Source organism: Cetorhinus maximus, chromosome 27 (genome assembly GCF_964194155.1).
Source record: "Cetorhinus maximus chromosome 27, sCetMax3.hap1.1, whole genome shotgun sequence".
Taxonomy (NCBI): Eukaryota; Metazoa; Chordata; class Chondrichthyes; order Lamniformes; family Cetorhinidae; genus Cetorhinus; species Cetorhinus maximus.
The window spans coordinates 19,286,473-19,828,328 of NC_135905.1; the positions used below are offsets into that span (position 1 = coordinate 19,286,473).

At 44.4% G+C, this 541,856-nt stretch overlaps 1 protein-coding gene and 1 long non-coding RNA gene across 5 annotated transcripts; both read left to right on the top strand.

Annotated features, from left to right (window-relative positions):
- Positions 1 to 5,572: 5,572 nt before the first annotated feature.
- On the top strand, positions 5,573 to 446,555 carry rps24 (ribosomal protein S24). Of its 4 annotated transcripts, none has more exons than XM_078530850.1 (5): positions 5,573 to 6,369; positions 8,302 to 8,511; positions 8,596 to 8,706; positions 12,103 to 12,136; positions 62,833 to 63,344. In XM_078530850.1, exons 1-4 carry the CDS (start codon positions 6,337 to 6,339, stop codon positions 12,103 to 12,105), a joined length of 357 nt encoding a protein of 118 aa, XP_078386976.1. In that variant the 5' UTR covers positions 5,573 to 6,336; the 3' UTR covers positions 12,106 to 12,136; positions 62,833 to 63,344. The 4 variants fall into 4 exon arrangements, with proteins under 4 accessions (XP_078386976.1, XP_078386975.1, XP_078386974.1 ...); XM_078530849.1 differs by lacking the exon at positions 62,833 to 63,344 and adding an exon at positions 12,384 to 12,456; XM_078530848.1 differs by lacking the exons at positions 12,103 to 12,136; positions 62,833 to 63,344 and adding an exon at positions 446,546 to 446,555 and having other exon boundaries at positions 8,596 to 8,732.
- On the top strand, positions 66,503 to 85,105 carry LOC144668714 (uncharacterized). The gene is made up of 3 exons (XR_013573542.1): positions 66,503 to 66,605; positions 67,524 to 67,692; positions 84,542 to 85,105. It is a non-coding gene; the product is annotated as an uncharacterized LOC144668714 (long non-coding RNA).
- Positions 446,556 to 541,856: the final 95,301 nt, after the last annotated feature.

Below are 541,856 nucleotides of genomic sequence, written 5' to 3' on the forward strand. Positions count from 1 at the left end.
TACGGGGCCCAAAATTGCTCACAATATTCTAAATGTGGTCTGACCAGAGCCTTATAAAGCCTCAGCAGCACATCCCTGCTTTTATATTCTAGTCCTCTCGAAATAAATGCCAACATTGCATTTGCCTTCCTAACTACCGACTCAACCTGCAAGTTAACCTTAAGAGAATCCTGGACTAGGACTCCCAAGTCCCTTTGCACTCCAGATTTCTGAATTCTCCCCCCAAGTGCAGCTCTAACAACACTCAAGAGGCTCAGCACCATCCAGGACAAAACAGCCTGCTTGATTGGTAGCCCATGCACCACCTTAAACATTCAGTCCCAACACCACTGACGCACAGTGATAGCAGTGTGTACCATCTACAAGATACATTGCAGGAATTCACCAAGGCTCCTTTGACAGCACCTTCCAAACCCACAACCTCTGCTGCCTAGAAGGACAAGGGCAGCAGATACATGGGAACACCACCACCTGCAAGTTCCCCTCCACACCACACACCATCCTGACTTGTTTCATTGTTCTTTCAGTGTCACTGGGTCAAAATCCTGGAACTCCTTTCCTAACAGCACTGTAGTGGTTCAAGAAGGCAGCTCACTACCACCTTCTCAAGGGCAATTAGGGATGGGTAATAAATACAGGCATAGCCAACAATGTCCACATCCCGTGAACAAAAAAAAATCAGGAACAGTAGAGAGAGAAGATTCACTCGACTGAACCCTGGGATAAAGGGGTTATCTTATGAGGAAAGGTTGGACAAGCTGTGCCTGTATTGGAGTTTAGAAGAATGAGAGGTGATCTTATTGAAACAAATCAGTTTCTGTGGGGACTTGTTGGGTGGGTACCAGGAGGATGTTTTCCCTTATGGGAGAGACTAGAACTAGGGGACACAGTTTTAAAAAAGGGATCTCCCATTTAAGATGGAGATGAGAATTTTTTTCTTTCAAGTGGGTCATTAGTCAGTGGAATTCTCTCCCCTAGAGGACAGTGGTGGCTGGGTCATTGAATTTTTTAAGGGTGAGTTAGATGGATTCTTGACTCGCAAGGGTGTCAAAGGGTATAGGGGGTAGACAGGAAAGCAGAGGCCACAGTCAGATCAGCCATGTTCTTATCAAATTGTGAAGCAGGCTCTAGGGGCGAATGGCGTATTCCTGCTTCTAATTCATAGCTTTGTATATATGTTTGTACAACAAGGGCCAAATGTTTTTGCAGTCAGTATCATTACTGCCCTGAATGGATTTCACTGCTATCATTCCCTGGTTGCTGCCAACCTCAATTATTGATTTGTGGAGTTGACATTTAGGAAAAAAGGAGCAATGAAGATTATCTGCATAATCATGTGGTATATTTTCTGTATTTTTCCCAAAAGTATTAATATAGCATCCATCTGTCAAGTGATATGCTGGATGAATAAATGGACCTGTTTCAAAATCTGGATATTTAGAAACCTTTGCTAAATCAAATTTTATTCATCTAGTCTCAATAATGATAACCATGAAACTGTAATTGATTGTCATAAAAATCCATCTGGTTCATTAATGCCCGTTAGGGAAGGAAATCTGCCATCCTTACCTGGTCTGGCCTACATGTGACCCCAGACCCACAGCAATGTGGTTGACTCTTAACATCTCTCAAAGGGCAATTAGGGATGGGCAACGTCCACATCCCATGACTGAATAAAAAGACATGATTCAATAAATCTTGAAGATATATAATCAGGAAATTTCAGCTAAAGAGATTCTCAAATTCCAATGTAGGGAATTGATTGTAATATTTGGTTTGAGAACATATTTTTTGGTGAAATGTTTATGAAAAAAATAATTATCCAATATGGGACTCAAAATTATGGCGCTGGGACTGAGAGTCCCATTACAAATCAATAGAACAACCCAGGCTGTGTAGAAGCTCCCTGCACAAAGCCTTTGTCTAAGGTGGGCTTTAGCCTCTATTTCAATGTCTATCTAGGTCAACCATTGGGATTAACAGCAAGAATTTAAAATCAGTGGTGCGCCCTGGATGTGTAGATTAAGCCTGTTGTCATATTACTCTGAGTATTTTAAACAAGATCCAAATTCCTGCCACTGACCAGAGGCGTCTGGAGTAGTTGTACATGTACCAGTGGCTGCAGTGCTGGCCAACTGTGCATGGGCAACTATCCCTGACGCCTTTTCAGTTTTCAGCAGGAGTTCCAGCACTCTGAGAATTGTAGGGCTGGAGGACATTACAGAGATAGGGAGTGACGAGCCACTGGAAGGATTTGAAAAAAAAAATAAGAATTTTAAAATCAAGCTGTTGCTGGACTGGGAGCCAATGATGGGTGAACAGGATTTGGTGCGAGTTTTGGATGAGTCCAATTAACGGAGGGCGGTAGATAGAATCAAGTCTGGACATGGAAAAGTCAGGAATGTGGGTTTCAGAAGTCGATGGGCTGAGGCAAGGGAGTAGATGAGCTCTGTTTTGGAGTGGGTCATAAAGTGGCCTGAGGAATGGAGTGGATATGTGGTCAGAAGCTCATCTCAGGGTTAGATAGTTTGTTGGTAGATCCATCTACTTTGTCTGAAAAACTGCAGTTGAAACTGAAAGTCAGCATAAATAAGTGTCCCTAACAAGATTCAAGATGGATTTTGACAACAATTTATAATAGTTTCATGGTCACCTTTGCTGATGTGAAGTTTTATATTCCTGATTTATTAATTAAATTTTACCAGTTGGTGACCCCATGTCCCTGGAGAATTAGCCTGGGCTGCTGGATTATTAGTCTAGTAGCATTACCACTAAGCTGCTGCCACCACCACCTCCCCATCCCTATACACTTCACTTGGACCATGGGAGTCAAGGTCCAAATTTGAGCCTGTCCAGATGGAATCAGGCTGATTAACAACCCTAACTCTTAGTAATAACTAATGAGGGAGGGAAAAAAATCATAAACCATTTGTCTCACTAATCCATATCACAACGCATTAGTGCTGCATGACTTTTTTTTTAACACAGCATAATTAATTCATTAAATGAGGGATTGAAGAGGAGAGACGAGGATAATTGTCTTTCAGCTATGATTTGTTCACAATCTGCTCGAGGATGGTGGAAGGAGATGCAACCGTAACTCTAAAAAAGGGAATTGGACCGTATACTTGAAAAGGAAAAAAAAATGCAGGGCTATGGGGAGAGAGCAGGGGAGTGGGATTAATTGGGTTAGCTCTTAATGAGCTGGCATTGGCACAATGGGCAGAAGGGCCTCCTCCTGCACTGCATGATTCTATTCTTAAAACAGAGCAACCTGAGAGAAAAAAAAATACATGTACTTTCCACAATGCCTGTGTATTTATTTTTTTTTAAAAAAGAAACACTGTTAAAAAAGGGTGTGAGGCAAATCAACATTTCCAATCAGGCAGCTGCGTGGCCCTCCCGAGGGCATATGATTGACGGGCCTGGGGTCCTCGTTCCTTTTCCGAGCCCTGCGCCGAAGAGCCAGACGAGATGGTGAGTGCAGAGCCGGCGAATCTGTTGAAGATCGTTGCCGTCCCCGGCCATCCGCCCCCAGCTCGGGGCCGGATGGTTGGCCGGGAGTGTCCTGAGTGCGTTGGCCGCCGTATTGTTTTCGTGCCTCGCCTGTTTCGTTGACCAAACGGGCATAAACCCCTCCCCCCCCCCCCCCCCGAAAGGTGCCTCCTGCGCTCGGCCGCGGGCCGGGCCTGGTTCACCCGAGCGGCCCCTTCCGCTGCTCGGGTCTGGACTTGTGCGTTGTCCGGTTCAGAGGTTAGCTTTTAAACATGAAGTGACCTGGTCCCTCGGATAGTTTGTGCTCCCTTGTAGTTCATCTCCCAAGTTCAGCAGGGAAAATGGGAACTCGGGTGTAACTTGTTGTGGTGGAGCTGTTAGTGTGTGAGCTGCTAAACATGCACCCCCATCTCCCCTCTCTCTCTCTCTCCCACCCCAACCTCCCCCCCTCCCCTCTCCCACCCCAACCTCCCCCCCTCCCCTCTCCCACCCCAACCTCCCCTCTCCCACCCCAACCTCCCCCCTCTCCCACCCCAACCTCCCCCCTCTCTCTCTCTCCCACCCCAACCTCCCCCCTCTCCCCTCTCCCACCCCAACCTCCCCCCTCTCCCTCTCTCCCACCCCAACCTCCCCCCTCTCCCCTCTCTCTCACTCTCCCACCCCAACCTCCCCCCTCTCTCTCTCTCTCCCACCCCAACCTCCCCCCTCTCTCTCTCTCTCCCACCCCAACCTCCCCCCTCTCCCTCTCTCCCACCCCAACCTCCCCCCTCTCTCTCTCTCTCCCACCCCAACCTCCCCCCTCTCCCTCTCTCCCACCCCAACCTCCCCCCTCTCCCCTCTCTCCCACCCCAACCTCCCCCCTCTCCCCTCTCTCCCACCCCAACCTCCCCCCTCTCTCTCTCCCACCCCAACCTCCCCTCTCTCTCTCTCTCTCTCTCTCCCACCCCAACCTCCCCCCTCTCTCTCTCTCTCCCACCCCAACCTCCCCCCTCTCCCTCTCTCCCACCCCAACCTCCCCCCTCTCCCCTCTCTCTCCCACCCCAACCTCCCCCCTCTCTCTCTCCCACCCCAACCTCCCCCCTCTCTCTCTCCCACCCCAACCTCCCCCCTCTCATCTCTCTCTCTCCCACCCCAACCTCCCCCCTCTCTCTCTCTCCCACCCCAACCTCCCCCCTCGTTTAGAATAGGATTCAACTATTAATTATAAAAGCAAAATACGGTGGATGCTGGAAACCTGAAATTAAAAACAGACACTACTGGTAAAACGCAGGTCTGGCAGCATCTGTGGAGAGAGAAGCAGGTAACGTTTCCAGTCCCTGTGACTTGAGCTGTGAAGCATTTTCTGCTTCTCTCTTCCACAGATGCTGCCAGACCTGAATTTTACCAGCATTTTCTGTTTATATTTCAATTATTTAAGTGACAACTCTTAACTTCCAAGTCGATGCAAAGTGATTTGAGGACGCAGATGTAGCAGTGTCAATTTTACAGGCTGTTACTTACAGTAAAGTTGTGACATGATGGACAAAGGAGCACTTATTTAAATTTTGCTTTCCAACATGAAAACAAAATCTGTGCAATCTTTATGGATCTTTGACAACAATGCCATCTTTAAAGAATGCCTGGGGAGTGGTAATGTTTAAGGGTTGGGGGGAGATGACTGATAGCCTGGTTAAAATAAGGCTGAACAGACTTTTTAAGTGAGGGGAGTGACTTGCCAAGTAAAGTTGATTTAGGGAAGGGTTTACAGAGAACGGGGCCAACGTGGCTGAAGGTTCTGTCACTCAGACTTGGAATGGAGAAGGTTGTGGAAATAAACGAGAAGCAGACCATAGATGGTGGAATAATGGGTGAGTTAGAGGACTCGGTTGGCTGGAACTTAGGAGGGGGACATTGAAGAAATTGAGCTTTGAGGTGCTAAAAGCATGGTCAAGGGCTTCATCTGTGAGGCTAAGGTAGGAATGGAGCTAGACAATACACGGAGAGATGACCTTTGTGATGGTTACTAAATGGGATTTGATCCTAAGCTAAGCAGCAAACAGTGCATTATGCTCTCGGGTTCAGACTGATAAGCATCCTAGAAGAGAGATTTAGGTAGGAGAAAATTCAAGCTAGGAGTTAGATAGTATGGTTACGTATCTGTTCAATTTGAAAATGTTCTGCTCGTCTTGATATCCAAAGGCCCATCAGAATTGAATTAGAGGTTTCTGGTTGAAGGGAATCACCGATAGGTAAATGAATGTTGATTTGTCTTTGTTGTCCCAACATTTGTTTTGTGCAATCCTGAAGTTAAAAAAAAGAATTGCATTTGGATAGTGCCTTACATAATCTGGAGATATCCCAAAGCACTTTACAACAGTGACTACCCTTCAATTTGTTGTAATGTAGGAGAACTAACAGTCATTTTACACACATTAAGTTCCCATGAGCAACAATGAAATACAAGCCAGATAATCTGTTTTTAGTAAATTTGGTTGAGGGATAGAGAACTCCCCTGCTCTTCAAAACAGTGCCATAGGATCTTCTATGTACGCCTGAAGAGGGAGGCAGGGCCTTGGTTTAACTCTGCATCTGAAAGATGGTGCCTCTGACAGTGAGTGCAGCACTCACTTGGTACTGCACCGGAGTCTCAAGCTTCAACTGTGTCCTCAAGTCTCTGGAGTGCAGCTTGAACCCTTGATCTTCTGATTGAGGCAAGAGTGGTACCCACTGAGCCAGGGCTGATGTATGACCTTACTAGCCGTGAATGATACTCTGGCTTATTGTTCAGAGTATGCTCATTATCTAAATTTTTGTTGTTTCTACCTGTAGAATGACACTGTGACCATCAGAACAAGAAAGTTCATGACAAACCGCTTGCTCCAACGCAAGCAAATGGTGAGTAGAAATATCTTGCTGTTCTGTCTATATGCTTTATTTCTATCAGAATATATTCTCAAAAACTCATCTGATATCAGTTTTTTTTTCTCACATTTGCACCATTGTTGCTGCTGCTTGTCTAGATATCATTTATTCCTCCAACACCTTAAGTCTGTGGCCTTACATTTTCTTCTTCTTCGTTGTGCACCCGTTGAAACTGAGTCTCCTCAACTGCCTTTTTTACTTTTTCTTTACCAAGGTTTCGTGTGGAATTCTTTTCCTTTCCTCATTCTTTCCCCTTTTATTCCCCCTACAGCCTTCAGTATTTGAAGAAGAAAGACTTGGTGTTACCTCATCAATACTTCCTGCTTTACCTTGTTTCCTACTCCTGTGAAACTCGGTCTTGCCCTTTCACTTAAGTTTCTCCATTTAAAAAAAAATGACTGCAAAGCTTATAAATGAGAAGGGAAATTGCATTTGTGGGAAGCTCAGGATAATTCTAATCCTTCAGTACATTGATAAATAGTTCAGCTTCGCTAGTCTGCTGAGTTTTCAATGTTCAGTCCTCTTGAGATAATTAGCAAGCATCTTCTAAACTCCTTAAGTAATATAGCTGCTTACAGGTTTTCATCAGTGTTGGTGAACTGCTGCAGTGGTCAGCCCTGTACATGCAGATTTGATCATTTATTTTTTGTTTAATGTGTAAGCAGTGTAGATGGGAACATAAAGTTACAAAGAGTTCCTGATAGGTTAAGTGAATGGCCTAAGCTTTGGCAAATGGATTTCTTTGTAGGCAAATGTGAGCACATCCACTTTGACCTAAAAGGGATAGATGGTTCTAAGTAATGATGCACTGGAAACACGAGCCCCAAAGAGATTTGAGGATCCAGGTACACAGATTATTAAAATGTCATGAACAGATATGCAAAATATCAAAAGGCTAATGGAATACTGTCTTTTATATCTGCAGAACTAGAATACAAGTGAGTAGAAGTCATGCTTCAGCTATACAGACAGAGCTAAAAACAAAAAGCTACTGCGGATGCTGGAAATCCAAAACAAAAACAGAATTACCTGAAAAAACACAGCAGGTCTGGCAGCATCGGTGGAGAAGAAAAGAGTTGACGTTGCGAGTCCAACATGACCCTTCAACCGTTCTGTTGAAGGGTCATGTTGGACTCGAAACGTCAACTCTTTTCTTCTCCACCGATGCTGCCAGACCTGCTGAGTTTTTCCAGGTAATTCTGTTTTTGTATACAGACAGAGCCTTGGTTAGACCACACCTGGAGTACTGAGAGCACTTCTGGTCACCATACTGTAGGAAGGATACATTGGCCTTGTAGAAAGTGCAGTGTGGATTTACCAGAATTATACCTGGACTCCAAGGGTTATGTTATGAGAGATTACACAAACTAGCATTGTATTCCCTAGAGTTTAGATGGTTAAAGGCTGGTTTGATTGAAGATTTCAAGATGTTATGGGGAATGGATCAGGTAGATGACAATATCTGCTGAATGGGGGAAGTCTTGGACCAAAGGGCATAGTCTTAAAATTAGCGTCAGAGCTTTTGGGAGTGAAATGACATGACACAAATCACTGAATGTATTTATTATATTTCTTTTGGTATTTTCTCTGATTTTTTGACAATCCACTCCCGAAGCCCGTACAATATGTCACACTTCGCATGTTTGCCCATTTGGTAAGATGTGACAGCAGTCTGGATTTATCTTGCCTTATAGCTTCCTTGTGTTGAGTTAATCCCTGGTGCTGCATCGAATATGGGGGCTTACTAAGGATTGAGAGAGAGGCATGTGCTTTGACATTGGCAATGCCTTTTGGTACAGCATCATGTGCCCCTTGGCCTTTTGTAAGAATCTTAGTTTTATTTTCTTGAAATTTATGGAATGAATTTCAATATCTTAACTCGAAAATCTTCACCTTTTAACTTAGGTTGTCGATGTCCTCCACCCTGGCAAAGCCACAGTTCCCAAGACAGAAATTAGGGAGAAGTTGGCAAAAATGTACAAAACAACGCCAGATGTTGTGTTTGTTTTTGGCTTCAGGACGCAATTCGGTGGTGGCAAAACAACGGGATTTGCCATGGTCTATGATTCCTTGGATTACGCCAAGAAGAATGAACCCAAACACAGGCTGGCAAGGGTAAGAATGCCAATTGTCTTGCCTCAGTGGTGTTTATGGGTGCTTGGCTCCATATTTACAGATTTATGCCCATTGTGTTTTTAGCATGGCCTGTTGGAGAGAAAGAAGGTTTCCAGGAAACAGCGAAAGGAACGCAAGAACAGAATGAAGAAAGTCCGGGGCACAGCTAAAGCAAACGTTGGTGCCGGCAAAAAGGTATGAAAGCTGTCATCAAAGAAAATGTATTTGTACTTTGTGTTCTGTTTCATAATTACCTTTTTCTTTCAGCTTTGCATTTGAGAGCTTCACTTTTCAGTTTTGTCTTTTTTTGTTCATGTTTGCTATCTCTTTTCCTTCTGGACAATAGAAGGTAATTGATATTGATTTAGGTGCTTTAGTCTTCAGTTTACTAATAAGCTTGGCTTTCCTGACAATACCACTGAATCGCAGTTATAAATACATGTGTTTATAGTCGATTGCTGTAGCTTGGCATTTGGTGAAAATGCCATTTCTCACACTCCTATTCACCCCTAACATTGCATGTTTTAAAATGTTTCTCAAAACCCCGCAATGTAATAATTTCACACTAGAGGCGCTGCTTCCTAATGTGACTTAGCACAGGAGTGTCTGAAGTGTTACCTGTCAGCCTCTATGATCCAGCCTGTGAAGCTTGTGTTGATTCCACCCAGCAAAGTCAACTTCACCTTTGAGTTTTGGACTAGAAGGACCGGTAAATACTGCTCATGAGCTTTACTAGTCTTTTGAGTCCAGCAACTTAAGAATTGAAGTTTCCAGGCTTTGTGGGTGGACAGCACTCATGTACAGAGGGTTTTTAAAAAAAATTTCTCTCCACCCCCCCAACCCCTGTTTTTTTCTGTAGGGGCTCATGTTGTTGTTAAATGCCCCCCCACCCCTCCTCAGTCACTGGTTTTGATACCTAATTTTGGCTCAGGTTCCTAGGATGTTGGGCACCCTTGATTTGGAGTCTTCTAGTTTTTTTTTTTCCAGCCAAACAAGAATTCACCAGCAAGCTACATGTTTTACGTGCTTGTTGTAGTCTTGTGCCAAAAAGTAGCTAGTGAGTAATTTGTGAGTTTGGTGTACAATCCTCCAGTGTGTTTTGCTGATTGCCAATAGCTAAGTTTTCCGAGTTCATTGTCTGATTTATTACTTAACCTCAATCAGTCAATAACTTTTTTTTGCCTTTCTTGTTGTTCTTGTGGATTATGTCCTTCAGAAATGAAGCGTCAATGGCAGGTACTGGATTCCAAGTATGAATGTGCTGATATAAACTGCATGCCATTCAAATTTGCACCATATTGCTTAATGTTCACCTGCTTAATGCTCTGCATGTTTGCAATGTTTCACATAAATCTGGTGTGGCTTTGTGATCAAATCAGGGTATTCCAAATTCTTTGTTGTGCGGCGTCAATTTTATCATGCCTGTGGACGAGACACTGAATATGATTGAAAAGTGAAATACTGTGGATGTTGGTAATCTGAAATAAATCTGTTCAACTCTAAGGGGGAAATACTGATAGACTGCTTTAGACATTACTGACATGAGTCAGTGTTTTGGCTTAATAACGATTATGTTGGAAGAAAGCAATGGGTATCCTGCTTTTTGGAATATTGAAAGTGAATCTGTGCATAGGTGCCCTTATTATCTAAAAACACCCCCTCTGAATTAAGGCAAATCAATATTTCTTTGATTTGAAGACCTTCACTTGCACCTGTAAAGTCATGTTACTTTCTATGTTACTTCAGATAAAGCAAACTTTATAAATATCTGGAAATTTGAGTATTATCCTCATACTGATGGGAGAAACTACTGGTGTGATCTTATAGTTGAAAGTGGATATAAAATTGGTAGCAAAATTGATCTATCGCAGATAGGATGCTACATGCTAGGTTTATATGTTGTTGACTCAGTTTTTTAAATTAATTCTAAAAGTGGACCATGCTCCATCTGCTGGTCATTCTAATAGTTCACTTAAACTTTGCAAGTCAAAAAGGTGACCCCTTTGAGCTACTTACTGAACCTTAATTAACATAAGAACTAGGAGCAGGAGTAGGCAATTCAGTCTTTCGAGCCTGCCCTGCCCTTCAGTACGATCATGGCTGATCTCATTTCGGCCTCAACTCCAATTTCCTGCCCTCTCCCCATAACCTTTCAACCCATTCCTAATTTAAAAAAGTAAACATCAGGCAAAAAAATCATTAACTTATAATCCAATGTGAAGGGAAAAATGAGTGTGGTGTAAAGGGGTTAGAAAAAGAGGCTCAGTATTCATTATCAAGCTAATCTGTGTTAACCGGTCACCTCAACGTGTGTATCAGGTACGCAACAGGAGAGAGGCAGCTGCCCTGAGTAATGATTAAATGTTGGACTAATGGTGAAATTAGGCTTGATACATGGCTTCAGTTTATCATAACCTATAGTGAAATTTGGACAAGTACAGGAGCAACATTTTGAGATTTATATAAAGGGCATGGTTTATCTGCAGTACATGTTGAATCGATGCTTGGTGTGAAATCAAATCCAAGGCTTTAAATCCTGTGCTTTCTTGTCCCTTGGGCATTGTGATTTTTTTTCATTGGCTAGTATTTAGAAGTCAGAAATATCTCAGTAGTATTTCTAAACTTGATTTAAATGAAATATAGAGAATCAATCTCCTGTGGGGTGCAGCAGGTTTTATTCCTTACTTGAAATGTAGCATTATCTTGATCATGGAGGATGCCTTATCTGTAACTACATTTTGCAACTTATGCTCGCACAGATAACATGTTTCAGCAGCGTGTCTTAAAATTGATTCAAAGCAAAGTTGCTTGATGCTGTAAAATTTTCAGTGCCCAGATTCGTCCAGTATATTATTTCAATGGCTAATTTTAGACCCTAAAACCATAAGACATGGGAGCAGAAGTAGGCCATTCAACCCATCGAGTCTGCTCTGCCGTTCAATGAGATCATGACTGATCTGAGAATCCTCAACTCCTCAATTTTAAACAGAACTCCTTCACATTGTTTGGAATGTGGCGTAACACACGGCAGCTCCTTGTGAGGTTTGTAATTCAGATTGATTCCTGTGCCGTCTCCACTGCCATTCCTCCCCTTGAGGTTAATTTGTTTTTTTGTATGGAGATAATTGGTGATCGCACCCCCCGTCTTGTTCGAGAGAGGATTGCATCGTAACCTGACATTTTTGTAATGGTTGCTGCCCAAAATGAGTGTGAAATGAAAGCTAGAATGCTGTGCACACATTGGAAATGAAGATGTAGAATATGCAGTCCTGCTCAAAATTGTTGGAGGTATTAGTTCCTAAAAAAGAGATGTTTGATTGTTGGAAGCACTCAGTGGCTTCCAAGTGCTGTTTTGATTAGCAGCTGGGAGGCACACAAGCTTTCTGGACACTATCTCCTATGACTTCCTCTCAACTCCTTTCTCTAAAAAGCACAATCACCTTTAGCCCGGCACATACCTCCCCTCAGCAATGTGAAAATATTCTTGGATTATGAATAGATGTTCCAGTGCTTTGCTTCCAAATGATTAAAATAAACTTGAAGTAATGCTCTTGTAGATGAGCTAATTTTGCTTTATTTTGTTTGCCACAGTAACATGGGAATGACACTGAAGGTTCTTTAAAATGTGAGTAGTTGACAATTTACTTATCCTTGATTTTAGATGGAAAAAGCTCTGCTTATGAATAATTATTTCTCTCATCGAAGTGTAGCTGCCTGTTACATTGTAACTATCTTTTTTAAATGTTCATTTGAAATTTAGAAAGTTATTCAGATTGTTTCTAAGGGTGCAGCCCTTGACTTAACAGAAATGTCATTGATGATGTAAAGATGCGGACTTTTAACTTTTTTTTTTCCTTTTTGTTTGTTAACAGGCTAAGCTATCCAAGGATCAACATCAGTAATTATTTGTATATGCCCCTAAATAAATTCTATTAAAAAATGAAATGCTGTCATTTTTTTTCTATGCATGCCGAGTGTCCATGCTCGGATTCGAGCTGTTGAGGGTGCACGGAATGTGTTCTGACTTACAACTTTAAAATAAATCTTTCATTTGACATTATTTCAGAGATAATGCAAATCAGCTGTGTATCAATATATGACGTGCAACTCACTTAGTGGAAGGGGGAAAATTCATTATGAAGCTGTATTAATAATGGGCAGAAATTAAACTACCACTACAGCTCCCTTGTAGCCAGTGGACTAGGTGGTTTCATCCCATTGGTTTTGGCTGAGTTTTAAGGCAAACCCAAGAGTTTGCTCACAATCTATTGTACCAAAAATGGTTCACTGATTTATAAATTCACGGCCTGAAAAAAGCAGCCAATTAGAGCCTCACAAGATTCATAATTTTCCCCTATTTAAAACCAACTTATCCCTGTATCCCCCAACAGCTGGTATCTTGTCCTTCATGTCATGATTCACTGCCAGCTAATTTTTTCTTAAGCGAACAATTATATGCAACTTCGATGCAGTACTTGCCTATCCACTCATCAAGTAATTCCTGCAATTGTTTCTCTTCCTGTCCCAGTTACCTCTGGAAACCTCATGGGGCTATTGATGACATATTAATACTACCTACATGCTGTTCCTTGGCATCATGCAGAAATGCAACAGATTCTACACATGTTTATGGATTTTATCCAATTAAATATGGTGAAGTCTTAAAGTTATGGTCTTCGATCCCCCACAGCAAACTTCCCCAGCAGCTGATTCCATCCTCCTTCCCTGCCACTGACTCAGATTTGAATAGATCGGTTTGTAACCTGAGTATTGCATTTGGAGAGGAACAGCCTACTTCCACATCTATCCTTGTACCTGCCCCAGCCCACATGCTATTGATACCCTCATCCATGCTTTTGCTAATTCCAGACTGAATTGTTCCAGGCACCTCCCCCCCCCACCCCATCCTCGCCATCTACTGCATTTTATAAAATTCTGCTCATCCAAAATTCTGCTCATCTGAACTTGCAGCAAGTTCCTTCACTCCGGCGTTCATTGATGTTCCTTCATGCTAAATCTTGGTTTTAAAATTTGAAACTCTGTGTTCCACTTTCTCAGAGCATCACAGAATCTCAGTGCAGAAGAGGCCCATCGAGTCTGCACCGATACGTGAGAAACACCTGACCTACCTACCTAATCCCATTTACCAGCACTTGGCCCATAGCCTTGAATGTTATGACGTGCCAAGTGCTCATCCAGGTACTTTTTAAAGGATGCGAGGCAACCTGCCTCCACCACCCTCCCAGTCAGCGCATTCCGGACCGTCACCACCCTCTGGGTAAAAATGTTTTTTCTCATATTCCGCCCCCCCCCCCCAAACCTCATGCCCCTCACCTTGAACTTATGTCCCCTCGTGACTGACCCTTCAACTAAGGGGAACAGCTGCTCCCTATCTACCCTGTCCATGCCCCTCATAATCTTGTGCACCTTGATCAGGTCGCCCCTCAGTCTTCTCAGCTCCAACAAAAACAACCCAAGTCGATCCAACCTCTCTTCCTAACTTAAATGTTTCATCCCAGGCAACATCCTGGTGAATCTCCTCTGCACCCCCTCCAGTGCAATCACATCCTTCCTATAATGTGACCAGAACTGCACACAATACTCCAGCTGTGGCCTCACCAAGGTTCTATACAACTCCAACATGACCTCCCACTTTTGTAATCTATGCCTCGATTGATAAAGGCAAGTGTCCAGTATGCCTTTTTCACCACCCCACTAACATGCCCCTCCACCTTCAGAGATCTGTGGATACACACGCCAAGGTCCCTTTGTTCCTCAGAACTTCCTAATGTCATGCCGCTCATTGAATACTTTCTTGTCAAATTACTCCTTCCAAAGTATCACCTCTCACTTTTCAGGGTTAAATTCCTTCTGCCCATTTGACCATCCTGTCTATATCTTCCTGTAGCCCAAGACACTCAACCTCACTGTTAACCACCCGGCCAATCTTAGTGTCATCCGCACTATTAATCCTACCCCCCACATAATCATCTACGTCGTTTATATAAATGATGAATAATAGGGACCGAACACAGGTCCCTGTGGTATGCCACTGGACACTGACTTCCAGTCACTAAAGCAGCCTTCTGTCATTACCCTCTGTCTTCTACAACTAAGCCAATTTTGAATCCACCTTATTAAATTACCCTGTATCCCATGTGCATTTGCCTTCTTTATAAGTCTCCCGTGTGGGACCTTGTCAAAGGATTTGCTGGAATCCAGATCAACTGCACTCCCCTCATCTACACACCTGGTCACCTCAAAAAATTGAATCAAATTTGTTAGGTATAGCCTCCCCCTGACAAAGCCATGCTGACTATCTCTGATCAAACCTTGCCTCTCCAAGTTCAGATAGATTCTCTCCTTCAGAATTTTCTCTCAACAGTTCCCCTATCACTGACGTGAGACTCACTGGTCTGTAGTTCCCTGACTTATCTCTACAACCCTTCTTAAATAGCGGAACCACATTAGTTGTTCTCCAGTCATCTGGCACCTCCCCTATGGCCAGAGAGGAATTAAAAATTTGGATCAGAGCCCCTGCAATCTCCTCCCTTGCCTCCTTCAGCAGTCTGGGACACAACTCATCCAAGAGTAGAAGAGGCCGAGTTACATGCCAAGTGAAAAATGCTTAAAATATAAAGACACTTCTATCACTGGAAAATGATTAAATCACCTCTGCCAACAGTTGGATGGGTGGAATAACCTCTCAGACTTCTAGAGGGATCTTGTCCACAGGAAATATGAGATATGCCTCAAAAGTGCAACTAAATGTGTAATGAGCTCCCTGTCTTTTTGGCCTTTGCCTTTTGCAGACTGAATTCTACTAATGGATAAAGTAAATTCACTTCCAGAATATCTTACTAACTTTATTACATGTTTGTGCCTGGGCATGATATTTCCATGGTTTGATGACTTAGGTGTCATCTTGCTCCTCGGGAATTCATTTCTTTGCTAACCCTTACTTAATCATAGTTGATAGTACTTATTCTTGTAGCAAATGTTGTCCAATTGTGGATTCGCACCTAATGTTGGACTGTGTTTTGAGTTTTGCAAGCACAGGCTGGTTGGGTGCGGTCTGTACACTGCCCGTTGTGAACGGTGGAAGGGAGATGCTGTTTGATATGACTGCTGTTTCATGCTGCTGCTATGTGGTAGCAACATGAGTGGCATTTGCCACTAATAGAATGCTGCCATCAAGCCAAAAAGACATTCTGCTCACTTTCAGTACTGCTTACAAGTGAGGTTTAGCTAAGCAAGTATATATTTTGTACAAGCTGTCCTTTCCATGCAATCCTTTCCCTTTCATAGTGTTAGCCGTTGGCCTGATCACATCGACAACGACTTATATTTACATAGTGTCTTTAATGTAATAAGATGTCCCAATGTGCTTTCCAGATGCATTATAAAGCAAAAAATTGACACTGACCCTCCTGAAGTGATATTAGAGGAGATAGCCAAAAATTTGTTCAGAAGTGGGTTTTAAAGAGTGTTTTAAAGGAGGAGAGAAATGGAGAGGCTTGAATTCCAGAGCTGGATTGCGGTGCTGGAGGAGATTACGGAAAGGCAAGGCATAAAAGGATATGAAAACAAGGATGAGAATTTTGTTATGATGTGACAAGTGGTATTTGCCAGGCTGACCAAATCCCAAAATGGAAACTTGGCCACACTATCACAATGATTTCTGCAATTTGTACTTATTACGAGAAGGTATGTGCACTGAAGTCAGAAGTAATGAGTCCACTGCCACTTTGAGATTTTAAAGATTAAATTAAAACATTTATTAACAAAGGAAAAGAAAACAAACACACAAGATTTCTGTTACACAGTTACATTTAGTTTTATAACAGTTCCTACAAGACTTATGCTTAATTAGACTCCCAACTACACACCCTTTTCAGGCAACAGTCCAAAATAGATTATTAATCTATAAAACGTCCACAAGATTACCACAAGCACCCATTGTTGCTGTAAGGGAGGTATTTCATAGCTTCTTTCTCCCTCTCACTTGACACAGAAATTCCAAAGGCTATTAACACAACCTTTGTTACTGGAACAGCAAACTTCTCCAGAGTGACGAGAGCCTTTTTTCCACAAATCTGTTTCGCACAGTCAAGATCTCACATGGCTGCACCACATAATGCTTTTCATCCTTCTTTAAATATATTTCCTCCTATTTGATCTGTGAATTCCATTGTTTCCACCTTTAATTTTTCCAGCATATAAAAATCTTTCATGTTGTCCTTATGGCCAGCACTTTTGGGAAAAATAAACATAATAACTTTGCCTTATTTATCTTGCCAGTTGGAAACATTTTACCATGTCCCTTTGAAAAGCCAGCAACCTCTCCATTTATCTAAAAATGCAAATTCCATTTTACTTAGCTCACCGATTAGCATTTCAAATACCTGTTTTTTACACTTAACCCCTTTAATGATTCAAACCTTGCAGTCTAGCACTCTGCAGCTTACTCAAACTATTCACATATACAGAAACATAGACACACATAACCATAGGCCTGCTTTAAAGTATCCAACAGTAATATTGAGAAAAATATGATAGTTCCTTTACAGTTTCAAAATCAAGATGTCACCTCACTGAGAGCCAGTGTGAGCACAGGGGTGATGGAGGTATGGGTGGTGGGCTGGTAGAATGTGGGACATCACCCAGGAGTGTGTCACAATAGTCACGTCTAGAGCTAACCATGGCATGAATGAGGATTTCAGCAGCAGATGAGCCAAGATAGGGGTGGAGTCAGGTGTTGTCAGAGATGGAAATCGGCTGCCTAGGTCATGATATGGGCTTGTGGTCTGAAGCTGATCTCGGGTCAAATATGATACTAAAGTTGCAAAATGTCTGGTTCTGCCTTGGACAGTAGCCAGGATCAGGAATGGGGTCTGTAGCCGGGGCTGAAGACAATGGCTTTGGTTTTCCCAATATTGAAGAAAATCTTTGTTCATCCAATATGGCTTGTTGGACACCAGTCGATAATTTAGCAATAGTTGAACTGTCACGGGCAGTACTTGTGAGGTGGAGCTGGGACTATCAGCGTACGTGTGAAAATTAATGTGCTTTGGGATGATGACATTGATGCACAGCCTGTAGAGGAGAAATAAGGCCAAGGATCGATCCTTAGGGACATCAGAGATAATGTGGGAGTGGGAGGACATTACAAGTGATACTCTGGCTACAATTAGATAACAATGAAACCAGGTGAGTTCAGTCCTATGCAGCTGGACAACTAGAGAGGCAGAGAAGTGGTGTGGTCAGCTATGTAAAAGGCTGCAGACCGGGCAAAAAGGACGAGGAGGGATAGTTTACCTTCATCAGTCATGTAGAATATTATTTGTGACTTTTTGATAAGAGCTGTTTCAGTCCTGTGGCAGGTGCAGAAACCTGGAAGGACTCGAACAAGGAGTTCAGGGAAAGATCGACATGGAATTGGAAAATGATGTCATGTTCAAAGCTATTGGATATAAAAGGGAGGTTGGAGATGGGGAGGTGCAAGGATATTGGGGTCAAGGGTCAGGTCTGTGATGAGATGGGTGGTGACGGCAGATTTAGAAGGAGGGACAACATCTTAAAAGAACCTTTAGCAATGTCAGCTGGTGTGGGGACCAAGAAGGGAAGTTAGGTGGCCAGCAGTTTAGTGGGAATAGGGTTAAGGGAGCAGGAAGTGATGGCCATTAGGAAATTCTTACACGGTTTGATTATTTTCATCCTGTATCTTAAAAGACTCTGACCTGGTGACGATATATTGAATATGCAACGCACAAATACATCTCATTCGTATTGTTCCAGTGTATCCAAATATTAAAAATTAAAATATCTATAAAATAGTTGATACAAATTGTCCAACATTGTTTAATAATATCTACATAGCATTCTAACATACTATAAGAATAATTTCCATTTGCATAAATAGATTATCATCAAGCTGAAACAAAAACAAAATTACCTGGAAAAACTCAGCAGGTCTGGCAGCATCGGCGGAGAAGAAAAGAGTTGACGTTTCAAGTCCTCATGACCCTTCAGCAGAACTGAGTGAAGTTAGGAGAGGGGTGAAATATAAGCTGGTTTAAGGTCGGTGGAGGGTGGGGGGGTGGGGGGGCGGCGGTGGGGGGAGAAGTTGAGGGGGGTGGTTGTAAGGACAAGCAAGCGGCATTCCGTAGCGATCGTTCCCTCCGGGACACCCTGGTCCACTCCTCCATCACCCCCTACTCCTCAACCCCCACCTATGGCACCTCCCCATGCCCACGCAGAAGATGCAACACCTGCCCCTTCACTTCCTCTCTCCTCAGCGTCCAAGGGCCCAAACACTCCTTTCAAGTGAAGCAGCATTTCACTTGCATTTCCTCTAACTTAGTCTACTGCATTCATTGCTCCCAATACGGTCTCCTCTACATTGGAGAGACCAAATGCAAACTGGGCGACCGCTTTGCAGAACACCTGCAGTCTGTCCGCAAGAAAGACCCAAACCTCCCTGTCGCTTGCCATTTTAACACTCCACCCTGCTCTCTTGCCCACATGTCTGTCCTTGGCCTGCTGCATTGTTCCAGTGAAGCCCAACGCAAACTGGAGGAACAGCACCTCATCTTCCGACCAGGCACTTTACAGCCTTCCCGACTGAATATTGAGTTCAACAACTTTAGATCTTAAACTCTCTCCCCCCATCCCCACCCCGTTTCTTCCCCCTCCCTTTTGTTTTTTCCAATAATTTATATAGATTTTTCTTTTCCCACCTATTTCCATTATTTTTAAATCTATAACTAAAATACCCTGTCAGTCTTTCCACCCCACCTCCACTAGAGCTGTACTTTGAGTGTCCTGCCATCCATTCTTAATTAGCACATTCTCTTAGATAATATCACCACCTTTAACACCTCTTTGATCCTTTGTCTGTACCACTGCTTGCTTGTCCCTACAACCACCACCCCCCCACCCCACCCTCCTCCGATTTATATTTCCAGCTTAAAATTCACCCCTCTCCTAACTTCACTCAGTTCTGCTGAAGGGTCATGAGGACTCGAAACGTCTACTCTTTTCTTCTCCGCCGATGCTGCCAGACCTGCTGAGTTTTTCCAGGTAATTTTGTTTTTGTTTTGGATTTCCAGCATCCGCAGTAGTTTTTTGTTTTTATCAGCAAGCTGGCTCATGCTGTGACACTCACTTGTGTTGGTTGAGGTATGAAATTGAAGTTAGTTCAGAAAGTTACATTCTTTTCAAGAAAGGTGAAAACACCTCATTCAGATTGTCGAAAGGGATTAATTGTCTGCAGCCCATATTTCTAGATTGGCGTGTTCAGTACTTGAACTGGGTGAAGTAAGGGGAAAATGTTGCGGCTGCAGCACTTGCTGATGAATGCAAACATTTAAATGGAAGGAACCACATGGATTTTAGCCTATAACAGCATTCTAATGTGGCTTAGAAGCCCCTTTGGTGTTTCGATCCCAATTTAGTTGAGTTAATTTCAAAGTGATTTCAGACATATGATCAATTATGCAGAATCTAATGTATAAATAGATAACCATGCAATATTTAACAAATTAAAACAGTCTTAAGCGGCACATCCTCTGTGATACATAAACATAAATAAATGGTTGGAATTAGTCGGAGGGGGGGGATTTTTATGGAGGCCACGGGGTTCTCAGCTCCCAGCTGAAGAGCTGGCAAGAGAACTGAGCTAACTCCCCCAGGAAAATGTGCTGGAATTACATTCCAGTTGGATACTCGAGAGGTCACTGGCTGACCTTCCGGGGGGGTGGGGGGCGAGAAGCCCTGCATGCTGAGCACCGAGAGCCAGTGGGTGGATTGTGAATTTAGAACGTAAGAGAAACTGTTCTTGAAGTATTAGCGGGTAACAAAAATACATGGTGAAATTTTATGGTGATAAAGGGCAAATACTTACAAATTCAACCAAAGGGCCTCAAATGAGCTCTTTTGCTTAGTGGGGGAGGGGTCTGCTGCGAGAAAGACACTCGCACGAGGCCTGGGTCAGGTGGGTAATGGCAGGAGGGATCTCGCAGGTTGGGGGTTGCAGGGGAAGGGGGTTGGTTAGCAGGGAGGGCAGGGGGTGGCTCTCAGTGGGGAATGCCCCACCCCTCCCTCCCTGATGCTGGGCCCCTCAATCAGGCACTTGAGTGTCTTTGAATGAGGCACTCTACCTGGGAACCAGCAAGCAGCTCACACAAGTTTGTATGTCCTGCTCCCTGCATGGCAACAGGTCTGCCCACCACAGGGTTAATACCAATGGGGGCAGGAGGAGGCCCTTAATCGGGGATTACTTGCCCCTTAAGAGGCTTAAATGGCAGCGGCTGTCAACGGGCCTTCCTGCCATGGACTTAATTGGGGTAGAGGTGGGAAGATGATGAAGTTCCACCTGCCAATATCCCACCCTATTATATACCCTCCCCACTTCCAAACTTAACCACGGGGAAAAGCATAAAATCCAACCCTATGAGTTACCAGTGTTGGGTTTTTGAATGAATTATGCAGCTACTTTGCAGGCCAATATATTTACCTGATCAAAAAAATGCCCATCTTTTCAAATGAATGTCTGAAGCTTCATATTTAGTCACACAGCTTCTATTACTACCTGTTGGATAAAGAAGAAAGCGTTGGGCATCATGGTCATGATCAAGAAACCGCTGAATGGCTTGGACTCTCAAACAAGGAGTGCCAATAGTGCCTTAAATGTTGGGGTCTCCCTTTCACCAATGGCCCTAACCAGAACTTTGGCTCTTGTGCCCCTATTTCAGTGCTCTGGGCTGTTGTTGGATAATGCATTCAGGTAAAAGGGGAAAATGTACAAGTTTTTTTAAAAAACAGATTTCCTGGACATTAGCCAGCTCTGGGCTTAAACTGACACTGAACAAAAAAAAATAGTAACCTTTCAACTTCGCTTTCTGGGAATAATTGGCTCAATTCGGCAATATTCTATTTCTGGAAAAAATCATTTGACGTATAAACTGGCTTTAGATTAAGGCTTCTGTTTATCCAGATCAGTGTAATCTTTTAGTAGAAAAAAGGGAAATGTTTATAAAAAGTGGGTGGATTGTGAATTTAGAACGTAAGAGAAACTGTTCTTGAAGTATTAGTGGGTAACAAAAATACATGGTGAAATTTTATAGTGATAAAGGGCAAATACTTACAAATTCAACCAAAGGGCCTCAAATGAGCACTAAATAAATAATTGATGTTGCTGAAATATATTTGTGCAAGTCAGGTTCCTTGGTCTGACATGTACCCTTTTTAAATCAACAATGGAGCTCAGCGTGTGAAGGGCAAATCAAACAGTAAGTGTATTTCAAAAGAGTAAAGAAAAACAAAATAGGAAATAGAACCAAAAATGCTACAACTTTTTTAATTTATTATCTCATTGGCTGTGGGTGTTGCTGGCAAGGCCAGCATTTGTTGCCCATCCCTAATTACCCTTGAACTGAGTGGCTGCTTGGCCTTTTCAGAGGGGCAGCTAAGAGTCAGCCACATTGCTATGGGTCTGGAGTCATATGTAGGCCAGACCAGGTAAGGACGGCAGATTTCCTTCCCTAAAGGACATTAGCCAGCCAGCTGGGTTTTTACAACAATCGATGATAGTTTCATGGTAACCATTACTGAGACAGACTTTTCAATTCCAGATTATTAATTGAATTTAAATTCCACCAGCTGCTGTGGTAGGATTTGAATTCTTGTTCCCTGAACATTAGCCTGGGCCTCTAGATTGCAAGTCCAGTGACACTGCTATGCCACCGTCTCCTCCCCATGCCGCATAAGGAAGTGACCATCTGAAAAACATTTTGGGCGGTGACCTGTTTAAACACTTCAGGTTTTTTGAGTTCATAGCACTGACCATTCATAAATAAACTCCATGCTCAGCCTGAACCAGGATACACCTTAACTGCAAATACCAAGGTAAATGTAAGATGCTTCAAGCACAAACAGAAAACCCTTCTCACTGTATCCCAGCTCCTTCGAGCTTTGTCACGGCAAGCAGAAAGGCCTCCCTGAATAAATGCCACACCCCCACAGATTTGTGGGAATCTCTTGCTTGAGACCACTCAAACTGGAGAAGAAGCACCCACGAAGGTGCCAACCATTTTGAATAACTCCAGCCGGCCCAGGTGGGAGTCCAAGTGCAAACAGCGGAAGGATCATACCAAAATCTGAGCATCCCACCCACCCGCCTCATCAAACGCTACCTGCCCCGCTTGTGGCAGAGTGCGCGGACCCAGCATCGCATCTTTTAGTGACCTCAGGACCCACAACCTCGCAGTGGAAGTAAATGACCCGTGGTCCTGGGGGCCTGCCTAAGAAGAAGAAAACTTGTCCTTAGCACATGGCCCTAGAATTGTCCTTTATTTCAGGAGACATAAGAATGTATGACATAATTGAGTCGCAACTTATGCATGTGAAGTCACCCCCCCACCCCCCCCCACCACCCCCCCCCCACCACCCCCCTCCCCTCCCCTCCCCCTGCGCACCCCCCACCACCGGCTGCCTTTAACAGAATCATCCTCGAGGGCCCGATTCATCATCGTTAATATTATAGCAGCTAAGAATGCAAAAGCATGGACGTGGGCTGACAAATTTAAGACTTTTAGACTTTTAAAGTGTTAGAGACTAATAATAGCAAGGAGTATTAAATTGCTGTACAGAGATTATTCTAGACGCTTGGAATGGGACAATCAGCATGGTCCTGATGAAAGATCTCTGTCCAAAATGTCACTTCTCCATTCTATAAAAGATTTTTAAAAAATGCAGGATCGTGGAAGAGAGCGGAGGAGTAACAATACTTGAATGACTTTCAAAAGAGCTGGCACAGCCATTATGGGCCAAATGGCCTCCTAGTTTGCTGTAAGATTTTGTGAATCTATTTTCAGCCTCTGCTGCATGTTTCTGGGATTTTCTGCTTTGTGTCAGATCTCCAGCCGTGTTAGAGATGTCGGTGTTTTTTGGGTGCCTTTCAATTTTGTTTTTGCTGTCTCCTGGCCTAATAATGGTGGGAGATAGAAACTCCAAATCTACCTCTGGCATCACCAACATTTGAATCCCAAACGGAGTTTCCTTTCAGCCAGCTCTTTTGCTTTGTGCCAGATATAATGACAAACAGGCTTCAATTGAGTGCTTCTTGATTTAGCTACTGTTTGTCCCTATCTATGGGGTATTAGTATAAACAAGCTTTTGTCTGTTCTGTAATAGACTTCAGAGTGCTTGATACTGTCAGTTCATATCTATTGATCAGAACTGAATTTGATCTTCCTCAGTATTTACAGGACATCTTCTCCCTAAAGCAAGACATGCACCAAGCAGTGGAGAATACATCAATTCCATTCACTATGTTGCACAATGGAGCAGAAAACCAGAGGGGATTTGCAAACTGTTTACACCACACTGATTTGCTTCACAGCTGAGTTAAAACTGGCATCATAAGGTAGGTATTCAGTGAGAGCGGAACAAACACATTTGCATCATTCACACAGTGGGTTTTATTTCAAAATAGCTCAACATTGGTGCAAAACTGAATTAGAGGCTGCCATGTAAACAGGGCATTAAGCGATCATCATTCCTGCTGTGCTGAATAGTAAATCGTGGAATGTGTGATGTCTGTGTGGACAAAATCAATTCTGTGTTAAGTTAATAATGAACTGAGGGAAAGTGTTAACTTAAATTTGTTGTGTAACGGGAATTTGTCCTACTTTAATAGCTAACTGGGGTTGCAATTCTCAGGATTTTTTATTTTTATTTGCCTGCATTGAGCCCAGGATGATAAAAAGAGTACATGTTATGAGTACTCATATACAGTGAAGACTTGGGTACGCTGTTTTAAATTTACTGCAGTCCAGTTAATCCAACCTGGACTTAATCCCCATTAAAATAGTCTAACAAGTTAGTTAGCTCAGGGCATCTCGGTTCTGGGCAATAACTGAACTCCAGGCTCAGCCTGTGAGTCTGTGCATTTCCCAGCTCGGACTTCACGAGGTTCCCAGTTCCGCCTCCTTCCTGCCAAGTCTAGAGCTTGACCTCCTCAGAAATCCAAACCTAGCTTCACCACAGGTGGCTAATACAAATGTAACCGATATTCCAATTGTCAGTGTAAGATCTCCCACCCATTGGTTGCACAGCTGTGAATGAGGAATTTTGCATCAGTTTGCTGTGACCGTCATATTTTTAAAACCCTGATTCGTTTTCCAAAGAAGAAAGGTAAACCAATTGTACCTATGTTATATTGGTATATATGATCATTCTAGAGTGAACTGAATGAAGTATCAATGCGGCGCAAGTAAATGAAATGGGCTTAGCAGGAGTCTATTGTGAAGGTTGAGTTCTGCATTTTGTGTACAACTTTTCATATTTTTGTTAATCCACCCTTCAAGGGCATAGCTATGGAGAAAGGAGGCATAAAATATCTTCCGTGTGTACAATGGTTGTCATAATTGCCATTAAATCAGTAAAGGTACTCCCTATATGTTTTTTGCACCTTGCAACAATTTTTAATGCTCATTATAAACCAATAGATTTTTCATTTGGAGCACGGGAATTAACTCAGGCAAAAACGGAGAAGCATTTGTTTAATTTTTCCAAAGTTAATTGAATTTAGATTATCGCAGTCAATTCTCAGGTTATCCCTTCTCAATCTTCAATCGAGTGGGTGCCATAAATTGAGAAGGATTAAGGTAACTTTAAACAAATGTCGTGGTTGCTAATACGGTGTTTCAATTTTGAATTTGCTCCTGAATACAAAGTCTGAATTTTCACTACTTGTCTTTAATTACTCCACTTCAGGGCGGTGAGCCTTGACGCAATGATTAGCACTCTCTTGTCTGAGTCAGATTAGATGTGAAACTATGTCTGGATGTTTGCCCTCTCAGGTGAATATAAAAGATACCATGACACTGTTTGACAAAGCACAATAGTTGTCCCTGATGTACTAGCTATATTTATCCCACAAACAACTTCGTTTAAAAAAAAACCGCAGGTTATCTAATCATTTTCTCAATGCTGTGGGAGCTCTCTGTGTGCAAAATGGCTGCTCCATTTTCTACATTAAAACAGTAACTACACTTCAAAAATACTTCATTGGCTCTACGTCATATGAATGCATCTTTCTTTTCTTTCCTCTCCTTTTCCATTTATTATTGCTCTCCCCTTTGTTACATGTATTTTTTTGTTGTCAAAGTAGCTGGTGGGAAGTGTTTGGGATGCGAATTTAAAATGTCACTTGAAATATCTGCTGACAAAATTGCCGTGAACCAAATAGAATCATGAAATGATACAGCACAGAAGAAGGTCATTCAGCCCATCATGCCCATGCCATTGGTAGAGTTCTATTCGTTTTAGTGACAATGTTATCTTTTGGATGATCCAAAATATCTGTGTTGCTGTCTTTTGAGATGCATGGAAAATATCCCTCACTGCTAAAAGATGATGTGCAAGAGTTCAAACCAGCTGCACACTACTTAGTTCACAATCGGGTTGGATCACCCGAGCCTTTTTGTTGCAGCTGAAGGGATTGGATTGGATTGAATTGAATTTAATGTTAAGAAGTTGTAAGCAATTAGATTATAGCACATTACCAAATCAGTTGTAGAAACAAAGAGTTTCCTTAATTCTGAATTTTTCCCGCTTTGGGCGGACTTGGCGGGAGCGGGCGGGGGTGGTAGGAGAGCCAACCGCCATCCGCGATTGGCTCCGCTCTGCGATTTCACATGGGCGGGCCAATGAAGGTCCTCCCTGCCTGGCTCGCGAGCGGTGAGCGCTACCTGTGCGGGTGGGGGGGAGGAGGGAGAGTCGGGTCTAGCGCGCAGTTTGCGCATGCACCCGAAAGAGCGCTTCAATCTCCCTGAGGCACGGAGCTGCCTCAGGGAGATTGAAGTGCTTTTTAAATAAATAAAGACATTAAAAATTTAATTAAACATGGCCCCTCATGTGACTGTGTCACATGAGGGGACATGTTTTTGTTTTCAAAATAAAGGTTTCATTTAATTAGTATTAGCTTTAGGAAATCTCATCCCGCTCATGGATGAGGTTTCCTAAAAAATGTAATGGCTGCTTGACCTTTTCACCCGCCCGCCAACCATCAGGTTGGACGGGCAGCATAGATTTCAAGTTAATTAGATCCTTAATGGCCTTAATAGGCCTTTCAAATATCGGCGAACGCGCAGCCGACTCTGGCATGTGCCCGCCAAATGAAATATCGTGTGAGTGCGCGATGACGTCAGGATGCATGCCCGATGTCACCATGTGTCGTATTACGTTCCGGCATGTCGGACACGTGTCCGTACGCCGAAGGTAAAATTCAGGCCTTTTATTCTCATAGATTTTATTTTTTGCAACCTTTACTGCAAGTTCAAAATCTTTATATTCCACAGTTAACCAGGGAACAGGGTTTGCACTCTCTTTACATACAGTATAAATTGTTGTTTTCCCCTTATATTGGTATTCTTGCGAGTATTCTGATGTGTGCAAGACAAAAAGCTTATATACATCTCTTTTTTCAGCAATACCAAAGGAGAAAACCCTGCATTACAGTGAAATCTCGATGAATCAAACTTGGATGGCACAAAATTCTGCTTGTGTCAAAGTTATCAACCATTCCTTCTGGCAGGCCAGAAAAAGCTATAAGACAGTGCCCATGATTAGCTGAAATCCGGCAATGTTCGATCTGGGTTAGCCAATCTTTTGTTCTGCACCGGCAAGAAAAATAATATTGCTGAGATAAAAGGAATGCTGTCAAAGCTTTTTGTCTTGCACTCATTGGGACAGATGCAAGAATGCCAAATTTCAAAGGGAACAACAATTTATACTATATGAGAAGAGGGAGCTGATAGTGAACTCTGGTTGAAACGCTGCCATGGAGAATGCACCAGGAAACAGTTATTCCCCCAAGCTTTTGTTTAAATTAAAATCAGGCAAGTTGACTCTGAATATGATCAGCTCACCTGAAATGAATGCAATTCGGAACTGTGTATACCTGGGAGTTTGATGAGTGGGGAAGTTAGGTGAGGAGGGGAAGGAGGTGTTCCTTTCCTTTTGCTTTTTCTAACTTTTTCACCCTGTAGGAATTGGTTCTTACTCTACTACAGTTTGGTGAGTATCTGGTAAGTGATTAAGGTCTATTCTATTACTAAGGTTCAAAAAGGTACAGGATAAGTGAGAAGTTTAACAAAATATATCAAAAAAGAAAAATAATTGAATAATATAATTAAGTAGTTAATTAAAACACATAAGGATGGCAGGACAGGTGATGTGTGACGGCTGCAGCATGTGGGAGCTCCTGGATGCCAGTGTGGTCCAGGGCAAACGTGTCTGCAGTAAGTGTTTGCAGCTTGAGGAGCTTTGGCTCAGAGTCATTGAGCTGGAGGCTGAGCTGCAGACACTGTGACACATCAAGGAGGGGGAAATTTACCTGGATACTTTGTACCAGGAAGCAGTCACATCCCTGAGGATAGGATCTTCTGATTTGGTCAGTGGTCAGGAACAGCAGGGTGTGGCTGCGAGTGAGGCAGATAAGGGGACCCATAGGGCAGGAGTGCAGGAGCCTCAGCCTTTGCAGTTGTCCAATAGATTTGAGGTTCTCTTGGCTTATTTGGATGAGAGGTGGGTCTGCAGGGTGGATGAGACTGACCATGGCACCATGGTACAGAAGCCATTCAAATGGGGAGGGACAAAAAGAATGTAGTGGTTGTAGGGGACAGTATAGAAAGAGGAATTGACACTGTTCTCTGCAGCAAAGAGCGAGTGTACTGATGGCTGTGTTGCCTGCCAGGGTTTGGGACATCTGCTCAGGGCTGGAGAGGAACTTGCAGTGGGAGGAGAGGACCCAGTCGTCATGGTTGGTCTATGTAGGTACCAACAACATAGGTAGAACTAGAAAAGAGGTTCTGCATAGCCAGTATGAGGAGTTAGGCACTAAATTAAAAATCAGAACCTCAAAGATAATCTCTTGGCATAGGGTACACAAAATTAGAGAGATGAATGAATGGCTCAAAGACTGCTGTGGGAGAAGTGGGTTCTGCATTGTGGGGCACTGGCACCAGTACTGGGGAAAGTGGAGGCTGTACTGTTGGGATAGTCTACCCATGAACCGTGCTGGGACTGGCATTCTAGCGAGCCACGTATCTAGGGAAGTAGAGAGGGCTTTAAACTAAATAATGCAGCAAGGGATCAAATTTGGAAAGATGTGTTAAATCAAAGAGCAGAGACAAGGCAAGAGAGAAAGGTATTAACGTGGGAAATGATAAAGAGACCATGACAGGAAGGGACAGAGAGTAAAAATCTAAGAGTGAAACAGCAGCTAATGCTAGCGGTTACAAAAAATAATAAAAGGACAAAACTAAAGTCTCTGTATCTGAATGCATGTAGCATTCGAAACAAAACAGATGAACTGATAGCACTAATAGAAATACATAAGTATGATCTGATTACCATTCCAGAGACATGGCTGCAGGATGACATAGACTGGGACATGAATATTGAAGGGTACATGACATTTAGGAAGGACAGGAAGCTAGGAAAAGTTGGAGGGGTGGCTCTCTTAATTAAGGATGGTATTAAAACAATAGCGAGAGATGACCTAAGTTCAGGAAACCAGGACGTAGAAGTAGTTTGGGTAGCGATGAAAAATGATAAAGGAAAGAAGTCACTTGTGGGAGTAGTGTACAGGTCCCCTAACAGTAACCATATGGAAAGACAGGGTATAAAGGTGGAAATAATGGGAGCTTGTCAGAAAGGTATGGTGATAATCATGGGAGATTTTAGTCTACAAATAGACTGGAAATGTCAGATGGGCAAAGGAGGCCTAAATGAAGAATTCGTAGAATGTTTTCAGGATAGTTTCTTAGAACAGTACGTTCTGGCACCAACCAGAGAGCAGGCTATATTAGACCTGGCATTGTGCAATGAAATAGGATTAATTAATGACTTCACAGTGCCCCTAGGCAGCAGTGATCATAATATGATTGAGCTTTACATTCAGTTTGAGGGAGAGAAGAGTGGGTATAAGAATATTATTTTAAACTTAAATAAGGGCAATTATGAGGATGTGAAAGCAGAGCTAGCTAAAGTGAACTGGCAAATTAAGTTAAGGGATATGTCCATAGAGATGCAGTGGCAGACATTTAAGGGGATATTTCAGAATAGACAGAATAGATACATCCCAATGAGAAAGAAAAATTCCAAGGGGAGAACTTGCCATCCGTGGTTAACTAAAAGAGTTAAAGATAGTATCAAATTTAAAGAAAAAGCATATAACTGCACAAAGATGGATGGCAAGTCAGAAAATTGGACAGAATATAAAAAACAGCAAAAAGTAACTAAAAGAATGATAAGGAAGCAAAAATTAGAGTACAAGGGAAAGCTAGATAGAAATATAAAGACAAATAGTAAGAGTTTCTATATAGGTATTTAAAAGAAGAGTTGACAAATTGAGCATTGGTCCTATAAAAAGTGAGTCTGGGGAATTAATAATGGAAAATAAGGAGATGGCAGATTAATTGAACAGGTTAATTATTTTGCATCGGTCTTCACTATAGAGGATACAAGTAACATCCCAGAAATAGCTTTAAGCCAGGAAAAGGAAAGGAGGGAGGAACTCAAGAAAATTACTATCACCAGAGAAGCGGTACTGAGCAAATTGTTGGGGTTGCAGGCAGACAAGTCCCCAGGTCTTGATGGACTTCATCCTAGGCTCTTAAAAGAAGTGGCTAGGCTTGTATCTGCTGGAGTTTAGAAGAGTAAGAAGCAACTTGATTGAAACATGTAAGATTCCGAGGGGTCTTGACAAGGTGGATATGAAGAGAATGTTTCCTCTTGTGGGAGAATCTGGAACAAGGGGGTCACCGTTTAAAAATAAGGGGCCATCCACTTAAGACAGAGATGAGGAGAATTTTTTTCTCTGAGGGTTGTGAGTCTTTGGAACTCTCTTCCCCAAAGGTGGTGAAAGCGGAGTCTTCGAATATTTTTAAGGCAGAGGTGGATAGATCCTTGTTAAGCAACGGGTGAAAGGTTATTGGGGGTAGGTGGGAATGTAGAGTTGAGGTTACAGTCAGATCAGCCGTAATCTCATTAAATGGCGGAGCAGGCTCGAGTGGCCTAGTCCTGCTCCTAATTTTTTAATGTTTGTATGTAAGTGGAGATAAAAGCATAACATTCTGGTCAAAGGAGGCTCTCAATTGAGCCAAATTATTATTCGTGGGATATGAGTACCACTAGCAAGGCCAGCATTTGTCCCCATCCATAATTGCTCTTCAGAAGGTATTGCTGAGCCGCCTTTTGAACGACTGCAGTCCATGTAGTGTAGGAACACCCACAGTATTGTTAGGGAGGGAGTTGCAGGATCTCAACCCAGTGACAGTGAAGGAATGCAATGTATTTCTTAGTGTCTTTCTTCAAGGGGAACTTGCAGATGGGGGCGTTGTCATGAGGCTATGCCAGTTTATTTTTGAAAATATGATGTTTCAACTTTCAGCTGACTGGAAATGTTGCCATTTGAAATGTGACAGAACAAACTACTTAAAAATGCAAGGCCACCTTCCGAGGTAAAAAAGCAAACAAGGCACTCAGGTGAGTGTGAAGAGAGGGACATTTCCTATAATTCAAAGAGCCATCAAAACTTGTCACTGTCTGAGAATGAGACATTAAAATGCAAAGTGCTGGATATTGAGACAATGGCTGCCACAGACAGACACACCCAAAACCCCTTGGAAATACATAATGGGTGAAGTATAACAAGCCAGGCTGCAGCTACTGCAGAGAGATTGCAAGAACGTTTGCAGCAGAGGAAACAGGCTGAATGCAGGGCTCTCTCTCTCTCTTTCTCTCTCTCTCACTCTCTCTCAGAACATGTGTACTACCTGGTTCAGAAGCCAATGTACTAGAAATCTACCAGCGAGATCTCAAAATATTTGTAACATCTACACCTGAGCACATCCACAAAACCAGCTAATGCAAATTGGCTGCAACATTTAAAAATCTACACCTCAAGGACAATCAAAGGACACTTAACCGTATGTTCTTTTAACTTTTTTTTATTGGACTCTAACTTCCTTTGTCACTGATGGTGTGTGTGCCTGAATGACTGCATGAGAGCTGAATGTTTTTGTTGCATTTTTATTATTTTTCCTCGGGTTTAGTGGTTAACACATTTGCTCTTTCTTTAACTCAAGAAAACCTTGTGCGATTGGCTCTGTATTGCTCACAGCTTAAACAGTTAAATGCATTTGGATTCGGAAAAGACTGATTTTCATGAAAAAGAAACTTAAATCTTTGTTGTGACCAGCCATGGAGGTTGAATGGGGGGTATAAGTTCACTCGTTCTCACCTGGTCATAACAGTGCTCACATGCGCCTCCTGCTTTTCTCCTTCGAGGTGGTAGAGTTTGCAGGTTTTGGGGGATGCTGTTGAAGGAGCTTGGTAAGTTGCACCTTGTAGATGGTACACACTGCTGCCATGGTGGTGCATCCGTGGTTGGGGGAGTGAATGTTTAAGATGGTGGATGGGGTGCCAATAAAGCGAGCTGCTTTGTCCTGCATATTGTCAAACTTCTTGAGTGTTGTGGGAGCTGCGCTCATCCAGGCAAGTGGGGAGTATTCCATCCCACTCCTGACTTGTGCCTTGTTGATGGTGGACAGGCTTTGGGGAGTCAGGAGGTCAGTGACTCTCTGCGGAATTCCCAGCCTCTGACCTGCTCTTGTGGCCACAGTATTTGTAGCTGTTCCCGTTACATTTCTGAGAGGATGAGAGAGTGTAACCATCTCAAACTTGAAGAGAACAAATGCGCCTGTGGATCTGAAAATGATGCAGAGAGTTGCCAATGTTCTCCATCTTCTCGAGTTGTGTCAAGGCGATTGGGAGCCAGGTTAGAGATGATGTGTTCAGGAATATGATATGGCTGTTTTAACAGTGAATTAGATAGGACAATTGGTCCTGGAGGCTTCCCAAGAACCTGGATAACTGCCTGGAGGCTTCCCAAGAACCTGGACAACTGTTACTGAATCCTGCAAGTGTACCATTCACATGGGCAACAGTAACCTGGTGGGTGATGTTCAGGTTGAAGGTACTGAACAGCCAATGAAGACTAGCAAATATTTGAAGTGGATCCTCTGGGTAAAGGTATTTGTTCTGAAAGCTGGAATGCAGCTCAAATTATCATAAACTGTTCCTTTGCTGGTTATTACTGATCGGTTCATTTTGAGCCTTTGAAATGAATTATATTCTGAACCTGGTGATCAGTGCTTACTGGAGACAAATATTGACTTACAATGCTAACCAGAGAAGGGGTTGTGCCAGAAAAACTGGGAAGACGACCTTGGATCAGGCCCAAATACTTGCCGATTCCTGAAACTGTGGCCATTTCTGATCTTGATTTGCCTCTGCTGCACGTTCCTTGCTTTGGTCAGATAATTGCCCTCCTTTCTGTAAATAAAAGACAATAGGTTGGCACCAGGGTTGCCAACTCGACCTGTTCGTATTCCTGGAGGTTTCACCACATGACCTCCGACCTCCACCCAGTCAAACAGCCTTGCTTCCCCCCCTCCATCCCTAATAACCTTATAAGTAATAATTGAAAGTGGTCGAAGAAAATGGAAGAAAAACACACAATAGTTTTAGATTTTTCTCCTGGGTTGCTTGCAGCAGTGATTAATATTTAATTCCTGGAGGGTTGGCAACCTTAGGATATCCTGATGTTTGAATTTTAATGCCTTTGTCAACACCAGCTGCTAATATGAAGCAGCAGGGGCCTTGCTGACAGACCAGCAGATGGAGCCTGTAGCAAAGTATTGTTCTTGTTTCGTTGGAACATACTGTCAGAAAACATGACGTTACTTAGCCTAGGTGAAAACATAAAGTATCGTAATTGGGTGCTGTTTCTGCAAGAGCGTCTATTAAAGACTAAACAGAATGGTTTGGTCACCATCCAGTTTGTGAAGGCTGGGGAGAAAGTCAAAAAAGATTACAACATCAGCTGCCAGACAGAATGAATTGATATTACAAACAGTCAAGGACTGGAAATCTTTGGACAGTATTGACCAGTAGAGCAGAATGTCAGATGGTAGAATCCAATCCCTCTTTTGGGCTGGACATTGTTCTGCGAAAAGGAAAGAATTGATGAAGCTGATGGTGCCCTTAGCCATCCAAGGTACATGGATGCGCTGATCGGGCCCCAAGGCAATAAAGCTTGTTTTCGAAACTGCTTCAATATGGATCAGTGGTAGAACATTTGTTGCTGAGTCAGAAGTCGAGCTCCACCAGGACCTGAACATTAAAGGGCTCAGGCTTTAGTACGGTACTTATGGAATGCCGCATTGTCAGGAAGTGCAGTATTTTGGCTGCAGCATTAAACTGAGGCCCCCAACTGATTCTTCAGGGGAGCTCTCCCAATATCCTGGTGCTTATCCCATAAGCAAAACCGCCAACTGTTTAGCCTCGTTGCTGATCATGGGGCCTTGCTGTGCACAAATTGGCTGCTGAAGTTGCCTACATAACAACAGTGACTGCACATGAAAATTTATTGGCTCCAGCACATTCTGAAGATCTGAAAGGTGCTCTATAACAGGAAGCTCTTTTTAAAAAAAAAATTCTGCTGCACTGCTAAAAGAGTGCTTCACGAGAGAAACAGCCTTTGTTAGTTAATCTCTGTGAATATTGACTGTAATTGCAGCTCCATTTAATAGCTTTTCAGTAGATCTGTTGTGTTAGCGCTAGCTTTCTAAATTTATCACTTCCAGTAAGAAAGTTTTAGCAGTTATTTTTAAGTTGTTATAAGTAAGAATTCGAAGGTACAAGTAGGATGTAGAAATCATGAACACTTAGAGGTAATTTTCTGAATGTCCTGTAACAGTTTACTCACGATATACAACTATGTTGTGTTGTCAGAACGCTTGGCGTGATGATACTTACCAATGCAATAAAGGAACAATGTACAGTTAGGTTCATAAACCTTTCTTATGTAGCATAACAAAGTGACTCTTTCAAACAGAATGTTTAAATTTGATAGCAACAGGGGTAGGCCATTCAGCCCCTCAAGCCCATTCTGTCATTCAGTTAGATCAAAGCTGATTTGTATCTCAAATCCATTTGCTCATTATACCCCTTAATACCGTTTACTAATAAAAATCTGTCACACTCAATCTTGAAATTTTCAATCTACCCAGCATCCACAACCTTCGGGGGGAGGGAATTCTAAACTCTCACTACCATTCATGTGAATAAGTGCTTCCTGAATTCACTCCTGAATAGCCCAGCTCTAATTTTAGGATTATGACCCTTGTTCTGGATTCCTCCAATAGACGAAACAGTTTCTCTGTACCTCCCCTATTGAATCCCTTTCTTATTTTAAACATTTTGATCTTGATCACCCTCAACCTTCTAAACTCAAGGAATTGCTCTGTAACCTGTCTTCACAACTTAAACCTTGAAGTATTGGTATTATTTTGCTGAATCTGCTTTATATTCCCTCCCAGCCCAATATATCCTCCCTGATATTCTGTGCCCAAAAGTACTCCAGGTGGGGTCTGACTGAGCCTCTGAGCAACTGAAGCATTGCTTCCTCTCCTTAGTATTCCAGCCTCCTTAAGGATAAGGCCAACACATAATTAGCCTTTTTGATTACATTTTGTACCTGTTCATTGGCTTTTACACAAGTACATACGAATTAGGAGCAGGAGTAGGCCATTTGGCTCTGAACCCTGTTTCACCATTCAGTTAGATCATGGCTGATCTGAGCATGGCCTCAACTCCACTTTCCTACCTGACTCCGATACCCTTTTACTCCTTTGTTAGTCAAGAATCCATCTACCCCTATCTTAAAAATATTCAATGACCCAGCCTCTACTGCACTCTGAGGAAGAGAGTTCCACAGTCTCACAACTCTCAGAGAAAATACTTCCTCTCATCTCCATCTAAAATGGTAGACGCCTTATGTTTCAACTGTGCCCCCTGGTCTGGTCTCTCCCACAAGAGGAAACATCCTCTCTGCATCCACTATGTCAAGCCCACTCAGGATCTTATATATTTCAATAAGATCACCTCTCATTCTTCTAAACTGTAATGGATACAGGCCCAACCTGTCCAACCTTTCCTCATAAGATAACCCCCCACCATCCCAGGAATCAGTCGTAAACCTTCTCTGAACTACTTCGAATGCAATTATATCCTTTCTTAAATAAGGAGACCAAAACTGTACACAGTAGCCTAGATGTGGTCTCACCAATGCTCTGTATAACTAGAACAAAACATCCGTGCTTTTATATTCCATTCCCCTTGCAATAAACAACAACATTCCATTTGCTTTCCTAATCACTTGCTGTATCTGCAGACTAACTTTTGTGATTCCTGTACAATGACACCAGATCTCTCTCTACCTCAGAGTCCTGCAATCTCTCTCCATTTAAATAATATGCTGATTTTTATCTTTGTGCCAAAGTGGACAAGTTCATATTTTCCTACATTATACTCCATCTGCCAAAGCTGCTCACTTAACCTACCTATATCCCTTTGCAGACTCCTGATGTTCCCTTCACAACTTGTTTTCCCACCAACTTTGTGTCATTCGCAAATTTAGCAACTATACATTTGGTTCCTTTATCTAAGTCATTGATATAGATTGTGAATAGTTGAAGCCCTGCATTGAGTCATGTGATACTCCACCCATTACACCTTGCAAACCTGAAAATGACCCATTTATGCCTCTTCTCTTTCCAGTTGGCTAACCAATCCTCTATCCATGCTAATATATTACCCCTACACCATGAACTCTTACTTTGTGTAGTACCTTTTGATGTGGAAGCTTGTCAAATGCCTTCTGGAAATCCTAAGTACACCGCATCTACAGGTTCCCCTTTATCCACATCGTTTGTTACTTTCTCAAATAATTCTAATAAATTAGTCAAACACAACTTCCCTTTCACATAACCATGTTGACTCTGTCTGATTGCATTAAGATTTTCTAAGTGCCCATTATAAGCTCCTTAATAATATATGCCAGTATTTCCCCTATAACAGATGTTAAGCTAACTGGCCTGTAGTTTTCTGCGTCCTGTCTCCCTCCTTTCTTGAATAGAGGAGTTACATTCACTATTTTTCAATCTGAAGGGACCTTTTCAGAATCTAAGGCATTTTGGAAAATTAAAACCAATGCATCTACTATCTCAGCAGCCTCTTTTAAGACCCTAGCATGAAGTCTATCAGGACCTGACTAGTCAACTTTGAGTTCTAATAATTTTCTCAGTAGCCTTTCCCTGGTGACTGTAATTGTTTTAAGTTCCTCACTTTTAGTGATTTGTGTACTTGGGTGTTCCCTTTGCACAGTTCCGAGTCCCATTTTTAAAAAAAAAAAATCTGCTTTGTCATTTTTGGATCACCACACATTAAACTCAATCTGCTATTAATTTGTTCACTCACTTTTTTTTCCTTCATGCAGTGTTGGCATCACTGGCAAGGCCAGCATTTGTGCTCATCCTTAATGCCCTTGAACTGGATGACTTGCTAGGTTACTTCAGAGGGTAGTTAAGAGTCAACTGCATTGTGGTGGGTCTGGGCAGCAGATTTCCTTCCCTAAAGATCATTAGTGAACCTGATGGTTTTTTTGCAACAATTGATGATGGCTTCATGGTCACCATTACTGAGACTAGCTTTCAATTCCAGACTTTATTAATTGAATATGAATTCCATCAGCTGTTGTGATGGGATTTGAACCCATGCCCGCAGAGGATTGGCCTGCACCTCTGGATTACTAGTCCATTGATATTACCACTACGCCACCATCTCTTCATCACCCTCACTTAATCTGTCCATGTCCCTTTTGTAACTTTCTGCTCCCATCTGCACAACTTACTGTGCCCCCTAATTTAGTGTCTTCAGCAAACTTGGATGTACTTCTCCACTCCATCTGAGTCAGAGATAAATAGGGTGAAAAGCTGACACCCCTGTACAGTTCCCGGGGGAACACTGCATTCTGCCAGTCACAGTACATTACATTTATTTCCACCTTCTTACTCCGACCCCTCAACCAATTACCAACTAATGTTGCAATTAAAATCTGCCAAGGTTACGTCATTTATTTGAAGCTCTTCTATCATCCTTTCACCGGTGTTTTAAATCCCATAAAACATGCATAAGAAAGACAATGAGCAGCTATTAAACTGCATCATAACTGGCAAGTTTCCTGGGCAGAAACACTTTCTCCGTGCCCGTAAATGACAAGGCCACAGGCTAAGCAGTTTCTGCAATGTGCGGGAGCCAGTTATTGCCTCGTTAACTTGGCAGTTCTAATGTATATTACTCCGTTCTTCATTAGATGGTTCTTTCGGTTGTGTAAATATACAGATTATTCCAGAGCAGTGCACGATAAGCAAAGCACAACAGCCAATCTGTTCATAAGCATGACAAATGTCGGTTCATATCCTGTAAAGGTCAGCGGTCAAGCAGCATAGCTAGTTTACTGACCAGAGGGACGAAAATTGCATAACATTGTTTTGTCCATTGATTTTGCTAGATAACATGCAAAAAATAAATTGTTTTCTATTGAATTACTCATTCTATTGAAGCCACTAAGCAACTATGGATTAACATGTGGCGCTGTGGTCTGGTCTCACATAATTGGTAAATTTGCTGCAAGAGAAGAATCTGTTGCGTTGCTTTGAAAGATGGAAGTGTTCAGCATAAACTAAACCATTTTAATTCACTTGTTTGTATTTTCATTAAGAGTTGATGTTCATGCACTCTATTGCATCAAAGATGTCAATATCTACCTGGAAGTATTTTGTTAAAAACATTTTTGCGGTACAGATGAGTTCCTTGTAGTTTCAGTATGATTGTGAAGCTGCAGCCTACTGTTTGATTATTATTTGTACTGCCCACCTCATTTTCCGTATCTGATATTTTGGATTTAATTTAGACTTGGCTATACTAAATTAACTGACTGTCTCGTTTCAGGCAGATTGTTTTATCCAAAAATAATAACATTCTGGGGCTATGGATGTCTGAAAAATAACACAGAGAGCAATCAGTTTTTCAGTAGCAAGAAACAATTTGAAAATATATGTTTTGATAAAATTAGCCTTTTTGAATGTCTGATACTGATCACTAATAAATTGAACAGGGAGTGCAGGAGAAGGCGATGTCGGAGAAACTTCTTTCCCCAGAGAATGATGAGAATGTGGAATTCGTTCTTGGGATGTGAGCATCACTGGGAAGACCAGCAATTATTACCCTTAAGAAGGTGGTGGTGAGGCACCGTCTTGAACCACTGCAGTCCATGGGGCGTAGGTACAACCACAGTGCTGTTAAAGAGGGAGTTCCAGGTTTTCGACCCAATCACAGTGAATATAGTCCCAAGTCAGGGTGGTGTGTGACTTGGAGGGGAACTGCAGGGGGTGATGCATAGATGCATTTAAGGGGAAGCTAAAGAAACACATGAGGGAGAAAGGAATAGAAAGTTATGTGGATAAGGTAGATGAAGAGGGGTGAGCGGAGGGACAGGACCATTCTGTTCCGATCGGTCCTGGACAAGGCCCCCAATTTGTTAAATTCCCAGACGAGATCCCCAATTTGTTACGACCAGGACAGGACCCCAACTTTGTTATGATGCTGGGTGAGGAGGAATGAGCTGACCCCTCGTCTTTGTTCAACCCCCCTCGGTTGGTCGCAACAAGGTTAGTTTAAAAATCTTTTCCTTGTGGACATTTTTTCTCAGTCCAAATGTATTTACTTTTTAGAAGGAGCCAATTTAACCAGGCTTTATTGAGTCAAAGAAAGAGTAAGCTTATTAGTTACTAAAACCCGAGGAAAAATAATAAAATGACATGACACAGATATGAGACATGAGAAATAAAAGTTTAAAAATATACAAATCAGCCCTTGGCTTGTCCATGAGGTGTAGATGGTGATATGTTACAGCCTTTAAGGTAGGTGATTTCGGTAAAGCTGACTTTGGCAGATTCGCAGTCTGTTGGAGACACTTGCTGGCTTGTCCCAGAGGGAGGAATCCAGGTTCTGTCTGCAGGGTAACTGAAGAGGCTGTCTTGTTTCTTTTTACTTGTGGTCTCTGCTAGAATACACTTGGCTCCCAGCAAAAGTGAGAGACAGAGAGAAAGAGAGAGAGAGAGAAATTGCCTACTTTTCTTTGCAAGGGTGACTGATTGATGGTTCTTCTCGTTGCTGTCACTAACAGACTCTGGTCTGCAGCCAGGTTTTTAACCCATTTTCTTGTGTACTCTTGGGAGAGGGAATAGTCATGTCTTGCATTCATATCAGAACTTTTTACATATTCTGAGATATAAATCAACAGGAGATGGATTTTTGGGTGTCTTTTTTTTATTCATTCATGGGGTGTGGGCTTCGCTGGCTGGGCCAGCATTTATTGCCCATACCTAGTTACCCTTGAGAAGGTGGTGGTGAGCTGCCTTCTTGAACCGCTGCAGTCAATGTGGTGTAGGTACACCCACAGTGCTGTTAGGAAGGGAGTTCCAGGATTTTGACCCAGCGACAGTGAAGGAACGACAAGGTGGGAAACAGTCTCCATTGTCTTCACAATGACAAGAGATTAAACGTCTGGTGCTTTGTATTTTCTATTTTCCATATCTTTTTTTCAAGTGTCTCTGTCTGAAGTAGGCCTTGACACCTCTTCAGGTGCGACATTCTATGTTCTGGCAGGACAGGTCTGTCAGTATAATCCGAATAGGAATTTTCCAGAGAGTGGTCACTTTACATGATCAGCCGTCTTTTGATCAGTCTTTACTGGTATTTCTTTTAAAAACACAGGTCTTCCTTAAAACAAATTGCAGTATGCCTTTAGGTAGTTGGTAGCTGCAGTCCACTGTCGTGATAATTCTATACTGCAAGTAATCTGCTCAGTATTAATCCTTTATTACAGAATTAATGTTGTGGAAGCCACATTCCATTTGAATCCAAGAGGGGCATCAGTTGCTCACCTTTAACGCGGCCCCATTTAAGAAATTGATTTGTTGGCTGTGCTTTCAGGTATTTAGCAGCCAGGCCAGCCTTCAAGGGACTGCTGGAGGCTGCCAGCAATTTTGTGTGAAGTAAGTTTATTGGGTTTTACCCACCTCACTGTAGAGCAGGGAGGAGCAGGAATGTTTCCAACAGCACCACTTTAAACAATGGGTTTTTAATAATCTATTTAACCTGAATGGGGTGTGCTACTACCCACTTTCAATTATCCCCCAGCTCCACCAAGTGCCGCAGCACTGTGGGTGTACCTACACCACATGAACGGCAGTGGTTCAAGAAGGCAGCTCATCACCATCTTCTCAAGGGTAACTAGATATGGGCAATAAATGCTGGCCCAGCCAGCGAAACCCACACCCCATGAATGAATAAAAAAAAAGACATCCAAAAATCCTTCCTGAGCTGATTGTCCCACTCTTCCCACCTCCAGTCCCCGCTTTCGTGATGGTCGCTATTCACCCCGTCCCCGATTGCCTCCTGCCCCAGATTCTCCAGAGGCCCTTGACCTGCTGACCTTGCTCATCACCCCGACCCCAGCCCCAGCCCCAAACTTCAATGGTCCCCCCCACCACCACGTTGGGCAGCACTGGGACCGCACCTCGATTTGGGTGGGATCCAGTTTCTTGGCTACATTGTCCAATACGATGGGAGACAGCGGTGTGGACAGATTGAAAGAATTAACTTGTGTTTGTATAGCACCTTTCACGACCTCAGAACATTTCAAAGTGCTTTACAAGTCAATGAAGTCCTTCTGAAGAGTAGTCACTGTTGCAATGTAGGGAATGTGGTGGCCAGCTAGTGCACAGCAAGCTCCCACAAACAGTAACTAGAAATTCAGGTGCACATGTATTTGGGTTTGCAGGGATCATACCCTGTGCTGGAATGTTAAGACTTGAAGTTCACCTGATATTGGACCTCAGACCTCAGCACATTCAGGCTGCCAAGTTGTAGACAGCTCTTCAGTAAAGTAGGGTTGAAGAGTAGGCCACTGTTGATGCCAGCAGTGACCCTCAAGTAAGTCATGAAAGCGGGCACTGGAATTGGGAAGAGTGGGACCATCAGCTCAGGAAGGGAACGGCGGCCATTGCTATGGGGCTGGGGGATATTTAGGAGTGGACGGTAGCAGGCCCCATTCCGGTTAAATATATTATTAAAAACTTACTCTTTTGGTTGCGGCCTCCAGCGAACCTGGCTTTCCTGAAGTGACAGCTGCCTCAGGGAAAATCAATCTGACAGTGGAGGGTGGTAAGTAGGCTTAAGGCCCCTTATTTACTTATGGAAAAAGGCTGAATGCCTGTTTCAGGTGTGGTCACCGACGCTGATTTTCTCTATTTGGGCTTTATGAACATGGGAGGCGGTACACTTCTGGATTGCAATGTGCATGTGTTTCCCGCCTGCCGTTTTGGAAGCTGTTTAACACATCCGCTTGTCTGGGTCAGAACCTGTTGAAGACAAAGTGTTACAACTATAACCAGTAAACGTTGCAGGGCGGTTCACATAATTTCTTGTCTCAGTAATTAGATGTACTCACTCTCGATTGCAAATAAAAAGGGATTTACTGAATTCTGTTTGAGCTCTGCTGCATCGAGGCTATGAAACACCTGAGCACGTTGGGTGGTCCAGTTATAGTTGGGATGAAGACATGGAATTTTGCTCTAGGTAAATTATTCATGAGCACAGATATTATCAGTTGATAATCATTTGACAGATTCTGCAGTTGGAGGCGGACAATTGTTTATCCCCTTGGTAAATTTGCCCAGCGTCAGTACCAATTTCATTTGCCAGAATCAAGACTGACAAATGTTAGCACCAATACCGCGCACATTGTGTTGTATTGTCACTCTTGGTATACGAGTGTTTTTGAACCTGACTCAGTGCCAACATCAGGCACCTGTCACGAGGACGGGAAATTGTGACTGAGTGATATCTACCTATAATTTCACCAGCTAACCAAAAACATACTGAACTGTTGAAAGAGGGCTTTTTTTTTTGAAATACATGAAACGATAGCTGCCATGACTCGCCTGATATCTAGAATTGTAAGTTGACCTTTTCTGAAAGGTTACTGTATGGATTGCACTGCAGACACACTGTTTATGGAATTTCATACCTGGGGGTGTCAAGGTCCATTTCAAAAAGGAGTACTGAAAGAAATGGACATGTCACTTGCACCTTTATGAGCTTACCTCTCCAGCGGAGACTGAGACCATCAAGACAATGGGGAACTGCTAGTCAGCCTGGATATACAATCAACATACCCTCAAACCCCCTGTGGAGGATGAAAGGATGCCATCTCCTGTTGGTTTCTATTATCTTGAAACGTGCCAAACGTTTGAGATGAAACATCAAAATGCGATTACTTGCTCTACAACAATGACTACAGCAGACACGGTAATCGAATTCCTTTGGAATATACAGTGAGCAGGACTTTAAGAACTGGATTTGCCAAGCAGATGCAGAGGAATCTGGGGAAGCTGCTAATGGAGCAGTAAGGAATCTCTCTCTCTCTGTTCCCAGGGACACACACCGAGACAAACATCAACTGCAGCTGGAGGATCATCAACTCGGTGAAAGAGGCGCTTTGGTCTGCCCGAAACTTGTTGGTCTTCCAGCACAAAGAGTTGTCCCCGACCGATTGTTGCGGACTGGCACAATCCAAAGTCCAGGACTACGTGCTGAGGGACGCACTAAAGCTTGGGGCAGCTGCCGCAAAGGCGCAATGGGGAAGGGTCGCTGTCTAAGACCTTTCTACCACAGCGCACCGAGAGACTGGGAACTGTTTAGAGCCCCTCGGGCTGTACAGATCAAAATGAAAGGCTGTAAATGATTGTAATATTGTTTGTACTGATGCACCTGGTGATACATTTTGTAAAAGTTTAACCTGGATTGTACCCTTGTAATGTTGTTTTTGAAATGGTTTTGAATGTGATTGAAGATATTTTATGAATAAAGTATATTTTTACAAAAAAAAAAAAATCTGTTCTTAGCAGTACAATCCAAAGTCCAGGACTACGTGCTGAGGGACGCACTAAAGCTTGGGGCAGCTGCCGCAAAGGCGCAATGGGGAAGGGTCGCTGTCTAAGACCTTTCTACCACAGCGCACCGAGAGACTGGGAACTGTTTAGAGCCCCTCGGGCTGTACAGATCAAAATGAAAGGCTGTAAATGATTGTAATATTGTTTGTACTGATGCACCTTGTGATACATCTTGTAAAAGTTTAACCTGGATTGTACCCTTGTAATGTTGTTTTTGAAATGGTTTGGAATGTGATTGAAGATCTCTCTCTCTCTTAAGTTAAGTAAACCCTTGTCTTTACAGTCTAAAAATCCAGCACAAGAGATAGTGACTGTCCAACGAAAAGAATCTCAGGAAAAAAATGATCAATTTCTGGAAGATGGATTACAAAGGAAATTGTCTCCAGGAAATGCAGTTACATGGACTTCAATTCAACTTGGAACTTTAAAGGAACCAGCTAACCTAAAGTGGCCTCAATTTATCGGATTTGGTGGCAAATAAACTTGCTCTTCCTTTGACTCAAGAAAACCTTGTGATTAGCTCCATATTGTTCATTGCATAGGTACTTAGAAAAGGGGAAGAGAAATTTAACACCTTTGTTTTGACCAACCGAGAAAGCTGAATAGATCGGAGCCAGTTCACTCCTCCTCACCTGGTCATAATGCACTCCACATTGAATCTGAAATGAAATTCAACCCTCTCAGAAGAATCCTCTTGCTAGACATATCCATATCCAACCTCAATGACCTCTTTGAATAAGATTGTCCAATTAACACTGAAGTGGGGGGGAAATACCTTTTTGGCCTGAATTTCATGCTTGGCTGGGTGGCCAATTAAGCCCCGCCCAGCGTGAAATGTCCCTTCAGGTTGGCCTGACAGTGTGGGCGGGGGTGGGAATGAGTCAGGCGCTGGGTCCAATGGTATCCCCTAGGACTTTGGTAACTTCAATTAAACTTTCAGTGAAAAAACAGGCTCTACAACATGGAAACAAATTTGGTGTTAATGCTCGAGCTGTTTGATCCTGATTAAAACCTTCACTGAGTCAATGCATTTGTATATAGTCCCTCTGAAATATGCCTTGAAAATCTACAGGTCCACCACTGATCCAACTAAACTTTGTGGCAGCAGTGAGGAATCTGTGGGTAGGAGGGAAGGGGGAAAGAATTGGGGAGGGGGTTCCCTTCATCAGTGCAGAAAGAAAAAATAATGCATTAACACCTCTCCAGCACCTTTCATGACTCAGGACATCCCAGAGTGCCTCACCGCTTTTTGCAGTGTGGTCACTGCTATAATGTGGAGAATGTGCCGGCTAGCCAATTTGCACACAGCAAGCTCCCATAGACAGCAATGTTGGATCTTTTACATCCATCTGACAGGGTGGACGTGGTCTCAGATTAACATCTCACCTGAACACTGGCTGGGACTGGAAGCTCACGTGCTCAACTCTCTGGAGTGGGACTTGAACTCATAGCCTACTAAACTCCAGAGAGCAGAATGCTCCAGTGTGGTAGATGCCCATGCCATCAGGGGTGTATCTGGTTGACCTGCTATTGCAGCAGCTCTGGACTGCCCGGCTGAGGTGGTGCAGCTAGGGCTAGTGGTGGTGTTGGGGAGTGGGTGGGAGGGGGCCGGTGGGTCGGGTGGGGGGTTGCGAAGTGAGGGTGGTGGTGCTGGGGCGGGAAACTAAGTGTGATCGTTACCTTTTTTAGGGGAGTCGTTTTTATAAAACTGTTTTTAACTATGCAGGGGTCTGGTCATGTTCCACATCTACTGCTGGGTCAGTGGGGACACCTCCGATGATGAACCTGCAGGATCTGTATGCTGGGTCATAATGAAGACCTGAGTCATGGGGGAATCTGATGTTCAGAGAGCTCCTACCCTCAGCTCAACCCCCGCCACCATCCACCCACCCCTCCCACCCCCAATGCAATTACAGTGGCAATATGTATTTTTAAGGCCAATATCTTTCATAAACATTAATGTTCCCCTTTGTACAGACTGATCTATTTTGTTAGAACTTTGGCTCAGGTCTGTCGGTGAACCAGCTTAGAAAGCTAATGCGATCAAAAGGAAATCTGGCAAAATTCGGAAATACGACAGCAACAAAATCATAAATAAAATGTAAGTGCTGTGCTGCGGGGGCCTTATATCCTACCCTTGGATTACAAATTGATTAAAAAAGTAAAGCCCGCCTGCCTGTTTTGCCTGTGCAACGTGTGCAAAATCACACGGGCAACATAAAATCACTGTCTGTTTGGGTTCATAATTGGTTTAATTGGCATTTAATTGTTGGCGGGCACGACTCCGACTCCCGCGCGTTCACCAACCCTGATACTGAACGTGTGCACGCTGGCGTCTCAACGTCTCCTCGCGCTATTTTATGCCCATTCAGGTCGGGCGTGTGCCCACTTTCAACATGTAAAATTCAGGCCATTGTCTACTCATGCACAATGGGAGCAAAAGAAGCAATTACATGTATATCGCGCCACTCATAACCTCAGGACATCCCAAAGCTCATTACAGGCAGTAAAATACTTGTGAAATGTGGTCACTGTTGTCAGTTTGATTGGCTTGACTCCAGGACTTGAGCACAAAAATCTCGACTGATATTCCAGTGCAGTAACTGAGGGAGTGCTGCGCTGTCAGAGGTGTTGTCTTTTAGAAGAGACATCAGCTGTTTCAAGTGGATGTAAAAGATCCTATAATACTATTTGGAAGAAGGTCAGGGGATTATCCCTGTGGCTTAGCCAATATTTAATAAATCAGCAAAAAAATATGCAGTGCTGGATGGCCGTATAACAGTTTGCAATGTCATTTGGTGATAAAACTGAAAACATTCTGTTTAACGTTTTACAATGATAAAGGGGTAATGCAAGTGGACAAATTCTTTGAATTGGTTCAATAAGGGAGAACGAGGGGGCATGTGTGCATGGGTAGTTGTCAGAAGGTTATCCTTTCCTTTTCACAGGTCATGGATGTTTGGACTAAGTTGCTGCCTCATGCAATGGGTAGTTAATTTTATGTAAACATTCGTAGGCAAGCTAGTTAAGTTATTGGAGTGGTTTTAAAGATAGATGAGATATTGGGTGATGTACTGTGTGGCCATTTGTCTCCTGGAACCTATTTTTGGTCATTTTCGAGCTCGGAGAGTGATTTCTCAGGATTATTTTCTTCCCTGAACTGGCCTAGGGTATCTTTTTAAAATCTGTTTATGTCTTACCCAGATGATTACGTGGTTGGTGGGTGGGACGCATTGGACGTTGTGTTGCCCAGGTCAGACAAGGCAAAATGGGACCAGCTAGATAGAACAGCAGGTCTTTTCTGTCCATCTTGTTAGCATGTTTCTAAGCTGGATACTAAACTGGTCTATTGTCTAAATATTAAACACATTTGGTAGTTTGTGAATAAATCCAACTAGGCAGAATCATCAGGAAAAATTAAGAATAGTACCATTTTGTGAATAATTTTTAAAAGGTAAAATACAATAAAAGTGTGAAGTGAAACTTGGATTTGTTTTGGTAATTTCAGTATTCTGCCCTTATCAATTGTGTTTAGTGTGGATTACCTGGGAGAGTGTTTGTTCTCTGGCTCCCTGGATTTGTGAAGGTAAAATCAGCTCTCTACCTGCACTTAACTCCCATCACTGGAAGAACATTTTATCTGTCGTGAAATTGTAAACACATTTTGAACGTATTTACAATGTTGCTGTGACAACGCAAACTATTATTTCTCCAGGGATGCAATTGTTCACCTTTCATAAACAATTGGGGCTTTATTTTTGCTGATTTCCCATTGTACATGGAGGGAAAGGCTTAACCGCAGCAATTAAGCAGCATGTATCAACAGCAAAATAGATCTATACAACTCAATCTATAAAGTTATAAAAAGAATGAAGTTACCAAGTGTTGAACCGCAACCATGACTTCAGCCTAAATCAGAACTGTTTCAATGAGGCACAAAGCCTGCCTCTCACAGCTCATCTTTAATTTTTATTCTTCACACCAATAAACACAAGATGCCAACTTTTCAAAAGATCTTTAATCAATACCCAGCCACTGCACCATGTACAGAAAGCTGACTGCACAAAATTCCTCTCACCCTTCAACCAAACCTGTGTGTGTGTGTGTGTGTGTGTGTGTACCATATTAAGTTGTAAAATTGGGCTATTAATTAGATACCATTATATAACAGACACTATAGAAAAGGTGTAGCAAATATGTAATAATGTTTATAAAACTATATCATATAGAAACACTACATTGTGCATTTTTAAAAGTTGATCATTATATATTATGAAACATCTCGCAGCTGTCTTGAGCTGCAGTGTAAAATGGCTTATTCAGTGCCCCCCAATGATGGACAATAGACATCCTTCACTCTAGGGCAATATTAAACTAACATCTATCGTAATAAGGCTATAAATCTAAATTGCTGATATCACAGTATTCCATCACTACACTTTCAGTAATTGCTTAATTTTATCTTTGTACTAATTAGGAATTATAATCAGAGTCTTGGAAGTTCATAATGACACTCTTGTCTCTTATGTGTGTTCTGTACATAATACAGGGAGGGGACAGGGCTGAGAGAATCAGGATTAAATAATGACTTCTGTTGTCAGCAGCTTGATAACAGACACTAGTAAAATATATCTGATCCTAATCTGTGAAGAAATTAACTGTCATACCCAGTAATTTCCTTGAAGTTGCAGTGGGACCAATTTGACAATTGTTCTGCTTCAATGCAAAGGATTTAGGAAAACACTGCCAGAAAATGGAATTGTTTTCCGAGCCGCGTCTGTGGATATGTTTTTGTTCCCGGAACATGTGCAAAGGCGCCATTCTGCCACCAGGGGACTGTAGGGCTCCACTATACCAGGAAGTAAAGGATAATTCCACTCGTACTTTCCAATGCAATTGTGATCACATGCCGAGCTTCCTAATTGAAGGATGATATACTGTCAGAGAATAAAATACAATTGTGTCTTTAAGTCCTGTTGAATGGTGGCTTGAAATGTGTGCTCTAGAAAAAGAGCTTCTTCATAAAAATGAGTAATTTCTGTGCAAACAAATAGCAACAACTGAATTCAATTTATGTTAACTAAAACATGGCAAATGCTGCTTTTGCAGACTTTGACATGTAAGTAAAAATTGATCTCTGCTTAATGAATAATGCAAACACATTTTCTCCTCAATGCATAATGTGCTTGTGGCCTCTGCGCGTATGTATATTAAGAAATCTCTGCAATGCTTTTTGAGCAATCCTGACTAACTACAAAAATATTCAGCTGCTTCCTAAAGGATCTTAATAAGCTCTGAAAATAACTCCTGTAAAATAAAGTTCACAGCACTATTTTCCACCTGACCAGATGCCAAATATGTGTACAGTGCAGGGATTATGCACTGCTTAACAAATGGAAAATAGCATCTAATCTGATGTTCACCACTGAGAATTGAAGAAAACTGAGATCATAGCAAAACAGAACCTACCAGATGTCTTGCTAATACAGTGTCTGAGGTGATTTGCCCTTATTAACTTTCTAACAGCCCCATTTAAATCTGTCTTCTAACATTGAAGAACACAGTGCTGTTTACTTTGTGTCACTGGCATTTACATACATGTTATCTGGTTACACAAACTTACTGATTGCAAGTGCAAGTAATGTATCTGACTTCATAATGCCATTTTGATCGTTATAAAACCGGCCAAAAGTGAGGCCAAAACTAGCACTTTCCCCTTTGGCATTGTGCTAGGTGTGAATGAACGAAAACCTGAAATAAAATGTATCAGCCTAGACAGGTGGGCTGGGAATTTCTGCTTTGGCAGAATTCTGGTGTATTGTGGCCAACAGAGACATTCTATCTGCGGCAATGGCCTGGCATTGACTCCAACTGAGTTTCTGCGTTTGGGTTACCTCACATTGCTAGGGCACAAACGATGGAAATTCATATTGTTTAATCTCCAAGAAATCCCAGACATAATGGAAGACAGAAGGATAAAAGAAATTGCATTTATATAGTACCTTTCACAACCTCGGGACATTCCAAAGTGCTTTACTACAGTCAATCAAACACTTTTTGAAGTGTAGTCACGCTTCTAATGTAGGAAACTCAGCAGCGCACAGCAAGCTCCCACAAGCAGCGAAGCGGTAATGACCCGATCCCCTGTTTTTGTTATGTTGATTGAGGGAATAAGTGTTGGCCAGGACACCAGCTGCAACTTCCCTGTTCTTCTTTGAAATAGTGTCGTGGGATCTTTCACATCCACCTGAGAGGGAAGACGGGACCTCAGTTTGATGTTTCTCTGAAAGACAGCCTCCAAAGATGCAGCACTCCCTTTGTACTACACTGGAGTGTTGGCCTAAATTTCTGTGCTCCAGCCTCTGGAGTGGATCATGGATTTTGAGTTTGGGGAATGCTCTGTAGCTTGAACAGCATTCTGGCTCAGAGGCACGAGTGGTAACCACACTTTAGGAAGGATGTGAAGGTCCTGCAGAGGTTTACCAGCATGGTTCCAAGGATGAGGAAATTTAGCTACAATGTTAGGTTGGAGAAGCTAGGGTTGTTCTGCTTGGAGCAAAGGAGGTTGAGGGGGGGATTTGATAGAGGTGCACAAGATTATAACTGATTTTTGATATGATAGAGAAAGAAAAGCTGTTCCCATTTGCTGATGGTACAAGGACTAAAGGACACAGATGGTTTTGGGCAAGAGATGCAGGGGGAATATGAAGAAGAACTTTTTTATGCAGCAAGTTATAATGAGCTGGAACTCACTGGCTACCAGGATGCTGGAAGTGGAAACATGATTTCTAAAGGAAATTGGACTGGCATTTGAGGGAAATAAAACTTGCCGGGCTAGATGGTGGCACCATGGTTTTGTCGATGGACTAGTAATCCAGGGACACAGGCTAATGATTGCTCTGGGGACATTGGTTCAAATCCCTCCATGGCAGATGGTGAAATTCTAATTCAATTAATAAATTCTGGAATATTATGTCTCTGTAATGGTGACCATGAAACTATCATTGATTGTCAAAAAAACCCATCTGGGTCACTATGTCCTTTAGGGAAAGAAATCTGCCATCCTTACCTGGTCTGGCCTACAACAATGTGGTTGACTCTTAACTAACTACCCTCTGAAATGGCCTTGCAAGCCACTCAGTTCAAGGGCAATTAGGGATGGGCAACAAATGCTGGCCTTGCCAGCGATGCCCACATCGTATTAAAGAATAAAGAAAAAAAATAGAGCTGGGGAATGGGACTGACAGGATGGCTCTACAGAGAGCCAGGTTGGACTCGGTCGACTGAATTGTCTCCTTCTCTGTAGTAAGGAGCCTATGAATCTATGATTCTATGAGACTGAGCCACAGCTGACAGCAGGAGATGGCCAAGCAGTTCCTAAAGAATTTGCCTTTGCACTCTGCTGGAGTTACACCAAGGAGAAGATCCTACCCATTGTGTCAACAGGACACCATGAAGGGCCACTACTGTGAAACCTGCTACTGTTCTAACCTGAAACCCATTTATGTTGTCTCCTGCTTCACATAAACATTGGAAGCTATTTTCCTCTTTCCTCGCCCAGGCTCTGACCCCAGTTTGAATCAACCACCTCAGCATAGATTCAGAATCAAATGATGGGACTTTGTGCCTTGTATGGCTTATCACCTATTTTGGTACCCCTTTACCCACTGAGTTTTTATTTTATAAGATAGATAATGCACAAAATTGCCTCCAATCAATGGGCTACCTTCAAAGGGGAGATGGTTTAGCCACAGTCAATATATGTTCCCTCAAAAGGGAAGGGTAGGACAAACAAATCCAGAGCTCCCTGCGTGACAAAGGAGATAGAAATTAAGTCAAAGAAGAAAAAGTGTGATTACGACAGGTGTCAGGGAGAAAATACAACTGAGAACCAAGCTCAATACAGAAGGTTTAGAAGGGATGTGAAAAAGCAAATGCGAAAAGCAAAGAGGGATTATGAAAAAAGACTGGCGGCTAACATAGAAGGAAATCCCAAAGTATTCTATTTGCACATCAATAGTAAAAAGGTGGTAAAAGGGGGAGTAGGGCCAATTAGGGACCAAAAAGGGGATTTACACATAGAGGTTAGAGGCATGGCTGAGATGTTAAATGAACACTTTGCATCTGTCTTTACCTACGAGGTAGATGCTGCTAGAGGAGGAAACTCAGTCACTAGAAGGGTTTAAAATTGATAAGGAGGAGGTATTGGATAAGCTGTCGGTACTTAACATTGATAAGGCACCGGGACCAGATGAGATGCACCCAAGAATACTGAAGGAAGTGAGAGTGGAAATTGCTGAGGCACTGGCAATAATCTTTCAATGTTCCCTGGGTTCGGGAGAGGTGCTGGAGGATTGGAGAATTGCAAACATTACGCCCTTGTTCAAAAAAGGTTGTAAAGATCTGCCCTGCAATTACAGACCAGTCAGTTTAACTTTGATGGTGGGGAAACTTTCAGAAGCAATAATTTGGAATAGAATTAATTGTCACATGGAAAAACTTAGATTGATTCGGAAGAGTCAGCATGGATTTGTTAAAGGAAAATCATGCCTAACTAATTTGCTGGAGTTTTTTGAAGAGGTAACAGAGGTGGTTGATGAGGGAAAGGCCATTGATGTGGTGTATATGGACTTCCAAAAGATGTTCGATACAGTGCCACACAACAGACTGGTGAGGAAAGTTATAGGTCATGGGATAAAAGGGACAGTAGCAATGTGGGCACAAAATTGGCTGAGGGTAAGAAACAGGCAGAGTATTTTTCGGGCTGGAAGAAGGTTTAATGGAGTTCCCCAGGGGTCAGCATTGGGACCCTTGCTCTTCCTGATATATATAAATGATCTAGATCTTGGTGTGCAGGGGACAATTTCAAAGTTTGCGGACGACACAAAGCTTGAGAGAATTGTAATGTGTGAAGAGGACAGTGTAAAAATGACATTGACACATTGGTGGAGTGGGCAGATAGGTGGCAGATGAAGTTCAATGCAGTGAAGTGTGAGGTGATGTATTTTGGTACAAAGGACACGGAGAGACAGTATAAAATAAAGGATACTATTCTAAAGGGTGTGCAGGAGCAGAGAGACCTGGGTGTATATGTACACAAGTCATTAAAGGTGGCAGGACAGGTAGAGAGAGTTATTTCTAAAGCATACAGTATTCTAGGTTTCATTAATAGGGGCATAGAGCTCAAGAGCAGGGAGGTTATGATGAGCTTATATAAGACACCGGTTAGACCTCAGCTGGAGTATTGTGTACAGTTCTGGGCGCCACACTATAGGAAGGAAGTGAACACGTTGGAGAGAGTGCAGAAGGGGTTTACGAGAATGGTTCTAGGGATGAGATACTTCAGTTATGAGGAAAGATTGGAGAAGTTGGGACTGTTTTCCTTTGAGAGGAGAAGGCTGAGAGGAGACTTGATAGAAGTTTTCAAAATAATGAGGGGTCTGGACAGAGTAGATAGGGAGAAACTGTTCCCACTCGTAAATGGATCGAGAACCAGAGGGCACAGTTTTAAAGTGTTTTGCAAAAAAAAAGCAAATGCGAGGTGAGAAAAAAACTTTTTCACACAGCGAGTAGTTAGGGTTTGGAATGCACTGACTGGAAGTGTGGAGGAGGTAGGTTCAACTGAGACATTCGAGAGGGCATTGGATTATTATTTAAATAGAAACAATGTGCAGGGTTACAGGGCAAAGGCAGGAGATTGGCACTAAGTTAAAATGCTCAGAGAGCCAGTGCAGACACGATGGGCCAAATGGCCTCCTTCTACACTGTAACAATTCTGTGATCGGCTACAAATGGCTTCTCCCTAAAACTACCGTAATAATAGGGGGGAGGTGGTGGCATAGTGTTATTGTCACTGGACTGGTAATCCAGAGACCCAGGGTAATGCTCTAGAGACCTGGGTTTGAATCCACCCATGGCAGATGGTAGAATTTGAAATCAATAAAAATCTGGAATTAAAAGCCTGATTCTGACCATTATCGTAAAAACCCAGTTGGTTCACTAATGTCCTTTAGGGAAGGAAATCTGCTGGTCTGGCCCACATGTGACTCCAGATCCACAGCAATGTGGTTGACTCTTAAATGTCCTCTGACCAAGGGCAAATAAATGCTGGCCTAGCCAGTGACACCCACATCCCATGAACAAATTTTTAAAAATCGCAAGTCAATGTGAGATCATTCAGTTAACATCACACTGTACAATTCCTGGATTGTTATTCTTTCTTTATTATTTCATGGGATGTGGACATCGCTGGCCAAGTTTTTATGACAATCAATGATACTTTCATGGTCACCATTACTGAAATTAGCTTTCAATTCCAGACTTTATTAATTGAATTTCAATTCCACCAGCTGCCATGATGGGATTTGAACCTGTGTGCCCACAGTATTAACCCAGGCCTCTGGATTACTGGTCCACTGACATTAAAATATGCCACCATCCCCCCCTCAAACACAAACCCCCTTACAAACCTTGAGCAAGCCACAGAGCATTCCTCAAATTCAAAACCAAAATAAGAATCACAAACTTAATTCCAACACAATATTGCAGAGTGAATATTGGATTCACTTTAGGAGGCAGGGTGAGACTTGAGAGTCTCCGAGCACATGACCCAAAGTGTACAAAACTGAGTCTCCAGAGTACAGCAGGATTATTTTAATGGATGAGTTGCACACTATATATGGATTATTTCTCCAGCAAAATGCAGTAAGTGGGGGATAGTTACATAATACAAATTGATTTTTCCTCCAACAAAATGCAGTGCTTTTTAAAATGTATTTGTTCATGGGATGTGACTGTCGCTAGCTAAGCCAGCATTTATTGCCCATCCCAAATTGCCCTTGAGAAGGTGGGGGTGAGCTGCCTTCTTGAATCGCTGCAGTCCATGTGGTGTAGGTACACCCACAGTGCTGTTAGGAAGGGAGTGCCAGGATTTTGACCCAGTGACAGTGAAGGAAAGGTGATATAGTTCCAAGTCAGAATGGTGGGAACTTGCAGGTGGTGGTGTTCCCATGCATCTGCTGCGCTTATCCTGAAGGATAGTTCCACAGCACAAAGTATGCGCAGAAAACTGATCCCAGTCACTTACAGAAGTGTGGTTTCCAGGCGTGATTGATGGGGGAAATACCTAATCACCTTCAATCTGGCTGGGACTTGCAATGTTACCATATACAGTTGAGATATTATTCAGCAGAAAGTGCAGCGAAGACACAAGTAGGATATTATTCCAAATCTATAATCCAGTCTTTTTTAGACAATAAAATTGTTAACATTCACAAACCTCTCACATGTCACTCTTACAGTTTTCAATGCCTTTTGAACTCTTGGATAAGATTACAGGCCTGTCAGTTAGTCTTAGCTAACTATTACTCTTTATCGATTTTTTCAGATGAAATATCAATCTTGTAAGCAAGCCAGGTTGATGATCACACCCACATGATAAACAACTGTTCTAAAGAGGACTTTTAAAAAAAAAAATCATTCTAGTTTGCTTGATCCGTTGTCAAAACACTGTTGGCTCCTTGGCCTGTGTCTGTGTTTCTTTATGAAGTTTGTCACCAGCTTATTTTGATGTGATATGACAGCAGCCATTTTTAAAGCTGGGGATGATATAACAACCGTCCAACAATGTTTGCTGGTGTGTTCGAATATGGGCTTATGCCTTCGGGTCTCTGCTTTGGGACGATGAGGCGGTAGAGGGTGGGGTGGTGGTGCTCAGCTAGCCTTTAGTGCGGAGGAGAGGTCCTTCTGCTGAGGAACAACTGTAGTGGCAGGTAAACCCAATGATTCCTAGTGGAGATCTAAAAAAGTCGTTTTGGCAAAAACCAATTGGAGTTGTTGCCAGAGCACACTCCAAATCAGGAGTGGGACATTTTTTTATCCATTCTTGGGATGTGCGTATCACTGGCTAGACCAGCATTTATTGCCCATCCCTAACTGCCCTTGAGAAGGTGGTGGTGAGCTGCCTTCTTGAACCGCTGCAGTCCATGTGGTGTAGGTACACCCACAGTGGTGTTAGGGAGGGAGTTCTGGAAGAAGGCAGGCATTGACACAAGCTGGGAGATGGTCTTCGATGGCTGTGACTTCAGGAGTCTTGACTTTTTGGGGGGGCATAAATAGGTGAGGAGAAACGGAAAGCTCAGCTGGCTGATATGAGGACCCAGAGAAAACAAAGGCCAGCAATTTCTGCACCTTCTCAGCCCACTGCCTTCTTCTACAACAAATGTGTCAGAGAGTGTCATGTCAGAGTGGGGCACCTGAGCTACAGCAGGCAATGTTTCACACAGGGTTGACCAGCAAGGCGCAAACCATCATCTCATGGGACAAAAGAGATCCAGGATTTTGACCCAGTGACAGTGAAGGAGTAGCAATATAGTTCCCAATCAGGATGGTGAGTGACTTTGAGGGGAACTTGCAGGTGGTGGTGTTCCCATGCATCTGTTGGCCTTGTCCTTAGTTGGTAGAGGTTACAGGTTTGGAAGATGCTACCAAAGGAGACTTGGTGAGTTGCTGCAGCACATCTTGTAGATCTAGATGGCATGGAAGATAAGGCACAGATTAGCTGTGATTGAATAAGCTTGAAGGGCTGAATAGCTTACTCCTGTTCCTTTGTCCTTCATAGTAAAACAGGATCTGAAAGAAAGGGAGAAAAATAAAAAGGCATAAGAAAAGATTTTAATTAAATCCGTTTGCTGATGAAGATCAAATAAACAAGACAGAAGAATGCCAAAGAGAGCTAGGATTTTGATTTATTTCATTCCTTCTAAATGAAGGAATAGCAAATTAGTTCCAAGTCCTCACCAATCTTTCACCCCCATCTCCTTGAGGAGAATTTTCTCCCCATCGGGGTGGCTGAGCGGGAGCGGGCTGCACGCCGCCATTTTACATGGGTGGGCCAATTAAGGCCCGCCCAGCACGACATGCACTCAGAAGCACTGAGCATTCCCTGTGTGGGCAGGAAGAGGAGAGGGAGTTGGGGCCTGCGCTCTTTAGCGCATGTGTGTGAAAGAGTGTAGAAATCTCCCTGAGGCACGGAGCTGCCTCAGGGAGATAACTTTGATTATTATTATTTAAAATAAAGAAAAAAAAATTATTCAGACATGTCCCCTCATGCGACAGTGTCACATGAGCTGGGACATGTCAACGAAGTTTAATAAAAAATTTTATTTGATTTATAAAGCCTTCATGAAACCTCATCCTGCCCGTGGATGAGGTTTCATGATAAATGCGAAGGCCGCCTGGGCTCTTTGCCTGCCCCCCAACCTTAAGGTTGGACGGGCTGCTCTGTTGAGCTTTCTAGTTTCCTGGTCCAGCTACTCACTGCAGAAATTTCCATATCCATTAGGGAAATCAGTTTGGGTGCATCAGAGTCAATTATGCAGATAATGGCCAGTAAACCAGCAAGATTCATATCTATCTTTGTAATTCATACATCAGCATGTATTCCTTTCAAAATGAAAGAAGAATAATACATGACTTGTCAGTTTAATCTCTTTTATTAGACTTGTGACAAAGACTTGGATGGCTCCTTCACATCAGCCATTCTTGGCAATCATCTTTGTCTTCTGTCACTCCTGAAAGAGAATGCACTGGAGACCGTGTATAAGGATCAGATATACAGCTTTGTTAGTAGTTTACAAACTCCTCTGTGTGTGGAACCGGGGAATTAGGAATCGGTGAAGATACCAACACATTCCCAGGTTATTGAGGTTATTGACATGCTTCCAGGGACTTGCTGCAGGTATTGACGCTCTCTGAGGCACCTCTCCTAGCTTCCTAAAGGAAAGCACGCTAACATTGCAGGTTACACTAAATAGTACTCAGCAACAAAAATTACATTGTAGCAAGGCAATAAATTAAGAAATATGAAGATCAACAGGCAGAAATCTGACAATCTTGCAGATCTAGGATCCAGGCATTCCGGGTTAGTTTGCAGAACACAGGAGACTTTAGACGGGTGATTGGAACATTGACCATCAGCAGCCTCTTGATCCTGTTTCACCATTCAGTTAAATCATGGCTGATTGGTATGATTCCACCTTCTTGCCCTTCCTATTCCTTGACATGCTTATCCAGCTATCAATCTATCAGTCCAAGCCTTGGAAACTTCAATTGACCATCAGCATCCACAACATTTTGTGGGGGGGGGTGCAATTCCAGATTTCCAGTGCACTTTATGTGGAAAAAGTACATTCTTATTTTAATCCTAAATGGCCTAGTTCTAATTTGTCAGATCCCCTGCCCCACTCAACTCCACCCCACCCCAGCTCAATAATATCCCCATACGCTGAGTTCTCTCAGAAGGAAATAGTTTTTCTATATCTCACCTATTTAATCCCTTTATCATTGAAAAGACCTCAACTGAATCACCCCCTAACCATCGAAACTCAAGGAAAAGCAAACCAAATTTATTCATCCTGTCTTTATAATTGAATACTTAAACCTTTGCATCATTCTAGTGAGTATGTGCAGTACCTTTGCTGAGGCCAATGTATCCTCCCTGAGGTTCAGTGTCCAAAACTGAACACAATACTTCAGCTGGGGTGGGGTGGAGTTGAGTGGGGCAGGGGACCTGACAAATTCTCTGTAGAACTAAAACATCACTTTCCCAATTTTGTATTCGAACCCCCTTGTGATAAAAATCAACACTCCAACAATCCTTTTAATACGTGTTTACTAGGGGAAGAATTTTCCCCCCATTGGGGAAGGAAGTGCAGGAGTGGGCGCGCCTCCGATCAGCGCCCCCAATTGGGCGGGGGGGGGTGGGGGTGGATTCCCACAGCTGGGAGTGCGCTCTTTCACGCATGCGCGCACAGATCTCCCTGAGGCTAAGTGCTGCCTCAGGGAGATTGGCTCAGAATTAAAACTTTTAAAGTAAATGTTTAAAAAATTTCCCTGCCATGTCCTCTCATGTGACACTGTCATGTGAGTTGGGACATGTCCACCACTTAAACTCAAATCTTTATTAAAAATTTAAAAACCATCATGAAACCTCACCCCGCCTGTGGATGAGGTTTGGTGCTTTTTCTAATTCCCGCCAGGGCTCCTGGCCTGCCCACCGACCTTAAGGTTGGACGTGCAGGTCCATTAATCAGATGGCCTCAATAGGTCGTTGACAGATCGGCGAATCACAGCTGATTCGGCTGCGCCCCCGCCAACCTGAAAATGGAGATGACGCAGGGGTGACGTTGGGAGTTCCGCCCGACATCATCCCGCGTCATTTTACACATCGGTGAGCAGGCCCTGCACCCCCCCACTCGCCAACCTAAAGATCCTGCCCCTATGGTTTATGTATCTGGATGCCCCCAAATCCCTTTGTTCCCCCACAGCTCTGACCACAGAAAATATTCCAATTTGTCTTTCACGGATCCGAAGCAGATGAACTAACACTTCCTCATGTTGAATTCCATTGATTTGCCCACTCGCTTAATCTGTCCATATGTTCCCTTTGTAACTTCCTGCTCCCCTCTACACAACTTATTGTGCTTTTTTAAAAAAAAATGTTACTGGAATTCTCCCGGTTGCTATATTGGTGCAACCTAAGTTAAGTAAAGCTGTTTCCATAATTTCACCTTCTTACACTCCCCAGGCGATCTCAGTGGCTGCTTAAAAGACAAAGGGATTTAGAGCCTTTGGGGTATGATCAAAAATAATTATATTGCAATTTGCAGCTTCATAATTCTTTAGATAGTTTCTTTACATATATATAGGCTTTCTGGAAAATGCTACCTCTCTGCTATGCTCCTTATTTAGCACAAATATGCTTGTTATCTGTAGAACAGAGAAGGAAAATAAATGTTAAATCTGAAACATTAATCTTGAGCAACCTTTACCTTTTCGTTGTTGCTCTGGGCATAAAATTCTTCAGTGTTATTCCTGTTTGACCACAGATGCAAATCGTGACACATAAGTGGTTTTAAACATTATTGATTGGTGAAGGTATCAGCTATGGCTCAGTTAGCACCCTTACCTCCAAAATCAGAAGGTGCTGGGTTCAAGTCCCACTCCAGAGACATGATGAGCTCACAATCTAGGCTGACACTCGAGAGCAGTATGGAGGGAGTGTTGGACCGTTGGGAGGTCGTGTCTTGCAGATGTTAAAATGAGGCCCCGCCTGCCCTCTCGTTTGGATACAAAAGGTTGCATGGCACTATTTCAAAGAAGAGCAGGAGAGGTATCCTGGCTAATATTTATCCCTCAAACACCATCTCTAAAATCGGAGTATCTGGTCATTATCTCTTTATGCTGTGCATAAATTGGCAGCAATGCTTCCTACGTTACATACTAAATTAGCTGTAGAGCACTGTGGGGGTTGTGAAAGGTGCTATATAAATGCAAGATATTTCCCTATTTAAGGTATAACATCAGTAGGCAGCATGTGCGTTTCTGCATTTTCCATGGCTAATGTTGAACATAATTGGCTGATTACTTTTTGAATATGTGAAATATAAAAACGCATTCAGACTGTATACTAAATGTGAAGATCATGCCATTTTACCGTTAGTAATTTATTTCTGAACCAGAAATCTATAATTCAAAGCTTTTAAAGCTTCTGGCAGTGCTGAGAAAGTGATAAATGAATTTCATGGGCATTTAGGTTACACTGTGACATTCCTGAGTCCACAGGCCTTTAGAACATTTTTCCAGTATTTTTGACTTATACTGTATAACCTATGTCCTCCACTATGCACTGTCACGTTACTGATAATAATCATTTTTTATCAACCACAATTTTGATATTTTCTATACAGAAGAGACATTTGAGTTGAAATTCATGCTGTTCAATATTAGCAACGAACAATTTTAATGCATGAATTTGGGTGAAATTCCTTTGTTTACAAATGCAACAAGAGTTTTATTTCCTTTATTTTAAATACATTTGGGATAATTTCACTGCCTGGGTGGTAACCTAGCAAGAAGGAATCACCTTGTCTGCTCTAGAACGTCTCTGATTTTTGTTCCATTTGAAATGATTGGGATGGAAATGGAGCAAGCTCAACCATGGGGATGTGATCTGATCTTCAAGGTTACCATTCAATAGTTTGAAGTGTAATCACTGTTGCAGGAAATGTGGCAATTTACACACACAGCTAAGGTAATGACCGAATAATCTCTTTTTGTAATGTTGATTGAGGGATAAACATTGGCCAGGACACCTGGGATAACTCCCTACTTCTTTGCAAGAAAGTGTACGTGATCATATACACCCACGAAAGACGGCAGACAGGGTCTCGGTTTAATGTCTCATCTGAAAGATGACGCCCTCAACAGGGCAGCACTCCCTCAGTACTGCACTGGAGTGTCAGCCTGGATTTTTGTGCTTAAGACACTGGAATGGAACTTGGCTTTACATTCCTGGAAGATTCATTCATGCACTTGCACAACAAATCTTAGATCCAATTTGCCGAGGTATAATGGCAAATTTGCCAGGCTGGATTCCCCTCTGGAGAAGAGATGGGTCTGCAGGTGGACAGCTGATGATTTTGGGCTCAATACTCATGCAGGGCAGCCATCTAGCAGGATCTCCTCTACTGGAGGGGAGGGGAATGTGGCTGATGGTGTCATGGGACCTTCCCTGTGACATCAAAAGGGAGGGATATTATGACACAGCCGATGGTAAAGGCTGAGTTGTTCAAATCCTAGAGGGAAACTTGAAACAACTGTCATAACCCATTTTTGCAATTTGTAATTTCAAGATACAGACTTTGAATATAGTAGGAATAAGACCACCGAGTCTCGTGGTTTTTATATAAAACTAATTTCAACATTTATTAATTTAACAACAAATTAAACACATACATATGGGCCTGAATATTGCTGTTGGCATGCAGGGGCGGGGCTGACATGATAATGCGCGATGATGCTGGGCGTGCATCCCGACGTCATCACGTGTCGTTTAGATATTATGTTCGGCGGGCGCACGCCAAATTGTCAATGGCTTATTAAGGCCATTAAAAAAACAATTTAAGTAGTTATCAGTGCTACCCGTCCAACTTAAGGTTGTCGGGCAGGCGAAGAGCCCAAGCTGCCTTCGCGTTTTTCAGGAAACCTCATCCACAGGCGGGATGAGGTTTCCTGAGGGTTTTATAAAATTATTAATTAATCTTTGCACAATTCACAAACAAGTCCCAGCTCATGTGACACTGTCACATGAGGGGACATGTTTAAGTAATTTTTAAATTTTATTATATAAAAACTTTTATTATGTACTTAATCTCCCTGAACCAGCTCTGTGCCCCAGGGAGATTCCCTCCTTCCCCTGCCCGGACAGGTGAGTGCTACCGGCCGTGAGTCACGCTGGGCGGGCTTTAATTGGCCCGCCCATGTTAAATGGCGGCGTGCAGCTGATTGCGGGCGAGAATTGGCTCCGTGTCTGCCCCTGCCCTGCCCACCTGACATAGGTAAGTTTCTGGCCATGGTTACAAATTGCCACTATAATAACTTTTTAACAAATCCCCAAATTAATCACCCCCAGATAAATCTCCACTAAGGCAACAGTGACCCATAGACTTTAAATAGACACCAGGCAAAGCACATTTGACCATACGAATTCCAAATGAGGTTCCTTTGCAAGTTGGTTGGAGGTATACAGGTTGGTTAGGCCTTAAATGCCTCTACCTTACACAAACAAATGCCTTTCTTTGTATACCTAGCTTTCCCTTTGAATGTAAATTTTCCATTGTATCATGAGGTGTTTTGAACTTCAGCTCTTCTAACAATAAAACCCCGTTCATAGCACCAATTTTATTAGTAAGCTGAAAAAATAAACACATTGTTTGGCTTAAATAAAATAAAAGTAAAATACTGCGGATGCTGGAAACCTGAAACAAAAACAAAAAATGCTGGAAAAACTCAGCAGGTCTGACAGCATCTGCGGAGAGGAAGACAGAGTCAACATTTTGAGTCCGTATGACTCTTCATCAGAACTTTTGGCTTCAGAATGTTTGGCTCCTTATAACTAGGTACATGATCTTACCCACAGTCTTGAATGGTTTACTCATCAAATGCAAATGAACACTTTACCTTAGTGTTCTCCTTACTGTTCACCCAATTAACATCTCAAAACTACTGTATATCAGAGCACCCAGACTAGCGTGCTTTAATCCAATTAAGTCACACACAGACCCCTGCTAGAATTCTATTTTAAAAAATAATTTCCAATAACATTCTACACATTAATATCTCTTCATGGCAGGGCACTTGAATGACACAAGCCTAAAAAGGTACATGTTTAGGGCCAGAGGAGAGGTACAGATGTCCATTGCTGGGTTGTCTCCCTCGAAATGGAGCAACTGTGCACCTTCTAACCACTCATCTCCAATCACAGGGTTTGGCAATCCCAATGGCGGAAGACACTGAAAATGGGCAGATTGTTGAGCCCCACCTCCCCATCCACGTTTATCTGTGGTGGGAACCTTCATTGCTGGAGGAAGGGCAGGAGAAAATCTAGGTCAAGGTGACAATGTGGTGGTTGCCCTCACCACCAGATTGTTAAAATTTTCCTCCAACATTTCCTGATGTCAATTGGAAAAGAAAAGGAAAATCCAGACCCTGGACTCTGAGTATAATCTTTCAGAAAATCTTCCATGAGTTGGTATTAAAGGCCCTCATTTCAAGTTGGGTTCTGTGTTGCACACAATATCGTCATTGTACATTGCTATTGTTGACACAACTGTCTGAAAAACTTTTTTTTATGACTTATCCACATTGATCAGGTATTGGTTTTGTCATCAGCTTTAGTACAGGCATAAAGTTTAAGACATTGTTATAATCCATCTTTTTATGTTTGCTTTAAATAAACGTCCTCTCTTTCTATTGACTACTGCAATGGAAGATGTTTTTTTTTGTGGCTTATGATCTAGTAACTGGAATGAATCAATGTTCCCCCTTCTACCACCAACTTCCCCAACTCTTTTTCGGTTGCAGGTCCCAGGTTAGGCCTGGACACCACCAAAACAACCTGGTGTGACAGATTGAGAGAAAATATTGACTGGGAATAGAACTCTGATTGTTTCCTTCCAGTAAGCGAATGTCATTTCTCTGTTCAGTTAACCTGTGTACATCAGGACCTGTGAATGAGCAGGAAACCCTTACAGGAGAACAAGCCACATTTTAAAGCAAGGAGATCTGTAAATATATTGCTGAGATACCGAGGGTAGAATTATCCCCCCCCGTCGGGGGGGTTGTGTGGGGGCTGGTGGGCACGGACCCGCTCGGTGCCCCCGATCGAGTCCACACTGCCATTTTATGTGGGCGGACCAATTAAGGGACATGTGCGTTAACTTCAATAAAAATTTTTGGGAAAATTTAAAATCATTCATGAAACCTCATCCCGCCCATGGATGAGGTTCCATGAAAAATGCGAAGGCTGCCTGGGCTCTTCACCTGCCGGCCAGTGTGTACCCACCAGTGTTGGACGGGCAGCTCTGTTAATTATTTTAATTGTTAGTTAAAAGGCCTTTGACGGATCAGCGGGCGGGCCAGCTGCCTTGGCTGCACGCCCGCCGAGCTGAAAATCTAAATGACGTGCGGCGCTGTCACCCCGCGTCATTTTACGCACTCGCTGAGTCGAAGATTCTCCCCCAAGACATCCTCGTGACGCACCGCAAAAGTGCCACCATCAACTGTCGGAGAAACATTAAACATGGAGAAACGCCCAAACGGTCATCAACGTTTCCTTATGTGGACTAGTGGAATTTCAGTGGAGACTGAGCCTATCTGAAACTCTCCTCAACACTGACACATTCTTTTAAACAGTTGTAAGTTAACAGGCAGCCCCGCTCACTCATTTTGACTGAATTATGGCCGTGGTGCTGGAGGTGAAACAATCCACTTTAATACATTGGACCGGGCAATTCCTTTTGCCAGCAGCATATTGACATTGTGACAATTGTAATGTTGCTTCGGATGCAGTTTTATACATTCGGTATGAAAAAAACAAACAAGGCTTATGAATAAACGGGTCACGATTATTCAAAATTAGCCATTAATTTACCAAATGAAGAATTAATCTGTACAATATCTTGGGCGAGCTTGGCACTGAAAGGGTCGTGGGGAACATTTTCTTGCTTGTTTTTAGTGTAAGTGCAGTAATTAGTCCCTCTGGGCAGGAACGGTTGCAGGAGAATCATTGCCAGCACAGCCAGCATTCGTAGTCCCAAATAATGAAATCAGCAAGTTACCTCCAGTACTGTTTCACTAGCAGAACGCACTTTAATTTCTGCCCTTGAGCAGACCAAGGCTTCAGCCAGAATACGAGTCAACCCTTTTAATTAAGAAAATAAGATTTAAAGAACAGAAATTAAATGAGCGCATTGCAGCATATGGAGCGGGGAGTCCTAGGTGTTAGGTGTTAAGGGAATAGCTAAAGCAAATTCTGCGATTGTGTTCGTAAACATCTGGGACCTGTTTAGAGCCTAAATTCATATTGGATTTCAAAATTCTTACTTGCGCTGGCCTCGGTGAGCACTAGTGATTGTTATTTTGACAGTCAGCTCTGGCCGCACTGGTTTGTCGCTGCACAGATTGGAAAGTAATGAATGTTGCAGTATACAAGTGTATCGTGCTGGATACAGCTGGAATCAGTGGGTGGGGGAATGAGAGAGAATGATAGAGCCTGCAGTGGACACGACAAAGCAGCAACTCTGCCAAGCAGATGTGGAGCCACACTTTATTTTGCTGCCGGCATCTTCTAGACTGTTCCTTGATCCAGATGAAATGGCGGCAGAGGTCAGACTTAAGTTCCACATTGTATGCAAGGACCAATTTGAATAGCCTGAAGGAGCAGATCAGTTTGAAACCATCGAGCCGCATTTATACCGATGATACGCAGAAAACCGTATTATTTCACACTTTAGTCAGTTGAGGTTATTTATTCTTTCACGGGATGTGGGCGTCGATGGCTAGACCTGCATTTGCCCATCCCTAATTGCCCTTGAGAAGGTGGTGTTGAGCCGCCTTCTTGAACTGCTGCAGTTCATTTGAGTCACGAGTTCCATAGGACACTGATTAAATATTCTGCATTGTAATTTATGCAAACGAAAAGAAAAAAAAGAGAAATCCCATCAGGCGGCAACGATTCTGCAAAATCTGCCATGAAATAATTATCCTCCCTGTCATTCTAACACCAGTCTGTGAGGTGTCTGTCAATAAAATATTGGACAACAGAATCATGTTCAATTATAACTCTGGAGATAATGTGGTATGTGAGCTCCAAGTGCAGGAAGAATATACAGATATTCTTCGTGCAGTGTTTACTGACTGGCAGCATAATGTAACCTGCAGTCATTTAGCCTTTCACAACACTAAAGCAGCTTGTCTTCCCGCATTAGGATTTAGTGCATTTTATTACGAGAAGTGAGCCAGAAAGGAAACAAGGGAGAATATAATGAGGAAGCCTTTCATTGTAAACTGGATTTGATTATTGATTATAGACCTGATACCAACCTTTTGCTGCAATGAGACCTCTCCACATGCTCCCTAATATTCTTGTCCGCGTTATCTTGCTGTTTCAAAAGGTGACCAGGATTGTTTTACAAGCACAATCCTTGTAGAATGTGTTCCACAGGCATATAATCACTTGGTTAACCACTGTTAAGAGGAAATAAAGCTTATTATTCAGTTAACAACAGTTAACCTTATTATAACCTCTACAAGTAACTGTGTGATTGTTGTTTGTTTTGTGTCATGGGCTGGCATTGAGATACAGATCAGCCACCATGCAATTGATTGGTGGAATAGGCTTAAGAGAATGAATAGCCTACTCTTGTTCATATGTTCCTGTTTAAACCCCGTTCAAGAAATGCCATCACAGCTTTGCTTGCAATTGATGTCACTGGCCTCGGATTAACTTCCCATCTCAGAGTGGTACAATTTTAACAATGCATATTACTCATTTGCTTTTAACCTCAAAACATGTGGAGAAGATTTATTTGCTGTGATTTTTTAAAATTAATTTTCTCACAGTCTGGTCTCCTCCTCCTATCGGCAATCACCTATCACTGATGGTGCACATTTTCCATGCACAGAGGAGTTGTTCAAACGACGAGAAGGAACCTCGGGTAGAAAATCTGGCCAAGCCATTTTATCCCTTCATACCAGGTACCATCATGTCATTGGCATCTGCAGGTTTGATTTGCTTGGACCTGGAAAATAGGGCCTTGTTTGTAAAATAGTTTATGCACTTGCTCCAGTTTTGAAGGACAGTCAATGATAAAAAGAGTAGCCATCAGAAAAAAAATCAATCAAAAAGATGCAAAAGAGACCTAATCCTTGGAGTGGACAAATTGGGCCCACCACCACTCACTAGATATACTCAAATTTGAAATGATCTATGACGTCGGGACGCACGCCTAATGTCATCGCGCGTCTTATTACGCTCGGGTGTGTTGGGCGCGCACCCGCACACCGAACGTAAAATTCCGGCCTTTGAGCTTAAGTTTTCTGCTTTCTAGACCTTGCATCCTGGCCCCACCTGATCATGCTTTGCTGGCTTTTGTCTGGTATCAACAATGGTTTTGCCATTGTGCAAGGTCTGAGATGGGCACCGGATGCTACAAAACCAGCTCAGAAATACTGATGAGCTTTCTACAGAGAAGCAGTGACTACACTTGAAAAGTAATCGATGAAAGGTCACCAAGTTGCACAATCACACTAAAGCTATGAGGAAATCATCTGTGCTGTAATCTCAATGTAGAATAAAAACAAAAAATACTAAAAAAAACACTCAGCAGGTCAGGCAACACCTGCAGAGAGAGAAAAACAGAATTAGCATTTTGGATCAATGACCTCCCATCCAGTTCTGATGGGTGTTGAGAGTTATCTAGCATTTTCTGTTTTTATTTCTTGAAACATAATTTAATTGGCTGGGAAGTTCTCTGCTAGTGCCTAAGAACATGAAAAGTGCAAAATAAATGCAAATTCTTTTTTACTATTTTCATACAGTCACTTGGTAGTACAGAACTTGAAAATTGCTGAGAAAAGAGATGTTGTCGAAACTTTTTGTTTTGCACTCGTCAGGTCAGAACCACAAGAATACCAAATCTCGAAGGGAACAACAATTTATACTGCATGAGAAGAGGATGCTGATTGGTTGACAAGTGGTCTCTGATAATTAGAAGTGTTGCCATGGATAATGCACCAGGGAACTGTTAACTGCCAAACTTTGTTTTTATTCAAACCAGGCAAGGTGAGTCTGATTGGTCAAGACATTGCCATGGGGAATGAACCAGTGAATGGCTGTCCCCTCAAGCTTTTGTTTAGTTGAGAAAGGTGCAACGTGTGGACATATCCTTTTTGCTGTGAATGAAAGGCCTCTGTGTGTAGATATATGCAGCTCTAGTGCACATATGTAAGCCATACTGTGAACCTGACTGATAATCTTAAATAGGTTGTTAATGTAATTCTTAGCACAATCAAGATTGTTTAGTGAGTATTGTCCAATCATGGAATCATATCTAATGTTGGATACTATGCTCTGAGCTTTGCAAGCATGGGCTGGTCAGTACTTTGCCTGTTGCAAACATCTAAAACATCCTTTTTTCAGTAATATTATCTTCATATTATGGCATCTAATTTCTCTTAATTTGTCCTGGCCTAAATTACCCACCTTAGCAAGCTGTTTAGCTGTTGACAATCATCATTATGAAGGAAAACTTGTGAGCACCTTTCCTGAATTTGGCTTCCAGATGCTTATATTGATGCATTGAATGTACTGTTTAAGTTTATTTTTAATTATTTGGTAGTACAGAACTCGAGTATTGCTGAAAAAAGAAACTTTTTTTGTCGAAGCTTTTCGTTTTGCACCCATCAGGACAATTCACAAGAAAATGCCGATGTCAAGGGAAACAACATATTTACCACCACCACCTTCTCGAGGACAATTAGAGATGGGCGATAAATGCTGGCCTAGTCAGCGAAGCCCACATCCCCAGAATGAATTTTAAAAAAATATATACTGTATGAGAAGAAAATGCTGATAGGTTGGCAAATGGATTCTGATTGGTAGAGGCATTGGGGAATGTACCAGTTGATGGTTACTGACAGTTAACTGTCAAGCATTGTTTGAAATTTAAACCAGGCAGCTAGACTCTGGTCAAGACATTGCCCTGAGGAATGAACCAGTGAATGGCTGTCACTTATTTCATTTAGCTGAAACTGATGCAATGTGTGTACATGTTCTTTCTATCTGCAAAGAACAGGGCCCTGTGTAGCTAAAACTATACGTACAGTATAAATATGTTGCTCCCCTGACATTGGTATTTTCTTGTGAATTATTCTGATGAGTGCAAAACGAAAAGCTTTGACAAAAAAAATCGCTTTATTCAGCAGTACTTAAGTTTACTTAATTCAATTATGTATCTGAAATACCCCTGTTAGACCCTCCCTCCCTGCCACACCCCACACTGGAACATCTCTTCTTGAGGCTGAATATCTTACTTTACCAATTTGGAACTCCCCCACTGTTCATTCATTATCTCAAAATGGCCAACAGTGGTTTACCAATCTTTTCACTTGTCTCTCCCCGTACTCTGAGATCACTTCATCCGTCCAAGAGATTTATTGCATTTTAGCCAATCTGGAACCTTCTCACCATTGAACTCAAAGTTCCAGAACGCATACAAAACTATGTTTGATGTGGGTTTGTATGCTATTAATGCTTTTCTTGATTAAAAATCCCCAAAAAGCGGACATTTGAAGGAAAGAACGGAGAATTGCTTTGGATAATGCCTTTCACAATCTCAGGATGTCGCAAAGTACTTCAAAATCAAAGAAATGCCTTGAACAGCCTCTGATGTCAATGTGTGAGCCTGTTTGCACACAGCCAAGTCCCACAAACAGGAATGATATAAACTCTTTTAAATATGTTAGTGAGGGACAGATATTGGCTAGGATGCCTGGAGAACTCCTCTACTCTCTTTCGAATAGTATCTTGGGATTTTTTTTTACTTTAAACCAAGAGGGCAGATGGTGATTTGGTTTAATGTCTCATCTTGCCTCAGACAATGCAGCAAGTCCCTCGTCCTAGATTATGTGCTCAAGTCTCTGGAGTGGGGCTTGAACCCAAGAACATCTGAATCAGAGGTGTGAGTGCTCTCACTGGGCCACCACTGACATCTTTAGCATATTAACTAGCTCCTGAATCTCCTGTTCAACTCTGCAGGGGGTTCCTGCAGTTTTAATTTCATGCTTGACTACTTTCTTGCTGTTATTGTATTGGCTGAAATTCTTGGCGTTATGCTTTACCTTTTCTTTGGTGAGCTAGGAGTCTGACATGTATGGAAATCCATCAAAGTGCTTAAAATCAAGCTACTGCAAAATCCACTAGGTTTCTGACAGTGACTGTCATTAATATTCTTATTATTGTGCTTGCAGAAATTACCTAATTTCCACTTTAAGATCCCTAGGCTTAGAAATTGGACCTTACGATCGTATTCCAAGTGGATACAGAACAAGTCCCCAATGCCTTAAAGATATAGGCCTGAATTTTCAGCTCGGTGAGGGATGTGATCGGCGGGCCTGGGAGCTGTCGGGAAATGGACCGCTGGCCGCGATTTAACGCTGGCTGGCCAATTAACGGCCAGCCGGCATGAAGCGCACGCTGATATGAACAGCGCTGCCTGGGTTGGGGGCTGGAGGAGGGCAAACGCTGAAGTCAGTGTGGGCGTGGGGGAGTGCGGAATGAAAGCTCCCAGAAGGCAGAGAGATGCCTCAGGGAGCTGAAGAATTTAAATACAAAAAAAATATAAAGATTTTGAAAACTGTGGAAAAAATGCCCACGCAGCAGAAGCAGTCACGTCAACATATACAACACGGAAGCCTCATCCCGCCCGTGGGTGAGGTTTCCTGAAAAATGCAAAGGCCGCCTGGTCAAATCGCCCAATCGTCCAGTGAAAATTCCTAGTTAATTGCGCCGCTAATGGGCTTAATAGCCCTCTTAATCGTTGGCAGGCGCACTTCCGACTTTGGCACGTGCCCGCCGACCGAAATATCGCGTGAGCGTGCCACGACGTCAGGGCGCTCGCCTGGCGTCATTGCACGCTGTTTTACGCTCGAGCATATTGGGCGCGCGCCCGCATGCCGAGCGAAAGGTTCTGCCCACAGGGATGTCTTTTCCAGGTTTCTCTAGCAGTTGCCTAGCAGCAAAGCTGTTTTTGGACCCCCTTCCTGAAACTGGGCTCCCTGGAGCATAACCGGTGACGGCCCAACTGTGTCCACATTAACCGGATCTGCACCTGGCCTGACCGGCTGGACTTATAAAAGGGGTGATCCACCAAAAGACGTTTCTCCTCCTGGCTCCCAATCCTTTTGTAATTTCCTCCTCCTCTCCTGCCAGGGCCTACCCGAGGGGGCTGCCAGCTCGTTGCACAATGTTCATGTTGCTCGGGAGCTGCCTGAACATTTGCAGCAGGTCCTCGCAATTTGCCATCCTTATTTAAATGCAACCCCAGGGCTTCGGGCCTAACTATTCTGCTGCTGGGATCATTCCCGGCACCCAGTTTGTGGTGACAACATCCAATCTCCATCCTGTGATATTTAAAGATTATAGTTTGCATGTTACCAGTAAACAGCAGTTCTGACGTATTACTCAAATTGGGCTGGGTCCTCATCCCAGCAACTTAACCTGTGCCTACACAAATTTTATCGAATAGACAAAATTAAATTACCTATTAGGACTGACACCAAACATGGAATTGCCAGCTATCATAAACTCAATGTTAAAGGGTTTCCACTACCATATTTAGTGATTACAGAGTTTAGAGATCGTTTTTGTAACACGAGACAGCAATTGAGCATTATTACCAGAAAATGACCGTCATTATTTGTTTTACTATGCCTTCTGGCAACTGTCGCACAGTAAGCACTCGAGGATACCAGTGATAGATTAGTGACTGCTTGGCATTACAGGACCAAGGGGACACTAAAGCCATAATTCTCAGCACACTGTACAAGTCAATAAATTACTTAAACACACTCTGTCTTCATTTTAACACTGCTGAAGTTGGTAGTCCTGTGAATGAAAAGACAATTGCAATTAAATTTTTTTTTAATATTGCACACAGATTGGAAATGTTATCAGATACCTCCAACTACTTGCCAGAGCCATTAACATAGTAAAACGTCTCAAGGCACTTAACAGGAGGGTTATCAATTAAATTAATGAGAAGGAATTTTTGTACTTTTAAAATCAAAATGCTGACTAATTTAGGATGTTACACCCAACACGCAGAGGGAGGTCTCCCCATATATTTTATAGCTGTTTTATCTTTGTAAAATTATTTGTAGATGTTGTTCTTTGAACGGATATATGAAATTGACAATGAAAGCTGACAGGCTTTATCATCTACACTGCTTCCTAACTTCTTTGGGATTTATTTCCTTGCCTTTGCTTTTAACTTTACTAAGATAGAGCAGATGATAAAAACTGTGGGGGAATGTTGCTGCAAACAACTCGTGTATTATTTGTCTGTGTCTAACACTGATCTGAACATTTCTTTTGCAATGATAAATGTGAGTGGCGCGCCCAGGTGTAACCCACGTGACTTCGTAATCGCTGCTGTCAAACTTCCTCAGAGGCAAAAAAAGTGACGGATGAGCCAAAACCCCATAATAGAACTTTGAGAAGATCGGTTCCATTTCTTTTGACCCCCCAGATAAATTTTGCCCCCTGCCATGGACTTCATCCTCTCTTTACCCACTTGCTTGGGCTGAATCAGGTCATTCAAAACCTTGCAAATCAAAACAGAGCTCAGGTTCAGAAATCTTGCCCATCACCAACAATGCCTATATCTGCCTCCACAATGTTACCTGCCATTGCATCTAGCTCCTTCCCCAGTTGCCTATCAAAACCCTTCTCCAAGCTTTCATCATCTACAGAGTTCAAAGCCTCCCTTGCAGGACTCCTAGCCTCCATACACTTCAGCTGGGCCACTCATATCCTGTTGCACTTGCCCATCACCCTGTTCTCTCCTAACTATTGTAACAGACAGAATGTATTTGCTCTCTTACTGCTTGTAGTCAGTATGTTTTGTATGGAAAGGGATGTGTCTTTTTTTTTACCCTTAGAGCATGTATTCCAATTGAATAATTCGGCAGAAAGCATTTGTAAGTTTAAAATAAGAGGCTATTTATTCTCACGCACTTACCCCAAAGTACACGACGTCATACATTCTGTCACACACGTGCACACACACGCGCACACATGCGCGCACACACGCACAGACACGCACATAAAGATCGGATAAAGATAAAACATAGTGCACTCTTACAGATTACAGTTACTTCATTCTCTGGTTTACGATTTCTGGTCTACCATGTGGCAGGCCTGTGGTTTCTTGAATGGATTCAATGGTTTAAAGTTGAAGTGAGGGTCTTGTAAAGCAAAAGGGTTCACAGCAGGTTGTGAGGTTTCTTGTAGTTGAACATCTAGGAGGTTGGTTCTCAGGTGAACTTTGAAACTGGAACAGGTTAAGTACTTTGGCTGCTTGGTGACTTGCAGCTAGCTTCAGAGTCTGGTTCTCAGACTGGCTGACGACTGATGGATCTGATGGATCTACCGGATCCCAGCAGAGTTGGTGCAAGAGCATACGGCGCTCTAGATGAACGTTCAGCCTTGCGCCCCTTCTCACCCCCCACAAAAATGAATATTATGCATTAGCATGAATAAAAATTCTGCATTTATAATTCGATTTGAGAAAGGATAATATTGATGATAAATATGAGAATAGAGGAGAATATTCTTACTGATATACACTTTTCACAGGATGTATTCTAGAGGAATTGCACGTTATAATGTGTGATATGGCTCCCATGATGTCATACTGTGAGCTTCTGCAACAGTTACTGGATGATTTTATGTGCAATTTACACAATCAATAATCATTACAAAAGAGAGGGCTAGATTAAATTATGTTCATCGATATTATTTACTGGTTCACAGTTTTGGAATAATTATGTAGATGGACAAATTTGTAAAACTGGCACCAGAAACAGAATGAGGAATATAATATGAAATTTTGGGAAAGACTGCGATGTAAATATATGGAAACCTATGTGTATGCCAGTGTATGTGGATGTATATCCAGACCTTTCATTCTCACTGCTGAACTGAAGCCTGTTTATTTACTTACTTGTTTCATGAATACGTAGTTTCATGAATTCCATCACCCCCTACTCCTCAACCCCCACTTATGGCACCTCCCCATGCCCACGCAGAAGATGCAACACCTGCCCCTTCACTTCCTCTCTCCTCACCGTCCAAGGGCCCAAACACTCCTTTCAAGTGAAGCAGCATTTCACTTGCATTTCCCCTAACTTAGTCTACTGCATTCGTTGCTCCCAATGCGGTCTCCTCTACATTGGAGAGACCAAACGCAAACTGGGCGACCGTTTTGCGGAACACCTGCGGTCTGTCCGCAAGAAAGACCCAAACCTCCCTGTCGCTTGCCATTTTAACACTCCACCCTGTTCTCTTGCCCACATGTCTGTCCTTGGCTTGCTGCATTGTTCCAGTGAAGCCCAACGCAAACTGGAGGAACAGCACCTCATCTTCCGACTAGGCACTTTACAGCCTTCTGGGCTGAATATTGAATTCAACAACTTTAGATCTTAAACTCCCCCTCCCCCCATCCCCACCCCGTTTCTTTTCCCCCCCCCACCCGCCCTTTTTTTTTTATTTTAATAATTTATATAGATTCTTCTTTCCCCACCTATTTCCATTATTTTTAAATCTAAAACTAAAACCTTTAGTCTTTCCACCCCACCCCCACTAGAGCTGTACTTTGAATATCCTGTTTTCCATTCTTAATTAGCACTTTTCTCAGACAAAGACCACCACCTTCAACACCTCTTTGACCCTTTTGTCTCTGACATCTTTTGATTATCTGCTCACACCACACCCTCAATGTGTCTCTTCCCCCCACCCACCTTAAACCAATTTATATTTCTCCCTTGTTGAAACTATGCTTCAGTTCTGCCGAAGAGCCATGAGGGCTCGAAACGTTGACTGATTTCTTCTCCGCCGATGCTGCCAGACTTGCTGAGTTTTTCCAGGTAATTCTGTTTTTATTTTGTTTTGGATTTCCAGCATCCGCAGTAGCTTTTAGCTTTTTGTTTTTATCTTCATGAATAGTTCATTCAGTTTTTTGCCATGCACTCCCCCCACACCCTGCCAAATTTGGCTGCTTTAGACGGCCACCTAGTGGTGGTGCCGGATGGGTCCTTGGGTCAGAAAGGTGCAATCCCTAAAACTAGATTCGATCACATGATCACTGGGTTAACATTTTGAAGCCCACCCAGTCTAATTTGGATACAATGGGAAGTTGATAGTGGCCCATCAGTTCCGATCTTCCCTTTTGTCCAGTATGAAACATGGAGACAGGCAGACTGGAAACTCCATAGTCTTTAGGTTTTGGCCCATCTTTAAACAATGAGATGTGTGAATTTCACAAATAGCTGTGAGGTACCCTCCCCATGCCCATATTTAATTAGGTATTGGCTGGAGACTTGATACCGTCTGTAGTCCAAATGCCAAAAGTCACATGTTTCCAGTAGCCATCTTAACAGCTTGTTTGTATCCAATTTTTAAAAGCATTGATTAAAAGTTCATAATATGACATGCCTGAAATGGACATGACGTGAGACTGGCTTCCTGTATCCCTGCATATTGAATTTCCAATCTTTGTCCTCATCATAGGAGCGTTATCAGATAAACTGTCCCACTGAATTGCACAGTTAGGACAGGTGATCAAAAACTTGGCCAAAGAGAGAGGTTTTAGGAAGCGACTTCAAAGGGGAGAGAGAGCTGGAGAATCTTAAAGAGGCAATTCCAGAACTCCGGTCTTGGCTGGTTGAAGGCATGGCTACCAATGATGAAGCAAAGAAATTGAGATGCTCAAGAGTCCTGAATTAGAAGGGTACAGATACCTTGGCAGTTTGTAGGGCTGGAGGAAATTACAGAGATAGGGACGGGTGAGATCATGGAAGGATTTGAACAAAAAATGAGAATTTTAAAATCAAGGCATTGCGTACTGGGGACAGAATTTTGCCGTCGGCGAGCAGGGGGCGGGGCCTGTTCGCTGACATGTAAAACGACGCGGGATGAAGTTGTGTGGAACCCCCGACATCATCCCGCCCCATTTAAATTTTCAGGCAGGCGGGGTCACAGCAAAATCAGCTGTGCGCCCGCCGACCTGTCAATGGCCAATTGAGGCCATTGACAGGATCATTTAACCAATTAAAGGACCTGCCCATCCAACCTTAAGGCTGGCGGGCAGGCCAGGAGCCCTGGCGGCAAATAGATAAAACACAAAACCTCATCCAGCGGCGGGATGAGGTTTCATGCAGGGTTTAAAAAATTTTAATAAAGTTATTCTGTAAATTATGAACATGTAAGGGATTTTTCTTCTTCTATTTTTAATATTTTTCAAAGCCCGGGCGATCTCCCTGAGGCAGCACTTAGCCTCAGGGAGATGTGCGCTCTTTTGTGCGCATGCGCGAAAAAGCGCGCTCTCGCTTTTAGGGAATCCCCCCACTGCCCGCACAGGAAGTGCATAGCGCTTCCCGCCGGACGTCACACTGGGTGGGCCTTAATTGGCTTGCCCACGTAAAATGGCGGTGGGGCCCACTTCCCTGGTAGGGATTGGCTCCCCGCCCGCTGGAGATTGGGTCGGGCCCGCCCACCTAACAGGCAGAAAATTCTGCCCTGGGAGTCAATGTAGGGCAGCAAGCAGAGAGATGATGGATGAGTGGGACTTGGTGCTGTTCACGATACAGGTAGCAGAGTTTGGATCAGCTCAGGTTTTTGGGAGGCTGCCCAGGAGAGCATTGGAAAAGTCGAGTCTGATGGTAACAAAAGCATCAACGAGGGTTTCAGCAGCAGATAGATTGAGACAGGTACAGGGGTGCTCAGTACTATAGGAGTTGACGTAGCTGGTATTTGCGATGGAGAGACTATAGGGTCGGATGTTCAACTCAGGGTCAAATAGGATGACGAAAGACATGGATGCACACAGATGGCTGTCCCCAGTCAAGAACAAGAAAATGGAAGTGTTTATTCATGAGATCAGAAAGGCATAGGAGTTAGGGAGCAATCTTTGTCCCTCCATCAACACAATGTTGACTGGTAGCTGAACCCACTGTCAATGGTTAGAATGGGCTGAGTTGGCAAGTTGTCAACTGTTGTGAATTGAGTCAAATAGACCTGAAAGATCCCATGTTTTATCATCATCCTCTGCTGAGGGACCCAATCCTCAGTGTTGGTCAGAGCAGTTATTATCCATCCCTGAGCTAAAGAGGTGAAAAATCAGATGATGTTTGCCCTCCCATCCAGTGAATTCTGAAGGAAGGTGCATATGTGCCATTACCAAGTGTGCACAAATTCAGACTCTCACATTCAAATACCCTGTCCACGTACTGCCTGAATTTTCTGGTTGGCAGGGGAGGGGCGTGGGTGGTGGTGAGGGGAGACGCGGAGCAGGTGTGGACAGGCGCGGACCCGATTGCCACCCGCGATCAGATCCGTGCCGCCATTTTACATGGGCGGGCCAATTAAGGCCCACCCAGCGTATTTCTCGACTCCTGAGGATAGCGGGAGTGGGCGGGCACACACAGCCGGGTCCAATGGCGACCCGGGAGCCTGTTGAAATGAAGGCCTGGCAGCCTTTTCTCACAATGGTAAGTGCAAGGCCACAGTAGAGGGCTTCTGGTGAGCAGGCCTGTCCGGAGGGTAGGGCGGGAGGGCCAGTGTGCGCCTTGTTTTTCAGATGACTGCCTTGCTGCCCTCCTCGAAGAGGTGGCAGCATGGCGGGAGGTGCTGGTTCCCCAGGATGGGAGGAGGAGGCCCCCCCACATGACGAAACGTGCCTGGGAGGAGGTAGTAAGCTCCCGCAGTGTGGTGCGGCGCACCTGGATCCAGTGTCGCAAGCGCTTCAACGACTTGTTGCGCTCAGCAAGGGTGAGGACCATGTTGACATTGGTCATGTAACCCAGCAGGTCCGCTTTCCCCCCCACTGCTGCCCTCCCCTCCCCCATGAGTGTAGTGACTGCATTGAATCGTTGACGGCATTTTCCCTTTGCTGGGAGAGCCAGCAGATATTGCCCATGCTGATGTCAGCCTGAGAGGGTGAGGAAGAGATGGGTTTTGCCCCTGCAGCATGTGTTATATTAATTCTCACATGACTGGTGTGGGGGAAGCCTGGAGGAGCTGCACCTGGGCACTGTGTTTGAACTGCAGGACATGTCCAAGTCAGGGTGATGAGATGCTGGAAGGGGAGCTTCAAGGTGATGTGGCAACGAACCATCTGCTGCCCTCTTGCGCCTCCTTGCTATGGAAGGATATACCATGTGGTGCCTAATGTGATGTAAGCAGCATTTGGCCAAGGTGGGGAGGGGGGTGGGGGGTGGGGAGCAGGCCCAGCATCTTTGTGTGAGTGTTTGGAGCGGGGTGAGGAGGCACTGGAGCCCTGATATGTCCCACTCTGGTTGGGGTGGGCCGTGTGCGAAGACAGTCCATGTACAATTTGCACAAATCAATGTTCATGTCTCATTTTCAGGAGAAGAATATTCATAACGCAGCAGAGCATGTGAGGACTGGCGGCGGCCAGGCACAGTTAGCCATTCTCAGCTGCTTCAAGCAGGAGGCCCTGGATCTGGAGAGGCGCCATGCACCCAGGTCCACAGGTGTCGGTGAGGCTGGGGTGCCACAGCCAGGTATTTATGCCCAACAGTGAGGTCAGTATTGTTCTCCCAACAGCCAAAGCGCTGCTGAATGTTAAATGATTTAATTTTGCAACATGGCTTGACCATTGCTTATGGAAGGATGATCGCATAATGATCCGGGGGACAGGGATGCACGCTAAGTGGCCCAATGTCCTTATTCTTCCTTTCAGCAGGGCCGGGAGGAGGAGCCTGAGGGGCCTGAAGTCTCACCAGCGTCACATCATTTCTGTGAGGCAGGTACCAGCACAGATACTAGCACCTCGGTGGGAACTTGAACATCGGCTAGTGTCCCTGGGCACAGCGGTGAGGTCACTTCACAGTCGCTGGATGAGCTGGCAAAGACAGAGAGTGCCCATGGCACCAGCAGTTGGGGGACTGCAGGGGACCAGGCAGATGCTCAGTCGGTGCCTGATGATATTCCTCTGGAGTTGTTCGCGATGCAGCAGGGGCAGGAAATGCAGCCGGGTGTGCGGGAGCATCTGGGGGAGATACACGAGGCTGTGCTTAGCTTGGTCTCCGTGGTGAAGGAGTCTACACGGATGATCATCGAAGCAATGAGCCACATGTCCGAGTGCCATGCGTCCTCCATGGAGAGACTGGGGACTCTCATGGAGAGGCTCCTCCAGGAGACCCATCAGGGCTTCCTGGGGATGCGCTCTGACCAGCAAGCCCTCACATTGGCATTGACCTCGGCTGGTCAGCGCCAGTGTGGGAGATGGTCTGGGCACCAAGTTTCCCAGCTCGGTGCCCATCCATCCACGGTGAGCAGGGAGGCCCGAAGCGACCTCACGTTTGCGCAGCAGCTGCCGGGCATCTCTGCGGGCACCTCTCAGGGCAGCAGCTCCTCCGCCCCTCTCCCAGTGACCATTGCATCCGGTGAGGCTGCGGTGACTGGGGAGATGCCAGCTGTGGAACTGGCAGCTCCCTCCCAGGCGGGGCCAGCACTGGCTCCACGGGCCAGAGGACAACCAAGGTCATCGAGGTCAGCAGGACAGCAGAGTCAGCAGGCTGGCTCAGATGCCAGTCCCAGCGATGGGGCAGCACCAAGACGTAGCACCCGGAAACGTAAACATAAGGAACCTTAGACACACCACGGGTTTATCACTGGTGCTTTTGTGTTGGCCCGAGATGAGGTCTTTATGATTTGTTTTGATTTGTAACACTTGTCTTTTTTTTGGAATAAGTTGCTTTGCTTGATGTATTAAATTCAGATATGTGACCATGGCTGAAGGTGCCTCTTTTCTTCTGCATGTGTATGGTTTCCAAAACTGTAATGTGTGCTTTGTTGGACATTCAGCTTTATTAACAAGGCCCTTAGTTACTGTTGCTAACCTGGCAGATTTTGCACTTAGGTGTCGAGTATGGGGCCTGTAGCCCAGGCTTGTCCTGGAGATCCATCTGTGTTGTGCTAGCTGAAGGTTCGTTGGATTAAAGCCTCCCGGGTGTCCCTGCCTCCCTGCAGTATGCCCGGGTCAGCGTCTAACCCCCTCAGCATTTCCCTGTGCATGCTCATCCTCGGACTCACTGCTGGACTCATCGTGTGCAGCTGCAGCCACTGTGTCGACATCTTCATCATCCACTGCATCCTCCCTTTCCAGCACAAGATTGTGGAGAGCGCAGCATACAACCACTATCATCGACACACGATCTGGGGGGTACTGGAGTGCGCCCCCCGAGTGGTCCAGGCATCGGAAGCACATCTTGAGAAGACCGATGGCTCTCTCCACCACAGCCCTTGTGGAGGCTCCTATTGTAGCGCTGCTCAGCTTCTGTTCTTGGATGGCGGAGAGGCGTCATGAGCCACCTTCTGAGGGGATAGCCCTTGTCACCCAACAGCCATCCATCCAGCCGGGCTGGAGCACTGAAGAGCCCTGGCACCTGGGATTGTCTGAGGATGTAGGTGTTGTGAGAGCTGCCTGGGTACCTTGCCCAGACTTGTAGAATCTGCATCCTGTGATCACACACTATCTGCACGTTCATGGAGTGGAAGTCCTTCCTGTTGACGAAGGCACCGGGCTCATCTGCTGGCACCTTGATGGCCACATGTGTACAGTCTATAGCACCCTGGATGCAGGGGAAGCCAGCAATGGCCGCGAAGCCTCTGGCTCGCTGAGTCTGGCTGGCCTGGTCCCAGTGGTAGTGGATGAAGGTCAGTGCTCATCTGAACAGAGTGTCTGTAGCCTGCTTGACACAAGTGTGGACAGCTGATTGGGAGACACCTCAAAGATCACCCACCGACTCCTAGAAAGAGCCAGAGGCATAGAAGCTGAGGGCAGCTGTGACCTTTAGAGCCACTGGCATGGGGTGTCCACCCACACAGTTAGCGGAGATCTCAGGCCCAATCATCTGACAGATAGAGTTGACTGTCTCCCTTAAGAGGTGGAGCCTCCTTCGGCACTGCACCTCAGACGTATTGAGGTAGCTGCTTCGCCGCCTGTAAACCCTGGCAGCAGGATAGTGGTGTCTTCTGCGGCCCTTCCGCCTTGGACTTCCTGTTGGCCCTGCGCCCCTTGTGCCTGCGCCTGTCCTCCCAAAGGTGGCTCCCCTGGAGGCTGAATGTGCACTCCTGGCCTCCTCCCCCTTCTAGCCCTCCCTTCCTCCTCAGAGGAGCTGCCTCCAGTGGAGAGTTCAACTCCCACTCCCAGGCTAAGGGAAGGCTTCCAGAAACCTGCAGGCCCGGAAAGGATTCCTCACTGCAGAGAGCTGACCTGAGGGTAAGAGTCCAGAAAAAGCAGCTGGTAAGCGTTCTGAAGTACTGCAGATCACACAGGCAAGTTCGTAAAACTTTCAAAAATAAATACTTGACTGTGTACATTCACGACCCCAATGAGCCCGTGGATGAGGTTAATACAAATGTGTCCTACCCGCCTGCCCGTTGCGCCTGTGCGCTGACCCGAAGATTGCACGGGCGCTGAAAAATCGGTGTTGATTAAGTGGCCCGTTAATTAATGGCAGGCGAGCGTCAGACATCATCGCGCGCCCGCCCAGTGAAATATTGTGATGGCGCGTGGTGACATCAGGATGCTCGCCCGACCTCACCGTGCGTCATTTTACACGTGGACCTGAGGGGCCCGCCCCCTCAAGACAACGGGAAAATTCTATCCATATCCTGAGTGCTGTGCGACTCGCACCAGTACAGTGTTGGCACTATAGTTACCTCCACTCAAACAGGCTGAACACACCTAATAATGCAAAGTCAACATGAAAAACAAAGATGCTAGATGTATCCCTCAGCATTCACCAGGAGCACAACTTTTTACTCATTTATGGGATGTTGGCATCATTGGCAAGACCAGCATTTGTTGCCCATTCCTAATTGCCCTTGAGAAGGTGGCGGTGAGCTGTCTTCTTGAACTGTTGTAGTCCATTTTGTGTAGCTACACCCACAGTGCTGTTAGGGAGGGAGTTCCAGGATTTTGACCCAGTGATGGGAACAGCGATATATTTCCAAGTAAGGATGGTGTGTGACTTGGAATGGAACTTGCAAGCAGTGGTGTTCCCATGTGTCAGCTGCCCTTGCTCTTCTCAGGGTAAAAGTTATGGGTTTGGGAGGTACTGTCATGTCAAAAGAGCCTTGCTGAGCTCCTGCAGTGCATCTAGTAGATGGTACACACTGCTGTCATAGTGCACTGATAGTGGAGGGAGTGAATATTTAAGGTGGCAGATGAGGTGCCAATCAAGTGGACTTTATAATCACTTCATTCAGAAACTGGTATTTTCGGGGACTTTCTATATAAGATTGTGACTCCCCAACAGCCAGTTACACAGCAGACAGTAAGTGTGACACATGTGGGATTGACCACAGAATATGGCAGAAAAAGCCTGATCACAACAACTCACTTTCCTTAATCAAATAAAGACAAATAATTATTTCAGTGCATCGGTTAAAGACAATGTTACATACAATGAAATTTAATGTTCCCATTTCGTTGAAAGTATTTTTTGCTTTCCCAGTGGTTTGTTTGATCATGTAAGCCATCAAATTCAGTAAGCGAGAATTTATATGTTCTTGACAGGTATTCTCAGTGCTGGCATCTTTCCTGGTCTTGTACTCCTCCAAACCAACATCTGCTGCTCCTCTCTGTTTTTTTTACCGGACATTGTTGAATCAATTCGATTTTTAAGAGAGATTTTACTTATGGTAATTAGCCGACAATAAATTAAAACTCAGTATTTAATTTGAAGTGAGAAGCCCCAGCAGCTTCAGAAATGTGGGCAGTAAAACACAGTCTGACCAAACGCTATACAAAATAATCAAAGTTTGGAGAGATGCACAATTCCATTCCCCCACCTCCATTCGCCCATCGTTCAGACACTGTTGCATCTCAATCCTGTGAGTTTGGCCAAAGAGTTGATCATGGTGCCCAATAAGCCTGATGCTGCGATCAGATCATTAACTCTGTTGATTTCTTGACTACTTGAATGCTTCTTGCCAACAGGGATCAGAATTCTCTCTTTCTTTTAATGGTTTGTGCCTCGTGTTTTGCTTGTTGCCAGGGTTACAGGGCATGTGAGACACAGTATGGCATTTGGTTGTAGGCTTTCTCAGTTGCGCATCAGGCCCTACTCCGAACACACTGCCTTATTATTTTTATGTACCAGCAGTGGCCGCAATGAATCATTAACGTTTTGTTTCCCAGTGTGTGACTTGCACAAGCTAGAAGCTGGAATTTTGTAGAATCGTGGAGCTGTCCTTTTCCAGCCACTTTTATTCCTCACTATCCTGATCAATCAGTGACCACTGTGTACCCTGAAGAACACAGATTGACCTTCTAGTCAATCAGAGTGTAACTGTATAAAACCATTGTGCAATTCTTGTTATGGAATAAGGACATAGTGCGCTTATTGTTCCAAAGGTCATTCTATCGCACAGCCATCCAAAATTTGCTCCTTGAAGTATCTTTCTTAATTTTTAGCTTAGCAATGACTCCTTTAATTCAGTCAGGGCGCAGCGGGGGTTAAAAACCAATTGCACTCAAAAATTATGCCCCAGCTTAACTCAACCTGAATGTTAATCTTATTCTTTGGCTGCCCCTGGACAGTTGGTCTGGTTATTTACCTCATTCTTGTTTGCGAAATCTTGTTGTATGTAATTGACCACTGCGTTTCCCGAAATTTACAACATGGCTTGAGTGCTTCATTGGCTGTACAACTTTTAGTCATCTCTCCTAATATCTCCCTTTGTGACTATGAATCAAATTTTGTTTGATAATGTTCCTGTGAAGTGTCTGGTGACCCTTGTCACGAGGCTATGCCCCTTTCTTTGTGAAAATATGATTTTCAGACTTTCAACTGACTGGGAATTTTGCAATTTGCAATGAGACAGAACAAACTACTTAAAAATGCAAGGCCACCTTCCAAGGTAAAGGTGAAAAACAAACAAGACACCCTCAGGGATGAAGAGAGAGACATTTCCTATAACTCAGAGATCCATCGAAACTCGTCACTATCTAAGGAAGGGACATTAAAATGCAAAGTACTGGATATTGAAACAATGGCTGTCACAGATAGACACACCCAAAACCCCTTGGAAATACACAATGGGTGAAGTATAACAAGCCAGGCTGCAGCTACTGCAGAGAGATTGCAAGAAATCTTTCAGCAGCGGAAACAGGCTGAATGCTGGGCTCTCTCTCTCTCTCTCTCTCTCTCTCTCTTTTGGAACAAGTGTATTACCCAGTTTGGAAGTCAACCTTATGAGAAATCTACCAGTGAACCGAGATCTTGTAATAATTGCAACACTTTCTATAGGTGACCACATCCATGAAACCAACTAAATCAAATTGGCTGCAACATGTAAACATATATGTCTCAAGGGCACTCAAAGGACACTTAACCATATATTCTTTTAACTCTTTTTTATTGGGCTCTAATTTCCCCAATCATGGGTACTCCTGTGTGTGTGTGCTTGTGTATCTGTGTCTGCGTGTGTGTGTACGTGTGTGTCTGTGTGTGCGTCTGTGTCTGTGTGTGTGTGTGTGTGTCTGTGTGCGTGCGTGGGCCCGTATGATTGTATGAGGACCGAATGCTTGATGTCGCATTTTTATTATTTTTTCGGGTTTAGTTTGTCACAAAATTTGCTCTTTCTTTGACTCAATCAAACCTTGTTTGATTGGCTACTTATTGCTCACAGCTTAAATAGTTAAATACATTTGGATTCGGAAAAGCTATATCCTTGTGTGAAAAAAGAAACTTAAACCTATGTTGTGACCAAAAGAGGAGGCTGAATAAAGGGGAACCAGTTCACTCCTCCTCACCTGGCCATGACACCCTTTACAGTGTTAAAAGTGCTGTATAAATGGAGGTTTTTGTTATTGTAGCGAGCACCTGAGGAACTAAACTCGAACCTGGTTCAAACACAAAGTTTTTAAAGTGGGACATACAGCAAAAAAAATCAACGAAAGCCCCATTTAAAGGTGGCTTCACCGTATTGGAGATATACTTTTGTGTGGTCTCAGCAGGCTTCCTAAGGAAATAAGGATGAGCCCAACTGGAGTATTGTACTGTCACGTTGGTGATACTGTGAAGCAGAAATCACTTCACAGCAATGCAGAAGTGGCAGTACAAGGGACCCATCAGCGCCTGGTATTGGAACTGTGGTCTTCACAGCAGAAGAAGCAGACAGTGTTTACAAGGAAGCAGGGGGCATTCGAGTGAGTGGACAGGAAGAGAGCATCAGGAAACCAACTGCTCCCCTTCTGCTGTCCTGAAAACTCGACAGGCAGTGCAAAAAATGCAATCATTTGAAATGATTTCTGGATCAGCTAAGGTTTTTTAATGCTGTTCTATGATGAAGTCTGTTAAAACGTGGCATTTATCATGGCATTGGAAATGGCCTGTTAGTGTCTCATAATAGGGTAATAAAATACAAATTATATGCTTAATTATGATGGAACGTGTTATTTGTGTTAGAGCACACAATGCTTACATTTCATGCCACTCATAACTAGAGCGCTTGTGTGGTCTCAGTTCCAAAATAAAACAGTGTAAACCACCCAGGGCTTCAATGTGCGATATGTTTCATTACTAACGTAGAACAGAAATAATATACAAGTGAGTAAACAAACTCATAAAATATAGAATCCTGATGACAGTCTCAGAGAAATCTGATGGCCTCTTGCACACTCAGCTCCCCACCCACTCCCTGACTTGGTCCTGGGGTTTAGGGACTCCAGTTTGAAAAGCTACCAGAAAAGATCACAATGATAAATTTAACGCCAATGTTCAAAGGGCCAAATTTAATTCACATCTGCTTGCAGCTGTAGATGTCCAGGCGTTTCTGGCTTCCGGTCCATGAATCTCTTGATTTTAATAATCTTGTCTTTGTGTTCAAATCTCTCACTGGTCTGTTTATCTCTGTAGCCTTCTTCAGCCTATGTTTCATCTTTGACGTTCATCCTCCTTGGTAGTCTCCAAGATTTGGGAACATTAGGAACAGGAGTAGGCTATTCAACCCAGCCTTCCTGTTCTACCATTCACAGGCCATGCCTAATCTGTACCTCAACTCCATTCTCTTCTTTTGCTCCATATCCCTGATACCCTTAACAAGGTCAAAGGTATTAATCTCTGTCTTGAAAGCTCCAGTTGTCTTAACATCCAAAACCAGTGTCTTGTAGCCTATGAGCTATTCCAAATTGCTTAATTTCAGTATGTGTCAAGCCGGGACTTTCTGACCCCGTTGTGGAAGGACCCACCATAGGAGGTTTGGAGGCCCTGCCACAAGTCCATTGACTTTCGGTGGGACCGGACAATTCTGGCAGTGGGCGGGGCTGGAAAATCCCACCCATTGTGTTTTTCTCCAGATCCACTGGTATTGGTTAAGGGGTTGGACCAATCCAAATCTATGGTTGATGCTTAGAAGAATAAGAGGCAACTTAATTGAAACCTTTAAGATCCTGAGGGGTCTTGACAGGGTGGATGTGGAGAGGATGTTTCTTCTTGTGGGAGAACCTAGAACTAGGGGTCGCTGTTTAAAAATAAGGGGTCGCTCATTTAAGACAGAGGTGAGGAGAATTTTTTTCTCTGAGGGTTGTGAGCCTTTGGAACTCTCTTCCTCAAAAGGCAGTGGAAGCAGAGTCTTTGAATATTTTAAAGGCAGAACGAGATAGATTCTTGATTAACAAGGGGGTGAAAGGTTATCGGGGGTAGGTAGGAACGTGGGGTTGAGGTTACAATCAGATCAGCCATGATCTTATTGAATGGCGGAGCAGGCTCAAGGGGCCGAGTGGTCCTAATTTGTATGTGTTCGGCCAATAAATAGTCAAAGTTGTGGGCAGTAGCTTTCAAATGAGCCTCTTTTTTTTTGCCCATTAGGTGAAATAATGAGTACATCCCTGGCGTGCAATTATTTAAAAACACAACGATTCGGGGAGAAATTATATTCTTTAAGCTTCTTTATAACCATACTTTACAAACATTATAATCAAATCAATGTTTGATAAAGGAAATGCTACTGGTATCCCAGTCTTTAAAATGTAGCATCTCTGCAGTAATTTTAAGGATGGGATTGAACCGTACAGGATCTAGTGACCTTTCTAATGCTGTGCAAAGTGTATCAGTTAGTGAGTGTTACTAGGAGCTCTTTAAGTTTACCTGGTCAAAGCACGAGGCAAGAAACTGGGAGCTCATTGTTCTATATTGCAGCATTGATCCTAACAGGTGTGGAGGGATATTTTGTCTTTGAGTGTGAAGTTAAAGGTAAATCATTAGCCCAGTAAGCCTGGTCTTCATCGAGATGTATCAGCACATGAAGAAAACTCTTGCCTGAAGAAATCTTAAACTGTTGGTACAAATGACATATTAAAGTAATGATCCTCGGCACTCCATGGGCAGAATCTTCGGCTCAGTGAGCGGGGGCGGGGCCCGCTCACCGAGGTGTAAAATCACGCACGGTGATGTCGGGTGTGCGATGTTTCTGGTTCCTCTCTACTTGCCTGGATGAGTGCAAATCCAACAATACTCAAGAAGCTTGACACTATCCAGGACAAAGCAGCTCGCTTGATTGGCAGCTCATCCACTACCTTAACCATGTGCTCCCTCCACCACTGACACACAGTGGCAGAAGTGTGCATCATCTACAAGATGCACTGCAGCCACTCCCCATGACTCCTTCAACAGCACTTTCTAAACTTGCATCCTCTACTACCTAGAAGGACAAGGGCAGCAGATGCATGGGAGCACCACCACCTGCAAGTTCCTCTCCAAGCCACACATCATCCTGACTTGGAAATATATCACCATTCCTTCAATGTCGCTGGGTCAAAATCCAGGAACTCCCTTCTTAACAGCACTGTGGGTGTACCTGCACCATATGGACTGCAGCAGTTCAAGAAGGCAGCTCACTACCGCCTTCTCAAGGGCAATTAGGGAAGGGCAATAAATGCTGGCCTAGCCAGTGATGCCCACATCCTGTGAAAGAATTTTTAAAAACCCTTGCGTCTGGTAAGTGGGAGACTCTGCCTCCTTTGCTACTTGGCAGCCTTGATCTCTTTTCAAGAGCCCCTTTTAAGCTTTTGGTGTTGCCTTTGATCTGGAGGTAAACATGGTAGAAGGGAAAAGAAAGACAGCAGCGTTGCTACTGGACATTTCCAAATAACTCTCAGCCTTTTTGACTTTTACCATCCAATGGTATACCTGAGATTGAAAAACCTTCACCCCAAACCGTGGGAAACTGCAGGCACCTGAGACATATTCCAGTGACGTGGGCATCACAGGCAAGGTGAGCACCTACTGCCAAATTACTAGAGAAGGTGGTGGTGATTCCTTCTGAACTGCTGCAGTCTGTGTGGTGAAGATACAGCCACAAGAACTCTTGGGTGGGGCGTTCCTGGATCATGACCCAGCGATGACTGAGGAATAGCTACATATGTCCAAGTGGGCATGGGATGTGACTTGGAGGTAAACCTGGAGGCGATGGCGTTCCTGTGCGCCTGTTTCACTTGTCGTTTCAGATTGCGAAGGTTAGGGCAGGTGCTAGCAAGGAAACCTTGAGCGTTTTGCTGCAGTGCATCTTGTAGATAGTACAGGCCACAGCCATGGTTGCTGGTGGTGGAGGAAGTTGATGTTTAAGCTGGTGCAAGGACTGCTGATCAAGTAGATTGCTTTGTCCTGGATGTTTTCCAGGTCTTGCTGCATGCAGCATCCACAACTTGAATGTACCACAGAATACATTCATTTTAATTTAGTTTGACCTCATTGAGAGGCATATGGGCCTTGTTATTCTATCTATTCAGCTCAGCATTACTGAGAAGAGGAAGTTACCGTTTGTGAGTTAAAGAAGTGAACAGGAATGTCTGAACAATGCATTAAGCGCTCATAATAATATCAAACGGTAATTTCTGTGGTACTGTTTTTAAATTTAGCATCAAATTAGAACAAATCAATTCTATTTTTACATGAAACATAATTCTGTTCCTTGGATCAAAGAGAATTTGAAAGCCAGAGGATTTTTTTTGCTTTTCAGAGGGTCACCTGCAACCATCGTAGCAGCACCAGTGAAAAAGGGATATCATTTTGTACCTGGCAGCAGGGAGTTTGAAGATGCTGTTTGAGAACCAAAAGAGACTATTTCTGCCCTAGCAAAGCTAACAATTTGGTATACCTCAGATTACCGAGAGGACTGGGAAAAGGAAAAGCAACCCCTTCAATAAACTGCTGGGGGATATCGTTCCTGTAGCCTGATGTCTCATTCATGTACACTGAACAAATATTGCTGCACAATGATCCTGTGCAGCCGACTTGTAATTGGTATCTTTACTAGTCACAGAAATTGGAGATAGTTCCACATTACGTTGAGCACATAAGAGAGGGTGTGGGGGTGAGGGGGAAGGTGGATTGGCATTGGGATAAAGTCTGCCCACGAGAGTAGTCTGTCTCTGTTGGGGAGACAATGGTATCTGAAAAGCCCGAACTGTAACAGTCTTCCTGAAAGTATCTGAGGGTCCTCCCCACTGCCCTGGTGGTTTGATGTTGCTGCTTGAATCTCCTTGACTGTACTGGGGTTGAATTGACTGTAATAAAAACATAAAGCGCTGGAAAAACTCAGCAGGGTCTTGCAGCATCTGTGGAGAGAAAGCAGAGTTAACATTTCAAGGGCGGGGATAAATTCAAAATAGAGGACGGAACTCCTGGTTGGAAGTTGTTGAACTCAATGTTGAGTCCAAAAGGCTGTAAAGTGGCTAAACGGAAGATGAGCTGCTGTTCCTCCAGCTTGCGTTGGGCTTCACTGGAACATTACAGCAGGCTGAGGACAGAAATGGGAGCACGAGAGCAAGATGGTGGATTGAAATGATAAGCGGCCAGAAGGCTGGAGTCAAGCCTGCTGACTGAGTGGAGATGTTCTCCAAAACAGTCACTCCAGTCTGCATTTGGCCTCCCCAGTGTAGAGCAGATTGCATTGTGAGCAGTGAATGCAGTAAGCTAAATTAGAAGTACAAGTAAATCGCTGCTTCACCTTGAACTTCTTTCAATTTAGCCTATTGTATTTGCAGCTCACAATGTTTTGTTTCTTTACAGCTACCATTACCTCCCCTTTTGTCTTTTGTCCCATGACATCTTTGTCATTTAATCTCCCCCACCCTCTAATCTTTCCTTGACCTTCCCTTTTGTTCCACATGAACCCCACCCCCCTCTTTTACAACAGCACAATATCCATCACATTTCTACCTCCCTTCAGTTCCTTTCGGATTGAAACATTAACTCTATTTCCCTCTCCACAGATGCTGCCAGACCTGCTGAATATTTTGAGCACTTTCTGTTTTTATCCCAGGCCTCCAGTATTTGCAGTATTTTGATTTTATTTTAATAAATTGACTGTGTTGCCTTCTGGGAAAGTTCAGGGCAGCAGGGATTGTATAACAGCTGGTCTCAACACCCTGAGTTTGGGAGACGGGCTGAGTCAGGGAACCTGCCCCATGATATCGAGGAGACCGAGCTGAAAGAATTTTTCACAGGATACGGCAATATGATGGAAGGAACTTGATATTGACACCAGGGGCAGGATTTTATGTTCGTCAGGCGGGCGGGCGCCAGGCCTGATCGGGCTTAGAATCACGCGCGGTGACGTTGGGTGAGCGTCCCGATGTCATCGCGCACTCTCGCGATCTTTCGGTCGGCGGGCAAGCGCAAGAGTCAGCAACGTGCCCACTGACAATTAAGAGGCCTATTCGGGCCCTTAAACAATGAATTGACTTTTTTTTCGCTGCCCGTTCAACTGTTTGGTTGGCGGGCGGGCGAATAGGCCAGGTGGCCTTTGCGTTTTTAACAAAACCTCATCCTCAAGCGGGATGAGGTTTCCAATGGTAAATAAAAACCCATTAAATATTTTTCACCATTTTAAACATGTCCCTTTTCATGTGACGGAATCACATGTGGGGACATGTTTATATCATCTTTAAAGTCTTTATTTACATTTCTCCACTTCCTCAGCTCCCTGAGGCAGCTCTGTGTCCTCGGTTTTCAGTGCGCGTCCCCCACCCCCGTGCATGCGCAGACTTTTGCGCTCGCCCTCCTCCCACCCCCACCCCGGCAGCGCTGAGCGTTACAGTGCACCTTTCACGCTGGCTGGTTGTTACTTGGCCAGCCAGCATGAATCCGTGGTTGGGGGCTGATTCCGGGCGGCAGAGCCTCCCCCGGCTGCTTCAGGGCCTGCCCGCCCGACAAACGGAAAATCCTGCCCCAGGAGTAGTGGCTGGAGTGGGTTTGGAAGGATCCGGAGAGGTGAGGCAGTGGGTGCATTATTTCTTACCTTACTCTCCAGCAGCCTCCAGCCAGATCTGAAGAACGAATATTGAAGATTAAGGAAGCAGCACTCTACAATGACAAGGCCCAGACAGAAATCCACGAGATAGAAAAGGAGGGGCAGGGGAATTTGGTGCGTCCTAGACTGGTTGGGCCAAATGGCCTATTTCAGTGTCAGATATCCTACGTATGTAATCCTAACTCTCTGGACAGGAGACCCATGAGCTCAGGTGGATTGCTTGTTCCTACACCCCATCCAATATCCCAGTGAATTTGGGGGAGATTAAATTTGGACAGGGTGTTGCAAATTGTCCCTAATGTTCCCAGGAGAGGAGGGGAGGAGACTGTGGAAAAGCAAGCAGGAAGGTAGCAGAATCATAAATAATGAACTGCATCTGTTAGGATACTGGAGTGAGACACAACTGTACTTGAAAACAGCCTTTGACAAGATGGGAGAAGCTTATTAGATGTTGGCAGGATGACTAGAACCTTCTGGAAGCCAAGAGGAAAGGCCCCAGGTATTCCTACCCCAATTACCCCACCGTCGGCCTTCTTCCTGTTGATTAATGGCGGGACAATTTTAGTGAAGCGAGTACAGTTGGGGGGTTTCAAACTTCTGCTTGGGGTTCCCCTAAAATATCCACTCGGTCCAGTGGGCTCCCTGTCCTAATTTCCAAATTATCCAGTTACCCAAAGGATCACATTGCTTCCATTGTGCAAAGTGTTTTCTTCTTAATATGTGGTAACAGCAATAAAGGGGCCACTGGTCAAACACATACAGGGAATTATAGAGGGATCGCATAATCTCAGATCCTCTGGGCATCCTTAAGGATCAGTGAAAATTTATGCTGTGATTGCAAAAGCTAAATACTGCAGACGCTGGAAATCCGAATTGAAGATGGAGGATACTGGAAATACTCAGCAGGCCAGGCAGTATCAGGGGAGAGAGTAACAGAGTCAACGTTTCAGATCAATGACCTTTCGTCAGAACCAGCAACCTTACCTCTGTGAGGCCGGCCCGCTGCCCTTTCTCAAATGATAAGAGATGAAGACCTAGAAGTGAGCAGCTCCTGAGTGGGGTATGTGAGACTGTTAGGAATTAGCATGTGTTTGGAGATTAATTGGTGGTATTTTCTGATTCATCGACAGTTGAAAACAGCTTCTACACATCGGAGCTCTGCTTGTCCTGACGCATATTGTGTAGGTTGCATTTTTGTAAGCTTTTTAATTAAGTAGTGTGTCATAAAAGCAACCTCTTGTGACCTTCACAGCACTCCTCACAACGGAACAGAACCTCAGGATTGTTGGCATCTTTCCTAGAATGGAATCTGTAGAAATATGAGTGCTGACTCCAAACTGTGTGGTCTTGATACTTGAAGCAAAAGCTGCACATCACATTTAACAGGATACACATTGTGGGTAGTAATACTATTGAACGAGAGTTGTTAACAGAAATGAGAATAATTTTAAGATTAATGCCTATGTTAAAATAGCAGAGAACACGTTAAACCCTCAATCAGTATCATTGGGCAGCAATTTCTACTTTGAGAAGAAGGTGAATTTTTGTAGGTTTGAAAGACGGCAATGGCACTGGTTTGCGCCCAGCGTCTGTATCAAGCACTCAAAGGTCACATACGGGGCAGGTGCAATGAATCATAAGCTTCTTTCCATACATACTATCCCAATGTGTCTTAACCCAGGTCTCAATAGGCCATCCCCTGCAGCATCAGCATGACATTTCTTGTTTCCTTCTCCATCCATACGTACGGTCCCGCTCAGTGAGCCTGTCCAATTAGTGCTAATTAGAGCCTGATTAGGGGCAGTTTTGTGCTGCTGGGTTGCATTCTGTGTACTGGGCTTGACTGTATTTAACTGTATTTCTTTCAAACCCTGAGCAGCAATCGGAGAAGAGATTCCCTTCCCACCGGGTTACGTTGGAAGTCTCTCTGCTGTAAAAGGACAGTCTTCAAAGTTACTGTGTCACATAAACTCCCAATGCCTACATACTTTGAATTATTTTATTGTTTTTTTTTTCTAATTCTCTTGGGGCTGACGCTCCCTGGGGTAAAGTGACAAGTTTGCTCTTCAGTACCTTTCTCGTGGTCATTCTTTATTCTACATGTGAGTGTAGACAGCAGTGTTGACCGTTCAGTTAGGGCATTGGAGCTAGACCTGTTCCTTTCATCTCGTGTCCCCCATAGAAGCACTTCAACGGAAATTAATCTTGGGAATAAGGTAAAACCATGGCTGATTTACTATCATCCACGTTACGCTATTGCACAAAGTACAGATTTACTCCAAGGGCTGAGGATCGAGTGAAAAAATATTAGCCTTTAAATTCAACCTTGAGCATATATTATTTTAAGGACACTTCAAAAACAGACCTATTATCAGAGGCTGTTGCCTTCCCCAGTGACTTTACAGGCGAATGGGAGCTGAATCAATTTGTTGGCCTGGGAATTTGAACATTTCAAATACTCTAACCGTGACAGCCAAGAAATAAATGTAGCTGTTTCTGCTGACAAGTGTTTATTGAGTACAATAATCTAACACACGTGCTGCTGCAGCATGCATTGTCAAAATTGTGCACTCCACAATTGAAGCATGCTGGAAATGTTCAACAGGTCCATTAGCATCTGTGCAGAGAAGTGACAAGTTAATGTTTCAGGGATAATTCCTCACCAGAACGCGTTGAGTATCGCTGAGTGATGGTGTGTGTGAACCCGAAAAGAAGAACGAAATTTGAGTGAGGTTCCGTGTGGAATGGCTCGGAGAGGGAGGCAGCTGCGGAGGAGAGAGATCTGGCTGTAAAATAACTGAGCGTGAGAAAAAAACAAGAAAGGGTTGGGGGTAGCTATGAAGGTGAGATTAACAGAGGCAAAAGAAAATCACGTTGAAGAAGAACAGAGTTTCTTCAAAACTGGCAGTGAATCAAACATTATCAATAAGCAGCAAAAGACGGAGGGAGGTGGAAATTTGATTCAAAATCAGAACTTGGGCTGTGAACACTCAGCAAATCAGTCAACATCGGTGGAAGGAAACCAAGGGCAACTTTTCAGTTTTAAACTTCAGAAGAACACTTGGAGGCATTCCTAGGCGCTTGGACTCCCTGAACAACTACAGCAGGGTGATTACAGGTCATTGCATTCCCTGAAACTGTACAGACTTGTCTCTTCTGAAAGGAAAATAGGATGGGCTGTGTTATGGCCAAACGATTCTCCCCCATCCTGATTTCCTCTGCTTGTTCCACTTTGGCAGCTATTTATGCCCAAGTGTGAAAGAGGGGAACCTTTTCCCTGAAGACTGGCAGCACAGAGATGGTTATGATTTTTTTTGGGTTAACCACATGGTTTTGGGATGCATTGCAGTAGAGGATAGAAAGGAAGGTTACTGCACAGAAAGAGACCACTTGGACCCATTGTGTCTGCGCCGGCCGAAAATTGGACCACCCAGCCTAATCCCACTTTCCAGCATTTGATCCATATCCCTGCAGGTTCCACCATATCCAGACACCTTTTAAATGAGTTGAGGGTTTCTGCCTCTACGACCCTTTCAGGCAGTGAGCTCCAGACCCCTTACCAACCTCTGAGTGAAAAATATTTCCTTATCTCCCCTCTAATCATTCTACCAATCATTTTAAATCTATGTCCCCTAGTCACTGACCTCTCTGTTAAAGTAAATAGGCCCTTCTCATCCGCTCTACCCAGGATCCTCACAATTTTGTACGTCTCAATCAAATCTCCCCTCAGCCTCCTCTGTTCCAAGGAGAACAACCCCAGCCCGTCCAATCTTTCCTCATCGCTGCAATTTTCCAGTCCTGGCAACATGGTCTATAAATCTCCTCCGGATCAATTACATCCTTTCTGTAATTAAGTGACCAGGACTGCACACAGTATGTGATTAGCCGCTGTGTTGTACCCAGATGCTTCCAGTAAACAAACACTAATCATCTCAAAACTCTTTCCTCACCTTTGCTAATGGATGTTTTGTCATTGTTGAAACCTGATTGAAGTTAATGGAAAAGGAAGTCTGGAGAGGTGGTTGATTCATTATTTGTTTTTCACCAGTGATAAGAGTTCAAAGTTTCCCCCAGTATTGTGTGCATCTCATGATGTCTATTGGTGCATTCTTGTGCCTTCATCTATTTCCAAGTTTCAAAAGGAAACTACTAATCCTTAACCCAGCTATTTATAATTGGCCAAAATTTCTTCCAAATGTGACTTATCAGGGCCACATAGAACTTGGCATCATCAGAAGATATTACAAAATTACAGTTTGCATTCTCCTCCATGTTGTTTGTGAATATTCTGAACAACTGGGTGTCCAGAGCAGACCAGATACAGGGCTCTGTGTCACAACTTATTGTTCACGACTCTGTAGCTGGTACTTCCACCTTTGCTGGCGAGTTCTTAAGTGTTTTTTTTATTCGTTTACAGGATGTGGGCGTCACTGGCTAGGCCAGCATTTATTGCCCATCCCTAATTGCCCTTGAGAAGGTGATGGTGGTGAGCTGCCTTCTTGAACCGCTGCAGTCCATGTGGTGTAAGTGTTAGCAAACATGTCGTGACATAACAAGACAGCATGAGCAGACCCTTCCTTTGTGTTCTGATCTCCTCAGATGATTCCAACTTTCCCTAAAACAGATGAACCGGTGAAAAATGAGAAAAAGAATGACCTGTGGCTTGTTAAGGTCACAAGATTTCAAGCCAAGAAGGGACAAAGAAGGCTATTTGAATCATATCTTAGTTCATCATCTGGGAGAAAAAAATCTCCCCTTCATTGCCTCCAGCTGACTTCAAAGTGACTTCCAAAGTTTTGCTTCCATTACCCCAGCTGGAAATCTTCAAAATTCCAAGTGCTGATCACATTTTTTGTGTGTTTGATATGGTTGCGCTATGGGCCCTATTACAACACTGTGGTAGTCCATCGTCCTGGTTTCCAATTGTCATGGAACAAAATGCACCATGAGCCTATAGGGCACATATTATAAATGATGTTATATTAAGGACAGTGTAGCACAGTCACATCCTGAATAATGAGGAAATGATTATGTAAGAGGGGTTGATTGATGCAGTCTCTCTGGGAATTGTCTTTTCTTGATGAAGCTGCACTCCACTGAATAGCAAAATTGGGAATCCCCTAACTTTCCTAATAATACAACCTGCTGGCTGCATTGACAATTGATTTTCCTTTTGATGCAATTCCTTCCAACACATTCTGCACATCAACTATAGCAAAACTATCAAGTGAAAATCTGTACTGCTGAAAAAGACAAAGATGCACAAGTTGTGTAATGATACAGCAATCGGTGTATGAGGAATTATGGCGGCTCTCTTATGGGGAGAGGTAAACGATGTGGCACGGGGCAAACTCTTTGATAAAGTGGATTCTGAATTCACCTTGACAAAACTTTAAAGATCTGTGTGCTCTTAATGGTAAATCAGGGTTTTCTTAATGGTTACTGAGCCATTAAAAATGTCATAAAAATTGTGCCTTCCACAATTGGATCAAATCATTTTCCATTATTTGAACTGGTTGCTCAAAAAGTGAAGAATCATAATCCACATGGCTCAAAACTGGAAAATTAGCATAAGTTGATGAACAGCTTTAAAAAAAAAACTGACACAGCCCTCAGGGAAACCACATGAGGGGCAGAATTTTACATTCAGCGGGCGGGCACACACCCGACACTCCCAAGCGTAATATGACGCGTGATAGCGTTGGGCGTGCGTCCTGACATTATCGTGCGCTCGCACGATATTTCGTTCGGCAAGCTGCACCGGAGTTGACTGCGCGCCCGCCAATATTGAAAGGCCTATTAAGGCCATTAACAAGCTAATTAAAATCAAATTAACGCTGCCCATCCAACCTTACGGTTGGCGGACAGGCAAAAGACCAAGCGGCCTTCACATTTTTTTAGGAAACCTCATCCACGAGCGGGATCCTAAAGCAAATAAAACATTAACTAAAAACTTTATTTTTGAATTAAGAACATGTCCCAGCTCATGTGACAGAGTTTTAAAATTTTTACTGTCGTTATTAATTTTTTTAAAAAAGTGCTTCAATCTCCTCGAGGCAGCTCCGTGCCTCAGGGAGAGTGAAGCGCTCTTTCACGCGCATTTGCGAACTACGCGCCAGGCCTGGCTCTCCCTCCTCCCCCCCCCGGCCCGCACAGGTAGCGCTCAACGCCGCCGCTTGCGATCCACGCAGTCCGGGCCTACTTCTCCTCCTATTTCGTCTGTTGTGTGCTGTGGGTGACCACTGGACACCTCACCAAGCACCAATGACAAAGGAGTATCAGGACCCCAGGGCAAAGTTCTTCACCCCTCCAAACCCCTTGCCGCAGAGCGGAGATGATTACCCCCACCGAGAGAAAAATCCTGGCCCAGGAAATGCTTTGTCTCAGAATAGAAACTCTCTAACTGAAACCAAAGCAGCGCAGGGCGACTGTGTTGCCCTGTCTCGCTGCTGATTTGCTGAATCTGCTAAATTCTGTGATTGGGTAGAACTCCACGCAGTCAGGCACACTTGTCAGCAGAAACAGCTACACTTATCAGACTGACCCTAGAGTTGAAATAATGCAGAGACCTGTGTGAAACATCAAAACTGTTAACACACCGGCTTCTCCAGCGGATTGACAATAACTGTCCATGGATATTCTGATTTTGATGAGGGACCTCAGGCCTCTTTGGCCTGAGATCCCACTAAGAGTTTTAAAGAAAGATTAAATAGAGGAAACGGGAGGGATTATCACACATTACGACTAACCCCTTGGCAAGGGGTATGGAGGGGTGAAGAACCTTGCCCTGGTGTCCTGATACTCCTTTGTCATTGGTGCTTGGTGGGGTGTCCAGTGGTCACCTACAGCACACAACATACGAAATAGGAGCAGAAGTAGGCCATTCAGTCCCTCGAACCTGCTCTGCCATTCAATAAGATCATGGCTAATCTGCTCATGTTTCAAATTCAACGTTCCCATCTACCCCCCAATAACCTTAGATCCTTATTAGGGAATCCATCTGCCTCTGTCTTAAAACTATTCAATGACCCTACCTCCACTGCCTTCTTAGGCAGGGAATTCCACAGTTGCACAACCCTCTGGCAGAAAGATTCCTCCTCATCTCTGCCCTAAAAGGTCAACCCCTAATTTTAAAAGTGCTCCCGAGTTCTGGGATCACCCACAAGAGGAAACATCCTTTCCACGTCCACCTTGTCAGCATCCTGCAACTCCCCATTGTAGGTTTTAAAAAAAGGGGTGTTTTTTTGAGCAATTTAGTCTTGATTTAATTTAGTTGCTTGCAACCCAATTACTGGATCCCAAATTAACCCTTTAAACTAATTTAGTTAAACAGAGATATAACCATCAGGCAAAGACTGAGACACTGAATTAGCCAATCATACCAAAGTTTATTGAACATAAGCAAAATAAAACAATACGCTTATCAAAAGGAAACAAAAGCACACTCATCAATTAGACACTACATCGATCCCCATGCTGACAGGAAAATCCCTTTGTTCCCGATGATGTCCTGCCTTTCAAATGGATGGCTAGTGTAGAAGAAATGGAAAACAACCTCGACCTTTCGCGCCATCAGGTGTTCGCCTCAGCCTCTGAAGGAAACTGCACCATCCGGGGACCACGCTGACAGGAATTTTGCTCTGTCCCTGGGCCCAGCGTTTCACTATCAATCCCTGGGCTGGCAGGAAACTCCCTCAGTCCCCGAGGATCTGTCTACACAGCCTGTTCCCCTTCATCTGGTGTACACAAACGAAATGGTTCCCGAAACCCTTTTATTATACCTAATTCTGGCATCACCCTGCCTTAGCCCATAGATGTTGCTAATGGTTAATTGGTCAATAATATTGTAAGGGTTAATTTCATTTGTTCTAACTATTTGCACACATTGCCTTAAACATTAGACAAGATATATTCCTTATCTTAATACTTAACAGGTGTCCCATTCAATAGACCAGCACTGACCCAGTCAAGGTCAGTGTGTTCTGATAGGGGCCAATAATGGGTAGCTCAGATTCCTTTCTCACAGCTTGTGCTTCTGTGCTTTTAAGCTTCAACCTCAAATCCTAGCATAGCATATTAGTAGGAAATACAGAAATAAATATAATCCCACTCTTATTAACTATTTGAATATTAATTACTTATCCTTCAATTGCAGGGTAATTGAGGTACTTTCTAATACAGTCACCTGTTGCTAGTCGGTGACTACTTCACAGTTGTCAGGAAAGTATAATAATTTTCATAATGTTGTTGGGTAGAGTAATAGTGGGGTCTGTGGGCAGAATTTTCTGCCTGTTGGGCGGGCCGGTCAGGAGTGGGCACAGAGCCGATCGTGGCGCATGCGCGCAAAAGAGCGCAGAAATCTCCCTGAGGGAGATTAAGAACACATTGAGATTTTTTAATAAAGAAACATAAAAATTATTTCACATGTCCCCCGTGGATGGGGTTTCCTGAAAAATGCGAAGGCCACTTGGGCTCTTCACCTGCCTGCCAACCTTAAGGTTGATAAATGCTTTAATTGGTTTTTTTAATTGCCTTAACAGGCCTTTGACAGTTTGGTAGGTGCGCAGCCACCTCCAGTGTGCTCCAGCCGAACGAAAGATCTAAATTACGCATGGTGACATCAGGATGCACGCCCGACATCATCTCGCATCATTTTACATGTCGGTGCATCAGGCCCGCCTCCGCACATGGGTCTGTGCGTGTGTGTGTGTGTGTGTGTGAGTCTTAATTGAATTAGAGACAGCTGGGCTGAAGACTTTGATGTGAAAGAAAGAAGCTAGGTTTGAAATGCTAAATAGGTAAACATGGGGAAAGTTTTAGTATGTGAGGTGTATCAGGAAAATTTGCATTTTTAAATAAACCAGGCTAGCTTGAATTCAAAAGAGGGGGTGAAACGTTTCACCTAGCCAGGAGAAGTTAAGAAGCAGTGGGCAGAACCTTCGGGTCGGTGAGTGGGGGCATTCCGACATCACCGCGCATCATTCAGATATTCAGTTGGACCGCCCACATAAAATGGCATCGTGCAGCCATCCCGGGCAGCGATCGGCTGTACGCCCACCCACGCCCGCTCCCACCCAACCCTCCCTGACGGGGAGAAAATTCTCCACAGTGTGTTTATTTTTCCCAAAGATTACTGGTAAAATTGTTACTATGATAGATTTTTATTGTTAGAGAGGTAAAGTCCAAAGACAAAGTGAAACAATGGGAATTTGCATTCAAAGGAGAAAATACGTATAAAGGAGAGAAGGCTGTGTGTAAGGGTAGAAATTCAAAGATCTAACAAGAGTGAAAAGCCTCCAGCCTCTAAGCCTCAAACTGCTGTCTGCAAGGACTGAAGTTAAGAAAACTTACTTTGAATTTGACTGTTGAGGGTATCATGTTACTTTGCCTGGGCCTTTGATATATTTTACTGTTACCTTAAAGGAGGTGTAACTGGGAGTTAGATTAACTATGGGAGCTAGGAGTTATCATTGAAGTAATTTATAAATCTATGAATGTGCTTAAAATCATATTTTTATTAATAAATGTTTAATTTAGTTTTGTAAATAACCTCTAAGCCTCAGTGGATTCAAAGACTGCATCTTGAAATAAATACAAATTGCAAATAGTTATGGCAGCTGCTCCAAGTTTCCCTCTGGGATTTGGGCAGTTTGGCATTTACCATCCACCTGCCATAACACAGTTCAATATTAAGTTAAGTTGTAAAAGGTTAGCGGCATCGACCTGGCTTCTTTTCTGATACTTCGTTAGTACAAAATGGTGACTTGAGCCAGCTGGTTTGTTGCAGAATGCATGATTCTAAAAAGCCTTTAAAATAAAATGGTCAAGTTAAATAAGCACACTAAATCCTATTAAACTAAAATCTAAGCCAGTTTACACCATGAACAGTGCTCTAGGGAGGCACATTCTGTTTGGAGAGATTTACCCTAATTTAACAAGAGATTATTCATAATTCACTTGGATTTCTTGTTTAAATGATTTGCAAAGTTGTGGACTATAGTTCCTTTCCCCTCATTAATGTCCTAATGCTCACTAATGTGCTTATGGGAAGGGGATCTGCCATCCTTACCTCATTTGGCCTACATGTGACTTGATTTCCACAGCAATGTGGTTGACTTTTAAAACTGCCCTCTGAAAAATGACCGAGCAAACCACCCTGTTCAAGGGCAATTAGCGACGGGCAACAAACGCTGGTTCTACCAGTCACACCCACATCTCATCAAAGAATAAAATTAAATTCAGAAAGCCTTTACACTGTGTGGAAGTTTGAGGAGCCATAGATGTAAAATAGTCACCAATAAATCCAACTTAGGAGAAATGTGTTTACTGAAAGAAATGTGAATGTGGAATTTGCTATTACTGAGTACGCGAGGTGAATAGCATTGCTGCATTTAAGGGAAGCTGGATATATTGATAGGCTGAGATGAAGTAAGGAGGGGGGATGCTCATTTGGAAAATAAACACTAATATAGCCCAGTTAGAACTAATTGTCTCTTTCTGTACAATTCTGTGTGTTGCTCTGTAATTTCAGCAATTCTTGACCCAAATGATGCCCCCACAGCTCTATGTCCAACATGAGGACAGATCATGTAAACTGTGCTATAAATTCTGTGTATTCGAAAGGAACTATATAGACAGGGAAAATATGGTGTGCTTTAGAGTAAAGCAATAAAGAAACAAAATATAGAGTTAAAAATCTTGGGAAACCGAGTAAAGGTAACTGGCTTTGGATTTACTGGCTAAAAAACATACATAATTCTGGCCTTCAATCCCCTGATTTCTCTGCACAGTGTAATCCATGCATACTGTCTGGTAAAATGTAAGTCTCATATATATATATATATATTATATATATGAGTGCTCTGAAGCTGGAGATGCTTCATTATAGTGCATCTCCCAACCAGAAACAGCTCTGAATCCCTACGGTCAGACTATGGCCAAGTTTGGAAAAGCAAGACAAGGAAAAGTCTTGTGCCACTTAAACTGTGCCTCCTGAAGGCTAATCCAAAAGTGCATTGATCATCAGTTTTGCAAAAGAGACGCTGGCCAACCTTAACCTTAGGAAGTTGTGTGAGACAGCGGAGAAGTGGTGATATACAAAAATTAGGAAATAATTCTTCAAAAGAATACCAAGCTTGACTGATCACTACTGTGTTATTTTGCTTCTTCTGATTCAGCCGCCTTCTCATGCACTGGGAAACATCTTGTGTAATAGTAAAAAAAAAATAATGTGGAGCCAAACACATTGCTATTACACTGCCCATGTTTTATTTATAACTTCTGTAATAGATTCATGACTCCATCTACATTCAGCACTTTGCATCAAAGCTGCTATCCCTTTTAATATCTGAGGATTTATACAGTAAGTATAGCAAGAATATCCACAGCATTTGTCATGTGGTACCAGATAAGACTTTGCTCCGGCAATGAAGCATTTCTTTAAGAAATACCAGTGGTTTTAAATTACCTCGTGTCAGCGTTTCTTCACACTGAGATTTTTGACCAGCATTATCTCACTGTGAAGTGTACCTGTTGAAAATTGTCATTGAAATGTACTTGTCAGAAAAATCTAGCGGATTACCATTCAAGTGCTTGCATCTGATTTATGTGCAGGCCAACGTTTAGTGGATCCATTTTAGAAATCCTTAAACCACAATATCCAGATTAAGATGATCCTGACAGAACAGATATTGAGTCTGAAGTCTTTTCATTTCCTGAGAGATTTGGAGCTTTCCAGCTGATTTTGAAGACTCTGCCTTGTATTGTATACAGCAGGGCAGCTGTCTTGTCTACCAGGTCTGTTCTCAGATGAAGTACTGCTGCATTGCATAGTTACCAAGGTCAAACTATTGCCTAGAAATTTTATGAAGTCAGACACTGGAATGGATTGCAAACAAATGGAGCTGAGTTTGGGCAAGGACGAGCAATAGAGGAGTGGAATGTCCCTCTCTCCGCAATTTCATCTCCTCCCTTAAAACAAATGATCCTTGCCTGGTAATGCCAAGGGTGTTGCTTGCTCTCAATATCTTATCCAGGGTGAACCTTGACAGGGTTATCCGACCATAGAAGCATCGGCACTGAATCTGATTCAGTTTGGGTATTGTGTGTAAAAGGTGGAATCCTGGCCAATGTTTTCTTCCTTCGTAACCCAATGACATTGAGGAGATTCATAAGAATGATGCAGCACAGGAATGGAGACTAGTCGCAGGCTATGGAGCATGGACTAAATATTACACTCATACCATTCAGGAATGGAATTAGAAAACACTTCTTCATGTGAAAGGGTGGTAGAAGTTTGGAAACCATTCCGCAAATGGCAATTGATGCTAGATCAATTATTATTTTAAAATCTGAGATTGATAGATTCTTGTTAGCCTAAGGTATTAAGGGATATGGGGCAAAGACTGATGTGTGGAATTAGGTTACAGATCACCCATGATCTCATTGATGGTGGAATAGGCTTGAAGGGTTCTATTCCTGTTCCTACATTTATATGTTCACAGAAGGAGACCATTCGGTCCATCTTGCCCTGTGTTAGCATTTTTGTAAAAAGCTATTCAGTTAGTCCAATTCCCCAGCTCTTCCCCTGTAGCCCTGAAATGTTTCCTTTTAAGTATTTATCCAGTTCCCTTTTGAAAATGATTACTGAATCTGCTTCAGCAGCTTTCAGGTAGTGCAGGCCACATCACAAATGTTTTACCACTTGTTTCCTCCAGCCCTTTTGCTCATTATCTTGAATTTGTGTCCTTTGATTAATAGTTCTTATGTCATTGTGAACAGTGTCTCCTTTGCTCGAGATTGTAATAGCCTCTCCAGCCACACCTACTGTTTTCATCTAGCTCAACACAAACTGAGAATCAAACATTGTACCTGTGTGAAACTCACTAGATAAACATTATCAGCCACCAGGGCAGGTTCAAAGAAACATTTAAAATTGGAATCGGGGAGTCTCATTAAAAATATGAGACCACATGTCTGAGACAGAACAGGAACTTTATGTAAACCAGTTGAATGCAACTTTCTCTAACTTTGCCTACAGATTGTACAGTTGATAAAACTGGCTCCTGTGAATGAAAACTACTGCCTGAAGCTATCTAAAAGTCATGGCTGTCAACCATCAATTAATAACCTGGTCTAAGGGAAAGGGACACATACATGTTCACTGGGAATTTGCAGGTTCTTCTGATCAACTATTGTAATGTCAATGACAACTTATATTTATATAGCACCTTTAACATAATGAAACATCCCAAGGTGCTTGATAGGAGCGTTATCGAAGGAAGTACGACACTGAGTCACATAAGGAGATATTAGATCAGGTAACCAAAAGCTTGATTAAAGAGATAGATTTTAAGAAGTGTCTTCAAGGAGGCAAACGAGGAAGATGTAGGGAGGGAATTCCAGAGCTGGGTGCCTAGGCAACTGAAGCATAGCCACCAATGGTGGAGGAATTATGATTGGGTACGCGCAGGATGCCAGAATTAGAGGAACGCAGATATTTTGGAGGTTGTGGGGCTGAAGGAGATTACAGAGATAGGGAGGGGCAAGGTATGGAGGGATCTGAAAACTAAGATGAGAATCACTTTGATTGAAGATTGATGGAAACTCTGGGTAAACATAATCACAGCAGCTGCTTGTAAGAATACCACAGAAAACTCCCAACGATGATTTGATGATATTGGGCTTGGATTACCAAGTACTTGCAGCCCAGGAACATGTCATTCAGCCTAACAGGCCCATGACAGTGTTTATGCTCCACTCGAGGCTTCTCCTACCCTTCTGTATCTCACCTTATTCTGTTCCCCCTCATGTGATTAAGTAGTTTCTCCTTAAAAGCATCAATTCTATTCACCTCAACTACTCCTTGTGGTAGTGAGTTCCACATTCTCACCATTATCTGGGCAAAGAGGTTTCTTATTGGAGTTGTGTAAACAGACTGAAGCAGTAACCAATTTTGTCCTCTCTTTCCCTGAAGGCATGTTAGGATAACAACAACAACTTATATAGTGCCTTTAACATAATAAAATGGCCCAAGGCGCTTCACAGGAGCTTTGTAAAACAAAATATGACATCAAGTCATGTAAGGAGATATTAGGGTAGGTGACCAAAATCTTGGACAAATAATTAGGTTTTAAACATATGAACATATGAATTAGGAGCAGGAGTAGGCCACTCGGCCCCTCGAACCTGCTCCACCAATCAATAAGATCTTGGCTGGTCTGAATGTAACCTCAATTCCACATTCCCACCTAACCCTGAAAATCTTTCATCCCCTTGCTTGTCAGGAATCTATCCAGCTCTGCATTAAAAATATTCAAAGGCTCTACTTCCACCACCTTTTGAGGAAGAGATTTCCAAAGCCTCACTACCCCAGAGAGAAAAAATTACATCTCATCCCTGTCCTAAACGGGTGACCCTTATTTTTAAACTGTGACCTCTAGTTCTAGATTCTCCCACAAGAGGAAACATCCTTTCTACATCTACGCCTTGTCAAGACCCCTCAGGATCTTATATGTTTCAATCAAGTTGCCTCTTACTCTTCTAAACTCTTGCAGATACAAGCCTAGCTTGTCCAACCTTTCCTCAAGACAACCCTCCCATTCCAGGTATTAGCCTAGTTAAGGAGTGTCTTAAAGGATGAAAGTGAGGTAGAGAGGTGGAGAGGTGTAGGACTCCATTAGTAAACACCTGCCTCAGGTACCACATCTACACTTTAGGTGCATGTCTAGATAGCAAGTGTTTGTTTTCATTACTCAGTTAAATTATCCCCCTGGCAGTACCTACAGCATATGGACTGCAGCGGTTCAAGAAGGCAGCTCACCACTACCTTCTCAACTAGGGATGGGCAATAAATGCTGGCCCAGCTAGTGAAGCCCACATCCCCTGAATGAATTAAAAAAAATACCCAACTGGCCTGTTCCCGTGGTTCAATTGGTTTTCCATAATTGCACGATTGAGATCAAATTAGAGAGTTCTCTCTGTGACTTGACCAAGGCTCCTCTGTCAGACAACACAGCCAGAAATTAATTGACTGATCATTCATCTCATTGCTGGTCGTGGAATTTTGCATTGTACTAAATGGATGTGGCATTTGTCTACATTAACCGTGGTCACAGTATTTCAGTGATGCATTGTGTATGATATTTCTGAAAGAAGTGATAAGATGCTACTTAAATTAATTATTTTTCTAGGTTTAGAAGGAAAACAACAGGCTCTGGCATTTGTTTTCTTCTGGCAAAAGGGATCATATTGCTGTGATTTCCCTCCAAATAATACATCGAGTAGATAAATGATAAGACATAAGACTTTTAAAAAAAAATTTCTTGGGATAGGAGCATCACTAACAAGGCCAGTATTTATTGCTCATCCCTAGTTGCCCTTGAGGAGGCAGTGGTGAGCCACTTTTGTGAACCGCTGCAGTCCATGTGGTGTAGGTACACCCACAGTGCTGTTAGGGAGGGAGTTCCAGGATTTTGACCTAGCGACAGTGAAGGAACTGTAATATAGTTCCAGGACAGGTGTGTGGCTTGGAGGGGAACTTGCAGGTGGTGGTGTTCCCTTGCATCTGCTGCCCATGTCCTTCTAGGTGATAGTGGTCGCGTGTTTGGATGGTGTTGTCGAAGAAGCCTTGGTGAGTTGCTACAGTGCATCTTGGGGATGGTACACACTGCTGCCACTTTAGAGTTTCATAGTATACACTGATGTAGCTGTCCTCGACATTGAGGCACCAAGGTTTCTTACCCATGCTGGGGCAACTGGAGCTGACCATTCCTAATTTTAACATGTTCTGTAGATCAGGTGGTGAGAACACCAACCCAAAGCTGATACAGGCTGCCTCTGGATCACACTGTTTTCCAACATGAAACAGGCTGCTGGAGGGATTTAAATGAGGCTTGAGCTCCCAGGCCTCATTTCTGCAGCAGCAGCCTAGGACAGAATTTAATGTCCACTGCCGCCTCTCGCCATTTAATGCCAATTAATGTCCACTTAAGGGCCTCATCCCACTGCCGCTGTCATTCAACCAGCAGCGGGCAGGGGACTTGCCATTCAGGGAGCCAGACAAGCAAGCCCTGTAGGAGTTGCCTGTGGCCCAGTGGGGGTGTGGGGTTGGCGGGGTGGTGGGGGGGGTGTGGGGGGTGGTGGAGGAAGGGGTTGTGGGTGGTGGGAGAGGCAGTCTGTCGATCAAAGGCACTCAGTGCCTGATTGAGGAACCATGCATCAAGAGGGGAAGGCTTACTGAGAGCCACTTTCCCTGCCCTTTCCTCTGGCCACTCTTGCCAGTGACCGCCCTCCCTGCCACCCACATGCTGCCCTCACCTTTTTCCAGATATTCAACGATCCCTGGTGAAGGCCCAAGTGTACTACTGGCTACAGCCACTTGATGGTGCTACTGGTAATGGAGAGTTGCCTTGTCTCCGGAGTGGGCTTTCTGCCGTACTGGGAGACGTTATGGAATTAAATATCCCGCCCTTGAGGGTTCCCGCTGCCAATTACAGACTTGATTCATCGTGGCTTCTGGAGATCGGTTCAGCGGGAGTGTCACCAGTTTAGGTGGCAGACATCAGGCCCCCACTGCCCTCATGAAATTCTGCCCCTAGTGTCTAATTCACACCACTACACTCCCACTCAAAACATGGCCATAATTAATATCAGGCATCGTAAGCCAGGTCCTGATGTTTACATCACCAAATCTTGTCCCTTTATCCAAATGGCAGAACCATTGGTCATCTTTATTTTGGTTCAATGAAGCTTCCACCAAGGGGAAAGGAAGCATATTTTGTAGAGTTAATGCCCTGACATTAATCATTCAGAATCTGAACTCCTACAGCATTGGTATAAAATCAACTTAAATGATTTCGATTTAGAGGGATTCGTGCCAGGGATTGTGATTATTGAGTCATTTCTTTGAAAGCACTAGAAGGGATTTAGCTCCTCATCAAGAGTGCCTTCAAGAGACTTGAGCGAGGAGCCTCTCAATACAGTGGGAAATGCCTCAGAATGTCATTCGGAACATTTTGATGAATTGGCTCAGAGAACATTATGAGAAGGTACAGGGGGAATGGAATCCTCTCCAGTTAAGTCCAATCTGATTGCCCCTCTTCAGATTGAGAGCTCCTTAGGAGTGCTGAGAATGGGCAGAACGAGGCGACAGGCTACACTCTAGTGATCAGGACTAATTTTTTTGGGTGTGACTTTTTTCTGAAACCTTCTCTTTGACCTCTATAAATATGAGAGTCCTTTCTCTTAGAATTGGATGACCTGCTAATTGGGAGCCGCATTTCAGGTCAGACTTGAGAAGGTGAAAAATTGCATGAGGCAGTGATCTTAAAACATGTTAGCACCTCATTACTACAAATTCCACCCTGTAACATTGCATTATATCTGGTTCCATTGAAGCTCTAGTATAGCCAGTGGAGGAGGTCAAACACCACTACTGTGGTGCTCTGATGAGAGTCAAAGAAATGTCTGTAAAACCCAATAGGATCTCATCACGTGGATAAAACGAAACTGTGATCTGTGGACATGAGATCACTGCCAACTTCCTTATGGAAGGTGCCTTTGCAAAGAAGGTCAGGAAAGATATGCAGAGATTTTTGTTGAGTTTCATCCCAAGTAGCTACATGATGCAGGACTCTGTGCTCTGCGGCTGCGCCTAGAAGTGCAGACGGAGATAAACATTAACCACTGCTGGAGGACCATCAACACAGTGAAAGATGCTCGTTGGTCTGCCTGAAATCTGACGGTCCCCCAGTGCAAAAAACTGTCAACAGCCAAATGTTGCCGACCGGCGCATTGCAAGGTCCGAGATTACGTGCTGAGGGATGCCTGAAAGCCTGGAGCAGGCGCCGCAAAGGCACAATGGGGAAAGGCCACTGTCAAAGGCCCCCCTGCCACACTACAGCAAGGGGTCGGAAATCTTGTAAAATCCCTTGGGCTGTACGCTTGACATGAAATAAATATAAATATAATATAATATCGAAGTATAATGAAGCACCTGAAAGTGCCACATACTGTTTTGAAATAAACGTGACCTGTTTTGAACTTTATAAAGCAGTTCGAAGTTCAAATTACATTATGTACTTTTATATGTTTTATGAATAAAGTATATTTTTGGGAAAAAGGAAGCAACCAGGTCTTGTGCTGTCAGACTTAATGGTGACTGACCAGTGCAAGGGAAATTGGAAGTGTCTCTTTTTTATTCTTTCATGGTACATGGGCATTGCTGGCCAGGCCAGCACTTTTATTGCCCATCCCTAATTGCCCTTAAGAAGGTGGTGATGAGCCTTTTTTGAACTGCTGCAGTCCACGTGGTGTAGATACACCCAAAGTGCTTTTAGGGAGGCAGTTCCAGGAATTTGACCCAGTGACAGTGAAGGAATGGCGATATATTTCCAAGTCTGAATGGTATGTGGCTTGGAGGGGAACTCCCAGATAGTGGTGCATCTGCTGCCCTTGCCCTTCTAGGTGGTAGATGTTTGGAAGGTGCCCAGTCCACACGCCCAGTGTATTATGAACTTTAGGTCAAAGTCATTAAAAACTGGACACAAACAAGCTATTAAAATGGCTGCTCAAACCATGTGACCTTTGGAATTTGAGCTACAGTCAGTACCAAGTCTCAGGCGAATGCCTAATTAATTATGGATATTCACAGCCGTCTAGGGAATTCACACATCTCTTTCTTTAAGGATGGGGCAACTCAAAAGGACTTTTGGATTTTCCAGACTGCCTGACTTCCTGTCTCCTGCTGAACAAGAAGGAAGATGGAGTCAATTGGTGGTAGTGGGAATTGAATGGCTCCTATCACCATACCATTGTATCATGATGGCATTCCCCATCCAAACTAGACTGGGAGAATCTCAGAGGTGTTAACCCACAACACAAGATGTGGAATCAACACAAACACCACCACTTATTTGAAAAAGAACTTGAACTTGTGTAAAGCCACCTGGGGACAGCCATGTTTTAACCTAATTTTTAAAATCAGCTCAGAGCTGTTCACATTCGTTAGTTGGTCAAAAAAGCCAGACCACAAACTAACTGCAAACCATCAAACAGCCAAGATAATTAACAACAATGCCTTGAAGGTGGGAGATCCCAATAGAGAGAAGGACTCCCCTCCTCCACCTGCTCCAGTTTAAAGTTTGCCTGAGAAGCAGCCTCAGAGCTATTCAACTACAAGAAATCCCACAACCTCTACTGTGAACCCTTCGCTTTATAAGACCCTCCCTTCAATTTTGAAACATTGAAACCATCCAAGAAGTTATAGGCCTGCCACGCAGAAGACTAGTGATTGTAAACCAAAGACCTGTAATCGGTATAAGTGTATGACCCTTATCTGTATCTAATCTGTGTGCACGTGAGTGTGTGTGTGAGAATGAGAGTGCCTGAAGTTGCGCTTAATTTGGGGTAAGTGTGTGAGATAAATAGCTTTCTTTACTTTTAAACCCACAAAAGCTTTCTGCTGAATTATTCTAATTGGAATACACACGCCAAGAGTAAGAAAACACACCCATACAAAACACACTGATCATGGGCAGTAAGAGAGAAAACACTTTCTGGCAGTGAAACAATTTTGGGGTAAATGAAGCAAATGGGCCATGAATTTCTATTGTGGTCATTGCAAAGTACGACACATTGATTACCAGGGAAATAGAGAAAATTTGCTCATGATAAATGGGCAACTATTAGCAAAGGTGTGATTGCTTATCATTCACTCATTACATCAAGAAGGCTTTCATCCACAAGGCTAATTAACTGCAGGGAAACATCTGAAGAACATTGGACTACTAATGAAAGTGGATTATTTGAACTCCCCATTAGTTACTGGCAGGTCCACATTTGGAATACAACATGCCATTTTCATTCTCCTGCCTTCAAAAGAAAATTGATTCATTGAGTAGGAAAACGACAAGGATTTAAAACTCTTAAATTATGAAGGAAAACTAATGGAATTGAACTGGCATATGGTTAGTCCGTTAAACTGAGAGGCAAGTATAAAATGATTTAATACTGAGCTAGCTGATATAAGCAAAAAGGATGAACAAACCACTAACGAGACTGCAAAGGTCACCGACTTAAAATGTTAATTCTGTTTATCTCTTCACAGAGGTTGCCCGATCTACTGAGTATTTTCCAGCATTTTCTGTTTTTATTTCAGTGTTTTGCTATCCTTTATAATTGTTTGTTTCCGAGCAGAAATACCCAACCCATGAGTAGACACTGTAACCCTAGATGTGACTGGGTAGAAAAGCATCCATGCCTATTTTCAGAGTAAGAGCAACAGATTAATGTATTCAGGTCACATGGTTCCACCTCCATGACATACCCTGAGTCAGCTCTGCCTCACCTCCTCTGTTGCTGAGACCCATTTGTGATTTTGTTACCTTTAGACTTGATTATTCCAATGCTCCCCCAGCTAGCCACCCAGATTCTACTCTTTTTAAGCTTGAAGCCACCCAAAGTTCTGCCTGTGTCCTAACTGGCACCAAATCCTGTTCATCCATCACCACTGTGCTCACTGGCCTAATTGACTCCTAGTCCAGCAATACCTCAATTTTAAAATTCTCATCTTTGTTTATAAATCCCCCCCATAGCCTTGCCCTTCCTCCATCTCCACCATCATCCACTATCTCTGCATTCCTCCAATTCTGGCCTCTTGCATATCCCTGATTTCAATTGCTTCACCATTGGCGGCCATGGCCTCAGCAGCCTAGGCCATAGGCTTTGGCATTTTCACCCTTGTTTGCCACCTCTACCCCCCCCCACTTTAAGGCACTCTTTTAAACCTACCTCTTTGACCAAGCTGTCTGACTATCTCCTTATGTGGCTCAGTGTCATAGTTTGAAAGCTCCTGTGAAGTGCCTTGGGGCATTTTAGAATGTTGAACGTATTACACAAATGTATAAATGAAGTTGTTGCTGTGTGAATGGCTTGGAGTTGTATATAATTCTGGTTCTGGTTATTCCAAGTTAGCAGCACCATTTACCACTCAAACAACGTACAGATCGCAAAGAAGAAAGCCTGAATGCAGTTCACCCACTTCAAATATTGATGTTCATTTTGATTCACAAAGTTCACACTGGAAGGAATCCCACTTAATTTTCACTGCATAGCAAACTTTGCAGTGTAAATCCTAACAAATTTCAGAGTCTGAACTCTCACCTTCAATCAGGAAATGCATTCCCTCGGGACCAGGTCTCAGGACGGTCTGGTTGTGGAGTTTCATTGTCTTTAACTGATTTCCTTGTCAATATCATAATTTGTAATAGGTTGTCTTATTCTGGATGAAGCAAATCCAGAAAGACATATCTTTCCGCCTGATCACTTCTCCTGCGTTACTTTAAAGCTCAATGACTTGTGGTGTATGAGAATTCTTAAAACCTTTACCTAGATTTCGAAGAGGGTTTCAGCTGTGAATTTTCTTATCTGCCACCCCCCTCCCATCCTCTCCAGGTACTGAGCTATTTTGGGATACAGTCCCACTGACTCTATTCTCTGATATACTATTTAAGTGGCATTTCTTCTTGTGTGCTCTGCTCAATCACAGGAGACATCATAGTTAAGCCCAGGGCTCTCCTCCTGTGTTGCCCATAGCCCCACTGTTGTCAGGGGTGGGTTTAACTAATGAGGGGCTGGGTGAAGTTTTGATCAGGAAAACTGGAAGTCTGATTTTCCCGCATGTTGTGGAGTTTTAACTCCGCAGTGCACGCAGTTTTTTTTTAACAGGAAGTTCCCCACCCTGAAATCAGGATGTTTAGACTTCCAGTTGGGTGGGGAGCACTCCTGAGACTGAGGTTCAAGGTGGGGAGTTTGCAGTTGCCAGTGGGCGCACGGAATGATCACAGATCCTCAGGGTGGGGGAGAGAGTTTGATCCCAGGCGGGTTGGGTTCTAATTCCTGACTCCAGGGGTTCTACGTATGGGGCAATCCCATCCAGGAGAAAAGGGTAAGATTGGTTGGGGGTGGGGGAGGGGTGGCGGTGTAACACTCCCGCTAGTCTTGGCCCACAAGCAGTGCTGTAAAGGCACTTGTCTTCTCCCCCAAAACTGTCCTCTCTTCACTTGAGCTGCCGGGTTTCTCTAGGTCTGGAAACCTGGCATGCCAGGGTTAAACCTGTAAAAGAAAATGTTAAATCAAAGGCTGCCGGTCTCATTAATGTATTTAAATTTCCAATCTGCCACCTGGGCTCAGGTTGGCTGCCCACCCTCAGTCCCATGTCAGTGAAACCCAGAATTGAGTAGGTTGGGGGCACGTTTTTAGAATTTTAACATTTCTCACAACCACTACCCACCTATTTTGGTGGATTAAAATTCACCCTATGATATCCAACTGGTTAACAGACGGGCTTTTCGTGGTCTAGAGCCTTAGTAAGACTCTCTCATCGGGAGCACTAGTTGTTCAGTTTTGGGAAATGCACTTCAGTAAGGCTATATTGGCCTTGGAGAGGATGTCGCACAGATTCACCACAATGCTATCAGGGCTTAGACGATTACATTATGGGAACAGGTTACATAAACTGGGCTTATATTGTCTTGAGTGTAGTGTATGAGGGGTGATCTATCTGAGGTGTTTACGATATTAAATGGATTTGATAAGGTATATATAGAGAAGTTATTATATCAGGAAACTATTATCTTTAAATTGCCATCATCCTCCACACAGTAATATTAGATTTTATTTTGCTCCCAGCTATATAAAGTAAAATGTCACCTTTTTGATGGAGAGAATTACAGATCTCTGCTACTCTTTGTGTGAAAAATGCTTCCTGATTCTGCTCCTGAATGACCTAGCTCTCATGGTGAGGTTATTCCTCCTGGTTCTGGACTCCCCCACACCCCCCCACCTCCCCCAGCCTCCGCCCCCGCCTCCCCCCTCAACCGAGGACATAGTTTCACTTTACCTGCCCTAACAAATCCCAGTATCAATTTATGCACCTCAATTAGATTAGCCCTCAATCTTCTAACTTCAAGGCAATGCTAAACAGATTTATGCAACCTGTCCTCATAGTTTAAAGCTCCGTCTTAATTCTCGTGAATGTGCCTTGCACTGCTTCACCCCCCCCGATGACCCACCCCAAAACCCCCCACCCCACCCTACCTTACCATACCCCACCCCAACCACTGCCTGAATAATCTTACATGAGGTGTGGTGTCCAAAACGGATCTCACAACTCCAGGACGAGCCTAACCAAGACTCCGTACAACTAAAGCATCACTTCCTCACTTTTGTGTTTCAACATCCTTCCTAGTTTTGTTTTGCTTCCTGGCCCTTTTCTTGTGTGAAATTTGCTGTAATCTAATGTTGTGCTGAATTAGAATTTTCCTCCTCCGCTGTCTGACCGATGAAATGAGGTGGTCCCTCTCCAGAATCCAGGCCTGGGCATCAGTAATTCCCACTCCTTGAGGAGGTTCCATGAGTGAGACATGCAAAATCAGTGTGGCCTCTCACATTAAACTGAAAATAAAAATGGTGCTCAAGGAAACCACTGGAATCCATTAACTGCAACAAGAAGATCTCATTGCTGGTGTTTTAGTTAAATTTCGTGATCTAAATTTCATTTAACATGTTGAATGACATAAACGTGACCTTCCTGAACAGCTTGATGATAGTTTATTCATTGAAGGCAATGATTACTGATTATTACTTGAACTTTCCCAACAAAACTTGATGCATTATCTATGGTAGCAAATAGCAGATGTATCGGGTCAGTTTCCAATGCACTTGCACAAATTGTGAGGTTTAACTGAAGTAGGAAACCACTTTATCTTTGCTTTCGTGGTTTACCAGGCTACCTGAATTTCTTGATCCTTGTACCTACCTTGATTTCACCCCCAACCTTCTGTTGTTATATATCTGCTATAGTTTATAGAATTTAATTGGACTTGTGGTAACATTGATGCACAGTAAACTGTATGTGCCTCCAGCGTCTCTGTGAGTATCATGAATACTTAAAGTAGATTTCATTACTTTTTGACAGATGCCTGAAGTAGTGACTTAGAAGTGTGAGGACGAATTGTAGGGGAAAATAGCCTTCAATCATTCTGCACGAGTGTCCCAAATTAACGAAGATGCAGCTAACTGTGCTGCTGAGCAGAGTTGTCAGGTCTTGCCACTTATCAACTGAATCTTGAGCAAGCTTTGAGAAGAAAATGTTCCTGCTTAGTATGCATTAGTAGAGGAGCAATTTTGCAGCTTGCATTTAGCATGAATTGATGGGAAGGGGGAAGGTGCTGTCTATGTTTTCAGATCAAGTAGGGATTTCAATAAATCCCCATTCTAAATGTGAATGTTCGGCAACTGGCCTACTCCTGTTCCTAATTCATCTGTTCGTGTGTTTGTATTAGAATTATAGAATGATACAGCACAGAATGAGGCCATTTGGCTCCTTGTGCAAAATTACTCCTCCTCTTTGGTAGCGATGGAGGTCTTGTGGCACAGTGGGTAGCGTCCCTGCCTCTGAACCAGAAGCTCTGGGTTCAAGTCCCACCCCAAGACTTGATGATGAAGGAAGGTGTGTTCATTACGTGGCCAAGCTGGTTGTGTATCAACATACAAATCCTTCCAACACACACCAATGGCAGGCAGTAAGAGATTCCTGGTGAGCCATGTGATGGGAAGAAAGCTGGAGCCTCTGCCATCACTGTCTATAGCTCCAAGTTACAACATGTATGTAAAAGTTTACATTGTCACAGCAACTTGCGCTCCCTGAGTGAACTGTAAAACACCACCGCTTTGGCAGAACTATCCAATTAACACCATTAGACTATTTTTTTTTTCCTTCATGTATTTATCCACTTTTCTTTTATAAGTTACTATTGAATGTGCTTTCACTACATTTCATATCATAACAACTCACTGCGTAAAAAAATGTTTCCTCAAGTTGCCCCAGTTTCTTTTGCTAATCACCTTAACTCTGTGTCCGCTGGTTACTGACTTTTCTGTCACTGGAAACGCTTTCTTATCAAAACTGTTCATGATTTTGAATGTCAATCGAATTTCCTCTTAACTCTACCATAAGGAGAACAAACCCAGCTTCTAAGTCTCTCTATATAGTTGAAGTCTCTGCTCCGTGGTAACACCCTAGTAAATCTCTCTTGCAGCCCCTCCAGGACTTCAACATCCCGTCTAAAGTGTGGCACCCTTATTTGGGCACACCACTCCAGCTGAAACATAATCGGTATTTTATCGAGGTTTAACATAACTTCCTTTCTTCTGCACTCTATTCCTCTGCAGTATTAATAGATCCCATGTAGATTTTTAACAGCCTTATCAGCTTGCACTGCCACCTTCAAGGGTTTGTGTTCATAGACCCCCAGCTCTGGATGTTCTTCACCCCCTTTAAAACTGTGGCATTTAGTTCACACTGCCTCTCCTCATTCTCCCTGCCAAATTGTCCCACTGCATTCATTCAATGGCTGAAGGAATACTGTCATTATAAAAGCTTTTTGGCAAACAGCTCTTGCAGGGCGTGAGGACATATGAGTTGCATGAACAAGTGATACAACAGATACCTTTCGATGTGACTTATGCCAATGTTATACATGTAAAGGGCTTGTATTTAGCATGTCACATTTCATGTGTCATTCCAGTAACGAATGTCACAAAAACATGCTTTCTATAAAAAAGAGATTTTGAATCTATTGGCTTTTTTAGAAAAAGAAGTTAAAAGCTGCATTTCAGTGGCTTGAGCTATTTGGCTACACAGTTTGCATCACCATATCCTCCACATTCCAACACCATTGAGATGGACTCTACCTGTCTGCAAAAACCCACCAAAGACAATGGCACCAGGGGAATGTGTATGAACCACATCCTTGATTCCATTAGCATAGAGTCCAGATATTGAATTGGGTGGAGATGAACCATTAAATCTAATCACTCGGACAATGGGACCCTGGCTGAGAGAAAGGATTCCCAGACATGATCTAATGAAAGTACAATTGGTATACACTAGCCACGACTGTGTTTGAATTAGTGGTCAGTTGGAGAGGGGCAATCATGTGACAAGCCCACCGTTTGTGAGTTTAAGCCTCTGCTTTCTCTGCAAGCAACTGAGGTGCTACACCTCTCTCTCTCTCTCTCTCTCTCTCCACCCAACTTGTAAATTTTTGAGCCCTGTTTGCTGATTGTAACTAGACATGTGCCGCAGGCAGAGATTTCTTCAAAGAACTCAACCCAGCACTACTGCCTCTGGCAGAACAGACAAATTGCCCTTTCACATCTTTAAATCAGCACGACACCAGAAGCCTCGGGACCCCTGACTTCAGCCTGAAGCCAGCCAAGCCACCAACTTCCACTAACTCTATACTCCTTTAATTTTTAATTTTTATTGGGCTCTAAGTTACTTTAATTTATCCTTCCCCACTCTGTAATCTATTTGTGTGTATGCGAACTTCAAGTGCATGTGTCCCGGAGATGGACAATTTACAATCAGCTGGATATCTGCAAATTTCCCTCGTCAACAGTAATTAACTTCTAATTGATTTCTGGAGTGAGACTCTGTGGCCGTAAGTGACAGGTCAACCGAAATTCTACTTTGTACAGAGTTAGAGATTATGCATTACTGCTGTCATTCACACCCCATTGTGTTACACAACAACAATAGCTGAATTTACATAGCATCACTAATGTAGTAAAAACATCACAAGGCGCTTCACAAGAACGCCATTGGATAATATTTGACATTGAGCCACAGAAAATGATATCATGACAGGTTACCAGAAGAGGTAGGATTTAAGGAGCATCTTAAAAAGGTGTGAAAGAAATAGAGAGGCAGAGAGGTTTAGGAGGAAATTCCAGAACTTAGGACCAAAACAGAAGAAAGCACAGGCGATAGTAGTGGAGCAATGAAATCAGGGGTGTATAAGAAGCCAGTGCAGAGGTCTCTGAGGATTGCAGGGCTGGAGGAGTTTGCAGAGATCAGGAAGGGAGAGGCCACAGATGGATTTGAACAAAACTGGGTGGGAATTTTAAAATTAGTGTGGGCACAGCAGTTGGTACAGGGCAATCAATCAGGTCTAACATGGTGGTGTCTTCATTTAAGCCTGATTGTGAGCCAATTGGCAGCAGCCAGTTCCAGCAATTCTTCCTAATTCTACAAGCGATGCACTGATGTGCTAATTATTTTGGAAACATGTTTGTGAAATGGCATGTCACAAAAACAAGAAAGCTGCATGCAATGAGATGTCAGAGGGATGGTTTCCTTTGTGCATTCAATGTTGCAAAATCCATCATGTATAGAATTCCAATATAACTTGTCCACAAGGCAAATCCTACTGTGGATAACTGAAGGATGAAAACTGTAGGATTTACGGGCTCCATCCACAAACTCTGCTCAATGAATCTGTGGCTCAGTTGATAGCATTCTCGTCTCTGAGTTGCAAGGTCCTGGGTCCCAATTCCCCTTCAGCTCTGGAGCACAAATATCAAGGTTAACACTCCAGTGGAGTGCTGAGGGAGTGCTGCACTATTGACAAGTGTACCACCTTTCAGATGTGATGTTTAACTGAGACTCCAGGCTGGATGTTTGCGAGATCGAGCTGACTCCGGAGACCTTCAAGAACAGTGTGTGGGACCCAGGTGTGGTGGTCCCACCTGCCATTTCTGACATCCCATTTTTTCCGGCGGGGGTAGGGGGTGGGGCGTGACTCACACAGGCAGGAAATTTGAAGTTAGTGCTGAGTGCAGACAGACACCATTTTTGCTTTTCCAAAGTCTTAAACCTGGCGTGGGATTCACAAATATATGAGTTAGATGAAAACAATTGTGAAAGGTAGATGAGGTCTGTTTAAGTGTCATGACCTGAAGTTTTTAAAATCACCGGTCCTTTAAATATGAAAAAAAAACAAGCTGAAGTTGTCATTTAGAGTTGCAAAACACCCTCTGCTGGACTGTTTTGATTGGCAGACCACTTAGTATGGGTTTGAAAAAATCATTAGCATCTGATCCTGCAGTTTCAATAGAGCTCTTTGTTGATATTACCCAAGGGCTGTTATTACATCTGAGGGCATTATGAATGTTTGGCCGAGTTTCAAAAGCTACAAAAGCACTTACCTCAGTGAAGGGGGTCATTGATTCCATATTTTGATTGACAGTTTAAAGAGGCTATTAAAGGATTAGCTGTTTTTGATGTGGTTACTGAATAGAACTTTTGTTGATAGCAGATTAAACACTGGAGGGAATTTAGTCTTTGAATGGGCTTTATGAATGGGAGATTCTCCAGTATCAAGTGTGTCTGATAGAGAGCTGTATTAGATTGTTTGAAGATTTTTTTACACTCCCACAGGCTCCTAATGTCTGCCTATAATAGATACCAGGTGAGTGGTTATGGAGGTGGCATGGAAGTATGAGTGGGTAGTATGGTGAGGAGGTGTGAGGGCTCGAGGGCCTTACAGCTTCTAAAACAACTGAGACAGAGCCCTAGAAAACCAAGGTGGGCCTTCTAACCAGCCTGCCCTTGGCACTCACCTGGCCTTGTGGCATCTTATGATCTGCTCCTGGGGTCCCCGGTGTCCTAGCCAATATTTATCAACCATCAACATTTCTGAGAGACAGAATATCTGCTTATTATCACATTGCTATGTGTAGGAACTTGCTGTACGCAAATTGGTTGTTGTATTTTCTACAACAGTCATTGCACTTCAAAGGTATCTCATTGGCTGTAGAGCACTTTGGGATGCCCTGAAGTCATGAAAGGTGTTATATAAATGGAAATCTTTCTTTTTTTATCTCTATGGGTATCCCATAGAAAACGGTACTGAAAATTGGACAAGTGATGGTGCCCTGATAGAGGAATATTTAACTTCAAAACAACATTAAGGTGATGAAATAGATGTTGTGACTATTTATTAATCATTGCAGGATAACTTCCTTGCATACAAACTAAATGTCATTTACTTCCTTGATTCTAGTAATCAGCAGAGGCTTGGCATTCATCTCCTCCATCTCCCATCCCTTCCTTTCTATAATGTATTACCCAGGAATAAAATAGAGGGATTGCTGCAGCAAATTAATTATAAAAAGCTTTAGCACATTTAATTTTAGGTTAATGGTTAAAGTCTCTATTAGCAACATCTTGATCAATCCTGAACTGATCTTCTGGTCCCATATCCTCGCCATCGCAAAGACTGCATACTTAATCCTACATAGCATAGAACTACATAGGATCAACAGCACAGAAATGTGCCCAACTAACCTATGCTGGCATATATGCCCATTCAAGCCTCTTCCCTTCCTTCCTCACCAACTCTATCAGCATTAAATCCTTTGTTCCCTTCTCCCTCACAAGCTTATCTAGCTTCTCCTTAAATGCATCTCCATTGTTTGCCTCAGCCACTCCCTGTGGTAGCAAGTTCCATATTCTCACCACTCTCTGGGTAAAGATGTTTCTTCTGAATTTCCTATTGGATTTCATGGTGACTCTTTTATATTGATGGCCTCTAGTTATGCTGTTCCCCACAAGTAGAAACGTTCTCCCCTGATCTACTTTATCAAACCCTTTCATAAATTTAAAGACATCTAGAAGGTCACCCTCAGCTTTCTCTTTTTCGAAAGAAAAGAGACCCAGCCTGTTCACCCACTGCTGATAGGTATAACCTCACAGTTCTTGTACCATCCTTGTAAATCTTTCTTGCATCTCTCCAGGATCACCTGCCTCTATTCAGGTGTCAGTCCATCTGATGCTAAAACCTTCTTCTTTCATGCATTTGTTACCTTTGGATACAACTTTTCCGAAGCTCCTGTTTCCAGCCTCCCATCCTATCTATCATACTTGGTTAATATTAGGTCATCCAAAACTCTGCTCTTCTTATCCAATCTCGCCCCCATCCAACATCCATACCCTCACTGGCCTACATTGGTTTCACCACACTCAAATTTTAAATGTTCATTCTTTTGTTCACTGCCTCAACCTTCCTTATTTCTGTCACTTCCACCAGCCCTACAAGTCTTCCCAAAAACTGTGTGCTTCTGACTCCTCTGCATTGTCCTCTTCCTTCATTCCAGAATTGTTGGCCATGCCTTGTGCATCCTAGAATCCACAATATGTAATTCCCTCCCGAAATTCCCGCCCCTCACACCTCCATATAGACCCTCCTTAAAATATACCTTTTCCATAAAGCTTTTGTCCACTCCTCCTAAAATTGCTTCCTTACCTCATGCTTTTTGATTAAGCCTCTGTGAAGCATTTTTGGGACATTTCTCAAACTTAAGGACACTATATAAGTGCAGGTTGTTGCTATTAGAGAGAATTTATGTGATACAATAAGCTCTCAAACACCAGTATCTCACTGTATGTTTTCACCACAAGTGTTTTAGTAAATGCATCACACATTGAAAATTGTTACCAAGACATGTTATCATTATTGGTGGCTCCGAAGCGAGGAGGAGGCTTGCCACAGAGTCTGAGAGTATAGAGAGGAAGAGTGAAAGCAAAGGGAAGTGGGAGGGAAGGAGAGAGAAGATATAAGAGATATGAATGAAGTCAGTACAAAGTTAAAGAGGTAGAAAGCTAAAGACTAAAGGACAAACAGGATTGATGGGGAAAAAAGGGTCAGTGATTAGTAGGTTAGTTGGTTAGTCCGCGGTCTATAAATGGTTGTTCTGCTTCTTCAACTTTCTTCTTGATCTCGTGTCTTTGACCTTCAATCATCCACCTTGTTTCAAAGCCAGCTACACCTTGGTGAAGTAGGGTTCACCATCGAGGATGGTCCAGTGTGCACTCTCTTCCCAGCTGTTGAGGTCAAAGCTGATCATCTTCAAGTCGGCTTTCAGGGTACGTCTGAAACTTTTCCACTGGCTGCCCTGTGATCTTTGACCAGTTGCAAGTTTTGGTGGGGTTCACCATTCTAATGCAATAGCCTGTCCAGACCAGTTGCGGCACAAGAATGATTGCCTCTGTGCTCAGGGTGCCTGCTTCCTGGAGAATGTTTGTGTGGTGATCCATCTAGCTAAATTGTAGGATCTTCCGTAGGCAGCACTGATGCTATGTCTTGCACTTTCTCAGGGGTTGGAGATACGTCACCCTGGTTTCGCCAAAACGTGTCCCGGTCCATGAAGTGACAATCACTGATCTTGAGGTTGTACCTAACGTACAGCAGTGAGGAACAAGTTGTGAATAGAAACTGCCCATCAAAGCAAAACTAATAACTCAGAGAGTCTATGAAACAAAAGTGAGAGCAAAGACTGAGTGAGACTGAATAATACTTAAGCTATTGTGTGACTGAGGAGACAGGTCATTGACTCTATTTAGAAAGCTAACTGCTATTGAAAATGGCACCTGCTGTGTTTCAAAACTTGAGAAAACAGCAAGTGAGCAGAATTCATCAGGACCTACTGTAAAGAGATTGCTCTACAGTTAGTTTTTTATTCATTCATGGGATGGGGCATTGCTGGCGAGAACAGCCTTTATTTCCCATCCCGAGTTGCCCTTGAGAAGGCGGTGGTGAGCTGCTTTCTTGAATCGTCGCAGTCCAAGTGGTTAGGAATACCCACAGTGCTGTTAGGGAGGGAGTTCCAGGATTTTGACTATCAGTGATAGTGAAGGGTGGTATAGTTCCAAGCCGGGATGGTGTGTGGCTTGGAGGGGAATTGTAATGTAAGGGTCTGGCACATGCAGGGTTAATGTGGGACTGCGTACAGTACTGCCCATACTGTGATGTAAGAGAACACATGACCCACACCCAGGGTCAGTACGGTGTTGGACAGAGCCGTGTGCATCCTTAAGCATGGGGACAGCTCTTAGCTTCTACACTTTACCGTATATTTGTAAATATTTCTATTAGTTAATTTAATAGACTTACAATTAACCTGCTAAAGATTACAAAGACTTCATCAAACCCTCTGAGATGTAACCACCACCCCACAACAGGAACTTGCAGATGATGGTGTTCCCATGCATCTGCTGCCCTTGTTCTTTTTGGTGGTAGAGGTAGCAGGTTTGGAAGCTGCTGTCAAAGGAGCCTTGCTACAGTGCGCCCTGTAGATGGTATGCACAGCTGTCAGGCACCAGTGGAGGAGTGAGTGAAGATTTAAGGTGGTGCCAATCAAGCAGGCTGCTTTGTCTTGGATGGTGTTGAGCTTCTCGAGTGTTGTTGGTGCTGCACTCATTCAGGCAAGTGGAGAATATTCCATCACACTCCGGGCTTGTGCCTTGTGGATGTTGCACAGGCTTTGGGGAATCAGGGAGTGAGTCACTCACCGCAGAATTCCCAGCCTCTGGCCAGCTCTTGTAGTCACAGTATTTATATGCGGCTAGTCCAGTTCAGTTTCTGGTCAATGGTAACTCCTAGGATGTTGATAGTGGGAGATTCAGCAATGGTAATGCTATTGAATGTCAACAGGAGATGGTTAGATTCTCTCTTGTGGAAAATGGTCATTGCCTGGCACTTGTGTAGCTGCGAATGTTACTTGTCAATTTTCAGCCCTGGCCTAAATGTTGTCCAGGTCGTGCTGAAAATTGAACTTCTGTACCTGAGGATTCGTGAAAGACACTGAACATTGTGCAACCATCAGTGAACATCCCCACTTCATGCTACCCACTGAGTAATAGCTCCTGTATCTTCCATTGTAACCTTATTACGTGTACATTCTTTGCATCAAACTATGAGGATTAACTCACTAGGGACAAGATTTCCTCTTGTGCCATATGCAATGAAACTGTAAAACCATTAGCAAGGATTCTTAAAAATTGCTCTTAGAATACTGAAGAGGTTAGATTTATCATCCATCCCTAGTTTCCCTGCAAAGATGGTGATGGGCCTTCTCTTTGAGCATCTTCTGCTTGCTGCCAGTCAGCTGCCCACCTGAAGCAGGTGGGAAGTGCCTCCATAATGCCCACCAGAACAAAGGAAAGCTCACTGGCAAGGAGGTAAATCTAAATGAAGAGAATTGGGAAGAAAAGAGGGATCCTGGGGCAGGGGAGCCATAAACATTTCTCGTGGTGCCCTGGAGGAGTTCCATTCCCTTAAATAATGTGTTAGAATCCTGGAATGTTAAAGCACAGAAGGGTGGCTATTCATCCCATCATTGCTGTGCCTGCTTTTTGAAAGAACCATCCAATTAGTCCCGGTTCCCTAACCTTCTAGTTCCGATCTTCCCATTGTCTTTGCCTAGAGGTGAAGTTACGGAAGATTCTCTACTCTGGTCTGGAATTAAAATTGCAGCTGAATTCCGCTTGCCCATTTAAAGGGGGAAGCTCAGGGGCTTCAGGTGCGTTCTGTGGTCACCTCATCTGAGAAGAGCGTGTTAAAATGGAAGGCAGTGAGATCCAGGCAGGGTATGGCAACTATTTCACCCAGTTGATTTTGACTGTCTGTGGGCAGCCAGGGTACAATCACTCCTTAAAAGTCAGCCACAGTGTTGGAATGGTGTTATATGTGGGCCTAATGGGGTTAGGGTCGCAGGTCCCCTAGCCTGAAGGACTTTGATGAACATATTGGCACTCTGTGACCAACCAGCAGCTTTCATAGCCATTTTCTTGGGTGCAAACCCCTAAACAATATGGATTTTCTTAGACTATTGGAGGAAATTTACCCTCATTATGTTTTTCTGCATATGATGCTAAGTTTGCCATGGACGTCTTGTGGTATATTCACTGGATTCTGGGCAGTATGCTGTAGTTAGAGTGGGACCTACAGCTGCTTCAGAGTGTGTCCTGTTAGAGTCCAGACTTCTGAGAGAATCAGACATGTTGTGTTAATATGGCCAAAGTATCAAGCCATGAAGGCTGCATTCTTTCACTCAAACCTTCATTCATTCATTCCTTTCTGTCATGATTTGCCATCACAGGTGAATTTACAATGAGGTGGTTTTGCTGAGGCAGGGTGGATAAGTTCTCCCCTTCAGTTGTGCCGATTAAATATTTGAACTGTGACAATTTGGCATTGAAAGTGCTGCACTGGCAGGAGAAGTAGCATCACGAAATGTCACATGTTATGTAATTGGGCAGAAGATTGTCAGCATTTATGCCCGGAGAGATCCTGGGCTGTTTGAGAATGTATGAGTCGTACTAAACATGTCAACATCAATATTTTATTGGTCTGGTGGAGATTTAAGAGTAATGGTATCAAACCAAAATCTTGTCAATATTTGAAGTTAAAGGAGAATTCTCAGCTTGTTTTTTACAGAAAAGGCGCAATATTGCATTGGATTGCAGACTCAATTATTTCCTACCATGTTGCGCTGTACTGTGGAGGAATGAAACTTGTGGCCGCCCTTTAACTCACTCCCCCCTCTCCACCCTTTAACTCACTCCCCCCTCTCCACCCTTTAACTCACTCCCCCCTCTCCACCCTTTAACTCACTCCCCCCTCTCCCCCCTTTAACTCACTCCCCCCTCTCCACCCCCAAATGGAATGACATTAATAGAAATCTGTTATGCTTACCTCCCATTTCCTCACTCTCCTTTCCCCCTTGCTGGTTGTGATTTAAAAACCCTATACAACATTAATACAGGAAGTAAACTTGCTGCCCACCTGGATGTATACAGCCAGAACAACGCCCGAGAAACTTGGTGCTATCCAAGTGAAAACAGTTGACTTTTATCGGTGCCCCGCATCGCAACCTGATACTTAACCCCTTTATGACCAGCATATTGTAGCTGTGCTCCATGTTTCACCCTCTGTAAACTTGAGGTAATCTGAAACTCTGAAACCTTAATTGTACTATGGCCCCTTCATCAATTGCCCCTGTGCTCGCTGATCTATATTGGCTCCTGGTTAAGCAATGCCACGAGTTTAGAATTCTCATTGTAATTTTCAAATCCCTCACCCCTCCCTATCTCTGCAATCTCCTCCAGCCCCATAAACCTCAGCGATAGCAGCTCCCCTCCTGTTTCCAGCCTCTTGTGCGCCCGTCTGATTTTAATCGCTCCACCATCGATGACCGTACCTTTAGTTACCTAGACACTAAGCTCCAGAATGTCATCCCTAAACCTCCCTGCCTTCTCTCCTCCTTTAAGACACTCCTTAAAATCTACCTTTTGGACCAAGCTTTTGGCCATCTCCTTTAACGTCTCCTCATGTGGCTCGATGTCAAATTTTACCTTATTCCACTCTGGGAAGAACCTTGGAATGTTTTATTCCATTAAAGGTGCTATTCAAATGCAAGTTATTGCTGCAACTCACTGAGGCTACTCATCCACAACGCAACGCAGCATGATAGGAAATAATTGAGTCTGGAATCCAACGCAATATTACACCTTTTCTGTAAAAAAAACAAGCTAGAATTCTCCTTTAATGTCAAATATCGACAAGATTTTGGTTTGATACCATTACCCTTAAATCTCAACGAGACCAATAAAATATTGATGTTGACTGCGTGTCCAAGCTCCATATCTTCCAATCACCAAAGAAAGACAAGAGTAACTAATTCCTTTCCTTGCCACACACCAACATGATCTAGAGATATTTATATGGACTGGGTCATTATCACTGAGTCAGGATCTGAGAATTCTCTACACGGCATAATAAGATTTATTGCCACAAAGGTGGCAGCAAGTTGAGAAGGTCCACTACCACCATCTGAGGGCAACTGGGTAGGGGCAGTAAAGGTGGCTCTGGCAGTGCCTCTCGCTAATTGAGAACAAGTAAATAATAGATGTTAGGGAACTTGGACAGGTCGGGTACAGTACTGTCTCAATTCTGAGGTAGATACATTGCAGCATATTGAAGATAGTTGCTATAGTTTTCCAAATTTTCTTTTTTTTAATATAAGTTATTAGTGGTGTAACTGCTACATTGGCAATTATGCAGCTTACAATTCAGTCTCAGCAAGCACCTTTTATTGCTTTAAGTATAAAATGGAGGGTTGTTGTTTGTAAGCAGGAATGTCCTTTGGGATGGTTGATCTTTATTAAGGATAGAATTACTTACTCATGCAATTTATAGAAGTAGCTGGGCCCAAGATTTACATTTTTTTCTCACTGGTCAGCAAAATGCTCGGAACGCTAAGAGAACTCGGGATGTGATTGCATTTGTTGAAAGGCAAGGCTTTTTCCAACCACAACTTGAACTGTTGTAAGATTTTCTTCCCTTGTAAGTAATTTTCGATCCTACAATCTAGGAATTCTGCGGTGTTATGGTGGGTGGAACTGTACACGACCTTTATCCCTTCAATTGTACTGTTGCCCACAAGCTACTTTAATTGCCTCCTTAATTAATCAGAGTTAAAAACTTGCACTGGCAACTGAGGCTCAGACTGGAATTCATTACTAGGGCCAGTGTAAGTCATTCCAACCATAGGCCACCCACTACTGTAACATAGTGAATAGAGCCTGTGCAGTAACTTTAAAACATGAGTTTAACCTGGGATGCCAACTATGTGTTGCATTGACTGTAACTGTATGTTCTCCTGCTCTGAAACTGAGAGACACAATGCAGAAAAGGCAAGTACACAACAATGCCTGATCATTTTAACTAAAAAAACCAAAAATGCTAGAAATACTCAGTAGGTCAGGTAGCACTTGGGGAGGGAGAAACAGAGCTAACATTTTGGATCGATGTCATTTCATCGCAACCATTCTGTTATCTAAAGGTATTCAGGGATATGAGGCAAAGGGGGGAATATGGAGTCAGGTTGCAGATCAGGCAGGATTTGGCAGAACAGGCTCAAGGAGCTAAATACCTTCCCCATGCTCCTATCTTACATAGCATCTAACTAGAGCTGTTTTTAAAGAGAAAGATATTTACTGCAATTGTTTACAGTGATGCTAACATTAACGATTTTGTTATTGAAGCATTGATTTTGCACTGTTATTTTAATACAAGTAATTTATGGTGATATAAAGTGAATGATTCCTCGGTCTCTCTTAGTTCCCAGTGATTCGCACACATTAGAATAATATTGAAAAATCAATAAATTGTTAACAAAATCAGGAGGGTTGGCAGTGTTGAACTTATAATTTATTCCCTTTCCCCATTGTGATTGCAGGGTGCTTGACATGCACTAGAAGTATTTGAGTGACTGAGTCAGAATTGTTTAGAAATTTGAAAATATGCAATTTAGCAATTTGTGTTCATCCGTGAACATCCTTCTGCAATGTGACATCACAGCAATAAAAACTTAACCTGAGCTCAGGCTCCAGCAAAGGTGACTGGAATCGGCAAAGTCAGGTCAATTAAATCAGGGAAACAGATCACTGCTGTGGCTCATTAAGGATTCAGTAAGGGACTATGCTGCAACATTGCAATTTAACAACCATCGAGCTTTTCACGTAACCAACAACAACAACTTGGATTAATATGGTGCCTTTAATAAGCACTTCACAGGAATGTTACCAAACAAAATTTGACACCAAGGCACATAAGGAGATATTAGGACAGGTGACCAAAAGCTTGGTCATGGAGGCAGGTTTTACAGCATGTCTTAAAGGAGGAGGGGGAGGTAGAGATGTGGAGAGATTTGAGGATGGACTCCAGAGTTCAGGGCCAAGGCAGCTGAAAGCACGGCCACAAATGGCGAAGCGATTAAGTCCAGGGTGCATAAGAGGCAATAATGGAGAACAGGAGAAATCTCGGAAGGTTGTAGGACGGGAGAAGGTTACAGAGATAGAGAGGGTCAAGGCTTTGAAAACAAGGGCGAGAATTTTAACATCGATGCTTTGCCCAGATGGGGAACCGATTTATGTTGTCATTTTGACATCTCTGCTGTGCCCTGAACACACTCAGTAAAGATGCCAATGGCAGTGATGTCTGCCACACATAGAGAATGAGTTGAACACTATTCACTGTCGTACAGGCATTCACCTCAATGTTTTCCCCTCAGGGTTTTTTTTTGTCCTTTTGGAACATTCGGCTGAATTGCCAGTCGAGTACAGATAAATGGTACAACTGCAATGATTTTCAATGCATGTCAGGTTTTTATGCGTTAATGCTTGAACTAGTTCAGTTGAACGCTGTTTTGTAGTATTGCTCAGCATACGAATGAATTGCGCATGTATGCTGTAATGTTTGATTGCAGAATTTCTTTAAATTAGCCTTATACGTCTAATGAATGGTTAAGGTATTCATATCCACTGCTATTGTTTTATTGCCGAACATTCAGTTTTCACTGATGCTTTTCCAATTCATCACCTCTGAGTGAATATGGCAAGCTGGGTTTACATTACATAGATGATTCACCTTCCTTGTTCGTCTTGTAAAGATGAATTAATTATGTGGGGAGAGAAACAGCTTTGCTCATGGTTCTTTGGCTGAATATCCTCTAAGCCCTTTACACTAGAGGTTGTTGCTTGCAGTTATGCTTTTGGGAGGTTTGTTTGTCTTGGAAATGACACTGAGCAGATTGCGCGCATGCAGCAGCCACCCATGTTTGACCAAATTGCTTTTATGCTCATTCTCTTTAATGCAGCTTGTTTTGCCAAAAAATCCTGCTCTTATTTCCTGTGTTCTTGTTCTTTATTCCCAGAAACGCAGTGACACTTTAGTTCTGAACCAGAAGCCCTTATTTTAAAGAAATGGTAAGAGGTGGATCTAATTCTAACTTTTTGTTGTGCCCTCTAGCATTTGTGGCTGCAGTTGTTAACTTTACGGTAACTATTTGTCAGATCTTCAGTGTTTCGAGGTGTTAATTCCCCACAGAATCTATAAATGCTGCTTAGTATTACGAAAGACACGTACTGAAAATGATGTGATTAGGACTCTAAAGAAACAGCTCCTGGGTTAGACAAATATTATAAATATTATTTTATGAGAAAGAAAGACTCAGAGATGTTAGATTGAACAGTTACAACTTGTCTGGTTCAAAGGTATCTGTGGTCTATGCAGTTGTCAGTTTGTCAACACAGGATTCGCTGAAGTGCTGAGCTGTGCACAGAGCCTTGTTTTATTCCAAACTCTCTAATCTCTAACCCTCTATTCGATTTCTCAGTTCTAATATTTAGCGTTGCATATTTTATGGTGTTGGTTTCATCAGTCTACCCAAGAGATCACAGAACTGGGACATTACTTGATCCCTGTGGATTTTGGGGTCAAAGATGTACTTCTACTGATAGGATTTGCTAAGTTAATGGTGGCAGGTTTAGTACTGGTACCAGAGAAGCTTCATTCCTATGAGACATCTAAGAAACATAGAAATTTTACAGTACGCAAGGAGGCCATTCTACCCATCATGTTTACTGGCTGAAAAAGAGGTATGTAGCTTAATCACACTTTTCAGCTCTTGGCTAATAGTCCTGTAGTGCATATCCAAATATTTCATAAATGCGATGAGGGTTTCTGCTGCTAATACCCTTTCAGGCAGTGAGTTCCAGATTTTAATTGTATAAATTTAGGTGAAGTGTGTACAGTTGGGGGCACTCATTGGATAATTACTTGATACCTCTGACTGAAGATGTGTACAAGTGGATGATCCATCTCGGCCTCCTCCTGAAGCCCCCAGCTGTCAGATGCCAGTCTTCAGCCAATTCAATTAACTCCACGTGATATCAAGAAAAGGCTGAAGGCACTGGATAGTGCAAAGGCTATGAGCCCTGACAGCATTCCAGAAATAGTACTGAAGACTTGTGCTCCAGAACATGCTGCGCCCCTAGACAAGCTGTTCCAGTGCAGCTACAACACTGGCATATACCTGGCAATATGGAAAATTGCCCAGGTATGTCCTGTACACAAAAAGCAGGATAAATCCAACCTGGCCAATTACTGCCCTGTACTCTTGATCATCAGTAAAGTTATGGAAGGGGTCATTAACAGCGTTATCAAATGGCTCTGACACAGCAATAACCTGCTCACTGACGCCCAGTTTGGGTTCTGCCAGGGCCACTCAGCTCATGACCTCATTACAGCCTTGGACCAAATATGGATAAAAGAGCTGAACTCCAGAGGTGAGGTGAGAGTGACTGTCATTAACATCAAGGCGCATTTGATCGAGTGTGGCATCAAAGAGCCCTAGCAAAACTGGAGTCAATGGGAATCAGGGGGCAAACTCTCTGCTGGTTGGAGTCTTTTCTAGCACAAAGGAAGATCATTGTGGTTGTTGGAGGTCAGTCATCTCAGTTCCAGGACATCGCTGCAGGAGTTCCTCAGGGTAGTGTCCTAGGCCCAGCCATCTTCAGCTGTTTCATCAGACTTCCCTCCATCATAAGGTCAGAAGTGGGGATGTTCTCTGATGATTGCACAATGATCAGCACCGTTCGAAACTCTCAAATACTGAAGCACTCCATATCCATATGCAGCAAGACCTGGACAATATTCAGGCTTGGACTGATAAGTGGCAAGTAACATTCACAACACACAATTGCCAGGCAATTGCCATGTCTGATAAGAGAGCATCTAACTATCTTCCCTGGACATTCAATGGCATTACCATTACTGAATCCCCCACTATCAATATTCTGGGGGTTACTATTGACCAGAAACTGAACTGGACCAGACATATAAATACTGTGGCTCCAGAGGCTGGGAATTCTGTGGCGAGTATCTCACCTCCTGACTCCCCAAAGCCTGTCCACCATCTACAAGGCACGAGTCAGGCATGTTTTGATTTTATTCATTCATGGGATGTGGGCTTCGCTGGCTGGGCCAGCATTTATTGCCCATCCCTAGTTGCCCTTGAGAAGGTGGTGGTGAGCTGCCTTCTTGAACCGCTGCAGTCCATGTGGTGCAGGTACACCCACAGCGCTGTTAGGAAGGGAGTTCCAGGATTTTGAACCAGCGACAGTGAAGGAACAGCGATATATTTCCAAGTCAGGATGGTGAGTGGCTTGGAGGGGAACTGAATGTAAGAAGTTTAGTACCAGACCCCCACACCCTCTGGGTGAAAAAAATTCTCATGAACTCTCAGCTAATCTTTCTGTCAATTATTTTAAATTCATGTCCCCTCTCTGCTAAGGAAAATCTATCTGCTCTATCTAGGCCCCTCATATTTTTCCACACCTTAATTAAATCTCCCCTTATTCCAAAGCAAATGCAGCCCATCCAATCTTTCCTCTTAGCTAGAATCCTCCATTCCTGGCACCATAAATCTCCTCTGTACCCACCTCGAGTGTGGTCGCTTCCTTCCTGTAACACACTGACTAGTTGGGTAGGCAGTATTCTAGCTGTGGTCGAACCAGTATTTTGAACAGTTCTAGTATAACTTCCCTGTTCTTGTAGCCACGCCTCAGCTCATAATGGAAAGTATCCTTTTTGCCTTCTGAAGCACTAGGTAAATGTATATCAGTGTCAATGTCATCTCGGTTATTACTGTATTATAGAGTTCAAAAACATTTTGCCTAAAGAATTTTAAGTTTTTATTTTCATGTGACCCAAACCAAAATAATCCCAGGGAATGTCTCCAGTCAGCAGGATCCATTTTTATTGATCCTTTAACTATTACACCAGGCTGATGTGAAACTGCAGGTACATTCACTAGAGCCTCAAGATTTAACTGGACAGGTATCAAGTCAAGTTTGAATGTTCCTTTTTTTAATGGGAAAATAGGGAATCACTTAATAAATTGAAATGCATCTATTTTTGTGTTCAAGCCATTGCAGAATGTTCTGGAGGTGTGAAATGTTAACTTGGTCTGCACGTATGAAGGGAGTTAAGTCCCTCAGTGGCCTCACTCCTCTGCATCTGTGTAACCTTTGTCAGCCCTACAACTCCCTGTGAACTCTGTGCCCCTCCAATTCTGGCCTGTTTGACTTTCATTGCTCCACCATTGGTGGCCGTGCCTTCAGCAGCCTCGACCATGAGCTCTGGAATTCCCTCCTTAAACCTTCCTGCATCTCAATCTATTCTCCCTTAAAACACTTGCTAAAATGTACCTGTTTGACCAAGATTTTGGTCAGCTCTCCTATTATCTCTTTATGTAGCTCAGCATCAAATTTTGTCTGCAAACACTCTGGTGCTGTGCCTTGGGACGTCTTACTATGTTCAAGGTGCTATATAAATACAATTTGTAGTTGTTGTTAAGACATTCAGTATGGAACGGCCCCATAAATGCCATATCTGACAATTTACTAAAATTTTAAATTTTTAAATAAAACAGCATTACTTAAATATGCCCTTAAATATATGACCAGTATCATCCATTGCTTTCCAGTCAGAGCTGCCATTTTAACTTGTTTTAACTCTGAACATGCATTTATTGTGAGGGTGATGGCACGAGCATCAAGCTTGCTGGTCACACTGCAATGAGCTCTGAGCCTTTATAACTCCCGGGCGACTTTCCTGCTTCACCACGATAGCCAGCGAATGAGAGGAGGACCTCAGCCTGTAAGAAGCTGCAGTCGGGGGTGGGGTGTGTCTTTGTGCGAAGGCGGGGGAGGGGGTGGGGGGTTGGGGGGTGCGCTGGTGGCAGTTACGATGGCTCTGGAATGGCCTATTTGATGGTTTCTTAAAAGGATGGAGCTTAAGAAAAAGAAATAAAACTGCTCTGAGTTGCCTTGTGCCCCCAAGAGCAAGCATACATCATGTCTAATGGTGAAGTGGTATCATTTGGATGTCTTTGATCCAGGCACATTCTTTGATTTGGGACATAACATGGTGCCAAGGATCTCCTTGTCTATATTGAATTACAAAGGGGATTGTCTGTCTGTCTGTCTCGCTATATCGGTTATTCACAAACACCAGTTATAGTTGCTCTGAACTGACTGCAAAGCGTTGCTAATAGTTCTGCATGTGGCTCTGTCTTTTCATCTCGGATTTCCTGCAAAAGAACTATATGAGTATTGATGTTGGCAGCCGAATCGTTCACATCTGGAACTAAACTATTGCTTTCATGTTGAAGAGCCATTCAGCCCCTGCTGAATAGTAAACTAAGAGATTTTGTTATATTCTCGCTGTGCTGAAACTCAGTTGTATCTTGTGTTAAGCACTGGAAGAACCATCACTCTCTCCTCGCACCTCAGAACTCGTGCTGTGGTTCTGAAGGTGTTGGCCGCCCTCCCGAACCTTACCTGGGAATCAAAACGGATAGTGCTGGAAACCATTCAGCAGGTCAGGCAGCATCTGTGGAGAGAGCGACGCACAGATACATTTCAGGTCTGTGACCTTTTGTCAGGACTGCAAGGAGTCGGAGATGTAACAGTTTTCAAACCAAATTAAAGACCCAGGGAAACAGGGGTGGGAGGGAGAGAAAGAAAGGACGATGGGGAGGTCTGTGATCGGGTGGAAGTTGGAAGAGATTAAATGAGGAAAGGGATGATGATGTAAGGCAAGAGGAGGTGGGACTGGGACAAGTAAAGAGACAGAAGCTGTGTCCAGCACTGGTGTAAAGGGTCTTGGATTCATGCTGGGTGTACTGTTTTATTAGGTCAGGACTATGAAGTGATGGAGTAACTGGTTGCAGGAGAATATCAGGGCAGGAGGGAAACATCGATAATCTGGCAAAGAGAAGATTCCCACTGCCCCTACCTCCTCCAAGAAGACAACTGAGAAAGATGGGTAAACTCTGGGGCTGTTGACCGCCTGACCGGCTGTGGAACCAATAGAGGATCCCCATCTCAAGCACCAGTCCACGCTCTGCCACTCCTAGTGCCTCTGCTGCAGCTATCCCCCCCATTACCAGTAAATGCTGGCCAGGAAAATAGCAGTGGTGATTAAGATTTAAAGTTGTTAAACTAAAGTTGTGATGCTGTCTGATCTACTGAGTGTTTTCCTGTTTTTATTTCAGATTTCTAATATCCACCATTTCTGCTTTAGTTTTGGGGTGTTCTTGAGACATGTTATTTGATGATGGATTCTGTTTATGTTCTCACTGATGTTGAAGTATGTATTTCCATCACGGGTCTGAAGCAGAAACAGTGACTAACTCCCCTACCTGCCCCCCACCACCCCACACCCCACCCTCCTCCAACTTCCATATTATAAATCCAATTGGAATGCTCCCACATTACAAAAGTGACCAAGTACCACATTGTCTGCAAAGCACTTTGGGATGTCCTGAGGTTGTGGAAGGTGCTATATAAATGCAATTCCTTCTTTTCCATTTCCTAGTGCTACCTCACTTATGGTTCAGCAGCTCAGCACAGACCAGAGGTCAAATATAGGACCTACTTGGACGAGATGGCTATTGGAGAAGTTAATCATGTCTTTGTTTAATCTTGGCACTACATTTCCCAAGGGCCTGGACTCATGCTGGGTTTACTGTTTTATTAGGTCAGGGCTATGAAGTGATGGAGTAAAATAGGTCTCATCATTACCAGAAAATGTTTCTACCTTCTCAAAAACAACACCACCAATTTGCATTTATATAGCGCCTTTAACGCAGTGTGTAACTTGTGAATTTAAAGAGTAATGTTTCAGTTTCTCTGTACAGAGCTTTTTCTCCTCTTTACAAGATGAGCTTGCTGATGTTGATAGATTATCCCTTGCTTCAAGAATCTGCAATGCAAGGTCAAAAAAGGAACTCGGAGTTTTGACAGCAGGTTCTAAATTGTTGCTGGTTTTCGTGCGGTGACTGGAAGCATAGACTGAGTGAAGAAACCAGTAACAGCTGTATCCTCTTAGCAGTTGTACACTGCTTGGTTAAAAGGCTACAGAAATATTTTTACCCTTCTGCATACATCTCTAAAGATCCACAGGCTAATACTATTTCCAAAGCTTCACAAACAATTAGAATCAGCAACTATCAGCTAAGATTGGCCATGGAAATAATGCTGAAGTTTACAGAAGGAGAGAAGGCAACTTTTTAACCAGTGTTTTGTCACAAGTTGGTCATCACTTTCCTGGTTAGCCCTGTAGTGTCTGGCATAGCAAGGATTAATGTGGGACTGGGAAACAATACTGCCCACAGTGTGATATAAAGAGATGCATAACTTGAGACTAGAGTCAGTTTTGGACTGGACAGAGACCTGTGTAGAAGCAAGCATGGAGTTGGCTCATAGCTTGGGCTGTACCCTGTATTTATGAACATAGTTATGTTTTATCAATAAACTGTTAGTGTTCAACCAAACAAGATTCAGAACCTCTTTGAGACCTACTGAACATACGACATACAACAAGTCCAGGCAACTGCATGTGGTTGATTTACCTGACAATATATAGTGATCCTAGGGTATTATTTTTCTGCTCTGCGCCAAAGTCCACTCCTGTATTTTGTTTTATAACACTCCCGTAAAGTGCTTTGGGACATTTATTGTGTTAAAGGCACTTTGACAAGAGGTCTTGCATATTGACTGATTTGTTATTATTACGCATATGCAGACTGGTTGATTGTGCAAATTCTCTTTTCGAATGAACAAACCTAGAGCAGCATCTTATTTGTTTCCTTTGTGTTTATGAATTGTCAATAATTTCCTGTTAAGCAGTTTGTTTATTGACTGCCCTCCACATTAATTAACTTCTTAAAGTGGAGCCCCCGTTGTTTTAACCACTGACTATCCAGCACAGTTTATTCAGGATAAAGTATTGTTGAAGAATTCACCTCACTGCATAATTGCACAAACACCACTCTTCTCTCAGACATAAATCCACCCCATTGAGCAAGAAAAATAAAATGCATTTTGTTGTAAATATTGCACATGCCTTGGACAGCTGGTCCATGTAGAATCATAGAACGATGTGGCACAGAAGGAGGCCATTCAGCCCATTGAGCCAGTGCTAGCTCTGTGAAAGAGCTATCCAGTTAGTCCCACTTTCTTGCTGTTTCCCCATCGCCTTATAAATTTTTCTATTTCAAGTATTTATCCATGTCCTTTTGAGAGTTACTATTGAATCTGCTACCACTTTCTAGGTCACCACAACACGCTATGTGAAAAGACATTCTCCTCATCTCCCCTCTACTTCTTTTGCCAATACCCTTATATCTGTGTTCTCTGGTTACCAACCTTCTGGCCAGTGGAAAGAGTTTCTCCTCATCTCTATCTGAACCCCCAACAATTTTTATCAAATCCTTCCTTAACCTTCTCTGTTCTAAGGGGAATAATCCCAGCCTTTGTACTCCCTCCAAATAACTGGTCCCTCATCGCTGGTATCACTTGTAAATCTCCTCTGCACTGTCACTATGTGTAAGCTCAAAATTTGGGTTTGTCCATTATAGTTCATCAGCTGAGGGGTTGTCCACTTTATTATGCCTGTCAATAGAGGTTCTACTCTAGATTGACAGTGGCTGCATATGTTTTGAATTTGAACTTAACAGGTATAAAGTCAGCAAAATCAGGGCTTTATGTTTTGGGAAATAAACATATACAGTAAGGGACATTTGCTTTTTGGAAGTGGGAGAAGACCTGTCGTGTTCAGAAATTGAAATATGAATCTGGGGGTAAAGATTAAGATTTTCCCAATGGCAATTAGGGACGGCGAATAAATGCTGGCCTAGCCAGCAATGCCCACATCCCATGAATGAATAAAAAACAATTTACTTAGATTCACCAGGCTGCTCCTGAGAATTCTGCTCGTTCTCTCCATCGTCTTCTTGCGTTTGTGACCAGATATAGCTCCTTCGTGGACAAATCTCAAGCAAACATTTTGCAAACAAAAATTGGCCAAATAGCACCTATAAGTATTTAATAGGATCCTGGATCAAAGATCAAGAAGTTTGGCGCGTATTTAGAGTAAAATCGAGACATCTTTATAACGCAATCAATAATTAGAAAACTTCCAACTGGAAATATGACATGTCAGCAAAAATGTTCCAGTTCAGTAACACTTGGTCAATATTTTCCCCAGCTTACTTCAAATTCTATGTTGCCAGCAAATTACATCCTAGTAGTTTGGCAAAAAAAAAAATGATTTAGCATACAAATGACATTCTAAAATGAATTGGCCAATGATGGATTAAATAATGTCAATATTTAAATTTCTAACATACATGTGTGCAAGGCAGATAACTGAAATCAAACTGAGCTGGATCCTCTGACTGGCTAATGATTCAAATAGATTATACAGTCGCGACTTTAATCAGATCTGGACAGCAAATCCCCAAGAGTTAGAAGACCTCGAGGACAGCAATATTAACCTCCAGGTACAATTTGTAGTTTGCCCAATAATTTGAGCAGATTATAACAGTTTCATATTATTTAAGCAGAGTGACTTAGGAAACCAATTTTGATTTTTTTTTGTGTGTGTATATATATCGGTTTTTGTACAGCAGATTGACACTTACTGCACGCATTACATTCAAAGAAAACATAGGAAGGTGCCAAAAGAAAATGTTTGCTGATGGAACGAGAGAGAACACTTGAGCAATAACTTTCAGTACATGAGGTAATAAAGCTCTTGCATGCTGATTAAATCCTAAAGTTGCTGCCTGACACAATTAATCAAAGCGTTGGGATTGTTTATTGTCAAGGATGTCAGGGAGCCGCTGTGGTTCTATCGCTGCAAATTTTATGAATGAAGAACGCGATTTACTCTGTGAAGGTTGAGGAAGTGTAAGGTAAAATTCTCCAACTTGAATGACAGTAAGGTTTAAAATTGTCTAGTGACAAACTCCTCTCAAAGGCTTGTGTTTGAAGGTTTTAGATGCTAAAGGCACTTCTAACTTGACATGTATACTGCTCCCTCTGCCGTCAGTGGATTGTTTCACTGATGATAGCATGCTTTGAATCTCAGCCACGCTCTTCCTGATATACAACTCCATAATGCTTGTGATCTTCCAGTGGGGAAGTTCTTTGGAAAACAGTGAAAGCAATGTGATTAACAAATGAAATGGAAGGTGCAGATTCAAGTCTTTGAAGCCAGGAACACTTTTCTTTGCTTTCATCCAGGCAGAAGTCTTGTGCTGAGGAGTGAGAAATCTTGAGGTGTTTCACTTTTGCACCTGATGCAGAGCAGAGCTGCACCATAGGTAAAGGGTAAACTTGCTTCAGATTTATGCCAGTGTCGTCCGCTCATCTCATGCTCTGAGATCACCGCTGTCCCATTCTCTTTGCACACAATGCCCATCTTCTGAATCATGTGGCAAATTGAGATTTAATCTGGCTACTTTTAGCAGCTATTCCCCATCCTCAGAATACTAGACACAATAGAGACCCTAGAGAGAGAGAGAGAGGAAGAGATTGTCATTCCAATGTGGAATTGTTTATTGCCATTGGATGTTGGGAACCTCAGTGTAATACACCAGCACATCATTATCAGGCCAGCCCGCCGGAATCATCCCCCCTCCCCCGCCGCTGGATTGTCCATCCACGTTGGTAGGGGAGCACGCCGATGTGTTTCACAACAGCACATAGGCCACGCGCACTTGGCCGCCTGCACTTTGAGGGGAACTCTGGAGGTGAGTACACAGTAACTCGCCAGGGTCGCCTGTCAGACTTCAAGCTTGAGGGGCGCTGGGGGGGCCGGGGTTAAGGGCAGCCCTGCCATCGAGGCGACTTGTGGTGGGGGGGGGCATGGGTCCGTTGAATATAGCGCACAAGCATTCGGGGTCGGGGGTAGGGTGGGCGAGGGGAGTGACCACACATTCGGGAAACCTGTATAAAGTGACCATTCCTCTGCAACTCAGACAGTTCAGGCGCAGCCACATTGATATGGTTGGCGTTGGATTTCTAGCTTCTCTGCCCACTCAAGCAATGCAGAGGCATCAAAGTGCCGCCAAGTGCTCCAAAGATTTGCCTGATGGCCTACAGAGAGTGAAGATGACGGAAGAGAGAGCGACTGAGGCTCTTGGCTGAACAGAGGCAGGAGCAGCAACCTCAGGAAGAAGTGGTGGCTGGGGCTCCTGCACACGCAGCCCAAGAGCCATTGTGAGCTGTCACCAGTCGGCGCCTAGCAACACCCAGGGTCTATAAACGCTCCCTGTCATTCCTGCAGATGACCAACAACCAGTGTCGCTGAAGACTGCGCATGTCTAGGGAACTGGTCGGTTACCTTTGCCAGCTACTGCAGGATTTGGCACCACAGGGACATGGAGGGCATCCACTGCCAGTGGCCATGAAAGTGACCGTGGCACTCACTTTCTACTCCAGTGGCTCCTTTCAGGGCTCCACAGGTCACCTCTGTGGGATCTCACAAGCCTCCACCCACAAATGCATCCATGAGGTCACGGACGCCATCTTTGTGAGGTCACACAACATTGTGCAGTTTGCCCGGGACCAGGAGAGCCAGGATGAAAGAGCGACTGGATTCACCCAGGTCTCAAGTTTCCCACAGGTGCAGGGTGTGATTGGCTACACTCATGTGGCGCTCAGATCTCAGTCGCCACGCACAGTGAACTAAACTGCAATAGGTTCCATTTGCTGAATGTGCAGCTGGTGTGCGACCACCAGAAACGCATCCTGCAGGTGTGCACACGGTTTCCAGGGAGTGTGCACAACACATACATTCTTAGTCTGTCAAATATCCCTGCAACCTTCCAGGGTCCACAGAAGCTGCAGGGTTGGCTCCTTGGGTACAAGGGCTACCTTCAGAGGCCGTGGCTGATAACACCTGTGTGGTGGCCTCAGACTGCAGCAGAGCGACGGTATAATGAGGCTCATGCAGCAACTCACAACTTGGTGTAGCAGACCATCGGGATGCTGAAGATGAGGTTCCGGTGCCTGGTGGAGCCCTGCAATACAGCCCACAGAGGGCATCACGCATCATCATCGTCTGCTGTGCCCTCTACAACCTGGCACTCCAACGGGGAGAGGAGCTGGCTGAGGTGGAGATGGAGGAGCTGGAGGTCTCCTCCAATGAGGAGGACACTGATGGGGATGAGGGTGAGGCGTTCCTCAGAGGAGACAATGACAGGGATGAGGCCCTCGCACTGGCTAGATGAGGCAGGCGTGTTCGGGAGGCCCTCACAGCTGCCAGATTTGTGGAGGATGCTGATGACAGTGAGGTGACCCCATAGATCCTCACATTGCATCTGTGGACGTTTGACTCCAGCCTGGCTAATGGCAGCGTTAGTACCCTCTGTGAGAATGCTCCTGTCATGGAGACGCAATGGAGGCCCTAATAGTAACTCGATTGCAGGAGGATGATGAAGACATGCAGTGAGGACACTCCATAGATCTTCACATAGCTTCTGAGAATGTCTGACTCCTGTCTGGCCGAGGGCAGCTCGCTTGCGCTCTGTGATCAGGGTCATATCATAGAGATGCAGCCATGATGAAGCATCTGATCCTTTGTCAGCCTTAAGCATCTGTCCCCTTCAGGAGCACAGCATCAGTGGTCACAGATGCTGGTGTGATGGGGGCCAGCCCCACCTTAAAGGTGCTGAGAGCACACAGAGAGTATGAGAGAACTCTGTGCTGCCTGCCCACTACATTCTGACAGCAATGATGCCGAGGTGCAGGCATCAGTAATGTTTCCAGGGAGTGTGAGGCTGGACCATCACTGTGGTCTGAAGGCTGCACAGACACAGGGAAGAGGCTCTGGACTGAGACACCTGCCTTTATCTTGTGTAGAAAGGTTTCACATCTGAGTGACATGAGCACTGCTCATCAGAACAAGGAGCCATAGGCAGGGAGAGATTCTCGAGTTTATTGATAATAATGAACAGTATTTACAAGTGATTAACACCCGTGCCCAGGTTGTGCAACTATTCACCTTAATTTTCCTAACCCTGCCTCTACGTCTTGGTTCTCCCAGGATATCCACAGTGGAGGTGGAGGCAGCCTGCTGACTGTGACACCCTGTCTGTGATGACCTTGGTGGGCATCCTCTGGAGGGCTGAGACTTGGAGGGCCTTGGCCTGCTTTCAGGGTCCTGCTGTGTGGCAGTGGCACCTTCCTTGGCCTGTGGAGCTGGAGCTGCTGAGATCACAGGGAAAAGGGAATCGGATGGGCTGGACACACTCGGAGTCACCTGGGTGGATGGTCCCGGGGTATGCACCTGCTGATCCTCCTCCCAATGGGTGCCCGAGGACCCCTGGCTGACTCCTTGAGGAGCAGGGATAGCTGGAGTGAGATCGGGCTGCCCGTCACCCCTCTCGCGTACACACTGTTGGAGGCCAATGATGGCATCAGCGATGGAGTTAAGCCTGCGCAGCAGTGCAGGAGTGAAGTCCTGGACCAAGGTCTCCATGGCAGCCGCCATCCTGCCAGTGTTGACCTCGGTGTGTTGCAACACCGGCGCTATCACCTCAGCCTGAAGATGGACGGACTCCTCCATCGTGCCTTGCAATCTGCGGAGTGCAGCGGACATCCCTTCCTGATGTTCCCGAGCTTTGCCTTTGCAGCTCCAACAACTGTGACATGAACGAGTCCAGGGGCTCATCATCTGACTCGGACTCAGCAAATTTCTGTCCTCCAACAGTCCTCCGAGTGCCGGAAACCTGGGAAGTCCCTGCTTCCACCAGCTGTATATCGGACAGTGCAATGTGCTCACCAGATTGTGATCCCAAGGCTACTGTAAAGCTAAGTCCCACCGAGGTGTGTGTCTCTGCGCTGGTGCAGGGTGTGGGTGAGCGCTGTGATGGGACTTCAGAGAGGGTGCCTTCAGATTCCCCTTCAGAGGTTTCTTTGGGGCTTGATTGGAGGCCCTGGGTCATGGACTCCATTGGCTGATTGGCAGATGTGCCTGCGGAAGCAGGGGTTGATTATTCATGCTTGGCAGTGGCCTGTGAAACAGGACACATCACTCACAGTATGGTTGTCTGATGGATATTGCACTGCTGGATCCTCACTTGGTAAAGCAGCGCTGACCTCACCGTCGGCACAGAAATGGTCCAGATCCTCGCCGGCCAGCTGGATGGCTCTGTTTTCAAAGTCCGTGAGGACCTTGATTTCGGGCATTCCTCCACCAGTCAGCAATCTCTCCCTGTTGTTGTGTGCCAGCTTGTCCTCCATGAATAGAGATGGAGAAAGTGTAAGCAGGACGCCTGCCAGGCTAGATGATAAGTATGGCTGTGCTGTGTGGGTGGCAAGTGGTCCCATGGACAGGGTGAGGACAATGAAGGTGAGTGTGAGAGAGTGAATGGTGATGCCTTTTGAACCAGCAGTGAGTGAGAGCCCTGTGGATGTGTGATGGGTTTGTGAGTGTGTGAGTTGAGAGTGATGAGAAGAGGGACTTACCCTGCGGAATGGAGGAGATCATTCATCCTCTTGCGGCACTGGGTGGCTGTCCTCTTTGTAAGGGTGTTGGTGCTGACCACAGCTATTACCTCCTCCCAAGCCTGGTTAGCCCTGTGGCCAGAGCGGGGGGAGAGGACATCCCGGCGGCCTCCATGGCATCCAGCAGTCGCTTTCGAGGGACCCGTTGCTGAGCCTGGGGGCCACAGTCTTCTTCAGTTTCAGGGCCATGTCTTCCGTGCAGCAGTGGTGAGCTGAGACGTGTGCTTGCAGCTGGACATTAAACATGGTGCCTGGCGCGATGCAGCGGCACGGTGATGACAGGCGGGTGAATGAGAGCCCGCTCGCCATGGAAATGGAGTGTTTCCCAGGAATAAATAAATAACGCGGTGGGTTTGGGACGATGTGGCGTGAAAATCAGACATTGCGGCCGGGGGGGGGTAAAACCTTCCTGCGCCTGTACTTAGTGCAAATCTGGGACGATTTCACCCTACGTCCCCTTGCCCTATGTTTCTTATGGAGAAGAGTTATTGCTTAGCTATCCTGTCAATTCTGCTCATTACTCTAAACACATCTCAGTCCTTGTCACAATCACCATGGGCAGAATCTTCGGCTTGGTGAGCGGGGGAGGGTCCCGCTCGCCGAGGTGTAAAATGACGCGTGGTGATGCCGGGCGTGTGTCCCGACGTCACCGCGCACCGTTCAGATCTTCAGTCAGGCTGAGCGCCCGCCGAACTGTCAAAGGCCCATTAAGGCCAGTTAACTATTCATTAAAGCAATAAAATGAGCTCCCCGTCCAACCTTAAGGTCGGTGGGGGAGGGAGGGCAGGCGAAGAGCCCAGGCGGCCTTTGCATTTCTCACGGAACCTCGTCCACGGCCGGGATGGGGTTTCATGAAGGTTTTTAAAGGTTTGGAAAATTTTTAAATAAAATTCGTAGACATGTCCCAGCTCATGTGACAGTTTCACATGAGGGAACATGCCCTAAAATTTATTTTTCCCCCTTTAATTAAATTTTTAAAAGTTAAACTAATCTCCCTGAGGCAGTTCTGTGCCCCGACTTAAGCAACACCCCCTGCCGCACAATTAAGGCCCGCCAACATTAAATGGCGGCGCCCGGCCGATCACGGGTGGCGATTGGCTGTGTGCACACCCATGCCCGCTCCTGCACAACCCCACCCCTGACAGGGAGAAAACTTTCCCCCATATCACTGGGGAAATATCATCACCAAATCCCTGCACCCCAGAAATGATCCTGCCTGATTGTCTCTAGATTTTTCTCTAAACTGAGCATACCCCTCCTAAAGTGGAGCTTCCGAAACTGCAGACCACACTCCAAATCTATCACTCTGTTGGAGCTGGCTGAGGAATAAACCTGCTTCAGGCAAAAGACCAGCTTCAGGCCCATTTTTTCCCCTTAGACACAATTATTGGTGTTAACACCCATATCCTACATTTGGGCTGTTTCCCCATCCTTAGTCCTTGCATCCCAAATGTAGCATCTCACTCCCTCCAAAGCAAGTATATCCTTCCTTAGGTAAGCAGACCAAAACTATATACAGTAGTCCAGACCTCGTCTCACCAAGGCCGCATAAAATTGTAGTTTTTGCTCTGTCGTGCAATCGATGGTGTAATTTGTGCACAGCAAGATCCCACAAATAGGAATTTGCAGTCCAACCACCCCTCCACCCCCTCCCATATTTAACCTTGCACTGTTTGGATTTCACTCAGACAGCCCGAGCCAACTAAGTGTTTGAGTTTTCGGCAGATGAGCTAACGAGGCAATTATTAACAAGAAAATGCGTTTTCATTTCTGAGCAGTGGTTGCTGTCACTCAATCAAGAATTTGCTTTTCTGCCAGAAAGGCTGCTGCCATTCAAAGTCTGAGTCTAATTACAGACTGTAGAGATGGTGCTACATTGGTTGCCCAGGGATTTCATTGCCTTCTGCAAGCTCTTTACAGTGCCCACATTTTCCGACTATTTTCTTTAGCCGCGTCCCATTCCTCTAGTAATCCGATTGAGGCTTGATTTTTCTTTATGGTAGGAGCAGATTTATTGATATACAGAGAAGCAGATAAAACATTGCAGTATATTATGCTACTTCCACATTACATAAATCGTTTCAAACAATGAAAGAAGATTGTCTGAAAAGTTATAATTTTCAATAATTTTGATCGAATGCCTGATGGATGTTACAGATACACTTGCACAGTGACTCTTTTAGCTCACTCAGAGAGTAAAAGCAACTTGAAGCAAGGAACTGAAAACCATAAGGTGAACCATAAATGATATTAGGCTGCATCTTGTCTAGTTCCTGCATACCCGCCGCCGCTTTTTAACAACGCACAACCTGAACGTTCTTGTTGGGGGAAGCAGAATATTAATTATAAGGGCCATCACTCCAGTCACAGTGGCAATCCTGGGCTCTCTCTCTTTGCCCAAAATCTCTCCCTTTTCTGAAATCAGGTGGAATAGTGGCGGCTCAGTTAGGTAAGGACCACAGAAGCAGACGGATACAGACCCAGTTGTGAGGGGAAAATTGCCCTCCTTGGAAATGAGACAGTTTGGGTTGCCCACTTTGTACAGCCATTGCACTTTCTGTTCTGTCTTTCTGGCCCTGGTGTTCAGTTTGTCCTGATCCTCACTCTTTCCCTCAATCAGTAGAAACTTGTTTGGAATTTCCATCTATAGGAGTCAATCTTCATTCGAAGAAAAAGAGCAATGTAGGAATGACTATGTGACTAAAAGATGTATCCCACAAATCGCTGCCACCTCATAAGTGCTCAGTTAAAATACTTCTCTGCAGTTAAGAATACCAAAGGGATTGACACAAAGTAAATATGCAGAGTGCACCATGTGAATGCTTTACCTTAACTGTTTCCTTTAATGAAAGCACTGTGACTGAGACATAAAGAACATTTCCTTGGGCTTTTAGTGCCGTTTTCAGTCAGCCAATATATCCTCTATAAACACAAGCCATCTAACTTCACTGCACCAAATTCATTCATTGATTTCACCCCTGATCACAAGAAAAAAAAACACTGTTTTCTTGGTTCTGTTTCGATTGGTGTTAAATATGCACCAGTGACCACCCCACCCCTACCACCAGAAAAAAGTTAATGCACGGCCATAAAATTTCATGGTATAAGAATTTCTGATTTCTCTGCATGAGATTCTTACACAAATAATCCATCTCAACACGCTGGGGTTTCGTAGGTATTGGAGAAAGCTGTCCTTATGATCGATTAGCAGAGAATAGAATGACTTTTAGACACAGCGGCAAACAGTTGTCTGTGTGGGATTGAGTATCTCGGTGCAGCTCCAGTCTCCCTTGTACCTAAAGGATGTGTTTCCAAGCTTTACTTTTTCATGGAAATGCACCTCTTGACAGTCAGGTTCTCAATAACACAGGCTACGGCATTTCATTGTTCTGCTTCCAGTTTGAATTACATTAGCAGGGAAAGAATGCACTGCAGAAAATAATAGGACTGTTTTGACACGATTAGTGTTCAGGCAAAGCATGCATTTCCTGCTAGGTACTGTTGTGAAAGATGGTTCACTCATACAGAAGCTAAAATGAAGTAAAATTGTATATATATACACACTGGAAATGAGTGGTATGATGCATGGTGTTGTCAATCTTGAAGCGCTATCTTATATTTTATCAAGCTATTGTAAGAGCGTCTACAATTTGCAATTGTATACTTAAGTTCTAATTTTTGATAATACACTATAGATGTGTTTTTTTTTAAAAAGGGCAATTGGCCAATTTTAGCAAGTAAAACAAAGGAGTAGATTCCTGATCTAAAAATGGGTATTTTATGAAAACGAGTAGTCTACAAGCATCCAGAAATTTTACAGTTCAACACACCTGAGCCAGGACTAAGATGGTATTACCTGGAATTTAGTGGAAAATGGTTTCTGATTAACCTCTTTCAAATGGTTGTTGGCCACACAATCCAAAGTGGATGCAATCAGATAACACGGCGGCTCTACTACCTTGGCTGTGCCACATAAACTTATGTAGAGATTATCTGGTTTGCAGCATTTTACAAATTAGCAAGTAATTTTAGGCCTAAAATATTTATTTTCGTGACTTTCTACTTGTGGTTCCTTTTCACGGCACAACATACAATTTACAAAAAATGGTTGGCGATTTAAGAACATCCTCTTCATGCCTTGTCTTTGAGCCTTGGCTGTTTGAAAGCATTCACCACAAACTTGAGCTTATCCAGAAATCTGCTGCCCATATCCTAACTCACACCACACAAGTCCTGTTCACCTATCACCCTTGTGCTCCTTGATATACATTGACTCCTGGTTTGACTTTAAAGTTCTCACCCTTGTTTGCAAATCTCTCCACATCCTCTCACCCATCCAGCTCCTCTCCAGCCCCACAGCCGTCCGAGAGATGTGTGTTCCTCCGACCCTGTCCTCTTGAGCGCCCTAGGTTTTAATCGCACCAACTGGTTGTGCCTGGGTTCTAAGCTCCGAATTTCCCTCCCGGAACCTCTTGTCTCTTCACTTTGCTCCACTTCCTTAATATGCTTCTGAAAACCTACCTGCTTGACCAAGCTTTTGGTCATCTGCCCTTATACCTCCTTACGTGGCTTGCTGTTGGATTTTGTTTGTTAATGCTTCTGTGGGATGTTTCAATATGCTAAAGGCTATAATTGCAACTTGCAATTGCTGCAAAGGAAATGATAAAATGTCAATATCTACAACATGTAGAGGCAGAGACAGTAACGGTATAGGTTCCCCAAATTCCACCTTACCTGATTGGAGGTTGAATGTAGCCCAGCTTAGTTGACCCCACCCAATTTATGTTAACTTAGAAACGTGAGCCAGAATCCAGATGTTCCGTGTTTGCAAGGTCCAGTGCTACAGCCCTGCTCCCACACTTCTGCATCCTGTCCATCCCTTCAGCCAGAGGAGTGAAGCACTGGAGCACTTAAAATCCCCCGATTATCAGCATTGCTCCTTAATGAGCGCTGAGAAAGTTAGCGAGCAGCGAATAAAGAACCCAGCAAACATACAACCCAACTCAGGACTTGCTCAGATGCCCAGGGGCCCAGCCTTCTCCGACAGGAGAGCCACCTGCCTCCTCCCTTCTCACAACAGGGTACCTTTCTGAACACATTTCCGAAGAAAACCAATAATGAAACTTTTTAACAAGCAATAGTAAAGAGAAATGAAATCTCCAGGGGAATCAGCCCCGAAGGACTTAAAGTACAGAACAAAGTAACCTTTTATTGTCACTCTCTTTAAAAAATTCAAATTAACCTTCACTCATTTCATGATATGCAAAACTGCTGCTGTGATTGCCGAAGGCTTTGTGTGCTGTGAAAACTCAAGTATATTCATTCGTATCTAAGCTTAATTAGTTTTTCGTTTTCATTAAAAGCAAAACGATTGCACAAGTTTACTAATATTTAATTAAGTGTTCAATTTCCACTGCTTTCAAATCTGCAAAATTAGGATCTATATAGTATAATAAACACCATCAGCGGCCTGTATCTGATGATATACGAGATATTAAGAATGGTGGGTCTCCAGACAAACCCAGTGATTAATGGCTGGTAAGTAACTATTTGGAGCAGATTAAATTTTGCATTAAATCTTCAGGTTTGCTTTCTGTGCCATTTCTAGGCTAGGTGAGGGTTGACAAACAGCTTCCAATGAAGGTTCTCTTGACAGATGGTGCAGGAAAATAAGTATTTCTGGAGCGCTGTGAAAACTCTCCCCAAGGAGACTATCTGACACTTACTTTCATTTACTATAATTTCATGAAAAGCTTATTGGACTGTAATATGTTAAGCGCTGCTACTGGGTTCTTAGCATCCCTGTTTGTTATGCAGAGGGTAGGATGGGAAGCATTGACAGGGGCTGGCTGCCAGTTTGTACTGTGGCAGCTGCCATCACCCGGGCAATATCAGCGATTCAGCTGTGGGAAGCCACTACTTTCTGAAGAAAATAACAGATGGCAGTTCATGTTTGTCATACTCCAGGGCTTTGCAGCAGCAAAGATGCTCCTTCAGGATTTTAATGACGGTCGCTGCATTTCTGAAATCTTCTAAATTGCAATAGGCTGATAAGAAGTAGGGTGGCGGAGGGTAGAGAAATATATAATCCTGAAAACATTTTCCTATTTGTCCGTCATAAGATTTTCAGTAGGTTTCAGTGTGTGCGCATGCTTTCTGTGTGGGTTTTGTGAAGTCTGTTTGCTTCTGCAGTTTGGCACCTTTTCTGAAGTGGAATCATGCCACTGGACTGATTGTCGAGTGATTTCACTTCATGCTTATGTAAACAAGTGAACTCCCTCTGGAATGTTATCCTGCACAACAGACTGTTTCCATGCTTTGGTTGTAAATGTAGTTAAGACGTAAAGCAATAGATGCAGTCACTTAATTGGAACTGACACCATTTTGAGATGGATTTTGGAAAAGTACAGACTGACAATAGAAAGCTCGTGTCCTGACTTTCTGTTTTTCTGTGGGGAAGTGTTCATGTAATTAATTCAATGCATTTAATACGCTATTGGGTTACTGTTGTGAAGGTGAAGTACAGTAGTCTTAATCATTCCATTTTGTGAGGTGAGGTTTCATCTGAGGCATCTATTCACTGAGAAACAAACACATTGGCCATTTCTCTTCATGGCTGGGCTAAGCCTCTGTGAAATGCTTTGTTCTGGTTCATACGAACATGAACATATGTATTGGGAGCAGGAGTAGGCCACTCAGCCCCTCGAGCCTGCTCCGCCATTCAATAAGATCCTGGCTGACCTGATAGTAACCTCAGCCCCACATTCCTGCCTACCCCTGATAACCTTTCACCCCCTTGTTAATCAAGAACCTAACTAGCTCTGCCTTAAAAATATTCAAAGACTCTGCTTCCACCGCCTTTTGAGAAAGACAGTTCCAAAGACTTACGACCCTCTGAGAGAAAAAATTACTTCTCATCTCTGTCTTAAATGGGTGACCCCTTATTTTTAAACAGTGATTCATGGTTCTAGATTCCCCCACGAGAGGAAACATCCTCTCCACATTCACCCTGTCAAGACCCCTCAAGATCTTAAAGGTTTCAATCAAGTCACCTCTTACTCTTCTAATCTTCAGTGGACGCAAGCCCAACCTGTCCAACATTTCCTCAAGACAACCCACCCATTACTGGTATTAGTCTAGTAAACCTTTTCTGAACTGCTTCAGACAGAATGCTGGGCTTCCATAGCTGGTGGAGGAGAGCAAAACAAGTCAAGAGGCACCAATCCATCCTTTGGGACTTCAACCCCAGAGCTGAGAGTATCTGTGCTGGAAGCCCAATGCTAAGACTGAGACTGGCTATTTGAAACAAATTAAATAGAGCAAGAGAAATTGTTTTTAATGATATTTGAAAACATGGAACAAATTACAGTGAGTTGCTTTGTGAGTTAGGCCTTTGTTGAATGGCTTCACTGTTGTTTTCTAGGTACAGTACATGTTCTTTAGTGCTTGGGATGTGAGCATCACTGGCAAGGCCAGCCTCTATTGCCCATCTCTTATTGCCCTTAAGAGGGTGGTGGTGAGCCGCCTTCTTGAATTACTACAGTCTGTGTGGCATCAACACTCTCACACTGTTGTTAGGAAGGGAGTTTCAGGAATTTGACCCAGCAATGCTGAATGAACAGCAATATAGTTCCAAGTCAGGATGGTGCGAGTGTGTGTGACTTGGAGAAGAACTTGCAGGTGGCAGTCCTATTGTGTCTGGTGCCCGTGTTCTCCCAGCTGATATATGTCGCAGGTGTGGAAGGTGCTGCCAAAGAAGCCTTGGTGAGTTGCTGTGGTACATCTCGTAGATAGTACACATATGGCAGCCAAGGTGCAACAGTGGTGGAGGGTGTGAATGTTTAAGGTTGTGGAAGAGGTGCCAATCAAAAAGAAGCAATACATGCACACACATTGTAACGTAATGCAGGCCTCACAACAGCATTCACTCCAACGTCACAAGAACACTGCTTTTCGGGGACTACTATTCCTGAGATCTCTATTTAATTTCTAATGATTAGTGTTAAGTTTTGCCACTCCACAGTCTGATGTCTGACGCACCCGACTTGTCCCACCATCGGACCAATAACAAAAACAGGACTCTGCATCCAACCCTTAGGGTACCTAATGATATCTAACAGGATCAAGGACATTTAAAACAGACCCACGTGCAGAGTGAATTTAAATGTATTGGAGGGTGTCATTATACTTCATCTCCTGGATGAGATTCTTTTGGAATGAAAACAGGAAGCACTACAGACCTTGAAGCCACAACATTCATGGAACATGATTTAAAAATATCTGATTCTTTACGATGATCCAATTACAGTAATTGTTTCCATGAACCAGCTTTTCGCTTCAATGCTTTGTAGGCCCGAAAGCCTTCCCATTGGACATACTGCACAAGAATGGGCCACTCTGCCCAACCAGTTCATGCAGGCATTTCTGTTCCACTCGAGCCTTGCAACTAAGCTGTCTGCCTGTGTGCGCTGCTGTTTTCGTGTCTGGCAGTGGGATTGAGACCAGCTGTAATGTCTTATCTATCATGAATGAAATGTGACAGATTGCTAGATGAACAGACATCGGACAGCATTCTGTCATAGAACTGCATTTGATATCCAGCTAGGATATCATTGTTTTCCCTAAAAGAATGTTTATTTTATTTGGTGAGTTAATATGAAATTATGCATTGCCAGATGGATATACCAATCTGTAACAATTTAGATAGATATTAGTGCTGAAATTGTAGGAAATATAACATCTGAGAATACTCAAGTGGGAAGGATATTCAAAATAACCCCTACATTGCCAGAACTCCTACTTTGCCAGTGGCAGTTTTATAAGGCTAAGAATTTCTTGGATAGTCACAGGTTAAATGGCTGTGCGAAAACTAGAGTTATTCCGACTTCCGGCTAACTTCTGGCTAGCATTTGCTTGACATTATGGACATGCAAGAACTCGCAGACAAAGAGACAGTGTCTTGTAGCCGATAAACTGGGCTCCTTCGCTGTGGCAGAGAGTTCACAGTCCCGGTTGAACCTAATAGGTTTTATTTCTACAGAAAATACTGGATAAACGCAGCCGATCTGGCAGCATCTATGGAGAGGGAAAGAGTTCGCGTTTCAACTCCGCATAACTCTCCTTCACAGGGGGCTTGAAACATTAACTCTGTTTCTCTCTCTGCAGATGCTGCCGGGCCTGCAGCGTTTTCTGTTTTTATTTCAGATTTCCAGCATCTGCAGTATTTTGATTTACTTCGGGGCCTGAATTTTTCCTTTGTCGGGTGCGACTGGGAGCGGTTGGGAATTGGGCCCCCTGACGCACACTGGGCGCTTCTGGGGTCTGGTGTCTGGCAAGAGGGTGGGCGGTGACGTCACTGCGGGCACGGGCGAGCACTTCCACTGAGCGCAGACAGCTGCCTCAGGGAGCTGCAGACATCCAAGTGATAAAACAAATTGCAAAAAAAGTCCACGCCGCGCAATCAAACGCCTCATAAAAATGCTACCCCCCCGATATTTCTTTTTAATTTATTTCCTAACGGAGACTTCATCCCACCTGTGGATGAGGCTTCATCAAAAATGCAAAGGCCGTCTGGTGGGACGGGCCACGGAGAATCGCTGACTACGGCGCCGCCAATGGGCTTAATTGCCGACTTAGTTGTCGGCAGCCGCGCTTCCAATATCGCGCGAGTGGGCGATGACATCGGGACACCCGCGGAATGTAAAATCCTGCCCCAGGTTTTATTTCTACATCCATTGTGAAAGGCTTTGAAGACTCGCAACCGGGAAAGGGTGGAGTTAATGTTTCGAGTCCGTATGACTTCTTCAGAGCTCTGAAAAAGAGTCACATGGACTCGAAAGGTAAATCCCTGTCTTCCTCTCCACAGACGCTGTTAGACCTGCTGAGCTTTTCCAGCATTTTCCGTTTTTGTTTCAGATTTCCAGCATCTGCAGCATTTTGCTTTTATAACAGGGAAAGGGCGCCTGACTGGAAAGGTTTTTTGTCGAATTTAATGGGCAGATGGGAAAGAGCCTTCTAATTCCATTGGGACATTTCCTGGGAGAAACCAGAATCCCAAGGAGACTTTCATTTCCTTTCCTGGTGGTATTCCGATAGTCTTGGGCCTGAAGATGCAAAGTGTGAAGTGATAAAATCCACCACTTCTAGAACAGGCCTGCTAGTTTTTTAAAATGCTTTTATGGGATAGCGCATCATTTAGGGGCCAGCATTTGTTGTCCACTGCATTCGCTGTTCCCAATGCAGTGGTCTCTGCACTGGGGAGACCAGACGCAGACTAGGTGACCACTTTGCCGAACACCTTCGGTCTGTCCGCAAGCATGACCCAGACCTCCCTGTCTGCTCTCTTGCCCACATGTCCATCCTTGGCCTGCTGCAATGTTCCAGTGAAGCTCAATGCAAACTGGAGGAACAGCACCTCATCTTCCGACTAGGCACCTTACAGCCTTCCGGACTGAATATTGAGTTCAACATTTCAGATCATGAACTCTCTCCTCTATCTTCACCCTTCTTTTCATCCAAATTAAAAAAAAAAAGTTATATTTATTTAATTTTTATCTGCTTATTTTCATTTTTATTCATTTATTCATTGTTTTATCCCCTTTTTATCTCAATTTTTATCCCTTTTCCATCCTTTTTCCCCAACCACCAACCCTTCCCCCACCCCACCCCCAAAAGGGCCATCTGTTACTTGTTCCATGTTGTCCTTTCACAGAGTGATGACCCTTGTCCTGCTATTCGCACATTCTGCTTTCTTGCCTTTATGCCACTATCAGCGTCTCCTTTAGCCTTTACCACTGCCATTAACACTCCCTTTATCTTTTTGCCCTTGACACCTTTGTCAATCTCTCCTTAACGCCCACCTTTCGCTGACCTTCTATCCAGCTTCACCTGCTCCACCTCCTTAAACAGTATAAATTTCATCACATTCCTACTTCTCTTTAGCTCTGAAGAAGAGTCATACAGCCTCGAAACGTTACCTCTGTTTCTCTCTCCAAAGATGCTGTCAGACCTGCTGAATTTTTCCAGCATTTTCTGTTTTTATTCTAGCATTTATTGTCCATCCCTAATTGCCCTTGAGAAGGTGGTGGTGAACCACCTTCTTGAACCGCTGCAGTCCATGTGGTGTAGGTACGCCCACAGTGCTGTTAGGGAGGGAGTTCCAGGATTTTGACCCAGCGACAGTGAAGGAGCGGCGATATATTTCCAAGTCAGGATGGTGAGTGGCTTGGAGGGGAACTTGCAGGTGGAGGTGTTTCCATGCACCTGCTGCCCTTGTCCTTTTAGGTGGTAGAGGTTGCAGACTTGGAAGGTGCTGTCGAAGGAGCCATGGTGAATTCCTGCAGTGCATCTTGTGGATGTTACACACTGCTGCCACTGTGCATCAGTGGTGGAGGGAGTGAACACTTAAGATGGTGAATGGGATGTAGATCAAGTGGGCTGCTTTGGTCCTGGATGATGTTGAGCTTCTTAAGTGTTGTTGGAGCCGCACTCATCCAGGCAAATGGCGAATATTCCATCACACTCCTGACTCGTGCCCTGTAGATGGTAGACAGGTTTTAGGGAGTCAGGAGGTGAGCTGCTCACTGCAGAGTTCCCAGCCTCTGACCTGCTCTTGTAGCCACAGTGTTTATATGGCTGGTCTAGTTCAGTTTCTGGTCAATGTTAACCTCCAGGGTGTTGATAGTGGGGGATTCAGCGATGGCAATGTCATTGAATGTCAAGGGGAGATGGTTAGATTCTTGTTGGAGGTGTTCATTGCCTGGCACTTGTGTGGTGTGAATGTTACTTGCCACTCATTAGCCCAAGCCTGGATGTTGTCCAAGTCTTGCTGCATATGGACATGGGCTGCTTCCCTTGCAGTTCATTGGCACATGCTGGATATCAAACCTGAAGTATTTCCATATGCAAGTCCACTTTTTAAATCAACATCTGGCGGGCTCTCCGAGCCTCATCATGTGTGATTCAGGTCAAATGTTAGCTTGCAGGGTATATCTGAGTCATCTGAAGCCCAAGGACTGTAACTGAGTGCAAACCTTTTATTTTTGTCTGAATCAACTGGTTTTATTTGTATCATCCATGTGCTCCAACCTCTTTAAAAAAACTTAACGGGAAAGAAGATGGGGAGGACAGATGAATGAGAGTCACAGTTGGAAAAGAGATCTGCATTTATATAACCGCGCTTCATTGCAACTCTCGGGCCCTTCCTGCAACCTATAAAGGTTAGCAATCAACCTCGAGGCCCTCCTATTCCCTCCAATAATACTGCACTGTTTCTGCAATACAAAGATTGAAACTGGATCTGGGTCTCCAGATTGGGTTGGGCAGCACAACTGGTGCCGAGCATTGGAATCTGCTTGTACAATCACACTGAATGGGAACGTGCAACTTGAAGCTCCCACACTTTAGTGTTCCTTCACTGGGCTGCGCAAGTGCTGAGCAAAAACTCTGCCAACTCCTAATGGGTGATATCCGGCAGCTGGGCCAAAGGGAACCCTGGTGCTGAGACCTGGGTCCAGGTAAATTGACTTGCTTATCTTGGAAAAAATTGTCTCATGAAACTACCAGAGAGATGGTCAAGGATGTCTGCACCAAGTACTGATACGCCCGTTGCCATAGCTTCTTCTGAAAATATTAAACACATTCAAAATAAAGCAATTGATGTCATCGTGGGCAATGGGATCATCATAATTTTCTTGCTCTTGTACTCTCCACCTCTATTTATAAAGTCAGGGATCCTGAATGCTTTTTAACCTTATCGACTTGTCCTGCCACCTTCCCAGGTTTATGCATGTGAAATGCCAGGTCTCTCTGTCCCTGCACCCCTTTCAAATTGTACCGTTTAGTCACTATTGCCTCTCCTCAACTTTCCTTCCAAAACGCAGCATCACATACAGCATTAAAATTCATTTGCCTATTTCACCAGCCTGTCTCTCTGTTTCGTGCCACCTGCAAACTTTGAAATCATTTCCCCTATACCCAAATCCAGGTCCCTAATGTATATCAGAAAAACACTAATACCGACCACGGGGGGAACATCAGTGTGTATTTCCATCTTGCTGAAAAACAACTGTTCAGTCCTATACTCTCTACTTTCTGTCTCTTAACCATTTTTGTATCCACTCTGCCACTGCCCCTTTAAACCCATTGGCTTTCATTTTTCTCACAAGTTTATTTTGTGCCAATTTATCAATGTCTTTTGCAAGTCCTTGGATACAGCATCAACTGCACTGCCTTCAACAAACCTCTTTGATACCTAATCAAAGAACTCAAATCAAGTTTGTTGGACATGATTCGCCTTTAACACATGCATGTAGGCTGCTTTTTATTAACCCATGTTCTTCTAGGCGACAGCTAATTTTGTCCAGCTGAAGTTTCTCTGCCACCGATTTTATTCTAACTGGCCTGCAGTTATCTGGTTTATCCCTCTCCCATTGTGTGAACAGGGGTGGGATACTTGCAATCTTCCAGTCCTTTGGCACTAGTCCCATCTTCAAGATGGATTGAAAGATTGTGGCTAAATCCTTCACTTACTTTAGCAACCTTGGCTGTATTCTATCTGAACCTCACTCAGCCTTTCCCTTTGTCTCCACAGGAAAATTTCCTTTTGGTTCTTTAATTTACCTTACCCTTCTATTATCTATCCCTCTACTCTTAATATGTTGATAAGAGATTTTGACGTTCCCCTTCATGTTGGTCACTAATCTTTTCTTGTTACCGTTGTTTGCTCCTCATTTCTTTTTCAGTTCTTCCCTGCACTTTCTGCTATATTCTGCTAAGTTCTCGACTGCATTTAATGAACCTGACATTTATCATACGCCCCATGTCTTTAGTCATGCAGGGAGCTCCAGCTTTGGATGCCCTTCCTGTTCCCCCTTATAGGATTAGAATTAGAACCAACAATCTTTTCACAGCTGTGAGACACAATGTATGATCTAACGGTTTAATGGCTGCTGTCTCTAAGCCACCATCTCTGTGTTCTTACTAAAGCCACAGGGCTCGAGCCCAAGCAACAGCAGAGAGAGAAAAAAAATCCTTTGTCAGGGCTTAATGAGGCACATCCATATGGATTTTACCTGCTCCAGCCTTCTCCCTAGACGAGCACTGCTAAAATTCTGCTCTGCTGTTAATGGGGATGGATAGAATTTGTTTTTTATGTCGTGCTAAAGAATGTTAGTATCACTCACCACACAACGTGATTTTGGAACACTGCAAATTGACTAGAATCCGAAGCCCATAAATACTTAGATTAGAATTTCATAGATTCCTGGCTTTGAGAATGGTGTAACAGCCTTAGCAAATCATAGAATGAGCTTTTATACCATTCACTTATCATTGAGGAATGATCTATTGTGAAATCAGCTGAGGCAACATGCCTGACTTGATCTGACCTGACGCAGAAGATGCAACACCTGCCCCTTCACTTCCTCTCTCCTCACCGTCCAAGGGCCCAAACACTCCTTTCAAGTGAAGCAGCATTTCACTTGCATTTCCCCTAACTTAGTCTACTGCATTCGTTGCTCCCAATGCGGTCTCCTCTACATTGGAGAGACCAAACGCAAACTGGGCGACCGTTTTGCGGAACACCTGCGGTCTGTCCGCAAGAAAGACCCAAACCTCCCTGTCGCTTGCCATTTTAACACTCCACCCTGTTCTCTTGCCCACATGTCTGTCCTTGGCTTGCTGCATTGTTCCAGTGAAGCCCAACGCAAACTGGAGGAACAGCACCTCATCTTCCGACTAGGCACTTTACAGCCTTCTGGGCTGAATATTGAATTCAACAACTTTAGATCTTAAACCCCCCTCCCCCCATCCCCACCCCGTTTCTTTTCCCCCCCCACCCGCCTTTTTTTTCAATAATTTATATAGATTCTTCTTTCCCCACCTATTTCCATTATTTTTAAATCTAAAACTAAAACCTTTAGTCTTTCCACCCCACCCCCACTAGAGCTGTACTTTGAATATCCTGTCTTGCATTCTTAATTAGCACTTTTCTCAGACAAAGACCACCACCTTCAACACCTCTTTGACCCTTTTGTCTCTGACATCTTTTGATTATCTGCTCACACCACACCCTCAATGTGTCTCTTCCCCCCCACCCACCTTAAACCAATTTATATTTCTCCCTTGTTGAAACTATGCTTCAGTTCTGCTGAAGGGCCATGAGGGCTCGAAACGTTGACTGATTTCTTCTCCGCCGATGCTGCCAGACTTGCTGAGTTTTTCCAGGTAATTCTGTTTTTATTTTGTTTTGATCAGGTACTAGTTTGACTTGTGTTTTAGGAAGGAAACAATGCAGGAAGAAGCTTGGGGCCGTTGTGATTCTGTCGTCTTTCAGTTCGGATCACAAAGGTCCTTAAACATGCAAAATAACTCTGGACAATCTCAATCCATTTCAAAACAATGGTGCATAGCACTAAAATGTTTTTACTCAGCATAAACTGCCAGCCCCTAAATTACCAAGCTCACCGCGCTCAGAAGGGAACCGGTAACGTTCACACAAGTGCAATGTTTGGTTACGTCTGTTCCTAATCCCTATTCCTAACAGACTCTCCTCTTTGTCCTTATTACCTTGTCTGTTTCTGTCCCTTTGTATCGAAATCTCGGGGGATAATTTTAGCCTAATACACTCATCAGAAAGTAAAACCTGTATTCTGCCCCATGTTGCGGGTTCCCTGTCCATAAACATAGCTAAAAATTGCCTTTCTTGCCTTTCATCCGTGTTCAGTCTCTGTTCTTTCCTGACTACTGGAATATTTCCTTTATGTAATAAGAATTGCCTCAGATGAACTGTTACCATCAGCACATCCTTATATGCGCCTGAAAGAATCTACTGTTCTATGTGGGGTCACTCATGAGGGATGACATGGTGACTTCAGAAGGGCTTCAAGGCTGATTAATCACGTTGTCCAGAATAAGGGGTCCTTATCCAGCAGAGTGGAGTGACCTCAACACCAAGGACAATAAAGATTCCTCGGTGAAAGAAAATTCTAGGTGAAGGACTGGGAGGATGGAGTAGTGGGAAATGATGGTGCTTTGAACAGGTGAGCTGCTTGTGATGACAATGGAGATAATCAACGTGTCAATGAACTATGTACCTGGGGCAATCCATATTATATTACATCGAAGGGTTTACAATGCAAACAAAGTCATTGTTCTTCAAAAACAGAGTCATTGATCTTTAAAAATAAAGCTGTTAAAGCCATCACTATGAACTTACAGCCTATTGCCCTTGTAGATACTGTACAACTGGCAGTTTGTTTACATCAAAAATAGCTTTAAAGCCAGAAATAGCTGACGGCAATGCCACTTTAAATCAGAACAGCGTACAGTAGCTCAATAATAATGAAGTTAAAGTCACTAAAGCCTAAGTCTCAGGACTGCGAAACTGCCCTAGCCAGCTAACACTACATACCCTCTGGCTTTCACTGCCTATCGCTTTCAATTTGTGAAGGTCTGCCTGAAAGATTTTAGCTGTAATCTTCTTTAAAAAATTAATCACGATGCCTTGCATAAAATCACCTGACTGCTGCTGTTACCACAGTGGAAGCAATGAATTTCCACTGAATGGTGCACTTCACATATCAGTAGTAAAACTGTGGGCTCTGTTAGGTCAGAATTGTTGCTGCAGCATTAATGTTTTGGCAGCAGTCTGTGCTCAATCTGAGTAATGTATGGGGATTCTGGGACTGGCACCTAGGGGAATTTTGGTCCACAGACTTTAATTAGATATATTTTCTGTGTATAATCAGTCTGCAGTAAAAAGAGGAGAAAAGAAACCACACAGAGCAAGTGTTGCTGCGGTACAAAATTAGAGACAAGTGAGAAATCAGAAAATGGCATTATGTGAAATGTGCCATTTTCAATGTGCATGATGAAACCAAAGTCTGTCTATTAACGGAAGTATTATTTTAGTTCAGTCATTATATTGCAAATCCAGCTCTTATCAATCTGGCTTTCAAGATGGTTCTGCCAATTGAACGTTTGGAAAATAGTCAATAAATAGCAGAAAAAAACATACAGGGGCAGTTATACCTATCACTCCGCAGTCCCCACCTATTCACCTGGGGTGCTCTGATACACCAATTATTTAATCACTACACAGCCTGGCCTCAACAGTGACAAGCAAACAAAAGAGAGGCAGGGCAGGTCATGTATGAGATGGATAGACGATATGTGGTCTGACTTAGATGCAGCTGGTTTAAATCCTTCACGAGGCCAAAGACTGTGCTGCGTGATTGCCAGAGGGGGCCAGAGCTCGTCACAGACTTGTGTAGTAGGGATCCTGCAAGGAGATAAGCTAACGAACAAATATGTTTGTCCTAAATATAATACAGCTAGCAGAAGATAAAACCTTGCATTAGGCTCATTTTTATACATACACACTAAATGATTCTGACATATCTGAGCCCCAAGATAAGATTACATCTAACCAACCAGTGTAGCATCTTTGTAATGCACATTTCAGTTGGTATGGTTTTAAATTTGACCTGATATATTTCTTGTCGTATTGTTTGAAACTTAAGAGCTCCTCTATTTTTTAAAAATTTAGCTTTTCCTTTAGCATCTGAGAACATAAGAAATTGGAGCAGGATAGGACCATATAACCATCGACACTGCTCCACCATTCAACACCATCATGGCCAATCTTGGGCTTTGACTCCACTTTCCCGCCCACTCTCCACTTCCCTTGATTCCCTGAGAGACCAAAAATCTGTCTATCTCAGTTTTAAATATATTCAATGATGGAGCATCCACAACCCTCTGGAGTAGAAAATTCCAAAGATTCGCCACCCTTTGAGTGAAGTAATTTCTACTTATCTCAGTCCTAAATGATTAACCCCTTATCTTGAGACTGTGCCGCCTGCTTTAGATTCCCTGACCAGCCGGAACAATCTCTCAAAGTGTACCCTACCAAGCCCCTTCAGAATCTTGTATGTTGCAATCAGATCACCTCACATTCTTCTAAAGTCCAGAGAATATAAGCCCAATTTACTCAGTTTCTCATCATAGGTCAACTCTCTCATCCCAGGCTGTACGGCCGCCAATGCAAGTATATTCTTTCTTAAATGTGGAAACCAAAACTGCACACAGTATCCCAGATGTGGTCTCACCAAAACTCTGTACAACTGTGGCAAGGCTTCTTTATTCTTATACTCCAGCCCCCTTGCATAAAAGACCAACATGCCATTTGCCTTCCTAATTACTTCCTGCACCTGCATGCTAACTTTCTGCATTTCTTGTACAAGCATACCTAAGTTTCTTTGAATGTCAACACTTACAAGTCTCTCACCTTTTAAAAAATATTATGCTTTCCTCATAGGACCAAAGTGAATAATTTCACTTTTCCCTACATTAACTCCATCTGCCATCTTGTTGCCCACTCACTTAACCTGCCTATATCTCTCTGCATCCTCTTTGTGTCCTCCCCACAATTTACTTTCCCACCTAGCTTGGTATCATCGGCAAACTTAGATACATTACTTTTTGTCTCTTCATCTAAGTCATTAATATAGATTGTAAATAGCTGAGGCCCCAGCATTGATCCTTGCGGCGCTCCACTATTCACTGCCTGCCATTGGAAAAAGCCCTGTTTAGGCACACTCTTTACTTTCTATCTGTTAACCAATCCTCTAGGAATGCTAATGTATTACCCAGCTCCATTAGCCCTTATTTTGCCTATTAATCTTTTGTGTGGCATCTTATAGAATACCTTTTAGAAATCCAGGTATAGTGCATCTACCGGTTGCCCTTTATCTACCTTACCAGTTACATCTTCAAAAAACTTGAATACATTTGTCAAGCAGGATTTCCCTTTAGTAAAACTATGTTTATTCATTCTAATCATACTATGCTTTCCTAAGTGGATTGTTAAGACTTCCTTAATAATAGATTCCAGCATTTTTCCAACAACTGATGTTGGGTTAACTGGCCTGTTGTTCACTCTTTTCTCTCTCCTTCCTTTATTGAAAAACGGTGTAACATTTGGCAGCTTTCAATCTGATGGGACCATTCCCAAATCTAAGGAATTTTGGAAAGTCATAGCTGGTGTATCCGCTATCTCTGAAGCTTTCTCTTTTAGAACCCTAGGGTGTAACCATCAGGTCTCAGGGATTTGTCATATTTTAGTTCTTTAAGTTTTACAATATCTTTTCTCCTGATATTAATTTCCTCACTTTTTTTAGCCCCTAGATAATCATCTATTTTGTGTATGAAACTTGTGTCTTCTACTGTGAAGACGGACACAAAATATTGGTTCAATGCCTCTGCCATTTCTTCATTCCAATGATAATTTCTCCTGTCTTTGCTTCTAAGGGGCCAATGTTTACTTTAGCTACTCTCTTCCTTTTTACTTACTTATAAAAGCTCTTACAATCTGTTTTTATATTTCTGGCTAATTTACTGTCATTCTATTTTTTCCCCTTTTATCAACTTTTTGATGGTCTTTTGCCCATTTTTAAAACACTCCCAATCGTCAAACTTGCTACTGTCCTTTTTTTGCAATATTGTAAGTCTCATCTTTTAATCTAATACTATCCTCAACTTCCTGAATGAGCCACGGATGGTTCTGTCTTGCTGAGATTTTTGTTTTTCAATGGAATATATTTTTATTTAACCTTTTGAGTTGTTTCTTTAGCTGTTTCCCACTGCTCATCTACCTCCATACCTTTTAGTCTATTTACCCAATTAATCTTAGCCAGTTCTTCTCTCATACCTGTGCAATTGGCTTTGTTTAAGTTTAAGATTCTTGTTTGTGTTTGGAGTATCTCACATTCAAACTTGAAATAGAATTCAGTAGTGTTATGATCACTATTTCCAAGTGGATGTTTTACTATGACATTACTAATTAACCCTACTGCATTACACAATGCCAGATCTAAGATAACTTTATCCCTAGTTAGTTCCACAACATATTTCTCCAAGAAACTCACAAAAACATTCTACAAACTCATCTTCTAGACCACACTTGCCAATTTGATTGTCCCAGTGTGTATGAAGGTATATGAGAGTTCCCTCCCCGAATTATTACATTGCCTTTGTTACAAGCTCCAATAACTTCTTGTTTACTGCTCTGTCCAACAGTATAACTGCTGTTAGGAGGCCTATCACCTAAGCCCACCGGTGTTTTCTGGCTCTTATTATTCCGAATTTCTACCCATACTGATTCTACTTCATGATCTTCTGAGACCAGATCCTTTCTCACTAATATCCTTCAGTCATCCTTTACCAGTAGGGATACACCTCCTCCTTTGCCATTCTGTCTGACTTTCTAAAAATTTCTGAAAAGTTTTTCCGATTTGGTTGGAAATAGTAAGCTACAAACTGTAAGGTAACAAACAAGGGAAAAAGGCCCAAGCTGTTCTCAAAATAAGCAGGTCAAATGACTCACTGAACATTGATAAAGGTGTAACAGTTACATTTAGGGAAAACAAAATACTATAGTTTGATGGTGTATTCATCCCCACATAACCCTTGATTGTCCCATTGATGACAGAGCCGACAGCTTCCTTGGTGTTACCCATTAAAACTCCCTCCCTCAACTTCTCTGCCTTCGCTTATTGTTTCCCAGCAAGAATAACCAACAACTTGAATTTATATAGTGCCTTTCTTGGCCAAAAAACTCAAGATGCTTCACAGAGGCATAATCAGACAAATATGTATGGTGAAAAAAGGTGGAGATATTGGAGGTGTTGGCCCAAATCATGACCTCAGTAGGTCCTAAAGACACAGAGGGAGGTGAAAGGTTATAGGGAAGGAATTCCAAAGCATGGCGCAATAGGAGGTGTGGATGTGCAAAAGGCCAGATGGAAGAACGGTGAGACCTGGGATGGGTGGTTGTAGTGCTGGAGCAGGGTGAAGTGATAAGAAAATTAAACCTGAGGGTGAAGATTTTAAATTGGATGTTGAGAATTCTGGTGTCAGTGTAGGTCAGTGAACACTGTGTTGATAGGTTAGCAGGACTTGGCCCATGATAGAATATGGACAGCAGGATTTTGGATGAGCTAAAGTTAACCAAGGTTGGAGGCTGGAGGGCATTGAAATAGTAAGGTCTGTGGGTGACAAAAGCATGGTTGATGTGTTCAGGAGCAGATATGTTGAGGCAGGGGAGGATGCAAATGAATTTGCGTTCTTTCCTAATTCTCTTAAATTCAAAATAATTACTCTGGCACCCGAAGACAGTACCCGCCATCCTGACCAGCAATATGATTTCTCATTTCTTCAATTGCTTGGACCTTCCCAAGCAATGTGAAGGACTGACAGCCAGAAAAAAGAGTCTCAAAATTTCAAACATGTAAGCTTAGATTTTCAATTAGAGACTGCATAATTTCAGCATGATGCTAGAGAAATTGTGAGCTGCCTATTGCAGTGCTGTTAAAATTCTACTCTGCTGTTAATAGGAATGGGTAACATTTGTTTTTTCTATTGCTGTTGGTATCACCCATCGCATAGTGTGATTTGGCAACAGCACGAGTTAACTGGAATTCTAAGCCTATACCGTAAATACTCAAATTAGAGTTTCTTGTATTTCTGACCTTGGGAATAGTCTAACAGCCTTAGAAAATCATAGAAGAAACCTTTATATTATTAATTGGGATTGACACAGATACAGCTCTTGTGGCTTCCTGTGCTAGCACATATTGAACCTCCTGATCTGCAGGGAAACACCCTCCTCAAAGAACACCATCCATCTGACAGCCACGGAAACACTCCCATTGATTCAGGGCCTAAAAAAAACCCATGCACTTGCTCGCAGTCCCTATTGGAAAGAGTAGTCCTTGCTGGAACACATGCTACACCCATCAAACTGACGACAGCCCAATCTCTCAATGGCGCCTCTCCTGGCTGACTGCAAACATCACCAGCCGCAACTTGGTAACTGACCTGAGCGGTCAAGTCCGAGGTTTCAGTCTCCCACGGAAAATCTGAACAACCCTCAACCGCTTGAGGCCGGGGGCCAGAGAAGATGTGGCCACTTACTCCACAAATGGAACATGAGGAACAGCTGAAATTGTGACCGTGGACGTCCAAGTCAGACTGTCGCCCACATACCTAACGTCTGCCCTGAGATTCCTCGTGGTATCACCACCATTCACACTGCATCAGCTGAAGTCATTAGATGAATATAGATTAACGTAATAGGTTTAACAATTAGATTTGACAGCGCAATTATCTGCCATTGCTGCTTGCTTGTCTGAGGAATATTTCAAAGTGGTGCACATCCATGATTAGAAGTGCAAGCACATAAGACACAAATATGGCAGCCACATGCATCTAACACGTGTGGAGGTACAGGTCTGCTAATTGATTGGCCTGACAGGCTAGACCGGCTCACTTGTCTTAAACCAGTACACAAGTTAACAGAATGAATTTGATTTTACTCTATCCAGCCACTTGTCCATCTTTGTGCTGGAAATTATGTATTAGCTTACCAAAAGCTAGCAAACCAAAAGCACATGCAGTTCACACCAAGGACAAACCGTATGGTGAACAGTTATTCATTGTCGAGAATGTGGCCAAATGAAGGTAAGAGTGACCAATTGTAGGGCTCACCACAAGAAATGAGCTTTGAGATGCTGACAAACCTATCTCCCTGCCTACAATTGCTGGTAAGGTTTATGCAGCAGACAGTAGCACAAAATTATCTGATTTCTGTTTTCTTACTGGAGTAGTACCTGGAAAAATTGCTGACCTGGGTTTCCCTCATTGGTACCAGCCCACAGGATTTTGATGGGACAGAAGTCTTTATCTGGCACAAGCTTCTCATGATTTTCCATCTGTTTGCTTTGAGGGATAGAAGATTGTGATAAACTTGTTCTCGATGTTGCAGTAAGGGCTTCTGACATGCCGAGCTCATTCCCGAATAGTGAAACAGGAGATCCACCCTGCTGACTCTGGGAAGGATATCCCATAGGCCCTGGCAGGTCACTGTGGCCTAAAGGGCTTAAGCAGTGGGAATCTTCACCTTCAATGATAAAGATGCGCTGGGATAATTGACTGAGATTGCAAGCTTTCACGGTCCAGTTGAGAAACCTTGTACACAATGAGCCTGAGCCTCCGGCACTCCATTTCTCCTTCATGCCCGGTAGTGAATGGCTTGTGAGTTTTGGATGAGTATCTCTTCCTGGGCCTCCTTTATTTTTTTAAGCCAGGTCCTACTTTCCATTGACCCTTGCATCCGTGCCCTCAGTTAAGAAACTCCTGGGGACACTCACTGTTCTCTGAGCAGACTTGGTACTCAGAACTGGCTGCCATGGTTATCTTCGTTGATGGCGAATCTGATTGCAAGTTAGCTGCTCAGTTATAGACGTACTGCCTCAGTTGTGGAGTTATCCATTATTTCAATATTGGTGGCCTTTTTTCTAAGGTTCACAAGCCGACGGTGTCTGTAATGCTGATGATCTGGCCTGTGATTTGGCTACTTAGGCCCAGAGACCATTGATCCTGGCTGTGAAAACTCTGGAGCAAACCTTGGCTTTTGTGCAATTGTGTCGAATGGGTAACTGCGAATCTCCAGCCCGTTTTACATCCATTCCGGTATTTTGTTTTTATTTCCGTGGACTTCATTAAAATAAAAATGGAAGGAGAAGTGAAACAGGCTGCTAATATGCTGTCACACCTGCACTGTCACAGAAAATGGAGATCTACTCCTATTATGTTACACTGTACGGCCTGTAAAGGATAAAACAGATTTTATGATGATGCCAAGCATTGTAGTGGCATCACAGAAGGACACGATCAAAATGTACACATTGGTTACACGTGAAGTGATGTTTTGTAACAACCTTCACAAAACATTTCAGGAAAGATGTATTTGGAGACAGACAGAATATGCTCACAAGGGATAAAGTAACTCCAAGGGAATGATTTGAAGAAATGCATCCCCTCAACAAAAATGCTTGATTTAATGAATTCACATCGGCAGAAACACTCACTTGAAAGATAATTAAACTTTATTAATAAAATCAATTTTGACTGTTATCTGAAGTCCTAACGGCCCAATCTGGAAATGACTTCACACAGCATTCACTTTACGGGGTGGTGGGGTCCAATGGTATAGAGCCTTATTGATATTAAAACTAGGCTCAGTGAGGACTGTGTGACCTGAACGTTAATACACTTGGTTGTACCTTAAGTCAGAGGAAATTAGATTACTCTAATTGATAAAGTAAAATGAATTAAAGCAGAGTTCGGCAGCTACCGATGAAGACGCCAAATAAATTGAGAACCCGGTGTGATCAGAGAAGGTGTCCAATAACTAGAGACTGCTGGAGGCCATTTGAAGACTTCATTCCATAATCCTAAAATAAATTTGCTCTAATTTCCATAAGGTAAAACTACCTCTGGAGACCCAGGTCAGGAAAAGCACTGCTATAATTACCGTGAATGTACCAGGCCTCTTATAGAAAGCATCGCATCAGCTGAATAAATGTTGAACTGATAATGCCTGTATAAGCAAAACAAGTCCTGTGATTTGATGGAATATGTTTAGCTTTTGTTCATATACAGATATCTAGTTAACTGAAGATCTGGCACCAGATGTTTTATTTATGCATTTAGAGGAAGAAGATAATTTGGAGGAAACTGCTGTGAGTATAAAGTGTAATACCTCTAGCCTATGTTTCTCTATAACCAGCTTCAAGCAAAGAAATAACAATCTTCCAGTTTTGTCAGGGAGTGTCAGCATTTTAATTATTGCATGGTCGTCATATGGAGCACCAACATTTTAAATCGCCTCTTGTAGCTCTGTTAATGTGTACTGCCATATCCAGCAGTGGCTTGACTGATGATCTAGATGTCAGTTTGTGGGTACCGAAGTACAGCAATCATGGATACATACCTCCGTAATTTCTATCATGGTCTTTAATCTATCTTGTAGGTACAGTAGTTGATATGAGACACTGGAATTACTCAAGAATCAGCTGCAATGGAAAAAGAGGATTGGTATTTGAGAAGGATAGGATCAATTTTGCTGAAGGGTCTTTTGTATCCACCCCTATCTTATGACCTGGTGTAATATGAAGAAGGTTGTAAACAACGTGAGCATCATGGAGTGGAATTCAGCTATGGAAAGAACAATAGTTGCTAAAAGTTGGGAAATGATATAGACGAAGGGGAACATTTTCATTCAAGTATCCCTTCATACCCTATCCCTTTATGAAAAAGCTATGGATTGTAGTTACATCTAGTCATAGGAACTGTTGTTAATTCTCAAATTAAACATCACCTTTGAAGTTCTGGCCTTATTGGCGACAGCCGGCGTAATTATCCAAGTGGCTGTTCCATTAGTGAGCTTGTTGCTTTGGTTATGTAATCCTGGAACTCCACTCTTAACACTGGGTGAATTACCTGTTATTGCCTTAATCTTCAAAACCTATTGTCGTGTATTTCAGACAAATTAACATCAATAAGGTGTCCCACCAAAGTTAATGTCAGAAATAATAGGTTTCCCCTGAAATTGTTCTATCTGCAATGGAAATGATGACTCTTCCTCTGACACTTTTTTCATTAACTGAGAGATTTCCCAGGATGCTGTTTTCTCTTCTACAGTACCTACTTTCTATCAATAGCTCATTCAATCATCGTCCAACCCAGTTTAATCATTAGGTGATGATTTCACTGCACTTCCATCAACTTCTTTCTGCTCGCACATTCACAGTGGAAACAGTCCACTCCTCTTGCAGTTCAATACCATCTCTGCCTCTTGACCTCCTCCGTTCTTTAAATTCTTTACAGACACTAATTATTCAGGTCTCTTGTCAGTGTAACAGCTAGCATGTATCAAATCTTGATAGCTTTGCCCTCAGTGCTTCATCGTCTGTGAACATGTTAGTCCTTATTATCTAGCCATATTATTTAGCGCTGTCGACCCTGCAAAGTCCTCCTTACTAACATCTGGGGCTTATGCTAGAATTGGGAGAGCTGCCTCACAGACTAGACAAACAACAGCCTGACATAGTCACACTCATGGAATCCTACCTAACTGATAATGTCCCAGACACCACAATCTCCATCCCTAGTTATGCCCTGTCCCACCACAGGATAGACCCACCAGATGTGGCAGCACAGTGGTATACAGTTGGGAGGGAGTTGCCCTGGGAATCCTCAACATCAACTCTGGACCCCATGAAGTTTCATGGCATCAGGTCAAACATGGGCAAGGAAACCTCCTGCTACCATGTACCACTCTCTCTCAGCTGATGAATCAGTGCTCCTCCCTGTTGAACACCAATTGGAAGAAGCACTGAGGGTGGCAAGGACACAGAATGTACACTGGATGGGGGACATCAATGTCCATCACCAAGACAGGCTGGTGGCACCACTACTGACCGAGCTGGCCGAGTCCTAAAGGACACAGCTGGGCTGGGTCTATGGCATGTAGTGAGGGAACCAGCAAGATGGAAAAATCTACTTGACCTTTTCCTCACTAATCTACCTGTTGCATCTGCCCATGACAGTATTGGCAGGAGTGACCACCACATGGTCATTGTGGAAGCTAGGTCCTGTCTTCACATTGAGGATACCCTCCATTGTGTTGTGTAGTATTACCATTGTGCTAAATGGGATAGATTTTGAACAGATCTGGCAACTCAAAACTGGGCATCCATGAGGTGCGGTGGGTCATCAGCAGCAGCAGAACTGTGTACAACCACAATCTGTAACTTCATGGCCCGGCATATCCCCCAATCTACCATTACCATCAAACCAGGGGATCAACCCTGGTTCAATGAAGAGTGCAGGAGGGCATGACAGGAGCAGCACCAGACATACCTAAAAATGAGGTGTCAACCTGGTGAAGCTACAACACAGGACTATCTGCATGCCAAACAGCATAAGCAGCAAGTGATAGACAAGGCTAAGCGACCTCACAACCAGATTTAAGCTCTGCAGTCCTGCCACATCCAGTTGTGAATGGTGATGGACAATTAAACAACTCACTGGAGGAGGACGCTCCACAATTATCCCCATCCTTAATGATGGGGAAGCTCAGCACATCAGTGCAAAATATAAGGCTGAAACATTTGCATTAATCTTCAGCCAGAAGCATCAAGTGGATGGTCCATCTCGGCCTCCTCCTGAGGTCCCCAGCATCACAGATATCAGTCTTCAGCCAATTTTATTCACTCCATGTGATGTCAAGAAACGGCTGAAGGCACTGGATTCTGCAAAGGCTTTGGGTCCTGACAATATTTCGGCAATAGTACTGAAGTCTTGTGCTCCAGAACTTTCCGTGCTCCTAGCCAAGCTGTTCAAGTACAGCTACAACACTGGCAGCTACCCAGCTATGTGGAAAATTGCCCAGTATGTCCTGTCCACACAAAGCAGGACAAATCCAACCCGTCAATCTGTTCTCGACCATCAGCAAACTGATGGAAGATGTTGTCGTCAGTGCTATCAAGTGGCACTTACTCAGCAATAACCTCCTCACTGACACCCAGTTTGGGTTCTGCCAGGGCCACTCAGCTCCTGACCTAATTTGAGACTAGGTTCAAACATGGACAAAAGAGCTGAACTCCCGAGGTGAGGTGAGAGTGACTGCCCTTGACATCAAGGCAGCATTTGACCCAGTGTGGCAGCAAGAAGCCCTAGAAAAACTGGAGTTAATGGGAATCAGGAGGAAATCTCTCCATTGGTTGGAATCATACCTAGCACAAAGGAAGATGATTGTGGTTGTTGGAGGTTGGACATCATTGCAGGAGTTCTTCAGAGTCCTAGGCCCAGCCATCTTCAGCTGCTTCATCAAAGACCTTCCCTCCGTCATAAGGTCAGAAGTGGGGATGTTTGCTGATGATTGCACAATGTTCAGCACCATTCGCGACTCAGATACTGAAGCAGTCCATGTCCAAATGCAACAAGACTTGGGCAACATTCAGGCTTGGGCTGAAAAGTGACAAGTAACATTCACGTCAGAAAAGTGCCAGGCAATGGTCAACTCCAACACGAGAGAATCCAACCAACTTCCCTTGACATTCAATGGCATTACCATCGCCAAATCCCCCACCATCAACATCCTGGGGTTTACCATTGACCAGAAACTGGACTAGCTATATAAATACTATGACTATAAGAGCAGGTCAGAGGCTGGCAATTCGATGGAGACTAACTCACCTCCTGACTCCCCAAAGCTTGTCCACCATCTACAAGGCACAAATGAGGAGTGTGATGGAATACTTTCTCTCCACTTGCCTGGATGAGTGCAGCTCCAACAACACTCAAGAAACTCAGCATTATCCAAGACAAAGCAGCCTGCTTGAATGGCCCCTCATCCACCACAATAAACATTCACTCCCTCCACCACAGGTATAGAGTGGCATCTACAAGATGCACTGCAGCAACTCCCCAAGGCTCCTTCAACAGCATTTTCCAAACCCGTGACCTCTACCATCTAGAAGGACAAGGGCAGCAGATAGATGGGAACACCACAACCTGCAGGTTCCTCTCCAGGGCACTCACCATCCTGACTTTCCGTTCCTTCACTGTCACTGTGTCAAAATCCTGGAACTCTGTTCCTAACAGCACCGTGTGTTTACCTACACCACAAGGACTGAAGTGGTTCAAGAAGGCAGCTCATCAGCAGCTTCTCAAGGGCAATTAAGGATGTGCAACGAGTGCTGGCCTAGCAGCAGTGCCCAAGTCCTGTGAAAGAATAAACAAAACCTCCTCTGGCCTCAAATGGAAGTCTCACATCTGGCCTATTGAGGAAGTTGCCTTCAAGAAGCTCCATGTCCTCCTTTGTGCAAATCACTACTTTTCCTGTCAACTAATCTTAACAAAGCACAAATCCACCCAAGACTGAAATACTGGGTGCATATCCAGGGAAAGCCCTTCTAACCTTTGTATCCTTGGCTCTGGATAATATTTGAGATGAAGTGAGATGACCCTCCTCTCATTTCCAGCTTCCAACTGCCTTTTCCATCACAACATTACTTGTCTCTACACTTTATTACTGGTACTGTCATCAGTGCTGCTTTGAGCTTTCCTTTCTTGCTTCTCCCAAGTGCCAAATGGGCATTTGCCTTTGCCGGTGGTGTGTAATAAGCTTGTAATGAATTGGCAGCCAATTTCTCACTGCCCGAGTTTTTATTTTCCATTGATTTGGATGGGCCGAATGGCCTACTTCTGCTCCTACATCTTATGGTCTGAAAAGATTGCAAAATTTTAAATTTCCAACCAAGCAACAGTGACAGTGAGAATTTTATGGTCTCCTGCTGTTTGGTTTGCAGTTGGATGGGGGTCTGCAAAATTCCCTGGGTGGTCTCCCCACCACTTTCCCATCTGCCTCAGACCTGTCCACAATTTCGGTTGCGGGCGTGGGTGAGGACTTGTGCAGCCCACCTGCCCTCGCTTCAATTGAAGCCCTTTAGTGGCCAATTATTCTATTCTTTTATTCATTCATTGAGATGTGGGCTTCGCTGGCTCGGCCAATATTTATTGCCCACCCCTAGTTGCCCTTGAGAAGGTGGTGGTGAGCTGCCTTCTTGAACCGCTGCAGTCCATGTGGTGTAGGTACGCCCACAGTGCTGTTAGGAAGGGAGTTCCAGGATTTTGACCCAGTGACAGTGAAGGATCGGTGATATATTTCCAAGTCAGGATGGTGAGTGACTTGGAGGGGAATTTCCAGGTGGTGGTGTTCCCATCTATCTGCTGCCCTTGTCCTTCTACTTGGGAATCATTGGGTTTGGAAGGTGCTGTCAAAGGCCTTGATGAATCCCTGCAGTGCATTTTGTGGATGGTACACACTGCTGCCACTGTGCATCGGTGATGGAGGGAGTGAATGTTTGTGGATATGGTGCCAATCAAGTGGGCTGCTTTGTCTTGGATGTTATCAAGCTTCCTGAGTGTTGTGGGAGCTGCACTCATCCAGGCAAGTGGGGAGTATTCCATCACACTCCTGACTTGTGCCTTGTAGATGGTGGACAGGATTTTGGAGTCAGGAGGTGGGTTACTCATCGCACAATTCCTAGCCTCCGACCTGCTCTTGAAGCCACAGTATTTATATAGCTAGCCCAGTTCAGTTTCTGGTCAATGGTAACCCCCTGGATGTTGATAATGGGGGAATTCAGTGATGGTAATGCCATTGAACATCAAGGGGCGATTGTTAGATTCTCTCTTGTTGGAGATGGTCATTGCCTGACACTTGTGTATTGGCCACTTAACGGCTGCTTCATGCTGCCATTTTTTGGCCAATGGGAGTTCAAAGGCAGGTTGGGAAGCCCAGCAGGTCACCCTACACAAACATCGAGTCCTCCACCCCCGCCTGGCCTTGCCATCATGACCCTCAGCCCACCCCTCTCTCCTCCACCCCTGGCCTGCCCTCCCATCCATGTCATGAGACCTAGCAGCTACCTGGGCTCCGGTGCTTCATAGTGCCAGCATTGGCCACTGCTCCCAGTGGTACTGCTGGAGCAACAGAGCTGGCAGCCAATCAGATTGGCTGGAAGCTCTCTGAGGAAAGACTTCCGCCTGACTAAGGGGTGGAGTCCCTCCTCCAGTCAGTTAACATCCCGAGGAGCATTGAATAGCTGCAGGGCTGCTGTGACCAGCGAGAATTCATTCCCTGCGGACTCTCTGGGCGATGGGGAGAGAAACTTGGCCATCCAGAAAATCAATCTCCAAAAGCTGTTTGAACTATCGGCCTGTGAACTTTGTGAAAAATTGGCTGTTGATTTGTTACAATCCCATTTTGCATTCCTGGTGTGGACTCATTCCAACCCCTTGCTCTTATTCTCTTATTGTTCTTTTACTGTTTTGAAATCAAGGCTGATCTTACTAAAGCAGGGATAGGTTAGAAGATTGATGCACACAATCTTTGGTCTTGTCTTTTAGTCATCCAAACATCTGACAAGGAAGTAACACTTGCATCCTTCATTGCAGCAATCAAAACTTTTGAACAAAGGAGATTGGCATTTCAGTACAGGAATCAATCAGTTGTCAGCACTCATAATTCATGAATGGTTTACTGCACGACCACCTATTGTAAGTCCCAGTCGGCTTCTTATCACTGCTGCTTCACATTTGTATTTTGACACTGTACCTTGGCATTTTTTTTATCTCAATAGACACCAATACTTGCAACACTGTAAGCAGTGATTAACCACCAGGCAGTTATATCTCTTCTACAACTCATATTATTGAGGTTTCAGGATCCCATTCATTGGTGACAACAAAGATTAAATAAGATTTTTTAATAATATTTATTAACTCAAAACAGCAAGAAAGATTTTACATTTCCGTAGCACCTTTCATGACCTCTGGATGCCCCAGGGCACTTTACAACTAATGAAGTAGTTTCGAAGAACGGTCACTTTGGTACTGACGGGGAAACGGGCTGCCAAGTTGCACACAGCAAGGTGCCACAAACAGCAATAAGGCCATGTCAAAGTTTTACTTTAAGTGATACAAAAGCAAAATTTTGCAGATGCTGGAAATCTGAAATCAGGACCGAAAGTGCTGGGAATATGGAGCAGATCAGGCAGCAATTGTGGTGAGAGAGACAGTTAACATTTCAAGTCGATGGCCTAATGTCATTTAAAGGACACAGTTTTAAAGTGTTTTGCAAAAGAAGCAAATGCGAGGTGAGAAGAAGCTTTTTCACACAGCGAGTAGTTAGCGTTTGGAATGCACTGCCTGGAAGTGTGGTGGAGGCAGGTTCAATTGAGGCACTCAAGAAGGCATAGGATGATTATTTAAATAGAAACAATGTGCAGAGTTAAGGGGAAAAGGCAAGAGATTGGCACTAAGTTTAAAACGCTCAGAGAGCCAGTGCAGACATGATGGGCCGAATGGCCTCCTTCTACACCGTAACAATTCTGTGATTCTGTCAGATCTGGAAGATGTTCGAGAAGTCAGAGGTTTTAAGCAAGTGCAGCGACAGGGAGCGTGGGGGATGACGAGGGATGAATAAGAAGGAAGGTCTTCCCTCCCTACACCTCTCTGTCCCTCTACCTCACATTCCTCCTTAAAGACACTCCTTAAAACCTACCCCTTTGACCTTTGGTCATCTGACCTAACATTCCCTTATGTGGCTTGATGTTGTATTTTGCTTTAGAGTGTTCCCTTAAAGCACCTTAGGATGTTTTACTGAGTTAAAGGCGCTATATAAATACAAGTTCTTGCCTGTGATGAGATGAAAGGCAGGAGTAGTTAAATGACAGCCAGGACGATTGTGCAAGGTATGACACCTGGGCGGGTAGATGAGGCATTGTTTTAATGTTACATCCAAAAGGTGGTACCTCTGACAGTGTGGCACTCCTCTTGACTAAAATCTGAACCTAGATTGTGTGCTCAAGCCTCCAGCGTATAGCTTGAACTTGTACAGACTATTAGAGCTTTCTGTGGCCCTGTGCTGTTGGAATGTCCAGATGGAAGCTGAACGCAGACAATTGACTGTAGAACAATTTCCAATGGAATTTAAATCCAGTATTTACTAATTATGCTTAACACTTGTATTTTACACTTTGTCTGACATAGTGTTCCATTATTCTAAACTACATCAAATCACATAGCACAATGAAATACTGTAGCTGTTGCTCTGTGGGCAAATGTGCAGCACTCAACATCACAATGTCCCAATAATAGGCAATGAGGTGAACAATAGGTTAACCTATTTTTGGTAACCTTGGTTGAGGAAGGAATAATAGCCATTTTAGAATGTTGAAGCTCCAGAATTATGTTCTATTTCAAGTCCTGAAATTATTGCAGTTCATTAAACTCTGGGGAAACGTAGCTGGAGGATGCACAGACCCCAAGATTGTAGCATAAGAAGGGGTGATGCTTTAAACATGAATGAAACGGAGAGGGTCCAGAGGAGGTTCACGAGAACGATCCCAGGAATGAAAGGCTTAACATATGAGGAACGTTTGAGGCCTCTGGGTCTATACTCGATGGAGTTTAGAAGGATGAGGGGGGATCTGATTGAAACTTACAGAATACTGAAAGGCCTGGATGAGTGGACGTGGGGAAGATGTTTCCATTCGTAGGAGAGACTAGGACCCGAGGGCACAGCCTCAGAATAAAGGGAAGACCTTTTAGAACAGAGATGAGGAGAAACTTCTTTAGCCAGAGAGTGGTGCATCTATGGAATTCATTGCCACAGAAGGCTGTGGAGGTCAGGTCATTGAGTGTATTTAAGACCGTGATAGATAGGTTCTTGATTGGTAAGGGGATCAAAGGTTACGAGGAGAAGGCGGGAGAATGGGGTTGAGAAACTTATCAGCCATGATTGAATGGTGGAGCAGACTCAATGGACTGAATGGCCTAATTTCTGCTCCTATGTCTTATGGTCTTATGGTCTTATGGAAACAGTTTCAGATGGTGGAAGAGCACAGTCCTGGAAAATTGAGGATGGGTTGCTTTGTTAATGGACTAGGCGGCAAGTTTGACAACACATGAGGAAAAGTAAGAGAGATATAATATAAATTGGAAATAAATGATGGCGGGAAATGGACTAGATTAAACAAGGCGCATACTTTGGTGGACTTGGTTGCATCATTTTATACGCTGTGTCCTACCCTAATCCGGCAATCAGTAAAGATCAACATGAGCAGATTTTGTCCAGCTAATAGATCTGACATGGTGGGAATTCAGCATAACTGAGAATATCTTTCCTTGAGTAGAAGATAACTGAGAATTTTTAAAAGTTATAAACACACCCTGCTTAAATACTATTCATTGACTCGAGTACTCAAACAATTTTCCAATTTTTCCAAGTACATGAATCTTTTCTTTGATGTGTCGGAAATTGTCTCAGCAAAGTAATAACTCTCTGATGCTCACTGTCTTAAGGTGACAGGCGCATTATACCACACGGAGCACAATGTATTATTCCGCTGCTCAGTTGGAATCCAGTTTAAGCCTGTCTTTTTTATTATGGCCACAATTGTAATGACAAGGAGGAGCCTGAAGCTATTCACATTTTCTGTGCTTTGATGAGGAAAATTTGCAGATGACCAGGTTCATGTAAATCTTTGGTTCTAGATGAATTTTCAAACTTCCTTGCCCCCTCATCAAATTACCTATTGCTGAGCACAGATGGACTTTTTTATCTCATCATTTCAATATTTTTGACACTTGGAGGTTTGATGAGATACATGGAAGAACCTAGCCATTGGTGTAGGCAACCCAAAGTGCATCTGAGCTGCTCCCAGCCCAGATAAATGGGGTGGGCTAGCGGCAGGAAGGGGGTCTAACTGTAAAATCACCAACCAAATCCAAGAACGCTGGTTGATATGAATGGAGATGGAGAAGGGTGATCAACCAGCATTGTGATGACCCTATGTAATAGGGAAAAGCTGAATAGAGAGAGAGAGAGGAAAGAAAGAGAGGAGTATGATGAGATGCTTTCATATCATTTGTAACATAGATAGAAACACAGAAAAACGTACAACACAGAAGGTAGCCATTCAGCCCATTGTGTCCCTGCCAGCCAGAAAGGAATATCTAATCCCGCCTTCCCGCTCTCAGTCAGTGCCCTTGTAGGTTACGGTATTTCAAGTGCATATCCAAGTGGAAACAATTGTTCCTTAACTCCCCTCTAATCCTTCTACCAACTATTTTAAAAATGCCCCTACTTATTCATCTCTTTGCTAATGGAAATAGGTCCTTCGTATCCACCTTACCAAGACCCCTCATCATTTCATTCACATCTATTCAATTTTACCTCGGCCTCCCCTATTCCGAAGAAAACATCTGCAGCCTATAAAGTTTTTCCTCCTGGCTGAAATTCTTCATTCCTGGAAACATCCTTTTCAGACTCCTCTGTACCTTCTCTTGTACAATCACATCCTTCCTGTAATGTGGTGACCAGAACTATACACAGTACTAGTTAGCAGTCTAACTAGCTCCATATAGTTCTAGCATCACCTTCCTGCTCTTATACTCTAAGCTTTGGTTAAGAAAGGAAAGTATCCCATATGCCATTGTGAACACCTTATCTACCTGTCCTGCTACCTTTAGAGATCCCTGGGCATTCATTGCAAGGTTTCCTTGTTCCCTCATTGTGTATTGTCTGGTTTGTCCTCCCAATTGCATTAGGTCAGAGTTTTTTTGGATTGAATTACAATTGCCACTTTACTGTCCACCTGATCAGTCCACTGAAGTCTTGCTGCACTTATCTACAGCTTTTTTCCTCACTATCAACCACATGGTCAATTTTCAGATCACCTGCCAACTTCTTAATCATACTCTCTATGTTTAAGTCTAAATCATTGATAAATACCATGGACAGCAAGGGATCCAGAACTGAGCCCTGCAGAACCCTGCTGGGAATAAACAGTGTAAGGAACATATATTTTTATTTTCTGTTGGATTATGGATTAAAATTACAATGGCTGCAGTTTCAAAAACATGTCCACCGGAACAGGATGAGAGATACATACAATGTTGCAGTCCTGGAACAGAGTGTGTCATGAAAGGCAGGATGGTGCCTGAAAGGAGTCCTGGACCAAGGAGGCAGCCTGATAACAGCATTTTAATTGGTTTCTGATCAGGTAACTATGGTTTTGTGTGAAGAGCAGGGCAGCAGAAATCTCCTGGTCTGCAAAGAGAAAACATCGAAAATCTCTTTTCCTCATATCTCTATAACCTGTTCTCTCTCTGAGGAAACCCCTGTAAAAAGGCAAAGGGGAAAATCACCATTAGAGACATTGAAAGGCAAGTTCTCAACCAGTGAACTAAATACTGAAAGTGCCGGGAGACCTCCTCGTGTCATCAACAAGAACTGAAAGGAATTTGGAAGACAGCGAGCAAAATCAACCCATCGAATCCTGTACTCCGCAACTAGTGCTATTGAACTGTTTTATCCCACCCTTAAAATCTATCTTTTATGTGTCTTATGTATCTGGTGTGAGTGTCTGTATAGGGATTTAAGAAGGGGGTAGAGTTTAGATTATAGTGTTAGAAGTTAGCAGTTCATAGTTCTTTCTTTTGCCACTGGTTAAAGACAGTTTGTTCAATAAACAGTTATTTACTTATTAAGTTTACAAACCTGGTGCTCGTATTCCGTTAACCTAAATTAAACAGTTAGGTAGATTTGGGGCAATCTGGTGGTTTGATCAAACTTTTCACATCTGTTGCAGCTCAGGGAACAGTGGGGCTTGATATTACAGCGCACTATCCCCAGTGAGTCGTGACAACACTTCAGCTCGAAATATCCATGTGCCTTGCAATCTACAAATCCTCATCATAAGCAATTAAACTCGACATGATTTCAAGATTCTGCTTCGTCACTGCAATAAGGCTATGTGGCCTTCTAGGGGAAGGCTGACCAACACTAATAAGAAAAAGCTGCAGGTCATTAATATCGAATATTGTAAAGTTTAAGATATCTCTAAAGCTGTGTAGAAAGTTTACATTCCTCACGCTCTTGGATAAATTCGCTCTCCTCACAGTCCTTTCCCAGCTGTGGTGTCCTCCACAATTACTCGTCACCCCCTTCTGTCTGGATCTCCAGGGAGAGAAAAATATCTTGGAGTACAGAATATGAGAATAAAATAGGTTATGAAATATCTAGGGGATCTCGGGTTTATGAACTGCCTCAGGTCAAAATTCCTGACAGATTTCAGAACAGCATTTTCTTCTTGTGAAGGATTCTGCAATTTTTACTTTGCTTAGTGCTAAATGCATTATTTTAAGAGGACAAAGCTTAGAAAATCTCCACCTGCCCTGGGCTTTGATGTTTATTTAAAAAAATAACGAATTCACCGGCCACTTCCATTGCTTGCTGCAGCCTTCATTCACTCTGCACAGTTTTAATAATGATGCCACATAGGATTGCAACAGGAACAATGCCTCGCTGCATCTCTAGTCAAGAATATATTATGGCCACTAAGAGTATGAATGCCCCGGAGCCCTAGGCTATCATTAATAAGAATAGAAGTTGGATTCAGTTGTATTTACCTCAATGGGAAGCTCGTAGAACTCTGTTTATTTGGTGGAATCCATCTGTATTTAATTTGGATGTGCTTAAATGCCACATATAAAACTACAGCTCCAAGCCACTTGGTGCATTTTGTGAATAAATAATACTGCTGTTAGAATGAAATTGCTGTTCACTTCTAATGAAAATCTGATTGTTCGTCTTCTACTGATCAGAAAAAATGGAGGGAACGTTCCCTGTACATCAATGGAAGCTGATACTTCCAATCAAACATTTCATCCACAACAGTTCACCGATTCCTTTAATTGTGCTTTTAAAACAAAAATGTTGGTTCTTGGGCTAGCCGTTCGAAAATAAATCAACTCTGCAATTGATCCTCAGTTTTAATGAAGAATGTGCAGTCTCTCGGCCTCAAACACCAGGTAAAACATGCTCCTTTCATGAGGCTTGGAATCAGGGTTAAAAATGCTGCAATTTAGGTTCAGCTGACTGCTTGCTGTAATTAGCTGCTTTCCCCATTTCGTCAACCTGTCAGTCAGTCAACTGTGGATAAAGTGGTATTCCCATTGCAGTGAAATTTTGCCTTGGCAAATGAGGCTGTGTTAACTTATTGACTCAAACCATTAAAGCACACGTGGACCTGGGAAGCAATGGCTTCCCTGTTACAAAGTTGAGCATAAGGATCTCCTTTGTTACTTCTGCCCATGGCCACCATAGTCAATGAAACCAGTTTGCTTCTTGAAGTTGTTTTATGAACGTGTTTAGTGTCGATTTTATTTTCATTTGAAAATGGCAGAAGTGGCAGTTGTAACAGGGAAAGGAGTGTAAAGCGACAACAACAACTTGCATTTATATAGCACCTTTAATGTGATAAAATGTCCCAAAACACTTTACACGAACGCTATCCAAGGCACAGAAGGAAATATTCGAATAAGCCAGGGAAAGCTTGCTCCAAAACGTGTTAAGGGAGGAGAGAGATGCAGAGAGGTTTGAGGACAGAATTCCGGAGTGTAGGCAGATGATGGCATGGGGTAGGTGAAGTCGGGGATCGGACCGGAACAGGGGGATTGCAAAGGTTTGTAGTAATGGAAGAGGTTACTAAGATGGGGAGGGGGAAATGTCTTGGAGGGATTTGAGCATGCCTGACAGACAAATGATGATTCCTGAAACAAAAACAGAATTACCTGGAAAAACTCAGCAGGTCTGGCAGCATCGGCGGAGAAGAAAAGAGTTGACGTTTCGAGTCCTCATGACCCTTCGGCAGAACTTATTTCCAAATCCTACCTGTGCTCAGAAATGTGTTGCAGGCATGTTGGTTTGAACAGATTGGGTGGTTCTAATGGCGAAGTGGGTCAGGATTGGGTTGAAGAGAGTTTGACATTCTCCTGTTATTAAGGGGAAGGGAGCTTTTCAGGACCTTGGCACCCATTTTATTTTTGGTGACTTTTTGCTACCTTGGGCTGATACTAATTTTTAAAATGGAAGCCCAAGGAAATGACTAAAGGAAAGAATGGAGGTCATCTTGAGGGTGGGGGGTGCGGTGGGGAGGGGAATTAAACTGAGAGGGCTTCACTACATTTGATATTGCAGAAATCCAACAAAGTTTTTGTTGTAACATTGCTTTAAAAGTGATGTCCCTTTAAGAAGATCAACATGCAGATGACCCAGTACCTGGATGTCATCATGTGACCAGGAGTCACTCTCTCTCTCTCTCTCTGCGCTAGTAGTACCCTGGATAACAGACTGGGCCCGTGTGAACTTCCTTGCTGTGGCAATCAGTGCGGATTGCCACTCTGTGCCAATTCCTTAGCTGAATTTTCTCCCCAGCCTGTCTCCCCTGATATTTCGGGTGAGATCCAGGCAGTACAGCGCCTCCCTGGGGCCCAGTGTCGAAGTGTAGCTGAGTTGAAGGGAAATAGGCCACGACCCCTTTTTGAAGGCACTTTTCTAGCTGCCATGAACCAGGCAAGTTTAAAGGTCCATTGAAACGTAAAGGTCCTTAACAGGCCAGGGAGAAGGTAAGTGTCTAAGATAAATGGATAGGATTTGGGGGGTGTGGGGGGTGGGGGGAGTCAGAGGTTGGGGGAGGGGTCAGAACTCGGGTGGGGGTTTGGAGGTTGAGGGCGGGAAAGCCGGGGGGGGGTTCGGAGATCGGAGAGGGTGGTTGGAGGTTGGGTGGGTCAGAGGTCGGGGGAGGTCGGGTCTCGGGAGTGGCGGAGGGTGAGATTGGGATTCGGGTCAGGCCTGCGTGGGGGAGGGGGGGTGAAATCCGGGTTTGGTGGGTGGGGAAAGAGTCCCTGTCAGGGGGGTAGACGGGGTATGGGTTGAGTCCCGTGGAGGGGCTGCTATTCAGAGTAGGGGGGTGGGGGAGATCACTGGCGGAGGGGGTAGCCACTGTGTAGGAGTGTCCTGTTGGGGGGTTGGTTGGGGTTAGCAGGAGACCCTTAGAGGGTCATGGGGGTGGGGAGTTCCATGGTGGGAGGGGTAGTCCGGGCTGGGGAAAGTCAATGGGGGGTCGGGGTTTGGGGTGTCCCTTGGAGGGGTGAGTAGTTGGGGGGGAGTGGGGGTGTCCCGTGGGTGTTCCTAGTCTAGGTCTAGGTCTGTATAATAGTGAGAAATGGTTTTAATCCTGCTAATCCTTTATCTGGGTAACTATTGGTGTAGCCCAGTCAGAATCATCCAAAGTTTTTTGATGGTTAGATGGAATTAGGTCACAGTTCAGTGCATACCTGGAATGCTGTAGCAAAGGCATTCAACACAGACTTTTTAACAAGTACAATCATCTCACAATGTTGATCCCAAGTCTAATTTGACTTTATAGTGAAGCACAGCACAGATCATTGAATAGCAGAACAAGCTTGAGGTTCAAAATGGCCTCCTCCTGTTCCTATCCGTGTTATCCTAGCAAGCACTGATCCAGTGAGGTGAGGTGAGAAGATTAAGAGGAGATTTGGTAGAGGTGTTCAAAATCATGAGGGATCTGGACAGAGTGGGTAGGGAGAACTTGCTCCTGTTGACGGAGAAGTTGAGAACTAGATTTAAGGTGATTGGCAAAAGAAGCAATGGCAACACGAGTGAAAGCTTTATACGCAGTGGATGGTTGATCTGGGATGCACTACTCGGCAAAGTGGTGGAGCCAGATTCAATCGAGGCCTTCAAAAGAGAATTGAACAAATATCGAAAGAGAAAGGGAAATTGCAAGGCTGTGGAGTAAAGGTGGAGGAGTGAGACTAGATGAGTTACTCTTGCAGACACCCAACATGGACATGATGGGTCAAATGGCCTCCTCCTGTTCTGTAACCGTTCTTTGATTTTACTTGTTAGAAAATTACATAAAATACCAATGTCACTCTCCACATGTGATGTACTTTACTATAAAGTCAAATGAGGTTTGGCATCAAATTATGAGAATATTTCACACCCCGCTTCCTGTAAGGACTCCATCCCATTCTCTCAGTTCCTTCGCCTCCATCGCATCTGTTCTGATGATGCTACCTTCAAAAACAGCTCCTCTGACATGTCCTCCTTCTTCCTTAACCGAGGTTTTCCACCCACGGTCGTTGACAGGGCCCTCAACCGTGTCCGGCCCATATCCCGCGCATCTGCCCTCACGCCTTCTCCTCCTTCCCAGAAACATGATAGGGTCCCCCTTGTCCTCACTTATCACCCCACCAGCCTCCGTATTCAAAGGATCATCCTCCACCATTTCCGCCAACTCCAGCATGATGCCACCACCAAACACATCTTCCCTTCACCCCCCTGGCGGCATTCTGTAGGGATCGTTCCCTCCGGGACACCCTGGTCCACTCCTCCATCACCCCCTACTCCTCAACTCCCACCTATGGCACCTCCCCATGCCCACGCAGAAGATGCAACACCTGCCCCTTCACTTCCTCTCTCCTCACCGTCCAAGGGCCCAAACACTCCTTTCAAGTGAAGCAGAATTTCACTTGCATTTCCCCTAACTTAGTCTACTGCATTCGTTGCTCCCAATGCGGTCTCCTCTACATTGGAGAGACCAAACGCAAACTGGGCGACCGCTTTGCAGAACACCTGCGGTCTGTCCGCAAGAAAGACCCAAACCTCCCTGTCGCTTGCCATTTTAACACTCCACCCTGTTCTCTTGCCCACATGTCTGTCCTTGGCTTGCTGCATTGTTCCAGTGAAGCCCAACGCAAACTGGAGGAACAGCACCTCATCTTCCAACTAGGCACTTTACAGCCTTCCGGGCTGAATATTGAATTCAACAACTTTAGATCTTAAACTCCCCCTCCCCCCATCTCCACCCCGTTTCTTCCCCCTCCCCCTTTTTTTTCAATAATTTATATAGATTCTTCTTTTCCCACCTTTTTCCATTATTTTTAAATCTACAACTAATACTTTGTTAGTCTGTCCACCCCACCCCCACTAGAGCTGTACCTTGAGTATCCTGCCATCCATTCTTAATTAGCACTTTTCTTAGATAATATCACCACCTTCAATACCTCTTTGATCCTTTTGTCTGTGACATCTTTTGATTATCTGCTCCTATCACTGCTTGCTTATCCCTACAACCACCCCACCCTTAACTTTTCTCTCCCCCCGCCCCCCACCTTAGACCAGCTTATATTTCACCTCTCTCCTAACTATACTTCAGTTCTGCCGAAGGATCGTGAGGACTCGAAACGTCAACTGTTTTCTTCTCCACCGATGCTGCCAGACCTGCTGAGTTTTTCCATGTTATGAGAATATTGTGTTTGTTATAAATTCTTTGGTGAAAGTATTTTTTAATTTGCTAAAAAGCATTCCAGTCCCAGGATGCAAAAGAACATCATGGTCCATTGACAGGCCACAGGTCAAGAAGTATCATAATCTGTCATCATTGTAGGCTATCCTTTGGTTTGAGGATGACGTCCACTCAGGGTCATGAATTTCTGCCATGGGTCGTCATGTGACTGAACAAGCCCAATCTCAACCCACCTGCACATGGGGCAGGATGTCCCATGAGGTAGTGGGATATGGAGTGCAGGATTTGCTTCCGTTTCTTTCCTTCTCTGCCGCTACTCTGCCCCATCATTAAGATGTTGTGACTCAAAGGGTGATGCTGCTTGATAGACAAGTTGTCGCCATTTGGAACCATTGGTAGCAAGTTCCTCTCAGTCATTATCGTCAATGCTGGTGCATTTCAAGGGGACCTTCAGAGTGTCTCGTGTCTCAGAAGCATTTTCTTTGTCCTCCCCACTGAAACATTGGCCATTTGAGAGTTGAGAAAACAAGACCTGGTGGAGGAGTCACTTTTTGGCCATTCAGAGAGTGTCCAGTCTATCGAAGTTGATTTTGCAGGAGTTTTGCCTAAATGCTTGTGGAGTGGGCTCAGAGAAAGACACTAGCTCTTGTTTGACAGTCCTCCTATTGAATCTGGAGGATGCAGCAGAGACATTGCAAATAGAATTTCCCTAGCGCTCTTATGTGCTGCTGATACACAGTGCAGGTCTCACTGTGGTACAGGAGCGTGGTGACAGCGACTGCTCTGTGCACTGGGACTTCTGTTGGCTTGAGGAGGTCCTTGTTGCCGAACTCTGACTGCCGTCGTCTGCGGAAGGCTGAGCTGGCACAGCCGATCTGGATCTCCTCTTTAATGGTGGCCTTCTGTGAGAATTGGCTGCCAACGTATGGGAAATGCTCAACATATTCTAAGGTCTCTCCTTGAATAAAAGTGTGAGGTGGAACATTTGGCTGACCAGCTGTGGGTTGATATGAGTTTTGTTTTGGCAACATTCAACGACAAGCTGAGTTTCTTGTGTGGCTGAGAATAGCTTGCAAGTGTGTTCCAGAGTGGGCACTGTGTCACTGCAATGATCTGCAAACCGTAGATCATGTATATCTATGGCGGTCAATTTAGTTTTGACACGGAGGTGACTGAGGTTAAAGAGTTTTCCATCTAGATGGTATTTATTGACACCAGAGGCAGTTGATTTTTGATGAGGTATAGCCACTGTCAGGTTGATTGTAAATAGAATGGGGGCTATCACACAGCCTTGCTTGACCTTGTTCTGAATTTTGAAGGCAGATCTCCCACTGAAGACAGCTGCAGTCATTATCATCATGAAGCAATTGCAGAATTTTGGTGAGGTTTCTTGGAGATCCAAATCTTCGGAGCGCAATCAACAGAGCCTGGTGATTTAGAGTCAGCTTTAGTCAGGCCAATGAATGAATGAATGCAGCGAAGAGTTCCTGGTGTTGTTCTCAACATTTTTCTCGGATTTGCCTGGCAACAATGTTAGAGGTTCCTCTGGAAGGTCTAAATCCACACAATGGGCAGAATTTTGCCGTCGGCAAGCAGGGGGCGGGGCCTGCTCGCTGACATGTAAAATGATGCGGGATGATGTTGGGCAGAACCCCCGATATCATCCCTCTCATTTGAATCTTCAGGAAGGTGGGGGCACAGCAAAATCAGCTGTGGGCCCGCCAACCTGTCAATGGCCAATAGAGGCCATTGACAGGATCATTTAACCAATTAAAGGAACTGTCCGTCCAACCTTAAGGCTGGCGGGTCGGCCAGGAGCCCCAGCGGCAAATAGAGAAAACATGAAACCTCATCCAGCGGCGGGATCCATGCAGGGTTTAAAAAATTTTATTAAAGTTATTCTGTAAATTATGAACATGTAAGGGATTTTTTTTTTCTAGTTTTAATATTTTTCAAAATCCAGGCGATCTCCCTGAGGCAGCACTTAGCCTCAGGGAGGTGTGTGCTCTTTCGTGCGCATGCGCTAAAAGAGCGCACTCTCGCTTTTAGGGATTCCCCCCCGCCCGCACTGGGAGCGCATAGCGCTTCCCACCGGACGTCACATAAAATGGTGGTGCGGCCCGCTTCTCCAGCGGGGATCACCAGCCGGAGATTGGGTCGGGCCCAACAGGCAGAAAATTCTGCCCAATGTCTCTGGGAGGATTTCCTCAGCCACAGGAAGTAGGCGATTCAGGAGAATGTGCGTCAGGGCAAGAGGGAAGTAGCGCTATTGTTTCCACAGCATTATTTCTCCCCCTTCTTGAAGATAGTTACAATTGTCACATTCCTGAAGTCACGGAGGGAGTTTTTTTTCCTCCTTGATCCGTAGGATAAGTGCATGGAGTCTTGATATGAGCAAAAGCCCACCAGCTTTAAAGACCTTGGCTGGAATACCATCAAGACCACAGGCTTTGTTGTTTTTCATCCAGTTTGAATGTTTGTTGCAGCTTTCCCATCAATGGTGGTTCTCCAAGCAGATTCTATCACAGGGTACTGGGAGAGAGCCTGGAGAGTATCAGCTGCCACTGTGGTTTCCCGGTTGAGGAGTTGTTCAAAATATTCTTTTCAGTGTGGATGGATGGTACTGTCATCCTTAAGAAGGGAAGTACCGTTCTGTGAATGAAGGGGATCTTGTCCATTTGACCTTAGTCTATAGAGGTCCTGGTGGCCTCAGAAAAGCTTTGCATGTCATGATGATCAGCATATTGTTGGATCCCTCGAGCTTTCTCTTCCTACCACATGTCCTTTATCTTCCTGTTTTGTCTTTGGTATCAGCTGTTGGAATACTGCCTTCTTGAGTTGTGACCTTGGGTTGTACTGTCAAGGCAATGAAGGCTGCTTACTTTTGTTCTAAATAAAAATGACTAAAAGCATTCCAGGATCAGACTAGAAAAGACCTTTGTGGTCTTTCTGGATGGTTGCAGGTCAGCAACTATCAAAACCCATGGCACCCCTGATACCCTCTTATCAACTCTGTCTCCAGTTAATTATTACAGTATGTATACTTCACAAGTACTTAATTGGCTGTGAAATGCTTTGGGACGTCCTTAGGTTGTGAAAGGTAATATATAAATGCAAATCTCATGAACATGCTGATCCAATTAGCTCTGTCTTTTCCTGGGATATAGTTAAATTATCTTCTAACCTCCCCAATGCCATATCCATGTCCCCTTGTTCTAGACTCCTCAGTCACCAGGGACAGTCTATTCCCATCTACTCTGTGCCATCCTTTCATAATTTTAAACACCATGAGTTCCTCTGTTCTAATGAAAACAGATTTTTAAAAGTTCCTCTATTTGTTTTTCGTCCTATCAAACAGTAACCTGCACTGTTCCCCCTTGATTGCTTCATCATCATTCCTATATGTGGATTCCAAAACTGCACACATTAGTTCAGCTTATATACTACCCAGGTTTTGTATAAATTCACCATTACATTTTATATTCTATACCTCTATGATTATAAAATCCAGTATTCCATTTGTATTTTTATGGTCTTATCCATTCGATTATGCCTTTTTAATGTCTTGTCAACCCAAACAAACAAATCTCTCACATTTCCTCTATTTAATTATAACTATTACTTTATTTTTTTTAACCAAAATGTACCAGGTCACAATCACTGACATTGATTTCCATCTACTCAGTCTTTTTGCACATTCCCCCATCTTATCAGTATCTCCTCTGTCAGCTTCCTTTGGTTTTCAAAATTATTTACCATCCCCCATGTTTTGGTAATGCCCACAAAGTTTAATGCTGCTCTATCTTATGTTATATCCAAATCATTGTTATACCCAGTGAACAGGAGTTGTTCTAGAACAGAGTGCAGTACCATCTCACATTTCATACCACTTTGAGAAACTTTGTTTCCTTCATTTGAGTTAGTTTTTAATCCAATTTCCCACCTTCCCCCTTATTCCATGCACCTTAATTTTCTTTAATAGTGCCTATGTGGTACAGCCTTCAGGAAGCTGTGTACGCCACATGCACTACATTTCTTCCATCGACTATATCCTTAATGATTTGTTAAGCACATCACCCACACTGTTTGTTCAGTGCAGCATTGAGAAAGTGCAACACTGTCAGAGGTGCCATCTTTCAGGTAAGATAATAGATCAAAACCCTGCCTGCTGGTTGAGTTTGATGTAAAAAATACTATTTGAGGAAGTGCAGGGAATTCTCCTGCTGTCCTGGGGCAACGTTTATCCTTCCACCAACCCCACTGGCCCATTTGTTTCATTTGCACTTGCTGAGCCAGATTTGTCTACAAAACAACAGCGACTACACTTCAAGAAGAGTTCATTGGTTTGGAAGTGTTCTGGAATGCCCTGAGGATGTGAAAAGTGCTATATAGCTGCAACTGTTTTCTTCTCCCAGTAAACACCGTGTAATAAACAGTTTTTTTGTCAGAAACAGTAAACTTTATTTACAGATCTCCTGATGAAGCTACATGCTTGTACCAAGACCAAGGCTAGAAAACTCTGCTTCTAAGATTACCGGTGCTTAGGGCTGATTCGTCTGTATAGTTACATGATCCCCATAATAGTACGAAAGGTTTTATTCACAATGACTACATTCCTCCCCCTTTAATTTGATTTTACCTCTCTTATTTACAAAAATATCTTAACCCATGTCACATACAAGTATATGCAGTTCATGCAATTATAGATTAAGTCTTTGAGGTGGTTTTCTGATTCAAGTAGAGCAACGCAACTCTACAACTTGAGATTCTTCCACTGGATCAACTTGACCAGGAACTGCAGCATCAGGGACAATCTTAGACAATGGCAGTTCAGAATTATTTACTTCAACAGAGACCTCAGGTATGTATATTCTTTGTCGATCTGGCACCTCAGGGATCAAAGGTTTGACTTCTATTTCAGGTGGAGTAACTAGTCGTTGGAGTGTCTCTCTATTTCTTATATGATCCACAAGTTTCCTAACATTCCTGTTTTCCACTTCCACTTGGTATGCTAAAGGTCCTTTTTCAGAGACGATTATGCCAGGAAAACATCTCAGTCCAGTTGCAAAATTTTGCACAAAATCTGTCTCTTCCACAGTAAATTCCCTATCTTTACTGTGAACATCATGATTCACTTTCTGACTACTCTGGTTCTTCTCCGCCTTCCCCTCTAAGTTAGGGAATACTAGACTTAATCTTGTATGAAGATAATGTTTCGTTAGCAGTTCAGGCGGTGTGGGACCCATAGTTACATGGGGAGTTGTGCTATAGCTAAAAGAATTCTTGAAATTCATGTTTCTAACGTTCCTTCGGATAATTTTTTCATGCTTGTTTAAAATTTTGTACTGCTCTTTCTGCTAACCCATTGGATGAGGGATGATACGGTGCTGTTTTGACATGTTTAATCTCATTTAGGTTCATGAATCTCTGGAATTCCATACTAGTGAAAGTAGTGTCATTATCTGAAACACTGACTTCTGGTAGGCCATGTACACTAAAACATTGGTTCAGCTTTTCAATAGTTGCACACGATGTCGGTGATTTCACTTCATACACATCCATCCACTTAGAATGTGTGCCGATGATCACTAAAAACATGGTACCTAGAAATGGACCTACATAGTCTATGGCCAGAATTTTCGGGTCAGTGAGCGAGGGTGGGGCCTGTTTGCCGACGTGTAAAATGATGCGCGGTGACATTGGGCATGCATCCCGATGTCACCGCGTGTCATTCAGATCTTGAGTGCGGCGGGCATGCACTGGAGTTGGCTGCACCCCTGCCACACTGTCAAAGGTCTATTAAGGCCATTTAAACACCAATTAAGTTAATTAACTGGGCTGCCCGTCCAACCTTAAGGTTGGTGGGAAGGCGAAGAGCCCAGGCGGCCTTTGCATTAATCATGGAACCTCAACCACGGGCGGGATGAGGTTTCATGGAGGTTCTTAAAGTTTAATACAAATTTTAAATAAAATTCATTGACATGTTCCAGCTCATGTGACACTGTCACATGAGGGGACGTCTTAAAACATTTTTTTCTTTAATAACATTTCTTCAAACATCAAACTAATCTCCCTGAGGCAGTTCTGTGCCTCGGAGATTTCCGCGCTCTTTCGTGTGCATGTGCAAAAGAGCGCGGGCCCCGACTCAGCCTCCTCCCCCCGCCCACACAGCGCTTCCGGGTACGCGTCACGCCCACATGAAATGGCGGCACGCAGCCGATCACGGAGAAAATTCTCCACTATGTGCAGTCTAACCCAGCCAGGCCACTCCCACGGATGCAGGGGTGCTGAAACGGGCAATTTCTGCTGTTGTTGACACTGGAGACAGTGTTTCACCATTTTTTCTATATTGCTGTCTATACTTGGCCACCAGATATAACTTTGTGCGAGCAAACTCATTTTCGAAATGCCATTTTCGAAGTGCACTATGAAGCTCTGTCAGTAATGGTTCTCTTCCTTGCGAAGGGATGACAACTCTTCCCCCCCCCCCCCCCCACAACAAGATACCATCTTGACAAGTTAATTCAGATTTACGGGCACAGAATGGTTTTAAGTCTTCAGAGATTTGTGCATTTGACCACCCCTTCAATACCTGTTCTCGGACTCTTGATAAAATTGGATCACGGTTTGTCCAAGTGTTTATCTGCTTCACACGGACTGGTGAGGAGTCCAGGAAATTCAACACAAGTACAACTTCTTAAGCTACTGGAGCACATGTAATGCTATCTGGCAAAGGAAGACAACTGAGGGCGTCTGCATTTGCTATAAGCATAAAAATACATAAAAGTGTACTCATATACTGACAAAATCAAAGCCCATCTCTGAATTCTAACAGAGGCTATTGGTGCGATTGCTTTACCTTCATTAAACAAACCCACAGTGGCTTGTGATCTGACACTATGGTGAAATTCGGCCATGCAAATATCGTTGGAACTTCTTTACTCCAAATATTACGGATAAGTCTTCTTAATTAATTTGTGAGTAACCCTTCTCGGCTACAGAGAGGGTTCTGGAGATATATCCTGTTGGCCTTTCAGAACCATCCTTCATCTTGTGTGACAACACTGCTCCCACTCTGTAAGGAGATGCATCACAAGTTAGCATTAATTCCTTTGACGGGTCATCGTGTACTAGCAGACGTGATGAGTGTAAAATCTTCTTGACTTTTATGAAGGTTTCTTCTTCTTGTGCCTTCCAAGACCATCTGTGGATCTGCTTCAATAATGAGTGTAAAGAGGCTAACACTGTAGATAAATTGGGCAAGAAGCAACCATAATAGTTTATCATGTCCAAAAAAGACTTGAGCTCAGTGACACTGGTAGGAGAGGGCGCTTCCTTGATTGCCCTGACTTTCTCCCCTACTGGATGCAACCCTTGGGCATCCACTCAATGACCCAAATAAGTGACTTCAGTTGCTTGGAAAGCGCATTTCTCTTTTTTCAAATGTACGCCAGCCTCCAACAACCTCTTCGGAACCTTTTCTAGGCTGGCCAGCTGTTCTGCTTCCGTTGATCCTGTGATCAGGACATCATCCAGGTACACAATAACTCAGGGAAGTCCTTGTAGTAAGCTTTCCATGGTTCTTTGGAAAATCGCACAGGTGGTTGACACTGGGAAGGGTAGGCGTGTATATTGGTGCAGGACCCTTGTGCGTGTTTATGGTGACATACCCTCTATATGTGTTGATATGTTGTCCAGCTCTGGCTGCTGATATGCACGGCTCATGTCCAGCTTAGTGTAGAATTTTCCTCCTGCAAGCTTAGCGTACAGATCTTCAATCCTTGGGGTTGGATATTTGTCTAATTTAGCAGCCCTGCTCACAGTTAATTTGTAGCCTCTGCAAATGTGAATAGTTTGATCTGGTTTCCTCACAGGGACTATGGGTGCTGCCAATTCAGGTTGTTGGACTGGCAGGATTATCCCTAACTTCTGCAAGTGGCACAATTTTGCATCCACCTTCACCTTTAGGGCGTGAGGCACAGGTCTTACCTTAAAAAGCCAGGGTATTGCTTCAGAATCTACATATATTTTAGCTTGTAGGCCTTTTACCTTTCCCAACTCATCTCGGAATACTCTGTCACATTTTTTTAACAGCTCAGGAATTCCCCTTGTTCTGACTTGAAAAATTTATGACCTGTTGAGTTTAATTTCTTTCAGCCAATCAAGGCCCAGAAGGCTAGGTCCTTCACCTGTTACAGCAATTACAGGCAGCTGGGTGGTCTGTTGCCTGTAGGATACAGGTATAGAGGTGATGCCTTCCACCTGAATTGCCTCTCCAGTATATGTCTTCAGCTGAGTTGTGGTTTGCTCCAAGTTCAATGGCTGGGTACCTTCGCTGAGGTATTTAAAGATGTGTTCTCTCACCACTGTGGTCTATGCTCCTGTGCCAACCTCCATGACTAGAGGCTTTCCATTTACTCGAAGGGTAATGGTGATTGGTTCAGTTTTCCTGGCCTTGAGATTGTATAGGGAATAGATATCAGTATCAGCAGCTTCTGGTTCATTTATATTGTGCACTTCAATCATCTTGGCCTGCTGTCTGATTGGCTGTCTCCATTTTATCCTGCATTGTTTTATAACATGCCCTTTTTGGTGACAGTAGTGGCATTCTGCCTCTTTAAATCTGCAGGTTTCCAGTACATGATTACCCCCACCTCAGTAACACTTTAATTTCTGAATCACTGATGAGCTACTTCCAGTATTTCTTTTTGTTTTTCAAATGGTAGGAACCATGTCCCAATTCACAGTTGTCTCCCTGGTTTTCACACCACCTACAGCAGCAGGTTCCCACCCTAACTGAAGAATGGCACCATGTTGCACACTCTGCAAAGCCTGCAAGTCCCTCTCAGCACTCCCCATTTCTAGCACTATCTCCATGGCGCGCTTCAGGTCTATATTAACTTCTGCAAGTAAACAGCGTTGAATGGCGGTGTCATGTACACTGCAAACCAAATGATATCGCAACATGTTGTTTAGAATATCTCCAAAGTCACAGAACTCTGTTAACTGTTTTAACTTTGCGATGTACATTGCAATTGATTCACCTGGGGCCCTTACTCTAGAGTTGAACTTGAACCTTTGTATGATCACTGATGGCTTAGGTTGAAAATGTGCCTTCATGAGGCCTACCAGCTCAGTAAAGGATCTGGAATTTGGCGCATTTGGAGTTGTCAGACTACGGATTAGGTTATACGTTTTGCTCCTGCAGACCCTCAGAAGAATTGCTTTCTGTTTCTCCTCCGCCGCTATTTCGTTTGCCACAAGGTAGAAAGCCTGGTGCTCTCTGTGCTGACTACAGTCTTCGATTGACGAGTCGCACAGGTAAATTCTGCCCAAGAGTGATATGACTGGGTGAGTATACTTTTCTTTCTTCCCTTAACAATTGAAATACTCACATTCGCGAGGCGAAGGGCAGCGTTAGAGCTACTTATCCTCATTGCCAATTAATAAACCTGGTGTGCCGGACAAGTTTATGCTTTATTTACAGAGCTCCTGATGAAGCTACATGCTTGTACCAAGACCAAGGCTAGAAAACTCTGCTTCTAAGATTACCCGCGCTTAGGGCTTATTCGTCTGTACGATCACATGATCCCCATAACAGTTTGTAAGGTTTTACTTACAATTACTAGGGTCACAATTGTCCGTGTGACTGTACTAAGTGTAACACACAAAAATAAATTCAGTCACAGCAATTTGTAGCTAATCAATCCCTTTCTGCTCTTAAAATTGGAACAACGAGCAGGACAGCTAACTAGGACAGACATTTTGGGAACTAGAATTTTAAACAAAGAGGAAACTATTTGACCCATCATTTTGCCATGGACAGAATTTATGTGTTTTCTTACTGCCATGATCAAAGTGTTTTGTATGTGAGGTGTGTTTATTTTCTTACCCTCAGAGTGGTTGTCCCAATTTAAATAATTTCAGCAGCAAGTTGTTTTTTGTGAGTTTTAAAAAATAAAGAAGGTTATTTATTATCATACACTTGCCCTGGAGGTTTAAAAATAAATGACAACTCACTCACTTGACTCACCCACACTATCACTCACGCACTCAGTCTCTCTTTCGTGGAAGGCCTGTAGTTACTTAGATGAGTTGATGCTCTTTTTGAAGTGAATGTCTTGTAAGAAGAGGTTTCTCAGTAAGCTGCAAGGCTTCTTGAATTTCCAGGTGTTTGGTTCTCAGGTGAACTTGAAGTTGGGACAGGCTGGGAAGAGTCCTTCTCCCACTTTCAAGGTATTGCTGCTTATAATCCTGGCTTCTTCATTAACTGCAGTGGGTTTGATGGGTTTCTGATGGCCTCTGTCTCTACAGAGCTGATTCTTGCTGTTTTAAAAGCAGGCAGCAAACATGGCTGCCTCACCCATGTGATCTGTTACAAGTCCAAAGTCCTTTCCCAAATATGGTGGTTGGTCAGGTTGATAAACATCCTGTGTTGCCATTTGACACTTTGTAATTTACCCAGTCTGGGTTTGGATGAGGGACCATCATAAAACAATGTGAGGACAATGGACACCCCTTCACATTAGCCTAACACACATTGAGCTTTGATGTGTCTCTTGCCCATGATGAGCCAGAAAGACAAGTCGGCTGGAATGCTATAGTCCTTATGTTAATAGTCCATCCTTAAGCAAAGGGATGTGTGAATTTCCGGATGGCTGTGAATTAGGTATTTGCTTGAGCCTCAGGATTGTTTGGAGCTGATACTGTCAAAGGTCATATGATTAGCAGGGGCCATTTTAACAGTTTATTTTTATTCAAAATTTTAAAGCACAGTAAATTCTTTATTAGTCGACATGCATGGGTTGTCGGCTAATCAAAAATTCCTGTTAACAGCGAGTTCCATATGCCAATGGAATATACCACAGTACTTGTAGCATGAAACAATATGCAAGTGCTCAGGAAGTAAAGAACAGTATTCTTTTTACTTCTAATCTTCAACAGTACGTTAAAACATAAATTTAAGTGTAAAATGATATGGGTTCGGGCTCTGGATAACTCTGTAATTGCTTTCAATTGGTAAAGCGGTGATGCTTATTATGGGAATGTCCAGAAGTTCTGGTTAGTAGAGAACTCCAATTGGTAGAGTGCCAGATGACCCAGCATTTACTGTATTGTCTGAAAGTTCATAATATACTGCAGAATGACAATTTCCATTCTTTGCTAGACTAACCCAAAACTAATTCCAGACCTGTTCCCTCCCTATAGTCCTGTATCTTCATCCAAATATTTATCTACTTTCACCCTAAACGTTCAGTTATAAATGTAAAAAGGCACTTGCAATATTAATTAGGGCACTGCATAGCCAACAGCCATGTGTAGCACTAAATCATACACTCCAGATTTGAATCCTGGTCTGTGCTATGAGAGTTGGTCTCAGCAGGGGTTGCACCTGTGTTAACATGGTGGTTCCAATGCCTTGGGTGAGAGATTCCATGCCTCACTGCTGTTTAGTGATCCACAGTGGGACAAGAGCACGTGTGGATGTTCAATGGGAGCAACACTGGACTCATCTGTCATGTATCTCTGGTCAAATGGCCTTCCATCGCCCAACTATTTAACTTCATACATGGAGAATGATTGCTTTCTGACACCAAGTGGGGAGGGAAAAATTGGGAAAGAAGCACTTGTACATGATTATATGATCAGTTCCTGATCATCCAAAGGTCAATATAACCTGCCCACAGTATCTGAACCTTAAATATTGCATTTCCTTGATGCAACCAAATGCTGTTTGTAACACTGCATAGTGTTATTAACATGAAAAACAGCTTTAACGTGGCTAACACAATTCTAAAATACAGGGAAAACATTACCTTATATTAATTGCTCCCTTCTATATAATTGTGTGAAGTGTAATGCATTGGATTACTGGCTGCTTTCAATGGCCCTACATTTCTTCATTAGCTCCACATGTCTGACTCTTCTAAAAGACACAGAACAAAATGTTTTTATTGTACACTTAACCTTGTATTTTTAGCAAGGTCCATGGGAGTACAAGACATGCCAGTTAATAGAGTTAAAGCATCATCTTGAAGGGTATTTCAGCATTTATTAGACATGAAGTCATGATTTAATACTGAGGTGTTAATGAGTTTTTGGCATCTACTTCCATAACTTAATGTGTGACATTGATGGAGGAAAGAAATTGACGTGGATTATGACACAGATTAATAAATACTGTTCACCCTCTGTGGATTTCAAGCAGGAACTGAAAGACTTGGAGCTCAATACAGAATTAATTATGTGTTAGGCTTTTAAGCTGAGGGGGAAAGCCACTGATGGGAAATTATAAGATGTTAAAATTATGCTATACATCCACATTCTTAATTTCTATCTATTGTTGGGAATATTGAAGATGTTGGGCATTTGTGGAGAGCTGTCTAGAAAGCTATTTTACAGTCCCATGCTCTGATCCATATACTCATTTTTGTGCTTGTGTAAAATGCTGTTGTGTGCAATAGTGACATAATCACAAATTGGGAATACACATCAGGTCAACCACCATGTGAAGGAGGAAGACAGGTTTACCCTGCTTTGTACTTCTTCGTCAGAACTGGCACAGGCAGAAAGAAGGCCCTGAATTCAGACTGAATCTTTGCTTTTGTGACATGCTTTATTCCATCATGTCACTTTGAACAATTGATTATTTTTGAATTACATCAACTCTTGTTACGAGGTAAATGTGGTTGTCAATATCCCACATCCCATAAAGAGTACTAAGATGGCTGACCAGTTTGAGCCACACATGGTGACGTGGTTGAGGGAAGACTCTAGTCAGGAAACCAAGGGAACTCTTTGATCTCCTTCATCTATTGCTATAGGATCACTGAAATCCACCTGAATAGATAGATGGGGCCTTATTTTCACACCTCATTCAAACAACAGTACCTCAGACAAAGCAGCAATCCCTCAGTACTGTATTAAAGTCAAATCCAAACTGGAGGGGCTTTAACTGGCAACCGTCTGACCTAGATGTTTGATAGCTGACACATGGCATGAATGACTATTGTGACATTCTGTCTTGCCCTTTAGTCCATCCACAATTTGCCAAGGTCTGGACACACATATCCTCCCTATCGTTTAATTCTGGGACAATTTAATTGGAATATGCTAAAAACTGGATGGTTGGTATGTATTCTCAGTTGAGGTTATCTCCTTTGTGGAAGCTGACAGAGATGGAATCCTGATCTGGGAAGCCAAGTTGAGGCAGGGAGTATTCGGCTGGAGAGTTGTGAGGGGTGGGTTAGATAGATTGAAAAGGAAACTGCAGGCTGCAAAACCGAATGTATTTTAACGTGTGCAGCCGTTAAAACTCCCATTTGAATGGGGAGGAGTCTTCCTGATGCTGGTCAGAGACAGGTTTTCTGCATCTTTTTATCATGTCAACAAAGAGGGGAATCAATGTTGATCGGTCTTTACAGTATTGGTGCATGTTGCTTGTCATTTTGTTCAATGCAAATGCTGAATGTTTCTCTTGGAAGAAGCAAAGAGGCTCTCCCAGCACATCTGCTCCGTCACTGATGCCTGAAATGGACTTTTGCAAAGCTCCATTAAAGGACCTCACAAAGAGAGGCTTTTTATACAAAAGAATGTATCAGAAGCCAGGAGGAAATTTTATGGATGAATGTCAGTGACTTTCCCATAGGCTTACTTCCCCTTTAATAGATAACGTTCAGAAAATTAACCTCCTGTGTGATCAGATCTTTGTGATTAAATCTAACACGCATCCCACCACCACCACCCACCCCACCACCCCCACCCCCCCACAACTGTCTTGACATGTCCCACTCTCCTCTGACCTAATTTCAAAGTAGAATGCCAGAAATAAGGGACATCTAATTTTTAGGAGTCATTCAGCCCAACCATATTCAGCTGTTTCATCAATGACCTTCCTTCCATCATACGATCAGAAGTGGGGATGTTCGCTGATGATTGCACAATGTTCAGCACGATTTGCGACTCCTCAGATACTGAAGCAGTCCATGTCCAAATGCAGCAAGACCTGGACAATATTCAGGCTTGGGCTGACAAGTGGCAAGTAACATTCGCACCACACAAGTGTCAGGTAATAACCATCTCCAACAAAAGAGAATCTAACCACTGCCCCTTGTCATTCAATAGCATAACCATCACTGAATGCCCACTCTCAACATCCTGGGGGTTACCATTGATCAGAAACTGAACTGGACCAGCCATATAAATACTGTGGCTACAAGAGCAGGTCAGAGGCTCAGAATCCTATAACGAGTATCTTGCCTCCTGACTTCCCAAAGCCTGTCCACCATCTACAAGGCACAAGTCAGGGTTGTGATGGAATACTCCCCACTTGCCTGGATGAGTGCAGCTCCCACAACATTCAAGAAACTTTACACCATCCAAGACAAAGCAGCCCACTTGATTGGCACCCCATCCACAAACATTCACTCCCTCCACCATCGATGCACAGTAGCAGCAGCGGGTACCACCTACATGATACATTGCAGGAATTCACCATGACTCCTTAGACAGCACCTTCCAAACCCATGACCACTACCATCTAGAAGGACAAGGGCAGCAGATAGATGGGAACACCACCACCTGAAAGTCACTCACCATCCTGACTTGGAAACATATCGCTGTTCCTTCACTGTCGCTGGGTCAAAACCCTGGAACTCCCTTCCTAACAGCACTATGGGTGTACCTACACCACATGGACTGCGGCGGTTCAAGAAGGCAGCTCACCACCACCTTCTCAAGGGCAGCTAGGGATGGGCAATAAATGCTGGCCCAATCAGCGAAGCCCACATCCTGTGAATGAATAATTAAAAATAATTCGGGTTATGCAGTTCAGAAGCCGTACCCCACAGGGCTACAAACTAAGAGCTGGAAGGGGGGGATTAGATTGAATGGCTCTTGTTCAGCTGGCACGAACACAATGGGCTGAATAGCCTCATTCAATGCTGGAACTCCTTCTTCTAATTTTAAAGAGAGACACTTTATCATTGATACATTGGTGACTTCACTTTGTCCTTGCTAATAAGGTGTTCTGTGGTGAGGAGAAGCTACATGTTTAACTTAATTTATTTTATTTACTTGTTGCTCAATATTTTTGATATTTTTCCCAATAGCAACTCCATTCATTCTTTCACACTGTACAAAGACAACATTCATAGCTTCAGGATGCAAATGCTGATTGTTGCTCAGGAGACAGGGGCCTAGGATAGCAATAAGGCCAATTAGGAAGGGTGCCTAATCAAAATCATCTTGATGAGCCAGAGGTCACTGTCTTGTCTCCAGAGGAGGCTCTCCTGACTGAAGAAGCATATTTCAGGCCAGTAGTAGCCATTGGGTAAGTCTCGTGATGCATGACAGCAGTAAGAGGTGTGGGGGATGGGCGCAGCGACAGGTGAGCTATAGTGCTGATAGGAGTATCCTAATCCTCCTGCCTGACAGATTAAAAAATAAATAAATTTACCTTATCAGTAGTGGCCACCAGCTAGACTCCATCCGCGTCTAGAAAACTTGAGTGGACTGACACCTTGTCCACTTGGAACAGTCCAAACTTCCTCAATAACCTGATTGGTCTTCTAGCACTGAAGATAGTCCGGTGTCTAATTCCATCCCAATTACTTGGGTAGTTTGGTAATCGCATGGCTTTTATGTGGGACTCTCTGCCCTAAGAGAAAATCACCACCTTTGATAATCACCACGTCGTTGATGAAGATGAGATGGGCTTCTGACATCAGCAGAACCACATGAATGTACTAGTGACCCTTTGGATGATGCTTGCAGTCTGTGGCCTGCCTGTATTAGTGTTTCGTTATTGTAACGACTAAAACAGCACAGAAAAGTTAATACTCTAATTTTTGAAACAGCACATTCCCAAATATATGTCAATATTTTTCTCCCCATTAATAGAGAATAAAAAGCAATTTGAGGCAGTGACAGGGGCCTTGGATAGAAACACTAATGGTTGATAAAGCTGTGCTTATTGTAGTGAAAGACTAAGAGTCATCAATAAAGTGGCCATTATTCTGCATACACCACAAAAATATGATTCATTGCTGCTTACCATTTTTCAAAAGACATGACGCATCTCATCACTTTTTCTCATCCAGCCATTTTTCCTCATAAACCTTCCAGAAGAATCAAATTGATTAACAGATTGATTTATGTAGTTGGATTACCTCCCAGTTTCCAGTTCGAATCATGCCTTGTGATGCAGTATATTGTAACCATGGAGACACACGGTGCATGTTGGGCTGTGACTCCAGACTTAGACTCGTATTTCCACTATTACTGCAGAATTAGTGTGATTCAAAACAATTTTGTACTGATGCCACGGATGTGTTGTAAAAGTGAGCTTAGGTGATCTGTTGCACGGTTTTGTATTCATCATCATTTTTCAAGGCACTTCACAACTTTATTATAAATACATGTGCATAGTCAGGTTATAGATCACAGTGCTGAGTATTTGGAATGTTTCTTCCTTGTAAAAGGTGACCCTCTAGGATGACACATGATCGGTCTTAGATACAATATAGGACTTTACCAACAATCTCTCTCAACCTGAACAATCACAGAAGAGTTCGGCTGATCTAATATGAAGTGTGCACACTGCATTCTTAAATCTTTGTAGGACTGGTAAACATATTCAGCTCTATGCAAATCCTAATTAGCATGAGTCCTTAGAGCAGAGAAGGAGGCCATTTGGTCCATCAAGTCATGCTCTGTAGAGTAACCTAATCAGTTCCATCCCCTCCCTCCACCCCCACAACCCTGCAAGTTTATATAACTCAATTGTCCATCCAATTTTCTTTTGAAATCATTCATCATCCTTATAAACAAGGAGTTCCAGGTCATTACTGTGTAAAATAAAATCTTCCTCTTGCCCCTACAGTGCCACCAGCCTACCCACTACCACATCTCTTGCCCAAACCTTAAATCTGTGACCCCCAGTCTTTGTGTCTTCAGCTATGGGAATGGCATTCCTTTGTCTACCTTATCTAAACCTGTTATAATTTTGTACATCTCAATCTAATCTCCCTTCAACCTCCTTTGCTCCAAGAACAATCCCAACTTCTCCTAAATAACTTTTGTAGCTAACATCCCAGATCCCTGGAACCAGTTTGGTGACTTGAATGGACTCCTTCCATACTGAAATCCCGATAAAAATCTTAACCCACCTCAGAAAGGTCAAGCACCTATTTGAAAGTGAAATTTTCCTGGTAACATTTTTGAGGTGCCCGGTTTCCCTCTTGCATTGTCGCTGCAGAAACTCACCCATGGGTTCCCGCGATGGAGTGCAGGTCTGTCCGCATCTCCGCGTTCTGCTGGATCAGGGTCTCTCTGGCATCCGCCATCCTCCCCATGAGCTCTCCATACGCGCTCGTGGGCATGACTTCATTAGAGAGCAGGCGGACGCACTCCTCTGATTCGCGTGCCACTCTGCTGAGGGCTTCCAACAGCTCCGCGTGATGTTTCCCCACCTTCTGCTGACTCTCCACGATGAGTTGGAAGGCTGAATCCAGAGGCTCATCATCTGACTCGGACCTCACAGATCCCTCATCCCCAGCAGTCCTCCGAGTGCCGGGGAGCTTGGCTGAATCTGCCTCCCCCTGCTGCAAACGCATGTCCATGCGCAGATTGTAACCCCGAGCCTGCTCTAGATCCAGGTCCCACCGAGGTGTGTGTCTCTGCGCTGGTGGAGGGTGTGGGTAAGCGCTGTGATGGGTCTTCCAGGCTGCTTATTTCCAGCTCTTCAATGGAGGAGGTGACCTCTTGGCTGGAGGTGAGGATGTGGACGGAGATGAGGATGTGGATGGAGCTGAGGGACTGGCTGGCTGAGAGTGTCAGTCACTTGGCAGAGCTCCTTGTGAACCAAAGTAGCGATAATTAGTGCATGGCAGCAGGAGAGACAGCACTCACAGTTGCGTTGAGAGAGGGATGGTGTGGTGTGGGATCCTCAGGTGGGTGTTTGCCGCCGACCTCACCATCACCACAGGCAGGGTCCACATCCTCACCTGTCAGCGCGATGGCACACTCCTCAAAGTGAGCGAGGAGCCTAATGTGAGTCACTCCACCCCCAGTCTGGGACCTCTCCCTGCTGTTGTGAGCCAGCTTCTCCTGCATGAAAACAGATGGAGAGAGTGTGAGCAGGACACATGGCACTGAGGGGAATGTTTGTGTGGTGAGCGGAGCCATGGATGGGATGAGGATGTGAGCTCCAGAGGATATGAGCCTGATGGAGATGTGAGGGTGTGTGTGAGAGTTAGTGGTGTTGGCCCTTAAGGTGTGAGATCCCTGTGGACGTGAGATAGGTTTGTGAGTGTGTGAGTTGAGAGTGATGAGAAGAGTGACTTACCCTGGTGGGATGGATGAGACCATTCATCCTGTAGTGGCAAAGGTTGGCTGTCCTCTTTTGCAGGGCATTGGCACTGACCACCGGTGTTACTGCCTCCCATGGTGGATTAGTGATGCAGCTGCCCATCCTGCAGCCAGAGCGGGGGGTAGAGGACATCATGGTGGATCACCACGGTGTTCAAAAGGTGCTTGAGGGACGTGTCACTAAACCTGGGGGCTGTGGTCTTCTTGCCTTTTGGGGCCATGTCTTCCACGCAGCAGTTGTGGGCTGGAAGCACTGAGAGGTTGGACTTTAAATATGGTGCCCGGGGTGATGAAGCGGCGAGGTGATGGCGTGGCGGGCGAATGAGAGCCTGCCCGCCATGGAAAGGGTGTGTTTCTCGGGAATGCATAATTAACGTGGCAGGTTTGGGAGGATACGGCGTGAAAAGCAGCCATTGCAGCTGACGGGTAAAACACTTGCCTGCTACAGCACTTAGTGCAAACCTGGGACCATCCTGCCCCATGTTAAATTAAATGAGTGACACACAACAATAATCGTACCCTGAATGACCAGATGTGAGTACTAAGGCAAGGGACAGAGACTTTTCCATATTTTGAACCCAGCTCAATGTTTCTTGGAATGAATGTATCAATTTGTATAGCTGCTTTTTAAAAGATTTTTCTTTTATGGGATGTGGGTGTTGCTGGAAAAGCTAACATTTGTTGCCCATCCCTAATTGCCCTTGAACTGAGTGACTTGTAAAGCTATTTTCAGGGACCAGTTAAAAATCAACCACATTGAGATTTTGATAATACTATTGATTTTTTGGGTTCATTGTTGGTCTGAAGTAACACCTATGGATTTTATTTTAACCATTTTTTAAATAGTTCAGTTTGAATTTCTGTTTGTGAGGCAATGGGCAGACCAGGCGGTTGGGATACTTTGCAGGAGGCAGCAGCTGCTTGTGAGAAACTACACTTCATGGATTTATGACTTTAAGTTGCTTCAGAGTCTGGGTTCAGCAGTTGTGTGTTGTCACAATTGTATTGTGGGCAATTAAGAGTCTTTTTATCAGCTTTGGAGAAATGGCTAAAAAGGTAGCTTGAACTTAGGATAGCACTATCTTTAAACAAAAAACATGCATTGATTTAATTGATTAACCATATTTGTGGGGTAGGACGTCTGTTTTAGAGGGAAACTTTTCTTTCTGTTTTGACACTGGGTAGGAAGTGTTTTTAACATTTGTTAATGGTTTTAGTATTTGTGGGAATGGGTTAGAGTATGTTGATATGAATGTTTACAATAGGTGTACAATTGACAAGAGGATGTGTGATTGTTTATATATTGGTAATCTGTATCTAAAGCATTTGTTCACAATGGAATGTAAACTCTGTGGGTCCAGGGCATAAGAGATGGACATTTTTCTTTAGTCTCCATGACCCTAGTCACTGAGGTGGTGTGACACCAGATGACCTGCACCCTAGGCCAGATCGCTTAACATCTGTCATAGGGAAAATGTTAGAAGCTATTGTTAAAGAAGCTACAGCAGGGCACTTGGATAAGTTCAAGGTAATCAGGCAGAGTCAACATGGTTTTGTGAAAGGGAAATCATGTTCAATCAACTTACTGGAGTTCTTTGAGGAAGTAACATGTGCTGTGGATAAAGGGGAACCGATGGATGTACTGTACTGTACTTAGACTTCCAGAAGGCATTTGATAAAGTGTCACATCAAAGGTTATTGTGGAAAATAAAAGCTCAGGTATAGGGGGTAACATTCTGGCATGGATAGAAGATTTCCTTCTGTTAGCCAACCAGAGTGTAGGCATAAATGGGCCTTTTTCAGATGGCAAGATGTAATGAGTGGTGTGCCACAGGGATCAGTGCAGAGAGATTGCAGAGCTCTGAAATGCAGAGCGATCTGGGTGTCTTAGTGCATGAATCGCAAAAGGCTAGTGTGCAGCTACAGCAAGTAATTAGGAAAGCTAATAGAATGTTATCATTTATTGTGAGGGGAATTGAATACAAAAGTAGCAAGGTTATGCTTCAGTGCTATACAAAGCACTAGTGAGACCACATCTGGAATATTGTGTCTAGTATTGGTCACCTTATTTAAGGAAGGGTGTAAATGTGTTAGAAGCAGTTCAGAGAAGGCTTACCAGACTAATACCTGGAATGTGTGTGTTGTCTTATGAGGAAAGGTTGGATAGGCTAGGCTTGTATCTGCTGGAGTTTAAAAGAGTAAGAGGCGACTTGATTGAAACATATAAAATCCTGAGAGGTCCAGACAGGGTGGATTTGGAGAGGATGTTTCCTCTTGTAGCAGAATCTAGAACTAGGAGTCACTGTTTAAAAGCAAGGGGTCACCCATTTAAAACAAAGATGAGGCAAAATTTTTTTCTCCCAGAGGGTTGTGAGTCTTTGGAACTCTCTTCCTGAAAAGGACAGTGGAAGCAGAGTCTTTGAATATTTTTAAGGCATAGATTCTTGGTAAGCAAGAAGGTGATAGTTTATTGGGGATAGGTGGGATGCAGATTTGAGGTTACTATTAAATCTGCCATGATCTTATTAAATGATGGAGCCGAATGATCCACCCCTGCTCCTAGTTCCTATGTTAAGCCAGTGGAAGAGGTGAATTAGGACTATTTCCAAATAAGAGATTCTGGAATAATGAGAAATGGGGATAAAAGTTGGAAAATTGGAACCTTTGTTGGCAAAGTGTTACCATGGCTTCTGTGGTTTGATTCTTCCAAGAGACAGTTCAACATCACTTCAGAGACAGACAATAGATCCGCTAGGCCAGTGAATAAGATGTCATTTAACATACGAGGTAACAATTTAGACAGAAGCACAGGGGTAATGTCAAAGGATAAGAGGAAAGATTTACAGGAAAAGCTGGACAGGACGTGTAACATTGATGAAGTCAAGAAGTCACTGTGTGTATGTACTATTTGTTCAGGCTCCGAGAGTTCTGTCCGAGGGAGTTTTAGCATTCATTCAGAGTAGAGTAGAGCAAAAAGAGGTAAAGGTTGACCAAGCATTTAAACTGATAAGTTATGTGAATGATATAAAAGGAAACTTGGGGTTAAAGAAAATGGCTAGGAGACTCACAGTACGGTTAAAATGCTGTGTGAAAAGGAAAATTTGTGTGTGAATAATCTTTTGTCTGCGTATTTCATTCCGTGTCCTCTTTGATTTTTCTCGTGTGTCTGTAAGTCAGTGTCTTGTGTCACTGAATGAAATTAGTTAACCCTCTGTGGTCTGGTTCTGTTAGTTATTTTGAAGTTGTTGATTGTTTAATGTGTGTATGTAGTTGTAATTTAAATTGGTTAAGTGAGGAGAAGGATAAGTTAAAGCAATTGCTTTGTTCTGGCAGGAGAAGGGTGCTTCTAGGGAGAAAAAAAGAGAATGGCACTCTGTGGTAAAGGGAATGTGAGCTTTGCCACTTTGGTCTCTCTTCTAAGTGGAAACTACAAGGACCCCCTATGACTGGCGAAAGTCTGTTGTTTTAGCTTACAAACTTTTTGACATAGAACGTTTTCTTGTAGGAATTCAGCTTTTTCTTTTAGTTTTAATTACAGTGTTTGAAGAAAGAAGAACCAAGACTACTGCCGTAATCTAATTCCTTTGTTTCCCTTCCCTTTAAAAGCACCTTGTTAAGACTGAATGAAAGCAAAGCTAAATGCTGTGAAAATGTGTGTGAATATGGGAAGCTTTCAGCATGTGTGTGTGTGTGTGTGTAATAAAGAATTCATGTGGATGTTTTTTTGTTTGTGTTTCAAGTTTCAACTTTTTTTTCTAAATTGTTGATTTTTGCGGCCATAGTTTCAAAATTGAATTTAAAAAAAAAGAATTTAAAGTGTAATTTAAAACATGGCAAATGTTTAAATGATTTAATCTCGGGTTATGGTTGCTGGTCTCAATCACTGCCGGAGTATATGTATATTATGATCAACATTTGGGAACTTTACTTTGAACACAATTTTCATAAAGAAAAGGGTTTTTTGTTTAAAAGACCAAAGAATGTAAATTGTAATTTGAAAATAACCCTTTGAGCTTGGAATGATCCTGGGTGCTCTTAGTTCAAACTGTCAAAACAAATCTAAAGCTTGGAATTTGGAGGAGCAGTTTAAAGTTTCCCTTTGTTTAAGGAGCGACCATGTGGTTCATTGTCCTTAGTTTTTAAAAAAAAAAGTGAGGTGGTGATGTCATTATGTCCATTTGAAAACTTTGTTCCACTCTTTTTAAACTGACAGAGATTTAACTATTTCCACTTAACAGCTTAGTTCACCATACATCTAGTTTGCTGAATGAAAATGCATATATATTGGAGATTATGAGTTTTGAGTTTTTAAGATATATCTAGACCAAATTAACTCATTTGGCTCCAAGACAAATGTATCTTGTGCTCTTTGTTTTTTTTTTAAAATCGGTGGATCATGTGACAACAAACAAGCTTCAAGAATTTAAGAATGTTTCTCACAGCACAATGATAATTGGGACTAAAGGCTATGCCTTTTTTTTAAAAAAAGAGTTGGCCTTAACTCATTCAGAACCATTTGTTACTATCTGCTATCTTTTGGGCTAAAGCGTTTGTAATTAGTTACAGTCAACTTCCATACCCACTGCTGTTTCTGATAATTGATTTTAAAACCACCAAGCTTGGATCCAATTGCCCCTGATATTGAATTGATAAAATAAATTGGTGGGAGTTGTTATTCCATGCACTCAAAGGAAAAGTTACCTGAAGTTTACGGGGATAAATACATTTTAATTTTCGAAAAACAAAGAGTAATGGCAAGATAGTTTAGGTGGTTTTTGAGTATCGAGGGAGAATATTTTAATTTGAAAAGAAATAAATTGAACCTATTGCTAGACAACAGCATTATCGTTTGAATTTGAGACAAGTTATATGGAAAAAATATATTGTAACAATATTAGTTTGATTTGGTGGTTTGTCTAGTAAAATGTTATCTCAAGTAATGCATATGTGAACATGCATAATTTGTTGTTTTAATTCTATGTACTTATGTGCTAATAGCTTGGGAATTAAGGACACTCCTGTAAATGGATAAGGAATGTTACATGTTCATGAGTGAGGTGAGCTGCAGCTGAGGAGTGTTAACTCTGGGGAGTGTCAATGAAGTTGCGACAGATAATCGTATTTTTCATCATCGGTAGTTATCTGCAGTTGTGAAATGGAAACTGGCATTTTAGTAGAAAGATAAAATATAAAATTTGTGCAGATCACGCTACTCGTGAACTAGGGGAAAGAGCGTGCTCAGGAACAATGATGAGATAATGGAGGAGTTTCCTCCACAATATGCATGTGTAAAGGTGGGGCAAAAATCGGTTGAGCTACCTTTTTACCTGCACTGAGTTATTTGAGCCTTAAGGGGACATCTGTTTTAAACCAACTTAGATCATGTTAATAGGAGACAAAATTTTGAGCTATGACCATAGGAAATTTAGAATTACAATGAGCAGGATTCCACCCCCCACCGCGGGGCGAAGTTGAATTGCAGGCGCGCACAGGCGTGCCTCCGATCGCCGCCATTTTATGTGGGCGGGCCAATTAAGGTCCGCCCAGGATGACGTCCGCACGGAAACGCTATGCGGGAGGGGGGGAGGGGAGTCCCTAAACCTGAGAGTGCGCTCTTTCGCGCATGCGCACAATGAAGCTCACTCATCTCCCTGAGGCTAAGTGCAGCCTCAGGGAGGTCAGCTGTTCTGTCACAAATATTAAAAATAGAAAAAAAAAATTCCCTGACATGTCCCCTGGTGTGACACTATCACATCAGCTGGGACATGTCCATAACTTTTGAAAAAACTTTAATAAAAATTTTTAAAACCTACATGAAACCTCATCCCGCCCGTGGATGAGGTTTCATGCTTTTCAAATTCCCGCCGGGGCTCCTGGCCTGCCCGCCGACCTTAATGTTGGATGGGCGGGTCCATTAATTTGTTAAATGACTCTGTCAATGCCCTCAAATGGCCATTGACAGGTCGGCGGGCGTGCAGCTGATTTCCTTGCGCCCCCACCTACCAGAAAATTTAAATGGGGCACGTTCCACCTGATGTCACCGTGCGTCATTTTACTCGTCGGCGAGCGGGCCCCACTCCCCGCTTGCTGACGGGAAAATCCCGCCCAATGACAGCTGCGACAGAGAAAAAGAGCTATTATGTAAGGAATTAAAAGAATAAACAAACAAAGCACGTCAAGGCCGGAATCATATGGAATGTTTGATTTCTGAAAGGGAAAGACAAATATTGTATTGGGCAGTAAAATTTCTTCAATGGTTATGAATGAGTTGGGATGATAACTAACGGGATGTGTAAATTGTATGATGGAAAATTGATTGAAAGTAAGAGATAGAACTAAAGAAAAATTCTTAATAATAAATTGGGACAAACATTATGGGCTGAATTTTGCCCTTGTTGGGCGGGCGGGCCCGACCGACTTGATGGTGGGCGGGCAGCCGATCGCCGTCACCGAAACGGGCCCCGCCGCCATTTTAAATGGGTGGGCCAATTAAGGCCCGCCCAGCGTGACGTCCGGCGGGAAGCGCTACGGGCGGGGGGGGGGATTCCCCAAATGCGAGAGTGCGCATGCAGATGAAAGAGCGCACGTCTCCCTGAGGCTAAGTGCAGCCTCAGGGAGATTGTTGAAAGGTTTTCAAACTTTAAAAACAGAAAAATTATAAAATCATTAACATGTCCCCCTCATGTGACAATGTCACACGAGATGGGACATGTTAATAAATTTCACTAAAACTTTATTAAAGTTTTTTAAACCCTACATGAAACCTCATCCCGCCGTTGCATGAGGTTTCATGTTTTTTTCAGAAGCCCACCAGGGCTCCTGGCCTGCCCACCAACCTTAAGGTTGGACGGGCAGGTCCTTTAATTGTTTTAATTATCCTGTCAATGGCTTCAACTGGCCATTGACAGGTTGGCGGGCAGACAGCTGATTGCGCTGTCCGCCCACCTTCCTGAATATTTAAATGGGGCAGGATGATGTCAGGGATCCCCCCCAACGTCATCCCACAACATTTTCGCGTTGGTGAGTGGGCCTCGTCCCCTTCTCGCCAACGGAAAATTCAACCCTATGGGTGTATTCTGGTTTTGTGAAAGTCAGGAGAGTGTAGATTAAATTAATAATTTGACTGGTTTCTCTTGGTTATGTTTGCATCCATGTTTATGAGTTTTTTTTAAGAGACTTGAATTTGATAGTTTGGCCATTGTCCAAGGCATTGGGACCATGAAGTGAGAGGTAAGCAAAGACCCTGATCTTTTGCTAAGATCATGTGAAGTCCAGAAAGGATGACATGATGTTGATACACCAATGCGACTGTGCAGTTGTGGTTGGACAAGTGTCTTTCATGAGTGTGTGGAGTGACTAACATGCGAAAATGCACGGTGGAATGCACTGAAGAATGGTTTTCATGTTTAGCTCCTGCACAACAGCATGGCATGGTTAAGACAGCTTGTATTATAAGAAAGAATTTTTAGATTATCAAGGCACTCATACATACTTGAGAAACTGACTCGACAATTATTGGTTAGAGGGAATAAAACAAATTAAAATTAATTTGTGGAAGTTGATTGAAGGGATAGGAAAATAATAACATGGGATATCTACAAGATAGATATCTGGAGAATTGAGAATAAAAATTGGGTTTTAGAACAGATTAGCGAGAGATTGTGAAGAGTTATAGAAGAAATATTACCTTTAAGGGTAAAAGACAGCTACCTAAGGGTTTGTTCACTTATCAATTCACTATAAGCATCTCTATAATTAAAGGTTTAGCACAGGCATATCTAGTATAACATATCTGGGAAACAGTTGGCACACTGGAAAAATAGTTGTCAAAGAATGCGTCATTTCTGGTGAGGAACTATCCCTTAGAATCAAAGGTTTTAAGGCACTAGCTTCCACAACTAAAGTCTTGCTTAATCTGACTGATTTATAGCAAAGTTTTTGGTACTGTCCTAGTTTGGCATGAGGAGGGTGAATATGGAGGTTAATATGATGTTCCAGTTCTCATGTAGTGGATTGAATATTTCCAACCAACTTTCAATTTTAAGTGGATAGAGTCAGATTAAATGTTGGCTAAGCAAGGAATCAGTGTTAGTACATTCTTTATTGAGGTGGGAATTTTTAGGGCTCACTGTTGGTCTGAAGTAACACCTATGGATTTTATTTTAACCATTTTTTAAATAGATCAGTTTGAATTTCTGTTTGTGAGGCAATGGGCAGACCAGGCGGTTGGGATACTTTGCAGGAGGCAGCAGCTGCTTGTAAGAAACTACACTTCATGGATTTATGACTTTAAGTTGCTTCAGAGTCTGGGTTCAGCAGTTGTGTGTTGTCACAATTGTATTGTGGGCAATTAAGAGTCTTTTTTATCAGCTTTGGAGAAATGGCTAAAAAGGTAGCTTGAACTTAGGATAGCACTATCTTTAAACAAAAAACATGCATTGATTTAATTGATTAACCATATTTGTAGCGCAGAACATCTGTCTTAGAGGGAAACTTTTCTTTCTGTTTTGACATAATGATAGGAAGTGTTTTTAACATTTGTTCATAATGGTTTTCTGGGAATGGGTTAGAGTATGTTGATGTGAATGTTTATGATAGGTAAGAGGATGTGTGATAAAAACAAAAAACTGCGGATGCTGGAAATCCAAAACAAAAACAGAATTACCTGGAAAAACTCAAGCAGGTCTGGCAGCATCGGCGGAGAAGAAAAGAGTTGACCTTTCGAGTCCCCAGTTGCTGGACCTGCTGAGTTTTTCCAGGTAATTCTGTTTTTGAAGAGGATGTGTGATTGTTTATACCTTGGTAATCTGTATCTAAAGCATGGAGCATTTGTTCACAATGGGATGTAGACTCTGTGGGTCTGGGGATAAGAGATGGACATTTGTCTTTAGGCTACATGGGCTGAATCTTCTGGCTGGCGTGCGGGTGGTGGAGTCCCGACGTCAGCGCGCGGCATCGCGATGTTTAGGTCGGCGGGCGCGCTATGCAGCGGGACGCGCGCCCGCCATTAATTAAAGGCCTTGTTAAGGCCATTAAGTCACCAATCGACCGGGATTTTGAGGGGCCCGTGCGAACTTCGGCTCGGCACACGGGCCCAATGGGCAGGCGGGTAAGTGATTTAGTGGCGGGATGAGGTTTGATATCGGAATTAAAAAAGTGTAATAAAGTTTTTGTGTATTTCATGAACATGTCCCATCTCGTGTGACATTTTCACATGAGGGGGACATGTTAATGATTTTTTAATTTTTCTATTTTTAGAGTTTCAGCGATCTCCCTGAGGCAGCACTTTGCCTCAGGGAGATGTGCGCTCTTTTGTGCACATGCACGACAGAGCGCACTCTCGCAGTTGGGGAATCCCCCCCCCACCCCCACACAGGAAGCGCATAGCCATCAAGGGCAAAATTCTGCCCCATGGCTCTAGTTATAGAGGTGAGGTGACACCAGATGACCTGCAACCTAAGCCAATGGAAGAGGCAAATTGGGACTATTTCCAAATAAGAGCATCTGGAATAATGAGAAGTGGGGATAAAAGTTGGAAAATTGGAATCTTTGTTGGCAGTGTTATCATGGTTTCTGCGGTATGATTCTCATAAGAGACAATTCAACATCACTTCAGTGACAGACAAAGAGAAACCCATTACCTGTGCTGTTAACACTCAAGGAATCCTAGGAACTTGAGGGATAAGGTACTCCCAAGTTGTCTTCACTGTTTTTTTTGTTAAGTATATGTGAAATCTTTCTCAATATATTCTAATTGATTCATAAATACTAGATATTCATACCTTGTTAGGTCAGGCACAACTGTGGACTCTTGTTAGAAATTAAGAATTCTAAACTTAGAAGTTTTAATTAAAAGGGTTTTATACGTCAAGACCCTCAACATTGTTGTGTGTCTGGAGTCACATGTAGGCCAGACCAGGTAAGGATGGCAGATTTCCTTCTCTAAAGGGCAGCTGGTGATGGTTTCATGGTCACTGTCACTGAGACCAGCTCTTAATTCCAGATTTATTAACTGAATTCAAATTTCACCAGCTGCTGTGGTGGGATTTGAACCCATGTCACCAGAGCATTAGGCTGGGCCTCTGGATTACTAGTCCAGTGACATTACAACTATGCCACCATCTCTACTTTGATCGGTGATCAATTAGTTTTGCCTGTCCTTTAACCAATCACTTTCCCTCGATTGTAAAGGCACTTCCTGTTGTGATGCTGAATGGGGCTGAAATTTACCGCCCGCTTCGGGCCACTGACGTCAGGATAAAAAGAGCACCCCATGTCCACACCTCCTGGCAGTGGGACTAGCTCACAAGGCCCACCGTCCAGTTGAGGATGAAGAGCAGTCTCCCAATGCTGCTGGCCCAATCAGGGACTGGCAGCTCCAAAGCCTCATCAGCACCACCGGGAGAGGTGGGCGCTGCTGAGACAGGTCAGAGAACTCGGGTCACCTCCAGGTAAGTAGATTAAAAATAAAAAAAAGCTCAGGGGGTTGAGGGTCGGAGGGGCAACCCCTCCAGTGGGCTTGTTGAGGCAGTGGGGCCTTAACTCCCTGTTCACAGCATCCTTCTTTGGTCAGGGAGCCTTCCATTCAGATACCCCACTGGCTACCACAGAGAAGCAGCCCCCATGAAAAGTTGGTGACCTGCAAATAAAATTGGAGATCAGAAATAATTCTCTCCATTCAACCTTATTCTATAAACATCCAATGACAGAAGGAAATGCTGAGAGGAATAGTTGAAGAGGGAGGCGGGGAGGCTGTATTGGAATGGATCAGTTGGGCAAAATGACCAGGTTCTGTGCTGTACATTGCATTAAATGAGGAATATGTAGAATAGGCACATTTAAGAAAGTAAGTCAATTCTATATTCATCAGCTTTCTAAAATTAATTTATTCAAAAACAAAATTTAAGGTTATGAGAATAAACAAAGATGATCATCTACTACACAGCAACATATATCCTGAGTTGCTGAAGCTGTTTGGGGCAATGTAATTGGTCAAAGTTGAACAATACGGATTGTAATTTTGGATGAATATTCTTGATTGCTTTTGAGGTTGGAGAACTGCAAGTTCCCTTCCAAACCACACGCCATCCTGACTTGGAAATATATCGCCGTTCCTTCACTGCTACTGGGTCAAAACCCTGGAACTCCCTCCCTAACAGCACTGTGGGTGTACCTACACCACATGGACTGCAGTTGTTCAAGAAGGCTGCTCCCCACCACCTTCTCAAGGGCAATTAGGGATGGGTAATAAATGCTGGCCTAGCCAATGAGGCTCACAACCCTTAAAATAATAATTCTTTTAAAAAAAGGACAAATTTTAGAGTTTTACCTGTGGTTGGTCTCCTGTATTAGGAGGCCGCAGTGCTACCACGGTCTGTAATAGGGTCAAACTCAATAGCTGAGAGACTATTTCAACGTTGTTGTTTTTTTTCTTATGAGGCACCAAACAGGCTTTGTTTCCTCGAACCAGAACCAGCAAGTCAGCTGTTTCATAGCTGATGATCTGTGTATTTCCCACATTCCTTTGGTGATCACCCAATGCGTGAACTGGGGTCTTGCCATTCATAACTAATTCGGACTCAGCTTTGAAAATGAAGCAAGATTGACCCAATACAATGTCAGCAAGCGCTAAACTCATTTCACCAGGGACATCTACCTAACCTTTTTAAACCTTCCGGTTTACAGGAAATGCTTGTTCCCTTTAAGAGCTCGTTCCCAAATACAGCTTCCCTTTGATGACCATTGCGAATGAGAAGAATTAATGAAGAGAGGGGCTTCAGAAATGGGAAAGCCTTACTTTTGTGCAAAGGCCGTTATTTGGAGGATGCGTTCTTAATGAGCAATGTGCAAGCACATTACATTTACCAAGGTTAAGAACAGCTGTAAACTTGTCAGAAGAGAGTTTTCAAGTCAGGGTTTTGTTTGGAGAAATTCCCTGAAAAGTTTTAACTTATTGTCCCTAATTTTATTTCCATCCCATCTTTAGTTGAGCAGAGGTTTAGATCCAGCCACCAAACCTCTCCATCGATACCATCAAAATTGCAGTTCCTGATTGGCCTGCCAAGTAGTTTGGGAAGAATGGCAGGCTGCAAACGTCATGTGGATATCTGTAATCTAAAATTAGTTGCTGTTGTCTTATTTCAGATATTCTGATATTTTAATACCTATGAGACATCAGTCCTGTGAGCAATAAAATTATCATTGAAATCATTTTATGCTAAACTACATAACAGATCGTAATCTGGAGATTAATGAGAAGTTGCACAGGACCCCCAGAACAGTGACCAAGGTTTGAGTTCAGCCCAGACTAGTGGGATGATTCTTTTCTCTCTCTGATGGCTTTGAGACTCTTAAGTGAAATTAATTTTGATAGTTTCAATCTGAATACTAGTGGGGCAAGGTCACAGCACAGAGCTGCTCATATACAGGACTAATTGGGTAATTGCACTCAGACAGCACGTAAGGGCATTGTCGAGGGAGCTTGCTCTCTATACTGTGGTTTACCAGCTTTAGGAGTGCTTAATGCTGACTCTGATTACAGGACAGAGTGGGAAATGTTCTACTTCTAACATTTAATATCCTAACCTTCAACAAGCGCAAAGTAAACCATGCACTTCAATGAAAATGAAAATTTAGATTTAACAATATTAAATTGCCCACAGTGAAGGTATCCATGGTTGGTTAATGATATAGGCTGTTGTATGTACAAGACGGTGACAAGGGTTGGAAAAAGGCTTTCAGGAAGGCACTCAGCAGAGCCTAGTGGACAAAATCTGCAACTACATGGTGACAATTAAATTCTCATCCTTGTATTCCAATGGCCACCCTCTGTCTCCTTAATCTCCTTGGCTCCACAACACTCTGAGATATCTGCACTCCTCTAATTCTGGCCACTTGAGCACCCCACTATTGATGGTTTTATCTTATGCTGCCAAGGCCCCTACGCTCTGAAATTCCCTCCCTAACCTCTCTGGCTCTCTACCTCTTTCTCCTATTTTAAAGACAGACGTACCTCTTCCACGAATACCTCCTTATGTAGCTTGGTGTCAAACCTGGTTTCATAACACTCTGGTGAAACACCTTGGGACGTTTTATTATGTTAAAGGTGCTATATAAATACCAGTTGTTGCTGTTGACAACTCAGGTAGCAAAATTGATTGGGAAATATTGATGTAGCAATTTACCACCATCAATGTTGACACAAAGGTGTCACTAAAAGTTGTGACAAGGAGAAAGATTTGTAGAAAGGAAGTGCGTGACCTGTGTAGGGTTTTTTATTAATATGCAGATAAAGCATAATAAACTGGAGTAAAGAAAGTTGTAACAGAATAGAAGCGACTTACATTAATTGGCACCTAGTTTATTTGCATTAGCTGAACTCCAGCATTCATACTGTTCCTGTTGCTGCTCTTTTTCCAGATTTAGAAGGCACAATTTTACACTTGTGAAGGCCACGAACAATTTAAAATTAGCTCTGATCTTTATGGAGTGACATCAATAATTGCAGCGTACAGCAATTGTGACACAAACAGAGGCATGATATCAATCACGTGACAGGCACAATGTATTCCAAGGTTATATCATGCATTCTGTTCTCCTGAAATATCTGCTTCTTCCTGTAATGCCATAATTAATTCGGCAATGGTTTATAGAACAGCAGTTATTTTGTTATTAGCTAAATTTTGTAAACAAAGATAATCAAACTGTTCAAGCTGCAAAAAATCATTTCCTCTAACCTGCTGCAGCATTCAATTTACACTGGTACTATGCTGTTATCGAGCCCTAAACCACTGACATTGTTCTCTGAATCCCAATGTGAGTTTCAGTATTTTCTTAAACCAAGTGAAATCCATTCATAATTTTTCACCAAAGTGTTCTAAAAGATCCTCATCATTTTCGCTTAAAATGGCTTGTTTAATAAAAGTAATGCTGGTCCAATCGTTCCAGCGAGCAAGTCATCCTGGAGTTAATGTAGGTACAGGTGAGAGTGATTTGAATGGCACTTGAATGATGGTGCAAAGTGTTAAGAACACACTGGACATAAATGTCGGAGTAATCAACTACCGACTGCATCCTGACAGTCTTGCAGTAATGATGCCACAATCGTTAATTCTCTTGTGTGAATGTCACCATGCATCAAGGACATGGAACGTCATGACAGTTGGCATTCGGCACTTACTGCCACAGCTGGCACAATGAACAAAAACAAACCAACTACACATCAGATTGAAGCAAATATATTATTATCTACAAAAGATATCGGGGAATATTTTGAAGGCTGCAAAGCAATCTCAGGGTTGAGCTGACAGTTATAAATTGCTTAATCTTCGCATTCATGGTGTGTGACATTGCCTGAATAGTTATTGTCCTGTAATCACCCTCTGGAATCCAGTGTATTGTATCTTCTGCAGGAAACCTAAACTGCTTCTGCTTTAGTTGTGTTGGCATTACAAACTGATGTCTGTATTCTATCGACATTTACATTGGTAGTGCTAGCTAATCCAGCCGTGGCCTGCTGAAATGTCCTGATCATGAAAACTTATAAATGGAAATAATTTAAAGATGGGTCTTGAAGATTTCAAGTGATGGGCCAGTGACTATTTCCTTTGGCAACTTGTTCCATTGTGGTTTTGTCCTTGGGAAGAAAGATTGTTTATACACTGTCTTGGAAACAAATGGCCTTTGTAGTTTGTGTGGATAGCAATCTTATGTTTTGTCATTGTCAGAGGGCACCAGGTATCTGCTTCTGTCAATTCCCTGCAGTCCTTTCCGCATTTTATAGAACATGGTGGGTCTATTTTTCTCCCTCCTTTGCTGTAGTGGTTCTCATTCCAAATATTTGATCAAGGGTGTGACAGTGGTCTATTTCCCATACTGATTTATGCAGCCTGTCTTTGGGTGGCTTCAGTCTTATTTATATCTCTCACTATATAAGGACCCCACACTCCAGGACTGACAACCAGACATTTGGTAAACTATAGCTCTGATATTTTTGTTGCAATACCAAAGATTCCTCCCTTATAAATCCAAGCGCTCTATTTGCTTTGGGTGTTACCTGCTGAATGTGGAAACTCCATTGAAGGTTGTTTTTTAAGATGAACCCCCAGGCATGGTTATGCATCTACCTGTTGGAGAACTGATAGCAATTGTGTCTCAGTTTCTACATGCAGAAGGCTTAACTTATCAGATGGTTAGAGTTAATACTGAGATGCTTACCCTCAACTCAGAGCAACATATTTATAAGCCCCATTCACCCATCAGCTCTGTGCTCACTGAACTACATAGGCTCCCAGTTGAACAATGCCTTGATTTTAAAATTCTCACCCTTGATTTCAATCCCCCCATGAGCTAGTGCCACCCCTCCTCCCCACCTATCTCTGTAACCTCCTCCAGCCTCACAATGCTCTTTGCTCCTCCAATTATGGCTTCATGCACGTCCCGAATTTTAATCGCCCCACCGTTGGCGGCTGTGCCTTCAGCTGCCAAGATCCTAAGCTCTGAAATTTCCTCCATAAACATCTCCACCTCATGTTCCTCCTTTAAAATGCTTCTTAAAATGTACCTCCTTCACAGAGATTTTGGACATTTGTGCTAAGATCCTCTTAAGTGGCTCCCGTGCCAAATTTTGTTTGAAAATGCTCCTGTGAGGCGTCAGGGGGTTATATAAATGCAAGTTGTTGTTGCAGAGTTGAGTTACTATATTTGATTCTTGCCAGTGTGTTTTTTTTAAATCATTTACTCTCCTGAAGATCCTGACCCTGATTCCATGGGCATCTGTACTCCCTTGCCAAGCCAATTTTCTCATATAAAGCTGAGCTGGTGCAGTCGGAGGCATATTTCTCCCTCACATAAGGTCTCGATATTTTCCTCATTGTTAGTGTTAATGAATTCATAAATGGTGTTGTCTGTAAACACGTGCACAAATCTGTTACAATTAACACGCAGAGGAAATAATAGGGTACGAGGCAACTGTGTGCCTGCAATTTGAAAAGAGGGCTAAATATGCAATCTGGTTGAAAGGAAACAAAGTATTGCATTAAAATGAACTCTCAGCCTGTGAGCATTCATTAGAAAGGGTAGAGCGAATGCGGATAGAAACAGTTTTAATGTTCCACTTTCTGTTATTGTGCACAACAGTGATACTCATTTCACAGCTACAAATCCGAAGGAAATCAAATAGATCAACTACTTGGCTGGTGAACATAAGAGCTGTTTACAGTGGTCAAGTCACAATATAAGAAGAAGGTGGGTTAAGAATTATGTTCAATCAGTAGACCAAAGTTAATGAGCCCATCAAAAGAAAGCACTGCCTGTGCGCTGACAACTGACTGTTTACAGCATCCCGAACCACATTATGCATCGACTGCAGAGATCAAACGAACTCTGGTGGGCTGACAATGACAGACAGCAGATGAATACGTGCAAAATATGCAACACTGGCAAAAGATTCTTGCTCGGAAATGGCACGCTGTATCAGAGGACGAGATCATGGTTTCTCTCTCACTCTTGTGTCCTTGTTTACTTGCTTGAGAGCACAAGCATGTTCCAGTTGACTGCGGCAGTGGAAGGGTGGATGTGACTGGCATGTTAGTTAGTGTCTGATTGCAGTCACCACGGATGGAGAGAGAGAGAGATGTGACTGGCAAAGCACAGCAGCAGCCTGAATGCAATCTTTAATGAGGTGCAGGTTGACTGTGTCTCTGAGTGAGGAATTGGGTGTTCTTTAAGGACACCGTCGGTGACCTAGCCTGGGATCATCAGTATCCCTGCGCTGCATTAAAAGGCTCTTGCTGGCTGGATATGTTTTCTTCTTTGACAGTTGATTCTCCCATCGAACTTAGCGGTTTGACAATTCCTACAGGGTTACAGCTCTGTGCATGGGGAGAATAAAAAACGCAGCTTAAAAAGGGAGAATACTTTTAACTAGCGAAACAACTGATTCTAACGCGACCTGACTCTCTTCCATTTCAGCCAAGAGTCTGCTGCCCTCTTTAAGACTGCAGCTGACGCTTTCTCTGAGGCTCTGCCTCTGTATCTTCTTACAGGTAACCGACGAACCCTTCGAAAGCTCCACCCAATGTCACAACTGCTCTTTCTCGCCACAGCTGCTGCTATCTCTTTCTGATACCACACATGCGCTTCCCAAACAACTGCGGTTGACGCAAACAAACCCTGAAACATTTGGGCCAATTCCTTTATGAGATGTCTGCACGATCCCCGGCAATGGGCAAGAATGCCCCAGCAGGAGCGGAATGCCCTTGGGTGAGAAGGGGAGGAACATCTGAGGATGATAAAGGGGACTTGTGTGGCCATCAAATTGCTCGTTCCCTTTGCTGCACTGGTAATATTAGATTCTCAAACTGTCAATTTTACTAGAGGGGAAAGTGTAAGAATAAAATGGTAAGATTTTAAATAGAGGACCAGAGAGAGTTTAGTGCACAGGTACACAAGTCTTTAGAGGTGGCATACCGTGCAAATAGGTAAGGCTATACAATTATAAATTATATCTTTCATTTTGTATCTACAGGCATAAAATACAAAAAGAGGAGGTAATATTGAACTTGTACAAGACTTTAGTTGGGGAGCATACACAGGGTTTTGTAATACAGTTTTCGGTGCACCAATTTGGAAGACTATAATGTCGATGGGCAAAATGCAGCACAGATACACCAGGGTGTTACCAGGCGGAAGGAGGTTACAGTTACAGAGGCACTGAAGAAGTTAGGGCTTTCTTTTATTAGAGCCGAGCACTAATTTACCATATTTACTACACGGTAATTTGGTTTCTGAAACTCAGAAAGACGTTGCATTTATGTAGCACCACTAACATGGTAAAATATCCCAAGGCGCTTCACTGGTGCGTTATCCCCTCACCAAGGTCTTGAAGATTACGAAGAGGCTGGATGAGGTAAATGCTAACAAATTGTTTCTGCTGGTCAGCTGCGCAGTCAATTCAGGGGCAGAAAGATTGATAAGAATAACGAAGAAACTGAGGGGCTGGTGTGAAAGCAACTCGTCACACAGACGGATGATTAGAATGCAAAGTGCTCACTCACAAAATGTCAGTGAAGTGGACTCCATTAAAAAGGAATGAGAAAGATTGTTGTTTGACAAAAAGCAAAAGGAAAGGGAAATGAAGAGTGGATTAAGCTAGATAGTTCATGCTAGAGAAAAAGCACCAACGCAGATTTGATGAGTTAGAAAACTGTTCTCTGTTCTCTATCATCCTGTGAAACAATCAGAAAGCTGGGAGGAGCCCCAGTTGACCTTTTGGGTCCAATTATTGCTCTCCCATTGAGCATTAAAAATTTATCACTTGGTGATTAGGTTCTGATCTTTCATAAATTCATTTTTCAATTTCTGTGTATAATGTAAACATTTAAGCCCTGGGTGATTTTTTAAAAAATTCATTGGCAGGATGTGGGCGTTGCTGGCTGGGCCAGTATTTATTGCCTATCCCTAATTGCCCTTGAGGTGGTGAGCTGTCTTCTTGAACCGTTGCAGTCCCTGTGGTGTAGGAACACTCACAGTGCTGTTAGGGAGGGAGCTGCAGGATTTTGACCCAGCGACAGTGAAGGAACAGCGATATATTTCCAAGTCAGGATGGTGAGTGCCAGGGCCTCCACGTCTCTGGGCAAAGAGTTAGCCCTTTTCTGTGGAAAATTATTGAGGTAGTTGCCTCCTTTTCATATTCCCCTCACCAAAAATCTACTCGGGATCTCCCATTGCAGTGCTGATCAATGAACTACCATTACTGAAATCTCCATTTTCTAGGGTTATGGCTTTGAAGAGAACTTGGTTCTACGAGTTTGTTAGTCAGTTGTAAATTATGAAGAAAATGAATATTTGTCCCTTTTGTTAACAGAGGAAAATGCAGCCTGAAGTGTGGCTCATAATCTCTTGAGGTGTTTACATTGGTAAATGTTCAGGGATAAGTTTTAATCCTTTTGGACATGTTGTAGACTTTGCTTATATCACGCTCAGGAACAGTGAGCAAATAAAATAGCTGGTGGGGAATGTGTTTTTCTTTTAGTAACCAAAAAGTTGCTTAAGTCTAAGGCTCAGGTAGTCTTCCTGTATTATAAATACACAATAAGTGAATAAACAGTCCACAATATTCAATGGATCCTGTTCTCTATAGGACCCTAAATGTAGGTCTGTATTTGCCCAACCTAGGTATTGGTCAAGACATGTTTGATCTAACTTGACAAATAATTCCATTCTGCAGGCTCTGTCGTAGCTCAGTTCAGACTGGACATGACTTGATGGCTGATCGGGGAGTACCATGTAACCAGGGATCCAGGTGTAATGATATCCATCCATCCTTACCTGCTGTTGTACATGATTTTGCTGTTGTTTGGGAAGGCGTTGACGAGTTCCAGGGGTTTTGTTTCCAAGTGTGCCAGCTGTGGCTCAGAAGGTTGAGGGTTCAGGTCCCAATCCAGGGACTTGAGCTCAAAGTCTAGGCTGACTCTGTGGTAAGACTGAAGGAACTGTCAGAGGTGCTTTCTCTTGGATGAGACGTTAAATCGTGGCCCTATTTCTCTGTCAGTTTGCCATTAAAGATGGCACTATTTCAAAGAAGAATGGGGGAGTTCTTCCTGGTGTCCTGGCAAATATTCATCCCTCTACCAACTTTTTTTTTATTCTTTGGGATGTGGGCATTGCTGGCAAGGCCAGCATTTGTTGCCTATCCCTAATTGCCCTTGAACTGAGTGGCTTGCTAGGCCAGTTCAGAGGCCAGTTAAGAGTCAACCACATTGCTGTGGGTCTGGAGTCACATACAGGCCAGACCGGGTAAGGATGCAGTCCTAAAGGACATTACTAAGAACAAATTGTCTGGATATTATCACCTTGCTGTTTGTGGGGTCTTGCTGTATACAATATTGGTTGCTGGGTCTGCTACATTCTAACAGTGACTACACTCCAAAAAGTATTTAATTGGCTGTATAGTGCTTTGGGAGGTCCTGAAGTTATCAAAGGCGCTATATAAATGCAAGCTCTTTATTTTCTTGCAGCTGCTGCTGTCTCACTTATGCTTGAGGTACATTGCCAAATGATGCAACTTTATACTCACATTTACTTATTCAATAACAAATAGTGAACAAAGGTAAATATGCCCCAATAATAGCAATTTTAGCAGCCGAGAGACCATTAATTATCATTTGAATTAAATAGCTTGGTTCCACAATATTGTACTTACATTTCAGATAGTCAGCTAAGCAGAACTTACTTTGGAATAATGATTTGCTGTTTTCCTACTCCCTTCAGCAAGATCTCTTCAAATTATTAAAATATGCAGAGAAATGTTAATAACACTGCAATGATATTCAGTGTTAATTGATGTGAAATGTGACAATGTGATGCATGAAGTTAAATTGGAACCTTCATTTTCCTCTATATAAAGGTAGAAGGCCATCATAGCACATGATTGAAATGGGCAGCTAATCAAGAGGGCCCAAATCGCTGTTGCTTTGGCCCGCTGTCTGTCTCTGGAACAGCAATAGCTCATCCGTCTGCGGGTTTGCTGGCCTACAACTCATCGAAGCTTCTACCCGAAACCCTGATCGGGCAATGCCAGCGAGGACACCCTGGCGCTGCACAGGCGAGGCCAAAAGGTGGTCTACACAGCGTTATGACCGAATTGGAAGCCAACAGAAAAACTTTACTGTTTGGGAAGGTTTTTAAACGGGCTCTGAGGTCTCTGGAGGTGAGCTCCTGCTGCCTTTAGCCCTTGCCTCTGTGGTATGGCTTGTGTCAGAAGAATATTCTTGCAGATCAAGTTGACCTTCCTAACAGAAGGTCTGTTCAACCAATTAATGCTGCTACCTCCACCTCCAGCTGGGATCCAATTATCCATGAATGTTCCTGTGTATAATAGGAGCATGGATAATGGAGATTTCATTGCACGGTTCAAGAAGGCAGCTCACCACCACCTTCTCAAGGACAATTAGGGATGGGCAATAAATGCTGGCCTAGCCAGCAACGCCCACATCTCGTAAATGAATTTAAAGAATCCTAGATACCTAATCATCTACCTCTAATCTTCTGTTCTGTCAGCCTATATATTTACAGTATGTGTAATGGACGGCGTTGAAATTGCAACGTTGCTCTCCCTGAATGGAACACCCACTGGAAACACCTACTGAGATATCACAAGAAGCTCTCGGCCTTCTCTGCTCCATAGTCCTGGGTCCAGGAATTTCCTGAGATCTGATCCTGCTCCCTTGCCGGAGGGGTGGAGGAATCCCCATTTGCAAGTGCAGTTTCCACCACGATTCCCTGAGTAAGGCAACAGAGAGCCAGCTGCTGCAACAAAATTTTCACCACTAAAAGCTAACATTTCTCCTCTAACCAGGGCCAGTGCATGAGTATTAGGCCCCCCTAGGAGAACCTTTAGCCTTGTGCACCCCCTCCCCCCCACATTAATTTTTGAAAACGAGTACATTAAAATGGGGCTAACACTCGTTCCCTGTCAGCCCCAGTCTCACACAACAGCTAATAATTGTCAAACTCATGAGTAGTTGTTATCTGTGGACTGCACTCACTCTGGTCCCAGCCTCCCACTGTTCTACAGCACCATCTTCCCTTGGCGCCATTCACTAGGTTCCTTGTTTGTGCACAAAGCTCTGTGTTATTGAATGTCTTTCACTTTGAACAAATTGCTTAACGTTTCAAGTCTTTCAAATATCAGGAGGCTTCTGATCTTGCATTTTATTTGTACTAACAGTCCTGATTAACATGACCCCATCACCCACCCAGCATTCGAAGACTGAGTCCCCCTCATATCCAATTCCGTTTTAAATCTGGTGGTACATGTACAAGTGGCATATTGGTAACATCTCCAAAAGCATTGTGCACGGCTATTTGATGAAGATCCGTTTGAGATCACTGACTTAGACAATTATTAAAGCACCTACAGGAGTACAGCCTCAACACAATGAGCAGAAATGGCTCTGTAGCGGCATTGATCTGTCAGCAGGAAGCAGAAGCTTGTGGGAGAGGCATTATCCTTCCAACTAAATCCACTGGTCAAGGTTAACCCGGCTTTATCTCACTGAAAGGCAGCTGCCTCGGTTATTTGAGCAGAGAAGGCAAGTTCAAGCTGATGGCTATGAGGATCTGTAATCTTATTCTGTCACTTCTGTGCTTTACCAGGAGCTGTGAACTAGGTAACTCCAGCCATCAACTTCCTTATTTGTGGCTCATTTGCCACCAATGAAGATTGCAGAATTAAGAAAATTTCACACATACGATGGTCATTTGGCTCACTGTACTGAACAGGTGCCAACTCCACATCGAACGCTATTTACTGCAATCTCCCTGCTCTTCCTCCAGACTCCTTGATATTTTTTCTCTTCAAATGTTCACCTAGCTCTGTCTTTAAATTTGTGATTCACGTTGTCTCTCGTGATAGTCTTTCCACATTCTAATAATTTAATAAGGAGGTTAATCAGTTGTTCATGTCAAAGTGCATATTGCAGGCCACAGCTGTCTTGCTTGAGAGGGCACATCCATACAAGCAGTTCACCTGGAACCCAGCAACAGCTGTGAACCTAGCAACAATTTAGCCTATTTCTGGCATTGTAGGGCAACCTGCAAACTGTCAACTGCACAATGTAAAGAGGTGCTGATAGGGTTAGATGAAGAGGAGTGGGGAGAGGCTCATGTGGAGCATAGACAGCGGCAGAGACCAGTTGGACTCAATGGTCTGTTTCTGTGCTGTAAACTTTATGTAATTCTAAGTAATGTTGAGAACTGCCTGCCTTTTCACATTAGCATTTTGTACAACTGAATAGGAATTGATCCATCGAACGAGTATTGTGTCTATGACTGTTAGTTACCATATGATTTTTTTTTCTTCTGTCCAACAGTACTGAAAGACTACAGCAATAGCTTGTGAGCAGAGCTTTAATGACTGTTCACTCAATCTTGGCAATTGTTCCAAATACCTACATGATCGAGAACATTGATCCAATCTTGACTGGAATGTTGAGGTTGGGTTTCTCGTATCTTGCCAGGTCAGCCACTGTCCTTCAGAAGGCCCTTGAGATAGGCTGTCCCACTGTATGGCCATTTCATATGGCATTATGTCGATCTTTGAGAAGTCAGACTGCGTGATTTAACCAACGGCAGATTAATGCAGGAAGCTTGTGCCCAGCACGGCCTGGGCTCTAAGAGCCTGCCATAATTCTTCACTTTAAAAAAGTACAAGGAATTTTTCCAGATGCAAATGGCATTTTTTTTTTCTAAATTAAGTACAAATCAGTGTAGATGTGATAATGCACAGGGATGATAGCAACTCAAATAAGAAGCCCCAAAGTACTTTGGAAATGCATGTCAGGTGTACCTGAGCACTATAAAGGAGGATACAGCCAGGCCTATGAGCTGTCCTTTTTGAAACTTTGATTTTTTTTTAACCTCTGAGCTAAAGGTTGACACATAATGATAAGACCATCACAACCTACACATGTAATCTATCCAACATTTGGGAACATTTAATGCGGACGATTTGACAAAAGTGGTCAATCCCAATTGTGCGAGTTGGAAATAACACCATAGAGGCCTAAACACAATGCTTAAAAATTAGGAATCATAACAAAATGCTGTAAGTACAAAGCCAATCCATCCATCTTTGAAAAAGGTGATTGTGAGTGTATATTTTGAGCACTGTCCCATTTGCTGAAGTGCTTGAAGAGGTTCCTTACCAACTTGTGTGAGGAATAACCAGAGCTGCTTCTTTGCTGGGTTAGACTCAGTGATGTTGTTTGCTGTGAGTCACTGGCGGTTACAGTATCACTTGGTCCTATGTCTGCTCACTGGGGGACGCTTGGAGTAAGAGATGAATATTGCTCTCCTAAAGGGAAACCTACAACAGGTATTGTCATTGATACTGGAAGCTTATTGACATTATTCAGAGCAGACTGATTCTGGTAGTCCCAGCAGGGTCAAAGCAACCGGTGCAGCTACAATCGCTGCTCCCCACTCCCATTCAGACAGGAAGATGTAGGCCACAGAGCCTATAATGGAAAAATGTCTTGAAAACCAAGAGCCATTTCTTTTTCATACTTGTAGTGATAGAAAGACAATATAATGGATACAGTGCAGTCGCTGGCTGGGTACGAATCTACCTTTAATAATCTCTGCGGTCCCCACCTTCAATTTCCTTTTGTTGTAACTGACAACACCATTGGAAATTCTATATGATATTGCAGTGATTTGAGTGAATTTTATTAATTGCTATGTTTTTCATCACTTTTCCATTTTAGGATGAGATTGAATTTCCCAGCTGTGGTTAGTCAACCTTCAGTTCCTGGATCTGTTATCATTAATCAGTTGTCATGGGACACCACAAAGTGGTGGCTTGAAAGCACAGATTGTTTTTGAAGCTGGTGAAAGTGTAGTATTTTGCTCTGAGTGGTTTAATGTGCCTGGCTTTGTAGCAATTTGTGAGCTAAAATAAACATAAATCCCTACCAATATTCATAAATCTTCATTTAAGTATGACCACACAATTCTCTCTCTATTAAAACAGTGTCCCAAAGGTCCACAATTGGCCCGCTGTGCTGTCTTCCTGCTGCTTGCTTTGCTAGAAGCAGCTTTCACGGGAGATAAATCATGTTGAAGCCTTTTCGTTTGATAAGGTTTTTTCTACGAATTAGCAAATCATCGTGCTGTTCGCGCAGATTAATGCAGTCCTAACAATCTGTTCGGCCCCTTTTGACTTAAACCCTTAAGACTGTTGAATCAAAGAAAATTAAAGGAGAGAATATTCATTCATTATCCCACTGCACAGCACACTGCACAATTCATTTTGCAACCCTCTCTTTCTGCTTTAGGGCCAAGGAATGCCTCAATTGCACAATACTTTCATGGTGAAACTTTTATTGCACATTGGCATTATTTTCAGAGAGAATCTTATGGCTGTAAATTTTATGTAAATTTAAATTAACACAAACCTAATTAACATTATAATGAAGCCAAAATGCCAGAATACCAACAAGATGTTTGTTTCCAGTCCAACCCAAGTAGGAGGTACACTGGATTACAGTGAAGATTCGCCTTCAGCCTCTCAAGCCAGGACTCGCATCCAACCTCGACAGATAGAATGGAAACTCTTTCTTCCTTTCTCTCCAATAACTTGTTTAGCTTTCATCTAGCTCTGTTTATACTGAGGTCCCCAGTCACAATACAGGCATCCACTGAGGCTGGTTGAGTGGGAATGGCTTGACTGTACTATCCAAAACAAAACAAAAACAGAATTACCTGGAAAAACTTAGCAAGTCTGGCAGCATCGGCGGAGAAGAAATCAGTCAACGTTTCGAGCCTCCATGGCCCTTCGGCAGAACTGCAGCATATGCTGCAGTTCTGCCGAAGGGCCATGGAGGCTCGAAACGTTGACTGATTTCTTCTCCGCCGATGCTGCCAGACTTGCTGAGTTTTTCCAGGTAATTCTGTTTTTGTTTTGTTTTGGATTTCCAGCATCCGCAGTAGCTTTTAGCTTTTTGTTTTTGACTGTACTATTCCTGCCTGTACCTTCTTGTATAATGATTGTACACTTACGTTGCTTGATAATCTATGTATAAAAATGGGTTCCATGGAGGGCAATTGCAAAAAAACACAGAGCTGAAATTTATCGCAAAGGTGCTATTGGCATTAATGGCATAAGTCCGAGGGTTGTGCTCCTGAATCTACAGTGGTGAATTTACGCCAAATTTTGATGGACAATTGATTAAAATTCCTGACTGTGAGCATTTGTGGGCCATCAGAAGTGGTGCAACCACTACTGATGGAAGGGGTCATCAATAGTGCTTTCAAGTGGCACTTGGTTAGCAATAATCTGCTTACTGACGCTCAGTTTGGGTTCCACTAGGATCACATAGCTCCTGACCTCATTAAAACCTTGTTCAAACATGAACAAAAGAGCTGAACTCCAGAGGTGAGTTGAGAGTGGCTGCCCTTGGCACCAAGGCAGCATCTGACCGAGTGTGGCATCAAGGAGCCCTAGCAAAACTGGAGTCAATAGGAATCGGGGGAAAACTCCTCATTGGTTGGAGTAATACCTAGCACAAAGAAAGATGTGGTTGTTGGAGGTCAATCGTCTCAGTTGCAGTACATCACTGCAGGAGTTCCTTAGGGTAGTGTCCTCGGCCCAACCATCTTCATCTGCTTCATCAATGACCTTCTTTCCATCATAAGGTCAGAGGTGGGGATGTTCGCTGATGATTGCACAATGTTCAGCACCATTTGTGCCTCCTCAGATGCTGAAGCAGTCCATGTCCAAATGTAGCAAGGCCTGGACAATATTCAGGCTTGGGCTGACAAGTGGCAAGTAACATTCATGCCACACAAGGACCAGGCAATGACCATCTCCAACAAGAGAGAATCTAACCACGGCCCGTTGACATTCAATGGCATTACCATCACTGAACCCCCACTATTAACATCCTGGGCCGGTGGGGTTACCATTGACCAGAAACTGAACTGGACTAGCCATATAAATGCTGTGGTTACAAGAGCAGGTCAGAGGCTAGGAATCCTGTGATGAGTAACCCACCTCCTGACTCCCCAAAGCCTGTCCACCATCTACAAGGCACAAGTCAGGAGTGTGATGGAATACTCCCCACTTGCCTGGATGAGTGCAGTTCCCACAACACTCAAGAAGCTTGACACCATCCAGGACAAAACAGTCCGCTTGATTGGCACCACATCCACAAACATTCACTCCCTCCACCACTGAGGCACAGTAGCGGCAGTGGGTACCATTTACAAGGTGCACTGCAGGAATTCACCAAGGCTCCTTAGACAACACCTTCCAAACCCATGACCACTACCATCTAGAAGGACAAGGGCATCAGATAGATGGGAAAACCACTGCCTAGAAGTTCCCCTCCAAGTCACTCACCATCCTGACTTGGAAATATATCCCGTTCCTCCGCTGTCGCTGGGTTAAAATCCTGGAACTTCCTCTCTAACAGCACTGTGGGTGTACCTACACCACATGGACCGCAGCGGCTCAAGAAGGCAGCTCACCACCACCTTCTCAAGGGCGACCAGAAATGGGCCATAAATGCTGGCCCAGCCAGCGAAGCCCATATCCCTTGAATGGATTAAAAAAAAAGCTTGATAATCCCCATTATCTGTGGATAATTTCCAGACGTTTATCAGGAACAAGGACATATTTTAAGTTACCAGGGCCACTCATGAGCTTACAATCACCTTTCCGTGCAAGATTTGAACAAGTGAACAGTTGTCAAGTAGAAATAACAGTCAACCCTAAATGCAAATACAGTTTCTTCTTTGCTCATGTGTGTATCAAACCCAACCTTCGAGGTCAGGAGCGTCCCTATAATAACAATAAAAGTTGCTCGATAATGGGTTAGCCACGGGCAACATGTGTAAGATGAAACTTCTCTGTGACGCTTTCATGTAGAAACTCAGCCAAGGACTAATGAGACTTAGTCAAGTGAGGTAGGCAAGTTTGAGTGACAGGCAACCTTCGGGGCTTGAACTCATGACCTTTTGGCTGTGAGTCAAGCACTCAACCATTTGAATTTTTGGTTCACTTCTCACTCAAACATTTCAGTTTCTTGAAAAGGATTTGCCCAGGCTTTCAGTAGCTCCATGGACAATGTTGATATATCTGAATGTCAAGAGGGTTAAAAAAAAAAACCTATCCAACACATAGCACCTCCAAGGTATCCCCTCAGCACAAACAGTGTAACATTTGATTTCCAACAAGGGCAAGACCAGTTTGAGTCTCGAGCTGCCTGCCGCTCAAAATCACTTGTCTCAGCTGGGTGGTTAGTTCTCAGACAGGTTACTGAACGGAGCGCATAAGCATTGCATATCAGTGCTGCCAGTTAGGGAGACGGGAGCAAAGTCTGATATCCCATAATGTTGCCAAATACCTGGTCAAGCAGAAGACTGTGCCCTTTCTCCAGGTTGGTGCCACACAGGAGTGGCTGGCAGCTTCCTGTTAAGCAGGCCAAGTTCATTCCTTTTGTACTCTGGGTCCATTTGCTGCCCATATATCTCTGACTGAAAGATAGTGGATAATTTCTTGTCATCTCAAAGACTCAGTGTATGGTGGCACCATCACCTGGGATGAAAAGAATAAAGAAATATTTGCATTTACCTAGGGCTTTCATGACCACTAGATATCTCAAAGGACGTTACAGCCAATGAAATACTTTTTGTAGTATAGTCACTTTTGTAATGCAAGAAACATGGTGACCAACTTCAAAATAGTGCCATGGGATCGTTTATGCCCACCCAAGCAGGCAGATGCTTTCGCGTCTCATCCAAAAGATGGCATCGCTGATTGTGCTGTCTTCCCTCAGTACTGCAGTGGAGAGTCAGCCGAGATTTTTGTGCTCAAGTCCTGGAGTAGGACTTGAAACTGGAACCTTGTGACTCAGAAGTGAGGGTGTTACCAATAAATTTTGCTGCAGAATGGGACAGTCTGGAATCATGAATGGAACTCCCTATGTGTCAACTTTAGGGTATCAACTGAACTGTCAAGGGCGGCAGCTTCTCCAAGACAAGGCCCTTCACCACTATGGCTGGAGGCATAACCGTTGGCACTCCATGTTGAGGTTGTATCATGAATAATGTTGGTAGGGGTTAGGTGAGAAGGCTGCCTCTTGCTTGTGTATTTTGTTGTTGATTGTCTTCAAAACAAGATCAGTGTAAAGTAACAGAAGTGGCTGTGGGGGTTAGAAAAAGGTGATGATTAAATTCATAATTTTAATCATGAAAATATATATTAACTCGTGGTTGGAACTTAGCAATAAAAAGTGGAGTATTTATTTGATCGAATAAATAATTTACTATTTGCTTGTAGAACTGAAATCTATTAGGAGTTGAGGCTTGTTGGTTTTAATTATTATTATTAGTTGCTAAATTTGACTAAATTAATATGGTTAAATTAAATGCCTGTGATTACTTCCTACAGGGATACATTGCTTCAAGATACATATAAAAGGTTTTTATTGGAAGTGTATGTCTGTCTCTCTTTGTTTAAAATGTTTTTGCTAAATGTGCACCCAACTCAATAAAATGAAAAGTTGACAGGCAATGAAAAACATTAAAAAAGACTTTGCATTTATATAGCGCTTTTCATGGCCACCAGATGTCTCAAAGTACTTTACAGCCAATAAAATACTTCTGAAGTGAAGCCACTGTTGTAATGCAGGAAATGTGGCAGATAATTTGAGCTCAGTAAACTCCCACAAACAACAACGTGATAAGGCAAGATAATCTGTTTTTGTGATGTTGATTGAGGGATTAATATTGGCCAGGGCAGCGGGAGATCTCTTTTGCTCTTTGAGGTCAGGCCGTGGGATCTTTTTTCACCCATCCAAGCAGGCAGATGGGGCCTCAATTTAATGTCTCATCCATAAGACATCAGCTGCCAACAGTGCAGCACTCCCTCAGTACTGCACTGGAGCATCAACCTTGATTTTGGTGCTCGAACACTGAAGTGAGACTTAAACCAAGACAGAAGTGCTACTAACTGAGCCATGGCTGACATTACACAAAAGCATGCAAATAACTAAGTCAAACTTGTGTCTCCAATCATAGCTCAGCCCATTACACTTAAGCTTTTTATTCTTTCATGGGATGTGGGCATCACTGGTCAAGGCCAACATTTGTTGCCCATCATTGATTGTCCTTGCTGGGTCAATGCAGAGGGCAGTTAAGAGTGAACCACATTGCTGTGGTTCTGGAGACACATGTAGGCCAGACCAGGTAAGGATGGCAAATTTCCTTCCCTAAAGGGCATTAGTGAACCAGATGGGTTTTTATGACAGTTGAGGGTAGTTTCATGGTCACCATTACTGAGACTAGCTTTACACACCAGATTTATTAACTGAATTTAAATTCTATCAGCTGCTGTGATGGGATTTGAACCCAGGTCCCCAGAGCGTTAGCCTGGGTCTCTAGATTACTAGTCCAGTGACATTACCCACTATGCCACTATCTCCCCAGTCACCTCCCTGAGAGAGCTGCCCACTTATATCCAATTTCCTTCTGTTTGCGTGGTGGCCCTTCTTTAAAATAAAACATGTTTTTCAAATATTTTATTTTTAAAAACTATTATGTGTAAATTCTGAGTTCCACCAATGTTTCTAACAAAAAACCCATTTAAAAAGAAATTTGAATGCCTCATTTTAACCAATAGAACTATGCTACAAGATTTCACTTTTTTAACAAAACAAATTTCACTGTACATAAGAGAATTAAACTAAACAAGCACTGTTAATTTAACAGTATGGTTTATAACTATGTATACAATGCAATCATGTTTACTTCCTACTTCCCCTGAGAATTGTCTTATAAGATACATTAGTCTTAGGAAGTTATTTACTTCTGTAGCGACCACCCACAAGTACGCCAGAATCCTCTGGAGAATTCTCCTTATCTCCAGAGAAACCTTCATTTACCCTGTCTGGATTGTGGATGTCTCAGCCCCTTGTTCTGGTTATTTTTCAATACTTCCAAGTGAAAGACACTGCGGGGCCCCACTGTAGATTCTCCAACTAGCTTCAAACTGGGCAATCTACCAGCTCCTGTTTCATCACAAAATTCAAACCGAGATTAAGGATCATCCACCTTCCACATGGTTAATGATGAAGTTAGGCCCAGATTTTCACCCCAGATTGGATTCAGGAGATTTCTTAGCTTGGCAAACCGACCTTTAAAAATCTCCAGCCACAGGTCAGATTTTCAGTTGGCAGGGCGTTTAAATAAATTTTTAAAAATCAAAAGACATTCCCTCAGCCCTCACCCCTCCAAACTCCCTATGCCCCATCCATGTCAACACATGCTCCCCACCCACTGCTGTAGCCCCCATGCCCCCTATGCCAACTTAGTGCCCCTCCACCCACACCAATGCCCCCACACTCCCTTTGCCAAATTAGTGCCAACTCATGCCAACCCATGCCCCACACCTACCACCCTTTGTCCTTACCTCCTCCATGCCAACTCACCTAGTATCCCTGGACACTTCCTTGAGAGCATTAACACTCCATGGACAGCTTTGACAGGTTTGACAGCTGGATAGCTCCTTAACAATTCCTTGACAGACGGACAGTTCCTTGACAGCTGGACAACTCCTTAACAATTCCTTGGTAGATGGACAGTTCCTTGACAATTGGGCAGCTTCTTAACAGTTCCTTGACAGCTGGATGGCTCTTTAACAGTTCCTTGACAGTTGGACAATATTTTTCTCTGAGGATCATGAATCTTTGGAACTCCCTTCCCCAGAGAATGGTGGAGGCAGGGTCAATGAATATTTTTAAGGCTGAGTTAGATAGAATGTTGACTAACAAGGGAGACAAAGGTTAACATGGGTAGGTGGGAGGTGGAGTTGAGGCTACAATCAGATTAGCCATGATCTTATTGAATGGCAGAGAAGGCTCAAAGGGCCTATTCCAACTCCTAATTTGTATGGTCCTATGTTTGCATGGACAGTTCCTTGGCAGCTGGGCAGTTCCTTGACAGCTGATTAGTTCCTTGACAACTGGACAGCTCTTTGGCAGCCAAACAGTTCATTGACATCTGGACAGCTCCTTGACAGTTCCTTGACAGCTGGACCACTCCTTGACAGTTCCTTGACAGCTGGACAGCCCTTTAATAGTTCCTTGACAGATAGACAGCCCTTTAATCATTCCTTGACAGCTGGACAGTTTCTTGACAGTTGGACAGCTCTTTAACAGTTCCTTGGCAGCTGGACAATTCCTTGCCAGCTGGGCAGTTCCTTGACTACTGGACAGCTCTTTAACAGCCCCTCAACAGATACATAGTTTCTTGACAGCTGGACAGTTCCTTGACAGCTGGACAGCTCTTTGACAACTTGACAGTTCATTGACATCTGGACAGCTCCTTGACAGTTCATTGACATCTGGACAGCTCCTTGACAGCTGGACAGTTCCTTGACAGCTGGACGGCCCTTTAATAGTTCCTTGACAGCTGGACATAAAACGTGCATAATCTATTTCACTTTTAACAAAGCCAAAGGGTGCCTAATGTCTCCCAAAGGATACCCACCTCTCCCAAAGTGTGACTTACCTCTCCCAAAGTTGTCCAGGGATCTTATTCACAGGGGTACCTTACCTCTCCAAAGGGGTACCCTGGTTATCCAAGTGCATTCACCAATTTAGACCTCCTCTTACCTGTTCTAATCTGCACATTCTGGATTCCACACTCCTGTTCCTCCAAAATTCCACTTCAGTGGAGGCAGATGGTGATTTAAATGGCCAACTGCCTCCATGAATTGCGCATGCCTGAACCCTGGCCTGACTCTGGTCCTGCCCCTGCAAAGATGGGAAATGCTGGGTCCGGGGCGGGCTTCAAAAACTACGGGTATTTCCGGGATTTTCGTTAGGATGGAGAGTCTCTTGGTCGTAGCAAAAATCCTGGTCTTTGTGTTTTACTCTGCCTACAGTGCATGCTTGTCTGTTTTTTAACTTTAAAAGCAAAAAAATCCTCTCTGTACTGTTATTGCTGCAAGGAGTGCAGACATCACGTCTCCAGTTCCCCAGCCAAAAATGCCCACCTGTTGTATTATGATCTAACCTCTTTAGCTGTTAACCTATTAAAGGCCTCAAAGTTTTAAGAGTGATAAGCTCCAAGCTTGCTTTAATTGCATTTATCCCATTTTTTTTACAGTTAAACTTTAATTCTTAAAACTACAAATTGCATTCTAAAACTAAAAGATATATTCTAAAACCCATGAACCATGAACTAGATACTCGCAACGACATCAAGTGAGGTTTCCACTTCACCACAAATACGCTGGTGTACTCAAGTGATATCAAAGCACAAGATGTTCTCTTGGCCAAATAACTCTCTGCCATTCACTGCATGGGCTCATGAAGAATTACTGCTTGGATGAGCTATTGGAGGGGTATCAGTGCTTGTAGAACCATACTCCAGTGCCATCTTGACGTGAGCAGGGAATACTTGTTGGTAAAATAAGAGGACCACAATTAGTACTCTTTTATTGCTGCAATTGAGAGTTGTGTCCATAAACAAAATACTTGTGCTGCACTATAAAAACTGCCTCTTCACAAATGGTCTTTTGCATTTTGATTTCATTGTCTCATCAATAATGTATAGCCTTTCAGGATTAAGGCCATCAAAGTTATTTTTAAAAAATCCTTTGAGCTGAGGAACTGTGGTCCCCTCCTGAATTATTTTGGTGCCACTTGAAGCAATTCAAATGTGATTTTCAGCACGAGTCAGGAAAGCACCTTGGTCACTTTCAAAATGTTTTGTTAAAATTGTAATACCAAGTTTGTCACTATGACAAACGAGCACACCAATAGGACACGTGCACGCACACACACATCCCAACATAATATGCAACCACACAAAAACACATGGACAGACCGACACCAGCACAATACGTACATACAAACACTCACCCAACCACATGCACACCCACACACACACACACAAACCAACACACACGTGCACACCTCACCAACACACACACACATCCACACACAAACACTCACCCAACCACATGCACACCCACACACACACACACAAACCAACACACACGTGCACACCTCACCAACACACACACACATCCACACACAAACACTCACCCAACCACATGCACACCCACACCCACACACAAACCAACACACACGTGCACACCTCACCAACACACACTCCACATCCACACACAAACACTCACCCAACCACATGCACACCCACACACACACACAAACCAACACACACGTGCACACCTCACCAACACACACACACACCCACACATACACATACAATACACATACCTGCACAAATACACCCACCAGCACAAATACACCCACCCACACAAACACTCCAACACATGTTGATTATTTTGGGTGAAGCAAAGATTTTTTAAACTGCTTCTTGCATCAATTTTTACAACACAGAAACAGGCCATTCAACCCAACAGAATCATGCTAGTGTTTATGATCCACACAAGCCTCCTCCCCACGCTGCTTCATCTAACCCCATCAACATATCCTTCCATTTCTTTCTCCCTCATGTGTTTATCTTGTTTTGCCCTACGTGCAACTACTCCTTGTGGGAGTCAGTTCCATGTTTTAACTTCTCTCTGGCTAAAGAGTTTCTCCTTAATTCCAAATTGGATTTATCAGTGACTGTCTGATATTGATGAGTCCCCGGGTCTGATCTCTGTGCTCCCCAACCCCTGCAATTGGTAACATCTCCTTTACATTTACCCCATCAAATGCTTTCATAATCCAAAAGAACTCAGTTTTCTCTTTTCTAGAGAAAAGATCCCCACTGTGTTCAATCTTTCTTGACAGGTATAAGCTCGGTTCCATGTTTATAAGTTGTTTATAAGAAAGCGGTAATTTAACCTTATATAGATGCTCCATATTGGGATGTTGCTGTAAAATGATGCCGCGTGATTTTTTTTTTAAAGAAGGGCTCTTTTCTGGAGCAATTTCCTAAGAAATTGGGTGCTTGTCACGAACAAATTATTGAAGTTTCAAAGAAGATGGGACAAGTTCGGGATGAAACACACTGGAAGACCCAATTGTGTAAAATGGTCGTGGCAATGAGGAGCCCAACACCAAGCAAGAGAAACGTTCAACTTTAATCCTGATTTGCAGTTACTTACTAGAAGAATTTGTGCAGATGGTTTCGAGCTTTTAAGCAAATGTTAAAAACACATTCTAACAGAAATATGTGGCTATCAGGAGCTGGTATTCTGTTTCATGTTTTCCCACCGCATTCTAATTAGAATCATTCGCTTCCCTCTCTTATTTTTGCAGTTATTTAGTTTTCCCACTGAGGGACTCAGGCACTTCCCCACTCACTGTGCTAAAACGCCATGAAGACCACGTTCGCGGGAGGCTCGTGTCCTCCAACACTCTTGGAACGTGTACGCGAAGATACCGATCACATTGCTCCATTCCCAGCAAGCGCCTGCGGATGTTGAGCGGATAGAATTAGACCGAATGATGCCCATCGCAATTGGATTTGAGGAGGCGCATCAAGCAGTTTTATCCTCAGCGACCTGTTTGTAGAGTGGTGATCTTGCATTCGTTACACCATCACTGTAAATTGTCAGTGTGGCTGTCACAATGCATGACTAATAATGATGCACTCTGACCATCCATACTGGTCATGGCGCCTGCAGGCTAGGAGGAAAATTCTGCACAAAACAAATAGGTTAGACCTTTGCCTTTTAACCTTTGACTTTATCTTGAACTTTTGTACCACCTTGCTACAAATTCTCCAGGGTTTGGCGCCATCTGTGCAGAGAGACACAGAGTTAATAGTTCAGGTCGGTGACCTTGCATCTCAAATTTTTTTCTAGCTCTGATGAAACGGGTTTTAAGCAGAGAGGGAAGGCAGTGCCAAAGAATGAAAGGGAAGATCTATCATGGGGTGGATACCAGAAAATAAATGACAAAAATGAAGGTGGTATAAAGCAAAAGAGGGTGGTAACCGGACACACACAGATACAAAAAGTGGGTCTAGAGGAGATGTAAATGGCAACAGTTGCTGCCTGAAAAGTGGAACAACTGTTATAATTAGAAATTATTGAACACGGTGATGAGCCCGGGTTTGTAAAGTGTCTAATGGAAAGCTGAGGTGCTGCTCTTTGAACTTCCATCATCTATTTATTTGGTTCAATTCCTTTTTGTAATCTATGTGAGGTCACCAATCTCCATATTTTGGGAAGTTTTCTGCTTCATTTTTCCTTGCCATTCCTGATGGGAATTGTGAATGAAGGATCTAGTGGATGGCAAACTCCTAGGCAGCAATTAGCATCATGGTGCTGAGCTCAGCAGGGCTGACCTTCTCTCCAATTATCTCTCCCTCCCTTCCAGTAGTCGAGTGTCCAGCGTTTCTCTGGCAGATTAAAACAATGTCTGCCCCCAATTAACCGCATCACCACAAACCTCCACCAGGCTGCAAGTCTAGAGTGAAAAAGGAACCAGAATGACTCTTGTTTGTATGCGTGTGTTTGAGTTTGAGTGTTTGTGTTAGTGTTAGTGTGTGTGTGTGTGTGTCCTTGTGTTTGTGTGTGTGTGTGTCTTTGTGTTTGTGTTTGTGTGTGTGTGTTTGTGTTTGAGTGTGTTAGTGTGTGTGTGTGTGTATGTGTGTCCTTGTGTTTGTTTGTGTGTGTGTGTCTTTGTGTTTGTGTGTGTGCGTGTGTTTGAGTGTTTGAGTGTGTGTGTTAGTGTGTGTGTGTCTTTGTGTTTGTGTGTGTGTGTGTTTGTGTTTGAGTGTGTGTGTTAGTGTGTGTGTGTGTGTGTGTGCGACCATACAAACTGTCAAATCTCAGCCTAATAGCTGGCATGGAACCTTGGTGCATGAACAGTGAAGTATTTTATCTATTTCCAAATGGTGTAAATTGTTTTTATAATGACTGACCCAATCAATGAGGTCCAAGTAACGCATATGGTAAAATCTCTATCAGAAGGATTTCAAAGTAGTGTAATCTGGAGAATTTGAAAAGGTCTCATTCCCATTAGGTAATGCCCGTCTGTAAGATGGTGCCCTCTGTAAAGCCTGCACTTAAGGTGCCAGGTGTGGCTCTTGTAACTCTGAGTTTCAACTCCCATGCCTGAGAATGAAGCACAGAATGTAGGTTGGTATTCCAGTGGAGTGCTGAGCTATTCCAAGTGTTGTCTTTTAGATGAGATGGTTTCTCATATGCAGAAGACCCTGTGGCACTATTTTAACAAAGAGCAGGGGAGGTCTCCCCAGTGCCCTGTTTATTCCTCAACTAACATCGCTAAAACAAATGATCTAGTCATTATCATTGCTGTTTGAGAGAGTTTCCCTTGTTACAACAGTGGTTACACTTCAAAGGTACAGGACTTCATTGGCTGTAAAGCCTGTTGGGACCTCCTGATGTAATGAAAGGTGATATATAAATGCAAGTTCTTTCAAGTCCATCTTTCTTTTGGAGTTTGCAATGTCAATAAGACAAGTGGTGTTGAAGAATTTGCTCATTATCTGAGTGAATGGTGCCTTTCTCTGTACAATTTCTGTCAATTCCTTTTATGTGGACACTTGTGTTTACAATATACACTACTGCAGCCCTCTCAATTACTGCTTTAAAAACATGCAGTTACCTAACACGAGTGTTACGAGAACGCTTAATCTTTTGTTTTCAACAGCAACAGCGGTAAGTTTCTATCAGCATGAAGTATATTTGATGCATTTTCCCTTCATTTATTTTAACAGTAATGGATGAGAGGTTGTGCCATCCATATACTGCCAGTTCTGAATGAGAAATTATGTATTATTGCATAATGCAGGGAATAATTAGCCTTCTGCCTATATCAAATCCTGAAGTGCATTATTCAACAGACTCGCTTACTATCAATATGTTATAATGCTGTTATAGAATGGATTACAGCTTCTGGTAATGATTTATACCGACAATGAAACCCACTTCTTGTTTATCGAAACCTATGCTTTTTACTGTAATGTGTTTCCAAAGCCAGCAGGTGGCGATCATTGGTGCCTTTTTACTGATGTGTGGAGCATTGTTTAAAACACTTAGCGGAGCCCATCTCGGCAGCAGACTCAGCACCGACCGGGGGTCTAACCCTGCCGGTTTATGAGACAATGAAGTTCAGCTGCCCATCAAGTTGCTAAGAGAGCTACTCAAACAGTTTGTACATTCCTCAAATCTTGCCATTGAGTTGTTGTCTTTATCTTCTGTTTTGCGATGATAATGGCCACAATAGGCCTGTCAGCTGTACCTCAGTGGTAGCTTTCTTGCCTGTGAGTCAGAAGATTCCAAGTTCTAGTCCTGCTCCAGGTCCTAACACTAAAAATCCACACTGACACTCCAGCAGTGCAGTACTGAGGGAGTGCTGCACTGCTGACAGCATTGTCATTCAGATGAGACGTTAAACTGAAACCCTCTCAGGTGGATGTAAATGATCCCACGGTCTTACTTCAAAGAAGAGCAGGGGATTTTCATTATCCCAGCCAATATTTATCCCTCAGCGAACATCACAAAAACAGATGACCTTGTCATTATCACACTGCTGTTTGTGGTAGCTTGCTGTGTACAATACTGACTATACTTCAAAAAATGGCACTGCATTGGTTGTAAGATGCTTTGAGATGATTACGGAAGGTTTTATATAAAAGCAAGACCTTTTTTCTCAATAGATCATTTCATTGGGCTAGGCTTATCACTGGGGTTCTCCCATCTCTCGGTAACTCTGAAGTAATGGCGTAAACGGCAGTTTATGGCGTGTCTCTCAGGTTTGCACTGACCTGCTATTGAACTGGTGGCCGGGAGAAGCCACTGATGAATATTTACTGTGATATTTTTAACCTCACAGTTTAGCTCATCCTTGTATTTAAATTCCTCCATGATCTTGCCTCTCTTCCTCTTCCTTTAACACTACAAGCTCTTCCCGCTCTTCCCCTGGAGGTCTCTGCTCCTCTGGCTCTGGAACCTTGTTAATTCCCTTGCCTCACTGTTGGTCGCTGTGCCTACAGCTGCATAGGAACTCCGTCCCCAAACACAGCCACCTCTCCTTTTCAGCATCTCCTCAGAACTCAGCTCTGTCCAAGCGTATACTCCCTCATCTCTAACCTTGGTTTGGTGTCCACTTTTTCCTCATACTTCCGTGAAGTGCCTTTTCAGCACTTTTTTGATGTTCAAGGCTCAAATAAATGCAATCTCTAAATCACTTTTTGCTCTCAGTTCCCCATCAAAATGACTTCAGCAGCTTCATATGGGAAGGATTTAAGACTTTAACGAATTCGTTTTACGTGCCCAGCTAGCAAAGTTTGTCCGTTTGTTGAGTGGTAGGATTAGGTTTCTCACAACATTTTACATGAAATCCTAAATTATTAAAGAGCCCCATTCCTAAATTATTCAGTTCCAGCATTAGAAGTGTCAAGAACAACTAAAATTGACCGTGTTATTTGCATAAATGCCCATGAATAAACACTCTGGAAATATCCACAATATCTCTTATCTTAGCTGTTGAGAAACGCAAACCAATGTGCTTTTTAATTAATCGCCACACTTCATGCAAAGATGTTGCAAGTTGCTTCCTTGCCTTGCTTTTCCGTTTGCCTTATAAAACGTGAGTCAAGAGTATGTGACGGTTGGCGATTGGGATAAAAGGATTCATTTTTCTCGAAGTTTTTTTCTTGCCCTGGGGCAGAATTTTACTTCCCGCGGTCGGACGCAAAATAGCGAGCGCTGAGGTCGGGTGAGCGCCCTGGCGCCATTGCGCTCTCGAGCTCTCCACAGTCTGGCACTGGCAAAGGGGGAGCCACTGGAGGAAGAGGATCTTGAAGCAGCTACACAGGCCACAGAGGATGAATCCAGCGGTGAGTCCGAAGAGGGGCACGGTGAGGAGAACGTGAGGGCATGGAGTCAGACCTCGGTAATCCCCGGGGAGGCAGGGACACCAGGGATGTCTTGATCCAAAGTCCCTTCAGTCAGGCTGCCAAAGGTCAGCTTCCACCTCAGGCCAGGGCTGCCGCCTCCATCTCGGAGGTTTGGAATGACCCTTTCATTTGAACACAAAGAACACTTAGTGCCAGTGCAATAAAGTTCAGAGCCACTTACCTCCAGCATTACCTAGCATACCCTGCAGCAGTGAAATAAAAAGGTGAAGCATACTCAGGCCATGATGACAAAAACAAAATTCATCTCATTTTGACAATTCAAAACTATTTACATAAACTTCTCTGGTCTTCATTTCCAGACCAGCATAGATAAAGTAAACATAAATGAACTTCAAATCACCCATGACCTGTCCCTCTTGTGCTCGTGGTGCCTTTAACTTACGTTTCTGAGTGCAACGCTCTGGTGCACCCCCCCTCGCTGACACTGGTGCACCCCCCCTCGCTGACACTGGTGCACCCCCCCTCGCTGGCACTGGTGCACCCCCCCTCGCTGGCACTGGTGCACCCCCCCTCGCTGGCACTGGTGCACCCCCCCTCGCTGGCACTGGTGCACCCCCCCTCGCTGGCACTGGTGCACCCCCCCTCGCTGACACTGGTGCACCCCCCCTCGCTGGCACTGGTGCACCCCCCCTCGCTGACACTGGTGCACCCCCCCTCGCTGACACTGGTGCACCCCCCCTCGCTGGCACTGGTGCACCCCCCCTCGCTGACACTGGTGCACCCCCCCTCGCTGGCACTGGTGCACCCCCCCCTTGCTGACATCATTGGAGACAGCCTGCTGACTCTGCCGTCTTGTTGGCTTTGATGACCTTGGCGGTTGTCCTCTGGCCAGTGGAGCCCGTGCTGGCCCCGCCTGGGAGAGAGCAGCCAGTGCCTCAGCTGGTATCTCCCCAGTCATCGCAGCCTCATCAGATGCCATGGTCACTGGCAGAGGGGCGGAGGAGCTGCTGCCATCATCCAGAGCGCCCTGAGAGGAGCCCGCAGAGGTGACAGGCAGCTCATGCACCAATGTGAGGGTCACTGTGGTCCGCCCTGAACACCATTGATGGACGGGTACCTAGCTGGGATACTGGGTGCCTCATCCATCTCCAACACTGACACTGACCACCTGAGGTCACCATGAGGGTCAAAGCAGTGCTCACGCTCTGCATGGACTCCTCCGTAACGGAGACCATGGCACGCAGACCCTCATGGATCTCCACCAGATCCTCCCGCACATCCCGCTGGACATCCAGCATCTGCCGCCTAATGGATGACTCCAGAGGCTCATCATCAGCTTTCGACTGAGCAGTGTCCTGGTCCCCAGCCGTCCTCCGACTGTTGGCACCCTGGGCACTTTCTGCCTCCGCCTGCACCTCAAGTGAGTGTGAAGTGCCCTCACCGGGCAATGTGCACTGAGATACTAGCCACCAATCTAATGCCCACCAAGGTGATGGTATCTGTGCTGGTGCCTGCTTCAGAGAGTGGGTGTGATGCAGGTGCAGTAGAAGTCCCGTGGTCCTCTGGCATCAGGGGTGGCCCTTCGGGGTCCGCAGAGTGAATGTCTGCTGGCAAATCTAAAAGGGAGAACAAAGACATGTCATTAGTTAAAGTCACCACACTGTCACTGTGCATGCCAGGCACCCTGGTGAGACAATGGAGGTCTGCATCATGGTGCCATCGTCTTTCAATGATCAATGGAGACTCCAGGTTTGAGGCTCCCATCAATGAAGAGACTACACTAGAATGGTTGCACAATGTGAAACTCTCACCTCTGTGCACTGCACTCTTCACTTCACCTGGTACCCCAGCCTCTCCATGCCCGGTTGCATGGGGACTGTGCCGGCTCTGGAGCTCCAGGGTGTCTTACTCGAACCTGCTGAGCAGCAGGAGGTTGGGCGGGCATCTACCTGTACATGCCCTCTCTGCCTGGCTATTGCTTGTCTTCCCTTGAAAGGACAGAGAAGCATTGATTAGTCCACCCTCTACCTGCAGCACCATTGCAGCCTGGTCAACTCTAGCTGAGGACACCTCGCAGGGCACATCTGAGTCGTAGCCCTCGAGCTGCAAGGCACTCAGCCCAAGCAGCCAGGGTGCACCCCCTTGGCCAGCTCCAGTGTCATTGAGAGTTGGCACTCAGACTCTAGCACCCCTGAGATCCACAGGGGGATGGACAGACCTTAACACTTCTGCACACTGACCAATGCCAAAATGGTGCTCACACTTCCTGAACGCAGAAGGTCAATGAAGTGCTTCTGGCACTGCACCCATGTGTGCCGCACCATGGCATGGCCGCTGACCAGCACTGCCACCTCTTCCCAAGTCCTCTTTGTGAGGTGCGGTGGCCTCCTCCTCCCATCCCTGGGGACAAGGGTGTCCCAACTGGCAGCCACCTCTTCCAGGAGGGCAGCGAGACACTCGTCTGAAAAGCGGGGGCACAGTGCCCACCCGACCTACCCTCCTGCCTGCTGTGTCCAGCCTCACTCGGCTCCGTTGGGAACGCTGAACGCCCTTCCTTCCCTGGCAGTCTTTCTGGGGCTGCCGGGGCCTTTTTTTAAACTGGCTACTGGGTCACCATTGGACCCGGCGTCCGACAAGCCCCAGGACCCGCTCGGCCCTTCCTGGCCGATGCGGAGCTGCGTTTCACGCTGGGCGAGCCTAATTTGGCCGGCCAGCATGAAATGGTGGCCGAGGGTCCGATCACGGGCGGTGGCCATTTTCTGCTTGGTCCCCGGCCCGCCCACCGCGTCTGCTTGATGACCTCGAAGTCCTACCCCTGGTGAACTTTCTCCAATTCTGGGCACCAGGCTTGAGAAGGATGTGAAGGCCCTGGAAAGGACATGGGAAAAGATTTGGGAGAAGGGATGAGGGACTTCGGTTACATGGATAAATTGGAGAAGCTGGGGTTGTTCTCCATAGAGAAGGTTGCTTGAGGTGTTCAAAATCATGAGGTGTCTGGCTAGAGTAGATCGGGAAAAACTCTTCCCATTGGTGGAAGGGTCTAGAACCAGAGTTCACAGAGTTAAGGTGATTGGCAAAAGAGTCAAAGGGAATGTGAGGAGAAACATTTTTACGCATCAAGTAGTTAGGATTTGGAATGTGCTCCTGAAAGTCTGGTGGAGGCCGACACAATTTAAACATTCAAATGGGAATTAAATAAGTACTTATTTTTAATTCATTCACGGAATGTGGGTGTCACTGGCTGGGCCAGCATTTGTTGCCCGTCCCTAGTTGCCCCTTGAGAAGGTGTTGGTGAGCTGCCTTCTTGAACCGCTGCAGTCCATTGTGGTGTAAGAAGTGAGTTCCAGGATTTTGACCCAGCGACAGTGAAGGAACAGCGATGTATTTCCAAGTCAGAATGGTGAGTGACTTGGAGGGGAATTTCAAGGTGGTGGTGTTCCCATCTGCCTGCTGCCCTTGTCCTTCTAGATGATACTGGCTGTGGTTTTGGAAAGTGCTGCCGAAGGAGCCTTGGTGAATTTCTGTAGATGGTACACATTGCTGCTACTGTGCGTTGGTGATTGTGGGAGTGGATGTTTGTGGATGTGGTGTCCAATCAAGCGGGCTGCTTTGTCCTGGATGGTGTCAAGCTTCTTGAGTGTTGTGGGAGCTGCACTCATCCAGGCAAATGAGGAGTATTCCATCCCACTCCTGACTTGTGCCTTGTAGATGGTGGACAGGCTTTGTGGAGTCAGGAGGTGAGTTGATCACTGCAGAATTCCCAGCCTCTGACCTGCCCTTGTAGCCACAGTATTTAAATGGCTAGTTCAGTTCAGTTTCTGGTCAATGGTAACCCCCAGGATGTTGATAGTGGGGGATTCAGTGATAGTAATGCCATTTAAAGTCAATGGGCAATGGTTAAATTCTCTCTTGTTGGAGATGGTCATTGCCTGGCACTTGTGTGGCGCGAATGTTACTTGCCACTTGTCAGCCCAAGCCTGGATATTGTCCAGGTCTTGCTGCATTTGGACATGGACTTCTTCAGTATCTGAGGAGTCGCGAATGGTGCTGAACATTGTGCAATTATCAGTGAACATCCCCACTTCTGACATTATAATGTAAGCAAGGTCGTTGGTGAAACAGCTGAAGATGGCTGGGCCGAGGACACTATCCTGAGGAACTCCTGCAGTGATGTCCTGGAGCACAGATGACTGACCTCCTACAACCACAACAATCTTCTTTTGGGTTAGGTATGACTCCAACCAGTGGAGAGTTTTCCCCCTGATTCCCATTGACTCCAGTTTTTCTAGGGCTCCTTGATGTCACACTTGGTCAAATGCTGCCTTGATGTCAAGGGCAGTCACTCTCACCTCACTTCAGGAGTTCAGCTCTTTTGTCCATGTTTGAACCAATGCTGTAATGAGGTCAGGAACTGAGTGGCCCTGGCAGAACCCAACCTGGGCGTCAGTACTGCTAAGCAAGTGCCTCTTCATAGCATATAGTTGATGACCCCTTCCATTACTTTACTGATGGCCAAGAGTAGACTGATGGGGAGGTAATTGGCCGGGTTGGATTTGTCTTGCATTTTTGAGTACAGGACATACCCGGGCAATTTTCCACATAGCTGGGTAGATGCCAGTGTTGTAGTTCTACTGGAACAGCTTGGCTAGAGGCACGGCAAGTTCTGGAGCACAAGTCTTCAGTACTATTATCGGAATATTGTCAGGACCCATAGCCTTTGCACTATCAATGCCTTCAGCCATTTCTTGATATCACATGGAGTGAATTAAATTGGCTGAAGATTGGCATCTGTGATGCTGAGGACCTCCGGAGGAGACTGAGATGGATCATCCAATCGGCAATTCTGGATGAAGATGGTAGCAAATGCTTCAGCCTTGTCTTTTGCAACGATGTGCTGGGCTCCTCCATCATTGAGGATGGGGATATTTGTGGAGCCTCCTCCTCCAGTGAGTTGTTTAATTGTCCACCACCATTCACGACTAGATGTGGCAGGACTGCAGAGCTTAGATCTGATCCTATGGTAGTGGGATCGCTTAGCTCTGTCTATCACTTGTTGTTATGCTGTTTAGTATGTGAGTAGCCTTGTGTTATAGCTTCGCTCGGTTGACACCTGGTGAAGGAAAAAAATTTTGGAGGGCTACAGGGAAAGGACAGTGGGGGGGTGGGACTAGCTGGATTGCTTTTGCAGAGAGCCAGCACCGACATGCTGGGCCGAATGGCCTCCTTCTGTGCTGTACCATTGTATGTTTCTAAAACTGCTGAATGTGCTGCTGTATAGTGCAGCCAATGTTGACCATACCCAGTACCTCACCCATGTTCACTCACTGTTCATATGGGAACCCAACCTGTCCACGCCAACAGGTTTTATTCATTATGAGGGAATCACATCGAAGTCCAGATCTGTCTACACTTTCCAAAGGGAGATACTGGTTAGCCGGAGTGGGAACTTAATAATTAATTTCCTTTCCCCCATTCTAATTCCACGATACCAGTGACTAAAACTTCACAGGCCGGGGATTGAACATTGGATCTTCTGAGCCTATATGCTTCAGTGCCACACCAAGGATTGACTTTAACCCCTGAACTCTTCAAGCATTTCCCAGTAGACCCATGTCTTTGACAAGTCTACTTACTTCAGCAGTGATGGGTTATTTTATAATTGGTCCAAAATTCGCTTGAACTATTTTCCAACCATGTACATTATTGGGTCCGAAAATCACTAGGCCCTTAGTTCACACCAAACTCATGCATAGGCAAGCGCTTGATCTTAACCATGATGTCCTTTGATTTGTAAATATCATGTGTAAAATATACAGAGAGCAGTAGATTTGCTTATCTGATTCGATGGAGATTGTTGACTCTGATACTGGAACTGCTTTAATCTTAACTGTTGAACAATGTGCTGATGGATTGTTCCATAAAGCCTCCTGTTAATCCCAGAAGATTCAGTCAATGCTGTCAGTGCTTTCACTCAACAGATTTTTGACTGTCCTACTTCCAAACATTTACACCAGCCAAATTGCTTTTTTAAAATTCAGATTAGTGCATGTTTCTGTTTTGTTATTTATGTGACTAACACATATCAAGTGACTCTTTCTTCTCATCTTCAGCCAGGGTTGTACCAGTGTCATGAGGGGATTACATACTTTGGCTTTTGACTCCCCAACTCCAACCAGTTCTAATGAATATTCTGTGTGGTGATGCAGCATTCATGACCTTCCTTCCCCCACAGTGTTTCTCCCTCTACCTTAATTAGTCGCAGGAGTCCGCCAAGTGTGGCTGAAAACAGCTTTGATTTGCCACTGAGATAATCTCCTTGAGTTGATGACATTATAAAAATCGAATGTAAAGACTGTTAGAAAGCAAGTATTTTCTCCAGGAGTCAAAAGCCACAGATGTGAAACAATTCGCTTGAAAATTGTTTCCAAGCTTAATACATATATGGAGGTACAAAAACATTACATACTGATCAAAAATAGCCAAACTAATAAAGTTGGACCTTACCAAAACCAAACATGTTGATTTAACTCACTATCTTCACTATTGCTGTAACAGGGTGCATTGGAAAGACAGATTATGTTTAGTTACCTTATTAAAACGCAAGACTTCTTACTCCTTATTTTCCTTTGAGGAATTCCCATATTCCCAACCACTCACTGCCATCCTGAAAAACCAGGGACACTCTGCACAGAAGGCACTGCCTCCACCTCCTCGTGAATTGTTTATTTTGATGAATTATATTGACATTAGTGAACTGGGGAACAGAACACTTGACCATTCCATGAAGCCAAGGGCCGATTTGACAAACGCGTTCTATCATCAGGGAGTCTTGCGCAAATCAGGAAATCAGGAATTTCCATCCAGTAAAATTACTGGAAAGTTAAGAGCAGTGATCCTGGATAGGTGCAGTCCCTATGGGCAGGAACCCTATTCTCCCTGCCACCACCTTCCAATGACCATAAGACCATAAAACCATAAGACACAGGAGCAGAAATTAGGCCATTCGGCCCATCGAGTCTGCGGAAGCCAATATGGAGCAGGGGGCTGATATATAAGTGCATTGGAATGGCCATTATCACATTGCTCCTTGTGGGATCTTGCTTTACGCATATTGGCTACCACGTTTCCTGCATTACAACAGTGTCTGTGCTTTAAAAATGTATTGCGTTGGCTTTAAAGAGTTTGGGATGTCCTGCAGTGGTGAAAGGTATTATTTAAATGCAATTCTTCCTAGTCTATCTATGCATTCCTGCCAATGTAAACAATGTAGCCCTTTCTGATCCCTTCCCTGGCCCTCCTCACCCACATCACCATCACTCCACCTCGCCACCAACCCCCCCACCCCAAATCACCTTCCCCTTACATTTTCTGAGGAGACAGCCCAGGATGTTGAGGATATGGGGATTATGGGGAAAGGAGGGCTTGGGGAAGGCCCAGCTAGTGGGTTGTTTCCAGTTTTGCACTGCTTCTTTTTGAGCCTGGTCATTCGTTCCCTCCATCACTTACTGCTACCTTATGTTGACCTTTATCTCAAGGGGATTTGAGTACGGGAGTTAAGATATCTTTCTAAAGCCTTGGTGAGACCACACCTGGAGTATTGTGTACAGTTTTGGTCTCCTACCTAAGGAAGAATAAACTTGCCATAGAGGGTGTGCAGCGGAGGTTCACCAGGCTGATTCCAGGGATGGCGGGATTGTCTTGTGAGGAGAGATTGAAGAGAATGGGCCTCCATTCTCTATAGCTTAGAAGAATGGTGGTCTCATTGAAACTTACAACATTCTTATGGGGTTTGACAGGGTAGGTGTAGGTAGGATGTTTTCCCTGGCTGGTGCGTTTAGAATCAGGGGATACAGTTTCAGAATAAGGGACAGACCATTTAAGACTGAGATGAGGAGGAATAAATACTGTGGCTACAAGAGCAGGTCAGGGGCTAGGAATCCCGCGATGAGTAACTCACCTCCTGACTCCCCAAAGCCTGTCCACCATCTACAAGGCAGAAGTCAGGAATATGATGGAACAATCTCCACTTGCCTGGATGAGTGCAGCTCTAACAACATTCAAGAAGCTTGACACCATCCAGGATAAAGCAGCCTGCTTGATTGGCACCACATCCACAAACATTCACTCCCTCTGCATTGGCAGCAGTGTGTACCATCTACAAGATGCGCTGCAGGAACTCGCCAAAGCTCCTTAGACAGTACATTCCAAACCCATGACCGCATCTATCAAGAAGGACAAGGGCAGACACATGGGAACACCACCACCTGGACGTTCCTCTCCAAGCCACTCACCATCCTGACTTGGAAATATATCGCCGTTCCTTCACTGTCTCTGGGTCAAAATCCTGGAACTCCCTCCCTAACAGCACTGTGGGTGTACGTACACCACAGGGACTGCAGCGGTTCAAGGAGGCAGCTCACCACCACCTTCTCAAGGGCAAATAGGGATAGGCAATAAATGCTGGCCCAGCCAGCGACACCCACATCTCATGAATAAAGAAGGATTTCTTCACTCAGAGGGTTTTGAATCCTTGGAATTCTCTATCCCAGAGGGCTGTGGAAGTTCAATCATTGAGCATGTTCAAAACAGAAATCTATAGGTTCCTGGAGTCTAATGACATCAAGGGATATGGGGAAAGTGGAGAAAAATGGTGAGGAGGTAAATGATCAGCCATGATCTGTTTGAATAGCTGAGCAGGCTCGATGGGCTGAATGGCCTACTCCTCCTATTTCCTATGTCCAAAAGCAGGTGGTGAAGAGCAATTCCTTGCCAATCATTTTGGAGAAAGTGGACATAATCCTGATGCTAATGACAGCTACCCAGAGAGACAGCCAAATCATCCATGTCATTCCCATGCCTGTCCATGTAGGAGACAATAATAAGCCCTGTGAGAATGAATGTTATTTTTAAAAATATTTTGGGGAATATTGTGTTATTCTGCAAGTAAGGCTGTGTGAAACGTTAACTGATTTCTTCTCCGCCGATGCTGCCAGACCTGCTGAGTTTTTCCAGGTAATTCTGTTTTTGTTTTGGATTTCCAGCATCCGCAGTAGCTTTTAGCTTTTTGTTTTTATCTGTGTGTGTGTGTGTGTGTGAGTGAGTGAAATATAATTAAGCCGGGCAAGAGATTGATATGAGTCAGGTTGTCTGGGGGGTTTGAAACATGAAAAGGGATAGAGGCATTAAGTTTGAGTTACAAGTAAATAAGTTAGGTCTAATATTTGCATTTTTAAATAAGTTGAAAGTTTGTTTGAATATCAAAGGGGAGTCAGAGACGACAAGAAACATGTTTGCATCTTGCAATACAGGAACTCCATAGGTAAATGGTAGTGGGGGTCAACATTATTTTTTATTGACCCAAAAGCAAAGACAAGATGGAAACATGAAAGACCTTATATTCGGAAGGGTTTGAGTTTCAAAGAGATGTGAGAACAATTACACAGAGATGGAGGGAAAAAAGTTACTGTGGATAGCTGGATATAGTTGTTGAGCTAGAGATGGCTGGAGATAACTGGAGCTGTTTGAGCTGTTGAGCTATAGCTGGAGTTTTGGGCTGGGAGAGGATGCAGTTTGAATCAACCATCCAGTCAAGCCAGAAAAGTCTTGGGCTGCAGCAAGCAGTTTTGTTCTGAAGTGGATTCCACTGCAGAGTGGAAGAGGGGAAGGTCACATGGTATGCCTTTGTTGAAGCTACAGCAGTTTGCTTTGTGTAATATTACTGGCTTTCATAGTCGAGATCTATAAGGGAGTGTTGCCTGGATGGTGTTTACTTGTTGATTTGACCAAGTAGAGAGTGTTTGGGGGAATGTTTTGTAAGACTAACCTTAATTATGTAACTGTAATCTTGTGTGCTTAAGTTTTCTTTTTTTTTCAGTTGAGAAAACTTTTACTTTTGAATTTTAAAATCCCCAAAGTGTTACTAGACTTCTTACCGCTGAGGTCGATATGTCTTCATCTCGATTTCAGAATACAAAAAAAAAAGGTTAAGGCCCGTAAGCCAGGTTCCCCTCTGGTTTGTGCAGCAATGAACACCAACTGTGGTCATAACAAAACCCAAGACCAGCAAGGTCATAACGTGAGCATTCGTCAGAGATGCCATGACTGGTGCCATAGGCTGTATCATGGGTGATGCTGCTGTCGATGGCTCTGGTATTGCCATGTGCTCTGTGGCGAATGATAGAATGGTTACAGCACAGAAGGAGGCCATTTGGCCTGTCCTGTCTGTGCCAGCCCTCTGCAAGATCACTTAGTGCCACTCCCCTGCCTTTTCCCCTTAGCCCTGTAATTTTTTCCTCTTCAGATAATGATCCAACTCTCTTTTGAAAGCCACGATTAAACCTGCCTCCACCTCACTCTCAGACAGTGCATTCCAGACCTTAACCAAAAAATGTTCCCTCATTTCCCTGTTGCTCAATTGCCAATTACCTTAAATCTATGCTCTCTCATTCTTGATCCTTCCACGCTAGTGGGGACAGCTCTTCCCTATCTATTCTGTCCAGGCCCCTCATGATCTTGAACGCCTCTATCAAATCTTCTCTCAACCTTCTCTTCACCAAGGAGAACAGCCCCCAGCTTCTCCAAAGTATCCACATAACTGAAGTTCCTCATCCCTGGAACCATTCTCGTGAATTGTTTCTCTCTAAAGCCTTCATGTGTACTGTAGAATGTTCATCTCTTGTACCAGAATGCCACACATACAGGATGCATAGACCTTCACTCCAGCTGCCAGGTATGAAAATCTTTTAGAGACGCCTTTAAAAAAAACCTCTCGGCGTGTGCACATCGCTGGCAAGATGGACATTTAGTGATCACCACAAGGTCGTGTCTTGAAATTCTTTGTCCTGTTTTGATCCAACTGAGAAGCCACAGCAGAGAGCAGTTAAGAGGCCATTGGGTTGGTGTGAGACAGGAGTCACATATAGGCCAAACCGTGTAAGGTCCCTCAAGGATATGAGTGAACCCTGGGTTTCAATGACAATCTGACAACTTCAGGGTCATTTTTACTGAGACCAGTCTTCTCTTAAAAATAAAAGCTAAATTCAAATTAGCATGGTGGGGTTTGAACTTATGTTCTCAGGATTATTAGTCCAGGAAAATAACCAGAATGCTATCACAACTCTACCCAATAAATGCAGCAATCGTTCATAGTCCAAAAACTTCCTAATTTTGAAATCGGCTCTTCATCCATGTCCTGCTCAGCAAATAATGATTTTGAGCTGACCATTTGGACTACTGGTTTTTTGATTTTTCTGTGCCGTGGTACCTGTTCCAGTGAATCATAATAATATTAACAATAGTAATAATAATAATAATACAGGTCACGTATCCTTTATCTGTAAATCCAAAAACTGAACACATCCAAAAACTGCACTTATTAAAAATTTCGTTAATCTTTAGTGCCTAGTTGTTTGTCTGCACTGTTTACCTTGTGGTGGTGAACATGTCAAATAGAAACTTATTACAGGTACCCTGTATTTATTATTCAGTGATACATCTCACTTTTCTAGTCACTCTATTTACTTTAGGCTATAGCTAGCCTAGGCTTAAGCTGCTGTAATGTAAGTTTATATGCAGTATCCGAAATTATCTGAAATCCAAGATACGACCAGCCCGGAGAGTTTTGGATAAAGGATACTCGCCCTGTAATGATAAAATAATAATAAGTATCTTATATTTATATTGCACTTTTAAAATAATAAATCTTCCCGAGGTGTTGCAGGAACATTATGAAACATAGGGCAGAGTTTCCCCCATGTTGGGTGGGCCATGGGGGAGCGGACGTGGGAAGACACGGACCCAATCGCCGCCCGTGATCCGGTCCGCGCCGCCATTTTATGCGGGCGGGCCAAGTAAGGCCCACCCCAGCATATTCCTCGACTCCTGAGGATAGCGGGAGTGGGTGGGCGGCAGCGGGAGTGCACTGACTGCCGGGTCCAATGGCGACCCGGCGGCCTGTTTAAATGGAGCGCTGGCAGCCTTTGCAAGGCTGCTCACAATGGCAGGTAGAAGGGCTCACCTGGGGGCTCCTGGTGAGCAGGCCAGGCCGGAGGGTAGGCCAGCGGAGGAGGCCAGTCGGAGGGTAGGCCAGGCCGGAGGGTAGGCCAGTGGAGCAGACTAGGCTGGAGGGTAGGGTAGTGTGCCCCTCATTTTTCAGATGAGTGCCTAGTGCCCTGGAGGAGTTGGCAGCGCGGCGCAAGGTTCGAGGGATGGGAGGCGGAGGCCCCCCCAACCTGACCAAAGGTGCCGAGGAGGAGGTGGCTGAGAGTGTGAGCTCCCCATGACGCGGTGCGACACATGTGGATCCAGTGACGCAAGAGATTCAGTGACCTCCTGCGCTCGGGAAGGGTGAGTATCCTGTTGGCTGAGGTCACTTAATGCAGCCATCACCCTTTCTCCCCAAGGCACCGCCCCCACCTCCCCACAACTCTGAGTGCAGGTACAGCATTGAATCCTTCACAGCATGTACCCCTCACTGGGTGGGCCAGCAGATATTGCCCATGCCTAGTTCACCCTGCGAGGGTAGTGCTGAGATGGGTCCTGCACCCGCAGCATGTGTGACACTGACACCCAGAGCATAGATTCGGGAGCAACCTCAAAGATCTGCACCTGGGCGCAATGCTGGAACTGTGAAACTTGTCAAAGTCAGGGTGCTGACAGGCTGGGAGGGGAGCTTCCAGGTGGTGGGGGCACCGATCCATCTGCTGGTCTTAGCGTTCCACATGCTTGTGCCTCCTTGCTTTGCAAGGTTAGACCGTGTGCTGCCAAATGTAATGGAGGCAGCATTTGGGCAAGGAGGGGGGTCAGCCCGGCTTCTTTGTGTGAGTGTGTGTGGCAGCTGCGGGGTAATGAAGAACTAGAGCCCTTCAATACCCCACTATGGCTGGGGTGGCTGGGATGCGATGGGAATCCAGGTACAGGGTGGACTAATCAATGCTCCTCTCTCCTTTTCAGAAGACTGCACACAATGCCTCCGAGCGAATGTGGACTGGTGTTGGCCAGGCCCAATTGGCCATCTTGACTCCATTCGAACAGCAGGCCATGGATCTGGAGAGGTACCATGTGCCCAGGTCCACCAATGGCGGTGAGGCTGGGGTGCCATGGGAAGGTATGATTGCCAAGCACTGAGGTCACCATGTGTGTCCCAGCAGTCATGGCATTGCTGAATGCTCAGTGATTGAAGTTTGCAACATGGGTTGACCATTGCTTATGGAAGGATGAGTGCATACTGATCCGGGGGACAGGGATGCACATTGACATTGTCTCCACGTTAACTAATCAAATGTCCTTGTTCTCCCTTTCAGCATCACCCGAGCAGGGCCGGGAGGAGGAGGCAGAGGGGCCACCTCCCACACCTGAGGGCCCTGAACAATTGGACACGCCAGCATCACACCATCTCTGCCAGGGAGGTACCAGCGCAGATACTAGCACCCCGGTGGGAATTACATCATCGGCTAGTGTCCCGGGGCACGGTGGCGAGGGCACTTCACACTCGCTTGAGGTGCGGGCGGAGACAGAGAGTGCCCATGGCCCCGGCAGTCGGAGGACTGCTGGGGACCAGGCACATGCTCGGTCGGTGGCTGATGATGTGCCTCTGGAGTTGTCCGTGAGGCAGCAGATGCTGGAAGTGCAGCAGGGTATGCGGGAGGATCTGACGGAGATACATGAGGCTATGTGTGGTATGGTGCCCGTGCTGCAGGAGTCCACGTGGAGCATCACCGATGCAATGAGCCTCATGGCCAAGTGTCATGCTTCCTCCATGGAGAGAGTGGCGACTCTTGTGGAGAGGCTTCTCCAGGAGAACAATCAGGGCCTCCTGGGGATGCGCTCTGACCAGCAAGCCCTCACAGTGGCATTAATCTCAGCTGGTCAGTGCCAGTGTGGGAGATGGTTTGGGCACCAAGTTTCCCAGCTCGGTGCCCATCCATACACGGTGAGCAGGAAGCTCCGAAGTGACCTCACGTCGGCGCAGCAGCTGCCTGTCGTCTCTGCGGGCTCCTCTCAGGGCGCTCCGGATGAGGGCAGAAGCTCCTCTGTCCCTCTGCCAGTGACCGTGGGATCCGATGAGGCTGCGCTGACTGGGTAGATGCCAGCTGTGGAACTGGCAGCTCCCTCCCAAGCGGGGCCATCAAAGGCTCCATGGGCCAGCGGACGGCCACCAAGGTCATCGAGGCCAACAGGACAGCACAACGGCTGTCTCAGATGGCAGTGCCAGCGAGAGGACAGCACCAAGACGTAGCACCCGTAAGCGTAAATTTAAGGCACCTTAGGCACACCATGGGTTTCTCACTGGTGCTTTCATGTTGCCTCACTATTAGTTCATTAAGACTTGGTGTGATGTGCAACACCTTTTTTTTGGTTTCTGGACTACATTTTGTTTTATCATTACATTTTGATATGTAAGCATGCCTCAGGGTGATTTCTTCCTTCTGCACGTGGATGGTTACCCATGATGTTATGAGTGAGTTGTTTGACATTGAGCTTTATTGACAAGGGCCTTAATGAATGTTCCTATCCAGGCAGATTTTGCACTCAGGTATCGAGTGTGGAGCATGCAGCCCTGGCTTGTGTTGGAGGTCCAGGTCCACCTGCGTTGGGTTAGCTGAAGATTCTTTGGATTCAAGCCTCCTTGGTGTCCCTCCCTCCCTGGAGTATGCCCGGGTCAGCGTCTACCCCCTCAGCATTTCCCTGTGCATGCTCATCCCCGGACTCACTGCTGGACTCATCGTGTGCAGCCACAGCCACTGCGTCTACATCATCTTCCTACACCGCGTCCCCCCTTTCCAGCACAAGATTGTGGAGAGCGCAGCATACAACCACTATCAGCAACACACGATCTGGGGGGTACTGGAGTGCGCCCCCTGAGCGGTCCAGGCATCGGAAGCACATCTTGAGAAGACCGATATTTCTCTCCACCACAGCCCTTGTGGAGGCTCCTATTGTAGCACAGCTCAGCTTCTGTTCTTGGATGGCGGAGAGGCGTCATGAGCCACCTTCTGAGGGGATAGCCCTTGTCACCCAGCAGCCATCCATCCAGCCGGGCTGGAGCACTGAAGAGCCCCGGCACCCGGGAGTGTCTGAGGATGTAGGTGTCGTGGGAGCTGCCTGGGTACCTTGCACAGACTTGTAGAATCAGCATCCTGTGATCACACACTATCTGCACGTTCATGGAGGGGAAGCCCTTCCTGTTGACGAAGGCACCAGGCTCACCTGCTGGCGCCTTGATGGCCACATGTGTACAGTCTATAGCACCCTGGACGCAGGGGAAGCCAGCAATGGCCGCGAAGCCTCTGGCTCACTGTGTCTGGGTGGCCTCGTCCCAGCAGTAGTAGATGAAGGTCAATGCACACCTGAACAGAGCGTCTGTAACCTGCTTGACACAAGTGTGGACAGCTGACTGGGAGACTTCGCAAAGATCACCCACCGACCCCTGGAAAAAGCTGGAGGCATAGAAATTGAGGGCAGCTGTGACCTTAAACGCCACTGGCATGGGGTGTCCGCCCACACGGTTGGCGCTGACCTCAGGCTCCATCATCTGACAGATGGAGATGGCTGTCCCCCTTGAGAGACGAAGCCTCCTTCGGCACTGCACCTCAGATATGTTGATGTAGCTGCTTCACTGCCTGTAAACCCAGGCAGCAGGATAGTGGCGTCTTGTGTGGCCCCTTCCGCCTTGGACTTCCTGTTGGCCCTGCACCCCTTGTGCCTGCGCCTCTGCTCCCAAAGGTGGCTCCCCTGGAGGTTGAATGTGGACTCCTGGTCTCCTCCCCCTTCTACCCCTCCCTTCCTCCTCAGAGGAGGTGCCTCCAGTGGAGAGCACAACTCCCGTTCCCAGGCTAAGGGAAGGCTTCCTAAAACCTGCAGGCCCCAAAAATGATCTTTACCGTAGAGTCCTGACTTGAAGGCTGTTACTCCTGTCCAAGCAGCTGGTATGAATTTTGAAGTATTCCTGCTCACACAGGCAAGTAGCAATAACTTTCCCAATTAAATATGGAACAGATACCACTCGCAACCCCACTCACCCCTATTATCCCGCCTGTGGATGAGGTTTACACAAATGCGTCCTACCCACCTGCCCGTTGTGCCTGTGCGACGTGCTGAAAAATTGCAGACAATTGCTGCCTCAAGGGCCTGTTAATTAACGGCGGGCGTGTATTTGAGAACATCGTGCACCCGCCCACCTAAATACCGCGGTGACGTCAGGACGCTCTCCCTATGTCACCGTGCGTCATTTTACACGTTGGCAAGTGGGGCCATAATATGACACCGAGCCACATGGAGACGTTAGGTCAGGTGACTAAAAGCTTGGTCAAAGAGGTAGGTTTTAAGGAGTGTCTTCAAGGAGGAAAGCGAGGTAGAGAGGGAGAGAGGTTTATGGAGGGAATTCCAGAGGTTAGGACCTAGGCAGCTGAAGGCACAGTCACCAATGGTGGAGCAATTAAAATTAAAGCTGCTCATGAAGCCAGAGAGAAGTACAGATTTCTCGGAGGGTTGTGGGTCTGGAGGAGGTTACAGGGATAGGGATGGGAAAGGCCATGGAGGGATTAAAAACAAGGATGAGGATTTCAAAATCAAGGCATTGCATGACCGGGAGCCAATGTAGGTCAGCGAGGACAGGGGTGATAGATGAATGGGACTTGGTGCGAGTTAAGACATGGACAGCAGTTTTGGCTGACCTCAGATTTATGGAGGATAGAATGTGAGAGAGCAATCAGGAGGGCATTGGAATAGTCAAGTATAGAGATAACAAATACACGAATGAAGGTTTCACCAGAGGGTTTCACTCTGTATCAAACAGTGCACCCTCCTGCAAATGTGCAGCCAAAATCTCACAGCATGGCTGATTCTCAGCTAGTGTTCTGTAGACTTACTTGTTCAGATATAAGGTGTCTCTCCTTGACGTAACATGCTCAAGGAATGTGAGAAAAAAACCTCAATGTGAACATTTTTGTAATATTTCCGGAGTGATGGTGGAGAAGGGATCATAACTGGCTAGAAAACCATCAGAAGATGAAATACAAAGGCTTCTTGCAATGCAGTGTTAACCCGCTGACCGGCATTTTCTAGAGAGTACCACCTGGAGAGGAACACCCAAAGCCCAAGTGTTAAATCTCTGAAAAGAATGGTTGTGTTGGCGATCAGTGAATTGATCCAAATCAATAAGAGGTTGGCTCTTCAACTCCAAGGTGATCATCTCCCAAGCCTGCCAGAAATATCAATGTAAAATTAGGGAGGCTTAAAATTCACTTGTAGGCTCATGTTAGTCTCGCTGCTGAGCATCCAGGTAGACTCTGAAGTCAATCAATTTATTATATCTCAAACATTATTTGAGACAAGTGCAATAATAGATTGCTCAGCCATTATGCTCACCAGCAATTGTGAGAAACTCATCACCACTGGTTTGAGATGAAGCACAGTGAGTATCTCAAGGCAGATAATGAACAAATTGGCCAGAGGATGATGTTGTTATGATTGGGCACATCTGGATTGCTATATATTCCCATCTTTAGAGCTCTTATGCACCATTTGCAGACTTTTTAAGAATCTTATTAGGGTGATCCCTTTTACAATCTCCCACACACAAACTTCCATTTGTCCGTTGGTCATTGATTCTGAAGTTTTTCAATTCTCTTCCCCGCCTGACCTAGCTTCATTTTAATGTCCAACCCACTTAACTCAGCACAGGTTTATAGAGCTAAATATGTCTCAATGTAACTATGGACTTGTGAGCAATGAAAGAAATGAAGTAGTCCAACTGCAACCTTGATATGTTTCCTACACCTTTGTCCTAAATTTTTGGGAGGAATTTAATGCCTTCTCCTGAGGCAGGTTTCATGGCAGGGTGAGGGACGCATTTAATCGGGCTGGAGGGTGGTGGTTGTTAATGCCAACTTAAGGCCTTCATCCTGTCACCACTGGTATTCACCCAACAGCAGACAGAGGACTTACCATGTGGGAATTTCAAAAAGTGGGCCCTGTTGGGGTTGCTTTGCAACTTCCAGGGGAGGGTCCCTCATTGTCAGGTACTCACCGAGGGACCCGGCATTGGGAAGGTGGGCTGCCTGCTGAGAGACACCCCTATGCCCTTGCCCCCTCCCTCCCTCTACCTGCTATCCTCACCCCACTGACCCCTGATCACTCACCTGTGGCTTGGGTCCCTCAGCGATCCTGGACCTCTGGTGGGTGCATTACCATAACTACCATTGCTCTGCCGGTGGTGTTGCCTGCAATAGACAGTTGCCGGCCAATCAGAGGCTAATAGCTCCTGGACGGCGGGATTTCTTGATCCCGGGGAAGTCCCGCTGTTGCCCACGTAAATACCTGATTGGAACTTAATTTTGGCAGCCCTTCCCAAAAGTGGCAGGCAAGACAGACGCCACCTTATTATCATTGTCTCGCTGGTTTCCCATTGTCATAAACACATTGAATCTATTATTGTATTTAAATATTGACACTGATGTATTCCATTGCCACTATCACATTTAGTATTCAATCCCTCATTGTAACTCCTTGTTTTCCATCATTCTCTTTCCTGTCCTTTTTTGTTTTGGTGGTGGGTGGAGGGGTGGGTGCTGCAGTCAGTAGTGAGCGCTGATATATCTCATATATAGAGTCATGGGATAGTACATGCTGAATACATGGTATTTTTGGGAAGTGCAATTAGCCCTCAACTCTGTCTTGTTCATTCCACATGATGCTTGTTCATTCTGTTTCCTCACGTGTGTTGTAATTTGACCTCCTAGTACTTGGTGGCATTTGCTCGTCCACTCCATGAGAAAGAACAGAGTTAATATTGTTTAGGCTGCAATGGCTCTTTGGGAAAGGAAATTGGAAAACACAAGGGAGATGGTTTAGGAGAAGCTGTAGTAAAGTGTTCTGTTTTCATGAGTGCTTGTTTCAGCAATTTATCAGTTTATAAAGACATCAGGGCCTGCATTAGGGAAGAATAGTGCAGATAAACACAGGGTACACACTGAGATGTTGATGATAAGGCACTGAGGAAGGGGTGCAGTCAATAAAAGATGTTTGGGTCTCTGTTGGTGTGGTGGGTTCGCTCATGTATTGAAGACCGAGATAGATAGGTTCTTGATTGGTAAGGGGATCAAAGGTTACGGGGAGAAGGCAGGAGAATGGGGTTGAGAAACTTATCAGCCATGATTGAATGGCGGAGCAGACTCGATGGGCCGATTGGCCTAATTTCTGCTCCTATGTCTTATGGTCTTATGCCCTCTATTCAATTTGGGTTAGATTCCAATTCTCGGTGGATCTGAGACTACAGCACAAAACTAGCCTTTAATTTGGAACCAAGTGGCATCTTGTTTGAGTGGTTGCATTGATAATGTGTGTAGGAACCAGTCCAATAGCGGAGCACTTTTCTGAAGTTGGGGCACACTCATTATTATATTTATAATTTGTGCATGGTAGAGGAGGTTTTACTCAATATCTAAACCTCATCTGGGAATGCCTGAGACTCACACACATGCAATAAATGTTTACGTATTCCATTCAGCAGCAACAATACCATATACCTCGGTAAACAATTAGCTCCGTAAAGCTGTTCAATGTGTGCTTTTTGAATGTGCTTTATTTCCAATTATTCAAAGCCAAATAAAAACGCACATACGTTTTAATTATGTTTACTTTAACTGCTGTTTTTCTCATGGGAAAACTCCGTCGTGTTTTTATAATGATCATAAAGGCACCAATTACTCATAAGGGATTGGGTAAACGCGTTCTGGGTTCATTTATTTAGTCTGGGTTCATTTATTTAGACGTGGCACACGAGAACATATATAAATGGATAGAAAACTTGAAGACATCAGCAACAGAGCCATGTGTGCTGTGTTCTGCTCACAGGCCCAAGTGAAACTGAGGCTGGAACACATGACACACTTCCCTTCTGGTGAAGCCATGCTGCTATCCCTTATTGGCAGATTACAACAATATTCATTCAATATCTATTTCACTGGATGTGTGTCATGGTTCAACTTGATTTATAAATAGTTGAATTCAGAGCTGAACTTAGCTAACCTCTGGAAGAGCCCTCTGTGCAGCACTGAACTTTATAAAGCAGGGTCATCTCATGATTGGTCAAGGTTGGAATGAGCAGAGTTGGTGCTAAAAATGTCTTCAGTAGTTCTAGACTGGGAAGACAAATTCATCCAGATTTCTTCTCCCTGATCGTTATTCCTTCTGGAAAGGTAGTGACCACTCCAGGGTTTAAGCACGAAAATCCAGGCTGACACTCCAATGCGGTACTGAGGGAGCACCACACTGTTGGAGATGCCATCTTTCAGATTAAACATTGACTCAAGGTTTCACCTGCCTGCTTGGGTCGAGGCAACAGATCCCATTTCTAGGGAGAGTGGGTGAATGATCCCTGGTGTTCTGCCCAATATTTATCCCTCAATCAGATTGTTTGGTCATTATCACATTCAGCTTGTGGGAGTTTGCTGTGCACATACAGGCTGCTATATTTCCCACTTTACAACAGTAACTAAGTATTTCATTGGCTGCAAAGTGCTTTGAGATGTCTGGTGGTTGCGAAAAGCGCTACAGAAAATCCAAGTCTCTTTTCAATGAGGACGCAATTAAACTGAGCTGTGCTGCCTGTATCATCAAACAGTCTCTGACTTTGCGGTTTGAGCTCACGTGTGGAAAACAGCCAGAGAGAGGAGTTATTGGCATATAATCAAACAGAGCTTTCCTCTTGCGTTGCATAGGGAACACTCAGCTGTATAACAACTTTAGGTAGACAGTGTATATGTGAATTTAAAATTTGGGATCAGATGCTTGCATTGTTCCTTTGTCTCTGTGACTGGAAGGGCAGACAAAAGCAGCCAGATTCATCCAGATTTTCAATGACACACACGCTGTCTACATGAGCATGCGTATGTTATTTAAAGTTGTCGCTGGTTGGAAACAAAAGCAGGAACTTCAGCCCTGGTTTTGAACCTGGCTGCTAGCCTGGTGGAAACTGGACCTGTGGCACTCCAAACCAGACTTTCCCCCGCTCAGATCCCAGCCTCCTCCACCTCAGTGGCTGGAGTTAAAATTGAGGCCTTTGTTTTAGGTAAGAATTGAATATGTGGGCCATTCAACCAACCATAAATGTTTGATTGACTTCACTGTCTATCAATTGGTTATTCTTACTGCTCAATGCTATTGTATTGAAATTTTAAAACTGGGGCATGAAACAATTCATTAGGGGCTGAACTATTGGAGATATAAATGAGGGGAAGATAATTAATGTCTCAAGATTAGTGCCTATGACGTGAAAGACTTATCTGACATATAAAACGGTTCTTGTTAGTTATGAAGAAAGGAAGACTTGCATTTGTATTGCCCCTTTCACGACCACAGGATATCCCAAAGCTAACAAAGTACTTTAGCAGTTAGGCACAATTGTAACCGAGGAAATCCATAATTTACATCTACCTGAGAGGGCGGACAGGGCCTTGGTTTACCACCTCATCTGAAAGACACCACCTTCAATAGTGCAGTACTACCACGGCACTGCGCTGGAGCGTCAGCCTAGAATTTTTGTTCAAATCTCTGGAGTGGGGCTTTCCAAGCAAGAGGTGAGAGTGCTATCCACTGAGCCATAACTGGCACTTACCTTTAGTTCATGGTTGAAGGGTTCAGGATCTTTAGTTAAGTTTCAGTTGAGTCTAACAGGCCAGCTGGACACTGAAATGAACAGTGCCTTACCCACATGCAAAACATTATGCTGGGAAAACTTTGCAAAGATTTGTTCTTTTTATAAATTATTTGACTGCATAAGTGATCTGTGCTAAAGAAGATATGGAGGATTATTTCTTTACTATTCTCTAAATATTCTTACACCAATAATTTGCTTTTCTGCTTCTGTATAATTATATTATTGGCAAATAAACCAGACCATCAATTTTAACCTGAATGTTATGGTATGATAGTGTGACATATATTGCCTTTTGTAATAGACTAGAGATTATTGTTGCTTGTGCACTTTATCATAATAAGTACAATTATTCATCCCGTGGCATACTTTTCCCTACACAGCGTGCCTGAAGGTGTAAAATTTTGTTCACTAAGGATTCTGTCTGTGTAAGGAAATACATTTTTCTGTGAAGGTGAGAAATTTGTACTGCAAAAAATGCTGCATCTTTAGGAAAGGAAAGGATAAAAGCAAAGAAAGATCTATAGATTTTTAAGGTCCCGCAGGACATTCCATTAAGTCTATAATTCTTGTATATTGGATACTACGTCAACTTTCTCACTTTGTAATTGCACTGATCTTTGTGCAATTGAATATTTTAATATTGTAGCAATCTAACCATATTCTCTCTATTAATATTGAGTTAACATTTTAAAATGAAGTGAATTCAGTTTGTTTGTGAAGGCGGGTTTACTCCTATTTGTTAATAAAGTCAATGTTAATCAATATATTTAAATGATGCACATTCTGAGTGCTGAGTAACAGCAATGGTTGAGGTGGAACAGTACTCCTGTGTTCTAGATGTGGGAATACACAACATCATCGTGCTCATGATAGTATTTTCTGTATCTTGTATGTTCATAATTGTAATGGGCAAGCATTGTTATACAGGGCTGATTCACCAGGATAATATCAGGGCAAAAGGTTTAAATCAATAGGACAGCTTGCACTAACTAGGCTTGTACTATCTTGAGTATAGGAGATGAAAAGGTGATGTAACTGAGGTGGTTAAGTTGATTAAAGGACTTGACAGGGTGGATGGAGAGAAAATATTTCCTCAGTTGGTAGAGTCCAGGACAAGGGGGCTCAACCTAAAAATTAGAGCTGGGCTAATGCCCGGAATAAAACAAAATGCTGGAAATACTCAGCAAGTTAGGCAGCACCTGTGGCGAGATAAGCCATTCGAATGGTAAATGGTCAATTGGAGTCATTAATTCTGGGCAGGATTTTTAGGTCGGCGGTGCGGGTGTGATCAGTGGGTCCGGGATCGGCCGGGAAACGGTCCGCTGACCGCGATCAGCCCCCCCTCCACCCCCCCGACCGTGAATTCATGCCAATTAACGGCCGGCCCCAGTGTGAAGCGCCCGCTGAAAGGCTCAGCGCTGCCGGGGTGGGGGCTGGGAGGAGGGCGAGCACTGAAGTCAGCGTGGGCGGGGGGTGAGCGCTCGCAGAAGGCTCTCCGAAGGCAGAGAGCTGCCTCGGGGAACTGAAGACCTGAGCAACCCAAAAATAAAGGTCACAGGAACCGGGGAAAAGTGTCCACGCTTCATAATCAGTTACCTGAAAAGGTAGGTAATAAAAATGCTGCCCGCAGAAATTTATTTTAATTTTCATCTATCACAGAAGCCTCATCCCGCCCGTGGATGAGGTTTTCTGAAAAATGCAAAGGCTGCCAGGCTGATTCGCCCACCTGCCAACCATAGTGTTGGATGGCCAGTGAAAAATCTCTGTTAATTGCACTGTTAATGGGCTTCATTGCCCTCTTCATTGTTGGCGGGCGTGCTTCCAAGTTTAGTACGTGCCCACTGACCGAAATATCGCGCGGGTGCGTGATGACGTTGGGACGCTCGCCCGATGTGGTCACGTGCTATTTCACGCGCGAGTGTGTGATGACGTTGGCCCGATGTGGTCATGTGCTATTTCACGCGCGAGTGCGTGATGACGTTGGCCCGCTGTGGTCATGTGCTATTTCACACGCGAGTGTGTGATGACGTTGGCCCGCTGTGGTCATGTGCTATTTCACGCGCGAGTGCGTGATGACGTTGGCCCGCTGTGGTCATGTGCTATTTCACACGCGAGTGTGTGATGACGTTGGCCCGCTGTGGTCATGTGCTATTTCACGCTTGAGCAGGTTGAGCGGGCGCCCACCCACCCGCTCAGCGATAAACTCTTCCCTCCGTGTTTCTTCCCGCAGGTACGGCCTGACCTGCTGAGTCATTTTCAGCATTTTCTGTTTTCATTGCAGATTTTCAACATCTCCAGTTCTTTGCTTTAATTCTCTCGGGATCGAAGCACTTCCTACACACCAAAGCTGATGAAAATCTGGAATGCTTTTCCTCAAAATGTTGTTGCGGATGGGGGGAGACAAGTGAAAAAGTCAAAACTGAGATGAACGGATTTTTGTTAGATAAGGATATTCAGGGTTACAGTGCCAAGAACATAAGAACATAAGAAATAGGAGCAGGAATAGTATACACTGCCATTCAATATCATCATGGCTAACCTTGGGCTTCAACCCTATCCTCCCACACATTCCCCATATCCCTTAATTATTTGAGAGACTAAAAACCTGTTTATCCCAACCTTAAATGTATTCAACAATGGATCGGCCCCTTATCCTGAGGCTGTGCCCCCGTGCTTTAGATCCCTGACCAGTGGAAACAATATCTTGGCGTCCACCCTATCAAGCCCCTTCAGAATTCGGTATGTTTCAATGAGATCGCCTCTCATTCTTCTAAACTCCAGAGAATATAAGCCCAATTTACTCAGTTTCTCATCATAGGACAACCCCCTCATCCCAGGGACCAATCTAGTAAACCTTCGCTGTACCACCTCCAATGCAAGTGTATCCTTTCCTAAATGTGGAGGCCAAAACGGCACACAGTACTTCAGATGAGGTCTCACCAAAACTCTGTACAACTGTAGCAAGACTCCTTTATTCTTGTACTCCAATCCCCTAGTAATAAAGGCCAAACTGCCATGATCTAATTGAACAGCAGAACAGGTTCAAGAAGCTGAATGAGCTACTATTGTTCCAATGTAAGCATTGATGCGGTTACAAGTTTAAGTTCCATAGTCCCCAGTTTCCAATAAATGACTTTAAAAGGTTCTGGATGCCTTTTAACAGGGTAAAGCTAACACAGAGGGAGGATCATCCTTGAATGCTTTTGGTGGTCAACTGTGGGCCTGTGAACATCCAGCAAGAGAGATTTTACAATGAGTTAAATTTGTGGGTGAGCTCTTGCTTTTGAGTAGAAGTTAGTTTATTAGGCCTAGCAAATAGGAAATGCCTAGCTTTCTCCCTCTTATTTTAATATTTTTGACCATTTGAAGTTAGATCCCTGAAGCATGTCCTTGCTGCAACAGCACATACATTAGAGGATTGCCTGTTCATGTTGACTCATTAGCCTATGTCTCTACTGAGTGTTTGAAAAAGAAGTTTGTAAGATTTCCACAGAGATAAGGAGCTAAATTAAGTTAAATAAATAGGGACGGAAATTCCTGCGAGGGGTGGGGAGGGTTGGGGTGGAGAGCACAAGGCTAATCTTCTGAAGGGAGAAGACAAAATTTGGGCCAGAATCCCAATCAATCTGGATTCTGCCACACACAAACTGTAGCCCAACTCTTGGCCGGGTGTGGGGGTCAGGCATGTCTGCCATCTGTCTTAGGTCTGCTGCAGACTTGGGGCCTGTCTGGAGGGCTACCTCAGGGAACCCCCACCCAGCTTGTCACCCGAGAACAGGTATGTGTCCCTTTACAAGTCTTAGGAAAGCCCAAAGATTGTCGAAGAGACAAATGCTGATTTGGCCTGTAAAACAAAAGCAGAACACTGCGGATGCTGGAAATCCGAAATAATCAGGAAATCAGGCAGTACCTATGGAGATAGAAATAGTTAAAAGTTTCAGTTCGATGATTATTCATCAGAACTGGAGGATGTTTAAGCTGAAAGAACTAATGGGAAATAGAAGGCAGGAGTGATAAAATAACGAGAAGGATGATACTGTAAGATGGTGAAAAGGGGAGAAATATAGAAACAAAAGATGGCTCCAGAGGAAGGTTACAGCAGAATATCAGGAAAGGAGGGAAACACGGATAATCTTCTGTTTTTACATTGGTATTTGTAATTATGAAGCAAATCAGGTGAAAATGTGATGCGCATAAACATTGTAGCGCTCAACAACCCTCCAATCTGTGGTCCTCCAATTCTGGCCTCTTGCACAACCCAAGTTCCACATTGACTCTGCCTTCAGCTGCCTGGGTCCTAAGCGCTGGAATCCTTCCCCGATATGACTCTGCCTCTCGGCCTCTCTGCCCCTCTACCATTCCTCTTTTAAGATGCTCCTTAAAACCTACCCCTTCAATCAAGTTTTGAGTCACCTGTCCTAATCTCTTCTGTCTAATCTTTTCGCAGTGTCAACTTTTGTTTGGTAATGCTCCTGTGAATGACCTTGAGATGTTTTGCTGTTCTAACGATGTTTGATTAACATAATGTTGAAATGTGACGGGCAAAAGGAGGTGAGGCAGGATGGCGATGCAAGCTGGATAAATATGTATAAATATATATTTAAATACAAATACGGACGTAGAAACAGAAGATTATCCAGTTATCTTCCCTCCTTTCCTGATAATCTACTGTAACCTTCCTCTGGAGCCAACTTTTGTTTTTATATTTCTCCCACTATCACCATCTTACAGTATCATCCTTCTCATCATTTTATCACTCCTGCCTTAATTTCCCTATAAGATAGACATTAAATACAGAATTGTGAAACATGGCAAACAAAATCTTTTCCCAACTAACAAAAAAATGAAACAAATTCATCGATTCAGTGTACAGGAGCTATTGAATCCACTTGGGAAATGGTGACACATATCATCTTCATTAATAGGTGCAAACAAACAAATGGAATGACAAATTAACACAGTTGATGATATTGTAAGTGCCAATTCAATATTAATAATGTATAAATTGGTACTATGTTCAATATTAGTAACAGGTTTAATTAGAGGAGTGAAAATGACATTACAAAGTAAGGGTGTTATTAGCAAAAATGGGAGCTTGTGGATTTGAAGGTATAATTGTGCCTTGGGTTGGAAATTAGTTGGAAGGTAAGAGATCCTTCCAACTAGTTTCCAACCCAAGTCAAAATCATAGCTCCAAATCCACGGAATTTTATGGCCCCGCTGTGGTGGGGGTGGGGCCGTAAAATGTGGTGAGCTGTCCAAAACTCCATTGACTTCGGTGGGATGGTAAAATCCCGCTGGCATAAAATTCCACCCAGAATGCGGGGATAAAGGGTTGGTACTCCAATTGGAGGGATATGATAAGTGGTGTGGACTAGGGACCTGCCCGGGGGTCTCAACTCTTATGGAAATGAAGGGATAGGAAGTTGTACATCCAAATTTTATAGATGACAGAACGGTGAGTATTGCTGATGGGAGCAGAAAATTGTAAATGGACATAGGCAGGTTAAGTGAATAATAAAACTATGGAAAATGGAGCTCAATGTGAACAAGTGTGAGGTCATCCACTTTGAACCCAAGGAAGGTAAGAGTATTTTGCAAATGTTGAGAAACTGGGGACTGTAGAGGAGCAAAGAAGTTTGGGAGTCCAAGTACACAAATTGTTAAAAGCTGGTACATGGATACAAAAAAGCAGTCAGCTATTAGCATTTACCCCAAGGAGCTGAATTATAAATGGGAGGAAGTTATGCTTCAGTTGCACAGAGCCTTGTTCAAGACCCCATGTGGAGCATTGGTTCAGATTTGAGCATCTGAGGAAGGATATATTGATCTTGGAGGGACTGCAGTGCAGATCCACAGAATTATACCTGGGTTTAGAGGGTTCATTTATGAGGGTAGGTTGTTAAAAATTTGGCTTGTATTCTCAGAGTATGGAATATTAAGGGGCGATTTGGTGATTAAAATGTTTAAAGGATTCGGTAGGGCAGAAGAACATAAGAAATAGGAGCAGGAATAGGCCATTGGGCCCCTTGAGTCTGCTCTGACCATTCAATAATATCATGGCTGATTTGATTGTGGCCTTGATTCAACTATTCCACCTGCCTCCAATAACCCATCTTAATCAAAAACCTGTGTAACTCAGCCTAAGTATATTCAACGACACAGCCTCCACTGCTCACTGGGGAAGAGAATCCTAAACACTAATAACCCTCTGAGAGAAGAAACTCCACCTCATCTCCATTTTAAATGGGAGACCCTTAACCATTTCCATTCAGAAAGTTAATTACAAAGCACTTTTTCACACCAAGGATAGTCTAATTTCGGAATCCACTCCCACAGGGGATTGAGAATGCTGGAACAATTAGAGCTTCCGAGATTCGGATGGATTTTTGTTATGTGAGGAGTATCAAGGGATATGGAAAAGTGAGAAAAGGAAGTAGAATGAGCAAACTTGAAGGGCTGAATGCCCTCCTCACGTTCCTTATGTTGCTATATTCACACAATACCCTGACTAAGTTCAAGTGTTCGCAAAATACAATCCCATACAAACATTCATTTGATGAGCTAACTGTTCTGGCCACTTTAAGATATTCAGCCATGTTAAGTAGAACCAATGAGAATGACAAGGAATTGCAATTAGATGTAATGGCAGCCATGCCAGAGAAATGGTTTCATTGAATTAGAGCAGTTGGAGCAGATAATTGTTGATCAAGTGAAAGAAATATTTGAGGTGGGCTTATTGTCAATACACCACCCAGTCTGGCACTGCTTCACCCAGACTAGAAATACCCCAAACTCAATCCCTCCTCTGTGCTGAGTGAGATGTCGACAGCCAGGGCAATGTTGGGACTGCAACAATTAGCCGTAGCATTCCCATGGCAGTGAAGGGAAAACATCAGCTGGATAATCTCCTTCATCAGAACCCATGATCTAAATGAAAGACGGGACAAACTTGAGGGGCTGAATGGCCAGCTCCTGTTCCTATGACCTACGGATGTGCGGTTAGGATGCGAAGTATACAGCTGTGTTGACCGCCCACTCCCAGCACCAGTCAAATAATCTGCCACTGCTTTCTGTTAAATTCAGAAGTGAGGAATATCTATTTGGCTAAGATACTGGAAATGGCAGGCCAAGAAAACCTGACGATTTGAGCTACTGACGGATTGCTGACACCCACCTATCAGCACACGCTCCTGCATGAGAGAGAAGAGGAGAAAAGTAGGAACGCTCTGTGGTTGTCAGAAGTGAGCAAGTGATGATGCCGAGCCTTGAAAATCAAATGCATTAACACATGCGAATGTGAATATCTAGAATGCTCCAACACATTATCAGTCATAATTAATCACATCCATTAAAATTGTGCGACTTGAGTATAATGTATCAAACAAATGGCTTGGTCTAATTTCTGTCCATATTTGTTACATAATTTATTCTAATAATACATTTTACTCCACTTCGTTTACACGGATTAACATGGATTTTGCTTTTTCTTTGACTTAAAACATTCGTAAATAATATGTTTGCTGATAATGAAATACAGTGTAATTACAAAAGCATTGGTATGAATTAATATTGCAATTGCTAGGATATTAATATGTAATTACAATATTAATGAAACTTAAAAATAAAATGTTAAAATCACACCAAGAAACTTACTGTGGATGCTTTTCTGTGTGTTCGAATGCATTAATTGTACAATCTGTGGGTGTATATATATATATATAGACCAATAATATTTTTTCCAACCAGCCTGGTGCAACATCACGCTACCCGTAGAAATATACAGATACTTGTGCAGCTATGCACATTGTAACAGGAGATCTTGAAATTTGTATATAATGAATGAATGCCTGTCAGTCAAAGGACAGAAAGGAAAAGATGTAATTAGTTATCTTAACAAGTTATTTTAGTGCTGTGTAACTCATTCGTAATGCCACACTTGGAAACCAAGTGCAATTTTGAGAGAATTCTAAAGGACAACGGGGTAGAGAAGTGTGACCAGTAAAATGGCTTATCAACATATGCATAATGACAGGTGCATTCGGCCTGTCCCACACAATTGTGGCACATTGTCCAAAAATAAACAATACCATCTCCACCCCCTCCCCACCACCCCCCCGCCCCATATAATACATATCATCACCTGGGAGAGGCAAAAGTGAAAGATTTTTTTTAAAAATAGGTCAATTTGGGGGGAAGAAAATCTGGGAGATTCCTCTCCGATCCGTCAAGGCAATCGAAACGATTCCAGGAGATAACACTGGCCCTGAATTCCTAACCAATTGCAAGGTGTCATTTCCACCTGAGCCAGAAATTAGTCCAGCTCTTGGCTGGCGGGATTTAGTGAATCGGTGCCCAACCTGCCTGTTCACAGGTCGACTGCTCTCTGGAAGAAGGGCCACCTCCTGACATCTAACCTACATCTGGCCTCGCACAGCTTAAAATCATTGCCCCTGGTCCTCCCTAACCTATTTAATTGGGACAAGCAGTCAACTGGAACACAATTTATTCCCTTCATCATCTTATAAGCTTTGTACAGCTCTCTGGGCGAGAGCGAGATTCTCACTGAACCATTGTTGGCACCACTGGGATCAGACTATTACAAAGGCCGGCATATTAATCCGTCCCCTCAGATTTAAAAAAAAATGAAATCTTTTGAAACAAATTTCTCGACATTTGCTACCATAAAAACTAAATAACTCCTGCTGGTGATCAGCTCTCTTCCTTGTTGTGCCTCCCTATTTAGCAGGCAAACTGCACACTTTATCATGTTACCTGGGTGGGCAGTGTTCTCTCAGAACAGGTCCAGACAGACGCAGTCTGCTTGCCAGACATTTCCTTGTTCTGTTCGCAGACAGGGTTAGCCATAACATCTCAAGCCTTTTCTCTCTTTAAATGCGCAATGTAAATAAATGAAATTAGCAAAGGTTTAAATTATTAAAAGGAGGATGTGAACATAAACCTTAAAGCCATAATTATCTTTATATATTTAGCCTCACCTTTTAAAAATAAGTTTTCAAATATTATTTGTTATTATAACAAGGCAAGGAAAAATAAAATCTCCCTGATTGATGATAATAAGGTACTTATTCAAATAGTTTGGGTGCTCTTGAGGAGGCCTGCACCAGCACTAAATTTTGTCGAGACAGTGGTTGCCCTGACGATGGACCAGAAAGCCAGAGGTGAGCCCCCCCCACCCCTTCGTTGGATATTTTGGGGAAGCCTGACCAGATTCTATGGCAATCAGGCAGCTAAGGAGATGCCTTTAAGCGATGAGATCCCGCCTCCAAGAGTTGCCGGCCAATCGGAGGACCGGCAGCTCTTCGGTCTCAGTCTCAGTCTCAGCAGCGCCACTGATGAGAAGTGGCTACTGCTGGAACTGCATCCCACCTGGAGCAGCATCATGGACACCTCATAGGTTGCTGGGGCAAGTCAGGCAGGCCTTGTGTGGGGGAGGGGAGCAGTGTCTGATGAGGATAGCAAGGTGGGGGGGTGTTTGTTGCTGCGGCAGGGTGGGGGAGGATTTGGTGGCCATTACCACAGGAGGGGGCCCGGTTGGTAGGCCACAGAGTGACCAACCAGGAGGGCCCTAACTCCTGAGCCTGCATGGCAGCCACCAGAATTTATTGGGTGGTCTCCAATATGGCAGAGGGCTTTCAAATTCACACATGACTACAAACAGGGCAAATTCCAAAGTATTGGTGGCTGGTGGGGGTGTGGGGTAAGGATACTTCCAAAATAACCTACAATGGTAGCAGCCTATGCACAGCTACAAGCATGAGAAAGACTCTTTTCTGAAATTTATGCTCATGAGATATTGGGATAGATTTTTAACTTGATGCCTGGGTATAGAACTAACATTGGATATTGGTTTCCCAGTTATAAAAACCACACAAGTTTAATTTATGTTTCAATGGTTGGTCAATCTGCAATGCCTGTTTTATGCCTGGGTGCCAAGTTGAAAATCTGTCCCATTATTTCACTGTTAGATTGAATATGTGTTGTTCACAAAGGTGAGGTTTTATAAAAGGGTTTTGTTTAAGCTGTCTCTTTTAATTCAATGTAAAATGGATTAATGGAGAGGGTCATGTGATCTCCTGCTAGTTCTGCCTGACAATAAGCCTATGTGACCTGGTTGCCATTGGGACTGGGGGCCCAGGTCAAGTCCTATTGAAACTTAAGTGCCAGCTTTCACATCTGGACACAAAGAGAGGTGTAGCTAGTTTTGCTGTGTGCAGACTTACAGACTCAGACACCCTAGACAGAGAGAGAGAGAGAGAGAGAGGAGGGTGGGGTGCAGGAAAACAGCAGCCGTTGTGGAAAGAAGGTGAAAAGGCTCTTCTGTGTTAGCTACCAGATGGAATGCTGGTGGGTGCTCTTTCTCTGGTCGTAGAGATGGGACTGGTAGAGACTTAAGGACTTTGGAAGATTTGCCTTTGCACGGCCGGCAGAAGGAGTCACCAGAGTGGGCTTGGCTGCTGGAAATCGGTTCAGGGATTCTTAGGAGACTGAGAGAAATGACTTGCGATGAACATTGGATGTTACAACTCAGACAAATGGGGAGAAGTGAGCCTGTTGGAAGCTGGGCTGGTTCCTGTAATGACTACAATTCTGAGAGTGTGGTGTAACGTATACATGTGGTGTGAGTGTGAGGAAGTTCAGGGTTGGGCTGAGGTTGGATATCTTTTCTGTATTTAGTGTACTAGCTGCCCACTAAGTAAGGTTCAGCTGATGTTGATTTTAGTTTGTTTGTGACAGTAAAGGTCTTAATATGTGAAATCTTATCATGTGATCCTTTCATTCAGTCACTGGGAATTCAAATCTCTTCTTATAAATTATTGGTCTCTACAGGAACCATAACAGTGTCTAAAACTAAAAAAAAATGTCACAGAAGCACCTTTTTCATGACAATGGTCTTTTAAATCACTTTTAAGAAATGGTGTTTGAGGTCACTTGGCCCATCCTCGGTGATAACACGTTACCGCCACCTGCCTCCTTGACCACCCCTCACCCCCGGCAAAGGGCCATTTATAATGCCATTAATGGTATACTGTCACAGACAGCTGCAGTGCATCAGGTTAGCCATATTTAGCAGTTAAATATGTAATTTGAGGACTGTGCGGAGAACTTTTTCCTGTGAAGTTCATTTTCTTTCTTCAGGTGTTAACTTCACAAGGGAAATGGACCCAGCAATTTACCCCGACTGTGACCTGTCCAAACAGAACATCAGCCAGGCTGCTGTTAGCTTTACACCTCCTCTCAAGGCAAGGCACTCTGGTGGGGAAGAAAAGCCTTTCCAAATCTTTAGCTCTTGCTTCCAGCACATCTTCACTCACAGGGGCAGCTCTGGGGTGTGCCGAATCATTAAAGGCAGAAAAAGCAAGGGTCTGGGAAAGAGAGGGAGGGAGAGAGGGAGAGAGAGGCTGAACGATGCCTTTGGGCACTTCTGCCTTCATACTGGTGGGTGCGGCTGGTGAATGCGTATTAACGCAGTCCGCTTTGCACCAACAGACAGGTGTCATTGTATAATTCTGTTTGCAAGGTAAGTATCTGTGGGATGCGACAAGGCTACATTTAGTTATGCAATTTTCCCGTCATTTTCATAGCTGCACCCTGTAGGGAGAAACTGATTAAGTGGATATTCCACTCTGTGTAAATGTGTGGTCTGTATTAATTTGCATTTCATTAGTGACAGAAGAGCACTTAGTTTTATGTTTTTGCTCTTCAGAAAGGTTATGAAAGATGAGCCATAAAGTTCCTGCTATTCACATGGTTTTAATACCCCCTGTAGTTTTAGTAACATATTTTGACTATACTGTAGCTTTATTACATAATACCCTGTTCAAAATGTCACGCTGTCGAATAATATTTTTTGGAAGCAGTGGAGAAATGATTTGATGTGCTGAGCTTTTTTCTCCCTACACTGCATGAGCATCACATACAGAATTCAAAATCAGTGAGGAGCAGATTGCCGCTAAATCGAAAAGAAAATCTCAAAACTTATCCATGCAAATTATGTTCAGTAGTCGAGTTAACATAAATCCATTTTAAAGAGCAAATTGGACTGTGTTCCTGAACAAGCTGTGACCCTTGTACAGGCTGGCCGACTGTGTTCTGTCTCTGTGTACTATTGATTGTGCTGCTCCTAATTGCCTTTCTTTCAGATTGCTAGGCCAAATGATATGAAAGCATGTGACAGTGTCATTACACGCGGATTTCAGACAGTGACCCTCAGGACTGAGTACGATGCCAAGAACAGTGGGGGGGCACTGATTAGTGTGGTGTTTAATAAGAGGAGCCTGTTAGTAAAGGCACCAATGTATGCAGGTAGGGGGCGGAGATTTACAGCAAGGCTTGCACTGCTTCCTGCACCTAGTGCTGATGAACAGTTGGATGAAACTCAAAGTGTGGCTGCAGAGTTTTCTAAGCGGCAACGTTTGTTGAACCCCTGTTTGCAACAATTTGCATTTATATAGCACCTTTGTTGTAGTAAAAGCTTCCAAGGTGCTTCACAGGGGCATCGTAAAACAACATTTGACACCGGGCTACTTAAGGTGACAGGTGACCGCAAACTTGGCCAAAGGGATAGGTTTCAAGGAGCATCTCAAAGGAGGAGAGCGAGGTAGAGAGGAGGAGAGGTTTAGGAAGGGAATCCCAGAGCTTAGAGCACAGCTGTCAATGGCAGAGCAATGAAAATCAGGACCATGCAAGAGATTGGAGTTGCAGGAATACATATCTTGGAGGGTTGTATGACTGGAGAAGATTACAAAGATAGGCACAGAATGCAGCGAGATAAATTGCTTTCAAACACAATATTACAGCTATTGCACATGATAAAAATGACTTACTGTTCCTCTTCTCCAAACACTACACAACATTTGGACAAAGCGAATGTTCACAATGACAGGACTACTTCAGATGAATTTCACCCCCTATCAGCTCCCCCAATAGATTATTTTTCCTTCCAGAATACCAATTCTGTCATCATCCTGCAGGGCATCTTGCTGTGTCCAGTACCTTGGTATTCCAGCTGCTCAACACCCTCTGCAAAGAAATAGGTCCTGATGTTTGTTTTTAACTTGCCTTGCACAACCCCCATCTGTGTCACCTTGCACTGCTGCCTTGAGATATCTGGGGGTGTTGTTTTAAGGCTGTTTTTTTCCTACACTTTAAGTATCCTATATATCTCAATCTGGCTCTCCCTAAGAATTATTTTTCCAAGGTCCAACAGCTCTGGGTTAGTAAATTATTCCTCACAGCTCATCCCTATGGCATCAAGGAACTGTTACTCTCCTCTGCACTCCTTCTAGATGATTTATACTTAAAACAATTCATTAATCACCAAGTGTGCTTTAGCTAAGTTGTCCTTCTTCATCTCTTAGCTTACAGTGTCAGCAAGCTATTTAACTTGGAAGACATCTCACCAAAACCCAATTCTGTCCTCAGCCGATTTCTGCCTAAGTGCACTCCCCTGGGACAACGTTTAGCAATTAGGAGCAGAGAAGACTGGTTGTTTGAACTCCTTCCAGGAACAAGGTGTATAACGGACGGCAGTGGTTGTGGTCTCACAGCCATCCTGACTGAAACTGGTTAAATTAACACTGACCGGGAAAAGGACTTTGACCCTTCCTGGTCTTTTGACCTCGGTACCATTCCACATGATGCATTTACCTATTGAAGTACCAAGGTGACATTCGCACAAGCTTTAACAAGCTATCATACCAGGAGGCTGCCCAAGAAATTAGCCCTACATAGAGCCCCTCATTCCCTGCTCTCTGTAACCAAAATGGCACTCGCGATGCATAGGGCTCACATTAACATGTTCGAATAAACGTTTTTCTTTCATTAAGTGGAAAGATCACTTGCTGCCGAGGAAATCAATGCCGCTCCTTCTGCAAACTGACAATTGGGAATTAGAGTGTATGACAGTTGATTATGTGAAGTCTCTTATTTGAGTCTCCAGTATGTGAACTATAGGATCAACAGCATTACCATGGGGCAACATATGCCCAGCTTCCTCCCCATTCTCTTCCCTTCCTGAAGGTACTGTTGCACAAATGCCAAAGAACCTCCTGGGACCTCACCTGAATTGCCATGTAAGCCCAGTGTGGCAGGCTATTGAACCATGAGGGACTTCACATCCAAGCCTCCTCACCTTCCGACATCACATTGGTGGCTACACTTCAAATTACTTTGCTGGTTGTAAAAAACACTCTGAAACAACAACTTGCATTTAGATAGAGACCATCCTAATGTGCTTCTTGGGAGCATTATCAGATGGAAATCGACACCAAGGCAAAGGTGGAGCGATCAAGAGGGGAGAAGAAAAACTTGGATGACAGGAAACTTCAAGGAGGAGAGAACGGTAAAGCAGTGGAAACGTTTAGGGAGGAAATTTCGAAGCTTAAGACCTGGACAGCTGAAGGCACGGCTGTCAATGGTGGGAGGTCCTGAGATTATGATCGGGGCTTTACAAATGCAAAATGTTCATTCTTTGCTCACGCGTTCAGGAGTTGCTGAAGTGAGATTGGAAGCAGGAAACAGAAAGTCTCCCTCCTCCCTGCCCCAGAAACACTGAGCCCAACTTCAATTCTTCCATTGATGCCCTATATGAAGTTGTCATAGTCCCAGAGGACCAAAGGCTGCTCTCTCAACAGAGAGTGACGACTGGTGGTGAGTTTAACCCGAGGGTCACCACACCTCAGGAGAGGGGCGAGAGGTTGAGACATAACTGACTCAGCACAGAGTGGGAGTTGAAGCTGGGATCTGTTTGGTTTATGGCGTAGCCCACACCAGGAAGGACTCAGCCAAATCTTTCAGGGAACCCTGCAATAATTATTTAACAGTAGCATCGCACCAAAAGCAATTAGTATTGTCCTCGAAAATGTGGCAGGATCCCATCCCGCCCATTGTAATGGAAAACATTAACAATGTGGAAATCGAAACACAAGAAGGTCAGCCATGATCTTATTGAATGGCGGAGAAGGCTCGAGGGGCTGAATGGCCTAATCCTATTCCTATTTCTTATGTTCTTATGTGCATAAGTAGCTGTGTAATGTGTCAGTGATTTTGTTGAACAGCTGCAGTGGGACATTGTTCATATATTTAATTCATTGTTTCAGGCCAAGTCCGCACAAGAATATTCCTGTTCTCCAGAGGACATAGAGTTGTTTTGTCTTAAAAGATTATCATGCTCAGCAAATGCTTTCAAAGTCACCACACAAAGTTCAATCAGGAGTTGCGAATCACAAGTTATGGTGAGACTAAGGCTCCATCAAGGTTTTGTGGAGTACCAGTCTGAGGAGAAATATATATCCACCGTGGGTGACATGGTTGGTTCTCAATTACTGTAAACCATTCAGCAATGGATAAGTACAGGTTAGATTTTCAAAATGACATTCTGTCACATTCACAGGATATATTCTTAATTCTGAGGCTGTGCTTTAGCTCTACTTCAAAAACTAATGGTTATGCAGGAGATGTAAATCAAATGGCTCATATTTCCACACGACACAAATACAACGCTGTTAACAGATACACAGCCACAACTGTCTGTTTTCCAAGCTGTGGTAATTCAGGAATGGGTTGTGGTGTTCACAAGTTGTCCAGAGTCCTTTTGCAATAGTGAACATCGCATGGAGTCCACTGCTTTGGTCAACTCAAAATAACCATTATCATTTGGATAACTGTATATTTACTGATCTTATTCTGCAAAACAGCTTTCGTTAATGAGATCTTCTTTGCTGAGGAGGTGGGCAGTTGTAGTTGCTTATGTGACTTTCTTTCCCTGAATCTCATCATTTATCTTTCTGTTCATGACAGGGTGCACTTGGAGCCCTTGGATCAAGCTGAACCACTTGTAAATCTTCACTGTTTAGCTCATGTCCACCTTTCTATATCTCAATCATTATCTGAGTAAAGCATTGGGAAGTGAGAGGTGATGCACTTTGACTGAAGGAATAGGGAGAAGTCATACAGACTAAGTGATACAGTTCCAAAAAAGGGTACAGAGGAACCTGGGGGTCCATGTGCATAGAACCTTGAAGGTGGCAGATCATAGTGAGAGAGAGATAGCAATCGTAGCAGACCTTGGGCTTTATAAATAGTGACATTGAGTATAAAAGCAGGGAAGTTATGCTGAATTTCTGGTTAGGCCACAGCTAGAGTATTGCACCCAGTTCTGGGTCACCAAGCTTTTTGTGAGGGTCCTTGAAAGGGTGCAGAGGAGACTTTCCAGAATGCTCCTAGGGATGTTAGCTGAAAGTTTAGGTTGGAGAAGCTGGGCTTGTTCTCCTTGGACCAAAGGAGATTGAGTGGAGATTTGATAAATGTGTACAGGGCAGGTTTGGACAAGGGGATGAGGTAGACAAGAAGCTCTGTACTCATTAGTTAATGGTACAAGGACTAGGGGGGGGCACAGATTTAAGGTTTTGGGAAAGAGATGGAATGCGAAGAACATTTTTTATGAAGCAAATGGTTATGAATAGAGCTTGCTGCCTACAAGGATGGTGGAAGTGTAGAGACAATAAATGATTCCAAAAGGAAATTGGATGGGCACTTGAGGGAAATAAACTTACAAGGCTACAGGGTTGAAGAGCCCAACTAAATTGCTGTACAGAGAACCAACATGGACTCAATGGGTTGAGTGGCCTCCTTCTGTGCTGTAATGACTCTGACTCAATGACTCTAGGACTCTATGGCCTGACTGCACCAATTCACAAGGCTATTAATCAGTCCACGCCAGTAATTAGTCAGCGGAGAGTGCATCTCTTTCTGATATGCTTTTCACATCCTGATCCTCATCTGTAATGGGGCAGGTTTTGGACAACTCTACAACCTGGGAATTATCAGGCTTAGGGTGATATATAACAGCCCTAACATCAGCTTCTGGCCTCAGCTCCCACTCACTGTGGGAAGGTGACATGCTGGGACTGGATGCTCCCTCTCAAGAGAGCAGGGATGGATGACTTCTGCTCTCGTACACTTCCAAGTGGCTGTTCCAAGAGGGGCAGAGACTGCAGAGCAGATGCCTCATTACCCTTTTTGGCTGTAAGAGAAAGAGAGGGAAAAACACAGATTAAAAGTCTCGAGAAGCATGTGCCTGCAGAAGTGATTTAATTCATAGCTGCCATTCTGCGCAAAGGGATTATTGCCTTGTTCGTTTATTCGAGAACTGTGATAACTACACATGCTGCACACTGATGTGGGACTGCTGGATACTGTGCTTTGTTTGAAGCATCCCTTGAACTGTAAACACTAAATTCATTTACACATAGCAGGAAGAGTGCTCTGCAGTGTCCCAAATAATACAAACACCAATTCTAACTGTTCACCAACAAGAACTGACAGTTCGACATTTTGCTTATTAAATTCACTCCACAACATGACTGTACCATACAGAATATTGATTGAAGCAAATTGCATTCCATTTTCTCTCCCCTTTGCTCTCTCCACCCCACAAATACTGAATGCTGAGGAATATTTTTTTCCCAAAATGGCTGTACCTTCTGTACTCATTAGAATCCTTTATTTATAGAGAGTTACTCCCCCCTCCACCGCTCCCCACGCTCACTCAACCCTCCCTCTGAAATGCTTTCTGTGTTTTACGTAAAAGCTAAGAGTGGATCACAGTTCTGCACATCTTCATGTCCTCGTTGACAGATTACTGAGAGACACAATAAGTCAGTCCTCCAAAGCACAAGGTGTAAAAAAGATAGATATATTACCAGCATTTAATGGCGCTTATCTATCATCATCCTGGTTGTTTACAGGCGAGCAGGACAAACAGTACATTCGCTGTAGCATAGGCTAACCAGCCCTAGATTTGTGGATAGCCAGGTAATTAGGGCCGTGTTCAGAGTTATGTTCTTTCTCTTACCACAGATGCTACTCAGATATCGTCGGTAGACAATGTTATTTCTTAGCTCATTCTCCCAGCCAGTCTTTTTTCTCCAATTATGTTTCCGTGAAAAATTAGACATTAGTTTCGACGTGACGTGGGATTGAGGATTACGGTTGTCAGCTCTGGGTGGACGTACACAAGGAGATTTTGTTATGTGGCCTCCTGCCTCCAACCATCTCCCCAGCCCCCCACAACTGCCCCTTTCCAAACATCTTACACGTAAGATTCAAAAGTGTTCAAGGAAGATACGGAAAGCACACAGTTTCTGTGAAGTCCCTATGGCCCCTTGTTTTTCACTCCCCCACAAGTTAGAAACTTTCGCTACGTCTACCCTGACAAACACTTCCATAATTGTGCAGATATCTATTGGGTTACCCCTCAATCTTCTCTTTGTTAGGGAAAAGAGCCCCAGCCTGTTCAATCTTTCGCAATACAACAGGAGGCGGCTTATTCTTGCCATTTGCTACTAACATGTTGGGAAAAGAAGCAATAAAAGGATTTTTATTCTAATTATGTTCTTTTTATTGTTCCATTCAGTAGGAGGTGCAATGTTGGTTGGTGCATATTAATCTAGCAGATGAGTAACAATATGAAACCCCGTTTTGTCAAAATAATTTAACTTTCCTCTTTGTGCGCATTACAAATATAACTCCCATCCTCTTTAAAACACGTTATAAACCAGTTGGATATTGAGAAGTCTCTTTTTAAAAGCTTATTTGATGTCAGCAAGTTATAAATCAAGTTTTGCCTTATTACAATCTTATTCTGGGATGAAAGAGATTAAGTAAAGATCGCCTTCGGTAAAAATGGATTATACCCTGAGTCCCACATCGGAGTGTAAATCAGATTGGCCTAAAATGTCATTTCTGACAACTTTTAAGGGGAACAGTGCAATAATGATAGTAATCACAGATAGTAACCAACAACACAGGATGATAGTGATTGCTATCAGAATCAACTGCATAGCGATAATCATTAATGGTAGCTCTGTTAAATATATTCAATTATAGTGTTTGAAAGAAAAATGGGTAACATATGTATGATCAGATAATGTTGAACTAGCTAAAGTTGAAGTTGATAGTGACGTAGAAATAATAGCAGGTCTGTCACTTAAAATATCCAGTCATTGTGAAGCAGAAATCAACATAGTAATTGGAATGATGTCCCTAAGTCAGTACTGTATAAGATTTGGCAGGTCTTGGTGAAACAATACAATGCTCTGATCAGGCCATATCTCAAGTATTGTGCCCAGTTGGGCACCAAGACACAAAGGAGACCTTGGAAGTAGTTCAGACAAGACCCATGAGGCTGACCCCATGCATCAAAGCAATGAGTTATGAGGAAAGCTTGAGGAAACCTATTCTTCAGTCGTGAAATGAGGCAACTAAGGGGACGTGATCCTATAGAGGTAAAGAAGATAGTTAGCAATGTAGGAACAAATAGCCTGGAGCACAACCTGAAGATACATTTTGAAATTAGAACAAAGGGGCATCTGCTCAAATTGGTAAAAAACAAATTTTGGACGGACACTATCAAGTGCTTCAAGCAAAGGGTGATAGACACTTGCATTGACTTGGGACAGAGGAGCAGAGTCAATATCTTGGAATCAGTCAAGAGGCAGTTGGATGCCTATAGATAAGCCCAACCATCTTCAGCTGCTTCATCAATGACCTTCCTTTCATCATAAGGTCAGAAGTGGGGATGTTCACTGATGATTGCACAATGTTCAGCACCATTCGCGACTCTTCAGATACTGAAGCAGCCCATGCAGCAAGACCTAGATAATATCCAGACTTGGGCTGAGAAGTGGCAAGTAACATTTGCACCACACAAGTGCCAGGCAATGACCATCTCCAACAAGAGAGAATCTAACCATTGCCCCTTGACATTCAAAGGCACTACCTTCACTATCAACATCCTGAGAATTGCCATTGACCAGAATTGGACTAACCATATAAATACTGTGGCTACAAGATCAGGTCAGGGGCTAGGAATCCTGTGGAGAGTAACTCACCTCCTGACGCCCCCCAAGCCTGTCCACAAGGCACAAGTCAGGAGTGTGATGGAATACTCTCCACTTGCCTGGATGAGTGCGGCTCCAACAACACTCAAGAAGCTTGACACTGTCCAGGACAAAGCAGCCTGCTTGGTTGGCACCCCATCCACAAACATTCACCCACTCCACTACCAACGCACAGCGGCAGTGGTGTGTACCATCTATAAGGTGCACTGTGAGAACTTACCAAGGCTCCTCAAACAGCACCTTCCAAACCCACGACCGCTACTACCTAGAAGAACAAGGGCAGCAGATGCATGGGAACACCACCATCTGCAAGTTCCCCTCCAAGCCACTCACCATCCTGACTTGGAAATATATCACCGTTCCTTCACTGTTGCTGGGTCAAAATCTTGGACCTCCATCCCTAACAGCACTGTGGGTGTACCAACACCACATGGGCTGCAGCGGTTCAAGAAGGTGGGTCACCACCACCTTCTCAAGGGCAATTCGGGATGGGCAATAAATGCTGGTCTAGCCAGCAACACCCACATCCCATGAATGAATAAAAAAAATCAATGAAGCAATGTGTTTCAAAGTGCCGTCCTTATCTATGTTTACCTTGTGAGCTGTGAAAGACAGCTTTGTGCTGGGCACTTAGCAGGCCTGAACCTGGTTTAAGTTACCCTCACAAAAATCTTGAATATCTGACCTTGTAGCCCAGCCGACACATTGGGTGGAATTTTCTGAGTCCGCTGGCGGTGGGTGTGATAGGTGGTGTGCGCAGAAAATATGGCGGGACCCACTTCACGATGGTGTGAAGACAGGTCACAGGTCGCGATTGTTCACTCAGCCTGCAAGCGGCGGACTGTGTTTCCCGCTATCGGTCGGCGGGGAGCTAATTGTAATCCATTACCATATAATCAAAAGGCCATCCCGCCAGGCTCTTGGAACCCCGCCGTATCGTCCGCCCACGTTGGTGGGAAAACACACCGACGTGTTTCACAACAGCGCGCAGGCAACGTGCACTTGGCGGCCTTCACTTTGGGGGAACTGAGGTAAGTGAGCAGCAGCGTCTCCACAGCTCGCCTGTCGTTTACAGGCCTCAGGGGCACCGGTGGGGTGGGGGAAGCTGATGCTTGGCCCCCGCAGGCAGCTGCTGAGGGATGGGGGCTGTTCAGGGGGGCAAATGCTGACCAACCTTGGGCGCGACTGCTGAGGTTGTGGGGGGAGCCAAGTGCTGCCCTGGTGCTGCATTCCGCACACAGGCGATCGAGGTGGGGGGGCAGGGTGAGTGAGGGAAGCAGCCATGCATTAGGGACACCTGTATAAACTGACCAGGCCTCTGCAACTAAGACAGATCAGGCACAGCCAGAGTGATATGATTGGGGCCAGGCTCCTAGCCTGCCCGCCCACGCAAGCATCGCGGAGGCACCAAAGGGTCACCAAGCGCTCAATACCTTAACCCCCCCACCCCCAGCACAGACTTCGACCCTGCCACCACGTTACTGGACCGCGGAGCAGTTGGACTGCACACGTTGTACAATCTCCTCACCAATGCTGGCCATGTAGCAGTCACTGCTGGAGGGCTCACAGCCCCTTGCAATCTCAGCATCCTGGTTTGGACCAGTATCCCCCATGTCGCAGGTTGACAGGGCAGCCATGCAGCAAACTCATCCCTGGCCATCCGAGGGGTGACCAGCACTTTCCGGGAAGCATTAAGGGGCAGTCACACAGGGCCAGGAAAGGTGCTAAGTACAGCCATGATGACCATGTCTCTCACTCTCTCTTTCATGCTGCAGGGGGACCACATCAGGGTCATGGATCCCGGTGACCTAGCTGTATGCCTGATGGCCTACAGAGACCGTAGGAGACGGAGGAGAGAATGACTGAGTCTCCTGGACGCGCAAAGGCAGGAGCTGGTGCACAGCATCACTAGTCACAGATGCTGGTGTGATGGGGGCCAGCCCCACCTTAAAGGTGCTGAGAGCACACACACAGTATGAGAGAACTCTGTGGCACCTACCCACTACATTCCGGCAGCAATGACCAACATTGCTGAGGTGCAGGCATCAGTAATGTTTCCAGGGAGTGTGAGATGGACCATCACTTTGGTCTGAAGGCTGCACAGAGCACAGGGAAGAGGCCCTGGACTGAGACACCTGCCTTTATCTTGTGTAGAAAGGTTTCACATCTGAGTGACAAGAACACAGCTCATCAGAACAAGGACCCATAGGCAGGGAGAGATTCTTGGGAGTTTATTGACAATAGTGAACAGTATGTACAAGTGATTAACACCCATGGTCAGGCTATGCAATTACTTTTACCTAACTTTCCTAACCCTGCCGCTATGCCTTGGTGCTCCCCGGACATCCACAGCAGAGGTGGAGGCAGCCTGCTGACTGTGACGCCCTGTCTGTGATAACTTTGGCGGGCATCCTCTGGAGGGCCAAGACTTGGAGTCCTCTGGAGGGCCAAGACTTGGAGGCCTCGGCCTGCTTTCGGGGTCCTGCTGTGTGGCAGTGTCACCCTCCTCGGCCTGTGAAGTCACAAGAAGATAGGACTCAGATGGTCCGATCACTCCCAGAGTCACCTGGGTGGATGGCCCCAGAGCGTTCACCTACTACACCTCCTCCCTATTGGAGCCCGAGGGCCCCTGGATGGCAAGCAGGTGAATGAGAGCCCGGCCGCCATGGAAACGGTGTGTTTCCCGGGAATGCATAAATAATGAGGCGGGCTCGGGAAGATACGGCGTGAAAACCCGCCATTTTCGTCGGTGGGTAGGACTCCATTTTACCCACTCGCTACCGCACTTAGTGCAATTCTGGGGAAATTCCACCCATTGAGTGTGTCAGCTGGTGTTATGGACCATTCCCTATTGTTGGTCAGCTCTATACCATTTATACAGAAGAAATATAAACTAACTGAGGATCCTGGAAAAACCAGGCGCGATAGTACAAATTCTCATTAAAAATTAGCCTTGGTACACTTCTGTTCAGAACTTCTAGTTGCCTATTCTGGGGCTTGGCATAAAATTGCACTTTTTTTTTTGGAATGCCACAATTACTTTCAAGTAATGCTCCAAATTACTTTTTTCAATATTCTGCGCTATCTTCTATACCTTTATAAGGTACCCTCTTCCCAGTTGCTAACTTTCAAACCCGAAGATCCCAAGTTTCTCCAAATTTTCCTCCTAAATCATTTCTTTGACACAAGGGAGCAGCTTCATGACCCTTTTCTTGACCATTTCCAGGGCTTCAATAATTCTCTTGCGTCTTGATGATCAAACTGGGCACATACTCAACAGGATAATTTACAGAAGAACAATATCAAATTAATTGTTCTCCTCACCATGAACGACCATTTCGATGACATCGTACGTTTGATGTTATTGCCTAAAGTTGGAGTTATCTCCAAGGAGTGATTGTATCATCGGAATGAACTCATCCTGTACCCTGACGGCTGGCTCAACATTCAATTCACAGTCCTCCCAATTCCAGCATCAATGCTTCATTTCCCAGAGTTTATCAAAGTGTTTAATGAGGGGTGGAATCTCCATCGACCACCCATTTCTGGAGCTGGCCCAGCCTGGGATTCCTAATGCTGAGGGGTCCCATGTCCTTCTCCCCACAGAGCAATAGCTTTACAGGGTAGTATGACAAGGGTTTTTCTTCAGTTGCAAGTCGGCCTCACTAAGGAGGAAGAGGGGGAATGGGGGCCAGAAATGAGATCTAGGTCCCCAAAGATGAATGAAAGCGTCAGCCTTGCAAAGGGAGCAATAAGAGGTTCCCGAATTTTGCTCCCGGCAGCCTAATCCTCCTTTTAATGGGTCACATATGTCACATTGTGTAGTCGCTTCTGACTGTAGCCCCAGCAGCAAAGGCCCTGTTACCCCACTCTTGACTTTGTGAACATCAGGATGCATTTTCAGGCATACTGATGGTTATCTTACTTTTGGCTTTCAGGATCTTGAATACTTTAATAGGTCATCTCTGAGCCTTCTCTTCTCCCTGATAAACACATCCACAGGTTCCCCTTGTTATTCAGCTGTCTAATCTCAGCTGTCAGTTGGGAATCTTTGGCGCTAAAACTGGACGACTGAAATTGGACTGAGTTCCATTCTTTAGCTTGTCATCTTTCAACTTGCTGCGTACAAAAATTCACCAAACAACCTATCTGTGGCTCTAACTGTTCACAGTATTGAAATTTAGATGTTCTTTAGTATTGTACGTTATAGTGACGGACCACACATCCTTGATAGCCTTGTGCTGTACTGAGCCATACTGACCAGGATTTTAAATCTGCTCTGTGTTGAGTTCAATCATTTTCTAAGGGTTTGGTCTTAGCAGCCCTGGTCATGGTATTGGTCAAACAGAAAAACTATCCCATGATTCCTGCTTGAAAGATGTGGCGTTGATTAAATGCTCACAGTTTAGCCTGAGATAAAACGGCTTCTTAAATGCGGTACCTGTGCTCATGGCAAGAATTATGCTGTCAGAAAAGGTGGAAAGAAATCAGGAGCAATTTGGGAAAAGCACGAAGGCTCAGTCATTCTGTTTAACATGAGGTGAATTCTGTCTTTCACTTTTCTTCACTGCCTTTATAAAATCAATTAAAAATCAGATCACATCCAAGCCAGCAGCAAAATGCACTCACTTAACCACCATTGACAGGTACCTACAGAGAAGGCTGCTAAAACTGGAACCAGAATATACCCCACCGGCATAGATGAATTCTCCCAATTGAAGACTTACAAAGCTGGATGATCTTACGAGCTGAGTTATGCAAATTGCTTGAGTCAGCAGAGCCAACAGGGGTGAGGCAGAATTGGAATCCGGAACCCAGTCAGAGACATGTGCTAACTGCCTTGGCCCATATTCTGCAAACTCTAATGTCGTGAGGCTTCAGGGCTGCTTCGCGAAACTCGCACTGACAGCCCTTACCATTTGTATGCTTCTTCTCACTGCAGGGATCGAGTGGCGCTTTCAGCCCAGACAGGTTCTGCACCAAACCTGCTTCAAAAATGCGCCACCAAAATACTTAATCAGTCGGTAACTTAAATGATTCATTTTTGCTGACATCTCTTATTCTCAGCTGGTTCCAGTTGCCCACTCTTTTGGCGCAGCTGATGCCAACTTGATGCCACCCACGAATGGAGGAAGAGCCAAAAGTAAAATTTACACATGTGTTTGGGTTCCACAACCTCTTAATTATTCTTTTACCCTTACATCGCACCCCTTACATTCTTACTTCTCCTTAGCTCTGAAGAAGGGTCATACGGACTCGAAACGTTAACTGTTTTTTTTCACTCCACAGATGCTGTTAGACCGGCTGAGTTTTTCCAGAATTTTCTGTTTTTGTTTCAGATTTCCGGCATCCGCAGTATTTTATTTTCACCTGAGCTATTCTCTCCTGCCTCAAGTTCCACTTGGTGCTGGTAATGGAAATGCGAGGGTGGCAATGGTGGGATAGGGTGTCACTCAGAGTGTCCCACTTTCAGGGGTAAATGTGGTGACACAGCAATGGAGCAGGCACGGAAAGAGAACAAAAAAACCCCCCAACTAAATGAGAAAAACTGCATTATGTCACATGATGGAACTGCGAGCAAAATGTTTGGTGTTAGTTTTATTCAGTGCTCACTCATATCAAGAAATCTTTCCAACAAAGAAGGTCCAATAAGACACATTAATCAGCAGTTTTAGGTTTTAGTTTTAACAGTTTTTCATATCAACCTGCTGCGTAAACTTTGCAAAATGAGCACTCCAAGTGAATATTAGCTGTGAAGGCTAATACTAATCACAGTATTGACATTTAGATGTTCTTTAGTATTGTACATTATTCTACCAAAGCTATGGACCACACATCCTTGATAACCTTGTGTGGTACTGAACCATACCCACCACGATTTGAAATCTGGTCGCTGCTGAGCTCAATGGCTCTCTGGGGGTTTACGTCTGGTCTTAGCAACCCTTGTCTGTGCCCAGTCTATAAGCTTCTGACCTTTTACATTTGAATACCCCTTTTACTTTAACTTCCCCTTTCCTGACCAATGGTTGTGGTCCCCCAGCTGAGATTGATGCACTTGTTTCTTTGCAGCAAGTTAAAAGGAGACTGTGATGGCCAAGAGTGCAGGCACACCCCTGTCTAATGGCGTAGGCCATGGGGAATTTAGTAATGAAAGGTAGCTCTCCCCCACCTTACTTAGTAGAATTCTGATGTATGACCTATTGAATTTGGTCTTGTTGGATGAACATAAAATCCAGCATAGCAGCAGCAGTTAAAGGGTTGCAGCACGCTATAAAACAGAGGTTATGGTGATGGTAGAAAGATAGATTTTTCACAATGGCACAACAAATATATGTAGACCACACTGTGCCCCTTGATGCTATAAAGAGCTGACTGTTTAGCTGCCAAAGGTGTACCAAAGAAGGGTTATTGAAGTCTGAAGGCCATCAAAGGCACAGGTGCCACCCATATTGCCAGGAAGTTGCCAGTCCAGTCTCTGTTACGTGTTGAAAAGGAGGAAGAAGTATACTGGTATCAGTAAGAAGACAAAGTCCAGTGCATTCTTTGCTTCTGTACACATTTCTTATGGGGCTCATTAAACATGGCACAATAATGAAGAACAGTGCACAACCTTTGTCTATTCATGCAGAGCTTTTCAGTACTCTGGTCCATGTTCTACTTCCTTTCCATAAGCAAATTGATGCTGATGCTCTTTGCAAACATCATGGTTGTCACTGCCCTGTTCTATAACTGAACTGCAGGCTGCCTGATGTGGTAGGTATCTCCTGAAGGCTTCACTATGTGATAACCTTTAATTCTTTAGGAAAAGTCATCCTTGACCCAGGGATTGTGTGCGTCCCATTGTGCTCGAGCTGTGTGAAGTGGGGATAGTGGACAGCATCTCCTTTCATATGTTGAGCCATTTTGGCCATGCCCATTATACCTGGAGGGTGGGCTTTTGATGTTAGGGGGTTCCGAAGTTGGAGGGTGGTTTAGGGGGTACAAGTTCAGGGGGGAGGTCTTGGGAGGGTCCAAAGTCATGGGGGGTTGGTGTTGAGGGTTGGGCGAGGGTCCGAGGTTCAGGGGGCTTGTTGGGGGTTGGGTAAGGTCTGAGGTCAGGGGGTTGGGGGGGTGTCTGAGGTCGGTGGGAGTTGGGGAGGATCCAAGGTCAAGTGGGGTGGTCCAAGGTCCTGGGGGGGTGGTTGGGGGCAGGTTCCAAAGTCCAGGGAGCTGGGGGGTGTCCGAGGTCGAGGGGTGGTTGTGGGGGAGGCAGAGTTGGAGGGGAGGTCCGTGGGGGGGGGTGGGTCCGAGGTCGTGAAAGGGTGTTAGGCAGGGGTCCGAGGTCGAGGGGGCTTGTTGGAGGTTGGGTAGGAGTCCGAGGTCGGAATGGGTGTGGTTTTGGGAGGGGTCTGAGGTTGAGGGGTGGGTCCAAGGTCCGGGGTGGTTGGGGGGGTGACCAAGGTCGAGGGGTGGTTGTCGGGGGGTGCAGAGTTGGAGGGGGGGCACAAGGTCCGGGCGGGGTTGGAGTGGTCCGAGTTTGGGGAGGGGGTTGGGAGTTGGGTACAGGTCTGAGATTGGGGGGGGTGGTGTTTGCATGGTGGGGTGGTGGTTAGGTGGAGTGGGGAGAGTAAGGTCTTGGGGGGTTGGCAATATCCGTGGTCAGGGAGGGTCCAAGGTGGAGGGGGGGTGTGGAATCCAAATTTGTAGTGGGAGATGTCTTGGGCTGGTTTCTGAGGTTGAGGGGGGGTCCGAGGTCCAGAGGGTAGTGGGGGTTCTGAGGCTGGAGGGGGTTTGGGTGGTGTCAGAGGTTGGGGGTGTGGGGTGGGAGGGGATCGGGGTGGGATGGAGGGGATTGGGGTGGGGCGGAGGGGATCAGGGTAGGGGATGGTGCCCACAGGGTCAGTCCATGTCTTTGCAATAGTTACTAAGAAGCTAGAAGAGGTCTTAATTCTTCTAACCTTTTCTGGGTAACTATTGGTCTAACCCTGGAGGAACCATCGGGAGTTTGTGATTTAAACTGCAAACTGGGCAATTGCCATACATACCCTTACCCGGGGATTTCCCTGGGGGATTCCCCAGCGCACCTTTGGGGTACCCCCCAAATCCGACATTGGGGAGGTGCAGGTGTTACGGGCTCATGGGCAGAGCTTTCCCCTCATCAGGCGGGCGTGCCCCCCCCCGAACGGGAGTGAAATGGTGCGCGATGACCACGGGCAAGCGTCAGCGCACACTTGCGCGGTATTTCGGCCGGTGGGCCATGCTGGAGCTGGCTGTGCGCCCGCCGACAATTAAGAAGGCTGATAAACCCATTAATCAATTAATTTAATTCAATTTTTCCCTTCCGGTTGGCGGGTGGGCGAATTGGCCAAACGGCCTTTGCATTTTTTGCGAAACCTCATCCACGGGCAGGATGAGGTTTCTACCAGTGACTAAAAAAAAAAACTTTTTAAACTCATTTTGAACATGTCCCTGCTCAGCTGACAGAGTCACATGAGGGGACATGTTTTCCTTATTTTTCAATTCTTTAATAGTAATGTTAAAAACCTACAGTTCCCGGGGGGCTCTGTGCCTTCAGGGGAGCTTTCACTGAGCGCACTCACGCACATGCACGGACTTCCACATCCTCCCACCACTCCCCACCCAGGCAGCACTGAGCTTTTCAGCGTGTGTCACGCGCTGGCTGCCTGTTCATTGACCAGCTAGCGTGAAATCGCGGTCAGTCGGCTTTGCGGCCGCTCCCAGTTCACCTGCCGCGCTCACCCGGCAAATCCTGCCCCATGTTTCCAAAACACCTCAGAGGTCATTACGTCTGTATTCGTTTGCTCTTCAAGAGCTTTGATTCTCATCTGCATTATGTTATCCCAAATATTCAGCTACATCACTCGATAACCTGGACTCTCAAAAACTTCAGTAGCCAAGAATGAGCACATTGAAGTTACAGTACACAAACAGGCCATTCAGACCAATCTTTCTCTGCATGAGCCTCCTGCCACCTTTCTTCATCTAACCCTATCAGCATATCTTTCTACTCCTATATTCACCGCGCTTAAGTAGCTTTGCCTAAAATGCATGAAGGAGAATGCAAAAAATGGAAGACTATTCAGCAAAACCAAACAGTTCATAGGGCCAAATGCACCCAAGGATATGGAAAAACACAACTTGACCCCTTGGCTTGTTTTCTTGACCATTTAAGAGCCATCTTTTGAGCAGGCAAGGTGCCAAGGACTTCAGTCTGTCTAGCTTTTATTCACCAGATCTTGCCCATAACATGTGAAATCCAACAATTGGTAATTTAATAAGTACTTAAAGAAGCCAATAACACGATCTTGGTGAACTGCTTCAAATTTACATTGTGTAGCAATGCACAGGCAAGGTTCCATACTTGATGGCAAAAATGAAAGAAAAGACTGCATTTACATAGCACTTTTCATTACCACCAGATGTCCCAAAGCTCTTTGCAGCCAATGAAGTGCTTTTGAAGTGTAGTCACTGTTGATATTTAAGAAACGTGGCAACCAATTTTCACACAGCAAGCTCCCGCAAACAGCAATTAATGACAAGGTACTCTGGTTTTGTGATGTTGATTGAGGGATAAATATTGGCCAGGACACTGGGGATAACTTCCCTGCTCTTCAAAATAGTGCCATGGGATCGTTTATATCCAAGGGGTTCAGTTTAACATCGCGCTCAAAAGACAGCACCTCTGACTTTGCAGCACTCCCTCACTATGGACTGAAGCGTCAGACTTAACGTATCCGCTCAGGTCCCGCTGTCATCATCATTGCCTGTCCCTCGATTTGGAGGATTATGTCTACTCAGGGTCACGAGCTTCTGCTGTGGGTTTTCGTGTGACTGAACAGGCAGATTCCCAACCCACAGACCTTTGGGGTCATGGAGCAGGATGTCCCATGAGGCAGTGGGGTCCGGAGTGTAGGATTTGCTTCCTTTTCTTACCTTCTCTGCTGCCACTCTACCCCATGACTAAGGTGTTTGGATTCAAGGCAAGACGCAGCTTAAATTGTCGTCATTCTGAAGCATTGGTAGTGAGCTCCTCCCAGTCATTAAGTCAATGCTGCTGCACTTCAAGGTGAGCTTCAGAGTGTCTTTGAAGTGTTTTCTTTGTCCTCCCCTGAAATGTTGGCCGTTTGAGATTTGAGAGAACAGGACCTGCCGGGGGAGATGGGTTTTCAGCCTCCCGGACACAGTATCTCATCCATCAAAGTTGATTTTGCGGGAGTTTTATCTGAATACTTGTGGAGCTGTCTTCAAGAAGGAAATGAACATTTGCTCGATGGTCTTCCCATTGAATTTGGAGGATGCGATGGAGGCATTGCAGATGGAAGTTCTCTAGCACTCTCTTGTGTCACTGATACACAGTCCAGGTCTTGAGCACAGGGAGTGTGGTGATGACAACTGCTCTGTACACTAGGACCTTAACTGACTTCTGAAGGTCTTTGTTGTCGAACACTCACTGCAGTAGTTTGTAGGAGGCTGAGCTGGAGCAGCTACTCAGGTACAGGGTTGAGAATTGGTTGACAGACTGGAAACAGAGATTGGGAATAAATGGGTCTTTTTCCGTATGGCAGGTGGTGACTAGTGGTGTACCATAGCGGTCAGTGCTTGGTGGTATATACAAATAACTTGGATGAGGGAAGCAAGTGCAATATTTCCAAGTTTGCTGATGACACAAAACTGTGTGGGGTTGTGAGTTGTGAGGAGGATGCAAGGAGGCTTCAGGGCGATTTAGACAAGTTGTGTGTGTGGGCAAACACATGGCAGATGTAGCATATTGTGGATAAATGTGAAGTTATATGCTTTGGTGTGAAAAACAGAAAGGCAGAGTATTATTTAATGGTGATATATTGGGAAATGTGGATGTACAAAGGGGTCTGGGTGCCTTGTACACCAGCCAATGAAAGTAAACAGGCAGGTGCAGCAAGCAATTAGGAAGGTAAATGGTATGTTGGCCTTCACTGCAAGAGGATTTGAGTTCAGAAGTAGGGATGTCTTACTGCAGTTATACAGGGCCTTGGTGAGACCAGACCTGCAGTTTTGGTCTCCGTACCTAAGAAAGGATATACTTGCCACAGGGGGAGTGCAGTGAAGGTTCACTAGGCTGATACCGGGGATGGCAGGACTGTCGTATGAGGAGAGATTGGTTCGAGTGGGCCTGTATTCACTAGAGCTTAGAAAAATGAGAGGGGATCCGATTGAAATGTATAAAATTCCAACAGGGTTAGACAGACTGGATGCTGAGGATGTTTCCCCTGATTGGGGAGTCTAGAACCAGGGGCCACAGTCTCAGGATATGGGTCAGGCCATTTAGGACTGTGATGAGGAAAGATTTCTTCACTCAGAGGGTGGTCAACCTGTGGTATTCTCCACCACGAACAGCTGTGGGGGCTGGGCCACTGAGTATATTCAAGAAATAAATTGTTAATTTTTTTGGATATTAGGGCATCAAAAGGTATGGAGAGAAAGCGGGAAGATGGCGTTGAAATAGTGGATCACCCCATGATCATATTGAATGGTAGAGCAGGCTCGAAGGGCCGAATGGCCCACTCCTGCTCCTAGTTTCTGTGTTTCTATGTTTCTATGTTGGATCCCCTCGTCAATGGTGACCCTTTGAGAGAGGTGGCTGCCAAAGTATGTATATTCCAGAGTGTCTCCTTCAACATATATGGGAGGTGGAATATTTGCCTAATCAGGTTGATATCTGAGTTTTGTTTCAGCAATACTCAAGGGCAGGTCAAGTTTCTGATGCTCAGAATTGAAGAGATCGAGAGTGGCTTGCTGATCTGTTTTAGAATGGACAACAACACCGCAGTCATCTGCAAACTGTGGGTCATGTATATCTATGGTGATCGGTTTAGTTTTGGCACAGAAGCGACTGAGGTTAAAGAGTTTTGCGACAGATTGTATTTAATACTGACGCCAGAGGGAATTTGATCTTTGATGAGGCGAGTAGCCACTGTCAGGTAGATTGGGGGCTATCACACAGCCTTCTTTGACCTCAGTCTGGATTTTGGAGACTCTGTTCGGATCTGTTTCAGATCTCCAACTCAAGACTGTTGCAGTGATATCATCACGAAGCAACTGCAGGATTTGTGATGAAGTTTCTTGGGCATCCAAATCATCGGAGCACAACCCACAGAGCCTCGCAATTCATGGAGTCAAATGCGTTGGTCAGGTCAGTGTGTGGAAAAATTCCTGTTGTTGTTCTCGACATTTTCCTCGATTTTTCAGGCAACAAAGTCTGTGATGGAGATTCATCAGGAAGGCCCAAAACCACATAGGTCCCGTAATGACACTTGAACCCACAACCTTGCGGCTCAGAAGTGCAATGCTACCAATGAGGTCGTGGCTGACACAATACAGAGCACAAGACCCCGCTGTTGACAAGGGGATGTGTAAAATGTATTTTTTAAATATAGCTTGCATCATGAAATATTTCACCCAGTATGGACCTGCACAGTCATCAAGTGGAACAATAATCACAGAGTTTTAGAAAAGAAGGCCATTCTGCCCATCATGCCCCTGCTATCTCTCTGAAGCAGTTCTCCACAGTCTTATTTCCCTCTTCTTTCCCCACAGCCTTTTACATTTTCCTTTATCAGACACTTGTCCATTTCTATTTTAAAACTGGTTAAGGACCCTGCTCCCACCATCGGTCCCAGTAGGGCTTTCAATATCCAAACAGCCCCCCTTGAATAAAGCAACCTGAACAGCTTAAGCAAACTGGTTCAGTAAAGGATGCTCTGTGACAATAACGACAATGGCAAGTTGCACGTAAAATCAAACACTATAATGTCTGTTGGCCAGACAAGAAGATGATGTTTTTGAGAGGAAGACTCTTTGAACCACTAAAGAAACTCAGACTTCCTGAGAAGATGCTGGAGAACAACTGTGTAGCCTTTGGTCATGAGGCTGGTTGTTTCTGCAACCCATTTGGCACAAGGAACACTTCATCGTTTCTCAAAAGAATGAATTTTTCCTCGTTCAAGTGACTTTGTATATATGGTTAGGATTTCTGCATCTCCACTTTACCCTCAAGCAAAAGCAGCAAGGTTCAGGTCAACCCTTGGGCGTGCAATGCAGCCCTTGTCTCTTTGTGGTCGCTTTCTGGATTTTTACCCATGAAATTGTCATTTCAGTTAGACCAGAGGGTCTCTGCTTCCTGGCAGATCCAGCTTTCTTGTAACCATGATTTTGTGGTAGGGTTTGGGGTTAGAACAGTCAGTGCTCTGTGGCTTGCTGTATCCACGGGTCCACAGAATAAGATGTACTGTTTTCAATGCAAGGCATTGTAAATTTGGAATTAATTTATCACACATACCATAAATCCATTTTCTAAATAACTGCTTCTGAAGGCATAGGGGTTGCTGTGTATCCCTGCAAAACGCAAGCTTTAAACATTTTAAGCTCTGTCAAACCTGCTCCTTTTAGCCCTTAGATTTCTCCGCCGAATGCTCTTCTGTTTGCAAACACCAGTAAGTGTGAAATGCGTGGATCTGCTCTTGAAATGCTGCAGCCTTCAGGGGCTACTGAGCAAGAGCTGGCAAGTGGGATTAGGCTGGATATGTCTTGTTTGTTGGCACAGCCATGATGGGCCGAATGACCTCATTCCGCGCCATAAATTTTCAACGTTAAAAAACCCCTTGGCATTATTTTGAAGAAGAGCAGGGAGTTATCCCCAATGTCCTGCACAGTATTTATCCCTTAATCAACACCACAAAAAACAGATTATTGTTCAAGTAAAAACAGAAAATGCTGGAAAGTCTCAGCAGGCCGGGCGATCATACAGACTCGGAAGGTTAACTCCGTTTCTCTCTCTCCACTGGCGCTGCCAGACCTGCTGAGATTTTCCAGCATTTTTCTGTGTTTATTTCAGATTTCCAGCACCTGCAGTATTTTGCTTTCATCTTAGTTTTCATATTCCCTGATAGACAGAGTACTTGCTGTGTGTGGGAGCGTGCTATATGCAAGTTAGCTGCCACATTTCAGATATTACGACAGTGACTGCACGTCAAAAAAGTACTTCAGCGGCTGTAAAAGGGCATCTGCTGGTTGCGAAAGGCGCCATCTAAATGCAAGTCTTTTTTCTGGATTCCCGGGAATAATGCTAACAGCAGCGATTTGCATCCTTTCACCTTTTTAATTTTCTCTTCTTCTCCTGCAGGTGATGATTCATTCTGGAGCCTGGTTCCTTGGATATTGGCAGCCTTGTCAGTCTGTTTAGCTACAAGAGGTAGCCTGTGCTTCATCGAGATCACTTTCCAGGAGATAATGTAACGTGAACAAGGAATTGGGCAGGTTATTTTTTTCAAGTTCAGTGCGGACTCAGAATTAAATCTATGACCTTCCTTATCCATATGGCTCAACGTTTCACCTGGTGAACTACCTTGCAACATGCTTTACTCCAGTTTGTCTACTCCAGTTGAACAGCAATCTGGATGCTACACGATGAACAGAGAGTTACAGGTACTTACTCAGGTAGGCGGGAGGTGGAACATGGTGTTCTACAAGGATTGGTGCTGGGACCAGCTGTTCACCCGTTACCTAAACAATGAGAACTCTGGAATGGGAAGTACAATTCCAAAATTTGCAGGTGACACCAAATTGGTGGGCGGGGGGGGGGTGTGAGTGGGAGAGGGGGTGCCATTAACACTGCCACAAAATAGAAGAAAGCTATGTTAGATGAATTAACGTGTGAAGAGGCACGTGTGGCAGATAAACGCCAGCACGGACGATTTGGATCAAGCGGCCTGTTCCTGTGATGTAAATTTAGCTGTATTTTTTGACAATTTACCCTCTTCTGAAGAAATTGGATTATGCTAGGGTATAGTTTCAAGGACATGGGAGCCTGTTCTTCAGAGATAAGGCCAGGAGAAGCCAGACGCCCTCTCGAGCCTGCTCCACCATTCAATAAGATCATGGCTGATGCATGGGTTACATCTTTTTGTCAATCTTCAGTTGGACTGAAGGGAACTGAACAATGGCAGTTGTAGCAGTAGGGTCTGGTACATAAAAAGTTAATGTGAGACTGAGTACAGCACTGCCCACACAGTGATGTAAGAAGGCACATGACCCAGAGCCAGGGTCACTCTAGAGATGGACAGAGAAGGGTAAAGACCTAGACTGGAGTCAGCTCCATACCTGTACTCTCTACTATAAATATGTACCGAGTTTTGAGTCATTAATAAAAACTTGCTGTTAACATACTCAAGAAAATGAAGCCTGCTTCATGGTGTCCAAAGCAGGATGCTTCAGTAGTGGGCCATCTTTCTGAATTGCTGCAGTCCATGCGGTAATGGCTGATCTCCCATTGGGTGTTAGGTAGGAAACCCGGCATTTTGCCCCAAGAATGATGGAGGAACAGAGATGTATGTTCAAATCAGAACGATGTCTGACTTGGAGAGGAATCCTTCATTACTTTAAAGTCACCAATTTAATCTGATACAGCAAGTGAAAACATGTTGCTTAACTGTGAAAGACATCAAAGAAAAAGAGACTCTCATTTCTATTGCATTTTTCTTGACCTGGGGATCCTAAAGTACTTCACAGCCAATGAAGTACTTCCTTTGCAATAGCTGAGACCGATTCCACTATCCACATATGCACTTGGCAGTCCAGGGGCTGATCTTACCCCTTCCTACCTGCAAGGTCACAGGTCTATTGTAGCGGCATCCTTGAGGTCAGCTGGTTCATACAGGGGTTGGGACCTAGGATCAGGTACTGTCTCAGTGAGTGTTATACAGGATGGTGAATGTATCCACCAGGTCAGTGGTTGAGACTTAGTGAATATCCTTTTAAATTGGTGATTTTGGGAGGTCTGAAGAAGCCATTCAGATTACTCCAATACGCTGCAGTACCATTTTAGGGAAGAATATTAATTAGGAGGAAATGATGGCAGTAAACATCTGTTTCTTTAAAATACAACACTCTTGGAAAACACCTATCAACTTCCTACATTACAAAAAAGTGACCACACTTCAAAAAGTACTTCATTGGCTGAAGGACTTTGAGATGTCCTGTGGTTGTGAAAAACGCTATGTAAATGCAAGTCTGTCCTTATCTTTTTAACTGTTAATACGAGTTATTTTGGATGAGCTAAGCTAATCTATCTTCAATACAATTTAATTCCATCACGCGATAAAATTCTGTGCTCTGACCCATTTTTTTCCAGCAAGAATCCACCGTACCGATTTGTCGTGAGTTCCTTCATGGGCATTTCAAGGAATCCCTTTTGAATGCAGCCAAGGCAGAGCCAGTCGAGGATACCGGTTTAAGAGCGGCATATTGTGTGTATGTTTGTATTCTGGAGGTGTCACTGTTCTTGTGGCTTTAGGTCAGGTACCTTGTGGTGGCCCCTGATTGTCCGTAAAACAAGCCGGCACATGCTCGGCATGCACAGGATGTTGTTTACTTTCTGCTCTGCGTGCTGGCAGCAGAAGGTGACATCTGGTGACCAGTGTGTTTTGTACGTTCCCACAGCTCTCCGAGGAGCAGCTGCTGGCCCCAGTTGCAGACACGTGCGCTGCAAGGGAAATCAATGACTCCCTCTGTCTGCTGCTGGAGGGTTGGGTCGTGGCCTCTGCAGCATTTGTCCGTGCCAGGCTCTCCGGCAGAAGAAAGAAACACACAATGATACGCTCTGTCCCCTCTCTGATGATTTCCCTTCTCCAGCGGCTTCTGAGGTTTCGTCTTCAGTGGCTCTCTGGTTGCTCAGTTTGTAAAACCGTGCGTGGATCAGCAATTAACTCAAATGCACTGCAGAAAATAAAAATTAAATCTTAACCAGTAAAAGAGCTATTCAATTATTTTGCCTTGGTGTTCTGGTTTAAATCACACCAACGGGTCAGTGCATTCAGTTCCTGCAAATGTTTGCAAATGGAAAAGAAACATTGCCTAAAAGACAGAAGTTGCTGAATCGTTTGAACTTGTAACGTGGTTGATTTACACTTTCTAATGGTGACATACATTCATATACAGGGATTTATTCTCTGCCAACAAAAGAAATATGTTCAAGCCTTGCATCTTTTTGATTTACCCCAGAGCTTAGGGAGCCTATAGTTCCCTGTTATTTTCTCCATGTCAACACTTCAGCCAATCAGAGTTGACTTGTCACCCTTTTCTCCAGTAGTATAAATTGTTGTGATCATTTGAAATTTGGTATTCTGGTATTTGCCCTGATGAGTGGAAGATGAAAAGTTTCAGCAACTTGTCTCTCTTTTCAGCAAGATTCAAGTTCTGTAATACCCAGTGATTTTTTTGGAAAAGAAACAATGACACTCTCTCCGTTAGCTGGCCTTGTGGGTCGCCTTGTGTTTTGTGATCCGCGAGAGAGAGGGACTGAGAAACATCACGGGAAATCTCATTCCTGTCACAGGAACTGGGCGAGGGATGGGAAAGAGGTACTAGTCTCTGTTCTAAAGTGTGTGGGAGCGAATTGTAGCTCCTTCATTTCTGTGCCTGAGAATGCTAAGCCCACCAACAGGGAAGGGACAGCTGCTCCATTAAAACCCGTCCCAAACTGTCGTTGATGCAGTTGATTCACACCCTGACCCCCCATCCATACCTGACCAGACCAGCCTCAAAGTTGCTAAATCTGCTCTGCAGTGTTCCCGAAGCATTGTTCTCATGATGTCTGATCACTAGGTATCTACAAATGTTATTGCATTTACTGTTTACAAAGCTGGGGTCCCCTGGTGTTGAGTAGCTTTGCTCATGGTTTCATGCCTGTCCTGTAACATGTTTTGTGAGCCCCGGAGCACCCGTGAGCAGGCAATCATGGGGAGCTAAAGGTGGGGGAAGGATCCAATGTGGGGCTGTGTCTGGTATTGAACCAGTTACCGGATGGAGGGGGAACCTTGATTCCACCAACGACTAAAAGTAAACCTGTAACACTCAGATTGTCCTCGTAACCAACAGTACAACAACAACATGGGCAGGATTTTACATTCGGGTTGCGGGCGTGCGCCCCACACGCCGGAACGTTAAATGGCGCTCGATGACATCGGCCACGCGTCCCGACGTCATCGTGAACTGGTGCGATACTTCGTTCGGCGGGCACGCGCCAGAGTCAGCTGCCCGTCTGCCGATAATTGAAAGGCGTAGCAAGACCAGTAAGGCCCTAATTACCCTGAGTTTTACGCTGCCCATCCAACCTAACGCTTGTCGGGCAGGCGAAAAGGCCAAGCGGCCTTGACATTTTTTAGGAAACTTCATCCACGAGCTGGACAAGGTTTCATAACGCTATTACAGGTTAAAATAAAAACTTTCTTTCGAAATTAAAAGCATGTCCCATCTCGTGTGGCAAAGGGGGCGCATGTTTCATTGGGGTTTTATTGCATTTAATGATTTTTTTCAAAAAGTGCTTCAACCTCCCTGATGCAGCTCCGTGCCTCAGGTAGCTCCGTGCCTCAGGAAGAGTGAAGCGCTCTTTGGCGCGCGTGCGTGCGTGAACTGTGCGCCAGGCCTGGCTTTCCCTCCTCCCCCCCCTTGCCCACACAGGCAGCGCTCAGCGCCACCGCTCGCGATCCACACAGGGCGGGCCTTAATTGGCCCGCTCGCATGAAATCACAGCGTGGAGCCAATTGCGGGCGGCAGTCGGCTCCCTCACTGCCCCCAGCTGCTCCCGCTGAGCCCACCCGACAACTGGAAAATCCTGGCCCTTGTAGTTATATAATTCCTTCAATACAAAGTAAAGTGGCTTCAAAAGGAGTGTTAATCAGCTAAGATTTGACACCAAGCTACACCAGGAGATATTAGGGGAGACGGCCAAAAGCTTTGTTAAGAAGGTAGATTTTAAGGGGCGTGTCTTAAAGGAGGAGAGGGAGCTAGAGGGAGAGGACGGAAAGATTTAGGGACGAAATTCCAGAGCTTAGGACTCAGGCGGCTGAAGGGTATTGGAACAATTAATGCAGGTAATTGGGGCCTCGCAAGAGGCTGGAATTGGAGGAGTGCAGATACCTTGGAAGGTCGTAGGTCATAAGGTCATAGGAGGTTACGGCGACGGGGAGGAGCTAGGCCATGAAGACAACGATCGAAATTTTAAAATTGAGGCATTGCTTAACCAGCAGCCAATGTAGGTCAGCAAGCACAGGGGTGAAAGGTGAACGGGCCTTGGTGCAAGTTAGGACAAAGTCAGCAGTGTTTTGTTGTTCTCCAGTGTATGAGGATGGAAGATGAGCGGCCAGTCAGGAGTGTGTCAGAGCAGTCAATTCTGTAGGTACGTGGATGAGGGTTTCAGCTGCAGATGAGCTGAGGTAGAGACAAACCGGGCGTGCTCTGAGTGACGGCATGAATATGTGGTCAGAAGCCCATCTCGAGGTCAAATACAGCACCGAGGTGGCGAGAAATCTAGTTCAGCCTCAGACACTTGCCAGGGAGTAAGATGGAGTCAGTGGATAGAGAACAAGGCTTGTGTCAGGTACCAAAGCCAATGGCTTCAGTCTTCCCAATAATGGGTTGGAAGAAATTTCTGTTCATCCACCACTTGATGTTGGACAAGCAGCCTGACAATTCTGAGACAGTGGAAGGGTCAAGCAGGGTGGTGGTGAAGTGGGGCTGGGTGTCATCAGCGTGCGTGTGGAAACTGATGCTGTGTTTTTGAATGATGTCGCTGTGGGGCTGCATCTGCAGTATGTACTTGTGTAAAAATCAAGTTTCCAAGATTAAATATTCAGCCAAAAAAGTAGAGGGTCAACTTTTGCATGAGTAATAGTTTCGAGGGGTTGAAATCCACCCTCTCTCGTCACCTTGCTATTGCAGAGTTGGAAGGTCAGAGATTGTTCCCATCAACTCCGCCCCCGAAATTCACGCAAAAGGAGCCAAAAAATGTTTTTATTATTGAATTTTTATTTAAAATAATGTGAAATTATTGGCCTTCTGTTTTAGTTCAAAATTGTTTCTCTTTGTAAACCTGGTACACCATCCAGGGCTGGCTTTGAAGTCTGCAATGTCTAGTCTTTTTTTGCTTGTTCCAGGGCAAAAGATTCATGAGAAACTGAGAGTCCATTTTGGTGATTTTCATTGACATGTTTTGCAACTCCCAATTTCCAACATGCTACGACCGCGATGGAAGGATTGCACAGATTCTCTAGCCCCACTACTCCACAGGTCACACCATAAGTGTACCTGTTTAAATCACTCATCAAAATGGCCAATTGTTTTCCTTTCCTACTGCTAGACCCAGAATAAAAGAGGCTTTAACCAGGCTTCTTTCAATGAACTCATGATAATTGATTTATTATGAAACATAACTTCTTTTTTGAAACAAGTTGCAAAGTTGGTTAACATATAATTTATAATCTGGAAGTATAACAATACCCCTTTTAAAATCCCAAGACAAATACAAAAAAAAAACCAACAAGACAAATAAGTTCTCTGCAGAGGTTGGTGTAAGGGAACGCTTTATGAAAAAGGATAAAGCACGAAAAGGTCTTGACGCTGTTGATTTGGTGTTCCTGCATGTGAAGATGGAGTGCTGCTCACAGTAGTTGTCTGGATGTCCTTTGCAAAGGATCTTCGGTGAAACACTGACCAGAATCGTCCGCTCCCATTGGCGGTGGGTGTATTTGGTGGCATGAAGGGACAATATGACAAGAAGACCAAAAATTGTTTTTACACCATCATGAAACCAGCTTGTGATGGTCCGTTCCACCCATTAACAGCGGGCCACATTTCCCTCTGTCCAATGTTGGGAACTTAATTTTAGTGCATTTGGATCTCATCATTGTGCCGGAATCAATCCCCCTCCACGTCAAATTTACCTCCCACGTCAGTGTGACTTCATTACAGCATGATGTATGACTGCCTTTAAAAGGTGTGCAGCTGAACTTCAAGGGGAACTTGGAGGTGAGCGCATACAACCTTGTGTAGCACTCGCGAGGATCGCCCATAGGACATCAAGGAAGAAGTATCGTGCATTCAGGAGGGGCACAGGCAAGTCTCTTTTTCCTGGCTGGCTTTCAGTGGGGTGCTGGGGTAGGGCTCTAGTGTGGGTGGGGCTGGGGGTGAGGTGGAAAGGCAGCACAGACTAATGGAAGTACACAAGCACATGCTGTGCGGGGGGGTGGGGGTGGGGTTGACGGAAGCGGCCATGCACTTGGAAAAGCTTGTCAAGAGCGAGCATTCTCCTGCAGCTGGGACTGTTGAGCAGCAGCTCCATTGACCTGCTTGGAGTCCGGCCTGTGAAGTTTTTCTGCCCAAGCAAAAGCATGAAAGTGCCACCAAGCGCTCCAGAACTTTTCACCCCTTGGGTGCAGACTGTAAATTAATGTGTGTTTATGGGGGCAGCAGAACATTTGGCCGACTGGGCAAGTTATAGAATCCCTTTGTGAAAGGTGGGCATGGAACAGACACTGGTGGAGGTGCTCACAGCCCCTTACAATGTCTTTATTAAGGTTTGGACCAGTATCCACCATGGTTCAAGCTAACAGTGCAGCCTTGCAGTGTGGGTTAGGAGAATGCCTGTGCCTGAGCTGAGAGCACAGCATGCAGTCCAGTGGCCAGAGCTGCTGCCAATCGGTCAGGTGGAGTGGGGTGGAGCTGGGTAAGGTGTCAGACCAGCATGAAGCTCACTACACACTGGCCATCCAAGTGGAGGTCAGCACTCTCCGGCATGTGTGGAGGGGCCTTGAGACGCAACTGGAGCCAGAGACTTAACCAAGAGAGGTCCTTAGGCCACACATGCTAACCCACGTGTTTCTGTCTTTGATCCTGTTGGAGGAGGACATCAGGATCTTGTTAGGCTATGGAATCAAAGGTTATCGGGGGTAGATGGGAGTGTGGAATTCAAAACACAACAGATCAGCCATGAGCTTATTGACTGGTGAAGCACACTCGAGGGACCAAATGGGCTACTCCTGTTCCTATTTTGTATATCTTCTTATGTCCCTTGAGCTGGCAGTGAGTGAGATGCCAGTGAATGTGCAATGGGCTTGTGAGTGGGTGAACTGAGAGTGACGAGTCTAAAAGGTTACAAGCTCACTTTGGTCTGTGAGCAAGCTGCTTAGTGTAATAGGTTTAACAGCCTAGTATCCTACCTGTAACTAGCAGCAATTCTATATTATATTGGTATATACTCTGTAACAACAGTCAGAATCCTCCTATAGCAGCAGGCCAAGGACGGACATGTGGGCATGAGAGCAGGGTGGTGTGTTGAAATGGCAAGTGACAAGAAGGTCTGGGTCATGCCAGGGCCATCTGTTACTTGTTCCATGTTGTCCTTTCACAGAGTGATGCCCGTTGTTCAGATATTCACACATTCTGCTTTCTTACCTTTATGCCACTCTCAACACTTTCTTTAGCCTTACCACTACCATTAGCACTCCCATTATCTTTTTGTCCATTACATCTTTGTCAATCTCTCCTCAGCTCCCACTTATCACTGGCCTTCTATCCAGCTTCACCTGACCCACCCCGCTTAAACGGTATAAATTTCATACATTTCTACTTCTCTTTAGCGCTGAAGAGTCATATGGGTTCAAAACATTAACTCTGTTTCTCTCTCCACAGATGCTGTCAGACCTGCTGAGTTTTTCCAGCATTTGCTGTTTTTATTTCAGATTTCCAGCATCCACAGTATTTTGCTTTTTTTCTTAGTATTTAATTCACTGCCACTTCTCTTCCAGGAATGCTATCTTGAAGAAGTATTGCTCTTCTGTCCAACAAGATTTCTGTTTGTCACTTTTGCCTTGTTCACCTCCGTTGCTTTCCATTTCCCTCCTGGTGTTTGACAAGGTGTTTACCAAAACTCGCTTTCACAGCCATATTTCCTTCCTCAACAACTGTCTCCGTCTCCGACTTACCCCATGTGGATTCCAGCTGAAGCTCCATCCCTTATGTTTCGAACCCACCCAGGATTACAGGCATCTCTAGGACATACAACGTTCCTCGGACTGCTGTTCTCGCCGCATTCTGAGATCCACACTCAGTGCCATGCGCCGCCATATTGAACACACTCGACCTCTCCCTCCAGCAGCACCGACTCACCTTATCACAAAGCTGTCCTTGTCCCCAGTTTCATTTTATTCTTCACCTCATCTGATGCCTCAACAAGGAACTTTTTCTGTTCCTTTCAGCTGTTGAGGAACGCAGCCTCCAACAGCTTATTGATACCATTGCGCATCCAGGACCCTCCACCCTTTCCCATCCCTCTTCTTCTACTAATCCCAGCCCCGGCCGTGTAATCACCATACCCTCTGACCTTCCCCTCTCTGATGCTAAACGTTCTGTACTCAGCAAAGGACTCAATTTCATCCCCTTACGCCCTCACCTCAATGAATTTCGGGCTCGGCACAATGCTGAACTCCTCTTCCACTGCCTTCTTCCACCACCCGAGCTGTTCCAAAGCAGCCCCTCAGCCTGGACCACGGATGGTTCTGCTTGAAATTATGAATCATTTCTTTCTGACAGTTTTATATGCAGCTTGCAGGCAACTGCAAACATCACACTTCCAAAAGCAACAGCAGTGCAGGCCTCATGTGACATAAGATCATTTCTTTTATTACTTGACAGTGGCATTGAAATGATTGACTTTCAAAGGAAAGGAACACCCTTATAACCCAGGGTCTTTCTCACACATTGCAGTTTTGTGCCAAGTATAAGGAGCAATAGAAGGCTCAATAATAATACTCTTAAATATTTCATCAGAGATTGTTTGTAATGCGACAAGAGCTGTAAGACATTCAGATTTTGTATGTTTAAGCATTCGACCCAGTATACATACAGCGCATGTTTGTTTATTGCCCTACATTGTATTTAACACATCTTTCTGATTCCGATTTAGCTATCAATGTAAGCAAGTGGAGAGGGCATTCAGTAATGTGCATACCTCACCATGCTGTGTTACTTCAATGTTTTTACAATTATGCAACTCTTCCATGAGGCTTTCTCCTGCCTGGTTGATGATCTGTAACTACAAATCTGAAAAAGAAATGCTTTTATTAAGCACTTCCATCTCATGGAGGAGGCTTCAGGCACATCTACATCCAACAACCTGCTCTGAAAACTCTGCTTACAATTTTGACAGCTATGAAAAATTGCATCACAGCAGCTTAGACACTCCACAACATTCTAAATCAATCAATAACACTCTCAGTTAAACAACCCACAATTTTCTTTTTAAAAGTTAATTTGCCCTATCTCTCAATGTTAACAAATCCTTTTTAAACATTTCAGAAGGTGGATTTGCATCTTTGCCAAAAACAAATCCAGTTCTTCATGAGCCGTACCCTATCTGTGTACCAAGTTTCAGGGAAATCCATTCATTAGTTTTTGAGATATATCATTTGCAGACAAACGGATAAACAAACAGGGTAAAAACATCATATCTGCACACCCTTAGTGGCAGAGTTAAAAGGAAGTTCACAGGGCAAATAGTAGACTGTATGTTAATTGTATCAATTGAGGTTAAGTACATACAGGTAGAGAGCATCAATTGGGTGGTTGCTTGAGCACATATAAATAGACACTTACTGACACAGGAGTGGAGTGGGGTCAGGAGATATATACCTGTAATGTTTCCCTCTGTGAATAAAAATATTCCAAGTAAAGACTGGCTCTGGATTCTTCCTTCACCAACTAGCTATCAGGAGCATAACATAATTGGCTACTGGTTTGGTATCTTTTTCCAACCTTCTGTGGCGGACATTCTACATGTTCTCCAGTAAGTGAGTTACTACAATTTATGGTTACTTATTATATCTGTGACACACTAACCCATAAAGACAGGAACTCAAAACACTAGCACAAAGCTGCATAAAATCACCTATATTAACACATTGACGGACAGAAGCATTATGGCTTTTAACTGCTAGTTCCCTGATGCAGAATCATCTGGTTGTTTTCAATCTGCTTACAATTCAAAATTAATACTTTTCTCTGCATTTTTGTCTTCACTGAGTTCGGAGTAATGCTCATTTTGCCCGATATCAGCCGATTATAGTTGACTCCAAACTCAGGTTTAAGAATTTGGTGGAAAGAGCAATCTCTGATCCTCACCATTTTGAGACCGAGGTACACGATTTTGTTTCTCTTTTCTCCATATACCACTGTCACAAGGGTTAGTATCTGATTGGCACTGAAATAGAATTGGGAACAAATCAATGGTAATAATGAGATCCTTATCTGAAAGGCAGAAAAAGCAAAAGCGAATTAAAATCCACTACAGTAAGTCCTCACTTAAAGTAGTAGTTGCGTTGCTGAAAATCGCGACTTCAAGTGAAACAACTTTAAGTGAATCACATTTCCCATTAAAACCAATGTAAAAGCTGGAGTTAGGTTATGTAGGACCTCCCCCATCATCAAAAAAATATTAAAAGATTATGCTTAAGTTGAAATACTTCACATTACTAACTTCCTAAATTATTAAATAAAATAACTTTTAAATAAAATAAACTTAAAAAATATAACAGAAATATGGTAACTTTCTACTTACAGTACCTCCCCCTCACAACCGATCCTGCTTTCCACACATCCCGCTCTCTGACCCTCCTGGTTGCTACAGGTGCTTCCCCTTGCCGACCCTCTGGGCCGCAGCCTCTGTTGTTCTCTGGCTCACCGCCTCGCTGATCCTCGGACTTCAGGCGTCTCCAGCTCCCGAGCCCACCCTCTCATCGCCGACCTTCTGGGATCACAGTCTCCCCCCGCTCCCCAACCCACCCTCTCACTGATCCTTGCTCTCGCTGAACCTCCCACTGCCCAACTCTCCCGCTTGCAGCTTCCCTCTCCCGAACCCTTGCTGTGAGCGAGATCTCTGGAGATGGTTGGCCAGAGGTAGGAGGAGCAGCTTGGATTAGTAGGATTAAGTTCTCTTCAAGCGGGTATGTGATCAGCTTCACCCGTTTTTGACCTGAAATCTTGAGGTAACCAGATCCCGACATTGAGACAATTTATACAACGATGGATTGAATGTGTTTGGGACTCTGGGCTGGGACATGACTCCTCTCAGCTGTTGTAAACCAGCAGGACAGTGGCCTCACTTTACTCCACCTCTGCCCACGCTGTGGACCTGGGAGCTGCTCTTGGTGGCCTCAAAATCCAGGCGGGTCTGGAAAGAGAAACAGTGAGGGTTCAGGAGAGGGAAGTGGCAAGCAGGGGAGTCGGGGGAGCGGCGTGGTAGGCGGAGGGTAGGTTAAGGAGCGGGAGAGGCTGCAGACCAGAGGGTCAGCAATGAGACGGTGGGTTAGGGAGCTGTAGAGGTTGCAAGCCAGGTGGTCAGTAGCGAGAGGGTGTAAGGGATGGGTAGACATTGTGAGCCGGGGAGTCAGCAGGAGAGGGTAGGTTAGGGAGCCGGAGAGGCCGCTCCAAAATGGCGGTGATTGGGTCAGACTGGCGGGAAGTTACATTAAAATGAATCTCGCAATGCTAAGCGAGAATACAAGCCCCACTGACATTAAAGCGGAACAATGTTAAACAAGGCAACATTGAATGGGGACTTACTGTAAAACAAATGTATTAAATGTCTTCTCTTTTCCTCTTGTTTGAAATGTATTACTGCTCACTCTGTCTCCCCGAGTATCTCCATTTAGACACGGCCGTGGCCATGGTCGATTGCCCTGTGCATCCCAGGATAGACTGGAAGAGACAGTGACATGGCAACATGACAGTCAGAAGCAGCAGGAAACAAGCTGGTTGGAGCATCGCCTACTGTACTATGCACAGTTCCGGTCTCAAAAAGGATATAGAGAAGGCACAATAATGATTTACTAGGATGATACCAGCACTGTGAAATTATAACTTTCAGGAAAGACTGAACAGGCTGGGGCTTTTTTCTCTAGAAAAGAGAAGGCTGTGAGATGACCCAGTAGTGGTCCTTTAAATTATGATGGGGTTTGACAGGGTAGATGTTAAGAAGATGTTTCCACTTGTGGGGAGTCCAAAGCTAGGGATCATAAATATAAAGTAGTCAAGAATAGGGAATTCAGGAGAAACATCTTTACCAAGGGAATGGCTAGAATGTAGAACTTGCTACCACAAGGGATACTTGAGGCGAAAGGTATAGATATACTTAAGGTGAAGCTAGATAAGCACATGAGGCAGAAAGGAATAGAAGGATCTGCAGATTTGGTTAGATAAAGTAAGGTATGAGGAGCATAAACCCCAGAATAGACCAGTTGGGCTGAATGGCCCGTTTCTGCGCTGTAAATTCTTAATACTAATCTAAAGCTATTTTTTGTTAAGCTAGCCTTTTGTTGCCCTTAATGTTCAAATGATTCTCAACCCTCAAGGCTGTTCGGGTGGCTCATGTTTACTACGCTGCTAGATTGCTAATTCTTGATTAATTCATTTTTTTCCTAATACCTTACAAGTTCGTATCACACTCCCAGCCCGAACTACAAGTCTTCTCAATCTCCACAGGACTCATGCCCAGAGGGAGCTGGGAGGATAGCTGCTAAAACTAATTTGGTTTCCTGTGCTACCAAGAGACCCAGCTGTCGGAAATAGCGTTGTACTGTGTTGAATATGAGGTTACGTTACTTATCTGTATTTTTAAAGGTTGGGTATATCGACACAAACCATGTACAACATTGTAATTTTGCATCTCCGACAAGCACAACAAGATGCATTTATACAGCGCCTTTAACATAGGACAATGTTCCAACATACTTCATTAGCAGTATGATCAGAGAAAATTTGGAACCAAGCCGAATAAAGTGATATTAGGTCAATGGATAGGTTTGGAAGGCTGAGGAGGGATAGTGCACCAGGTCACAGTAAAATAGGATGTCAATTGCGACTTTGAGAGGGCCATTTCTGTGCAGTGGCAGGGGTAGAAACCTAATTGTAGGAGTTCTAAAGTGAAATTCTGATATCCAATGTTAATTGCTTTTCACTTACCTATGGGCCTTTGCTTGAGGTTGAGAGGTTAGGTAATCTAAAACTCTTTTTTCATTAAGCTAGTCTTATGTTGCCCTTGATAATTTCAAATAATCTTCAAGTAATTTCTGGCCCTCAAAGGAACAGTGGTATAATATATATATATTCAAATTCCATTGTGGCAACTGGGGAATTTAAATTCAATTAATAAATAAACCTGGAATAAAAAGCTGGTTTCGGTAATGGTGAGCTTGAAACTACCAGATTGTCATGAAATCCCGTCTGGCTCACTAATGTCCTTTAGGGAGGGAAATCTGCCATCCCTATCATGTCTGGCCTACATGTGATTCCAGACCCACACAGAGATGTGGTTGAATCTTAACTGCCCTCTGAAATGGCCTAGCAAGCCGTTTGGTTGAGGGCAACTAAAGGATGGGCAAATTGGCAGTGCCAGAGATGCCCACACCCCATGAATGAATAAAAGCAAAAAGAGAAAGATTGTTTATGGAATGGCAGTAAAAGATGAAAAATCAAACTTGTATAAGACACAGAGTAGTGGTATTGAAAGAACAAGACTTTAAGATGTCTTTTGTTAGTCCACAATTTTACCCAAAGAAGTCCCATGAATTCAATGTGAAGAATTTGCCTTTTCTTTGTCGAGCATACCTCATGGCCATACTTGGCCGGCTGTTGAAATGATGAGGTGTGATCCTGTGTTCCCTGGTGGGCAGCCACATCTAACGGGAGCATAGGCCAGAGAATTAATGCTACAATTGCTGTACTGATCTAAACCACTGTCTCTTCATGTGTGACTCCTTCGCGGAGTGCAGATGGTGGCATTGCCCTGATGGACTTCAAAGTCTTCCCATGACCCCATCAATGCCATCCACTGAGAGGTACGTGTGAGTGTTCGAAGTGACTGGCCTGTCTCTCCTGTGATAAATACTCGGATTCTGCTTGGTCCCCTCACTGCCATGGCAAGTGAAGAACTCGTCAGTGAATGGTGGATGCAAAACCATTTCCCACCACACAGTGGTGCAACTTGATGGAGTTCTCATTGAACAACTTCTCCTTTAACTTGTCTCATTTCCACGAAATAAAAGGTGTAGCTATTTGTACCCACATGGGTCCTAGTTATGCCTGTCTTTTTGTGGGGTATGTAGAACATTCCTTGTTACAGTCCTACTCAGGCCCACTCCCACAACTCTTTTCCATTACACCGGTGACTATATCGGTGCTGCTTCCTGATCTCGTTCTGAACTGGAAAAAATAATCAATTTTGCTTCCAATTTCCACTCATCTTTGACACTTCCCTTCCTTTCCTTCTCTGTCTCCATTTCTGGGGATAGGCTGTCCACTAATATTCATTACAAGCCCACTGACTCCCACAGCTACCTCAGCTACACTTCCTCACGCCTTGCTTCCTGTAAGGACTTCATTCTATTCCCCCAGCTTCTTTGTCTCTGTCGCATCTGTTCTGATGATCTACCTTCCACAATGATGCTTCATGACATGACAACTGAGGGTCCCCCGCACCGTGGTTGACAGGGTCCATAATCATGCCCAACCCATTTCCCACATTCCTGCCCTCACCCCTTCCCTTACCCCCCAGAACCACGATAGGTCTCCACTTGTCCTCGCTTTCCATCCCATCAGCTTATATATTCAAAAGATCATCCTCCACTATTTCCGCCAACTCCAGCATGATGCCACCACCAAACGCATCTTCCCCTCACCGCCCCCACCCCATCAGCATTCCGTAGGGACTGTTCTGTCCATGACACCCTGGTCCACTCCTCCATCACTCCCCAACTCCTCATCCCCTTCCCACGGCATCTTCCCATGCAATCGCAGGAGATGTAACACCTGCCCCTTTACTTCCTCCCTCCTCGCTGTCCAAAGCCCCAAACACTCCTTCCAGGTGAAGCAATGATTCACTTGCACTTCTTTCAATTTAGTCTACAGTGTTCACTGCTCAGAAAGCGGTCTCCTCTACATTGAGGAGACAAAAAGCAGTCTGTGGTGACCACTTAGTGGAACACCTCCTCTCAGTCCGCAAGCATGACCCCGACCTTCCTGTCGTTTGCCATTTTAATTCACCGCCTTGCTCTCAGGCTCACGTTTCTGTCCTCAGCCTGCTGCAGTGTTCCAGTGAGGAACACCTCTTCATCTTCCAGTTCGGCACTTCTAGACCCAACAACGAGTTCAACAACTTTAGACCATGAACGCTCTTCTCCATTTTAATTTATTTTTTGCCAAGTGCCAGTCTATATCTTGTTTTTGCTTTTAGACTGGCTGAACTTTATAACACCTCCTCTGGACTAATGCTTTGTTTCTTTACTACAATCATTACCGCCCCCTTTATCTTTTGTTCCATGACATCTTTAGTATTTAATCTCCCCCAGCCCGGTCTCTAACCTATCCCTGACCTTCCCTTTTGTTCCCCTGACCTTCCCTCCTTTTTCAACAGGACGAAACCCATCACATCTTTACCTCCCCTCAGTTCTGCAGAAGATTCATATTGGACTCAAAACGTTAACTCTGTTTCCCTCTCCACAGGTGCTTCCAGACCTGCTGAGGTTTCCAAGCACTTTCTGTTCTTTATTGCCGTTCCCTATGACAATGCCACTTTAGATCTAAATGGGACTTCTTCATTCATGGTGCTTTCATTCCAAGTTGATCTTTTCTTTTTATCTGCCACAGCGATACCGCTGGACCTCATTGGGGTTAAGCAATGATTGGTGCCAAATGATGGTTTTACTTGTCCAACAGCAGATGACGCTTCACTTGCATCTACAAAATGACCTTGTGACTGATCCCGTGAGTGCAGCTGAATTGTTTGTTTATAGTCAGACTGGAGCAGAGACTACTGGCCTACTTAAATTCAATAAAACCTTCCTTTCATATGGCAACAGAAAGGCACGCTATGGTCCAAAGTTCATAGTTGAAAACTAACACATTGCGATTATTCATCTGCTGTTTTGTACTGACATGCTTTGAGTGTGTGTGTGAGTGTGTGCTGGCTTTTCTTTATTTGGTCTGAGCTTCGAAGCAGCTGACTAAATATTTCATGTACTACAAGATGAAAAGATCCAAGTGCTCTTTGAAGTGCAATTAAAAGTAAATCCTGTTTTGTATATTCTTGTTTTTCCGATCTTAGAAGTCCGTATTGCTAACTGCTGGACTGTGTCTCTTAAGTGAAGATTTATGATGTACACAACTTAAATGTAACAACTCCCACTTATCTTATAGAATTTAGCTTCAGTTTTAAGGAGGCCAAAATGGGAGTAATTTGGCTTTAGCAGTTTTCAAACTTGGGATAGTGGAAGTTTGGCCCCTGGGCTGACCCTGTATTTGAGTAATGGGGATTGAGTGGGCGGAATTGGATTGCTCTAATGACTCAATGGGATGAATGACCTCCTCCAATGCCGCATTGACTGGACAGCACAAATAGAGATGCACAAATGTATTCCAACATTCCTGAATGTATTCTTTACCTGACGGGGTCGATAAGAAGGATGAACCGTCCTTGGTTAACAAAGGTGGTCAAGGAGAGTATCCAATCAAAAACTAAGGCATACAAAGCAGCGAAAACTAGTGGTAGGCCAGAAGATTGGAAATTTTTTAGGAACCAGCAGTGGATGACTAAACAGCTAATAAAGGGGGAGAAAATTGATGATGAAAGGAAATAGGCAAGAAATATAGAAGCAAACAGCAAGAGCTTCTACATATAAAAAGAGAGAGAGTGGCTAAAGTGAGCGTGGGACCCTCGGAGGATGCAACTGGAGAATTGATAACGGGGAACAGGGAAATGGCAGATAATTTAAACCAATATTTTGCATCGGTCTTCACGGTGGAGGACACTATAAACATTCCAAAGATATCAGATAAGCAAGGAGCTAATGGGAGGAAACAGTGTCTATCATGAAAGACAAAGTATTTGACAAACTAATGGGACTAAAGGCAGACAAATCACCAGGACCTGATGGCCTACATCCAAGGGTTTTAAAGGAAGTGGCTGCAGAGATAGTGGAGGCATTGGTCGAAATATTTCAGAATTCACTGAATTCCAGGAGGGTCCCAGCGGGTTGGAAAATTGCTAACATGACGCCCCTGTTCGAGAAGGGAGGGAGACAAAAAGCAGAAAACTATAGGCCAGCCAGCCTAACATCTGTCATTGGGAAAATGCTAGAGTCCACTATTAAGTAAGAAATAGCAGGACATTTAGAAAAGCTTAATGCCATCAACATGGTTTTGTGAAGGGGAAATCATGTTTGACAAATTTGCAACAGTCCTTTGAGGATATGACAAGCAGAGTTGATAAAAGGGAGCTGGTAGATGTTATGTATTTGGTGCCACATAAAAGGTTATTGCACAAGATAGGATCTCACAGTATTAGGGGTAATGTATTCGTATGGATTGAGGATTGGTTAACACACAGAAGACAGAGAGTCGGGATTAATGGTCTTTTTCAGGTTAGAAAGACATAACTTGTGGAGTGCCACAAGGATCAGCCCTAGGGCCTCAACTATTTACTATCTATATTAATGACTTGCAGGAGGGGGCAGAGTGTAATGTATCCAAATTTGCTGATAATACAAAAGTAGGGTGGGAGGGCATGTTGTAATGAGGACATAAGGAATCAGCAAGAGGATTTAGACAGGTTGAGTGAGTGGGCAAAAACTTGGCAGATGGAGTTTAATGTAGGAAAGTGTGAAGTCATACACTTTGGTAGGAAAAATCACAAAGCAGTCCATTATTTAAATGGACGGAGACTCCAAAAAAGTGCAGCCCAGAGGGATCTGTGTGTTCTGCATGAAATACAAAAAGTTAGCATGCAGGTGCAGCAAGTAATTAAGAAGGCAAATGGAATTTTGGCCTGTATTGCTAGGGGGTTGGAGTTTAAAAATAGGGAAGTCTTGTTACAACTGTGCAGGGTGTTGTTGAGGCTGCACCTGGAGCACTGTGTACAGTTTTGGTCCCCGTATTTAAGAAAGGATATATTGGCATTGGAGGCAGTTCAAAAGAGATTCACTAAGCTGATTCCTGGGATGAAGGGGTTGACTTATCAAGAATGGTTAAACAGGTTAGGCCTTTATTCATTAGAGTTTAGAAGAATGAGGGTAATCTTATTGAAATGTACAAGTTCTGAGGGGGCTTGACAGGGTACATACTGTGAAGATGTTTCCACTAATGGGGGCATAGTTACATAATAAGGGTTCATTCATTTAAAACTGAGATGCGAAGGAATTTCTTCTCTCAGAGAGTGGTGAATTTCTGGAATTCTCTACCCCAGAGAGTTGTGGAGGCTAGATCACTGAAAGTGTTTAAAGAGGAGGTAGGTAGATTTTTGAAGTATCGGGGAGTTGAGGGTTATGAGGAGCTGGCACGAAAGAGGAGTTGAGGCCTGGGGCAGATCAGCCATGATCTTATTGAATGGCGGGGCAGACTTGAGGGGCCGAATGGCCTACTCCTGCTCCTATTTCTTATGACCTTGTGTTGGTTTTAATGTGATTTTTCTTTGGGCCACTCTTCTTTTATTATAAGCTGCACCTCCTTCATAACTTCATCAGCTTGCTGAATAGGTATTAACTGCTCTTCCAGATTTCTTAGAGGCAACGTGTGCGGCAAATCACAGAGGGATGGGCCAAACATTCACAGGACATCCGTTCAAATCCAACTCTGGCAGTTTGAGAACTTGAATCCAGGGTTTCAAAATAAACCTGGAACTGAAAAGCTGGCATCAGGTTATTTTTGTAAATTGGCTGGATTGTTACTTAGAAAACCAACTGGCTCATTAATGCCCTTTAGGGAAGGAACTTTGCCTTCCTTACCCAGCCTGTTGTATATGTGACTCCAGTCCCACATCAATGTGGTTGTCTCTTCGTTGCCCCTTGAAGTGGTCTAGCAAGTTGTATCAAACCTTTACGAAGAATGAGGGGCTTCAGTGGTACATGAAGGCTGCCCGCCGCCACCTTCAGGACCACTAGGGACAATAAATGCTGTCCTCCCCAGTGACACCCACATCCTGTGAATGAGTAAAATAAGAACGCAGTATCAATTGGCTTGAAGGCAAAAAAACACACTGTGCTGTACATTGGAGCTGTTAAAAAGGAGAAGGCTTCAATGGAACCGAGTTGGTTTTTTTCAACATCTGGCCTGAATTAGGAAGCTTCAAGTGTTGTGAAACCACGCACCTGGCCCTGTAAAATCGTAGGATGGTTACAGTACGGGCCATTCGGCCCATCGAGTCCACGTTGCCTCTCAGGAACAAGACATTCACGTCCACATCGCTTCTCGCTGGCAGGGAGTGGATATGTGTTTGTTGCTGGATTCATGTAGCCTTGTGCCAAGGAAGATTAGAACGTGGGCTTGTCATTGACAAGAAAAATAAGTGGCTATTTGTATTCTTTTTAGGTGTTTTCCCTAAACACTTAAACACCAGGGATCAAATGTGGTTTCCTGTTACGGTGATTTATTGGGACTCTGGCAGCATTTGGAATTTATGGGGTGGGAAGGGTGCAAATGGTTATGAAGCCCGGTTACCTGAAGTCTCCTACATCAGTCAGTTTGCTGCCTTTAAAGCCTTAGTGCAGTGCAGGTGGGGCGCATTATTATTCTTCAATCACTCTTTGAATATTCGACTGTTTTCTTTTCCCCCCTGGATCTGTACAGCTTTTAAAAATCACTGCCAACAGAAAGATTGCTTTTGCTACTGATGTGCTTACATTGTCACTTAGTTACGGTCAGTCAGATTGGCTGTCTTCAATTTATTTGAATACTGAATTTTCACATGGGATTGATTATTCTTTTTTCAAAAAAAAAGGGTGGATTTTGTGCTCCTGGAGGTGAAAGACTTTAGTGTTTGGCCCCAAAAATGACATTCCCAGATCTGACACAGTGCAGCCAGGCATCTGGTAAAGCTCCTTTTACTGTGCCCCATCAAGATCCATCTTAGCTCCAGTCTGGCAATTGCAACCCCCACTATTCCAATGTGGATTTTTTTCCAAATTATACGCTAGTCTTTTTCCTCATGGTCACTCTGTGAGGGATTGTCAAATTATGGTACAGTTTTGTGTTCTAGCTGCCTATTAACCAAGTGCTGAGCTGGGTTCAAACCCACCCCCAGGAAGGGTCGATAAGATCATGAAAAATAGGAGCAGGAGTAGCCATTCAGCCCATCAAGCCTGCTTTGCAATTCGATAAGATCACGTCTTAACTCCATTTTCCTACCTGTCCCCCGCAAACCCTTGACTCACTCGTCGATCAAAAATCTGTCCAACTCAGCCTCAAATATATTCAATGTACCAGCTTCCACTGGTCTCCATGGAAGAGAATTCCAAAGGCTACCAACCTCTGAGAGAAGAAATTCCTCTTAATCTCTGGCTTAAATGGAAGATCTCTTACTTTTACACTGTGGCCCCTAACTCAAGATTCCCCCACAAGAGGTAACATCCCCCCAGCATCTAACCTGTTAAACCCTCTCAGAATCTTTTATCTGTTTCAATAAAATCATCTTTCATTCTTCTCAACCCCAATGAGTATAGGCCCAACCTTCACAACCTTTTGTCATAAGGCAGACCCTTCATCCCAGGAATCAATCAATGAACATTCTCTGAACTGCTTCCAGTGCAAGTATATCCCTCCTTAAATATCCTCCAAAACTGTTCACAATACTCCAGGCGTGGTCACACCAATGCCCTGCCCTTTTATACTCCATTCGCTTGTAATAAAGGCCAGCATTCCATTTGCCTTCCTAATCACTTGCTGTACCTACATACTACCTTATTGTGACTCATATACCAAGACACCCAGGCCCCTCTGTACCGCAACATTCTGAGATCTCTCTTCATTTAAATAATATCCTGCTTTTCTACTTTTCCTCACATTTTCCCACATTGTACTCCAATTTTTTGCCTATTCACTTAACCTAACTACATCAATTTGCAGAATCTTTTATCTTCCTCACAACTTGCTTTCCTATGTATCTTTGTATCACTAGCAAGTTTGGCTACAATACTGTCTGTCCCTTCATCCAAGATCGTAAATAGTTGAGGCCCCAGCACTGATGCCTGTGGCACTTGTAACGTTTGAACTGTTACCAGGGTTTAAGCTTGAATAGAATAAACAATGACGTTGGAAAAGGTATGGGTTATAAAATTCTTGAACTATTTCTATTGAACTATATTTCAAAATCACAAGGATATAAATAGCAGACTGATAGCTGATGAACAGGCAAAATAACATCATGTAAGTTTCGAAGCAGAGTCATTTTGGACTCACAATATTAACTCTGTTTTTCTCTCCACAGATGCTGCCAGACCTGCTGAGTGTTTGCAGCACTTTCTGTTTTTAGTTAACATCATGTAGGATGTATCAATGAAAAACAAAACTCATAAACAGACCTCTTTCAATTCAATTGTGTACACATTTTATAAATACCCCCTAGAAACTGAATCCTCCAAATCCAGTTTATGTTTTACCTTTTAAATAACAGGGCAACTGGCCTCTTACAGTCAGGTCCCTGCCTTCCTTTAAACTATGAGATCAAAGGTTTACACGTGCCATTATCTGGATGATACCCACAAAACTGAATCTTCCACTCAGTCCTCAGCTTTGTCTCTCAATCTCTTTATCCCTTTACTTTAACCCACAGAAAAACTACTGGTCTCTTTCACCCAGGCCTGCTATTTTTAATTCAACCAGAAGACCAAAGGTTGCATATTCCCTGAACAATACCCTAGACCCTGTTCACTTCTGGAGCATTGATCAAATGTCCTGGGGAAAAAACATAACTTCCGGTGTGTTGACCTATGTCCTGCTATAGAACAAGGAACAAAGTAAAGGTACACCTTTCTTATACCTCTCTGTACATGTATTCAAAACCTGTGGCGATCAGGGATTGGTTACTCCCTGCATGGTCAACTCCGTGAGTGGTCAAAGAAGATGTCACCCCTCATGGATGGAGTCTCGGTGAACTGTTTCAAAACGCTCCTTTTGACTGTCACAAGATGCCCACACATTGCATATGTTTGATAAGCATCACACAGGTGCTTCACACTGTTTCGAGGCTTCTTGCTCCCCTGACTTCAATGATGACCTCATGAAATTAGAAGAAGTTTCAAGGTTTCCTTAATGAGATTCTCCCTGTGAGTATCTTGACAATCATAGGTGTTGCCATCATTGGAATGTTTCCTGACCTCTTATAATTATAATCTTTTTGGTCATCTTATTGCATATATCCTGCCTTACGAATGCATTTTGCTTTAAGTGCTTGTTTACGGGTGAATTGACCTTTACTATTTTATAACTCCCATAACCTTTGTGTTCCTACAAAGGTTAAGCTAGCAAACTCAATAGTGGTCAGTTTGACTTAATCTGATTGTGTTTTATGTACATTTTTACAGCATAATGGCCTTTACTATAGTCATAATATGCAGTGATAAATCGATCAATTGTATTGTCATTTGAATCTTTTCAGTCCATATTACATTCTACTAGTTAGTTTGCTAGCCTGAAAATGACTCATTTATCCCAACTCTCTGTTTCCTGTTAGTTAACCTGTCCTCTATCCATGTTAATAGATCACTACCAACACCATGAACTCATATCTCGTGCAGTAATCATTTATGTGGCACTTTATCAAATGCCTTTTGGAAATCCAAATCACCTTTCACAAAACCATGTTGACTCTGCCTGATGGTATTATGATTTTCTAAATGTCCTGCTACTGTTTCCTTAATAATATATTCTCGCATTTTCTCAATGCCAGACGTTAGGCTCACTGGCTTATGGTTTCCTGCTTTCTGTCTCCCATCTTTTTTGAATAGCAGTGTTACATTTGTAGCTTTCCAATCCACTGGTACTTTTCCAGAATTTAGGGGATTTTGGAAGGTTACAACCAATGCGTTCACTATCTCTGCAGCCTGGTCCTTTAAGACCCTGGGATGCAGGCCATCAGTACCAGGGGACTTGTTAGCCTTTAGTCCTATTAGTTTTCTTAGTACTTTTCTCTCATGATCATGATTGTTTTTGGATCTTCCCTCCCTTTTACCTCTTTCTTACTATTCTTGTGATGCTTCTACTCTCCCACGGCCAATGTCGATTGATTTGATGGACCAGGTTCAACTTTCTTTCAAGTTCAATTCCTTTTAGGACTTTACAATAACTGGAAACATCATTTGGAAATCAATTCATTGGCATTTTAGTAACAAGCGTAATACCCTTTAAAGATAGCTCTCTTTTGCTTTATTCTCACAACTTCCATTCAGTTGGGTTGGGTTTCATTACTATAATTCAATAGCATTAGGCTGTGGTTGTGATGGTAATTCTGTTTCTCCTGCCTTTCAACAGCCTCATTTCATCAAGACAACTCTGCCTCATCACGTTAGCTGGAGAGAGGTGGGCATTGATAGTCTAGACTAGTGCATGAAAACATGCAAATTTGTTGATCCAAGAATGTGCTGAGGTAGCGAACGTGGGTGACACCAGGGGAAAATTCTCTCCCCGTCGGGCGGGCGATTCGGGAGAGGGCGCGGGTGGGCGCCGATGGCTGCCCGTGATTGGCTGCGCGCCACCATTTTGCGTGGGTGGGCCAATTAAGGCCCACCCAGTGCGACGCGCACCTGGGAGGGCTTAGCACTACCTGTGCAGGCGGGGGGAGGAGGGAGAGTTGAGGCCTAAACTCCTTCGCGCATGCACGTGAAAGAGCGCAGAAATCTCCCCGAGGCATGGAGCTGCCTCAGGGAGATAACTATGATTTTGAAAAGTTGATTAAAAGAATTTAAAACAAATTTCAGACAGGTCCTCTCATGTGACATGCTGGGACATGCCAATGAATTTAATTCATTGATTAATAATTTCTATTAAACTTATAGGCCCTTCATGAAACCTCACCCCGCCCACGGATGATGGTCCACGAAAAATGCAAAAGGCCGCCTGGGCTCTTGACCTGTTCCCCAACCTTAAGGTTGGATGGGCAGCCCAGGCAAGTACCTCAATTAGTTTAATAATGGCCTTAATAGGCCTTTGACAGTTCGGTGGCTGTGCTGCCAACTCCGCTGTGCGCCTGCTGAGCTGAGGGTCGGAATGACGCACAGTGACGTCGGGACGCACGCCTGACATCACCGCGCATCATTTTACGTGTCGGTGAGCGGGTCCCACCCCTGCATACTGGCAAGAAGATTCAAGCCCAAGTATTTATTCTGATAGTAGCAACTTGATGGAGGGTGTGGAAATGGTCTGCAGTGTCTCCTGTGGTATAGTTCTGGCGAAACTGGTCCAAAACTGACTTTATTGCTCTAGCAAAAAACAGCAGAGATGTGATGGGCTGAATGGCCCCCTCCTATATTCAATCTTTCTGGTTCTATTATGTCTGCACAATCTTGCTTTGAGGCAAGGTTAATGGAACCCAAAAAAAAAATCAGACACTGGTAAAAATTAGATAACAAAAGTCTCTTAATAAGAGCAATCGACAAGGGTGAGAAACCTTTTTTTAATCCAATTATTCTTTTGAACAGAACTTCATGGAAAAGTGTGTGCAGTGATCCCAATAGTTAATACCCTGTTCTGTAACTATTAAAGTAAATCCCCAAGCTGAATTACTAATGCAAACTTTCTAATATTACAAGAAATAGAAACGGAGCCTTCCTTACAAATGGAGTTTGTAATCTTTCAAAGGTAAAATCTTGAATTTATTTCCGAACTTGCGTTTCCTCCTGCCCTATAGTCTCATGTGAGTCTCATTAGCTGAAGATGGGACCTTGTTAGTGTACTTCTTGCTTTGTCCATGTGACCCAATGATGATTGCATCCAGCGTACTCTGTGCGTGTGGAAAGATGAGAACACTCCAACTGCAGAAATCAAATGTAACTGTAGAGTTGGAAGTTTTAATAAAATGTTCATTAATCATCTTAATATATGCTGTTACCTTAGATACTAAAAGTGCTTAGCAACAAAAGCTATAACGCATCTGCCAGCAGTTGGTCTATATTATATGTCCGTATAATTGCAAATCGTGACTGTGCATTCTGAGCAGATTGTAGTATAAACGTGATTGATCTTTGCAACAGGTATTGTGTTGATGCTAATTTGAATGCATTCTGAGAAAAACTGATAGCAGACTTACATTGTCTCTCCCCTACCATATTTTGGCTGATGTGTTTCTTCCCAACTTGCACACGAACAGGGGAGAGAGCTCATCCTGAGTGAGACACAGCCAGAGTGAGTGTGGGTATTGGCAATTTGGTGCACAGTGGGAATTCGGTGCAGAGGGGAAGAGGTGATCTTTGCATTTTTTCCTTGCTATCCAGCTCCTTAAATCTTCACAGCGTGGTCTTGCCCTGCTGCAGCAGTAGAGGCCACAAGGGAAAGGAATGACTGGTAGGTAGTGGGTAAGGTTGGGTAAGTATTTACTACTTTAATAGCTTATAGTTTAAGGTATTTTTGTGGTTTATAGTTTGTATATTCTATAGTAACGAGGATCAGGAAAGAAGGCCCCCAGAGTAATTGATTTAAAAGGTTTAATTTAAAGGGATAGGTCATGGCAGGGGAGCTCAAAGCCGTGGTGTGCTCTTCATGCTCCATGTGGGAGGCTGGGGACATTTCCAGTGCCCAGGACCGGCATGTGTGCAGGAAGTGTGTCCAGCTGCAGCTCCTGGAAGCTCAGGTTTCGTAGCTGGAACGGTGGCTGGGGACACTGTGGAGCATCCACGAGTCTGAGAGCATCGTGGATAGCACGTTTAGAGAGGTGGTCACACCGCAGCTGAAGGGACTTGAAGAAGGAAGGGAATGGGTGACCACCAGGCAGTCCAAGAGAAACAGGCAGGTAGTTCAGGAGTCCCACTCGCAAATTGGTATTCCATTTTGGAGGCCGATGAGGGCGCTGGTTCCTCCAGGGAGTGCAGACAGAGCCAAGCTTCTGGCACCACAAGCAGCCTATCTGTACAGGGGGGGAGGAAGAGAGGAAAAGCAATAGTAATAGGGGATTCTATAGTCAGGGGAACAGATAGGTGCTACTGTGGCCATCAACGTGACTCCAGGATGGTTTGTTGCCTCCCTGGTGCCAGGGTCCAGGATGTCACTGAACGGCTGCAAGGCATCCTGAAGGGGGAGGGTGATAAGGCAGAGGTCATGGTTCATGTTGGTACCAATGACATAGGTAGAAAGAGGGGTGAAGTCTTGCATCAAGAATTCAGGGAGTTAGGCAGTAGACTAAAAAGCAAGACCTCTCAGGTTGTAATCTCTGGATTACTCCCAGTGCCAAGTGCTAGCGAGCTTAGAAATAGGAGAATAGCACAGGTGAATACTTGGCTTAAGAGTTGGTGCAGGAGGGAGGGTTTTAGACTCCTGGATCACTGGGACCGTTTCTGGGGAAAGTGGGACCTGTACAAGTGGGACGGTCTATATCTGAACCAGAGCGGGACTAATATCCTAGTGGGTGGGTTTGCTAGTGCTGTTGGAAGGAGCTTAAACTAATTCGGCAGGGGGAGGGGACACAGAATGTTAGCAGAATAGGGACACATTATAATACAGTAAAACAATCAAGTCAAAGGGAGTACAGCTACATTAAGTTTCAAGGGAGTAAGGCAAGGCTGAATGGCCTCTACTTTAATGCCAGGAGTATTACAGGTAAAATGGATGAGTTAAGGGTGAGGATTGACATATGGAATTGTGATATAGTAGCCATCACTGAGACATGGTTGAGGGAGGGGCAGGATTGGCAGCTCAACATTCTGGGACATAGAATCTTCAGGCGAGACAGGGGAGGGGGTAAAAGAGGAGACATTGCATTATTAGTTAAGGAGTCAGTTACTGCAGTAAGGAGAGATGATATCTTGGAGGGGGCATTGAATGAAGCTTTGTGGGTAGAGCTTAGGAATAAAAAAGGGACAGCCACATTGTTAGGTGTTTATTGTAGACCCCCAGAAAGTCAGCAGGAAATTGAGGAGCAAATATGTGCACAATTTGCAGAGGTGTGTAAAAACAATAACAATTAGGTGATTTCAACTTTCCCAACATTAATTGGGATAGACATAGTGTTAAGGGCTTGGATGGAGTGGATTTCTGGAAATGTGTACAGGAGAACTTTTTAGGTCAATATTGGAGGGTCCAACAAGGGACAGTGCATTGCTGGACCTAATTCTGGGGAATGAAGCCGGACAGATGGCTGAGGTGGTGGTGGGGGAGCATTTTAGCGATAGCGACCACAACATGGTACAGTTTAAGTTTGTTACGGACAAAGAAATAGACAAGTTGCAAAAAAATGTTTTGGATTGGGGGAGAGTGGATTTTAGTAAAATAAGGCAGGATCTGGCCAAGGTAGACTGGGAACAGTTACTTGTGGGGAAATCTACAGAGGAGCAGTGGGAGGCGTTCAAAAAGGAAATGGGAGGGTTCAGGCTCAACATGTTCCCTCTAGGGTGATAGGAAGGAGTAACAAGCCCAGAGAACCCTGGATGACAAGAAATATTCAGGTTACGATGAGAAGGAAAAGAGAAGCTTTTAGCAGGTACAAGGGAAGCAAATCAGCAGAGGCATTAGTGGAGTACAGAAAGTGCAGGGTGGAGCTTAAGAAAGCAATTAGGAGAGCAAAGAGGGGATATGAGAAAGCTCTGGCTGGTAAAAGTTGGGAAAATCCCAAGATATTCTATAAGTATATCAATGGGAAGAAGATAACCGGGGAAAGAGTAGGGCCCATAAGGGACCAAGGGGGCAATCTATGGATGGAGCCAGAGGACATCGGTAGAGTGTTGAACGAATACTTCACATCCATCTTCACCCAAGGGAATGAGGATGAAGGTATTGAACTTGGGGAGAGAGACTGCGAGGTTCTTAAGCAAATTGATATAGGGAGTGACAAGGTATTGGAGGTGTGGGCAGGCTTAAAAGTGGACAAATCTCCAGGTCCAGATGATTTGTGTCCCAGGCTGCTGAGGGGGGCAAGGGAGGGGATCGCAGGGACTCCGACCCAAATTTCTAATTCCTCTCTGGCCATGGGGGACATGCCAGAGAACTGGAGAACAGCAAATGTGGTTCCGCTATTTAAGAAGGGTTGTAGAGATAAGCCAGGGAACTACAGGCCAGTGAGTCTCACGTCAGTGGTAGGGAAACTATTGGAGAAAATTCTGAAGGAGAGAATCTATCTCCACTTGGAGAGGCAAGGTTTGATCAGGGATAGTCAGCATGGCTTTGTCAGAGGGAGGTCATGCCTAAAAAATTTGATTGAATTTTTTGAGGAGGTGACCAGGTGTGTAGATGAGGGTAGTGCAGTTGATGTAGTTTATATGGATTTCAGCAAACCTTTGACAAGGTCCCACATGGAGACTTATAAAGAAGGCAAATGCACATGAGATACAGGGTAATTTGATAAGGTGGATTCAAAATTGGCTTAGTTGTAGGAGACAGAGGGTGATGACAAAAGGCTGCTTTAGTGACTGGAAGTCAGTGTCCAGTGGCGTACCACAGGGATCTGTGCTGGGTCCTCTATTATTCATCATTTATATAACAACATAGATGACTATATGGGGGGTAAGATTAGTAAGTTTGCGGATGACACAAAGATTGGCTGGGTGGTTAACAGTGAGGTTGAGTGTCTTGGGCTACAGGAAGATACAGACGGGATGGTCAAATAGGCAGATAAGTGGCAGATGGAATTTAACCATGAAAAGTGTGAGGTGATACACTTTGGAAGGAGTAATTTGTCAAGGAAGTATCCAATGAATGGCATGACACTAGGAAGTTCTGAGGAACAAAGGGACCTTGGTGTATGTGTCCATAGATCTCTGAAGGTGGAGGGGCTTGTTAGTGGGGTGGTGAAAAAGGCATATGGGACACTTGCCTTTATCAATCGAGGCATAGATTACAAAAGTAGGGAGGTCATGTTGGAGTTATATAGAACCTTGGTGAGGCCACAACTGGAGTACTGTGTGCAGTTCTGGTTGCCACATTATAGGAAGGATGTGATTGCGCTGGAGGGGGTGCAGAGGAGATTCACCAGGATGTTGCCTGGGATGAAACATTTAAGTTATGAAGAGAGGTTGGATAGACTTGGGTTGTTTTCGTTGGAGCAGAGAAGACTGAGGGGCGACCTGATCGAGGTGTACAAGATTATGAGGGGCATGGACAGGGTGGATAGGGAGCAGCTGTTCCCCTTAGTTGAAGGGTCAGTCACGAGGGGACATAAGTTCAAGGTGAGGGGCAGGAGGTTTAGGGGGGATGTGAGGAAAAACTTTTTTACCCAGAGGGTGGTGATGGTCTGGAACGCACTGCCTGGGAGGGTGGTGGAGGCGGGTTGCCTCACATCCTTTAAAAAGTGCCTGGATGAGCACTTGGCACGTCATAACATTCAAGGCTATGGGCCAAGTGCTGGTAAATGGGATTTAGGTAGGTAGGTCAAGTGTTTCTCACGTGTCGGTGCAGACTCGATGGGCCGAAGGGCCTCTTCTGCACTGTGTGATTCTGTGATTCTCCTACTCCCATCACATGCATACCAGTTTGCATCCAATCTTATATTCATCCTTGGGATGTAGGCATCATTAGCAAGGCCTGCATCTATTACCCATCTCTAGTTGCCCTTGAGAAGTTGGTGCTGAGCCACCTTCCTGAACCTCTGCTGCCTGTAGGTACATGCACAGTGCTGTTAGGGGGGGTGGGGGAGACAGGATTTTGAGACAGTGATGATTAAGTCAGGATGGTGAATGACTTGGAGGGAAATTTGGAGGTGATGCTGTTCCCATACCTGCTGCTCTTAACTTCTGGGTGATGAAGACTGTTGGTTTGGGAGGTGCTGTCAAAGATCCCTTGCTGTCATGCATCTTATAGAAAGCACACTACAGCCACAGTGTGCTGGGGGTCGAGGGAGTGAATGTTTAAGGTGTTAGGGTGTCGATCAAAGGGGCTGCTTTGTCCGGGATGGCGTTGAGTTTCTTGCTGGCATATGAATTATGTAGCTACACACAAGTTACCTCTGACAAGATTTTCTTTTGAAACAGTCAGTGGGACAGCCCAGTGATATGAAAGGGCTCCAATAAACCTCCCATTGACATTTCAACACTGCGTACAGAAAGGACGATACAGTATGGAGCAGGAAGTGACCACTTTGCCCGCTAATCCTACTCCTTCTGACAGACTATATAAATCTTTTATACCATCAGCAACTTTTACTCCAGCTTATTTAATCTTCTGTAGAAAATAAAAAGCACTGACAAACCTCTGGGAATGTGAAACTGGGCTTTCTCCTATGGTGTTTGAAGATGATAGAGCAAAATTCCAGGTTATCAATCAAATCATACAATCATGGAATGATACAGCACAGAACAAGGCTATTTGGCCCATCATGTATGTGCTGGCTCTTTGAACTATTGTACAACTAAACCCATTCCCCTGCTCTTTCTCCAAACCCTGTTCATTTTCCATTTCAAGTATTTATCCGATTTCCTTTTGGAAGTAATTCATGAATCTGCTTCCACCACTCTTCCAGGCAGTGTATCCCAGATCATAACAACTCATGCTTAATTGTTTCTGCTTCGTCTTCCAATCACCTTTTAATCTGTGTCTTCTGGCTCCTGATCCTGCTGCCGCTGAAGGCAGTCTCTCCTATTTACTCGATCAAAACCCTTCACGATTTTGATCAACTCCATTAAACCTGCCCTTAACCTTCTCTGCTCCATAAAGGATGACCACAGTTTCTCCACACAACTGAATCCCAGTAATCTCCTCTACAACCTCTATAAGACTTGACATCCTTCGTAAAGCGTGGTGCACAGAATTGGGCACAATGCTCCAGCTGGAGCCCAACCAATGTTTCATAAACATATAGCGACCTTTCCTCCCCTTGTAAAGCATCTATTTACAAAGCCAAGAGCCCCTAATACCCTTTAGCCACATAACCTTATGAGATATTCCCATCTAAATTCATTCACCTTGATTGGCTGTGTTCTATCAATGATCCAATGTTTCAATAATCCTTTTCACCACATTGCCCAATCGGGAATCTACTCTTCAAAGGAACCATGTTTCAGTACGTGTTAGATAAGTGTGTGTAACTATATCCTTGGCATTAGGTCTGTCATCCTGCAACACAAGCAAATGTGTTTCATTTGTTAATGAAATGTTGCTGCTCTGTAAAGAGCCAGGATATTAAGTTAACAACATGTAAATGAATTCTAAGTGATTTGCACTTGCATCACTAATCTTTTGGTTGACTAATAGCAATGCTAGTGCCGAAGATCTAAACCCCAGTTGGTTTCACTGAATTGACAGATTTTTTGATTTGAATATGTGGGAAATGAGTTGGGGCCTGAGTAAATGTTTCCTTTTAAACAAATGTTCCAGTGTCTACTTAGCATCTACTAAGTGCCACAAACTGTATTGACAAGTACTGAGGTCCAAAGATTGCCTTGGCAGCTGAAAGAGTGGCATCTGGTATTTGAGATTGCCAAAGACCGAAGGCACCGTGGCACATTAGAAACTGCACTGACAATCCAAGGGGAATATTTCATATGAACAGATTGCAATTGGATTCATTTTAATATAAACTTGGACATCTGTCTCTGACCAGAAAGCCTCTCAAGTAAGTGGAGGGAATAATTATTTTTCCCTTTCCTGAAAAGTTAATCAGTTAGCTCTGTTATACCTCTCAATAGAGGCCTTTTGTTTTAAACAATTTATCATCTTTCCAGCTGATCAAAAAGCCAGAGTTCCTTATGACATTGAATTGCTTTGATTGGAACTGGAGCTCAGCGGGAGTTTCAAGGTTAATTACAAGACATCAATGGCTTTGTTCACCGTAGATATTTAAAATTCTATAACATTATAGTCTACCTGTGTGAAATATGACAGTTATAGTTCATGTCCATCCTCTATTACGTTTTAGCTAGCGATGTAGGTTAAAGCTTGTTTTTTACCAGTTATCTCTAAGTCTTTAGCATCAGTGAGATGTGAATCAAGATGAGATACTGAGTAAATACAATGACTGATGTGGTACAGAACCCATAGGCCTGATAGGTCCCAGGATCATTCCACGAGCTCAGCTCAACTTAATGATCTCATAGCAGCATTACAATTGACCTCAAGGCTCCCAAGCAGAAGAGGGTCAAAGCTGGTCATGGGTCCTGCTCCTCATCACTTTTGCTATTGGAAATATGCTTTGTGATGACCATTGACCCAGAAGAAGTACAGTAAGGAAAATCTGTAGTTTCTTTAAAATGTCAAGGGAATCTATACTTGTTTTTAAGAATATTTGAAAATGACTTTTAAGAGTTTACATCAATTGCAAAGGGATCAATTGTAATTTTCTTGGATAATAAGAAAAACTGGCCATTGTGACCTGGTGACCCTTGATTTGGAAGCAGTACCAACAAGAAGGAAGTTAAAACAGAACGCAAACACAAAGAAGAGCTACGAGCAGGGGAGCTGGGTGTGGGGTGGGGAGTGGGGTGAAGGTGATCAGCACTCAGATGCAGACGCAAAGAGAAAGCAGACAGAGACAGAAAGAGGAAGACAGAATTTGCGGGTGTGGAGTAGCCATCAAAACTCCATGAAAAGGTCAGTTTTCTGTTTGGCAGGAGGAGGAAAATTGAATGGCAGAAGCTCTTGGGGAAGCAATGTATGAGTGAGCTAAAATGGACTGAATCCTAAAAACTGGTGTGAATAGCTCAGGTATGTGAAAGAAATGAGAGTTTGTATCAGAAGCCCAGATCATGAACTGGGTATTGTTGGCTGAAAAAGAACACTTTAAAGTTATGCCATCAAGACTGACATGTCCCGGGTGAGAAGGGGATGGTAGACATGCACAGTGTCGGTGCTAACTGTTTCAGGTACCTCGGATGCAATACACCTGCTGGTGAACATGACTTGAGAGCCAAACTGATTGAGTTGGAAAGGCTGTGAGATTGCAATATGGTGCCACATTTGTGCAGGGAGTAATGCAGGTGGTTGCATAAGCTGTATCTTTGTTGTACCAACTATTTAAAGTAAAATTGATCTTTTTATTTGAAGTCTCATTTGTCTGTTAATTCATATTTAATTTGCATTGATTCTGATTCATGTTAAAGTAAAAGCTTTAAAAAGTGAAATCTTGGCGATTTCTTCACTTGGGGGTCATTTGGTAAATTTTGTTACCTGGGTTTGCAGTTTCCTCATGGGAATTGTAACAACTTGCATTGATAGCAGAGCTCCAAGATTAGACTCTGATGCCCTTTAGGATTGAACAACACCCCAACAATCACCAGCTAAGGTTACTTGTTAGTTTTATGAAATTGTGTGCCAGTGTATGTGAAGAAAATTGGAAGGGGACAAAAAAAACCCCAAAAATGATTCATATTACCCATATTGGACAAAAACGAAACTATTTGTAGAATGTGAGCAACCTTTTATGGTACATTAATGTTGATCATGGGCTGATATTTAGGTTATTAAAGGGCAAAAGCATTTTTTGATCACTCAGTAATCATGGGTCAAAAATAAGACATGAGGTACACTATTCACAGTAAGTAATTCCATTGAAAATGATGGGATGTGGCTGGCGCTGTAACCAGGAAAATGTCCATTTTATGCCATGGTTTATTGTTCAGTGTATCCTAAGATTGATGAGCTGTAAAGGCTCCTTCCCCCCCCTCTCCTCCCGACAACTCTGACAAATTTCAATTGAGGGATGTTTTTGGGCAGCCTTAATCCATTTCCCAATGGGCTTGAGTCCACAGTGCAAGTGACCATAATTCAGAAATAATTGGCAAAACATAGTCAAAGGCCACAAACTAACTGGTGTGGAAAGTGGAAATTGTGCCCTGGTGTAGCAGGCAGTCTAATTTAGACCTGACTGCAAATGTATCTTCGTGCCATACAGCCAACTACACATTGCTTTAATTTATTTGTTAGACTATTGAAAAACATTAAAAATGCTTTTTTCGGTGGGATGGGGAGGGTGAAAGAATGGGAGGGGAAGTTCTCTAAATCAGTTATGTTTAATTTATTAAAAACAAAAAACGGCGGATGCTGGAAATCCAAAACAAAAACAGAAATACCTGGAAAAGCTCAGCAGGTCTGGCAGCATCGGCGGAGAAGAGCAAAGTTGACGAACGTCAACTTTGCTCTTCTCCGCCGATGCTGCCAGACCTGCTGAGTTTTTCCAGGTATTTCTGTTTATGTTTAATTTGTTGAAGTGTATGAATGATTTATCATGCATTCGGAGACGTGACAGAAATGGAAGATCTCACAAGAGCCAGTAGGTAAACTTGATTGCTTGTTTGACTATGTCATTGTACATGCTAATGCTCACATTGGAATGAAGAAAAAAATAAATTGGGATCTATTACACAGAAAATTTATCTTACCTATTGACTTTGATCTGGGAATGTGACACGAGGTGGGGAAAGAAAATAAGAATAACTCTGAACACTTGGAATTGTTACAACTCCTTATACTTGCCTCCAAGAGATGGAGAGAAGCAAATGTTTTCACCACGGGGCAGCTGTGTTTCTGCTACTAACCCCACCAAATCTCCAAGCACTTTCATTAACCAAGCTGACTAGTCAGGGAGTGAGTGGTTCAGTGATGTATCTCAGCAGCTGTTTAAACCTGTTTCTATTGCCTAGGCATTGTTGAAGGATGGTTGTCACTAGTGAAGTGAATATCCAAAATCCAAATATGTTGCAATATTTAACCTTCCCATTGCTTGTGTGTTCTGGAGGCAGCTCAGCACTAAGTTACTTCTTTTGTTGACAAATACACTAGATCCTCCTATTAGGCGAAAGTGAACATGTTGGGGCCTCACATACAACACATAGTGTTCTATTCTGGAAAATTAGATGGTGAAAAATGATACTGGAAACAATCTTTAATCGGTCTTACAGTTATTTACAGAGCGAAACATTACAAGCATATACCTCTTAACTCAACCACATCACAGTTTCTCGGTTTTATGTGCTCAAGTGAAACCCTGGCTAATGTCATCAACCTGCATATAATTAGCCACAATCGATATATAATTAACACATAGTTCATGGAGAATTGAAAGCCACGGTGGAGATCAAGGATTCACAATCTAAATGAATCTAAGCTTCAACATTGAACTTTTCCAATGTATTTGTTTCAGGTGAGATATTAAGAACACAATAAAAGAAACAGAAGCAGGCATAGGCCATGTTTGCTCGATAAGCTGATGGCTGATCTTCTCCTGCAACTCTACTTTCTTGCCATATCCCCATACTCCTTGATTCCTTTAGCCCCCAAAATCCTATCAATCTCTCTCTTGAATATACTCAACAACTAAGAATCTGTTGTAAAATTCCAAGGATTCGTAACCCTCTGAATGAAGAAATTTCCCCTCATCTCAGTCCTAAATGGCTGGCCTCTCATCCTGAGACCATGGCCCCTGGTTCTAGCCTGGGTAAGCAGCCTCTTGACATGTACCCTGACAAGTCCTCCAAACATTTTATATTAAATCAATGTTCCATCTGGTGGAAGGAGAGGATTCCATGAAAGTGTGGGGAATTTTTATTTTGGATGGCATTTCTCCCTTAATCAGCACCATCAAAAAAAAACAAATGAGCTTATTTGAGCCAGTCAATGTTTGCAGGACTTTCCCGTGTGCAAATTGTCTGTGTAACAACAGTGCCTGCACATTAAAAGAAATTCATTGATTGTGAAGTGCTCTGGGACGCGCAGGAAACAAAGTAAAGTTTATTTTCTTTTCCTCTTCTGCTTGAATTCTTTTCTTGTAGACTTTCAATAGATGAAGACTGATCTCACGATGTTAAGATTAAAACCCTGTGACTTAGATGCACTGCTTTTATTCCAAACTGATTTTGCTTCCATTTTACCACAACCCTCTGCTTTGATGTAGTTGCGCCTGTAATCCCTTTAATACTGCGCATCCCAAACAAACTATAAATCTTTTTACTCCACAGACAGAATGTGAGGGCTAAACAGTACTGCTGGGGCTCAAGAGCAAAATCACTGAAGTTAACACCATAATGTAAATTACTTTTCAAACATTGCTACTGACGGTCTAATGGAATTCAAAACGGGAAAGGATTGCATCAGCTTTAAAAATGCATGTACCCTTCACAAGAAACGGATGAATCGGTAACTGTTAAACCATGAACATCTGTGCACTGTCAGAAAACCAATACAGCATGGTATCTAAGGATAGATATTATTTTCTATAGCGCTGTACCGTGCTTTTGCTAACACTCATCATTGCACAGCATTAATACAAATGCTATCTATTGTTGGTTTTACTGTTGGCTGATAGCAATTCACGGGTCATTTCCAGAGTTGCAGGTTCCTGATACAAAGAAGGAGGATTGAGGCGTTGTAATCAGCGCGGCTTCCTCCGGGTTTCTGGTCGCGCTTTCCTGAGAAATTCCTCAGTGCAGCTGATTTGAAGTCGAGTGCCCCTTCTTTCTGAAGGGCGGTCACTATAACTGTACTTGAATTTTAAAATGACCCTCCACTTTGGAACCAGATTTGGCACAGTAAATCGTCGCCTCCTTCCACTCTGATATCTGAATGGAGGCACACATTCTCCACATTCCTTTGTTCAGTCAGCCTGTTTTACCATTTCGACTAAAATACCAGTCAGCCTGCCAGGAATCAGAACAATGCCCTTTGAGGCTGCCTCTTTTGCACAGCACTATATTCAATAAAGGGGCCATTTCTTAAACCACAGTTCAAATCAAGATAAATCATGTGCAATGAAGGCTTGCCCTCAAATATTTTGTTTGTGTTTGCTGTGAATAATTATTTTGAAACGTAACATGTCACAAAACACCTTAGGTTTGTTTTTTTCCCATTAAGTCACCCCCATCCAATCCACAGAGACCCTGCTGATTTACAGTCATTATCATTCATAATCTAGCAGGAAATAATTCTGATTTTATTTCAGTTCGTGTATGGAGGGACATATTAAGAGTTATTGATTGTATTTCCATCAGATTAATAGCTGACATTCAGGAAGCTGTTCTGGAAACGAAGTTGATAATATATATGTTTTATATATGTTTTTTTTAACTCTGCCTCTGCAAGAAACTGGTTAAATTACTGCGGCAGATATATAAGGGACCTCTTGAAGAAAATCTGAAGCCCAACACGTACCTTGGAGTAAATCCTCAACTCTCCATGCTCAACCATTCATTTTTCAGAACACTGAAAATCTGTAATATGAAATTGGATTGGCTGCATTTCCCCAGAGACCTGTGTATCACTTCATCGTCTGCCTAGGGTAAAAAGCAATGCATACGTTTACAATATAAATGTGATTTAATCGACCTCCCTGTCAGAGAGAAATGGCAAGCTTATCAAACAAACTGAAGATTTGATAGCCAAGAATTTGAAAAAAAAATATTCTTCCCGTGATTTTTTTTTTACTGGGGTGACAGAACCTGTGGCTCTGGGAGGTGGGTGGTTGGGGCAGGCGGGAGGGGGGGAGCAGCTGTTTTCATCAAATAATAATTAACATTATTCTCTATCCATTCTTCTGCCTTCATTTCTGGGGCACAATTTGCTTCGATCCTGATGCTGCCGGTAACAACACGCAGACCGATTATACAATGAACACATGTAAATAGCAGTTAAGGGTTCACAATTCCTGTGGGGGACACTGCATTAGCTGCCCGTGGCTTTTGGGAAGCAGTCTTACCCAGTGGTGTTTGCTCTGATTTTTTTTAGCTTTGAAAGGTACATGTACCAAGTGATTTTTTTTTAAGATATATTCAATTATGGGACGTGGACGTCACTGGTAAGTCCGGCATTTACAAACATATGGAATAGAAGTAGTCCATTCGGCCCCTCGAGCCTGCTCCGCCAATCAATATGTTCATGGCTGATCTGTTTGTGTTTCTAATTCCACATTCCCGTCTACCCCCAATAACCTTTGATTCCCTTGCCTAACAAGAATCTATCTACCTCTGCCTTAAGAATATTTAATGACCCCACCTCCACTGCCTTCTGATGCTGAGAATTCCAAAGTCACACAACCCTTTGAGAGAAAAACATTCTCCTCATCTCTGTCCTAAAAGGGCAGCCCCTATTTTTAAAACCGTGCCCCCTAGTTCTGGACCCACCCACAAGAGGAAACATCCTTTCCATGTCCACCTTGTCAATACCATTCAGGATCTTATATACTTCAATCAAGTCACCTCTCACTCTTCTGAACTCCAATGGAAACAAGCCCAGTCCGTCCAACCTTTTCTCATGAGACAACCCACTCATTCCAGGTATCAATCTAGTAAACCTCCAATGAACTGCCTCCAATGCATTTACGTCCTTCCTTAAATAAGGAGACCAAAATTGCACATAATATTTGAGGTGTGGTCTCGCCAATGCCCTGTATAACTGAAGTATAACATCCTTATTTTTATGTTCAATTCCTCTCATAACAAAGGATAGCATTCCATTAGCCACCTTAATTACTTGCTGCACCTGCATGCTAACATTTTGTGACTCATGCACTAGAACACCTAGATCCCTCTGCACCTTGGAATTCTGCAGCTGTTCTCCGTTTAAGTTATACTCTGCTTTTTTATTCTTCCTGCCAAAGTGAACAACTTCATATTTCCCTACATTATACTCCATCTGCCACATTTTTGCCCATTCTCTCAACCTATATCTTTCTGTAACCTCCTTATGTCCTCTTCACAACCTATTTTCCTACCTATCTTTGTGTCATCTGCAAATTTAGCTACCGTGCCTTTGCTCCCCTCATCTTAGTCATTGACTTAGTCACTCCCCTCAACTAAGTTATTTAGTGCCCATCCCTCAGTACCCTTGAGGAGATAATGTTGAGCTGCTTTCTTGAAGCAGTCTGTGTGGATGTAGGTACACCCACAGTGCAATTAGGGAGTGAGTTCCAGGATTTTGACCCAGCAACAGTGAAGGAGCAGTGATATAATTTCAAGAAAGAATGTTGTGTGGCTTGGAGAGGAGCTTGCAGGTTGTGCTGTTCCCATGCATCTGCTGTTATAATTCATTGCCCATTCACTGAGTAAAAGGAGAAATCTGGAGCCAGTCTTTCCCGTAGGTTTATTCAGAGAACACAGACTCCCCTTTCCTTCCCCACGTACACGTGGAAACTGGTTCTTATGTACTTAAGAATAATGCCCTAACCTTTCCCCAGTTAATAACAGCTGCTCTCACTTACAACTAGAGCATGCACTTCATTGTGAAGATTGTAACATTAACACCTGCTGCCCTTGTCCTTGAGGTGTCATAGGTCCTGGATTTGGGAGGTGATCTTTACAAATTTAATTCCTTATGGCTGCGCTGGGAGGGAGTGGGAAAATAATATTGTGTTCAATTTCAAAGCTCAGTCTCTATTTTATACACATTGAACAGCTTATATGTTCATTTCGGCTGCATGTCCATCATCACCTAGATGGAAGGCTGCCGAAGCTATTGAGTTAAGGATAAATTGCTTCAAGTTAATGTTAGTGGTAGGATCACTAATAATCTGCCAATTTAAAAAAACTGAATGAAGTTGGCAGAATTGTGTTAGAATGTTTTTTCATCGCTCAGGCTTAAGGGGTGAAATTCTCTTCACTCTTTCAGGGTCCAGAGTGAATTGAGGTTGAACATTCTTTATGCAGTTCAGACTGTGTACAAGTCAGCCGTATCAAACTATTCTTAACTTGACATACATTCAACGGGACCCATTCAAAGGGTGAAGAGAAGGGATATCAAAGTAATATTTTGGGGAGGATAGGAGCTGAGACTGGAGTGGGGGGTTGGAGGTGGGGAGGGTGTGTGAAAATGGTTGCTCCTCTATGAGAAACAAGGAGCTTCAATCTACATTTAACCCATGCTGTATCCGACTTGGAAATCCTTGATGTTGACAATGTATGCCAAAGGTACACAAATGTATTGTTCCCAAGCACTGACGCCTAACTCTGAGCACAACTTTTTTGCTATTTCGCCCCACCTCCCCCACAATTTCATTTACCAAATTATAAGTCAGCCTACCTGGCCAAAACCACCATTTAAAAGGTTCTGAAGAGGAGTCACACGGACTCGAAACGTTAACTCTGTTTCTCTCTCCACAGATGCTGCCAGACCTGCTGAGTTTTTCCAGCATTTTCTGTTTCCATTTAAAAAGCAGCGTCTGATTGAACTGGAGGGGATTGGTTTCCAAAGGAGGCAAGTGGTGCGAGGCAAGTGCAATCTCAGCATTCATTGAAGCAAACCTGGAGATAGAATTGTAGACATCACGTTGGGGTGCACCTAAGAGTTGACTTTAATCAGCACTTCTTTGGACATTTAAAAGAACAATAGTTTCAGAGAAAAGAGATCTATAAATCAGCAGATTATTATTGTGAATAATGAAGCAGGGAATCTGAGCACAAGATTGGTCAATATCGAATGAGTCTGGAGATTATAAACATTCCATTAGCCTTCAAAATTGCAGATACGCAGGAAAGACTCCCGACAAATGGTGTCAACTTGGAGATGATGGTGTTCCCACAATATTGCTTATCTTGTTCTCCTTCACGACAGAGGTTGATAGGGAGATGTTTTCAAAATAACCCTGGATGATTTTTTGAGTTCTTCAATTTGGCAAGTGATTAGGAAAGCAAATGGAATGTTGGCATTTATTGCAAAGTAAATGGAATATAATAGTAGGGAAGTTTAGCATGCAGCTATACAGGGCCTTGGTGAGACCACATCTGGAATATGGTGTACACCTTTAGTCTCCTTATTTGAAAAAGGATATAATTGTGTTAGAAGCAGTACAGAGAAGGTTCACTAGATTCATTCCTGGGATGAGGGGCTTATTTTATGAGGAAAGGTTGAACAGATTGAGCTTTTACCCATTGGAGTTTAGAAGAATGAGAGGTGATCTTATTGAAACATATACGATCCTGAGGGGATTTGATAGGGTAGGGTTTCCACTTGTGAGGGAGCCTAGAACTAGGGGTTTGCAGTTTAAAAGTAAGAGGTCCCCCTTTTAAGACACAGATGAGGAGAATATTTTTCTCTCAAAGGGTCATTAGCCTGTGGAATTCTTCTCCCTAGAAAGCAGTGGAGGCTGGGTCATTGAATTTATTCAAGGCTGAGTTAGACAGATTTTTGATAGACAGGGGAGTCAAGGTTTTATGGGGGACAGACAGGAAGGTGGTATTGAGATCACAGACAGATCAGCCATGATCTTATTGAATGGCAGAGCAGACTCGAAGGTCTGAATAGCCACTCCTGCTTCTAAGACCCATGTTCTTATGTTCCTACATAGTGTTGTCATGGTGCATCAGTGATAGGGGTGTTAGATATTCAGGCCAATGGGATGGGTGTCAATCAAGATTGGTCCTGGATGTAATTGTGCTTTTCAACTGGCGTGTGACCAATGTTCCCTCTAGGCTGCGCGGTATAACCTGAAAGTTCCCCTGCAGGTTGCGCACTAGTCAGTCACCCAAAAAACTTTACAGTGTCTATACAGTTAAACAAATCTCCTGGGCGCTACAAAAATAATGGGGGGAATGTTGATTGTGACCTTACCCATCCAGGTGAATGGTATCCCCTGCACTCCTGACTTGAGCCTTGGAGTTAACCACCCATTGCAAAGCATCCAGGCTCCGCTCTGGCCTTTGACATAGCTGGTACAGTTAAGTGTCTGTCAAAGGTGCCCCTGCAACACCCACCACTCCCAACCAAAATCTGGAACACTGTCCCCACAAAAACTATGGAGGTCAGTTGAATATTTCAAAACTGAGATTGGTAGATTTTTTGCTAAGTGAGGATGTGAAGGTTTATGGAACCAAAACAGGTAGTTGGCATTAAGATACAGATTAGCCATGACCCAGCTGAATGGCAGGACAGGCTTGAGTGGATGAATGGCCTCCTCCTGTTTCCACCTCTCTGTTCTCCACTCTTTATTATGTACTGATGACTCCGTGATCTCTGCTGAACACACCAGCAATTTAAATGGCCAGTTAATAGCTGCTCAATCTCTCCTGCCCAATCTGCTGCTCAGAATGTTAGCATTATAAAAAGAATGGTGGGCCTTTTATTTTGTTCGATTCATTGCTTTCAGCCTGAAGCCAGTACGCAGAGTGGAGCATTGTTCAACAGTTTATAGACCTTAGTGTCTAGAACTGCCTCCCTAAACTCTTCTCAAAGTCCATTCTTTGACCAAGCTTTCCATCGCCCTCCTCTAATTATTGCCTCGTGGCTCAACGACTGTTTCCTTAACTACTCCTTTCATTTTAATTTAAAGTGGTGTTCAGTATTTTCTATGTCAAAGCTGCCATATAAGTGTTACTGGTGAACACATTGGGGTAGACGTAGAATTTCTGCTAATTAATTAACTCGATTGCTGTAACATTAGTGTTTGTTTCAGCACCTATGTGAACTCGAATTTTAAAACATCGCCAAACTGCGTGCAGATCCTTCCCTACACAAATATACTCCATCCCTTTAAATAGATCAGAATGGTGCAAAGAAATGAGAATGATTTGAAAGCTTCTGAGAAGGAAAACTCCCTTTAAGAATAAGAACATAAGAAATGATGTGTGGTGATAATTAGAAGAGGGTGATGGAAAGCTTGGTCAAAAACTGGACTTTGAGAAGAGTTTAGGGAGGCAGTTCTAGACACTAAGGTCTATAAACTGTTGAACAATGCTCCACTCAGCATACTGGCTTCAGGCTAAAAGCAATGGAACAGGAGTAGGCCATTCGGCCCCTCAAACCTGCTCTGTCATTCAGTAAAATCCATGACTCATCTTCGACATCAACTCTACTTCCTCATCTTATCCCCATACCTCTCGAGTACTTTGGCGTTCAAATGCCCGCCAATCTCAGTCTTGGATATACTCAGCAACTGAGCACCCAGAGCCCTCTGGGCTAGAGAATTTCAAAAGTTCACAACCCCCTCAGGATGAAGAGGTTGCATTTCGCCTCAGTCCTAAATGGCTGTCACCTGAAGTTGTGACAACTAGACTGGGATTTTCCAGCCTCGTCAGCCGCCGGATTCGTCCGGTCTCGCCGAAAGTCAATGGACTTACTGCTGGGCCGCTGAATCTCCCACGGTGGGTCCCACAACTGGGAAGCCTGGCCCTAGTTTTAGACTCTCCAACCTGGAGAAGCAGTCTTGCAGAGCATATGTTGTCAAACCCTTTAAGAGTTATTTCACCGAGATCACCTCTCATTTTTCTAAACTCCAGAGCGTGTATGTCCATTCTACTCAAACTCTCCTCTCAAAACTGCCCTCTCAGCTTGTTTCTCAGTGGTGTAGATGTTACTGACGTAGCCAAATCCGTCACATATGCAGCTGAGCAGGTCAGGGACTAACTACAGCCTTGCTGACTATAACAGAAATTCTGGGGGACATATTCATTGCCTGTGATGCCCTGTTGTTTAAGATGTGGAGGGATCAGTCTGCTTCTGGCCTTTTTAATCACGCACCAGGCTTTAATCACAGGCTAAATTTTGGCAGCGCAGCTCAGCTCTGAAAACGCATTTACAGTTTGCCAAAGAATTGAATACATTGATCAAAGTTGTGCTGACATCAGGATTTCGGCAGCCTGCATATGAAGTCCAATCCACAGTATCTGTGCCTCATCCAAGGCAATCATATTTTTGGCTCTGGAATCCCAATTAGTACAATGTATTTCAGCGCTGTGGTTGCCATGTAAGAAGATAAATATATTTGTGGGGGTGTGGGTGGAAGACAAAAATGAAAATGGAAACTTGTGTCCTATTTACCATAAAAGGACAGTTCTGGACTGTTTGTAAGAAAGAGTGTCATGTTTACGCTAGCTGAACTATGTTAGATTTTTAAAAAATTCATTCACGGGATGTGGGCTTCGCTGGCTAGGCCAGCATTTATTGCTCATCCCTAATTGCCCTTGAGAAGCTGGTGGTGAGCTGCCTTCTTGAACTGCTGCAGTCCCTGTGGCGTAGGTACACCCACAGTGCTGTTAGGGAGGGAGTTCCAGGATTTTGACCCAGTGACAGTGAAGGAACGGCGATATATTTCCAAGTCAGGATGGTGAGTGACTTGGAGGGGAACTTCTAGGTGGTGGTGTTCCCATGTATCTGCTGCCCTTGTCCTTCTAGATGGTAGTGGTCGTGGGTTTGGAAGGTGCTGTTTGAGGAGCCTTGGTGAATTCCTGCAGTGCATCTTGTAGATGGTGATGGAGGGAGTGAATGTTTGTGGATGAGGTGCTAATTGAGTGAGCTGCTTCATCCTGGATGGTGTCGAGCTTCTCAAGTGTTGTGGGAGCTGCACTCATCCAGGCAAGTGGGGAATATTCCATCACACTCCTGACTTGTGCCTTGTAGATGGTGAACAGGTTTTGGGGAGTCAGGAAGTGAGTTACTCGTCACAGGATTCCAAGCCTCTGACCTGCTCTTGTAGCCACAGTATTTATATGGCTGGTCCAGTTCAGTTTCTGGTCAATGTTAACCCCCAGGATGTTGATAGTGGGGGATTCAGTGATGGTAATGTCATTGAACATGAAGGGGCGATGGTTAGATTCTCTTTTGTTGGAGATGGTCATTGCCTGGCACTTGTGTGGTGTGAATGTTACTTGCCGCTTGACAGCCCAGGCCTGGATATTGTCCAGATCTTGCTGCATTTGGACATGGACTGCTTCAGTATCTGAGGAGTCGTGAATGGTGCTGAACATTGTGCAGTCATCAGCGAACATCCCCACTTCTGACCTTATTATGGAAGGAAGGTTATTGATGAAGCAGCTGAAGATGGTTGGGCCGAGGTCACTACCCTGAGGAACTCCTGCAGTGATGTCTTGGAGCTGAGACGACTGACCTCCAACAACCACAACCATTTTCCTTTGTGCTAGGTATGACTCTAAGAGTGACATTTTTATGCTAACTGAACTATGTTAGGTAACAAAACGTATCAACCTTAACTGTGAGAGTTGGAAGACCTAACAGAGAATTAGCTGTTTCAAAGGAAGGTACCCATCCATATATTAATAATATACTGTACACACCTCTAGTTGCTCACGGTGAGTCACTCTCCATTACCTGTGCCTTCTCTCACACTCTTTCTCTCTCACCTCCATTTCATTAGCATTTCATGCACCACTTTCTTTCGATTAAGGTACACAGTGGGAGTGGGGTCATGAGTTAACATTACTAAGCTTAACTGCTTGACAAAGGCCCTAAAATCAGTCCAACTTTTGGTCAGTGTTGGTATAGGTGATACCAGGCAATGTTCAGTTTAGGGCATCACACTAGGCTCAACAGCCCCAAACTAAGGAGCAAAATATAAGCCAAACGACACCTGTTCTTGATCACTGTCAACTCACCCCTGCTGCTGACTATAAGTGTGTGTGCGCTTTGGAGAGAGTGCACTTGTTGGTGATGTCTATTGTGGTGGAATAGCTTGTCAGTACACTCTGCCTCAGAAAGATACTTGAGCACGGCACTGGGAGGTTTCTGGTGCCTGTTGACCCAAATGAGAATGGATCATTTCCTTCAGGAGAGGCCCCCATCGCAGCAGGGATGGGGACGGAAAATGCGCCGAGCCACTCAAATGTCCACTGCCTTCGGTGGGACCGGAAGGTCCCGCAGGCAGGAGAGGCCAGAAAATTCCGGCCTTTTGTGTGTGAGTTTTGGGGTGATCCTTCTATAGATGGACAAAGGCCACGTGGCCTGATGGCACTGTCTTGCAACCCCATGAACCCCCCCAAGTACATCCTCTGTAAACAAATGGTCAATGTGCTACTAAATGTTTCTTTGTGCAAAATTGGAGGCAAAAAGGACTGGGTTATGAAATGAAGGCATGATTGGAATGTGTGGGTCTGAAACCATCTGCTTTATAAGCTGGAGATAACCAAGTGCTTGGAACTTTGGGGCTTTGTGGTAATTTAGTCTCTTAAAATAAGAGATTAGGCACAATCATTCCTTGAGCTTCTAAAGTTTCAAAGTTAGATTGTCCAAATTTAAAAGTGTGTCTTGGTTCAAATGTTGTTGTAATTTTTATGCTTACGCCGGGGTTGGTGTGTTTAATTGTAACACAGTTTCTTTTCATTATTAAAACATTCCTAACCGGGCACACGCTTCAGATGTGATTCAAATCAGGAAGTGTCAGTTGTGCTCTTAAGTCTTGTAGCTGTTGATTGTGAGCACAAGTGTGGAGTGTCAACATGAGAACGAATGCGGATCAGCCGTAATCTTGATTGGCCATTACCTACTTCATGCTGTACAATATCTCATGGTTAATTAATTGGAAATAAATTGTCAAGTCGTTTTCGGAGAGGGCTGCCTGGCTGTCTATGTAGGGAGTGAAAGTGACACACGTGTATTATCCCTTTGGGGTTGGCACTAAAGTCACACACTGGGCCTTTGCTAGGTTTTTAAACTGTGCTTAATATCAGAAAGGGATAGAGGAAAGGCTCTATTCTTGGCCCTGACATAATGAACCTGGATAAACACACAACCAAATATATATCTTCAACATTGTCTTTTATATCCCTGTGTCTCCCTACATCACACATTGAACTGAGAGTAGGTGAAAAGTCTGTTTTTTTGTGACAAGGCTCAATCAATCAAATAACCTTACTCTGTATCTATTGCACTCTGAATACTGAAATTCTGGGATCTCCACTTTGCCCCTGGGGTAATTCAGCTGTGGCTCAGTGGGGAGCACTCTTGCCACTGAGTCAGAAGGTTGTGGGCTCAAGTCCCAAAAAAATATTCGGGTTAGCAATCTCAGGGTGTTGGCCCAGATTCCCCCCAACTCTCATTCTGAAGGAAATCAAGGGTTATGGAGTATACATGTGGGGAAGAAATCAACTCTTGTGTGATGCAGTAGGAATGTGATTGTGTGTGCAAATATCATTTGTCTCATAGCAAAATCATTGATGTGTTTAAGGGGAAGCTAGATAAGTACATGAGAGAGAACCGAATAGAAGGATATACTGTTTGGGTGAGAGGAAATAGAGTAGGAGGAGGTTCGTATGGAACATGAACACCAGTATCAACCATGTTGGGCTGAAAGGCCTGTTTCTGTAAAATTGATACAATTCCATGTAATAATAATTTCCTCTAAATCAGTAGTTCAAATTAACAAGAGCTTTTTGTAAGAAAACAACACGATGGCTCAGAGTTGCTGGCGTGGGGCAACCTGTAGTGAGCAATGTGAATTGGATATTTTACCTCACCTTTCAGATCGAATTATCTTGGCCTCACAAATTTACAGGAAATACGTCCTGATAGATTGATTGGCGAGGGAAATGGGGAATCTGGGACCTGCTGAGTATTGGGTCCAACAGCCGATCAATTAAATTGAAGGGTTGAGAAATAAGCAGAGCAAGCGACAGAGAAGGAAATTGGGCGAATTAAAGCCAAACTAGATACAGAGAGTGAAATAGAGGGAGAGAAAGTGAACGGATTAAGAGAGAGAAACAAAGTGGTGGAGGGGGAAAGTAAGAGCCTAGTTTAATGAAAATTTTAAACAAAAGGACTTCTTGGCACAGTTCAGTATCTGTTGGAGTGAGAGCTTCTTATGTTCCTTTCCTGGACTTTGTGGATCATGTCAAGACCATAGCAGAGTCCTCACGGCATGAATGAGCAGCCCTGAATGGCTGAGCTGAAATTAATTTGCATTAACAATGTAGATCCTCCAATCAGATGGGGCACAATGGGGAGGCTCAGGGTGAGACCCTAGCTTCTTAGGATTTGGCAAGGCTAACGGTGAAACAACGCAAACCAGCCAGTAATTTGTGGGGAGTCAGAACTCCTAGCCAATCTCTTCCTTGCCAGAAATTAGTGGGGATTTTTCCCCATAAGTAATGGACCGTGGCATGGTGTACTCACCGTTACTGTTCCCTCAGTTTCTGGGCCAATACTAAGACTCTATTTGAATCAATAGGCATTACATTTGCGGCTTTGTTATACTTGTGCTTCCCACAGTCTGACAGGACTGCACCTTGCCTCGATCTGACACATCTAATAACCAACTGCCTGCATGAATTACTTGCAGCAGCCTTACAGGGGGAAGAGAGGTTACTATTCTGGCATGCAGAGATGCTGTCCAATCTGCTCTGCATTTGTAGCATTTTCCAAATTTGTTTCAGATTTCCAGTCCTCCCTTTTTAGCCCCAGTATATATCCAGTTACAGTGCTTTTCCTGGCAAAGTTGACTCAGTTAAAATTTATAAGTTCATCCCATTATTATATGAAGACAAATTCAGTTGACTTCTTAACTGGCTCTAATAGTAGCTTGAAGAGGTCTTGCGGCTCAGTGGGTGTTGCTCCTGCCTCTGAGCCAGAAGCTCCAGGTTCAATTCCTATCCCAGAATTTGTTGGTCATGGAAGGAGCATTTATACAGCCAAGCAGGTTGATAATCAGCCTGTAAATCCTTGTAGTAAAAGTGGGTAAGATTCCTGGGAAGCTATGCTTGATATGGAGTGGTGTCCCTCAAGCTATAATCACTTGCCTCTCTCCCTAAACAGAGGGAGACACTTGTGGGCTGTGGCTAATTATGGATGGCACAATAATTCCCTGGGTTTTGCTATTGGAAACCTTTTCAATTGCCAGAGAGAGGGAGAGGGCAAAGAGTCAGGAGCAGGGTTTCCAAACATCAATTGCTAACATGCTGTGATAATGGCCAGTCATGCAGTCAGTCACAAAGCAAACTGGTGGCGAGGGTGTGAAAACTGGGTCCAAAAACTGAGAACTCCCATCTAACAGCACTGCAGGTGTACCTACACCACGTGGACTGCAGCAGTTCAAGAAGGCAGCTCATCACCACCTTCTCAAAGGGCAATTCAGGATGGGCAGTAAATGCTGGCACAGCCAGCGAAGCCCACATCCCATGAAAAGAAATTGAGTGCAGGGATGTCTTGCCAGAACAAGTAAAAACAAAACAAACACCAACACTGGGTAAGACCTTGGTTCATCATCTGAGGAAAATGCTGGAGTTTGGGACTAAATTGAACAGCTCTTTTAGGGTGAAATCTTCTACCCTCTGGAAATATCAGGCCTCGGGTCCATTTCTGGGCTCCAACTCCTCAGGGGGTCAGAAGTGCACTGACAGGGGGATCTTCCAGGAGGCAGCAAGTTAATAGGCCAACACCGTGTTTACCGTCCAATTGAGGACGGTGGGTGGGGCTTCCTGAGGTGGGAGACCCAATAGGAGGGGCCTGCAGCATCAGGTGACCAACAGCTACACCGGGAGAGGTGGGCACAACCGAGGCAGGTAGGGGCGGGGGCGAGGGCACCTCAAGATGGAGGTGACGTTGGAAGCTTGTTGAAAGTTTAATCAGTAGTGAAGGCCTATGTGCCATCAGTGGCGAGGGAAAGCCTTTCCTTGGATAGGTCATAACCCAGGCTGCAGCCTTTGAGTTCATGCAGTGCACTAACGGGGTCAGTGACAGGGTGAGCCGATGGCCCTCCCACTTGCTGCTGAAAGGTGTCCCATTCAGCTGGGGCACCGGTTCGATGCAGGGAGAATTCTGTCGGCATTTGCAACCTTGCCCTAAGTGCGTCTTAATTGATTCCCCCTTTGCTCCTGCTTTGGGCCTAACTCTAGCTAAAGTGCAAGGAGGCCGGAACACGTCATGGAGGCAACCCAAGGCGCACCCACCTATAAAGCCACTTCCACAGAGCTGGAAAGGTTCCACCCTCAAAGAGCTGGCACAGACACAATGGGCTGAATGGCCTCCATCTTTGCCATAGTATTCTATGGCTCTATCATATCGCGTCCGGTTTTGGTCCTCTCTCACGTTGTGTTATAGAGAGAGCTTGCTTCTCAAATTGGTGTCGGGATAATTTCTGCTCTTGTGATGCAATCTTCAAATGTTGATGCCCCAATTAGGGTGGGGGGGGGCGACTCGCTTGGTGCCCAACTAGTGGCGCTGCGCTCCGCAAGGAGGCAGGATGCCTGTTGGAGCAGGGGTGCCAAAGGCAGACGGCAGCCATGAACAGGGCCTGCTTCTGCCATGCACAGGAGAGGAGGGAGGAATCTGGAGGGCCAGCTGCCTCAGCACTTAGAGAATTGGCCAAAGGGCCAGGCTGATGATACTGCGTCCAATTTTGCAGCAAAACCCCTGGGTGGCAAACATTTTTTCTGGTTTTGAGCAGAAACTTTGCAGCTCCCTGCATTGGAGCTGAGAGGTGGGCACGAATGGTGCATCAGACTGAGCAGGTTTGGCCATTTCCTATTTGAAAATAGCCTCCTACCCCTCCCAAAGAGCTTCATGGGTGGTTAACTGGAAGTGAGCAGGTTGCCAACTACCTGCCCCACACCCCCTCCTCCACCCCACCCTCCCTTTGAAAATTGCCTTGTGTTCCAGAGGCAGCGGGATCCAGTGACACCCTCCAGGAATGCAATTTTCATTGTGTACCCACATCGCTGCTCACCACCCACCCCCCACTCCTGAAATTGAAAATTCAGCCCAGAGGCTCTGGGAAAGGGTCATTTGGTTGACATCCCCTGCAAAGGCCTTTAGCTACTATGACAGGCTTAGAATTCTGGGGCACTTTACTCTAGAGAATTATAGACTTAAAACAGAATTGTGATTAAAAGAGACCTTTGCGCTGCCCACTGCACATTTCAATAGGAGGGGGAAAGTGGGGCTACCCCATACCAATCCTATGTAAGTTATTAATCGGTCATAGCTCAACTGATCAACACACCTTCAACTGCACCACAGCCACCCCCCATCCCTCTACCCTCCACAAAAACCAGTGGCTCCATTTACTTTAAGCATCTGATCACAGAAACCAAAGACCATCCTTACGCTGGCACCCTGAGCTAAGTTTGGATATGGGGCTGGTGCCTGACCCTTGGAGTGTTATGAAACGAAAGCGTTTTTTTGTACTGACAAAGCAGACAGTTCTTCTGGTCCAACAGTGATTCACACACATGGAAAAGAACACGAAGACATTAAGCGATTTAAAGAAACAACATCTCCACTCCAGCACCCATTACATTTTCCAGTGAAGAAAAACCACTTTAAGATGGATTTGCATGAATATTAAACATATAAAGAGCCTTGCCGTTAAATCCAAAGCAGCTTCATGTTTCAAAATGTGGGGGAGTGAGATTGGTCTCTATTCCTGTTAAACTTCACATTTCCTACATTATCTCTCGGATTCATTTTTCAATTTACTGCAATCATTTTGCTTGTAAAATTTACTTTCCTTCCCAGTTTACAAAAACATTCCTGAAAGCTGCCAGCTGTTTGAATTAGATTTATGGAAATGGCCCACGCTGACAAAGAGGATTATTGAAATAGAGGACTACTGAAATATGAGTTATGATGGAAAGAAAGGAGATTGATGACTGAGGAAAGCATATTGTGTATCTTTGTCATGTAAGGCATCACGCTCAGAATTTGCCTCACCCTAAGTAACTCTCAATCACTTTGTTTGGAGGGAAAACTAAATGCGGTTGTCATTGCAAAGCTGAAATAGTGAATAGGGGAGGATTTTTCTCTTGATGTGTGGCAGCAGAATGTGGTTGACCCTCATCCTGTAGCGCAAGACAGAATCAAAGGGGAGAAGACAAGAACTTGAGAAATAAGGGCAGGAGTGGGCCATACTGCCCCTTGAGTCTCCTCCACCTTTCGATAAGATCATGGCTGATCTTCCAGAGGGACAATGTGAGAGTTGATTTTGCTTCTCCCAAGTCTCGTAATGTCTGTAGGCTAGGTAGAATGACCACTTGGTCACAATGAAGTTCCATGCAGCCAGTCAAAATGACCACTGTTTTTTAGTTAACAGCTGCAGCAAAAGGCCCTCATTTTTCACAAGCCTAAGAAGTGCTGACTGACTGGCCAAAGGGCAATTCTACTGAAAACCACTCTCGCTTTTCAGCTGCTGGCCTTTGGTCACTTTTCTGGTTACTCACGTATCCAACAATACAATATGTTTTCATCAGAATATCACCCAGTCGTCTAAATAGCAGGCAAATGAGTTTTGAGACTGGTGATTTTGTGAGGAAAAGGTAGTCAATGTGTCCAGCAACTTGTAAGTATTAAGAGGCATTCTCAGGTGGTAAAAATTAATCATGTGTAAAATAGATGAGCGATAAGCTTGAGAAGCTGAATCTGAGGGACAATAACTAAGTGCAAAAAGATTATTTTCTAAAATGGTTGCTTCTGTTTGGTTTCTAAGTCATAAAGAATGATGAATGGAAACTAAAGTTGTCGCTCAATATCTTGATAATAAATATGGGGACAAATCACCACTCATTCTAACAGGCTGAAAAATAGAAGTTGAGTGAATTTACTCAAGACTTGCATTTATATAGTGCCTTTCATAATGAGGTAATGATTGGGTCTTTTCATTGAGGGATTAATTTTGGGCAGGGTATTTTTTCAGAATATTGCCATGGAGTATTTTACATATACCTGAGAGGGCAGACTGGACTTTGGTTTAGCACCTCATCTGAAAGGCAACACCTCTAACAGTGCAGCACCCCCGCAGTGCTGCACAGAAGTGTCAACTTGAAATATTGTGCTTCCTCTCCTTTTTACACCCTAGGCCTCTGTCCCACCCCAAAGTGTGAAGATGGCTGGCTGAATGTGGCCATCTTCATAGCCTCCGCCTCTGTCAGCCTAGCTGATAAAAGGGACGCAAAGTGAAACCTGCACTAGTTCTATTATTCCTCCACCTGTAAACTTGACCATCTTGTAGAAAATAGGCAGTAACTCCACGTTCTGAAGAACTCCCCATTCTGAAGATGAGTCACACTTGACTTGGAGTGTTAACCCAGTTTCTCTCTCCACAGATGCTACCTGGCCTGCAGTGTTTCCAGCATTTTCTGATTTTATTTCAGCAACTCCATACATTCCTCAGCAAGCTGTAAAAATGACATTTTCCTGACTAACCATGTGATAATCTATTGCTGATGGAAAATTAATTGAAATTATGTAAATTTGAAGCTCTTAACTGTTAATAGGCCACTTGACCTTTATAAATGAGTGTAGCTTTGAATGCATAGGTGGTAAACTGTAGAAAATAGTATTTAAACTGTTATACAATCAATAATGAGTTAAACAGAAAACTTTCTTTATCACAACAACTTAAATTTCTTTAAAAACTCAACAATGTCTTTATTTTCTCTTCTGTAAGTTCTGCAATGGAGTTAGATTGGCAGGAAGATATAATAATTCTCATAATGTTATTGGAATTTATTGTAAAATCGTGGTATCTGCGCCTGTGTGTGTCTGTGTGTGTATGTGTGTGTGTGTGTGTGTGTGTGTGTGTGAGACTTAATTGGATTAAAGGCAGCTGGTCTGAAGGCTTTGGTGTAAACATGGTGAATGTGGGGGATGTTTAGAATGTAAGGCGTAAAAGGACAATTGCATTTTTAAATAAACCAGCCTAGATTGTTTTCAAAGGAGGGGTGAAATGTGTCACCTAGCCAGGTGAAGTTTAGAAACAGTGAGCAGAATTTGACCCATTGTCGGGGGTAGATCTACATATCGGTGGGGGCAGGCGGGGGTGATCGGGAGGCTGACTGCCCCCCGGCGATTGGCACCGGACCACAATTTCACGCTGGTGGGCCAATTAAAGGCCACCCAGCATGAAAGGCTCAGCGCTGCCTGTGCCGGCGGGGGTGAGTGCGAGCTGGGTGAGCGCGACTTTCGGGCATGCACACGAGTGTGCACTTTATAAACTGCCTGAGGCACAGAGCTGCCTCAGGGAGATGAAGAGATATAAAAAAAAACCATATAATGAAACATGTCGCCCCCATATGACTCCATCACGTGAGCAGGGACATCATTTTAAAGTCAATTTTAAAACTTTTATTTTATCTTATTTGCTTTTGGAAACCTCATCCCGCCTGTGGATGAGGTTTCCAAAAAAATGCAAAGGCTGGTTGGCCTTTTCACCTGCCCGCCAACTGGATGGGCAGCGAAGAATTTAAGTTAATTGATTACTTAACGGCCTTAACAGGCCTTTTAATTGTTGGCAGGCGCAATGCCGGCTCCGGCACGCGCCCGCCCCCTGAACTATACCGTGGCTGCGCATTGCCGTCGGTACGCTTGGCCGATGCCAACACACGTCAGTTCACGATCAAGCGGCTCGGGTGCCGCTCACCCACCGAGCGAAAACTTCTGCCCATTGTGTTTATTTTTCCCAAAGATTACTGGTAAAACTTGGTGCTATGAGAGATTTTTATTGTCAGAAAGATAAAGTCCAAAGAAATAGTGAAACAATGGGAATTTGCATTCAAAGGGGAAAATATGCATAAAGAAGTGAAGGCTGTGCGTAAGGACAGGCATTTTTAAGGTCTAACAAGTGTGAAAAGCCTTCAGCATCTATGCCTCAAGCTGCTGCTTTCAAAGAACTGAAGTTTAGAAAACTCACTGTGAATTCGACAGGTCCAGGGTATTGTGTGTCACCTTGCCTGGCTCTTTTAAAACCTATGTGTAGAACTTGGTTTGGGGGGGTTGTGTAGGGGTGGGCGTGGGTGGGCGCAGACCCGATTGGTGCCCCCTATCAGGACCGTGCCGCCATTTTACGTGGGCGGTCCAATTAAGGCCCGCCCAGCGTGACGCGCGCCCGGAAGTGCTGAGCGCTCCCTGTGCCCGGGGGGTGGGGGAGATGCTCCCTGAGTCGGGAGTGCGCCCTTTCACACATGCGCATGAAAGAGCGCAGGAATCTCCCTGAGGCACAGAGGCGCCACAGGGAGATTAGTTTTAAATTTTAAAAGGTTAATAAAGTGGAGAAATTATTTTTGTGACATGTCCCCTCATGTGAAACAACCACATGAGCTGGGACATGGGGATTAATTTTAATAAAAATTTGTGTGAAAATTTAAAATCATTCACGATCCCGCCTGTGGATGAGGTTCCATGAAAAATGCGAAGGCCGCCTGGGCTCTTCACCTGCCCCCCCGCCGACCTTAAGGTTGGACGGGCAGCTCAGGTAATTGCTTAATTGCCTTTTTAAATGGCCTTAACAGGCTTTTGACAGCAGCCAAGTCGGCTGTGCACCCGCCAAACTGAAAATCTAAATGACGCGCGGTGACGTCAGGACGCACGCCCGCGTCACCCCGCGTCATTTTACGCCTAGGCGAGTGGGCCCCACCCTGGCTCACCGAGCTGAGGATTCAGGCCTACGTGTCTCACTGTTACCTTAACGAAAGTGTAACTGGGAGTCAGATTAAGTTGGGGATTTAGAAGTTAACATAATAGTAATACCTAGATCTATTTATGTGTTTAAAATCAATTCACTTGTTAATAAACGTTTAATTTAGTTTTGTAAAAACCGATTAGACTTGATGGTCTTATTACTACTGAGTTCAAGGCATACATCTCAAAATTTACACAAATTGCAAAACAAGTTGTGGCAGTGGTTTCAATTTTCCCTTTGGGATTTGAACAACTCAACATCTACTATCGGCTGTGCCATAACAAGATGGTAAGTAACTGAGACATTCAGACCAAAGTGGTCTTTGGTTCAAGCCCTGGCTTTGCCTGATTTAGCTGGCTTCAGCTAAGCTGGTGTATTTGACCTCAGTGCCCCTGGGCTAGGGGAGGGGATATTGACCATGGTTCCTGGCCCCCGATCACTTCTGCAGGCAATGCAGAGTGAGCCTGGGGCCTAATCAACTGTGTCTTTGCCTTTGGGGGAGGTTGGATGTTTGGCGTGCGGTGGGGCTAAGGAAAGCTTAATTTAAAAAAAATGTATTAGTACCTGTCCTGCCTATTGTAAGAACACTTTTCGAACAAGAGTGGAAGATTTTTCTCCATTAAGCTCTCAACTGTACAATCTGTCTGAGTTTCTGGGTTAGGTAATATTAGCTAGTCAAGGTGAACTCCTGGTGGGATTCTGATCACCATCCTGCCCTTTCCCTCCTAAAGGACATCCTGCTGTTACCTCCTGGTGCCTAATGGACTTAACAGGGATGCTGGGGAGGGTTCTGCCTCCCCCACCAGCACTGGCATGCTGTTGTGGGGGGAGGGGGGGGTGGTGAAGGAACACGTGGCAGCCTTCCTGCTGGGGTGGGCAGTGGAGGTAGAATTCGGGAGGCAGTGAGGGCTTGGTCTGATTTCCCTGCTGCTCCCACCACTATCCTCCTTGAGTCAGCATGGAAATGAAGAGGAAAATCCAGGCCAATATACTGCCCAATCCAAGCTTGTCCTTTCTCAGTTTTAAATGGTGAACCATTTTCTACAGGTTCACATCGAGAAGCCAGGGGGCAGAATTTTATGCCCTGTGGGCGGGCGTGTGCCTGATCCAATTGGGTGTAAAATTGTGCGGGAAGACACTGGGCGAGCGTCCCAATGTCATCGCCTGGCGGGCGTACGCAAAAGTCGGAAGTGCCCCCACCTGTGACCCACACCCTCTCCCTTATAACCATTGATCACCTGGTGTGACCATTGATCACCCCACAGGCACCCTTTAGCCCTCCCGCATCACCCTTTGTCCCACGCAGGTGAATGTCCATGTCCCCTCCCTGAGCAGCCCACCCCTCTGACAGTAGGCATGCCTCCCCTCATCCTGCTGACCCCCAGAATTGGGTTTTACTTCTGTGTCTCCTCCAACAACCCTCAAGCCTCCTTTCACCCATCACCACAGGACCCTCACCCTCCCACCCTACCCACTCCCACTGCCCCTTTAGCCCTCACCATACCTTCCTATCAAAAATTCCCTCAATATGCCCCCCACAAGACTCATTAGTTGACACCATGGACCCCTCCCTCTGAACTTCTTTCCCCTCTACCTCCCCATGCCAGCTCACACCTGCACGCCACCCCCATGCCCAGTCAGACCAGCATACACTAGCCCCCACCTCTGCACTCTCGCCCTAACGCTCCATAAACCACCTCACCCACAGCATCTCTCCCTTTCCCCCACCACCCCCAACCTCCCCCACCTCCCTCTAGCCCTCCACACACGCCCCACCTCTTCATACCTCTCCTCCCCATCTAATCCTCCCCCGCTACACCCCTCACCGCCCAACAGCACCTAACGCAGCCTTCCACCTACAGTGCGAAGGTCCACGTGGTTGATTCTCCTCCCGCCCACTGCTGCACGTGGTGTTCCAGGGTCCACAGTCACTGAGAGCCTCCGTCTTCTCATCTCCGCGAGCTTCCCCAAGCCTTCTTCCAGGTGACTGCCAACATATCCACGCCACGCTGGTCCGGATGTGTTCGGGACCAGAGTGATATCCCACTGGCGGCATGAATAATTGGGCGGGGGGTGGGGGGAGGGGGTTGAGGTGGGGGTCAATTCCAGCTGGGGTTTCATCTGCATCCCATTGATGGGATGCCAAGTTGTTTCTCGCTGGCCTCAGGCAGGAATGTCCATAACCAGTGGGAGTGCACATTCCTGCTGTCAGTACACACCAGCGGGAAACCGATGTTTCAGCTCCTGCCACATCCTACACCCCCCGCCCCCGCCCGCCATTAAACCGACTGGAAAATCCCAGCCCTAGCTCCAGATTGCCAAGTCTGGTATGTCTGATTTCAGATTGCATTTGCCATAAATCTGCTATTAGTCTTCCCTGCCATGGTATGTCTGAACTAAAAACAGAAAATGTTGGAGATACTCAGCAAGTCAGGCAGCGTCAGTGGAGAGAGAAATATGGTTAATGTTTCAGCTCAATGACCTTTCACCAGAACCTTGCCATTGACTGGAACTGTCAACTGCAATGAAATAAAAGCAACTTATGAACCAACCTCACCTGAGGCGAGGTTAAGGGAGTATTCTCTTTCAACACAGGGGCCAGAATTTTCCAGCCCCTCACACCTTATCCTGCTTACGCCGATGTGAACGGAGATTTGAATGGCTGCGCGGGAACCCACGGCGGGAGGGCTGGAAAATTCCGGCCTCTATTTGTCAAGGGAGTTTCACTTCTACCTACTTTGCAGGGTGCGGCTTGTTGTATCCACCCTGCACCCTGCAGATACACGGCAGTAGGACTGAGCTTCCATGAAAAATTAGAAGCTTAAGGAACAGCACTGCCTCTTTCGATGAGACACTTTACAGCATCTAGAACACTGAGTTCAGTAATTTCAGGTCATAATCACTGCTCCCATTTTTTTACACAGTAGGTACTGGTAATCTTTTTGCTGTTACCACTGGCAGCTCCAACACATCCATCTTTTGTTTCTTCACCTGTCCCATTACCAGCCCTCCTTGCCTTGCACCATCATCCCTTTTGTCATTTCATCTCTCCTGCCCTTCACTCTATCACAGACTGCCTCTCTTGACCTTTCCTCCTCTCTCCGCTCTTTCTCTGCCTTTGTGCTTGTTTAGAACCTGTAACATTTTCCAGTTCTGATGAAAGGTGGCAGACCTGAAACGTTAATTCTGTTTCTGAGACCTGCTGAGTGTTTACAGCATTGTCTGTTCTTATTTCAGATTTTCAGTACTCGTAGTACTTTTCATTTTGTCTTCCATTAAGTAAAAGCAGGCGCTTTGCATGTACTGGGGAGGAATAGGTACAGGATTGATGTACAGTGGATACATCTTATGAAGCAGACTGGGGGTGGGGTGGTGGGAAGTGTGGATAGGTGGTGGTAGAGTACAACACAACATCTTGCCAAAGTTCTTTAGTAGCTGAGTGCATTAACACACTCCTGCCTTGTGGTTTCTTTCAGTTCCGAGAATACATTGTCCTCTGAGAAAACGCCACTTTGCTCATTACATTGAGAAAGTGATTCCCGAGTGCCTCCTTGTCAATGCCTGAAATGCTGCTGTTCCTCACAATGTCAAGACTGTCACATAATTGCTTTTGAACATAAGGCCCATTTCTGTGAGCACTACGTGGAATTGTTTATGGCTGTTGTCGGTCATGTTGTGACTGCTCGGGTTTAACAGGGTCTTTCACTTCCTGCTATTTCACGCATAAAGTTTGCAGAGAGCAGCGGTTTCAAGATTCTGTCTTTTGTGCATCTTAATCATTGATTGAGATTTGGCTACTGAATACTCTTCAAATAATTTAAACCTTTTGCAGTCCCCCTTTCCCCGTGGTGTTTAAATCAGTCTGGATTGCTTTCTAAATGTTTCAGCAACAATTTTATTCAGAGGTTTCCTTCCCCTACTTCCCCTGTCTGCTAGCTGCTAAACATTCACAATATGTAAGAGCCCCAAGTGAGAGTATGGTCCATTGCTTCAGTATTGCTGCGAGATTCCCTGCAGAATTGCTGCCTAGCATTTTGCAGAGATCTCCTCAGATTGCTGCTGCAACATCCTCTGGCACACATTGTTATTCTGAATTTAAAACCAGCCTCATCCATCCGCTTCAGTGAGATGCTGTTCTCTCGATGTAGTCGATTACTCCTGCTTCCCGTGACACACCGCATACACACCATCAATTTCACAGGGTTTCAGCTTGGGCCAGATTTGCCGGTGAGGTTCTGATTGGAACGTGACCCTTGGTTTTGAAACACCAGCAGCCAGTCAGTCGCAATATTGCTGGTGATGGGCAGGTCAGCTTTACTGTTTTGTGTTCTACAAACCAACACCCTTTTGTTCCCAACATGCCACAGCCTCCATACCTTCTCCGTACCTTCACCCTCTCTGCGAGAAGCCCCCAAGTGCACCTGCAAATGACTCCTGGGGTGCCCCATCAATTTAAAACAAGCAAAAATGTGTAACTGATTATATATCAGTTGCAATTCTCCAATCTCATTATTGGCATCTGTGTTGTTCACCTGATGTGGGCAGCACAGTTATTGACCATCTCGGGCTGGTTGCCTACAGAAGGTAGCGGCCGTCCATTCTTTGCAGCGATACTGCTCCCACGGTGGTGTTTGATTGGGAAATCCAGGATGTTAACACAGCAATGATGAAGGAAGGGTGATGTAAATCTATGATAAGATGGCGTGTCACTTGGTGTTGCTGCTCCTGCCTTTGTTGCTGCTAGAGGTCCTGTGGCTGGAGATGCCGTTGCTGCAGTTGGAGTTGGACCTTGCACACAGTGTTTGCTTCCTTTCCCTTTTATTTGCTATCGGCTTGCCATTTGCCAAATGCTCTCTCACACAGACCTACACTGAAGCTGTGAAGCTATGTTTGAATTTCACTGGGTGGGAAAGTGTCAATAATCTGACTGCAGATGGTTGTTTATAGATCAAGCAATGAGGCCGTGTTTGTTTTTGTTGTCTCTTTATGACTGTACGAGTTAACCGAAAAGTTCCTCCTCTCTGCCCTGGCCCTGGTAGTTAGACATGAGTGGAATTCTTCCTGGAACTGGGAAGTGTTCTCTGGAATTAATGAATTAAATTGGAGTCCTAGAAATCTCACATTCCAAATCACAAGTCGCTACAATTCTGTTCTCAAACCTTCAAAGTCCTGAGGAGAAAAGGCCCACTTTCCCTTTACCTTTGACAAGGGCAGCAGATACACGGGGCCACCATCTGGAAGTTCCTCTCCAAGTCACTCACCATCCTGACTTGGAAATATGTCGCCGTTCCTTCACTGTCGCCGAATCAAAATGCCGGAACTCCCTCCCTAACAGCACTGTGGGTGATCCTACACCACATGGACAGCAGTGGTTAAAGAAGGAAGCTCACCACCACCTTCTCAAGGGCAATTAGGGATGGGTAATAAATGCTGGCCTAGTCAGAGACGCCCACATCCCACAAACAAATATAAAATAACTTTGTGAGGAAATATAGGGTCTAGACCCTTTGCTTTTGACTTTGGTTGCCTGGCTGAAGCCACTCACCTATTAATGTAAGATTGGGGTTTGATATTTGCTGTTGTATGGAATGAGTTGCAAACCCATCCAAATTTGTTACTATGACTGGCGTAATACCAAGTCCGAGCATTCTGTCTGTCAACTCTCTCCCATTCTTAACTTTGGATTTTTGGGCATTGAATTTCCCTCTGGTCTGAGATTTGTTACTTATTACCTTTTTACACAAAGGGACAAAAGTGTGAAAAGATAAGAACAGGGCCTTTAAACTTTAATCACCCATACTCCGGGCTGTGTGGCAATTGCAGACAGTGTACTAGTATCCTGTGTCAGTTTTGCTTTGTCAGGTTACAGGAGGTGGATGAACATTGTCCAATTGAGTCTGGATCAACACTTTAGATGATTTGACCTTTCTTCCCTTGCAATTAACATCTAGTTGTACAGGATTATTCTGTTAGGGATTTGGTTGTTGTAGTGTGTTGCAGCACTAATGTGTGTCAGCTGTGGCTAGCTGGTCGCACTTCAATCTCTGAGTTAGCAGGTCACGGGTTCAAATCCCAATCGAGGACGAGCATAAACATCAAGGTTGACTCTTCAGTGTAATAAGGGAGTGTTGCACCGAAGCAATGGCCCAGGGGGGAACCAAACCAAGATTCAGCGAAGCTTTCCTGGCGATTCTCCTCGAGGCCATCCAGGAAAGGTAGGAGGTCCTCTTTCCGAGGGATGGGAGCAGAAGGTCTTCCCACCTGACCACACTGGCCTGGGAGGAGGTCGCCGGGGAGGTCAGCACCCATGGGGACCAAAAAAGGACAAACATACAAATTAGGAACAGGAATAGTCCATTCAGCCCCTCGAGCCTGCTCCACCATTCAATAGTATCATGGCTGATCTGATTGTGACCTCAATTCCACATTCCCGCCTACCCCCCAATAACCTTTGATCCCTTGCTTAGCGGCTAGTTTCTTTTTTCTCCTTTTGGCTGGTGCAATCACGATGGGCTGAATGGCCCCTTTCTGCACTGTAACTTGTCTCTGGTTCTAAGAATCTATCTACCCTGGCCTTAAAAATATTCAAAGACTCTGCTTCCACTGCTATTTGAGGAAGAGCGTTCCAAAGACTCACAGCCCTCTGAGAAAAAAAATTCTCCTCACCTCTGTCTTCTATGGGCACCTGCTTGTTTTTCAACAGTGACCCCAATGCAGTCCATGGTGCCTCGCGCTTACGGGGAACCTAAGATCACAAGAAGGCCCACAGCTCTAGCAGCATCATCCACGTGGAACTGCACATAACGGTGAGCTTTATTGTGAAGGGCGTCCGTCACCTCCCTTATGCATTTGTGTGTCGCCGATTGTCAGATTCCACAAAGGGCCCCAGTGGAGCCCTGGAAGGAGCCACTGGCAAAGAGGTTCAGTGCGGCGGTAACGTTCAGAGTGAGCGCCATAGGATGCCCTCCAAGTCCGTGTGGTGTGAATTCCTCACGGAAAATGTGAGCTACCATTTCCCTAGACAAGTGAAGGTCCCTGTGGCACTGTCTTTCACTCATCTCCATGTATGAGCTGCATAGATTCTTGGTCGTGCCAAACCTCTCCATGGATTTGGCCCCTCCTTGTCAGCATCTGGGACTTCCCGGATCCCCTTTGGCTGTTGATCCTCAGGGTGATGATCTTCCCCGAGCTGTGCCAATCAGCGACAGGCCCTTCTTCTCCTCACTCTAATCATAGCGATCAACAAGGCAGTGTTGCCTGCACTCTCCACTCCTCCTTGAGTTTGTGAGTGGATGCAACTGAATGGTCGCCCTCCGCCTCCAAGCCAGGAATCCAGTCTCAAGTCCTTGACCTGCCCTCAGTCTGCACATGGCATCCCCAGGCCACCCCTTGGAGGTTGATTCCATCCCGGGGGTCGAGAGGTGTCTGAGCATCCCCCTCAGATGTGCCCGCGCATTCGTAATGAGGGTTTTCATTGGGCTGAAAATACACATGTGCTATAAGCCTCAGTTAGGCTATTGTCAGTTTGCCTCCAGTAGCCTAGACAACAAGTATCGATACACAACCCTTGTACTTAAGTCATGACTGCATGCATGGTGCCTTGTAAGGCATGCCCAGTACACTGGGAACGTTGAGGCCTGTAGTGTCCATTTAGTTTCGTGCAGCAGCCGTGGTCCTTGATTGTTTGACCCTCCTTCCCTCTGTGAGGATCAGGCGGCCATTAAACCAACTGCACTGCAGAGGCAAAACTTCATGGATTCTGGCCTGAATGCTCACCATTAGTAAAAGAGCCAAGCTCGTTCATTGTGCATTAGACCCTCGAGTCCAGCACTCAGCGGAGACAGGTTCTCCATGGTTTTAGCAGGAAATTTCTTGGGTGTCCCTTCAATCAGCCCAAAATACTTGTGCAGAACTCCTCCCACGTGCCCTGAGACCCCCTTGCATATCAATTCTTTTCAAGCTTGTTTCTCCAACTGCGTCATATCCGCGAAAATGGTGCCCATCACTTTTGTAAGTGTGACCAGCTTCCAACCTCCCCCTATCACCCACCAAGTTCCTCCCATCCTCCATAGTCACCACCTCCTCTTTCCCATTTCCCCTGTAACTCTCCAGCCTCCCCTGTTACCTTTGACCCCATCATTGTACATGTCGGTATTCCTGTTCTCCCCCATGAACCCTCGTGTTGATGTCCCTGTGCCCCTGTCAACCTGACCCCTCCCCTTCTCCTGGCCACACAGATACTTATTTTTGAGACCACCGCCACGTTCCTCATGAGACTATCCAATTCCCAATGAATTTTTAGCTACCGACATATAGGATACAGCTGCATCCCCTGAATGTTACTGTGCCCTCTGTTGTAGGCTGTTGTGTGTGCTGGTATGCCATTGTAATGTAAAGGTGCTCAGCATGCCAAGGGTTAATGTGGGACTGGAGAATAGAACTGCCCACAGTATGATGTATAGAGTCACATGGTAATAGACTGAGAGAACAGTCTAGACAGAACAGTCTAGACAAAACAGTCTGGAACCAGCCTGCATGGAGGTAACAGCACCATGCATAACAGTAACCTGGGATCTGTAAACAGTTAAAGGTTAACAATAAAGGGTTCATGTTTAAATATACAAGTCTCAAGATCACATCATTGAGACATCTAAAGAACCCATAATACAACACCCTCTGTCTCCCAATACCATGATTCGAACCCCCAGGGACCAAATGCCTCAGTTGGCTGACCACACCCTACATACCATTCTGTGCATGACCATCACTGCTCAGCAAGGCCTACCCCTGCCCAAGACCGGAGCCAAGACATGCATGTCATGCAGACCCCTCTTACGTGGACCTCGCAGCCCCAGCACAGTCTCTGAAATATGCACCAGACATCATCACCTCAGCCCCAAGACAGTTGTTGAATTTTCCCCTGATCATCCTTTAACATTTGCCCCCAGACAGTCTTTCACTCTTCCAATCTGTTCCTTGACACCCTCAAACCCCACTTGCCTTGTCTCCGTCTTCCTCCCCTCTCATTTTTCCCCACCTCTTAGGCCTGTCTTCATCTCATCCCTCCCCTTTCAGGTTTCCTCCACCCCTCCTAGTCCTGCCTCTGTCTCACCCCTCCCCCTTGGTCATGCCTCCCAGGCCCAGCCTTGGCGCAGCTTGTGCTGCAGGCACCCGATATTTAGCTGTTATGGTGCTAGAGGCAGGCGAAAGCAGCATCTACTGACCTCCAAGTCGTGGATGAAGTGAAGCTCGCCACTTATTTCCAGTTGTAAACAGGCCATTCTAATTATCTGCTGGTGGGGCACTTCCTTTGAAGGGGAACATGATTCCGGTGAATTGGCCTTTCAGTGAGCATTCGTGAGATGCTAATAACCGCAAATGTGGTTTCCGACATTGCTCAGCGGGAAACTTGACCTGCCTTTTACCCGCCTTGAAAGTTGGGAGAATAAAATTTCAAACAACTTTTCCGCTGGTGGGAAACTGACTTTTTCATTCACGCTAGGTTTAGTGCCCCGCCAACCATGATTTACACCGTTGACGGGAGCAGAGAATTCCATCTCAATTGTGTGTTTCTCCGAGTTAATTGGCAAATGCTATGTTTCTGAATGAAGGCTGTAATCTGTTCTGAGAGGGACCTTTTTATCTGTGGAGTTTAGGCATGGTACTTGGTCCCTAGACAGACTGTAGTCATACTCTGGTACTTGCTTAATACTTGTTTATTAGTACTACATCGAAACAGGTTAGAGTAGGCATGTTTCTCCTGAGCATGGTGTTCCAAACTCTCTCTCAACAGTCTAACACTTGACTGACTGATCTCAGTGATACATTATCTATGTCTTACATTAGCATATCCCGCCTGTTAACCCTTTACACTACTATTTTTGAAATGAGGCTTAGCACAAAGCTGTATCAGGGCATCATTTTAAAAAGGAAGAATTTGCATTCATATAGCACCTTTCATTACCTCAGGATGTTGCAAAGCACTTTACAACCAATGAAGCGCTATTACAATGTGGTTACTGGCGAAATGTAGGAAACATGACACCCAATTTGCACATAGCAAGCTTCCACAAATAGCAATGTGATAACAGCCAGATATTCTGCTTTAATTATACTATTTAATAATGCTAGTTAATAATGCTAGTTAATTATGCTAGTTGAGTTTAATTATGCTAGTTGAGGGATAAGTATTTATCAGGACACTGGGGATAAGTTCCTTGCTCTTCTTTGGAATAGTATCATGGGGCAGAGTTTTATGGCAGCCGGATTTTACGTTCCTGCTGAAGTCAATGGGGTTTAGAATGTCTCGCCGCATTTTACAGCCCTGTTCCCGCCGAAACAGGGCCGTAAAATTCTGCCCATGGAATCTGATTCATGTATCCGACAGCAGGCTATTTGTTAGAACATAAGCCTTTAACATATGAATGTCATGTATGACTTGTCAGGAGCAACATGAGCTATGATGAAGAATGATTCACCAATGCAAGTGATGCTACTTAAGCGATGAGAACCAACTTGAAATGTGTCAACCTTCATAACAACGTGAATATTTGACTACGACACTAGTCTTTTGTTTAAAGATTATGAAGATACAAGTGGACTCCTATGTTTCAAATAGGTTGGTTTACAAGGAGTTGTAGATGTGATGTTACTATAGGTGACATTTAAAGCGCTGCTGTATTGCATGGACTTTGCTGATATGTAGCAACTGTAGCTTTAAGGAGTGTAGTGACTGTAGCTTTAAGACTTATTATACTGTGTAGTATCACATGACAGTGTGAACGAATCAGCCCTAAGCATGGGGAACCTTAGGGGTAGAGTTTGTGTCCAATTGTGGATCTTGATGGAAGTGTGTGACTGCTACTAAAGCCCTGTAAATAAAGTTCACTGTTTCTTATGAGTTCCCTGTCTGTAAAATCAAGTCTATAACGCAAGCCCATTAAACGTGCTTGATAATTTGTCTTACTTTCCACTTAGATTGTAATTGCCTTTGCATTTTAAAGAATGAATGGTGACATGTTAGAGGAAGATCCAGCAAATACATGTCGCCACACAGTAGAACATTAGATACGTATGTCAGAATCCCAGGCATGGCAAAATCTCTGCTGTGGTTAATTGTCTTGGGGACCTTTTTGCAGGTGGCTCAGTTGATAGCACACTCACTTCTCAATGGCAAGATTCTGCGCTTAAGTCTCACTTCATTGCTTGAGCACAAAAGTCAAGGCTAGCACTCCAGTGCAGCACAGAGGGAGCATTGCGTTATTGGATGAGACCACATCTGGCCGCTGGGTGGATGTAGAAGATCCCATGACACTATTTTGATGGGAAGTTATCCCTGGTGCCCTGACCAATATTCATGCCTCAGTCAACATTACAAAAACAGATTATCTGGTCATTATCATATTGCTGTTTGTTGGAGTTTGCTGAGCGCAAATTAGCTACCATGTTTCCTACATTACAGCAGTGACTACATTACAAAAAAACATTTCTTTGGCTGTTAAGCGCTTTGAGGTGTCCAGTGGTTGTGAGAAGTGCTATATAAATGCACGTCTTTCTTTGTTTTAGGTGTGGGGCAAGGATGGAAAGGAGATGACTTATATTTCAGTCACCCTCAGGAGGACTACACGGGCAGCTTGAAGCTTTTCTAAGCCCTAATTCAAAATCACTGAAGAAAGTTCCATTTGAGAAGTGCAGCCCTGGAAAATTATTCACCTTTAGCGAATTAAATAAATCCACTTACGCAAAGGTTCCATTTTCAACATGGCCGTGGCTTTCTTTCTAAAGAGCAATCCTCCTTAGACCTTGGCTTTGAAGCTGGAGGCAGGCGAAGAGGATGTAGTGTTTCATTTACTTAGGAATTTTTGGAAATTATATTCCAACGGTGGAATTTCTGAGGTTTATGAACACACAACCTCTGTGACTTTCCACTTACTTATAAAGTGCTGCTCAGATTAATTGTTTCCTTTTGTTTTATCTGTTCTAATGTGTCTGAGTGTTCATTCTGTTAGGAAAACCTAGTGGTAAGGTCATTTCTCCTTGCAGCTGTAACACCAACAATTAGTATGTTAATTTGCCTTGCTGCACTATTCGATGCATGTTTTTATACGTAGAGATCTGCACGAATGCGGGGACGGATCAGTAGGTTAAACACTCTCAAGACTGCAAGAGTCCTAAAGAAGATGATTCTAGTGGTCCAACTGCAATTCTGACTGGGCACAAATCCACAAAAGATTGCCCAGAATTAAATACAAATCGGCAATGTCACGATCAAAGTGTGGCAGTTCAGACAGTGCCTTATGTTTAGGAAGTATAACGGGACCTTGATCCTGCACCTAACCCAAGGTATTTATGGACTTTGACACTGAAGAACACAAAGACGAAAGCAAGCCAACCCAAGAATACCATGAGTATAATTTCAAGCCAACATTTGGAGTTTGGCTAGTCCGTGTGATAGCGCAGTGTGATAGCGCTAATAAATAATCCATTTATGTACCCAACTGTGCTTTCATTGTATTATGGTCAATTTCCCATGAAAGATGGATCCTATCCTCAACTTGTAAAAAGCACCACTCTCTATCTCTAACAAGAGTTGCTGCTTTTTATGCTATTAAGCCTGATGAACAGAAGCCATTGTCCTTGGTGCTTAATAACTCATGGCCGATCATTTATGCAGCATGGCAAAGCTATTGGTCTGTTTAGTCTTTTGAAGAAAACAGATGATTGCTTTGGAGAGATTAACTAGGTAGAATTCTTGGAAGAGCCAGGGACAGAGCAAAGCTTTCCCACCTTATTCAATGTGTGAGACTAACTCTGGTGTAGTAGGTGTTTTGCCCTGAGGTTTGCAAAATCTACTGGAACACAACTTTTCTCCCATTTGCTTTCTCCACAAATATTTTAACAAAATATATGGCCTAGAAATGTTGCTACACAAAAAAACATTGTTGCTATGACGGTAATGCACACCAGAGATTCCTTCATGAATACCAAGTATTGCAAGATGTTTTGTGTATTTCCCTGCTAATGTAATATCCCCTACATTACAACAGAAACTATGCTTCAAATGTATTTTGGTGGCTGTATGGGGTTTTGGGGCAACCTGAAGTCACAAAAGCTTCTTTTCTTTCCTTTATTTTTAAAAACCTTGGGCCCGTGTATCGATTTTCCCTCCCTTTCATCTTGCAGGTGTTTCCAAACTAATTCTGCACAGAGCATTCAATTTTACCAGTGTGTTCTGACTAGAGAAAAATCGAACATGTAAATTTGATTTTTGCTCAGAGAGCAATTTACTGATGCTACCTTACTTGCAAAGTGCAAGAGAAAAATATCAACACAATGGAAGTACTCAGTCAATGCGCCTGAAACATAAATTTGTGTCTGCTGTGATATAAAACGACTGAGATACTTTAACATCAGAGTTTGGTATATAAAGAAGGAAAAGTTAAGTTCCAGATTATGAAGGGGGCTAACTACCTCTGTACATAGATGACAATGATCTGAATGGGTGGCATGTACCCTTTGGACAGGAGAGCAAGACTGGCATGATGCTGTATGTGCCACCTCCCCTATTCTCAATCTGATCAGACTTTGCACTCCTGGTGACGTGTTGTGCAGAGACTAGATAAGAAAGCAGTGAATCTTTGTCTCTCTTCCTCCCCCCCCACCGCCTCCCCCCACCACCTCCGCGCCCTCCCCCCCCACAACCCCCCCTCACCCCCCCACACCCCCAAGCTCCCCAAGTGCACCAAAGTGCTTCTATGTTTTCCGGGATAGGGAATGCAGCATTGTTGAAGGTGGGTCCCTTTTCACCCTCACACTGACAGTAAAAGACTAACTGATCATTCACCTTTTTGCTGTTTCTGGGATCTTACCGCATGCCAATTCATATTTTCCACAGATAACAATCACTGCCCCTCAATGGCAGGTGATAAGAGCGGGAGAGATTCCTGGTCAGCCATGTGATGGAAAGAATGTTGGAGCCTCTAGCATGAAAATCCACAGCTCCAGGCTACAACCCCGGTTCAATGAAGAGTGCAGGAGGGCATGCCAGGAGCAGCACCAGGCACACCTAAAAATGAGGTCTCAACCTGGTGAAGCTACAACACAGGACTACTTGCATACGAAACAGCATAAGCAGCAAGTGATAGACAGAGCTAAGCAATTCCACAACCAACGGATCAGATCTAAGCTCTGCAGTCCTGCCACATCCAGTCATGAATGGTGGTGGACAATTAAACAACTCACTGGAGGAGGAGGCTCCACAACTATCCCCACCCTCAATGATAGAGGACCTAGCACACCAGTGCAAAAGATAAGGCTGAAGCATTTGCTACAATCTTCAGCCAGAAGTGCCGAGTGGATGATCCATCTCGGCCTCCTCCAGAGGTCCCCAGCATCACAGATGCCAGTCTTCAGCCAATTCGATTCACTGCATGTGATATCAAGAAACGGCTGAAAGCACTGGATACTGCAAAGGCTATGGGCCCTGACAATGTTCTGGCAATGGTACTGAAGACTAGTGCTCCAGAAGTTGCTGCAGGCCTAGCCAAGCTGCTCCAATACAGCTACAACACTCGCATCTACCCGGCAACGTGAAAAATTGCTCAGGTATGTCCTGTACACAAAAAGTTAGGCAAATCTAACCCGGCCAATTACCAGCCCATCAGTCTACTCTTGATCATCGGTAAAGTGATGGAACGGGTCATCAACAGTGCTATCAAGCGGCACTTGCTTAGCAATAACCTGCTCACTGACACTCAGTCTGGGTTCTGCCAGGATCACTCAGCCCCTGACCTCATTACATCCTTGCTGCAAACATGGACAAAATAGCTGAACTTCAGAGGTGAGGTGAGAGTGACTGCCCTTGACATCAAGGCAGCATTTGACTGAGTGTGGCATCAAGTAGCCCTAGCAAAACTGGAGTTAATGGGAATCTGGGAAAACTCTCCACTGGTTGGAGTCATATCTAACACAAAGGAAGATGGTTGTGGTTATTGGAGGTCAATCATCTCAGTTTCAGATCATCACTGCAGGAGTTCCTCAGGGTAGTGTCCTCGGACCAACCATCTTCAGCTGCTTCATCAATGACCTTCCTTCCATCACAAGGTCAGAAGTGGGGATGTTTGCTGATGATTGCACAATGTTCAACACCATACGTGACTCCTCAGATACTGAAGCAGTCTATGTTCAAATGCAGAGAGACCTGGACAATATTCAGGCTTGGGCTGACAAGTGGCAATTAATGTTCAAACCTTACAAGTGCCAGGCTATGACCATCACCAACAAGAGAGAATCTAACCATAGCCCCTTGACATTCAATAGCATTACCATCACTGAATCCCCCACTATCAACATCCTGGGGGTTACCATTGTCCAGAAACTGAACTGGACTAGCCATATAAATACTGTGGCTACAACAGCAGGTCAGAGGCTAGGAATCCTGCGACAAGTAACTCACCTCCTGACTCCCCAAAGTCTGCCCCCCAGCTACAAGGTACAAGTCAGGAGTGTGATGGAATACACTCTACTTGCCTGGATGAGTGCAGCTCCAACAACACTCAAGAAACTTGACACCATCCAGAACAAAGCAGCTCTTGATTGGCACCCCATCCACAAACATTCACTCCCTCCACCACCGATGCACAGTAGCAGCAGTGTGTACCATCTACAAGATGCACTGCAGAAACTCACCAAAGCTCCTTAGACAGCACCTTCCAAACCCACAAACTCTACCATCTAGAAGGACAAAGGCAACAGATAGATGGGAACACCAGCACCTGGGAGTTCCCCTCCAAGTCACTCACCCTCCTGTCTTGGAAATATATCGCTGTTCCTTCACTGTGGCTGGGTCAAAATCCTGGAACTCCCAGACTAACAGCACTGTGGGTGTAACTACACCACATGGACTGCAGCAATTCAAGAAGGCAGTTCACCACCACCTTCTCAAGGGCAATTAGGGATGGGCAACAAAAATAATGTCCTAGCCAGTGATGCCTACATCCTGTAAGAGAATAAGAAAAATACACAATTTTTTATTTCGGTGGCTATCCTGGATGATAACTTCACTGAACTGTGCAATGGAATTTAGAGGTTGTATGTGAGGTTATCAAAAAGTGAATTTTCGAAGAACGGTGCTCAACTATCTCCTGAACCGTGTATCGATTTCACAAGTCACCGTAACTAGTGATTTAGTCGTGCTCAGTACCCTGCCTGAAAGTGTGGAGCTGCAGCCACCATCTACCTCCAGGTTCTAGAATCCACACTTGTGTTTGTGGTAATGCCTTTTGATTCATTGATTGCTACTGATAACTTTAGTCACAAGGATAAGACAAGTATAGATAAAGGAGAGCATTTGTCCCACGTAGCACACCCTTCCATTGGAAAGTACACCACCCCCAGCATCTCCGCAGAAAATTGCTTTTTTGGGTGACTGATAGAGATATTGCCTTTGTGACTGACAGGAGGCTATTCCAGGTATTAGTTACTCCCCCAATGAAGAAATGCATCCTAATATTAGTCCTGAATTTGTCTTTTACCCATTTTTACCCACATCATCTGGTCTCGCAGTCATAGCTTAACTTGAAAGCACTCTTTCCAAAATTACATTTAGCACTTCATACAGGGTTTCCACCAATCCACCTCCTCCCAGAGCTGCAGGATTAACACAGCATGTGTAATAATTAGCAATCACCACTCATGCCTGACTAAGCTTTGATGGGTATAGCATTACAAGGTGTGTCAGAGCTCATCCAGACATACTTATTACAGTTCAAGATTGTTTAGAACTGACAAGCACCTATTGGTCATTTAATGCAAGTGATGCCTCAATCTGTACTTTGCTAGTTTAGCCCATGGAGAAAGTCACTTGCCTTTGGTCCTCCTGGATAACTGGCCTTGTCACAAGACTCACCATGGATCACCCTCCTGGCATTCTGTAAAACCTACCCTTTCAGCAAGTGTTTGGGGCAGAATTTTCTGCCTGTTGGGTGGGCAGTGTGGGAGTGGGCGCGGGCGGGCGGGGACCTGATTGCCGCCCGTGATTGGGTCTGCGCTGCCATTTTACGCGGGCAGGCCAATTAAGGCCCACCCAGCGTGAATCACGGATCCCGAGGACAGCGGGAGTGGGCGGGGGGGGTGGTGGGACTGAATGACCGCTGGGCCTAATGGTGACCCGGCCACCTGTTTAAAAAAACTGCTGCAGCCTTTCAAGGGCTGTGAATCATGGCCAGTGGAAGGGCTGCCCCCAGCGCTGCGGGTGAGCAGGCCAGGCAGGAGGGTAGGGCAGGGGGCCACTGTGCCCCTCGTTTCTCAGACGATTGCCTTGCTGCCCTCCTCGAGGAGGCTGGAGGTGCTCGTACCCCAGGACAGGAGGAGGAGGCCCCTCCCCACCCCACATGACCAAACGTGCCTGGGAGGAGGTGGTAGAGGTGGTGAACTCCCACGACGTGGTGCGACACAGCTGGATCCAGTGTCGCAAGCGCTTCACTGAGCTCTTGTGCTTGGGAAGGGTGAGGACCATGTTGGCTTTGGTCACTTAACCCAACAGGTAGGTCACAGCCACTGCGTCGACATCTTCTTCATCCACAGTGTCGTCCCTTTCCAGCGCCAGATTGTGGAGAGCGCAGCATGCAACCACTATCAGCGACACACGATCTGGGGGGTACTGGAGTGCGCCCCCTGAGCGGTCCAGGTATCGGAAGCACATCTTGAGAAGACCGATGTTTCTCTCCACCACAGCCCTTGTGGAGGCTCCTATTGTAGCGCTGCTCAGCTTCTGTTCTTGGATGGCGGAGAGGCGTCATGAGCCACCTTCTGAGGGGATAGCCCTTGTCACCCAGCAGCCATCCATCCAGCCGGGCTGGAGCACTGAAGAGCCTTGGCACCTGGGAGAGTCTCAGGATGTAGGCGTCGTGGGAGCTGCCTGGGTACCTTGCCCAGACTTGTAGAATCTGCATCCTGTGATCACACACTATCTGCACGTTCATGGAGTGGAAGCCCTTCCTGTTGATGAAGGCACCGGGCTCACCTGCTGGCGCCTTGATGGCCACATGTGTGCAGTCTATAGCACCCTGGACACAGGGGAAGCCAGCAATGGCAACGAAGCCTTTGGCTCGCTGTGCCTGACTTGCCTGGTCGCAACAGAAGTGAATGAAGGTCAATGCACGCCTGAACAGAGAGTCTGTGACCTGCTTGACACAAGTGTGGACAGCTGATTGGGAGACACCGCAAAGATCACCCACTGAGCCCTGGAAGGAGCCAGAGGCATAGAAGCTGAGGGCAGCTGTGACCTTTAGAGCCACTGGCATGGGGTGTCCACCCATACAGTTAGTGGAGATCTCGGGGCCTACCATCTGACAGATGGAGGTGACTGTCTCCCTTGAGAGACGGAGCCTCCTTCGGCACTGCACCTCAGACATATCGAGGTAGCTGCTTCACCGCCTGTAAACCCTGGCAGCAGGATAGTGGCGTCTTTTGCAGCCCCTTCCGCCTTGGTAATTTTATCCCTGGAAGTGAATTCTACAGCCACACAACTTGTGTGTAAAGAAATTTCTCCTACTCTTTAATTTTGAATGTATACCTGCGATCTCTACCACCTAGGAGGACAAGGGCAGCAGGTGCCTGGGAACACCACCACCTGCAGATTCCCTTCCAAGCCACACACCATCCTGACTTAGAACTATATCATCATCTCTTCACTGTCACTGAGTCAAAACCCTGGAACTTCCTCCCTAACAGCGCTGTGGGTGTGCCAATCCAACGTGGACGGCAGTAGTTCAAGACAGCTCGCCACCATCTTCGCAATTAGGGATAGGCAATAAATTTTGGCCTAGCCAGTGGTGCCCACACTCCATGAAACAAATAGTCTCTCGCTCTAGAGTTCCCAGTCACTGGAACTACTACCCAAAGTACTCAATTTCTGGACCATTTTGTGCAAATTGCAATGATGAATAAGGACAATGGCATTCAGTAAATCACCTTTGAATCCAATCCCGTGCAAAAACATTTCATTGTCCAGGTGCCTCACTCTCCGGTATTTCTCTCTAGCTTCTGGGTAATAAACTGGGATTGCTCCAGGTATCCTTAATAAAACAATGTTATTTTACCCTGTAAAAGCAGATGTAAACCAGCACTCTCTCAATCAAAATCATAAAAGACAGACTATCTGGTGATTATCACTTTGTTGTTTGTGGGAGCTTGCTGTGCACAAATTGGCTGCTTTTTTTCTATATCAGAACAGTGGTCACACTTTGTTGGCTTTAAAGTGCGTTGGAATGTCCTGTGTGTCAGGAAAGGTGATATGTGTTCTTGGTGTCTTTTGGTTCCCAGATCTTGTTAATAATCACACTTTAGGTTTGTAAAGATCAGAAACTCTTTGGGCAGAATCTTCTGGCTGGCGGTGGGTGGCGGAGCCCGCACGCCAGCGCTTAAAATGTTGCGCGTTGATGTCGCGTGAGTGTCCCGACGTCAGCGCGCGGCATCGTGATGTTTAGGTCGGCGGGCGCGCTATGCAGCGGGATGCGCACCCGCCATTAATTAAAGGCCTTGTTAAGGCCATTAACTCTCCAATCAACCTGGATTTTGAGGGGCCTGTGCAAACTTTGGCTTGGTGCACGCACCCAATGGGCAGACGGGTAAGTGATTTTTTTACAAACCTCATCCAGTGGCGGGATTAGGTTTGATATTGGGTTTAAAAACTTTTAATAATTCAAAATTTGAGCAGGTAGGTGGGTGAAGGCAAAGGGATTGAAGGGCTATGGGAGCTGGTGTCAATTGTACAAATTAAGGTTAAAAATATACATGTGGGTGGCACTCACTGGATAATTATTTAAGCGCATACAAAGAGACACTTGTTGAAGCTGCTGGTGGGTTGTCGAGTTAGGGGCTATACGTTTATAATGTCTCACTTTGGGAATAAAACTACAACTGAGGAAAGATTGGCGTTTGATTCTTTACCAACTGGCTGCCAGAAGTTTAACAGCAGGGCGGCTAAATGTGATTAGAGTTAGTTTTTATATGTGGAATGTAAATACTGCCAAGCACTGTCTGGGCTGAATGGCCTTATCCCCTGTTGCAGTTTGTGCACAGGAGATGAGAAACTAGCAGTTTAATGTATCCTGAGCCTTAACTAGCTGGGACCAGGTGTGGCAGTTTCTTCAACAAAGTTATTGGCAGAATGCAGTTCTTCCACTTCTGGGGTATTTGTGTTTACGTCCAGACCATGCTTTCATCCTGTCGCATTCCTTGGCAGCTATAAAGGATCCTAAACAAAACACATTTGGGCAGTCTCATCCGATGGGCTGTAATTCCGTGGAGCCACTGATTTAATTTGGGGTGTGATTGGCACGTCCCTGAGATTACCACAGGAATAACTGATATGGGTCTGTCACTGTGGTGCAGTAATGCAGTTAAACACATCAGGAAGGAAAGGGATGAGTTTAGTATAGTGGGAGCTTTGCATTGATTATAAATGATGCTCCTCTACCTGACCTAGGAGTGCCTGATGCAAATGCTGGATGGAATAGTGAGTTTAAAAAGGTACCACCTAGTTCCCTGTAATTTACTATTGAGAGAAGCACAAGGGCAATGTGAGACTAATCTGTTTGGGTTTTGACTCCTATAATTATTGACTTTATTTTAATGTTTTTCTATGATCCTTTATTGTATTTCCAGAGTGACTTCAATTACTTGAGTGCCCTTATCTGCCCATGAATTATAATCATTTATCTTGGTCTTCTCCTCCAGTGCTCCAACTTCCTCAACTCTCCATTCCTCTAACTCCAGTCTCTTCTGCACACCTCTCTCCCTTGGCTGCGCCATTGGAAGCTGTGATTTCAGCCGGCTTCTTGCTCTGGAATTTCCTCCTCAAACCATACTGCCTCGCCACCCACTTTCCATTTTTAGGACTTAGCTTGGAAAAAACACTGCTGTGACCAAGGTTTTGCATCACCCTCCAAACATCTCATTCTTTTCCTCAGGACCTAATTTAATTTCCTTGCACCTCTGTGAAACTTCTTGTGATGTTTTCCTAATTTGAAGGAGCTATATATATATACAAATAAAGGGAAGCCTTGTGGTGCAGTGTCCCTACCTCAGGGTCAGAAGCCCCAGGTGCAAGTCCCACTTCAGGACTTGATGGCCATGGAAGGTGTGCTCATAATGTGGCCAAACCCAGTTGATTATAAGCCTGTAAATCCCCCCCAATACCCCTGATGGCAGGCGGTAAGAGTGGGAGAGTTTCCTGATCAGCCATCCTAATGGCAAACTGCAGTACTTTGCCAAGCATAATCATGGACCAATCCAATGGTTGTCATGCTACCTGAAGGGGGATGTATGAAATAAAAACAGAAAATGTTAGAAACACTCAGCAGGTCAGGCAGCATCCGTGGAGAGAGAAGCAGAGTTAACGTTTCAGGTCATTGACCTTTCAGCAGAACTGGCAAAAGATTGGCGATGTAACAGGTTTTAAGGAAGAACAGGGAATGGAGGAGGGGGGAGGAAAGAAGATGGTGGAAGGCCTGTGAAAAGGTGGAAGGCAGGAGAGGCGATATAACAAAAGTAATGGTGAGGCAAGGCAAATGGGGTGGTAATGAGACAACTGAAGAAGCAAAAGATGTGTCTCGAGGAGGTATCAATGGCAACAGCACCTATGAAGAAACAGGAGCACTGGCTATGATCTCAAATGGTTGAACTCTGTGTGGAACCTAAAGGTGTTAACGGCCTGAAAATGGCACCTGTAGCCTTGTCATCATTGGCAAAAGCAAAAATTCAAATGGCTGTTTTAGGGAGTTTAGCTTATCGCAGAATCGAAATCAAAAATGTAACCATTATCATCAGCTTGTACTGGTTTAGCAGTGAGTAGTGGAGCCAGATTGACTCAAAAGGATCCTGATTATGTTACCAATTGACTGGGGGGATAATCTGTTTGATTATATGTAAATATGGCTGTTAAATTGTGTATGATAATAAACTTGTGCCCACTCTAGTGTACCTACCTCCTAAGCACATTTTTGTACCAGATGTTGTATGGTAAAATAATAGCTGTTTTACTCACCACAGCTGCTATAGTGCTGTGAGTGAGCAGATTCATCTGAAACTGAAAGACTGAATCCAAGGGCTAATTGTGGATTCTCTGAGCAACAAAGAGTCTGTTACTGAGTGTTCCAGCATGAGAAGGAATGTCTAAAATCACGCGCCATTGTAAAGAGCCTCACGGTGAAAGTACTGCAGTAATAGTTCAGTGACAATGTATTCCTGTGGAAGTGCTGAGCTAAGATACGCATTTAACAGGAGAAGAGTCAATTTTGTAACAGACTGGAACATGCAGGGTGAGAGGACAATCATCTTGTATACTCTTCCTTATAAACTGCTTCAGTCAGCCCTCAGATCCACTTTGAACTCTCCATCGCCTCAATGTAATCTTTGCCTCTTAACGTTCCATCCTGACATAGCTGAATGGAGCTTATGAGAAGCAGGTTTGTGGTAGACAGGCGAGTTCATTATGGAAATGACACAAAAAAAAATCAAATGATCCTCATATCGACTCTCCCACCATTTTTTGAACGTAAGGATTGATTGCTAAGTCGCGGGCTTGGGGCTGAATTTAATGGCCGTGCCACCTGACCACCTGCCAACTGACCACCTGCCACCAGGGCTTCAGCCCCGGGAAAGAATGATGTCCCCGTCCCAAAAGCCGGCAGCCAATCAGAGGTGCTGTCAGCTCTTCAGCCCAAGCGGCGACAGTGGGAGCTGGGATGGCAGTCGGCCTGGTGGACCAGCCAAGCATGAAGTCAAGGTGGGTTTGTGGGGCTCGCTGTGGCCAGTCAGGCAAGCTCCAGTGAGGGGAGGGGTAGGTTGGTCCCGAGAGCATGGTTTTGGGGAGGGGGGGGGGGGGGGGAGGGGGGTGGTCCTTTCAGCAGGGGTAGCTTGTCACAGGGTGCCCGATCAGGAGGGCACACCATACCCCCACCACACCACACCCCCCCAAACCCCCACCTCTAACCCCAGACTGCCAGCTTTAACTGAGCAGCCTCCCCATGTGGGAATACCAACAGCAGCAGAATGAGGCCTTTAAGTGGCCATTAATTGGCTTCCTATAAAGGCCTCAATTGGCCTCTGGGCAGGAAGGACTCCCTTGACCTTCCTCTGGGCAGGAAGGACTCCCTTGACCTTCCTCTGGGCAGGAAGGACTCCCTTGACCTTCCTCTGGGCAGGAAGGATTCCCTTGACCTTCCTCTGGACAGGAAGGACTCCCTTGACCTTCCCTGCCCTGACTTAATCAGGGAGAGCCGGGAAGGTGATGGGCACCCTCACCCCGGCCTTCCTTCCCGATTCTATGCCCCGCCTTGCTCCTAACCTGCTTCTCAGGGGGCAATTAAATTCTGCCCAGTTTGCATTGTCACCATGAACTGAACAAAACTCCACGGTATGAATATAATTATGTTAATTTTTAATCTTACAATAATTATTTTATAAGAGTCATGGTCTTATATTAAAGCAGGAGTGGGGAAGCTTTCGCACAAACACAAAATCAGCCGCGAGCCACACACACACATAAAAATCAACTTAATTTTGTTTTTTTTTAGAGAGGATACAGAAACATTCAACTCACCCGCGGTTTTAATGCGATGGCTGAATTTGAATGTTATATTGTTAAATATTATTATAGTAATTTAACTGACGCTTTTATCCAAAGCAAATTCGTAACGATGATGATAAATGCTATTTTGAAGGTGCGACTGTCAGAGGCCCATATTCATAGAAATCTTGCCGCGGGTTGAATGAAGTTGAGCAATGGGCCAGATCCGGCCCACAGGCCATAGGCTCCCCACCCTCGCTGTCTTAAAGAGTCAAATGTGCTGCTCTAAGGTTTTCATGAGGAAATGGCAGAATTATGGACTTTTACGAAAAAACATTTGTGATCCTGTGTAATAAAAGCAGAACTTGATTTACTGGCTTATAGAAATCCTACAGCCCCCTGACCAGAGGTTTGCATTCAAAAAGCCTTGAGTAGAATTTTCGGGTCAGCGAGCGGGGGAGCAGGGCCCACTCGCTGACGCGTAAAGTGACGCGTGGTGAGGTCGGGCGTCATTTAGATTTTCAGTTTGACCTGGCTGCTTTCCCGCCGAACTGTCAAAGGCCTATTAAGGCCTGTTAAAAACTATTGGAAATAATTAAATGGGCTGCCCGTCCAACCTTAAGGTCGGTGGGGGGGTGCAGGCGAAGAGCCCAGGCGACCTTCGCATTTTTCACGGAACCTCGTCCACGGCCGGGATGGGGTTCCATGAAGTGTTTAAAAATGCAATAGAAATTTTTTTAAAAATTCATTGACATGTCCGAAGCTCATGTGACACTGTCACATGAGGGGACATGTTTGAAAAGTTTTTAATTTCTTTATTTGGATGTTTAAAACTTAAAACTAATCTCCCTGAGACAGCTCTGTGCCTCAGGGAGATTCCTGCACTCTTTCGCCGCATGCGACGGTGGGGGGGTAGGGGTGGAATTTCTGCCCAATGTGAAAATGTTGGCTTTTAAAATGTGGAAGTATAATTATTATAAATACTCGAACATGTCCCAGAACAGTGTTCATGGTCTAGAATACTTTTGGGTCACTGCTCAAATATTCTGCATGGAAGTAGATCCAAATCGTTAGTTACTTAATTAGCTAAATAGCTAGTTGTTTAGAGTCTCCTGTGTCTCGTGACACATGGGGCAACTTATTATTTTCACTGAGCTCCCTTCAGAGCAGAATATTTGACTCCATCAGATATCATTTTGCCTTAAATCCGGCAGATTGCTGTTCTCTCCAGTCCATGTTTATATTTGCTCATCGTAACAAATTCTGCTGGACTCGGGGGTGTTTGCAGAACAAAAGACATTTTTATGTAGTCAGGTCATCAGCTGCCTCACAATCCCCTACCAGGAGAAGCAATGCCTGCCCTTAGTCTGGCTGCTGACTTTCAACTTGTCAACTTGGATGTTGTTGCCATGAGTTATACTCCCACTAGCACAACTCTCATGGTCAAAGGTTTGATCCTTTAAAATCTTTTTTTTTTATTTTCTCCTCATTAAAAATAGTTTCACCCTTAGTAATTTTCCATCTCTCAGCCAGACTGGAGAGGGGAAGCTTGCAAGTAACAGTAACCTGCATTTACATGGCGCCTTTAACACAGTAAAATGTCTCATCATGCTTCACAGAAATGTTTTTCAAAGAAACTTTGAGTCACATTGGTGCTATTAGGGCAAAAATGACCATAAGATTGGTTAAAGCGGTAGGTTTTAAGGAGTGTCTTAAATGAGGAGAGAGTGGTAGAGAGGTGTAGGGAGGGATTCCAGCACAAGTCCTGGTGTGCTTTCTTAATGGTCAAGTCTGGGACTTGAGGACACAGTTGAATGATGAGAAGAAGCGTAGCCTGGTAGTTCATACTCAGTCTATCCTCTTGACCCTAATGGCTATAGGAATGGCCCACACATTCAAACACCTCTTAGAAAGGCACAATCTCTGGCAAAAAAACAGTAGATGCACTTTAAACTCAAGATGCTATGGAAGTTTCATGATTCTATTGTAATTGTATTTTTATGCCTTTATCACGGTTCAGGGAACAATGGGGTTTGATATTACAGTGCACTATCCCCAGTGAGTTGTGATGCTTGCCTCAGGTAAGAATACAAGATGACAGCCAAAAGACTATTCTGGAGCAACCTCATTGGCTCACTGTCATTTTGTTATTGGTGACTTTTACTGACGGCTCAGTAAGAGGGGGAAAGCATGCATTTTTTCTAGATTTCCATTGGACGTATACGCTCTGACTTGTTTTTGATTAGTAGGTTCCCTATTTGTTCTGTGTCCATTTGTTAGTGTTTTATGAATATGGCATTATGCCAATCGTACAAACAGGTCACAAAAACTTGCACCTATATGACACTCACATTGTGAGCAGAATTTTCCAGTCTCCCTCCAGACCGTTTAAATCCCCCGCAATGATTCCCTACATGTGACGAGACAAAATGTATGCTAGTCGCAAAATGTCATTAATAAAACCAACAACTTATATTTGTACAGTACCCTTAATATAATAGGACATCCCAAGGCATTTCACAGGAGTGTTATAAAATAAACGCCCACGCTGAACCATATAAGGTGGTATTAGAACAGGTGGCTTAGAAGCTTAGTCAAAGAGGTAGGTTCCAAGGAGCATCTTAGAGGAGAGAAGAGAAGCGGAGAGACGGAGAGGCTTAGGTGGGGGTTGGTGTGGGGGAGGAATGCTGCAGCTCAGATCCCCGGGTAGTTGAAAGCACAGTCACAAAATAATAGAGATTTGGTTTGTGTAATGATACTCTGTGATGAAACTAAAATGTTGTCTGCTATTGATGAAAGATCTGTGGTGGTTTGGATTTGTGATTTATGTGCTATAGATATATTATATATTAAGGAACCTAACAAGCAAAACATTTTCAATTTTGCTGTGGTTGTTTTCTGGCAATGCTTGACTACATAATCTTCTTCAGAATTTTACAGGCGATTCAAAAGTAACTTGTGCAGCATATGTGTGGTCAGCAAGAAATTCGAGCTGTTTCCCTCCTGGTAATTTCTGATTTAACCAGGAATTCTGCTTGGCAGTTAAGAGATGTGATGAATAATTAAGCCCCAGTCAAGATACCTACAGGGCTGTCGGTCAGGAGGATGCCTATTTGTGACTGGACCAAATGAAGCATACATTGTTCCCCACAAAGAAGCCTTTAAGCATCATCTTGTGTTGCTTATCACCATGTGTTAACTCCTAAGAGCTGCTACGTTGAAATCTGACAGGTTTTAAGCTCTCTTCAAAGTCTGCTTTCATTAAATTGCTAAGGACTTTTTAAAAATAGAATTGTATTTTGGCTGCCTTATGGACACTATGGAGTTGATGAATGACACCCAGAGAAGTAAAGGATGCTGGACTACTGAGGTGGATCAGCTGGAGTCACATGTTAGCTTCAATTGGAACCTCTAGTGAGTCCAAAGACTTAAATCATAATCATTTCTAGGCCTGTAATTTTAAAACCCCTGGAGTCAAACTTCTCTTCAGATCAGAGCTGAAGTCAGGCAGCAGGTCTGCAATGATCTCTCCGGCACTCTGTTCTTCACAAGAATAATGGAGGCAGTGACATGAGCATTGGGAGCGATGTTGTAAATAGCTTTGCATGTAGTGTCAAGAGGCTGATCAGATGCTCAGTGACAAACTGTTGCAGGAAGAAGCAGACCACTTACAGTTTGTTGGTAAAAGTGATTGAACATAAGGAATAGGAGCAGGAGGAGACCATGGGGCCTGTTGAACCTGCTCTGCCCTTCTATACAATTGTGGGTGATCTTCCACCTCAACTCCACTTTCCTGCTCATTCCCCACACCCCTTGTTTCTTTGAGAAACCAAAACTATGTCCATTCCACCTTGAATATACTTAATGATGGAGCATCCACAACCTTCTAGGGTAGAGAATTCGAAAAGTTCACAACCCTTTGAGTGAAGAACTTTCTTCTCATCTCAGACCTGATTGATCGACCCCTATCCTGAGATTGTGCCCCCATGTTCTAGATTCCCCAGTCAGGAGAAACAACGTTTCAGTGTCTACCCTGTTGAACCCCTTCAGAATGTTGTATGTTTCAATGTGACCACCTCTCATTCTTCTAAACTTCAGAGAATATAGACCCAATTTACTCACCCTCACATCATAGCTTCTCATCCCAGGAACTAAACTAATGAACATTTGCTATGCTGTCTCCTGCTATATCCTTCCTTAAATATCTAGCCCAAAACTGTGCACAGTATTCCAGATCTGGACTCATCAAGCCTTATGCAATTGTAGCAAGGCTTACTTATTCTTGTACATCAATCCCCTTGCAATAAAGGCCAACATGCCATTTGCCTTCCTAATTGCTTGCCTTACCTGCATGCTAACTTTCTGTGGTTCTTGTACACCCAAGCTCACCCAAGTCCTTCTGAACATCATTTACAAGTTCAATATTTATAAAAAAAATATTCTGCTTTTCTATTCTTGCTACTAAAGTGAATAACCTCACACTTCCACACATGAGACTCCATCTGTCATCTTGTTGCCCACTCACTTAACCTGTCTATATCTCGTTGCAGACTCTCTGTGTCCCTCCTCACAGCTTGCATTTCCACCTAGCTTTGTATCATCAGCAAACTTAGATACATTACGCTCTGTTTCTTTGTCTAAATCATTAATAGAGATTGTAAATAGCTGAGACCCCAGCACTGATCCTTGTGTCACTCCACTAGTTACAGCCTGCCAACTTGAAAATGCCCTGTTTATACCTACTCTTTGCTTCCGGTCCACTTACCAATCCTCCACCCTGGCAAATATGTTATCCCTCACACCATGGGCCCTTATCTTGCGTATCTACTTTTTGTGTGGCACCTCATCGAATGCCTTTGGGAAACCCAAGTATATTACATCTCCTGGTTCCCCCTTTTCCTACCTTACTAGCTACATCCTTTGTCAAACATGATTTTCCTTTTGTAAATCCATGTTGACTTTGCCTGATTATACAATGATTTTCTAAGCCCATTGTTAAGAATTCCTTAACAATAGATTCCAGCATTTTCCCGATGTCCGAGGCCAGGTTAACTGGCCTCTAGTTCCCTGTTTTCTCTCTTTTTCCTTCCTTGAATAGTAGAGTTACATTTGCTAACTTCCAAACTGTTGGGACTGTTCTAGAATCTAGGAAATTTTAGAAAATCCTAACCCCAATGCCATCCACCATTTCTGCAGCTCCTTCTTTTAGAATCCTTGGATGTAGGCCATCAGGTTCTGGGATTTGTTAGATTTTAGTTCCTTAAATTTCTCCAGTAATTTTCTCTGTTGATATTAATTACCTTGATTTTTTTCACTCTTATTAGCCTCTGGGTTATCCTTTATTGTTGGTATGTAACTGCTTCAATATGGTTGAACAGTAATACCTAAAGCCTGACTCCAGTGAAAGATCTGTTTAGTTCACGGTGAAATTAAGGGTAGGAAATAATGAAAATAAAAACATCAGCAGAGAGTTTATCCACAAGCTGTAGCTTAACTGCAGATGTGATATTACTGTCGTCCCAAGCTGGGTGGTCACTGTATGGGTGAACAGTGAATTGGGCTGGAATTTTACATCCCACAGGTGGGCGCGTGCCTGACCCGAACGGGTGTGAAATCACGTAAGATGACATTGGGCGAGCGTCCCGACGTCATCACGCCCTCACGCAATATTTCACCCAGCGGGCGCGCGCAGAAGTCGGAAGAGCGTTTGCCAACAATTAAGTTGGGCAATTAAGCCCGTTATCATCCCAGTTTTCAGCTATTTTTCATGGCTGCCCAACCTCACGGTTGGCGGGTGGGCCAATCGGCCAGACGGCCTTTACATTTTTGGCGAGACCTCATCCCAAGGGCGAGATGAAATCTCCGTTAGGATTTAAAATATAAATATACATCTGGGGACTGTTTTTGATACGCTTCCAGATGTTTGATTGTGCTGCATAGACATTTTTTCTTATTTGCAGGTCTGCAGCTCCCTAAGGCAGCTGTCTGCCTTCAGAGAGCTCTCTCGAAGTGCTCACCCACGCCCGCAGTGACGTTGGCACCCACCCTCTTCCCGCACCCCCCCCAAGGGCAGCGCTGAGTCTTTCTCTGGGTGCGCTTCACGCTGGCTGGCCATTAGTTGACCAGCCAGAGTGAGATCATGGTCGGGGGCCGATCCCGGGCAGAAGCACGTTTAGTGTCCTCTTCCGGGCCCACCGATCGTACGCGCCTAATGAGGGGAAAATTCAGGTCTTGATCTCAGTCAGAGGTTAGAATGCTATGGTGCTCCTGGATAAAGGAGAGCAAAATCAGCCAGGGTTCCTGCTCCTGATCACTATACTGTGACCACCTCTGCCCCTGTGCCTCTTGCACCACCAGGGGAATTCTCATCCATTGTCATTGCTGCCTCCAAATTCATCCCCTTCAACACTCTCTCCTTGCCAGACTTCTTCTCTCCAACTACACTCACTCCAACTTAATGTAGAACTGCTGCCTGTCTTGTAAGTAACAAAGCCTACCTATCACCTCTGTAGGGACTTGCTTCTATTGGCTTGCCAAAACATTGGCTTCAAAATCCTTCCATGCTCTGCTCCCATCCCTACCTTTTCAGCTCTTCTTGCCTGGCAACACTGTCCACACTTCTCACTCTTCTGAACCCAGATCCTGGCACATTCCCACTGTTGGGGCAATTTCAGTCTCCAAAACCTCTCACCACGTTCTAGCGAAACAATTTCCTGAGGCATACAATCACCGTGATGGCTTCTTGCTTGCCACATCCAGTACTTCTCCCTGACCACTTCAGCATGATTCTGCATGCCAACTTGTGTCTTGACCATCACCTTCACGCCTTCCTGAGCTGGTCTTTGACCAGCTCCTTGTCCTCACCCTCAGATTAAGCCTCATACTCTCCCAACCTAGTGCACACCAAAAACCATGCATCTGCCCTCTCTGAGCTTCTCCAATGTCCACCTTTTGTCCTCTTTATCTCTGGAGCATCTCTAATGCCCAGCTCATGTCTTGTTCCTAACTGAAGATAGTGCTCAGGTCTTCCTCATGTTCACTGTATTATGCTTCAGAGGAGATCTGATGAGTTTAAAATTGAGAGGTTTCTTGAATATAAATTGAGGAACAGTATTTCCATTCGCCAGTGAGCTAGTACCTTGAAGGCAAAAATTTAAGAGGCAGTTAGGAGAAATGTTTTACATATTATTCGGACGAAGAATGCCCTGTTGGAATCAGTGGTGGAGGCAGAATCCATAACACCATTTAAAAGGGATATGGGTATATATCTGAAAAAGAAAAGTTGACAACATTGTGAGAATGGGATGAGGTAAGTGGGCCGAATGGTCTCCTTCCATGCTGTACAATGGTATGTTGCTAGATGAAGCCCTTTCAAAGACCCCAGGGCTGATTTTAATCCTGCCCATGTTTAACGGCCGGGTGGTTAAGTTGGCGGTTGAGTAGATTCTACTGTGCTCAGAGCAAACTGCGGCCCAGCACCATTTTGGTCTGGAAAAGCCCCACCACAGGCAGGGGGGGATCTCCATTAAAATATAAAAACCAAGGGCCCAGATGTGAGTTTAGCCCTCCTCCTGACTGCTTGCTTTGGTGCAAGAAACAGTTCTTTTGGCTTCCCTGTGGTGAATTTGTGGTCCCACCTGCTGCCCAAGTAGTCATTGCCTAGAAAGTCTTGCATTTATATGGCGCCTTTTTTAAAATCTCAAAGTGCTTCCCACTGAGGAAATACTTCTGAAGTATAGTCACAGTTGTAGGAAACATGGCAGCCAATCTGTGCACAGTGAACTCCCACAAACAGCAATGTGATAATGACTCGTGATGTTGATTAAGTGATAAATGTTGGCCACGACACTGGGGATAACTCCTCTGCTCCTCTTTGAAATAGTGCCGCAGAATCTTTCATGCCCACCTGAGAGGGCAGGTGAAAGATGTCGGTTTAACATCTCACCTAAAAAGGGGCGCCTCTGACAGTGCAAAACTCCCTCAGTGCTGCAGTGTTGGCCTTGATTTGTGTTCTTGTCCTTGAGCCCATGATCTTCTGACTTAGAGGCATGATGCCATTGAGCCCATGGCTCAGTGAAAAGTGACGTACCACTAAAAGAGACAAAGATGTTCCGCTGACTTGTTTGTCAGAAGAGCAGCCACTTTCCTTGGCGCCTTTCTGGAGATCAAATTGTGTGGAATGAATGCATCGGGAGCATCATCAACACGTTAGAGGACTGATCTGTCATTGACTGACACAGAAGCTGAACACTGTGCTGTGCTGAAGGTTACAGCCAACTGTTTGGCGAAAGGGCTAAAAAGCATTCAACACAAATGAAATACCTTGCAGCATTTTGTGGTAATTTAATCCTACATAGCGCTCACTTCAAGCTTGTTTCAAAAATAAATAATGGAATTACTTTCTTATTTTCAGTAGCCTGTGCTACCTTATCAATGCCTGTTTATGTGTTTGTTTTTGTTATACGCTGACTAGCTTGTGGGCTGATGTGCCCTCTGTAATGAAGTAAGCCTGGATTTATAATGAGTCATTTCTGGGACAGCCTGTGCCTATTATTCTAATATTGCAGAAAGTTACTCTGTACTTCTTAGCAAACCCTTATTTCTCTCAGTCTGCTAGTCTGCAAGCTGATTAGATTTATGCTTTGTTAATTTGCTGCAAAAACCAGCTGCTGTTTTAAAAAAAAATAAAAATGCATTGCTCTCTTTTTGTGTGTTTTACCCATTCCAAAGTGTGCGGCACATGAATGACAAAGAGCTTGAATCTTCCAGAACCTTGGGAAATCCAAAAGGGCTTGACAACCAAAACATTACGGACGTCACTGTCGCAAACGCGGAGAAACACAGCAGCCAATTTGTATACAGCAAGCCCCCACAGGCAGCAAATGACCAAATAATCTGTTTGAATGATGCTGTTTGAGGGATGAATGTTGGCCAGGAGAATGCACCTGCAATAAGTCAGGTGGACGGGATCATTCTTGTCTACCTCAACAAGCAGATGGGACTTTGATTTGATGTCTCAATGGAAGGACAGCGCCTCCAGTAGTGCGGCAGTGCCTCGGTACTGCAGCATGTGCTGAAGCCCTGGGGTGGGGTTTGTACCCACAACCTGCTGACTCAGAGTTGAGCGTGTATCACTGAATCACAACTGACATCTGAGGCTATGCTACTCCAAGATATGAGGGAATTTGAAGATAGAAGGTACACAACTAGCCCTTGTCTGAATTTATCAGATTGCTATGGTGGAACAATAAAGAAACTCTGAATTATTACATTTATTGATTCATATTTTCAGGCTGTTCAGCAGTTTTCCACTGTTTCATTCCCCCCCCACCGCCACCACCCCGCAAATGAGACAATGTTTTGCTACTGGCTATAACTCTGACTGACAAATGTTCTTGCCTCTACAAGCAAAACCAATCAGCATCAGAACGAGATTAATGACCAGCGTTGACAAAATGCAGACTGAAAGATTCCACACAGCGGTTCTAAAACACTGGATGATATTGTCCAACAGCACAATCTTCTCAGCGTTTGCAGCCTGACCAGTCCAACTGAATAAAATCACCAAACAGTGTGCTAGTAAGCTGCCCCTCTGTTTGAACTCTGTGGACCAAACAGAGATTATAACAACAACTTGCATTTATATAGCACCTTTAATGCAGCAGAACATACCAAGGCACCTCACAGGAGTGTAATCAGATAAAAATTGACACCAAGCTCAAGAAGGAGACATTAGAAATGGTGACCAAAAACTTGGTCAAGGTGTTGGCTTTCAAGAAGCTTCTTAAAAGAGGAGAGAAGGGTGGAGTTTGTTCTACTTTCTCTGCTAAATGGAGGGGGGTTGAAACTCTGCCCTTACAGTCCTTGTGACTTGGAATTGAAATCAATATAATTGGTGATTTGCTTTCCCTGTGGGCTCTAAAGGGCCTAAAGAAATAAATTGTGATGGCCTCAACTTCTCCCTATTGCACAGGAATATCACCGAGAGTCCACCTTATCACTGATGGTTGTGACAAACGGAAAAGCCACGCTTGTCCAACAGGGGCGCTGACCTGAGGTTTGGGTGGGGTGTTGGACATCATGGAGAGTTGTATGTTGAACATCTTGGAAAGTATCTGATGTGATATCCTTATAAACTCTGCTGCCAACATTGTATACAACATCAAGCCTTGCCTGCTCATCAACCTGTTTTACAGTGACTCTCAAGCATCAAATTTAAAGTTAGCATCGTTATTTTTATGTGTAACTCCAGTCATGGTATCCTCTCTCCATATCTCTATAATCTTCTCCAGCAGTAGAGCCTCCCCTCCTTCCTGAACAACCTCTGTTCATCTGACTCTGGCCTCTGGTGCAGCTTCTCTTGTCATCCCAACATTGGTGGCTAACCCTCCATCTGCTTTTGACCTATGTTTTGGAATGTTCTGTAAATCTCCCTGCTTCCCCACCTTCATCTCTCCCTTTGAGATCCTCCTTAAAACCTACCCGTTTGAACTAAGGCCGCTGGGATTCTCCGGTCCCACGGGAATCATTGCGGATGGGACTGGAAAATTTGGAGAGCAGCCAAAAGCCTGTTGACATTGGGTGGGAATTTCCGGTCCCGCCCCTTCTTTTCGGTCACTCCTCCAGATGTCTCCTCCTTGGGCTTGTCATTCAGTTTTTCCTTGGTCTTCTATGAAGTGCATTGGGATATTCTTCTATGTCTGTTTCCTGTCTACACTCTAGTGCAGTACTGAGGGAGTGCTGCACTGTCAGAGGTGCTCGGCTGTGATGTCAAACTGACGCCCTGTCTGCCTTCTCGGGTGGACATAAAAGACCCCCAAGGCACTATTTCAAAGAAGAGCAGGGGAGTTAGCCCTAGTGCCCTGGCCTATATTTATCCCTCAATCAACATCATGAGCAACAGATTATCTGGCTGTTATCTCATTGCTATTTGTGGGAGCTTGCTGAGAGAAAATTGTCTGCTAAATTTCCTACGTTATAACAGTGACTACACTTCAGATGCTCCTTCATTGACTGGGAAGTGCTTTGGGATATCCCGGGATTATGTAGAGTGCTATATAAATGCAATGTTTTTAATGGTACTGTTTAAATGCAAGGGTTGTTGCTCTTCGTTACAACTGATGATAAGTTACATTCTCTTCTGTGGTGACAAACAAGCAAAAATTATTTCCAACAACTGGAAACTTGAATTGTTTTGATTTTAATTATTGCACTGTCACCAAGTTGCTTCTATTTGAAGCTAACAGCTAGCTTGGTCTATTTCCCTCAACTCCCACACTAGAGACTCGTGTTGCACTGGCTAATGCAGAATGATTTCAGTGGAGAAAGGTTCAATACGGACATCAAATGGTTTGGAACAAGTGTAGCTTCACTTTCATTCCGTTACTCAATCCACCTTGGTGGGGTGGGTGGGGGGAGGGGGGTTATTCACTCAATACCGCTGACTTGCATTAGTGAGAAACTGGCCAACATTTTGCTGAGGTGATAGGTCAGCAATGTTGAGGATTCCTTTTCATGCAATGCTGCAAAAACTGTAAGAATCACATCTCTCTCCACATATGCATCGAAATCGCTGCAAGAAGCCCAAGATCGATGGACATTGATTGGCTGGCACTGCATTCTCTGTGATTACCCTTCAGCCAAATGCCCTTCATAGTCAAGTTTCCCTGGCTGAACAGCATCTTTTGCAATGAGCAGTCACTATCAGTACAACCACTGTTGGACTTGATCAACCTCCACATCCAAGGAACATTCTCTGCTGCCAGTTCATGGGCCAGTTATGTGATCTTGTGCTTGGTGATGACCAAGCAAGGGACTTGAGAATTTTTTCATTACAGTTGAGCTGAACAGCTGAATGCTCACTATGTAGCTCACAGTGCCTCTTCCAAAGGAAACTCCTTCCAGTGCTGAAGTTACATCAGGTTGTAGATACGAGGAACAAACTTCTTATCTCCCATGCAACTCAGCAATTGATTGCACGGACATCTATCAGTGCAATAACTTCAGTGAAGCGAGCACACAGTGGAAGGACTTTCATTAAACTGAACAAGGCCAGGCAGGTAGAATGACTACATGGAGCACCCCATGTAAAAGGTGATGTGTCAGTAGGATCTGATAACTGTTAGCTTAGACCACACTACAAAATCAGTGCCCTGTGTCTGCCAACTACGCGCCACATATAAAGTTGGTGTGTTGAGCCTTTGCAAGTCCTTCTAGGCTCAGCCTTGATACTCCATGGTGACTTACTGTTGCCCCACATGTTTCTGATGTTGCTGCAAGCTGAGTTAGATTCCCTGCTCCTGCCTCCACAGTCTGTAGGCTGCTGAAGCCCCTATGGGTGTGTGCTCCCTTTACTGCTATTGATGGATGGCTGTAATGTGGGATACAGGAGAACGTTCCTTCTAACTGCAAGTCAACCTGATTAACATGGAGCAGTGCAACAAGTTTCATTTGTCAGAGTGGCAGCCGGTTCATTACTGTCAGGGCAGTGTCCTGCTTTCGCTATGCGCTCTGACAGACTGGTTTTTTAGCTTGAGTGTCAAGATTTGAGTTCCAGTTGGGTATTGCTGTTCCACTGTACACATGGACCTCTCCTCATGAGTCAGAATGACCTTACTGAGTCAAAACCATGGGCACCTCAGACCACGCTCGGTTTCCAGGTGATGTTAACTGTATGACAAGGCATGTTTGAATTTAGTTATCAAAGTGTTTATAAAAATAGTGGAAGGGCCTGAGTGATACAGCTACTGTGTACAAAACCTATATAACTGATGCCTCCATTTCAATGGTGGTGTCACATGCTCAATACAGGCAGAGTCCATACTCCAGGGCACTTCCCACTGTTATGACCAAGGAGAGAACTGCCATTTCTATGTAACTGTTCTGTCCCAGACAGAAAAACCAGTAAAATCTGTCCAAACTGGTCTTGCATGCCATCATATACTGGGACTTCAGTATCACTGGTGTCAGTATTACTGATATTTACTGAGATTTGAAAATTTTGAACCGTTTTTTTCTTCCTGGAATGTGACTATGTGACAGTACTGCTAACATTGGTGATGTGTGTCTTCAGGACCTGATGCACAAAATGAGCTTTTTATAATTTGGCGCTGGTCCATTGTGAATAAAGATTGTGCACACTGCAGCTGGGCAGGCAGACTTTTGGTCATTTTGCATCTGTTAAGAGGAATTTTTTTTTTCATTTGTGGAGGATTTGCTGAAGGATCTTTATTGCAATCACATTATGATACATCATTTTGTAGTGTATTCCTGTAACTGGAATTGCATATCTCAAAACCTGTGCCTTCATCAATGGGTGAAAACATTAATGAAAATCAGGCATTTGTCCTTTTCTCAGCAGAGAACAATATCACCCCTGATAGGCAAAACCTGTCTGGATCATTTACTGTGATTTTTTTTAATTGCAATAGTTCTGCAAGAAAAATAATTTTGATTTACTTGTTCCCTATTGTTGGCACATCTGTCGTTTTACAATTAGACTCCATACAGCACACTACTGCCAACATACAGTTGCCATGCCGCTGCGTAGCTCATAACACAGAAAATAATTAGAGTTCATGGTGGGCTGAATGAGTAGGCGTCCTGTGCTACTTCTGTTACCATGCAGACTTCTCCGGACTATAACTGGTCTTGGTACCGCTGGGTAAGGCAATGGAGAACTGGTCAGCTTCATCCAGCGATTGCTGTTTCTGCTGCGTGTATATAAATAAAAGTCTAACGATGACGATGGAACCATTGCCAAATGTTATAAAAACCCATCTGGTCTCTAATGTCCTCTAGGGAAGGAAATCTGCCGTCCTTACCTGGTCTGGCCTACATGTGACTCCAGACCCACAGCAACGTGGTTGACTCTTAAAAGGCCTCTGAACTAGGGCAACTACGGATGGGCAATAAATGCTGGCCTGGCCCAGCGACGCCCACATCCCGTGAACGAATATATAAAAAAATATGCAAACTCAGACCAGGATGGGTCACAATTCCGTCCACAGCTGGATCACTTTGCATCTGTTCCATGCCCAAACTCACGTGATAATATCGGCTCAATTGAAATGCTGTGGAATTGTACTCTAGCAATGGATCACAGCCTTCAGGAAAAGATGGATAGAGCAAGGAAAACTGGGGAGTGAAGAGAAGTCGGGGGAGATTACTTAAAGAGTTTTCAAAGTGAATCACACTTCTGGAGAGTGCAGCAGTTTGGTTTTGCTTTAAACCTGTAAATTTCCTGAAATACATTGCTTGCAAAACTCCAAGGGCCTGAATTTTTTGGATGTCGAGGCCTTGCTTCTGGCCATCTTAAGGGTCAGCGGGGAACACATCCCTGCCGGCTCCAAGTGCGCTGCCACCATTTTATGCTCAATTGTGCGTTAAGTAGTTGAAGGTGGGGCTTCTGCCCCTCACTTGGGAAGAAGTCCCGCCTTGGAGAGCTGCCGGCTAATCAGATTGGCCGGCAGTCTCTGCAGTCTCTGCAGCGACAGGAGCTGCAGTGGGCAGGAGAGGAGCTGGCATGAGAACGCCTGAGACTAAGTCTGGACACCGGAGGCCCGGGTCAGTTTAAAGGGTCCCAGGGCGGGGAGGCCTAGGGAAGGCCTGGGGAGGAGGTGGCATGAAGCGGGCGCTCGGGGTCTAAAGGGAGAGGCTGGGGGGGGAGCAAAAGGGGTCCAGCGGGCTACTGGACCTTATGTGGGGGGCACCCGACTTCAGAAGGGAGCTTCTGATGGTGGACCCCCATGCAAGTTCAATCCTCCCGCTCGCCTAAAAATTGGGGCAGGGTAGGGAATGGCCCTTAAGTAGTAATTGGCCACTTAAGGGCTTCAATTGGTGCAAGGGCAGGCTTCCTGTCTGAGGCCTTTTCCACCCAGAGTAAAATTGCTGCATGGTCAGGGCGGGCGTGAACCTAGAGGTGATCCCTCCCTTCAATTTCACACTCACTGCCCCTGCCTGAAAATCCTCCGGCAGGGGAACATACAATTCAGGCCAAGCTATGTAGTTAGTCAGAGTTGTACTAGACTTAACCGGGAATAAACTGTTTTGAAAAGAAAGAAATTAAATTTGCACGAGATGGAATATACTGGCATGTTGCTTGGTACCCAAAGCTGAGTTGAGTATAATGACTTGCACTGGGGTGTGGCACAATAACATAGAGAAACGCCCCATGGCAGTTCACAAAAACATCCAGGCAGACAGAGCTGAAGAAGGAAAGGTTAGGAGGAGTGACCACAAGACTGGTCAATGGAATGGGTTTGCAGATAGAACTTAGAGGAGGAGAGGGACGTGAAAAAGCAGAAGGTCTTAAGAAAGAAACATCAAAGAGTGGGATCTAAACCTAACTGAAGACACAACATGAGAGGGGTGAGGGGATGGGGCAGGGGCAAAGAAGGTTGCCTAAAAGCCTGGCTTCCAAATGCAGGCCAATTACATCAGCGAAATGCACAAGTTGGCAATAAACTGCAACAAAATATCTTTGATGGTGGGAATTCACTGGGGAGCTGCAGAATTGTTTATGTGTAAATTTGAAAGAATGAGTAATTTGCATTTTGTATGTTATTGTTTAATGGGAGCAAAGCTATCCAATCATGCATGGGATCACAGGTATTGATTGCAATGGGGTGGCTGTATTAAAGTGCTTCGCTTGCCTTAATCTTTTCCTGGCTGTCTTTAATTGATCCCACAATCAATAAGTATTGTTTTTATATTTTTATATTATGAGGTAGAATCCACTTGGAAGGTTCTAGCTCATCACTCTTTTCCTTTTGGGCTTTTTGAAACTAAATGTGCATCTGGATGCCAATCAGACGTTGGCATTGTGTTGTGGAATTAATTGACAGTTAAATTATCTTGTCCGTGATGACAGCTTGTCACCTCCGATGCATCTCCAATTCTGGCTTGTCTATAAAGAATTGCTCCAGAAAAGCCACAGCCACTGAATTAGATAGGATTTTTCTTCAATTGACTTGAGAATTGCGTATCCTTCAATTTGATATGTAACAACATTGAATAGCAGAAAGGGGGTGAAATTGGGTCAGATAAGCTTGTTTCTCTTCCAGCCATTCACGTGCTCCAAGGTTAATTGGATTCTGGGACGATGAATCCAGCCCATTGCATTTTGTTTGTCTCTTCCACCGCTGCATTTGAGTCCCACGCACCACTCATACAACTACGATGCCTTAACCCGAACACTTGTGGTACAATAACTCTAGAACCAATTGATCAGATGTTTACATAGCTTCATCTCTGTTCATGCAGCTGTTTTTTGCCCTGTCTCCAAAAATCCAAGAGAAGTCTTACTGTGCCCTGTGAATATGTTCAATATTAATTTGGACCCTCTGCTTTAACCAAGCTTTGGGTTGGGTCTGATGTTTACAGAAGGTGCGGTGTAGATTTATTTAATGTTGCACATTATTTCAAAGATGCACAGCCATAGGAAGGAGTGCAAAAGGTCACACACAGGCTTGAAGTCTATCTGTTATGCAACATTAATGCCTCTGCACCAAAGAGGCAGCAGTTTAACTGAGTTATAATGACCTCCTTGTGACATGATAATAAAAGATGATGCCTAGCTTGTCACTTCATGTATAATTAAACATATTTTTAAAATTTATACTCATTATGTATTTGATATTTAACATAGTTCTAAACATGGAACGTACTGTGGAGAACAGTGGGGCACTGAGATGATGGCAACTGTCTGCCTCTTCCGTCTCTTGCACAAAGTATCCTTATGGTCCTGCTGAGTACGATCACTAAATTGGTGCTAATTAGTGCTCTATGTTTTTATGCAAAGCCGCTTTGCATTGGGGCAGTGCAAATTTAATCACATGATAGGGAGAGTGGGAAGAATTTTCATCCAGTTGTCTGGATTTAAGCCCGAGAGGTGAAAGGATTCTGACTGCTTCCTTTCTCAGATCAGACTTGGAATGAGGTGCATCATTTTATAAGGTGAATGTTTTTTTTTTCCCATTCTGCTATATTTATTTGTTCCCAATGGGGAAGAACTTAGCGCACAATAAGCAACTGGAGTCACGTGTATGCCACATGAAGGGTGGCAGATGCCCTTTCTGTTAAGAGGGGCATCAGTGAATAAAGTGACCATTCCCTTGTGCTGCAGCACAAATTGACTGATTCTTTTTTAAGGTCAGTTGCACCATTTGCATTTGTGGGATTTGAACTCATGCTCTGTTTGTCTACTATCACATCCACTAACCTACCTCAGCCAGCAAGGAATCCTATTCCTCGTTGAGTCATGAGAGTCAATTAATGTTTACATATGGGACCTGATAGTCTTCGTACCTGGAACCTAGTTTGGTTTTAGGATGACAGTCAGACTGATCTGAGTTCTGTTCTGAGTGAGCTTATTATGGGCCTTGTGGTTCTGTAAGTGGGGGACTTGAATTCACACGTAATTATGACTGGGGATTTTACACTGGCAGGTTCCATTGGAAGGTTAGACCTGTTAACATTGCCAAATTCTAGCTGGCTTTGTGCTGTGGGCCTGACTCACCAGGAATTATGTTCAGATTGATCAAGGTCATTTCAAATAGTTCCCTGTGAGCCAGCAGAGGAGCTTTCATTGCTTCAGGCCACAGCCTAGAGGTGAAAGATCGTAGTGTGGTACCACAGCCTAGAGGTGAAGGATTGTAGTGTGGCACCACAGCCTAGAGGTGAGGGATTGTAGTGTGGTACCACAGCCTAGAGGTGAAGGATCGTAGTGTGGTACCACAGCCTAGAGGTGAAGGATCGTAGTGTGGTACCACAGCCTAGAGATGAGGGATCGTAGTCTGGTACCACAGCCTCGAGGTGAAGGATCTTAGTGTGGCACCACAGCCTCGAGGTGAAGGATTGTAGTGTGGCACCACAGCCTAGAGGTGAAGGATTGTAGTGTGGTATCACAGCCTAGAGGTGAAGGATCGTAGTGTGGTGCCACAGCCTCGAGGTGAAGGATCGTAGTGTGGTATCACAGCCTAGAGGTGAAGGATCTTAGTGTGGTACCACAGCCTCGAGGTGAAGGATCGTAGTGTGGTACCACAGCCAAGAGGTGAAGGATCGTAGTCTGGTACCACAAAACTACCCAATTACATTTTCTAAAATCGAATGAATTTTGAACCTTTATCTAACTGTGGGCTTTAAGCTTTCCAAGTGCTTTATCTGGCTGTCATTTAAGGGTTAAAAGATTCCCTTCTACTTTCATTTCTACAATATCTTTTAATGTAAAGCGAGTGCAAAAGGAGTGGAGGAAAAAGGCAATTGAAAGCCAGAAAGACAGCCAAAGAAATGGTGCAGCGGTAAGTGTAATTAGAGACTGTATCAGAGAGAAGCACATGCTTCAAACACAATGAGGTGCGAGTCTCTGGGGTGAATGGACAGCAGACGTTTTCAGTAAGCTGACAGATTCAATTTCCCACAGTTAAGACACCAGGCAGCCCCTTGTGAGAGCAGAGGGAGCTGAGACTCAATCTGTAGAGCAGAATCATTGATTGGAAGTTGAGGGTGTGTGAGTAGGAGAAAGGAAGTGAGTTCAGCTTGCACCAAAAGGCTTAAGTGGATGAAAGGAATTGCAGCCAAACTACTGAATTCCTCAGATGGTGGGCTGAATTTTCCTGGCCCTACGGCAATGGGCTGGGGGTTGTGGGGGGTGAGGGGGGCAGGTGGTTGGAAGGATTGGGGGGGTTGGGGAGGGTGGCTGCCGGTGGGCTGATAATATGGCAAGGGAGGTTCCCCTCCTGACTCTATCCCACCAGCATGGCATATCACCAGCAGCAAGAACATCAGCAGCACGCCCATCAACTGAGCCATTCAAGGGTGCGATTAAGTGCCACTTCCTGTCCCCCACTGACATTTGGCTTGCGTTGGGTGGAGCCACTGCTGCTAGGGAGACAGCCGGGTAAATTCTGGTGGCCTCCCAGAGGGTTCGGGAGGGGGTGCCCTCCTTATTGTTAGTTCCATGGCCCACAGAGGATCCAAAGTAAGGCCCGACCGGAATCGTCCCCACCCCTCCCAACGTCTGATTTGCCATTACACCAGCGGGAAGGCACACCAGCCCAGAACACATCTGGACAAGTGTGACGTGCAGAAATCGGGACTTAACTTCAGGGCTTTGCTCAGATCACGGACACCTGAGGAGAAGAAGACGCTCTCAGACCCTGGAGGAACATCACATGCTGGGTGCACATGGCTCCATCGCAAAGCAGCTCTCGGAAGGTGGGAGGACTCCACGCAGCGGCTTTGATTTCGCTGAGGCTATGGACATTCACGGACTTTGCCATGGACCCCACACCATCTTCCATGGTCTCCGGTGATTCTTCAGGCCTGCCTCCGAACTTCACAGATTTCACCATGGGCTGGTGTAGATGATCGGTGAAGGTGGGGGGGTGGGGAGTGGGAGTCTAGGTGTGAGTGGGAGAGGAAGGTGTACCGGTGGGGGGGAGGGGGTGGGGTGAGATTGGAAGGTGGGGTGGGGAATGGAGGTTTTGGGGAAGTGAGGTTGGAAGTGGAGGGGACAAAGGTGTCAGGCGGGTGAGGTTGGGAGGGGGAAGGAGGGCGTCCGGTTGGAGGAGGGAGTATGGGGGGTGAACATGTGAGGGAGGGGCCTGTGGAGTGACTGCCTCCTGGGCAGTGAACTCAGGATGGGGGTGGTAGGAAGGGATGGTGAGTGTGAGAGGGGGCAGAGGGAGCCATTGGGTGGGAGGGTGGGGGTGTGTCGGTACTGGTAGAGGATGGTTGGTGGGGATACAGAGGAAAACACAGACCCTGGGGGTGGGAAGGAGAGGAGGTCGGGGAGGACAATATGAATGGGGGTGGGATTTTTAGGAAGGGAACATGAACATTTACCTGGGCATCCCGGAATGGCAAAGGTTTGAGTTGTAGGTAACGGTGGGGAGGTCAAAGGTGATGTCGGAGGGTTGACTGTGATGGGAAAAGGACATGGGTGGCTGGAGGAGGGGAAAGGATGGGGGAGCTTACGAGAAGCTTGATCACAACCATGTTTTTCAAATGGAAAGTGAGGGTGAGCCTGGTGTTGGACGGGCACAGGTGCTGCATGAGAGTGTGAACAGTGGGTGGGTGGAGATACGGGTCAGCTCAGATGGACAACTGAAAGAGGACCCCAGCAGCAGCATTGGAAATACTCGGGACAGTGAGATGAGTGAGATGGAGGAAGGACCCGTGTGCGTGGGTGAGTGCTCGCACGAGGCTTCGAAAGACCCTGTCACACACACACTTCTCCCTCCACAATCACTCGTGGTACAGCCTTGTGCAGCTGAACAGCCAGTGGGGGTGATGCAGGGGAAGGACTCGCAAAGCCTGTCAATGAAGCTCAAAGACAACATTACACATTATTCAGTGAAAGCGAATGTATTTTCAGATTATAAAGTGACAAACTGTGTTCACCTGTGCAACCCCTTGTGATCAGAATCTCTGAACTCTTCTAGGCCTACCAATTCTTCTAGGTGCTGCCCTGACATCCGCAGCAGGGGTGGAGACTGTGCAATGGTTGGCCCTGTTGCCTCTGATGACTTTGGTGTGGGTCCTCTGGAGAGCTGAGACCTTGAGGGCCTCGGCTTGCTTTGGCTGCCCTCCTGTGGGCCAGCTGCTCCCTCTATGGTGACAGAGGACAAGGTTAAGGGGAAATGGACTCGGAGGGAGAGGACGGCCTCTGAGGTCCCTGAGTGGATGCCCAGGGGTGTCCAACTGCCTCTGCCCCTCCCTTCAGGTGCCCGAGGGCCCCGGTCTGACTCCTTGAGGGAAAGGAGCACCTGGAGGGACATCGAGGTGCCCTGTTTCCTCTCGCTTTGCCACTGCAGGAACTTACCCATGGCTATGGTGATGGAGCACAGGCCTACACATACCTCTGCGTTCTGCTGCACCAGGGTCTCCATGGCATCCGCCATCCTTCTAATGGAGACCTCCATGTGCATAATGTGGGCACCGGTTCATCAGAGAGCAGGTGGATGCACTCGTCTGACTGGCGTGCCACTCTGTCGAGGGCTTCCAAAAGCTCTGCGTTATGTTCTCCGCCTTCTGCTGACTCTCCACGATGAGTTGTGAGGCTGAGTCCAGAGGCTCGTCATCTGACTCGGGCCTCACAGATGCCTCTTCCCCAGCAGTCCTCCGAGCGTCAGGGAGCTTGGCTGAATCTGCCTCCTCCTGCTGTAGACGCGTGTCCGTGTGGTGACCACCAGACTGTGACCCCGAGTCTGCTCATGGTCATGGTCATGGTCATGGTCCCACCGAGGTGTGTGTCTCTGCCCTGGTGGAGGGTGGGGGTAAACACTGTGACGGGTCTTCCAGGCTGCTTATTTCCAGCTCTTCAATGGAGGAGGAGTCCTCTTGGTGGGGTGAACCGGGAACGGGACAACACGGCGTGAAAATCCGCCATTGCGGCCGACGGGCACAACGTCTTTCTTCAAGTCCATTACTGCACTTAGTGCAAATCTGGGACAATTCCCCCCCTATGTCAGAAGTTCCTCTGGAAGATCTAAAGCCACACTGTGTCTCTGGGAGGGTTTCTTCAGCCACGGGAAATAGATGATTCAGGAGAATGTGTGTCTGGACTTTCCCTGCTACAACAGGAACTACCGCGATAGTTTCCACAACATGATTTATCTCCCTTCTTGAAGATAGTTACAGTTGTCACATTCGTGAAGATGGTGGTGGGGGTGGGGGTGTTATTTTTCCTCCCAAATCCATAGGATGAGCGCACAGTCTTGATGTGAACAAAAGTCCATCTCCTTTGGAAACCTCAGCTGGAATACCATCAGGCCACAGGCTTTGTTGTTCTTCAGCAGTTTGATTGCTCCTCACAGCTCTCTCATCCATGGTGGTTCACTCACGGCTTCCACCACAGTGTATGGGGGATAGCCTGGAGAGGGTCACCTGACATGTCCATTCATGGTTGTTGAAGACATTCTTTCCAGGGTTGACAGATGGGTTGATCAATGGCAAATGGAATTTAATCCAGATAAGTGTGAGGTGATGAACTTGGGTAGGACAAACAAAGCACCGGAATACACGATGAATGGTAGGATCCTGGGAAGTACCGAGGATCAGAGAGACCTTGGTGTGCATGTCCACCGGTCCCTTAAGGTAGCGGGACAGGTGGATAAGGTTAAGAAGGCATGTAGGATACTTGCCTTTATTAGCCGAGGCATAGAATATAAGAGCATGGAGATTATGCTGAAACTGTATAAAACGCTGGTTAGGCCACAGCTGGAGTATTGTGTGCAGTTCTGGAATCTGCATTATAGGAAGGATGTGATTGCACTAGAGAGAGTGCAGAGGAGATTTACCAGGATGTTGCCTGGGCTGGAGAGTTTTAGTTATGAGGAGAGATTGGATAGACTGGGGTTATTTTCCCTGGAGCAGAGGAGATTGAAGGGGGACATGATTGAGGTGTCTAAAATTATGAGGGGCATAGATAGGATAGACAGGGAGGAACTTTTCCCCTTGGTGGAGGGATCAATAACCAGAGGGCATAGATTTAAGGTAAGGGGCAGGAGGTTTAGAGGGGATGTGAGGGAGAATGTTTTCACCCAGAGGGTGGTGGGAATCTGGAACTCACTGCCTGAAAGGGTGGTGATGCCATGGCATACAAGGCTAAGGGCCCTCTAATATTTCTGGTCTCATTGAGCTAACATGGAATACTTACAGAGCCTGCTAAGGTAAGGTTTATTAAAAAACATTTTACAGTGGCTTCATCTTGCCATGAGGTCTATAAGTGAGGGCAAGATCATAAGACATTGCGTCACTTCCAGTGATGATGCACACTTTGTCTCATTAGCAAATCACAGTTAGAATTAATCCCTTATACTACACCTCCCCCCATGTCTCTGCCATTTCTTTCTTACAGACGCAACCACTGTGGCGTTTTCACTAGTCTACCCGAATGCATCCTCAGCTCCTTTGGAGGAGATTGGGAATTTGTGTCCGGCATGTGATCTCTCAGACTCTGCTGGGCAGAAGGAGAGTTAATAGATGAATCAGGTTCCCCAATCTGGTTGTCATCTGGATCTCTTGAGGGATGCAGCATCTCTGGTCTGTTTAATTTGGTAGATGACTGCTTCGACTGTGTAAGAGGTTCCTTCTGTGTGGCAACTAATGACGTCTGTTGAGCCTCACCATGCCATTTTCAGTTTGAATGAGGTAGGACCATGGATGTGGTGTCTGTTCAACCACTTGTCCATAGCGAGCTTGGTCTCAGATCCGAATTGGCTCTCCTGGTTGGAGGTTTGGTAGGTTGTGTGCTTTGTGACATTTGCCATAGTTCCACATCTGTCAGGAATGACACCCATCCTCTTTCTCCCTCACCTTGTCCAAGTCATCAGCTTGTATTCGCAACATAAGTGTGTGTGGGAGAGTAGGAAGTTGAAACCTAATCATCTTCCCATGAGGGGTCACATGGTGCTATAGCATTTTGGAGTGAAGGTGAACAATAGCTCAGAAGTGCAAGTTGGATGCCATTATTCTTCAGCAATGCATTCACTGTACACACTCTTCCATCAGCTTCACCATTGGTTTGAGAGTATTCTGGTGAACTGGTAATTTGGACAAATCCACATGATGCTGTGAATTCTTTATTCACTGGCAAACTCTGGTCCATTGTCTCCATCACCACAGGACTTGGTAGGCGGATCCTGGTGCAAGGCTTTGTTTAACATGGGGACCTTAGGGTGTTGTCATTGTCAACACGATCTTCACAGGTTGGTGATCAGTGACGAGTTGAACCATGATGATCAGGACCACCTTGCCACTGTAGCCTCCTTCAGCTTTCACAGCCAATGAGATGCACTGTCTTCCTTCACCTGCCCTGCCATTGAGGAATTTTTGGACCCACTTTGTTTGGCAGCTCCACCCCAACCTTGCTGCCATAGGTGGCCTTACCAGGAGAAAGGAGCCTCCCAGTGGTATCACTTAAAGGATTGTCGGAGTGCAGAAGCCTCTCCACCTTGTCAAATTGGAGATCCATGGAGGAGTGGATGGGGAATAGTTTTATAAAGTACAGAGTGAATATTAGCACCATTGGGTCAGCCAACGTGTTGGAGGAAGGGGTGAGACTTGTGGTTTTAAATTGGAAAATACAACAGTCTCCTAAAACCATGCGATCATCTCTCCAGTGAAACGCATTAAGTGGATGAGAGTTACATAATCTATCCCTGACTTTTTTGTCCATTACCTTAAATCTGTGTCCACCCGTTCCTGACCCTGTTGCCGTGGAAGCAGTATCTCCCCATCGGCCCTATCAAAAGTCTTCACGTTTTAACATCTCCATTGCGGTGTGGTCAAAAAGAACTGTTTTTTCCTTAATAAATGGGTTTATGAATTTTTTATCCAAGGCACACAGAGAAACCATCACTCCTCAAAGTGGTTTATGTTTCAACATGAAATAGGATGGAATCAATGGATTCCTGAGCCAAAATAAACGTTTGGACAGGTCTGGGAAGTACCCAGTGGAGTACAGCTATTACCTAATTACCACATCCAATTTGGGAGCAGAATTTTATGACATTCAGGATGCTTACAGGTGAAAATGAGTGCAAATGAAAGGAAAACTTAAACACTTAGGAAAGAAAAGAGAGAGGAGAGTGTAACACAGTATGAAGCGGTTAATTAAACAGAGCTTGAATCTTGCTGAACACTCCCACGTACACTAATAGCTACATTAGCTGCCGATTACAGATAATCAGTCGAGCTTAGAGAGTGGCTCAGGTACACTTGCTAGAGGTGACACACATTCATACACAGGGACACGGTCTCTGCAAACAAAAGGAATATGTTCAAGCCTTGCACTTTGTTGAATTACCTTGAAGCATGGGGGAGCCTATAGTTCCCCATTGCTTTCTCCATGGCCATGCCTCGACCAATCAGATTAGACTTGCCAACCAATCAGCACCCCTTTTCTCCTGTAGTATAAATTGTTGTGACCGTTTGAAATTTAGCATTCTTGCATTTGTCCTGATGAGTGCAAGATGAAAAGCTTCGGCAAGATGTCTCTCTTTTCAATGATAAGTTAAAAGAGGGAGAGCTGCAGACAGTAAACAATGGGTAAACCTGGCTTTCATCCCGTTTGCTTTGGGAAACTGCCCGGATTAAACTGTAAGTGACATTCTGAAGCTACAGAGAGAATGGAGATGCCGACTTTCAGATGAGTTGTCCTCCCAGGTGGATGTAAATGATCCCATCGTGCTACCTTGAAGCAAAGCAAGCGGAATTCCCAGACAATATTTATAGTTCAATAAGCATCACCAATAACAGACTAACTAGTCATTATCGCATTGCTGTTTGTGGGAGCTTTCTGTGTGCAAATTGACTGTTGTGTTTCTCACATTAAAACAATGACGACACTTCAAAAGTGCTTCATTGGCTGTGATGTACCTTGGAATGTCCTGAGGTCACAAAAGGTACTATATAAATGCAAGTTCCTTCTTTCCTTCCACCTTGCTTTGAGTGGCTGATCTGCATCCAATTAAAGGGACATGATTTCCTATTATGGAAAAGGCCTCTGGCTTTATGGGTAAATGGAGCTTTTGCTGGAATACTGTGCTGAAGACGCTAGAAAGAATTAGGTTCAATCCCTGGTCTGTGGAGGCTTGGTTGCTCTCAAACTGGGACATCAGTCAAGATAGTAAAATTGATCTTGACGCATTGGATTAGAAAGGAGAAAAGGAATCAGCCATCATTCCCACTCCTGGTAGATATCTAGTGGCCCTTACTGGGAAGGTTACAATGTGTGGACACTGGATGAAGTTGCAATCTGGTGCATGCTTGACCTCCACAACATCAGTGTCCATTGTGTTTGCACATGAACACTTGGACGAGGATTTCTAACCTCTGTAGAACCATAGCCTAGGTAAAATCATTACCTTTAAGAGGAGATAACATTAGGGGTGGGGGGGAGGACATGGAAGGAACTCTTTTCTCCTTCTAAAACCTCTGCTTAATATTCACTGTTTGCATTGTCTTGGACAGATTCCAATCATATCAGTCTTGCAGGATATTAGAGGAGCATGTGTTCAGAAAAATCAAGCCACAGAGCCCGCTCCAGGTGGCACTGTAATGTTTATCAGGCTGCTGGAACGCGCCAGAGTTCAGTGAATCAGATGAAAATCTAATGAGCTCCCTCCTCATGGCCGCTCAAGAGGAGTTGCACTCCAGGGGTGATGGTCTTGTAGCATTAAATGGGTCCTATAATCAGGAACAGCGACACAGGAGTAAGCTGAAAATGGCCCAGGAATGCCAGAGCATTCACCAAATGTGATTGCAATTGATAAATGTGCGGCTTTGTCTGGTCTGAGGCGCCTTTTGCAGGTCCTAAACAAAACCTAGTTTATATGTTAAATTCTTATCGCCTCAATTAACAGATTTTCAATGCCGTTGAAATCTTTTGCGACTGAGTTGTTGGGTTTACATTTCTCTTTCCTGTATTTCCTTTCACCCCTGCACAGTCTTCTTCATTTGGGAATACTGACGAACATGCCTAAGGCAGGATCCTGAGAAGCAGCTGTGATCATTTATTCTTGCATCACAATTACTTCTTCCAGTGACACTGATGATCACTTGTGCTGTGACCTTATTCTGAAAACTGCTCTTAATAATGCAATATTTTTCTTGTAAGTTAAGTGCTTTGAAGAGCATTGATAGTGAAGAATGGCTGGACGACTAAAACATACCTCGAACCATTGTTTGCTGGAGCAAACCACAAATCGGTGGTCGGCGGGGAGGGAGAATAAGTGTAAAACAATAGCACCAATTTTATCAGTTACTTCCCGGAGGTTTTTGTTTAAATCTAACTGCACAATATTTGCTCAATTTTGTTCTGTACCTGAACCTCCTTCCTGTGAAGGGTATTGTATCCATCTCCGTCACACGTACAAATCTAGTTATCCTGGGATCTAAGGCCTTGACTGCCCATGAACAAAATTAAACGCAGACCCCAACCCTCAACAAATGTTCACATCTCTCGATGACTTTAGGGCTGGAAGTTTCTGTGAGGATTTCACCACTGTGATCAGTGGTCAGGTTCAGCTCAGACAGATGGGCTGAAATCCTCTCTTTGCTGAGGGCTGTTCAGAGTCCCAAGGGCCATGCTTGAGTGGCCTTATCCCAGCTCCGAACAGGCAGGAGTTTGTAGCACGAAACACGCATAGCCTGCGTGTAATTGGCATCGAAATGGCACTCTGCATGTCGAGAGGCTATAGCAATAGAGGCTCAGTAGATAGACACCGTTGCGTTGTCACAGTTGGGCTGTGCAAAGTGTTTTAGAAGCAACAGAGCCATTGACCAGCTGTCCTGCTGCATCATCTCTCCTCTTCTTGCTCAAGTTCTGCCCATCTGACTTCCTGCTTTGCTTCACCAGCCTAACAAAACAGGAACAGTTATTGTGCAGATATCTGAGCGTAAGTTTTCACCTTCACCTGGAGGGCAACACGATAGAACTGATTGCCCACCCCCACTGATTTCAATGCCATGGTATTTGGACAGGTTTGACAAGAGTTGGACTGTCCGTACAATGAAGGTTGAAAATATACTTCCTTTCCTAATTGGCTCACATCTCCATTCCCACAAGTGAATGAGGTACAGAAGTGCAAAATGTTTTAGTTGACGGGCAATATGATCGGCGCAGGCTTGGAGGGCCGAAGGGCCTGTTCCTGTGCTGTACTTTTCTTTGTTCTTTGTTCAGAGCTAAGCACATCAGACACACAAGATGTTTAGCTGTGCATTAGCAGATCTAGCAGGGCAGTATCAAGCTCTGTCAGGCTGTGCTCTCTTCTGCCAAAAATGCCCATGACTCTAGGATCACCCTGGAGAGTAAACATAACCCCATGGTTCTTTTCTCCACTACCAGCTGTCTCCTTAATCCCGTCTCTAAAAACAAGTGCAAAAAGCACGTGGATTTCTTTATCAACAAGGTAGAGGTCATCCCTTTAGCTGCCGCTGCTGTTTCCACCTTTCCCTTTGTCCACCAACCCCAACTTGGCCCTAATAAGTGCCAGCTGTGGCTCAGCATTCTCGCCTCTGAGATCCACTCCAGAAACTTGAATACAAGATCTAGGCTGACGCCTAAGTGCAGCACTGAGGGAGTGCTGCGCTGTTGGAAATCCTGACTTTTGACTGATACAATAAATCGAGACCCTGTTTGCTCTGTGATGTGGATAAAAGATTCCATAATTCAAGGAAAGATTTTAACAGAAAGCAGTGGAGTTCTCCTAATGTTCTGCCCAGCATTTATCCCTCGACCAACACCAAGATAACCGGTTATCAGGTCATTGTCACATTGCTGCTTATTGGAGCTTCCTGTCTACGAATTGGCTGCCATGTTTCATACATTACAACAGCGATTCCACTGCAGAAGTACTTCGTTAGCTGTAAAGCACTCTGGGACATCCTGAGGTTGTGCTCTATAAATGCAAGTCTTTCTCTCTAATGCCAACTTTCTTAAGGTCCAAATCTGCTAGGTTTCCCATGTTTGTAGAGGGCCAGAGCTGAGGTGGCAGCAAACTTACCTCACCCTCCCACCCCTGCCCCCATTCAACATTCCTCAGATACAACAAAGAGACCCCTACCCACCCTATACATTATTGTTTTAATCGAACGTTGTTGACTTCACCCAGATCCGGTAATGCTTCTAATAGTTAGCTGCTAAAAAAAAGCCGCACATTTTATTTTTTGGAATAGTTCATTGCTGCACATTACAATGACTGTCAATTGTGATTGCTCTGTTCGTACCTTCTTCTGAAATATTTATTTGCAAAACGTTTCAGGTTAATTTTGTGAATTGGCCCAAAATAAACCTTCACAGAATAATAAATTTGTGCTTAAATTCTGAGCAAGTGCACAGCACACAAAGCCTTGTCAGACTTGGCTTACCTAAGAAACTGGATTTATTGGGTACTCTGGATCATTATCTGAACAATGACAGATGGTTCTGGTGTTAATGCAGCACAGAGAATATTTTCTGTACCAGGCACATCCAGGCAGCGCATTGCAGAGGTGGCTGTGTGGGGCAAAGAAGGCTGTTTGTGCTTTTAGAGTCTGATTAGATCAGGCCAATTTGACTGGTGGAATAAAGATGATAGGAGGGACACCACTGAATGAAAACTAATTTATTGGGATGTCGGTTTTAAAAAAATGTTGACCGTAACTCAACCGTTCTATTCATGGCTGTACAGAATAGTAACTTATCAAATGGACAGGCTGACTGGAATAACGAAGCTGGATGGTAGAGGTTTGAGCAATGTCACAGACAAGCGTACAGGGCAGAGGGTGAATTCGAAGTTTAGTCTGCAAGAAGATAGATACGAGCTCCTCACTAACTGCCTCAACTGAGTGCAGCACTGTCAGAGGTGCCGGGTTTCGGGTGTGACGTTGCCCCACCTGCCTTCCCGGTGTGGATGTAAAAGATCCCCAGCGCTATTTTGAAGAAGAGCAGAGGGTTTATCTCTGCTCTCCTGGCCAATATTTATCCCTCAATCAACATCACAAAAAATAGATTATCTGGGTCATTATCACATTGTGGTTTGTGGGATCTTGCTGTGCACAAACTGGCTGCAACGATTCGTTCATTACAACAGTGACTACACTTCAAAACGTACTTAATTGGCTGTAAGGTACTTGGAGACATTTGGTGGTTGTGAAAGTGTTATTTAATAGCTTTCTTTTCTTTCTTGGCTTGTTTGGGGAATTAACATCCCCAGAGGATTGTCTGTGAAAAGCTATTCCCAGACTTCCACAAAACATTCGACAAGAGTTATGCTGCAACTTAAGATAAAGGCCACCGGAATTTGAGGCAAAACCCAGGGAGGAATTACAAACTGCACAAAGGGCGGGAACGAATAGCTCCTTGTTAGTAGAGCGATGTGAGTTGGGTGTGCCAGGTATGGATGGAGTGACTTGGTTTGATGTTTGAGCATTCAGTTCTGGATCCAGACACTCAAACACTAGCCCAGTGCAGCTATAGAAGAAAAAAAAAACTCGCATTTATAGTGCCTTTCATGACCTCAGGACATCCTAAAGCACTTTATAGCCAATGAAATGCTTTTGAAATGTAGTCACTGTTGCAATATGGGAAACCTGACAGCCAAATTACACACAGCAAGATCCCACAAACAGCATTGTGGTAATGACCCAAGAAATCTTTTGTGATGTTGATTGAGGGATAAATACTAGCCAGGACTGTAGGGATAACTTTCCTGCTCTTCTTTGACATGGTGCCATGGGACCCTTTATGTCCAGCGGAGAGGGTAGATGGGGCCTTGGTTTAATGTTTCATTTGGAGGGCGGCAGCTCCAACAGTGCAGGACTCCCCCAGTGCTTCTCTGGGGTATCAGCCTGGATTTTTGCTCTCAAGTCCCTGGAGTGATACTTGAACCCACAACCTTCTGACTCAGGAATGAGAGAGCTGCCAATTGAACCATGGCTGACACGATGGTCTCTCTCTTCCTGTAAATGCTGTGGACCAAAGTGATTCCTTTTAAGCATACTAAATGTCTTCATAAAATGCCAGCTGAAATCAACATGTTCTCCCTATTCCAAAATCCATCATTCAATAAGGCAAAGAACATACATTAAGAATTGCTGGTTCGGTTAACCACAAGCAGATGTCAAAGCCCTAGCAAATAGTCCGCTCTCAAAGTAAATCTTCAATCAACCTTCAGGAAATGCAGCCTTATTATTTTACAGGGCGAAATATTGCAAATAAAACAGTAAATTCACTAAGGGTGGTTTGTCCATGAGTCTAACTTTAATTGAATTTGATTAATTAAGGAGCATCTGAAAGATCTGGTTTTGGCTCCGTTTGCATTCTGAACATTCTCGGAATTCAGTTCCCACTCTGTGCGCACAGCTTGTGCTGTTCTATATTTCTGTTCATCTTTCCTTCTCCTTTTTTCACTTTTCAAATAAAGTACCCTAAAATCGTCCACGTATACACTGGAATTTGAATCTTCATTCAAACAATTTCCTCACCACCCTCCCCCTTGAAAGTCCATCGCATTTTGTAATGTCTGCTACAGGTCTGTCAGATTCAGTAAATTCACAGAAGAACCTGAATTTGCTGCATGCAGGTGAAAGTGGTGGTGTACGCTTTAAATCGGAAGATACGATAAATGTTCATTTCGTCCTTTAAGATTGACTTGCCATCGAATTGACTTTCAAATCACTGTCTTACTGTAAGTGCTACATGACAAATCGGAGTTTAGAGCCATCAGAACATTTTCAACCATTCCTCCATGAATTTCTCTCTCATGATGTTACGGTGAAAGTAGCTGGTTGTCCAGAGTGTGCATGAGATTAACACACAAATATTGACTTACCTGCCAAATGGTAATAATGCAGAGATGCTTCACATTCATGTGAAGTACATTGAGGATATCATGGCCTTTAGTTGGGTGCTAAAAAAAAGTGACGAAAGGAATTAGCTCCAGTCCAGCACATCAGGGCCTAATGCAGGAATGAGAATAGTGAATAATGCCCATCAAAGCTCCAACTCATGAATTAATGGGCGTGGGGTCCTAAACCATTGGGTTCCCATTCCCGGGTGCATCTTAGCGTGAAGCACCAACCTTTAGCTTTCTTGTGGAAAAAGAGAGTGTTAGTAGAACGGTCCCACAAACTGGTGTGAAGCAACTTGTAATGTAGTGCTCAGTGCATTATTGACCTAATTGTAGGAGCAACTTGCTTACTCACCTGTGTCTTTATCCAAGGATTGCATACAGTGCAGGGAAATGTTAAGCAGATGCTGAGGATTCTCCACGCTTGCGATAGCTGATCAGAGAAAAGAAAATTGTTTTAAAAATACTTCAAGAAGAAAGATGTGAAGATAAATGGACTTCAATCCCGTTGTCTAAGTTCGATAAGGAAATTAATTTTAACCGTTAGTTCTGTTAGAAGATAGATCGCAGGAGAATTCTTAAAATTAGAATGCATTATAGGCAGGTAATATCTCTTATTTTGACACTCCACCCAATTAAAACGGTGCATAAGTCATATTAAGAGTTATGAGTCATGTAATGAAAAACATGGGAGTGTATGGAATTGAAGGTGTCCTTTTGACATGGTCTGGAGACAGAGGGTAGGGATAATGTGTGTATACTCCAGTTGGCAGGGGGGGACTAGTCCTGTCTCGAGAAATTTGCACTGGGGCCTCAGCTTTTCATTATATTCATAAATGATTTAGATGAAGGAATAAAGAACTGTATGTCCAAGTCAGGTGGCACAGTAAGTAATGTAGATGGCAGAAGAAAGTTGCAAAGGAACATTAATTAGTATAAGTGAGCAAAAATGTGGCAGATTGAGTGCAATATGGGGAGGTGCACTCTGAACCTAGAAATGATAGATCAAATTGGTTCCTAAGTGATGAGAAGCTAGGAACTATGGAGGAGCAGAGTGGTACAGGGATCCATGTACATTAATCACTCAAAACTAGTGGACAAGTACAAAAAAGAATTAATAAGCCTTCACCTCAAATGATCTAGAATAGAAAGTTATACTACAGTTGTGTAAAGCTGTATTTTGAACACATCTGGTGTACCACACAGAGTTCTGGGCACTGCACCAGAGTGTCAGAGGTCATCAGCAGACTGGAACAAAGGATAGAGGAGTCCGTCCACATCCTGTCTGATGACATGGGGCATCCAGCATGCGAGCGCATTGAAGTCTCCATGGGGACGATGGCGGCTGCCTTGGAGACCCAGGTCCAGCAGTTTCTGCAGGGTTTGTGCTCGGATCTGCACGCCATCACTCTAGCCATGGGTGCATTCCAGCAGTGGCTCGGTGAGAGAGGAAACAGGGCACCTCGACCTCCCTCCAGGTACCCCTTCTCCTCAAGGCGCCAGGGAGGAGCCCTCAGGTACTCAAAAGGAGGAGGAATGTCAGCCAGACACTCTGAGGCCACCCACCCAGGGGCACTCCAAGGGCGTCCTGCAACGCCAACTCCCTTCTGCCAGTGGCCCCATCAACTTGGGCAGGTCAGGACAAGGATGGTGCACCTGCCCCAGAACAGGAGACCTTCAGCAGGCCACCCAGAGGATGCCAGCCAAAATCATCTCAGACAACAGGGCATAGAATTCAGCAGGCTGCCTCCACCTCTACTGCAGATGTCGGGGCTGTGTTTAGACATAGCGGTAGGGGAAGAAAAGTTAAGAAGTTTTGAAACCACAATGGTGGCATGGGTGTTGATTCACTGAATATACTCCGCACTATTTTAAATATATTTCCCATTTATCCCTCTCCAAGTCTCAGGTATTCAATGGCTAATCGATGTGTTACAAAGTCCCACTTTCATTCAAGGGTCCAAAGTGTACCCTCCCTGCCCGACAAATTAACTCTCATCTGGATCCTCAGTTCCATTAACGCTCACTCAATCTCACCACAGGGATTTGCCTTTATTTCCACATCTGCAAAGTTAACAAAGGCATTTCATATGTGAGAGTGATGGCCTGGACAGTGCACCTGTGATCCTTGGGTCTCAGGCAGACATTATTTGGTCACACTCCTGGGGGTTAATGATTATCCTGATGCTATCGCACTGATGTCTGTTGTTTGAGGATGTAACGAGTATCATCGCAAGCAATGTTAGAATCTTTCCTCCCAGGTGTACTTTGCAACGGCGTTTATTTTATGACAGTGAGTTTTTGGGAAAAGTAGTGTTCATTGTCAAGCATCATAGGCTTTCATGCCTCCCTGCAGTGTGTTTAAACCTCCATGTTTGAGGCTGAACATTATTCCTTTCCTAGTTGCCACTCTCCGCGTGCATGACGCTGAATGATGATGGTAGTTGGTCCCTCTTGGTGACATTAGAAAAGTCTGCTAAATGGGAATGAATGTGCGATGTCAGAGGGTGTGTGCTCATCCTGATGAAGCTGTCTACCTACCTGTGAGGGTCTTACTTTGCTCCTGAAGAGCTGCCTAGCGGTGTTATATGGAACCCACCTGTAAAGGCTACAGTACGTCACTTGAAGGGCGGGATCATCCCAGATTTGCACTAAGTGCGGTAGCGGGTGGGGAAAACGACGTTTTACCCGCTTGCTGTAATGGCGGCTTCTCACGCTGTATCGTACCAATCCCGGGAAACACGTCGTTTCGATGGGGGCGGGTTCCGATTTGCCCACCACGCTGTCACCTCGCTGCTTCATCACACCGGGCACCACATCTAAAGTACAGGCACACACACAGCCCAGGACGGCTGCAAAGAAGATATGGCCCCAAAAGGCAAGAAGATTGCGGCCCCCAGGTTTAGCGACCCTTCCCTCGAGCGCCTTTTGGACGCCATGGAGGTCCACCGTGATGCCTTCTATCCCCATTGTGGCCACAGGAAGGGCAGCGACATTACCACGCGGGCTTGGTAGATGAAGGCAGTGGTGATCAGTGCCAATGCTGCACAGGAGAGGTTCATCGCCCAATGCAGATACAGAATGAATGATCTCATCCCTGTAGCCAGGGTAAGTCAACCATCCCATCACTCTAAACTCCCACACCCACAAGCCCATCACACATTCACTGGTATCTCACTCACTGCCAGCTCGAGGGACATCACCACTTTCTTCCTCACGCACATCCTCACATCTCCATCTGGCCTCACCTCCTCTGGAGGCTGCCTCCTCAGCCCTCACCATCTTGAGGCTACTTGCACAGATCAACTTGTGCCTCCACACAAACCCGGGGTTACCCCCCTTCCCCAATACAGCCCTCGCCCTGCAGCCTCTTCCCTTGCCTGAGGCCACTTCCCATTCCCCAAGCAAGCCCCAGCCCTGCAGCTGTTGAAAAGCCACCCCCCCCCACCACCCCACTTATGGCTGGTCTGGTAGGTAGACACCTGCCCATGAGCCTCCCTAAAAGTGACGTGGTGCTGTCTGTGAAGCCTGGCGCTGATGACTGTGAGTGTTACTTGAAGCAAGGTAGGCAAACAAAACTCGAAGCTCTGAGTGAAGTGTAGCCTGCTAAGCGCACGCCTTATGTGCTGTTGTGAAACACGTCAGTGTGTTTTCCTGCTGATGTGAGGGGATGATCCAGTGATGGGAGCAGAGGAGTCCGGCGGGCTGGCCTTATAATGATATGCTGATGTATTGCAACGAGGTTCCCAATGTTCGATGGTAGGAAACACGGCCCACCATCGATGGGCTGAGCAGATGATCGCAAACTGGTTTCACGACGTTGTGAAAATGATTTTTGTCCTTCTCGCCATATTGTCCACTCATACCACCAAACACAACTGATGGTAGCAGACATGGAAAATTCTGCCCGAAACTGAATTCGTTGCATGATTGAGCACTCGTTGACTTAGGGTAGATAGAAAGGATTGGCCTTTGTGAGATGGACAATATCGAGGACTGTAATGCTATGAAAATGATGCTATGGGACATTTCCTGAGCGCTCAGTAGGATCTATGAATGGAAGAAGTTGTCACTGGCGGCTCTGTCAATACTGACTGGGTGACGTCTCTCCCAAATGCCAAGGCAACGTAGGGCGTAGACTTGGCAGGCTTCCGACGAATACGGGGTCATGAGTGTTTGTCAGTAATCAAGGGATGGTCCTGCTGAGCCACTCTCTGTCGGGACAATGTGAACATAACTCACAGCTTTGGTTGCATGCTGTCGAACAGCTCACTGTGTCCTGATGTCCGATGGGGCTCAGTAGCAAGATGAGGCCCCTGCACTATTCATCCATGAGAACTGGTCACATCTGTGGAGAGAGAAACAGAGTTAACGTTTCGAGTCCGTATGACCCTTCTTCAAAAGTAGAGCAAGAGTTTCTCTCTCTACAGATGCTGTTAGACCTGCTGAGATTTTCCAGCATTTTCTGCTTTTGTTTCAGATTTCCAGCATCCACAGTGTTTTGCTTTTATCATGAGAGCTGGTGTTAGGAGAGGTGGTGCTGTCTGGATGTTGTCCCCTCTTGAGATGATCAAGTGCAGCCATGCTGAGTTGCTGTCAGACTGGCATGAATGCATCCCTGTGGGCAATGGCGTTTCACTACTTGGAGGCTGCCGTGCCCACTGACTGGCTTTGTTGATGCTATAGTTGAAAGGACTATACTTTGTGTAGTTGCTTAAGGAGGTGCACTAGTGGAGTGCCAATCACATTCCACAGCGGCCGCATGCTCCCTAGGCTACAGCAATTTCCAAGGATGACCTCATCGTTAGGGATGAAGGTGACTTATGGTGCTTCCATGATCATTGTGAGAGTGATGACCTTTCCTGATATATTGACGCTGAGACGGAAGATTCTGTTGTGTCCCCTGCATCAAAGCCTGGAGAGAACTTCAATTGTGAAAACTTATCTTCATCTTCACCAGGCCAAAGCTGGTGCCAATCAGTCAGGGGGAGTGAGGTGAGGTGGATGGGGTTTCGAGCAGCCATGCAGTGCACTAATCTCTGGCCATCTCTGCTAACCCATGCACCTCTCTTTCATCCTGCAGGAGGAGTACATCAGAATCATGGAGCCTGGTGGACTAGCTGTATGCCTGATGGCCTACAGAAAGCGAAGGTGACTGAAAAGAGAGAGACTGAGGGGCTTGGCTGAGGAGAGATAGAAGCAGCAACCTCTGGAAGAAGGGGTGGCTGGGGATCCCACACACGGCGCCCAGGAGTCACAGCGAGCTGTCACCGGTCAGCGCCTAGCTACATCCGGGGTCTATAGATCCCGCCTTTCATTCCTGCAGATGACCGAGAACCAGTGTCACCGAAGACTGCGCATGTCTAGGGAACTGGTTGGTTACACATGCCAGCTACTGCAGCATTTGGCACCACATGGACATGGAGGGCATCCACTGCCAGTGGCTGTGAAAGTGACAAAGCAGCGCTCGATTTCTACATCGGTGGCTCCTCTCAGGGCTCCACAGGTGACCTCTGTAGGATATCACAAGCCTCAGCCCACAAATGCATCCATGAGTTCAAGGATGCCATCTTCGTGAGGGCACACAACTTTGTACATTTCTCCCGGGACCAGGAAAGCCAGGATCCAAGAGCCATTGGATTTGCCCAGATCTTGGGTTTCCCGCAGGTGCAGGGTGCAATCGACTGCACTCACGTAGTACTTAGATCTCCTTTGCAAAATGTGGTCAACTATGTCCACAGCAAGGGATTCCATTCTCTGAATGTGCAGCTGGTGTGCGACCACCACAAACACATCCTGCAGGTGTGCGCACAGTTTCCAGGGAGTGTCCATGACTCGAACATTCTCAGTAGGTCACAGATCCCTGACGTCTTCCAGGGTCCACAGAGGCTGCAGGGTTGGCTCCTCGGGGAAAATGGCTACCCACAGAGGCCGTGGCTGATGACACCCGTGCAGCAGCCTCAGACTGCAGCAGAGCGGCGCTATAATAAGGCTCATGCAGCAACTCACAACTTGGTGAAGCAGACCATCGGGATGCTGAAGATGAGGTTCCGGTGCCTGGACCAGTCTGGTGGAGAATGATGACGACATGCACTGAGGAGATACCATAGACCCTCACATCGCACCTATGAACGTTTGACTCCAGTCTGGCGTATGACAGCGCACATATCCTCTGTGATAATACTCCTGTCATGGAGACGCAGTGGAAGCCCTAATAGTTTCTCATTTGCAGGAGAATGATGACCACATGCAGTGAGGACACTCCACAACCCTTCACATTACCTCTGAGAATGCAATGTGAGGATCTACGTCCTGTCTGGCCAAGGGCAACTGGCTTATATTCTGTGATCAGGGTCATATCATGGAGACGCAGCCATGAAACTTTAAATGCACCTGATCCTTTGTCACCTTCAGCACCTGACCCCTTCAGGAGCATAGTGTCACTGGTCACAGATGCTGAAGAGATGGGGGCCAGACCCACCTTAAAGGTGCTGAGAGCACACAGAGAGAATGAGAGAACTCTGTGGTATCTGCCCATTACATTCTGGCAGCAATGACAAGCACCACCGAGGTGCAGGTATCAGTAATGTGTCCAGGGAGTGTGAGGCTGGACCATCACTGTGGTCTGAAGGCTACACAAAGCACAGGGGAGAGGCTCTGGACCAAGACACCTGCCTTTATCTTGTGCATGAGCCAAGGTTTCACATCTGAGTGACACAAACACTGCTCATCAGAACAAGGAGCCATAGGCAAGGAGATATTCCTGGGAGTTTATTGACAATAGGGGAGGTACTTAGTGCATGGCAGTGGCCTGTGAAAGAGGACACTTTACTCACGGCATGGTTATCTGATGGATGTTGCACTGCTAGACCCTCACTTAGTAGAGCAGCGCCGACCTCACCATCAGCACAGGAACAGTCCGGATCCTCACTGGCCAGCTGGATGGCTCTGTTTCCAAAGTCCATGAGCACCTTGATTTCAGGTATTCCTCCACGGGTCTACGACCTCTCCCTGTTGTTGTGTGTCAGTTTGTCCTGCATGTATAGAGATGGGGAGAGTGTAAGCAGGATGCCTACCAGGCCAGATGATAAGTATGCCTGGACAAGATTTTCTGGTAGAAATATGGATAAGCACCATCAAAGTCAGTCAGAATCGAGTGATGGACTCACGGTCAGAGCGAGTGGATTTCACAGAGGAATATGGTGCCCTTAGAACGAGCAAATGTTAAAACAGGAAAAGGTGGATTGGGTAAGCTGATACAGTTTCTGAACAAGGAGAGAACAATTGGCTGAGAAAACATCACAGGGATCAAACGAAGAGGGAAGGGTTTAATGTAACAAATAATTTTCTCAATGAGGTTTAGTTCAAGCAACTTAAATAAGCTCAATCCACTTCCCCTCGGGCACAAGGATTTTAGTGAAGTGCCTTCATTCCTAAATGTACTGGGGCCTTGACTATCAATACCATTTAAGTTAAGTCAGATGTTTTCCACCTCAGGTGCCCCCTTATGTTCTCAAGCGGCAACAGCGAAGTTGTGAGTAAGATTGCCGTGGATGGGGTGGTGATGAGTCTATTCCCAGGCTAAGACAAGGGAAGAGCAGCAAATCAAACTCCATCTCCTATCAGAATAGGAATCCAGGAGCCAATATTTATTAGAATGCCCCCTCCAGTCTGCATCTGGGATAGTGAGCTCAGTTCTAGGTACCACACCTCTGAAAGGATATATTGGAGGGGGTGTGACGGAGGGTCACCAGAAATGATTAAATTGCGGGGACTGGTAGTTGGTGTTTTAAGGTATGGTTCAGCTTGATATAATTGAATGGCTGAACAGTCTCGAAGGGCTGAATGGCCTACTCATGTTCCTGCTCCAATTTTTCCACCATGACCATTCCTCCTTGGTGCAGCCATAAGCTCATGCCAGGTGCACGGTGATGAGGGGGGACTTATTTTCATGCTTAATTTGAATTTTAGCAAGCTACAGGTGCAAAATAAATGACTCACCTGCTTCAAAAATGTTACTTTTATCTGTTCATTGTTCATGGATCAAATAATTCTAAAGCCCCCAATTATGTTCCTGTGTGTTTTCCTATGATTTGATGCAATCTGTTCAAAACTGCTCTTGTATGTGGGCAAAAGTTTAAGATATCTGAGCCATGGGTTGATATTTCGCACTCTCCCAGTGGATCGCAGCTTTGAGAATGAAGGATTGTGGTGGTGTTGAGCTGCATATCTACAGTAATTTCTGACATTTTCCTAAAGGGATGCATTGGGATAATTATAAGGAATGCTCGGAAAGGTAGACTGTGGTAAAGCGGAGTGTTGTGTACCTTTAAGAGAATGCAGTTAGTTGACCATTTGACTGCATCAACCAATCGCTATCCATCGCGGGCTTCTTAGGTAACTGTAGGTGATTGAAGAAGCACACATTGTGTAAGTGCTCCGTTCTTAGTTCCAATAAACTGCCAGTGTTTGTTCAGTTGATTTGTCTCTCTACCTATATTGTTTCAAGCACCAAGTAATGTGTTAATATCAAGGACGCAGCTAGCGTTCGCCGGGCAAAGCAAACCTGATAACCAAAGACATAAAATAGGCCCTGCTTTACCATGGGGGTTTCTCCCAATCTTCTGATGTTAACTCCAGAAGAAACTGGGATGAATTCTCGGGAAAATGGCTGCTCCTGGCCTTTGGTGCCATTTCAATGGAAGAGTCGGCTGGAAATTCCAGGCATACTGTTCTCTCTTGTCTAATCAAAGAGGTCTCGGTGGAGTGTCCAGGCATACTGCTCTCTCTGGCCCTGGGAGACTTGAGCATTTCAGTGGAAGGAAAGCCTGAGCCTCTGATATTGGGGTCTTTTTGAAAAGGAGCCATCGCGCAGAGAAAAATAATGTCAAACAACAACAACAACAACTTGTGTTTATATAGCACCTTTAGTAAAACGTCCCGAGGCCCTTCATGAGAGTCGTGCAAAGCAAAATTGGACGCCGAGCCGCACACGAAAATATTAGGGCAGACGAACAAAAGCTTGGTTAAAGAAGCTTTAAGGAGCGAGTTAAAGAAGGAAAGAGTGGCCGAGAGGTTTAATAAGCAAATTCCAGAGTTTAAGGCCTTGGCAGCTGACGGCACATCCACCAATGGCGGAGTGGTTAAAATCGGGCATAAATGATTTAAACCTACACAAAGGCAAGTTGGTTTCCAATCCATAGAATGTTGCCTTAATCCGTTGAATTTTGCCTATAAAGGATACACTGGCAGTTTAAATGGAGATCATACGTGGAAAAGGCAGTAAACTGTTAAGCAACAACACACAGCCTCTTTTCTGGAAAGGTTGAGAGAATAAATGGAAATGGAACAAGAAAGACATTCCTGCAGGATATGTAATCAAACAAACAGGCATGTAAGGGTTGATTCAAGTCAGGTTTTGATTGAATGGGTGGCAGTCTCTAATTCCTAGGACAGACTGCTGGATTGAAGTATAAACTCAAATATTTGAGGGTCAATTTTTAAAAAAAAGTAAACATTCAAAGGATAAATTCCATCTCCCTCTCCAGCCACCAATTATTTTTCGGTAAAATAAATGTTAAAAAATGGTTTATCCTGCTTTTATTGCTGGATGTAAATGTTCTAATAGAATTTAACAATAGACAGAAAGATGTTTTAAACAATTGGCTCCCGTGTTAATTAGCTCTTTGGCTGACTGGTCCAGTATAAAATCTGCTCGGTCTTTATTGATGCCTTATTAACAAGCAGGTTATGACTTTTTGCTTGCTCCATAAGTAAGACCTGTGATCCAACACAGACACTTAAAAATTTGAACACCATAATAGACATTTTCTAGTTGATTATCATCACTTTAGTAACAAAATGTGCTTTAATTTCTTAAGTAAATCAAATGAACAAACAGAATTTTTCATAGAGAGCTGCTGAGTTCTCAGGAAAGAGCTCATAACAGAAGCAGATCTGCCTGACTAATACTTTCCTTCAAAGGTAATAAGACTAAATCAATCCAGATGACTTACGCTGCTCAGTCAGCCATAAAAAGCTATGATTGAACAGGATAACTATGCACAGGCTGAAACCAAAGTGAGGGAGGCAGCAAACTAATCCAACTTGCATAACACTTTGCAAAATGAAAAAGGCCCAGAAAGCATGTTTGGAAGATGCCGAGGTGATTTCAGGCTGTCAGGACAGTGGCATTGATTGCTAGGTCTCAGGGGGATGTTCCCCAGACCCTGTTTAGTGAGAAACCCAGTATCAACTTACTTCAGTCCTGCGAAAAGCAAATCAGGTTTGTTTGTGCAGCTTTTTTGTCCCCTGGTTTCTCAAAATGACCCTCGCGGAATCTCAGTGGCTGCCTTGCGAATGATTATTGATATTCCTCCTGAAGTACGCACTGCCTGTGAACTGTGCAGGTGAGGTAGAGTAACTCTTTCGAGTTATCAACAGATCGCATGTAACTCTTTCGAGTACATTCAAAGTTCTTGGTTTCCGGGAGTGGGACATGAACCCACAACCTTCTGATTCAAAGGCGAGGGTGCTATGAACTGAGCCACAGCTGACAGGGGAACATATGAAGATGAGGGAAAGAGGGAAGCAGCAAAGCAATAGTAAACACTCAGGGAGAGGTAGCAGAATTATTGAAGGGGAGAGAGAGCTGGTTGCTGGGCAGGTTGAGGATTCGGCGGCAGCAGCACACGTGGGGGTGACAATGACATTGGGGTCTTAACCTCATTGTTTTCAGAGGTCACGAAATCTACACCCTCCCCACTTGGCTCTGGTCACCCAACTTGAAGTCTGCCTAAAAACGGGGACAACGCAGACAACCAGCAGTAAGCCAGCAGGTGAATCAGGCCATGTAATTTTGGACCTGCTACCAGCCCGATTTCAAACAAAAACAGGGTTGTAGTAGGATGAAACACTTGAATTTTCTTCTCAGTGGTGAATTTGCGACTTTTGCCATTCACCACATACAGTTGCTCAAAAGCCTTTTGTGGGCTTGTCAACAGCGATTTCCATTTGTCGGCTATTGATCCAGTGTCGTGACCTCTTTTTTTATTATTCTTTCATGGGATGTGGTCATCGCTGGCTGGGCCAGCATTTATCCCTAATTACCCTCGAGAAGGTGGTGGGGAGCTGCCTTCTTGAACCGCTGCAGTCCATGTGGTGTAGGTACACCCACAGTGCTGTTAGGGAGCGGGTTCCAGGGTTTTGACCTCTCTACTATGAGTGTGTGAACAAGAAAAGCAGCAGAGGGAGGCTCTTCGACCAATCAGATTGAAAATTCCTCACTGAGACGTGCAGACTGCAAACCAGGAAGTAAGGAACAGAAAACATAAATTAAATTCAAATCATTGTACAGGTGAGATTAAGAGAGAGACATAAATAGAGCAAAAGAAAGTATATTAGAATTTAAAAAAAAATTGCAACATTAATATTGCTATGAGGAAATGAGACACCACACTAAGAAAATTAATTTTTCAAGGCCAGAGTGCTTGTTCAGTTCTAACTCTCATTAGCTGTGCCATTAAAAATGCACTTATTCCTAAATGTACCAGCCTGACTTTCCAATAATATTTGCTGTGAGACTGGTGGGTCCCTAGGTTCATATCATTACGGTGATTTCGGCTTTGGGTTTCAACTTGATCAAAAAAGTTGGGTGAGGACTGCCACAGCTCTCCTTATAGAGGATCAGAGAACCTCTGACAACAATATCTGGATTTTGCATGCGTGTGGAAACTACAGGTTGCTGTCAGGTTTACCTTGTTATATCAAAATGCTGTTAGCCTCATCATTACTATTAGAATAAAATCCAGGTCATTAGCCCCAATAATAACGATTAGCAGTGCAGGAGCATTTTTATATCTGTGGGTTTGGGCCAAGCATCTGTCTGCAACATTCAGGCATATTCTCCCTTACTGTAAGCTGACTGCCTGTTACATACTACCATTGATTGGCTGATATGAAACAAGTTAGCTGGAGGGGTAATAAAGGTGATTTAACATTGAGGTACATGACCTCCTATGATGTGCAGTAAGATATTACCAAGATTTTCCAGCTACATTATTATTTACACTATTCAGTATATTTCCTACCATCCAGGCCCACATGAATAATGCATCATTCTGTGTATGTTATTTTGTTTTGTAAACCAGTTGCCAGGAATCTGTAGGTAGCACTCATTAACCTTCATCTCACTTCCCTCCTCGCTGCCTCAGACTTTCTCTCTCCCTCTTCATGGCTGCTGCTATTTGACTTTTCAATCCTGATGTTCCATTTTCAAGATGTCCTCGATCTCGATGGATCGATTGCTATGCAAAGTCTCAGTAGAGCAACATGATGTGTTCACATTGTTTACCTGCCATGGTGGGGGATGAGAACCCATCGTTGCTCACTAACGAACATAATTATCATCCAAAGCAGACAGGTATAAAATGTTCCCCATTTAATATCGCCTCTTCTGCCTCAACTGAAATTCTCCCTTGCCACCTTGGTGAATTGTTGTTTCATATGGTTCACTCCAGCAGGGCAGTCTCAATCACCACTGCTCAGTACTGAATCGGATGATGGGACTGTGTGTCAGTTTAATTGCATTGCTGACAAAGTCAAATCCTTTGTGCAATTATACGAGTTAGTACACATTCTTTATTAATTGATTAATGTATACAGTGTCGTTTGGCATAATAAGCAGCAACCACATGCTCCTTGTTCTGTTCAATAACTCATGCATATGGTGGTGGAAATGTGCAAATAAAACTAATGCGTTAACACCTATGTTGTCTACAATTTGACTAAGCTGGAGTTTGTAACGCGACAAGACCTCACTTTGCTATTTTTCCCCTGCTTTTGAGAAGACTTTTACTCCTCTCTGCTGGCTGCCGCCATTTCTCCTCTCTCAAAGACCACCACTCCAAGGCTACCATCAGAACAACTATAATTTGCAATAAAAACAGAAAATGCTGGAAAAACTCGGCGGGTCTGGCAGCATTGGCGGAGAGAGAAACAGAGCTAACGTTTCGAGTCTAATGTGACTCTTCATCTTGAAGAGCCATATGAGACTTGGAACATTGGGCAGAAGGTTGCCCTCGTCGGGTACGCTCGGCTGGGTTGAGGGGGTGGTTGGGAAGCCGACCAGCACCTGCGATCGGGGCCGGACCTCGATTTCACACCAATTAAGGCCCACCCAGCGTGAAACGTACGTGGCAGCGCTTAGCACTGCCTGTGTCGGGTTGGAGGAGGGGTGGGGAGGGGAGGGAGAAGGGCAAGAGTGCGAGTTTGCACATGCACACGAGTGCAGACTGGAAAAGTTCCCTGAGGCACAGTGTTGCCTCAGGGAGACGACGAGTTTTGAACATTAAAAATTAAGATTTTTAAAATGTTATAAAACATGTCCACTCGTGTGACTCTACCACATGAGCATGGACATGCTATTAATGAAATGTTAACATCTTTATTTTATTTTTATTTGCTGTTGGAAATCTCAACCCGCCGTGGGTGACGTTTCCTAAAGAGGCCTTTTTGCCTGCCCGCCAACCGTAAGTGAAAAATCTCTTTCAGTTATAACTTTAATGGCCTGAAGAGGCCTTTTATCTGTCGACGGGCATACTGCCGCCAACTCCCACGCGCGCCCGCCGACCGAAATATTGCGGCGAGTGCGCGATGACATTGGGATGTTTGCCCGACGTCACCGCGCGTCATTTTATGTTCGGCCGGGTCGCCCGACGGGCGTTATATTCTGGCCAATTAACTCTGTTTCTCTCTCCACCGACGCTGCCCGGCCTGCTGAGTTTTTCCAGCATTCTCTGTTTTTCTTTCAGATTTCAAGCATCTGCAGCATTTTGCTGACATTTGCAAATAGTAAAAAGAATTCCGAAATGATTAACAAAAAAATACTGCGGGTACCATGATGAGGGGTGTTGGGGAGAGGGGTGGGGGGTTGTAACCTTGTTGTAGTATTGCACCACACAGACATGGAATCTTCCACGTTTAACCTAGTGAACCCCTTTGAATAAAAAAACTACAAGTATACTGACTGTCCCACTAAAAGAGTTGTTTCTGCCTGCTTATATAATGGTCGTACTCACGCTAAGCTGCTTTACCTCTGATTTGTTCCACATTGCAGCCTAGCAGACAGTGGAATCGGCAGTATATCAATGGCACGTGTGTCTTAGTTAAGAGGCATTCTTGAATAAGTTGAACTTGCGGGATCAGTGGAGCACCATCTGTGCATCTCAGCCCGCCTGTCGATCATGGAGACAAGGCTGTGAGGAGTGCTAACATATATTGAGCATGTCCTCCATTCCTGGCCACCTCAGAGCTTTTCATCAGCAATTGAGTCTCCTTTGATTTACGTTCACTCTTCTGCCAGCATCCAATTTATCCTCCTAGTACAGGATTTTCCAGCAAAACCTGATTTTAAGAACATTTATACATCGCCTTTCGTGACCTCAGGATGTCCCAAAGCACTTTACAGCCAATGAAGCACTTTAGAAGTATAGTCACTATTGTAATGTAGGAAACATGGTAGCCATTTGTGCACAGCAAGCTCCCACAAACAGCAATGTAGATAATTTTTTTTTAAACTGATGTTTCTTGAGGTATAAATATTCGCCAGGGCACTGGGGAGAACTTTCCATTCTTCCTCAAAGTAGTGCCATGGGATCATTTATGTCCACCTGAGAGTGCAGACAGAACCTTAGCTTAACGTCTCATCTGAAAGGCAGCGCCTCCGACAGTGCAGCACTCCCTCAGTACTGCACTGGAGTGTCAGCCTAGATTTTGTGCTCAAGTATATGGCGTGGGGCTTGAACATCCTGACTCCAAGGTGAAAATGCCACCCATTGTGTCACAGCTAACGCATTGAGTTGGCTATTACTCCTGTGGAGGCTTAACTAAGGCCCAATCTGGTAACTCTAACTCTGTACAGCTTGAGGTTGATATCAAGAAATGCAGTCAGTTCTGTTGACTTCCAGGGATGTAGAGTGGAACTAAAACTGTCTCTCAGGATTAGGAGGTGACCTGTTACTGGCTGACCATTTTTCTGCAGTTCCAGGTGTTAAATAGAATGACGAGAAGTAATTGAGAGAAATTGGTAAGTGAACAATTGCCTGACTCTATTCGATAGTAAAATTAAGGACCAATTCCACAAGGCACTTAATACAAAATGGCTGTGATTAGGCATAAGCAGAGAGGCCATATTAGTGTGGTCACAGTAAGAGTTGAGCATCATGTAGCCAATTAAGCCATTTGGATGAGTGACCAAGCAATGCGGCTTATTGGAAGAGCAGCTGAGTGACCAAGTGTCTGATTTGATTGTAAATACAGGTCAGCTCCTGAGATGGCCGGAAGGCACCTAAAGCTTAGTATATAACCCGAGCTGATCAGTGAGTAACATCAGCTGACATGCAAGATAATCAACTCTGATTGAACTGTGGCAGTCAGTAAATAACGGAGAATCAAATTGTCCCTGTGAGATGCGCAGTTAACAGATTGTCATTTATGAGTGTGAGAATGTCTGTCGGGGAATGCATTCAGTGCTGAGAAACCATAAATTTCACACGTACTTGATGCACAATCAACAGAGGGGGCTCTCTTTAAAAAAAATTGATGAGATGAGGTGACTCTTATCAGATACCAGTTAGTTATCTCAGAAAGGAAACCACTATCTCAGAGTAAGTAATCCAGGAGGCTGAGTGGATTACTTTGGATTTTATTCAGTTATTTATAAGTGATCTATTTATGTTGGGGAACTCCGCACACTAACAACACCAATTTGCATTGATGTAGCACCTTCAACTTCACAGAAGCGCTATTAAACAAGATTGGACATTGAACCACATAATCAGATACTACGACAGGTACTCGGTCAAAGAAATAGGTTTTAAGGAGTGTCTTAAAGCCACCTTGACAGCAATCACATCAGAAACTACAAAGGAGTAGATGCTTTAATAATATGTAAATCTCTTCGAATGGAGTTAAATGTCTTTGTAGCAATGCAGAAGTCACCATTTACCTCGACAGTTACGTCGTGAAATGGTGTTGGATCCTCCTCCCAGAGAGGGCATCTCAAGCTACCTGGTTTGACATAAAGTAGAGGATAATTCCAGCAGCTGCTGAGAGTGTTTGGTTTGAACCTCCAGAGCACTTTGAGGTTAAGCCACCTTTTTATCCTTTGAGTGTGTACACAGTCTCACTTCTCTCAAAAACATGGAAGTCTAGCTGAGATAGTGTCACTCCCTCCAGGCAGTGGGTATAAATCAGGTGTCACCCACAAAGCATCAATTTTGCAGCTAACAGCACCAGTCCACAACACAGTACAACTAGAGCTTTAGATAAAAGCAATTTTTGTTTAATTCATTGCAATGCTTTTCGCTAGGCACAGTTTCAAACAAAAATGTTGGGTAATTTCAGACAACAACTCTTGAAAGTTCTGTGCATGATCATGGGCTGTTTTCTCTTCAACCACTGCATTGTGAGAAATATTGCTTTATTTGGGGTCTATAGCTGTCCTATAAAATTCTGTACCTTTGCTATAAAACGCTAAGTTGCTGTACTGTAATAAAAACAAAAAGGTCCTACTGACATTGGGTTCTTAGAAATTGCCTGGCAAGATCTGTGGTACAAATAAGGAGCACTGGTTGACTGCAGTGCACGTTGATCTTTCCAAAATGATGAGCAGTAGCACCCCTCTGGTGGTGAAAAAGTTTCAAAATGGTCATTTTTGCAAAGAGTCGTTCCCAGAGTCAAAGCCTTACCTGATAGGAACACAGATCAGCGAATTGACGTGGAGGTAGGTGTAATCATTTGGTTGCACTCCCGATTTTCTGATACACTGAGCGCCAGAAAACCACTCCTAGTGCCATGAATTGGACGCCTTCTGTACCTAATGCTCTACACAACTTGCTTGAGCTTGGATTGTTGGACTGAATTAGTTGGCTGCTTTTTGCTTTGCAAATGCTATTTTCTCCCCATTTTCCAAATCGACCACCCAAATATCCGTGCTGCTCGATTTTTGGCTACAGAATACAGGTTAATGACCTTTCCTTTCTGCATCTAATGAAAGCCACTGTACATATAGCTTGCCTAACACAGCAGAATCTCTCCTTACAACTGACAGCAAGACTCATCATTCATTTGGAATGCCATCTTCTGACAGTCCTGTCCTGTGCTTTCTTTTACTGTGCTGAAGAAAATTGGAAGGCTGTGAAATTCTGGAAACTATTTTGTCTTAAAAGTATCAAAATAATGTAAATGGTGGATTTTATTTATGAAGGTTTACTGTTCTATAGAGAGGAAAAGTGTGAAGGACAGAAAGGATATTCCACTCTCCTCACTTTCTCTCAGGTATACTGTTTTAGTTTAATTCTATTCTTGCTCTAATAGCCTTTTTGAAATCTCTGGTCCTCCATTCTCCTCATCCCAGCATTAATTTTCCATGGCCGGGATTTTCCGGTCCTGCCAGCAGGAATCATCGGAGGCGAAACGGAAAACTTGATGGTCCAGCCAGTGTTGATTTCAGTGGGAATTTCCGGTTTCACTTCTATATTTGATGTGCCTCAGGATGTTACTCATTTTAAAAGTGCAAAATAAATACGAGTCATTGCTCTTCTTCCTCCTTCTAGAAGCTAAGAAATAGAAGTTGGAGTAGGCCACTTGGCCTTGTGCCTGCTCTGCCATTTAACAAGATCATGACCGATTTTCTACTTCAACTCTACCTTCCTGCATTGTCCCAATATCCCTTTTAATCCCCTTAGTATCCAAAAACCCATTGATCACTTCTTGAATATACACAATGAGTGAGCATCCAGGGCTCTCTGGGCTAAACAATTCCAGAGATTCACAACCCTTTGAGTGAAGAAGTTTCTCCTCATCTCAGTCCTAACTGGCCAACCTCTTATTCTTAGACTATGACCCCCGTGTTCCAGATTCCCATTCTCAGCATCTACTCTATCAAGTCCCTTAAGAATTTTATATGTTTCAATTAGATAACCTTGCATTCTCTGAACTCCAAGGAATGTAAGTCTAGTCAATCTCTCTTCATAGATCCCAGGGCATTCCCTTGAGGGCAAAATTCTTTGGAAAATAAGGAGGTAACATTACAGCTGATTTGACAGTCCATCCAACCTTTCCTCTCTCCGGGCTACTCCCCTGGTATACCCAAACTGCCAAGCTCAACGCTGCCACCATGTTCCATCTTGGGTTTGAGGTCTAGATGGGGTTTCTTTAGGGTTTGCCTGTTACTCTATGAATGCTACCAGAGGCTTATTTGTAAAAAAAACATTGTTTATTTACAGATCTATATACATATTAGTGCTCAACACAAGGTTGTACTTTTGCTTCTCAGTCTTAGTCATGTGACATTGCATCATAGTTACATCAGTATCAGGTGCCCCTGATATTAACCCTTTACTCTACACTTCCCACAAAGGCCACTTGTATTCCAGCTCACCCCTTGCGTGTCCCCGAAAGCCTAGTAAATTTTATCACCAGAGGTGTCAGCATTTATAAAACCTGGGGCTTGAGTTCATGCGGTTTGATAGAGATATCACTTGTCAACTTTATATAAGAGGCAGCGCAATATGGATGCCAGCTCCCATGCTGCATCCATGTCTACAGCTCCCAGATTTTTAAAATCAAATATAGCCCTCCCTCTTATCCCCTAATCCATTGCAACCTGACAATAGAGTAACAGTAGCAGGGCAGGGGAACGTCCATTTAGAATGGGTAAAACTAATTAGAGTTCTGATATTTTGTAGAAAAACTTCGGAAGGTAAAACATTAATGTTTCAATATTTTACAGGATAACTGGAAACATTGTAAATGACTACATTTTATGAATCATACACTCTCTAGATAGTTTTTTTTCCATGTTCAGTATAAAGGGTTAGTTCAACAGACAAAGAATACTTCCTCAGAACAATAACCTGAGCTTACGCGTGAAATAACCTGAGCGATAGTAAGTTTAGGGCAAATAATAAATCTCTTACCGATAACCTTACTATGAATAGTAATTCCAACTAATCTCAGGGACAAAAGCATTGAAAGACCATATTTTTCAGGCTATAAATTATGAAACAAGTTTATTAAGAAATATAAAATGAATAGAAGCAATGATCAAAGGTATGAAATGGAATGGCTATGACTAACTCACAATGTAGCAAAATATCTTAAGACTTCAGTAGTTTCTCACTACTTGGAACACACCTTAATGAGCTCAAGCTTATATCTGAAGTCGGATATTCATGAAGTGTATTCCATATCCTCAGATCATTCGACTGTAAGCTAAGTGAAGATTTGCTTGCGCCCAGAATTAGGGCAATGGTTCTGTTCTCTCCTTTCTAGCCCAAACAGAGACAAAGAAATATCAACAAGGGGTTTTGCAGCAGCCACTCGCGGTGATGTTCAATAATGTCACGGTGGTTTCACTGAAAAAAAGAGTTTCCAGCCACCAGCCTGCTTCAGGAAAACACCAAGCTGTAAGTACCTCACTTTTTATATCATCTGATGGGACAAACTGATTAACTCTTTTTTTTTGTAGCTGGCTGAACCATACTTAGAACTATTGTGACCTTTGTAGATCTCACAATTATGATACGTCTTTTTGAAGTTATTTTGGGACCATCAGCAAAGTGAGCTTTAGTTGTTCATCTAGTCAGCCTGCTTCAAACTGCTGCAAGTGCTGGAAATACTCAGCATGGTCAGGCAGCATCTGTGGAGAGAGTAACGAAATTAACATTTCAGGTCGATGACCACAATGTTAGTGATCTTACAGGTTTTAAGCAAGTAGAAATGCAGGGAAAGTGGTGGGTGGGGTGGGGGGGATGGGAGGAAAGAACATAAGGGAAGGTCTGGGATTGGGCAGAAGGAAAGAGAGATTAATTGACAAAAGGGATGATGGTACAAAGTCAAAGGTGGTGTGGGGGGGGGGAAACAGTAATGTGTAAGTAAGTAAAGAAGTAAAAGATGGGTCTAGAGGAGGTGTAAATGGCAACAGCAGGTTCATTAACAAAATGTGGGAGCAGTGGTTAGGATCTGAAATTATTGATTTTTAATTTTTTAACAACAGGTCACTGATCTGAAAGGTTAACCATGTTTCTCTCTCCACAGAGGCTGCCTGACCTGCGTCCACAACCTGCCTTGAAACTGAATGAGTAGTTCTTTGGGCGGTTGTCAAAACGTCCCCCCCCCACCAAAAAATGAAGCGAATTCTAGTGGCTTTTATGATTGCAAATCAGCCCAGTCCTTTATCTGTCTCACTATAGTTAAGGGGTTTATTAAGCAAGCACACATTTTGTCAGTGTAAATATAGGCTTCAACCATTAGAATTTTGACATTGCATTTCATTTGTAACTTAGGTTCCAGCAGTTGGAATTCTTTTGTTCACACACATTTGAGAAAAAAAACTCAAACATTCAGTTGCAACAAAACTATTGCAAAGCTGTTTGGTGAAGATGAAATATAAATTAGTTTAATCTTTTCTTCATGTCTTGATATATAAATTTCCTTGTCCTCCACTTTGGCTGAGAACAAAGCTCAAACTGATGGGTCTGACTGCCCATTTTCTCTCCTTTTATTAGCCAAGTGTTGATTTAACATTTGTAAATAGGCAATGAGCTGCTCTGTTTGGATTCACCTGAACGCTGGTTGACCAGGGTGTGGGATTGTGAGCTTTGCATCACATTTACAAGACCAAACCTTTTAACCGATTATATGACTTGAGAGATCGGAAGGCGCTGCAATGTGTTTGTTGGAGGGACTCTAGTTCTTGCCTGAAGTTAAAAAAGAAGCGTGATCGAGTATGATGAAGGGTATGTCAACAGCAAGAAAACTCAAGCTTGTAACAAGGAAGTAAGTAATAAGATGCTGCATCCTGTCCACTTTCCTGTATGCCTCAGAGACCTGGACAATAAACAAAGGCCAGGACTTTTCAGTTCCGCCCATTGGCAGAAATCGACATGGGGAGGAATGGAAAATTTTGATGGATCAGCCAAAGATCCGTTGACTTAGAGCGGGAATTTCTGGTCCCTCAGTGGGCAGGACTGGAAAATCCCAGCCAAAGATCCATGGAAGAAAATACAGCCCTTTGAAACTAAGACTTATGCTAAAAATTCCATATAGAGACCATAAGGCAAATGAAGAGGTGCTTAAAATTGCAAGAACAAAGAGAACTCTTAAAAAGTCATGGCCAGAAAGGAAATGTCATTATTTTGGCAATTTGATCAAAGCTGAAAAGCTACAGGGATCTTCTAGAGGGCAAAGTGGAGGGCAGCAGAAAGAAGGGTTGGCCTGGGCTTAGTTGGATGACGGATATCACAGAGCTACCATGGATATGTGAGTGTGGAACAAGACAGATGAGTGTGACATACCGTGACAGCAGATCTCCTGGTAGGAGTAGCTACAAGCAGCAGCAGCAGCACATCATGTATAAGGGATGGCAGCATTTGGATGTCTTGGGTTGGCTGAAGTCTCATTTGGACAGAAAAGACAAGCCATGCTGAACCCTGAGCTCAGGTCACTCCCAAGTCCTCAGCTCCATTTGCTTATAAGTGTTCTGAAAGCCAAGGCCAACTCATTCTTGATTTTTTTTTTCCGCATTTATTCTTTCATGGAATGTGGGCATCACTGACAAGGGCAAAAAAAATCATCCTTGAACTGAATGGCTTGCTAGGCCATTTCAGAGGCAACCTCACTGCTGTGTGTCTCACCAGGTAAGGATAACAGATTTCCTTCCCTAAAAGGCATTAGTGAACCAGATGGATTTTATATTAATGACAACTAATGGTGGATGTAACAGTCACCATTACTGAGACTAGCTTTCAATTCCAGATTTACTAACTGAACTTATATTCCGCCAACTGCCATGATGGGATCTGAACCTGTGTCCACAGAGCATTAGCCTGGGTCCCTTGGTCCAGTGACATTACCACTATGCCACCTTTTCCCCAGTATGCAAAACATCATAGTTCACAATGTTCTTCCGATGGTTGAGTCCTGAACAGACTTGGAGCACTGATGAAGTGGGACGAAAGATGGTCAGTGACAAAGGAACTGCAGCAGAATGTGACAGTAAGGAGCCAGATTAACAGGCTGTAAATTCAGTGGAGGTGCAGTAAGGATTGAAGTTCAAAATGCATTTAATTGTTCTGTCCATATTTTTTCTATATCAAGATGCACATCAATTTCTGTAGTTCCCCTGGTTATAATAAAATATTTATTGTGTCAGAAAAGTAATCATCTGCCATCTTCACTCTGTACTGTCCTTTAGGGCCTGCTAACTTTGTGCAGATATTACATTTATTTTACCATACCTATTGCAATGACTTCTAAGCTTTCAAAGTTTATGGCCGGTTCAAGAGGCTTGCCATTTTAAAACGGTCTTGTCAATCCCATGAGACCCAAATACCAGACAAGTATTCAGGGAAATGTTATGGGCCCAAAATTTCGATCAGGCCGGAGACAGATTGGAGTCATATTGCCCCCATTAAGCAGTGGAAAATGGGGTAGAGTTGCACACAAGTTTTCCAAGGAAAGGGCAGGCCTCTGCCACCAGCCTATGCCATGGGTCAGGGAGTTTTAGGGCTGCCTGGGAATCGCATCATTAAAAGGTCAAAGGGGAGCGCTTGCCACTGGAAAGATTGTGAGAGTCACTTTGAGGCCTTGGAAAGATCTCAGAACTTGACTGAAGTGACACTCCATGATCGACCTCCTTATGCTGCCATAGTTATGGCTCCTGTCTGGACCAGTGATCCTTATCAGCAGCTTTCTCTGTGACCTGTAAAGGGCCTCGACTGCAACCTGGTGTAGTGGCTCCATACTACATAGTCTCCTGGTAGGTAAGCCTCAGAAATGTCTTTTTCAGTGTGGGTCACTCGCCCTCAATTAGCAAATAACCCCACCCCATCCCACACCCTCTACCTCACTTGCACCAGTAAATTGGGCTCATTGGAATTTTACTATAGCTCATTGTATGTTTACAAAGATTTGATATCTTTTTAAATTTATTCTTTCATGCGATGCGAGAGTCACTGCCAAGGCTAGCATTTGTTGCCCATCCCTAATTGCCCTTAAACTGAATGGCTTGCTAGGCCATTTCAGAGGGCAGTTAAGAGTCACATGGAGGCCAGGCCAGCTAAGGATTGCAGATTTCTTTCCCTAAAGGGGCACTTAACCAAATGGTTTTTAAAAAAAAATAATTTCACTATTACTGAGACTAGCCTTTTTAATTCCAGATTTTATTAATTAAACCCACATTCCCAAAGGATTATTCTGGGCCTCTAGGATTACTGGCTTGGTGACATTACCAGTATACCACCATCTCCTCCTAACTTGATGTAATGGAATACCTTTCAAAAATATATGTGAAAGTTGAATTTATTCCATAACCCACAGTTAGGGCCAAATGATGTGTAAGTATAATGCAATAAAATAATTGGCAAAAGGAGTAAATGTGATGTGAAGAAAAATGTTTTCTCCCAGAGGGTGGTTGAAGTCTGGAACAAACTTTCTAAAAGGGTGGTAGAGGCAGGTTCGATTGAGGTATTCAAAAGGGAATTGGGTTGCTACCTGAAAAGAGAGAATGTGCAATGTTATGGGGATAAGGCAGGGGAGTAGGTCTAGGTGGATGCTCTTTCAGAGAGCCAGTCCAGACTGGATGGGCTGAATGGCCTCCTTCTGCATTGTAAAGATACTGTGATAGATTGTTCGGTGCCTTTTTTATACGCGAGAATGTTTCAAACTCAGAGTGTCATTGTTGGAGTTGCAAGAGAGGCTGTTATTTAGAAACTATTCAATTGTTGAAGAAATCTGAAGTTAGGAATTTTGCAGTGAGATGTGACTCTGAGAAGAGAGAGAGAGAGAGTAATGGAAAGAAGAAAGTTCACAAGAACAATGTGCAGAGAAAACTTTTTCACTTAAAAAACCACAGCCAGTGCACCAGATCAAAAAGCAGAACAAATCCAACCCAGCCAATTACTGCCCCATTAGTCTACTCTCGATCATCAGTAAAGTAATGGAAAGGGTCATCAACAGTGTTATCAAGCGGCACTTACTCAGTAATAACCTGCTCACTGATGGTCAGTTTGGGTTCTGTCAGGGCCACTCAGCTCCTGACCTTACTACAGCCTTGGTTCAAACATGGACAAAATAGCTGAACTCCAGAGGTGAGGTGAGAGTGACTGCCCTTGACATCAAGGCAGCATTTGACTGAGTGTGGCATCAAGGAGCCCTAGCAAAATTGGAGTCAATGGGAATCAGGGGGAAAACGGTCCCTACCTACCACAAAGGAAGTTGGCTGTGGTCATTGGATGTCAGTCATCTCAGTCCCAGGGCATCACTGCAGGAGTTCCTCAGGGTAGTGTCCTAGGCCCAACCATCTTCAGCTGCTTTATAATTGACCTTCCTTTCATCATAATGTCAGAAGTGGGGATGTTCACTGATGATTGCACAATGTTCTGCACCATTCGCGACTCCTCAGATACTGAAGCAGTCCATGTCCAAATGCAGCAGGAACTGGACAATACCCAGGCTTGAGCTGACAAGCGGCAAGTAACATTCACACCACACAAGTGCCGGGCAATGACCATCTTCAACAAGAGAGAATCTAACCATTGCCCCTTGACGTTCAATGGCATTACCATTACTGAATCCCCCACTATCAACATCCTGGGGGGTTATCATTGACCAGAAACTGAACTGGACCAGCCATCCTGTGGCTACAAGACCAGGCCAAAGGCTAGGAATACTATGGCAAATAACTTACCCCCTGACTCCCCAAAGTCTGTCTACCATCTATAAGGCACAAGTAAGGAGTGTGATGGAATACTCCCCATTTGCCTGGATAATTGCAGCTCCAATAAGACTCAAGAAGCTTGCCACCATCCAGGACAATACAGCCTGCTTGATTGGCATCTCATCCACAGACATTCACTCCCTCAACCGCTGGCACACAGTGGAAGCCGTGTGTACCATCTGCAAGATGCACTGTAGGAACTCAGCAAGGCTCCTAGGTCAGCATCTTCCAAACCCACAACCAGTACCATCGCGAAGGAAAAGGGCAGCAGATACATGGGAACACCACCACCTGCAAGGACCCCGCCAAGCCACTCGCCATCCTGACTTGGAACTATATCGTCATCCCTTCACTGTCACTGGGTCAAATCCTGGAACTCCCTCCCTAACAGCACTGTGGGTATATGTGCAGCAGTTCAAGAAGGCAGCTCACCACCACCTTCTCAAGGGCGATTAGGAATGGGCAATAAATGCTGGCCCAGCCAGCGATGCCCACATCCCATGAATGAATAAAAAGAAGTATTTGTGAGCTCCAAGCATTGGTTTCAAACAATAATGATCCCATAGAATCTTAAAGGGGAATTCCTATGCTGGAAAAAATGTGCAAAGCCATGGGGAACGAGCTGAGGATTGGGAATAATTGGATGGTTCCTGTAAAGCCAGAATAGCTATGACAGGCCAAATGACATCCTTTCGGTGCTGTACAATTTCACAAATTGGGATGAATATTGTGAAAAATAATTGTGCTTCATTTTAGACAGACTGGAATATATCGCCAAGGCCCTTCCAGTTCCAAAGGCACAGGAAGATATCTAGAACAGTGCTTCCCAAACTCTTCCCTAATATAACCGCATTTAAATGCCCCAGACTTTGTATGACCCCCCTAGAGTGAAAATTTGGAGGGGTGGGGGAAGGGGGCTGGTTTCTGAGTGGCGAGAGCATGGTCTCCAGCTGCTGAGCAGGGGTTGGGGGAAGTTGTGGAGAGTGAGGTCGAGTGTGGTAGGAAGTGTTTAAACTGTAGGATTTTTAAAATAAAAAAACCTTTCCATAACCTTTTTTTTTTGCAGCAGCAATTAGGTCTGAAAGATCTGTCTGTTAGTAACGCCCACCGTGAGAGAGGAAGGTACTCACTCTAGGCTCCATAGCAACTTGGAGCTCACGACCCCAAAATCTCACCTCATGACCCCACTCGGGGGTCACGACCACAATTTGGGAAGTGCTGATCTAGAAGCCAGAGCTGATTTATTTTATTGATTATTGATTACTGAATTCTCTCTGTTATAATTTTAGAAAAGAAATGATTGAAATGCTCCCATTTTGGGAGCGATGAGGGGGGGAAGCATGTGTCGGGAAAGACGTGAGTTGCCAGCGGTGCCCCCGAACTAGTTTTAGCCTCTCATAGAAAACTATCTCGCACAAATCAAAAACTGGCGACCAGACCTAGCAGCTCTCTCCCGAAAAGGCACTTCTGGCTGATTGTGATCAGTCCTCCAACAAAATGTGCATAAATGCAGTTAGTAAGTCAAATGAGCAAGCATAAAAAAAAGCTACTGAGCGCTCCGAAATTGAAGATATCTCATAACAGAAGCAGATTTGCCTGACTAATACTTTCCTGCAGAGGTAATGAGACTAAATCAATCCAGATGACTTGCACTGTTAGCTCAGCCACAAAGAGCTATGATTGAACAGGAAAGCTATGCACAGGCTAAAACCAAAGCAAGGATCATTGCAAAAATACAGAAAATACAATGTAATCTCTTGCAACAAGAGAATGAGGAACAGGCAATGTTAAAGCATGTGTGAGGTGAGGATTGTGAGGGCGGATTAGTTTGAAACGCTGCTGGTGGTATTTGTAAAGTGAAGTGAAACATTTAGCAGGGACTATACCAACGTCGTTTACAGCAAGCCTGATAAATTCAGAATCGTAATGTTTTGAACCCAGTTCTAACTCCCATATGTGTGTGAGTTGTGATGAGGAGGGCTTCTGGGGTGCCCAGTGTTTGCACGCAAAACATCAGCTTCCCCAAGAACTCCAAAGCACCGAGGTGAGACCACCGGAGAACTGAGCAAACACCCACCAGTTAAGTTCCGGGGCACCGGATGTGTGCCCACCACACAAACAAACTCACCACGAGACCACCAAAGAACTGGATGTACACTTCAGATACATAATCAGTAAGCTGCCATGGCTAAACCCAGCATACAAACTTGGAACTAGAGCCACCAAACCACTACAAAAATGGGAAGTGGCCAAGAATACAATTGGGTAATAGAAGGAGGCATCATTTCAGCTGCTCACACCTCCTCCTTGTTTAGTAAAGGCTGTGTAAACTTAGTGCCTAGTATGCATGAAGAGCCATAAGATGTAAAACAGTCTGGTTTTTGTACATTAAATGCCCCTGAGAACCATTGAACCATAGAAATGTTAAGGTGCAGAAAGAGGCCATTCAGCCCATCGTTCCTGCACTGACCATAAAAAGAGAAAAAAGAAGCTAGCCGCTCATTTTAATCCCACTTTCCAACATCTGGTCCGTAGCCTTGCAGGTTACAGCACTTCAAATGCAGATCCAGGTGCCTTTTAAATGAGTTGAGAGTTTCAGCCTCAACCATCAATCTAGGCAGTGAATTCCAGATGCCCACCACCCTCCGGGTGAAAAAGTTTTTCCTCATGTCCCCTCTAATCCTTCCACCAATCACCTTAAATCTATGCCACCTGGTAATTGACCCCGCAGCTAGGGGAAACAAATCTTTCCTGTTTACCCTATCTAGGCCCCTCAATTTTGTGCACCTCAATTAGGTCACCCTCAGCCTCCTCTGTTCTGAGGAAAACAACCCTAGCCTATTCAACCTTTCTTCATAGCTGCAATTTTCAAGCCCTGGCAACATTCTTGTAAATCTCCTCTGTGCTCTCTCCAGAGCAATAATGTCCTTCCGGTAATGTGGTGACCAGAACTGTATACAACATTCCAACTGTGGCCTAACCAGTATATTTATACAGTTCCAGCATTCTGCTTTTGCATTCAGTCCCTTGTCCAATAAAGAAAAGCATTCCGTACATTTTCTTGACCACCTAATCCACCTGTCTGGCCACATTCAGGGACCTGTGAACAAGCAGGTTCTGTGGCTTCTCACTTCCTCAACCCCCCTCAATATCCTCCTGTTTATTGAGTATTCCTTTGCTTTGTTTGCCCTCCCCAAAATGCACTACCTCACACTTCTCCAGATTGAATTCCATTTGCCACTTTTTCACCCACTCAACCAAACCATTGATATCTTTATGGAGACAACAGCTATCCTCTTCATTATCTACTACACGGCCAATTTTTGTGTCATCTGCAAATTTTCCAATCATGCCTCCCACATTTAAGCCTAAATCATGAATATATACAACAAACATCAAGGGCCCCCAACACTGAACCCTGTGGAACGCCACTGGAAACTGCTTTTCACTCGCAAAAACATTGATCAACCATTTGTTTCTGTCACTAAGTCAATTTTGGATCCAACTCACCACCTTCCCCTGTATCCCATGGGATCGCACTTTCCTGACCAGTCTGATGTGGGACCTTGTCAAGTGCCTTACTGAAATCCATGTAGACAACATCCACTGCACGACCCTCATCAATCCTTCTTGTTACTTCCTCAAAAATTTCTATTAAGTTAGTGAGGCCTGATCTTCCCCTAACAAAACCATGCTGATCAATCCATGCCCTTCTCAGTGACAGTTTATCCTGTCTCTCAGAATTGATTCCAATGACTTGCCCACCACTGAATTCAGACAGACTGACCTATAATTTTCTGGCCTATTCCTCGCAGCCTTTTTAAATATTGGTGCAACATTCGCAGACCTCCAATCCTCTGGTACCTCACCTGTATCTAGTGAAGATTGGAAAATGATCCTCAGAGTATCCACTATTTCCTCCCTGGCTTCTTTTAACAAGCTGACAAACAATCTATTTGGCCCTGGTGATTTATCCACCTTCAAAGATGCCAGTCCCTCCTGTACTTTCTCTCTCATTATGCTTATTGTATCAAATATTTCGCACTCTTCCTCTTTAACTGGAATGTCTGCATCATCCTTCTCCTTAGTGAAGACAGAGACAAAGTACTGATTGAGAACCCAGTCCACATCTTCAGCATCAACGCACAAGTTACCATGTACATCTCTGATAGGCCTTACCCTTTCCTTAGTTATCCTCTTGCTCTTAATGTACTAGTAAAACATCTTTGGGTTTACTTTGATTTTACCTGCCAATATTTCTTCGTATCCTCTCTTTGCTTTCTGAATTTCCTTTTTTACTTCACCCCTATACTTTCTATATTCATCTAGGCTTTTTAACAGCATTAAGCTTTTTGTGACTGTCACAAGCTCTCTTTTCCTTCTCTAACCTACCCTCTACGCTTCTGAGAACCAGAGAGCTCCAGATTTAGCAGTACCATTCTCTCACTTTGTGTCTATGCCGTACCTGTAGAATCTTGCTTTGGAATGCCTCCCACTTATTTGACACTGTTTTTCTTCCTGGTATCTGTATCCAGTCCACTCTTGCCAGCTCACCTCTCAGCTTTGTAAAATTTGTCTTCCCCCAATTTAGAACTTTACTCCTGTTCTATCTGTGTCCTTTTCCATAATGATGCTAAATCTCAGGGGTGAATTTTACAATTGGCGGGCGGACTGTTCGGGAGCAGGCGCGGGCAGGCGCGGAGTCCATCACCGATCGCGATTGGCTGCACACCACCATTTTATGCAGGCAGGCCAATTAAGACCCGCCCAGCGTAATGAGCGGCTGGTAGCACTCACCGTTACCTGTGTGGGCTGGGGGGGTAGGAGGGAGAATCGGGGCCTATGCTCTTTCACACATGCGTGCAGAAGAGCGCAGCAATCTCCCTGAGGCAAGATTAAGTTGATAAAAAAAAATTTGTTATAAATAAAGTAAAAAATTATTTAAACATGTCCCCTCGTGTGACAGTGTCACACGAGCTGGGACATGTTTGTGAATGTAGCAAAATTTATAAAATTAATTTTATAAAACCTTCAGGAAACCTCATCCCGCCCGTGGATGAGGTTTCCTGAAAAATGCAAAGGCCGCTTGAGCTCTTCGCCTGCCCGACAACCTTAAGGTTGGACAGACAGGACATTGTTAATATGGTTAGTTACTTTTTTAATGGCTTGAATAGGCCATTGACCATTTGGCGGGCGTGCAGCTGCCTCCAGCGCACACCCACCAACCGAAAGATCAAAATGACGCGTGATGACGTTGGGACGTCCGCCCGACATCATCTCGCGTCATTTTATGCGTCGGCCTGTCGGTCCCGCCCCCACACGCTGACGGCAATATCCTGGCCTAACTGTATTATGGTCACTATCTGCAAGATGATCCCCCACTGCTACTTCATCCACTTGCCCAGCTTCATTTCTTAAGACTAAATCTAGAATTGTGCCCCCTCTTGTTGGGCTTTTTAACATCCTGGCTGTAAAAGTTCAAGTAATTTTGTGCCCTCTGTGCCTTCACACTGTTCATATCCCAATTGATATTAGGGTAGCTGAAGTTCCCAACTATTACTACCCTATTGTTTTTGCACTCAGAAATTTGCTCTTCTAAACCCCTTCCACTATTTGGGGATCTATAGTACACTCCCAGCAATGTGGCTGCTCCTTTTTTATTTCTGAGCTCAATCTGTAAGGCCTCATTTGGCCCTTCATTTAGTGTATTTCCCTCTCACAGCTTTAATTGGTTTTTTAACCAATAATGCTCTCCACAATTTCTTTTAATCTCCCTCTCCATCCTGCCTGAAAACTCTATATCTGGAGGTGTTGAGCGGCCATTATTGCCTTTCTTTAAGAGAAGTTTCAGTTACAAGGCTATCGTGCTGCCATTTGTCTACTTGTGCCCTCAGCTCACCGGCTTTATGGACTATACTCCAGGCATTTACATATACACCTTTAAACGCTGCCAAATTCCTGTGCTCTACGCTTTTAACCTGTGCTTCCTCTGTCCTTCAGAGGCACTCACTAATTCTCCATCTCCCATTACCTGCTCTGAATTTTCCCTCAGGTTCCCAGTCTCCTGCCAATCTAGTTTAAACTCTCTCCAACAGCACGAGCAAATCTCCCTCCGAGGATATCCATTCCAGTCCTGTTCAGGTGTAGAGCGTCTGGCTTGTACAGATCCCACATTTCCCAGGACTGGTCCCAATGCCTCAGAAATCTGATGCCATTCCTCCTACACCAGCTTGCCAGCTATATGTCCAATTGCTCTATCCTCCTATTTCTATACTCACTTGCACGTGGGACTGGGAGTAATCCTGAGATTACTGCTTTAGCGGTCCTCCTTTTCAATCTCTTTCATAGCTCCTGAAATCTGCTTTCAAGACCTCATCCCCTTACCTACCTAAGTCATTGGTACCAATGTGCACCATGACCTCCAGCTGATCACCCTCCCCCAGGAGAATGTCCTCCAGCCGCTCCGTGACATCCTTGTCCCTGGCACCAGAGAGGCACGTCTACGGCCACAGAAAAGCCTGTTTGTTCCCCTAACTAACGAATCCCCTGTCACTATTGCTCTTCCCCTCTTCTTCCTCCCCCTTGTAAAGCAGAGCCGCCTGTGGTGCCACAAACCTGACTCTGACTGCATTCCTCCAAGGAACCAATGCCCTCACCAGTATCCAAAATGGAAAACCGATTGGTGAGCGGGACCTCAGGGCACTCCTGCACTACCTGCCTAGTTCCCTAGGACTGCCTGATGGTAACCCACTCCCTTTCTGCCCCCAGGCTCCTCAGCTGCGGTGGTGACCACCTCCCTGAACATGCTATCCATGTAGCTCTCAGCCTTGCAGATGTGACACAGTGACTCCAGCTGCTGCTCAAGTTCCGAAATCTGGAGCTCAAGGTTGTGCAGCTGGTGACACTTCCTGAACACGTGGTCATCTAGGACATCTAGTAGCATCCATGACTTCCCACATGTTACAGGACACGCATTCCACATGACCAAGCTGCCCTGCCATTGCTTCAATTTTCTTCCCTTATGTTAAGCATTATTTTACTTTGGTTTACTCATACTACTTTATTTTACATGGCCTTGGCTGAACTTTACTTCCCCATTGCTTGTGTTTCTTACTGAAATCTAAGTAGCTCCTTCTTTTAAGAAGGATGTGTTTTTCTAATTTTCAGCTACTCAAAGACCCTCACTAACAACAGTTTCTCACCAGCCAATGAACACGTGTTCCTCCTGCGATGACACTCTTGGATATTTTAAAAAACACAGCCCTCTCGTGCAGCTTTACAACTGCTGGTCTCCTGCAGGCTGAGAATGATAGGGAAAGAAAAAGAAAAGAGCACCTCCCTCCCCTCCTCACCGAACTCCCATCTCACCAAACTCGCAGTAATTCCACTCTGTAAAAGTGCACTCCACGACAGGGCACTCAAACCTCTCTTATTGATACTCCTGAGATGTAAATGAATCTCCTACCTGGCCGTCACAGAACCAGGTTAGGCCAGTTCCTTAATTTGCTGATCTGACCTGCTATCCAGCAGAGGGCTTGACTTACTTGATTATGCTCAAGCCCCTGAGAAACCTAAACTTAAAAAACGGTAACTTTAAGTAAAATGCAAGCTAGCCGTACTAGATTTTATTGAAGATTAACCATTAAAATTTAAAATTTCATTCCCTTCTCACCGAAACTCACAGCAATTCCACTCTGGTAACAGTGCACTGGGCAGCTGGTCCCTTGCTTTAAAGGGAGCAGCTACTGAAATAGTTTTCATTTCCTGACTCCACCCCACCGGACCCCTGGTTGCCAGCCACAAACTCTGCTCCTCCTCCACCCCATTCCAGCCTCCTCCCTGGCCACTGTTTCAGGCTGACCAAAGCTGTTCGCAACTCCCCTTTGACCGTGAGCTGAGTTTCTGACCTACATCCTCTCTCTCACTAAGACCGCCTACTTTCACCCATGTCACATTGCCTTGTACCCTGGCTTATTTGTAGCTAAAACCGTCATAAATGCTTTTGTTACCTCCAGAATTAATGTTGCAATGCTCCCCCAGCTGACCACCCACCCCCTCCCCACCGCAACTCCTCAATCTACAGTCCTTCTTTAACTTGTGGTCATCCAAAACTCTGTTGTCTACATGCGAACTTGCACCAAATCTGTTCACCCCTCACCCCCTGTGTCACTGATTAACATTAGCTTTTAATCCACCAATGTCTCAATTTTAAAATCCTCACCCTTGTTTCCAAATTCCTTGTGACCACACACCCCCCCACCACTCTGCCCTCCATTTCTGCAACCTCCTGTAGCCCCACAGCCCTCCGAGGATCCTGCACTCCTCCACGGCCTCTTGCAGTTCCCTGATTTTACCCGCTCCACCTTCGGGAGGCACCTCCGCTGGAATTCCCTCCCCATACCTCTCCACCTCCCTTTCTTTAACATCCTCCGTAAGACCTTCCTCTTTGACAAAGCTTGTAGCCATCTGGGCTAATATCTCCATGTCGGGTTCCGTGTCCAATTCTGTCTGAGTAGACTCCTTGGAGCATGTTGCTACTTTAAAGGGGCTATGTAAATGCAGGTATTGTTATTGTTGTGAACCAGCACAAATGTACTGCATCAAGTTTGATTCTATGGTATGCCATTTATATGAAAGTCACTATAATTGTCCTGATAGGTATTGGTTGGCATTTGGCCACATTGGTAGAATGTGCCAATTAATTATTGCCCTGAATTAGACCTTTTGTAGTTCCAGTATGTTTATGTGAGACTCATGTGTTTGCCCTCGTGGTTAAGCATTAGAGAGACCTGATTACAGATACTATAGAGCATATTGTAAAAGCAAAATACTGAGGATGCTGGAAATCTGAAATAAAAAACAGAAAATGCTGGAAAAACTCAGCAGGTCCGGCAGCATCTGTGGAGAGAGAAACAGAGTTAATGTTTGGAGTCCGTATGGGAGTCATACGGACTGGAAACATTAACTGTTTCTCTCCCCACTGATGCTGCCAGACCTGCTGAGTTTTTCCAGCGCTTTTTCTGTTTTTATTGTAACACATTGTAGTGAGTCTAGACAGCATGCATAGCAACAAGGAGAGTTGCTGGAAATCTGAAGCTAAGATGATTGTAGACCCAGGCTCCCAGTAAAATCACTGTTCATTTTTTTTTGTTCTGTTGCAGCCCAGCAACCAGATTTGATTCGTTCTTGGCAAGATTTCTTCAATTGATCTCTCGATATTGCAATACCGTAAGGTGCAGTTTTGCACTAATAATATGTTTCCTTTTCTCATTGTTTATCACCCAGGAAACAGAGATAAGGTTCATTAGAAATGAAAGGTTTCCTTTTCTGGGAGTCGGCGTGTTCAGAATCCATCGCAAGTCCCTTACCCGTCAGTTGTGTTGCATTGTGCTGCATCCTTCCCTTCTCTCCTTAATCTAAAAATTGGAGTCTGGCCATTCTGGGATGAAACAATGAAGCACTTCTTCACAAAAGGGGTAGTAGAGATCTGAAACTCTCTCTCCCCCCCAAAAAGAGTACGGGTGCTGGGGTCAACTGAAGCTTTCAGAACCGAAGTGGGTAGATTTTTGGTTTGGCAGGGCAGCATTTCCCAAACTGTGGATCGTCACCGCGTCCCCCCCAGTGGGTTCGTGAGATGAGCTTTTGGAGTCATGAGCTCTGAGGCAGCAATGGCTGCCGTGGCGCTTGGACTGAGTGCTAACACATGCGAGGCCCCTTTAAATCATGTTTTTTTTTTCTCATGGTGAGCGTGGTTGATAGACGGGTCTTCGAGGCCTAATTGCTGCTGCAAGTAAAGGCTGTGAAGAGTTATGCATTTTAATAAAAGTATCCTGCAGTTTAAACACTCCCTACCACACTCAGGCCCACCCTTGCTCAGCAGCTGAAGACCACACCCTCGTTCAAAAACTCTCCTACACCCCCAGATTTTCACCCTGGGTTCTCGCAAAGTCTGGGGCATTAAAATAGGGTCACACCAGGAAAACCATTTGGGTAGCGCTGGGTGTAATGACATGGCAGATGGTGTGTGCCATTTGGATCAAATCCACGAGGGAAACTTGATCACGTGGTCACAACTGTTTTGCAATTTGTGTTTATTTCGAGATGCATGCCCTGAATTCAGCAGTAATAAGTCCACCAAGACTTTAGAGATTTTTTTGAAAACAAAATTGAATGTTTATTAATAAAAAATGATTTCATAGGTCTACAAATTACTACTGTAACAACTCCTAAAACCCTTAATTAATCTGGCTTCCAGTTACACCCCCATTAAGGCAACGGTAAGAAAACATTTAAACAGATGCCAGCAAGTTAACACTGGACAGTAGAATTCAAAGTGGCTTTTCCCAGCTTCAGTTTCTGTAGACAGCAGCCTTAATGCACAAATACTGGAGGCTTTTCACATTTCTGGTAGATCTTACAATGCCTTCCCTGACACATAGCCTCATTCTACCTTATACATGATTCTTCCTTTTAATGTAAATCCCATTGTTCCCACATAAATTTGGAACTTTACCTTTATAATACAAAAGTCATTTCCTGGTGCTAATATTATCAGTAACCTTTGAGAAAAATAAACACACTGCTTGGCCTAGCTTCTCTGGGTAGGTGTAACATCCTACCATCTCTTTGAAATTCGAACTACCATGATTTATCTAAAAATGCAAATTCTCCTCACTCACATTCTAAGACTTCAGCCATGTTTACATATTCAGCATTTCAAACCTAGCTTCTTTTTGATGAGTCAAAGCCTCCAGACCAGCCGTTTCCAATTCAATTAAATCCCAAACATAAACTTTTACAATAAATCACAATAATATTATGAGAATTATTATACTTTCGTGACATCGAGTTAGGGTATTGTGATGACCTTTGACCCAGAAGCAGTGCAGAAAGGAAAATTTGTAATATCTTTAAAATGGCTGTGGAATCTGTAATTGGCTTTAAGAATGTTTGAAACGGACTTTTAAGAGTTAGCATCAATTGTAAAGGAATCGATTGTAATTTTCTTAGATAGTAACAAATACTGGTCCACATGACCTGGTGACCCTTGACCTGGAAGCAGTACCAAATGGAAGGAAGTTAAAACAGAGGCCAGATACAAAGGAGAACTGGAAGGTAAAGGTGATCAGTGCACAGGTCAGTTGGGGAGGTGGCAGCCTAGTGTATTATAACTGGATTGGTCATCCAGAGACCCAGGGTATTGGGGACCTGGAGATCAGGGGACCTGGCTTCAAAACCCACCACGGCAGATGGTGGAATTTGAATTTAATTTAAAAAAAATCTGGAATTAAAAGTCTAATGATGACCATGAAACCATTGCCAATTGTTGCAAAAGCCCATCTGGTTCACTAATGTCCATTAGGGAAGGAAATCTGCCATCCTTACCGGGTCTGGCCTACATGTGACTCCAGACCCACAGCAATATGGTTGACTCTTAAATGCCCTTGAAACAGGGGCACTTAGGGATGGGCAATAAATGCTGGCCTAGCCAGCAATGCCCACATCCCATGAATAAATTTTTAAAAAGATGTAGACACAAAGAAAAAGCAGAAAGAGGAACACAGGGAATTCTCGTGAGGAGAAGAAGCAAATCACTCTCAGGGAGAGGTCAGTTTTTCTGTTTGGTAGAAAGGTAGGCAGAAGCTCTTGTATGCACTGTGACAGCTGGCTAAAATGGTCCAAAACCTGGAAAGTAGTGTGAATAGGTTGAAGATGCTAAAGAGCTGGGTGTTTTCCTAGAAGTAGTGAATAGAGTATTGGTTGGTCAGTTGAAAAAGAACTCTGGAAAGCTACACCATCAGGACTATTGTGACTCGAGGGAGAGAGGGTTTGTAGAAATGTGCATTGCTGATGATAAGCATACCTGTGAAACTCAGAGGTGAAAGCTGCTGTCAGGAGGCCTCCTGACCTGCCATGTGTGAATAAAGAATAGCATATTGTGGAACTGTGTAGCTTCAGAGTGCTACATTTGCACGGGGAGTGACACGGGTGCTTGTGGTTGTGTAAGATGTATTTTTTTTTGTACTGACTATTTTTATTTGAAGTATCATTTGCCTGTTAGTTTATGTAAGATTTATGTTTGTTCTGGTTCGTGTTAAAGTCAATGGGCTGAATTTTGACCCCTGTCGGGGGGATTGTGCGGGGGTGTGCGGGAGCGAGCGCGAACCCGATTAGCGCCCTCAATCGGGTGCATGCCGCCATTTTATGTGGGCAGGCCAAGTAAGGCCCACCCAGCGTGACGCTCGTCCAGAAGCCCTGAGCGCTCCCTGTGCGAGCAGGGGGGGAATCCCTGAGTCGGGAGTGCGCTCTTTCACATATGCGCGTGAAAGGGTGCAGAAATCCCTTTGTTTAAGTTTAAAATTTCTAAATAAAGCGTTTGAAAACTTTGAAAACAGGTCCCCTCATGTGGCAGTGTCACATGAGCTGGGACATAGCAATGATTTTTTAAAAAGATTTTTATTGAATTTTTAAATACTTCATGAAGCCTCATCCCGCCTGGGCTCATCGTCTGCCGCTAACCTTAAGGTTGGACGGGCTGCTCATTTAATTGTTTAAATTAGTTTTTAAACAGGTTTTAACAGGCCTTTGACAGGTCGGTGGGTGAGTAGCTGAGTCAGCCTCGCGCCTGCCGAACTGAAAATCGAAATCACGCGCGGTGAAGTCTTTCAGCCCAACTGGTCTATGTCAGTGTTCACGCTCCACGCCTGTCTCCTCCCACCTTACTTCATCTCACCCCATCAGCACATCCTTCTATTCCTTTCTCTCTCATTCGCTTATCCAGCTTCACCTTAAATGTATCTATGCTATTTGCCTCAGCTGCTCCTTGTGGTACCAAGCGCCATATTCTCACCATTCCCTGGGCAGAGGCGTTTCTCCTGAATCCCCTATTGAATTTATTAGTGACTACCTTATATTTATGGCCCCTAGTTCTGGTCTCCCTCCGTAAATGGAAACGTTTTCTCTTTGTCTACCCTGTTAAACGCCGTCATAATTTTAAAGACCTCTACCGGTCAGCCCTCGGCCTTCTCATTTCCAGGGAAAAGAGCTCAGCTGGACGATTGTAGGTTTTGAGAACAGCATCATCATCAGTCTCTGTTTTCCACATGCTGACTTCTCCCTTGAAATTCTGTGCACCCAGCCGCAACTTAAAAATAGCTGACAGCAACGGATTCTCTCACTGATAACGTGGGCATGGTGAGGGGAATGACAATTCTTGCTCCTGAAAATTGCAAACAAAGAAGCATCTGTACGTCAAACAAAAAAATGGTGTCTCTTTTTTTTTTGAAAAAAAAAAATAACATCACAGCAATCTGTTCAGATAATCTCAGTGCCAACAGCTACATCTCCATAAGAGTCAGTCACTCTGAACATCTGTTAGAATTCTACCCAGTTAATAAGAACCAGCCCGTGAAGCCACATACAGACAGGCAGAAATGAAGGAAATTTTATTCATGAGTCTCCATTGCAGGAGGGTCGCTGAACGAAAAGGTACAGAGGGTGATTTACCCAAGGTGTCAACGCTCCATTAAAACAACTGCTGCTGCTACCACAAGTGACAGCAATGTGACAGTTCAGTGCACACACACACACACACACACACACACTGAAATGCTGTGCAAAGAAGTCTGGCTGGGACTGACATAACAGTCAGCGACATTAGACCAATGGGCCTCCATAAGGGGAATTGGGGGCTCCCGTTACAAGAGACAAAAGGTGACGGCAATTGGTCGGCAGGAGAAGGCGGCACACGTGATGAAAGGAATTTTAAAACCTAAGACTCGATTTTAGCCCTGCCGACTTGGCAGAAACCAGCCGGACGAGGAGTTATAATCGAGGGCAGTGCCTTATTGGCTCTAATCCTGCAGCCTTCTTTAATTGTAACCGGTTGTCTTAGGAACACAGGATCCCTGCAGGAAGGCAGCGAGACCCAGCTTTAAATAGATAGGTCGGCTCGGATGATGTGACTGGGGCCGAGTGCCGGTTTTAACCGGGTGTGGGGATGTTCACCAGTTAATCTTGGGGCCTGTCCCAGCCCGGGTCTCCGTCATCTTCCCCCAGCCAGGATGCCACTCCCCCTAACCCGACTGAGGCCCCACCCCCCCATCCCCACCCACCCTGCCACCCACCACATTCTTGGCTGCCAGAAACCATGCCTTCGGGTCCCTAGAGATGGCCTCTTAGGACCATAGCCACAGGTGAAGGCCATTCAGCCCCTCAAGCCTGTTCTGCCATTCAACGAGATCATGGCTGATCTCCCAAAATCCTGCTCCAGCCAATCAGCTGGAGCTTTCCACTGAGACCCTGATGGCCATCATGCAAAGAAGGCCCAAGAGTTAAAATCTCCTGCCAGGGGTTAAAATCTAGCCTCCCATCAATAAGCAGGATGGCAGCCTGGTGCAAATACAGTGTGGAGCTAAGAATGATTTATTTTAATGGTGTGTCGGTGAGGTCCAACTTTACAATATTGTGGACCCTCAATAAAGCTGTCAGGCTCTCCTGTATCCAATTTAAAATCCAGTTCTGTTGAGTGAATCTAAACTATATCATTGGACTGCGCTATAACTCATCTAGATAACCCTTTAACTTGGTTAAACTTTTACCATGTTATATTATCCCAATGGCACTAGTTAGTAGATTTACTGCTGTCCAAATTTAATCAAACAGAGTCTCAATAAGGCAGCACCTAAAGTAATGTTTAAGTTTAATTTATCTGAGGAGCTAAAATGGTGACACAGTTATGAAACGTCAGAGCATTAACTGCAAACTGTCACCTTTGGAGCAGTGTGTAATTTTGAGATTTTTAACGGAAATATTGCTGGTTTTGCTGAAAAATATTCTATATTAATCAGAACATGAGGACAATAATCAAGTCAGGATTTCTGTACCTGTCACGCAAAGGATTAATTTGTAATTGGTTATGTTTGTGCTGTTGCCAAGGTAATTATGCGTAGATCTGGATGGAATATTTTTTTTAAAAAAAGGACATCCTTCAAGGCTGCTTTTCAGTCACTCCCTGGTGCCTGGTCACGGTACAAACCGGGGGCATTGGTCCACCTTCTCGCCTGTGGAACACGAGGCTTGGTGGGAGGGGGAGAGAAACATCAGAAGTGAAAAAGAAGGAAGAATATTGAATAAACTGAAAAAAGAAACAGATTTTTACAAAAGAATATTCTACTTGAACATGCTGCTACCTATCTATCATTAGACAAAGGTCCAACAATAATTATGAGGTATACCCAATACATAAATCATCAGGGACAGAATATGTAGGTAGATCAGAGTGACGCATGTTGTTGTCCCTGGTTGAAGAAGTGGATGAGGATATGATTGGTAGTCTGGAATTCAACATGTAAGCTTTAATCCCCTTATTTGGTGGTTGAGAACTGACTTGTGTGTGGCTGCACATTTTTATAAAATGTCTTCCTGAAATAATGTTGGACAAACCACTCTTTCGTTTGTTTTTAAACACAGCGGTGACTTAACTAGCCTTAAATTGAATTCTCTCAGCGCTTGTATGTGGTGCCATGGTAATGAAAATGGTGTTCAGCTCCTCACTCCTGCAAAACAAACTCACCATCTCTTTCATCTCCCGAGTCATCTTTCACTTTATCTGGAGGTCGAAAATGGATCGTGTTCTCAGGGACGACATGTACAAGCCTCTAGGTAAAGGGGGAAAAAACGTGCCCAACATTGCCCTCATCCTGATGGTCACCTTTGTGTGTGGCTGCATCAAGCTGTGCGTAGATCCTCAGTATGTAAACGCCAAGTGTCACTACGTGCTGAGGTTCTACCTGTCCCCGGTGTTGCGAAGGATGGGTCTGGCCACGCTGCCGCAGAACGCTCCAAGTAGTTGGACCGTGCCGTACCACCTGTCCCTCGTGGAAAAATTTATGCAGAGAAACACCTTTGACCACAAGTCCATCAGGCAGTGGTCGGCACGTAATGTCTTAGAGGCCGAGGGAAAAGGAGATGGTGGATCCTGTGGGATGGTTCCCCGAGCAGACTGTCAAAGTCATTTGGCAGAATGCCTCATCGCCAGAACTTTCCAACAAGCACCAAGATGTAGCTTGGCTGGTGGTGAGGAAGGCCCTCCCCATCAGATTCCTCCAACACGCCAGGAGTCTCACCCCCTCTGCACGTTGCCCTCGAGGTGGCTGTGGTGGGGACGAGACCGTTGTTCACCTCCTTGTGGATTGTGCCTTTGCAAAGAAGGTCTGGAGAGAGATGCAGTGGTTTCTGTCGAGGTTCATCCTGAGCAGTTCTGTGATACAGGACTCTGCTCTACGGCCTGTTCCCAGGGACACACACCGAGACAAACATCAACTGCAGCTGGAGGATCATCAACTCGGTGGAAGACTGGCCAAAATTTGTTTGTCTTCCGGCGCAAAGAGTTGTCCCCGACCGAGTGTTGCAGACTGGCACATTCCAAGGTCCAGGACTACGTGCTGAGGGACGCACTAAAGCTTGGGGCAGCCTCCGCAAAGGCGCAATGGGGTAAGGTCGCTGTCTAAGACCTTTCTGCCATAATGCACCGAGGGGCTGGGAATTGTATAGACCCCTCGGGCTGTATGACTCACAAGGAATGTATGCAGTAGGAACTACATGTGTCACAATTGTATTGAAGCACCTCAGAGATCAACATGAACTATGTAGCTATCTTGATACAGTCTGACTGTCTGTAATGACCATGTTGAGATGTCTGTAATGTTCATTGATTGTATTGAAGTGCCTCATGATCTACGTGGGAAACATGAATATGATTGTACTTTTTGTGATGGCCATTTTGAAATGTATTGTAATGTTCTTTCAGATATTTTATGAATAAAGTATATTTTTCCAAAAAAAACAGGGGTTGGCTATTTCCAGATGTGTGGTATTATTAGTGTTCAGACTGCATTTGCCCAACCTGCCTCACAAATGTCACTTTGTGTTCTCATGTTCACAGTGATGCTTATCATTGGTGTTAAGTGCATTGGACTAATTTGGGGAAAGTGGATCCAGATAGCGACCATTTCCATTTTCCAATATCAGGACAAGTATGGAGGTGATGTAATTGCAAATGGTTGTCTTTCATGTACTGAGGTGTAGATTTGTATCTTTGCAAAGTGCTTATTGTTATCACTCAGTTACACTATCGTACCTCAAAATCTGTTTAATTCTTCATTCTTCAAGGCTCCTCTGTTCCCAGGAGTGAGTCTGTTTTAATATCATCTATTCTCTTCCCTCCTGGTCCTGACTCTCCTACTTGCCTCTAGCTATATATCCCTTTTAACTGATGGACTGGATGAAAAATGGCAAGCAATGTATCTAGGATGTCTAGATAGACACCTGCTGATGACTGGCATAAACGTGGGTGTTGAAAACGTGAATATTTCTCATTGTCAGGTGTAAACGTCCCTTGTCTCGATGAGATCAAAGATGCATTAGATTTTTAAAAAAACTCTTCTCCTCCTTACTCCCTGAGCAACTATTCCCCCTTCATTCGGGGAAGTCTGCTGTTTAGCATCTTGACATTTGAATGTAGAGATTCTCTTTCCTCCAGATTGTTTTTGTTGCCGGCTGTGTTTACTGGTTCACCCAAGCGGCTTGCCCATATTGTGACCTCTGCCCTGGCTGCTTGGTACAACGCTTCTTAACTCCCACTGCCGGACTTCCAATGTCAACCAAACCTTCTCAGTGAGTGTTAAAATGGAACCAGCTGCATTCATTCACTACTTGAATAATAGGTTTGTCAAACAGTAAGGGAGAGCCTTGGTTCAGGGGTGATTGCAACCGTTCCTATTTCTGGGAAGTTACAAATTTGTTTAAATAATTTCTGAACACAATAATTTGGTCAAGGGAAAGCAAGAAAGCTTTAACTAAAATTTGATCAGATTTACTCCAAATATTTTAATATGCTTCAGTGTGTCAAACTTGAGTCCTATTTTACTCTCATTTGTCAAAGGAAAATGACATGGCATTGAATAGAGAGATGAAGTATAATAGTCATCGGAAATGTTCAATTGTGTAAAAGTATTTATTATGGAAGATACTATCATTCCAAGTATGGTGGTAGAAACCTATCAGCAAGCAAATAGTTATTCAGATATATCATCGAGTACTCACGGCAAAGTATTAATGTACATTGTTGTACATGTAATGAGTTATTTATAGCGATGCTCCTGGCACTTGGTGTTCCTGTAGAAGTGAACAGTATAATTACAGAGATTGCTATCTATTTATTGCTCTATTCAAGGTAATTTCATGTCTTCAAGCCACCTGTCTAGTCAACATGTAGAACATTTGTATGCTGTAAGTACAAAAATATGTTTCTCATTCTTGTACACCTGCGTCTACTCAAAAAAGTTAGAAAGTAGAAGTGAATGATCCGACTGTAATTAATATGCTGAAGTGTGTTATAAATTTAGGCTTTTATGGGACTACTTTCTATCTCAACAGTTTCATTCAGTGCTCCAGTGATGTGGAGCTGGACCTTTATTGATCATCTGTCCTTCAGAATTGCATGACCCTATTGGGGGGAGAATTTTCTCCCCATTGGGCAGGCCGGTCTGGAACAGATACAGGCGGGCACAGAGCCGATGGCCACCCGCGATCGGCTGCATGCTGCCAATTTTTGTGGGCAGGCCGGTAGCTCTCGGCGACGCGTGGCCGGTAGCGCTCGGTGATGCGCTTGAGGTTGGATGGGTAGCGGTGATAACTACTTTAATTGGGTTTTTAATGGCCTTAGTAGGCCCTTGACAGTTTGGCATGTGCCCGCTGAAAGTAATATATAAATTGCGCGCGCTGACATCGGGACGCACCCCTGAGTTCACCGTGCGTCATTTTACGCGTCAGCGTGACAGGCCCGCCCCCGCACGCCGACGTCAAAATTCTGGCCTAAGGGTTAACTTTTAACCCTTTGCAGCTGCACGTCAATGTTCTTATCAGATTGGGCATGACTTTATACTTCCAGCCATTGGAAGCACCTATTGGCGACAGGGGCATGTGATCCCGTTTAGTCACACTTATCTCAACAATTGTATTGGTTTGGAAAATCTCAGCTTTGGAATCCACGTAGTGGACAGGAATATTACCTAAGCCCTGCATGATTATCAAGAAGCAAACAAAAGATTGCTTGCTCCAAAACTCTTACTACTTATCAGATGTAAGAGGTGCCAGTTTTTGTTAGATCCTCATCTACATCTGCTCAGCTGCCTACAGATTGGTGTTCCTGGTCCATTATAAGATGTGCGGGCCAATGTTAAAAGCTCCATTCCCTCAGTTTAATTGCTTTACCAATGCTATGGCTGTTGTGGTCGGTCAATGGCAGCAAACTGGACAGCCAAACAACCCAAGGCCAACTGAGGTGGAGTCTAATTGGCACCTTGGCTAGCGTACACTCTGATGATTCAATGGGCCAGGTAGGGATTATCTATAAATAGATTCTCTCCATTCAGTCCTTCACTCATTAATTATTATGGAGCGGGAATAGGTCTTTGGATGTTTCTGTCCCAGCGAATTCTCCTGTGGTCAATGGTGGCGATAATGAGAATGTTGCCGACAAGCACCATTTATTGTGACATCTGAATGATCAGTGATGATCGTTATACCACCAACATAAACTTCTGAAAATAACACAATCCTTTCACAAATATGAGTCCCAGTTGCAATCTGACTTTCGGAGGGACTTTGGAAAAGCAAGATCTTACTTGCTATGTTCTTTAGTAGACTCTGCACCTTGCCAAATTCACACGTCTGAGTAAAATTGAAACCCAACTCGGCAAATCTTCCTGATTAATTTGGCAACAGGCTATAAGAGTGCTGACATCTTGGGTTTCTCTTAAACCCAGATTTTAAATCCTGTAAACAAACTATTAAATTTCAACTTTGTCGGGTATTGCATGGGCAACCTCTGGAACATGACTTGGATTAGCCCATTGCCACCCACTGGAAGTCCTCTCTGAGGAAGGAACTACATCATAGAAGGGCCTTGGCGAAAGGAATAAAAATCCAGTCCCCCTGCCCAGCTCACTCCTTATGGTCCTGTATCCTGCTCTGCTTCATAATAACCATCCTCTGTGACAAAGAATTCCACGCTCCTCTGTGTAAAGAGATTCATTCTAACCTCGCTCCTTATTCCCGATGAACTGTTGTCAGTGACTCCCTGCTCAGAGGAAATTGCATTTCCCTACTTACTCCTTAAAAAGCACATCATAATTTAAAGTAAAACTCTTATTATCCTCTGCACCGGTGGAAATGGTTCCAAAACCTCCTCTGTACCCAGAAGTATAGCTTTTCATTCCTGGCATCACTCTGGTGAATCTCAGCAGCACTGCTTCTATGATTTTAATGTATTCTATAAAATATATCCATGGTATTTTGTGTCCTAGCCATTGTCTTGAACAAATACATCACTATCTCATTGCCCTTGTGCAATGTCCCAATTTAAAACTTCCGAAATGTTGTTGGTCTTTCTATGGCCATAGGAATTATCAATTTTGAATTCCTGGCTTCTCGATTCATTCTCATCCTTTTATTTCTTTCCACTGACTGCAGCTCCCATTCCTTGCTTCTCTCTCCCAAACGACTGACCTCAAACTTCTCCATATTAAATTGCATCTACCACCTATCTGGGCATTAACAATGTCTGCCTACATCCTCCTGAAGTCTATTACAAACCTTCTGTTTGCTGACCACCCTCCACTGCATTGCATAAATTTAATCAGAGTATTTGAACTACTTTTTTTGCAGTGGCTTTGTGGTCGATGTGTTGTGAGAGATACTGAGCTGTGCAGACTCAAGAACGTCACAGGTTAAATTCTTAGTTTGAGGGGTGTTAGCAGGTGTGTTCAGGCAATGGTTTGAAGCTAGGTCCGTGGGCTCAGAGAGGAAAAATAACAAAGCTTCCCACTTCTGCTTACCGTCTCGTGACCTTTTGTTGGAAGTTCTTGTGCGTGGGTGTTAGGTGGGAACAGAGACTTGGGCCTGAGTTTTTGCTTCTGGTTTGGGAGCAGGGTTGGGACATTTCCCACCTCTGCAAACCCGACTCAGGAGGAATCGACCCGGGAGGTTGGACTTTCATTCCAGCGTGGTAGGGTTTCCTGAGAGTCGAGCCACGCGGACCCTCTGGAATGAGTCCGGATGCCGGGTGCAGGGACGGGCTGGGTGGAAGACCCACCTCGGTACAATGGCACTGCATCACAGTTTTTTTTTAAAAAAAAGAACAAAAAACAGCCCCCCCACCCTTCAACCCTCACCCACCCCCACAGTCTCCATGCTTGCCTCCCATGGCCCCTCATACCCTCCATTCCCCGCTGCCCACAGCACAAGGTCCTTTATAGCCCCATGCCAACTTAGTGCCAACTCATGCCACCCATGCCCCCGCCTGCCACACTTTGCCCTTAAACCTACCATGTCAACTCGCCCATTATCCAACATGGGCAGACCTCACGACCCATGCTGACGTTCAATAAAATAAAGTTCCTAGTGTAAAAACCCATGCGTTTCATTTACCTTCCTTCAACTACATTATCCCTTATAACAAACATTTCATTAAATTGCATAATCCCTTTTAAAAACAAGCATTGGAATTCATAATCCCACTTCAAAGAATCCATAACCACTTGGAGCTTTCAATCAAACTGTGAAATGGCAAACTGTGAAATCCTACTGCCATAGTGGACTTGGGAAATCAGTCATGCAGCACTAATTCAGTAATGGTAACCCTAAGGCTTATATCGACAAGGAATAGCAAGAAATCATTGTCTTTAAAACACTCTACACAGTTTTTTCCAAGAGGTAAAGGGCAGAAGTTTTAAATGCCTTGACAGCTTGATAGTTCCCTTTAACAATTCATCTTGACACATTTGACAGTTGTTATTGACAGTGCCAATGAACTCCACAGGGTTCCAATGAGTTTATGCACATTGATGTCAACTTTTAGCAATCCCGGAGGATACCTCCCCTCTCCCAAACAGCACTTGGCCTCTCCCAAAGGGCACCTGACCTCCCCCAAAGGTGTTCCGGGGCCACATACAAAGGTGTAATTTATCACTCCAAAGGGCAAACTGGCCATTCAAACAAATGCACAAAGTTCAGACATCGTCCTACGAGGTCTAATCCGTGTAACCGGGCTTCCGACACCTCTCACACCAAAATCGCATGAGTGAAGGCAGCTGTTGGTTTCTATGGGCGGCTGTCTCTAACAAGCATGCGCAAATCGCAACTTGGGTCCATTCCTGCCCCGGCAAAAATGGTAGCTCTGTGTTCAGGGGCGGAATTTCTGAATCCTGGCCTCATCCCATTGGTTTTACAGCCAATGGAGTGTCTTTGAAGTGTAGTCACAATTGCAATGTAGGAAACTCAGCAACCAATTTGCTCACAGCAAGCTCCCACAAACGGCAATGTGGTAGTGACCAGATAATCTGTTTTTGTGATATTGATTGAGGGATAATTATTGGCCAGGACACTGGGGAGAATGGCCCTGCTCTTCTTCAAAATAATGTTGTGGGATCTTTGACATCCAAGGGCAGATGGAGCCTTGGCTTGACGTCCCATCTGAAAGATGGCACCTTCAACAGTGCAGCATTCCCTCAGTACTGGCGCTGGAGTGTCAGCCTAGATTTTTGTGTTCAAGTCCTGGAGTAAGACTATAAACCTTCAATGCTTCTGATTCAGAGGTGAGCATGCTACCAAACTGAGCCACAGCAGACACTCCAGCAGGGGATAGGGATCATCTGTGAGTTCCCCACCCCTTCATTGCCCTCCATGAATTAATTACCACTCAACGTTCCTTGTCCTCATGGCTTGAAAATGAAGAATGGCGATTTTGCTAAGATGCTGGAAGTAAACTAAACGCGAATTACTGAGTCTTTGCCACAAGGTGGCCCTACACTGTGGACTTCAACTTTAGGCTGTGCTTTGGGCACTTTGTACTTTTATCCACTGGCTTGGTTACATTAAAACAAGCTGATAGAAGGTAGTTTCCTTTGCGCCGAGGAAATAACTAGATTTGGTACAGTTCGCACTTGTTAACTTTCACTGTAACATGTAAACCAAGTATGTTGCTTAGGGATCATTGCATTGGAGTCAGTTGTGTGATTTGTATCACTTTGATATCCAGGTATTTAACAGATTTGTGTCCACTTGTTCGTGTTGTAGCTGGGAGATATTAAGCTTCACTTCCAATGTGCCTTATAATGTTATCAGCGCATTTGGGAAAAAAAAACCCACGGAATTACTAGTTAACTTATTCCAGCCAGGCCCAATTCATGTTGTGTACGTGGACTTTAGCAAAGCCTTTGATAAGGTATCACACAAGAGATTACAAGAGAAGATTATGGAGTGTGGAATTAGAAATGAGTCAAACTGGAGAGAAAACGAAGAAAACAGAAAACAGGGGGTTAAAAACAGTTTCTCCAAAGAAGTAGGAAGTAGTTACAAGTAGGAAGTAACATCCCACAAGGGTTCAACTCTGAGGCCACTTGTGTTTGCTGCGCATGTCAATAATTTGTAAGCAGGCCTAAAGGGAGCAGTGCCAAACGCTGGAAGTGTACCAAAATAGGAGGTATTCATTCTTTAGAAGACAAGGAAGCTGCAAAGTGTTACTGATAAGATGGGGGGAATTCAATGTCAATAATCGTGAGGTGATGGATTCTGATTAAAACGAATACCTGAGTTAATACACCCTCAATGGAAGTGGGCTTGTTGCTGTGCAATGCTGTATGATGGATTTGAGGCTATAGGTTCACAGGACAATAAATGCAGCGCCTCTGGTTTATGGGGTAAGACTAGTTAATGGACTATTAGGCGTTATCACAAGAGGTATAGAATATAAAAGCCAGGCGGTAATGATAAGCCTACATAAAACCTTCACAATACATCATTTAGAGAATTATGTGCAGAAATAAGAAAGATACTGAGGCTGCTGCCTATTATGAGGAGGTGCAAATATAAAGAATCCCTTGAAAAATGTACTTTTGAAGTAAACTGCACATGTTGCTTACAGATCAAGCACAATTGCATCAGAATCAGTGTGTTTAGCAGAGAATATGAGGCGAGATAATAGGAGAATTTAAAATTATGAAAGGCTGTGACTAGGTTAGATAGAAGAATATTGTATCCAGTAGCTGAGGAATTAAGACCACTGAGTAGACTCAGCCTAGTGTTTAGAAGAATGAGTGGTGATCTCATTGAAACAAATAAAATTCTTAATGGGCTTGATGGGGTGGATGCTGGGAGGATATTTCCCTGGACTGAGGAATGTAGAACCCAGTTTTGCAGTCTCCAAATAATGGGTTGGCCATTTAGACTGAGAGGAGGAGAAATTTCTTCATTGAGGGTTGTGGGCCTTTGGAATTTTCTACCCCCAGAGAACTGTGGGTGATCAGTCATTGAGTATATTCAAGTCAGAAGTTGATAGAGTTTTGGATTCTAAAGGAATCAAGGCATATGGGGATAGTATGGGAAGGTGCAGTTGAGGCCATGTTCTTATTAAATGGTGAAACAGGCTCAAAGGGCCAAATGGCCGGTTCCTATCTCTTATGGTTTTTATGATGATATTAAATATAAAAAATTTGGAACAGGAGGCAGGAGAAACTTCTTCACACAGAGAGTTGTGAGGAGTGGAATTCACTTCCAAGATTACTGTTTGAGGCAGAAATTATATCACCATTCAAGGTTAGATTGGATAGGTAGATGAAATAAAATACTAGATGGGATGTGGGATCAGTTTGGGTAAACATGAGGCAAACTATTTCCTCCGGTGGAGGGTTAATGCTAAGCTGGTCGAGCTAATTGACCTGAATCCTGATTGTAACATCTATGTATTATAATCGTTTGTCCCCCAGTTCTTCCTGTTTGGCTGCCAATCGTATAATTTGTGTCAGGGTGTGGCCTCACCCCGTGCAATGCCAGATAGTGACAGTCAGCAAGTTATTGTAACACAGTGAGCGGCAGCGCTGAACACAATTCTGTCCCCAACTGATGTTCCAGCAGAAGTTACTTGATTGTCCAATAATTTCCCCGACAACCAGCCCGGCCATTTCCCCACTGCCTCGGTGGGGCAAGGCGACTTGCTCAATCAGGCTACGGAACAAAACTGAGACCATTCAGGTCAGTCTGGGCTGTTGCTGCAGTGCAAAGTCCATTTACCAACTGAGTTGTGGAAGGTATCGTATCTGATTTCATTCAGAATTTCCTACTTGGCAATTATGCAAGAATCTGTGATTAATTAACTACACAAAATGGTAATTAAGTAGGGTTAACACCAAAATAACCATTCTACTGTTAGCATTGAATGACACCACAGACAGGCCAATTGCAATTTTAATAAACCGTTTATTAATTTACAAAATGAAAATATTGTGATTAATAAATTAGCTTGTGGACAGAAACTTATTAATATTGATTAAAATGCGTGGAAAATCAAATGTTTCCTGAGGTGTCCGTAGTAAAGGAATGTTCTTTTCTACTATGTTTTCAGTTACTGGTATTGACTGTAAGCGCTGCAGTGTTTAAATGGTGAGAGTTTATATAAAGGTCAAGCAAGCTATTGCCTCAGAACAATAGACAGAAATAAAGCAGGAGCAAGGAGTCTGCATTTGTAGAATGGCGCGTTTCACTACGTTATTGAAATGGGAGATTGAATATGTAATGTATTGGAAAAGTGAATTTAATGCAAAACCTGAATTAAATTATTACTCGTTTTGATGCATAGTCACTTTTTCAGCACATCAAATGTTCTGCTTATATATTCATTGGTGTCAGAGCTTGTAGAACCAGACTCAGGTTATTGGCCCTGCCCACCTGTGAGAAGACAATTTACCTCTGACCAGAGTCTCCTTCACCATGGGAGTTGAGTGTCAGCTTGGCTCAACTAATGGCATTCGTGTCCCCAGGCTGTGCGGTCAAACCCCCATCCCAAGATTTGAGTAAATAAACTGGGCTAGAATTCCCAGTGCAGCATCCGGGAAATGGATTGCCAGTGTTGCTATTCCTTCAGGTGTTAAACTGAGTTCCCAGCTGCCCTTTTCCTGTGGACGAGATGTTAAATTAAAACACATCTAATGGTTCAAATGATTATTAAGGATCCCATGGCGTTGCAGGGAGTTTTACTGTTGCCCTCGCCAACATTCCTCTCTAAACCAACACAAAAACTATTTCCCTCGCAGTTTATAGAAGTTGCTTGTGCAAATAGCTGCTGCATCTTGTACTGAGCTGTCACCATTGCCAATTGCCCTTTACCTGTTTGGTCTTCTGGCTTGATGGGGTTTCTCTTACTCTGAGTGACTTGGAGATAGTCAGCATTTAGTTTTTCTTGAAACTATTTATATCCAACACCCCGTGGTAAGTATATTGTTATCTGGACACAGACTGTTCTGTCTTGGTCCCTTAGTGCCTCTTGGTCCTCTGACCCTGATGTCACGCTTACATCGTCATTCACATTGTCTAATTAGCATATCCATTAGCCCTTTAGTCTACACCATTTGTCTACATAATCGTCAGTGTTACTGAAAAAAAGAGATGTTGAATCTTTTCATCTTGCACTCATCAGGACACCTTGCAAGATACCAATATAGGGGGGAAAGCATACAGTAAACATTCTTCTCATGAAGCATCAGTTGTTGTTTTCCCCCTTATATTGGTATTCTTGTTAAGTATCCTGATGAATGCAAGATGAAAAGCTCCGACATGTTGCTTTTTCCAGCAATATCTGCACTACCAAATGACATAATTGTCAGTTTACTTCAACGTGATTAATTGACTAGACAGGGTAGATGCAGGAAGGATGTTCCCGATGGTCGGGGGAGTCCAGAACCAGGGGTCACAGTCTGAGGATATGGGGTAGACCATTTAGGACTGAGATGAGGAGAAATTTCTTCACCCAGAGAGTGGTGAGCCTGTGGAATTTGCTACCACAGAAAGTAGTTGAGACCAAAACATTGTATGCTTTCAAGAAGGAGTTAGATATAGCTCTTGGGGTGAAAGGGATCAATGGGTATGGGGAGAAGGTGGGAGCAGGTTATTGAGTTGGACGATCAGCCATGATCATAATGAATGGCAGAGCAGGCTCGAAGGGCCGAATGGCCTACTCCTGCTCCTAGTTTCTATGTTTCTATGTATGTGTAGTACTCTGAGATATTACTTCGAGGCATGATAACGCGGTATATTAATGCTGCTCTTTTCTTTCCAGTTTGTTCAGGGTACAGTGGGTTAAAGTATAATAATGTTGTGAGTTCCTGTCAGTGGATGAGTTGCTGACATTGGCCCCTTCTCCTCAAATTGATCCCTGGAGTAAACCAATCCAACTAATGTTAAAGCACAGACCTGCCGTTAGCAGCATTCTTGTTTATTTAGAAACAACTGGCATGTTTCTGCTTAATTTCTATGGCCTGTTTTTCCATGCAAAATATGTTTTTGGCCTGTGCTCTGAGCCGGGAATGGAACAGCAGAAAACACAGAAGTGGCACAAATGGGAGATGTATTCCTCTGGAACTGGCCAGGATTCTCAGCTTCACTTCCACTGGGGAAGCTGTAAGATCAGGTGAGGAAGTGATCTGTCTGCTCCCTGTGCCTCGGCACCACTTCTGGAATATTCTACTGGAAACGATGACCAATGAGCATATCTGGGGTAATTACGACTTTGTGCGATAATGCCAAGTGAGTGATAGCGGGGTCGGCAGCTCATGTTACAGCTTTCTCAATGTTTATTCCGTTGTAAATAAAAACTGGGACAAGTGTAAAACTAGAGCCGCTTTCCATTTTAACACCATCAGCCAAAGCCAAATTTACTCCCATCCACCCTTAGTATTAACGGAAATATTCAAATGACGCATGAATGACAATTAACGTCAAATGGCCTATTTCCTGTCATTGACACCTTGCTAATATTGTATGTTAGGAACACAGTGTATTTTTGACATAAAACAAGCAGATGGGGATTTAGAACCCACCTAACACTCCCTTAAAGTTTGAAGAAAGGAAACTCTTCAGCAACTAAGTAGCAGCCAGCCCCATGTCCAGGGCCTGTGGCAGATTTCCTGGGGGGGTGAGGAAATTACCAACACAGGCCCTAATCCATTGCAGACTCCAGCAAAATCATCCAAAACCATCTGATTCTAGAATATTCTGCAGGACTGGCAGCAGGACAACTGAACCGCTCCATCAACCTAGCACTCGGTTTGTATTGAAGCGGAAAGTCCCACCTAACATCACCCGGAATAGGCAAAGCCAGAACATGGGGTGGTGGAGAAAGGAGATTACAGAGCACTACAAGCTGCCCTGATGGGAAAGTGATCCACATGTCACAAACTCACCAACAGCGTCAATGCCAAGGCCACTGGTCACTTCACTATGATACGTACATATGAACATACGAATTAGGAGGAAGAGTAGGCCACTCGGCCCTTTAAGCCTGCTGTGCCATTCAGTTGGATCTTGGCTGATCTGATTGTAACTTCAACTCCACATTCCTGCCTACCCCCAATAACCTTTCACTCCCATGTTTTTTGAGAATCTTACACCATACCTGAACTGAAAAAGACGAACTCTCTGAAAAAGGTCTTATATTTGTATTTCCGTGGCATCATTCACAACAGCAGCACATCCCAGAGCACCTTATAGCCACATAAGTACTTTTGAGATGTAGTCGCTGTTGTAATGTGGCAGCCAATTTGCACACAGCAAGCTCGCACAAACAGCAACTTATGATGTGAAGTTGATTGAGGGATAAATATTGGCCAGGACCAATGAAAACCTGAGCTCAGGAGATGTATCTATTGGCCCGGGTAGCCTTGATCTGGGTAGGGGAAGTACTCACTGGCCTTGCACTCATGACTGCAATCAAATGAGCATGATATTATTGACCTCCCAAATGTCAAATAGTATGGAAACATTACATGTAATGAAGGGTCACGTTGTGGGGTGTGTGGGGTGCTCATGGTAACTGAAGGTATTCGTGACCTTCATTTTGACTGCAAGATGAGCTTGTGGTCACATATTTGCACCATCACTGAAACTGGTTATTTTCACCCCTGTAATGTCTCTTACCTCTGTTCCATGCCTCAGTTCATCAATTGCTAAAACCCTGTCCATGCCTTGGTTATCTCGGAACATGACTATTCCAACACCCTCTTGGCAGCCTCCCATCTTCCACCCTTAGTAAACTAGTCCAAAATTCTGCTGCCTGTATCTTAACTTGCACCAAGTCCTGTTCACCCATCACCCCTGCGCTCACTGACCTACACTGGCATCTGGTCTGACAATGCCTCAACTTTAAAATCTTATTCTTGTTTCCAAATCTCTCCAGGGCCTTTCCCCCTCCTTAACTTCAGCCTTACAGCCTTCCAAACACTCCTCCATATCTGGCCTCTTGAGCATTCCCTATTTTTTTAAGGGCTCCCCCATTGGCAGCCATGTATTCAGCTGCCTATTGAGCTCTGGAATTCCCTCCCTAAACCTCTCTGTCTCTGAACCTCAGTCTCCTCCTTTAAGATGCTTATTAAAACCTACTCCCTTTACCAAGCTTTTGGCCATCTGTCATTGTGTGGCTCAGTGTCAAATTTGTTTGCTAATGCTCCTATGACATTTGGGACGTTTTACTATGTTATAGGCACTATATAACATACTGAAGTTGGTGGTGGTGATAATGTACCCCAGTATGAACCTGTGTCTTCAGGCCAAGAGGAGAGTAAAGGGGCAATGAAGCTAAAGCTCCTTAATCAAGTGCAATATTTACAAGCAGATCATCTATCTCATGACAAAGCCTTGACTTATTTGCATGCACCTCAGAAGCTGGGAAGTGAAAGTCATTACAAGAATCATTATGCAATGACCTTTAGCACAACAATTTAATGGCATAATTTAAATTAAATGAAATGTATTTCCTTCTTGATGGTTGCATGTTGGTAGTGATAGTGAATAACTATATGGAGCATTTGCACAGTTAATTACAATATGCTTTGCGTTACCTGCACACACGATTTTAAGTGTCTCATCTTTATTGCCAAGATTTATTTTCACTTTTAATAGAAAGAGAATAGATACCGGACCTTCTGCATCTACCTCTTCAAAGTGCTATGCTTGTTAACGAATACCAAGTCAACCATCCAGTAATCTCGCTCCACTTGGGCTGAAGTTTTTTGCAGTGGTAATCCACCTCAAAAAATCAATCTTGAATTGTGCTGCATTTTTTGAGAGAATGATAAGAAAGCCAGTTAAAAAATCACTACCATCGGGTTAAACATGAGCTACCCCTTGACAATGTGAAAGATTTAAGTTCACACTGGGGCAGAGTTATTCCTGTGATTTATGTAAGGGAGTTTTGAAGAGCTTTGGGGGGAGGTTCTTGCTGTCACACGAATTTTGCCTGCCAGAAAATATTCCAATGTGGCCACATCCGTCTTTCACGTGATCATTCCTTGCTGAGTGCGATAGTCAATATTTACTCCAAATAATGGGACCATTCTTTCCAGATCCAGAAGCCAGCTGAGATCACTGGACAACAATCGGGAGCAGTGACCTTGGTTGATGATTCCCTCCCTTGGCCAAGAATACAGAGGCTCACTTGGCCTGTCCTCGCTTGCTTTAGCTGAGATCAGCTGACAAAGCACAGACTCATGCTGGCAACTTCCTAATCTGTATGAATCACCACCTCACCACATCACACAATTACCCATTTTAGTATCACTCCCTTTACCAACCTTTAGCCCTGATAATGAGAAGTGGGCTTTGTCCTGAGATGTTTTGCTGCTTTGAGAAGAGCTATTGTATGTTTGATCCACACCTCTTATTGTGGCAAGACCATTAGGATGTTTGGATGATTAATGGATTGGCCTGAATTACAAGGATCAGATTTAATAAGTGAATGCTGTTTGCTTTGTATAGGGAATGTCAGGCTTATTTTAATTGTACGTTGTTTGTCCCAGTGAATGTAATGATAATGTCCACCTTCTATGCTACCAGTTCCCATAAGACAACATTGAGCAACCATGGACCATTAGTAAATCAATCATTCCAGTCTATATTCTTTGCTTAAATCATTTTAAGGATAACTTAATACTACATTAGATTACCACATCCTGTAGCAGCCTACTGACCCTTCTCGGTGCCCACTATTATGGGTGCAGTTGATTTATCCACCCACAGGGAGTGACCATGTCTGTCTTCAACAAGAGGAGCGTGCATCCAGTTTATAGGGAAATGGCATGTGATCACAAACATGTACGTGTAGTTCCCTTGGCAGGGCTAACAACTCTTTAATGTCTACCAACTCAAGCCAGAAGGTTTATGGAAGTAATGCTAATCTATAGACGTCTGTGGTTTCTGTTGGAAGAAAAGATCATTCAGTTTATTCAACTTGCCCCACTATTGATGTCCTGTTGAGGCCAGTTGCTTCTTTCTTCTGCCTTCACATCAAAGCTGTATCATGTTGTTTCCTGTTGGATCTGGAATCAGCCCACTTCTTTTCCAAGTGACTGAACCAAGTCCACATCCATTGCTTTAAAGGTCAAATAATTAGCCCTTAAGTGACAGTGATACACAAACAATAGTTCCAAGCAGAAGGTGCTATGAAGAAAGAGCTGGATCAGATCTGGATTAACTGTACAGACAAGTCCAGAACTAGTAATGAAGGCTTTATTGCCAACAGCAATGTAAACGAGTCAGATGATTCATATTTCAAGTTTTGGAATATTAACACATGAAATAACTTGTATAATTTAGTAATTTCAGCTGCCATCACATAGTAAGCCTACTGGATAAGCCTAGGCTTTGCAGATATTTTAAGCAGGAGCTGCTGTACAGTAGAGCTGTGCCTACCTCTTTTCCCCACAGTCCTGCACATTGCACATTGTCTGTCTTTTTCCTTTACTGAGGTTCTCACTCTTGAGAGCATTACCCACTTACAGTCTTTGTCATTCTTATTGTCCGGCTAACAGCTGTTGGGCACGTGAACAAAGCATTTGATAATTAGTGAATTGACACACGTGGGAAATTCCTTCATCTGCTATTTTAATGGGAAATTTATTTAAGGGTCCATCTCCAATCCCGCTGTGTGGAGCAGAAACTGGAGGATTAGTGCCCCTGCTGAATAGTGGCCGGAGAGATTTCATATGGCTGTCTTCACCCAATAATCCTGTGAGGTATAATTTCACCCCAGTCTGATATATTCCTGCACAGGTTAACCAAAGGCCCATTATGTCGCACGAATCCCGCCAGACTCTCAATGCAGGTCCCGTGCAGCTGGCTGCAAGCCAAATGTAAAACCATGGGGACTTGCAACAACCTTTTATTCCAGAAGACGCCAAAAAATGGGTCTCCTAAGCAGTCCTGGCAGCTTGACTTCTGGCTTGCAGCCAGCTGCATAAGATCTGTGCTTAGAGAACCAAGCAACACTAGCGCTGGTCTCAATGTCCGTTGCTGTTAAAACTGTGGCCTGGATTTATAGCTGTTCAGATATAGCAGAGCACACACTGTCTCGAGGACTGGCAACAGCATGTGTGTTTCTCCAACTAAAGTTGAGGTTTAGATGTTCTTAATGAAAATACCGCACAAAATAATCTGAACGTTGAGGTGAAAAGACATAAATTCTTTTTCTGTAAGAACTAGGGAGCTATCTCTCCATGTGCCTACACGAGAAATAAAATTTACATGCAAATATCAATACACAATATAAACCATTACAAACTGGACATTTATGTCATTGGAATGCAATGACTAGCCTGCCTATTACCTCGGGCTTGTTCAGCAATACATAACCAGCAGGATCATCTCTTAAAGCTGGTGTGAGCACTGATTTCAGGTTGAGAGTGAATGTGATTGCTGACGTTTTGCAGGAGTTTGTATCCTTATGCTGACATCTGCCCTGTTGCTCTCTCTTCTCTACAAGTAATTCATTAATTTCTTCTCAGAGCCTCCAGTACCTCGATTCTAACATTCTCACCAACCTCCGTTTGACATCTTGAACTAACTCTACTTTGTCATCCTGACCTCCCTTATACTGGGTCCATTAGAATAATCTCATACATGTTGAATACCATATTTTCTCTCACCTATGTGCTCTTTTCATTCTTCCCTGTTTTATCTCTTGCAAGACATCTCGCCTGTCTTTCCACATGTCCCTGTCATCCATTTATCTTTGAGATGTTTAACTCTTCCAAGTTTCTTTTGAGGGATTACGGAAGCACATCAAAGAGGTAATTACAAATTTGTCGGGTTCTTCCCCTTGTAACCGTGATTGCGGATTGTGGCTTGTTTTCTTGGCTTGGCACTAGCTGGCTCTACCTGTGACCCCATGACGGCAAACACAGGAGAGATGATAAACTTGAGCTTACCACTGGACTTGAGGATCTTGCGAAGGCAGCAAGGTGGTATTTCTCCAGTGCTTTGAGGCGCCTGCTGTTGGTTGTCAAAGACTCTGAAACATATAGGTGCATAGGGATCACTGCTGCCCGGTAGCCATGACATCAGTCTTGGGTTTGAGACCCTGGTCCTCAAATACTCTTTTCCTCAGTTGGCTGCAGGTTGAGCTGTCATGCTGGAGGTGATGATTATTTCATCATCTATGCCTGCCTTCAACGAGAGGAGGCTCCCAAGATATGGCAAATAGTTCACATATTCCAGGATCTTGCTGTTGATCTTAATTGACAGGATGGGGTTGGGGGTTGAGGTGCTGTGCTGTTGGAGTTGGTTGAAAGAGGGCTTTAGTTTTCTGAGTGTTTAGTGAAAGGCCCATTTTCTCATATGTAATAAGCAACATGTAGATACCCTTATGTGTACACTTTTTGACAGAAACCTGGGGGGAATTGATTGCTGGAGCTGGAGAAACAGGTACAGAAGTTAGCATGCCTTTTTAGCCTTGAAGTGTGCCCATATTCACCAGTGCAAGCTAAAGTGAAATATCTATTATGCGCTACATCATGAATTCAGGTACAATGCTACATCCCTGCTGGTTTACATTGAACCCATGGTGTGCCCCCCAGTGTAAGACTTCAATAGGCACTTTCAGACCAATATGATCTTGACAGTCTTAGTTGTTATCTTCCCCTGTTAGTGTAAACAGCGCATTTAGAAGGTCTGGTTTTGATTAAGTACCACATGGCAATTTTATTCAGAAAATAAAAGCACATAGTATTAAAAGGACGGTGGTAAAGTGGATGCATAATTGTCTACGGGTTGGGAAGTAGTGAGTAGTGGTGGACAATGTTTTTCTAACTGGACTGAAGTTTGCCATATGGCTTCCCTCAGGGGTCATAATTAGGACCTTTGCTTTCCTATAGTTTGTGGATGAATCAATGCTTGGCACCATTGTAAATAGTGAGCAGGATAGTAGCCAATCTCAGGAAGACATAGGCAGACTAGTGAAATGAGTAGTCATGGATACAATTTAATGTGGGTAAGTGTGAAGTGATCTACATTAGGAAAAATAACAAGGCAGTATCATCTAAATGGTATCTACTTTGAGGGGCACAAGAGCAGAGGGACCTGACTGTACATATTCTTGAAGGTGTCAGGGCAAGTTGGTAAGGCAGTTAAGGAAGCAAATGTGATATTTGGCTTTGCAAATAGGAGCATTGAATACCAAAACATGGAAGTCATGTTAAACCTTTGCACAAGTTTTTTAAACATTCATTCACAGGATGTGGGCTTCGCTGGCTGGGCCAGCATTTATTACCCATCCCTAATTGTCATTGAGAAGGTGGTGGTGAGCTGCCTTCTTGAACCGCTGTAGTCCATGTGGTGTAGGTACACCCACAGTGCTGTTAGGGAGAGAGTTCCAGGATTTTGACCCAGCGACAGTGAAGGAACGATGATATATTTCCAAGTCAGGATGGTGAGTGACTTGGAGAGGATCTTCCAGATGGTTGTGTTCCCATCCTATCTGCCCTTGTCTGGATACTCTGAAACATCCCGTTATAATGTGGGCGGAAGTGACCCAAGGTGGTAACTCTCCCTGGAGTCTTCTCTTCACTCATTTCCTGTCAGGAAATCCATTGTTTTCACTCCTCACGATGGAGGTGGATGTATCACATCCCAGCTGCACATTGTATCAAATGGCTGGTTAGGCCTCAGCTGGAGCACTGTGTACAACTCTGGGCACTACACTGGGCAAGGCCCTGCAGAGAAGTTTCAGAGGATGATACCAGGGATATGAGAGTCCACACGGAGAGATTGGACAAGCTGGGATTGCTCCCCTTGGAGCAGAGAAAGTTAAGGGGAGAGCTAGTTGGGATATTGAAAATTCTGAGGCGTTTTGCTAGAGTAGGTAAGGAGAAACTGGTTCCTCTAGCAAGTGGGTTGATTACCAAAAATATTTTAAATAATTGACAAAAGGACTAGAGGGGAAATACGGAGAAAAGATTTCACACAGAGGGTTGTTATGACCTGGAACACATTGCCTGGGAAAGTTGATGGAATCAGGGGGCAGTAGCACAGTGGTAATGTTACCAGACCAGTAATCTAGAGGCCTGGCTTAATGTTCCAGAGACGTGAGTTCAAATCCCACCAGGTAGCTGGGCATTTTAATATTTAATTAATAAATAAAAATCAATAGACTAAAATGCTAGACTTGTTAATAATAATCATGAAACTATTAGATTTTTGTTGTTAAAAACCCATCTGGTTCAGTAATGCCCTTTAGGGTAGGAAATCTGCCATCCTTACCCGGTCTGGCCTACATGTGACTCCAGACTCACAGCAACGTGGTTGACTTTTAACTGCCCTCTGAAATAGCCTAGCAAGCCACTCAGCAATAAATGCTGTCTTTGCCAGCAACCTGCACATCTCAAGAACGAAGTAAACAAAAAAAATTCCACAGGAACTTTCAAAAGGCAATTGGACATGTACTGGAAGAGAGCTAATTTGCAGGGTTATCAGGAGAAAGTTGGGGCGCGGGACTACATTGGACCCAGATGGACCAATTAGTCACCTTCTGTGCTGTAAGATTTTATCAAGCTGGGACAGGGGTGGGGCCTGGTATGAAGGACACATTTGAATTCTCACAGGAGTTGATGTCTTTGGGGTCTCCTTTGATAGGAGTTTAATCACAGGGACTAGGTGGAACGTACAGCAGTGTGGGCAGTATACAGTGCCGGCATTTCCTCCCTGGTGAAAGTGTCCAAAACTGTGAGACGTGAATTTAATGGCAGCTTTCTAGGCTGCAGCCACCATTAAATAGACCAGCATATTTTACCTGGGCTCAGACAATGGCTATCAGTGTCAACAAAATGGAATACTGACTCCTGGACATGACTGAACTGGTCATCCAGAAAGGGTACACAATGTTTTTCCCTCAGAATGATACCTCACGATGGAGGTGGATATATCGCATCCCAGCTGCACAATTGGGTATGATCTGTCTCAACATACCTCCCGTAGCCTGGTTTGTTCAGTCTCAGTGTGTCGCTGGGGGGAGGCAGCAAGTGGAGTCAATGGATTTCCTGACAGGGAATGAGCAAAGAGAAGACTCCAGAGGGAGTTACCGCCTTGGGTCACTACCGCCCACTTCCTAACTGGGTGTTTCGGAGTGCCATTGGCAGATCTGTGGCCTGGAATGAGGTGTTGCCCAGCACGAGAGACTGAAAAATGTAGCCCAACGAATGAGCCTTGGCCACTCCTTCCTCACTGTAATTTTTATATTTGTTACACAGCCCACAGTACAAAGAGAGACACAATGTACTGAAATTTGCCAGAAAAAAATTTGAATGAAATATTATGGAAATTAAAGAGAATATTATTTTTCTTGATGATTTCAATCAAAGTCGATGAATGACCAAACTGAAGGAACCAATAACAAAAATGATAATTAACATTAGTCTTTTTCAGAGGGCACAGACACTGTGGGCTGAATGGCCTCCTTCTGTGCTGTAATTTTTCTATGGTTTAATATTGACATAGTGCATTTAAGGTTAGTAAAACATCCCAAAGTGCTTCACAGAAGCACAATAAAACAAAATATGACACAGAGCCACATAAAGAGATCTTAGGTCCGATGACAAAAAGCTTGGTCAAAGAGGTAGGTTTTAAGAAGTGTCTTAAAGGAGGAAAGAGGCAGAGACGTGTCAGGAGGCAATCCCAGAGATTAGGGCCTAGCCAGCTGAAGGCGCAGCCATTAATTGGTGGAGCGATTAAAATCGGGGATGCTCAAGAGACCAGAATTAAAGGAGCACAGATATCTCACAAGTAAACCCACACGAAGGGAGGCCTTTCAATCCACTTAGCTCAACCACACAGGAAAATAAATTTAAGAACTCCTCAACTTAGCCCACTACGTCATTAGACTGAACCTTGAATGAATCAAGGGTTTTTGACTGCACCGCCCCACCTGGTTGAACATCCTCTCTCCTTTGTCTCCTTACAAGATTAGAAACACCAGTCACCTCAGCCTTTCCAGATAACTCAATCCTCTGATTCTGAAGATTAGCCTCAATGTCACCCTCATCTCAGACACTGGACGCTAGTTCTTTAAATAATTGACTGTAGTACATGGGAAAGATTCAAGTCTGCATGAGCGCATTCCATTGTCTGAAAACTGTCGAGACTCACCGTCAAACTATTTTCTTCCTGATGAAGAAGCGTTGGCCTGTCCTCTGAGTGGGAGGCGGCTGTACCAGGGCAAACTGAATTGGATTGAAAAGTTGAAACTCATAAATCAGCTGCAGGTCTCTGGATAATTCTTAGAGTTAGAGGAGGATGAGTTTCAATTAAACAGGCTTACCCAAGCAAATCAGTTTTCATAATATATTATTAAAATCCATAAAGAAACTGTCAAAGAGAAACAGAGCACCATGTTGAATTTAACACACACACATTCGTGGACACGCGCACACAGTGACACAATCTCGATCTCACAGTCACAGTAAACCTCATGCACACAGACACACACATGATTAATCTCGTACACTTTCAATCTCGCACACACACACACACACATGATCTCACATTCACAATTGCACACTCGAGTCAATTTCATACTCAATCTCCACACTCATAATCAATTTCACACAACTCATCAGTACACCCACATAATCACACACATGGGGGTGAATTTATGGAGGTGGGGGGCCGACTTATTCCTCACCCCCACCCCCTTAGCAGAAAAGTCAGTCAGCAGTTCACTGACCATAAATCCAGCTGCCTGACTATGATAATAACCCTGGGAGTAGCCTTAACAAGGTGAGAGTGGGACTTCTGCCCCACAGGGAGATTGGCTGGGAGCTCTTGTAGTCCTAGCAGTTCCAGGAGGGAGTGGTGGATACCGCTGGGTCTACAGAGAGTCCGGAGAAGGAGGAAACATGGATACTGGACTTGGATAAGTCCAGGGATTTTGGTTGGGGATGGATCAGGAACCCTAGTAAGGGGGTGGGGGGATTGGTGGAGGGGTCAGGCTTTAGAGATGGGTGGGAGGCACAAGGGGAGGTACCATCTTTTGGGAGGGGGGGCCGGTGGTGCACCTGATGGGCACAGGGGACCCCCAAGCAAAGTACCCCCCCTTCATTCCCAACTTTTGCCTGAGATGGCAAACCTCGTGGGCTAGTCTCCTGTGTTCTGCCTTTACCCGGCTGCACATATTATTGTAGCGGAGGCAGCATGAGGTCCTTAACTGACCAATAACTGGCCAGTTAAGGGCCTCAATAGGCCTAAAGGTGGACATGCTGCCTGAGGCCTGAGCTGGCAGACACCTCGAGGGAAGACGGTGGGCGGGTCAGCCATTTTATTTTACGTGGTTCCGCCCTGCCTTCTAATACGCTGATGTGGGGGGTTGGGGGTGTAAAATTCCCCCAATGATCTCTCGCATACACTCATTCATCCACACACACATACACAATCACACTCGCACATGCACACGCACACCAAGTATGCCTACATGCATAGGAACATAAGAAGAGAAGCCGGAGTAGGTCATTCAGCCATTGAAGCCTGCTCCATCACTTAATAAGATCATGACTGATTGATGTCAAAAGCACTTACTGTTGTAACCTGCCTTTAAGGGATAGCAGCATGCCATCACTAGAAGGGAAGTGTGTCATGTGATCCAGTTTAGTTTCACTTTGGCCTGTGAGCAGAACACAGCACACACAGCTCTAATGTCTTCAAGCTTTAAGCCCATGTATATATGTTCCCGTGTGCCTAATCTAAATAAGTGAACACGTAACATGTTTATCCAATCCCTAATGAGTGATTGGTACTCTTTTATCTTAGAAAAACACGGCACTTTCCTGTTCTCTTCTCATATTTCTTGATGTCCTTCGACCCCAAAAATGTATTGCTCTCAACCTTGAATATTCTCGATGACTAAGCATCCACAGCCCCCTGGGATAGAGAGTTCCAGAGATTCACAACTCTGAGTGAAGACATTTCTCCTCATCTTTGTAGTCTGAAATTGCGATTTCCCCAATCCTGAAACTATAACCCCTGGTTTGAGACTCTCCAGCCAGGGGACGCAGCCTATCAGTATCTACCCTGCTGGTCCTCTCAGAACCTTTTATGGTTCAATGCGTTTCACACAGACACACACAATCACATACCAGGAAAAAGTTGAGTCCTTGAAAGCTGAGCATTTTTCTAAATACGAAAGCTGGTTAGAGTATGTCAGGGGACAGGCAGAGAGTAAGATGGCATTTTCTGGAAGGGGATGGTGTGCCATCTGACAAAGTTGGAGTTAGGTATACATATAGAATAATGAACTAAACTATGCTCATGTATGATTGCATTCCTGCAGAATTCTAAAGAGGTCATCTGCTCTGGACAACTTGGTAATATTGCATTCAATGTTAAACCTATTTGGTCTTTTATTTTACCTTCTCTTGCATTGCTCTGCTTTTATTAATGACGTACAGCTCATGGAGTCATAGAGGTCTACAGCACAGAAAAAGGCCCTTCGGCCCATCAAGTCTGCGCCGGTCAAACAATTACCTAACTATTCTAATCCCATTTTCCAGCACTAGGCCCATAGCCGTGTATGCCTTGGCACCGCAAATGCACATCCAAATACTTCTTAAATGTTATGAGAGTTTCTGCCTCTACCACCCTTTCAGGCAGTGAGTTCCAGATTCCCTCCACCCTCTGGGTGACAAAATATTTCCTCACATCCCCTCTAAACCAAGAGGGAAATACAGGATTGTATAACCCCTTACCTTAAATCTATGCCCCCTGGTTATTGATCCCTCCACCAAAGGGAAAAGTTCCTTCCTGTCTACCCTAGCTATGCCCCTCATAATGTTATACACCTCAATCATGTCCCCCCCCTTAATCTCCTCTGCTCTAGGGAAAATAACCCCAGTCTATCCAATCTCTCCTCATGACTAAAACTCTCCAGCCCAGGCAACATCCTGGTAAATCTCCTCTGCACTCTCTCTAGTGCAATCACATCCTTCCTATAATGTGGATTCCAGAACTGCACACAATACTCTAGCTGTGGCCTAACCAGCGTTTTATACAGTTCCAGCATAACCTCCCTGCTCTTATATTCTATGCCTCAGCTAATAAAGGCAAGTATCCCATATGCCTTCTTAACCATTTTATCTACCTATCCCGCTGATGGACATGCACCCCAAGGTCCCTCTGATCCTCAGTACTTCCCAGGGTCCTACCATTCATTGTGTATTCCCGTGTCTTGTTTGTCCTGCCCAAGTACATCACCTCACAATTATCCGGATTAAATTCCATTTGCCACTGATCAGCCCCATCTGACCAGCCTGTCTATATCCTCCTGTAATCTAAGGTTATCCTCCTCAATATTTACCACCCCACCAATTTTCGTGTCATCCGCTAACTTACTGATCAACCCTCCTACATGCAAGTCTAAATCGTTTATATATGCCACAAACAGACCCAACGCCGATCCCTGTGGAACCCCACTGGACACAGGTATCCAGTCATAAAAACACCCCTCGACCATCACCCTCTGCTTCCTGCCTGTTAACCAATTCTGGATCCAATTTGTCAAATTGCCTTGGATCCCATGGGTTTTTACCTTCATTATCAGTCTTCCATGTGGGACCTTATCAAAAGCCTTGCTGAAGTCCAAGTAGACTACATCAAATACATTGCCCTCATCTACACACTCTTTGAAAAATTCAATCAAATTGGTCAGACATGACCTCCCCTTAACAAAACCATGCTGACTGTCCTTGATTAATCCCTGCCTCTCCAAGTGTAGATTAATTCTGTCCCTCAGAATTGCTTCCAATAGTTTCCCCACCACTGAGGTTAGACTGACTGGCCTGAAGTTCCCTGGTTTATCCCTTCCTCCCTTCTTGAATAATGGTACTACATTAGCTGATCTCCAATCCTCTGGCCAGAGAGGTATTGAAAATTATTGCCAGTGCCCCTGCTATCTCCTCCCTTGCCTCACTGAACAGCCTGGGATACATTTCATCTGGGCCTGGAGATTTATCTACTTTTAAACCTGCCAGACCACTTAGAACCTCCTCCCTTTCTAAGCTGATTTCTTCAATTATATCACAGTCCTTCTGCCTGATTTCCATACCCACGCCATTCCTCTCACTTGTGAACACCGACACAAAGTATTCATTTAGAACCCTACCTACGTCTTCTGGCTCCGCATACAAATTACCACGATGATCCTTAATGGGCCCCACTCTTTCCCTAGTTATCCTCTTACTCTTAATGTACTTGTAAAATAACTTTGGATTTTCCTTTATTTTACCTGCCAATGTTTTTTCATGCCTCCTTTTTGCTCTCCTAATTTCCTTTTTAAGTTCCCCCCTACACATTCTATACTCCTCTAGGGCTTCCGCTGTTTTGAGCCCTCGGTATCTGCCATAAGCTTCCCTTTTTCTCTTTATCCAATCTTGTATATCCCTCGACATCCAGGGTTCCCTGGATTTGTTGATCCCACCCTTTGTCTTTACTGGAATATGTTGGCCCTGTACTCTCCCTATTTCCTTCTTGAATGAGTCCCACTGCTCTGACGCAGATTTACCTAAAAATAGCTGCTCCCAGTTCACTCTGGCCAAATCATATCTGATCTTATTAAAATCGGCCTTCCCCCAATTTAGAACTCTGATTTCTGGCCCATCCTTGTCCTTTTCCATAACAACCTTGAATCTAATGGAGTTATGATCACTATCTGCAAAATGTTCCCCCGTTGATACCTCTAACACTTGCCTGGCTTCATTCCCTAAAATTAAGTCCAGGACTGCCCCCTCTCTTGTAGGACCTTCTACGTACTGGCTTAAAAAGCTCTCCTGGATGCATTTTAAGAATTCCGCTCCCTCTAAAACTATCACACTACAACTAACCCAGTTAATGTTGGGGAAGTTGAAATCCTCCACTATTACTACTCTATTAGCTGCATACCAAAATACAAAAGCTAAATACTTGAATAAACAATGAAGACAATGAACATCTAGAAATGTTCTGATATAGATTAGGCTAGCAGTCTTTTATAAAGAGATCGACACCCTCAGCAAATACAGAAGTGATTTTGCAAGACTATTGTAAATGTGGCTGATGATTAATATTTTAAAATGCAAGTTGATAATGCTATCGCACTTGCTGTCCAGCGAGTCAATGGTTAATGTTTCAATGGTGAAGACTATTATTGTTGTTTGCTCCAAATAAGATGCTTTTAAAAACATAATCAGCCTTGGAGTGCCTGGTATTCTTGTTCGTTCCAAGGTTTTCTTTATTCTTTCATGGGATGTGGGCTTCGCTGGCAAGACCAGCATTTATTATCCAGCCCACGTTGCCCTTGAACTGAGTGCCTTGCTCAACCATTTCAGAGGGAATCACGTTGCTGCGGGTCTGGAGTCACATGTAGGCCAGGCCGGGTAAGGATGGCAGGTTTCCTTCCTTAAGGACATTAGTGAACCAGATGGATTTCTACAACAATCAATGATAGTTTCATGGTCGCCATTACGGAGATTTTATTTACTGAATTTAAATTCCGCCAGTTGCCATGGTGGGATTTGAGCTCCTGCACCCAGAGAATTCGCCTGGCTCTCTGGATAACCAGTCCAGTGACATTGCTACTATGACACCATCTCCTCCAGAGATAGGTGGCGCCGTCACTACTCTCAGCCTGTTACACCAAGCCCCACTGAAAAATATACCATTCCCTCCAATCAAGAGCAATGCCACGGAGGATTCACTAGTGTCAGCAAAGCCTTTGCCGTGGGACCATTTATGTCCACCTGAGAGGGCTACCGAGGCCTGGTTTTAATATCTATTAGCTGAGGTACAGTAAGAGAAAACATTCTCCAGCTTGCCAGTGAATTGGAAAGTATTACAGTACAGAGAAAGAAGCTATTCGGCTCATCAAGCCTCTACTGGGTCTCGCACCCACCCCCCACTCCACCCCCTCCTCCCCCCACCCTGCCCCGCCCCCTGCCTACTTTGTCAGCCAGAAGTTCTCAGATAAGGCCTGGTTTTCCGCCACTCCTGGGGGATATCAGCCTCTCATTTTCCCCCTTGTTAGCCAGTGTACGTGTGGACCATACATCTGCCTAAGTTACACATCCGTCCTAACAACCTGACAGATCCTGCTGAGGCCTCAGCTGCTACGCAACCAAATACAAATGATTTCCTGCCCACAGCCAAATCATTTCTGGTTCCCTGGCAGACTCAAGATGAAAATTGTTTAGTAAGCAGGAGTTTTCATCAACATGAGCGTGAATATAGTCCCTTCTTCTTTCCGATGGAGCTGCTTATACAGTCACATCTCATACAAGGTATCACAACGGGAAACTGTATCATTTATATTACAGAAGCAACTAATTGCGAAATTATTCTTAGCATGTCAAGACAGTGGGTCTAACAGCACATTAGATTTTCAGTGCAGTCTGACAGCTTGTGTACATTACTATTGGCTGCATCCATTGTTAAGGAAGTAAGATCTGTTGTTTCTGCAGGAGTGTGCGATACCGCACCTCAGCTCCTACAGGCAATGGTCACGATGGTGGTCCCACGGGCCATCGATCTGGTCGGGCGGAAACGACTCTCGTTCCTCCGGCCTGGGTATTCTGCTGCGGGGAGGCAACTTCACCGTCTCCGAGGTTAAGGAGGTGGTGGGCGGGCGACTCCTCGTAGCAGACGTAATGTACAAGAACGCTCCACTCCGGTTAATTAACGTGTATGGCCCGGCACAAGGGGCTGAGCGGCTGGAGGTTTTTCAGCAGCTCCCACTGCTACTGGCGACCTCCAGGCCGGTCATTCTGGGCGGTGACTTCAACTGCATCATCGATGCGGCTGGACGATCCGGCAGGGCCGGCAGCAGATTGGACGCTACGTCCAGAACCCTGATGGAAACAGTTAAGGATGCCAAGCTGCACGACGTCTTCAGCAACCCTGCAGACGGAGCGCAGCGTAGATACACCTGGTCGCGGCCAGACGGGTCCATTCGTTCCAGGATAGACTTCCTGTTTGTGTCCCGTGCATTCACAGTCAGATCCACCGAGGTCAAGCCGGTGTTCTTCTCTGACCACTGCCTCCTACTGGCGGACTGCCACTTGGAGAAGGACCTGAGGGTGGGCAGGGGGGCATGGAAGCTAAATGTGCAACTGCTGACCCCAGAGAACATTGAGGAGCTCAAGAGGGATTACAAAGGTTGGAGAACCGTGAAACCCCTCTTTGAGTCCCTGACACACTGGTGGGAAGCGATCAAGGGAAGCATCAAGAGGTTTTTCATCCTCAAAGGCACCCAGAAAGCTAGAAAGGAACAGAGGGAAATGTCCCGACTCCAGAAAAAGATGCAGAATCTGCTCCGGCTGCAGTCGATGGGGGTCGATGTCAAGGAGGAGCTCCAAGAGGTGAAGGGCCAGCAAGCCTCGCACTTTGCCTCGGAGGCCTCCAAGATCATCTTCCGTTCCAGAGTCCGCTCCGTGGAGCAGGATGAGACGTGCTCACGTTTCTTCTTCCAAAAGGTACACAGAGAGCGCTCTGTGATCAGCAGCCTGAAGGAAGAAGACGGCTCAGTAAAGTCATCACGGTCCGACATTCTGAGGATCAGCAAATCCTTTTATGCCGGATTGTATGACGTGAAGCCCACGGACAGCACGGCCTCCCAGTCCTTCCTGTCCTCTATCACGGAGGTCTTAGACCACAGTACGCGGGAGAGCCTGGACAAACCGCTAACTCCTGATGAACTGACTAAGGCCCTCGAGTCCTTCGAGAAGACTAAAACCCCCGGAAGCGACGGCTTGCCGGCGGAGTTGTATTCGGCTCTGTGGGACTCGATCGGCCCAGACCTGCTAGGAGTGTACGAGAGTATGCTCCTGGCCGGTAGTATGTCAGAATCCATGAGGAAAGGCATCATCACCCTCATCTACAAGCACAAGGGGGAAAGGGAGGAAATTAGAAATTGGCGACCCATTTCACTGTTGAATGTGGACTATAAGATTCTGTCCAAGGTCATCGCCAACCGGGTCAAATCCGCTCTGGAATTGGTGATTCACCCTGACCAGACCTGCTCTGTGCCAGGCAGGAAGATCTCTGACAGCCTGGCGCTGCTCAGGGATACGATTGCCTATGTACAGGACAGGGGTGTGGATACCTGCCTCATCGGCTTGGATCAGGAGAAGGCCTTTGACAGAATATCGCACACCTACATGGGGGATGTGCTCTCCAAAATGGGGTTTGGGGAGGGAATTCGAAATTGGATCCAACTGCTCTACACTAACATCAGTAGCGCAGTCTCAATCAATGGGTGGGAAACAGATAGCTTTCCGATTAAATCTGGAGTCAGGCAGGGCTGTCCTCTCTCGCCTGTCCTTTTCGTGTGTTGCATAGAACCCTTTGCCGAGTCCATCAGGAAGGATCCGGGCATAAGAGGAGTGACGATCCCAGGCAGTGGAGGCACTCAGGTAAAAGCCTCCCTGTACATGGACGACGTCGCCGTCTTCTGCTCGGATCTGCTGTCGGTGCGCAGACTGATGCACATCTGCGACCAGTTCGAACTGGCCTCGGGAGCCAAGGTAAATCGTGGGAAGAGCGAGGCCATGTTCTTTGGGAACTGGGCTGACCGATCCTTTGTCCCCTTCACTGTCAGGGCTGACGGCCTGAAGGTGCTGGGGATATGGTTCGGAGGGACCGGGGCATGCGTTAGAAACTGGAAGGAGCGAGTGGCTATGGTGAAAAGGAAACTGGGCATGTGGGAGCGACGCTCCCTCTCCATTGCGGGAAAGAACCTGGTCATCAGGTGTGAGGTACTCTCGCTGTTGCTGTACGTGGTGCAGGTCTGGCCCATTCCAGACTCCTGCGCGATGGCGATCACTCGAGCCATCTTCCGCTTTATCTGGAGGTCGAAAATGGATCGTGTCCGCAGGGACGCGATGTACAAGCCTCTAGATAAAGGGGGGAAAAACGTGCCCAACATCGCCCTCATACTGATGGCCACCTTTGTGTGTGGCTGCATCAAGCGGTGCGTAAACCCTCAGTATGCAAACACCAAGTGTCACTACGTGCTGAAGTTCTACCTGTCCCCGGTGTTGCGAAGGATGGGTCTGGCCACGCTGCCGCGGAACGCTCCAAGTAGTTGGACCGTGCCGTACCACCTGTCCCTGGTGGAAAAATTTATGCAGAAAAACACCTTTGACCACAAGTCCATCAGGCAGTGGTCAGCACGTAACGTCCTAGAGGCCCTGAGGGAAAAGGAGAGGGTGGACCCTGTGGGATGGTTCCCCGAGCAGACTGTCAAAGTCATTTGGCAGAATGCCTCATCGCCAGAACTTTCCAACAAGCACCAAGACGTAGCTTGGCTGGTGGTGAGAAAGGCCCTCCCCGTCAGATCCTTCCTACACGCCAGGAGGCTCACCCCCTCTGCACGTTGCCCTCGAGGTGGCTGTGGTGGGGAAGAGACCGTTGTTCACCTCCTTGTGGATTGTGCCTTTGCAAAGAAAGTCTGGAGAGAGATGCAGTGGTTGCTGTCGAGGTTCATCCCGAGCAGTTCTGTGACACAGGACTCTGTGCTCTACGGGCTGTTCCCAGGGACACACACCGAGACAAACATCGACTGCAGCTGGAGGATCATCAACTCGGTGAAAGAGGCGCTTTGGTCTGTCCGAAACTTGTTGGTCTTCCAGCACAAAGAGTTGTCCCCGACCGATTGTTGCGGACTGGCACAATCCAAAGTCCAGGACTACGTGCTGAGGGACGCACTAAAGCTTGGGGCAGCTGCCGCAAAGGCGCAATGGGGAAGGGTCGCTGTCTAAGACCTTTCTACCACAGCGCACCGAGAGACTGGGAACTGTTTAGAGCCCCTCGGGCTGTACAGATCAAAATGAAAGGCTGTAAATGATTGTAATATTGTTTGTACTGATGCACCTGGTGATACATTTTGTAAAAGTGTAACCTGGATTGTACCCTTGTAATGTTGTTTTTGAAATGGTTTTGAATGTGATTGAAGATATTTTATGAATAAAGTATATTTTTACAAAAAAAAAGTAAGATCTTTTTTGTTTGTTAATTCAATCCTCAACATCCACTTGGACTAAAGAGCATATTAAAAATTAAAATTATCTGCACTTGAACTATTCTCATGGTCTTAGGTGTACGTGTCACGTTAAAAAGAAAGGCTTGCATTCATACAGCGCCTACTGCAGCCTCAGGACATCGCAAAGCGCTTTGCAGCCAATAACATGCTTATGAGATATAGCTGCTGTTTTAATACAGGAAACATGATTTACACACAGCAAGCTCCCACAAACAGCAATGTGACAACGGCCAGATTAGCTGCTTTATTGTGATGTTGACTGAGGGATAAATATTGGCCAGGACACCAGAGATAACTCTCCTAGTCTTTCCAAATACTGCCATGGGATCTTTTACATTCACCTGAGAGGACAGAGAGAGCCCTGGCTCCACAAGACATTAATGGACTTTGATGAGATGTTTATAACTTTTATGAGAGATTGATTAACTTAGAGGTGGGATTCTGAAAAGGAGTTTTCAAGTATTTTTTTTATTGAACAGAATCTCTACATCTTAACACTCAAGAAGTTTGACACCATCCAGGACAAAGCAGCCTGCTTGATTGGCACCCCATCCTCAAACATTCACTCCCTCTACCACCAATGCACAATTAGCAGCAGCATGTACCATCTACAAGGTGCAGTGCAGGAACTCACCAAATCTCCTTAGACAGCACCTTCCAAACCCATGACCACTACCATCTAGAAGGACAATGGCAGCAGATAGATGGGAACACCACCACCTGGAAGTTCCCCTCCAAGTCATTCACCATCCTGACTTGGAACTAAATCACCGTTCCTTCACTATCGCTGGGTCAAAATCCTGGGACTCCCTTCCTAACAGCACTGTGGGTGTCCTTACACCACATGGACTGCAGCGATTCAAGAAGGCAGCTCACCACCACCTTCTCAAGGGCAACTAGGAATGGGCAATAAATGCTGGCCCAGCCAGCGAATCCCACATCCCATGAATGAATAAAAAACAAAAATCTGACTCCTCTCTACGTCTCCCTGTTTATCTATATCTGTTCATTTGATCATTTAGGCTAGTTAAAGTAGGTGAGGCATGTATAGAAGTGCATGTTACGCTCAAGACACTTAACTTACTCTGGACACATTTCTTTGTCCTTTTTTTTATTTTTCATGGCCAGTATTTATTGCCCATCTCTAATTGCCCATTTTCAGAGGCAACCACATTGCTGTGCTTGTGAGGCCATTTCAGAGGACAGTGGATTTCCTTCCTAAAGGGCATTATTGAACCAGATGGGTTTTTACAACAATTGATGAGCACCATTACTGAGACTAGTTTTTCTATCCAGATTTTATTAGTTGAATTTAAATAGTATGGTGGGATTTGAACCCATATCCACAGAGCACTCACTTGGGTTTCTGTATAGTCCAGTGATATTACCACTGTGCCACCATCTCCCCTCAATTGGTATTGATCTTATAAAACCTTCTATTATCTTTATAACATGGTTTGATTTGTGAATTATTATGGTCTTTAAGTAAATTTTAAGTTCAAAAATAACAATGTTTAAAGAAAACATTCAGGTAGTTCCAGTTTAATGAACAAGTGAGGAAGACCCCATTATCCACTTGTCTTTTGGTCACTTGTGAGTTAGGGGTTTTTTGCTATGAAATGGTGTATTGCACTGTGCACCGTTGTCTCTCTCCTCGTTGCTGTGGCAATCCAAGTGATTCCGTTGTTTTGTGCGAGTTTAGTTTTCATTCGGTTATAAATGTCGGCCTTCAGTCAGCAATCTCTAGCAGTCTGTGAATTCACTGCCCCTCAAACAATGTTAGAAAATCCTGTTACTGTACTTGTCATATAATGTGTGGTCCGTTACAGAGACCCTCTGGTCCAAAAAAGATAAAACAAGGAGTGTGAGAGGGGCAGTGAATTGCACAATCACCAAATCCACAGGATCTGCTTAAAACAACCAGGGTTAGCTGTCGTGATGATCTCCTGTACCAGTAACTGTTTAATTTGCATTCTTACCTTGTAAAACCTGTCAAATATGAATTGCTCCATTGTTCTGATTTCTATATTTGAGGGAAAAAGGGATAAGATGCCAGAGCTGAAAGTCTAAACAGAAAAACTTTTATTTTCTTCTTTCTCTCTCTCTCTCCTTTTTGCTTGTTCCTTCTCTCTCTTTCCCTCTCTCAGACCTTATTTGATCAGCTCAGTTTTAACACATTTTTCTTCAGTGCAGGAATGAAGGCTGGAGCACTTGAAGAACTTATTACTAGCAGCGATTGCACCTTCCAGGAGACGATCTTAAACTGTCCTGGTGAAAAAAGTGCTTGGTGAACCTGTTACCATTTGGGGAAGTCCAAACAGCGGCAGCACCATGCATCAAATTTGTGATGGTGACAACCCTGTGCAAGCGATGCAAAAAATGAATTTGAACATCAATTACATCATGTGTCGTATGCAAGGTCAAAGGTTAGACAGTAAAGCTGCACCATGGCAGTGCCCTTTGGTTCTCTAATGTGTTTCCTTGATTGATTCACACCCAACAAAAATGGATCCCCATCAGTTGGCACCGGGGCTCCATCTTCCAAAGAAAGCAGTGGGAAGCCGTGCTTGTGAATTCTAGGAGGCTGAACCCAAGGTGGTCCTAATATAAATCAGCAGGGGCATCAGTGATGCTGAAACCCTCACGTCAAGTGCAACCACAGGCAATTTTACAGAGATTTGGGTAGGACAGCGAAACTACTTTCAATCCCTGTTTTCAAGCGGGAACAGGGTATTAACAGGCTGAAAGCTGCAATGTCCAACTTATTGATCTGTTCCCACAAGCATCTGGCCTGACCGTGAGCTCGGAGCAGACCGATAAAGAGGTGAGCAGGTCTCCTTCAGAAACTAGGCCAGAGCATACTTAAGTATGCAAATTGGCCAGTAGCTTATATAAAGGGACCACTGGGAGACAGCTGCTGGTCAGTTTTTCTAATGCTAACCCTGGCCTCGCAGTGATTTTCCCTTTGGAAAGTCACGTTGTGCCTGTCTCCACCGCTCCCAATGCCATATAGGCCTGTGCAGAGGGTATGCAGGATTTGCTGCCCTGCTTCAGTCAGCCTAGCAACATCCCTTTTAGTGCTGGCTGCTTGCCTGACAGCATCTAATTGAGTCCCAGCCATTAAAATGGCTCAGGCCTCTGGGTGGTGCGATCAATCTGTCCACCCCTTGCCTGTAATGAGAGGCCAGCAACTATGTAGGATTACACATGATATACTGCACAGGACCAGGCCATTCAGCCCAACCAGTCCATGCCAGTGATCCTCTCAAGTCCCCTCCCCTTTTCTCTCATCTAAATCTAGTATCATAACCCTCTATCCCCTTCTCCCTCATGCTTATCTCATTTCCCCTTGAAAGAATTTACACTATTTGCTTCAACCACTCCCTGTGGTATTGGGCTTCACATTCTCACCGCTCTTTGGGTGAAGAAATTTCTTCTGAATGTCCGATTGGATTTCTTGGTGACTCTCTTATATCGATGGCCTCTAGTTATGCTCTTTCCCACAAGAGGAAACATTCTCTCTGCATCCACTCTCTCAAAACCCTTCAGAATGTTAAAGATTCTCTTGGTCACCCTCAGTCTTTTTTAAGAGAAAAGCCACTGAGCCTCAATCCTTTCCTGATAATTATACCCATGCATTTCTGGTATCTGCAAATCTTCTCTGCACCCTCCCCAGTGCTGCCATATCCTTTTATTTTAACAATATAGTGACCAGAGCTGCAAGCAGTATTCTAAGTCTGGTCCAAATAAGGTTCCATACAGGTTTAGGATAACTTCCCTACTTTTCAATTCTATCCCTCCTGAAAATAAAGCCGAGTGCTTGGTTTGATATTTTTCTGGCCTTGCTAACCTGTGGCACAACTTTTAGTGATGGATGTGTTGGTACTCTGAGTCGTTTTGTTCCTCTATCCCACCTAGACTCGCACCTCCCAAATAACAAGCGACCTTCCTATTCTTCCCACCAAAACGTACTGCCTCACATTTACCCGTGTTAAACTTCATTTGCCCATTATTTGCACATTCTGCAGGTTTTTAAGACACTGCTGTAACCTCTCGCAGTCCTTCTCATCGTTGACTATTACCCCCAATTTGTTGTCATCCACAAATTTAGGCCCAGATTTTCGTCCCTGGGTTGGACTTACCGAGTCAGGTGATTTGCTGGCTCAGCGAACCCGACCTTTAAAAACAGCCGCCCGCAGGAGGGGATTTTGCCCTTGGGCTGGGAGAGGGTTCGGGCGGGAACAGGAGTGGGGGCAGGCGACCTCGGAACCAACCTGCAGGCTGTCGGGTGTGGAAGCTAGTTGGGTGCAAAGCCTGCTTCTGTGCCCCGGCATTGTGTTTAAAGAAATAAAAAGTAATAATAAAACAACGTCCCTCTGCTCCCACCCCCCCACACACTCACTTCCTATGTGCCAACGATGCTAACCCATGCCCCCCCACGCACCCCCATAGCCCCTCACACCCCGATGCCAACTTAATTCTCCTCTACCCACACCCCATTGCTCCCATGCCCCCTATACCAACTTAGTGAGAACTCATGCCAACCCACACCCTACCACCCTTTGCCCTTATGCCCTCTATGCCAACGCACCCAGTGTCCTTGGACAGCTCCTTGATAGCTTCGTCACTTCCTGGGTAACCTTTACAGGTTAGACACTTCCTGGATAGCTTTGACAGATTTAACAGCTTGTCAACTCCTTAACAGTTCCTGCACAGCTGGACAGTTCCTGGACGGCTGGACAGTTCCTGGACAGTTGGACAGTTCCTGCACAGCTGGACAGTTCCTGGACAGCTGGAAAGTTCCTGGATAGCTGGACAGTTCCTGGACAGCTGGACAATTCCTGGATAGCTGGACAGTTGCTGGACAGTTGGACAGTTCCTGCACAGCTGGACAGTTCCTGGACGGCTGGACAGTTCCTGCACAGCTGGACAGTTCCTGGACAGCTGGACAGTTCCTGCACAGCTGGACGTCTCTTTTGCAGCTTGACAGCTCTATTAAGTTTGTGTGTAAAAATTGCATAATCATGTTCACTCTTTAACTCTCCCAAAGGGTGACTTAACTTTCCCAAAGGTCCCCTGGAACCCTACTCCAAGGAGTACCTCACTTCTTCAAAGGGGCACCCAGGCCTTCCATAAGAATCCACCAAGCTCAGACCCCTCCTTACCTCTTCTAATCTGCACACTCCAGATTCCACACCCCTGTTCTTCCCAAATCCCACTTCAGCTGAGACAGCTGGTGATGTAAATGGCCAGCTGCCTCCGTGAATCACGTATGTGCAAACGTCAGCCTGACTCCAGGCCCACCCCACCCCGCCCCCTGAAGATGGGAAATGCTGGGTTCGGGGTGGGAGTTAGGATTTTTGGCTCTTTCTGGGATTTTCGCCACGACAGATTTGTCATCGTGGCAAAAATCAGGGTCTTAGAGATTGTGTATTTGATTCCAATGTCCAAATCGTTCATGTGAATAGTGAATAGCCATGCTCCCAGCACCGATCCTTGTGGAACACCCTTTCCTACCTTCTGCCGCTCTGAATAATTACCCTTTACTCACACTCTCTGCTCTCAGTCTTGAAGCCAGGAGGCGATCCATCCTGTCACTTGTCTCCTGACCCTACATTCTCTGGCCTTATTCATTAGTCAATTATGGGGCATCTTTACTGAAGGCCTTTTGAAACTCCAGATAGGTTATGTCTACTGCGCTACCATTGTCTACTCTCTCCATTACTTCCTCAAAAAAATTCAATCAGGTGGCTGGCCCATGTCACCCTGTACAAAACAAAGCAATGTCACCGGCCTTGCTTCACCTGTGAATAGTCCTTTAAAAGTCCGAATGTCACTCCTGCTCTTTTTAACCAGTTACTTTGGCTCACTTTCTGTCCTTGATTGGCAAGGAGCTATTAAAATCACATTGCACACACAGTCACCTAGTGTTCTACATTACATTCTAACTAACAAGGTGTACCTCGCCTCATGTGGTAGACTCCAGATTATATCAAGTGGAAAAACATTAGACAGTACCACCTGGCAGAAGGGTCTGTGTTTAAGAGGCACATATTGGTAATTATTGGCTCTGGAAGGATAAAATGAACAACTATATTGAACCACATTTCATTTAGTTATTATATCCGATCGTTAACATTCTTGACCAATTGAAGAAAATTCTGATACTCAACCATCCTACTAAGGTGTTGCAAGCCTGACCACAGGGTATTTAGGGATGGGCATTAAAAGCCGGCCTTGTCAGTAATGCTTCCATCCCAAGAGTGAATAAGAAAAAGGGACTGGTGACTCGCTTTATAAACAGCACGTTCCCAGATGTATAAAAAGACAAAACGAAATGAGGTGTGTCCAAGATGCAGTAATGGAATATGGTTCAGTGGGATTTAAAAAGAAGAGGAGTAATTGAGAAGCAGTTAATAACAGGGAGGAGTTAAATATTTGTTTTACTGGCCATAGGTATAAGCTCTACTTCTCTGTGACAGGAAATTTAAGAACGTTGCCAGTAATAATGTCGTAATCTTTCTCTTTGTTGAAGCACAACAACTGGAGATTACATCCTATTACATCACAATGCAACATGCACCTCGCCCAAACCCTAACCCAGGAAGATCACTTTGGATCCCGTCACATATTCAGCGTGTCCATGGGTCTGGAATTTCAACCAAACTAGGTCATTTGAGTCAATTTTCCAAGAAGGTCGGAGTCAGTGTTTGATTAGGAACATAGTTGAAGATTTGAAGTTTAAGTGCAGATAGCGAGAGTGAAAGAATCAAACACTCTGTGGCCACTTGGTCTTTTAGGATTCTGGAGGACAGTTTTCATGAACTGACTGGTGCTATCACCTCTCATTCCCAGTGTCTGCATGTGGATTTTCTTGTTCTGACACAAGGTCATATTGGGTCATGAGGATCTCCTACCTGGAAGGCATTCCGTCCAAGTTTTTGTCCATTAATGGCAAGTTCAATCCTTCCCAGTCAATTATCCTCTGTGTCTTGTGCCCAGGTGATCCGATATGACCACGCTTAGGAACAGGAAAATCTGCCCTATAGACCCAGGTAAAAATGGGACTACATATCTGCTGGCAGTCACAGACATCAGGCTCATCAGTAGAAGTGCTGGAACTAAGGTCCCAGAATCCAATTTGAGAAAGAATTATATACAAGTCCCTAAAGGAATGTGCTTGTCCACAAAGTGCTGGGATTATTGCAATATAATTTTAAAGGAATTTTACCTACCAAGAAAGGGTGAGATTCGATGTGATGTTAGATTAGATATTTTAGAGTCTTGCTTGTTAAGCCTTTGTGAAAAATAATCAATTTTGTGCAGCAATTCCTGAGGAGATTGAATAAATTGTGTAGAGTTCTATTACAGTACTTTGAACATTTGATCCTACGGATGGTCTCTCATTGAACCTGGGTCAAATCTGATCCAAATCCAGATCAAATTCTAACCTGAAGATCATTCTTTCACCTTGTTGCTCAAATTCAATTCATTGCCAAATGATTTGGAAACCAAAAGTTGAAGCTTTTGAACCCAACAAAACTCCTCTTGGACTCCTTTGTGGCTGACCACCCTAGTTTACAAAAACCTGGATTTTGGGATCTGGATTTTCACTTAGCCCATACTGTCTGGCTGTCCATAACAACCAGATCAATTGGATGATGTTTTTGCGAAGCTAAGGAGTGAAGTCAGAGAAATACAAAGCCATTGTTTTCTTTTGAACTCTATTTACCTCTTGTCAAGCTTCTTCTGAAGGCACTGGCTATACCATTGCATTCTTCTCTCAAGCGGTCATTCCTAACCCTGATTGCTGCTGGCCGGCTTTTTTTGACTGTGGGTGATACCTTGGTGCATCTGACCTGCCTTCCACCAACATTCACACATTTCAGTCAGAGGCCTTTGGACAGCAGTCAGGACCAGGAACCCTGGCTGGTTCTACTTTCCTGGTCAATTATTCCATTCCTACTACTGCTCAATGCCTTCATTTTTAACAGGGTCAGCCCAAAGCTCAACTGGGACAATTTCTTTTTTGAGAGCAAGGCCGGTTACTCTTATCATTTATTAATATTCATATTCATTTTCTGTAAGGCAGTCTGTAGCACAAGGTGCATTAGAGCATAAATTGCAATTTACATCATAGAATCACAGTATGTTATGGCGCAGAAGGAGACCATTCAGCCCATCGTGTCTGCACCGGCCCTCCGAATGAGCATTATGACTTAGTGCCATTCTTCTGCCTTTTCCCTGTACCCTTGTACATTGTTTCTATTCAAATAATTATCTAATGCCCTCTTGAATGCCTCGATTGAATCTGCCTCCACCGCACTTCCAGGCCGTGCATTCCAGACCTGAACCACTTGCCGTGTGTAAAAGTTTTTTCTCACGTCACATTTGCTTCTTTTGCAAATCACTTTAAATCTGTGCCCTCTTGGTTTCGATCCTTTTATGAGCAGGAACAGTCTCTCCCTATCCACTCTGTCCAGCCCCCTCGTGATTTTGAACACCTCTATCAAATCTCCTCTTAGCCTTCTCCCCTCCAAGAATGTATTCTATCTAATGTTGAATATATAAGGAGAATATCAATCCATGTTGAAATGTAAGAATTTAAATACCCATGGATGTGCACAGATAGCTTGCGATGATGCTGATGTATATCAAAGTTTCTATGAGATACAATTTAGCGTACTTGATTTACAATCTATCCATAGGGACTGTGACACTATGGTAACCCTTATACTTTCTTTACATCCATCTCCTAACCCATTGTTAAAACGTGCTCCTGCAGAAATTAAAATCATCTTCAGACAATTCCATGCTGTGGAACTCTGTACAGACCCCGACAACCATTTTCCACCCAGTTATGTTTCTCTTGCAGCCCGCTGAGTTGGTGAATTAATTAAATCCAAGTGCGAATTAGAGCTGTGGTTTTTGCAAATGTTTATAAACATAGTGCATTTGACCAAAATGCACATTTTTAATTTGCTTTGCCAGTCAATAATGCAATTATCAAGTCAATATTTTTATGTGCTAAACTGCCATAAATAATGATCTCCTGGGAACGTGACTTTAAGGTCCTTTACCCTTGAAAACACTAACTGAAAAAGAATAGACATTGCAATGCAGGAAGTCATTAAAAAAAAGTCTTGCACTTGTTTCAGGAAAAGTGAACAGCTCACAGGAGTTTCAAACTGAAATGTTGATATTTCTGCATTTCTAATCATTACTCACAGTGGGAAATCAGAATGCTGCTATTTTCTTTTGTGGTTTTTCTACTGCATTTCCTGGGCAAATGGACTGATGTGACATTTGTGGAGCTGTACCCCAGATCCTGAGCTGCCCAAATGTCCCCAGTAGAATGGAGGTGCTGGTCAGTGGAGTCATTCATTTTGACGTTTTTAATCTGAAGGGCCAATGCCCATTGTCCAGGAGAGGATCAGTTACTCACTAGAAGACCAAATAAGCCAAGCTGTCTTTAGGTAATGTCAATTTTAACCTGAGAACCATAGGAGAGTGAAATTATTATAAACAGCTCTAGTGCCAAAATGTTCTCCATGTGTCGCTTTTGCGAGGCAACAGCCCCAATAAACCTGGCCCAGTTACAGGTCTCAGCAAATCTGACCGGTTTACTTGGAAGACTTCTCCATCAGAAAACAATGGCGTTATGTCACATTAGATGGATCATGAAAGAGTTTTAGCTGATTGAGTTCCACACTTAGGGTCCTGTCCTTTTTCTTCTCCAAAGTCATTGGATATACCGTCATCTCCCAAATCCGTGCCACATGTCCCTGGAACTCCATGTTTGAAACCCTCCATGCAGGGGTGGAATCCTGATACAGTACTGAAACAGCTCTTATCAAAGCCACAAATGACGTTCTATGTGAGTGTGACTGTGGTCGGCTACCCATCCTTGTCCTTTTGACCTGTTTGCGACCTTTGACACAGCTGAAAACACCATCCTCCTCCAACAGCTTTCGAACTCCATTGAGCTGCGGGTGTACCTACACCAGACAGACTGCAGTGATTTAAGAAGACAGCTCACCATCACCTTCTCAAGGTCAACTGGGGGCGAGTAAAGAAACGCTGGCCTTGCCACATTCACATCCCAAGGACAAATGTTTAAAAAGCTGAATGGGACTGTCCCCACCTGCTTTTATTGTTATCAACCCCGTTATACGGAGAATCACCTGAATTGGCTTTATTTCCCAATCTCCTACCATTACGTTTGGAATTCCACAAGGATCTAACTTTGGCTCTTTCCTATTTTTCACTAACGTGCTCCCCCTCAGTGACATCACCCATTAGCACAATGTTGGGTTCCACAAATAGGCTGAAGTCACCCAACTCTACTTCACCATTGCCTCAGATTGCCTGCTTGGAATCCAGTACGGGATGAGTAGAAATTTCTTCCAGCTAAATATTGGGAAGACTGAAGCCATTGGCTTCAGACCCCGCCACAAATTCCATTCCCTAACCACCAATTATGACCCTCTCCCTGGCAACCGTCTGAGCCTGAACTAGACCAATGGCAACCTTGGTGTCATATTTGACAGGAAGACGAGCTTCAAATTATATATCTGTAAAGCACATCCATGCCTTTTTTCCCTCTGAACTTGACTACTGTGAAAATGGATGTTATTTTTAAAAATATTTTTGGAAATATGGTGGTATTTTATAAAGAAGACTGTGTGTGTGTGTGTGTGTGTATGTGTGTGTGTGTATGTGTGTGTTGCCATTGGTAATTAATCTGGGGGAAGGTTCATAGAAAGAGTTTGTCTATGGGAACTGAAAGGTAAAGGTTGCTAGATGTATGCATTTGTAATGAGAGGCTATGGTGAAGTTGAATGTATGAGTAAATAGGTTAGGTTTTAAAATTTGCAATGGGTGATAGGTAGGGACTTGACTTTTCAGCAGTTAAATTTAAAAAGGTAGTTTATAAGTGACAGGGCACTCTTACAACTTACAAATGTTTCATTAGTAAACAAGGGAAAATATTTAATTTTATCTGACCCTAAAATGGAGGCAATAGGAAGACATGAAAGATTTTTATATTTTGGAAATGTTGAATTCAAAGAGGTGCTTAGGACAATGGAGTCTAAGATGAAATGGGAAAAAATGATATTTAATATATCTAGAATTAAGGTGGAGAAAGGTTTGAGAAGAAATCACCATACTGTATTAATTCTTAAAGAGAGACATGAAAGATCTATAGATCAGAGGAGCCAATAGAAAGGCAATATTATAGAGTAAAGAATCCATCCAAATAATTTACTTGTCAATAATTTCCTTCATTGCATTTTATCTTCCAAAATAAGCTGTCTACTATCTTAGTTACTTTGCCAGGAAGTTTCAGTCAGGTAATGGTCCCACAAAAAATAATTCCAAGCTAATCTTGACTGGCTCCATTGCCTGTGTCCTGCACTCTGATCATTTCCACATCAAACTGGCAATCATAGAATCATAGAACAGCTACAGCGCAAAAAGAGGCCATTCAGCCCATCGTGTCTGCGCCAGCCATAAAAAGAGAAAAAAGAAGGCAGCCGCTCATTTCTAACCTCACTTTCCAGCATCTGGTCCATGGCCTTGCAGGTTACAGCACTTCAGGAGCAGATCCTTTTAAATGAGTTGAGCATTTCAGCCTCAACCACCGATTTAGGCAGTGAATTCCAGACCCCCACCACCCTCTGGGTGAAAAGGTTTTTCCTCATGTCCCCTCTAATCCTTCTGCCAATCACCTTAATCCATCCCCCTGGTAATTGACTGCTCCACTAGGGGAAACAGGTCTTTCCTGTCTACCCTATCTAGGCCCATCAATTTTGTACACCTCAATTAGGTTACCCCTCAGCCTCCTCTGTTCTAAGGAAAACAACCTCCGCCTATCCAATCTTTCTTCATAGCTGCAATTTTCAAGCCCTGACAACATTCTTGTAAATCTTCTCTGCACTCTCTCCACAGAAATTATGTCCTTCCTATAATGTGGTGACCAGAACTATACACAAAATTCCAGTTTTGGCCTAACTAGCATTTTATACAGTTCCAACACTACACCCTGCTTTTGTATTCAATACCTCGTCCAATAAAATAAAACATTCTGTTTGTTCCCTTTACCACCTAATCCACCTGTCCTACCACCTTCAGGGACAAGTGAACATGCAGGCATCAAGGTCTCTCACTTCCTCAACCCCTCTCAATATCCTCCCATTTATTGAGTATTCCCTTGCTTTATTCGCCCTCCCCAAATGCATCACCTCACACTTCTCCGGATTGAATTCCATTTGCCACTTTTCCACACTCTCAACCAAACCATTGATATAGTTCTGGAGCCAACAGATATCCTCTTCACTATCAATTACACCATCAATTTTTGTGTCATCTGCAAATTTTCCCAATTATGCCTTCCACATTCAAGTCCAAATCGTTAATATATATGACAAACAGCAAGGGCTCCAACACTGAACTCTGTGGAATGGCACTGGAAACCGCTTTCCACCCGCAAAAACATCCATCGACTATGACCCTTTATTTCCTGTCATGGAGCCAATTTTGGGTCCATCTCGCCACCTTCCTCTGTTTCCCTTGAGATCTCATTTTTCTGCCCAGTCTGCCTTGTGTCAAGTGCCTTACTAAAATCCATGTAGACAACATCCACTGCACGACCCTCATCAATCCTTCTTGTTACTTCCTCAAAAATTTCTTTTAAGTTAGTAAGACATAATCTTCCCCTAACAAAACCATGCTGGCTATCCCTGATCAATCCATGTCTTCCTAAGGGGTCCTAGACTCTCAATTTGCATGTTAAGAGGGGCTTATCACCTAAGATAGGCAATGCTTCAAGCTTCCATTGGGAGACTTGTTACAAAATATTGTCAACCCCTGTCGGTGGTAACCAGGCAGAAAGGTTACCAACCCATTTTGAGCCAGTTCCTACCCCAATTTTTACAATTAAAGTAAAAATTGACTCCCATACATGCAATGCCTCGGGAGATTAATTGGTTTTAAACAAAGTTAAATAACAGTGAATACCCTTGAGTGGATGTAGGCATTGATTCACCCATGGTAATCAAGGTAAACCACTTAACTATCACTCTCACAATTCTTAAGCATCATCTGGCCATTTTCTGTTGGCTTCTCTGTTATTGGGCGGAATCGTCTCAGCTTTGCACTAAGTGCGGTAACGAGCGGGTAAAACGATGTTTTACCCGCCGGCCACGATGGCCGGTTTTCACGCTGTATCGTCCCAAACCCGCCGCATTATTTAAACATTCCCAGGAAACACGCTGTTTCCACAGCACCCCACCACTTCCTCAGGCCAGGCACCAGATTTAAAGTACAGCCGCGCTCAGCGCTTCCACCCAGGACAGCAGCAAAGAAGACATGGCCCCGAAAGGCAAGATAACACAGCCCTCGAACGCCTTTTGGACACCGCGGAGGCTCACTGTGATATCCTCTACCCCCACTCTGGCTGCAGGAGGGGCAGCTACATTATTACTCCGGCTTGGTAGGCGATGGCACTCATCACCACTGCCAATGTTTCACAGAAGGGACTGGCCATCCAATGTAGATAGAGGATGAATGATCTCATCCGTGCTGCCAGGGTATGGCAACCATCTCATCGCTCTAAACTCACACACTCACAAGGCCATCACACATTCACTGGCATCTCACTCACTGCCAGCTCAAGAGACACCACCACTCACTCCTTCACACACACCCTCACACCTCCATCTAGCCTCATCTCCTCTGGAGGCTGCCTCCTCAGCCCTCACCATCTTGAGGCCACTCACACAGATCAACTTGTGCCCTCCACACACACCCTGGGTTACCCTCCTTCCCCAGTACAGCCCTCGCCCTGCAGCCTCTTCCCTTGCCTGAGGCCACTTCTCCCCCTTCCCCAAGCAAACCCGGGCCCTGCAGCCATTGCAAAGCTACCCACATACGGCTGATCTGGTAGGTAGAGACCCACTGGTGAGGGCCCCCTAAAAGCGATGTGAAGCCTGGTGCTGATGACTGCGAGCGCTGCCCGAAGCAAGATAGGCAAACCAACCTCGAAGTCCCGAGTGAAGTGCAGTCGCCATGTTCACGCCTTATATATGCTGTTGTGAAACACAGCGGCGTGTTTTCCCGCCGACTTGGGCAGACGGTCCAGCGGGGGGTGGGGGGGGTGGAGGGCTGAGTCCAGTAGGCCAGCCTAATGCTGATGCGCTGATGTATTACAATGAAGTTCCCGACGCCCAATGGTGGGGAATGTGGCCCGCTATTGGCGGGCGGAGCCGATGATCACAAATTGGTTTCAAGACGTCATGAAACCGGTTTTTGCCATTTTTGCTCCACCGAGCAGCCCCGCACTGGCAAACACAGAAAATTCTAGCCATTGTTGTTCACTGGTATCCTGTAAGTACCCCCTTCATTAAGGGGCATTTTCACTCTGGGGCATGTTACCACACAAACCTAGGAACAATGCATACCCACATCTGTTTGTTGATGTACTATTGTAGCTGAAGGCATTAGATCCCAATTTCATTAGAATAGTCAATAAAACCATAATGCAAAATATTATCCACAAATGTACATGATCAGCTATGTGAGTTCAAGGAGAAATTCCAATTTCCTTGCTGGAAAATCTTCAGAGATGTCAAAACAAAGACTGAGCCAAAATCTCATAAACAAGCGCATAGTCCTTAGATAAACAGGGAGCTTGGAAAAGACTCAAAGAGTCATCCATCACTGTCAATCAAATATCCAAACAGTGCTTACTATTCAAGTGTGAAGCAGTAATATCCCTCTTGCAGCTTGCTACTGCAAAACCCTCTGGTAACGTGTAGCTAAAAAGGTCACTTTACCAATTGATTTAAATGATCAAATGTGAAATATTCCATTCCTCATGATGTTTGTTCTAATTCACCCTCTGCTTCTGATGATGCAAGGTCTATACCACAAGGCTCCAACACCAACAACAATTTGAGTACCTTTAACATTGGAAAGTATTCCAATGCATTTCGCAAGGGTGGAGGAATTTTGGACACTGGGCAGGAATTGAGAGCAGAGTTTGTGGAAATAATGAGAGGCCCATGTGATGGGCTTTTGAGACGTTCTTGAAAGCGGGAAGAGATGAAGCAAAGCAGAGGAATTTTTGGAGGAGATTTCCACTGAGCAGGGCCATGAAAGCTAAAGGTTCTACTACTGATGGTGGAGTAGAAAGTACAGTCATTCAGATTTAGGGGAGCAGAGAGATGAGTTGGAGATGTGAGGGTGGGTCAAGACTAGAGAAGGAATTGTTTAAAATAAACAACGGAAGACATAAGTAATAGATACCTTGGATCTGATACTGGGTGGGATGAGAGGGGCAGAGTTCTGCATAAATTATAGTTTCAGTAATATGAATCTCGGAACCTCAGTGAGGAGGGAATTGGAGGCAACTGAAAATTTCACTGGTCGGAGTAAGATAGGGAATTAAGGTAGTAAACCATATACAGAGCTGGAAATTTGTGTACCTGTATTGATTGGAATAACAAGATTACTGAAATTAGCCGGAGTTACTGACAGTCTCCAATTCATGATAACCCCCCTCACACTGTTGGCTCACTAGCTGTCTGCTGCAGTTCCAATGGACGACAATGCCAACATTCATAAGATATCAGAACGTAAATATGGATGAAGAAAGCCATGCAGCGCACCTTAGGTTATACAACCAGAATGGCCTTACAATCTCCCCATTACTGCCAGTTGTTTCCAGTTATTTCAATTCCAAGGTAATGGTTCTACTTGGATGTCCAACTCCAAGGTGTCCCTCCATCTTTGTGACTGCTATTTATGTATGGGATTCTCTTCCTCAGAGAGCAGGAGAGGCAGGGTTGTTGAATATTTTTAGGGCTGAATCAGATAGATTCTTGATTGACAAGGGAGTCAAGGGTATAGGGAGTAGACATGAAAGCAGAGTTGAGGCCACAATCAGGTCAGCCAAATTATTGAATGGCGGAGCAGGCTTGAGGGGCCAAATGGGGTATTCCTGCTCCTAATTCATTTGTTTGTATATATGTATGTACGTATGCATGTATTACTAATTTGAAAATGTGTCTCCTTGTCCTGCTATTCCAATTCAGTTTTAAGTCATTTTTTGAGATCTACCTTTCCCACACCATTTGCTACTTCAACTACCAAGATACAATGAAGGGAAAGCTAGGTATATACATTGGGGAGAAAGGAACAGGAGAATGTGCTGGTGGGGTTTGATGAAGTAGGATGGGAGGAGGCTCATGTGGGGCAAAAACACCAATTGGGCTGAATGACCTATTTGCCATAATTTCAATGTAATTCTATAAAATCGTCTCTCAAGTGCCTCTTTTTGGGATTTTCAATATATTAGACCTCTGACTCTTGTGGCCAGTTGCCTGGCTCTTTTCTGAACTTCCCCCTATTCTTGAATGTATACATCTCAATGATCAGAAATGGACACTGTTTAAGATGTGGTCTAACTGGAACACCACACATTCTGAACATTACTGAATGCATCTTGTACCATTCTGTTGTGTGTTGCATAATTCAACATGCAATTTAGTTTGTAGATTACCACACTGCAGTGGTTGGGAATGTTGAGCCTCAAGTCTATCAGGCCCACTAAATGTCTTTCAACTTCATCCTTAGCTATTTAGACTCAATTATTTTAATTTTCTGTATGTATTAAATTGCATCTTTCATTCTTCCAACCACTTAGCGATTTCATTGAACTTATTTTATTCAACTTCATTTGCTATTGGTTTGCTGAATCAAAGACATTGAGGTAAATTAGAAACTGTAGTGACCCCAATAATTACCCTTGTGCCCCAATAATGATATCTGTGGCACCTCAGCCAGCACTCCCCTCCCCATCCAGACACATTGCCTCTGTTAACTGTTGTTTTCCACCTGTTCCCCATTCAAAAGGTTACCATTAATCTATGCTGTTTGGAAATTAATTACTAGGCTTTGCGAATGCCCTTTTGAAAGTCTAAAGTACACATTGCCATGTGAACAACCTACTTAAGGATAGGCAGATTTATTCTTCATCCTGAGCAGAATGGATGAAGAAAGATTGGTTTAGGGGAGATTGTATATCACAATGAATGTCACCTTGTTTTCCTGCCATTCATTTAAATGGAAGGGAAATTGGGACAGCTCCATTTTGAGCCTGTAATATTCTAGACCCAAATGTTCTCTCTACAGTCTGCCGGGGCTATGTGCAATGCCAAGGACAGTTAAAACAAAAATCTATCCCTGACTACCACTTGCTCAAATAAGTCAAGAAACTTGATCAGGCAGGATCATTCCATGCTGCATCCATGTTACTCATTGTTTACCAAGTTATTATTGTAAAAAATAATCTTCCCAGTTTACTTCTGATCATTCATTCCATTATTCTTTTCACCAAGATGAATTATGACCAATGGTTCATAGTCGTCTCCAGCTGTTTTACCTCCCTTTTTGAAAATGGCCATCACATTTGGATCTTTCAAGCCTATTGGCTCTTCTCCCATGTTAATCAATTCCATCATAGGGGGTCTCAATCCAAATCTCTCCCTTGTCTCTCTCAGTAATCTTGGATAATTAGCCCTTTTAGCTGCCTATGATTTCCATCTCATTTATCTTGAAATCATTAATTCTACATAGATACTATTACTTTGGGAATGTCTTCTCTTGTGACTTGATGGAAGTTAACATGCAAAGTAATAAATATTTTATTCTCCACCAAGAACAAAGCCTCATGGCAACACCCTCGCTCCAAGCACTGGCACCTGCTCGACTACATCATTGTCCGAGCGAGGGACCACAAGGACGTGTGTATCACCCGCACCATGACAGGAGCCGACAACTGCTGGACAGATCACCGCCTAATTCATTCTGTCGTCAACATCAATGTAACCCCAAAACAGCGACGGCAATAGAAACAATGCCGCAGGAAAATCAACACTGAGGCACTCAAGGACCCTGATAAGAGAAGCCTATTCGGCCTGAGCCTCACTGCCAACCTGGTGACTCCCGGTGACCCAGAGATGCGGAGTGTCCACAGCACCTGGTCTGCCCTCAAGGTCTCCATCATCAGCATCTGCGAAGATTCGCTTGGTCACTTACCAGGAACACCAAGACTGTTTCGATGAGAAGGACCAGGAGATCCAAGAGCTGGTAAGCCACAAGCGCAATGCATTTCTGAACCTGAAACAGTAACCCCACTCGAAAGCAAGTAAGCAGCCCTACAGACGGCTGAAGGCTGAGGTCCAGCAAAAAGCCAGTGACCTAAAGAACAGATAGTGGGTGGAGAAAGCACAGGAGATCCAACAGTTAGCCAACAACCATGACGCGTGAGGTTTCTTTAGCGCAGTCAAGACTACCTACGGCCCAAGCACCCAAGGCCCCACTCCACTGCTGTCTAAGAACAGAGAGGTGCTCATCAAGGGCAGAGAGGCAGTCAGCGCCCGCTGGAAGGAGCACGTCAAAGATGATCTTAACAGAGACTCTGTCTTCAACGTGAGTGTCCTTGACTCCATCGCGCAGCATGCTACCCGCCACCATCTCAGCACAACCCCAACTCGGCACAAGGTAGAAAAGGTCGCTCGACAGCTAAAGAGCAACAAGGCATCAGGAGTGGATGGAATCCCCAGCGATGCACTAAAGCATGGTGGAGAAACACTATTGGTGCAAATACATGGCCTCATCTCCCTTATCTAGAAGGGGGAGAGAATGCCAGGAGATCACGGAAGCACCGTAATCATGCCCATTATCAAGAAAGGTGAAAAGTCTGACTGCTGTAACTATAGAGTAATCTCCCTGGTGTCGGCCACAGGGAAGATCATCGCAAGAATCCTCCTCAATTGCCTTCTCCCTGTAGCTGAAGAGCTCTTCCCAGAGTCGCAATGCAGATCCCGCCCATAAGGGGCACAACGGACATGATCTTTACGTGCAGCAACTGCAAGGGAAATGCAAGGAACGTCACCAACCCTTGTACATGGCCACCTTTGAACTCACAAAAGCCTTTGACTCTGTCAACCGCGAAGGATTATGGAGCATTCTCCTCCGTTTCGGCTGCCCCAAGAGTTTGTCATCGTCCTCCGCCTGCTCCACAATGACATGTAAGCCATGATCCAGACCCAATGGATCCACTACAGACCCAATCCACGTTCAGACCGGGGTCAAGCAAGGCTGTGTCATTGCACCAACGCCCTTCTCGATCATCCTTGCCACACTGCTCCACCTCACCCTCAGCAAGTTCCCCGCTGGAGTGGAGTTAAACTACAGAACAAGCGGGAATCTGTTCAACCTCTGCCACCTGCAGGCCAGATCCATCCTCTGTCATTGAGCCATAGTATGCAGACGATGCTTGTGCCTGCGCACACTCGGAGGCGAAGCTCCGAGCCATTGGCAACACTTTCATAGAGGCGTACGAGAGCATGGGCCTTACAATAAACATCTGTGAGCAAAGGTCCTCTACCAACCTGCCCTCTCCTCACTGCACTGACCCTGGTTATCAAAATCCACAACAAGGCCTTGGACAATGTGGACCACTTTCCATACCTTGGAAGCCTACTGCCAACAAGGGCAGACATCAACAACAAGGTTCAACACCGCCTTCAGTGTGCCAGCGCCGCCTGAGGAAGAGAATGTTCGAATACCAGGACCTCAAACCTGGCACCAAGCTCATGGTCTACAGAGCAGTAGTGATACCCCCCCTTCGATATGACTCAGAGACGTGGACTATGTACAGCAAGTGCCTCAAAACTCTGGTGAAGTACCACCAGCGCTGCTTCTGCAAGATCCTGCAAATCCATTGGCAGAATAGGCGCACCAATGTCAGTGTTCTCGCTCAGGCCAACATCCCCAGCATTGAAGCATTGACCATGCTCGATCAGCTCTGCTGGGTGGGCCACATCATCCGCATGCCTGACACAAGACTCCCGAAACAAGGCACCTACTCTACTCGGAGCTTCGAGCCCCAGGAGGGCAGAGGAAAGGCTTCAAGGCCACCCTCAAAGCCTCCTTGAAAAAGTGCAACATCTCCACTGACATCTCGGAATCCCTGGCCCAAGACCACCCGAAGTGGAGGGAAAGCATCCGGGAAGGAGCTGAACACCTCGACTCTCATTGCCAAGGGCTAGCTGAAGTCAAGTGTCGACTGCGAAAGGAGCACAACCCGGCCAACCCACTCATCCGTTCCCCCTACCACCGTCTGCTCCACCTGTAACAGAGACTGTTGGACTCTTCAGTCACTTGAGAACTCATTTTTAGTGTGGAAGCAAGTTATCCTTCATTCTGAGGGACTGCTTAAGAAGAAAGATTTTATGCTCATTCTCTGTTCCAGCTACTTTCATGGTTATCACCTATTCATTGATTGTCTTCTTACTATTAAAATAACTCCACCTTCCATATTGCTGAAAAAGACATTTTGTCAAAGCTTTTCATCTTGCACTCATCAGGACAATTGCAAGAATACTAATGTCAAGGGAAGCAACAGCTTTATGTTGTACGAGAAGAGAGTGCTGATTAGTTAGCAAGTGAACTCTGATTGGTGGAGCCATTGCTGTGGAGAATGCACCAATTGATGGTGACTGATAGTTAATTGCCAAGTATTGTTTGAAATTTAAACCAGGCAGCTTGACTTTGGTCAAGACATTGCCCTGAGGAATAAGCCAGCGAATGGCTGTCACTTATTTTGTTTAGCTGAAACAGGCGCAATGTGTGTGCATGTTCTTTCTGTCTGCAAAGAACAGGGCCTTGTGTATTAATATACGCAGCTTCCAGTACATGCAAATACACCACATTGCAAACCCGACTGACATTCTTAAATTGGTTGTCAGTGTAATTTTTAGCACACTTGAGGATTATTTAGCAAATGTTGTCCAACCGTAGAATCACATCTAATGTTGGACACCGTTTTTAGTTTTGCAAGCACAGGCTGTTTAGGTATGGCTTGTACCTTGCCGGTTGCAAAAAGTGGAAGGGACATGCTGTTTGATACAATCTGTTGGCCTTTGGGACTTACAGTCTACCTACCTAGCACCACACTGGCGCTGAAATTCATACACTACATTACTCATTTGTGTGAAAGGCAGAACATCTTTTTGGCTTGACAGTAGAATCCTGTTAGTGGCGAATATCACTCGTGTTGCTACTGCATAGTAGCAGCGTGAAACAGCTAGCTTCACCTGGTGCTCCAATTTTTGAGATACCTTGCCTTCCAGGTTAATCTGAGGTAAACTGGATTTTCAGGGCTGAAAGTGATGGCCTTAGGCCCATTCATGAGTTTGTGTGACGTGCAGCATGAAATGGTCTGATCAGTGTAGCTATTATCCCCCAGGATGTCTTTGATGTGCCCTGTATCAGCATCAAGCCTGCATGGTGAGCAAATGGCTTGGGCCCTATTTACGAAGTTGCCAATAAGACCAATCTTATAGCATGTGGAACTGTAAGAATCCCAACGTGTGCATTGACTAGTGAAGGTAGGCTTGGGGAGACCGTGGTGGAGAACCCCCTGGCAGATTTCTCAACTAGTCCATCAAGGAAGGGAGTTCATTTGATTGCTCCATTTCAAAGGTGAATTTGAGCACAGGATGGAGCCCATTAAGACATGTCAGGAAATTATTACATGCATCTGCATATTTAAATATAACAAATATATCATCCACATATCAGAAATAACCAAGCAGCAGGAGGTTAAGTGTCATTCCAGCAAAGACATTTTTCTCATGGAACCCAACAAATATGTTTGCGAGACCTGGGCCTAGAGGGGATCCCAGGACAACACCACCTATTTGGGCAAACATGGTGCCATTAAAGCTGAACTCAACTGCGCAAGTTGCTGAGTTCGTAAGTTCAATGAATACTGATTCATGCAATGGTGGTGGGTCTAGATCATCGTGATGTAGTGCTGCAGCACAAATATCAGTGGCTTCCTTATGTGGAATATTGGTGAATAGGCTAGCAATGTCCAATGAGCATATGGACACAGCATTGCTATCAATATGTAAGTCCTGTATGGTCTTAGTAAAGGTGAAGGAATTCTTCACCGTTTATGTGGAAAACTTGTTTAATACTGGTTGTAACAATTCGCCAACCATTTGGCCAATTCATGCTGACCAGAGCCGTTCATATGTATGATGTGGCAGCTCAGCACTCTTATGTAAGTCCAGCAAGCATTTTTTTTTAGCGTATTTTTAAGCATGTCTGTCCAGTCAGGTTGAGCAGCAGGTCCAATGGATACGGATTTGGGACGGTCATTAAGAATGGCGTGCATTTTGTTGATAATAGTCACACTTTTTAAGGATGACTATTCCTGTCCCTTTGTCAGATTTACTGATGTGTATATCTAGTTTGGTCTTAAGGCCTTGCAACACTGTAAGACATTCATGCTGCAAGTGAAAATCCTCCTTCCATTTTATACCCTATGCTTTTATTTTAAGACTGTGTGCCCCTCTAACCATCCTGTAAGCATGTGTTTGCACATTCCTGTATTCATCCTTGTAAAACCCCTTCACCTTCCTCTCTGTGGAATTTGTTTTTTTTTCACAATCTCCTCCCTTCTTTCTGTAGCCCAAGTACTGCTGCCCACCAAACTCTTCCTTCTCTACCAATCTTCAACACATTGAAATCCAAAAGTATTAATCCTCCTTGGACTCATTCCTTCTTGATGCCTGAAAATGGAGGAGTTCCTTAGGTTTTCCTCTCCATCAATCTCTACAGACCTTTGCAACTCCCACTTATCACACCCATCTACGTGGTTTAGCTTTTTCTGCATTGAGTTCAACCTTATTAATGTCCTAATGATGGGCCTTTCAGTAAAATTTGGAAGAGGAGTAGGCCATTTAGTTCTCAAGCCTACTGTGCCATTTGGTTGGATCATGGCTGATATATATCTCAGCTCCATTTTCCTTACCTTTGCTCCATATCCCTTATACCCTTATTTATCAAAAGACTAAGATATTTCCACTTGAAAGCTCCAATTGTCCTACCATCCGCTAGTCTTTCACAGCTTATTAAAATAAAATGTTTTGAAAGGTGGAAAGTGTTATGTCATGAGAAATTTCAGAAAGAACACAGAACCGTGTATTAACTGACAAATATATTTGACGAAATTAAGCTAAATGAGGATTGTGTTACACTACGCGTTTGGTCCCAGGAGTGTGGCTACGGTCAAAGGATTTAAGGAACCACGGCTACAACAGTCAGAAGAACTTTGTGTTGGAATTCCAAAATGGGCCACAACAATGTTAATGCCAGCAAGTTCTTTGATGTGATGTGTAGCCTCCCCTCTCCTGCTTTTAAAAGCAAATATTGTTTTGGTTTTGTTTCCAAGGTGATGACAAGTACTGACTAAACAAGGGAAAGTTACCTGTACATTACCTGTAGAGAGAAAGAAAAACTTAGATTGATAAACGGCAGCGTCTCTCGCAACCTCTAAGGATCCCAAAGTGCTTCACGGCCAAGGAATTTCTTCCGAAGTGTAGTCACTGCTGGAATGTAGGAAACACAGGAGCCAAACTGCGCCCGGCAAGTTCTCACAAGTAGCAATGAAATATGAGCAGATAATGATCCAGGCTTTGATGTTTGCAAAGTTGTCGGCGTTCACTGTCATTACTCCAGTGATGCTGACAGCAGCGTCTGAGGCAGAATTTTCAGATGGTGTGTGGGCGCGCGCCCAACCCGCTTGAGCAGCGTAAAATAGCGCGTGGTGACCTCGGCCGAGCATCCTGATGTCATCCCGCGCTCGTGTGATATTTCGGTCAGCGGACGTGCGCAAAAGCCTGAAGCGCGCCCGCTGCCAATTAAGAAAGCAATTAAGCCAATTAAAGTTGTAATTGTCCCCGATTTTTCGTGATCCGTCCAACCTCATGGGTTGGCGAATGGGCGAATTGGCCAGACGGACTTGGCATTTTTCATGAAACCTCATCCACGGGCGGGATGAGGTTTCCGTAATTAAATTTAAAACAAATAAAAATCTATGGACGGAATTTTCATAATGTATCCGTTCAGGTGACCGTTGGTGATGCGCAGACATTTTTGTTCTGATTTTAAAATCTTTATTTAATACTTTTGAAGCCTTCAGCTCCCTGAGGCAGCTCTCTGCCTCCAGTGGAGCTTTCATTCTGCCCTCGCCCGCACCGACGTCAGCGCTCGCCCTCCTCCCACACCTCCACCCCGGCAGCGCTGAGCATTTCGGCTCCCACTTCACGCTGGCTGGCCGTTAATTGGCCAGCGTGAAATCGCGATCGGTCAGCAGTCTGTTCCCCGGCCGCACCCAGACCCGCCAACCGCGCCCAGACCCGCCGACCTGAAAATTCTGCCCCTAGAGTCTGCACAATTGCAGAGTAATATGGAAATCCAGAGGCTGCTGTCAGTTAGTCTACACTTCTCCGCAGTGTATGCTGCTGAGGTACACTGCCCGCACACAGCAATCAAAGGGAAATCTGAATTGATGGAGAATTTCCATTCTTACACTGTTAGTCTTGTTGTAACAACCCTTGTTGAACGAGGTGTAACTGGGTTTTAATGGCGTACTTAAATCATAACTATTTCTAAACATCCTCACTCGCCCTGAAATGCTAATTTTATTTTTCTGGGATGTTAAATATCTCTATTGCGATAAAAAGAAATCCAATTAATTCAATTATAAACATTTATTTTGCCATCCGCAATACTTTTAACCTCCTGGTTTGCTGTCTGGGAGAATGGTTCAGTATGATTGGCTGCTTACCCAGCTTGATGACATCACTGCTGCAGCATGCCAGGAAATTCCCTTGACTCGGTGTCACTGGGACTGTGGGAGTCTGCACTGGATCTTTGTGGGCAGCTTTCTTTGAGGTCAGTGGTGAGCGCCATTGCTTCATTGCTGACTGCAAAACCTGGGCCTATCTGTTTTGCTGATGTTACTTGAGGTATAAATATTGGCCAGTACATCGATGAGAACGCCTCTCTTTTTTCTCCAAATAGCACCGACAGGTCTTTTATATCCACCTTCAGCTTAACGTCCCATCCGAGGTGTTAAAAATCCTATACCTATATGCCTATCTTGTTAATATTCCCAACTAAAAATTCCTACGTCAACATTTATAATGGGAACTGCCCATGTCAACTTGTCAAACTGGAATTGCACCTCCCCACCCAGTGGAGGCACTGCAGCACCACAATTGTCAATGAGTGCAATCATAATACAACCAGTTTACACAATCAGTCTTCATTATGAATGTGTACATAGGAATTTATTACAAAAATATATTTTTAGGAACAATATGTAGATTGAAATTTAGTTTATATTATGTATTTGGGTGTTAAGAAAGGTGAAACCTGGTTTTAGTTTCACTTAGAGTTTTTTGTGAGCTGGGTGCCGGAAAGTCTGGGGTCTTGCATTTTTAATAAGGTTTTACAACTCTTGAAGTGAATAGATGGGTTACCAAGGGCTTAGTACTTTAGTGAAGTTAAAAAACAAGCAAAGTAGAAAAAACTGTGCTGTTGCCTAGCAACAGGGATCCAGATACACACAGAGAGACAGGGAAAAACAGAAGGGTGGTCAGTTAGTGTGTGTATACCAGAGAGGGCAGGCAGTAGGTCTAATCTCTCTAATAAGAAACCCTTTAAGCCTGCTGGGGAATTGAGTTTGGGAAACTCGTGTGTTTGCCCTGAAGTTGAAGTAATAGTGAGTTCAGATTGTGGTTCTTGGGTGTCTCAGGGAGAGATACCAGCTGAAGAAAAGCATCTAGTGAACGTTTAGCAGTCCGCCAGAAGAAAACTGTTTGAAACTGAACTAACCCTAACAAGAAACCTTGGTGTTGAGACAGTGGTAAATCTTCAGTGGGGTTTTATGTCTGTAAGGGTTGCTGGGGTAGAAGGAATAGTGTGAGTTTGAATTATTTTCTGGTATCTACATTGAAATCTTTCCAACCTTTTTGTCTACTGTAATATAGTTCATTATTTCTTGGTTAATGAACGCTTTATTTACTATGTTAAAAGTATACCATCAGACTCTTGTGAATGTGTTCAGTAACTGACGTCCACAGTTTCTAAAACAAACCTAAGGCAGAATCGTCCATGCCCACTGGCATCGGGTGTGTCCGATGGCGCGAGCAGACAATATGGCGGGAAGGCCAAAAATTGGTTTCACGATGTTGTGAAACCAGTTTGTGATCATCCGCTCTGCCTGCTGATGGCGGGTCACGTTTCCCAGCATCGGATATCGGACACCTCATTGTAATATTATTATCAGCCCAGCCCGCCGGAATCATTCCCCTGCCTGCTCTCCACTGGATCACCCTCCCACATCGGTTTGCAATCACCCACATTGGCGTGGACTTGGCGGGCTGCACTTGGAGGGGGACTCAGAGGTGAGTACACAGTAATGTTGCGGAGCGCTTGCCCGGGTCACCTGTTGGACTTCAAGCTTGAGGTGGATTGGAGGTGGGCAAGGGCTGCCCTGCAGCTGAGGTGCGTCGTTGGGGGGCAAGGGTTGCCCTGCAGCTGGGGTGCATTGTGGGGGGGCAAGGGTTGCCCTGTGGTTGAGGCGCGTTGGGAGGTCGGGCAAGGGCAGGCCTGTAGTTGAAGGTAACGCGCAAGCACATGCGGGGGGTGGGGGTGGATGAGGGAAGCGGCCACACTTTAGGGATACCTTGTATAAAGTGACCATTCCTCTGCAGCTGAGACAGTTCAGGCGCAGCCACATTGATATGGTTGGAGTCGGGCCTCTAGCTTATCTGCCCTTTCGAGCAACGCAGAGACATGAAAGTGCCACCAAATGCTCCAGGGACTTTCATCCCTCGGGCACAGACTGCAAACTAATGAGCGTTTTAGTGGACTGCAGAACAATTGAGCGACTGGGCACATTGTACAATCTCCTTGCTAAAGCTGGGCCATGGAGCAGTCACTGGTAGAGATGCTCACAGCTCCTTGCAATGTCAGCATTCTGGTCTCCCGTATGGTTCAAGCTAACAGTGCAGCCTTGCAGCGTGGGTTAGGAGAATGCCTGTGCCTGAGCTGAGAGCACAGCCTGCAGTCCAGTGGGCAAAGCTGCCACCAATCGGTCAGATGGGGTGTGGTGGAGGCGGGTGGGGTTTCGGGCAGCCATACAGCGCACTAGTTTCTGGCCATCCAAGTGGTGGGCAGCACTCTCCAGGATGCATTAAGGGGCCTTCAGATTAACCAAGACAGGTTCTTAGTACTCCCCTGCTAACCCACGTGTCTCTCTCTTTCATCCTGCAGGGGGAGTACATTAGGAGCCTGGAGCCTGGTGAACTAGATCTATGCCTTGTGGTGAACAGAGAGCGAAGATGATGGAGAATAGAACGACTGAGGCTCCTGGCTGCACAGAGGCAGGAGCAGCAACCTCAGGAAGCAGGAGCAGCTGAGGCTCCCACACACACTGAAGAACGAAAGTAAGCCATCACTAGGCCCAGGGCCTATAGACTCCAATTTTCATTCCGCCAGTTGACCGAGAATGTCACCGAAGACTGCACATGTCTGGAACTGGACAGTCACATCTGCCAGCTACTGCATGATTTGGTGCCACAGGAACATTGAGGGCATCCACTGCCAGTGGCTGTGAAAGTGACTGCGGTGCTCAATTTCTACGCCAGTGGCTCCTTTCAGGGCTCCACTTGTGACCTCTGTAGGATATCACAAGCCTCCACCCACAAATACATCCATGAGGTCATGGATGCCATCTTCACGAGGGCACACAACTTTGTGCATTTCACCCAGGACCAGGAGAGCCAGGATGCAAGATCGATTGGATTTGTCCAGATCTCGGGTTTCCCACAGGTACAGGGTGCAATCAACTGCACTCACATGGGCGCTCAGATCTCCATCACTACACACGGTCAACTACATCAACCACAAGGGATTCCATTCACTGAATGTGCAGCTGGTGTGCGGCCACCACAAACACATCCTGCAGGTGTGCGCACGGATTCCAGGGAGTGTCCACGACTCCTACATTCCCAGTCAGTCACAGATCCCTGGAGTCTTCCAGGGTCCACGAAAGCTGCAGGGTTGGCTGATCGAAGACCAGGGTTACCCGCAGAGGCTGTGGCTGATCACATCCGTGTGGCAGCCTCAGACTGCAGCAGAGTGAAAATATAAGGAGGTTCATGCTGCAACTCGGTGGAGCAAACCATCGGGATGCTGAAAATGAGGTTCCGGTGCCTGGACCGGTCTGGATCGGGGGTAGAGGACATCATGGTGGGCCTCCACTGTGTCCAAAAGGCGCTCGAGGGATGTGTCATTGAACCTGGGGAGCTGCAGTCCTTTTGCTTTTCATGTCTTCTTTACAGCAGTCGTGGGCTGGGAGCACTGAGATGTGTGCGCACGGCTGGATTTTAAATGTGGCGCCTGGCGTGCTGAAGCGGTGAGGGTGATGGCGCGGCGGGTGAGGGAGAGCCCACTCGCCATGGGAATAGCGCGTTTCCCGTCATTGTCATTGCGGCTTGTGGGTAAAACGTCATTTTACCCGCCCGCTACCACACAGTGCAAATCTGGAACAATTCCGCCCCCAGATTTCACTCTAGGATCTGCCTGTCAAGTATTAATGTGCATAGCAATATAAATAAAGACAGAATAAACGGCTTTAAAATGGGGACTAAATGCCTGCTGGTCTATTTATTCACCAACGTCTAAACCCCTTTGCCTGAAGTCTGTTCTTGCCCCTGACTCTCTGTGTACAACATCAGGGGAGACCAACATTAGACATTTTCTTCTGTTTCTCAGCATTGTACATGTTTAATGGTGAATTACTGGTTGCAGACTTGCTGAGTAACTTAGAAACATTAAAATCTCTCTCCCTCTTTCTCTCAAACAGACACATATGCTCAAAAATTTGGTCCATTGGTCAAAATGAAATTTTCTGTAAATGCTTTGTCGATATGCATTTGTTCATAATATAAAAACAATTGCACCCATTTCGGAATCATTGCTTACTAAAGGCTTTAACTGAAGCAAGTAGAGGTATTTCCCTGCTGTGTGATAAAGTAAACTTGGCTGATCAGCTAATTTTCAATCTGTGGAGAATTAAATTACTGGAGCTTCAAGCTCCTATTAATTGCCAAAAGCACTCTAAATGCCGCATTGCATCCATATTAATTACATTTCATCCAACACTCCCTAAGTGCCCACACAGCAAGGTGGCAAGCTGAACTCCTTCAGGACTGTGTGTCCTGCCCCACTGGCAATTATCCATTGACCACATGAACACCCGAGTCTTCATTGTGCCATGAGTTCAGGAGGGACCTTCAGTCTGACCTCGTGTCATGACCAGAAACGCTGCTTCCAAAGAAGGTCACACAACAGTATTAACCTTTGCTTCAGGCTCCCTTATTTTATATACAGGCCATGAAATCACATAATTCACTCATCCAACACATGCTGTGTCATTCAGTTGTAGGGAGATTGGATGTCGTTTATAACTGAGTGTTTCTGGAATGTAGCCTCTGTGTTGTCACTGGACATTTTACATGCAGTGGCATAGAGCAGCACATGGTAACCAGCTTATTATTTATTTTGGAGTTGACCTGACTATCGAAGAAATATGCTTTTTAAGCAAAAACAGTATTATAAATACTCCTACCCTTTGTGACCTCTCGCCAAATCTTTAGCTCATCACTGAGTTATCTGGAGTAAAAACAGGAAGTGCTGGGAAACCTCAGCAGGTCTGGCAGTATCTGTGGAGAGAGAAACAGAGTGAATGGTTTGAGTCCAATATGACTCTTCTTCAAAACTGAAGAAGTTCCAAAGAAGAGGCGGAAAACCCTGTCACCCCCCTGACTCTTTGGAGGTGGATGTGCCCGTGCCCCATGTGCCTCACCCCTCCTCATCTTAAGGCTTCCTGACCAGTTGGACATATAGCACACCCCTCCCCAGAACCCTCCAACGCCTCTACACTACCATTTCCCCATCTATTGGCTGCAGGTGCCTCCCCTGACTGTGAGTGTGCCATCTATGGCACAGTATAATGCTGAAACCCACCTCCCCACCTTCCCCCATCTCCCAGACCAAGGTGTGTGGCGCTATGACCACTCCCTGTGCACAACATTCTGGCCATTACAGTCCCTGGACCCCTCAGCCTCCCTGCACTGGGACAAGGACAGCTTTTGCAAGGTCAGCCATGTAAAACGAAGTGCTTTCTCAAACCACAATTCTCCCATACTGGTCCAACTTATATCTCTGTAACAGATTCTTCCCAATTCTGGTCCAGAGGACACCTCCCTCAAACCCACCACCCCCCCTCCACCCTGAAACCCCCCATGCCATGTTTGAATCAATCCTCTGTCCACTATTGCCCCTCCTCCGCTGGAGGCCTTGCCCTGCGGCCCCTTCCACAGCAACCCCACCTTACCACTGGGTCTGGTCGGTGGAGTCTTGCCTGTGATACCCCACCCCCCCGCCCTGAGGGCGATGTGGCACTGTCTCTGAAGATGGTGCCGAGTTGAGGTGTCGTAAGCGCTGGGCGATGAAAGGTTGGCGAACAAGCCTTGAAGTCATGAGCAAAGTGCTGGCTGCCAGATGCACGTCACTTACATCCAGTTGTGAAACATGTCGGTGTAATTAGACGCCGTCGTGCCATTCCTGACATTGTGCATTGGGGAAACGTGCCTTACCATTGAAGCTCTGGGCGGATGATAGATCCCTGTTTTCCCACTGGCATAAACCTGATTCCTTTCATCTCGCGATATTCTCCGCTCCCGCCCGTCACGACACCCACCATAGGCGGGAGCGGGAAATCCCAGCCAGGGATTTTGGGATCACCATATTCTGGTGGCTTTAATGGTCGAAGGTTGGGGGTATTTTATTGGGCAAAGTATTGATATTTTATTGATATAGCGTCGTATCATGTCCAAATATCATGCAGCTTCTCCATTCAAGCAATTGTTGAATTATTATGTGCTCGTATTTCTCCATAAAAGGTGGTATTTCTATAGCTTTACAGGATGAACGCTGTTCTCCACACAATCCCGCCTGTTTGCTGTATATTACACCCAATGACTGAGGTCAAGTGGTTCATTAAGGTGGTTAAGGTGATAAATTAGCATAATTCAATTTTGCTTGTCCATGGATGATTTACTATGCATGAAGTGTTTAACAAACCCTTTTATTTCAAGGAGTGTAAAGAGTACTGTTTTAACAGGGGAATTTCACACACAAGATGCTGCTGTGATTTGTGTTACCTGGGCTTATGTTTGAAAACAAAAGCATTCCCGGCATCAGTGCCTTTTTGCACATTCTTCAGTGAAAACTTCCTGACAAATGATTGGATGGTTTTTAACAAACTGGTCCACAATATGTTTGCAGAAAAGTTGTTAAAAGCCATTAACTGACACTGAATTGAGCCTTAAGTTCCCTTGCATCCTTAAACCTGATTACAGGCAGCTCTTCTAGACAGAATTAAAGCATGGGAAACATAATCTACTTGCATTTTTATAGCGCCATCCATAACCTAAGGATGTCCCAAAGTGGTTTGCAGCTGGTGAAGTGTCTTTGAAGGGCACTCACTGTTGTAAAACAGGAAGTGCAGCCAACCTGCACACCACAAGACCCCTCAAACAGCAACAAAATAAATGAACAGATAATTTGTGTTTAGTGATGATGGTTGAGGGATAAATATTGGTCAGGATCCAGGGAGACTTCCCCTTTTCGTATTTTTGAATAGTGCCATGGGATTTTGTCTGTCCTCTCAGGCAGAAAAGAATTTTGTTTAAAGTCGCATCGGCAACGTTATAAGCCCGACGCCTGCACGCACTTTTCCAGCAGTAACTGCTGCCAAACGTGAAGTCACATGTTCACATTTAAAATGGGAAATGTCCATGTCAACATGTCAAGCTGTAATTGCAACTCCCTCCCCAGCAGAGGCGCTGCAGCGCCACCACTGTCCATGGGTGTAATAGCACTGCCATTCAGAGCGGAAATATTGGCCGGGATTTTCCGGCCCCATTTGCAGGAAGGACCCACCGTGGGCGAGGCGGCACTCCAGCTAGAAGTCCGTTGACTTGCGGCGGGACCAGAAGATCCCGGCGGCGGGTGGGTGCGGAAAATCCTGCCCATCGGGTGGAATTTTACCATAGCGAGGTTTTACGGTCCCGCCGAAGTCAATGGAGTTTAGAATGGCTCCCTCCCCCACTGGCTGTAAAATTCCATCCTCTGATTTAACAGCATAGATATATGTAACTGTTCAGTATTGAGGTCCTTTCAAAGTGTGATGCTCTGAAGTTACATTGTGAGATGTGAACATATGAACATTTTGTGCTTCTATTTGAAATTCCTCTCTCTGCTATTTTAGCGCAGTGTCAGAGTTAGAGTATGCATTGTACATGGGCCAGGCTTCCACTAAAATAGAGGAGGAATGACTCACTGCAGAGTGGACAGAGTGGTAACATCCAAGGGCAGAAATAATCACCTGGCTGGAGTTTGCTGACCGCTCTCCCACAGTTACCCACAGCCAGACCCTCTTGTTGAACATGAATTTGTTGAACTTGCATCTTCGTGGATTTGAAACTTAGAAGATTCACAAACATTCAGCAAAATGTGGTGACATTTTGCTTATTATTCCAGATAATTCTCCAATTCTCAGGATTTACTAATACTCCGGTGATTAAATTGTGCTGAGGTGTAATCCAAAGACGATAATGGAATAATTTTCTCCTTGACTTTATTCTGCTGTATCTGAAGGCACCAGATTTTAATATTATCAAACTCCAAACATTATTTACCTCCAGGATTTAGCTTATCATGCATTCTTGGTTTAAGCTTCCTTGCAACTTTAAAACTGATTAAACAGCTCTTCTCCATAAAAGGAAAGCGACTCACTTAACTACCGTATATACTTGAGTAATAGTTGATGTCGTGTATAAGTCGACCCCCCAACTTTTGGCCAAAAGATCCAAACTGGCATTGACGTCAAGCTCACCCTGATGCAAGCCTACTCATTCGAAGGTGTCTGTTCAGCAACTTGTGTCTGCGCAGAATAATTAAAATACTTATTGATCTCCCTTTGTGCTAATTTTTGGGGCAGGTTTGCTGGGAACAGTCTCCGACCCGTCACCTCTGCAATCAGCTGATGTATCGCCGTAAAGTGTTGAGTAGCAACTTGATGGGAGCGGGTGGATTCCAACCCCTTGAATATCACTCATGCACAAGTCAACTCCCTTCTTTTTGGATAAAAGTTTGGTCTCAAAGTTGACTTTTACATAAGTAAATACAGTAAACAAAATAGATATATTTAACTACTTAGTATTGGTGAACTTTTCATTGTACGATACCCTGAAGTTACGTTGTAGGTAAATGGCTGAGGACCATTTAATGTTTTTGCCTGAAAGTCCACTAGCATAATTTCACAGTGTTCATTTTAAACAGATGAACGTTTTTGCTAAGATGGTGGTGAAATTAATTTGAAACAAATGCATTTAATATTTGTATTTTTATATTCCCAGATCGGTTTGTTCAATTGTCAACGGGAAATAACAATACTTGGCTAATTAGTAAAGCCTTCCCTTTATTCTCATGTCTCCCCAGCCCCATCCCCTCAGAATGGTTTAGATCTACCGCTGCAAATGTATTAATGTGCAGGCATACCGATGTCCATCACCACCAAGTAAATCCACTGATTGGCTCCATGGGGATGAAGTGCTCTGATTACTAAATGTGGTAAAATCAGTAGCTTGCCCTTGTTGAATGTACTTACACTGCTTCTACACACAAGAGACCGGAGCAAATAGCTTGTCCCTCCAGAAGGTCACTACTGTAATTGGGCACAATTGTAGCTTGTTCTCACCTCCTTTGGGTGTTGGAAAATGTGGACTGTCAGGGTGCTTATCGTGCAATATATCCTACTAACAGAAACATTTGACCAGGTACACAAAGACATGTTGTGCCTGAAAGGATTTTGTAACTGGATTTTATTAACATACAAAAGAGACTTGATAAATCCATGATGGGAAAGCATTTACAGGACTATTGGGAAAGAACTGGGGGGTGGAATTAAATGGATAGCTCTAGAAAGAGCTGGCATGCACACAATGGGCCAAATAGCCTCCTTCTGTGTTGTATCATTCCATGTAACACGAGCGTAATACGAGAAGGAACTGCCTTGAAATGTTTTTGTACAGATTCAATGGAATGAGTTGAATTGATAGGGTTGTGTGTGTGCGGAACTAAAGCGAGACATAGGAAAGCCATGTGACACACATGCACGCACGCATACACACAGACACACACACATAACTCTCTTAAGCTTTTGACCGCATTCTGCCAACCCCTTCACCTTCCCTTGTTCCCAAACTGTTTCAAAACAAATCTAGAATACATTTGCTATAGCAAGCCCCTTTGCTCTTGGAAGTGCTACATGTATTTGCATACCCTGATTGAATATGCCTGCAAAACACATTATTCATAATCTTTTTAAGATGTTCTAGTCGACAACATGGCATAACCTGATCTGCAGTTTTGCTGGTGTAAGATTGATTAACACTGTATCTAATTGACCTCCTTTAGACTTGCCCTTGTTCAGTTTCAATTATATCCTGAAGGTTTAATGCAGTTGTTCATGTCTGCAGTATGTAAGACATTATCCTGTTGATTTTGGTAGTGTGCATATCATGAGCACCATTAAATCATTCAATTTCAAATATAAAGTTTATAGTTATTATAAATTCAAAATGAATGTTTGACCATGAACTAGACAAAAGTTTCTTGACTCTGGTTTACTTTTCGAACAAGTTCTGAGTTCCTATTTTAGAAAATGTTCGATGTTTCTCTCCCAACTTCTCACTTTTTAAGAACAATGTTTCCAGGTAACAATAAACAACTGTAATTATAGTAATCGACAACCGCATGATTTACAGTGTAAACTGTGCACTGAGTTTTGTGAAAAATGAAGGCTGTATCACTTGTTCTTTTATTAAGAATCTTATTTTTGTGTCAGCTGTTCAAATCCCATCTTTTGACTGAAACGTGTTGGCTTTCTGAACAGAGAGGTGGAGCAGGGGTGGGCGGGCTCTGTGTTCACAGCTTGCCCTTTCGCCTTAACTCTTTAATCCAAACCCAGACCCAGGTTGGATCTTCTGGCTTTAAGGGGGAAATAGCTGCACAAGAAATGTACACGTGCCTTCACAACTTGTGGGCCAGCAGTACAAAACGATCCCTTGTTTGGCACCAGTTGGTCGGGGAGATGGGTCATGTGGAAAATGAGACGCTGATGCAGGTTGAGGGCACTGCTCCCAGACTGGAGCGGTGTAATGGGATCTTCAGTTTGGGAGTTGGGGGCAAGCATCCCAGTTTCCACTGTTGATGCTTTTCAATTTGATGATTGCTAGGGTTTCCACAGTCTGTTTATTTTTGTTCTATTATATTAAGAACGCAGACCACACAGCAAAAGTCTGGTTTTTGTCCAGTTTTCCAGATCGTGCAGTGTTTCAGCACTTGCATTGCTTATGAACAACGTGCTGCAGTCACAAAGAGAAAGGCACTTGCGGTGATGAACCAGGAGACGACCGAGGTCTAATCACCGCCATGCGACAACTAAAGTCACGGAAAGACTTGGCTGGTAGATGGCAACATCCAGCATTCCATTTTAAATTGGCTACATTGAGTAACATCACTATTCCCAGCCAGAATGGAGATGTTTGGATCATTTCCCTGTCAATCAAACCTGGAACCCTGCACGTGCACATAATTGGCATGAAGTAATGAACCTCCACCCATTGCATTTTGCTGCTTGTATCGGGAGATGTCGCTGTAGTTTTGGTGATGAGGTTCTTTTGTTATAGTTCAGAGAGAATGTTTAAATAGACTCTGTTTGCTGTAAGATACACGGCTGTAAATTCTACTGCAAGTCCCGTCCAGCCTCCAGCTCATTGGCTGACCAAGCGATGTCAACACTTGCATCATTTTAATATTCAGATTATTTTAAAATTGCCAATGTGATCCAAGCGGACATATAGTTGGAACCTTTAACAAGCTGTGGGACAGGCTATGGAAAATCTTGACTGTTAATACCCAGTACCATTCCATCAAAGATTTAGGCAATTTACATAGATACTGGTTTCAGAAATTTTTCTTTCTGTGACAGTAGAAGCCTACAATCCCTGTGATGTATTCACACACAGTGATCCCACGCTCTCCAATCTTTATGCCTGGGGTCCAGCATGTTTTGGCATTTACTGATTTACTTATTAAAATGAAACTGGTCCACTGTCACATTGAGCTTCCCTTCTTATAAAGATAAGACCGCATTTATATAGCCTTCCAAGGCATCCCAAATCGCTTTACTGCAAATGGAGTACTTTTTGAAACAAGTTCACTGTCATAACGTAGGAAACACGGCAGCCGACTTGTGCACAGCAAGCCCCCACAAACAGCAACATGATAACAACCAGATGATCCTTTTATTGAGGGATAAGTGTTGGCCGGGACACCGGGGAGAAGTCCCCTGCTCTTTGTTGAAGTAGTAACATGGAATCTTTTCCCTGCAGCCTAATGGGCAGATTGGTCTTCAGGTTAACTGCCTCATTTGAAAGGTTATAGCTTCTAACTAACAAATGGACAGAAGGCCATGGGGACACTTTTTCAGGCCAGGTCCTTTGTGCATTTAAATTTCAATTCTTTCACTGTGGCCCATGTGGTGAAGGGCTGCTAAGCAATATTAAAACCTGTAGTAAATTAGCATAAGCTGAGTTACCCCAGTGTCATTGAATTCTGCTGCTGCACATACATGAGGTAGAACTAGGATTTTAAAAGCAATTTCTTATATGGATTACTATCAAAAGTCCTCATTTCACATTTTAATGTCTTTTCCATTTAAAACATATGATTGCCTTAATTTGCAAAAGAATGTGTCTAGCAACATAAAGCTCGTCATAATCATGTCCATTTGCAGAGGTAAAAAAGTGCTGGGGAGGTTCTGATTAATGGGGAAGACGTACAAAATTGGAAGTCTGTTATTTCTAACTAAGACCTGTTCCTTGTGTTGCTTCCGTCATTAGTCTTTGGTCCCTCCCCTGCCCTAAGCTGCATCACGCCTGATTTGGTCTGTTTGTAGAAACTCTAACATACATGAGAACAAAGTAGCCAGAAAGCATAAACTGTGTGGCACATGTTTGACTGTACAGAGGCCAGAATGATTGTTGCTAATGAAAGTGACACATCAGAATTCTGCAACAGAATAAGCCTCTAGAAAAAGGCGGTCAAACACATCCTGGGGCAGGGAGAGAAGAGGGCTGCCCAGACCATTCCAGCTTCTGGAGCTCGGTGAGGGAACTACAGCAAGTGGTAGCAGTGTCCCCAAAATCAGCAACTCTTTGCTTTGCAAACTACACATATGTCTGAATTGGCCAGACAGAGTAAGGGTGGCAGATTTCCTTCCCTAAAGGATATTGGTGAACCCGATGGGGGTTTTACGACAATCTGGTCATTTCATGGTTAGACGAGCTCTTTGTTCCAGAATTATTTAATTGAGTTTAAACTCTTCAGTTGATGTAGATTTCGAAGGCCTCTGGATTACTAGCCCAGTAACATAACCATTTATGCTACTTGCTTATTTTTCTTTTGCAATTTCTTTCCCATTTTAGTCATTATTTCCACATCCCCGCCCGTATCCAGGCAGGAGTTCTGCCAGTTGGTCAGTGCCAGTAATTGTTGTGTTCCGTGGCTAATTTGAAACTCCTCACTGCCACAAAGGGTTAAATATGTCGGGGGGAGAAAATTGTGTGGATCCAGTGGAAGCAAAAAGCTCGCTGCTCCAAATGACCTCTTCACACCTCCATGGAACATAACGAGGCCAATTTTAATTTTCAGCGATGCCAGTAAACTGATGGTAAGGGTTGATCCACTCTAAACCCAGTACCTGTTCCTCCCTCCGAGCTCCAAGGTCCTAATATTTTAAAATAACAGGGTAACTTTTACCGGCACAGTTTCTTCATGTGGAATTTCACCTTGCACAGAATTTACACACAGGAACGGGAACGCTGCCCAGTTAATTTGTGCCAGGCTCCACACGAGCCTCCTCCATCTCGCCCTATCGGCATAGGATTAGAGCTGATGTCAGCATTTTGGATCGGATTTGTAACTTGTAAAGATTGTCCATCTATTGATTGGGCACTTTGGCTTTCAGACCGGAATAGCTGATGTGGACTTTCATCAGTTTAGGTTCTGTGCCAGGATCACTAACACGTGAAGTATATGATTGTCCATCTTGTTAACGGAAAAGGGTGTTTACTCCTTCATCCAAACTGCAATATTTAGAGGGGCTCTGGTCTCCACCTCTTCACACATGCTTGGCCATAATTCCACGATATTCACTGTTCACTGTCAACTGCCGCATTCTGCTGTGTTTGAGATTAATCAGTTAATCTCCACGTGTAGCGGAGAGGCAGATACTGAGCCCATTAATTCTGTCATTGGCTGGAATTGTGTTGGAGAACCAGTGGGAACCACATGTCGCTTCCGTGGGGCTGGACCGACCGAATCGAGTGCCTGCCGGACCCTTAACTGGCTGGCGTCAGACCTTTCCCTGGATTTAGGATCCCAGGGATGGAAATCCTGCCTGTTGAGAGCTACTGCCAATCAGAGACTGGCAGCCCTCCATTGCCGGGAGCGCCACTGAGAACGGTGGCTGCGGCCAGAATTGCTTTGCCAAAGATTATCACTGGACTCCTGGATACTAGTGAGTGAGGGCAGGATGGGGGTCCGGGGAAGGGCCTCACAGGCTTTCCCGCCAATGGGAGATGATGTGCAGCCTCTCCTGTGACTAAGTGGGCCCAGCTGCCATGTTTCCCACCACGACAGGTTCAAATACCGCCCATTAAGTGTGACTCTTTTTCTCTTGGTACATTTGTTTTGATAGCTCCTTAATTTTTTTTTCTGAGAATGTTATCCCACCAACTATTCACCAACAAAGCCAACTATCAACATCCTGGGGGTTACTATTGACCAGAAGCACAGGACCAGCCATATAAATACTGTGGCTACAAGAGCAGGTCAGACACTAGGAGCAGAATTTTATGGCAGTGGGATTTCATGTTCCCGTCAAAGCCAATGGGGTTTAGAATGGCTCGCCACATGTTATAGCCCCGTCCCCACCATGATGGGGCTGTAAAATTCTGGCCTAAGAATCCTGCCATGAGTAATTCACCTCCTGACTCCCCAAAGCCTGTCCACCATCCACAAGACACAAGTCAGGAGTGTGATGGAATACTCCCCACTTTCCTGGATGAGTGCAGCTTCCACAACACCCAAGAAGCTTGACACCATCCAGGACAAAGCAGCCTGTTTGATTGGCACCAAATCCACAAACGTTCACTCCCTCCACCACCGACACACAGTAGCAGCAGTGTGTACCATCTACAAGATGCACAGCAGGAATTCACCATGACTCCTTAGACAGTACCGTCCAAACCTGCAACCTCAACCACCTAGAAGGACAAGGGCAGCAGACGCATGGGAACACCACCACCTGCAAGTTCTCCTCACCATCTGACTTGGAAATATATCACCCTTCCTTCACTGTCGCTAGGTCAAAATCCTGAATCTCCCCTCCTAACAGCACTGTGTGTGTACCTACACCACATGGGCTGCAGAGGATCAAGAAGGCGGCTCACCACCACTTTCCCAAGGGAAATTAGGGATGGGCAATAAATGCTGGTCTAGCCAGTGACGTCCACACCTCATGAAAGAATTTTTAAAAACTAAAACCGCACCTTTTGGTGCTGAGGATCTAGGAGCACGGTAATTAAGCAACTTCTCAGCATTCCTCACCTATTCTGGCTGTTGCCTGGTTTTGTTAGAGGACTAATAGGAGAAGGTTGCAGTGTCTTCAACCTTCATGCTGCAGTTTTACAGGACATTGGTTCCTAGTCATTTTGGAGGCACAGCTTGCCTCCTACTGACAACACACCATCAATGTCAAAGTGCCTGCAGACGTTTTAACTGGGGTGCCTTCACCTACTCCTCTCCCTTTGTCAGTCTCTAACAAACCATGAGATGGCTCGCCATGAATATTCTCATCCTCTCGTGGAAAAATAAACTGCCTCCACGTGACTCCCTCGTGACCCAATTGAGGTCAGTATTGGACCATTCCGGGGAGTCCCATGTCCTACCACAAGTCTAGGTTACACCTTTGGTTCTGCTTTTAAACAGTTTCAATCAAAAATACCGAGAGGCTGGATGTCCCAGTGTGGCGCTCAATGCCTTGGGCTGATTTCTGTTTGTGATGTAACTGTGGTTCGCACTGTCACCTTAGTTTTCTGTTTTTTCTTGAAGGAGACTGTGTTTGCCTGGAAGATGTGCTGAATCTAATTGCGGAGAGTAAAATTAAAGCAAGGAGCCATCTGGAGTGTGTTTTGCCTTTGTCGTTGCATTCAGTGCTAACCACAACACCGAGTCCTTTCAGAGAAGTAAGCCTGTGTGACAAAAAATTGCAGCAACAAATTCATCTCTGTCAATTCCAATGATGACAGTTTGGTTAAACCTTCTGCAGTGGCAAAGGCACATTTGCAGCATTTAAGCATCTTATTCTTTGATCTGTGTTTTATTCAAATGTTTATCGACATAAGAATTGGTGAAATTTATATCAACTAATTCAAACCGACACTCGCCACATTCATACTGTTTGTACAAGTGCTTTGATATGAATTCAAATTTTATGCACATAGTGTATATTCAACACTGGGGGAGATAAAAGGGAGACGGCAAATGCTGGAAACCTGAAACGAAAATAGAAAATGCTGTTTACACTAAGAGAGAACAAACTTTCAATGATATGCATTATTTCTTGTCCACAGGAAGTCCCAAATGCAATTCACAGCCAATGAATCATGGTTGAAATGCCCTGACTTTTGCTTCTCAGGGAAATGAGGAACATCCCACATGTGAACCTGTTCAGGCGCTGGACTTTGTTGGTCTCCACTGGATCAGTAAATGGGGCACCAGAGGTCCCTCAGTGACCCTCGACTCGGAGCAGGTTAAAGGCTGGGGCTCCCACTCCTGATTGCTATCAGTGACCTGTACTGGAGAGTGCGTCCTGGGCGGAATTTGCACGGAAGTAGAATCGGGTCCGATGGTGTAAGGACTGATACATCTCACTGTCCTTACTCACATGTGGAAGAACAAGAGAGAGGCATTAGGAGAGGTAGCAAACAGAGAGGAAAGGAAAGAACGCCCCTGGGTAACAAGAGAAACCATAGCTAGAAAACCCTTGCTGAATTGTCAGTTCTCTTGGCATGTTACTAGCTGTGCTTGTGAAGAAGGTATAAGGAAATTACAGTGTGTGCCAGTGAAGTATTCATTAACACCTCTGATCACAGAGTATAGCTGGTGTGTAATCCTATTGGAAGGTGTAAGTAGTTGTGATGAGTGAAGAAAATGTGAACTTTATAAATACTGGGGATGAACTCGACCCCAGGTTTCAATGGAGGATGATGACATATGATTTTAATTTCATGACAGTGTTATCCTGCCCATGAGTTGAATAAAAATTCATTGCCCTCTGTATCGTGTCATTTATCAGAACGCTTTTGGAGTTCATGACTAAAGTTCAGTATAAAATGTTTTATACAGTTTTAATGAAGACAGTTACAAGCCCAGAAAGCATTGGAGGAATTTCCTATTTAATCTTGCAAGTTGACACTCATCCATTTTTGGTGATGACGGGGAGAATGAGCTAGATGGACCAAATGGCCTCCTCCAACCTCACGTGCCTTTGTAACCCTTAGCGCACTGGAACAGTAAGTGGGGTCTTCAGATATATCGTTACCTGATTACATGCCCAGTCAAAGCAGAATTTTTATCTTTGTAGTTGCCAGCCCAAAGATGTGTTGAAGATGTCCCAAAAGGCAGAGCTGCCCAGCTAGCTATGGGAGGTGTCGTATTTCATCTGTGCTGATCCAGGTGACTGGCCATTGCGTCCCTGGGAAGGAGGGAGAAGAAGGAACTGCAGTTCCAGCTGGTGATCACATTTCTGTAGTAAGCTCTCCTAGAGAATGCCAGCACGTGGAAACATTTAGCGAGGATAGTCAGGCACAGCTGTGATGCCTTTCTTGACAGAACAGCCAGCCAACGCTCGCAGCCAAAGCTCACAGTTGAAGAATTTCCATGTGAAGAATTCTTGCTGGCCTCTCTGCCTCCGAGGGTGGTGGGAGTTGAGATGGACAATGATTTCAAAAGGAAATTGGCGGAGCACTTGGGAGAAATAAATTTGCAGGGCCACAGGGCACCTGGAAAAATGGGACTGACTGGATTGCTCTACAGGGAACTGGCATGGGCTACACTGGCCAACCAGCCTTTTCCCCTGTTGTGATGGCACAATGGCAATATTACACCAAACCGGGTGCAATCATGCTGGAGAAATCCACACAGATCGAGTTTTTTTTCCCCAATATGGTGTTCACATTCTCTCCCCAGAAGGTCCCCACCACCACCTCCCTCCAGAAATTCAAGGCTTCAGAACTTCCTAGTAGGAGTGAGTTACTTCTAGAGATTCACATCCTCCCAAGCACAGTGCACTGGCTGTAGTGTTCAATTGTTCAATTGTTTGGTGCTTGATTTTGTGTGTCTGTTGACTCTTCTCTGTATTGATTAGTTAGGCCTGGGTGCAGTTACTGAGCAAAGGAATGCAAGCTGCTGTAAACATAAGAGAGCAGACATTTTAAAGCATTGACTAAAACTCCTGTTACACACATAGAAAGCAGAAGCTTGTGTATGATTTCTGCCTATGTCCAAGGTATAAAACACAACACTGGTGTGCTTCCCGCTGCCTGTCCAGCCAGGCCAGCACTGCCCTTTAGGCTAAAAGCAAAAAACTGCGGATGCTGAAAATCCAAAACAAAAACAAAAGTACCTGGAAAAACTCAGCAGGTCTGACAGCATCTGCGGAGAGGAACACAGTTAACGTTTTGAGTCCGAATGACTCTTCATCAGAACCTTTAGGCAGTGGTTTGTGGGGTTATCTGGACACTTGTGGGATGAAACCCAGTCCCTGATAGCTCCACCTATTGAACTTTTGTTAGTGAGTCAAGACACTTAGCCAACCATCAACAGCGCTCTGTGGTAATCCTGACCTGCCCAGCTCAGAGGCGGGATTACTGACTCTGCCACAGAGGATCAAGTGAACTTTGATTGACAGAGAAATCGTCTTGGAGATGTTTCAACTTGAAAAGACTTTGTTCTTTAAAGTCACATCTCCTCATGGCAATTGCATGAGGTAATAACTTACATCACTTCAAAGTCATCTTTTGTGTGTCTTGATTATGTTAAGCACTTATGTTCAAAAAGATGATGTTCTTTAGTGCAACAATCCTGGGAACTTGTATTCTGTTGTCCTTTTTTTGCACTTGTGCGGAGGTTCTCTCTGCTTTCTGATACAATATGAAAATGCTCTTTCATGTGTTTAGATCACATGCAACACAAATTCATTTAATCAGATTTGAAAAGCATAATTTTGCCATCTATGCAGGGAGGAACTGGCCAGATACACAGTGCTTGCAAGTGACGAAGGCAATTATATTGCTGCTGGTGTTCAGGCTGTTACAGGTCAATTGGAAAGTGTTTCAGCAGGACTGTCATAGAGTCATTATGGCACAGAAAGAGGCCATTCGGTCCATTGAACCTATGGCCTTCCTTCCTGGGTAATGGCTTTTTTTTTGTGGGCAAAAATCAACAGTGTTTTGTTGTCAAAATGAAGCATTAAAGCAAAGTGGTACTTTGTCCTCAATGTATCCCTGTCTAAGTAGCACTGTATCGGTACATAAAGCATCTTAAAATATTACTCCTCCTATGGTATCTACAACAAGAATATGTGTAAAAGTTAGAAAGCGGAACTAGTGTTCAGCAACGACACATTTAATACACAAACTTAATTTACTGTGTGAAAAGTGACAAAATAATAAATGTATTTAGCACTAGCACACTGCATTCGGGAAATACTTCACAGGTTGAGGGTGATCCATTGTTTCATGTATTCAGTGATGCTAAAGCTTGCCTCCAGTCCTTGCAAGATCAGCCTTGAAAACAGTCGATAGAAAGGAGAAAGGGCGATGGAACCTGTTTGGAGAGTAGGGCAGAACAAATGGAACAAGGTAGATGTGCTTGTGAAGTGGAACAGCAGGCAGGGTAAGACTGGGAGGGAGAAACATGGGGGGGGGAGTGACCAGGATCATTTTCCTACTGCTACTCTGTTAATTGAAGAATTATACAGCACAGGAGGCCATTCGGCCCATCGTGTTTGTGCTGGCTCTTTGAAAGAGCGAACCAATTAGCCCTACTCCCCTGCTCTTTCTCCATAGCCCTGCAAATTATTCCTTTTCAAATATATAATTGGACATAACAGGGGGGAAAAAAAAACATCCGGATTAAGGAAAAGAGGAAATGACACGAGAAATAGTCAGCTGTGAAAGTTTTTAAAACCAGTTTTAAAATAACTTGAAATAAATACTTTATGAAATGTGTCAAGACAAAAAACAGGGAATATAATAAAAAGAGGGAAATAGTGAAGATCTAAAACAGGTAAAATAGGGAGGAAAATGGAAGGAACACCATGTAAATTCGCAAATGACTCGTTCCCTCTTCCCTCAGTGTTTCACCCCTCAATTCAAAGCACATGGATTATCAAAACGATATTTGGAAAACAGAAAATAGGGAGGCATTACAGTTTGTCAGACTCGTTCATAGGTTTTCCAACCGGGGTCTGTGGACCGCCTGCCTATCCAATTTCTAACAGCTAGTACATTCCTTAGCAAGTTAGGATGAGGGTCCCAGAAGTGTGTTAATATCCCCACCGCAGAAAGCTTTGGAAACCATTCCTCTAGACCAGCGGTATCGTTGCTTGTACAATCTGCTGTTCTTCATGCAGTGTTGGTCTGATTTAAATGACCCAACACTTCAAATGTACTTAGCACCAGATTGCTACTCTGCTTTCTTACTTGCACGGCTTAATTCAAGTTATTGGATGATTCGATTTCTTCAGTGAGGAAAAAATCGATTTAAGATTATCAAGGATAACATCAGAAAATGCTGGAAATTCTCAGCAGTCCTGCCAGGGTCTGCAGAGAGATTAATGTTTCAGGTCAGTGCCCTTTCATTGACATTGGCCAGTTCCATCGACCTGACACATTAATTCTGTTTCTCTCATGGAGGCTGCCTGGCCTGCTGAGCATCTCCAGCGTTTTCTGTGTTTAATTTCAGTTTTCTAGCAGCCGTTTTGTCTGCTGTGCTTTTGTATGAATTATCCAGAGTAGTTTGTAGGCATAAAAAGGGAGAAGAAAAGACTGAATAAAAAAGTCACAGATTAAAGTAAATGCAAATAAAAGAACGTTTTAGCTGTTGATGGGTAGAAGAAGAGCCCAGAGCTTCCTCCACTATGAATCATTTAAAGGCTGACACAGCTCACTCAATCTTCTTTGTGCTGAAGCTAACACTGTGGGTAACAGTCCCAACTTTGGGTGGGTCATCCCAGATTTGCAACAAGTGCGGTGGCGGACGTGATAAAGACACTTTACCCGGCGGCCGCCATGGTGGGTTTTCACACTGTATCGACCCCTTCCCGGCGCATCCCACCTCATTAATAATACATCGTGGGAAACACGCCAGGCTGCTGGTGGGCAGGCTCGGAGTTGAATGCCATGCTGAGACATCAGTGCTTCCGCACTCCTCAACTCACACACTCACAAACCCAGCTCACAACCACAGGGATCTCACACCTCAAGGGACAAAAATTGTAACCCTCACACACACACCCTCACATCTCCATCAGGCTCATATCCTCTGGAGCTCACATCCTCATCCCATCCATGGCTCCGCTCACCACACAATCATTCCACACAGTGCCATATGTCCCGTACACACTCTCTCCATCTGTTTCCATGCAGGAGAAGCTGGCTCACAACAGCAGGGAGAGGCCCAGACCAGGGGGTGGAGTGGCCAACATTAGGCCCTTCAGTCACTTTGAGGAGTGTGTCATCGCGCTGATTGTTGAGGACGTGGACCCTGCCTGTGGTGACAGTGAGATCGGTGGCGAACACTCACATGAGGATCCCACACCACATGATCCCTCTCTCAACACAACTGTGAGTGTCTCTCTCTCCTGCTTCTGACTCTGCTGACATGCACTCATTATCTCTACTTTAGTTCACAGGGAGCTCTGCCAAGTGACCAACACCCTCAGCCAGCCAGTCCCTCAGCTCCATCCACACCCTCACCTCCAGCCAAGAGGCCACCTCCTCCATTGAAGAGCTGGAAATAAACAGCCCGGAAGACCCACACCCTGCACCAGGACAGAGACACACACCTCGGTGGGGCCATGATCTAGAGCAGACTCGGGTCACAATCTGGTGGTCACCACATGGACACGTGTCCACGGCAGGGGGAGGCAGGTTGAACCGAGCTCCCCGGCACTCGGAGGACTGCTGGGGAAGAGGCATCTGTGAGGCCTGAGTCAGATGACGAGCCTCTGGATTCGGCCTCACAACTCATCGTGGAGAGTCAGTAGAAGGCGGGGGAACATCACGCAGAGCTGTTGGGAACCCTCAACAGAGATGGAGCATTACGTCCACCTGCTCTCTGATGAAGTGGTGCCCATATGTGCGTGCATGGAGGTCTCTGTGGGAAGGATGCAATGGAGGCCCTGGTCCAGCAGAACGTGGAGATGCATGAACGGGGGAAAGGGGGCATCTCGATCACCCTCCAGAAGCTCCTTCCTCTCAAGGAGTCAGGCTGGGGCCCTCGGGCACCTGAAGGGAGGAGGAGCAGCAACTAGATGCCCCTGGGTCATCCACTCAGGAATCTCAGAGGCTGTCCTCTCCCTCTGAGCCCCCTTCACCTGTGACCCTCTCAGCCTCATCCTCTGTCACCAGAGAGGGGGCCGCTGGCCCACAGGGGAACAGCCAAAGCAAGCTCAAGGCCTGAACTCTCCAGAGGACGCACGCCAAAGTCATCAGAAGCAACAGGACCAACCAGTACACAGGCTGTCTCCACCCCAGTTGCGGATGTCAGGGCAGCGCCTAGAAGAAGTGGTAGGCCTAGAAAAGTTAAGAATTTCTGATCGCAAGCGGTTGCACAGGTGAATATGTTTTGTCACCTTATAATCTGAAAATATATTCGCTTTCACTGAACAATGTGTAATGTTGTCTTTGAGCTTCATTGACAGGCTTTGCGAGTCCTTCCCCTGCATCACTCCCCCACTGGCTATTCAGCTGCATGAGGCCGGACCAAGAGTGATTCTGGAGGGAGAAGTGTGTGTGTGGCAGGGTCTTTCAGAGCCTCGTGCGAGCACTCACCCACGCACACGGGTCCTTCCTCCATCACACTCATCTCACTGTCCCGAGCATTTTCAATGCTGCTGCTGGGGTCCTCTTTCAGTTGTCCATCTGAGCCTGACCCGTATCTCCACCCACCCACTGTCCGCACTCCCATGCAGCACCTGTGCCCGTCCAACACCAGGCTCACCCTCACTTTCCATTTGAAAAACATGGTTGTGGTTAAGTTTTTGATCAGCTCCCCTGTCCTTCCCCCTCCTCCAGTCACCCATCTCCTTTCTCCATCACTGTGGACCCCAGGCACCACCTTCCACCACCCAGCCATCACCTACCAACCCGAAACGTTACCTTTCCAGATGTCCAGGTGAACGTGCATGTTCCCTACCCCACTCCCGTCCACATTGACCTCCCCAGCCTCCTCCTTCCAACCACCAGGTTCCCTGTCTGCCTCCGTATCCTCACCAGGCACCCTCACCGCCCCTTCTACCGTTACCGATACACCCTCACCCTCACCCTTCAACCCTACTGACTCCCTCTGCCCCCTCTCACCATTCCCTCCTGCTGTACCCAACCTTAGTTTGCTCCCCAGGAGGTAGTCATTGACTCCACAGACCCCTCCCTTGTATGTTCAACCGGACATCCACCACCCCCCTTTCTTCCTCCTCCACCTTTATTCCTTCTTACCCCTGGACACCTTCCCTCCTCTGAACTCCCTCTGAACTCCCTCCTCCCCCCGCCAGACACCATCCCCTCTCCGAACTCCCTCCTCCCCCCGCCGGACATCATCCCCTCTCCGAACTCCCTCCTCCTCCTGGACACCTTCCCCCCCTCTGAACACCCTCCTGCCCTCCTGCCCCCCCAAGACATCTTCGACCCCCCACCCCCCCAACCCCAACATCGCCCCCTCACCCCCGGTACACTTTCCTCTCCCACTCATACCTAGACCTTCCTCTCTGCCCCCCTTTGCCGATCATCAGTACCAGCCCATGGACAAGACCGTGATGTTCCAAAGCAGATGGGAGGCGTCCAGGGAGACCTCCCACCTTCCGTGAGCTGCTTTGTGATGAAGCCACGTCCATGAGATCTCACCCAACATGCGAGGCACGTGTTCCTCCAGGGGTCCGGTAGCTGTAGGGCTCCAGCATCTTCTGCTCCTCAGATGTTTGCGATCTGAGCAAGATCCTAAACATAAGTCCTGACTCCTGCATGTCTCACTTGTCCCGATGTGTTATGGGTCAGCGTGTTTTCCCACCAGTGTAGCAGTGAATCGGGCGTGGGGTGGGGGAGAGGGGGGAATCGATTCCGGTCAGGCCTTACTTTGTGTCCCATTAGCGGGACGCAAATCGTGTACACGCCGGCCTCCAGCGGGGTGAGTGATCCACCATGGCAGACGCCATTGGAGGATCCTGTTGTGATTTCTGCCCCTCACGCCGAATTCTCCTACCCCCCCGCCAGCCAATGAGGCCGAATGACTCCACCCTTTGAGTCAGCAGGTTGGTCAGTTCAAGTCCCACTCCAGGGCCTAAGCACAAAATAAAGCCTGACACTCCAGTGCTGTACAGTGGAAGTGCTGCACTGCCACAGGTGCCATCTTATGGATGAAGCATTAAGCTGAGGCCCCTGTCTGTGGGGGTTTGCTGTGCACATATTGGCAGCCATGTTTCCTACGTTGCAACAGTGCGTACACTTTAAAAAAAAGAACTTCATCGGCTGTAAAACGCTTTGGGACATCCCGTGGTCATGAAAGGTGCTACATAAATGGATGTTTTTTTTCAGGTGTTGGATTCCTGCTTGAGCCAGGCGGGAGACTATAGGCCCTTCTCACAACACGGTGAAACGGCCCTGCTGTAAGAAACCTCCACTGGCTTATCTCTGACAAACTGGAAACAGAGTGCCATTGCTTGAGAGTCATCTGCCTGCCCTCTTACCAAAGATCTGAAGCCAAGTGGTTAAGGCCATCTGGTGTAAATGAAGACATGGGAAAGAGAAAAAAATATAGAATATGTTCTATTATGTGGTAATATGTTCTTTTATCTCCAGACCCTGGAGAATACGTCCATTAAGGAATAACAATGTGATACAAGGGGGTCCTTTGAAGTGTAGATGCTACAATGTGCTCACACCCATCAGGCCACCATCTGGGCCTGGATTTTCCCTCTGGAGGTGGGATGTAGAGGTCCGGACTGTTTCTGGGAGCTGTGAGGGGTGGGGGTGGGGTTGTGAGAACAGTCACTCAATGTGATTTTCACTGGGGTGGGGGCCCCTTAATTGGCCTGAAAGCTGGTTCGCTGTCCAATTAAGCTGGACAGCCAATCAGAAACCTTGCAGTTCGAAAGGAGCAGCAGGCCATGATACAAGGTGAGTAAGAGAGTGTGGATGCTTCAAAATGGAGGCATCTCTCCGAATCTCTATCAGGTCGAAGTTTAGAAGTTGGCTCTTGGAGCCGGGCCCCCACAGTGGGGATGGTCCAATACAGGGCAGCCTGGGGCTGCTCCTGCACCGAGGGGGGAAGGCAGGACTCCCAGCCTTTCCGGAATGCTGGCTTTCCAGCCTGGGGCTAGGAGGCCTCCTCCCGGCCCCTACGCTGCCCCCACCTCCTGCGAGAAACGAGAGGCCAAATGGAAAAATCCCAGTCAGCCTCCTGTAAATGATCTCAAGTGGCTCTTGATGAGCCTGCTCGTCTACCTGCTCTGTGCAGACAGGCAGCCTTGTTACACTCCGATCCCCCAAAACTAGGTCAGAATCAGGATGGGGCCGGGTTATTTTTAGTTCCCACTTCCGATCGCAGGCCTGACGGGAGCCGAAAATCCAGCCCCTCGACAAAACGTGCCATAAGGGGAGGTGGTGGTGGTGGCTCAGTGGTATTGTCACTGATCAGTATTCCAGAGACCCAGGGTAATTCTCTGGGGACCAGGGTTTGAATCCCCACCATGTCAGATGGTGAAATTTGAATGTTAAAACTAATTGGGAATTGAAAGTGTGTTCATGGCCATGAAGCCATTGTTGTAAAAGCATCTGGTTCACTAATGTCCTTTAGACCCTGGGGGCAGAACTTACTTTAGGGAAGGAAATCCTTACCTGGTCTGGCCTATATATGACTTCTTAAAATGCCATCTGGGCAAAAGCAATTAGGAATGGGCAATAAATGCCTAGCCAGCAATGCCCACATCCCATGAATGAATAAAAAAAATACGGATCAAAGAGTTACAAACTTGATTCTCCCATGTTTAAGACTGTAAGGAGCTGTCTATGCAGGCGCTGGGTCAGCAAAGATGCAGCCCAGCGCTCTACGTTGTAGTCAATGTGCTGGAATTGCCAGTGAATATTAATGTCAGCTGCCACCAGGAATGCTGCAGTGCTGACCTAAGGGGTCTGCTGCTCTGGAGTGACAAACAGGGATACCCTCCTCACAATACCGCATTCATCACCACCTTTACTTCAACAACTAGTCCAACCCTTCAAGAGTGTGTTAGAATTTTTAACCCCCCCCACCCCATCACTGTGCCACTAGCCTTTATCTGCCTCCATCCCTTTAATTTCACCCACGCACATTTTTACTCACACACCACGGGCAGTATTTAACGCAGGAGCCGAGGATCTCAGCCAGCTGCAGAGCTAGCCGGGGGCTTTGCATCGTCTCCTCTCGGGGATGGCCACCGTATTATGTAGCCAGCGGGTGGCTTTCCCCTGGCCATCAAAGACCCTGGGGGGCAGAACTCCACCTCCCCCAGGACTGTCAGCCAATCAGAGGCCGACACTGTTCACCTCCGGCAGTCCCCCAGCGGGAGCAGTGGAAGCTGCTGGCAATGCGCCCAGGGAGGGGTCTAAGATAGCTGAGGGACCCCAAGCCAAAGGTGGGTGGGGGCAGGATGGGGAGGTCACCAACAAGGGGAGAGGTGTTGCATCCAGCAGATATCCCCTTCCCAATGATATATTCCTCGATCAGGCACTGAGGGCTTCGGGGAAGGTATTAAACTCCACCCCGCTAGTGCACTCACTGCCCGAGCTAACAAATCCACATTTGGTGCTGCGATCAGTACAGAGACATGGTGCCCACGAATGATTTGAAGACATCCAGTGAGATTTGCATGGTTCTTAAACCGTTTGGGATTAACTAACAACAGTATGCAAGCTTTTCATGACTTTTACTGCATTCTCACCTGAGGCATTCACTAGGGTCAACCAGGTGAATGCCTCAGAGTCAGAAGTTTAGGGATTCAAATCCCGCTCCAGAGATTGGAGCGCAAACGTTGGAGTGCCGCACTGTCAAAGGTGCCGACTTTCGGATGAAAGATTTAACTGAGGCCCCCTGCTCTCTTGGCAGGGTGTAAGGGGATCCCTTGGCGCTATTTTGAAGAGTTACAGGGATGTTTTCCCCAATGTCCTGGCCAATACTTATACCTCAGTCAACAACACTGAAACAGATTAGCATTGTCTCAATGCTGGGAGCTTGCTGAGTACAAATTAGCTGCTGCGTTTCCTACAATACAACAGTGGCTACACTTTAAAAATACTTCATTGGCTGTAAAGTGCTTTGGGGCGCTCTGAAGATGTAAAAGATGCTATTTAAATACAAGACTTTCTTGGTTTAATGAACCATAGAATCTGCACTCAGGTCTTTGAATACCATCATTAAAGAAGCATTAGTGTTCTAACTAAATCAGGGGGCATATAGTTTATACAAAGGACAGATGAAAGCCGAATTTGGGTGGCTTAACAAAAGTAATTCACTGCTGCAGGCCAAATGTTCTAGTAAAGGCCTGAGCTTCTGCACTAAAATATTCATGAGAAAGAGATGCTGCCCTTCCTTGGATGATTGATGTCTTCCAGCCACATTCAAATAGATGGTTACATTCCCAATGCCTCTCACTCAATTCAGTGCTCTCTGGAATTCTGGCAGTCATACCTGTGAAAAACTGCCTGGCAACCAGCAATAATTAGTACGATTTCTACTCTCTTCTTCACAGGTTTCATCATCGCTGAGCCCCACAGGTGAGACTGAAGGCGATGGACTAATACAATCCCAACCTGGGGAGAGGAAGAAAGGCTATTAGCAACTCATAGGAACCATGAGAGATTGCAAAGTGCAGTAATTGATCACATGCTCAGTCCCATATGTTGAAAGCAGCCCTCTTGTTTATGCTCAAGTCTTGCCTAGATCCTTCTCGAAATATGAAATATTTGCCATTTTTGTTTGGTGACGGTACTTAAAAGTTATTGACATTGATAGTCAATTGTTCAAACTATGAACGAGGCCAAAGTTCCAGTTCATTTTCTGGTTTGGCACAAATACTCATGATTCCCAATCTAACACCGTTCCCTCACCCCAGCTCCACAGTCCTCCTCTTCTGTGCCTACCAAGCAGGACCTTTCACCACATAGAGGAATCAAACAGTTCAAAGGTAAAGTGGTGGACAGAAATTCAAAAAAGAGTTGTATAAGTACTTGAAGAAGGAGAAAAGGAATTGCAGGGATACAGGGAAAGTGTGGAGGAGGGGGATTAACTGGATTGCTCTTTGAAAGAGCTGGCACAGACTTGATGGGCTGAATGGCCTCTTCCTATGCTGTACTATTCTATAATTCTATGTGCTTACTTTTCCTCTCCTCCATTTTGCCTCTTGACTTTTTTTCTCTTAATTTTTCGGCTCCCAAAGATTGGCATTCATACTTCAGTACAGTACAGTGAGGTGGGACCAATTCTCAGCTTCATCACCTGAGTGACCGTTCATCTGTTTGTTTGAGCAGCGAGTGTGAGCAGGGCAAATGACCATGAGGGGCATTAAAGGTAAGGCTGACCCTAATGTCCAGGCCTTCTGGGAGGAGTCTTCGGGTAACAACATTGGAGAGCTTGTCTGATTTTTTTTTTTCACCACTTGGACACCCACCATGACAGTGTCAATTCAGGATCAAGTTGTCTCAGGCCATGTATTGGACACTTCTGAGTGCTTTATAAATTAACTCCAAAGTCTCTTTTGATATTGTGAGTGTGTGCATTAAAAATGTATTGGCTGGGGAGTAGGCCTCAATGTGGGTGTAAAAGTCCCATGATGGCAGACAATGCCATTCAAACCCCACAGGATACTTCTGGTTTTGCCCAGTACTTCACACTGTACAGGTCAGACTCAGCCCAGTAGCTCAATGTGACTGCAGCCTATGAATATTTGTTGGCCTTTTATGACAAAGTTACAGGCATATTGGAAAAAGTACATCGAGCAGCTGGTCCCAGGTGTAAGGGGATGTCTGAGGAACAATTCAACAAGCTTTGCGTTCTAGAAATTGGATTAAGGGGAGGCAGTGGCATAGTGTCACTAGTATTCTAGAGACCCAGACTAATGCTCTGGGGCCCTGGGTTTGAATTCCACCATGGCAGATGGTGAAACTTGAATTCAGTAAAAGTCTGATGACGACCATGAAACCATTGCCGATTGTCATAAAAACCCATCTGGTTCATAAATGTCCTTTAGGGAAGGAAATCTGCTGCCCTTACCTGGTCTGGCCTACATGTGACTCCAAACCCACAGCAAGGTGGTTGTCTCTTAAGTGCCTTCTGAACGAGGGCAATTAGGGATGGGCAGTAAATGACGCCCACATCCCATGAACGAGTAAAAAAAATACATAAAATATTCAATAAAGTAAATCCGGTTCAGGACTCCAATGCCAGATTGGAGGAAGTTAAGTAAATTTAGAACAGATATCAGGAAGAATTTTCAAGCAGAGTTAAACGTTTAGAACAATCTGTCGAACAAGATAATGGAGACAAAAATGTCGGAAGACGATTATGATATAGTTGTATGCTAAACTGGGGGAGCTGTGAAGTGAGGTCCAGTGAATCAAATGGTCTTTTTTCTTTTGTCCTTGATATTTCTTACAGTTTCCTGTCAATGGACGCTTCTGAAAATCGCCGCTTACGTTGAGGGTATAAGCTCAGATCAACAGTGCAATGATTGGAATGCTGAAGATGTCCATCATGGTCCCCCAGGACCAATCAGCACTGACCCATGCCAGTAGCAATTACAATATTACAGTCCTTGCCTGCTTACTGGTGACCTTCTAAATACAGATCATGCATTATGCAAAATGAGCAGGGCAGCTTTCATTTATACACATATACACACTTGTAATGATATGTCACACTGATAACGCAACAATGTCAGATTAATGTGCTGTTTTGCATTATTTATTCCCTTGCAAACTTAATATGCATCTCCCCATTTTGTTTCAGAGAGAGGACATGGATCTCAATCCCTCTTTCTAGTTTCAAATTGGATGCATTTCAGACATTCCGGTTCTTTATATACCATTCCTGCTAAAAAGCCTTGCATTTGTTGGGTTTAAGTTTTAAAGTTAAGTTTAAAGTGTGCGGTTTTGCTTCTTTCAGTTAAGGGAATTTACCTCAAATTGTTGCAGGAGAACTGACACAGTTGATTAAAACATGGCGATTTGATCTTTGACAATCAACCAGCTCGGACAAACAGCACTTTTATAAACGATTTATATGGGAGATCCAGCATATATATATGTGTGTGTGTAAGTGTGTGTGCCTGTACCTCCAATTCTTCATTATTTCTCACAGCAGAAGATCATTTGGCCCTTCAAAGCCAATCCGCCATTCAGTGTGATCATGTGACCTAAATCCACATACTCATCTTTGTCCCATAACCATTAATCCCTTTGGCTAACAAAATTCATCAACTTGAATTTAAAATTAACAATTGGCCTCTCATAAATTGTGATTTTGTGAGAGGAAGTTCCAAACTCCTACCCGACTTTGAGTGAAAGCCTTTCCTAATTTCACCCCTGGAAGGCCTGGCTCTCATTTTTAGACTCTGCCCCCTGACTCCCCAACCAGTGGAAACAGTTTCTCTCTATCTCCCCTATCTGTCCCCTGGAATGTCTTGAAGACTTTGGGCGGAATCATCCCAGGTTTGCACTGAGTGCGGTAGTGGGTGTGATAGACGCTGTTTTACCCGTCGGTTGCAATGGTGGGATTTCACACCCTATCGTCTGCTTCCCACCTCATTGATTTGCAGTCCCAGGAAACAGGCAGCCTCGAATTGCCGGTCACGCTGTTTCCTCACTCCGGCTGCTATATTTAAGCTGTAGCCGTGTGCACCGTTCCCAATGCCTGCAGCTCAGGATGCTGCAGTGACAGTCAAGAAGAGTTCAGTGACCTGTCACTGGAATGCATTTTGGAGATCGGCTGCGAGGTCCTCCACCCCCCGCTCTGGCCACAGGAGCTCCAGCAATCTCACCGCTTCAGCTTGGGAGGCAGTGGCAGACGTGGTCAGTGCAGCCGTTGAGAAGCCACCCCTGCCTTACGGCTGGTCTTACTAGGAAAAGAGCTCCCCTAAAAGTGATGTGGTGCTGCCTGTGAAGCCGGCCCTGATGACCGTGAGTGCTGCCCGAAGCGAGGTAGGTAAACAAACCTCGAAGTCCCGAGTGAAGTGCTACTTGCCAGGTGCTGCTCAGTTGCACAGTTGTGAAACACGTTGGTGTGGTGCCCGGATGATCCAGCGTGGGGTGGATGATTCCGGCAAGCAGGGTTTATAATGAGATCCTAAAGTATTGAAATTAGGTTCCCGACATGTGGCGGTGGGAAATGTGGGCTGCCATTGACGGGTGGAGCGGACAATCGCAAACTAGTTTCACAACAGCGTAAAGCCGATTTTTGGCCTTCTCGCCAAATTGTCCGCTCATACCCACCATGACGCCCACCGCCAATGGGACCGGACCACTCCGCCCTTTGAACAAATCACTCTTTAACCTTCGAAATTCCAGGAAATACAACTGGAGATGGTGTAATCTCTCCTCATGCTTTAACCACTGGGGGCTAGGTCTAATTCTAGTGGCACTCCCTCAAAGTACAATATACCCTTCCCAAACTGTGGCACCCAGAACTGAACACCATAGTCCAGAGCCTCCATGTGTACAGTGCCAGTCCAACTCCTCGCTCTATCCAATCTTGTCAATCAAACCCTCCAAGATAAACAGAAGCTATATGCATGCAAGCACCCTCTACCAAACTTCTGCCAGAGGGATCTGTGGCAGCAGCTGTGATAAGTGAACAATTATCCAGACAGGGCAAAGACAAGTTTGATTACCCACCAGATCTGCTGCTCAAAATTCCCTCTGTTTCCCTGGTCAGAGCCCTGGAATTCCCATCCTGCTCAAGAAAAATTTGGAACTGAGTTAAAAGTTTCGGTAGGAAGAACATGGAGAGACAATATCAAATAAAGGATGCAACTCTAAAGGGGGTGCAGGAGTAGAGGGACCTTGGTGTCTACATGCATAAGTCATTGAAGGGTCTCAGGACAGGTTGAGAGAGTGGTTAATAAAGTATACAGTATCCTAGGCTTTATTAATAGGGGCATAGAGTACAAGAGCAAGGAGGTCATGCTGAACTTGTATAAGACATTAGTTCGGCCTCAGCTGGAGTATAGTGTCCTGTTCTGGGCATTGCACATTAGGAAGAATATGAAGGCATTGGAGAGGATGCAGAAAAGATTTACAAGAATGGGTCCAGGGATGAGAAACTTCGGTTATGAAGATAGGTTTGGAGAAGTTAGGATTGCTTTCCTTGGAGAAAAGAAATCTAAGAGGAGGTTTGATAGAGGTTTTCAAAATCATGAGGGGTCTGCACAGAGTAGATAGGGAGAAACTGTTCTCAATCGTGAAAGGATCAAATAATGAGAGTGCGCAGATTTAAGGCATGTCGCAAAAGAAGCAAAAGCGACATGAGGAAAATCTTTTTCACGCAGCGAGTGGTTAAGTTCTGGAATGCACTGCCTGAGAGTGTGGTGGAGGCAGGTTCAATGGAAGCATTCAGCAGGGAATTAGACTGCTATCTGAAAAGGTAGAATGTACAGGGTTACAGGTAGAAGGCAGGAGAATGGTACTAGGTGAATCGCTCATTCCAAGAGCCAGTGCTGACATGATGGGCTGAATGGCCACCTCCTACGCTGTAACAATTCTGTGATTTTGTGAAAAACAAATTAAAAATACGTCATTAGCAAATTGGGCCAATTTGGAAATGTCTGAGTTCAGTGAGTGGGTTTCTCACCAACATTGAAATGAGCCTCCACTAAACCCAGACGTGAACTCATTGGAGTTGTGTTGCACTCCCACTCTAACCATGATTAAGTTTTCAGCTCCAAATCACCCTTTCCCGGGGGTTAATATTCACCCTCAATAATAATTAGAAGCATTTTTTCAGCTTCTCCCCAATTCTATCCCATACTCCACCTTATTTTGAGGTGATTAACTCATGCCCAGAAATAGCGACAGGGTGTTTTCTCTAAATAACTGCTCTTCTCTTGTGAAGCCAGACAGTGAAAGTCAGTGGGCTATTCAACAGCAGGTGCATCACAGCCAATCTCCGTTTTGGTCCAGTCTGTATAAATGGACTGCGGGTGGTTGCTGGATCCTGGCTGAATATCTTTCCCTCTCCCTTGCTAGTGATGCTGAATTCATTGTAAACATCCCTTCCACCATCTACATCAGAACAGGAGTAGGCTATTTAACCTCTTGTGCCTCTTCCGCACTCACAGAGATTAGGAAAAATCAGCCCACACTGTGGACGAACCTGAGCTCTCCTGCCATGTCAGACTGTGTGTCACACTATAAACTGTATTTTCCCACCAAACCACCAGGAAGACTTTACAGAAGTGACAATGTCAGGGCTAAGGAACAAGGAACTGTGCTTTGCCTTTGGCTCATGAAATAGTGAAATCTAGGAGTGCTTGAAGTTATTATTATTGTCAATTTACACTGGTTTTAGGTATAAGTAAACTCTTCGAACTGACAAATCTCTGAAACTTGGTCCTGGCTCAGACAATAACAGTTCCCTGACGTTGCTCCTACCTCAGCTCATCTGCAGCTGATGTCTTCATCCCTGCCTTTGTTACCTCTAGACTAGATTATTCCACTTCACACTCCTGGCCAGGCCCCCACAATCTACCCTTTGTAAAACTCTACTGCCCATGTCCTAACTCACACCAAGTCCTGTTTAACCACCGTCATTGTGTTTGCTGACTCCAGTTTAGGTATCGTTGTTTTCTAATCCCTCCATGGCCTCGCCCCTCTCGACCTCTGTAATCACCTCCAGTCCTGTAACCCTCCAGGATATCTGTGCTCCTCCAGCTCTGTTCTCTTGCACATCCTCAGTTTTAATCACTGTACCATTCCTACCCTACCCTACCCTGCTGAGGCCTTAAGCTCTGAAGTTTCTTCCCCGCATCAACCTCTCTTTTTCTCTTTCCTTCTTTAAGACGTTCCCTAAAACCTATCTCTTTGACCAAGGCTTTGGTCATCTGTCCTAATATCGCTTTATGTGGCTGGTTGTCATGTATCAGACGTGTTCAGCCTGTGTATAAATAGAAGTTGTTGGTATTGTGGACAGTACAGGAATGATGTCAGCCATGTGGATTTCTGATGATGAAAGAACCTGCACTGATAATGGGAAATTATTCTAGATAACAGTCCCAACTTGTCAGAGTAAGGTACTGTACGTTAAAAGCTTTGAGACATATCTTAGAGAGGTGATAAGCTGTTATGTCAATGCCAGATTCTAAGCCATTTGGTAATGATTTACTTCAGTGAGTTTTCTCCCCAGTTAGTGTTGGGAAATATCAGTCACCCTCACCCCATTGAATCACAGTCAATAATGAGAGGCTATACAATAACCAGTCAATCTGGCATTGGTGTATGCTGGAAGGCATTAGCTTCAATTGGAAATGTGTGGGGCCCACCTTAACTCTGCATCAATCTATCCTCCTTTTTTGGTCTTGCTTCTTTTTCTGCTTTGTTCATGGGATGTGGGTGTCACTGGCAAGGGCAACATTTTCTGCTTATCCCTTGCAAACAGTTAAGAGTCAAGCACATTACTGTGGGCCTGGAGTCAAATGTAGGCCAGGCCAGGTAAGGACAGCAGGTTTCCTTCCCTAGACCAGATGGGTTTATTATGACGATCAATGAGAGTTTCATTACTGTTGCCATTAAAAAGACTTTCAATTGGAGATATTTTTTGATCGACCGAATTTAAATCTCACCAAGTGGGATTTGAACCCATGTCCCCAGAACATTAGCTTCTGCCCCCAAATCACTAGTCCAGTGATAGTACCACTGCACCATGTACTCACCACTGACGTGAGTTTCCCATGGCACCTGAACAATTCATCAGAGAATTAACACAAAAATATTTTGAAAAGGTACTTCTATCTTTGTTTGCTCTATGCAGTGAGAGATTGCCCACCCCACCCCCACCCACTGCCCTCCCCCCTCCTCATACAAAGGGAGCTGGAGTCACGTCCTGGGCAGTGAAGGGCAGAGACTGTTTGATCTATGTATTTCCCCCTCTTGTAGAGTGACAGTGCTTGAGCAATGTTGACAGCTAGTCATTTTTCTTTTACAAGGGGAATTCTTCAGTGAATGACTGCAGGTGTAGCATCTCATCTCAGACTTCCGATCACAGAACTTGAGAGGAAAAATAAGAGGCTAAAACGATGAGGCATGACTGGAGTTGAACACAAAGAAATGCCCTTGGCTGCACTCGGCACCCATTGAATACAACAAATAAGGTCAGGAACAGCGATCAATAAGCATTCCAGTTGACTGCTTTTGAACTCCTTTGATCTGCTTCAACCAGAACAGTGTCTCCAGCCTGCAGAAGCACATCAAAACCTTCAAATAAATGGAGTACAACGCTGAACAAAACTTCAAATTTATCCTGTGTTTCTGAGGGGCTGTTGCAGCGATTGTGGAAATACTCTGCAGGTACATATCACTGCATGACTGCGCGGCTATCCTCACATTGGAAATCTTCTTGTCAATTTTGCAGAGGATTACAGCGAACTCCCACTGACCAGGTTGGTCTTTCAAGGCAAGGAAATCGAGTCACCACCCAACACTGCCGCAATCTTCTCTTCTATAGAGAGGAGGAAAGCACTGCAGTTGCAAGACAATACCAAGATTATCCTCTTACAAAACAAAAACCTGTGACCTTATTTAACCCTCGGGAAGAAGACCCATTTCCCACAGATTTTGTGGTCCCAATATCTGCCAGTTCCAGCAGCATCATTTTTAAAAAAAACTTATTCATCCCTGGGACATGAGCATCGCCGGCTAGGCCAGCATCTTCATTATCCATCCCTAATTGTATCCATGGAATTCATTGACACAGAAGGCTGTGGAGGCCAGGTCATTCAGTGTGTTTAAGACCGAGATAGATAGGTTCTTGATTGGTAAGGGGATCAAAGGTTACGGGGAGAAGGCGGGTGAATGGGGTTGAGAAACTTATCAGCCATGATTGAATGGCGGAGTAGACTCGATGGGCCGAATGGCCTAATTTCTGCTCCTATGTCTTATGGTCTTATGGTCTTGCCCTTGAGAATGTGGTGGTGAGCTGCCTTCTTGAACCATGTGGTGTAGGTACACCCGCAATGCTGTTAGGGAGTGAGTTCCAGGATTTTGTTCCAGGGACAGTGAAGGAACGGCAATATATTTCCAAGTCAGGATGCTGTGTGACTTGGAAGGGAAGTGGTAGGTGATGGTGTATCCATGTGCCTGCTGCTTTTCTCCTTCTGGGTGTTAAAGATTTGGAAGTTGCTACCGAAGGAGTTTTGTTGATATTTTTGCTTGATGGTAATATATTTAATTTTCACTGTGGCAAATATCATTGAAAAAGTACTTGTTCCAATGTTCAGAATCACAGAATTGTTACAGTGCAGAAGGAGGCCATTTGGCCCATCATGCCTGTACCGCTGTCCAAGTGCCATTCTCCCACTCTCTCTCCCTAACACTGCACGTTCTGATAAAATAAATTTCTGTTGTTTCAGCAGAGAAAGATCTTGC

Bases quoted from the DNA above. Each gene is read 5' to 3' on its own strand.
- rps24 (XM_078530848.1), top strand. From the start codon at position 6,337: ATGACAAACCGCTTGCTCCAACGCAAGCAAATG. The intron at 6,370-8,301 runs GTGAGTAGAAAT...CTTTTAACTTAG, and splicing joins TGCTCCAACGCAAGCAAATG to GTTGTCGATGTCCTCCACCC. The intron at 8,512-8,595 runs GTAAGAATGCCA...TTGTGTTTTTAG, and splicing joins CCAAACACAGGCTGGCAAGG to CATGGCCTGTTGGAGAGAAA.